Source organism: Crocodylus siamensis, chromosome 15, assembly GCF_052110815.1.
Source record: "Crocodylus siamensis isolate JL-2025a chromosome 15, ASM5211081v1, whole genome shotgun sequence".
NCBI classification, from domain to species: Eukaryota; Metazoa; Chordata; order Crocodylia; family Crocodylidae; genus Crocodylus; species Crocodylus siamensis.
The window spans coordinates 32,074,707-32,646,945 of NC_143409.1; the positions used below are offsets into that span (position 1 = coordinate 32,074,707).

General features: G+C 43.4%; 2 protein-coding genes and 1 pseudogene across 19 annotated transcripts; 1 reads left to right on the forward strand and 2 right to left on the reverse strand.

Moving 5' to 3' along the window:
* Positions 1–12,605: 12,605 nt before the first annotated feature.
* Positions 12,606–396,561, reverse strand: TLN2 (talin 2). Of its 13 annotated transcripts, XM_090029608.1 has the most exons (61): positions 396,284–396,425; positions 341,034–341,127; positions 284,896–284,999; positions 262,832–262,913; positions 258,617–258,689; positions 213,546–213,707; positions 210,721–210,818; positions 208,649–208,778; positions 205,924–206,076; positions 203,073–203,215; positions 201,132–201,259; positions 189,862–189,925; positions 187,034–187,138; positions 178,138–178,293; positions 176,972–177,073; positions 171,627–171,703; positions 170,004–170,184; positions 165,359–165,472; positions 164,441–164,549; positions 163,334–163,542; positions 161,296–161,394; positions 156,362–156,529; positions 152,868–153,162; positions 149,657–149,823; positions 148,665–148,793; positions 146,436–146,549; positions 139,103–139,216; positions 137,898–138,032; positions 137,079–137,207; positions 135,960–136,062; positions 132,079–132,287; positions 131,084–131,203; positions 129,569–129,766; positions 126,931–127,070; positions 119,872–119,965; positions 113,418–113,507; positions 111,124–111,246; positions 109,837–109,980; positions 109,471–109,632; positions 105,529–105,669; positions 104,565–104,746; positions 103,291–103,423; positions 99,829–99,930; positions 96,677–96,847; positions 90,463–90,609; positions 85,430–85,531; positions 83,191–83,310; positions 79,527–79,673; positions 75,566–75,732; positions 71,079–71,262; positions 66,278–66,403; positions 65,607–65,723; positions 63,288–63,473; positions 48,838–48,945; positions 38,519–38,624; positions 34,102–34,226; positions 27,057–27,182; positions 23,585–23,647; positions 23,301–23,483; positions 19,600–19,725; positions 12,606–17,711 (listed from the first exon to the last, which is right to left on the reverse strand). In XM_090029608.1, exons 6-61 carry the CDS (start codon positions 213,679–213,681, stop codon positions 17,583–17,585), a joined length of 7,629 nt encoding a protein of 2,542 aa, XP_089885734.1. In that variant the 5' UTR covers positions 213,682–213,707; positions 258,617–258,689; positions 262,832–262,913; positions 284,896–284,999; positions 341,034–341,127; positions 396,284–396,425; the 3' UTR covers positions 12,606–17,582. The 13 variants fall into 13 exon arrangements, with proteins under 13 accessions (XP_089885734.1, XP_089885736.1, XP_089885733.1 ...); XM_090029610.1 differs by lacking the exons at positions 258,617–258,689; positions 396,284–396,425 and adding an exon at positions 396,433–396,561; XM_090029607.1 differs by lacking the exon at positions 258,617–258,689 and having other exon boundaries at positions 396,326–396,452.
* Positions 396,562–396,710: 149 nt separating this feature from the next.
* On the forward strand, positions 396,711–466,466 carry LOC149852331 (C2 calcium-dependent domain-containing protein 4C-like). Of its 6 annotated transcripts, XM_090029616.1 has the most exons (7): positions 396,711–396,845; positions 403,300–403,397; positions 407,033–407,097; positions 447,923–448,083; positions 448,443–448,540; positions 453,150–453,215; positions 465,113–466,466. In XM_090029616.1, the coding sequence occupies exon 7, from the start codon at positions 465,150–465,152 to the stop codon at positions 466,437–466,439; it is 1,290 nt and encodes a 429-aa protein (XP_089885742.1). In that variant the 5' UTR covers positions 396,711–396,845; positions 403,300–403,397; positions 407,033–407,097; positions 447,923–448,083; positions 448,443–448,540; positions 453,150–453,215; positions 465,113–465,149; the 3' UTR covers positions 466,440–466,466. The 6 variants fall into 6 exon arrangements, 3 of the variants coding, with proteins under 3 accessions (XP_089885742.1, XP_089885743.1, XP_089885744.1); XM_090029617.1 differs by lacking the exon at positions 448,443–448,540; XR_016439414.1 differs by lacking the exons at positions 447,923–448,083; positions 448,443–448,540; positions 453,150–453,215; positions 465,113–466,466 and adding an exon at positions 407,533–422,757.
* Positions 466,467–543,066: 76,600 nt separating this feature from the next.
* LOC149852332 (C2 calcium-dependent domain-containing protein 4C-like) lies at positions 543,067–544,043 on the reverse strand (annotated as a pseudogene).
* Between the last annotated feature and the right edge of the window lie 28,196 nt (positions 544,044–572,239).

The window sequence follows — 572,239 nt, forward strand, 5'->3', positions numbered from 1 at the left end:
CCTAGGCCCCACTCCGTGACAGTGATTAGCTGATTTTCAGGATCATACAGGATATGTCTGTTCAGAGGATAAACTGGTGGAGTCTGGTACGTTTTTGACACAGGTCTGCTGTTTACAAATAATGTACAGCAGTGGTTCTCAACCTTTTTAGGCTCAGGGCACTTCTCAGAAAATGCCAAGTCTTAGTTTTCACTCATTTTTTGACAACAGAAAAATAATAGAGCAGTTCTGTTGCAGAGAACTCAGAAATATTTGCAAAGAACTCAGAAAGACCACAACAGGTCTGAATGTTTTTGACAATCTGGATTCCTATTTGAAACCTCTGGGTTTATCTTGTGAATCAATGCTTGCAGATCTAGCAGTACCGACAACGTGTGGCACACTGTACCTGCCCTGAAAGGATCTTAAGGCATCCTACTGTGCCGCAACACCCTGGTTGAGAATCACGGACATGCAGAAAGTCCTGGTCCCTGACCCTAGGAGGACTTCTGGAACAAGAGGCAGTTTCAGGCTTCACTTCAGGCACTGCTTGGCCAGGAACTTGGTCTCACCTTTGTGTCTTGGTCACACTCCAGGTGGGGTTTTTTGCCCCCCTGTCTAGTTGCTTCTGTAAAGTCCTACTGCTTTTTTTTCCCTACACACACAGGCATGGCTGAAATCAAATCAAACTTGTACTCCTTTCTTTGTTGTCAGTGCTCGAAAATATCCCTGTCCTACTGGACTTGACCACTGCCTGGGGTTACATACAGTCGGGGTTACATACAGTCTGATCTTTGGACAATGATTTTCCACTCCTTAAGCTGCAGTGCTAGAAAAAGGAGCATTTGTTTCTCCATTCATTCTGAATGCAAGGCATATCACTCACCAGCTGTGGACCAGCCCTCACACCATTCGTCTGGCCCCATGGGCAAGATGAGTTTTGACACTACTGCTGTAAGTAAAACTAAATTGGAACACCTTACACTGGAATGAAACAGTGGGCAAATTATTCTTGTTCAGCTTCCATTTGTTATGAGATAGAGCGAACATATGAAAATATCACAACAGCTCAGCTGAAAAGACTATACTCTCTTCTCAGCCCTCCCTGTCTGCGAGTCTTAGGCCCCCTCTACACATTTCACTTAAGGCATGATTAACCAGTTAATCATGCCTTAAGCTGTGACCCAGCCACATGTTCAAGCAATGAATGAGGTGGTAAAACAAGCAACATGCTACAAAATTGTGGCAACTGTTGATCCTCCTGGATCATAGTGTATGCATGAGGGCCCCTTGGACCTTTGATGCATATGCCTAGGCAGGAATTCTTGGAGGAGTGGAGGCTGCCCAGACCTCCCATCCTCTCTTTAGGCCACTGAGACAATCCAAAGACCAGACTGAGTCCAGATGTTTGGTGCCTTCATGGCAACAGTTGTATGGAAATCAAACCCAGGTCTCCTGTGTGGTAGACAAGAATTCTACCACTGAACCACAGGGAACTCCTACTATGAAATTATTCCATAGAAGATGTGTAATAATTTTGTAGTTTGTTCTAATTGCGCCATTAATTGAATGTGTAGCCAGGAGCTCCCACAGCTGGGATCCCCAATAATTGAGGGACTCCCAGCCACAGGGGTGCGCCACCCGCTGCCGACAAGGCTTACAGTAGTGGTAGTGCTGTCAGTGGGGAGCTTGCAGCAGGGAAAATGCTGCCACCCCGTGAGCCTTGTAAGGTGTGGGACTTACAGTGGGGTTAGTGTTGGGAGTGCTTCCACCACTGTGAGCCTTGTGAGGTATGGGTCTGGCACTGAGTGGTGCACCGCTGTGGCCGAGAGCTCCCCGGTCAAGGGGACTCTCAGTCACAGGGGATCACTTGGCCACACATTCAGTTAATAGCTCATGAGGCTTACAGCGGCAGCAGCGTTCTCCCTGCAGCCCCCACTGTGAGCTCCATCAGCTGTGGCCCCGGGCATGATGGGATCAAATGCATGATCCCATGTGCAGCATGGCAGGAGATGCAATTGAGTGGATTGTTTATTAGATCCCATTGCACCTTTACCTGCATGTATTGTCAAGTCAAGTCAGTCCTGAGGTCATGGTGACCACTGGGGCTCCTTAGATGCTGTGCAGCATTGACAATTCTTTGGGCAAAGTAACCTGGTGGTGCCCAACTCCTTTCCAGGTATGGATGGCTGTTGGTTCACAGGGAGATCATCTGCCCTTTGACAAGTCTTATTTTTAGTTCTTCTGGGTTAGCCCAGGTGGGGGCACTAGTTTAGTTGCTGGCAACCTGACCATGGAACAGGCTGTACTGGTTTACATGGTACCAGATAGCAGACCAAGAGAGACCTGGCCTGACAGATGCATGTGTAAAGGGGCCCTTACAGTTTTGTCTGTCCCTACCATTAACACCCCAGTGCATTTTTCTTTGCCATTTCTTCTCATGCCTCTAACGCAGAAGTTTGTTCCTAGTATGCCTTCTGATGGAACAAAAGGGAAAATGCTATCACTGAACAGATGCTCAATGGCATTTGCCCCTCTCCCCTAATCTTGGGCCAGCATGTCTGAAAACAGAGATCATACTTGGGGGACAGTGAAGAAAGAACCATTTGTACAGTGCTGCTCTACACTGCTGATCAGCTGCTATGTCCCCACCTGCAATTACATTTCAGAGGTAAGTGAAAGCATCTTATGCTCACATCTGACCTATGCCATTGTTCAGACTGAAGCCCCACTCCCCTCCTTTTCAAATGTGCATAACTTTATTCATTCCTCTAGGTTATGATTTCCCATGCACTCTGATCAAAGTGTGCTTTTCTGGGATGGTTTGTATAAAATCAGTTCAGCTGTTTGACAGCTCAGATTTCTCATTCCAAAAAGCAAAGCTGTGCTTTCCCTAATGCTCACAGAACTCAAATACAACATTTATGAATCTCAGGCCAAATCACTTCCAAATCGAATCATCACCCACAGTTTGCACAGCCCTAGTCTTCAGCACCAGCTGTGCTTCTTGTCATCCGCAACACCTATGAATTTCCTCAATCCCACTGCAACACCTATGAATTTACATCACAAGGACAGACCAAGAGAATCCATGCCTAACTTCTTTGTACACACTCATGGACTTATTTCCATTGAATTAAAATACAATGAAACTGTGCCCTGCCTGCTCAGAAGTGAAATTCTGAAATGAATCTATAAATGATAAGTGATCAACTACCTCCAGGGTCTTTACCTTGATGGTAATTTGGGTAGGAGGTCACAGTCATGGCCTGGGACAGGCTAATAGAGCTCCTTTAGTTTTCTCAATGTTGAGAGAAGCCCAAAGTTTGGTAGGCTGCTCTGAGAAGATCTAGCATGATTTGGAGGTTTTCCTCAGTGGGGATGCCTACAAGATGCTTTGCTGTGCAGTAGAACAAATTACTGTATAGTAAGCATCTGCAGAAACTTTCAATTGGAGTAGAACAAAGAGCATATTTTGGGAGGTATAAGAATGTGACTTGTTTAGCCTGACAAAAGAGAGACTGAGAGGGGATATGACACACCAATATGTAAATGTTCAGGAGGCAGAAGAGCTGTTTAAGCTGAAGGGCAAGGTTGGCACAAGAACGTGTGGGAATAACCTGGTCATGAATAAGATTAGGCTGGAAAGTAGAAGGTTCCCACCCAGTAGAGGAGTGAAGTTGTGGAAGAGCACTTGAATAGGAAGAATACAAGCAACAACACTGCTGGTTTTAAAATAGCACATACATGAACAGGGTTGTCTGAGATGGTTGTCTGTAACAGCAGGAGGATGATCTTGGTAAACCAGGAAATCTCTTATACAGTGGGTTTGTCTATCATTGAAATATACTAGATAAGAGCTCAATCCTGTTTAAAGAACAGTGGTTAAGCTGTCATGGATACTGAAACTAAACTTTCTCATATAATGCACTGCTGAAAAATCGATCTCCACCTGTCAAGGTCTGAGAGTGGAAAGGTGACTTGGAGAGAATGAGAGTAGGCAAGTGGGAGGGAGGGAGCAACAAACAGCCTTTAGAGCAAGACTTCAGCCAATATTTCAGCCTGTTCAGGCAATTACAGAAGAGCTAACTTAGTTTCTATTCCACACACTGCTCTCCATTCTTTCCATTTGGTTTAAACACTGGAGCAAGTACAGCAAATAATCCTCAACAATCTCACAATTTGGCTGCTATGGAAGGAAATGGGAATTGTACAGCAGTAATTTGGTCAATTGACTGGCAAAATACCAGTTAAAAATGTAAAAAAATTGTCAATAGGTCCAAATAGGACACAGAAAAAACAAATGTTCATTAAGAAATGTGTCAACAAATTAACCGCCCCCCCCATATTTCTGTCAAGAAAACTACAAAAAATGTAATTTGTTTTGCAAAACTGCTATAATCTGTGACCAGTGAAAAATATGTAGTCAATAGACAGAATTTGACCAGTTAAATTGATGGGCTTGCCTCCCCTTGTCTTAGGAGTACTGGATGAAGAGACAATGCTTATCTGTATTTAAGATCCTGAGTATTTTGCAACACAGAGCAGACTGAAGCAAGATAACTCAGGAAAGGAATATTGTGTTCACAGCCATGTGCCAAACAGCAAAGGTCTCTAATGCTGATTTAAAATCTCGAGCTAGCTTAGCCTCACTGTGCTCAGACTGATTGTAAATTCCCCTCCTGTTAAAATGCAGGAACTTCAAGAATAGTAGATTCTAAGTGCAGAGGAAACATCTGAGGAATTTGATCCCATGTAGTGAACCAAAAAAATACCAGACATTTTCTGGATGTCTGTGTTATTGCAGGGACCAGCCAGGGATGAGTTATTTATCTCTGAACTATTCAGCTGTTCAAGTTCTGAGAAATGAAGTCATGGCTTTCAGCATACTGTGGTTACCATTTGCTTCTATTCAAACTCCAAAGGTGGCCCTGTCAGCCTGAAAAATGGGGAAGTCCCAGTAGCTGTCACCCATTTGTCAAAAACATTGCAGGGATCAGGAAACAAAAGCTGAGCTTACCTCATTTTATACATGACTTTTTCTCTGTAATTTAGTGAGGTAACACTGTCTTCAATAGGCCTGTGCCAAGTGGCTAGCATTTGCTTCGGATTCAGCCGATTCAGGGGACAGTGATTTGATTTGGTGATTCGAATCACTGTCCTGAATTGATTCTGCCAAATCTGATTTGGAGATTTGACTGCTGCCAAATCTCTGAAGCAGCCACGCCAGACCCATCCCAGGCTGCCCTGCCTGCCCTAGCTCCCGGCACTTGTTAAAAAAAAGCCCTGGCTCACTGGGTGCTGCCGGGTGGGGGGGTGATTCCCACTGCTCCCCACTGCCCCACACTGCATGGGGGGCTCTGCACAAGCCCCCCAACCTGCCCTTGCTCCCTCAGTCCCCCATTGGGTGACCTGCCTGGGCTAGCTCTGGCTCTTTAAGGAAAAAAAAAAGAGAAAAGCCCCAGGACTCATTGTTTCCGTCAGCGGGGGGCAATCCCCGCAGCCCCCCATTACTCTGCACCACATGGGGGGCTCTGCACAAGCCCCCCCCAAAGCCCTGAGGCTGCTGTAGGAGTGCTGAGTCCCGGGGCTTTTCTCCTTTTTTTTTTAATTTTAATTAAAGGGCCAGAGCTGGCCTGGGTGGGCACCCATGGCAGGGCTGGGGGAGTGCGCTGGGGGCTCGTTGCAGAGCTCCCCATGCATAATGGGGCAGCAGGAATCACTCGCTGCCTGGCAGCTCCCGGTGAGCACTGGGGCTTTTTTTTAAAATGCTGGGAGCTGGGGCAGGCAGGGCAGCCAGGGGGGACTGGGTGAGTGGAGGGGGTGTTGGGGGGGGCTGGCAGGGGTCCCCCCCATGGTCCCCTCCCCCCACCCCTAGTACTTACCAGCTTGGAGCTGGCTGCTGTAGCCACCGGGGACTGCCCGAATCATCAAAGCTCTCCGAATTGATTTGGACCTTTAAATTGGAGTTTGGATTCAGAGATTCAGCCACCGAATCTCAGGCCAAATCACTTCCAAATCGAATCATCACCCACAGTTTGCACAGCCCTAGTCTTCAGCACCAGCTGTGCTTCTTGTCATCCGCAACACCTATGAATTTCCTCAATCCCACTGCAACACCTATGAATTTACATCACAAGGACAGACCAAGAGAATCCATGCCTAACTTCTTTGTACACACTCATGGACTTATTTCCATTGAATTAAAATACAATGAAACTGTGCCCTGCCTGCTCAGAAGTGAAATTCTGAAATGAATCTATAAATGATAAGTGATCAACTACCTCCAGGGTCTTTACCTTGATGGTAATTTGGGTAGGAGGTCACAGTCATGGCCTGGGACAGGCTAATAGAGCTCCTTTAGTTTTCTCAATGTTGAGAGAAGCCCAAAGTTTGGTAGGCTGCTCTGAGAAGATCTAGCATGATTTGGAGGTTTTCCTCAGTGGGGATGCCTACAAGATGCTTTGCTGTGCAGTAGAACAAATTACTGTATAGTAAGCATCTGCATCTACATATGCAGACCCTTATCGTGCAGTAATTTGCTCTACCTGGAAGTTAATTTGCTATCTGCAAATGCAAGTAGCAAATTAACTGTTGAGTAATTACTGTTCAGTAAGGCACATGTAGACAGGTGACCAGGAGCAAATTTCTCCCGGTCAGCCAGGCAGCAAGGGGTGGGAGATTGCCCTGGGAGTTGCTTGCTGCTGAGGCAGGCTCCTCCACTGGAGCCCAGACAGGGGCAGAGAGACATAGTCACCTGTTCACACCACGCATCCCGGGGCTGGCCAGAAACTGTCCCAGCCTGAGGCAAGTTCCAGTCCTGCAGCTTTTTCCCAGCCCCATGCCCTAATTGTGTGCAGCTACTCCAAGCTGGGGGATCGCTACTAGCTGCCCCACCAGCAGATAGGGGCAGTGGCTGTGACCTGCCCCTGCCCTGCAGCTCTTTTCAAGCCCCCTGTCCCTGATCAGGGGTCTGGGGCCAGAAGCTCCCTGCTGCCAGGGCAGGGGGACATTGTTTTCACCCAGGCTCTGCTACCAGAGCCCGCCCCTGCAGCAGGTATCTCCCAGCCCCTATCAGGCCACAGCTGTCTCCTGGCCCCATGTTTCCTGCCAGCTCCTGGACTAGCACCTAGGGGGAACCTAGATCTCCCCCTGGCTCCTGCATGGCCAGAGGGGGCAGGAGCAGAATGCTGCCAGGAGCAGCAAATCTGCTCCCAAATGGGTGCACGTATAGGTACCTTCCCAGCATGTATTTACTCCAGAGTAAATTATTCTGGAGTTAATCCATCCAGCATCATTTGCATGTGTAGAAGCATCCAGTGTGTTCAAGGATGGTGCAGTCATTGGTTTATTGAAGGCCAAGGTTGTTTTGAGTACTTTGGTCTTTGACCCAAACCATCCCAGATTGAAGAATCCCTCATCCATTTGGTATTTTATGTCAGTTCTACAAGGAAGTTGGTCCTTAATGAGAATCAAAAAGACTCAAAAAATGGAGAATAGAGTTGGGGCAATGACACGTTTTTGCTTGCCCCCAGTTCAGATGACAAACAGATCTGTCTCCAATCCACTACATAGGACAGCTGCAGTCATCTGGTTATGAAGAAGCCTCAGGAGCTTGACATACTTTTCAGGACATCCAAATCTGGCCAGTACTTTTTACAAGGTTTTGTGATAGATGGAATCAAAGGCCTTAGCGAGGTCAAAGAAGGCCATATACAGGTCATGATGTTCCCAACACTTTTCTTGGACCTGGCTGGCAACAAGGATCATGTCAGTTGCTCCAGATCATGAACGTGACCCCCCTCCCCAAATTACCATCAAGGAAAAGACCTTGGAGTTAGTCAAGCTACCTCAGCAGCCACGTCTCTAAGAGATGATCTGAAGATGTTTCAGGAGGATATGGGCAAGGTCTTTTCCTGCTGTAGAAAGGAGGGTGATACCTTGATAGTTCCCACATATACACTTATCTCCTTGCTTGAAGATAGTCGTGATGTTGGTATTCCTCAGGTCCCCAGGGATCTCTTTATTATTGTACATTCTTAAAATAAACATGTGGAGTGTCAATACCAGTTTCTTGCTGCCAGCCTTGTAGATTTCAGCAGGTATGCTATCTGGTCAGTAGTCTTGTTATTGGTTTCCTTGGTGGCATGTCAGACTTCTGCTAGGATAGGAGGAATGGCAAGGGATCCCAATTCATGGTATTAAGGTATGGACTCAGTGGTACCCTTCACAGTTAACTCATGGATCAAGAATGCCTGAAAGTGCTTTTGCCATCTAGGTTGGATAGATTCGTTGTCTTTGAAGAGTGTGGAGCCATCCTGTGATCACAGGAAAGTAGGACCATGGGAAGTTGGACCATAGATGGTTTTCATTGCCTGGAAAAAGCTTTACATGTCATGTTTGTCAGCATAGAGTTGGATCTCCTTGGGTTTATCTTGCTGCCACTGATTTTTGAGTTTCCAAATCCTCCTTCAAGTTTTGACTTTGAGGAGCTGGTACATTTCCTTCTTCTGCTGAGATAAGGTGTCATCTTTTAAGCAGAATGAACCCTTCTCTTCCAGTCAAGGAGGACTTGGATCTCAATGTCACACTCACTGAACTAGTTTTGGTGTCAACAGGTGGCATAGCCAATGGATTCAGCACAGGCCATAGGAATAGTGATTTTACACCCCTTCCAGATTTCCTTAGTGTTGCCTTCATTTGTGGACATGGCAGAAAGCTTTCCATGGAGACACTGCAGGAGATGCTTACAGACCTCCAGGCCTTGAAGAGATTTGGTGTTGAGAGCCCTTCACATTGCTTTTGGCTGTTTTTGGTGTTTCAGAGCAAGCTGGATGTACATAATGGATCTGACAAGATGGTGATCAGTCCAGCAGTCATTGGTTCCTCATATGGCTTGTGTGATATGAACATACATTCGATCAGGGGCTCCAACACTGACATAGTTGAGGAGGTGCCAGGGCTTAGAGTGAAGGTGTCACCATGTGTTCTTGTATCTGACACACTGTCTGAAGATGGTGTTTGTGATGACAAGACCACTCTCCACAAATTTGATTAGGAGAAGGATGCCACTGGAATTGGCTTTCCCTACTTCTTCCTTCCCAATAGTGCCACTCTGGAGTTCCAGGTCACATTTGACGCTGGCATTGAAGTCACCAAGGAGAATGATCTTGTCCTCCTTGTGAATACTAGTCAGAATGTGGTCAAGGTCGGAGTAGCACTGTTCTTTGACCATCGTCAGCATCACAAAACTGTACTCTCAAAACCAACATGAGACAAAGATTTGGTCTTAAAGAATATTTTTTAAAGCCCACTTTGATTCCCAACAGTCTCTGCTTTAGGTCATACCCTGAATATTCTCACAAAGATGAATTGCTTGATCTTACTAAATACAAGATCCTTAGATGCTTGCTAGGCAATGATTTTCCTTGGGATTGGCTCCAGACTAAGCATTCAGTATAAATTCAAGGCTTACATAAATAGGCCAGAGCTGGGATTAGATACCTTTATGCAGAGAAAGCAAAAAGAGTAAAAACAGCCCCTGAATTAGTTCAGAAAACTGTCTAAACGCTTTTATTAACACAGTATCATTTCAAAACCATTATTTAAAAAAAAGCAAACAAACCAGGTTATTGTGATGAGACAAAAAGTTCATCCTTATATAGCCGGAACAGAAAAAATAAATCTTTGCAGGCTGACAAGGGTCACGAGATTGGCATTGATGTCTAAGTCTCACAGAACTACAGATGATTAAATACATTTGTGGGTAAACTTCAGAGCTGGTCTAGTGGTTAGAATTGGCATGCTGAAGAGCTAAAGTGCTTCTTTTTGCCATGTTTTGAGCTTTGGTAAAGTTGACTGGTCAAAATAAGCTGGAATAGCTTTGTCCAAAGGAATTCAAGAGCCATCTTCCTTGCTGCTGCCTGTTAACTGGTGAAAAGTGAAAGAGAGTTAAGGTTGAGGAGGACTGCATATGAAACGCTGCAGAGCCAAGAAACCAAGCAAGAGGCAGACCCTTTTAGATTAAAACCCATTCTGGAAGACAGGATGTTTGTCTAGAGAGCCTGCAGTGAAAGCTGGAGTTGTTCTTGGCACTGGCCACAATCACTGTTTAATTCCCTTTGCTATATAAGTTACAAGGAAGGAATGCATTTGATTTCCTTATAGCTGACACTGAGGACAGAAAAATTATATAAAAAAGAAAAAAAAAAGCAGATCAGCCACTGATCAGAATAATGCATAATAAATGTTCACTGGATACTGCTGGTCTATTTACTTTGCCCAGTGTGGGAGAGCAACAGTCCATGTTTCCTTCCAACACCACCTTTCTCCTCTTTCCTGCCTCAGTTTTTCCCATCTGTATTTGGAGGTATGATATTGACCTCCTTAGTGCCAATGCTTTGAGATACATTAGTGAAACAAACTTCAAGCTCAACATTAGGAAAAGCTACTTCACAACTAGGGTGTTCAGACTCTGGAATAAACTCTCTCTAAAGGTGGTGCAATCACCTACCCTGAAAATCTTCAAGAGGAGACTGGATGGTCACCTTGCTGGGGTCACCTGACCCCAGTTGTCTTCCCTGCTTGGTGCAGGGGGCTGGACCCGATGATCTTCTGAGGTCCCTTCCAGCCCTACAATCTATGAACCTATGAAACTAGGTGAGAGCTAGGTATTACTGTTCATATTTAAATTACAAAGGATGTGGTCAGTGAGTATTTAATGGAAAAGGTGACTGTAACAAGCAATGTGAATGTAGGGCACACTTTCTGAGGTTTAAATCAGATCATTTATATGTAAATTTACATTCAGATAAATATTTTGATCAGTCAACTCCAACACCTCTTATGCAATTGCAAATTACGGGCTACTTGTAAACTACTGTACTATATAAGCAGGACCTCTAATGGCATCTTATTATAATTAAGTCAGCAACACCTTACCGGTTACCAGTAAGAACTGCAGGATGCTGATAATCTACATTAAGGGAAAGTGAATCCTCCTAATTATTTCATAATACAAGGATTATATTAATGCTTTAGGAATATTAGCTATTGCATCGCAGCTGGAAGTTCAATTTTCAGCATTTGCTGGGGATTAAGAAATAAATTAATAAAATAGCTGAGAAAACTGCTGCATTTTCTCAGTGTATAAAAGCAATATGAATGTTCTTACCTGCTTAGAAACACTGCTCAAGACTAGGTAATACTCTATTGTGATGAGAGAACGTGAATAAATCTTCATCTCCAGCAGGTTCTGGGGCTGATGTTGACTACATGTTGCATTCTTTTTTTATTATTACTATTATTAAAGGGTTTCTGGCTCCAGCAATCTCAGATAGAGAGATAACATGCTTTTTACTGAGATGGTCTTCAGTTCAGTAATATCCCTGTCACCCACGTGAAAGACACTGCTAAACTAGCTATGTGAATTTAAAAAACAAAATGGTATTTTGAAAGAAAACAATCAGATGAATTTGCACAAGTGTAAGATCTCATATACATCTCTGTTGGGGATGTTAAGGAGGAAGTGGTTCAGCCTATTGCCAAGTATGTGCACAGATGGGAGAAGAAACAGTATGGAAAAAACCTGAACCAAGCAATCAACTTAAAGAATGAAGAACCTTAATAAAGCACCCTCAAATTGCTCAAGCTGTACAAGTGTGACTAAGGGTATAAATTGGTCTTCTGAATCTTAGTTGCTGGGGACTTCTGAATCTTAGTTGCTGGGGACTTCATTGTCGCACAATGAACAGGGCCTTCAGCTCTAGAGCCCACTTTGTGATTATGCTGAGTTGTGAGGTTTTTGTTCACATATCCCCCAATACCATATTATGGGACCAGCAAGAAGGTTCAGTAAACAGCAAGATGCTTTTTGAGGTACTTCCTAGAAAAAACATTAAAAAAACCCCCCTAAAGCACAGGCAGTGCTTTAATCCCCCTTTGACAATACTGAACTAAGCAATCCCTAAACAGTGTTTTTGTTACATCTTTCTCTAGTGTAGCCAACTTGGAGGGAAGCTTACCATACCACTAATATTAGCACTGGTGCTGGGGGAGCACGCATCCAAATGTGGGATGGAACACCATACCTTGTTAACATCACGGCTTGGCGCATCTGCAGCCAAAGTAATTCCAACACTGGGGTCACTGCAGCTATTCCAGAGAACCACTGTCAGTAGCAACAGCAAACTTGTTTTAATAGCTGCTAGGGACCTGTAAGCAATTCTGCTACATATTATCTACGACACATAAAACTTCACATGCAGAATTGCATCCAGGGTGCTTTGTTACTTTCTCAATTTGACACGGAAGAAACCCAAGTGAAATGGAAGCAGAAGTATATCTAAAGCAACAAAAAAATAAAAATCCCAAACAACCTAACTATTGATACTTCTGACTTTAGTATACTACTACTTTATACATGTAACAACTACTTACTTAAGAGGGTGCTGAAAGCTTATTTGTCTGCAAGATAGCTTTGGATTATATAAGCTTATCTTCCCCTCACAAAGAAGATTGGAGGGAACGAAAAATTCTACACCCCAATAAGGTTTATGCCCTCTCGCATGCTAACCTGTGGGAAGAGATGGGATGCAGGTCACAAACACACGCATGCAAAAGCAGAGTGGTCATTCCTTCAAAAGTTTATTTTTAGTGAATACAAAAAATATTTTTTGTGGCCAGATAAATAGCATACATACAGTGTAACAGTATGGCTAAACCCCTTCATGCTTTTGCTTGTGGTTAAAGCTCTATGAGAAAGTTGAGATGCAGGATGAGACCCCACACCCTTGCAAGCACACTTTTATATAAACAGTCTCACTTGGAAAGTTTTTCAGCTGCAATAATACCAATAAAATTAGCAAATTTCAGATAGAAAAAAAATCCAGACTGGTATGATTTAAAAAAAAACAACAACCTAAATGCCATTCTAATTACTTGCAACTCAATATTATTACTCCACTGATGGACAGGAATACTGGCTAAGCAAACAAAGTCTTTTATAGGAATCACACTGCAACATGTGAATGATATACAGTGCATGAAAAAGTTGTCTATCATATGTACTTTACTTCTACACTGAAAGATGCGTGGTTGCCATACAAGGAAGTTACAACAGAAACCTATATCATGGAGCTGATATTAGGCTTCTCTTACGCACTGAAGCAACAAGTAACCCTCTTAGCCCACATCCAGTTTACAGACTGTTTTTTTGTTATTGAAAGACAGATGCTCACTTAAACTTATTAAGTTCCGAAGCACTAGTAAGTGGTTTTACCTGTGTGATCTGTTATATTCATAGTCTTAAGTGCATTAAGGTAGAGAGGAATTTCATTGTTGAATACCACTTATCTCTTGTATGGGTAAGATACAATTCAGCAGGGTTTCTAATATCTTCTGCTTTGAGATGTTACTTACAATAGAACATTGTTTCAAGAATATTAGCACCTAACTAATTAGTTTTCTCCAAAGCTAGTGTGTTAGCTTGTAAGTACAGGGAAAATAGTACTGTATTTTCCTGCATATAACATGGACCTTTCCCCTCAAAAATTCAGCTGTGGGAAACTGGGATGCACATTGTACGTGAGGACTTAAGAGTAATAAGTGTTTCTGCCTCTGGAGAGTGTATTTGGGAGAAGTGAAAGTAACTGCAGTGCAGCACCTGGGGCTCCATAACTGCTGGCTCTGGACACTCCCCAGCTTTCTCCTTCCACCTCTGGCTCCTGGCAGAGGCGCAGGCTGCAGAAGCTGCTACTCAGTTACCTGCTGCTACATACCAGTATTTTCACAGAAAGATTTTTTTTTCTTTAATAAACCTTTCTAAAATAAGGTGCACATTTTATTTGTTGCATGTAAGAAAATATGGCAATCAGTAGCAGGTAGATAAACATGTATTACCCAGAAGAGTACTTGCTTTGTATTTGCCATGTGAATTCTATGAAGGCAAACACAAGTGACATGAATGCATTTTAAATCAGTGCCCTACTGCTTGTATATAAAGAGCTGGCTCTAGAATGAATACTGCCTAGGGAAGGAGGATTAGATTCCACATACCTATACACACTATCTCCTTTTGCTAACCTTCAGTGCATAGTACAGTTACATTAGGGCAGGAGCTCTGACAAGACATAAGGCACAAAAGGCTCCAAGAGTACTGATTAAAAAAACCCAAACAAACCAAAATCAACCCATCAAAAAAACCAAAAGAGTTCCTTTGGGGCATATCTAATGAATTTACTATGGTACAAAAAGATAACACGACATGTTCCTTGATGGAAATGTTTGTCATCATCAGCATGTTCTAAGGTCAGATCTGGTATGAAGCTATGTTTATGTGCTAAACAAATTTAAAAGATAATTCATGTCAAAAGTCTGATGTGTTCCCCAACAGAAATTAGCCAGAGAAAAAGCAGGAGTTTAATGGGAAATGGACAAATGAAAGAATGAGCTCAAATTTAATTTAAACTTCCCCCCTTTCCTTAACTTCAGTCTTACAGGTGTAGAAAGTAAAGCTTAGACAAACTGTGGTCTCTTTCTTCCAACTCCATCTTATCATCTGGACATGTAAATAAAACAGGACTAGAATATTTGTGAACAGCCAATGTTGAGGCATTTTGCTTTTAATTTCTATATTTTTTTTGAAGTGAAGTCTAGATGAAGATGGCAAGAAACTGTATCACTTGTTTGCTGTTTCAAAATTTTAAACCTAGTAGAACAGACAAACAAGGAAGACTAATACTCATCCAGCCCTTATCCTGGTTTGTGATTTCCTCACACTAAATAACTATACCACTTCTTAAATACCATAAATGCTCTAATGTGGATTTCAATGGTACTTCCAAAACATAAGCTAACAATAATACATCTGTTCTGTTGTGCATCCCAATCTACCTGTGGTTCCTTTGTTGGCCACAAGTCAAAGGGGAAGAAAGGTACGAACAATACGGTGTCTCAGGTGAGATGGAGCAGTGTTCAGTGAGGAAAGAATGATACCTTAGGTACAATAATTAAATTAATGTTCCAAGCAACTTGGATGATGGGAACATAACTTTTTTCCTACAAGCTTGTAAACATTTTATCAGTAGAGTATCTGTATTTAATTTAATCTTTTTACTATTTTGGCTTACTCTTTTCCCTAAAACAAGCAAATACCATTCTTACTGTGTTTCTGCTTAAAAGCTATGACAGTACAGTGACCACAACAAAATACTGGTACAGCATTAAGGAAAGTGGATTTACAGTACGTAAATAATAGGATACTTAAAGGTCAAAACTGAAGTAGCATGTAAAATAGCAACAAACAGGTAAAACAAATTACCATGATTCAGAGCATTCCAAAAAGAAAGACTAGAATATAGACTAAAATATGAAGCTATCCAGGTAAGCAAGAGAAAGAACTACGATTTAGAACCCAAGCATCCTAAATGAGGAACAGCAGCAGAAGATCCTATCATGAGACCATGTGTATTTAGGTCCTGTGAAAATAAATTCTGTTTCAAGCCTTCCATGTTATTTAAAATAAAAAAAGACAATTTTGTCATTTGTCTTGAGAGTTCTTAACATAGATGGATTTTTGTCACTGCCCAAAGAACTTGCTGCACAAAGTAATGATGAAAATCTAACCTATAGAGCTAACGCTAGAATTGTAGAACACATCATGGAGTCTCTCTGGAGGCAGTTGTGTGCCTGTGTGCAGAAAGGCTGTACATAATGTTCACAGTCCCGTTTCACCTGACTTTACACAAGTAGGACAGAGGCTCAATTTGGACACGACCAAGTCAGTCCATATCTGCCCATATTAAAGTAATTCTACACAGGGTTTGCCAATTGCTCTCTCATCAGTTACCAAGAATCCACAATTCTACTGAGTCTGAAATACTTCAGCATCAGAGAACAAACACTCGTAATAATCTTTGTACATTTTAATATTTATTCATTTTCTATTCATTTTTACTATATACTTATGCTAGTGTGACAGAATTCCCAATATGTATATTACATGCAAGTAACTTAAAGCAAAAGTTAGCAATATTTAAAAAAGATAATCCTAACACTACAGGGTTACGTTTAAGTCTACATGACAAGTACTTCTTCAATAATGACAATTAGGTGGGTACGTATCTAACATAACTGGCTCAGTTTGAAGTAGTTGGGAGAAATCTAAAATGACAGCATGGCTTTCAGAAGGACTGGAGGGGCAACATTATTTGCCTCAAATGGACTTGACATTATTTTCTCAGGGGCTTGTGCTAGGGTGGAAGTGTGTGGGGAAACCATGATTAAAAGCAAGGGTGTTTGTGCAGCTGTTCAAATAAGTAAGTTTTCTAGATCCAGTTTCTGCTTAGTATGTTTTTAATCAGAGAGGATAAAATACGTTATTGCCCCTACCCATTCTGTGAAAGATGTCACGCTATTGTTGTAATCTATACTGTGGATTTATACCACATTACAGAAACTTAAAAAACATACAGTACCTATTGCAGTTCAAAACGAAACAGAGTAACTGCTATCCCTTCTCTGCAGTGCAGATCTTTTGAGAAAGGCATTTGAATCAATGCAAACTGAGATTATATGAACTCCCAATTGTTCAGAGGTTCTTTCACATTACAGAAGACAGCCTTTTGTGAATCACTAGTTACTGTTTTCTACAAAAACCCTTGATTTGAAAACAAAATATAAGAAACAAAATCCTTAAAGGAGGAAGAATTCTGATAGTCTTCTGCTGTGCTGAGAACTTCTCTTCTTCAGCTAGCATACATTCTAGCAGAAACAGTTTGAGCCAGGTCAGTTTATTCAGTCCAAGCATGTGTTATGTTTCTTATTCTCAGAGTAGTCGCACATTGAGAGGTATATAATTCAAAAGCATTTTCCTTCACAAACCTGCTACTTTTGAGACTATAACAAGGTTTTCATTTCTTTGTCTATTTGAACTCAGAAAAGAATGGATGTTGCCACACTTTGCAGGCCAGAGAACTGTGACTAAAACACTGTACAAGCAGAAGCTAGGTTGATATTAGATAGGAACTAAGAAAACTAGTGCAAACAGTACAAAGATGATTCCTCCAATCTGGGGATGAACCAGCTATATAACACTGTTAAAAGGACAAAACTCCTTAGAATCCATGCTTATGTGCCTTTTTCCTCTCAAAAATATATCTACTTAACCACGGTCTTTTTGTTGGAAGGAGAAAAAACCCTACTATTTTCATACTGGTAGATATTTCTGACATTAATGATTTTTCATACTGGTTTCCTATTAATATTATGAATGTCTTACAAGCACGTCAAAGGACAATAAATAGATTTAGCTTCAGATAATGACATAATACTGATTTTATAATCATTTGTAAAAGTGAGGCATTCTCTCCTGAGATACAAAAGTCAGGGAAGGAAGGAACAGGAATGATGAGCTTAACACTGTACCATCTATGATTGCGCACCTTAGCTGAACAGGTGAGAAAGGACAAATGTTTATTGTCCTCTGCTCACCCAAAGCTATCACAGGCAGTTTGTTTAGGTAAGTGCTTGGCCTATCAGAATATTGTCAGATTAGTTCTCTGTACTGTCCCCTTTAGCTTATTTTTTTTAAATGTCTCAGCAGGCTAGCCCTCATCTTCTCTCAGTTCTGTGGGTAGAAACTTGTACTGCTGCTGGCGGATCTGAGCCAGTTTTTTCCTTGCCTCTTCTAGTTCTCTTTCCTTCTTCAGCATTTCTTCCTGGGCTGCAATGATCTAGGAGCAAAAGAGCAAAGAGTACAGAACAGAATAAATAAACAGACTAAATGCAGCTGAGGATATCATCAGTACAGAGCAAGAAAATGACTGCTTTGCTTCAATCTGGCAAAGCTTTGAAGCATAAAGGCCTATTCTGTCAGCTATCTATGCTGGTATTTTGTAGGGCTGTGTGAAATTTTGCACTTGAAACTTTTTGACAGTTTCTAAATGTTTTGTGTTTCGAAGCAGCCCAGTGGTGGGAGGCAGGGGGGAGTCAGGGCTGCGCTCCTACCGGCTCCACCAGCCCCACAGAGCTCAGCCTGGTGCCAGGAGGAGGATGCAGCCCTGGCTCTCCCCTGCCTCCCACCACCGGGCTGCACTTTGAGTGGCTCTGCCAGCCTCATGGAGCTGAGCCTTGTGGGCTGTCCAGCACTGGTCTCGCTGGCAGCTTCCTGTCATCCTGAGTGCAGGTCCAGGGGCCCACACCCCTGGAAGGAGCCCGGCACAGTCCCACAGCCCTCCCGGGGGTGTGGGCCCCGAGATCTGCATGCAGGAAGACAGGAGGCTGCTGCTGCTTCGAGCCAGCAACAGCACCAGTCTTCCTGGCACTGGGTGCAGGCTGTGCCCAGTGCTGTTCCCCCGCAGCAGCAGCAGCAGCAGCTTCCTGTCATCCCGAGCACAGATCCAGGGACCTGCACCCCTGGGAGAAGTCCGGTACGACTCCACAACCTTTCCATGGGTGCGGGCCCCTGGATCTGTGCACAGGATGACAGGAGGCTGCTGCTGCTGGCAAGTGACATGAGTTGTGCTTGTCAGCCACCTGAGGTGCAGTTTCCCAGAAACCTCTGCATCTATCTCCTTGAAAATCGGCAGGCTTCATACCCTCAGAAGGGACTACCATTCCTGCAATTTTCATCCGCATCAGGCAAGAAATGATAACATTTTAAGCATTTTCCTGATTCCCCATTATAGCCTATGGGCGAAATGCTGAAACACGTTGAAACAGCAAAACAGTTTTAACGAAACAAAATGGGATAATGCTTTGAAATGAAATGACAAAATGAAACACTGTCCCTTCGAAACAGAAATTGAAATGAAATGGTGCTGTTTCTCACAGCCCTACTATTTTGTACCAACGTGTCACTAATATGATGGCCCATCAATCAGATGCAAACCAGAATAATTGTGATGTAAAGGACCAGTGGATAGAAGCAAGATAAAGACAGATGAAATCAACTGACCTATTTTTGTTTTTCTCTCAGTCTTACCTTTTAGTATAATATGAACATTCTCTGCTTTAGGGACCTGCAGTATCTTCCTATATTTAGGAGTACCATACTACTGTACCATAGACTTGCTCAAAGGCAAGTTTCACTTTAATAGGAATCGCTGTTTAAGCAGTTTTTATTCCTAAGAGGTATTGATTCTACATAGTGCATGGATACTGAACAAAGCCTTACAAGTTATTTTCCTGAGTATATTAAAACTACACTAATGAAGTATCACCAGTTTTCATCACTATAACTTCATTATAAGAGTATCTGCTTATAATCTATTATGCCATTGAGGTTTCAAGAGATTTAAACAAATCTAAGAGTGTTTAGGGGGAACCCATTCGTTATGCATCAGAATATCATCATATTAAGAACAGAGGGGATATTAGACAGTGGTAACCAATGCCATAACATACATCCAAGGTACAGTGGACATATCATGCAATCTTTTTTAATGTACTCTTTGTCCATTTGAATTTAATAGAAATGTACTGAGGCAAGTTATTTAAAATAAAGTTTTAAGCAGTACTGAATATTCTGCAATATGGTATCTGGTCAATCAGTTCCCATGCTGCATACAGCAGGGCTTTTTGGGAACAGCTATTAGTGAGAATCTCACAGTTCATACTAACCTGAGCAATACCACCCACAAATTTGGTTTTGACTACCACATCATCGTCATCTGCCTTCCCAAATGCTGCTTTTTGGGCTGCCCTAACAAGATTGTCAGATGCTCGTTTGACAGCATTTCCTGCAGCCTACAAAAGAGATAAGAAGTTAGTCACAACAAATATGAAGGCACTCTTGGAAAGTGAATCTTTCTGGGCTTCACAGTAAACTCCAAAGGAAGACTCTGTCTGCTTAATAAACACTCGGTGCATCTCTAATAATCAATGCTGGAGAGGTGAATACACATCATATTGGAAGCTGGAAACAAGTCACAAACTCAGACATCATCTTCATAGTTTGAAATGGTGCAATGATTTCAGCTGATAACACAGGGGTCCACAGCAAATTTAGAGGAAAGAAGAGAGAAATGGAAATTCAAACAACCATTTTTAACAGTTGTCTTAATAAAAACTGCTATATTTTTAAATCAACAAAGTCCTGAAGGGCAGTAACAGTAAATTTTGCACCAGCAGTCATAAATGTTACAGCAGCAGGAATTGCCTTTATCTTGACAACTTCAGAGTCGAGAGTGGAATATTGGCTTACCCCTGGAAAGAGACTGGCCAGAAGAATGACACCTAGAAGGATCTTTCCTTTCAATTTTCAGAGGCTTGTGTAGCAGACTCCAGGAGGAATCATTTTAGATGGGCCCCTCTAACTTTCTCTCTTATGGAAGGACTAACGTATGGAATATCATTAAGGAATATCATTCCATTGCACCCAAAGAAAAGATGAAAATAGAATGCCTGCTATCTACTAAGATGTGCTTTACTTGAAAGGTGGGTTTTGAACGCCAGAGTTTTACTTCTGCCACAGTACTGTATGTGGGGAATGCCTAATCTACAAACCAAGTATTGGTTTGCACCCACAGGTAACAAACAACTTGTCTGTCACTGAGTGCCATACTGAATGAGACCAACGGTTCATCTAGCCCAGTATCATGTCTCTGACAGAGGCAGGGGTGCATGCTAGAGGTACAGCATTGAACTGGACAGATGTAGAGTATTGATTCTCCAGCTTTTTGAACTCATTCACACATACAGGCACATGAGCTTGCAGCAGCTCAGAGTGCCTTTGAGCCAGGACTTTTTGTCTCAGCGCATGTGCCCAGACATAAACTTTGGTATGGAGCAAATTGTGCCACTCGGGGCAAAATAACCCTGCCTGGCTCCTCCCAGATCTGTAGCCAAGGGAAGCTAGAGCCAGCAGTCTAAAAACCTGTCCTGGCCAGCAGCTCAGGGCTATTTGTCCTCAGGAGCTTTTGGGGCCTGGGCAATTAACATCTGGGGACACTACCCCTTATGCCAAATGGACTGCTAAAGCAGTATCCCAAAATTACTTTTTAAAATACACCAAAATCCATGTTCTTCCACAATTAGAATGAGAGAGAGAGAAAGAGAGAGGGACTGATCAGGTGTGGGGATGGGGGTGGGTGTGGAGGGATGCAATGTGTGGGGACTGTGTGGCTGGGGCTGCTTAGGAGGGGTGGGTCCCCTGCTCCCCACAGCGCACAGCTCCTCTTCCCCTAGTACATGGAGTGCCCTGTCTGCAGAGTCCCACCCCTCCCCCCAACCGCGACAGCACCCCTCACCCAGGGCCCAAACTATACATGTTTTGAATCAGCCTCCTCAGTGCAGTTCATTCCAAAGCTGCATTTGCAAGAAACTGCTCAAACTCCTTCTCCAAAGGAGTGTGCATCTGTGTAGGTGCAAAGGAAGAAGCCAATACCTCCTAGCTTCCACACTACTGATCGAAGCTCCATGAAAAATGTGCTGCAGACACAGCTAGCAGAAACACACAGGTATTTGCAAAAGCCACCAGTGCAGAATTCTGACATGTTCACCAAGTACTTTTACTCTACTAAAGAATATATTTTTCAAGTACAAACTGCTTTTCCTTCCTCTGTTCAGCATGGGCCCAGTCAAAAGATTTGCTAAACAACACCGACCGACACAACTCTTTCACTGGGCTCAGGCTCCCACTTTTGTGTAGAGGATATCTATTCAATCAAATTTGGCTAGGATGATCCAATACCCAGTTATTCCTTATTGGTCTGGCAGGTTATGCTCAGCACCAGCATTCTGTTTCTATTATTCTCCCATTTTGCCACTTACATACTGAAAGCACAAGTTACACATGGAGTGGTCCTTTAGTTACTGATAACTTTTCACAACCCAGGACAAACCCAGCTCATAAGTCCCTCATCAACCCACAAATGTATCTGAGCTCCCTCCCTTTCCTAATGATACCATTAACATGCTATTGTTTTGTGTTTGGGTCAGACAACCTACATCTGCCTCAAAATTTAAAATCACAGGGGTGATTTGAAAAATGAGCTTAAAGCAGACTCCTCTCACCCAGAGAGGAGTCAACAAACCAATGCTTGTTGACTTCAGTAACTAAAATAAACATGCTAGGTTTTAGTCCGGTTAAACTTTAAGCCACGACAGTTATGAGGGTGAACTTGATGTTATCCTCCTTGCACACTGAAAATTTACTAAGTCCTAATCAGTGAAATCCCTACAAAGTAGTGAAAAAAGGGGGATCACGTTGCTATCAAAGATGCAACTTAACTGCAGAACCTCTCCTCCTAGTGATTATCTGTAACCAGTACCTATGGGCAGCTGTTAGAAACCAGGATGAAACTGCAGGACTGACAGTCAAAAGGTAAAAGTCACTTGTAAGGTGATCATGCTTTAGTTGTAGACCCTCAACATGAAGCTCACAGAGAACCATGGGCGACTGGTGCCTGCTGAGTCAGGGGGCACTTGCCTCCACAGTGGACAGTCAGCGACAGGGGGGCAGCTAATCCCACAGGCTGGTGCGGGGACGAAGGATCAGCCAGGTGCACTGCTGGCACTTCTGGGTCCACTGTGGGGGGACCGCTTCTCCTGGCGCACTCTCCAGCCAGTGCTCTCATGGGGAACACCAGTGCTTTCACCTGCCCACCCTGCCTGGGAATGCAGCTGTCAGGGGTTTACTAGTGCTCTCAGAGGGTGCACATGCACCCCCGTGCACTCCCTACATGTCACCACTGCAAAGAACAAAAGGAAAACTGATCCTTTGTGCTGCAAACTTTAGCATGTATTGAAGATCAATGAGCATAATATAAAGTCAAGAATGTATACAAGTGTTTGCAAAATCAGGATGTCTGGCTAAATATACACTGACAACAGCAAAGCCAATTATACAGAAAGAGCTGTCCAAATGCCTACAATAAACCTGCTATCCAGTCCCCTCCCTACACACCCATATCTTCCAGTTACAGTAAATCTAAATGCTACTTCTAACAGAAGCTAATACAGTGTTTGACTGCAATTTGGTCTTGAAGGCAGCACTGGTAGCTTGCGAGTCTCTGTTGAAATCACAGTGGAATTCTGTCACATCACGATATCCTACCTACACAAGTGCTTGGGACAGGCTACTCTACACACCATTTTTAGGGGAGTTCATCCATCTTTAACATGATGGCCACAGTGATCAGAAAACAATGTACAAATGCTGCATCCTTGGTAAGCACAACCAATTCCACTGCTGGGGAAGATAAAACTCAGATGTGATGGTTAGGCAGTTTCTTACTGATTTTTGAGATTCATCCAAAAGATGCTAGCAGGGGCTACTCTGCTACACAAACATGCATTATGTCAGTTAAAAGCACCCTTACCTGTAACCTCCTCATGGCCTCAGAGTCTTGATCAGCCTTCACCTTACAAGCCACAAGCAACTGAGCTGTAGAGGCTGCCACCTGTTTGGCAGATGAGATGAGTTTCTCCTCACTAGCATGACCTTGTACTGAAGCATTAGCTGCTTCACAAAGATTACTGGTTGCAGCTGCCACCATCCGAGCCTAGGAGCAAAGGAGTGTATTTTAGTTGGATATTACTTTTTTGCAGAAGATTCTGGTTGGTTTAAAACCTTAAAGAGCAGGAAAAAAGGGAAATTACTCACAGCGGAAATAAGTCCCTGAGACCACTGTCCATCATCAGCTGCATTTGCAGGGATTGCTCCAACCTGGAAAAATAATTCAAAACTAGCTTAAAGACAGACATAAAATGTAATTGTTCTGCTTTGTTTTAGACTCAGTCAAAGACAATAAAGTCTCTGAAAATGAAAACAGATAGGTGTCTAACTACATATATATGATCAGAGCTGACCTGAGCAAGGTGTGGGGCCCGGGGCAGATCAGCCCATGCGGGGCCCCACTCCTGCTCTGATCCCAGACTCGAAGAAGCTACCACTGCCATCAGTGGCGGCAGCAGTGGGAGGAGGGTAGCGAGTGTCTGGATGCGCCGCCGCTGCTCTGCCCAGCTCTGCACCACTGCTGCTCTGCCCAGCTCTGCAGGGCCCCCCAAAGCGCAGGGCCTGGGGCAGTTGGCCCAATTCATGCCCCCACTAGGGATGGCTCTGCTCACAGCGGTGGCAGTGTTCCCAACACTACCTCCACTTCAAGTCCCGGACCTTACGAGGTTCACAGGGTGGGCAGCATTCCTCCTGCTGCAAGCTCCCCACTGACAGCACTGCCACTACTGCAAGCCTTGTCAACTGCGGGGCTGGCAGTGGGTGGTGATCCCCTGTGGCTGGGAATCCCACTGACTGGGAGGTTCTCAGCCATAGGGGTGCACACGCAGTGCCAGACCCATACCTCACAAGGCTCACAGCCAGAGGTGACCCAAGCAGGGTGAGGGGCCCGAGGCAAATCAGCCCATGTGGGGCCCTGCCCCGCTCCGATCCCAGACTTGAAGAAACTATCAGTGGTGGCAGCACTGGCGGGGGGGGGGGAGCGTGAGTGGCATGCCACCACTGCGCCAGCCCAAAGCATGGGGCCCGAGGCAGTCGCCTCGATTCCACCCCCGCGGCACGGCCCTGTATATGATCCTGCTTTATAATAGCACCATGGGATCTTAAAAGCCAGAAGCCAATTCCTGACTTACATTTTCCATGCTAATAGAAGTCATCAGGTCCCAGATTTGTGCTAATACAAAGATACCGTATCACTTAATGATGAGTTTCCATCATGGAAATAAGAGGACTTCCACTGTTAGTCTCACCTTAGTCATGATCTATTTTGCCAATATGCTTCGGGACCTCCAGTCTTGAATAAGTTTAGAGAAACCCAAAGAAGGGAATGATTGGTGCAGCTGAGGATTTGGCTTGATCAATAGTTGCTGGAGGAGGCCGGGAATTACTATTCATTTAAAATAATTTATTCCCTTGTACACCACGTATACCTACCATTCATTCCATTGCTGAAGTGTTACTGAATTTTTTTCACTTCCAGCATTATGCTACATTACTTAACTGCCACCATGCACAAAAGACAAAGTTCTTATGAGTTCTGCAGCTCCTGAGGGATGATGCTAGGTTATAAATTTGAGGCAGAGAACACGCTTTCCTGTACATTTGTATAGCACTAAGAATTTCTGTGTCCTGATCTTAGTACAACTGCCTCATGCATTCATGTATCGTAAATGAGATGATTGGAAAAATAATGTCTTTTCACTTGTCCTTTGGTTTCTGAGTCTTCAGGGTATTCAGAGACAAGATTTTGCTTCTATTTCATTTCTACCTTAAACAGCTCTGCACTATTTCCTGGATCAACCTAGCTGATCTTGCCAACAGGCAATCTACTACTACTACTACTAAGAGTGACTCACTGATTAAATTCCAGGTCTTTAGATTTAACTTGTCCATATGGGAAAGCCAAGGCCAAAACAAGAAAGAGTCTTCTCATTTTAACCAACAGAATAATTTTGCCAATATGGCAATACATTTGACAAGTATACTGATATTAGAATGCAAGCAATGGCTTTCCTGTATAAGAGAGATTAGAGTAGTTAAAGCAATTTTTCTGAGCTATGATGAAATATGGCATAAGCATTGCTACCCTCAGTCTCAAAAGTATATGACAGAAGTGTGTCCAAGGAAGCAGGCACAAGAAGACTAAATTTACTGTAAATATTAAAGGCTGACACCAGGTTAAGTTGTATTTCTCTTCAGCAGTGGTTGTGAGAACAGAAAAGAAAAGATACTTCCATAGTGTAACCTGATGTGAACAAGCTGTATTAGATAAAGGCAAAGAGTACGATAATCTAAGTGAACCAATAAGGTAAGTAAAAAAATTCATTCCCCAACTATACTGTCACATTTCAATCACTATTTGTTAATACTGGGCGTATCCACACATGAAATTAATGCAAATAAAACTCTGGCATGCATCATTCTGGAGTTTATTACTCCCTGGCACTGCATTTACATGTGTGTCCAGAATAGCAGCATATTGAGCTGGACTGGAGCAGCCTGAGCTGGCAGGGAGCCCGGGGCTGCTCTGACCTGGCTCAACAGCACTAGCTAGCAGTCAGCCTTGTACTGAAGTACCCTCAAGCCCTGGCCAGCCCCGGGGACCTACATGTACATTGCTGCACAGTAAAGAACTCTGCTGCAAGACAGTACTTGTATTTACAAATACTAATCTGTGACACAGTTAATCAGTTTCCTGTGGCCTAATAGGGCTGCACATGTAGACACTGAAATTTTTAGTTGTACAGTAAAGTCTCATGTAGATGAGCCCTCAGTGTTTTGTGCTTTTAAAAAGTTCAATAACTATCGCTATAGTGGATCTTTGTTACTGTTCCCAAACAACTGCTTTGTGATCACACTGGAACCAAACACAAGTTCCTGAGGAACCACAGATGAATAAAACAGAACGGTTCTTTTGTGACATGGCTGAATGGCACAGCCTGCTCAGAATAAATATTTTAATATAATTTGTAACAATAAATGGAAAACAACAAACTCTTCTTGAAAGCTGCAGATCCGGATGCTACTGAGATTTTAAGTTCTTTTCAAATTATGCAAATTGCATAAAAAGGAGAAATGGAAATGAACTAAAAAGCACTTGATGCTTGATGCTGACAAGACCAAATGGACAGTTAAGAGACATTTTGTAAGCACTTCTTTGGTTGTCCTGGCAATATGTCCCTTTGCATGCAATTCATTTACATGCACACACGTCCCAGCTGAATCGCACAACAAATCCTAAAGGCACAATTAGTTGAGGTGCTTTGCTAATTTAGTCCAGAACCTTATTGTTTACTATGATGTTTCTTTTTAAATCCCAGAATGTCCTATGGGACTATACATTACTAGCCTTAATCATTGCCCTCCATTACATGAAATGCTCTTCTTAATAAGAAACAGCTGAGACATCTGAAAGCCAAATACCTGATTATGTTTACTAGGTTTAAACAAACAGATTTTTAAACCAATGTAGGGCCATGCGATTCAATAACTTCTGGCATGATTTACATTTTGATTAGTGATCCCAGAGCTCCTTCCATACTATTCTTACACTGGAAAATTCTGTGCTTTTCAATTTAAACGTTTTTCTTTCATTCCTATCTTAATTATCCTGTTTACCCACCTTTCCCTGTGCCACCAGCTCCCTCTGGGCTGCTGAGGCTGACTTGACGAGGGCACTGGTAGCAGCTGCAATGGATTTAGCTGCTTCCAGGATCTGTTCTTCAAAATCCAGAGTTTCATCTGCTTGCTATAACCAAAAAAGAACAGTGTCACACACAATTCAGAGCAGTGGTTTCTCTTCATCCCCCAGGATGTATTTTATGGCCTCAAACTGCATTTTTTTTAACCCAGTCGCAGAGAGAAAGAAGAAACACTTCAATATTTGTACTCTAGGAAGGACTTTCCTGTGTTCTAGGCTAGAAAGCAACAGTATAACAAACTGTTCACTTAACCAGAAAGTAATATTGCTCTGGTGAGTCAACTTTAGTGTAAAATAAAAGCGACATATTTTATTTAAAAAGAAAATTTCAGGCAAAGTCACTGATTTCCTGATTATCTTTAAAATATTCAAAACTATTTTCAGAAATGTACATTAAGAAATAGCCTGAAATGGAATTCTTGCTATCATATACAGTATTATCTTTGTAGCATGAAAAGTAGTTTGTTTCCTTTGATTGCTACAGAGCATTACATTAACAAAGCAGATAACTATATTTGCTAAGAAAATACATAAATACTTTAAAAAGTTTTATGGTTTACAAAACAATGTTCCTTTGCATATCTCTAATGAAAAGCAGAACTTATATATAAAGTATTCCCACTCATTTAATCAGTTTTTCCAAGTGCCATCAAGTTTTCTAAGAGCAGTATTGGGAAAGTAGTTGAATTCAGTCCTCTTAGGAGTTATGAGATGCCACAGGGCAGTTTGGGGACAACACTTCAAGCATCAAAACATGTTTTAAAAAGCATGTACTGAACAAAAAGATTAATTGCTGCTAATAATGCTTCTACTGTGTGAAGGTAGAAAAATATTGACCGAAAACAGTCAATATTGCTCTGCAAATGTCATGGTTTTCTAAAGATGGACATACACATGTATACAAGTTAAAAGAAAAGCTAATAATGTCATTTAAATGCATACAAAAATTATATCTATCTGCCCCAATTGAGATATACTAGTTTTTGAACAATTAAATCACAAATGTCATTGTTGATACAGGGTCTATTCTTTTAAAACTGATTCTGACCAAAACACACCAAATGGACTCCAACACAATACAAAGAGTAAGATAACATAGGCATGTTGTGATGCATATGCTAACAGGAATCCTTGAGGCAGATGGGCTTTCCCCCCCTCTCTATGCTAAACAGATTTTTGAGCGAACAGACAAAATTATCCTGTTGTTCTTGTATTGTTGGGAACATGGTAGGCTCTGGGGAAGCAGTTAAAACACTGGACATATTTGTCTCAACATCTACATATATTAAAAGTAACTGTCTATCCAGACAAGAAAATGAATAAACAGCTGATGAAACAGAACTTAGGAAAATATTTTGGTCTTTAATGCAAAATTCTATTAGTGACAATGGGAGTTAAAGACATCTTTCCAGTAATGCCTTTAATGACAATAAATGACATCTGATGTCAGAAATTTATTGTCTTTCAAAACAGATTTGTTTCTGGTGGTGTATCCCCTCTTGTGCCTGAACCCTGTTTATGCTGAAGCAAATTAAGATTTCAACATCCTTTGAGTAGGAACCTTGTCCTCCTGAGTGAGAAGTGCCACATTCATATGGCAATATTTGCTAAACAGCAGACAATTACTTAACATTTTGTTCTGTCATTTTGGAACAGCACAAATCTGGCATTTTGCGGTGGAAGAACACTTGCCAAATTGTAGAGGACGTTTTTATGGCAGGGAAGAAGGAAAACAAACTGGAAATTAACAATTCACTGTGATAACCAGCAGTTCTCTATGATTTCTGCTGGAATTTGTGTCTTCTTCTTTGTTTCAGTTTCCCCAATATATCACAGTTTTAACTTCCATATGAAATTAAAGAATATTGTCAAGTTAAAATTGAGGAGCTTACTTCCATACTAGCAAAGATGACTAAGTCAAGAATTACTCCACATAATGCAAATAGTACATGTACTAACTTTTAAATGAATGATGTAAGGTAGATTATCTCCTAAATCAGTAAGCAAATCACTAAGCAGTTTTTTTATCAGGGATTTTATTTGTTCATAAAGCCTAATAAAGTACTCACTGTTATGACTTTGATCTATTAATTTCAGTATCTGTCTAGACGGTTTTCCAGACTGCAATTTACTTGCTGCATTAGATATATCCTTAAAATCATATCAGTACTTTCTCAACATACTTAAACACACTTCCTGAGCTGCTGAGCTCTGGCCCAAAGACAGGGAAGAAAAACAGCTGTATGTGCTGAATTTGTGCATGTAAATGCAGGTAAAAATATTCAGCTTGAAGGGACTGCAGGGAAATCAGAGCTTGCATCAATGCAAAGGCTACAGTGAAACTATTTAAGTTCATGCTACACATGAGTTACCAGATAAGTGGACTATTAGGATTAGAGCTATTTGAAAAATGTTTTCTTCCCCTTTGCATCTAACAACTTTATTTTAAAATATATTTTCACTAAGATTTTCTGCAGAAAATCTTGATGTCTATAAAACTGAACCTGCACATTTTCAGTTTTGTGGGTTTTGTTTGCTTGGTTTTTTTTGGCGGGGGGGGAGGAGAGCAAAACATTTCTATAGAAAGTAGAGATTTTCTATGGAAAATCAGATTTAGTTAAACATTTTTAAAGGTAAATATTCAATTAGGTCTAGATAGCACTTCAGAGCTTCTGTCTTCTCCTCTGCCCATTCCTCCTCCCTGGGTTGGTCTTGGGTTTCTTTGGCCTTTCACACTTTGAAGCCAGGCACATATTGGGGCTTGAGACATGCTCAGAGTAGATGACAATGGCTGACATGGGAGCTTCTCGTGCTGTGCACAGTGGAAGGCATGTCTGTTTTCATATACCCTGCAGCATGGTTTGAAATAGGTATCTTGAAATGAGATGTCCACACTGTTTACTACACAATACTTGAAGATAGTGCAGCAAAACAGACTTAAGAACTATTTCTCTACCCATTTCTGTTACTTGGAGGAATATGTCATGAATTGTTTTGGTTCACATTCATCAATGCTGCTCTCAAATTACAGCAATTCTCAACTCGTGTGAACATAAAATCATGTGTAATCGTACATTATGTGTACCGTGGTAGAAAATTCTACCTTTTAGTTCCTTGAGATGGCAGTTTAGATTACTTTAGAAATTAAGCTCATGAGGATGGGATAACAAAACCCTGCAAAAAACCAAAACCCACAAGATCAAGATCTTTATTTCCACATCCTTACTTTAATTAAAGTCATCATAAACTTTGATGTTATTACTGTGAATGACATTTTTGTACTTTTAACCAGTTTCCTACAAGATCCTTCAAATACCAATGGGCAGCATGAATGAAGTTAGGATCAGTAGTAGAATGAATGACCCACAAACTCATTGCCAAGCATTGTAAGTTATCCTGGAAGACAAACCATGTTCCTTTTGAAGCACCTTGCAGCTTCTATTTCATACAGAAAAAGGAAAAGGGAGAAGATACTGCACAGCACCATGTAACACAATAACCATTCCTGTGAGGTTCAGTACTTGTATGGCTGCTGTCCATTAGAAAAGATCCTACCCAACTTACAAATTTCCCCAAAAGCAAGTTTGCTGAGAGGAGCACTTTACTGTATATGTTTAAAATCAGATTAGAGTAAGAATCTGCAGGATGTCTTCTAAACCTGCTTGTGATTTAATGTATTCCTTCATATTGCCTTTCACTACTTTATAAACCCCCGGAGACAGGGCAGGACACTGTAGGAATATGTTTGATATATAGTTGGATTAAATAACAACCTAATATATCAAACATATCACACAGAGTCCTGCAGAAAAGGCATCCAGGTTTGATTCATCTTGGGGAAAAAAGAGGACAAAATTGCTGAAGGCTATTGGCAGGGAACTGTTATCAGCTACTAATGACACAACCCCTTGTCCTTGGGTTTGAAGGCAAATGCCTGCCTGGAGGCATCAAAAGTGCACAGACAGTAATACAGTGTACATACACCAATGCTACCTACTAATGTACCTAACCCACAGCATCATTTCCCTACAATTATTTTTTTTCCAAGTGTTAAACATTTTTTTCATTGATGAAATAAACAATTTTTCTTTTTTAAGAAGTATTTTGGGCAGTTACTTTGTACCAAGTGTTATTTTTATGCAACAAGGACATTGTTATATATTGTAACAGGAAAGGATGGGACCTGATACAAAAGGCAAACCCACCAGTAAGTATACACAGTCAGTATAAATGCATAATTATGCTGCAAAGGAAGCATAACTTGCTTAATGAACAGTTTAGCAGATCAATTTTTCTCCTTAAACATTACAAATAGAATATTAGGAGGGCTTGTGTTACTTGAAGGAGGAAGTAGTGTATCAAGGGATACTTTGGAGAATCTTCCTCAAAATAGTCACAAAAACACGTGCTCAAAAACAGGACAAATACTACTTAAACATCACTTGGGCATTGGGTTAATAATCTGACCATCTAAGAAGCATTTTTATTCATGAAGGGAACAACCTTTAAAAGGTGCCAGGTTCAGTCTGCTCTGTAACTGCATCCCTGTGATTCAACTCAGAAAGAATGAATATTGCACAATAACATGTGAACAGTAGTGTAAAGATCAATGCATTACCAGAGAATGTTCTCTGGAGTATGAATTATTCTCCTAAATTGGAAAGCAACTGCCCTATTCTATTCTTCTCAACATAGGAGAGGGCACATTTCTTTGGGGATATGATGGGGAACACAATAATAAGATATAGAGAACAGAATTAAAAGATTGAATAAAAAAAGGAACCAGAATTGGAAACTCACATATAAATAATAGAAGTCCTTTGGGTTTTACTGTTTCATCTTCATGATTAAGTTCATAAAAACTGGAATGCAGACAGTGTTAGAACTGGGAGGATTAAAACTAGACAAAAACTTCCCCTAAACTCCATCAGAGTGATGGAAGTTATCTAAACTACTGTACTTCAAGGCATAAAGAAAATTATTAACTTAACAGAAATGAAGAAGAAACTTTCCCTGCAGGCAGGATACTTTAATGACATATCCCAGTTTTTCTTGCAGGTAGTGATTACTGTCAGAGGTGCAATGCTGTTAGATGGACCACTGGTCTGATCCACTCCAGATATTTCTAAGTATCTGTATTTGGTACAACTGGCATAAGAAAACTGATGCCCTCAGTCTAAAATCAGGACCACGGGTTTGGGTGTCTTCCACATCCTAACACTGCCCGTAACCAGATTTAAGGGACAGATGCCTTACAGACAAAGAAGCCAAAAAGACTGGAACTTTAGAGATGGAAGTACCTAAAAAATGTTCTCCACTGAAGGTAATATCTGCTGATCTGAATTTAAATATGCCATTGGGATAGCACTGAGAAATTCATACTGACGTTGCCCATGTTTTTGCTGCTTTTTGGATGAACTGTGAATTGAACTATCCACTGTGGTCATTCCAACACCTTTCACCTGTATTACAGGTATTGTGAAAGGGAACAAACTGAATTACAAGGAAAAGACGTTTTATCCCCAGAAGAGTTAAAAACTATGAATATGCTTTGCACAAAATGACAAAGAAACAAAACAATAAAGCACAGGCAGACTGGATACTCAAATTAACATGTTAAATGAGGAGCAGATGTAGCATTTGTATTCATTGTAATATGACAATGACCACTGAAGTGGTTTAGATGTTAGCAGGAGAACTGTTTCAAGGTTACTAGGCAACTCAGAGATGCTATTGTGCAGTGATTGTGTAGAAAATGTGATAAAGGACTCATCCTATCCTCACAATCAGCCTGTATCCTCTGCCCTATAGAATCTCATTACAAAGGACCATCTTCTTTTGTAAAAAAATGAATGTACCAGTTACAAAAAAATGTAGAACAAAGAAAAGCATTGCTTTTCATGTGCTTATTTATTCTTATTACTCAAATAAAAGAGTACCCCAAAAGAAGACAACACCACTGCTCACCTAGTGAGGCAACCCAGGGCATCCATTTAATGTTTAGGTTCCTAAATGGCTGAAAAATACCATGCCACACTGAACACAGCACTCTGATGGTGGACGTTCTTAACAACCCAGTTTTTTTTAAAGACTTCATTTGTTTTATTTAGAACTAAATCTAGAAAGTCACTTAGTACAAGATGCAAAGGAGAGTTGCTTACTGAAGTTAATTATAAAACCACAGCATAATTTTGATCAAAAAAGGTCCAGTTCTAGCTCATACAATGATTTATTCCATCACCTGTCAAGTCTTCTGCTCTGTAAAGTATAACAATACCATGAGGTCCAGTGCCCTGAACTGTGCACACTGCTTCAGGTGACAGTAATAACCATCTATTCCCTCTTTGCCACATATGCAAATGGTTAATTCTCGTTTACTTCATATACTCAGGAGTATATCTGAAATATATGAGACTATTAACATATTCGTGGTGGACCTTGTCAAGTTACAGAAATGGGCATTTAACATTAAATAGAGAGTTTGAAAGGAGGTCTCATTTTGCCACAAGTCAAAAACTATGAGATCAGCTTATAAAAGACAGAACACCAGCCTCTTTCTTCCCTCTACCTTTCCCCAAACTTTCAGCCAGAATCTTCCCACAGAGCAATGCACAAACACTCAAGTATCAGAGAATGTGTCAGAAGCCATTTTGAGGAAAAATCTTTCATAAACAAATGTAATAAAAAGTTCTATTCCTAGAAATTTCCTTTCCTTTCCTTACATTTTCAAGTCTACTGCTCTCAAACCCACCACTTGAAAGAGCCATCAAGTTTCCTTTAATAATCATCTTAGTGCCTTAAGTCAAACCCAATGTGCTTGTCAGTTTTTTCATCTGACATCTGCTGAGAGTGATGTAAAGACTGACTGTTCATCCCAATATTTTAAACAGCAGTAATAGTGCAATGCCCTAGTTATTTGCATTTCTACTGTGTTTCCTTCAAAAAAATGTGCAAGATTAATACTCACCTTTGGCTTGGCCCTTGGTTTCAGCTGCTCTAACTTCTTTGCTGCAGCCTCAATTGATGCTGCAGCCCCCAGCAGCTCTGTCTCAGCAATGACAGTCGGGTCCTCTGGATCCACCCACTCTGTGCCTGAAATTAATACAGGGGAAGACAATGATTTCAGTGGCAATCTTAGCAGCCTTTTTGAGCTAATTCACTGTAACACTTCAAGACTAAGTGTCACACACACAGTGTGCGCAATATGGAGAGCCCATTTTAATACCATAATGGCATAAATACTATAATTTAAGGTGCTGACTGAAAAACTATGACAGAATGGTAACAGCATTGAGCAGCAATATTCTATTATACAAGTGACTTATTAAAAACTTATGAAAGGCAAAAACAGCTCTTAACAGTAGCTTCAAACATCATGCCCAATGGGAGTTGAATTATCCTGGCGACTAACCATGTGTAATCACGGATGTTACTAGAACAGGCTCTAGTGTACTTCCCCCAGTGGGAAGTTCTGCATGACTGGAATGTTAAAATTAGAGGAAATAGCTTGTTTAGGAAAGGTTGAGTGGTGCACTTCTGTCAAAAACGGTATTACTTTTCTGAGTCACTGACCAATCTGAAGAAAATACTTTGCATTCCTGTGAAGCAATGTCCTAACAGATGAAGGACAAAGTGGACTACTATCTGGTATCTGCTATGAACCACCAAACTGCAGCTGAGAGCAAGTCATCCTGCTCCCTGAGCACCTCTCTCTAACGTGTAGGGGAAAAAAATCTGCATTACTAATGTAACCTCATTCTGGGTGACGTGCTGGAAGTCTCATGCTGCCCACACTAACACATCCTCAGTTTTTTCTAAGTGTTAAAGGACAACTTCTTAAATTAGAAAGTACTGCATGCAACTTAAAGGATCAGACTCATTTTGATGGATAATTAGAAACCGATCAAAGAATTGAAAAATAGCATTATGTTATATACAGGGGATGACAACTTAATCATATTTGTTGTGTGAAAACAGAAAAAAGGTCAGACCAGTAGTATTGATAAACTCTGGTTTTAAAATGGCCAGTTCTGAAATAGCCAAAGCTGAAAACAATTAGATTAACTGGATGAGAAAAAGAATATAAACATAAAAATGTTATTGCTAATTGGAAACTTCTTAGAAATATTTATATCAAATGCTTAAAACACCATAATCTGAAATAGAAAAATGCAGAAACCTGACTGAGATAAAAAAAAAATCAGAAAAAAAAATTTAATTAAGGGAAAAAGTAAAGCTGATAATAATAAACACAAATCAAAGGTGAAGAAGTGTAGAAAATTGCTAAGATAAGCAAAAGGACACAGAAAAATCACTTTCTATTAGAGCTCAGGACAAAAAGGCAGAAGTTTTCAAAAAGTATATTAGAACATGAAGAACCCTAACAATAGTATTGGCTTATTAGTAAGTGGAGATGGTATAAAGCCAACTGAAAAGACAGCAGTTTTCAATACATATTTTAGTTCTGTTTGTGAAAAAAGCAGTTGTGTCACATGATGATGATAAAATACTTCTCATTCTAACTCACAAGGATGTTAAGGAGCAGCTAATAAAGTTAAATCTGCAGGTTTAAATAATTTCCTTCTGAGAGTTTTGGAAGAGTATTCCAGACCACAAATGATGATTTTCAATAAACCTTGGAACACCAGAACACTGGGAGAAAGCCAATGTTGCACCAACATTTAAACTAATAAATTGGACAATGTAAGGATAATAGGCCTTTCAGTGTAACACTGATTGTGAGCAAAATAATAGAACAGCTGATATATGACTCAGTTAATAAAGAATTAAAAGGGAGCGAGAAATGAATGTCAGTCAACGTGAATTTACTGAGAATGCATGTTGTCAAACTAACTTTGCAGCTTAGACTTCTGCAAGGCATTGGTCTTGCTGCCATATGACATTTTAAAATAATGCAAAATCAATATGGCACAAAATAAATGAATTATAAATTGGCTGATGTCACAAAATATAGTTGTAAATAGACAATCATCACCGAACATGCTTCTTCTTAGTTATGCCCTCTACAAATTGTTTCTTAACCTTACATTATTTTACATTTTTATTACAACCTGGGGAAAACCACGTAAAATACTAACAGAGTACACAGAGGAGACAAAGATTGACGGAGTGATAGATAATGTGGAGGACCGTTCACCTATACAGTGCAATCTAGACTGCACAGCAAGCCGGGTGAAAGCTGATAATTTGGGTCTGAGTATGACCATACTCAGTCATACATGTGGGAACAAAGAATGCTGGCCTTATTTATTGGATGGGGAACTCTCTTGGGAAGCAGCAACCCTGAAAAAGAAATTGAGGTCATAGTGAATAATTAGTTAAACAGAAGTTCCCAGCACAACTGTGTCCAAAAGGCATAAAATAATCCTTGGATATACAAACAAGGAATCTCAAGCAGGAGTGGGGATGGTTTTATTACATTTGCATTCTGCATCAGAAAGACCACTAAATGCTGTATCCAGTTCTGGTGTCCACAGTTCAAAAAGCCTACTGAAAAATTGTAAAGACTTCAAAGAAGAGTCACAAGAATAATTAAAGGACTAGAAGATGTGGCTCACAGTGATGGAGCTCCTAGGGTTTGTTCAGCTTAAAAAAAGGGAAAGGATAACTATGTCTTCAGAACAGAATCTTAACAGAAAGCTCTCTTCAATGTAGAAATAAGGTGGAAGTTTACAAAAGTAAATATGAGAAACCATTGGAACAACTCCAAAGTTTTGGGAAGATTGTCCATCCCTGGATATTTTCAAGATTGGACCTTTTCCTATGTCTTATAGTGGAAACAGGAATTTATAAATGGAAGCTCTGTGACCTGTATAATACAGCAGGTCGGATCAGATTATTATAATGGTCTTTTGCAGCTTTATAATCAGTGAATATCTGTAAAGGATTAAACAAAAATTAGAACAATTAAATGCCACACTTAGGACAGGGTAACCACATGAGTATAGTTTAGATACTGTTTACTGACAAGAATTGACTACACCTTTGCAACTGAACTGCACTAATGGAATAATCTCTTGGCCATAATATCAGAATATTTCTGTGCCTATTTGTCAGTTATGAAATGTTTGTTGAACTAGAATTTTCAATATGTTTTGTACCAAAATTTACTTTATCAAGTATAGAGTAATATCTCCCTATCTCAATAAGCAATTTTCCATGGATTTATAATTCTTCCCCCAGAATCTCATTCACCTTATTTACTATGCTCATTTAGTGAGAGTTATGGTCTTAGGAGTGTGTCCACATTGCTGCATGAAAATGTAGACAGTAAAATCAGTTGTAAATTCAATTAAGTGAAAAACATTTTAAATGCTGTTATTCTTCCATGACATATAACTGCAATACAAGAAGCCAGTCTAAACAATTAAATATGCTTTATATACAATGTCTTCACACACACACACAGAGATCACATCTTTCAAAAACACCCATTGCATTTTTGCTGCAATTTCTCTCTCTCATTCAAACCTTAATTTCTTTTTATTTCTTTGATTCACCACTGACATATCAGTCTTAATACAGTCAGGGGTTGCTGAAGGGTCCCTATGTTAGGGTTGTGCATGCTCTGGACACAGTGTTAGCATTAACATGGGAGAGTGGATGTGAACTCTAACGAGAAGGACCAATTGTCATCCTACTGATAAATTGTTGGGACTTGAATTATACTTTGCTTTCTGCTTTTGTGCCTTCTGAATAGTTCACACATAACTTGTGACTGATTTCATGAAAGGGAAAGCTTCTAGGGAGCCATAGAAAAGATATTAGAGAAATATCGTGACAGATTTTTGCAGACCACATACTGTAGCTGCATGGATTTGAAAGGTTTCTTTGCCTCTAAAAGGGAACCATTATCAGAAGGGGAGCATCAGCAGGTTATGCACAGCGGAACTGTTCTGGGAGTGCTGTACCTTTGTTAATTCCTAGCTTCCTATGCTTCATTACAGGAATAGTCTCTCACTAAAACATTTCATGGTGCCCTCTGGATAAAATCTTTACCAAGATGTCTATCAGCTCTGAGAAAACACAGCTTTTTGAGGGGACAAATACAGACTCTGGCAGTCTTGTCCCATCATTGGATCTGACTGCAGTTCCCTGAGGTCCAAGAGTGCTAGGTTTCAGGTTATGTTAAAGAATTATTATGCAGGGTTATTTGCTGGTGATGATAATACTTGTGATCATTATACAATCCAGTGCTGAAGAACAGAAGCTCAATGGAAAATGGTTTGAACTTAAGCTCCATCAGGACGTTTAAGGCTTGGCAAAGGGCAAGATTTTTAAATACTAAAACCAAATTATGAAAAAATGTAGGTAATATTTATGTCTCTTGATGCCTCTGGAATGCACAGGTTGTCAAAACTCACCTTTCATTGCTTCTGCTGATTGGATAAGCTCTGTAACAGCAGCAGCAACCCGTTTTGAGAAGGCAGCCAACTGATGCTTCAGATCTGGGGTTGGTTTCTGAAGAATCTATAAGATACAAATTAATTATAAATTACAGGATTCAATTCTGCAGAGAATCCAAGCTCAGGTTCTGTACAAGTGCTGCATGTGCACATATGTGAAAGTCTAATGCAAAGCTAAGGAAAAGAGTCTACAGAAAAACCCAACTTTTAAAATAAAAGTCCAATCTAAATGGCTGTTAGATTGTATAAGCCTACACCAGAAAAATAATACTGCCTGATATTATGAAGTTATGTATGGAGGTTCTCAAACCTGACACACGTGCAACTGCTTCATTATTATTAATAAAGAACGATTTCCCTAATTAAAGGGTAAATAAGGTAAAGACATCCTTCCATATTTTCATTTTGGAAACATGTATAGCAAGAATGGAAAAATAATGTTTTCAACTACCACTATTGTCATTGTTCTTCCAATTATCATTGTTACGAAGATTCACCACCATTCAATCTTTCTCTTCTTCTTTTGGTCTGCTGAATAATATTTTAACACTACACTACCCATTACTTCAGGAGTGCAGCAGGCAGATACACTGGGAGATAAAAAAGAACAGCAAAACAAAAATCACATCAGAAAGCAAGGTTTGGGAAAATGACATTAATTTTTACTAGAATGGCTAGCAGAGGTTATAAGCAGGCAAAAAAAATTAAGTACTCCAGTATCCAGAGTACTGCTTTCAGTTTTGGGTCCTGGACTTCAATGAAGTTGTGGACAAATTAGAAAGAGTCCATTACAGAGCAACAAAAATGGTTATAAGCCTGGAAAAAAAACCTGTAAGGGAAGGCTAAAAGATCTAAGATTGTTTAGTCTGTAGGGCTAGGAACACAAGTTACATATAAACCAATTTAAGTGATCAGAAACTGGTTTAAACCTGTAACTAAACCTAAGTTTAGGGCACATAAACTAGTTGCAAAATGGCCAAAACTGGTTTAAGATAAACCTGGTTGGATGCAGAATAAGACTTAACTGATTTGGGTCAAACTGGTTTATGGAACTTCTGTCCCAGACCCCTTCCTTGTTCGAGTTAAATCAGAGTCCCCCAGCATCCCAATATGCTTTTCAGCCCTGGGCTCGGCTGTGGGCTCCAGAGAACAGGGCTGGCTCCACCCCTCCCCTCCCCTCCTTAGTCAGAGCTCTGGCTGGCTGAGAAGGAGGTGGAGACTGTAGCTGGTATCTTCCTGGCAAGGGCACAGCAGCATCTGTCTGACTCCCTCCCCCCACCCTCGCCTCCCAATGCCACTCACTGCTCAAGCAGGGATCCCCGCCCCACCCTCTCCCCTCTCCCACAGCAAAGACCCCAGCAGCATGGCGCCCAGCCGACACCTGGTCACAGTCACACCATCCCCATGCTAGCTAATGCTGATAGGTGTCTCTGTGTGTCTTCAATTTTACTGGAATAAAGGCAGACAGAACAGTGTCTGCATAAGGCTTTTTGGAATAAATCAGCAGATCAGCTGGTAATGTCCCTCCATTCTTCCTTGCAAATGCCTTGCAAAAAGCCATTCAAGAAGAGTTTGAACTAATGAGAGAGGGGCTTTTGTTTCCTTGATGGGTTGATAAAGCTTGGTATTCTTATAAGCTCCCTGCTGGCTTGATTCAAAGCCTGCAATCTATCAGTGCTCAACAGGGGACAGAGAGAAGTGTGAGAAATGACCTGGTTTGCAGTGCGTGGGACCTGTGAGTACTGTCAGTTTGCTGCAGACAGTATGAAGAAGCAGGAAGATGGAGATCAAAAACCTTAGTGCCATCAACAGATGCATGAAGTTCAAACAAACAGGCCTCCCTGTCCCCTCCCCCCCTTGCCTCAGAGTGCTAGCTGGGGGCTAAAAACACTCTCTGCCCCTTGAAGGGCAAGCAGGGGAAAAGCCTGGTGAGGGCTGCTTCTCCTACTCCCTTCAGACGCACCCTGGCTGTGGATGGTAGAGGCCAGGGTTGGGGCTTAAACCTCTCTCTAAGGGGCCTGGCCATGCCCCCTTCAGCTCAGCATCCTGGAAGGGAAGGGAGGGCTCACTCTAGCACCCCATCCCCCTGCCTCTGGCCTGAGCCATTGCAGGCATGTGCCTGAACTTCCTGACTCAAATGTGAACATCTATCCACTTGGAAATCAGTTCAATCTCTGCAGGTCAGACTAACCTGCAATGACTGAATCAATTCAGACTTGTTTTTTTTTAAATGTTTGTCCCTAGCCTAGAAGACTGGGGGTGGGGGTATATTTTTATAACAGTCTTCAAATACCTGAAGGGTTGTTATATGGAGGATGGAGACAGACTATAGAACTAGGTGCAGATCTCAAATTGCAGCCGGGGAAATAAAGTTGAATATTATGGAACTTCCTCACTATGTAGGTGGTTAAGCACTGAAACAGGATATATAGAGAGGTTGTGGGATTCCCACTCTTGGGCATTTTTAAGAGCAGGTAAGACAGACGCGTGACCAGGATGGTTTAATCAGGGATGATCTTGCATTCAAAGCAGGAGAGAGGACCAGATGACCTCTAGAGCTAAGTACAGGTATTCAAAAAGCTCAAGGAGAAATCTAAATTATGTGGTTTACTTTAAGTGGCATAGTTCAGATCAGTAGTGAACAAAACACACATTCAGCCTTGGGGGATAGGAGGGGGAGGGCCAATCTTAGACCACATTCTGCCATTTTAAAGTCAGTCTATGCATGCCAAACTTCTGTTCTGTTACAGGCACAGACTGGTTTTGGACGTTGAACCTCTGTTCTGTTAGAGATATAGACTGGTTTCTAAGCACTTACACTGGTAAAAGTATGTTGTTTGTACCTGGCTTAAAAGTCCCTTCCAACCCTACTATTCTGTAAGTTATTTGGAAAAAATAATTCAGTACTAGGAACACAAGAATGGTGGAATGAATTTGCAGGAAAAAGCAAGTGAACTTTTTGGGACTGAGGAAAACTGCTATGGTAACTTTTACTCGTAAGTCCTCTTTTGGAATCCATCCTGACTTAACAGGAGATAAGACTGTAAGTTTTACTGGTGGAAGTGAGGCCTCTAGTGTCACACTTATGGCATGCTAGGCTCTGACTAATGAATTATCCATGTCCTGAGCATGATCTAGTGATCTTCTCACTTCACACTGGAAAAGGATACAAGTGGTACCTAAAGGTCTTCTCTTGTCTCAAATTATATCATTGTTTCAGAGCAAATCTTAACTGTGTAAGAAAATGTGCTTTCCAAAGCAAAGCAGAAGTAATTGTTCATATAGAGATAGTGCTGCATCTGAAACACTGAAACTCACAGTGTGCATTTCAGTTCTTCATCAAAAGATAGCATTGTAATTTCAAAGTCAGTCCAGTCAGTCTTCCAAAAGCTTGTAAGTTACTTGAGGCAATGATCATATCTTCTGCTTGCTCAGTGAAGCATCTACTATACTTTCAGGTGGTACAAAAAAGTGAATGTTTCTGGGAGACTGGAGAAGTCCCTAGAGAGTACAGATTATGAGGGCTTTGAAAAGCGATGGCTCTGATGTGGGGCATCCTTGTATTGACAATGCCCTCATAAAACTCACTAATAAGTATTTAAGGGAAATTTGACAGTGCAATTCTTCTTTGCTTCATTAGCTCACAGGTATGAGAAACTCCCAATATAATCTTGATACCTAGACGTACTCTGCTTTCCTCCTAGCAAATGATTTCTGTAACATTGGCTAGCTACGCAGTAAAAAAAACCCCCGCACACCAAATGTAGAAATGGAGTGCATTTCTTTACTAATTACTAAGACAGAGACATCCAGGTTGTATTTAACTATCACATGAATTATGGACTTCCAAGGAGCCTAAGGTTGAAGCGTCCTGTTTCCATAGTAAATATAAGAACATGAATCTTCAATAGCTAAGCAAGCTGCTGCAATATTAACAAAATGAATACCTTTTGCAACAATGGTGATTATAACCACAGCTTGCCTATTTGAGACTCCTTCAACACAGCAGATTAGCATTGTATCTTTCAGAGCTAACCTTCCCACACAGCTAAAATTTCCAAAAATACATACGGCGTGATCCTGACTGCAGCAAAGCACTGTTTTCTGCTGCAGAAACAGATTGTGACATCAGTTCTACCCCTGAAGATGGCAACAAGGTGCAATTAAATGAGTGGGTGCAAATATGTTTTCAAGCTACCCTTTTCTAAGTTAATTTAGCACTCACAACAGGTATTAGAAGCTGGAGTCTTGTATTTGCCATAGTAGAGACACAGCACAAAAATAACAGTGGAGGATTCATACATGCCAGTCTGCCTCAAGACACACATGGAGAAGCCACCTGAAGGTGCAAGCAAGTAGTTCAGTCTTTGACCTTCTCAAGAGGTACCGATTAATACTAAGAATAGGGACATGACACATTTACTAGGTAATAAAAGTAGAGTGGGCAAACTGCTTGTCAAGAGTGATGGGGACAGAGCCCCGCCAGCCATTATCCTGCACTGCCACCGCCTCCCAGGAGCAGGCGGGGGGGGGGGGGGGGGGGGGGGGGGGGAGCTTGCTCTGCTGTCCCCTCCGTCAGCACCCCATGCTGCTGCTGCCTCCAGTGCCGCTGGCCTTGCCCCCCTCCCCCAGCCCTGCTCCTTTGAGGCAGCGGAACACCGCCATGATGGTAGGGATGGAGCAGGGGGGTAAGGCTAGTGCTGTTGGCTTTGTCCCCCCACCCCCGCTCCATCCCCTGCATCCCTGCCATCATTACAGTGTTCTGCACTCTGATTGGTTGTTCAACTAACCAATCAGAGTGCTCCAAGAGCATTATGGACAGACAGACAGACAGATGGACTAAGGTCTTTATTATATAAGAATCATTGTAATCCAAGGTAAAGCAGTAACTTTACTGAAAGGAAAAGTGACTGTGTGGAATGTGTCCTATCTATTCCCTTAGCCAATTTCCTCCTGTAATAGCCATTTGGCTCTATGAAAACTAGCTATTCAGTACCCAGAGGCCAAGCCAGTGACTACTGCAGGCAGCAAACTGGGGAGGGCTGGTCACAGGCTACAACACCTTATTGTACAGTAAAAGCTCACTTTCCAGTAATCATATTGCATACCTGCATTCAAAATTGCGTGTAAACATTCACTGGAAAGTGAGACGAGACTTCATAATTTTAAGTCAGTTAGCAACTCATTTGACTGCAACATTTAGGATCTTACTGTGGTCCAAAGGATCTTCAAAGCTTCTTGCTTGTACAGAGCAACCAAGTCAGTTCCGTGCTTTTTACATTATGTAGTTCCTTCACAGAGTAAGCTGTTGGGTAGATACAATCCTGTCTATGGCACTGACTAAACCTTGCATCTGCACAGAGGTGGGTAGCTAGAAGGGGTCTGTCTCAAAGTTCACAGACCTATATAAATGACCTTTCCACAGCCATCAAGGATCACAGGACTTTTTAAGCAATTACATCAGAAACCACTGATGGACTAACTGGCAGATTTGTCTGATCCTAATTAATCTCTACACTATTAGATAGCAAATTAATAAAATGATCTTAAAACCAGATTAACAGTGATCTGGAAGTGTGTGGACTCTAGCCAACTCTAAACTTGCCTTTCCACCACCTTTTGAATAATTCTATCCAAAAAAAGCAGATTTGAGGCAGGGTACTAATTAGTAAAGATCTGTCTACATCATGTGAATGTTCAATTAAAGAAGCAAACAAACCCAAACCCTGCAAAATCAGGTGGTCTCCGCCTGCTCTGTGCTACAACTCCAACCCATTAGAATTTTAGGGGCAGTTTATCCAGGGGAAGAACTTAAGATCTTACATTGACCTCTGCTAGCCATACAAGCAGTGAATGGACCATTGCAGAACTCCTCTGAAAGTGATCCTTCTTGCATGTGCTAAGGTGTCCAGAGTTTGTTTCACAGTACTGGAATGCAATGCTTTTTGCAAAAAGAACATATAAAAGCAACCAGTGAAAACAATGAAAATGGTGAAGTTACATAGCAATCTGCATAAAATATATTCTCTCTCGTGTGTGTGTGTGTGTGTGTGTGTGTGTGTGTGTGTGTGTGTGTGTGTGTGTGTGTGTGTGTGTGTGTGTGTGTCCTTGGAACCTACAACTTCTCTACTGTATGGTTTGAGTTAATTTTTAAAGCCAGTTACCACTTTTGGGGAATTTTTCCTGGGCAGATATGTTACAGAGAAGGAAGACTGTCCAAGAAGGTGAAATAGAAGGGGGAAGGGAGGAGGCAAAGGATAAGGAATAAAAACTAGCACAGTTTGATTAGTCTTTGCTGTGTTATGTTATACAATGTTGAGACAGATGTGGCAATGTTCAGGAGTGGATCAAATATACCAAAAGATCTCTCCTTCCCCATCCCCACAATACTTCTGCACTAAAAATATGCTAGACTCCTAAATGTAAATTATTCCCTGCTTTGAAAGTTCTAGTAATGAAATCTAACAAGTTTAATTTGTCTTGCACCATTTTTCTTGCTAGTGATGAGCCTTAACACAATTGTACCTCTATTTCTATTTTCTTAACACATTGTCATAAATTTAATTTAACTGGACCTGATACAATAATCATTTAAACCTGGTTTTGCACTTTTTTGACCTGTGGTAACTAGCTTAAATGTGTAGCAAACCACCTGAACAGAAGTTTCTCAGAGGCAGCTTCAAAATCAACATGAAAACAAATTTTTAAAAAACTTTTGATCTTGTTGCACACTGGGTTCTATACATTCATCAAACCAACAAAGGAACAATAATCAGTACACATAAACCAGTTTCAAAATGGCTGAAACTGGTTTAAGATAAACCTGGTTGAATGTAGTATCAGACTTAACTGATTTGGGTCAAACCGGTTTCTGCAATGTCTGTCCCAGACCCCTTCCTGGTTTAAATTAAACCAGACTCCCCCAGCATTCCAGATGCTTTGCAGCTGGGCTGGGCTAAGCTGTGCTCTCTGCCCCAAAGAGCAGGCTAGCCCCACCCCTCTTCTCCCTAGACAGGGCTCCGGAGGGAGACTGAAGGCACAGCTAGCTTCTCTGCTCTGCTGGCTGCTCAAGCAGGGATTCCCCCTCCCTCTCATCTCCCACAGCACAGACCCCAACCCCAGGGACCCTAGGCATGTGGTATGCTAGTTAATGCTGAGAGGTTAATTTCACTGGGTCAGGCAGACAGAACGGTGTCCACTTAGATCGGGGTGGGCAATTATTTCAGGCGGAGGGCCGCTTACCCAGTTTTGGCAAGCTGTTGAGGGCTGCATGGGTAGCCCCGCCCCTTGACAGGTGCCCTGCCCCCTGGTCACCATCTTGGGCCAATGTCTCAGGACCAGCACCGCAGAGCAGGATACAGGTTAGCAGGTGTTTGTGGAACTGGGCTGGGCTGCACCAGCAGTGAAAGGGGGAGCTGGCCTAGCTCCATAGAGCCCCTGCCGGCCGGGACCCTGTACTCCTGCCACCCTGTTCTGGGCCCTGCTGGTGCCTGGCCCCAGGACACTAGTGTGGGCCCTGTGCACCCGCTCACTCCCAGTGCCCCCCAGCCCTGCGGTACAGGTGGGGGGCAGTGTGCAGCCCTGATGCTGTGCTCACCAGCAGGTAACAAGCCGGTGCTGAGGGTGGCCCCTTGCCTGCCCTGTGGCCCATGCTTCCTGCTGCAGCCCCTCGTAGCCCATGCGGGACTGTCCTGAGCAGGCACAGGCACCCCCACACGGGCTGCGAGTGGCTGTGGCGTGGGGCACCGGCCATGGGGTAGGCATGGGGCTGCTTTTCCCCACACTCTGCACCAGCTTGTAACCCACCTCTGCTGCCAGCCTTGGTGCTGCCCTGGCTCCAGGCTTGCCTGTCGGGGCTGAGCTGTGGTGGCTGCAGCTGCGGCCTCACTGCTTGCCATGTTGGGGAGTGTTTGCCACCATCGCCTCTTGGCTGCCCAGCGTGTGATTTCCGGAAGGGCAGCAGCACCAAACACTGCCTAGTGCAACCAGCCAGGGGGCTGCAGCTGCTGCCACCGCGGCACAGCTCCATTGGGCGAGTCCAGAGCTGGCATGGGGCCCAGGCTGGCAGCAGGGACAGGTTACAAGCTGGTGCTGAGTGCAGGGGAAAAGCAGCACCTTGCCCTCCCTGTGGCCAATGCCCCACGCAGCAGCCACTTGCAGCCCACATGGGGCTGCCTGTGCCTGCTCAGGACAGCCCCACACAGGCTGCGAGCGACTGCAGCAGGGGGCGCTGGACACGGGGCAGGGGAGGGGCCACTTTTCCCCATGCTCAGCACCAGTTCATTCCCTGCTGGCGAGGTGGGGGTCAGGGCTGCATGCTGCCCCCCACCTATACTGTGGGGTTGGAGGTGCACTGGGAGTGAGCAGGTGCGTGAGTCAGCGGGAGCATGGGGCCCACACTGGTGTCCTGGGGCCAGCACTGGCGGGGCCCAGAGCAGGGCGGCAGGAGTACAGGGTCCCTGCTGGCAGGGGCTCTATGGAGCCTGGCCAACTCCCCCCTCTCCCACTTACCTTTGCTTCCGGTGCAGGGCAGCCACGTGGTCCCTTGCTGGGGCTTCTGGCTGAAGGGGTGGGCCCTGCTGTTGTGGAAGGTTGTTGGACTTAGCCTGGATCCTACTGTCCTGGGTTTCTGTTATTTTTTTTACAGGAACCAAGGACAGATCAATATTAATTTTCTAAATTTTTTAGGGGCCCTGCGGGCCGGATAGAATGGCCTCACAGGATGGTTCCAGCCTGCATTCCATATTTTGCCCACCCCTGGCTTAGACCTTTTGGGTGATAATTAACAGGTCAGTTGGTAATGTCCCTCTGTTCCTTCCTTGGAAAAAGCTGTTTAAGAAGAGCTTGAACTAATGAGAGAGGCTTTTGTTTTGCTGATGGGCTGATGACAGTGGTTTTATCAGCCCCCCTGCTGGTTTGCAGCCCTGTCAGATTTGCAGACAGGGAGAGGGAGATTGAGAAGCTCAGTATCATCAAGATGCACGCACTGCACACCCAACTTTGCCTCAGAGTGCTAGCTGGGGTCTGGCAACACTTCCGCCCCTTGAGCAGCGAACGGGGAAAAGCCTAAGATGGTGCAGGCCAGGGTGGGGGTTTAAATCCCTCCCCAATCAGAGTGTCCTGCTGGGACCTAGCCTTGCCACCCCTCAGCTCAGCACTGTAGATGGGAAGGGAGGGCTGCTCTAGCACCCCCCAACTTGTAGCCTGAGCCAATGCAGACATGTGCCTGCATTTCTGGAATTAAATCAGTACAAGCTTTGCAGGTTAGACTAACCTCCAAAGATTGAATCAATTCAGGCTCAGGCTTTTTGAATGTCTGTCCCTAGCCTAGAAGTGCTTCATGAGTTGGTGCTGGAGGGGGATTGGGGGCTTATTTTGCTGATACTAAGGGATGATACAGACAAGCATGCAAATGTAATGTTCTCCTAACAAGCCTTACAAGCCTACTGGTCTGTCATTGATGTGTACTCTAGTGCATCAGGCTAGAAGGGAGAGCCAGTAGGGATGTGAAAGGTTAAATGATTAACCAATAAGTGCAGTGATAACCGGTTAGCTTGCCGGTTATCCTCTAGCTCAGGGCCCATGCAGTCTGGGGGGGGGGAGAGGGGGGGATGCCACTCAGTGCCCGAACAGGAATCAGAAGGCAGCAGGGCAAGCAGGAGGGAGGGAGGAGCGAGGAGGGGTGTGGGGACTTGGACCCATAGCCTAAGAGGAAAACAGGGAGCAGTCTAATGACTACTCAGTTAAGCAATTAGCTGCTTTGTTCACAGGTTCTCCCTCCCTCTCAGCCCAGGGCTTCATATGGGCTGTGTCGTCTGGCTGGGTTTGCCTCCTTCCTGCGCCCTCCCAGTCAAAGGGCCCTGGGAACTGGGAACAACAGCTGTGTCTGAGCTGCTGTGTTATGAGCTAGTTGTTGAACTGATATAATTAGAGGAGGTTAAACAAGTATTTTTAAATGGTATTTACATTCCTAAGAGCCAGAAGGAAAAAAACAATACATTATTTTAATTTTTTGTGTCAGGGTATATTCTTGGAGGCTTATTGCTGTCATTACCTCCTGATAACATAACTGCTAGAAGACAATTAGATGTAAATGCTTCAAGGTTCACTTCTCCCACTGTTTCATCAGTTCAGAAAATGGTGAGCTTTTTTAACAGTTGCTCACCAACTTGAAGAAGGCTAATTGAAAGTCAACACTAGCAATGATTATGTAAAAAGTTCAGTGAGATTGCATATATATTACCTTGCCATGGACAAGCATACAGGCTCTTTCTTACCAGGAGCACGTGCTCTAGGAGTTCCAAGTATCCCAAGGTACATTCTATTCCAAATCGCAGTGCTCTCTCTCGAACATCTTCACTCACATCTTGGTGATATGAAGCTTGCTATGGAGACAAAACAATATTAAAGCTAAAAAAGTATTCAAGGTGGGTGAAGTGGGGTGGGGGGGAAGTCAGAGTGGATACAAAAAGGACAGAAAGAAGTGATTTCTCTTAGGCTAGGGACAGAAGTTACACATAAACCAGTTCAAGTGATCAGAAACTGGTTTAAACTTGTAACAGAACGTAAGTTCAGTGCACATAAATCAGTTTCAAAATGGATGAAACTGGTTTAAGATAAACCTGGCTCAATGTCGTATCAGACTTAACTGATTTGGATCAAACCAATTTATGAAACTTCTGTCCCAGACCCCTTCCTAGTTCAAGTTAAATCAGAGTCCTCCAGCATCCCAACATTTTGCGGCCCTGGGCTGAGCTGTGTCATCTTAGGGTTACCATATTTCCAGTTCCAAAAAAGAGGACACCAGTTGGGAACAGGGAAGTGGGGGTGATGCAGGGGCAGGGGAATTTCTAACTGTTATAGTGAATGACAAGTGTTATTGCCTCAAATTTAATGAGAAACAAAAGCATTAAGTAAATGCTGAAGTTGCATTCAGATGACGGACTGTGCTCCTGCTTTATGAAATGTCTGCTCCGTCACTACAGTAAGCAGCAGGTTTTCTTTTTCTGTTGAAAAATTGCAAATTATCTGATAAAAAACCTGAATTCACTGATTAAAAAACCCCCAAACCTGCATTTTTCCGTGATTAAACTGAAACACTACTATATATTGTTGTCAATTTAACACACTGTTTTATTGATTGTTTACAGAAGCCTACCAGTACCTCAATCATTATAATAAAATAAATTTGAAATACCCCTTTTCTTTTCTTTTTTTAAACAGAAAACCAGAGCTCCCCTGCCTGCTTTGCTCAACAAGATGCGGGTCAGGCTGTGGCCGTGTTGCCCCCCTCCCTGCTTTGTAGTACCGAGCAGCCCCAAGTGATATACCAGTGCCCTGCCCCTGCCCATGGTGGTGCCCCCCTCAGTCCCAATCCAAATTCCCCACTCCCCTCTGAGCTCTACTGGTTCCCCTCTCATCCAGCCACCCCTGGCCTGTCCCGGCTGGAGTGACACCAGCAGCTCTGGCTCCTGTGGGTGGTGGTGGAGCAAATCCAACCATCACGAAACTTGGAGGGTGGGGAGGCCTGTGCACCCTCCACCCTGGGCAGCATCTCCCAGCTAGATGGGCTGCGCAGCTCCCTGCTACCCCATCACTCCAGCCCCCATGCCCTGTTGTAGCCCCAGCACCACCCCCCCAGAGCCCCCCACCTTCCAGCTACTTGTATCCAGGTGCCCCAGGTTGGGGCAGCTCCCATACCCTGCCTGGCTGCCTATACCTGTATGCACACACAGAAACACAGTGACTCCTACCCCCTGTCCCTATTCGCTGAAGTGGTATTGCGCTTTCCATGTTTTTCTGTGATAAACTGAAAACTTGGATCTTGATTGAGAACTCAGCTCCTGATTGTATGCTAGGTATTATGGAACTGGCAGTTCTACCTAGTGGTGGCCATCTTGAAAACAGACTGGGGTGGAAATCCTGGACATTTTGCCTGCATTTAAAAAACCTGCCTGGATGCAGCAAGGCAGGCTGAAAAAGAGGACATGTCCAGGAAAACCTGGATGTATCATAACCCTGCTGTCTGCTCCAGAGAGCAGGGCTGGCCTCCACTCCTCTGCTCCCTAGCTGGAGCAGTGAGGGCTGGCTGACAAGGGGTTGGGAACAAGCCTGACTGGGGATGCAGCCCAGTCTACAGGGGTGGGGACTGCCCACCCAGGCAAACCCCAGCTGAGGTCTGGGACAAGGGAGGCATGTTAAACACCCCTTCCCCCACTTCCCCTGCAACTGTGAGCTACAAATCCCAGAAGCAGCTGGAAGCAGGAAGAGGAATAGATGAGCAACCCTGCAGAGTCCTGCTGCTGTAATTCTGGACTGAAAATCCCAGAGAACTCGGGGGCCGCAAGAAGAGGAAGTGACCACACAGCCAGAAAGCCATGCTCTACTGCCTTTCCCCCTTCACCTACCCCCGGCTTCTGGCCTGAGCCATTGCAGGCATGTGGCTACATTTCCTAAATAAAAGGTAAATGTTTGTTCACTTCTGTTTCAATTTAATCTTTGAAGCTTAGACTAACTTGCAAAAACTGAATCAATTCAACCTCAGGCTTTTTCACTGTCTGTACCTAGCCTTAATGTGTAAATGATATTGGAGCCAGAACATAACCTACGTAGCAAAGGTGAAGTTAAACTATGCTGTCGGAGCAGTAAGAGCCCCGATTGTGAGAATGGATTTAAAAACAGGTTTCCTTCTGTTTCAAAGCCTTCACTTGGACATGCGACATCTCCCCGCTTCTTCATTAAGTATCATCAACATTAGTGTCACTGCCTATCTTGAAACAAAAAAATATGACCTATATAAAGGACCAATGGAGGAGAAGAGCAGTGGTATAACCTGGATGGTCATGCTTTGAGCAGGCGTTTGGACTAGATGACCTCCTCAAGTCCCTTCCAACCCTAATTTTCTATAATTCTAGGACTCTGAGGCCTGAGCTGTGTTGTTAATGTGTGACATGAATGAGAGTCTAAGAAAAGGGAAGAGGGCCCCTCTATTTATTTAATGACATTAATAAGGAGGAAAGACAAAAAAAGTCCGAGAAGTAGCTTTTCCATTCAGAAATGTGCATTATTACAGATTTTAGATTAGCAATCTACTCCAACCCCATACCTGCTGGTGGGTCTGTCTAAAATCTGCATGGGGTATGCAGTTGTCCCAGGGGTACAAGCACAGCAGCTATGTAACCCCAGAGAAGAAACCCCCCAAATAAAGAAAACTTACTTACCTTAGGGCTCCAGACACTGGACGAGCACGGCTGACAAGGAGAACCCGCGGTTCATCAGCCATGCCAATATATAGCTGGGGCTGGTGGGTGATGTCACAGATGATCACCGGCCAGCCAAGATAAAAGCCAGCACCAGCTGGAAGCAGGGGAGAGTGGGAGAGGCAGTGGAGGCTGCGGATGTTCTCCACGCCGGCAGCAGCCAGCACCAGCAAGACAAAAATATCTCCAAGCAGGCAGGCTCACCCAGGGACCAACAGCTGCTTAAAAGCCCCACGCCAGTCACGGGCAGCACCGGCGTGAGGGAAGAGACCTTGGTCCAAGAAGAGCAGGGAAAGGCACAGGGGGGTGGTGGACGCTCTTCATACCAGAAGTATCGCGGGGAGTAAATTAACTGAGAGAGAGAGGTATGCAAAGCTCTCATCTGGCAGAGAGCGGATCAGTGTCGGGGGACACAGCAGGGCACAAGCTGTAGGGCAGAGCCAGTATAATAAGGCAGTTCAGCCTGATATTTCTTTTTTTGGATACCTGACTGTTCTTTTTCCCTCTCTCTGTCTCTCTCTCTCTCTCCCTGGCGTCTTCACTTTTGGTTTCCTTCTGACCTGTGCCCATTCCTCAGTTGTTTCTGGGTTTATTTTGTTGTTTTATTTTATTTGCTTGCAACTTTTCATTGAGAGAGCCGGACAACGGTCATACATCAAAGGACTGTCTGCAAGAAGCAACAGATGACTGGCAGAGAGCAGAAGAGACCCGCAGGAGAGGGGAACATATACTGGATCCAAGGTCCATTGAGAAAGCAAGGTGTAGACCTGATACCTGAGATTGAGTGACGGGAGACAGTCATCAAGACTGGAAGGCCAGCCACTCCAAGATCTGGTGGCCTATCGGAGGCTGGCGTAAGGAAGGGGTGTCAGGGAGGTGGAGTCCCGTGAATATCCATCAGGCAGAACAATCGACCTCGAGGGACCACCAATGGGAGACTTCACCACTGAAGAAACACCCAAAATTGTGGCAGGTGAGTTTTGGGGTCTTCCCCGGGGTGATCGGAACCCCTGTCAGAGGTTACATGATGCCTCCCCGCATCCACCACCAGGTGCCCATGCCAGGGCGGCATCTGAACGGATACTCAAAGCAAGATGAGCACAGCAGTCAGCAAAAGTAAATTCAGTGTGCAGAAAAATACAAAGAAGTGAGGGAACGGGACTTTGTGGATTACGACCTACTGCTCTGGAGATCTGGTTTCTACATAAAGCTTTGCAACTGGCCTGCTAGGTGACCTTCACTTCATCTCTGGTCCTGTGTTTTGTCATGTGTAAAAGAGAAGTTAGGATATATTCTTTCTATGTAAAGTGTTTCAAGAACTGCAGATGGAAAATACTATACAAGTGCTTGGCTATAATTCCATGTGGGCTGAGGAGGGAGAGGAGGATCCAGGTAGTGAACCAAAGACTGCAGCGCTGGTGTCATCAGGAAGGCTTCGGCTTCTATGGCCACAGTCTGCTCTTTGGTGAGAGAGACAGCAAGATGCTGGGAAGGGATGGCCTCCACCTCTCTCCACTGGGGAGGAGGCTCTTCTCAGCCAGACTGGCTGACCTGCTCCACCAGGCTTTAAACTAAACCCACCGGGGGACGGGGGAACTACCCACCAGTGCTGGCCCACTGAGCAACCCTTGCAAAGCCAGCAGGCCAAGGCACTTAAGGGAGCCGACTGCTGCCCCAGCCCTAGAGCAAGCTGTGGGCAAGACAAGGGCCCTCAAGGGGACACTTGCATGCTTGCACACCAGTGCCAGGAGCTTGGGGAATAAACAGAAGGAACTTGTCTTCCTGCTCAAGACAAACAATTATGATATCATAGGGATAATGGAGACCTGGTGGGACTCCACCCATGACTGGACCATGGGTATAGACGGCTATACCCTGTACAGGAGGGATCAAGTGGACAAAAGGGGTGGAGGTGTAGCTCTCTATGTCAAGGAGAGCTGCGCGTCCCTACAAGCTGACATCGGCACCCAGGGTGGACAACTAGAGATCCTCTGGGTTAAAAGCCGTGGGGAACATGGCACAGGAGATACAATGGTGGGAGTCTACTACAGACCTCCCTCCCAGAATCAAGAGATTGACCAGGAGTTTGCCAGGGAATTGGCTGAGGCTGCACGCTCCCACTCCATGGTTGTCATGGGGTACTTCAACTACCCGGAAATCTCAAGGGAAGAGCACTTGGCCAAATCTGAATGGTCGCAAAGCTTCCTCATGTGCGTGGATGAGCTCTATCTGATTCAAGAAGTTTACAGGCCAACAAGAGGCAAAGCGCTGCTTGACCTGGTACTGGCAACCTGGGAAAACCTAATTAGCGAACTAATGATTGAAGGGAATCTGGGTGACAGCGACCACGAGCCGATCACCTTCACCATCTGCTGAAAAGCTGCCAAGTCAGTCAGCAGTACAGAGGTTCTCGACTTCAAGAGGGATGACTTTGACAAACTCAGGAGACTTGTCGGTGAGGCCCTAAGGGACCATGACTCCAAAGGAAGGGGAGTACAGGAAGAGTGGTTGCTCCTCAAGGGAGCAATCCTACATGCATAAGCTAAGGCTATTTTGTCTCAGAGGAAAGGCAGCAAGACAGCACAGCAGCCCCCTTGGGTCAACAAGGAACCAGCAGTCCTCCTGTGTCTAAAAAGACAGACCTACAAAGAATGGAGGACGGGCTCCACTTCCAAGGAGGAATACTCTGCACTGGTCCGGACCTTGCAGGAAAGCCAAGGCTGTGACAGAACTCCAACTGGCTACAAGTATCAAGGACAATAAAAAATCCTTTTTTAGATATGTGGGGAGCTGGAGGAAAAGCAAGGGCAACATTGGACCCCTGCTAAGCCAGAAGGGAGAACTGATGACCGATGCCCAGGAAAAAGCCAACTTGCTAAATGGGTACTTTGCATTGGTCTTTCACCAGTCTCATGGGACACCCCTGCCCATTACGGGACAGGGAGGCCCAGGTGAGGGAGATTCCTTACACTCCATCAATGCTGACCTTGTGAAAGAACACCTTGAGAGGCTGGACACCTTCAAGTCAGCCGGCCCTGACAATTTACACCCCAGAGTACTCAAGGAGATGTTCTGCACCATAGCTCAGACCCTGGCATGGATCTTTGAGAACTCCTGGCTCTCTGGTGAAGTGCCTGATGACTGGAAGAAGGCCAACGTGGTACCTATCTTCAAGAAAGGGAGGAAAGTGGATCCGGCAAACTACAGGCCCATCAGCCTGACCTCTATCCCAGGGAAGGTCTTAGAAAAAATCATGAAAGAAGCCATTCTTAATAGACTGACCGATGGCAACACCTTGAGGGATAGCCACCACAGGTTTGTTGAGGGTAGGTCATGCTTGACCAATCTCACTTCCTTTTACGACCAGGTGACCTATCACCTGGAAAAGGGGGAAGAGATTGATTTCATATATCTTGACTTTAAAAAAGCCTTCCATCCGGTATCCCATGATCATCTTTTGGCAAAACTGGCCAACTGCAGCCTCACATCCACCATGATCCGCTGACCCAGAGGGTGGTGGTTGACGGGAAGTCAATTGTCATCGTGCCCTGTGACCAGTGGGGTCCCTTAAGGCTCTGTCCTTGGACCTAATTTATTCAATCTCTTCATTAATGATGTGGACATTGGAGTCAGAAGCAAACTGGCCAAGTTTGCCGATGATACCAAACTTTGGGGTAAAGCATCCACACCTGAGGACAGGGGGTAATCCAGGCTGACCCTGACAGGCTCAGGAAATGGGCAGATTAGAACTTGATGGTGTTTAACACTGAAAAATACAAGGTTCTCCACCTTGGGAGGAAAAAACCTGAAGCATGGCTATAGGCTCGACAGTGCTACACTGGCTAGCACTATGGACGAGAGGGACTTGGGGGTCAGGACTGACCACAAGATGAACATGAGCCTGCAGTGTGATGCAGCACCCAGTAAAGTCAGCAAAACCCTGGCTTGCATCCATAGATGCTACTCAAGTAAATCCCAGGACATCATTCTCCCCTTGTACTCAGCCTTGGTGAGGCCACAGCTGGAGTACTGTGTCCAGTTTTGGGCTCCACAATTCAAAAAGGATGTGGAGAAGCTTGAGAGAGTGCAGAGGAAAGCCAAGCGCATGATCAGAGGTCAGGAAAACAGACCTTATGACGAGAGGCTGAGAGCCATGGGACTCTTCATCTTGGAAAAGCGCAGACTCAGGGGCGATCTGATGGCCACCTATAAGTTTATCAGTTCATAAGGGGTGTTCACCAGGACCTGGGGGAATGTTTATTCACCAGAGCGCCCCAAGGGATTACAAGGTCGAATGGTTATAAACTACTGCAAGACCGTTTCAGGCTGGCCATAAGGAAGAACTTTACTGTCTGAGCCCCCAAGGTCTGGAATGGCCTGCTGCCATACGTGGTTCAAGCACCTACTTTGAACACCTTCAAGAGAAATATGGATGTTTTTCTTGCTGGGATCCTATGACTCAATGATCTTCCAACATCCCTTCCAGCCCTAACATCTATGAAATCTATGACTTACAAGTGGAAAACACGAAATTGAATAAAGCAAGCCTGACTGCCTTTTACTGCGTTTAAGTGTATATGTATATAATACACCAAGGGCTCTTTAATAATACCAGTTGTACGATGTATGATGATAGATCACCTGTGGCTAAATACATATGACCAGGAAAGGGAAATTCTTCTACTGGTGTTATCTTTGAGGGGACAAACTGAAAAGCTACAAAGTTGTATCCCTGCAACCTTGATTCACCACTAATAAAACAGCATTTGAAAAAAAATGAAACTTCTACATATTTAAACTTTAAATTAATTCTTAAACAAACAACTCCATGTCTAGCCTTTTCTGGGTGAAGAGAGTGTTTCTATTGGATCTGCCTGTCTGTTGTTGCTAGTGTCATCTGAAAACTGTTCAAGGCAACATTTCTTTTGTTTCTTGTCAGTTTCAGTTAGGGCTGAAGTTATAATAGCTCTCCAAATACTTTTATCACTTCCTTTATTCCTTATCATCCACCATTAAACACTGATGCCATCAAACTGGATTTCTAGCTGAGTTGGCTAATGGACTCCCTCTGCTGGCTAAGTCAAAATCAGCCAAGCACCCACTATAACCCATTTCAATTAATATTCTCTCCCCAACCCTGGAGAACCAGGAGTAGCATTTCAGGGGGATTTTTTTTTTCTCAGCATGTATTAGACTGCTCAACTACTGTACCAGATAGATTTAACAATTTTAGAAAAGCCTAAAACAGTTTACTTTTTATCTATAAATGCAAGCATCTATAGATTCCTCTCCTTGAAGTTCCACAGGGATAATAGTGTGTATGCTAGTAGTTCACAAAGTTTTATGCTATGTACAGACCGTCAGAAAGCCTGAGGCTGAACTGATTCAATCTTTGCAGGTTAGTCTAAGCTGTGCAGATGAACTGATAAGCAAGTGAACAGGCATTTGCTTTTGATTCCAGAAATGCAGCCACATGCCTGAAGTGGCCAAAGCCAGAAGCCAAAGGGCGCTAGAGCATGCCCTACTGCTCAGCTGGAGTAGAAAGCTGGGGCTAAAGCTAGCCTTGTGAAGGGTGGGGTGGAGGGTGGGGGTTGTGGGGCAGGTGCAAAGCACCATGGGATGCTGGGAAACTCAGAGTTCACTTGAATCAGAGGGGATCTGGGACGGATGGTCAAAAAACTGATTTAACTTAAATCAGTTAAGTCTGGTACTACATCCATCCAGGTTTAACTTAAACGGACTTTGGCCATTTTTAAAGTGGTTTATGTGGACTGAACTTCTGTTGTGTTACAGATTTGAACCAGTTTCCAACCACTTATACTGGTTTATGTGTAATTTCTGTCCCTAGCCCTAGACTGAAGGCACTCCTCAATAAACTCAAGGCACCCTTTGGAAAATGTCAGCTCTTAGCTTTGACTTGTTTGTTTGTTTTTTAATACAGAAAAATAATATAGCAATTCTTGTTGCAAAAAACTCAGAGGCTAAAAATGGACTTCAAATTTCTCAGGCTTTTATCCTAGGATCCTACAGACCATCCCTATTGCCCCATATTAAGTACCTGTGAAGAATCTGAATTTCTCCAGGGGAAAAAAGTGGCTAGTTAATTGCCATTTAAGCTGCTTATGTGAACTGTCCTACACTTACTTTAATGCAAGTCAAATCAGTCCCAGATTAAACCCAATATCTGTTTTTAGCCAGAAACCCCACAACAAGTCAGAATGTTTTTAACAATACGGTTGCTTCTTTGAAATCTCTATGTAAATTCATGTTCTATTGTGAATTCATGTTTGCATGCTTAATAGTACTAACATTAATGGAAATAAAGGTACCCTTGGGTGCTGTGGCAGCGTGTGTGACAATCATTAATGTAAGCACTAGTGCTGGTTATTTAGAGATGCTGTGGAATTGTTGCGCTGGAAATTTTTAAGTTAGACAAACATTTGCCTTGGATGGTTTAGGGATGACACCATCCTAAGATAAGGGGCCAGACTCTATACATTTTTTTTTGCAGGAAATAAACCCAATTGCTTTTATAAGTCCTTGTTAAGTAATCAACAGAGACACTATGATCCTTATAAAACATTTTAAGGTACACTCCTCCAACTGAAATCTGTGAACTGGATCAAGTTATATTTTGCATTTTGAGAATGTGTAATCAAAAGATTCTTTACTTAAGAATAAGCTAACATAAAAACCTTACAAACAGATATTTTTTTCCTGCAAAATAATTCAAAATTGAATTTCAGCATGAAGTCTTTTGGACAGAAACCTATGGCTTCATACGGATATGCAGTTCCTCCTGAGAGAGTCACGCTATGCCATCAGTGTACAGATGTTCAGTTTTTTTCTCCCAGTGAAAAAAATGGCTGTTCCAGGTGCAAAATAACCTGTCAACAATCAAGGTTAGATCACTGCCAGAAGAGTTTCTCCTGGGATGATGAATGTCAGTACATGCGCTGTGTATACACTGTAATTTTATATGTTGATCTGTGAATTTACTGTTAATTCACACCTACCTACTCTTTTATATACTCTCCTTGCTTCCCTAGTCTATTTGGTGACCTTACTTTAGACAATTCATGAACACTGCTCAAACCATGGCAAAATAAAAGACAAGAACATATTCTAAGTGTATATTTTTCCTTTGGATTAGATGACTCAGCTCTCCTGTATTACTTCTGTCCACTGTTTGTACTTCCTGTTCTGATGGCCACCCAGACCCTGACAATATATTTTTTTATCCATAATCATCACTTATAATTGCAATAGGCACTTTTACATGTGGTCTGGGGATAGGGGTGGGGTGGGGAGGCAGCATTTTCATTAGTGCCACTGTGTCTTGTGTATCAGCTTCCCTGTGCTTAAAAATGGTGGCGGAGGTACTTGACCCAAAACTTGTTCAATGAGCTTTAGATCAAGTGCCCCTGTCACCATTTTGAAGCATGGAGATACTGATATGTGAGATACAGGAGGCTGCTGGAGCACGGCAATTACCACAGCCCGATTCACTGGAATTCTACCATGTCAGACTAGCCTTGGCATTCATGTATAGGCACCCTATAGTGCTTGAGCTCACTGCCAAGGCCAAATCAGTTACGACCTGCACAACAACAATAAAAATAACTTCTGCGTAAAATATCTGTGATTTAGACCAGTCAGGAGAAAGGCCCACCTGCCAGAACAACTGACAGCTTGGTAGCTGGTTAAAGCACTGACCCTCAGATGTGGGAGACCCCAAGTCAAGCTGTTGCTCTAGATCAGGCATAGCAAATGCTTTAACCGAGGTGTCCTATATCCCACGTGAGTGCTCTAATCACCAAACTTGATTATTTTGAGAATGCGTGTGAACTTCCCTTTTCCCTCCCCTACCTCCTTTCTCTCCAAAATCTTCAAAAGGTTTGGGGTTCTTCCCAATGCAGAATGAAAAAATATTCCAAGATCTCAAAAATATCTGAGAGAAGAAAGCAGTTTCTAGAATCTAGACAGACCGGTTAAGGAGAGCGTGACAGTGCAAATCTACACGTGATGCTACATCGCCATAGCAATGCACTACAGCGACAGCATCTGCAGGCAAGAACCATGACGCTGCACCTACGTCACTGTAGTGATGTGCTATCTTGTGATAATGTATCGCTATGGCAACATAGTGCCTAAAAATAACCATGCACTTTACGCATGGCGCAGTGTGGGGTGTTACTGCCCTGTCTTTTACTACTTTCAAAAGAAAGTACTAAATGATGGTGCAGTAACAATGTTGCCATAGCAACATGTGTAGACGCGCCCAGAAGTGGGAACTGTAACACAGAAATATCAACTTTCCCTGTGTCACACAGAAAATCTGCCAAGTGGCTGCTGGGAACTGAACCTTGTCTGCCGGACACTGTCATGATTATCAATCTCCTAGTCCTTATGCTTATCTCTCTTTTTCTATTTTAATACTTGTTACATATTTCCTTTACGTACTCAGTTTCCTCCTCATTTTCTCTTTTCTACTAGTACTTATACTCTCTTGATGTGCTTCTAACATAATGGATAAGAGGTATGGGTGGTACACTAAAGTCACTCATGAACACCCAGTGGGAATTAAAGCATTTTAAAGCTTAAGTGTAATTATACATTCAGAACACTTTGAGCCTCAGGTGAACCCAGTGTAACTGCTACATTTGCTGTGGTGGTCACCATTAAAAAACCCCCATATTTCCTAGTGTTTACTGAATAGCCTATATATGTGCTCACTTGATTTAAAGATGTTTTTATGTTATCTCCAATCCTTGCCCAACCCCTAGCAAGTTCAATTACATGTTTCCACTGATGTTAATGGTAACTTGATCAATTCCTTAGGTGTCCACAATTATCAAAATAAGTTTTTTCCAACTAGTGACTAGTGACAAATGTCAGCTTGTACAATTAAAGCTAATATATTTAAATATCATAATTAGTTGAACCCTTTAGGGCACTCATCTTCAGGCAGATTACAGAGACATTTAATTTAAATTAACATTCCCAACAGTGGGAAAATGCAAAGTAAACTGCATGTGGCAATTTGTGCTATAGTTTATTTGCATACATACATACACACTGTGGTAGATTTGTTCCAGCTAGAGTACATCAACTTGCATATTACTGGATAATATAGGTTGAATCAAAATATATAAGGTTGAAGTATGTTCACATTTTGTCAAATATCACAAATAAATAAATAAATAAATCCAGCCATCACTACCACCTTCCCAGAGGGGATAGTGAAGGTGGCTCATGTTCACCCTCCTAACACTCAAGATGAAGTGGATATTTGGATTTCTAACTGGATCTTTTTCACATGCCACAATTAACTTGTGGAACTCAATATCACAAGGTACCACTAAGTCTAAGACCAACTTTTTCAAAAGTATGGAAGAAAATTTTGGCAGGAGATCTGATATTTGCTTTATTATACACGCTGATTCAGCTTGATAAAGACTTTTTACAAATCAGAATATGATTGGAAACATTTGTATCACATGACAAAAATGCCTGGGCTAGCTTCATAGCAAATCTTCAAGTTAATATTTAATAGCAAATGTTTTTTGTTTTGGCTAAGGGGATATAGTGCAGCTAATCTAGTTTTAAATTGTCAGATGTAACAGTAACAACTGTTTTGAGAGGCTTTGGGTCACTATGTTGTAAACGCTGCATAGGATTATATCTTACATCAGGTTCGCTACTGGTCTTCAGTGCTTCAGAGTGCTACTCCTTCTTGCTCCTTTTCAGCTCCAAGGAAAAAAGGCCAAAACTAGTTCTACTAGGCTAAGGAGAGGGTAGACTTTTATCCTTACTGTTGTGAAACACATTTTTTTCTGGTTTTAGCTTCAGGCTACCTTCCAGCTGTTACTCCTACCATTCTGCTTAAAAGGTGGTGCCCTGTGGCTTCCTAGATACAGATGAAAAATGCTGTCTGCCAGCAATGGTGGCTTAAGAATCAGCCCCTTCCCAGGATCCCAGTGTCCAATTGCTTGTGTCGCTAATTGTCCCTTTCTGGAGGGCACTAGCAATGTATGAACTACAGAAGCACTAAATTAAATTATTTCAATCAAAGGAGTGAAAGCAAACATAAGAGGAAATTATGAATTTGAAACTATAACCAAGTTCCACAGGAAAAAATATAAAACAGTTAGTTTTTCTCTCTCTCTCTAGTCTATGAAGAAATGCATTTTAAAGAATGTGCAGAGTAAAAAGTAGAAAGATATCCCTAATTAATATGCACCTAAATTAGCCAGTTCCAAGTTACTACAAGGTATTTAACATGCTTTAGAACAGAGTATTATCTCCTTCCCTTGAGGCATCAGTTACTGGATGCTGCCAGAGGCCATGATATTAGACTGGATGAGACTCCTTGGTGTAATCAACATAGCTGCTTTTATGATCTTATAAAAAAAACCAAGAAAAAAAAAACTACCTTTCTGAGTATCCCAGTTCATAGAGTGGGGAGACTGAGAATCAAAGCTTGAAGCAAAGCAGGAACTGATATATTCTGCTAACTACATATGACACTCATCAAGTCACAAAAATTATTTTATTCCATGTATACAGACTCATTTATACAATTATATTGCATCATGCTTTATCACAAGATTGTTTACTATCTTTCCTTGAAGCTACAAGGGGGATAAATTGATGTCTGGGGACCTCCAAGACATGGATTCGATGACATCTTTAACTCCACACCTGTTAAACTGTTCCTGCTTTAATTTTTCTGTTGTTACCACATATTTTAAAACGAAGATGCAAAAGGGATAATTGCAAACTGAGGGCATCTTAATTTTACTACTTAAAACTTAAGGCATCCGATTTTATATAGCCCATACAGACTCTGCATGACCCTGGAGTTTAATTATGGCTAAAATATCTCTACCTCAGAACCAAGACAAATGAGTTATTAGTCATATCTATATCATATGCAGACAGTTTTACAGAGCTATTTCTTGAAAGTTTTCTTTTTCAAATACAGAATTTGTAAACTTTACCAGGGAAAACCCCCTACGTAGTCAGTAAAGGGAAAAATGACACTTTTTAGAAAACACAGCAGGAACCAATAAGCATGTTTAGAAAGCAAAGGAATAGTGAAAGAGATCTGCTCCATTTTTTTCATCAGGCTCAACTACATTAAAATCATACTGTGACCCTAAGACTATTCTTTCACTCTACTGTTCTTTCCAATTTAATACAAGAAAGAAAATCAGGACATTTCAAGTTAATGAAAAACTTCCCACTTTCACCAGAAAGTGGTGAGTGTTAATCCATGTTTCTTTGGCATAGCACAAAAATCCTCTTTCTGGTACAGGATATTATAGTGATAATTCATAATTATCACAACCATTAACTTCTCAGCTAAAAGCAAAAAATAACAAAACCTAAGTTTTAATAGAAAATAACATTTAAGGGATTTAGAAACAAAAATCAGATGTAGGAGAGGAAGTGAGAATCTTTACCTTACAAGCTGTTAGCATGTCAGCTACTGCTTTGCGGCTCAGATTTGCTGTAGCTATCACATCCTCCTGTCTGCATGAGTTCCCAGCTGCAACAGCTTTGGCAGTTGCCATGGTGATTCCTTTCGTCATCCGAATTGATTCTTCAGGTGATGATGTCTTTTCTGGAACCTCCTTTGACTGAAACACCTGGAAGTGAAAGCAGAAAAGAAGAGCTTGATGCCCCTTAAGAGTAAAGCCATGACAACTCATTCTTTGAAACATGCACAGCAACTGAAAGCAGCCTTCAAATGGCAGGAAATTACAAATTTAATTGGAGCACTTCAGTATCATTCCTGTTTGTCAGAAGTATGGCCCTGATAAGCCTTATATCCCTACACACAGCAGAAATAAACAATAAACTGTGGGAAATGTGCACAAAAGGTAACACATTCATTTTAAATGGATGACACCCAGCATGTCATTTAAGTTATCTGGGTTACAAGACAGACAGAACCCAAATGGTACAGACAGCTGTACAGAAAGCCAATATTCTTTCATATATACTGCTTTCATCCCGACTCTTCTACAGGATCACACCCCACATTAAAAGGTCCTTTTTCCATTCAGGCTGGGCCCTAATTCTCTCGGCCACAAGCAGCATAATAAAGGATTGAACTGGATACATTAATAACGTGCTCAAGGACCTCTTCTTTAAAGACGGAGAAAATGAAGCATAGTCTCTTACGCTATACTTAGTTTCCCTTAGAAGCCTAGCTGTACAATTTTGCAGAACTTGTGTCAAGTGACAGACACTGAATTATCTGACAACATACCCATCACCCCTATGACTAGTGGAAGAAATTAACTGTGTTCATATAGGTAGTATAAGTCAATCAGACTTTCTTTTGACTCATACTAGTTGCCTTTTTTTGAGCATTTTTCCCCTCACTAGCTTGCCAGTCTCAGATTTTGCAGAACATTCCAGTGTCTGGCAGAAGGATGCGTTTCATCATGCACAGCATCAAATCAACTAAGGGTTTTCTAGTGGACCCTAAAGCAGGTATTTAAGTGCTTGAACAATATTCAAATGTACCACTCCCATTTTTTCCCATTTCTCACTGTCTCAAAAGGGGGCAGAGTCTATCAAACAAACTCCCTAGGTCAGGTGTTACAATGACCTCTCTACCCCTTAAATTCAACCTGTACTGAGTACAATAGTCCATGTATCTGGGTAACATCCTGGTTCCTACTGACTTTGATGGCATCAGGATTCGATCTCATTTATAACATTCTTTCCCCTATTAACATTGTAACATTCTCCCTCCTCTTAGGATTTGTACAGCAAAAATGACAACAAAGAGTCCTGTCATATAACAATGGAGATGATGAGGAGGGGTATTCAAAAAGAGTGCACCACAAGATTTTTGCTTAGGAGAGCAGCAGAACTGACATGTTATAATGCAATGTCCTGATTAATAAATAACTATTCTGTGAGGATTTTCCTCTTTATGTTTACACAACACAAAAAGGGACAAAACAAAGTGAGCTCTTAAAGGACAGCAGCAGCTTATCTTTTTAAACATCCCCAATGTTGCCACAACATAGGTGCATTCAGTTCATAAACTATAAGACAGGGTACTCTCTGATACAGTTTCTCTATATATATTTCTGCTTATCTTATCAAACAACAAATAAGATTTTAGCTTTCCCAAGCATACTGTGGTACTAATTTAGCTCACTGTCCACTATATAAAAAAACAGAGTATTCGAAAGGAGAGCTTAATACTTACCTTACTGTATCCTGAAGAGACAGAAAAATAACATTTGTGGTTTAACACCTAATTTTGGGGGTGAATTCTGTGCTACAAATAATTCTTTTGCTCAGATAAAATTTAGATATCAGGCTACTGACCTTTATAAAAGAAAAAAAATGTAGATACGATTAAAATCACAGGTGCCAAATATGCTGGCTTTGAAAGGTTTCTTCAGTGCAAAGGCAAGGTTAAAAAAGGTAAAAAGGTGCTTGATTCAGAAAATAATGTTGAAGTGGGAGTTTCATGTCTCATGGACTTAAAAAAACCCAATTGCTCCAAGTATATGATATGACAGTTATCTCACAAATCAAAATACAGCCCCAAAATGGTCACTGGTGACATTGGAAAGCAGGTAGGCTGAAGGAACATGCCAGCTTAGAGTTAATTTAGAGCAGCTGGCAGTGACTAAACTGCATCTAACTCACTACAGGACAGATGCAACATGCCCTGAGGAGCCTCTGGTGCAGCCTAATTTGATTTTAAATGTGTTCTTTAGCAGGCTGCCATGTGCAATTACATTCTTTACCGTGAGTTCCTGTTTGATGTACTCGATTGTGGCTTCAAGAGCTCTTGTGCCTCGAGTAGCTTCATCTTCTACTGCTTTAACAGTTTTCAAAAGTGATGTGACATTTGTTACCATAACCTGAAAAGAGAGAGAGAGGTGAAAATACATAATTCCCTCCTACATTTAGGAAACACCATTTTTTCATTTTAGGACTATCACACTATGAAACGATTATTAATTCCAGTATACTTTATAAATAGTACAGGTCATTTGATTCAGCCCTCTGCTTACGAAAGCTCATGTTATACATCTCTGATTTAGTTAGTCTACCAGAAAGTACAAATCTACCCTCCTATGGCAACGTAGAATACTTCCTCAGTCAGATGCACACAGGAGAATGGGGATGTCCTTAGGTAAGAAAACAAGTTTCACCAAAATCACCGATGTTACCGGATGACTAAGAAACTGTTGTTTATTGACACCAAATTGCAGGCAGCCAATTATCCAAGTTTCCAGCTGTCACGAACTGTCCAGTTAAAGATCATCTCAAGTTATTTGAATACAGATGAAAAAGCAGGAAAATAAGAGAATTAGGTGAACAAGAATTCTTGTTCTTTGGGATTGCAGTAACAAAGCAATATCAGCAATTTCTTTAATAAAAGTCAAACAAAGCAAGTTATTACACTACTTACCTTGGCAGCTCCCTTCAGCTGGTACATGGATGGATCATCTGCTGGTTTGCTAGCAGCTCCTTTGGTAGCACCAATGAGGTCAGAAAGGGCCTTAGCAACATCCTTAATAGCGTTGATCAATACAACCTACAAGGGTGAGAAAGTTTAGCTTGAGGTTAGCGTAACAAGTTCTCAGGTCAGCTGACAGATGGAGGATTTGGCAAGACTGGGCACTTAAAGGATCTGCTAAGCAGAGGGAAAATACTGTGTCATACCTACAGTCACCAGGACTGGCATCAGCAGCCCTTAGTGGCCTGGATGCAGTGAGGTTTTGCTCATATTGAAAAACTAGCCAACTGCCCATCAAGAATGATGTGGGGAGGAGGGTAGTGGGGACAGACGCCACCACCCACTGACCCATGTTGCCGCCATTCTGCCTCTGGCTCTGTGCACCACCCCCCATCTAGCTCTGTGCGCCTCCTCCGTCCCTCACAGCTTCACCCTGCAGCACCACAGTTTCTCAGGCACAGGAGAGGGAAGGAAGCTTGCATGCAGCAGCCACAGCTGCCACCCAGCACCCCAAGCTGCTGCTGCTGCACGTCCGGCCACGTGTTACCCCCATCTCCCTTCCCAGACTCCCCTCCCTCCTTCCCAGCTGTTCTCAGGGCCTGGCAGTGAGGTGCTGCCACTGTGCCCCCCTCTCCTTCCTACTTCCCTCCCCCTTGTCACCTCCCTACTGCCTCCCCCTCCCTGACGGCTTTTGTTGGGGCCCGGCAGTGGCAGTGAGGCTGGAGGTGGGGGGGTGGTGAAGCCAGTGCTGCGCTGCCAGCACCCTGTCCTGCTGCCTCCCAGAAGAAGGGGGGAAGAAGCCTGCCCTGCTGCCCCCTCCATCCCCCTTGGCCAGCACCCTGTGCTGCTGCCGCCTCCAGGAAGCAGGGCCAACAGGGAAGGAGGGGTGGGAACGGCTCTGTCTGCTCTGTCGCCAACATCATTGGTTGTTTCAGACAAACTATCAGAGCGTGAATAAAACATTACGGACGGACAGACAGACAGACAAAGTCTTTTATAATACTAGAATTACACTTTGGTAACCTGTGCCGAAGCTCTGAAAAATGACTATATTTAAGACATAAGCTATACTTAAAACTGTAATCTAACCTCCCCTACAAGTCAGAGAATCTTAGAAAATTAGGGTTGGAAGGGACCTCAGGAGATCATCAAGTCCAACCCCCTGCTCAAAGCAGGACCATTCCCAACTATATCACCCCAGCCAAGACTGTGAGGGGGCGGCGTCTAGGGACGGCCGTGAGCTCCCTAGCGCCCCCTACCGTCACGTTAGGGTGACGTAGCACCCTCAGACCCTCGCCCGCCACGACTTTGATGATATATATATATTATGTGGAGGCTGCCAGTTTCCCTAGTGGACGGTATGGTGTTCCTGTCCCTATTCCAGACGGGGATCTATGTGCGTCCTGCCTTAAGGGCTATGCGTGCCTCCAAACCTCCCCTTCAGCACGCCCCAAGCCTCGCAGCTGTTCTGGAGACGTTTGGACGGTCCCTCGCCCCTCGGGTGCCCTTGTTCTCTCTCTCAGGCCCCGGGGCTCCTCGCCCACCTGGCGCCTCCTTGGGTCGGGCCCCAGTCTCTAGCCCGTTCCCCGCGCCCTGGGCCTGTCTCGCTGGCGCCACCTGGGTCCGGCTCGCTAGCGCCGCTTGATACCGGCGCCCCTGGGCCGGGTTCTAGCCGGCGCCTGGCTAATCGCCGGCTCCTCCTTGGATCTGGAGCGCTCTCGCCGCCCTAGTCTCGGCGCCCTTGGGCCGGCACGCTCTCGCCGCCCTAGTCTCGGCGCCCTTGGGCCGGCACGCTCTCGCCGCCCTAGTCTCTCGGCGCCCTTGGGCCGGCACGCTCTCGCCGCCCTAGTCTCTCGGCGCCCTTGGGCCGGCACGCTCTCGCCGCCCTAGTCTCTCGGCGCCCTTGGGCCGGCACGCTCTCGCCGCCCTAGTCTCTCGGCGCCCTTGGGCCGGCACGCTCTCGCCGCCCTAGTCTCTCGGCGCCCTTGGGCCGGCACGCTCTCGCCGCCCTAGTCTCTCGGCGCCCTTGGGCCGGCACGCTCTCGCCGGTCCTAGTTCTCTCGGCGCTCTTGGGTCCTCGCACGCTCTCGGGGCCTGTACTACACCCTCTGTGCTTCGCCCCTCTGGGTCCTTGCCCACTCTTTTGGGGCCTGTACCCTACACCCTCTGTGCTGACACCGCGCCTCTGCGCCCTGTCCTCTGCCCCGCTCTGGGGCCTTGCCCTCTCTAGGGCTGACACCGCGCCTCGCGCCCTGTCTCTGCCCCGCTCCGGGGCCTTGCCCTCTCTAGGGCTGACCCCGCGCGCCTCGCGCCCTGTCGCTGCCCCGCTCCGGGGCCTTGCCCTCTCTGGGGCTCACACTGCGCGCCTCGCGCTAGGGGCACAGGCGCTCGTCGCCGTGCCTGTCCCCTTGACCCTTCGCTGGGTCCGTTTGCCAACTGGGCACACCGCCCTTATGGGCTGGGGTCTGTAACCCCGCACCCCGTGCCTCCCTGGTGCAATATGGTGCCTGCAGCACCGACAATAGTGCCCCTGGCACTGTGCCCTTGCTGGGCACTGGGAACCCCCAAGCTGTTGGGGAGCTCCCCTTGAGGCCTCCTCGCTCCCCTACAGCCTCACCCGGTCCTCCGGTGTAAACTGTAACTTAAACTCCAGCCCTCTGGCTACAACATAAACAGAGGCTCCACACGCCTAACAATAACTCCAAGCCCCGCCAGGGCTCTCAATCCTACCTTCCATCAGGGCGATCTTGTTCCCTGCATCATTGCAGCCGGTTAGCGTGGTAAGGTAGCAACCACTAACCCAGGCCACTCAGCTCGAGCCACAGAGCTCCTGCTCCTGCGGCAGCCAGAAGGGAACTGTGTTTCCAGCTCCAGCCTAAGCTGGTTATAAAGACCTGGCCCTGCCCTCTTCCGGCCATGTGACCACCTGAGCTGCCTGGGTGATTGACAGCACTGCCAATCCCCTCACACTCACGGGGCACCTCTGTGACTCCGTGACAAAGACTTTGCCTAGCCAGGTCTTAAAAACCTCAAAGGATGGAAATTCCACAACCTTTCTGGGTAACCTGTTTCAGTGCTACTATCCTCCTGGTGAGAACGTTTATCCTATATCTAACTTAAACTTCTGTTGCTGCAACTTAAGACCTTTGTTCCTTATTTCGTTACCTGCCACCACTGAGAACAGTCTAGCTCCATCCTCTTTGGAACCACCCCCACTTCCCTTGATCTACTGACAACACTCCTACTAATGTAACCCAATCTGCCACTAGCCTTTTTCTCAATAAAGGCACACTGCTGGCTCATATTTAGCTTATTGTTCACTGTAACCCCTAGGTCCTTTTCTGCAGAACTGCTGCTTAGCCAGTCATTCCCCAGCTTGTACCAGGCATGGGACTGTTCTGTCATAAGTCCAGGATTTTTGCAGTGGTCCTTATTGAACCTAATGAGATTTCTTTTGGTCAAATCCTCCAATTTCTCAAGGTCTCTCTGAATCCTGGCCCTACCCTCCAGCATATCTACTATTCCCCCCAGCATGGTGTCATCTGTAAACCTGGTAAGGGAGGCACTCCACCCTATCTTCCAGATCACTGATGAAGTTATTGAACAAAACTAGGCCCAGGATTGACCCCTGGGGCACTCCACTTGATACTAGCTGCCAGCTAGACATCAAACCATTGATTACTACCCTTTGAGCCCATTGATACAGCCAATTTTCCATCCACCTTACAGTCCATTCATTCAACCTGTACTTCCTTAGCTTGCTTGAGAGAATGTTGCGGGAGACCATATCAAAAGCCTTGCTAAAGTCAAGTCCTATCATGGAACATACCATAGCCCCATACACAACTGATATCAATTAATAATTGCTTGCACTACAGGATTTTTATTGGCAACCCTGCATTGTTAGACTTGACCTTGAGAATAAAGTCTCCAGATATGGTAGTTGTTTAAAGTAACAGATATTGCTAGAGTGGAATATACAGTTATCAAAAAATCCTCCAGAAATAAACATTTTCAGTTTTTGCAATATTTTCTCACAGTTGAATTTTCTGTAAATTGACACTGGAATTGTGTACAGTTAGAGTGAAATATACATGCTTTCCAGAGTCTCAAACAAGCAAGGGAACTTTTCAAATGAACTTCCTAACTTAAAATGGTAGTACATTACCAACCTCCATTTCAATAGATTCAAATAAGAGATGAAATGTTTCTACTTTGAAAAATGACATTACTGACTGGAGAGAAAAATAATATAGAAATACCTGTAAAACTTCAGCAAACTATTAGCAACATTAAAACAACGTGAAGTGCACTGCTTAATCTTAAATTCAATAAAATGGTTCCTAGCAGTGAAATCATTAAACTATGGAACAGCTTTCCATAGGATGAGTCAGAAGCCCCATCATGAATCATTTGACAATGAGGCACTTATAACCTTGCAAAAAACATTATATTGTTGGTGGATGGGGGACAAGCCACAATTCTATACAAGTCTTATCCATTTCTAGATTTATAACTTAGATATACAAAATTGTTTTTCAGAAGCAAGATGCACAAGTAAACTCAAATTAATCCAAAAGAGACACCTATACTTTGAGTAAGATTTTTACAGGTACTTGAGTGAAAGTCACTTTAAAGAAAAAAGTTGCCTCGTATCTTGAGATTTGAAAATTATTTCTCTTACAACCGTATATCTTTCAAATGTGACAGATATTGATCCGTTGTTTACCTCTAGGTTTGCTGCCCCTCATACCTGTGTTTCAGGGTCATCTGATCCCAAGCTGGCTGCTCCCAGTTTTACCACTTCTGCTAGCTGGGTAATGGTGTTAGCGGATGACTGAGCTGCTTGGGCCAGTTTGTCTTGACTTGAGGCAGCACCAGATACCAGCAGTTTTGTATCTTCAACCAAAGCTTTTGCGGTTTTCAGTATATTTTCCCTGGGGGAAAAAAAGGAACATAGGGGAATGGAGAGGGGAGAACGAGGGAAGAGGGAGAAGGCCATTAAACATTATTTTAAGAGACGGAGCTATGTAGACAATGAGCAACATACCAGTAACTACTCATGATAATCCTAGCTAACACCACAAGGTTGCAATTTCTAGTTAGAACAGATGTATTAAGTTTCAGGTTGTCAACACACCAGGAACAGGATACCTCAATGAAATGACTTCCTCCTGAAAGGAAATGAGATATGGCAATAGAGGGAGGAAACAACAAGCCATAATGTGGAGAGATTAGGCCCAGCTATATTATGAGGAAACTACCAGTTGTCCAGCCTCCCCCTTAGCCAGCATGTTCTATGGAAAAGAAAATCATTATAAGGGGGTAATGGGAAGGAAGGGGAAGGGAAATGCTGCACAAAACATGACTAATTCACACCTTTTTCCACAGTTTTTGAGGAGAGAAATCTAAAGCTTTTCACCCTTTCCTTCGGGTGAAAGAACAGACCACCTCTGAACAATTTGCTTCAGAAACAAGGTAAAACCATGAAGATAAAATGATAAAAGAAAACATAAAATTAGTCATTCAAGAAATAACTGGCACCTGCACGAAACTTGATAACTGGACTTTTAAGAATTCCTAGATGTAACGGAGGAAAAACCTCTACCTGCAGTCTTAAGTCAGGCTTTAAAATTCTCACCTTAACTAACAGTAACATTAACATTCTGATCTAGAAAAGCCACTTACCTGGAATTAACGTGATCAGTTGTAAAGACTGCCTTTACACAGTAACTATTTTAGGCTTAGAACAACTGCACAATTAGGTAAAAGGAAATTAAACTAATCACAATTTTATTGAAAAAGATGAAATGCTTCATTTCTCCATTATTCATATATTGTAATAAGCTAATTATAGCCCAAAATGCAGATGTGGACCAGTTCGTACTCCTACTTTACCAGAGTATAAATCAGAGGCGGGCACTTATTTCAGCTGGAAGGCCACTTAATGAGTTTTGGTGACCTGTTGAGGGCTGCATACAAAATCTTTCAGAAGATATAATTTTAACAAATTATAAATCAAAAACAAATAATAAGCTAACATTTACTATAACATCTTTTAATTTTATTAAAAATATTGATTTGTGTATGTTTGAATAGTGTACATACAGATGATTGCATAATAGCTCAAAATAAAGTCTTACTCTTGTATATTGTGTGTTGGGATGGTGGGTGCAGTGGGGGTGAATGGGCTGTGTGGGTGTAGTTGGATGTGGGTATGGTGGGATGTGTCGGGGAGTGTGTGGGTATGGCGGGGTATGCAGTGTGTGGTTGGGGTGTTGGTGTGCAATGTGGGTTGGGTATGCAGGTGTGTTAGGTTACTGGCCTGAGGTGGGTGGTGGCAGGGAGCGACAGGGGGCACATATAGGTGCAGTCCACCCCTGCCTCCCCTCCAGCCTGTGGCTGCTCCCTGGCATTCCACATGGCGCCGAGCCCCACCTGGGGCAGCCTGCCCAGGCTCATGTCTGCACCCCTGCACCTGCCCTGCGCTCCTGTCTGCAACTGCCACATGGCTCTTGTCTATACTCCTGCACTTGCCCTGCGCCCCTGTCTGCACCCCTGCACCCACCCTGTGTTACTGCCTACACCTGCTCCAGATCTGCTCCAGTGTACACAGCTTCCTGGCAGGGCCACCTTCCACCCAGTCAACCGCCCTCAGGTGGCTGCTGATTGCGCTGGGCAGGCAGAGTGGGTGGAAGGTGACCAGAAGCTGGAGCTGGAGTCCCATGTATTAGGGCAAGAGCTGCCCTGCTGCAGCTTCCTCCTGTTCACTGCCACTTCCCCTCCCTATCTGTTACCCTGAGTGCTGCACCAGGGACAGAAGAAGGAGGAGCTGCTGGAGGCAGGGGGAGCTGAGCAGTTCCCTGGGCAGCTGCAGCAGAAGCCCCGCCAGGAAGCTGTGCACACTGGCTCGGGCCATGGCCATCTGGTTGGTAAGGGCAGGAGTGCAGTGATTGCTGCCCTGGATGGGAGTAGGTAGGGCTTGGCCCCATGCTGAGTGCACCAGAAGCACCCGCAGACCAGATACAGTTAATTGGTGGGTGCTAGCCATCTGAAGGGCTGAAGCAGGCAGCAGCCAGGTGCTTGACTATGGCAGCCATTTTGAGACCAAGGATACATATAGGATGAAGCAGCAGTTTCCTGCTAGCCGCCACAACAGAAACATCAGCTGGCTCAGGAACAGCTTGGAGGTTTATGGGCTGGGAGGTATGAGAATGGAGGAGGCTCCAGGTCCTGGGCATGACCTAGAAGTGCACCCTGCTGAGTATGGGTGGCCTGGTGGTGCTGTTTGTTGCAAACAGTCTCCCAGAAATGCCAGGCCAGTTACCACCTCAGTGAAAGGCAGGTCAGGGGCACCTAATAACCTCCAGGCCACACACAGTCCTAGCTGGGGAAAGCCCAGGGCAGTGAGAGGCGTGAGGCTCACGTGATGCAGCCAAGTTGTGAGGGAAAAAGCAGGCAAGCAGCTCAGGCTTGTCCCGAGGGACCCTGACTGGCCTATGCTGGGGCCAGGACCCAGAGAGGGGTCAAAGGGCCAGGGGCCCATTGCAAGGGATGCCCAAAGAGCAAAGAGGCTCGGGGTACTGACTGGCCTGAGATAGGGCCAGGGCCTAAGGGGAAGCCGAAGGTCCCAGGGAGGGGACCATAGCTAATGGGGTGAAGGGTACAGCGGAGTTTAGCTGCCTGAGACGCTGCAGTACAGGAGTGAAACGGAGCTGCAGAGATCCCCCTAAACATCAGGGTGCAAAAATGGGTAGCCTCCTACCTAACTAACACCATAATTATGTATCATCAAGGCATGGCAGACAAGAGAGGTGGACAGTTAGTCCAGAGACAGGTGGGCAGGCCAACATCAAGCTGGCCACACTACCCATGGGCCAGATCCAATCAGCCGGTGGGCCAGATCCAGCCCACGGGCTGTATTTTGCCCGCCCTTTTTATAAGTATTGCTCTTTGTCACAAGCCATAGTATTTGTTATTTTCTATAGCACTACATTGCTTAGACTGGACACAATATTGCCTCTCTCCAAATTCAGATGTATGACATCAAACAGAGCTGCAAAGCATAAAGCTGGTAACCAAAGCAGCATATGAACCTGCGCAGGAAACAGACTTTACACTAACATACCACTGTGTTACTTTCCTCAATCCAAACCCAGGTGTACACACATAAGACGCTACATTTCCATATGACCTACTATTTAATGATTTTTTCTTCCCTGCAAAAACGGTCTGGTCCTCCCTTTACAGAGGTGAGGAAGTTGGGTAATAAAAGTAGTCACAAGTTGGTGTTAGTTATCCCCACTAAGCTTTGCGTTGTATTCTATTTGCCATCTTTCAATTGCAAATAGTTTATTTTATTGTTAAACTGTAGGAAGCAGGGTCTTGTCTGCAAAGTATGTAACAAACTTCATCTGATGATGGAAAAACCTCTTCTAATTCTGGACTCCAGTACACTTATGGTTCCTACAGAATTGGCAGAGCCAGCATCTAAGTAATGGCACAGCAGTGATGGCATAGGTCAAATGTGCCACTGAGCCACAGCTGTGTCTTGGCCATTAGAACCTCAGGTTTTCATTACAAGGGAAATAAAGGCTGGGATGCTGAAAATATTTCATTGTTTTGAAAAATGCCCCGGAATTATTATATTCCATATGACATTAGATGGAAATGTAGGCCACCAACTGATCCAAAAGACAGAATAACTGACCCTGACACTATCAAACAGACCCACCAAATAGGTCCAGTCTCAGCATTGACTACACACACTGGAAGAGCCAGCAGGTCAAAAACAGGCCTTGTAAAAAAAGAAACAAGGTTACCCAAGCCATCCTCTCCAACTTCATGGGCACTTAATTTTTCCTACTAGGAACAAAGGGAAATGCAATCAATAAAAATGCAATACAGGAATGGCTATGTTAAAATAAAGCCTTGTGTCAAACTTGTCACATTTGTGGTTTTTGTTTGAAATACTACTAGGAAATTAGCCAGCTGTTATTCCCTTCACACATACATGAGCAAATCAAAATTTGTTTTTCTTTACTTATCTGGCTTTTGAAACAATGACCCCAAATCATTCCTATTTCTCTCTCATTTAATTGGCCCATCTGGGTTTATTCTTGGAGATTTATAGGGCAGGCAAAGCTCCATCTGTACTCCTTTTCTTTTGCCACTAGTAGGACATTTATCCATTGCTTCCTTCCATATAGGTCCTCTAGCCCATGTTTTGGAAACACTGACCTGTGGTCTGCAAATGATTCATTGTTCTCAGCATTTAGAGTTCCAGCTGTGGCAAACATGATAGTTGTGTCCAGATCTGCAATTATCCCAGAAACAGCGCTAGCTGCAGTGATACAAGCCTGAGTGCCCTTGTTTCCTGCTTGCAGGGCAGACAAAACCAAAGAAACCTGGAAACAAAAATTTATAGTGAGGGGCGTATTAAAATAAAGCAATGTTAATTGATTTATTAGTTAAAAAAGGTTAGGTTTGAACCAAAGGCACAATTCATTTTTGTGACCTAATTTCACCATCTCTGATAATTTTCTCTTTCCCTTCCCCTGCTTACTCTATCTGATTAGTAACAAGTTTGATTAGGTTTTCCACAGAAGGATGCCTGCTATTGACATTCATCTTTCATGCAGGAATGGGCTGTCTACAGATGAGGCATAATACACAATAAATGAGCAGATCATGAAGACCTTAACTATATCTGGTCCCAGTATACATAATGACATTGCACAATCAATAGTGTAAGCTCTCATCTTCCATAAAATCAAATGAAAGGAAAGGCTTCCACAGTTACAGTAAATAAGAATTCCAATTATCTGTAGGCTCTCAGCAAAGTCAATAAAGGAGCTGACTGCATTTATTTCAATGTTATAATTACTTGTCAGCAGCGTAAGGCGCTGCCCAAAAATGTGATCACAAAGATAAAAGATGCTCTTCAAAACTCAACTTTATCTCGTAGCTTATTTTAAAAAGATGCATCTCTCCTGTCTTGCTCTGTACAACTGATCTCCCTCTGCTGCCTTAGTGATATGCTGCTCTTTCCAACCCTGGTGTGGCAAATGCACATTTGGAAGGAACACCAGCCAATAACATCTTAGCACAGGGCCATAATTTTGTGTTCCAATTGGCAGGCTGTACACAAAGACATTGAGAGGCACATCAGTTACTCCTCTGTCTTTGGAGGCACTCATTGTAAAATGGTATTATCTGCTAACAAATAAACAACATCTAAACAATATTTTAGATCAAGCTAAATTGTGCCCTTCAAACATCGTATGAGATTGCATTGTCAGTTAGTTATCTTAGCTTGTAACATAACACAGGGAACCGTGGCCCCCACGAGTGAATGTGTACATTCTGCAGCAGGCTCAAAATGGCCTATTAGATTGCCTGCATGTATCCAGAATTATTGAAACAAGGCATTTGCTAAAGAGAAAACCAACAGCCAGGTGGAAAACTGACATCACGCTAACACAGGAGACAGTAGAAGAGAGAACTGCGTCTTTGCCAAGGCCATCTAGGGAAATTTGATCTCGTGGGTAAGGTTAGTGATTTTTCTAATTTCATGCCCTACAAATGGGACACATGTTTTTAACATCTCATCAGAGAGACCCATGTACTGAAAGCTATGTGATGTTAATCATGTCTGTTTCAAAAGCAATCCTGAGAAACCTCTGTAACGATTTAAGCCTGTGGTTCAAGCTAGTCTGGATATTCCAAACTCAAAGGCAAAAAAGTTAGAAGTTACAGTAAAGATGTCCTTAACTAGAATCTTTGTAATCAAAAGCTGCAACAGTTATTTGCAGCAGGTTCTCATAAAAAACAGATTTTAAATATGGTGAAGAAAGAAAGACTTCCTGCTGCCTTGGGATTTTGTTCTGTAACACTGACATTGTCTCTTTTTAAAGTTCTATCTCTGCAAAAGTTGCACCTAGTACAATAAGCTATTCTATCACAGATTCCCTAAGTATATTTTAACTTCAGACAATGCTGGGCCTGGTAAAGACTGCAATTATATCTGGAGGGACACCCCCTATCTGTGCCCCCCCCAACTAATTTATAATGCCAATGAACACAGTTTTTGGAAACCCACTACTACAAATTGAAGGAAGATACTGGTGATGTGAGTAGGACTGGAAAAAAGAAGTAATAATTCTACTTCATAAGTAGACATGTTTGTCCCATCCATGTTTGTGGCACATAACACGTAAGCCAGTTAGATATTTTGACAACCTCATAGTGGATGAAAACTATTAACTTGGCCAACCACACAGATTTAAGATTTCCATGATAATCTTTACCATTATACAAGTACTTTTTATCATATTAGGTCACATCTGGATGAGCCCGACTGTGCGGCATGTGGCCCTGCAGACACGTCTGTGGCACCGCATACCACATGTTTAGCTGTTTTCTGCACTGCAGGGGGGGAGGGTTGCTCCCTGGTTATCCAGAGGTCAAATAAAACAGTGGAATAAAAAAAATAAAGTGGCATATGTGGGGACAGCATGCGACGCCCAAAACTTCAGCCTGGCCAGCCAGAGCCATATTCCAGCTACCTGACAGGCTCTGTGCACCTGGATCACAGCTGCTGCAGCCCTGGGAGGTCCCCAGGACCCCAGGTAAGGCTTCTGAGGCCAGTCCAGTGTTGGCCCCAGCCCCCCTACTCCACCTGGGATAATTTGTCGCTTGCCAGAGGGAACATGGTACAGGCATTCATGGATTCATAGATGCTAGTGTCGGAAGGGACCGCAACAGATCATCGAGACTGATCCCCCGCCTAGGCAGGAAAGAGTGTTGGAGTCAGATGACCCCAGCCAGATGCCTATCCAGACTTCTCTTAAAGACCCCCAAGGCAGGGAAGAGGACCACCTCCCTTGGAAGCCCAGTCCAAATTTTGGCTACCCTTACCATGAAGAAGTTTTTCCTGATGTCTAGCCTAAAGTAGTTGTCCCTAGGGAAACAAATGTCCACACATGTGCGAACATGGCTTTAGAGTTGAATAGTTCTCTCCGTAGGGTATGTGCAGATGTTACACACAGATCAACTGGATGTGTGCAAATACTGGGGGAGGTTAAATCAGGCAAAAAGTGGCTGGCCTGATCTAAATTAGTTCACCTGAGGAGGTAAACTAAGTTAGACTTGGAATGGGTTAGTCTGATCTGCTGAACGTCTGCACACATTTGGAGTGCAGTCCTGGGGCTGTGCTCTTCCTATTTGCCCTGTCCCGACTGGGATATTTTTAGTCATCACACCCTGCCCCTGCCCTCTGCAGACCTGCTAGCTCAGGGGCAGGCAAAGTCTAGCTTGCGGGCCAAATCAAGCCTGCAACAGACTCCATTTCCCAGCAGCCCCTGCCCATGTTGCTCCATCAGTTTCCATGGAGACCCCAGAAGTGGCAGGGTGGTGACAGTGTGGGGCCAGGGTTCCTATGAAGATTGACCTGAGCAGCGCTAGCAGGGTGTGTGGCTGGGCAAGGAGCTGCTTTGGGGCCAGGGCCTGGATTTTGCAGCAGTGACAGACAGCATGGGCCGGAGTTGGGGCAGAGCTGCGATCTGCTGCCCACACAGCCTGCGTGCAGTGGCCCCAGACGTGTGCAGGCCTCAGATCGCAGCTCTGCCCCGGCCCACACTTGTCACCACTGCAAGATCTTAGCTCTGGACCTGGACCAGCTCCCCACCCAGCTGCATGCCCTGCCAGCGTGACTTGGGCTGGTCTACATGGAAACCTTGGCCCCACACTGTCAGGGTGCTGCTGCTCCTGGGGTCTCCATGGAAACTGGCAGGGGCAGGGGTTTGGGCTTGTGGGAAATGGAGTCCAGGTGCCAGCCAGATCAACCATTTTGGCCACCCCTGTGCTAGCTCTACCCTGATCCTGCCCCCTTTGCCTCACCCTGAATTACTTAGATCAGGTTCCTTTCATGGCTCCCGGCACAAGCAAACACGTACGCAAGCCATTCCCAATCTATGATCATGCAGCTTAAAGTAAGCCATGTGATCATAGATTGGGCAAATGTCTGCAGGTACCCTTAGGAATCAGACTAAAGGGGAAAGGACACAAGTACATTTAGTCTACTATACTGACTAATGGTTGTTTGTATTCTCTTCCTCACTTTCAGAAGAAACAAAGAAACTACTAGAATTCTGCTGGTATTGCTGTACAGTATGAAAGAAAGCAACAAGGAACATCTTACTTTTTCAGTGACAGCACGAGCACATTCTATCAACTCCCGTTTGGTGTAGCTGTCTGTAGGGCAAATCTGGAGAGCTCCAGCTTTCTGAACCAGAAAGATACATCCATGACCAAGTTCTTGCACCCGGGTCCTGATCTGGAATCCTATCTGCTTAGGCAAGACATTGCAGGAAGGGGAGGCAAGAGAAAAAGATGCTTAGATTATTAAGTATCTTCATAAACAGAAATGTTTATTTCCTACAAAGGCCAGATATAAGAGTCATATCTGACATTCTGTATTTTTTCTAGATACAGCTAAACTCACAAGTGGTGTCATACAGAAGTGCTCATTTAACGGGAGTGTTATTCAACAGAGCACAGGGGATTAAATTCTGGCTATAAGTCTTCTGTGATTTACACAAGGCATTTGTCCCACGTCCAATTTATGCATTTCTAAAACACAGTAGAAATTTCACAACCTTTTCCCCCTTCCCAGTGTCTATAACACTTGTTCTATTTTATTACTAAGGGCATTTATACACATACCTTTTTGTCCCGTGATGCACCAGAGACCTGTCGGGCAGGAGCAGACTCGATTAACTGAGTCTGTTCCGCGTGTGAGCTGATGTGCACTGAGCTGCAGCACATGCAGTTATGTAAGTGGCAAAAGGCGTGCCAGCACGCAGAAAATGATGGGGGTACACTTTTGAACTAAAACACCTTGAAGGTACACTGCCACCATTTTTTTTAGCACTGATGCGCATTTCAATGCTTATACAACTGTATATGCTGCAGTGCCGGACACTTTTAAAAGTACTTGGTGCTGTGGCGTGAGCATGTGTACAAATTCCCTAAGGCCTCAAAGCAAAAAATAATGTTTTCTATATAAGCTGACAAACAAAGGAAGTCCTCAAACTGGGACTGAAGAATATGTAACCTTAATGTTTCAGGTACCTTAATTTTATTCACAGTTGAATATAGCACAAATTCTTGGCTGTTTATTTATATCACCAGTACAGGCAACCACCATTTAGCACTCATAACTGATTCCTGAAAAAGTGAGCATTAAGCGAAACCGAAAGTATTTGATGACCTAAGATGGCGATCGCAATCGTTTTAATGACCCAAGATGGTGACCACAAGCATTATAACAAAACTCGCTGAACGCTAAGTGAAATCAGGTATCAATTTCAAATGAGCGTTATGGTGAAATAGTGCTAAATGATACAGTGTTAAGCGGGGGTAGCCTGTACTTAGCATGTCCACATGAAATGGCCAAATTGTACTTACATCTGGAAATGATCTATTGCATATCTATTCTTGAAACAGAAACCAGAAGTGTTGTCTCAACCACAAAAGCTAATGTGAAATTTTAATACTTACATGTATGTGTACATATAAATTTGTGGTTTGGTTAATAAGTAAGTAGGGATAACACTCATTAGTTTCAATAAAATGTTTCTTAAAGCTCCAGTTAATGTGCATTATTTTCATGAATAAATTGCCATTGTGTCTAACAATATACATGCTGAATTTAAACCATTATTTTTGATTTAGCCATTGAGTGTCAAGAATATTTAAAAGACTGAAGTGAATTGTCAGTGATGAGACATAATTAGTACGTGAAAAGCTTTTTGAAGGTCTTTTGTTTTGATAATCCGATACACTTGGTAATCTGGCAAGATACGCTGCATCATCATGTCAGGTTTTTGTATGCTGGGTAATCAGAGCAATTTAATGACTCACAGAAAACTGATTCATTCACTTTATCTTAGATCCTATGCAGCACCTACTGTAAACAGTCACTAGAAAGGAGGCAAATAGAAAAAATGCCTTTGTTGGCACAACAGCCTGAGAATTTATGGGAAAAACTAGTTATCTTCACTAGTTCAAGTCCTACGTAAAAAGGGCCAAGAAGGAAAAAAGACCAGGAACGGCATTCCAGTCTCTCTCTGTGTCACTCTCAGTGCTTTTGATTGAATGCTTCAGTTCACAGACTGGGGGAGGAATTCCTGCAATTAGGCTTGTGGTGTGAATACAGGCACTTACAAATTAAAACCTTGTTTTAGACAGTTTCTAACATTCGCTAAAAAAATACTGATTTATAAAATTCCACACAGAAAAGAACTTACTGCACAGAAATTTCAGAGTAAGTGAACAGCATTTGAACAGCGGAAGTCAACAAAAGTATTCAAGGAAAGTGTTCTGTAATATTGACCTGGTTCTCCTTTACTTCCTGTGCAGAAATGTTTTTTTCTATTGATGCACCTACATGGTATTGTGCAAGGTTGTGAATGAACTGTGAACAAATCTAACAAATTAACCTATTTTACTCAGCTAATTAGAAATTAAAGTGGTGAGTGGTATAAAATACCTATGTTAGTTAGCCCTATGTAACCAATTTATGAAAAAAGCACAATGCAAACAAAGATGGTAGCCTGGACTTTATGCTAGTAGGACAGGTTGTAAACATTTTCTATTAATTCCCCTTTTCACCACTGAAAGCAAGAGCACTAAAGCTTTTACGTGGTTATACATGCTGTTGTGATCCTAGGTATGATCATAAAATGCATCTGACTGGAGGGCCCGGTGGCAATGTGGTGGGGCTGCTTATGGCAGGGCAGCTCCTACAAAATACCACAACGTTGCAACCTCCAGAACAAGGTGAGTATAGGGCACCTCAAAACCCTCGCTCCACTGCCTTAGGAGTACTCCTTGGTTGGAGAAAGACTAAAAGACATCATCCTGATAGAAACACACCGTCACTGAGGCATTAGGCATTCAGCAGCAGTTCTTATCTGTTGCTCTCTGGCAGAAACAACAACCACTGAGGCAATGAATATTTGGACTTCATCTGGCCTTTGGATTCTGTCTCAGTGGTCTAAAGAGGGGGTGGTAGGTTCTGGGCAACCTCTACTCCTCCATATTTTTGCCTAGGCATGCACATCAAAGGTCTTGGTGTGATCACCTGACTATACTTCTTACATGTACACCATGATCCAGAGGATCGACGGTTGCCTACTGCATGCTGTTGCCAGAATCTGCCTTAAAAAAAAAAAAAGAAAGAAAGAAAGAAAAAGCAATGTTAGGGTTCCAAGATAAATGGGCCAAAATTTGAAACTCAACTGTAATGTCGTGAAGGGGAAGGGTGTTACAAAAACAAACCCCTATATTTATGCTGCACCTACGACTCTGATCCTAACTGTGGACCAGGCTGTATAATACGATGCTTAGGCCAGTGGAGAATGTTTTAGAAAACACAATCCCATATATTTTTCTATCCTACATTTCAAAAGTCTGCTGGACAGAAACTGCATTCCCTACACGATGGACTGTGCAGACTGTGTGGACATTATGGGCATACCAATAAACAGATGGTTGACAAGGTAAGTACAGTGAATAGACTTTTCCTATTTAGAAACTTATTTACTGTACTCATTTTAGCATCCACTTAGATATTTGAGAGTAACCACTATTATTTCTAGATGGTTGTAAACCTGCTCTCCGTCTGACTGAGAAAAATCAGACTTGGGGAAGCACGCAGCTGAATTATAACCACTGCATTCCTGTATGACAACCATGTAATCACACTATTTTCATGTTATCCCTTATGTTACACAGTAGGAGAATATTCAATATTGATAGCACTGTGCGTTCAGTTTTTAGAGGTCTAAAAAATAGCAGACCTCCTCTGGTTCAGCTGTGGCTGCTGCCATTCGGCCCTGGAGAGCCAAATGCCCATAGTCATTGGTCATTTGTGATGCAAGTCCGCCCAACTCCTCCGGGTTAGTAACCGACTTAGTCATCTGAAAAAAGAAAACAAGCAAAAGAAAAAAAATGACAAGCATGAGAACAACTTGTTAATGCTACACACCAGCACACTGACTTCTTTTGTCACGCTGAGGATGAGATGACTGCTTTTACGGTGATTCAGTTTCCAGCTAGAATTCTTTGAGCCAACCTCAAGCAAACATGCCTTTTTAGACCCACGGAAATGAAGAACTCACAGAACACATGAAGTAACTGAGGAACAGTTAGGATTGGTAAATCACTCCTCACGCAGTAGGGAACAGGACTACTGAAGAGGAGCTCAGTATGTTTATCTTGCTAGGTGAAGATGGTTTCAGATGGGATAAGCAAGTCATTCTCATCCAGCTCTCCTAGCCATGCTGATGGAGACCAAGATGTAGCTCCATGCAAAAAAGGAAGTATACTGAAGACTGATATAAAATATACATGATCTATCACAAAGTGAGAGAAAGGCAAGGAAAAAGCCCTGGAATAATACTACATGAAGAGATTTTGCTTTTGATACAGCATCAGCACAAGTACTGAATATCTTTTTAAAATATGTCTCTCCTACTGAAGAGAGATTTTTTTCTTTCACACAAGCAAAACCTGGTAAAATGAAGAAATTACAGTTTTTGGGCAAAACCGTAAACTAGTCTTATTAAGATCTTCCTGGGCTGACAGAAGTACAACTAACTGATGAAATTACAACCTATGACCTGGATAGACTGCCCTTCTTTTCTGAAACATCAAAACATTCCCTTGCATGGATCTTAAACCGTCCCCCTGCCATTGTATACAATAATATAAACTTTACTAAAAAAACAGAACAAAAGAGTAAAGCCCCAGCAACTGAAGTATTCTTTGGTAAAAGATCAAAATGGTTTACTATCATAACTATTACTATGAAATATTAGAACTAAGTTTAGCCAAGAGACTTCCTCTTCATTTTTCCCCCCAACTGAATCACATCACAAGAATTATGTAAGAAAACAAGAATCTGACCTTTTGTTGTTCACAAAATGAACAAAAATCAGTTCTCACAGGGTCTTATCTCAGTCAGAGCCAAGGTTAAAAAATAAATATCAAACTGAAAAGGGTTAATTTATGTCAGCAATAAACCCTGAACAATATTCCAATAACATAAAGCTATTCCAATAACTATTTTTGTTTTTCATAGAAAGTAAGCCTCATGAGAAATACTGAACCTCACATTCCATCAATATATACATCTCATGCAAAATAACCACTGTCAGCACAAATTATTAAGTTAGAAGGCTTTCCTAGTAACAGCTGCTGCACACTCCTAACCAGCAGCCTCCCCTTCCCTTTTAAAGCAGATAAAATGTACATTCGTCTACCCCACAGGTCTACTTAAAGACATCTATAAAGCATTAACAAGCTCCTTAATGATCAGAGTAACAGATTGATTTTAGCTTGGTCTCCTTTGGTCGGAAGTTCTCCAATATAAAATATTCTGGCATATTCAAAACTTTTGTTTCAGGACAGGATCAAGTCATAGATCGGCTTAAGGAAAATCTTATTCTAAGGTGAGGGGAAGGGTGTGAATTAATATCAGTGACCTAAATAAATTAGGACCAGAAAAGATGCAGCAAACTGGGCTTTACTTTGTTGCTTTTTCCAACATTTTCTCACCTCAGTGGTCAACACAGCTTACTTTTTGATTCATTTTATTCACTTCTGATTGCTGTATTCCCATCTGTGGGTAGAAACTGTTGGTTACTGGCCAGCTAGTGCAATCCTCTTAAAATGCTCCTCCTGTTTTCATATCTCATTCTTTTGGACAGCATCACAGACAGAACAGTGTGTAAACTTTTTAAAGCTGCATCTTCTGCAGTAGTCAGACTGGAATTCAGAGGCATATGGCACTCCTCCTCCAAAGGATCATTTCTGCCTATCATGCAACCAGGTTCTAATGATTAAGCTTATGAGATGCATCACAGCTCTTTATTTTGCCTACCCATAAAACAGACAAAGCAGTCAGAAGTCAGTTACAGGGGTGAGCCTCAAGTCAGAACTGATTCAGCCTAACATCCAGAAGAGTGCTTCTTGTTTCTGCCAGTCACTTGGCACATCTTATCTAGCTATTATATATAAGGCCTCCTCATTTCTTACCATTTCTTGGGCTGTTACAGCAATTGCTTTAGAATACTTCACCACAGTTGTTTGATAATCAACAAAAGTTCCCTTTGGATCTGGAGGAGTGCCCTCATCCAACTGTGGAGAGAAGGGAAAACATGAAGGCAACATGTGACCTATATATAAAGCTTCCATTCTAATACTAGATTGTGCAGTTCATAATTATGGGTATAATACTCCAAGAGGCAGATCAAAGCATAGGAAAAGCCAGTGTCCTGCTATATCGGTAGCTTTATGCAACTTGCATGTAGTATGCCGTTTAGTGACTCAATATTCAAGCTCAGATTTTCTTTACAAATTCAATCCATTTATTATTCCCTGCCATGATTCCTCCTACATATAAAAATGGTTGGACAGTGCTTGGCAGAAGGATCATTCACCTAAATAAATAACATTTTTAATCTGCATGCTTTTTGAGCCAGACAAATAGCAGACTGAGTACAAATTCATGTTCACAATAAATTCACAACTCATTTGTATTATACAGTTATTACACCATTCATAATATAACTTTTGCAAAGCAGTAAACTACTTCAGCACTCATCACCTGCCTTCTGAAACCAGTGTGTTCCAAGAGATGGGGTGATTGGTTATATCAGATAATGATTCTTTAAATGTGGCTTCCCTGACCTTTGTTCCTGAAGCCCTCCATCACTGTCCAAAGATGAAAAACCTGAACAGAAGCCAATATGACTTCTTTATTTCAGCACAGTAAATATATCCCTAGTTCAGGCTATGAGTTTGCATGTCTGTATCTGGTCTCTATTGTGAAATTTATTTTTCCAGAAAATATTGTACAGGACTGGTAGGACTGAGGGGTGTGCTTCTGTCAGATTTCAAAGAGAATGATAATTAGGGGTGACCCAAGGAAAATTTTTTGGGCCAATACCAATGGCCAATTATTAATAAGCCATATTGGCCGATACCAATCCGACTGCTGATATGCAAGCCTGGCAGCTTGGAGAGCAGTGTCTGGCTGGTAAGTCTGCTGCAGGGGAGGAGTGGGGGGTAAAGAAGGTGCATGGGGGATGCAGACTGAGGTCCCTGCAGTAAGGGAGGGAGTGGGGTTGGGGCTGGGGTAGGTGCTGCCCAGCCAGGGTGGGCCGTCAGACTGAGATGCGAGTGGCTTATCTGGGCAGTGCGAACGCACACACACGCACGGCTCCTGCCAATCTGTGCACTCCTGGGGAGGCATGGGGGCGGGGGCGTGTGACCCCTGGATTTGTGCACAGGGCAAGAGCAGGCTGCCGCTGTGGGCTGGGGCCAGGGGCTGTGCCAGGTTCTTCCTGGCAGTGGGGCTGGGCCATGGATGTGCTTGGGGTAGATGGCAGTGGTGCTGAGAGTGGGGGCTATAGCAAATTCTGGGGTGGCTATAGCCTATAGCCCCCCAAAATCCCTCCTCTCAGTGCCACCACTGCCAACCACCCCGAGAGCACCCCTGGTCCAACCTCCTGCTGGGAAGAGCCCAGTGCTGCCCCTGGCCCCAGCTCGCAGCAGCAGCAGCCTATCTTTGCCCCACACATGGATCTGGGGAGCACATACCCCCCCATGCCCGCCCTGGGAGTATGCACAGCCACCCTCTGCCCCACACCGCTTGGACAAGCTGCTCGTGGCTCTGTCTCATGCCCTGTCCCACCCAGGCAGTGCCGGCCCCTGCCCCAACCTCACTCTCTCCCTCACCACAGGTGCCTCAATCTGCAACCCCCTACACTACTTCACTTCCCACTCCAATAGATTTACCAGCTGGATGTTGTTCTCATTGCTGCTAGATTGCATTCCTGGCCATGTGCATGCTGTGGCTATGCCCATACGCGCAACATTTATCAACAATATTATTGGCCACATTAGCCCAAAAAAAGCCCATTGCTGATAATGACAATTTTCCTTTTTGATGGTGTCCATATGATATAAAACGACATATCAGTGTGCCTCTAAAGATAATGTGTACAGATTTAAGAAAATGCTCTTCAATTGCTAACCTTTCTTTTTGTTTGCCCTTCCTAAAAAGGTTCGCACCTTGGTTGACAGGCAAATAACTTTCAGCTCATACCTTTATTTTTGGTTTATTTAAAGCTGGTCCCTTTTGTACATAGTGTCATGTGTTCAGGTTTGTTTTCTCTCTCCTTCATGTTTTCTCTCGACTTAATCCTCCTGTGAACTTCAGAACCTTGAGGCTGCTTCAAAGTGAAGGTCTGAATGAGGAATTTTAACCTCCAGGAGAAATAATAAGATTTGGTACAGTCTCTATAGAAGTCTTCCCTAATCTCGTAACTCTGATGGGATCTGGATCTGGATTTTGGATGGGAAGATTTTCACAACAGTAGACTGACAAACCATTGCAAATAGATAAATAAATAAATTATAGACTGCTAACTTCAATTAAAGTAGTTGCAGTCTAATATGCTGATCTGGCAGCCAGGAGAAAAAGAAAAAAAATTACTTAGTGCCTTGATTTATATCAGGGGTGTCAAGCATATGGTCCATTGGCCAGATCCAGTCTGTAAAGCTGGGTCATTCTCCCCACAGCCTTGTTGGGGATGACTTTCCCATGGCTGTAGCCAAGTGCCAGGGTACTGGAGCCCCAACAGCACCATGAGAAGAAGCCTGATGCTTTGGTGCCATTTCCATGGTGGCAACTAAGTGTCAGGCACGCTGGAACTCTTCTCATGAGGTCCTGAACTGGAAGGTGGTGGTTGCAGGGGTGGGGGTGTCTGTGGGCTTGATCTGTCTGTGGGGCCAGCTATGTACCATTCATCTGGCCTGCAGACCAACCCTGCACCCAGATGCAGATTAATGCATGGGTCTGTGGGGCCTGGGTCCCAGGGCCTCTGCCAATCAGGGGCCCTTGGATGCCTGGGTTCCCTTGGGAAATGGTGGGTTTCCCTTTGCAGGCGGGCAGCATTCAAACCTGTAAGGGGTCCTGCTTGGGGCTGCCAAGAGCAAGACGCAGGGGGTGCCGTGTGCACATGCATGACTACATGCATACATGTGGCCAGGAAGACAGCCAGGCAGTGTGAAGAGCAGCTCCCTGTAGGTAAGTCTATGGAGCAGAAAGAGAAGAGGAATGGGAGAGGGAAGGGGCAGATCGAGGCCCCCACAGTGAGGGGCAAGAGTAGGGGAGGGTCTGGGGGTGTTGCTCAGCCAGGGTGGATCATGGGATCTGGGGCCAGGGTGTGGAGTGGGATAGAGCCATGGGTGGCTCATCCAAGGGTGTGGGGGAGTGGCTCCCTGTCACTTGACACCCCCCACCCCAACAGAGGCATGGGAGGGCTATGTGCCCTCCCATATCTGTGCGTGCGGTGGATGGGGGCTACTTGCTGTGGGCTTGGGGCTTTTTGCTCTGCTGCCTTGGCCCCAGGAGTCCTATGATGGCCATGTGCTCCCTGCCCATCCAGCAGCAGTGGAGGTGGCAAGTTGTGCCTCCCATTGCCAGGTTGCCAGGGGACATGCAGCTGGTGTGGGGCCCCCAGGGCAAAGGCAACAGAGCAGAGAGCCCTGAGCCCATAGCGGGCAGCCTACATCCACCCTCTCCCTGCTTGCCTCTGCTCTAGTCATGCCTGGGGGTGGAGGGAGAGGGGGCGGGGAGCAGGGAGGAGAGGTAGGCACGTTCCATGCCATTCCCAGCTTGGCTGGAGCCATTCAGCCTCCCCTGTGTGGCATGGAGGCCTGCCCTGCAGAGGGGAAGGGGCCCATCTCCCCCACTGAAGTATAGCTCCCAGGACCAGGGGAGAAATGGTATGACATGGTTATCATGGAGTGTGGGGGGGGCTTCCAATTTTCTGTTTGCCCAGGGCCCCAATACATTTTAATCCACCAGTGCCTGCACCACTCATCTGGCTTGTGGGGCAAATGACTTTCACACCCCTGAATTCCACGAGGCACCCTAGATCTAGGCCCCAAATTTAGGATTGAGGAAACCAGGCTGTCAATCAAAGACACAGGCATTTTTCCTTCGTTGAATATTGGATGTCTACCTTTCTTCAAATATTTCAGGAACTTTTCCATGTGTTGCTGTCTAGACCAAGTAAGATAAAAAAGACTTAGGTGATAATGCTTCTGGGAAGTCACTGCTTCTTAAATGAGATGGAGCTTACTGCCCAAGCAGAAGCCTTGTCAACTCTGTTTCAGCCCACAAATCTGTAGAACAGAGAGCTCTGCTTAGTCCAGAGCACAAGTTTTGGCTCTGTGACCAGGTTCTCTGATTTGGAAGAGCATGAGCCTGGCACTGGGGCTTACATTCAGGGTTTTACCAAGCCATCTACCTTGCATATTTGCAAGCACAGGCACACATGACTTATTTCTCAGCAGCTGCCATTCTACTTAAGGAGGTGGCATAAGCATCCCTATAGTAAGAATGAAAACAATGCTGTAATATTAAAATAAATATTTCAGTGCTAATGAAGTAGGCAGATTAAAATGTTGCAACATTAAATTACTGGAGCTTCCAATTTTTGCTTAGTTCCTTACAACTTTTCACATCACTTGATAATTGCACATATAATTCTACTCACTCATGTTTCTCTCTTTTGAAGATGAAAGAGCTCTCCCATGTGCCAGCACTGTTTCACAGTTAGTGCTATTCATCAGCTAGTCTGATGGCTTAATGTTGTAGGCAACCAATTGGTGCACAAGACTGACTGCCCATTTAAATTATATTTAACATTTTCTCTCTGAACCATTACCCTGGTATTGTGAAGAGACCATTATATTCAGTGTAATTACTGCCCGATTATCTAAAGCAGTGGTTTTCAATCTTTTTCTCATTTGTGGACTCCTAAAAATCTACAAATAGAGGTGTGGAACCCTTTGAGAATTTTAAATGGTGGTGCAGACCCCTTTAAAATATAAGGGTGAATATTCACATACTTTTGATTTATCACAGTCATCTTGCATGGACCTGTTAGACAGTCTACTGACCCCCCAGGATCTGCAGACCACAGGTTGAAAACCACTGATCTGAAGTGACTAATGCTTTCCTTCTGGGTACATCTGAGGTTTCCAATACTTACCTTGTTCATTGCCTCAGCTATTGAATCTACCATTCCTCCAACCAAGCCCACTTCACTGGCAGCTTCATTCAAGGTAACCATTATATCATCCACAGCCTCCTTCATCAGTTGGGCAGCCTCTGTGATAGCATCATGAGTGTGTGATGCCTGTACAGGAGAAAGTAGGGAGGAAGAGAAAGTATTAAGGGTTCCATTTGTGTGGGAGCAGATAGCTGGTCTGAAAATATTAATGTTATTGGCAGCAACCTAATGGTGGTTTTGAAATCACATTTCAACCTACAAATGGAAAAAAGTTAATTAGATATCAATATTGAATTAGAACCTTTATAGGAGCAAATGCTCACTCACAGCATACACAGTGATTTCAAAGTCTTTTAAAATATAATATGCCCTTCTCCCTAGAAGATTAGGAAAATGATCATCACGTAATTGCAGGAGAAATACATGGAGAAGGAAGGATCAAGAAACAGTTTCCTTTTTAAAGCATGGACTATAGGTGCAGAAAAGACCTTATTTCTACACTTTGTGTAGACTCCATAAATTGTAATGCCATACTGGTCTAATTCACTTCCATCAACATCATGATATGCAAAAGGCACTGGGTAAATTACAGTTTTGATCATTTCTAACAAAATCTTTCTACTGCAATCTGTATTAAGACCCCTGTAAACCAAAGGTAGTATAGTAAGTAGTGTTTTAATATATCTAGTTTATGCCAAAAAGAAATTTAAAAACAAGCATTACCAGAAAAAATATTTTTTAACCAGATGCTGGGTGTGGAAAGTGTCATGCACATGTGCAATTAATAAAGTATTCTGTAGGAGTTACGAGACTTGAGAGATTCTTTAATGACTATTTCTTGACACAGGTAATTAATCCAGACTTCAGTAATCAAAAACCCTCATCATTTGATTTGGGCCAAAGCAACAAGCTCATTTTGCTATTCAAGTGAACCATGTAATCAGTGAAAACTGAAAATTGAGACAGAAATACACACTCTTTTCTTTAACTCTAAGTGTAAAAGAAGAAGAAAAAAACCTAAGGCAATGAGTACACTTCTTCTTTTACCATTTATAGATCTCAGGTGTAGAGTAAAATTATAGTATTTTTAGTTTGTCAATTATAACCTGAAGAAAACAACAAGTTTTAATATAAAATTTAACCATGGAAATGATATTGGGTTAAGTTTTGCTCAGTTACATTTGTGTAAGGATCTCACAGTAGACTGCCCACAGTTTTAGATGAGAAATATTTGGCGCATGTAGCACTTTCCATTCTTAATTATTGTTTGAACACTGGCTTATTAATCTTTTAAATGTCCTAGAATGGAGGCATTACACTGGTTTTAGGAGTGAAGGAGTAAATTGTCCTGCATCAAAGTGATACAAGCTGAAACAATACTGAAGAATTTCTGGCTCCCACTTCTAAAAAGGCCACACCTGAAACATTTTAGCTAAAAGTAGTTTCAGAAGAGAAGCATTCCATGGCTAGTATAATACCAAGTGTATGTTTTAAGCCAGGGGTGGGCAAAATGCAGCCCGCGGGCCAGATGTGGCTTGCCAGGCCATTCCATTTGGCCTGTGAGACCCCTAAAAAATTTAGAAAATTAATGTTTATCTGCCCCTGGCTGCCTGTCATGTGGCCCTCAATGGCTTGCCAAAACTCAGTAAGCGGCCCTCTGCCTGAAATAATTGGCTGCCCCTGTTTTAAGCTGAAGCACAGAAATACATCTTTTGATCTATTTCTAACATAAGATAACAAACTAGTTAACTTACCCATGCAACTCAATTTGAAATGCTTTCCATTTTCCAAATGGCCCAGTAAATACTGAGTTTTGATTGTCCATCATAACCCAGGCATAATAGCTGACTCTCCTTATACATATTTATGAACTGCAGAAATGAGTTGGGGTCTGCATCTGCCTTATTTGGCATAGGTGCTCTCTTTCAACTCACTGGAGCACACGCCCAGTTTAGGTCTCAGGGCGTGTCCTCAAGACTTGGGTGTTGGGCTGCATTTGACCCCAAGGGAGGTCCCAGCAGTTGCCTGCCACAACTGGATCATCCGTTCAGTAGTGGGACTCCCACTCGTGGGAACTTGCGAACTGAGCACTGCCTCTTGTGGGCATTCTTGGGGCTCCACCTCCCCTACACCCCAGCCATACACCAGCCTTCAGGTCGACCAGGTGATGGGTCGCCACCTTGCTTCTTTGGTGTTCCCTCCTGCTCTTGTCCTTCCCTGCCCGTCCCTCTGTGTCTTACTTAGCCGCGGGTGCCTATGGGGTGTGGGACCGGTCTTGCCTCTGCCTCTGCCTTGACCCTATCTTCAAGCCGTTGGGTTCCGCGGGACCACCTTTGTTCTTCTTGATCCTTAGGGTCAAGTGGGGATGGTTCCCCAGTTAGGGCTCTGTGTGCCCCTTCAAGATAACTATGAGAACTCAGAAGAGAAAAAAAAATGGTACAGAAGAAAGGAACAGTAGGGGTTCAGGCGGCAGCCCGCCCCACTCATGAGTCTGGTGTCTATGGTCATCAGGAACCCCTGACGCCCCCCCTTTGCTTCCCCGCTGCCTGCTTTTAGATCTGCCAGGAGGTGGTTTTTGGTGACATTATCTGCCAGCGTTGCTCCCAGCTGCAAAAAAAGCAGCTGATGAACTGTGCCGGTGGTTCTTCTTGGAGCAGCATGTCTTTTCTGTTGAAGGTAAGTAAGCCCCTTCCTTAGGGCTTTTTCTGGGGGCTTACCTCGCCATGGGAGGAGTTCCCGGGGAGTCCATTTGTGTTCCCCTGGGACACGGTCCCATCTCCCTTTTACACATGCTGTTAACTTCTAATAAAACTAATGGCAGTGACACAAAAGCTTCTTAAGAAAACACTGCCCACCTATCTCCTAAGCAGCCTGTAGATAATGAAACAGTTTCTTTTACATAACCAAGGTAACTGATTAAAGCCTTGATTAGTTTCCCAATGTCTTGACTAGTTTTCCAGTGTCTTGAGTGTAGAGAGAAAATCATTACAGTTTAAGGAAAAAACTGCTACCAAATTTTGCTGAAGGAATTATGTCTTGAAAGCAAGCAGTATAGTGCAGATGATTGGTTAAATCCAGGAAGGAACTTCAAATACATTTAGTTTCCGAACCTCCATCCGTTGTGCTATAATGATCTTCCTGTTTCACTCAATTTAGGGAAACCTTCAATGACAGACCAAACATCTAGGCACTGAATATTTGGTATCTTGCAGGGATATAAAACAATTACAAGTTAAACAAATTAGAAGTTTAAAGATTTGTCCAGCTTGGTTGAAGTACCAGAGAGCAGTTCCTTATTATATATATTGTTCCTCCTATGTTTTTTATTCAGGAAATGCAACAGACTTATAGGATATATTCACAGATGAGTCATGAATTAAATACCTATTTAACATCATCAACTACTAAGGATAGTGTTTGTATTTGCCTATTGTTTCGGTCCTAAATCATAGACACAGCTACTGTGATCATCCGGATCAATAAGTTCATTTGTTAATCAAGAGAAAGAGGAGGAAGGGGATAAAGCTGGTTAATATTTGTTAAACAAAATGAGATGATTAGCAATAAGAGTAAGCACAACCAAAGGAACAAGCTGTCATACAAACACACTTGCTAATAATCTTAAAACACTGTACTTTGATATTTATAGTCTAAATACATGATCAGTAATATACAATTGGTATTGAACATTAACCACTTTAAATTACTTGGTTAATGTAATACAGGGCAGTATTTTATAAATCAAAGGAATTAAATGGTTATGCAATAATCCTACACTTAGTTTATATTGCCCTGAATTTATCTGACAGTTTCACAGGAACAAGAAACTCTCTATGTATAAAACTGATGAGATGTGAAATGGTGATTGCAGGCGACTATCCTAAAGGCAGTCAAGAGTTTGTAAAACCTCCATCTAGCATATGAAAGGTAATGATCTGAGAGGATCACAGATTTCAGTATGAATGAGGCCAACTGGTCAAATGAAGACATAACAGAATAGAACCTGTAGTATAATTTATCTCCATGAAGGGAAAATGGAAAACTTTTCAATAGGTAGAGGAATAGAGAAATTTCTTATGCTTTCAGAAACAGAACTTTCCTCCTCTCTCCTCACAAGAACACCTTTAGAATAAGGTGGATGACAGAATTTATTTTACTGATTCATACAACAGGCACACATGATGAACAGGAAGTCTAAATAGCATAAAGACACTATTGTAAACCACCCCTTTTTATAGCAAGATATTGTCATGGTGCACCTATGTCTGCCAAAACACTTTGTGTATCAGGATTTCAGATGCAAGTAAGTGCCATAGACACTCTGAAATCTGTGCTCTATGCACTCCAGCTGCTGGTGGATCCTCAAATATTCCAGCTAACAGAGAACTTATTACCAGTAAATAGAAGGTGTAGCTAAAACAGGCTCAAATACTTTTAGCTGCCGACAGGTAGCCATTAGAGAATTAAAAGGCAAGGGGCTTCCAACTGCTCTGCCATGTCCTCCTGCCTGCAAGTTAGTAGGAATCACAGAGGAACACAAAGCAAGCAACAGAGTGAGGCTTTACCCAATTCTCAGTTTTCCAGTCCCAGTTACTGGGTGCCTGATGTCCAGCTTTCTCTTGAGCCATTTATGTTGACATTAACTTTGTGATCTGTATGAATTTCATATTAGTATGTTCACATGCGTGCAGAAATTTGTAACGTATTATATATATATATATGCTTCCCCATTTGCATTCTCCTAACAGATGTTTTTCATTCCAAAGCAGCCATTTGCAAGAAAAAAAGGTAGGGGCTCAAATGGACATGGTGTTAGCAAAACCTAGGGCAGCGATTCTCAACCAGGGGCCCATGGCAGCCTGGGCTGCCATGAGATCCTTTCAAGAGTGTAACAGCATGCCACACAATGTTTGCATTGCTAGGTGTACCAATGTGACTCATAAGCTAAAACCAGAGATTTCAGATAAGAATTCATAGTTTTAAAGCATTTTGACTGGTTGTGGACTTTCTGGGTTCTTTGCAACAGAAGAATTGCTCTATTATTTGTATGTAGTGAAAAAGTGAAAAACAAATGAAAGCTAAAAGCTGGTATTTTATGCAGGGTGCTTCACATCTAACAAGGATACCTTGAATCCAAAAAAGCTGAGAACCACTGCCTCAGGCATTTATAAGTTTTCAAAACTAAGATTCCAGGAATGAAGTATTCCTAAACCGGTGCTTATAGCTCCAAACTCCCTCCCTATTTCCCAACAAAAGCACCTTCACACAGAATATACAAACTTCTATTTAGGGGAACTGTTCACCAGAAAGATTTGTTTTCAAATTATATTAAAACAAATGTAAAACAGAGATAACAATGCACAGAGGTAATTGTCTGTTCTTGTTTGTATCAACTGCAGTGCATCAAAGTGACATGCTGTATGGATAAGTACCTGTAGCACTGGAGAACTCAAGGCTTATTTTTGGTTCATTCACCAAGTAAGTACAATGATATTCCTATTGCTTCTAAACTATTATTGCTTTTGTAATTATTTTATAATCGAGTTCCTTCTTAAAAAGAAAAACAAACCCATAAATATAGCACAAATTTTGAGTGATTCACTCAGTTACCAAGTAGGAAAAGTGTAAAAATGTATTGGGTATTTACAGATTATAGATACAATTTTGGCAAATTATCTGAAGTTCTAGTTCAAGAATCTGTTTGCCTGTCCTTTATCAAGATGATGATGGTGGTAAGAAAACAAATGTAAACTACTTGTCAAAGAAATTAAACTAAAAAAACAGATGAATAGAACTGTATAAGATTGGTATAATACAAAAGAAGCTGTTAATATAAATGGTATAAGCATTTTTCTACATCACATACAATTAAGCCCATGCATACAAGTTTAAAATATTATTCTTAATAAAGAAAAGCTCTTCCTTATGCCACATACGTGTCAAAATGTATTTTGTGATCCCTGACTGCTGACATATTTTGCAATTAAAAAGAAAAAAAAGCAACCGACTAACTCTCAGGAAATCAGTGAGCACACAAAAGGACTTTCCTTTATGTAAATAAAATTATCCGATGGCGAAAATACAGTCTTATTGCCCATTGTTATTTTCTAGCTTTTGCTGCAGGATTGCAGGATACACTTCAGGATGCTGTTTCAAATGACCTTTCTCCTTTTCTTACATACAAGTACTATACCTTGGGATTTCCTCCTCCCTCTTTGGCTGCATACAGCATCTGAAGGGCAGATTCTGCTAGTGTCTTGGTCTGGTCCAGCACAGTCATTTGTTGTTGATGATCTAACATCTTGGATGCCACACCAACTGCAGCTAAAACCAGAGGTTCAAAATAGCTTGCCAACTGCGTAACCTAAGAAAGCAGAGATGATATGAGACTTTCAATCCAGTTTCTTTAACAGTGGAGAGGACAAGAAAATCTCTTCCCAAATAACATCCAGGACACCATTAGTACTTCTTTAAGCATAACCTGAGCAGCACACTTTCATGATGTATTAGAACTGCAGGAAATGTAGTTCATATGTTTTCCTGGGTTACTCTCTCCCTTTCCCAGCAGTGAATACTGTGATAGAGCAATGCTGCTAGATGGGCACAGTTGACATGAGACCCTGATGTCAGATCCAATTGTTTTCAAAACAGACTGGGTTCTCAACTATACAGGCAAGGATCTGTTACTAAATGCTGGAATTTCTCAACTTTGGTTACAGACAAAATATAGTGAAGTGATAGTGAACTGCAAATTTCAAGACACTTAATTTCTCTTTGAACACGCCAAGCAGTTACTGGCTCTGTGGAGAAACAAACGCAGTTTGAAAGCCTGATTTAAGTTGTGAAGACCCAAATAATTTAGTAACATTTAAGATGCTGTGTTCTCATGAAGGCTAGTATTGCCTCTGCACATAGGCTTTTATTTTGCCATTAATAAGCATTTCCATATAGCAGCAAGGTGACTCAATCATGTAGATTCTTTTAGTTGTAAGGTAAACTCATTGGAGGCTGACTTTTATTCTGTATTTAAGTATTGTTGGAGTGATGCTGTAGCTGTTACAGTCCAGGAATTAGGCAAGGATTTTTTGGGTGACATCTTTAATTGTACTAACTGCATAGTTGGAACGAAGTTAGACAAATTTTCAGATGCAAGATGTTCTTCATCTGGTATTTAGAATCTCTTCAGAACCTCACACAGTCTTTTCCTTTTCTTGAGTTACAGGACCTTTTGCTGCTGAAGGCTTTCTGCTACCTCCTCATTAGTAGCCGTGCAAAGCAAATGAGATTTTACTAGGTGTGCAACAAAGTTTTACAAAGTGACTCAAATATAAAACCAAACCAGGTCCCATTTCCAGTCCAGACACTCAAAAAGAAATAGGCTTTAAGTCTCAGAGGCTGAGGAAAACAACTAGACATTTGGGCTGCTTACTTTATAGTAAGATATCCCTTATATAAGCATGACAAAACACCAGGCATGGCAAGAAGAGCAATGAGACTATCTAACAAAAGACATCTTTCCCATTTGGATGTGAGAGGTTCTATATGCAAAGGCTGAATCCAAATACTGATACCCATAGAATCCTAATCCTCTAACAATCAAGTCAATATTAAGTATTTGATAAATAAAAGCAGGGGCTGGCTTCAGCAACATTCACACTAGGGGATTCTACCTGCACTGCAGTCAAGTGCCTGGTGCTTAAGGTGGAGGGGGAGCTCTCTCTGCACCATACCACAGTGGGGCAGGACAGATTCTAGCAGAGGGGAGCTCTCCCTGCGTGATGCCACAGCCAGGTGGCAGAGAGAAGTAGTGCAGGGGGCCATGTCCTACAGCCTGCCGCCTTAGACCCAAGCTGGGTCACTGCCCTGCCAGGAAATGCTGCCAACTCCTGACTGAAAGCATTGGTTAAATACATGATTGTCCAACAATAACGGAATGGCACTGCTATGCTTATACAAGCATCCAGAAACATTAGCATAGGAATACAAAAATGAGGAAATACTGCTTTATTTCTGCTTTTCCCACAGTAAATGTGCTGACACAGAAATATCTGAAATGTCGTGAAAACATTTAATGTTCTTAGAAGTAAATGTATTTCAGAATAGGGTTATAGTTAACTTTTAAGAAACTGCTAAAAGCTTCAAAAAAGTTGGTTTCCTATCATGTTTATTATCCTGGATTGAGCCCAAGGAGGATAAACACATTTCATACTCTACAGTTCAAAACTACTGAAACAGGTATAGCACATTTGAGTACAAACTTCTTAACTTTACAGTTTTGGAGGCTGAATCCACACCAAACCTTTGCTTGCACTGTAAGTCTGAGCCAGGGTTTTTTTTGCTGTTTTTTGTTCTTTTTTTTTTTTTTTTTTTTTACTTAGAGCCATAGCAATTTTCAAATTGCTACAAGCTATGTGGATCGCTCTGTAATTCACCCATAACTGGATTTCTGAGGGAGAATTTAGCAGTCCATCAGGCATTTGCAAGGGCTAAGTTACTGAAGCATGAAAAATCAACTACACAACATGTCCTTTTTAGCTTTCAGTGGCTTTTGTAAGCACATCTGTACTGATATTTTAAGTCTTCTAATAACAATATCAGTAGTTATGTCAAAAAGCCTTTAAGTCTTCTTCACCTGGGACTGATCACCTTTTAACGACTCCAGAAGCCTCCATCAGTCCTAAGGCAGGCAAGGTTCTTTGAGTAGATGTGATATCTTTTAGTAAGTAGACCAACTGAGTAGCTGGAAAAAAAAATTCTTAGCAAGCTTTTGAGTGCAGTCACCTTTCCTGTCTATGTCCTTAGACCAACATGGCTACAACCAAAAACCTATCGGCCCTAAGACACCAGCACAGTAAAAAGCAAATCACTCCCTTCTTGAAGTGTCAGGAATACAAAAGGTAGAACCTTCACGTGTTAAAATGCAGCATTTAAAACTGCGAGGGCTAATTTTTTATAACATCAAACAGTGATGCAAATTTGATTTAAACTTCTGAAACCTCCCTAAAATTCAAAATGAAGTCTGAATCTCAGTCCTCAGTTCACCCAGACACTACCAGAGACTGAGACATTATGGGGCTTCAAAGCAATTCAAGAACACTTAGTGCTCTTACACGCTGTATAATTAGACAGGTGCAAATAATTTTTGTCTCCAGCCTGAGTTTTCTGTCTTCAGCAGTCTAAAATTATTTTCCCTTCATGAAGTTTCTTGCATTATTTTTTTAAATAGCACAAAAAAGCTATCTATATGTTGTACCATCTATGACAATCCTATTGTTGACACGGGCATTTCTCTGAGGTCTAAACATTCAGGACTTTAGCAATGTCAATAATTATAGGATCATGTACCTTGTGTCCCAGCTGAGCTGCCTCTCCTCGAGCTGCAGTAGCAATGGGATCAATAAGGTGTCCGATTTCCTGAACAACTGATGTCAACTGCTCTTGTAAAGCCTAATACAAAGAGAAATTAACAATTCATTCACCGAAGCATACCATTTCATAAGATAGCATCACATCAGCTAAAGTGCCAAGGCCTCTGTTAGAACTTACATACAAGCATATGTGCTAAGCATTGTCCATTTCTCTGCATTAATAAGCTCCATTAATAACCCACAACGTAGGTCCACTGCTGCATATACTCATGAAGTGAGCCTGGTTAAAAAAGGTCCCTCTAGCTCTGACTGACGGTGTGAGCTCCTGCATCTCTTTCTAGTTCCAATGGTTGTGTGACAAGTGGTGCCTTTTCCTATGGCCATGTGCAGATGTTCAGTTTTGACTGGGAGAACTGGTATAGTCCTGGTAGAAGACAAGTGTGCAGGTGTTCAAGCTTTTTCTCTGGGAGCAAAAATGCCTGCTCTGGGAGCAAAACCACCTGTGAACAACCAGGATGAAATTACTCTAGTGGAGTTTCTTCCAGGAGACTGAATAGCCACTTGTCTTCCTCCAGCCACTCCTCTTGGCCCCCAGGAGGAGATAAGTCAGTGGAAAGACTCCCGTGATTTTCTGAGACTGGGGTCATCCTGATCGAGAGAAGGTACAGGGAGCAGCTGCTCAGCTGGGTGGTAGGGGTAACAATTTAACAACTGCAAGGGCTGAGAGCAGCCAGGCATGTGGAAGCTTTCCTCAAGCCTGGTTAGCCTGGTTTCTGGGCCCCACATCCCTCCCACTCTTCCCCTTGACCCCTGCTGCCCAGCCGAGTGGTGTGGGCAGCAATGGGAAGCCAGTAAGGCTGGGAGCCAGCTTTGAGAAAATGTCTGCACCCGTGGTTTCTGGCTCTGCTGGCTTTTAAATCATCACCACCACTGCTCATCTGGGTGATGGGAGTAGCAAGGGGAAGCTGGGGTGGAGGTAGGGTATGAGCTGGGCTCTGAGAGGCAGGGGAGAGAGGAGGTGATTGGCAGGCTACATGTCTGTACTGCTCCCTTTCCTGAAATCACTTCTAGCCATGGGCATTTTCTGCTGCTAGAAATGAAGGTTTGTATATGGCCTATTAATGAACACTGTTAACCCATTCAGGAAAAAAACCCCACCAGGATTGTGGATCTAAATATGGAACAGCATTTTCAGGGCAAACAGTATAATACACGGAGATTTGTTGCATATATTGACATTAGAAGCAGAAATGTATTGATGAGAAAAGGAATGGAAAAATATGACATATCGGTGTGGGAGATATGGTTTGATCTCCAAAGTGCAGTGTCTGGGATATAAGGATAAGGAGGACCTAGTGTTAGAAATGCCCACACAAAAGCACCTGCTTCTAATTCAAAGGCAAACCATGCCTTGGCAGCCAGGATTTAGCTCATCCTGTGAAAAAAATGATGAGCTGATTTATACAATTTCTTCTATTTACATAGTGTTTTAAGTAAGGCTGGGTTATTTAAGTAGTATTTTTTTCAGACTTAACAGCATTGAGTAAATGACAAAAAATGATGGGTTTTTTTTTAAATGGGGAGGGTGGGGAGTGAAAAGAAATGTAAACACCTTTTGCAATGACTTGCTTTGGGCAGTCCAGTTTTTCAAAAATATTTCCACTTAGATTAGAGTATTAGTGCTATATGAAACACTTATGGCTAGACTGAAGATACGTTATTTGCATACAAAAAGTCCACAGTAATTTTGGGAAACATTATGCCATTATTCACTGTGCATCTGATATTGAGAATTTGGCATTCAGTCATTAGCTCCCCCAAAGGAAATCACTGAAAATGGTTCTTACTTCAGTTAACTAAAGTGTGAAATAGCATTAGGAACAGTCACAACTTACTACACGAAAAGAAATAAACTCTGGATTTCCAGCAAATGACCTCATTGGGAAATATGTAATTTATGTATTCAGTCTTAAAAGATTTGCTTAGCTCCATTAGAATGTGTTACTACAGGAATACCTGATAGGAGAAAAGGAGCTTGCTAAAAACAAGTGTTAAAGACCCTTTGTAACATGCTTCAACTAAACCCCTCATTTTGCAAAATACCAAGTGAGAGAGGGACAAGAAAAGATTTTGCCTGTTAAAGAAATTTAGACATGAGTGTTCAGGTGTAGAGTAAGAAAGGGCTCTGACATTCAGATTCTAAATACTAAATTTTCAGGAACAAACTAATGTTCAACACTGTTGTCCTTCAAGCTGCCCTCAGCCAACTCTAATTAGCAAAAACTTTTTCTCTGTTACATCAGTAAAGGAACTGGGACAATTTTGTAGATGTCATTTTAAATTAAAATAACAAGTTATTACACATAATAATTTATTATACCACTTTTGGCAGGTAATTCAAGGATTTTAAGAGTTATATTTTCAAAGATAATCTCAACTAATTTCCTAATATGTGTTGCAATTGAAGAAGATATATGGCCATTATACTTATGCAAATATTTATGGATATATATTGGAAGGCCACTCTTCTCTGGCATGCCAACTGAGTCAACTGACTCTTTCCAATAGCAGATAACACTGTTGGGCAAGGACTCTTTACAGATGAGTGGGACTCCCATGACCTCCATTTGACTGGTAATTTGAGAGAAGTATGTCATACCATATGCAATTCTAGGCATACTAACTACAATTCTGAGCCAAATGTAAAGCTGATTTGTGTATGAAATAGGGAAAGGGATAATATCTATTATTGATAAGGAATTTTGTTTAAAATATAAAACCTATTAACTCTTTAGAATCCACTTTAGATGCTCTAAGTAATGCTAGTAGCTTTTTGCTCAAGAATAAATTGATATTTTACAGTGTAGAATTCTTAGCTTGAGACTGAGCTATTTTACTACTAAATTACAGCATTTCATCAATGCACTATTTTTTTTTTAAGTCTAGAAACATTTAAAAATAATGTCTTGGTGCTTCCTACAATAAGCTACTATTCTGAATCTCACCATGCATTACCTAAATGCTTATTAACTTTTTTCCTCCTTCTCTTACACTCTTTTTTATGATTTAGCAAGCTTCACTCCCCAACATGCAAATGTTAAATACCTATATTGGTATTTTGTCTTAAGACTTCCAGTTTATGTCGTCTCAACAATGGTTTCTGTGTCATAGAGTCCTGTAACATGACCATTAGCAACCCTAGATCAGGCAAGAAATTAGTTTCCCCCCATGCTACCTCACCCCTGTATCAGAAATGTAACATACATTGAACCAGCATGGATTTTGCCATACAACACTTCGGTGGCAATACTTCTCTCAGGAGAAGTCTGTGCTGCCTCTGCAGAACTCCCAGCTCCTATATTTATTTTTGTTATGAAGAAAAGTCTAGTGTGGTTAATAAAGGTGAACACTACTCTTCCACAGGGTAGTCTTTCCTTACTTCAACAGAGATGTCATCCCTTGTAGCCAAGTTCTGACTGACTGCTGCAAGAGAAGCCTGCTCAATGTCTCTGATACACCTGTTGATTCCATCAATGGAGTAATCGCATTCTCTCTGACCAGGGGCCTTGTCCCTGAAACAAAGAGGATAGAGTTATTTTGAGGGTGTTGGAGAGACTTATTTATTAATGTGAACACATGTATTTTATTAATTAAAAACATGCAAGTCATGGGGAACAAGAAGGGCAGCAGGGAGAAAACCTATACTTGTAGTACATAAGAGGCTTGATACACTTAGATAGTGGGACATTTTGAATATTTTATGGGAAATAAATGGCAGGCGTGGGAAAAGAAGAGACCATTTAAAGACGTACAAACATTATCCTCTCCCAGATAAGTAAGTAGTAGCATCACCTACCTCAGATAGAAAAGGTCCTAAGGTAATCCTGGAATGGGACTTGAGTGGTGGGACAGGAAGAGACACCACAATCTCTAACTAAAGTAGCAACAAACGTGCATGAACAGAGATATCCAAACTTTAAGCAATGCAGCTGAGAAGAATTCCTCAAGGGTGAAGCTTCATTCTCAGTTGAAAAGAAATTTGAATGACTATCATCTACTACTTGTGTGGCATGTTGTTTAAACATAAATGTTTTAAGAGGTCAACATTTATCAGACCGATGGTCCTTAATGTGTTGTTTATTCAGGTTCTAGTAAGGATAGGAGTATACAACATAACCCTACTTTTTTATGGATATTTAAAGTTGTAAAAAAAAAAGTGACCTGACCATTGTTAAAATTAAGGAAATACATGTACTTACGACAACAAAGTAAACAGAGGCAACAGTAAAAGGGCACAAGTTAATTCGGATCTATTTTGGGTAAACATGTACTTTGCTTACCCTGAGCTTAAGGCAAAATCTTACATCTAACCAGCTTCATCAGTGCACGGATTCTTTCCCTTTTGAATACCAATATGCATATTTTAAACACGGCGTAATTTATGTCTATAATAGTACTTCTCCATTTGTTTGAACTGAATTAAAAGAGGAACTCTGCAAAAAGCCAGACCTGTGCAATCATCAGTAACAATTATATGCAAAAACAAATGGAGGGACCTGTGTATGATACAGCCTGAATGGTTTTCACAGCTGAAAAAGCAAGAGTGGCTTGGGAAATGACATGTCCCCCTTCCTTGCTCTATTTCTGGATACCTTTTTGGCATTTTGTGGCTTAGAAATGGATGATAAAAAAGCTACAACACAGAAAACGTACCTAATGGAGGTGATAAGACTCTTAATAGAATCTGAAACTGTGTGCGAATGCCCGGCTAGTACAGACCAAGTAGGTGGGTCTTTTGGATTGATGGCCAATGAACGGGCAGTTTTGATCAGTAAAGATGAACTCTCCAACATTGTCTTTGCAGAAATCAAAATTGGCTCCTGTGCTTGAGATCCCTATGATCAAGACAGCAGCAAGTTAAATGTAGCAGAACATCAGACTTTACCTTCAAACATGCTACAAATGTTTGGACTTGTTTGTCCTTGATACAACAGACACATATTGAGTAAGGAATATAATGCTGATCTAGTCATCTCTTCTGCACTAGTAGGGAAGAGATGTTAGCACAGCTATAGTGGGCTGAGGTCTGGTAACACAGATAAGCCAACACAAATCTGAATTAAAATGCTGCCATTGGAAAAGGTCAGACTTTTCCGTTTTCAGACTTTCCCAAAAGACAAGGAGTAGCTGACATAAGTACCACACTGCTAGCTTATATCCAGAGACTAAATGCATTATATTCTTGCAACACTAAGATTTGTCTTATTTGTGCAAGATTAAAGCTCATTTAAGTGAAGGAGGGTAAAGCTGTCAAAACAATAATCATTCTACATTAGAAAATTCCAGGAATGGAAACTGCCAGCTATGAGAGACTTCAACTGCCTTTCAATCATGGTGAAGTTTTAAAACAACTTACAATTCTTGTAAGGAAATAAAGCATCTTGAACAAAGCACTTGCCAGTAAGATATACACACTATAATGTCTGATGTCCTGTTAATCTCTAGTTACTTTAGATTTACTTTTTTTTGCCTGATTTGGAACATTAGGTCCTGAGTTAATTTTAAAATCAGATTAAGAGATTTTTTTTTATCATACAAGATTAACTGTATGTTTTAAAAAAAACAGTACTTTAGAAGCAAACCTGTCTTGTGGGTAGAAATACAACTCCTTTCCTACCTCAGCACTGATCTGGGCCGGTATGCTGACAAATTCTGGATTTGAAGCAAATGCTGTCAGATTTTCCACAGCTTCAATCAAAGGAGCAGTTGCAATTCTACACTTGTTTCGGTTATCTTCAGAGAAATCACCATCCAGAGCCTGGCAAAGACAATAGCAGTTACATTTTGGTTTGGATGGCCACTCCGCAAAGCTTCAGAACAAAAGTCACACACTGAAGAAGGGAGGTTTAATTCATTGTTATTTTTTAAACTTACACATTTATGTACATATACATTGGAGATATGCAAAGATCCTTCAGAAACAAGTCTGAGCTTTGATATAACCTTTCAAAATGTCATTTAATGCAGTATGTTTCTTCACTTACTCAGGTGATTATTAACTAGGTGTGTTCAAAGCGGCTAATATTTGCTTCGGATTTGGTGATTCGGGGGATAGTGATTCGATTTTCACTGTCCTGAATCTCCGAATCAGCCAAGCACATCCCCTCCGAACCTGGCTATGGCTGCCCCTGGGCACTGCCACACAGAGGGGGGCAATCCCTGCTGTCTCTCCACTGCCCCATGCTGCATGGGGGCTCTGCACAAGCCCCCCTCCCCCTCGCTCCCCCAGGCCCCTCACAGATGCCCTGCCCGGACCAGCTCTGGCCCTTTAAGAAGAAAAAACAAATGAGAAAACCTCCGCACTTACCGTTCCTGCCAGTAGGGGGGCAATCCCTGCTGCCCCCCACTACCCCGCATCACGGGGGGGGGGGCTCTGTGCAAGCCGCTCAAAGCCCTGAGGCCGCTGCAGGAGTGGTGAGTCCTAAGGCTTTTCTCCGTTTCCCCCCCCCCCCTTAAAGGGCCAGAGCTAGCCCACATTGGACACCCATGGGGGGGGGCTCAGGGAGAGAGGTGGGGGGTTAGAGGGCTCATGCAGAGCCCCCCATGCAGTGGGGATTGCCCCCCGACCTGGCAGCACCTGGTGAGCACTGGGGATTTTTTTTAAACACTGGGAGCTGGGGCAGCCATGGGGGGCTGGGGGAGCAAGCAAGAGCCGGGGGGCTGGGAGAGCAGGTCGGGGGGTTGGAGTGGTCCCCTCCCTGCCCCTAGTACTTACCAGCTCGGAGTCAGCTGCAGCTCCCTGCTGTAACTACCAGGGACTGCCCGAATCATCAAAGCTCTCCAAATCCTTTTGAAGATTCAGAGAGCTTTGAATCAATTTGGACCTTTAAATTGGTCCCCTGATTCAATTTGGATTTGGAGATTTGGCCACCGAATCAGGCCGAATCTCCTCCGAATCGAGTCACCCCCTGAAGCTTCACACAGCCCTATTACTAACCCCCAAATGAGAAATAACTGCTACACAGGCCAGAAAAAGAGCTTAAAATAAGTTCTTTGATAATGCTCATAAATCATGTCTCAACAGCTCAAGTCCACAGAGGTGGAAGTGGCTAAAAGTTGATCTTTTTCATGTCAGCTAAAATCTCTAATCCAGACACTCACCTTCATAACTGTTATTACCTCATTTTCATACAAATGACTTAATCTCTTTCAGAATCTCACAGGAAATAGCTCAACTTGGAAACACCTTCTGTGTAATATAATAGAACTTTCATGCCCCAAGAGAACAGCTGTTTTTCCAGGAATTATGCAGCAGAACAGCTAATGGTTTCCACAGAGGAATTTGAACTCAGGATCCCAATATCCCTTACAAGTTTCATTCCTTCTCAAAGAGAGAAACTACTTCCTAACAGAAATCAGGTAGTTTTAAAAAAGTTAGTCAGCAATATTTTTCATTTGCAGATTTTGATTCTATAACAAGTATAAGCACTAGCACTGGAGTGTTACTGCAATCATGATAGTCCTGGAAATGTATACAAGGCAAGGGTTTATTTTGTGATAATTTTTTTTATCACTATTGTATACAGCTGGGCCAGCTGTACAGTTGGGAGAGCTACTGGACAAGATTTCAGGCACAAAGGAAAGTCAAATCTGAGTATTATTTGCAATAAATATGCCAAATCCTCAGGGGATCCAATCATTCCTTAACTCTATATCAGACAACTAACATGCAGTTGTACAGGCCATCGTTTAATACGCAGGAAAAAATTTAGACTTGGCCCACTTTTGAAATTTGTTTCAGTATAACTATGCTATCAGGGTTGTAATTTTTTCTCCTATTTTTTAAATTGTATTTATTAATTAATTCAACTCAATAATAACAAATTTAAGATTTAAAGATACAACCAATCCCCTAAAAATATACATAAAGACAGATATTTATTTTCCATCAACAGTAGTATCTTGATCAAAGTCAATAGGTCATCTCTATACACCATATTTACTTGATTAGAAGATGAGGTTCCCCCCCCCGCCCCCCGTTTAACATGAGGGAAAAAGCCTCTCACTTTACAATTGAGTACAAGGTGGCAGGGGGCAGGCAGCTGCTGAAACTGGAGCCAGAGCCGCAACTGTTGCCTGCCCCCCACTGCCTCTGCACCCCGCCTCCCTGCTGCTTTTGTCCCGCAGCCTCCAGCCCTAGTCTCCCCTCTATGCTGCTTCTCCCCCTCTGCCACACTCCTTCTCACCTTTGCTCTGCATCAGCAGGCTCTGTCCTTGCTGCAGCCTGGAGCACGGGGCACATTGTGCTCCAGCCCAGCCTTGTAGCAGCAGTGCTGGCTCCGTGCCACTACTACAGGGCTGGGGTGGAGCCATGCTTAGTGCCCCAGGCTGCAGCAGGGACACAGCCTGTCAATGTAAGGTTGGGGGGAGGGTATGGAGGGGGCAAGTGCAGGGGTAGAAACTATATGGAAGGAGGAGATGGGAGGAAGGGGTGGTGAGGACCCAAGACTGTGGGGGGAAGTAGCAGCATGGATGGGGGGGAAAAGGAGGGGGCAGGGGTATCAAGGGCCTGAGGCTGTGGGGGGGAAGCACAGTGGGGGGGTATAAATGGTGGTGGTGGGGGGAAGATGGGCAGCAGGCCTGTTATTAACCCCAGGCCCCCTCCTCCTCTCACTGTCTGCCCCCTACAATCTGCCTTGCTACTCCCTGCCCACTACATGCTCCCCTACTGCCTGCCTTACCACCTGCCTGCAGACTGCCTGTCCACCACCACCCCCCACTGCCAGCCCCAAGTACACCCTAATACTGCTTCCCCCACTGTCTATCCATCCACCACCTGCCCCGTTACTGTCCCTCTCTCTTGCAGTAGAGGGGAGGACAAATTTAAGATGTTCTTCCAGTAAGTAAGATTTCAAACATACAAAACTATGATAAATGTATACATTTCTGTGTATAGAAGCTAATTATTGGGGGGGGTCATCTTAAATTCAGGATAGTCTTGTATTCAGGTAAATATGGTAACATATTACCATATTACCTCCCCCCTTTTCCTTAGAACTCTGAGCAATACACATATTTTCCTCGTCTGCTTTTAAATCTATTCCAAATTTGATCCTAAGTGTCAGCTCACAGCACTTGCACTTTCTTAAATTTTTCTCCTACAGTTCTAATGGTAAAAAATCTATGTTGCTATATTAGTATAAATATTCCTTATTAAAAAGGGTCTTGTAGAATTTCCTAAAAGCTGAGCCCAGCACCCACACAGTTTGGCTGGAGTGGTCTTCAAAAAATCCCCAAAAGCTCTGACTGCCTGCATGGGTGGGTATGGGGAAGAGGCTAGGAGTGGAGGGGGGTAGAGGCTTCCACACCCCTCTTTGCCAAATCCTAGATCCACCCCTGAGCACAAGGATACTTAATTTTCATATTTCCTATTTTCTGAGGATTTAACTTTGTAACCTTAATGACAAACCTCTAATATAGATTTATGTGGGTAATTCCAAGACAGTTTATTCTTCTTCTCACATGGGAATAACTATATTAGTTTAAGGTACCACCATAACAATAATATTGAATAAAATTAAATTAAAAAAATGAAGGTGCAAGAAATACTATCATGTACCTTGATCGTTTTGACCAGATTAGCAGTGCTATTTGCAACTTCCTTGGCAGATTGCACGAAGTGTCTCTTGGCAACAGGATTGGCAGTCTTTGATGAAGCAATACGGCAAGCATTACACAAAGCAGATGTATGTTTGGCCACTATTGTAGCAGCTGACAAAACCTGAAAAACACAGATGACCATGAGAGGTATAGAACAGGACATAAGAACAGGATAGTTAATTGCATCATTGTTCTGAAAACTGTGGTTCAAACACATGCTATGCTCTTACACTGAGTGCTTCCCCTTGATGATTATCAGTAAAAATCAATTCGGTCCTAACAAATCTCAGAGAAAGTCTCATTACAAACCTCTGGACAGAGTTACCTGCGATGGGCTGCTTGCTGGATCCACCAGATTCTGACATGCCATCTGGATTGCCTGGTTGGCCCTGGCAAACTGAATAGGATCAACAAGTCCTTGCTGCCCGGCCTGACTGTTGGGATCTGAGATGCCCACTAGATAGGCAGCCTAGAAAGGGAGGGGGGAGGAAAAAAAAAAAAAATCAAATCCCAGTGAAAATGCTAAATTCATTTTAGCTTTTAACAAGAGTCAGGAAGGTGCAGTGGCACCTGATCAAGGTGGTCAGGTGTTACTCAGAAGTCATGTAGCAAAGTTCCTATTAAAAATGCCTGTTAACAGGTCTGCAGTATGATGCAAAAAGCAGATATTGTCATAATTTGATTTGAGAAATCTAATTAGCCAAAATCCCCTGCCCAAAAAAATCTGCAAAGGGGGCTGACACCTGGGGCATGTCTATACAGAGTAATACAATGCTGTGTAGATACCCTGTATAGATACCCTACTCTCCTGACATTGCAAACTGCAGCATGGAAAAGGCTCTCATAACTGGTACATTTACTGAAACGGCAATACAGCATTTGGTCACAAGGGGGAGCAGCTCAATAGCTCGGGAAACGCACTGATTTAAAGTATAATTTCAGAAGACCAATCCAACTACATTAAGACCAGCACATACATTCTCAATAGCTTATGCTTTGATTAGCTATTCAAAACCTATCAGAGCAATGGAAGTGATCTAAAAGAGTTCTATAGTAATCTCTTTGTTTATCTTAAAATGGAGTGAGATTACACAGTTTGAGGATATGGTCTGAATTGTAGACATGTAAGAGTTTACTCTGTGATTTTTTTAAGAGACAAAAAATTTTATTCCCTTCTTGATAAATACGCTGCACTAGCTGATGACTGTTCCTCTTTCGGAAGATGAGAAATGCCATACAATGCAAATATTTGGTTTATTTGGGTGTTTTTACATGTGCTGCTGAGGTGTGGGGGAGGGGAGGGGGAGTGCTGTAATTAGAGTGGCTCTGAGAGCTGCTCTAATTAAAGTACTCACAGCATGTTGTGTACCAGCATCCCTGAACTTCAAAATGGTGATGGGGGCACTTTAGTTACATCTCATTGAATGAGCTTTAGTTAAAGCACCCCTGACACCATTCTGAAGTGCAGGGATGTGGAGGCTGCTGAAGCATGCTAGTTAGCAGGTTCCAGCTCGAGCTGTAATTCCAGCACTCTGGAGTACTGCAGTACAGCACAGCTTTCCTGCATGTCTACAGGCATGCTTTGGCTGTTACAGTTGCACAAGTGGGTTACCTGGGCTGCAGCCTCTGTGAGACCACAAAGAGCCTTGGAAGCAACTCCAACACATTCTCCAAAAACTAGCAGGTCCCCAGTTTTGGCATTCTGAGAAATGCCTGCCATTGACTCTCCAAGAACCTTTGAAGTAAAAAAAAGAGTAAGGTAAGTTCTCCTACTCTATTTTTCTTTATGTAGAAAAAGCATTTTCTAAGATTTTCTGGACTGCACAATGCAGCAGTGGCATCTACTCAGCACAGACACACTGAACATGCTCTGGATCTTGTTTGCTTGAGACTACTTACTGAAATGCAAGGGAAGGGGACTTGTGTCTCGGCTACTGAAGTACTCCACGGTCAGAATGCAACTTAGGCTAGGGACAGACATTCAAAAAGCCTGAGCCTGAATTGATTCAATCTTCGCAGGTTAGTTTAACCTGGCAAGGCTAAACCAGTTTGTAACCATTGAGACAGCCCCTCTGGACTGAAGAAATAGAAGCACATGCCTGCAGTGGCTCAGGCTAGAACCCCAGGGGCAACAGAGCAGACCTCCTTTCATTTCCACAGGGCTGACCTGAGGGGGGACGTGGCCAGGCCTTGGTAGGACACTTTGATAAGGGAGGGCCCCCCTCCACTGTTGATAACTGAGTACTGAATTACACAGAGAGTTGTTAGCATTTATCACCCCATCAAACAAAACAAAACAGCTTCCCTCATTATTTCAAGCTCTTCTTAAACAACTTTTTCCAAAGAAGGAACAGAGGAACATTACCAGCTTTCTGTTGATTAGCTCCAAAAAGCCCTAAACCAACACTGTCCTGTCTGCCTTTGTCTCGTCTCCCACACCACAGACTGTAGCTAGCATGTGGTATGCTAGCTAAAGCTGAGAGGTGTCTGTGTAATGCAGGGGGGAGGGAGGAATCCCTGCTTGAGCAGGGAGTGGTGGAGGAGCAGGAGGAAGCCAGGCAGACGCTGCTGTACCTGCAGGCTCTGCTGGAGGCGCAGCCAGGGACCAGAGGGGAGGGGCCAGCCCTGCTAGGCTGGAGCAGAGAGCAGAGCCCCACCCAGAGTTGCAAAGCATCTGGGGTGCTGGAGGACTCTAATTCATTCAACCAGGTTTCTCCCAAACCGGTTTCAGCCATTTTAACTGGTTTATGTGCTCTGACCATCTGTTCTGTTACAGGTTTGAACCAGTTTCTGATCATTTAAACTGGTTTGTGTGTAACGTCTGTCCCTAGCCTTAGAGCTTATCTCACTTAAGTTGGATCTTCCTTCCTCACCCAAGAAGCTCAGAATAAAACTGGTCTACAATAAATCACCCCAAACAAAGTAAGCCCATATTCCAGTGCATGTGGCTTCCTCGCTTTTTTATAATTAACAAAGAATTTAAGACAAATGTTATGCATCAAATTATCAAGAGGTCATAAAGAAGGTAAAGAAACTTTCAGGTGAAGATTTTAGAATGTAGTTAGATCTTCACTGTAAACAGCTTTTGTAGCTGTTGTGTCCCTTTATTAATTTAACAAGTGTAGAACTATTGATCCACTACAGACCAAAACTAGAAAAAACACTTAATTTCAATGCAAGTTAAACCACAGCTGGGATGTAGATTTAGTCCAGTAGACAAAGCTGTTCAGTGAACAAAACTATTTTTAAGAGCTATTTTTTTTTAAAGGGAACTTAACAAAAATTAATTCTGTACATTAGATTATTTTATTGTTTAGTCCCAAGACATACAATGTTTTAAAGTAACTTAACAATTATCAAAGTTATCACCCTACTTAAGTATTTGAAATGCACAAACATTTCTCCTGTTCGCTTTGCACAAAGACGTACAATGATGTTTCCTCACCACTACTTACTTGGATATGTTTGGGCACTTTTCTCATGACCACAGTCGAACATATCATGAGAGTACAAGACTCACTGCAAGATACGGGATGCTCTACCAAGTCAGTAGGACTTCATATCAACAAAGGGTAAGGACTAATGTACATTTTAGCTGTGTCAAAAGGGAAGTGAAAGCTGCTGACCAGGATGGTGAAGCTGCTGTTACATGATCCCTGTAGCCAAACAAGTTTGCTAAATCCCCATAATATTGACCTTGGATGAAGCATGGATAAAGCTGGAGCAGTTTCCTACACTTTTGGATCACTCACAGCTCCTTCAAGGAGAGTTTTACCTGGGAATTTAATGCCTTTTCCAGGTGCAGATTGAAAATTGTTTCCAATGAATTTCATAAGCTTAAGGATACTTTAATTAATTAATACTTATTCATAAACCATACATATCAAAGTGGAGGGAGAGAATTACCTTCGAGTTTTCCATTACACCCTCAATGCAATCAAAATACGAGAGGTCGCTTACAGGCTCATTGGGATTATCGAGCATTCCCTTAACTGTCTGAAAAGAGAAGAACTGGGTTACTGAAGTAACTCAGAACTGAGCCAGACAAACAGACCATCCACATTTTTTAAACCAGGGAATGCATCTACTTGGCTCAACACCAACAAGCAAAAAACCCCTATTCTCAGTCACTGTAGTTCATTCATGTATATGTAGATGGTATGACACAATCACTTACTATTTGTTTTCAGCAAAATTTAGACTTTCTGCTGTTTTTTCATCTGAAGAAGAGCTTTTAAAATCTTCTTGGGAAGGAAGTGATTGGAAAAGCTGCCACAGCTTGCTCACTACTGGCTAAAAATATAACCAGCCACTAGGTAAATATATAAGCATGCCCTCTGCTTGCCTTTCTTTATTACTATGCAGAACCTGCCAGTGTAATGGAAAAATACTAGAATTATAGATAGAAATAAGTGAGAAATGTCCTTTTTGGGTCAGTTTGTACCATGGAAATATAGTACAGGACCGTGCAAAGGCGAACAGTAATTCACATATTTTTAAAGGAATCAATACATCTGTATATATACTTCTCATTGACTAGACAGTCCAATGGGGGACGTTTCTTTTTCTTTGAAAAAAAAAAGAACAATGTAAAAAGTTAGTTTTCAAGTTCATAGTCAAGAATGGAACCTGAATATCAGCCAGCATAGGTATTCTTATAATCTTACTGACTAACAGTAACAAGAAATTAGTAGCAAACATTAATAAAAACCCACATCTAAAAGATTTGCAGTGTGGCTTCTCCAACAGAGGAAATACAGAGAGGCATCCAAGTGGAACCTCTACACCATTTTTTTTTTAATTCAACAAAAAGTCCATTGTCTTTTTTAAAGACAAAATCTCTCCTTTAATAGCACTTGTGGTAAGGTAGGTTATAGCGTCTAAAAAAGAAAATGTGAATGAGAGATACTATCCAGCACACAGTTTGGCTATTTCCTTCCCTTTCCTTCTCCATTCCTTCTAGAACTATAGTATCATATACGCAGTGATTTATTGAGCAAACCTTGTTCTAGCCACATTCTCACTGCCAGGGAGATGAGTTCTCAGACAGGAGACAGAATAGTAGGAAGTGAACAAACTGAATCACAGACTGACTGTTAAATCTGTTGTTAAATAGGAAGTGGTGAGAGTTACTACCCATCGTCTAGGGACAGTTAAGTAAGGTATCTTCACTGGGGAGGCACATCTTTTCCTGAGTTTCAGGGCAGGCTCCAGGGCATTTTGACACTATACTGAAGCTACAGGTAAAGCATGTTAGTCCTACAGAAGATGACTGCCTATCGCACTAAGAAGTTTTGAAGAGGATAGTAGGGAAAATAATGAACGAGGCGAAAACCAGAGGTAAAGAGAACAACAACGGCAACCAAAGAGCCTTGATTTAACATTTTCCTTTCACTATGGTTAAAGCTTATTGATGGTGGCCCTTTCACCCCAGTTGGATCACTCTTTGAAATTATATTGCCATCACAGAGCAGCATACATAGTTCTAGTCTCACGCCCCACAGGATTATTTTCTTCAGATGAGGTGGGGGATCTAACTCTGGCTTGGGTGAAGGTGAGCCCAAGCCATTTTACCTATGCCCACCATGGCCTATTTCATGTGGGGCTGGTTTTCTACTTGAGTCAAATACTTACTATTTCTTTTAGACCCTCTTGGAGGCCTGGTCCTGAGCAGCTCTAATCTGTCAAACTGTCAAAAACATCCACTGAGAAGTACTTACACTGCTGTTTTGAGAATGACTTGGTACAGGAAAGCAGTTTGCTACTGCGCCCATTTCTTATGGAAGAAGCTGCACTGTGAACCTAATTTCTATTTGAACTTTTATTTATATTTATTTAGTTTACAAGCAAAAACTAAAAGGAAAGGCCAAAATCATGTACAGAAAGAAATAAGTGCCATCCAAGCTTTTGGCCAAGGCGCTACTAATACTTGCTATTCACGCTGTGGACTCATAAGAGCTTGCTATCACATCAAACTGAATAGTAGTTCTGCTCAGCAGATGTGACCTCCTGCATGTTTAATTTGTACATTTAAAATAACTGCTGGGAAAATATATTTGACGTCCCTTTTCCATTTCATATGGCAACCTCACCCCTCTCTGTCCTACTAGCTCTTTTTTCTCTTTGCATGCTTCGTATGGAATAACAATTAAAGAAGAGCTGTATAAAACTTACGTTTCCTCCTTTATTCTCTCTCTAGCCTGTGCTATCAAAAAACCAAATCACTCAGTAAATTATGATAAAATATTAATGTACCTCAACCTCAGCTTAGAGGTTGGGGGGGAAGGGAGAGGAGGAAACTGTTTACTGGTAAAAATGCCAGGCTGAAGCCCGTGTGTCTTTACTACTGAGGCTTCTTACAAATGCTCTTCAGAAGAGATGCTAACTGTGCAGTGGCCTAAGAACATTGCGCAGTAGCACTTTCGCAGGGCACCAAGGTGCCTGCTCCTTTAAGGGCAGAAACTGCTGAGAGAGAGGGCCCTAGGAGCCAGGCAGAAACCCCACAGATGCAGGTTACTGTGGCAGCCGGCTAGCCAGGGAATTAGCCTGCACCTGCACCCAGTCAGCTGATGGGAAGAAGGCAGGGTCCTGGGCCCATATAAGCCCCAGGGCTGGGACTGAAGGCAGTTAGGGCCCTGGCAGCTGCCAGGGGGAGTGGAGTTCATGCAGAAAAGCTCCATGGAGCTACCTGGGTGCCTGCACTACTGCTGGTGAGAGTAATGAAGTTTAGGAGCTCCTAAAGTATCCAGGGCTAAGAAGCACACATTGTTGAGGGAGAAATTGGCCCTCTTAAAGGGACAGAGTGTGACCTTCAGTGTTATGGCTGCTGTTATGTTGTAGCCCAGGGGCTCATATTTATGTTGTGGCTTTTAATCCGGTGGACTGGGCTGAGGCTATTGGAGAGGAGGAGGCCACACTGGGGCACACTACCATGCAGAGCCCCAGCACTGGTGATGGTGCGCAGACAGGACTTTGGACAGCCCAGTGACAGTGACGGCACGCAGACAGGGGCCCAGGGCCCAGTGATGACAGGAGGCCGAACTAGATCAAGGCCTCAGAGGGACAATATATGAATACCATCTGTGAGGCATGGGGCATGATAAAGGGGCAGTTTTGGAGTCACACATATAGCCCATAAGTCTTGGGGTGTCCCGCGAGGCACATATTTAGAAAGGGACCTAGCAAGGGGTCTAAGAACTCACACGGTTTAGTAGGGTCCACCAGGACTGTGACTGCATAGCACCTTGAGGACAGCCTCCCTATCTACCATCTATTATCTTAGCCATCAAGATGTGGCAGATGAGAATAGGTGCCCATAGGGCAAAGCTGGCACAGTCACAGGGTCCTAGGGGGCATCATGGCTGTCCCTAGAGACCCTACCCTGTGACAAGCATTCTGGGAAAAAACCCCTTGCACACTATTTTGAAGTGTTTAATGCACAGGAGTTCAGAAAAAAACAACAACTGTTTTGACTGAAATTAATGCTTTTTCTGTAGTTAAAATTTCCTGGGATAAGATCCTGGTGTTCCGTGGCAGAACAGTGAAGTAGTAACAACACAATCCTTTAACATTCAGGCACTTGAAATATTGATGGTAAATAATGCATACTTTAACTTTTACTCAACCTTTTGGGCTAGCAACAGACATTCAAAAAACCTGAGCCTGAATTGAATCAATCTTCGCAGGTCAGCCTAACCTGGCAAGGCTAAACAAGTTTGTAACTATCGAAACATCCCCTCTGGACTGAAGGAAGAACTTCTTTACTGTCTGAGCCCCCAAGGTTTGGGATAAACTACCGCCGGAGGTGGTTCACTATGAATGCCTTCAAGACACATTTGGATGTTTATCTTGCTGGGATCCCATGCTCCCTGCTGACTTCCTGCCCCTGGGGCAGGGGGCTGGACTGGATGATCTTCCAGGGTCCCTTCCAGCCCGAATGTCTACAAAATGAAGAAATGCCGGCACATGCCTGCAGTGGCTCAGGCTAGAAGCCAGGTCGTGCTAGAGTAGACCTCCCTTTCCTGCCACAGTGCTGAGCTGATAGGAGGGGGTGTGGCCAGGGCCCAGCAGGACACTCTGATCAGGCCCCCCCTTGCTGTTGATAACAGAGCATCAAGTTACACAGCATGGAGATGCACAGAGAGATGTTAGCATTTATCACCCCATCAAACAAAACAAAACAGCTTCTCTCATTATTTCAAGCTCTTCTTAAAGAACTTTTTCCAAGAACCTGTTACCAACTACCTGTTGATTAGCTCCAAAAAGCCCTAAACCAACACTGTCCTGTCTGCCATTGTCTCGTCTCCAACAGCATGGACTGTAGCCAACATGTGGTACGCTACTTAATGCTGAGAGGTGTTTGTGTAAGGCAGACAGGAGGGAGGAATCCCTGCTTGAGCAGGGAGTGGTGGAGGAGCAGGAGGAAGCCAGGCAGATGCTGCTGTACCTGCAGGCTCTGCTGGAGAGGAGGGACCAGAGGGGCAGGGCCAGTCCTGCTAGGCTGGAGCAGAGAGCAGAGCCCCACCCAGAGTTGCAAAGCACCTGGGGTGCTGGAGGACTCAGATTTAATTTAAACCAGGAAGGGATCTGGAGCAGACATTGCATAAACCAGTTTGACCCAAATCAGTTATGTCTGATACTACATTCAAACAGGTTCATCTCAAACTGGTTTCAGCCATTTTCAAACTAGTTTATGTGCTCTGAACATCTGTTTTGTTACAGGTTTAAACCAGTTTCTGATCACTTAAACCAGCTTATGTGGGATGTCTGTCCCTGGCCCTGGAAGAAGTGCTGGCTATTTTGATGAATAACTTAAGGAGCTTTTTCCACAAGAGCCAACTAGGTATCCACAGAGCACCCAACCTATTTAGTGACAGCACACTTATGCAGAAGACATAAAAGTGAGTGAATATTAGTTGCATGAAAGGGATTTTGTAGCTGTGATGATCTATGTGACAGGCAAGTATTTCTTAGGGTGGTATCTTTTATTGGAGCAGCTACACAGTTGGTCCAGAGTTAGATAAGCTTTCAAATGCAAGGCATTCCTCCTCAGGTCTTAGTATTAGCTCATCTTATACTGACAGACCCTCCCTATCACCTACAGCTGTGCAAAGCTTCGATCGCTGATTAGATTCAGCAGATTCAGCGGCCGAATCAGGAGACCCTTTAATCTCTCCAAATTGCATCAGAACCCTCCGAATCGATTCAGAGAGATTCTATGATTTGGACAGACACAGTTTTAAATGTCTTTTCTACATACCACAAGGTACCCGGCAGCTCGTAAATGCTGAGATGGTGGGGCAGATGAAGCATCCCACAGGAGCACGGGAGGATTCCCAGCACACTCAGCGGCGGACCCGAAAGTGGACTAGAAGCGCTTCTGGGTCCACCACAGAGTGCATAGGGGACCCTGCCCCTCCACCCCCCGTCTTGACTGGTGCCTCCTGGGTCTGGCGGGTCACCTGGGGTCCCTCTGTGGCTAATTACTGAGCTGGGAGGGGGAGGGTCTCCCGCGTGCTTGGTGGCGGACCAGGAAGTGGGCCGGAAGTAATTCTGTTTCCCTTCCCGGTCTGCTGCCAAGCATGCGAGGGGCGCCCCCACGCTCCTGTGGGATGCTCCATCTGACCCACCAGCTCAGTTTTCGCAAGCTGCACCTGGTACCTTGAGGTATATAGAAAAAACATTTAAAGCTGCATCTATCACTGAATCACTAATTCTCCGAATCAGCATCGAATCTTCAGATTCGAATTCAGCCAAATCAAATCGGGACAGTGATCCAAATCAATCAATTGAATCACTGTCCCCTAAATCAGGCTGAATCCGAACAGAATATGGCCTGCATCGCACACCCCTGCTATCAGCTATGTCAAGATAAAGAAAACATGAGAAATCAAAAATCGAACAGAAGAAAAAATTGAAAACTTTTTACTAGAAAGAACCTACATTTAAATAGCATGCATCTCTCCAGTTACAAGGAGCTAGAGGAAAAAACAAAGATTCCATAGTTCCTTGAAACACACTGTCTGCCATTGTGGTACTGATAGTGATTTCTTCATGTAAAAACTCTTACTTGCACCCTCCTTACCTCCTACATGGACATCCTCCAAGTTTCTGTAGCCAGAAATCTTTACAGTTCCACTGAAAGACACCATAGTGGGAATGAAGAAAGGTCAACCTCTAGCTTAGTGAGTGGAAACTGGGTGAAATTTGCCCGTGTACCTCCTGATACAATCAGGAAAAACTAAATTCTGCCACCAGTGTCAAGCAGGAAAACAATGACACAGCAGTTACTCAGATGGGCAAAACATGGAAGGTAGCAATATTTAACTGCAGGAACTTGAAACTACCAAATTTAGAGTACCTCTAGTTCCCTGAGAGCGTTGTCACATTCCTTCTGTCCAGGAGCCTGCTGGGTGCACAGAGTGATGAGCTGATTAATACTCTCGGTCACTGCTCTAAAAGGAAAGAAAAAGAGGCATATTTTTAAAGATGGACAAATTTCCCTTCTTTCTGTTTTGACCCAATTTATTTGCACGCCATGAAAAGTTTTCAAGCTCATATGTTCTTTCATTTTTCTTAACATTAGTACTTAAAGAATAAGTGAACTACCTAGGATCTGATGTGGAGGACACAGGATATTGGTATTAATCCTTGCTGAAAGCCTCCTGTAGTGAAAGCTCTCACTGAAACCTTTTACAGTAGGTCACATCTGAAATGTAGCCCTCTCCCCGCAAGATTTGTTACTCAGATATGAGCCACAAGTGGAAGCTTCGTCTCTTGGCAACACACATCAATATTTATGCATAAAGGGTATTTGTTGCATTAGAAATCTAAATAATTGACAGTTTGTTTGAAATTGTACTAGTAAGAGAGTCTAGCTGCACCAAAGTGTCACTAGCAACTATTATGCTTGGAAATGTCTGAATGCCTTATGCTGCTCACTTCCTGACTAACAAGCAAAGCACAGCCAACGTATATAAAATATATATTTTTTTACAAAACCCCAGCTGTAGTAACTAAGATGCAGGGAGACTCCTTATGATGTCTCTTACTATCATAAGAGACTAATGGGGACAGCACTGCATTATATAATGGTTTTAAATACTGCACATGCCTAAAATTCCCAGGAACTTCACAGGATATGTTATTTGACAACTGATGAAATTCACAGAATGATGGAGGCAGACTGTGATGGTCTGCTTATGCATATCTGAAAATGTTTATTTTATGAACAAATAAAAATATGTGAGTTTAGCAAAATGTAACCAGGGTACTCTGTTTAACCTGCAGAACACAATTTGGAGATGCCTGTGGCAGAAGGCCACCTCTGTCACTCCCCAAAAACTCTGCTCTGTGACAATTTGGTTAACATGATCCCTGCAGAGGATCCCTGAGTTGTAGCCTGAGCTGGATACATTTCTCAGGGAGGGGGAAACCTGCTCCCTCTGCCTATGTGATTGGCATCATATACCTGGCTTAAGCTCCCTATTGCTCTAAGCAATGGCAACATGACTGGGAGGGGGGCTAAAGACCCTGCCAGTCTACCTGGCAACCAGTGATGCATTTCAAATTGGTTGGCTGGCAGCCAACAGTTGCTGGACTTCATTGGACCAGGTACATGAGGTCATAAGGTCTATATAAGTTAAGGACTTCCCAGGAGGAAGGGCAGTAGCTATGATGAAAACTTAGACAGAAACTGGACCATCTGAAAACTTGCTCTCTCTTGAAACTCATGACCAATGAACTGCTTGCCTCCAGAGGGAATCGTCACCTCTGGAGGATACTTGTGAGTAAGCTACCTGAGATCTAACTAGATGTATAGCTTGCAGTAACTCAGATGTGTGATCAAAGGCTACCATGCCACTTTTCTGTAAGAGAGTTCTTCAATATTGCTCTACCCTGTACCCTATTCCAAACCTACTCCCTGTAACCAATAAAGTTCTCTTTTGTACCTAGTATGGGAGACTTATTGGGAGAGGGTCTAGATTATGCCTTGGGGTCCCCCACCCTTGGTTTGGCTAAAGGAGACCACTATTTGTGCTTCAGACTGAGGGAAGCACCCCAAGTTCTTGCAGTGGGTCAACTACCCTTAAGGACTAATAGGCCTGTGCTTCCCAGAGGGTGCAGGTCCCAGATCAGTCCAGACTCTGGGTGATGGCTGCATTACCCCCAGACTTGTGGCTGTGTTCCAGGAAGGGGGTCCACTGGACATGAGGCGCCCCCAAAGAGGCACTCAAAGCCTGGAAGGTGGTCAGGCACAGCGAGGTAGGTGGCTCAATGCAGGAGCACCCCCTACTGGCCCACCACATAATTGTAGGACTGGGGAATCAGAAGCCAATAACTACCTATTGCCAATGCAGGGGGCAATCATAGGGGATCATGATCCTGGGTGCCTCCTCCACCAGCAAGTAGCAAGTTTGGTGCCCAGTGTGCCTGTGACTGGGAGGATCAGTCAGCTGATCAGTCCTTCCAGGTTCAGGAACGTGGCAGTCTTGAAGGGTTCTGATGTACTCCTGTGGCTGTGGGCAGAGATGATCGTAGCGGCGTGTGAGGCCCAGGGCAAATCATCCTATATGAGGCCCCTTTAACACTGTGAGGGCCCCGCAAAGCCCGGGGTCTGGGACAGTCATCCCAATTTGCTGCCCTCCAAAGGACAGCCCTGGCTGTGTGCAATGGTCTGCTGATCAGCCCTCCCAGCCACATAAGCACACTGGTACCCTTCAAAGCTCCAGTGTGCTCCTGAGATCGGGAGTGTCAATCAGCTGATTGGTGCTCCCGTCCCTGGAAGTGCACTGCCCACGTGTTCAATTTAAGGTACAATGGGAACCAGCCACAAAATTATTAGACATATTTTGTATAATTTTGTGGCTTTTTCCCTGTTGTATTGCATCATTAATTACATGAATGTGTGGCCAGGTTACTATTTAAGACACGGTTAACTGGTTATTTAAGTCTTAAATGCATCATCTGCTCATGGCGTGATAGAAACTAAGGTTCTCTCTCAAACCCTGCAGTGACTTCTGAACGTTAGAGACACTTGTTGATTAAGAGACTCTAACAGATGGCAAAAAATTGATGCTTGACAGCTCCAAGAGAAACTTAACCGAGTGGTTTCTTCCTCCTTCCTTTCCAACCTCAAGGAGATAAGGCATATTATTGTAAGGAACATCAGTGATTGAAGAAGGTGACAGATTTGAAAGGTCAGACATCTGCTGGTTTTAAAAACAGATGCTGAAGATGGTGTGAAATGGCCACGTGAATCCCACTGCTCATGAACTAGCTGCATCCAAAAGTAAACCCAGCAATGCTCACACACTTAGTACAACCAACCAGAAGCTCTCTTGCTGTGGCATCAAGAACCAGTGAGTATGACTGCAAAAATAGCAGAAGAGAAGAGGCTTAGCTAGGATTTTAGAAGATATCTAAGAACACTTGCTTTTGTTAAGTGCTGCATATGATATCTTGGATCCCTTATTGCATTTGGCAGTTGCTATAGCTAAGTGCTAGTCAGGAAAAAAAACTCAGAAAAATGGTTCCAACAATATTTCAACTGTCAGAAAGAGAAAAAGAGAAAAAGCCTTAAAGAAAGCAGGAGGAAAAAGAAACAAGGTCAAGCTTTGTGCCATCTAAAAAGATTAGGTCAAAAAGAAAACATCTAGTTATACATCAGGCAGAAGGAGACCCCCAATTTTCTCAGAGAAAGAATAAAAATACTTGACCCTGATCACTCCACTGCAAAGAAAGTATCCATCACAACCATTGTATTTATAATGCCACAGAAGATTTGAGAAGGGCACCACTGTGTCTCATTTGTGGTAAGATTGATGCTGTGTTAGTTGTCCTCTAACATCTATTTTAATTCATATACTGACCTGCGCAAAGCTGCAACAATGAATTGTCCTGAACTCTTACATTAGTTTACCTTCATCTCGTCACCTAACATTTTCATAGAGTGAATGACAACCTGCCTGCAGTTCAAAAACCAATACTTAAATGGCTCCAGTGGAAACTCTAATTTCCACCAGGGTCTGAAGAAACAGAAGGGCTATATGTCAAAAGCAGCAGTCCTTAACACTTGGGCACTCTAGGGGGAGTACAAGCTGATTCAACACCTATATCTCGAGTTTCACTTGGTAACCTGCAATAGTAGTCATTGCTAGAAACCTGCTCACATCTGGGGATAGCATAGATGTCAGAAAGACACTTTGTTGAAAGTGTCACAACTGTGGTTATTTAATGCGACTTATCTGTTAACTCCTGAATATGATTTTTCTTCACTGGGGGTTGAAAGCCTTTACACCAACTGTCAGTCAAACATCCTCAGTGTCAGCATGTGTTTATAACAGTCACTATTTTATAGCCACTGTGGTAACCTATAGGAATTTACAGTCTTAACTTATTACCTTCCTCTCCATTACTATCCATTCTGGTATGAAAAATTTGCAATACGGTACCTAATATTTTGCAATAATACCTAATATCTTGCAGTACAATATAATGATGTCCAAGCTTGATCTGGATGTTGCTTTAACATCGAGGTTTCAAATCCCCAATTTCTGCTCAGCCTCTAAAATTCTCTTTCTAGATTAATACTTTTCTCTCCATTTTCAGCAATTCAAGGAATTTATCCATAGATTTCATAAACATTAGGGCTGGAAGGGACCTCATGAGATCATTGGGTCCAGCCCTCTGCCCAAGAGGCAGGAAGTCAGCTGGGGTAAGATCACCCCAGTAAGATAAGCATCCAAGCATTTCTTAAAAAGGTATCCAGAGTGGGTGCTTGCATCACTTCTGGATGGAGTCTATTCCAGACTCTGGAGACTTGGACAGTAAAGACGCTTTTCCTTATGTCCAGTCTAAAATGGGCTTTCAGCAGTTTGTGACTGTTAGACCTTGTCTTCTCTTGGGGTGCCCTGCTGAACAGATGTTCTCCCAGTTCCTGATGCACATCCCTCATGTACTTACAGGCTGCCACCAAGTCACTCCTGAGCCTTCGCTTCTCCAGGCTGAAGAGTGCCATGCCTCTCAGCCTCTCCTCATACAGCCTGTTTTCTTGACCTCTAATCATGTGTGTGGCTCTCCTCTGGACTCTTTCAAGCTTCTCCACATCCTTTCTAAAGTGCGCAGCCCAGAACTGGATGCAATACTCCAACTGTGAGCTCACCAAGTCTGAATAAAGCAGGAGGATGACTTCTTGGGTCTTGCTTGAGATGCATCAGTAGATGCAAGCCAGAGTTTAATTTGCTTTGCCAACTACGGCATCGCATTGGTAGCTCATGTTCATCTTGTGGTCAATCATGACCCCCAAGTCTCTTTTGGTCATGGTGCTATAGAGTGTAGCACTGCTGAGCCTATAAACATGATGTGGGTAGTTTCTCCTGAGGTGCAGCACCTTGCATTTCTCCATGCATTTCTCTATTTCTTACCACAAAAATATAATTTGTTCAAATGACTGGTAAAAACAACTTTCTGAACAAAGAAATTTGTTTTTTTTATTTCACAACTGACCTAGTTGAATAAAAAGGACTAAATAACCTGAGAATGCCTTTTTTTTTAAAACATTTCAGGTTAACTGAAAAAAAGTTCTGTGTTGGCCTGACCCAAATCAATTTCTAAATATAATACTCATACAGCTCCAATATTTATATATTTTTTGTCATCAAAACAGGGATGTTTAGGAAGAGAGGACAGAGATATTAGGAACTGAAAGGCAGCATAATACATGCAAGATTTCAGTAATGGGTTATGCAGATTTCCTGCACAACTCTCAGTCAGGGAACCAAGCGCTTACATAAAGCCATGAAACAAAGATACCAATAGCAATGAATATGGTTTTCATATCACACATATTCTGCAACATTTTCTCATTATCTTGCAATTTTCAGCTAGGTCACTAACAACTCCCTCAATACCCAACAGATTTATAATGGCAAGCATTTTCCCCATCTGGATTTCCTTTCACACAAGGGTTATATAATGGTACTCCTTCCACCCAAGGCAGGAACATCCCATTTTATTTAAGAAATCAGCTTGCCTCTTATATATCCTTTTGTTAACACTGACTCAAGAAGAGGGGATGTTATGGTGTGTGCATTTGGCACTGGTATTGCAGGGAAGCATAAATGAGGATTGTTGAAGAATCACCATCAGTAGGCTGGCAAAAAAATCAGCCTATTCCATCTCCCTGAAGGAAAAATAGAGGGCCACTGAGGTGGAAATTCAAGGCAACAGCCTCAAAGCAAGAAAAAACTCACAGAATTAAAACCCTAATATTTATCCCCACTAAAAATCCCAACAACGGTGCACGTGTACACCCCTGTAGCTGTATATAAACGTACAATTTACAAACACAGCATATACACAGACATTGCTGAATATGATTTTTCTTCACTGGGGGTTGAAAGCCTTTACACCAACTGTCAGTCAAACATCCTTAGTGTCAGCATGTGTAGAGAAAGTAAAAGTAGCTGCCAAAACAAAAAGCAAGGACACAGAATAACTGTTATAAATAACTTCCTAAAAAAACCCAGCCAGATTTTCACCTGATGTAAATCACCGTGCCATGAACACAGGGGTGGATCTACAGGGAGTGCAGTGGCATGGCTGCACACTCCTTTTGGACTGGACCACACCTCAGAAACCTCGTGTGCCTTTTTTAAAGTCCTTAAGCAGGTGAGAATCCCCTTCCTTCCCTTCCATGCTCAGTCATGACACCTCCCCTTCTCCTCCCCCTACCACCCAGCCTGCTGCTTTCCCTGGGCAGGGGAGCTTTCAGAGCCACTTGTGCCCACTCCAGCTGCAGCACAGGGGCTGGGCTCAGCTGGGATAGTGGCACTGGCAATGGGTGGGGTGGGTGGCCCCCAAGTGCCCTACCCTGCACCTGCTCCTGGAGGACCGGGCAGGGTGGGGGAGCCCACCCTTGACCTATTGCTGCTGTTGCTGTCCCAGATGAGCCCAGTCTGCATGCAGTCCAGCAGGAGCAGCTCTGAAGCTTCCTGCCACACCAGGAACAGTGGGGAAAGCAGCAGTAGTGAGTAGGAAAGGGGGAGAAGTGAGCATGGAGGAGGATGGGGGATTCTTCCCTGTTCTGCGGACTTAAAAATGTCCCTGGAGGTTCCAGCAGCATTGGCTGCCAGCACTAGCGGGTAGGGAAGAGGGAGAAGTCTGGGAGCTGCCACAGCTCCCTTTGCCAAATCCCAGACCCTCTGCTGAATGGACATCAGTGGAGCTTCATTGATTTCCACTAACTAAGGAATTAATCCAATATAAGCAAGATTCCTCAGATCTCATTCACTTGATGAGTAGAAGCAAAAGATGGTCTGACATGATTAACTGATCGTACCAGAAGACTCAGCCAACAAATAAGACATACTGAAAAGGAAAGTTAAGAAAACTTCATAAAACTAAAGCAGGTTCTTACCTGGCAGCTGCTGCTAAGAGGTTCTTGGCATTAGGAGCTCCAGGATCAACAGAGAGAGACTTGGCAGCCAACAAAAGCTTGCTGGAAGCCATAGAGATGTTCTTGAGGTTCCCTATTACTTGAATCTGGTCCTCTTTAGTCTGGAAAGCCACAGCAGTATAGCAGTAAGCATGCAGCCCACATTAACTAAAGAGACAACTAAAATAAAAGTACTGAAATGTGGAATTGAATATAATTACCCATCTAAAACTCCTTGCCTGCATAGAATTACATACTAGATATGGTGACTGACCAAAGCCTCTGCTATCCCAGATAGATGCCTCCAGTTCCATTCATACAGCAGAAAAAGAAACCCATATAAAAACATCCTGATTTCTAACAATAACAGCATTCACAGAAAAGTGGGGGGAAATTTAACTACTTGCTAAATAATGCTTTTGTTGTCAAAGCTCTTATACATCTCTGCCTGGCACAACTGGTCCACATTATTCAGTCAGTGTGTGCTAACTATATCCTACCACCCCTGGTGTAATTTACTGCCTTCTTCACCTTTTTGGGATTAATGACTTAATCACACAGAAATGTGGCCAAAAACACCTTTAAAAACACTTAATGCAGGGATTCTCCACATGGAGAAAAAGCAGTTTCTGGAAAACTACTCTGGTTTTGTTGGATAAGGCTTGAGTTTGACATGGCACAATGTATTCATTTAAAGGAATGACTTAGAAATAACAAATTTCTACATACAACACGACAGAAAAATATAGTTTGATTAAGGTGTGTGGCAAAGGACGGTGTTTTGAATTCCTATCAATAATTTAGGCAATTAATGCAGCACTTTCTTCTGCGTTAGAAATATTTGCAAGCAGATAGTATGTTCAGTTGATTCAAATAGGCTTTAATCTATATTTGTGAGCCATTTGCAATATTAGCATTTTGCTCCACACAGTGTGTCTCCCAAATTTCTGTTTCTGGTCTGACTGAATGACAACTTTTTAGGGAAAAGTCATCCCTTTTTATCCGATTCAGAAATACCTATGATTGTTTTAGTTTAGCATGTGTTCAAGAGAAACATTCCATACGGTCTGCGAGTTCACTGCTAGCTGGAATTCCCTTGTAAATACAGGTTTGCACTTGTGAATAAAACTCTCACACCCAATTATTATTAGTAAGGCCCAGAGCTTCAAAGTTAGTTAGGCACTTAACTCCTATGAAATCTATGAGGCTTAGGCACCAAACCACTTTGAGAATCTGAGCTCATGTGATTAAAAACTGGCCACTGTCAGCACTGCAAATTACTTGTTTGCAAGAATATTCACAGGTGCTGCTTGCTGTATTTGACTCTTTCTGCCCATAAAGTATTACCTTTAAGGGACTCTGTCAGAACATCAGAAGTGTTACTTTTTTAATTAAGAGGACTAATTCATAGCCCTGGAGACTGAAGTCATCCAGTTTGCTGTAGAACAGATAAACACCAAGGTGGCAGCAGGGTAAGTCAACTTATACTATACCCCATGGATATACTAGATTTCTAACCTGGAGGGACAGGGATGAAAGAATGGCTCTGTTTCTATGTTTATTTAATCCCTGGGTTTTGGTTGGGAGTGCAAGGCTGCCAGTTCGTGCTAAGTGAGATGCTGTGTTCTTGATGTGGATACTTGTCCCCTGGGAACAGAATGGTTTAACTTCCCCTCAAAAGCCCAAACACTCTTTAATTAAAAGCTGACCACTGTCCTCAGATATAACAGCATTTAGGTGTCAACAGTTTGGACTGGATTTATCTATAGGTGATCTCACAGTGCTTTTAAAGGACTTCAGACTCTTCTACTTCTTGTCATTAGACTATTATGCCACACAAGAATCTGACAGACTGCCCCACACTTCAGACTGACTTGCCACAGGTCTTCTGAAGTGTTCTGGTACCAGCTATTCAAAAGGCTGACATATACAATCAGCAAACACACTTGCATGTTTTCACCTCTTGTCCTTCCCTCCTATAAACTGGATGGGACCACTTCATGTAATGTGCTAGCCTGTGTTTTGCTAAATGACTTCACATCCAGCCTGTCATAGGGCTCTTTCTAATGCCAACTGTAGCTAAATGTTTCAAAGTGCAAAGACTAGTAACGTGTACCCCATTTTTAAAAACTTGAAAAAACTACACAATACTGTCACATCCACAAGGTGCTTTATCAATCTTCCCCACAGGTCAACTTTGTGGGGTTGGCAGCTCCACAATGGATCCAATAATATGTATCCATGTTACACCAAGTGGAAGTACTGAAACTAGATTTCAAAGGATTCATTATATCTCAGCTATACTTTTTACCTTGATTTTTTGGAGCACAGGCACTTATCTCTAGGAGCTGCTCACCATCTGGAAAAGCAATGGACTACCTTCTGCTACACAGCTCACAAAATCAAGAGAACAAAGCTCTGATTAAATGAAGGAGTGTAGTCATTTTCAATCAGTACCAGGAATCTTGTGAGCATTCTGAAAACTCCAAAGTAATTTCTCTTCAATCAGAACAGCTTGTTATCACTGACCCTCATTCTTTGTGCAGGTTGAGACTAGCACAGCTGACATCCCCACATATCCCAGGCAGGTCAGCTGTGGATTTCAGGAATCAAAACTCACTTGTGCTTGACCAGCCATTTCAATGCCAGCGTCAAGGAACTCATCAAAATCATCACTAAACTTTCCAGAGGCTGCTGCCAACTCTCCACTTTGACCCCGTGTAGCATGAACTACTTCTCCTGCTGACTGGTTCAGATCTGCTGCAGCCTGGTTCAGTTCACTTTGTGCTTCTTGGAAAGACTTAGAACTTGGAGGCAGCTTCAAGAGAAAAGAGTTAATTTTAGTGACCAACTGTTCAGATAAGCCCTTAGCAACTATGCGGCTCTTGTACCATTCAAAATGTTAAAAGAATGCATGTGGATGGTCCCTGGGATTACACCTGGATTACTAGGATTTGAATGATGAAAAGATAGCCTTTATCTTAAAGGCGGGACTAAATCAAAACCTGTATCGCACCCAGCCTAGTTTTGCTCCCTGTGGGAAATGACCCCTAGATTTGGAAGTGAGAAGCACAGGCCTCTACCATTTGAACTCCACGCACTAAATCCATTAACAGGAAGACTAGGCGGCAGTTATCTCCTTGCTTTGCCACACAAGAGGGCAGACAAATGGTCATCAGTGCCTTCAAGTTACAGCAACCCCTAACTTTGGGATTCTTTCATATACAGATCCTGGTCTCAGTATGGCGACGTTCCATTTTTACTTTAGATACTGGGGCACTAAGGCCAAGTTATTTATCTCCATCTCAGAAGACATCTGGAAATATTCTTTTTTTTTTTTTTTTTTTTTTTGTCTTTTATTCTACAATACTGGCACTTGTGAGTCAGCCATGAACTGTGGAGGTTCTAATGATTATCTATTTGGCAGAATAAACATCACAAAATGAATTTACAGTTACCATGTGGATTTTAACTGGCTCCAAATTATGTTTGAGGCCTGACCTAACTAAAGCATGCACTGACTAAGGGTATTCAGATTACTTCAGAATGAGATCCCCTGTTCACCCAACAAACGGGAAGATTCCCGCTGCTTCTGGTAGTGATGACACATGACTGAATTACACAGTGGACACACGCCTCTCAGGCAAGTTGCCTGTGGTTACAAACTGTAAGTGGCATTTAAGGATAGAAATATGGACACAACTTATAATTTATTTAAATTGAATTACAATAGACTCAGTACAACTTTTTTAGAAGGGTGCAATAGAAAATGGGGATTGTGACATTGTTGTAAAGAAGTATGACTGAATACTGCTTGATAGCAGGGCACCATAGTTCTCCCACTAAGTTGAAAGGATAGCTTTTTATTTTTCAAGTCTTTGCATCTTTCAAAACTGAGACTTCCAGTAATGGAGCTGATGGTGATCTAGGCAGGGTTGGCAATAAAAAATTATCATATTTATGAGTCACAGCAACATGTGGGTTCTCTCCAAATCAACAGAGAAGCTTTGCAGTATGAAATACTGAAATGGGAAAGGCATTTAGAGGATATTTCTTATGAGTGAATTTAACACATGGAGAACCCAGGTCAGGTTTTGCCCCTCTGAAATAATTTACATACAAATATTTTTCTCACCGAATCAACAAGTAGTTTCTTGCTAGATTCTCCAATACTCTTCAAGGCCACATCCACATCCTTTTGTCCAGGTAGACAATTCACACAGTTATTCAATGAATGGGAAACTGCTTTGGCCACCTGGAAATATACATGCACATGAAATCATCAGGAATAGCTGACTGGGTCCTGTTCAACAAGCTTTAACCTTAAAGGGCAGTTCACCTTTGTGGCAGGGAACTTCTAAATCCTGCTCTTTCTATAACATGACTCCTCCTCTAAGGCTTGTCCCTTCCTCAGTTTCCCAGCTGCAGAAAAGCAACACCTTGCTCATTATACTCACGCATTTGGCAAGGTAGTGCCTGGACTGAAAACTTGTAATGGGCATACAAAAGTGTTATGCAGAAAGGGGCTGTGTGGAAAGCAAGTTAATACTGATGAACCAAAACTTGATTTTGAGCACTCAGCAGATGACAGCCCTTACAAAGAAATGAGTAACTAGTCAGCCAATCAGGTGCTAGTAACAGAAAAAGGGCATGTATGATGCTTCATGTAAGCTTCAAGGAACTGTTATTTAAACATACCCCCCCCCGCAATTATGATTTAAAAAGCCAAACAGCCTCAGGACCCCTGACCAAGAGAAAAGGATCTGTTGATCTGATAAAAAAAATGCTGATTTGATGTGGTATGTTTAGAAAAGTTGGCGCATCATGATTTAGATTCCAAGCACACTATGATGACTCAGGATTGTTAAATTGGTAACAATGAGAAATCTGTTTAGCTTCACAATTATAATCTCACATGTAAATATCACAGGGTTTAAAGGCAGTAGTGAACAGATGTCACTTCACAACTTAAAATAATCTTGCTAAGAAGAATTACATCAATTCAATGTCTTCAAAGCAGCCTATTTCCTAGCTGCATCAGCTGTGCTATTTGATGCTGTGGTTTCAACATTTGCAGTTGTTCTCTGCTGGTTTTGTGCAGCAGGCATAGAAGGTCATGTCACAATTTACCTGGGCTAATCTTTGCTGACTCTCTGCATCCCCAGGTGCTGCCAGAGCCTTCTTTGCTTCCTGAATAAGCATAGCAGAGCCTTCCATGACATCCCTTGCTGAATCTAACATAGCATGTGCTGCCATGGGGTCAGTAGTAGATGCGGCAACCCCTCGTGCTGCCTGAGCCAAAGTCTTCAGAGCTTGCGCTGTCTCTCTGGCAGCGACCCCTAAATTCAGATTTTATCAAGCACTTTGTTAGTATCCTCTAAGGCACAATCCTTTTTACTCTCTGGAAGCTGAATTTGCAGATAATAAATCCATTTCAACATAAAATGTCAAATATTTTAAAACAAGTCTTTCAAATGTGAACACTTCTGATACTTACATCACCATGCAGTATGAAACAAGCCATAGAGTTAATAATATACCCCAAAGAGCATATTCCAGGACAGTTCTAAACAAATGAACACTTCTTTCTTATGTCAGGGAAAGAAGGAAATTCTAAGATTTTTAAATTGCTTTCAGTTGAAACTGAAGAAAAAAAAAAGAAATTCTTAACTCTGAAGGGTAACATTTTAAAAATGCCTAAGTGATTTAGTAGCCTACATCCCATTAACTTGCAATGAGTCTTAGAAGCTAAAATATCAGTTACTTTTAAAATATATGACTCAGGACCTCACTCAAGATCAAAAAGGCAGAAAAATTTCAACCAAAAAGCAACATAAAGCTTTCTAAAACAAAGAAACTCAGTATCACCTTGTCTCCTTATGCAGAGTGTGCACAAAGTGGAAAAAGGTACATAGCAGACCTTGGGAAACTGGTTAGGTGGCCTGGCAGTCTGACTCAGATACTGAAGAAGTTCATCAGTGATGAAACTAAAAACTATGGGTCAAAACCGTAATGGAAGAATGTTCTTTTATCTGTCTGTCTAATTCATCCTTTACTGAAAAATCATACAAAGTTCTTTACTTTGAGTTTTTAAAACATCCTTACTAGTCTGTAGAATAAAAATTGCTACCTACACAACAATGGACTATTACAGATCCATTAAATGTTGGTGGTCTTTTTAGTTTAAGTACATAAAGGCTAAACATGCCATTCCTACTTTAAAAATTCCCTATGAAAAGGTTCTCACTCCCTGTACAAGCCTGCATTGTTATAGGCCTTTGCTTTCCCATTTATAAACATTTACAAAGTTACACAGCTGGAATGTAGTTTCACAACCTAATACAAATTATGGGGCTGCCAATTCCAAATATATTAATGCTAACACATTAACAATTTCAGTGCCACAGGCACAAGTGAACATTTATAAACACAACACTTTTCTTTGTTACCGCAGAGAAAGAGCTGTGTTATGCATAAATGTAAAAGAAGTTCAGATCTAGACACAGCAAGAGGACTGGTATTGCTTAAAGTTTCCACCTTTCCATTAAACAGCTTACAATGCAACCTTTGCCTTTTTGACATTTGCCATACACAGGAAACCACAAAATTTCTCCCAAAACGATAAATTCTTTATCAGGAGTTGAAGCAGTGCTCCCTCCCTATTTAAAAGACGCGTTAGTTAGCAGGATGCTGGGATGGGAACTAGGAGACCTGGCTTTTATTTCCCGCTCAACAATTCTTGTGCTGTGGGACCTAACAAAAGTCACTTCACCAGTCTGTGCCTCCATTTTCCTTCCCACAGTTACTCTGATTTATTTATTTAGCTGTAAACACTTTAAGGCTTAGAGTCTTGAAGTGGTCACCCCTAATAAAACAGGGGCCTGACTACAGGGGTCAGTAAAAGCCATTGTAATATTTGTAATATTTATAAATATTTTATTTATAACAACAGCACTCTTAGGGGAAGTTGACTGGAACATTAAAAGTAGCTGAAATCTGAGACATGGTTCTTTTATCTCCTCAAAAAAGGGGGATAGGAGATTCAGTTTTTATGTTGTTGGCTCAAAATTCTTTTTCTGTGATGTCCTTTTAATCCTTTTAATGATCAGATCACAATTTTCCAAGTAGGAAAATTCAAGTCAGGAATTTAAGTTTCAAATATAGAAGCCAAATAAATCAGATTAAAAAGGAGGGGTTCATCTTTATTAATTATGGAAGAGTAAAAAAATCCGTAATTTTTCAAGCCTCCAACTGCGTTCAACAAATTTCACTACATAGTGATTTGTAAGTCACAGAATAAAACAAGGGAAACTTGCACAGGAACTTAAGTACACAAGGGTAACATATTACATTCAAAGTTAAATAGTAAATGACTTTGCCACTATTATGTCATAAAAAATTCGTTTAACAGTACCCAAGACACTATGTGGTAAACAACAACCATCAACATAATCCCAATATGAACACTTACTACTTGTTCAAGTACCCAAAAGATCAGCACAAAGTATTAGACAGAAAATAGGAGGATAGACAATAAAAGAGATCTTTTGACTACTACAGCAGGTTTTCCTGTCCTAGCAGCTACCTAATTGTTTTATTTTAAGATAGCTCCTTGTTTCAGTCTCTAGATTCCAGCTTCATGAGTTTATTTTCAAATACTAACTAATGCATGGGCATGTAATAGAAATTTGTGTCATCTTAATCCAATTACATCCATTTCAAATGAAAGCAACTGAAATCTGCGTAGTCTTGAGCCAATTACATCCAATGAAATGGTAATTACCTTAATGGTTATCAGTAACGTTTAAAAATATCCTGCTGTGGTGTTTGCATCAACACCTTCTACTTTCTACACGAATAGTGTTAAATAATTACATTTTACAAGGCTGAAATGTTTGTTCTAAAGGCTCTTTCAAGGTCCTAACTGGTATGCACAACTAGAAGTAGAGTAACTGCTGAAAAATCGTGCTCTGAAGGTTTGCTGCTCAAGTTCCCCATTAGTAGGGACCTACTCAAATAATGATTTCATGGATTTTGCAAAATTGGGCAATCTCTGTGAAATGGCAACTCCATGAAAACTGCAGGGGAAAGAAAACCTTACTAAAAATAAAATGCTGGCTCCCCAGTGGGAGGCAGCAGGCTTCACAGCTGTGCAGCCAAGCAAGATGGCTGCCACCCCCTGCCCCCAGTTGATTGGCTGAGAGGGCTACCTGTCATGCAGCCCTCCTCCTCTCTACCAATCAATGGTGAGGGCTGGGGGCCAAACAACAGACAACCCTCACCAATGAGCAGTGAGAGATGGGGCTCTGTGATGGACAGGCTTCTTTACCAATCAGTGGAGGGGGCAGGCCACCAGGGCCCCATAGCCAATCAGAAACTGGGGGGGAGGGCCACCATGATAAACCCATGAAAATGGCAGCTGGCCTCCTGATCTGCCCATGAAATTGGCTGGCCACCACCTTGACTTAGCCTTCTGCCCTTGCTATGCAAATCTGATCATTAAGGCAGAGAGAGCAAGAGCCTTATGCATGTAAATCCATTACCTGTGGTAAGGGATGCACAGTTTTAGCCAACACCAATGTATCTTGGGTATAGTTTGAAGTATGAGATAAAAACCCCAAGGGCTTTCTACCATTTAAAATAATTACACTAGTATCACTCTCATCACAGGCTCTCTCACAACAGTGACATTTACATAACCCAGCACTTTAATTCACTTGCATGGTAAAGAATTGTCTCTTTCCGCAATTAAGTATTTATTTTATAGTTATGGTATCAGAAGGCTCAGCCTGCTCCAACTTTCTGAGCCAGAGAGCAGTCCTTGAAACCTGGTTTCTCATTTTACAGCAACAAGGCAGCTTATTTTCATGAACAATTGCTAGTAACTCACAAAATTCACTTCAGGTATAAAAATGACAAAGAAAGCACTTCCTTAAGTAATAGGAAAACCATCCAACACACATTTTATGGAAAGCAGAGTTTGCTTGCAGGCATTATAAATAAAAGAGTACCTGTGTAGTGCTCATTGCCTTGAGCAGCACAAGTCAACAGCTGGGCCATTGATGAACCAACAGCTTTGGACGTGCTTCCTAGGTCTTGAGCACATTTTTCAAGCTGTGAAAACATTCAGAGGACAGATTTCTTTATTTATGCTACATTGCTGCAATTTTTCCTTCTAAGCCTAATGGAAAGATTTTTCTCCAAGCAACTAGCATTATTAAGTAGCCTTGCACTACTCAACCCTAGGACTTGACTAGCATGCATTCAATGTCCAGGCCGAATGAAATGGAAGTACCAAACAGCATGCACATGGGAAGGAAATCAGGGCTTCAAAACTGAGTTTTGATAGTTTGAACAACTGTTATTTTACAGTTTCATTCTCAAAGTACAAGATTAAAAATTAAATCAAATATTGATTCTCTTTCCTGTTCTTTTTAATTGCAATGGCTAGAAGAAAAGGATTTAAAAAAAATCCCTATAACCTAATTTCTTTCTTGGCCCTTAAAGTAGGACCTTCTCCACTATGTGGTTTCTGCCCAGAGCAGGGGTGGTCAAACCCCCTGCCTGTGGGCTACATCAGGCCTCTGGAGCTGTGTAAGCCAGCTTGCAAGGCTCCCTATGGATCCTGTTGGGAGCCTTGCAGGCTGCAGACCTACATGCTAGATCACGTGTGCAAGGTGGAGGTGGGGCTGGCAGGGACAGTGCAGAGCCCCTGCAGCCTGGTTCCAGCCAGACAGAATGCTTGCACTGCTCCTGTGTGCCAGGATCGGACCCCCTGGTCTCTACAATGCCCCTGCCTGGCCCCTGTACACAAGGACTGCACTCCATTCAGGTGGAGGTGGTGATCCCAGTGTATGGGGGCAGCACAGGGTCCAATCCACTCCTGCCCCATTTATCTGGCCTGCCAGCTAAAAATGTAAGCACCAGAATAGTCTTTTTTTTGGCATAACGATCATTCATGGTGTTGAAGACAGATTTTGAAAGGGCACTTACATACACTGCTGTTGAAATGAACATTAGATGACTAATTTCACCAACACAACCTCAGAATGTTGAATTTTAGCAGATAAGTCATGGGACATATTTCCTAAATGCAAGGCAGACCAAGCCTCTGCTTTACCACTAGTTACCGTTTCTCCTGGGAGTGGTTTTAACTGTCCATCAACAGCTGCCATCTTTGCATCTTGCAGTTCACTTTTGAGTGTCTGGACTGTATTCAAAGCAGAATCAATTTCCATTGGACCACATGCTTCGTGAGCCTATCCAGAAAATAGATCCTCAGAAACTGTTATCATCATTAAACAGCCTTCCTACTTTCAAAAATGGGGACATGTATCTGCACTGGGACACAACCTAGACAGATTATGAAACCTCCATTCCTTTAAATCAGACAAACATTTGATTGAGGGATGATCCTGCCTCAAGTACTGTGTTGAATTGGAGCTCCTCTTATAGTCCTTTTGAGTCTTTTTCTACTATTTTACAACTGTCCCAAGCCACAGAAGGGAATGAGATCCATTTTGCACTGTTGAGTTTCAGTTTCCAGTTACTGTCTCATAACAACTTGGGGTACGTCTAAGTAGCAATCTAAAGGGTATGCTTGTAGATCTTGCACACATTGGTAAGCTAGTGGTAAGCTTAGGGACTCATAGCAGCATTCCTGTGACAACACAGAGCTCACTAATGGGCTAGTGGGCCACGTATTTATTCAGGGTTTCAAGCCCTTACTGAATCTGCTGATGCCACAGCTACACTTATTGTATCCATTCTGTGTCTATACAAACTGCAATCGGACCGTTGAGACTGCAGCATACATATAAAATTAGATTGAAAAGAAGGCAGCAATAAACCAAGAACTGCAAATGGCATTTCTAGCTACACACAAGCTTCAGTAAACCACATCTTATAAAATACAATGAAACTCTAGCTGAACAGCAAAATTTACCCACCTTTTGGGAGGCAGTTCTTAACTCAGCTAAGCTGGTTGCAAGGTTCTTGGCACACTGACTTAGCTGCATTGCTGCAGCTTGGTCAGTCACTGTGGGTACTGCAGCTTTGGCTGATGCCACCATCTTACTTCCTGGCTATTTTGGGATTAGCAAAGAATGTGATTGATCAGTTCATGCCCATACACTTACATAAGTGCATCAAACATTAAAATAGGCCTATTACGAAAGAAGATTTAAGTGCATCAAACATTAAAATAGACCTATTACGAAAGAAGAATTAAGGAACTGAAATTTTTAACTGTGTTTTTTTAGGCTAGCAAATCATTAGAACCAATATCAATGTATATAGTACACCGACACTAGCCTCTGCCCCATCCCCATCTCACCCCCAATTTCTTTAATAATGTTTAGCCTTGTCATAATCCTAAACAGCAATATCTCTGCAGTAGGAACAAACTTTGTTCTAGTCATTTTTCTAGTGCAACAGGTACCAATGTCTGACTGAGACCTCTGAGAGCTCCCATACTATAAACAATTTAATTAGAGAACTTTCAATATTAATTTAGTAGATTACCATTCCTTGTGCTTGTTTGCTCAAACAAGCCTGGACAGCATACATGCCAAATTTATTTCAATATTTCTGAATACTTAAATTTTCCCTTAAAATACTAGTAAATGGGAACAAATAATTTAGGTAAACCATCACAAGTAGTAGTGTTAGCACACCTTGCTTACCATGGTATCCATGAATAGAAGCAGATGGATTGTCCCAATAATTTCAGGGGGAACTTCCAAACTCTATGCCCTGCCCTACCACCCTCCTTGACCCTTTCTTTTAAAGCTGGCTGGAGCAAGCATAGGGTGACTGCTTGAAATTTTGGTTCTGCCCAAAACTTTGATCAAGACCTTGGGATCTTGAACAGACACCTGAAAAATGTATATTGTACCTCCCCCATAAAGCCCTGAGAACTCTTGCTAAAATACTGTGACTATTAGCAGTAAGGAATTATAAAGATTCCTCATGGTAAATATTTCTCAAATTAAATTTCTTCTCCCAGTGGGTCACAATCAATGAATAAATATATAGATCTCACTGTCATTCTACTGTTACAGCTATGCTTTTCAATGCACATGTGAAGAGTATTCAAAACCAGGACAGAAAATGCTCTTGAGACAATCTGCAGAGTTTATTTGATGTTATTTACCTGAAGGAAGTTCTGGCTGGAATTTATCAGAGCAAGCTGAGCACTGAGATCTTCTGCCTGTGCTTGACTCCCCCTCACTCCCTGTACCAACTGAGGAATGTGGTCAGCAACGTTCTGGAGGAGGTTCACAGGGAAGGAAGTTTTAATGGGAAATTAAGCAAATGCAGTACCAAACAAGCCTCAAATTGCTGGAGAAAAGACCTATGGTTTTTATCAAGTATAATACCACCGAAATTTCCCATAAATCATTTTAGTCTCTATAGATTTTAGTGAGTACAAGTCTGGAAATTTCTTACAGTACATGGAGGATTCAGCCTTGCCACAGAATTATATGGATTAGCTTGAAGATTCTATATCACGGATAAAACTTTTCTATAAAAATAGTCAGGATACACATTTTTAATTACACATTTTTTTTATTTGCATAATACAATTATTGTTATAGACTCCAAATTGCTCATGTTAATAACTTGAGTATCTCAAGAATCTCTCTTCCTTCAAGGAAATTCCAGTTTCTCAAACTTTGGTATCTCATCTTATTTTTCTTTGACTTTGATTGATAAATGTTTAAAGCATAGTTGTGATATTCTGAACATGCATGTCGTTAAAATATTATTCATATTCCTGTCCAAGTATAAACTCATGTGCTTATGACTCATCTTCTGTACATTTTTCTAGAATACTTTCCTCAAGTATTAATTTTTTTTCCTGAAGTACAGAAGCAGATTTTCAATTTCCTATTTGCTGCATAATAAATCAGTGTCAAGACCAAATTAGAATGAACCGCAATCACAGTGCTTCTGCATTTGTATTGAGAATGTATCAGCCTACAAGACATCTCTTTGATATACTCTGCCTCTGCAGATATGTTCAAGCTCTTTTATTTGTTCACCATTCTTTCAAGAGCAGGAGTGCGAGAGGTAATACACTTAATAGCGAAGTGGTAAGTCTTAATGCCTTTTTTCCTAGAAGCTTTGATTTGCTTAGTGGTTGCATTCTTGATTTCTGCAGTTTCTCCAAGTAGAAGAATATGTCATTTTGCACTCAATTTGGCTTTTATTTCCCTAAAAGCCTTGAAACAACATTGTTCAGAAGGAGAAAGTAAGCTCCTAGCTGCAGGTAAAACTAAAGTACTTGTCAATGAGATAACCTGCATCACAGCCTACAATGAAACAAATCTGAGGGTGTCTCTGTGTTCATATCTAAGCTCTACGCTGCCTGCAGCCTACTAGTTAGTAAATTAAGAATAACATGACACATCACCATGCTAATTTCACAGGCTCGTTCAGAAAAGGAACTTAAGGACAAAATAGCATGTCAGTCAAATAAGAGAACCACGTAGATAGTGTGGGGATACATGAAGTAATGGTTTTAGCTCATTACAAGGCCAGCCCCAACTACTTTAAAATCATGTGACAGGGGACCATGTTAAGGCCGGGTCTCAACATCAGCCCACCCACCTGTCTGTGTGGGAGAGTCCACCCAATCTTGCCTGCCACAACTTATTGTTTGATAACTGGTGTAAAATGCAGGAGACTGCTCATTTTAATGCCCTGATGCCAGGGGGCATTGCGCATAGCTCTGTACCACCCCTATACTCTGTCCCATGCCTTGCAGATGGCATCGTAAGTAGATCATAACTCTGGCCTGAGGCCAGGTTAGCTCTGCCCCTGGCTGGGCTTCTCCCATTCTACTCATGCACTCTGCCCCCTTTCACAGGGTCTCTTACACAGCACCCCTCACTGGGCCACTCTCAACCTGCCCTGCTCCACTTGAGCAACCCCCTGGGCCATTAGGCTTACCTACTCTCATGCTGGTCGGTGCACGGGCAGCACCTTTGGGTCGCTTGGCTTCCCTACTGTACGAGGCACTGACCTTATGCCCTGCCCTGTGTTCAAGTGCCTCTCTCTAGGCGTGCCTGCCTCCCCCACCACCACTGTCTGTCCCCACTCATAATAACCCACTGAGTAGTGAGGGCTGGGGTTATAAGGTGCTCTTACCTGCCTTTCACTAGGGAGGCAACTGGCCTGGCAATTCTGGGGAACTACCCCGCCATAGGTAGTCCTACCAGACCATCCTTCCCCAGCAGGGTGCAGTTTTCAGTCATACCCAGGACCAGGAGCCTCCTGCCACCCCTCATAGCTCCTGCCCTTACTTCCAAGATGTTCCAAGCAGCAGCTCAGCTGGGTGTTGTTATTCCAGCTGTCAGCAGCAGGCTGCTCTCAAACCTTAAAGTGGCAGGCACTGAAGGTGCCCTGCCATAAGGATACTAGTCAGAAATATCATTACGTCACCTCCTTCCAATTTCACAACATTTATGATGATCACAGACCTTTACAGATGTGTATAAAAAGTGACTCTGTTCAAGCCATTTATGGGCTAGATTACAGTAGGTATGAACACATGTCAGTGTAGGTCTCTTGCATCTTAGCCCCATTGTCAGTCTCTAATTTGACATGAAGTTAAGTACCTAACAAGTCCCAATATAAAAGCAAGAGTTGACAGCCACTCGCGACAATTCCTTCCACTCGCAAGATCGATTCAAACATTTCACCTGCATATCACTGTCCTATATGGTGGACAAAAGTTTGTTGGCATAGTCTGCACACAGTGAACATACAGGTACTGTGATGAGCATGGTCTTCTTGATAAAGGTGCATGATATAAACGTTAATTACTATTAGTGGTAGAAGATCTGTACTTCTGCTGCACAGTGCTTTGGGGGTACAGCTGACCAGCACTAGCCACTGAACAGGAACTTTCTTGGACCTAATTCCACTGGCCAGCATCAAACATCTTCTCTTTCTCCAGTAAAAATATGATGACCTTAAAAGTTTACGAGGTAAGAACTAATTAAGCTGCAGAAGCTTTGTACTTATACCTTAAGCATTATACTATTCATGCCTGCCTACTCCAAAGCAATTGTCCTTTGGCAGCTCTCATAAAGGACACAGACTGGGAAGGTGATCCAATCAGTCAGAGTTTATACAACAAACTGCTTGTGAAGAATTCTTCTCAGGGAACCAATGTTAAGGCCCTGGGAGTGGTGTGAGATGCACGGGTGCAAGCCCATTGTGCCCCTGCACCCTGAGCAACCCCCAGCAACCGCAGAGCACCCTGGCAATGCCCAGCACTGCTGGAGGTAAGCCGGGCCCGTGGTGGGAGGGACAGAGCCCAGCTGCGGGGCAGCCGAGTGGAGCTGAGGAGGGCCTCGCCCTGCTCCTACTTGCCCCAGCACCCCAGGGAGAGAGAAGAGTGGGGAGAGGGTACTTACCAGTCCTTCTCCAGAAGATCAGGGTCCCCCAAACCCCTGGGTAGGGCTCCCCTTGACAGGGAGTAGCACAGTGCCGGTGGCGGGCCCACTGTGCATGCATGGAGTTTAAAAGGGTCTGCTAACTGGAAAAAAACCTCAGTTTGGCCCCGGGAGCAGTGTGAGATGCACGGGTGCAAGCCCGTCGCGCTCCTGCAACCTAAGGCCCCCCCAGCAACCGTGAAGCACTCCGCTGACCCCCAGCACTGCCGGAGGTAAGCAGGGCCAGTGGTGGGAGGGACATAGCCCAGCCCAGTCTGCGGGTCCCACCCCCCCGGGCTCTTCAGAGGCCTCCACCCAGATGGAGCCCCTGGCTCTCAGCTGCAGGGGTTGCCTGACACTTTTTTAGGCTCTGGGGTCTGGGAGCATGGCCACCTTCCCTTGTGGGGTCTGCTGCCTTTTGCGGTCTCTGGCGCACCAGCTGGAGGAGCTCCAGGCCGCAGTCCGGAGACCGTGTGCCATCAGGGATGGTGAGTGGGAGATAGACTCCTACTGCCAGACCCTTCACCCCCTGGAGACAGAGGGCAGACCACGGTCACCTTCCAGGACAAGGGAGGGCCCAGGCACCTCCCATTCTGTCCAGCCAGAGGGCTGGACCAAGGTGGCCAGGGGCCCCAAGGCCCACCGCACCAAGGTCCCCACCTGCTGGAGGTTTGCGACAGGTATGAACCTCTTGCAGCTGCAGCAGAGTCTGCTAAGCTGCCAGCTCCTGCAGGCAACACAGGCTCAACTGTAGCTACCGCCCCCACTCTTCCTAAGACAAAACGCAAAATGTCTGTCATGAGAGACTCCATCCTGAGGGGGACTGAGGGGACAATCTGCCACCCCGACCCCTGCGTCCAGGAAATCTGCTGCTTCCCGGGAGCCGGTATCTGAGACATTGTGGAGAAGATCCCTAAGCTCCTCTGGCCCACTGACCGCTACCTTTGCTCCTTACCCATGTGGGAACAAATGACACGGCCCGGAGCAATCCTAGCTGGGTCATGAAGCACTACAGGGATTTGGGAGCGGAGCTTAATGGGTTGGGGACGCAGGTGGTGTTTTCCTTGATCCTCCCAATTTCAGGCTACGGGCTAGGAGGGAAAGGAGGATCAAGGTACTGAACCAAAGACTGCAGCACTGGTGTCATCAGGAAGGCTTTTGCTTCCATGACCACAGCCCGCTCTTTGGTGAGAGAGGCAGTGAGCCGCTGGAAAGATACGGCCTCCACCCCTCTCCCCTGGGAGACTGGCTGGCCTGGGCAAGAGCAAAGGGACACTTGTGTGCCTGTACACAAATGCCAGGAGCTTGGGGAATAAACAGGAGGAACTTGTCATAGGGATATCGCAGACCTGGTAGGACTCCACCCATGACCGGGCCACAGGTATAGATGGCTATACTGTGTACAGGAAAGATCGAGTGGACAAAAGGGGTGGAGGTGTAGCTCTCTACGTCAAGGAAAGGTACGCATTCCTGCAAGCCAACACTGCCACCCAGGGTGGGCGACTGGAGACCCTCTGGGTTAAAATCCATAGGGAACAAGGCACAGGGGACACAATGGTGGGAGTCTACTACAGACCCCCTACCCAGGATCAAGACCTTGACCAGGAGTTCACCAGGAAATTGGGTAAGGCTGCACGGTCCCGGTGCATGGTTGTCATGGGAGACTTCAACTACCCAGACATCTCAAGGGAAGAGTGCTCAGCCAAACCTGAGCAGTCGCAAAGCTTCCTCTCGTGCGTGGATGACAGCTATCTGACACAAGAAGTCTACAGGCCAATGAGAGGCAAAGCGCTGCTCGACCTGGTACTGGCAATGGGGGACAACTTAATCAGCAACCTAATGATCGAAGGGAAGCTCGATGACAGTGCCCACGAGCTGATCACCTTCACCATCTGGCATAAAGCTGGCAAGTCAGTCAGCAACACAGAAGTCCTCGACTTCAGGAAAGCTGACTTTGACAAGCTCAGGAGGCTTGTCAGTGAGGCCCTAAGGGACCATGGCCCCAGGGGGAGGGGAGTTTAGGATAAGTGGTTGCTCCTCAAGGAAGCAATCCTGGATGCACAAGCTAAGTCTATCCCATCTCTGAGGAAAGGCAGCAAAAGGGGACAGCAGCCCCCTTGGCTCTGCAGGGAACTTGTGGACCTCCTGTGTCTAAAAAGAAAAACCTACAAAGGATGGAGGACTCCACCTCTAAGGAGGAATATTCTTAACAGACTGGCCAATGGCAGCATCCTGAGGGATAGCTAGCATGGGTTTGTTGCGGGTAGGTCTTGCTTGACCAATCTTATTTCCTTTTATGACCAGGTGACCTATCACCTGGAAAAGGGAGAAGAGATTGATCTCATATATCTTGACTTTAAAAAAGCCTTTGATCCGGTATCCCAGGATCACCCCTTGGCAAAACTGGCCAACTGTGGCCTCGGCTTCACCACAATCCGCTGGCTGAGAAATTGGCTCTGTGGTCAGACCCAGAGGGTGGTGGTTGACGGAAGTCAATCATCGTGGTGCCCTGTGACCAGTGGGGTCCCTCACGGCTCTGTCCTTGGGCCAACACTATTCAACACCTTCGTTAATGATGTGGACATTGATATCATTGGACATTGGAAGCGGACTGGCCAAGTCTGCCAATGGCATTAAACTCTGGGGTAAAGCATCCACACCTGAGGATAGGAAGGTGATCCAGGCTGACCTTGACAGGCTCAGGAAATGGGTGGACGAGAACCTGATGGGGTTGAACACCAAAAAATGCAAGGTTCTCCACCTTGGAAGGAAAAACCTGCAGCATGTCTATAGGCTCAGCAGTGCTATGCTGACTAGCACTATGGACGAGAAGGACTTGGGGGTCAGGACTGACCACAAGATGAACAAGAGCCTGCAATGTGATGCTGCAGCCAGTAAAGCGAGCAAAACACTGGCTTGCATCCATGGATGCTTCTCAAGCAAATCCCAGGACATCATTCTTCCGTACTCAGCCTTGGTGAGGCCACAGCTGGAGTACTGCATCCAGTTTTGGGCTCCACAATACAAAAAAGGATGTGGAGAAGCTTGAGAGGGTGCAGAGGAGAGCCATGCGCATTATCAGAGGTCAGGAAAACGACCTTATGATGAGAGGCTGAGAGCTATGGGGCTCTTTAGCCTGGAAAAGCGTAGGCTCAGGGGTGATCTGGTGGCTACCTATAAGTTTATCGGGGTGCTCACCAGGATCTGGGGGAATGTCTGTTCACCAGAGCACCTCAAGGGACCACAAGATCCTTTATTTCTCCACATCCTTGTAAGGTCACAAACTCCTTTATGACTGTTTCAGGCTGGACATAAGGAAGAATTTCTTTACTGTCCGAGCCCCCAAGGTTTGGAACAGACTGTCACTAGAGGTGGTCCAAGCACCTACTTTGAACACCTTCAAGAGACATTTGGATATTTGTGTTGCTGGGATCCTATGATCCCTGCTGACTTTCTGTCCCTTGGGCAGGGGGGCTAGACTCAGTGATCCTCCGGGGTCCCTTCCAGCCCTAATGTTTATGAAATCTATAAGGTAACGCTCTAGTAATACAGCTAAACTTCCAAGTCTAACAGCTTTGTGCCCAAATTCTCTGTTAAGTTCTGTTGGCGGGGTATACTGCTGCTTTTTCTGCAGCAAATGCCCAAGGAAAGAAGCTGCATTTGTGGGAGGTTTATATGTTAGAGGTACTTGTGGAAGTCTTTACACAAATATTGCCAGAGCATTTGTAAAGGGCAAACTGGTGCTTAGCAGAATATTTCCAAGTTCTCTGTACTAACTTACAGTTAACAGGTGCTAACTAACTGCATGCAGTAAATAAAAGGATTTTTATGGATAGCTACAATGCTAGTACAGCTATAGAAATCCAACCAGATGCTTTGGCATCAGATAACACAAATCTTAAATATCCCCCTCCAAAGGGAGGGAGTGACTAAATTAGAGGAGATTAATTTTAGCTTCCTCAGAGTTAACTTCATTAAAAAAAGTGACACAGTTTATAGATTATCTGGCAACTGCTAGTTTCTTCTACCACAAAATATTACCTTGCAGCTCTGGACAAGTTGCTGGTGTGCTGCTGTATTTTTGTTGGAAACAGCTGCATTCTGAGAAGCTGCAATTGTCTGAGTAGCAGCAGCGGCAGCTTGTTTTGCTGCAATCTTTGGAGGATAAAAACAAATGGTTAAAAGACTTTCCTGAATAAAACTTGAGTAATGTATAGAAAGCAACAGTCAAGATGGATAGCAATGCATTTCACAACAGAACTAAATTAGACATTACTTTTTCTTGACTTACTTTGCTGTACAGAACTCATTGTCATTTTTCACTGAAGATGAAAACTGAAACAATCATTGCAATCAATCTTCAACGTGCTAATAACAAATGATAAACCACCTGACACCATTAAGATTTGAAATGGTTCCTTTTTCACATGATTAGTCTTTCATCACAAAACTTACCTGAAATTCCAAAGAGCTATACCTAAAACATCCTATGACAATGATAGGCTGCTGAATGTAAATGTAAAGACCACAATAATCTAAAGCATTAGAAGTAAGTTACACTTGTCTGTGCAACTTCAGGAATCCTTTAAGAAAAGCCTCATCCCTCACATCTAAAGTATTTTAATTGAAGTACAGGTGAAGTAGTAAAAACTTGGTTGGCTCTGTATGTAAATTTAACTACAAGGGCTTTGAATTCAACTACATTCAGTACAGAACAATCATGTATCAAATATATCAGGGAATCTGGTAAGGTCAACTGGCTTCAGATTTGAAGGAGAATTTGCCTCAAAGTTTTAAACTACTGTATGCAACGTAGTAAACAAGCTCTCCAGTTTAACCTAGAAGATGTGTCATTTGCAACTAGACCTCTGAATATTTTGCTAAATGTCATAAAGACTTGGCAAAAGCAAATTCATCTGTCACAAAGAGATCAGCCTGATGGAGTGCAGCCACTTCCAGTGTGTTAAATTTAGAAGGGATCAGGAAACAAGAAGCAGTAACCCACTGTGCTAGATCAGCAGCCCTAAGAACAATATCCTGAGTATACTTTAAACAGACTTCTTCACAGGAGCAAAGACCCAAATTTACTGAAGCTGATCAGGGCCAAAAGGTAGGAAACCTAAGGTGGTGATCATGAGGACAGAATGAATAGATCAGTTCAGGTGGGTCTAAAATATTCAGGAAGGGCCAGAATTCAAACATCTAATGTGTGTGTCTCTCTCAAAAACAAAATACAGCAGCTTGCCAAGTACATTCCAATACAGCACATTATTCTCAACACCATTCTCTAATCAACCCACAAATTAAAGACATTCATTCCAGAGATAAAAGCTTATTGGTTCACCCTTGACTGTTACTAGCACAGATTTCCCTTATTAGTACATCAATAAAATGTTTTTAGAGCAAAACAAAACCTTAGTTTCTACAAGAGTTTCTTATGCTGTAGCTACACATTTGGGAATGCAATGTGGCGTCAGAATGAATTACTCAAGATTCTCTTGTTTTACATTGATACAACGGTTTCAATACCGTACGCTTTCAGAAGATGGCTACCTGCTAAGATCTTCCTGTTGGTTTCATCACAAAGCACTGAAACATTTTTGGGTTACTGTAAAAACATAATTGAAATAAGGAGACGGAGGAGGCTCTTTATCAATTTGTTCTCCATTAAATTTGGAAATAATGACTTATCTAACATACCAGAGAATGCTGAAATTATCTTAAATGTACAGCAAACTGCCTTTTCTCCTTTGCAGTACCACTGGCTACTATGTAGTATTTTCATTTTTGGTTTTGCGTCTACTATACTTAACCTAATGGTCGGTCACCTCACCAAATTCTGTCTGAATTAAATGTCAATATAGAAGTCTCCTTTTGACAGATCTCTAACCTGTTTGTCTCTGACAGCTAAGCTGCTGCCTGTTATTGGAAGAAAGACGCATGTATATATACTCATGCCCTCAAATTTCTGGAAGAGAACTTTCACATTGTATGAGCCAACTGTAGCTCATTTGTTATGCTCAACTTCATATTTTATCTATTGTAGGCATTTTTAATAGCTGAAAAGCACCCAGAAATACTGATTTTTCTTTGCAATGGACTGTAAGCACCTTTTTAGGCCATCACATCCAGTTCCCTGCATTCACAGACAACCACAAGGACGTGTTCTCCAGTTCTTCTCACACACTGCAGCCCCAGAATGCCTGCTTAAAAAAGTGCTTGCTGAAAAAAATGAGCAAAACAGAGTACACAATAGAGCTTAAGTCTGACCTCCAATCTGTTGACAATTTTCTTCTTGATGGCATTCTGGGCAGCTGCATTTGTTGCAACTCGCAGCCCCTCTGCTGCTTCTCTCAGTCTCTGCTGTTGATCTTCATTTTCAGGATTTGCTGCAGCTCCCTATAAAGAGGTTAAAAAAAATAAATAAATATTCAGAATAGGCTCACATATAGATTTTAAAGGCACTACGGTTTAAATTTCTATCAAGCTCTATCAGATCAGTCTATGTTTGCTATTTAATTGCTTTACTTTAATATGAATTAAAGATAGTTTAAATATAGACACATTTTAGGTAGAAAATGTATCACTGGTGTTATCTATTGCTTAACAAGTTGAACACTGTGAAAAAGACAGGAATACTTGGGTTCATCACCTACAGCAGTGAGCCAACTTACTTCCATTATTCCTCCCCCACACGCTGTCAATGTAGAATATTTGACTTCTGGGAAATGTTTACTTCTGTTGGATAATTTCAGGTTAAAACTCCATGTAGACTGGGAAATTACTGTTTTGTAAATTGCTTACAATTTTCTCTAAAATGATATAGTGTTTATATAAATATACTGTTTAAAGTTAACTTTTACATTTCCAGTTTAACAAGAGTTATAATCTGATTCTCAAATTATAGAAGCAGGACTTAAATTTGACAGTTCCTATTTAAGGTAGGAACACATATAGATAGGTAAATCAATGGCATTCACATCTGAGATGCCACCGATAAACATGAGAATAGTTTAGGAATCTGAATAAATGATGAACTAAAATCTGATTGTACTGAACTTTTATTATAAGTTCCCAACTAAGTTGTCAAATGAAAAATAAGTAGTTATAAGCTGATCAGTTCTGGCTTTGCTACGTAACAATTTATATTTACAGAAGAGCAATAAGGCAAAAACACTACTCAGGTTAATACAGTTATGAAAAAATTAGGTTAATATTTAGTGCTTTTTGGGTTCTTCAGTTCACTGTTTCCTGGTATGTACCTTTGCAGCTTCCACCATGCGGGCTGTAGAATCTGCCAGAAGTTTAGCTGCAGCTAGAAGTTTCTTGGAGTTGTCCATGTCAATCTCAGCTTCAGCATCTGACCGCATGGCATTGACAAGATCAGAAGTAGCTTGAGCGAGGACCCTGGCCTGTCGCACCATTTCCCCTACGATATTAGCATGGCAAGTTAATATCCTTCTGCCTTCTGTCTCAATTTCAGTTTCAAAGACCACCCCAAAAGAAGAGAAAATAATAAAAACCAATGTCCTGTTTTTTGTTTTTTTTTAAATGAGAGAGTGCATAAGATAACGGTTCATTGCTTAGGACAGTGGTGCTCAACCCCTTCCCCAATACGGCACTGGTGTGGGTGTGGTGGGCACTAACTGGCAATGTGGAGGATGGTGGGGGTCAGTCCAGCAGCAACCCAGCCCCAGAGGGCCCATAAGAGTGGGTGGCCCAGTTCCAACCCCCTTGCGGGAGGAGGGTGCATGGCCTGGCTCTATAGAGAAAGGGAGTGTGGCTTGGCCCCATGGGGGGAACTGGCCTGAACCCAGGACAGTGTGGGAAGGGGGTGACAGCTTGGCCCTGCAGAGGGAAGGGGAATGGCTGGTCCCCAAACAGCCCCACAGGGGGAAAAGCCCCAACCTAGATGCAGGGGAGGGGGCATGACCCAGCTGTGACTGGCAGTGTAGGGTTTGGGAATCTGGTGGGGTGGGGAGTGACTGTATTAGTGGCCACTGTTTCCGCACCATCAAATTTCCTGCACCATGGGGAGCCCCATGGGTCAGATGTGATGGCTCTGTGGGTTGCATTCAGCCCACAGGACAAAGGTTGAGCATCCCTGGCTTAGAAGATTTAGAAAGAAACCTCTGCAGTTGGATAACAACAGAACTAATCAAGGAAGTAATAAGAAATACAGGGTATGGAAAATAATTGGCTTTCTTGCTTCTCCCTGAATAGACCTGAATAGAATAATTGAATATTTCAGGAAGAAGTAACTCAGCATCCATTCATTTAAAATTTAAGGTTTCATTTTGAAAAAGGGTATACATTTGTAAGTCACATTAATACATTAAGCTTACTTATTTACCATGGTCAAGCACAGATGTGTTTCTGAAGTCCATCAACCATTTTTAGAACAAATTCACTTTACATGTATAACTGCTACTTCACCTAACTCAAACTGAATCCATCATAGCTTTGCAATTAACTGTTCAGCCTTTTTTCCCCACCAAAGGTTATCCAAGTAGGCAGCAAGAGTTTAGTTCAAAGGCAAAGTGGCATTTAAGGGGTCTCAACTGTATGTGGTTCAAAATAGCTTTGACATGCAAAAAGACATTCCAATACTTCCCACACAGCAATACAGGTATCTGTGATACTGTGGGAAGTTAACAAAGTTTATAAACAAGTACTTCTTAGCCTATTCCCCCTACCCCATGCCACATCAAGAACAGTTGACTGAATACAGGACTTCCTAGAAACCTGTACAGATGTTTCCTAATTTGTCATTTTTGTAGTAAAAACCTAACACAGTAAGCAGGGTGGCTGACATTGCATTTGACATAAGCCATTTTTACAGCCATTACAGCCTTGCTGTAATATCATCAAAGGAAAGAGCGAAAATCAAAGGAAGAACAAAAATACTTATCTATTATTTGAATAATTACAAGACGCAACTTTTTTGCTAACCCAAACACTTAGAAGTTTGCCCATTGGATCAAGAGTTCAACAAGCCGTCATTACGAAGCTGATGAACACCTCAAGCTGTTTGGGTCTCAGTATTCTATACTGAAAAACTTAGCAAAGCTCCACAATCACATGGCTGTCAATATTAACACTACCTGATGGCTTGACTGTAGTGATATGGACTACGAGTCAAAATGCCAGATACAAAATAGTTTACACACAGATAATTCATACACATGGTATATACATACAAGAAAGAACATTTTGGTTGACGCATCTTAGTTTCTTTTGCAGGGTGCTCAATTAAAGAATTAGAACACTGTAGTGCAGTTCCCAATTTGAGGATTGGAGTGCTTAGTAATCAATATTTTTGCGATTCTTGATATCATCTCAGCAAACACCCCATCACTCATCAACTTTAATCAAGAACTTTCTTCCTTACATTGAAGCCACCAAATTTGCCAAACCTACCTTATTCACACTTTTTTTAATATCCAAGTATAACACGATTGATAGAACTAGGTCTAGAAAAAACTCAAACCTCCGAAATACTGATGTCATTCTTACACCTAATATCACTATGACTATAATGGGGGAAAGATTACTGATTTCACACAGTGCATATAACAATGACCATAAAACAGTCATAGTGTAATGAAATATTTTCAGTTGCCTCAGTTTGTGTGAATATATTACACAAACAGAAGGGGAAAAAAACCAGGTAAACATGAGTCCAGAACCACAAACTTTCATATGGAATAAGAGTCCTGTGCTTCAAATATTAAGCTGTTTTAATCCTTTTATTAGCCAGCTAGATTTCAAATTGATGCTTTCCTTTTAATTATATTAAGACACCTTATAAGGCTCTTTACTTAGAATACTTTTGTTTCAACTAATTTATTTTATATTTCTGTAAACAGAGAGCATTGTTAAGTTCATTACACTATCAAACGTTAGGTCTCCAGACCTAGATGGTTTCATGGGCCATGATCTTTCAAAAAAGCTCACAATTTGAAAAACACACAATGTAAAGGGTTAAAATGTCATAAAAATCAAGTATACAATAGAAACAAAATTCTTGCCCTGGGCTATAGGCAGGTAAATACATTTTAGGGAACATAGCACTGGTAAAGACTAAAATAGCTAACTTATTGTTTAATAGTAGGCTGTTGTTAGATTTAGAGATATACAACTACTATATATCCTCATAATGTGGAGTAGCTCAATTCAGCCAGACCCTCCCTTAACTGGCCCATCATATGTTTCGTTTCATCAGGCCTGATATTAGCTATGCCAGCAGAGCCCTCTACGTAACCGTTCTGTCACTTAGAAAACCCCTAAACATGTACTTATGGGTGTTTTGTCTATTTTATATTTTTGTTTGAACAGCTGATAAGGAGGCACTATCATACACCTTAAGAAGAATTTCTGACTTGCATTACTTAACATGCATATATGTCTTCTCAGGAGGACACCTGAGTCAAACTATCCCAAAAGAAACAGAATGAAGGTAAAGCAGCTCACCAGCATCTCCCATTGAACTGAAGATACTTTCAGTCACACACATGATGGTATCTGTTGCCTGGTCATAGCGTCCAATGGGTTCTCCCCTGCTGGCAAACTGGCGGACATGCTGCAAGAGGTCATTCAGGGCCTGGCTGACTACATTGGCTGCTGCGCTGACCTGCTTCAGCAACTCAGAGTCATCTGTGGCAGCCTGGCAGGCTCTGACACAATTCTCCACTGAACGATCCACCAGTTTCCCAGCCTCAATCAGTTGTTCCTGGCACACAGGGGAGCTGATGGTGGGACTCACAACCTACGTTACAAGAGAACACAAGTTTTAAGAAAAGGTTTAATAGGCAGAAAGTTACCAAGTAACCAGTGACACATTCATCTCCTCGGTGCTCAAGATAGTGTATTTTACGTACCATTCTCCTATGGAAAATATGCTTGGGTCACTATACCACGTGAGCTACAATGAGTTTATCATACTGAACCAACTCTGTGTATGTTCAAGGTAGTTGTTTCTATTAGTAGCAGATTATGTGTAGTGTATTTCAGTTCAGCACATGGGAATCCAGATACATAGAAGCTGTCATTAGATTTGCACTCCCTGACAATGGCCCACCATAGTAGAAGATGTACAGCTATCTGCTTTTATAAGAAAAAGCAACCAAAGCTGAGTAATTAATATTGTTCACTCTGGCCATAAAGGAGTTAAAAATGCCCTAGCCTCTTTTCTGTCAATATTTATTTGGACAACAGAACAAATAGAGAAACAGGGAGGATGGTTCTGAAGGACAGGTGGGTCCCAAAGTCTTGCAAGATAGCATACTTATTCTGAACAACCCTATATCTTAGAATTTCATATGGAGAACGATTACTACCATATATTAACTGCCATCTTATATGGATGTTTTAATTGAAACTGGCATTGGAAAGTCTCCTAATGCCAGTCATTATTTTGATAGAGCCAAGAACAACTCTTGGATGAAAACATTCAAAATAGTATGCCAGGAAGTACAAGACAAAATGACAAGATAAGCAACCAATGAATGTCCACTAATAAAGCGCCAGATAATACAATTTAGGCATCTCAAGTAAGCTACTGGCAAAGGGAGTAAACTGCGCGTGTAATTTCCCCAGCAGAAAAAAAAGGTGCCATGGAGTGCCTCATGCCTCCATAAATAAATTCAGAAGCAGTAAGAACATTAAGTCTAATTAATGACAGCTCATACTTATTTGCTACAGAAGGCCCCTGAAACCAAAGCAATAAAGTAGAAAATATTGAAAATTTAATACAAGAATTGGTTTTTCATTTTATTATAATCCTCTTGGATGTTTTACAATAGCTGGATACTCATTTTCCAGCTGCAATTAACCCTAAGGAAGCCAAACCTGCTGATGTCAAAACAGGTACTCAGAATATACAAATACGAAACATTTAAGATTTAAAACTAAAATTTCCCAGGGGCAAGTGGAGCATAGCAGCACCATTGCAGATGTACTTTGTTTGGGTCTGCACTCATCTATGCAATGCCCAGATCATGTCTCAGTACTCAGCCCAAATGATGTTCCCACAGGAACCATAAATTTGGCCAGATACGCTTAAGTCTCTGACCACAAACTTGGCTTGAATTTCAATTTAATGAAAAATTTCAGGTGAATACATCTTGGATATAGGCTTTGATGAGCATTTCACACAGTTTCACAGGCAAGCCGTGTTTCTCAGCATATTTTCATCAACAGCAGTAAATCTCAAGCATTTTTCCTGAGGAACGATGGCAGCATTTCATATTCTCTAAACTGACTTTTGATGTGCAGTTACCTAACTAGTAATCAAACTAGAAACAGATTAATTAGAAATCATTATCATACCAATACATTAGAGCAGTAATTCCCAGTCTTGCAACCCAATTCCAGCTTGAGCTGATGGATGCAACTGGATTTTGGGGTTTTTTGGGGTTTTTTTGTTTGTTTTTTTTACAGTTTTATTTTTTAAATACAAAAATTAGAAAATTAGAAACACAAAAACTAGAAATACATTTATGTAAACAATACCTGTTAACCTGAACCATGTACATATCATAAATGCATTTTAATGTGGCTTATGAGCCTACTCAGAAGTGCCATGACCACTGGTTCAGAAGCTCTGCACTAGTGATCCCACCTACTGGGAGATTCTGCAAAAGGGGAATATAAATGAAAGAAGACACTAAGAACAGTCCAGCTGAGTGTGCACATATAAGGCCATGTGTTTGCTGTGGCACAAATAGCGGCAGCACATATTTGTGCTGCTGCTTCATGTCCCAGGGCATGCTCCTGCACATGTACTCTGGCACATGCCAAATGGTCCTGGGTGGGGTAGGGAAGGTGGGGCCAGCAGCCTGGGGCAGCAGCAGTGCTGATATGGCTGAATGGAACCTTTCTGGCAAGCCAGGACAGCCAGGCTCTGTTTCTGGTGGTGTGCGCTGCTACCATGTGCACCATACTGCTATTTTTTTGTGACCACGATCGTCCCATGTCAAATTAGCATTGAAACAAACATGTGCACGTGTGCTGCGGTGAGGTGCCACAAACCAAGAACAGCTTTGAGGTGCCACAAACCACATGTAAATGTTGTTCTGGATGTACCCTAACAGTCCTTTTAATCACTGCCATAGTGTGCTGTATTGTGCAATGCTCACAAGTAGCAGTGATAAATGGGGGTGAAGAGAGTATTGAGTTCCTTAGCTATTCTGAGGGTGAAACTCAGGCTATCTGGGCAGAGCTTCATCTTCTGGCAAAAGCTCTATTTGGTGTGTGCACACATGCATGTGATGCAGTGCTGAGTGCTTTTAATAGGGCCTGGCACTGTGTCACATGCATTTGTATAAACAGCTAAATGTGTTTCTGCACCGAGAAAATGGTGGCAGTGCACTTTTGAACTAAAACACATTGAAGGTGTTTTAGTTTCAAAGCACATTGCCACCGCTTTCTTAGCACTGATGTGCATTTCGCCATTTATACAAATGTATGCAACAGAGCAGGGTGCACCAGCTGGCGTGCTTAGCAAACTCAATCGAGTCTGCTCTGACGCACTGGATTTCCAGCATGTTGGAGCAAATGTATGTGTATAAATGCCCTATCACCCTATTAAGCTTGCTTAATAATTGTTTTCCAACTATTCAAGTTGGTCTAATAAAAGATATCCGATTCACCCAAAGAACCTTGTCTGCCTATCACCCTAGGTATTCACCAAGAGGGAACTGGCTCCTACCCTGGGGGTCTTTAAGAGGAGGCTTGATGCCTACCTACCTGGGATCATTTGAGCCCAGTTTTTTCTCCTGCCCAGGCAGGCAGTCAGACTTGAAGATCTACAGGGTCCCTCCCGACCCTACTTCTATGATTCCATGATTTTAGCATTGCATTTGGAGTATTAGGAGAAAGCAATAGGACTGGGAACACACTGTGGGGAATGCACTGTAATGGCTGTCCCTTCCCTGCCCAACCTTCATTAACATTGTTAAACTTACCTTGGCACAAGCCACAAGCTGAGAAGTGGAGAGTGCACATTGTGTGGCAGCAGCAATAACCCTGTTCTGCAGGACTGTATCCTCGGCAACTTGAGCCACATTCTTAGCTTTCAGTACCAACATGGCAGCAGCATTTGCAACAGCTTTGGCAAGACTCATCAGTACATCCTAGCAAAAGAAAGGGTAAAATTGGTTTTGGGTAAAACAAATCATTGCCACTGATATTTGGATTAGTTAACATTAAACTCAAATGTCCTGATTTTAAGATGACTTAAAGCAGCTCTCATTTACAAAGTCAAACTGTGACAGACAATTAATGAAACATTGCTATTATCCAAAAAAGTTCTACTCTTTACAAGAGGACAGGCTGGGACAGGGGAGGTGATGGGGGAAGCAGGGACAGGGGGACATATGGCTTTATGGCCTGTAAGAGATTACTGAACTAAGTCATCAAATTGCCATTTGGAAGTGGTTAGATTTATGGTGAAAAAATACAACATAAGAACAAAATATATTGAAATGTTATTTAAGAGCTGCATTCTCAATTTTAACACACAGGACTATATTACTCAAAGAATACACAGTTAACTACTAGGCATACCTGCTCAAAACTACCTATTTACTGGTTAAGTGGTACAGAGTAGTTACATCTAGTACCCAAGGGAAGGATGAAGACTTCAACCAAAAACTGTAGCTCAGTTTCTTCCACTATACTAAATCCCAAGTACCATATTAATTTGAATACAAGACAAGGTTTTTTCTCCCACTTGCCATGGGGAAAAAAGCCTATCTCTAAACTGCTGCCAAAAAATGCATGAGCTCAGCAATAGAAACCAACTATGAATAGGTTAATACAGTCCATCTGAATAAGATGTACGGTACTGCCCATTAAGCACAATTCCCTTCACCACTTACTCTTGGTCATGGTGAGTCACTACACTGCAAACATTTTGGTGACTTCTTCACTCTCATAGCAGAGCTGTGCCTTTTTTTTTCTCAGTTTTCAATTATTTTTGTTTCTTCACCAGTCTTAAATGCCTGGCAAACATCACCAAACGGCCCCAAACAGTTCACCCAGAATCCCTCTGTCACCCCCTAAGATTAGTGCACATGATTAGCGTGGCCCTGCCTTCCATGAGTTGCAGGTAGGCCCAGCTGGTTTAATACTTGCAATGCTATACTTCAGAAGACTTTTTTCCCCAGTTTCCTACTTAAGAAATTGCATTCAGTATGCTTCATTGTTTTAGTGGGATGAAGAACTTCCAAGTCACAATATTCTTTTGTTTAGCAACATGCTCTAACAGACAGTATGTGAGTGTGACTAACTAACAAGCATACTAAGTGGGCAGGTGCTGAAAGAGAAACTTTAACCTGCTACATCAATGCACTAACAGAACTGCTGCCTACAGGTCCAAAACTATGGCGTTTATACAGCCATAGTGAACCGTGTAAACAATTAGTATTAAAACAATCTCAATTTTATACAAAAAGATACTATGCCATTTGTACACTGAATTTAATTGGGGAATAAAGTAAAAGTGCTTAAGTCTCAAAGTTATGGTTAAAAAGAAAAAGCCCTCTAAAAAAAACTAGAAGGCCAGAAAAATGTCCCTGTTTCTTCTTCCCAACTCTCAAAAATAGCTGCAATATTTGACTACATGAATGCAGAGGGCTAAAATATACATTAGGGGACAAGCTAGAACTGTCCACACTTGCAGACGGCTTTATTGCTGTATAAAGTGTTTTAACTGGCCTTTAAGTTCTCTTGGCATATGTCCTGAAAACGGCACACTCTGGAGACCTATCTACTGCTGTAAATTATTTCCCTTTGGTTCTCAGGCAGATCAGCTCTTGGCACCAAGAAAAAAAATCCAGGTATGCTTCTATATAACATTTAACTTCTACATAACATTTCAAGGCCGTGGTTTTAAAATGCTAATGGCTATTACAGTATAAATCCACACAGGCAGCCTATTTTATTAACTGAAAATGATAATCTTCTTAAAGAGATCATGCTTGTTACAAGAATAATTTCATTCACATCAGTTTTTCCAAAGTTTTATACTTGCAGACTCTACACAGAGATCAAATCTGATAAAAAAGAGATTTTTTCAATTAAGCGCTCATGTGAGCGCACGTGCGTACACACACACACACACACACACACACACACACACACACACACACACACACAGAGCTGGGCAGTGCCTGGTGAGGCGGGTGCAGGGTCCCAGGAGCTCTGCCCCCTCCGGCCTGGTGGCGTAACTGAGGCTGGCCCCATCCCAGCCCCCCTAAGTGGTGTGGGGCTGGGGTTGGGGCCAGTTTGGGGAGGCAGCTGGGGCCAGTGCTGGGCTGGGGGGGTGGTGAGTTTCCTCCCCCCGCCCCTCCTCCCCATAGACTTTCCGTGGGGGAGTGCATGTGCACATGCATGTGCACGCTCAGGCCCCCTTCCCCCTACAAATTTATTATTTTCCCTGATTTAAACCGATTTTTTTTCTTTTTTTCCTTTTATCCTGATTTCAACCTGTTTTTTATGTTTGGAAGATAAGCTCTGAAAAATTCACGGAATTTTTTTTTTTAAAAATAAAAACTGAAAATGCGGAACACTACTTATGACATAATCTTCAATTAATCAATAACAAACTATTTTTCAGCAGGATCCTTGCCTCATTCAACTATTCATTATGGCTAGGGACAGACATTACACAATAACTGGTTTAAGTGATCAGAAACTGGTTTAAACATGTAACTGAACATAAATTCAGTACATATAAACCAGTTTCAAAATGGCTGAAACTGGTTTGAAATAAACCTGGTTGAATGTACTGTTGAATCAGACTTAACTGATTTGGGTCAAACTGGTTTATACAATATCTGTCCCAGATGCCTACCTGGTTCAAGTTTAGTCAGTCTGGGACAGACAGACAGAATAGTGTCAGCTTAGGGCTTTTTGAAGCTAATCAACAGGGCAGCTGGTAATGTCCTCCATTCCTTCCTTGGAAAAAGCTGTTTAAGAAGAGCTTGAACTAAAGAGCCTTTTATTTTTTGATGGGCTGATAACACTGTGGTTATATTGGTCCTCTGGCTGGTTTGCAGGCAGGGAGAGGGAGATTGAAAAGCTCAGTTATCATCAACTGATGCATGCGCTGCACCTCCCCCTCCCCCCGCCCTTCTCCCCTTAAATCTTCCCACCACTGGCTCCCCTTCAACGTTCTTATCAAGTCCTGGGCAGCATCACAGCATTCCCACTTTCTCCTGCACCCTCTTTCTCCCCACCACAATGGTTCTCAGCCTTGCTGCCCGTCTGTTCAGTTTCTCCTACTATATGCAAATATGAAACGTTTAAGACTTAAAACTAAAATTTCTCAGGGGCAATTGAAGCACAGCATCTCGACTGACAATTTTGCTATCTTTGGGTCTGCAGTCATCTGTGCAATGCTCAGACCAGGTCTCAATACTCTGCCCAACTGATGTTCCCAGAGGAACCATAAATTTGTCCTCAGCCAATTTCTAACTCGTCTACTTTCCGCTCCTTTCATTGACCGTCAGTTCCACTTCCTTTGCTCAGCCAGTCTCAGGTTCCTTATCTTTCCAGTCCAGTCATACTCCTTGTCCAAATACAATTATGCTCCCAATATAGGTCCAGCTCTTGTCCCCTTCGTATTCAAACCAAGCAGCTTCCTCTTCTACCCTGCCCAGATAAAACAGCAGTAAAGCTACAGAGCTCTCAGCTGTGGTACTGACATAGCTGGCAGTGGCCAAGAGCTGCAATTGCAGGGAAAGTCCTGCTCAAACCCAGACTGCAGTATGCTTAGTGTGGTTGCCATCTGCAGGGTTTTTGTTTTTTTTTGCTGAGAAGCTGTAGCTGGCCTATAACGAGCATGTGCAGATCAGGATTTTTTTAAAGCTGTATTTTGCCCAATTATGAGTAGAATTAGATGAAAATGGTAAAAGACACATACATATCCTTGACATGGGCACCTCCTGCCAAATTTCAAGTCCTTTCCAATGGTGTACCGTGGGTCTCTGGCACCCAGAGGCCAATGCCTGCATTGTGTCCTTCAGGGACGATCTGAGCAGGGTACAGGAATCCCCCTCCCACCCCAAAGCACTTCCGTGGGGAAATTAACATTGCGGCACACTGGACGCTGGGGGAGGGGCAGTGGCCAGAATTTCTAGCTGGAACAGGTAAAGAAACATACAGGCAGGCGGGTCAAACACAGGAGGCATCGTGGCCTCTCCAGCCGGGCATCCCACCAGGCCAGCACCTGGGGTCCTTCCACCCCACTTCCATTGGTATACCAGTGGTCCCTTCCCTAAGCTGGGGATAATAACAACTTTTTAAAGCAGTAGCTCTTCTCCCCTCATTCCCTCCCAAAAATTTCCAGTAAAGTAGTAAAGTTTGACAAATTAATAAGCAATGGAAAAAACGCTGTTATAAATGGAAACAAGAGACAGCCTTAATAATAGCTGGGGTCTTCAATCCCATCTAAAACAAGTGAGCTTGACACTGATTTAAGTCCTATTTTTTGTAGTAGCTCCAGACGTGCACCATGCTGTGTGCACCCCATGGGCAAGCTGCATCTTGATGAGAAGATAAAAGAAGTTATGGCAAAGCCATAAAAGTTTTGCATTTCAGTTTAGCAGTCATCCAAAATTCTGATCCTCCTACCTGAAACCCATTCAAACACCCTGGTTTTGAAAAGTGAGCTATGGCCCTCACCCAGAGAAAATAGGGATGACAGAAATAAAAGAAAACTGAACTTTTAAATAAAAAAAGGCTTGGATTAGTTTATGTTTTGAACAAAATTATAGAAAGCAAATAAAACAAAATTTGCATGTGGACTTAGGACACTGTAACAACTTTATATACAGTATCATGCTCCACTGGGTTGTGTGCAGAGCTCTGGCACTGAGAGTTCAAATGTTCTAACCTGGAATCTTTCATCAGTTTCATTCTCTCCAATCTGTCTCAGGAGCTCCCCACTGGCTTGCCCGATGCTTCCAGCTGCTGTCAAAACTGTCTGGCGAGGCTAGAAAAATATCAAATGGATACAAAATAAGCTGGTTTATACAAAGAAAAACTTTTCTATAATTTTGGGATTCTTTAAAAGCACTTAAGCACATTACTGTAAACAGGGTAACACCACTGAAATCTCTACTGAGGTTTTTCCATAAACTAAGAACTAGGGAGATGTAACCCTGGTTTCCTCTTGGACAACAGAATTTTTATTTCCTTAAAATGTTGATAGAAAGATTAGTTTCCTGTGACTACACAACACTATAATGTTCAAATTAGATATTTTGTCTAATTAGATACTGGCAGTTCTTAATTTCCCAGTATGCTGTAATTTACTCTTGCAGTTAGAAAAGAAACCAAATATTTTTCAAGATTTCCCACCAGAAGAGAATGCTATATTGGATTACATTCAAGTTGCTTCAATTTTTAATTAAAAAAGGAATAAAGTAAGAAGAAGCAATGAATAGGAAACAGGAACAATGGATGTTATCTAGCCTGACTTTAGATCCAACAATAATATACATTGGTCCAAGTTTTATACACAATTAGTGTAGTTTCATAGTTTCTAGGGTCGGAAGGGACCTGAGATCATCAAGTCCGACCCCCTGCAATGGCAGAAAAGAGTACTGGGGTCAAATGACCCCAGCAAGGTGTACATCTAGCCTCCTCTTAAAGAGCCCCAGGGTAGGAGCCAGCACCACACCTGACCAGTGCTGCATAGAGGGGGAGGATCACTGCCTTGGACCTGCTCGAGATGCATCTGTGGATGCATGACAAGGTGCGGTTGGCCTTCCTGACTGCATCCCCACACTGCCGACCCATGTTCATCTTGGAGTCAATGATGACTCCAAGATCCTTTTCCGCCTCTGTACTGACCAGAAGGGAGTTCCCCAGCCTGTAGGTATGGTGCTGGTTGTTCCTCCCCAGGTGCATCACTTTGCACTTGTCTGTGTTGAATCCCATCCTGTTCTCATCCGCCCACCCCTGTAACCTGTCTAGGTCCGATTGCAGCCTATTCCTCCCTTCTAGCGTGCCCACATCCCCCCACATCTTAGTGTCATCAGCAAACTTGAACAGGGTGCTTTTTACCCCCTCATCCAAGTCACTGATGAAGATGTTGAACAGCGTGGGCCCGAGGACTGAGCCCTGGGGGACCCCACTGCCCACATCCCTCCAGGCTGAAAAAGACCCATTCACCACCACTCTCTGGTGCGGCCCTCCAGCCAGTTGGCGACCCATTTGACTGTGTAGGTGTTGACACCACAGTCCCCCAGTTTCTTAATGAGAACGGGGTGAGAGACAGTGTCAAAGGCCTTCTGAAAGTGCAGGAAGGCTATGTCCACTGCTACCCCTGCATCTAATGATTTGGTGATCTGATCATAGAAGGCCACCGGGTTGGTCTGACAGGACCTGCCACTGATGAACCCGTGTTGGTTGCCCCTAAGCATGAAATCCCCTGCTGGCCCCTCGTGGATGTGTGCCAGAATAATTTTCTCAAACAGCTTGCCAAGGATCGAGGTAAGACTGCCTGGCCTATAGTTTCCCAGGTCCTCCTTCTTACCCTTTTTGAAGATGGGAACCACGTTGGCCCTCTTCCAGTCCTCTGGCACCACACCAGAGCACCACGAGTGCTCATAAAGCCGTGCCAGGGGTCCTGCAATGACCCAGTTAATACTATATCACATTATTTCAGCTCTAAGTAGCAAGATTTTTTTTCTGGTTACTTCGAGCTGCATACAATATTGATTGTTCTAAGATCACTGGCTGCAGCACTTAAAAGACATGAAGTCAGAGGTAAGGTGTAGGAGACAAAAGTAATAGTCAGGAGAGGTTCCTGGATGAACCGTGAAGCAGACAGCTCTGAGAACAGCCAACTTAATATAAAGATCGTTTAACTGAGCTTACTCCTCAGTCAAGAAGCATGGGAAAGTTCAGAGTTTCCCTAGTCTTACTTCTCCTGAAGTGGGCTGCACAGCTTTCAGCAGGTCTGAGACAGCACCAGCCAGAGTTCGAGCAGCTTTCAAGAGGTCCTCCCCACTTCCAACTTCATCATCCATAAGGGCAGCAAGCAGTTTCACACCTTTGGACATCTCCGTTAGGTTGGAAGAGATAGTTGTAATTGCACATCCCACAGCTGTGTAATCAGTGTCAACTGGGTCACCTGAAGGACAAACGCAAGTAATAGGCATTTAGACACAGTCTATCAACATGTAGTGTCAACTACATGTTTCAAGCCACCATTACGGTCAACTAACCACTACTTCTCCCTCTACACAACATTATGCGTTTCTCATCAGTACTGCCCAATTTAATAAGAGACCCATGATTGCTTCTCATTCCATATCCACTATTTGATGAGACTCACACTAATGGGTACTATACATTGTTCATATCTTTTTCAGAGCCCTGTTGCTGAGGGCCCCTCTACACATGCAGGTAAGGCACAATGAGATCTAATGCATGATCCACACAATCGCACCTCCTGCCATGCCATATATATAGCTGGGAGATCTCAGCTGATGCCATCTCCTTGCATTAGGGGTGCGCGAAACCCCCGAGGCTGGGAGACAGCAGTTGTGCCCTGTGGCTGCTGAGACTCAGCTGGATCCTGGCACCAGGAGGCACGCTGTGGGACTCTGGGTCCTGGTATCTGCTGGACTTTGGGTTTGTATGGCTTTGCGTTGCCCCTGAAACCACGAGACATTTTCTCCCCCTCCCCCCGCCCCGACTCCCAGAGCTTGAGACTAAGCCAAGCAGCAGCTGTGGCCAACTGTTACCTGGGCTGACTAAGAACAATTTGCTCCTGGGTCAGTATCTACATGTGCACTTAGGCACATTAAAGTGCCATTTTCTAGTATCTGTATCTGTTGGTACTAGTAAACAAAGTTTTAAATTAATCTACTGTGCAGTAATTGCTGTGCACATGTAGACAGTGATTCTTTATTAGTCTAATGCGCAGTAATGTGAACATGTAGATGTGTCCCGTTTTGCTGAAAATAGGCTGGAACATGCATATTTGAAATTCTCACTGCTATGGAATGTCCATCACTGTATCTTACCTGCCGTGAGATTAACAACTGAAGCAGTTCCTGCGGTGATGGCATCAACCTGAGAGTGTATTTCATGCTTTGATTCATCTACTTTGTTCTGAACCCATACCCTCGATGCCTGAAGACCAACAAAGACAGAGAATTAAGGACTACAATGGAACACAGAGCAAAGTAGTAAGATAAAGTCCTTGACAGGTTTTTCATTCTTTCTAAAGGCTTTTAAAAAGAAGCAATTACAGCAAATGAGATTTAAGGTTCAAATATGTCACCAAATACTTTTTAATTTAGTTTTTCAGTACGTTACATAACAACTGCCCTGAATGAACACCATAAGCAAGATGGCCCAATGACACAGAAGAGAGGATGGCAGTTCTATTTTGTGGATTCGACAAGCCAAGTATCTGAAAAGGGATGAAAAGCCACAAGATGTCTGACAGGATCACGCACACTTGTGTTAATGTCTTCAGGGGCCTGAACTGTCTCTACAAGAAAAAAACAAACAAAAACCGAAACTAAAAACCCAGCTGTGCTGTACCCAGTATGTTCGCTTTGTTTTATAGTTACTGCTTCAGTGTCTCTCCCCTCAGGAATTACTTACTCCAAATGTCCAGGAGGGAGGTGTATACCTGCTTTTTCAGATATGCTGGGTAAAAGTCTACCTTCAGTTATAAAAACAGAGATTCACTGAAACAAATGGAATTGCATAGATGTGCAGGAAGGGAGAGCTAGACTCAATATGCAGCTTCCAAAGGTTCACATGAGTGAAACAGAACAAGTTTCCTGCACAGAATCTGTAAATCAAACACAGGATTTTTATCTTATTTATAAAGCTACAGAGATACCAGTCTAGATCTAGGGACAATAAACATGTTGTATGAAAGAAATCTTTTGACCATTAAGATGACTCTCCAGCATCAAGAAATTTACCATGTCTTGTCCTAGAGGTGGTAGGTTATCAACTTCATTGAGGTCAGCCTGTGCCTGCTGAACGGCATGCATACTAGTATTTATAGTCCCCATCAAGGCCTGCTGTGCTGAGGTCTGTGAGAGAAACAAGGAAAAATGGTGTATGCCAAGATCCAAACAGTGATTTAGGTAGATGTTAGATGTTTTCTGCTATATGCTACCCACAGAGTAAATGAGATCATGTAAATGATGATAGTTTTTATTCAAATTATCTTATGTGCAGACTGCCTCTGCATTAATCAGAAAGAACAAAGAATGACAGCTTAAGTATTAATGGCATGCATTTGTCAGGGGCAGAATTGGCAGGCTGGCTTCTAAGACCACTCTGGTGCTCTGTATAGACCGATAAGGATTACAGCCCTCTGTATGTATTCTGTTGTTTTCCCAGCTGGGGGAGAAAGGGCATGAACAATAACAAAACAAGGGCACCCCAGATGTACACAATAAATTGCAATATTAACTGCTATATCAAGTAGGTTCAAGATGACACTTAGCTGCTAAGGTAGATCCGCTAGGGGCACACAACTTCTATCCACTGATATCAAAGGAAGTTAAGCTCTTAAGTAGCTTCCTGGATCTGAGCCCAGCTCCCTATTGTCCTTGCTGTCTTCTATTTCCTTTTTTATTAAATAAGTGTTACCCTACTGGATAACTTACTTCCTTACACATTCCCAGTGGTAACAACCCTAAGCAGCAGCATCTGGCTTTTTGGTGCATGTCATTAGGCTCATACCCATGAGACGAAGGCTGAGGAAAGGGGGTAGAGTGGGGAAGGCGGCAAACCTATCCAATCTCTGAAGTATGTAACTGTTCTTTTACAGGGTTGTACAACCTCAGAAAACTTGATCGGCTCCCAAGTAAGGAATTTCTTTAGCTATGAGGAGGTTTTTCAATGTAGTCAGTCATTTCTATTAACTGACAGAGACAACTAAAAAAACTCTATAGTTATTTAAAGGAGACTGAAAAGTCCCAGGAACTTCCTTGAATATAACATTTTGCTATGAACAGGTCTATGTAAGGCATACAGTTATTATTAGAAAATGCATTTGCATTCCATTTACCATTTTACAGATCAGCTCAAGAATTTTTCTGCTTTCTGACAGAGGTGATAATTCTTGCTGTCTATGTTACCCGGCATAACTTTTCATGTTGAATACTAAACAAAGCATTAGGCAGACAAGGTTCTTTGGGTAGAAAGATGCTTCTTTGCAAGCTTTCAGGCACAAATACCCCTCTTTCAGGCACCCTTTTTGTGCCCAAAAGCTTGCAAAAAACAATAAATTCTTTACCTGAAATATAAAATGAGGGATATAATTGTCAGTGACATTTGAGGTAACAGGGGCAGTAAGCACTGGACCCTGTTTGCATCCTTAGATATTTCTCTTGTTATGGTTCTAGTCTGAGGCTGAAATCATCTTATCCTTTCAACTATGTCATCCAACAATTGAATATGGTCATTCAGACATTCCTCTGATTCCTTCTCAAGATGGTTTAACATGTTTTGTGCAATCCTCTAATTGTATGTATTTCTAAAATGTTGAATTTTCACAAACATACCTAATATTGAGAGTACCAGTGCTTTCCTAACATATTTTATATGAATGTTGATGTGAGTTTTTAATCTATTCCCAGGATATGGTAATCAATTTTCCATAGTAATACACTACATTAGCTTCATTAAAAATAAATCTAAAATTAAATTGCCACTGGTGTGATAAGGTGGTCAGAGGACCGAAGTATTTTAGATGAAAATAAATAATTACTTGCTGCTACACAGTAGTAACATAATGATGCTCTGTATTACACTGCTGGTGATCCAAACTAGACTACTGTCAGGGCATAGAGAATAGAGAACATGTATACAGACCTTCCTACTTAAACACTCTTTTAAACTAAAAGAATCTTACTGGACACCATATTTAAAAACTGATAGATACTGACAGAGTTATACAGATAAATTAAAATTAAATACTGTTTTTACTTGAGTATAACATCACCCCCAATAATTAGATTTTATATATAGAAAATTTACAAATTTGTTACAATTTTTCAGGTACGGGGCTTAATTATTGGAGGTTTGCCTTGAATTTGTCTCCCTCCCACTAGTACAGCAGAGAAAATAAATCTGGGAGGTGAGGCAGCCCCCTTGCCTTCTGCCCTGCCTCCCAACTTCTTCCCCCTGCAGTCTCTCGCCCCACTCCTTATTGTCAGACCCTGCTCTCCCTGAGCATGTGAAACTGAAAAACACATTCGAAAACACTGACCTTAAAATAAGCATACCAAAACATACCTGTAGCAATTTGCATAGATGCTAATTACTGCAGGTACCCATAGACTTAGTTCATCCAGAATTGATGCATTTTACCTTTTCTGAAACTACTTTAAGTTTCTGTACAGATACTCCATAAATACACTTTTAAGGAGCACTTTGGGATCTACTTATATACAGTACAAGCCATTTTTTTTTAAGGAAAATATTTAGTGTCCAAGATCAAATTAGCCAAATCAGCCAGATCAGTTCCAAATCCTTTCGATCATTCTAGAACCACACGTGGCCCTACTGCTGGCAAGTATCCTCCACCCCAAACTTCTCAGCCTGGGGCTTCAGATACTTTCAGATCTTTTGGCAGGCATCCTACACACAGGCCCAAGCCTAGAGGCCTGGGGTTCAGATGCCCCCTGAGTTTCTTTTGCCCTCAACCACATGGCCACAGGAGCAAGCTAGGGAGGAATCTCCCATTTCCATGAAGTCACCATATAGCTGAGATCTTCCTGCTGGAAGCTAGCCAGTAGAAAAATAACTATGAGACTCTTATAAGTAGTCCTATCTGCATACAGACAAGGGTGCACTCTCTACTACACAGTGCCAATTTAATTACATTATCTTGGCTGTGGTATTTCCCCTGCCAAGTAAGTATACTACAAATCATGCGTATTATTAATCTAGAACCAAAGGGCTCATGATTTATCATATAATTCATTGTCCTGGGCCCCAGCAGAACCAACAGAATTTCAAGGCATGGTGATGTCACAGCCCATCACTGCTCAGTATGTGAGTGTATTCCAGGTGCCCCTACACAAAGCATCCATGTCCTGACTAACCCCCACTCATGACTGGAACCGACTGTTCTCACCATGAGTCCTGGGAGCCTCCAAAAATGTATATGCAGAGGAGGTTCAGGGTAACCTGGCCTGGCTCCACCTCAAGAAGGGTGGGGTCACACGAATCATATGCAACAGACAGAGAACAGGTGACAGAAGGATTCTGGGTGAACCATTTGGCGGCTTGTTTGGCGATGTTTACCAGGCATTTAAGGCTGGTGAAGAAACAAGAATCATTGGAAACTGGGAAAGAAAGGCACGGCTCAGCTGTAGGAGTGAAGAGGAAGTCAAAATGTACACAGTAGCTCATACGTGGCTCGCCGTGGCTGTAAAAAAGGCAGCAATGAGGGGAACTGCATTTAATGGGCACCCATATGTCTTACTCAGATGGGCTGCGCTAACCAGCATGTCTGCCCAATGTGTTTTATAGTTAGGCTCATGCTGGCTGCATTTCATCAGCGTCATAGTTGGTTTGTATTGCTGAGCTTATACTGCTTTTGGCAGAAGTTTAAGGACAGACAATGTATTTACTGAGATTTTCTTGTACCTGCTTATAAAATAAGGGGGTTCCCCACCCCCTGTGCCAACTTGGGGGAAACGCAACCTTGATTTGTATTCAAGTAAATATGGTCAGTTTTCAAATTATTTTGACAAATTTATTTTGTATTCAAGTGCATAGAGCACCCTGAAACATGACCAAAACACTCCATGAAATGACTAACAGAAATATCCAAAGCTGAAAATGATGTCTAAATAGAGGAGTGTTTAGGACAATGTAAATGTGGATATAAATGTATATCATTTTTACTCAATATTTCAGGTTCCTATTCTTTTTTCCAGGCATGGTAAAAGTTCCCTTAATTAATTTAAGGGAAAACAAGTCTGCTTCAAGAGAAAGGGGAAAAAGGTAAACAATTCAAAAGTGGCATTTGATTGCAATATTCTAAATCAGGGGTATTCAACCCCTGGCCCACAACACCATGTCCTGCCAAATTTCCAAACTCATGGAGACCCCAGTCCCTGAGCACTAGATTCTAGGGCACAAGGCTGGGTAAGGGGAGTGCTGGGTGTCAGGGCCCAATCCCAGCGTGCTTAGGCAGTACAAGGCCCCTGGGACCCAATCTGGAGTACAGTGGGAAGGAAGGGGTGGCACTGGACCCCCAGTGCCTAATCTGGGCATGCAGGCTAGTGCCAGACCCCTAAGGCCCCAAGCCCAACTTATGGGGCCAGGAGGGGGTATTCTGGCACCTCAGGGCTCAACCCAGCCTGTAAACTGGCCTTGCCTCACTCATCTGACCCTTTTGGCTAAAACAGTGATCACTCATGTTCTAAACAGTACAGGGACATTCAAACATGCAGTTTATCAGGCAACCTAGCTGAAGGTTTGACAAACCCATACTCACTCCCCAGTCATTACACAGTAACAGGAAGCGTGCACATGCACACCTCTACACAACTCACTCCAGACTGGTTTCAAAGAATGTTAAACACTTAGTTTTCTCACCAGTGGAGGCATGTGCCCTCTATGCATTTGCCCAATCATGACCTGCTGCTGGGGCGAAGGCATACTGCCAATGTTGAAAGTTTCTGGGCCACTAGAGCCTGAACGCATGACCGCAGGCAGTGCTACTGAGCCATGCTCGACCTTCCCTGTTCGGTTGAACTGTTGCTGCAGAATGGTGGATCTGAAAAGGAAAAGTACAAATTAGCTCCTTTAACCTCCTGTAAACTAATTTTTGATTTTCCTGTGTTTTCTAAGCAGGGAACTCTTAAATTCCAGTCAGACTCCTTCCACTTAGCCATTTTACAGCTTCTAAAGCCTCAAGTGTTTTAACAAATGAATTTTTATTAACCTTTTCAACCTGCACAAGCCATGAAGAAAAAACAGAAAGACACCTCATGTCTTCATTATGATGACTTTGCTGCAGTTACAAAGATACATTTTTGAAGTTGGGAGCCATGTCACTTGCATTAAAATCATAAACAACAGTTTTGTTTCAACCATGCATCAAACAGGATGATCAAACAGAAAGATGAATGCTTCAGGAAGACTTTCCAAGCATGGCTGAGAGCAGGGACAAAATTGGTGCCCTCTTTTGTAACTCACCTATGTACTTACATTTGGCATCTGACAGTCACACAATCATTGAAAATCAGGGTTGAAAGGAACCTCAGGAGGTCATCTAGGCTAACCCCTGCTTGAAGCAGGGCCATCTCCAACTAGTTCATCCCAGACAAGGGGGATGGTCTAGCCAGGTCTTAAAAACCTTTAATGGTGGAGATTCCACAACCTCTCTGGGTAACCTGTTCCAGTGCTTTCTTATGTGCCTAGTGAGGAAGTTTTTCCTAATATCTAAACTAAACTTCCCTGGCTGCAATTTGAGACCATTCTAACCTAGATTTCATTTGCCAGTATATCAGATAATGGGCAAAATGTACTTCAAACTATAAAAGTTACTATTAGGCACAGACACAATCATCTGCTCATATTAAATCAGAGTTCCAACTATTGGGGGTACTAGCATAAATTTGGTTCAAATAGCAATAACTTGTTGAAAAAAGTCACAGTAATTTCAGCCCTCTCTCCTTCAACTGCACTGTGGGCCAAAATCCACATACCTTGCCTTTCATGGCATCTGAAATGTTATCAGTGGATTTTGCTTGCATAGTAAACAAAAGTGTGCTAATGACATTGCTTACAGTTCACTTGATAAGAGCCAGAAAATACAGTGGAATGCAAATTCCAATGAAAGCTGTGAACACAGCAAATGTAAGCTACCAAAATCTAGTTAGTCTAAGTATGCAAAGACAGACTATGCAACATAACACTAACTACATTTATTTTTTATACAGACCAGCATACATTTTTTCACTGAATTACACTCTCATTATCATAGTTCACAGCTTATCAGCACACACTGGGAACATTTAGATCCAAGCAGTAGTCTTGGGTCAAACCCTGCATCTCTTAAATGAAGTTTTACTCTGCAGAGTAGAACACAGACCAGGTTTTTTAAACTACCTTGCCTTAAACAAATATGTGTTAAAACATATCTGGTATGAAGGTAACTGTCCAAAACTTATTCACTCCTATGGAAAGAAAAATTTTTCAATGGTGCAAACTCACTTCTTAGGTGAAACAGATTCTTCCAACATTGTTGACTCCTCATCTCCTTCAAGTCCAAATCTATCCTTACTTTGCTTCTGAAAACAAATAAATCAAAACAGTTTGTGACATTTTTATTTTTTAGTATAGGAACCTCTCATTGTTTTCATAAATCCTGTCAAGCCGTTTGCATGGTCTTTTCAAGTTATATCATAATTTTTGGTACTCTCAACACGTGAATAAAATTTCGGAATAAAGACATGCCTATCCCTTCGTAGATGCCATGGAGAAGAGAAATTTTGGTATTTGTAACAATACTAACAGACTTTGTTTCTACACAAGGTAAAGCACTAAGAAACTGTGTTGAGACAACACTTGGCCCCCTAATAACGCCTACTTCCTTTGAGAAAAGATAGTCTTTAAAGAGGCTTAATACCACCAGGCAGTCTCACATTGACAGGGCTGTCATCTGTTTCTTCCACTGATTCATTACATAAAAAAGGCATAAATGAAGTTCTACAAAGTCTTGTCAGTGCACATAGTCCACAGTATTGATGAATAAGTCTCATCAGCATACGTAGTCCACAGATACGGATGAATAATTCATCAATGAATATTTCTCAACTGTACAATGTGAAGAAAGTGCCGATGTGTACTGCATTTACTTGAATACAAGGACCCTGAATGTAAGATGAACCCCCCAATAATTAGATTCTATACCCACAAAATTTATAAAATTATAATAATTTTCCATGTATGAAATCTAATTATTGGAGGATCATCTTAAATTCATTCCCCCTCAACTACTGCGGGTGGGGGAGGGGGAAACAGACAGTAGGGGAGGCAACAGGAGGACATGTGGTAGGGCAGGCTGATGGGCAGTAGTGGGGCAGGTAGTGAGGGGCAGGCAGTCAGAGGCAGGCACCTATCCCCCCACACACTTACCTCCCCCCCTTGTGCCTGCCCCAATGCCACCTCCACAGCCTTATATTGCCCCAATTTCCCCTTCCACTGTCTCTCCCTCCCTCTCTGTGCTGCTTCTACCACCCGCAGCCTCAGGTCCCTGCCCCCCTTCTTCCCATCTTCACCCTCCCCAAAGTCTCTCCCACCACTGCCTGACACTCAACCCCCTGCACCCCTTACCTTTGCTCTGCACCACTGCTAGGTGCTGGGCTGGAACCATACTCCATGCACCAGGCTGGAGCAGGGACAGAGCCTGCTGGTGCAAAGCAAAGGTAAGCAGGAGTGAGGCCAACAGGGGGGCAGAGAGAGAGAAGCAGTGTTGGTTGTGGGGAGACTGGGGGTGTGGGGGAAGAGTAGCAGAGCATGCAGAAGTACTGGGAGGAACAAGGGGAAAGTGGCAGCTGTGGCTCTGGCTCCAGCTTCAGTTCCAGCCTCAATCCCAATCCCAATCCTAACCCCAACCCCAACCCCAGGTTGGGGCCAGAGTCACAGCAGCTGCCCACCTGCCTGCTTCTCCCCTGACCTGGCCTTGTGCTCAACTATAAAGCAAGGCCCCCACCATGTTAAAAAGGGGCACGGGGAGGAATCTCATCTTCTAACTGAGAAAGTACAGGGTTATTTTCTAATTCTTTTACTTCTGAAATTTTGACTTCCAGTGTGAATTCTATACAACAGTATAAGGGAGGTAAACGGACACGAGGGCATTATGTTAGGATCTGGACTAAGACACATTCCACATAAGCACATGACAAAAGAATGCATAGTAAATTGTGAAAGTAATGTCTTGCAGCAGTTCAGTTCTGTGGGTAATCCTGGCCTTGTGGCAGTCACAAGGGGAAAAGACAAGAGACACTTGGTACATTGTTATGCGACTGTAATGTCACCCTGTTCAGCATGCACAAATGCATCTGTTATTCCCAAACAGACAGTTTCATTTGAACCTTATCCCTAGCTACAAAAGAACATTTTACCTCAACCGTGAGCTTAGTGTGTGCTGAAACTGGACACAGTTTTAGAGGCATTTCACGTTCTGTGAGACTACACTCCTTATATTAGTGTAAGGGAAAGTTAAAAAAAAAAAAAAAAAAAAGCATCTGGGGTTTCTAGGTTTTCCTATGTAATAACCAATTATCCCAGGATGGCAGTGTAAGTTGCCAAAAGTTGGGGCAAAAAGCTACACCACAGTAAATGAAGTGACAATAAAGTGGCAACGTATGGTTTTCATTTGGCTGTGGGTGATGCTAGGGATCCGGGTTTTTTGTTAAAAAAATCCAGAATTCTCTGATTAAACCCCGCCCAAAATTGCATCTTTCCATGATTAAAATGAAACACCACTATATATACAGTTATGAGTTGAACACAATGTTTTATTAATATATTTACAATTTTAAAGCAATTTGGAAGCCTACCAGTACAGGCAGTTCTCGACTTACAACATTTCAAGTTACAATGTTTCACGCTAGCAATGTTTATAAATTGACACCCTGTTTCAAATTTATGACGTCAGTTTCGACTTTACAGTGCTTCATCCGATGCGACACCACGCCAGCAAACAAGTTCACTGTGTCGCTCATCTCCCTGGAGAACTTCTGTCCAAACTGCCTTGGACACTTTCTTTAAGAAAGCAGAGAAGACTCCAGAAAATCCTGCAGCCAAGACTCCTGAGAAGACTCCAGCCAAGAGCCCTTCAAAAAGTCCAGTGAAATCACCTCAAAGAAGTCCGTCCAAATCAATATGATTGCTACTTACAATATAAATACATTATTGCAGCTATATTACTCATCTTTAATTGATCAAGTACAAAATTCTGGGGTATTTTTGGTAAAAATAGGGTATCGGGCCTTGGTTCAGGAACCAATCCCCCATTTATAATATTGTTTCTTATGAGAAAATTGGTTCTGAGTTGCAATGTTTCAACTTACGACACGGTTTTTAGGAACCAATTGTGTCATAAGTCTGAGAACTGCCTGTCCCTCAATCATTATAATAAATTAAATTCTAAATACCTATACATTTGGCATTTGATTTTGGGTTTTTTTTATCATGGAAAATCAGAGCTTCCCCTTCTCCCTTTGCTCACCAGGGCATGGGACTAGCTGCAGCTGTCCCCCAGCTGTTTTGTAGCACTGAGCAGCCCTGATACGCTGGTCCCCCCCCACCCATGATGTTGCCCCTCACTCCTAAGCCACAGGCCCCACAGGCCTGCAAGTACCTCTCACTCCCAACCCAGAGCTCCCTGCCCCCCACCTGGTGCCTCTTACCTCCAACACCACAACCCCCAGCCCCGCTGGTGCCCCTCACTCCTAACATACAGCCCTCTGCCCCCACTTCCCCAGCCATGTCCAAGGGGACTCCCAGCTGCCCCCTGCCCTGCCCAGTATGAACTCACAGGATGGTGGTCTGCAGACACATGGTGGGGACAGCCTCCAGCACGAGGCTGCAGAAGGACAGGCAGCTCCCTGGGGCACCACTGGCTGGGGCTGTGGCTAGGGCACAGCAGGGAGGACCAGCGCCATGCTCCACAGTAGCATCATGAAGCCGAACATGGCTCTGGCATGGGCCATACTGCAGGCAGAAGGAGGAGGGCAAGGGCGAGGGCTCCAGGCAGTTTCTGCCTTGTCCAGGCCAGAGCACAGCAGCTCCAGCTCATGCACGTGGTGGTGAAGCAAGTCCAGCCCTGGCATAGGCTGGAAGGACAAGGAAAAAGGGACGCCTGTGGCACCCCCAGTCCTGGGCTTCGGCTCCTGTGCTGCACCAGGTAGCCTGGCCACAGCCTCACCCTCAAAGCACAGGCACTGGCCCCCAACACCACCAACCTGCCAGACAGCTCCACACTGCCCCAAAGAATGCCCCTGCCCCCTTCACTTGCTGGAGGGACAGGGACCTCTGGGTGGGCCCCACAGGCAACAGCACAGAGCTGGGCTTATCAGTGGCACTGAGTGCTACCTCTGACCCCCTTGCCCTACTGTAGCCCTGGCACCCAGACCCTTTCCCACAGCACTGAGCCCTCCACACACATATACCCCACTCCCCCAAACAGCCTGCCAGACAATCCCCAACCCCTGGCCCTCCAACCTCCCCACCCTGTCCCCCACCAAGACCTATCTGGAGCCAGCTGACAGGGCTGCTCCCATCACCCTGCCTGGCTGTATGCCAGCCATGTAGGTACCTGTGCGCACATGTACGTGGCACCCCCTGCCTCCAATCACCTTCCCTCCACTCCCCCCAGTTCCAAACCTGCAAGGGGAAACCCATGGCTTCCTGCACTTTTCTCCTTTAAAGGGGAAGATCTGTGTTTTTCTCCTTTGAAGGAGAAATCTGTGTTTTTTCCCTTTAAGAGAGAGAACCCATTTTTTCTCCTTTAAAGGGGGAAAACCCATGGTTTCTTCCTTTAAAGGGGAAAATCTTCATTTTTCTGTGGGAAACAGAAAACCTAGATCCCTGGTAATGAAACAAATTTGAAGTGGGTGACAGGGTAAAGGGACCTGACCCCTGGAAACAGCATGCTACTCAAATAAATCATGAAACCTGGTGGGCACTTACTAGTTAACCTGTTTCTACTTCATAAATTTAGAAAACTGGCTGTGTTAGCAAAGTGGAAAGAAAAAAAAAAGGCTTGGTTTGGGAGTGGAAGCACGCACATCTGTATTCTATCAGTAGAGACAGCTCGCTTTAGCTTGGAATTAGAGAATCCATCTTGTAAAACAGAGTGGTGAGAATCAAATTTTAATTAACATACAGATACTTGCTCTGTACACAGTGCACATTATATCTGGATCTGACAATGTCGGCTTGAACTAGGTGAGAGTTCATGCAAGTACTATGATGACTTTTGGCAATCCACCCCAACTCCAAATGCACAATGTTTGACATGCCAGACCTGGGGCTCCCCTGACCAAATACCATCAATTCTACTGATACATTTAGTGTTCAGTCACTTCTTTGGTGTGAACAAATGTTTAGTACAGATAATACTGTAGCTTTATGTGGTGGATAAAATCAAAGTCAAAATCTGTCAACAATGAGCACAGTGTAGTATCTGAAGTGCCACAGGTTTTCCATACAAAGTGCTTTGAATATAACTATTTACTATAACTCTAGCCTTTAACAGGATTACCATGTTTGCTTTCAAGAGGTATTTTAACCTAAATATCTCCCCACTTACTATATGGTTTAGTCTGCACAGGTCAGAAGAAAACTCTGGACTGCTGTTCTCTTTATATAAAGCCACTGCCATATTTCCCAGAAGGTCACCCCATATAAAACACAGCAAAAGATAAAATGCCTAACTAGTTTCACAAGGGAAAGCGAACTGCTACCATTATATGTAACCCTTTTTTCACAAAGATGTATTGCATTTACTAGCTCTGCTGCACTTATATTAAAGAGTTTCCTCATCATACCTTCTTCAGAATGATGTCAATGTAACCTGCAATTAGCTGAGAGATCTGCTCTCCTTCAGTGGTCTGCACAGAGTAGTAACTTTCTTGATACTCCCCAAAATCCTGATGGACAAAGATAAAATGAACAATTCACTCTGGTGAAGGAAATTAAATGAACCAAAAACTAGTTGCATTTAGATTACCAAAAATTAAAGAGATACAGAAACCTAGTTTTTACTTTCTACTCCTTATAAAGAAACAACCTCAAATACATATGGATCAAAAGTTACACCAAAGCCATAAGAAAACAGAAGCCTTTTCTTCTTATGTCTTATTTCAAGTAATGGCTGTAACTGTAGATAAAACTATTCTGAGACTCTATAGTAAACCATGTGAAAAAAAATCAGGCACAGTGTCCTGGACTTCTTTTACAGCTATACTGATCTGAAAGCCCAGAAAGAACCATGAGATCACCAGATCTGATCTCCTGCATATCACATGCCCTAAAATGTATCAAATATCCTTGCACTGAGTTTAGTAACTTTTGTTTAACTAAACTTTATTTTCCAAAATGTATCTCCTTTGCCACTTCCCTCAGTAGTTTGTTCTAAGGGTTAAATCATCCCACAGTAAAATGATGTACTTTGTGTCTAAGTGGAATTTGGTCTTGGCTTCTGGCCACTGCTTTTTGTTATTCTTTTCACTACTAGATTAAAAGAAGCCCTTTCATATCCATATTTTCCTTCTATGAAGGTGCTTCTGTATTGTGATCATATCACTGCTCAGTCTATTTTTCTCTTTAGTTAAACAGACTGAATTCATTAAGTCTGTCATGGTGTCCGTCATGATATTTTCTCCAGCCCTATTTAACTTCATAATCTGCTTGGGTGTTCAATGGCAAGGTGCCATCAGGATGTTAGATATGTTTAATAATCAAATTTCCATAATTAGCTGACACATCAGAGTTTTGAAGTGAGTCTTGGAGAATAAGGATTATGCTACATACATCATAATGTGCACAGGACAGTAAAAAACCCAGCAGCATTTGCCAATTGCCTCTTTAGGATAAATTGTATTCTATACTTTGCTAAAAACTTAGATCCAATCAATTTAGAGAGTCAGTCCATGTATATTTCCCCATGACAAATGGATCCCTCCTTCCCCAAAACTACGTATAGAAAGAGTACCAGAGTAAAGCTTTTGGGAGAAGCAGCCCAGCGTTTTACAGTTGTCAGTGGCCATTCCTGCAACACTTCCTTAGTCTTCTCATCCACACGCATCACTGAGTCTTTGGTAACACCCAGCAAGCGAGGAACCAACTTGTTTTTACCTTTCATTTTTTCCTATAATAGAAATGTCCAGGGTTATTTTTTCTTCTTCAACCAAAGTGTTTTAGAGGAGGAAGCATGACTGAATGCACTTAGGAAAAGTAAGACTGTGATACACTAAAGATGACAACTAAAACATGCACATCCAGTTTCTCAGGCTATGGCAAGTGCTTGTGTGATTAACTAGCCATGTCTTAACATTAAGAAGTGTTAATAAGTGGCTAAAAAGAAATAAAGCCAGCATTCCTTGTAATAAACGGAAGTACCAATGTGAAGAATGTAGCCACAAATAAAATAGTTTACCTATTTCAGTCTGAAGCAACTTTTAATGGACAAGTCTCAGCTTGTAACCAAAGAGAAGGCAACCAAAAACCTTGTCAGGAAACTTGAAACTTCACTGTATTTAATAACCCGTTTAAACCATATAAAAATATTAGAATGTTCACAGCTGACAAGTACAGTATTTTTGCAGCTGTGGGGGGGGATGGAGGGGAGAGCCCCTAGTTCCAGAATCAGTGGTGACGCGTAGGGGGTGCATGTGCACCTCCTGACAGCAGCATTCCCGGGTGGGAGGGTCAGGCGAGAGTGCTGGCGCTCCTGCCCCAAGCCCGCTGTCCAGGGAGTACGCCGGAGAAGCCGTCTCCCTGCAGCTGATCCTGCTGACCCAAAAGCACCAGCGGTGCACCGCCACCAGCTGCAGGTCAGTGGGATTGGCCGCAGGGACCCCCTGCCCCTGGGCTGCAGGATCACCCATGGGGCCCCCCCCAGTCACTGACTGTCCGCTTGGGGGGCAAGTGCTCCCCCCTCCCCAACTCAGGAGGAACCAGTTGCCCATGTCCAGAACGTGATGTCCCCTGGCTCAAGAAGGGGGGCAGGCGGTTCTGCTCCAGCAGGATCCAGCCCTCACCTGTTGTTGCTGGCTGAACTGAACTGCCTTAGCTGGCTGGGCAGGCACTGCTGGCTGTATATTGAGCTCAAATGGATAACAGGTAGTTTGGCTCCCACAGAATTGAGGGAAATACTGTTCCCTGTATTTCCTCATTTAAGACATTCCGATTTCTAGTACCTAATTTTGGGGGTGAACATGTGTGTCATATGTAAATAAACTGGTACTTTGTATTCAGTGTCAATATTTGCCGTATTTTCACATTACTACTACATGTTTAACTTTTTAAAGGATCCCAGGCCCCTTGCCTAATTGGGAACATAGAATATATTAAGCCAGCAAGGATCTCCTAAGTATGGAGGCATTCTGGCATAGCTGCACTTTACACTTACATAATAAAACTAACCCTGTATAATTCCATGTGAAACAAGCTGTGCATGTAAATACAAAGTTTTGCCAATCTAACTGCATCTACGCTAGGGTCCTCTGACAGCACAACCAGATTGGTAGGGATCCCACTCCTGCCCTCTGCCAACAAAAATCCACAGAACAGAAATTAGACAGTGCAGTCAATCCCCCACAGGAGCACAACTGAACATATGCAAGTCAGTGGCTTCTACTATATGACCCACACTGGCAGTGACTTCTAGATAATGAGCCTAGTTCTTCACTGGCCCTGGCCTTGTGTATAAGTGACAAACACTATCACTATTTGGTAACAGTTTACAAACATTCTGCACCAATTCAATGACTACACAGAGGCCTGAACAAGGGAGAATTATGTCCTGTAACTGCTGCTTGACTTTTAAATGAAATCTCCCTTCCAGGTGGTCCATCTTTATCATACTTTGCTTCTTAAACAGACAAAACACTTAGCATAACTTGGTGGAAAGTGTGAGCCAATATATTTCATATTAGATTACCAGTCATGTTTTATCATAGCTTTTGCCAAGGTCTTGACAATCTGTCTTGACCCCTAACTTGCTACGACCTGAAGAGATTAACCTGCAACTAACCGTCATGTGCAATTCAGCACAGTGCTCTTCTTTCAAAATAAAAGCATTTTAGGCTGTAGGTCTTCACAGGTTATTTGCAACTACCATGGTGGTAAATATATTTTGGAAATTAGCTTTTCAATTAAAAATTACCATTGGAAAAACCTCACAACAGGGCAATGGCAAACTTCCATCAGGAAGACTGAAGCATGTGAGGCAATATATACTGTATGCTAGCCTTCACTACTCATTCTCCAAAGAATTTCTGAATAGTATTTTACAATGAAAAAAAAGGATTTAGTAAGGATGAAGGATCCTGAGCTTTATATATAAAGCAAGATTCACCACAATTATCATATATCACGGCTCTAAAAGATATCATAGAATCAAAGAAGTTGGGTGGGAAGGGACCTTGTAGATCTTCAAGTCCGACCCCCTGCCTGAGCAGGAGAAAAACTGGGCTCAGATGACTCCCGCCAGGTAGGAGCCAGCACCACTTCCCTTGGAAGTTGGGTCCAGATCCTAGCTGCCCTAACTGTGAAGTAGTTCTTACGGATGTCTAATTTAAACCTACTCTCCAACAACTTGTGGCCGTTATTCCTTGTTATGCGGGGGGGGAGGCGCTCGGGGAAATAAGGTCTCTCCCAAACCCTTCTCATCCCCCCTAGTGAGTTTATAGACGGTCACCAGGTCCCCACTCAGCCTTCTGTTGTGGAGGCTGAACAGGTTCAGGTCCTGCAGTCTCTCATTGTAGGGTCTGCCCTGTTGTCCCCTGACCCTCTGGACCCTCTCAATGTTGTCCACATCCCACCTGTGGATGCACAACAAGGTCCAGTTAGCCCTGCCAACCATGACCTCACATTGTCGGCCCATGTTCATCTTGGAGTCAATAATGACTCCAAGATCCCTTTCTGCCTTTGTGCTCTCAAGAAGGGAGTTTCCCATCTTATAAGTGTGCTGCTGGTTACTACTGCCCAAATGCAGCACCCTGCACTTGTCAGTATTGAAGCGCATCATGTTTTTGTTAGCCCACCCCTGTAACCTATCCGGGTCTTGCTGCAGTCTTTCCCTCCCTACTAGCGTGCTCACCTCACCCCAAATTTTGGTATCATCAGCAAATTTAAACAGGTTGTTTTTCACCCCGTCGTCCAAATCACTGATAAAGAAATTGAACAGCGTGGGCCCAAGGACTGAGCCCTGGGGGACTCCACTGCCCACTTCCCCCCAGGTCGAATATGACCCATCCACCACCACCCTCTGAGTACGACCCTTCAGCCAATCTGCAGTCCATCTGACTGCAATCCATCAATGCCACAGTTGCCTAGTATTTTTTAATGAGGATGGGGTGGGAGACAGTGTCAAAGGCCTTGCTGAAGCCCAGAAAGACTACATCCACCACAACACCTGCATCCAAGGCTTTTGTGACCTTATCATAAAAGGCAGTCAGGTTGGTCTGACATGACCTGCCCCTAATGAAACCATGCTGGTTGCCCTTAAGCATCATCCCTAAGGCCGGCCCATCACAGATGTGCTCCATGATGATCTTCTCAAAGAGTTTCCCTAGGATTGAGGTAAGACTGACGGGCCTATAGTTGCCCAGGTCCTCCCTCTCCTCTTTTTTAAAGATGGGGACCACACTGGCTATCTTCCAATCATCTGGCACCTGGGCCGAGCATCACGAGCGCTCATAAAGCCATGCCAAGGGCCCTGCAATAACCCCTGCTAGCTCCCTCAACACCCTGGGGTGGAGGGCATCTGGACCCGCTGGTTTGAACATGTCCAGCCCCTCCAGAAGCTCTCTAACCCGGTCCTCCCCAACCTGGGGTCTGGAGCAATTCCCCTTGAGTCCATCTTGCATCACGGTGGGGAAGTCCCGGTCCCTGCACAAGAAAACGGAGGTGAAGAATTGGTTAAAGAGGTCTGCTTTCTGCTCTGGAGCAACCACCAGATTGCCCAGAGTATCTTGCAGGGGCCCCACATTTCCTGGTGCTTTCTTCATCTTCCTTATAAATTTGAAAAAGGACTTTTTATTATCTTTGATCTTGGATGCTAGTCCTAGCTCTATGTCCGCCTTAGCTTTCCTGACAGCCCCCCTACAGGCCCGAGTAGAGGAGGTATACTACTCTTTGGTGACAGCACCCCCCTTCCACCAGGTGTATGACGCCTTTTTGGCAATCAGGCATTCCCAGATGCCCTTGATATGCTTTTGTATCCATTAGCACAACTTGACCTATGCAAATATTGAGCGGGTTTATCTAGGCTGTGAGAGCTGCTGTCTCTCAGTGATTTGAGCATTCTGCCTCCAAAACTTACGAAACAAGGACCCAAAGCTATCCATTTATTGTGGAAAAACCAGTCATAAAATGTAAATTAGACCACACCTTTTATTTCTCTAAATGTATTTTGTTATAGACTACAATGTATTTTGTTACAGACTACAAAGAATCAATTCTTATTTACCTACTAGGACAAATATTAAGTCTTTGCCAAAGAGACCAATAACTTCCTCTGAAATTCTATGACAAATGTCCTGAGGCTGCAGACAGATGTAAGACTCACACCAATGCCAAAAAATACCCATATAAGCTAATACTATGCCTCCATGATTCTGCAGCTCCAACTTCAGCTCTGCTTCATTCAGGGTCAAAATTAAGTAATTTTTCTAATTTGTATCAGTATAGGATTACGAAGTGGATAACAATTGCTGCTTGCTTCTGAACAGCAGCTCCTCCTCTTCTAAAAGCAGCTAAAACATACATTTGCCCTTAGATCCATAGATTGTGGAGTTGGAAGGGACCACAATGGATCATCATGTCTGACCTGCCCCTGGCAGGAAAGACGACCGAAGTGAGATGACCCCAGCCAGGTGACTATCAAGCCTTCTCTTGAAAACCTCCAAGTTAGGTAATAGCACCACCTCTCTTGGAAGCCCATTCCAGACTCTGGCCACCCTTACTGTAAAAAAATTCTTCCTAATGTGTAACCTAAATCTACTCTCCACTAGTTTGCACCCATTATTTTTAGTTACTCCCTGGGGTGCTTTGGTAAATAGCGCATCACCAATTCCCTGTTGTCCTCCCTTGATAAACTTATAGGTGGCTACAAGGTTTTCTTTCAGACGTCTCTTGTGAAGGCTGAAGAGATCCAGATCTCTCAACCTCCCCTCGTAGGGTCTTTCACGGAGGCCACTAATCATGCAAGCGGCTCTCCTCTGAACCTTTTCCAGATCCTCCATGTCCCTCTTGAAGAGCAGCACCCAAAACTGGACACAGTACTCCAACTGCAGCCTGACAAATGGGGCATCACCTCCCTTGATCTGTTAGTCATGCATCTGGTAATACATAACAAGGTGCGATTGGTTTTGTTGATGGTCTCATTATACTGCCAGCTCATGTGCATCTTGGAGTCAACATGGCTCCAAGATCCCTCTCAGCCACTGAGCTGCTGAGGGGGTCATCCCCCAACCTATAGGTGTGCTGGGGATTCCTCCTCTCTAGGTGGAGTACCTTACATTTATCTCTGTTGAACTGCATCCTATTTTGCTCTGCCCATTGATCTAACCTGTCCAGGTCAGCCTGTATCTGCTCCTTGCCCTCCGGGTTGCTAAATGTGCCCCATAACTTGGTATCATCTGCGAACTTGGAGAGGGTGCTCTCCACACCCTCATCCAAATCGCTGATGAAGATATTAAATAACACCGGTCCAAGGACCAAACCCTGACAGACAGCACTGCCCACCTCCTACCAGGCCGAGAACGATCTGTCCACCACTACTCTCTGGGTGCGTTCTCTGAGCCAGTTGGCCACCCACGTGACTGTGTAGGTGTCCACTCCACAGCCTGCTAACTTTCCTATGAGAATAGGATGCAAAACTGTGTCAAAGGCCTTCCTAAAATCCTGGGTAGATGACATCAGCCTCAGGTCCTGTGTCAAGGCAGTATGTGACCTGGTCATAAAAGGCTATAAGGTTTGTCAGGCAGGATTTGCCTGTGACAAACCTGTGTTGGCTCCCTTTCAGCATCATTTCTCCTGTTGGGCCTTCACAAATGTGCTCTTTGATGATTTTTGCCAGTATTTTCCCAGGGAAAGGGGTAAGACTGACTGGCCTAAAGTTACCCAACTCATCCCTTCTCCCCTTCTTAAAAATGGGCACCACGTTGGCCCTTTTCCAGCCCTCAGGGACCTGGCTGGAGCACCATGAGAGCTCAGACAGCCGCGCTAGCCGCTCAGCAATGACATTGGCCAATTCCTTCAGCACCTGTGGATGGTGGTCAGCTGACTTGTACCCATTCAGTCCTTCTAAGTGCTCCTTAACTAAGTCAGCACTAACCTTTGGTGGTCTGGTGCCTTCTGGACATTTCTCTATGCTCAAGGTGAGGGGATTGTCTTGGTCAGTACTTAGGAATACTGAAGCAAAGAACTCACTGAAGAACTCTGCCTTTTTCCCTGCGTCAACCACCAACTGTCCTGATTTGTCCTGCAGGGGCCCTATGCTACTCTGTGCTTTCCTTTTGCTCGCTATGTATCTGTAGAAGGACTTTTTATTGTCCTTAATTGTTGTAGCCAGCCTAAGCTCCAATCCTGCCTTGGCCTGCCTGATTCCCTGCAATAGCTCACCAGGGAGGTGTATGCTTCCTTGGTGGCTGCCCCCTGCTTCCACTGCCTATAAATCTCTTTCCTGGAGTTCCTGGAGTCTTTCCTGGAGTTCCCTGTTCAGCCAAGGGGGATTTTTATCCCCTTATCCCCTTTCTTGTGTAAGGGGATAGACTCCTTTTGTGCCCTGGGGATCCTCCAACCCTCCTGGACACCCATTTGCTTGATGCTCTTGAGTTCTGCCACCTCTCTAACTAGCCTTCTAAGTTTACTAAAGTTGGCCCTTCTTAAGTCTAACACTTTAACCTCACTGGATATTTTTCCCACCTTTCGTTGGATAGTGAACTCTACCAAGTGATGGTCACTAGCTCCTAGGTTACCGTGAACTCACAGGTTCCCCACAAGATCATCCCCTGTTGCTAAGACCAGGTCTAGCAAGCTGCTACCCCTGGTGGGACTGGACATCACCTGGTTTAGGTGAAGGTCCTGCATACAGTGTAAGAACCTCCATGAGCGGCTTGGCTGTCTGTTCCTCCCAGGAGATGTCCGGGTAATTGAGATACGCCATGGCCTCCCTCATCTATATGGCACCTGAGAGCTGCCTAGAGAATACCTCGTCTAGCTTGTCATCCTGGTGAGGAGGTCTGTAGTAGAACTCCACTACCAAGTCCTTTTCCCCAGGCCCCCCTGGATCCTGACCCACAGTGCCTCGGTATTCCCCTCCTCTACCCCTGTCTTGCTGATGGAAGATGCTCCTTAACATAGAGAGCTACAGTCCTGCCTTTTTCCGCCCCCACTGTCATGCCTACACCTGTACCCCTTACCCAGGAATGATTAAGTTACTATTTGCTTTAAACTACAAGAAAGATAGTGAAGTAATTCATGTGAACAGAAGAATAAGTATTTCTATCTTCAACCAAACAGTCTACTAGTCATTTTTGACAACGCTATGACTAAGTTCTAAGTATGACTGTTTGCTAAATGTGCACACCTATAAAATTTTAATATTTTAGCTATTGAAAATTGAACACAATTTTCATTATAGCCCTTAATACAAGGTATCAGCTGATGAACCCAGCTTGAAACCTTCACTTGCTTTCTAAACAAACTCAAACCATTTTGTCTTTTAACATTTTTGTCCAAATTAGGTTTCAGCACTTGGGATCTCAGAGAAGCATTTAGTGCTGTTTTCATTAATCACAAGATTGGTAGCCAAGTAAATTTTCAAGCAAATTCTTAATTCACTTGAAAATAATTTAATGAACTTTGTGCAATGAAGCACTGAGGTTTTGCAAGAAAAGAAAAATATTACTTTAACAAAATGGAGAGAGAACATTAAATAGTTAAGTTGCAAGTATTCTTGTGGAGCTAGCAAACGTAAAACATATTATTTTCAGTTGATATAATTAACACTGGCTTACAAAGTCAGAAAAAAAACACCCTCAAACACTGAGTAAGGTTGAGAAAGTTCAACAACCTGTTGCCTGAAAGAAACTTTTCCAGCTGAACAGATTGGGAAGCTGAGATTTTATTCTAAAAAGCAATACACAGTTGATTTTTCCTCAAAACTTTAGATATAACAAGATTTTACTTACTGACTTCCTACTTTGTATATTCCCCTCCCATTGGCTTCAGTGGAATTTATGGGTGGCTCAGTATTTCAGAAAAAAGTAAGACCACTTGATATTTAAAAACCAAAAATAGGTTTGGGATCCTCATTTTGATAGTCCAAACAGAACTGCAGTTCCATTCCCTTACTGCCTCATTTCAAGGAGGCTAAGCATTTCATCAACAGAAAAGCAATTCTACGACTGTAAAGTCACAACTTGGTTTCATTTTCTTTGTGATTTACACACCATCCACAAGGTGATGGCTTATTGTAAGAGTACATTGTAAAGTTTACAATGAATTGTTATGGAGAAATAACCATACAACCGAGAACATGATTTTTATAAGTTGCAAAGAATTCAGCGTGCACATTCAAATAGTCTGTTAACTCCTAAGTAGGGAAAACAACAGGCTTTCACCTTTTGTAAATGTTTCATAGAGAAGATAGCCTGATAATTTTAGAAAGTAGACTGAATAAAATGGGAGTGAATAAGGATGATTTTGCTGTTGTCTTCACAGAACTGAGAACACCTGAGCACAGCTTATGGTGGTTTTAATGCAATTTCAATGGAGAAACTTGCTTTTTGACCTTTGATATTTAAACCTTGCTTTAAAAAGCTGTTCCAGGGCAGTGAACAATCAAGCATACCTATTGTCAGCAAAGTCCAACTTACCTTAACAAGAAAAAAGGACACTCCATATGTCCTTAGGGACCGTGCAAGCTTCACATACTTCACCTTAGCTTCTATTTCTGTCATTTCTCCACAGTTCTTGTGTTCCTATAAAAAGAGTTTAATTTTACTCAGTGTCACTTAAAGTTGATAGAAATAATACTTATTGCATATAGAGAAAGGGATTGAATTTAAGATATGCCATCTTTTATCTGTTATGAGCTGCCTGTTTTTCTAGGGAGCTAATTAACTATTTAAAACATCACCATTCAGAAATGCTAACAGGGCTGGGTATTCAGATTTTCTGATGTAAGGAATTACACAACAACCTGCCCAAAGGGAAATTTTCTGCCTAACCATCATCAGTTCAGCTTATGTCTCAAATAATGGAGATTTAAAAATACTTCCAAATACTATTTATAATTCCATTCTGGATATTTCTACAGCTTCTACAAATGGTCAATCATTTAAAAAAAAAACCTATCATAATCTTAGCATCATGTACCCTGTGAAATCCATTGCCACATTATAATTATGCAGTTTTAAAATTTGGTACGTGTCATTTATGTTGAAGGCCTTCACGTACTTGACTTATGAGAACAGAGTAGTATAGAAGCTCAGGTCTCCTTCCCCTGTCTTACCAACATCTAACCCCATTATCACTTTCTTTATAGAGAAACAGCTCTCATCTTTTCACACCAGAGGATTTTCTCTATGTCCCTAATCATTTTGATGCCTACCTTGAACCCCTTCATACTTCCAATGTGGTTTTTGAGAAAATTCAATCAAACATTAATATTCTAGGTAAATTCATGCACAGAATCACACACTTCATTTGCAACTATTTAGTTCTTTTAACATCCTTTTGCAAAATAAGGTTAACTGGCTCACTTTATCCAGTAGTCAGTTGATGTGTTCAAAGACTAAGGCAGGGAAAGATAGGATTTTCCTATACAGAAAGCCAGGCTAATTTACCCTTTTATGACCCCACTGGGTCATTTTAGAATTCTGTTTTTATTGATCATTTAAACCAGTTTACCCAGTACTTAAGTAAGGCTTAGCACTGTTTACTACTAACCGATACTTTCACCAATACTCACCTTTAGCTCCTTGCTTCATCCTCCAGCTTCTCACCCAACCATTCTATCTCATCACCCTGACTCCACCTCACAGTCCATCTCTTTGCTCTGTCAGGCCCCATAATCTATCCCTTGCTCTCCCATCCTTTCTTCCCATGCTCATGATATTCCTTTTGCCTATCCCCAGTTCACCAGCTCATCCCCTTCTGCATTTCTGTTAGTTCATTTCCTCCTCTCTCTTGCTACATGGTCCCTGCTTGCTGCTCCAGTTCTTGCCACCAAAACAGCCCAAAGAATCTGGAAGGATAAACTGCAGAAAAAGTCCTGCTGAACTGATACATCCCCAGAGTGCTCATAATTCTGTAAGAAAAGTGCAGTAGTTGTCATATATGAGATATGAAGAAGAGCTGGAATCTGTACAATTCTGCTGGACTTCACTACCAAACACAAATATGCCTCTAATTTGGAGAACTTCACTACCAAACTCAAATGTGCCTCTATTGCAAATAAGTGGTTTTCTGAGCCTTAAAGCTTGGCCAGATTTGCATTGTTTTTCACACAGATGACTGATCTCTCATCCCACCAAATACCAAGGCAATCTCCTCACAAATATCAGGCCCCTGTTCTAATGTATGGAGGTCCTGGAGCATCTCAGCAACACAGTTATCAGAATTATTTTGAACAAGGGCAAAATATTTTTCATTCATCTCATTCTCAGATATATAACTATTTTTGCTGAAGCTTGTCCAAAAAAACCCCAACAAATCAGCCTTGGGTGAATCTGGAATACAAAAATGTCAGGAAGCTCTACCAACTCCAAGTATGATAAATTAACAAAATAAATAATTTACTGGTTGGGAAGAGGACAGAAAAGAGGATAACATTTGACTAATCCTAGCAGTATGTAATTTGATGTCCTACATCCAGGTCAGAAGTCATTGGCTGAGTTGTACCTGGACATTTCTGTTCCTTGGATGGTGACACTAACAGGGAAACCTCAATTACTGGTGGCAGTGACCAGGCCAGCAGTGCAGTCACTAGTATTTTTGTGACCTCCCCTACCTTCTTCCCCACAACAAACTTGCTGCCTAGAAGTAGCACCCCGGTTGCCCCCTGCTCAACTATGCTACTTGTAATTGGCAACTTCATTCATGACCCAAGTGACCTTATTTCAGTTGCTGATGTCAATATTTCTCAACTAGATCAAACAGTTTATATACTTAGCTGTTGCCAGGTTTCTATATTTTAATCAACATAGACATTCAGTGCATCGAAGGCCCCAAAATTCTATAAAACCTTTCCAGCAGCACTGGAACATTGTAGACTTAATTGTTTCAGTCTTTTATATTTTGATTCTTCCCATCGCTGAATTCAGCCATTAGCAAACTTTATAGTACAATGCTTGAAGTTCACGCTTGAGTGATGAACACATGAAAGGCTATATGGGTACGATTAAATTGATTTCCCTAAATGCACTTCTACTCTGGTGTAAACACACATCCTCAAGTTTCACCTTAATTGAGTAAAAGTCTTATGGACTTTGAACACAATTTTTTCCTAACAAATGCAGTCAAAAGTGAAAAAAAATTTCCAAAGAAGAAAAACTGTCAGCTTCTTTATAGTTGAGTTAGGGATAATGTATTATATCAGTAGATGCATACACAAAGTACAGAGCTATGAAAGCAAATTTATATTACACATGAAAAGGAAGGAAAAAAGAAACTATATTAGTCTTGTCAGCCTCACAATTACCTGAAATATTCTCTTTTCAGATCCTCTTTGTTTGATGTATTCTTTAGGCAGGAATTCTTTTAGGCTGTAAATAATAATAATAATAATCAACAGTTAAACTAATGTCTTTGGGGAGCTTTTCTATGTTCCCTTACTAGCATGAAGCTCTTCACCTTGGCTCTGAACATGGACATAAAATACCCTGTAATGAAGCAAGACTATGGCTGGATTACCAGGGTGAGGTCAATGGGTTAATTGCCTTAATTAAAACATGTTTCAGCAACATCCATACATGATAACACTTCATGTTTCTGCAGTGAGCAAAAGTAAATAATAGCTGGGACCCTTGCCATCACCAAACCACATGATGCATTTCAGCAGCTTGGAATATTGCTCAAAGGGTTCATTTACAAATTCAAAATGAATGCTACTTTTTTTGTTTTGGGGGGAAGGAAATAAAAGTACAAAGCAGTTGCGTGTCAGCAGCTCCGTTTCTACAACTACTGTCTAGTTGCGCTAAAACTTATTGAGGTGTCGACTGCTAGCTGTATCTTCCTTGTCTTGCATAATGTTCTACCTCAGCCAAACATCACTGCAGCTTCTGGGCATCAATCTGGCCCTGGAGAGAAGAAAAGGCCATGGTCTTCTGAGTGGAATTACACCCTCACTTTATGACAGTGTGTTAGTGGTCTAGCAGATTCATAAGAATGCAAATGAGAATCACAGAAGAAAGGAATATTATACAACCTAATTTTCTCTCAAATTTACTATCCAAGTACATATAAGGTAATGATATGAATGTAGCAAACTTACACTTTCTACCATTAGAAAAGTTTAAAAAGCTTTAAAGAAAATAAATCCTTTATCTGGAAGTCTTTTTAAAGAGAACTTGCATGAGAATTACTAAGATAAAATTCAAGATTTTCTTTCTTTTTACAAAGAAAAAAATGTCAGTAGTCAGATGATTTACTCTGTCCACTACACAAAATTATAGCACTATAAATCAAAACTCAAGTAATTTTTACTCCTGCCAACATCATAGCAGTTATGGCTCAGTTTTAATTTGATTGTGAAATCTCCTTTAGGATTTGTCTGCATGGAGACACTCAGAAAAAATAATTCAAATTAATTTATAAGAAGTGGATTAATTAACCCGCATTACATTTCTCTATTGACAGTCCAATTTAGATTTTAAATGGCCTTAGTTCAGTTTAGTTTAATTTACCTTGGAAGTAAATTAAGCTAAATCAAATTAAGACTACTTGAATTCTGCATGAAAGTGCTCACACAAAGGTTTAATGCACTTTAACTACCACTTTCAAATAATTTTCCTAAGTATCCCTATGCAGAGAAACCCTTGGATGAATACAACACTATATATAAAATAATTATTCTAATGAACATCCAGTAATGCTAACAGCTAAGATACAATTTTCTTAAAAATGGAATGCTGACCTATACCAATTTAGAGTTTTAATTTGCATTACAGGAAAGATAGTAAAACACTCCAATGGCATAGTCTGTCTTTACAATTTCCTAAAACAGAAATTCTACATATCAGATGCTTTAGAGGAACTCCCTAACCAGGACACAATAGCAATGTTCTGTCCCCTGTAGGACCCTCCCTGGCATCAACTACCATTGGTTTAAGGATGTTAGATGTCCCTGACTGTTCCATTTAATAGCTCCCAACAGATCTGTCCTCTGATAAATAGCCCCATCCTTTTTTGAACCTACAATCTACAATCAGATTCTACAACCTCCTGTGGCAATTTCACAAGTTAACTATGGGCTATAAAAATATACTTCCACTTGCCTTTCACTAATGCCCCCCTTGTTTTTGTATTCCGGGACTTGGCGAATAACCATTCCCTACTCACTTTATCCATCCACTTCATGATTTTATAGACCTCTAACATTCTCCCTCAGATGTCTCCTTTCCAAATTGAAGACACACAGCTTTTTTCAAGTCTTGCACAGTACAATAGTTGCTCCTTAACTCCTGGTCATCTTTGTTGCCCCTGTCTGTACCTTTTCTATTTCCACTACATTTTAATCAGAATTTTATGCAGCATTCCAAGATGTGAATGCAATACAGATTTATACAGCAGTATAATGATACTTTCCATTTTGGTTGCAATTCTATTCTTAATGGTACCTAACATGATTTGTTTTTTGGTCACTGATGCACACTGAGTAAGTGTTTTTAGACCACTACATACAGTGACTCCAAGGTCGCTTTCCTGAGTTGTAACACCTTTTTCAGAGACCAGTAGTATGTCTAGATCAGGGGCTCCAAAGATGTGACCTGCGGCCCAGGTCTGGCCTGTGGAGCCCTGTAATCTAGTCCCCAGTGCTGTCTGTGCATCTTGTAATTGACCCACAGACGGCATACAGGGTGTGCTGGATGGTCCTGTACACTGCCCACTTCAGTGTGCATTGGCTCCATGCTGGATTCAGAATATGTCCCAGAGCAGTTGCTGCATGCACCATGGACCCACAACCCCAAAGCAAACAGTGTGCAGTGGAGGCTATAGGATAGCTATGCCCATATTCTACTATGGTTATTTCCCAGCTTGCTGGGCTTTGCTGTTTGCCACATAGGGCTGGGAGGGAATTCCCTGCTTGCTCCTATACATCGAGGGGGCTTTGAAGCCTTCCACAGAGACATTGGGTGTTGCCTGCACCCAAGGCTGGGGATTCTAACTGGGATGTTTGAATGCTCCTCCCAGAGGTTCCTGGCTAGAGGGTCTTGTCCCTCTGCTTTGAGTCAGACTGATTGCTATATTTGGGGTCATAAAGGAGTTCTAGGCCAGATTGGTATGGACTGTGGGGGTTTTTGCCTTGCTCTGTAGTAGGGAGCATGGCTCTCTTTCTGGGATCTCGTAAGCATATGTTAACAACCTTTACAGAAGCAGGATGACAGCTACCGCGGTTTCCCTACTTTACCTACAGCAGGTTAGGGTGTTATGTCTTTTGTTCTGTTAGGGTTGACTGCCCAGTTTTATTAAGAGGTTTAACAATGGATTTGTATAGGATGGGTTGGATAGGGATGATCTTGCCTCAGGGTGATGTTGGATTAGATGACCTTTGGAGGCCCTTTACAGTCCTACTTCTTTATGATTTTATTAATATAGCTGTTTTTGTGTATGTAAGTGCTTTTTCTGCTCTTTCAGTTTGTAACCAATTTATCTTATTTTTAGTTTCTGCTTTTTATATACTTTCTGTGATTGGCTTATCTGGTATAATTTTTTAAGTCTTTCCACCTCACTACTCAGATTTTGCATTTCCTCCCTTGTAGTCCATCTTTCATAGATTTCATAGACATCAGGGCTGGAAGGGACCTCGGGAGATCACGGAGTCCAGCCCCCTGCCCAAAGGGCAGGAAGTCAGCTGGGGTCATAGGATCCCAGCAAGATAAGCATCCAATTTACTCTTGAAGGTGTTCAGTGCAGGTGCTTGAACCACCTCCGATGGCAGACTGTTCCAGACCTCTGGGTCCGACCACGGAGCCAATTTCCCAGCCAGCAGATCGTGGTGGAGCCAAGGCCACAACCAGCCAGTTTGGCCAAGAAGTGATCATGAAATACCAGATCAAAAGCTTTTTTGAAGTCAAGATATATGACATTAATCTCTTCTCCCTTGTCCAGGTGATAGGTCACCTGGTCATAGAAGGAAATGAGATTGGTCAAACAAGACCTACCCGCAACAAACCTGTGCTGGATGTTAGCCTGGACCAGTCCCTCAAGGATGGCCTGCTTAATAAATTTTTCTAAGATCTTCCCCAGGATAGAAGTCAGGCTAATGGGCCTGTAGTTAGCCGGATCCACTCTCCTCCCTTTCTTGAAGATCGGCACCACATTGGCCTTCTTCCGGTCTTCGGGCACTACACCAGAGCACCAGGAGTTTTCAAAGATCCGTGCCGGGCTGGGCTATGATGCTCGCCAGCTCCTTGAGTACCCTGGGGTGCAGATTGTCAGGGCCGGCTGACTTGAAGGTATCCAGCTTCTCAAGATGAGACTCTCTATTTATTAGGCTGCTTTTAATGCCTGCTTTGAAAGCATGACATAAAATATTCTTTTTCATAGATTCATAGATTGTTAGGGGCTGGAAGGGACTTTGAAGATCATCGGATCCAGCCCCCCTCCCCCCCGGCTCTAAGCAGGAATACCATTGGGGTCAAGTGACTAAGTCATAACTGAGGTCAAATGAATGGGGTCATAAGCCTCTAAGATCTAGAGGCTCAGTAGAGGGTCTAGTCAGGCTTGGAGCACAACAGTATTAAAAGTCTGTAAGTTGTTCTTGCTGAACTTCTAGTCCAAAATGTAAGAAATCTAGTTTTTACATTATTTTCACCTTTGTCTAAGATCACACAAAGAAAGGATTTTGGATATATCCAAACCAAAACTAGAAAATGGGCTTCTTCCCTTTCTGGATAAATGTCTAATTTATAACTGTAGGGGAAAGGTTGGATGCCTCAATTTATATGTAAAAGGCTCTTCCTGAAATTGTGAGGTATGTTAAATTAGTGGGTTTAAGCCCACCTCTAATAAAAGAAGCTGATTTCTAATGGCAGTCAAATAATGGATTACGCAGAAAAAACCCACAAATATTGTTAAGATACCTGAAGGAGGGAAAAAATGAACCATGGAAATGAGTCTACAAAACCAATGGGCATTTTTTTTAATGTAACGGTCTTTCCTGAAACAAAGGACAATGAAAATAGTTCCTACCATTATTCTATCAAATCCAGATTCCCAACAAGGGGAAAAATGCTGCCTTTTTAACTGGCTGCTTCCATGGACGTCATCATATGGATGATGGTTCTGAACGTAACAGCTCCCAAACACAACTAGAAGAACTTGTGAAAACGGCAAAATTCTTTGCATGGCAAGTAATGGAGATACAATGATATACTGCTCAAGAATGGAATTAGCAACCTGTTTTCTACTCCAGTGGACACCGTTGAGCAGTTTTTCTCAAGGTTATGTCATGTACACTTCAGTGTGTATAAATAAATACTAACTTCCCGTGCTCCTCTATCATCTATATGTTATTGATAACGTCCAGTAAGGTAGTATCTGTAGTAACATTGGTTACTGATTTTTACTTTGCCGGAAAAAATGCCCACATCTTTGGAGACTAAACAGCATTGCTAATTAAATCATGAAAGGAGAATAGAAAGAAAAAAACAGTAGGAAAAATATTTGTGCATAATAGAACAACACGTTTAACATTAGCAATTTAATGTGATTTATATTATTTTCAGTGAATTAAGAGTTTGATTTCCTTTCTAATAGTTGGACTCCTTCCTGGTCATATTAAAATGGGATAGTTAGTTTCCAAGTTTTCCTTTTGCACTTCTCTAATAGATAACTGTACTGGTCCATGATCTGGCCAGTCTGTTCTGCCTTGTGTAGCTGATATAGCATTATTAACTAATTATTTGGAAATTGGCCTCATATCTATTTGTGTACATAGTTTGTGTGGTGTTGAATAAAAAGATCTCTCTCTTTTGGATTTATACATCTCTAGAAATCACAACATTCATAATCTTAGTGCTGCACCTGATTTTCTGTCCTTTGTTATACCTCCATCAGCTCCATCTACTTTTGAGTCCAAAACACAGTATTTATAGTCTCCTCCCAAAATATCGCCCTGTTTAAATTTCTCTGAAGTTTGAGATGGCTTTCTAAAGAAAGACATCTGGCTCTCCCTGATTAGGTGAGTTAACATTCTATTTCCAACAGTTCTTTTAACAAGTGTGCACCTGCCTTCCATATCCATATATGTTTCTTTTAGCTGAAAGGTAAATGATAAATTATAATTGCAACTCCTCTTTCAGTCAATTTGTCTGGAGCTATATGGGGGGAGGAGGAGTGAAACCACTTGCCTCTTACGTATTCACTGAATTCCTTTTAAAGGTGCATTTCTTGGATGAAGCAAAAATCTGGTGGTTCATCTTTGATGGCTTGTAGCACTTTCTTCTATTTAATATTATTAAGAACCTTAACATTTACAGTGTAAAACCAGAGTTAATTCAACATCACAAGAACAGTATGTTGCCACCTGCTGAATTGGTTTCTGTGACTTTGTAGTTTTTACTCTATTAGTAAATAACCTTATCTTTGAATCTGGGTTTAAACTGTCTGCACAAAGAGGTTCTTTCTTTTCTGAAGGATTATTTTGGATTCAAAACATGTTTTACCCCACCTTCCCAACATACCCACCCTAATTCCTCCTCCACCCACTTCCTCAAAAGCAAACAACCTTAACTTTATGCACCAGCCTTACCAATGCTTTGTGTTTTTTAGTCTCTTCCCCCTCCTCCCTATGTTCTCAAGTAAACCCTACTAGAAAGTGCCCTTTCCCCACCTCCACATCCCATTTGTAAAAATGTATAGATTCACCAATGCTCCAGTAAAGTCAGTAGTTAAACTACCCTTCTGATGTGGTGAACTACTTGCCACTTCGGGTGAAATCATAGTATTATTTTATGGACTTATAGCTGAGATGAATGGTGTGGGACCAGTCTGTGGGTGGGATCAGGCCCGCAGACAGGTTTCTCATGCCAGACCAAGTGCATGTCCTCAAGTGGGTATGGCATCTGTTGCAGCCAGGCCAGGACTGAACTGCACATGATGCCTAGTTCAGCACATGAATGCTCCATGCTGGATCCAGAGAATGGCTGGAGTGGGTGCAGTGTGCATCACACTGGCCTCACCAGGACTGTGCCACCTGTGCCAACCCACTTCGGGATGCGCACTGGATCTGGCAAGGAGCAGATGTGGGGTCTCCAAATGGAAAGACTGAGCGCTGTGAGTGGGGTCAGCTGGTATGAGCCACATGCTACCTCTGAATCAACTCTGAAACCCACAGGCAGCAGTCAGGGTTGGATGACAGGTCTCTCTTGGTCAGATCCAGACCACAAACATAAAGGATTATCACCAAGGGAGGGAGGAAGCCATGAAGCAGGCCAGTCCCTCCCCCAGAGGAGGCCCCTTTTTCCCCAAACCCTCTTGATTTTGTCTTTTCCTTTATTTTCCCACTTGCACTCTCATTTTTTTAATGAGGGCTCTGCCTTTACAATTTCAAACCACACATGTTTCTCTACCCAAATTACTTCAAGTAGGGTTTCAAACATTAACAACCTCTGCAGGATTTACTTATACTTAGCAAGCCTATTCCTACATTTTCACATCTTCTTGTAAATCATAGTTTTGCAACTCTTCATCTCAGGTTTCCTGTCATTATTCCTCATGATCTTCCTTCTTTTGTTTTTTGTTCATAATCTGCCACTCCATATTTCTGTTTTGAGCTTCAAGATCTTTGTTGGAAACTGATTGTGCTTCCAAGTTGTCTTCTGTTAGTTGGAATCTTTCGAGTACTCCAACTCCTGCCTTATTTTTAATGATGCATTGCTGTCCTTCCTGAGCAAACAGAACTTAAAGGATAGCCCCATCTGTATTTTGTCTTTGCTTCTCTGAATCATGTTGCATAATCTTTTTCAGTTCTTTTATTTAGAGTGGAATACGATGCATCTTGAAAAAAATGTGTACTTTGTATCCATCCAATTTAACTGTAGAGAGTTCTCTAGATGTTGTTTTTGTTTGCAGGAAAGTATTCTTACAATGTTATCACTAAGTCTATTTGTGCTGGGAGAAGCACAAATATTATCTATGAATATCAGTGAGCCTGCTTCTGGCTCTAAGGTTTATAGTGGTTCTTCAAAGAATTTAGTAAGATCCCCTTTCTTTGCCCTACAGGGATATTCTTGGTTTTAATATTTTTCCTCCTTCCATGAGATTTTCCATATTTCCATTTTTATTGAGAGCTTTTTCCTTTTTTTCTTTAAATCAGACTAATTCTGTTTTGGAATTCAGCATTAGCTTTAAAGGTTTTTCCACATTCTTCTCAGTATCTGTAATTCTGTTCCTAAATTCTTCCGTCTCAGATGCAATCTTGTCAAGCTTTTAGTTCAAGAATAGAGACCTGAACTCAGACGTGAACTCATCAAAGTCATCAGTGGTGCTGGAAGCTGCTTTAGTCTTCTTCTTCCCCTGCTTTATTTCCAGTTTCAGCAGCCATCTCTGAATACTCATGGTCTGCCAGTTGCTTCAGTTATTTCTTCTTGTGAATGCGTGTGGAGCTTTGCATATCAGTTTCCTTATATGCAGCTGCCCTTTAGCATTTAGGAGAAAATGTTTCTGAAGCCTGAATGGGGCTAGGGGTAGGTAATACCTTTGGATTATGCCACATTTCCCCTGGAGCTCTGGCTCTAAGCATCCATCCTCCACAGCAACATCACACAACCCCCAAATGATGTTTTTTAATGTTCATTAAAAGGTGGAATCATAAAGAAGAGATCTGATTGGTTACTGTTTTTACTTGGAAATCAAAGCTGTTGGTGGGTAGGTTTAGCCACTTTACACATTCTCATCTACATATGAATAGAAAGGACATTTTTTTTAAACAGCTATTTTCTCATCAAATTTAACCACAACCTGCCTCTGTAGATGAAGAGGCAAAATTTAAACCCATTTTCATCAAGCTATTTAAGATCTGATAGCCTGAAAGTTCTCACAGTTAATACTAATGTCTGCTTACTCTGGCATGTACTATAAGGAAATTCCAACAACCAGTATCTAAGTGTTAAAATGATGCAGGCACTAATCTTTATTTGTGCCAAGAGTAATTTATCAATGACAGAAAGGGATTAAAAAAGGAGAATTCTCCATATAAACAAGCTGTTAATATGGTAAATTAAACAAAGTTGTTTCAGCTGTATGCTAGGAAAGGGACCAACCCTACTTTCCTCCTACTTTTTTTTATAAGCAAATATAATCCCTTTAAGGAAGCTTTTAAGTGTGTTGAGATGACATTGGTTAGTCAATGGTTACTGATCAACCACATTTCAATTTAAGTTGTAACTTAATTAACATACAACTTCAACTCTTTCACACTTTGATTAATATATCAATATATTTCCATAGAAAGGAAAATAATATTTGCAAAACCTGGTCTAGAAATATTAACTCAAAATCTTGCTTTTGCTTTTCTGAAGTCAGTATTTTTTTTTAAACAAATGGAAGATAAAGTTGCGTAATTTCTTTCTTTTTGTTTTCTAATGAAAAGTAGTAGTAAGAGAGCATATCCAAAAGAACTGGAATTAACCTGTACAAAGGAAATACATTGTTAGGGGCAGATAACATAACATTTCTCATTATGGTAACAAGATTATACCTAATGGAAATAAAACAATTGACAGAAAAATCCCTACAGTTAACAATAAACTCCTGAAACTTGAGTCATTTATGAATTTCAAAGGAACAATCTCTAATTATTTTTACATTTCATTTCTAAAAAGCATAATGGGTATTGCACTGACATTTAGCATTTTATAGCTTAATGAATTTCATACAGTCTGGCTTGCACAGTGGAAGTGAAAATATATATCCTGCAGTGCATGTCTAATACACAAATAATGCCACAAGACTGGACAATTTTTTATTCTATGGAATTAGACCAAGAGACAGAAAACCTGGAGGGTTCTTGGCAGCTGAGGTCTGCTGACATTGCATAGCCACTGAAGAGACTGGCCAAACAGACGCTTTTATGGGAATTTCGTGCAGTAAGATAAACCTTAAAGACATCTTTAAAAACAAAACCAATAAAACACATCCTTTAAAAAAAAAGAAATCTTTGCTATGAACACTAAAATCCATGGGTCATAACCTTTGCTTAGCACTATCTTGTCATAATATGGTATGATAATGGGTTGCCACACGAATGGTATCAGGTTGGGAATAGGCTTGAATAGAGGGACTGTAGAATAAAAGAGGCTCTTAAGTAATAGTTATGCAAATAGTCTCAATAAGAGGGAATAAAGGCTAGAACTATGTTATGTCTATTACATAGTGTTTTCACACTTCTAAGAGAAATCAGCAGCTCTTTAAGTACTGCTTCATTGTCCAATCAGCAGTGAGACTAAATCCAGACTGTACAAAAGAACGCTGATTCCTCAGATTAATTGGAACTGAAGGATATTTGCTTATGTGATTTGTTTGCATAACTGAGCATCATATAACAGCTGCTTTAGGGAACTGTTCCAAAAATAAAGCATTTCAGACATTCTAGGCTGCAGTGTAGCACATTTCAAAGTAAGTCACCATTTAAAAGAGATTCTTTGGGCTACATTAAAGCAAATGTCAGGTCACACCTGACATCAAAGATTCATCAAGGATTTCTCTGCCTGTCAAAAACAGAACACACCCACTGCTCTATGTATCTCATTCTTCACATTTAAGCTTAATCATGACCCCCCTACAGCCCTACTTGAAGGCAAGTCTTCTCTACCTGCTTAGCAGCTGATCAAGCCCTTTGCACATCCCCCTGTCTGTCCTCCTTACATTTCTATTCCTTTCCTACTATGTTCTGTGCATACCAGCTAGGAAAAAAAAAATCAGTAGACATTCAGTGTGTGTAGTTTTTAGTCAAATTTAACCCTTTGCTTAAGGAGAGACAAGAAAATTAGGAAAGGCAGCATAGCTAAAGTGAAGCAGTGTCCATATACAGAATTCATTGTTCTCCAAATCTGCAAGGGCGGATACAGGCCTTGCTCAGTATCATGCGGTGGCAGGGTAAGTCTGTTTCTCAGATTTGGAATTCTTTCTCTATCTCTCTCTAAAAAATTTAAGATAGGAAGAGATGTAACAACTCTCCTGAAATCGAAAGGTAATTATATAAACTGATACAGTGCAACTGCCTGCATGATTCTGGAGTGATACAAATATAGTGAACCTGATCCAGCTTTAATCCTGCTTTATTCAGGATCCACGTGTTGGTGACTTAACAAAAGTTGTATCACCACAGGATAAGGCAAGCATGACAGTTGCTCTCCTGGGTCGCATATCAGCATCCCTTCTCAAAGCACTGAGATGCATTTATCCACAGCCTTGGTCATCACTAAATACACTTAGTGCTGGGAATATTAGTCAACAGCCCCACAGCCCCTTTTAACTCATGATCTTTATACACTTCAGTAACAAATAAACGATCAATCTGGCTGTGATATACAGACTAGACAGCAATATTGAGGCAAACAGACAAAAGCTGACAATCAGGAACAGAACCCAGGCTTCCTGAATCCTACACCTGTGCATTAAACACACTTCAGTCCTTTCTATTATGCTTCCCATGTATTCTAGGGCCCAAGCAGCCCCTAGTTCTTGCAGACCCTGCACTGTTTGCAAAGATGATCTTCAAATTTAGACATAAGCAAAGCAGCTTACTCCAAGAATCCAGGCTTGTGTTTGTGCTCCACATGAGGTCCAAACTGAATCTGTGCTTGAAAGCCTCCAAACTCACAAGCCTTCTCGAAGGAGACCGGATGGGAGCCATTCAGGATGTCATCTCGAGCCTAAAAAGGTAAGCAAAGACATGTCAAGCACATCAGAAGCAGTTACGGTGCCTCTGAAATTCCTCAAAAGCCTGAACAAAAACCAAGAATCAAGCAGCAAGCTTTCCTGTCAGAATAAATTTGTTATTCCACTGTGGATATGTTTGTGACTAATAAAATAAACAAAAGGCCAGATTCTCCCCTGGTGAGAACCTCCATAGCCAAACTGAAATTAAGCCAGCTAGATCTGTTTACGTTAGCTAAGGATCTGACCTAAACAGTTTATATTGGGAGGGTGGAAACGGGAGGGGGGTGAGGGCAAAGAGAGAGAGAGAGATTCAATACTATAATAAAAAAGAAAGTTATCTACTTAGTATGTAAAATATTGACTGCACCTGTAGGGTTGAAAGACAACTGCATTTTCCACTCTTCTTCTGTGCATATATTTAGTGGTTGCAGAAGGTGCTAGATTTAAAAGCTAGGCTGAAAAATGAAGTGGTACTTAGCCATAGAGCAGGTAATGGAATGGAAGCACTGGTGCATGCTGCTTCAATAGGGACACAGGGGGACCCACTGAAGTGGAAAGGGCTGTTAAAAGTGAAATATTCTTGAACATTTAAAAATATAAGTGAGGTATGCAAACAATGTCATCTTTATCATTTGCCCTAGAGTTCTGAAATGTTGCACTTTCAACAGTCCCATGTGAATCCAGCTGTTGGGGACAGCTTTCAAGCAAAGCAGAAAGACACTATTTATTGCGCAATCACTTTTTACTATCTTGTAAATTCTAACACAAAGTACACAACATCTGAACCAACCACTTAAAAGAAAAGTTTTACAGAAAACCTTACATATTCCCTGACTGCATGACATCAGTGATGATTAAGGGAATCCCTCTGAATTAATTTTATACTCAGACACCCTTTGTATCTGTATCAGAATGTAAAGTCCATTCCAAAATCTCTCTTTCACTTCTCCTTTTTAAGTTTTGGGTTTTTTTAAATACATTTACACACCCTTGCAAGTAAGTTTGTTTTAGACTCAGGTAAAATGACTTCAATGCTTATGAAATCTGACAGCAGCAAAACTGAAATGTCCTTTTATTAAGTGGGCAAGTACTCTAGCTTTTCCTCCAAACATACAATTCTGTGGCATACTGCTTATCACAACCGTACCCAAGCAGAAAGTGATTCACAAGAGATATGTCCTGAGACACAAAATAAGTCTAATGAAAATTTTTACAATGGCCTTCACATTGCATTTGCTTCATTGCTAGTGTTTACAGTTGCCAGAATCCCAGTCAAATTGAAACCTAGAGTCAAGTTGTATGTATTTTCCCTTCATTCATAAATACTTTTCAGGTGAAATTCTGCTTTAGTTGCACAAACAATTTTTTGTCCATGGGGTTGCCAAGATAAACAAGATAAACAAACGGGTCCTTCATCAGAACTTGGTGAAAAATTCTGCTGGCATACAAGCAGGAATAGAATCCAGTTCCTTCCTTATAGCAGTTCTTGTTCCTTAAGCAGATGGGCATATATATACATATTGGCTAACTATACACAAGACATCAGATCCTTGTTTAAAACTCTATTTTCTACATTGCTTCCCAGAACAAGGCAGACCCACACATCTACACCTACTCTCACCTGCAGAAGTTAGGTTCAGGGAATGGGCCACTGAACACCCCCAATTTCCAATTCAAGTTCTGGTGTACGATAATAAAGAAATGGATGGAAGTGACAGCTGAACACAACTGGTTACAACATTTGTTATGTACCTTGAAGGATGATTCGACAGGATGCAAGAGGTTTCTCTGCTCCAGATACTATACCTGAACATAAAGCAAGTTCAGCTGAACAGGGTCTCTGGAGTCTACGTTCTGGTCTGAATAAAAGAACTTCCGCCTCAGCAGCAGTGTTTCATTTTCATCAACTCCTTGTTCTCTGAATGTTCGACTGTGATCTAGCCAGTTTACTGGAACAGAGCCACAATACATATTAGTAGGTGTTCAATCTTGCCAACTCAGATTTTGTTTGTGAAAACTGTATGCATGTCCTCTTTCCTGAAGTCCCAGCTCCTGGCATCGTGATTACATGAGAACCATTACTGCTCTTCTTTGTAGCCCTCAATGATTCTGAGAGAAGCTTGAAAATAAATCCACGTAGTTTTGAAAACAAAACAACAGATTAATAATAAAAAAGCTATTTTTCAAGTCCCAATTTGGGCCCTCAGTGTTTGCAGTGCTTGTAACTGGAAATACTATGTATAAACCCTAAATGTAGGTGTTCTCTCAAACATTTTCTTCAAGTAGAATGTAAAAATAGGCTGCTATGTAAGCTCATTTATGCATGATAACATTAAAGTATATTCTCCTCGTTTGAGTAGCTAAGTATTGGAACATGATACCACAATAATGGATTCCATAGCAAAACAAGTTAGATGTAGGAAATACATACATTGATAAAGTAGAAATATAGTGTGGTGTTCTGTGAGTTTTCCTTCAAGCTAAGTAGATGTATTCAGTATTCATATGCATGAATCTGCTACCCTACTTAGCTGGGATCATGAATGTGAAGAAAGTTTTGGACACAGTCCCACGTGACATTCTAATAAGCAAACTGGAGAAATACAGGTAGACAAAATTATTGTTAGATGAATACCTACTACGCTGAGTAACAACATGCAAAAAATAACTATAAATGGATCAAAGTCATCTTGGCAGAAGGTTTCATGTGGAGTTCACACAATGTCTGTTCTAGGTCTCATGCTGCTTAACATTTGTATGAGTAACTTGGGTACAGGAGGAGGAATCTTACCAATCAAGTTCACAGATGACCAAAAAACCATGAGCACTTGCAATTTAGAGGCTCCAAACAGTATTCAATCAGATTGTGATAAATTAGAGAACTCAGCTACAGGCAACAAACTGAAATTCAACCGAGACAACTGTAAAGATCTACAGCTGGAAAAAAACAATCCCAAAACCCTCAGATAGATGCATACAGAATAGGGGATAACTGGATAGACAGGAGCACTACTAGGAAGCATCTGGAGACTTTGCTGAATAAATGCAACATGAATTGGCAAAATGCTCATGGCTCAAAAAAAAAAAAAAATACAATTCTGGGCTTCATTATCAGAAACACAGGAAGAAACAGTACCATTCTACTCAGTGCTGTTCAGGCCTCAGCTGGAGTACTGCACTTCTGGGCACTGCATTTTAAGGATGTCAAGAAACTGGAGATGATTCATAAGTGAACAGGCGAATGACAGGGATGATAAAGAAGGTGGCATGCAAGCCGTATAAAGAAGGGTTGTGAGAACTAGGTATGTTTAGTTTAGAGCCACTGTTCTGAAACATTGCAAAAATGGAAGTCCTTAACCTAAAAATCTTTCTACAGATGGAACAAATGGTGTGCCAGTTAAAAATAGTTCTGGTTTGTTGTACTGTAAGCACTCTTTCCTCATGATTTAAATATCAAGAAACAAAGCAAGCACTGTTTAGGTTCCTTCTATATTTTATTCAGAGATCAGCAAAGATAAAGCTATATTTTACAGACCTACAGCACAAGATATGTTAAAAGAATGAGAGGATATCAGTCATTAAATATACTTCCTTAGTAAAATAAAATGAGACCATTAAGGAAACAAACTTCCTACTGAACTGCCACGAGAGAAAAAGATATCCCTAAACCTTGCACTGGTTTTCACCTATGCCCTACCTCTTGTGCCTAAAAGCAACACAGCCTGTTAAAACACCACAGCAAAAGACACCATATGCACATATATGGCACTGTACCTATTCTTATAAAACTTTTCTGGATTTGTAAAAGAAAGCCACATTTGATGGGAGATAATTCCAGGACAAAACCCCACCCTTCTGTGTCCCTTTTCCTCATGCTTCTCTGTTTCATAGATTTCATAGACATTAGGGCTGGAAGGGACCTCGTAAGATCATTGGGTCCAGCCCCCTACCCCAGAGGCAGGAAGTCAGCTAGGGCCAAAGGATCCCAGCAAGATAAGCATCCAAATGTTTCTTGAAAGTGTTCAGAGTAGGTGCTTGCACCACCTCTGGGGAGAGTTTGTTCCAGGCCTTGGGGGCTTAGACAGTAAAGAAGTTTTTCCTTATGTTCAGCCTAAAACTGTTTTGCAGAAGTTTGTGACTGTTGGACCTTGTCATCCCCTGGGGTACTCTGGTGAACAGGTGTTCTCCCAGATCCTGATGTACTTATAGGCTACTACCAGGTCACCTCTGAGCCTGTGCTTCTCCAAGCTGATGAGTCCCATAGCTCACAGCCTGTCTTCATAAGGCCTGTTCTCTTGTCCTCTGATCATGCATGTGGCTCTCCTCTGGACTCTTTCAAGCTTCTCCACATCCTTCCTGAATCGTGGAGCCCAGAATTGGATGCAGTACTCCAGTTGTGGCTTCACCAAGGCTGAGTACAGTGGGAGGATGACATCCTAGGTCTTGTTCAAGATGCATCAGTAGATGGATGCCAGAGTTTTGTTTGCTTTGCCAGCTGTGGTATCACATTGGTGGCTCGCGTTCATCTTGTGATCAATCATGACCCTCAGGTCTCTTTCAGTCACGGTGCTAGTGAGTATAGCATTGCCGAGCCTGTAAGTGTGATGCAGGTTTGTACATTTAATTAGTTATATAACCTTTTGGGGTGAACACTTACAGTCATCATCTGTATGGAGTTTTGCCTTCAACTTCTCCATTTTTCTCTCATCTCGTAACAATGTCCTGTCTTTCTTAAGTGTTCCTGTTCCCTCCTCCTTTTTCTCTTCAATGCTCTCCTGGATTAGGGAGTATTCTTCATAATTTGTTATTCCTGCAAGTTCAAGCAACACCAGCCTTTGAAACATGAAAAATGTAATGTACACAAAAAGACAGAGGGATAGGATTTGTTCTAAATATTAAAAATACATTTATTGTATATGTAGAAACTGATCAAGTAAAAGTAACTGATCAAGCCACCTCAGGAACAAGGGGGCTTTTTTGGTGAGAAAGACCAGCAGGGTTCAGCTCTGGTGTAATCTGTACAGGGGTAAATTCCAGAACAGGGGACACGCCACAGTAAATTTTCTCTCACAGACTCCTTCAATTTCTTCTTTGTGGACTGGACAGTTTTTGCATACCAAGTATGTCCACGGAAACATGGCAGAACACACTGAGAAACAGCCTCTGAAACATCTGGTTCCTTTAGGGCTTTCTAGCTGTCAGCCTTCACTATGAATTTTACATGGAAATGGATTGGAGGCCAGGATGGCGCACATAGCACATGTTTATGTTGCTCTGATATCCTTGTCCTGCTTCTGTTTTTCATTACTTGGTAAGCATTAACAGGATGCTCTGGGCTATACAGAACTGCAAATAAAATGGATTTTCTAACATGGACACACATGAAAATGAGTCTAAGACACTCTTTAAGTGGATAAATTAAACCATATTAAAAGCCCATATAAACATTTAAATTTTAAATTAAAGCAGCCTTAAATTGATTTGGCTTTATTCACTTCATATTTACTTAAATCCAAGATGAGGCTTTTTCCCTCTCCAATAATTAAAGAAGGAAAAAAAGGTTTGAATTCGAGTAAGGCCTGGCGGAGGCAGCAGCTCTGTTTGGGCTTAGGCTCGGGACTGAAGTCATAGCTGAGCCACTGCCGGTCCTAGGCGGGAATGGCTCATTTGGTGGGGGAAAGAGTGGGGGGAGCGGGGCAGGGGAACCTACTGGGTGGCAGGGGGACCTGCAGCTAATACCCCCCACCCCCTGCTCCCCCATGCAGAATCCCCCACCACCTAGCTGCCTCCTCCCCCCTTACCTTCTGCTTTGGCTGCGGTCCCTCCAGCCCTGACAAGGCCCACCCAAGAGCTGCAACATCTTATCCAGGCACAGGCATGCGGGGTACAAGGGGCAGCAGGGCAAAAGGAAAGTGTCTGGCTCTTCACCCCCTGCCGCTGCTTCTCCTCCCACAGCAATGCAGAAAGATGCATTTAAGACAAGTTTCCACTAACTAGATTCTAGAGAATGTATTTACTGGGGGGAGTGGAGACATCCTACATTCAAGTCATTGTAGATTTGGGGAAATATGGTAATTTAAGATAAACTTAATTAACAGTTGGTTTCTAAACAATAGGGGGAATCTCGTAGGCAGTAAAGATCAAACTGGTCACCTGCCCAGCTCTTTGCATCACCTAAAAAAACCCTGGGACGGAGGTAAGGAAATCAAGGGCAGAGGGCACTGTGCGCGCGCGCACACACACCAGCCACTGCAGGGTAAGGCTGTGCTGGGTGTTAGAGGGGCAGGACAAGTAGCAGCAGGGAAACCCAAGTGCTGCTGGCTGATCGCTCTGCCCAGGTCCCAGTCAGGGCAGAGGCCAAACTCCTGTGGAGCCCAACCTGGCCCATGGGTAATTAAGACAGGGACCAAACTCCTGCATCACCTGGGATGTGTGATCCACATTACTGTAGAGGCTGGCCTGTACCAGGCTCTGTGGAAGTTTAGCCCCTGCCATGGCTTGGACCTGGGCAGAGTGAGGGGCCAGTGCCCTAAGGCTCCCAGGCACTACTAACCCTGCCTCTCCAAGCCCCCCTCACTGGCACAGCCCCCAGCTCCTGCAGCAGCTGTTGCTCACACTTGCATTCATGTCTACATGCGGATGCGCGTGCACACACACACACACACACACACACACACACACTCTACATCAATAAAAATTGAAAACCACCCCTAAATTCACACAGCTCTAAAAATTTCAATTGAGAAAAATTGAAATAAATGCTTAAAAATAACTACTGATTGTAGTCATCAAAATTTTTTAAAATATATTGAATTCTGCTAAGCCTAGCTATGAAGTTGGTTTAATTCTTTGCTTCATACAAGTAAACTCAACTTAAGACTGTGCTAACAAATACTTAAAATATTTAGAGTAGGGGTTTTCAAACTTTTTGAATCATTGTATGCCCTGGCAGCCAGACACAGAGCAACGTACCCCCGGCTGCTGAGCTGGGGGAGGGGGTGTTGTGTTACTAGGCATGTGTATGTGTGTTGCGGGGGTGAGCATCCTCCATGCCTGTGCAGGATCGTGCATAGTGGTGCTCCATTCCCACACGCCCGTGCATACTTCCTAGGGCCTGCTTAAGTACTCCTTATTTAGAACACTAGGTTTCAAATCATTTGGTACCTCTGACTGCTGAGTAGCTAATAATTTAGGGTTTAAATCCATATGGACTCATATAGGGCAGTAGCTATAACTATTTTACAGAATATATTTAATAAAAACTAAACAATATTAATCTCAAAGGGTGTAAACAATGCAGAAGTTGATAATTTCTGTACCTAACGTGCATAACAACATGGTGCAAAATATAGAAGGACATATTCACATCCAAAAACTCTCACCTATCCTGCTGCAAATGGTGACTAGTAATTCACCAACAGTTTTAGAATCATCCACCATAACAGTTTTCACTGACCCATCCAGCATCCGTATTTTTTGAGGTCTCTGTTTTTTCTTGTATTCCAAAATATCCTACAGAGGAAATCATATGGCATTAGATAGCTTCAGAAGCCATTCTAACACTGCAGTCCTCTAAAGTAAGCGGAACTGGGAGCAGGTATATTTTTACACTTATATTAACAAAGAGCAACTGTCTGACAGAACAAGGAGCAATGGTCTCAAGTTTCAGCAAGGGAAATTTAGGTTAGATATTAGAAAGAATGGTCCCACTAAGAGGGTAGTAAAACACTGGAACAGGTTATCCAGAGAGGCAGTGGAATCTCCCTAGTTTTCATAATTTTCATAGTTTTTAGGGGCTGGAAGGGACCCTGCCGTTGGGTTGCAGATCATCAGGTCTAGCCCCCCTGCACTTGAGTAGGAAAGACCGCTGGGGTCAGATGACCCGAGCAAGATGGGCATTAAGACACTTTTTGAAGATCGCCAGGATGGGTCAATGCACCACCTTTGGGGGAAGCCTGTTCCAAATCTTCAGAGGAATCCTTGAAGGTTTCTAAGATCCAGCTAGACAAAGCTTTGGCTGGGATGATCTAGTTGGGGATGGGCCTGCCTTGAGCAGGGGGTTGGATGTGATGACCTCCTGAGGTCCCTTCCAACCCTAATCTTCTATGATTAAAAATCTGATTTTTTGTTAGGACAAACTTCTGAAGCTTGTCACCTGCCCAAAGGACAAATTCTAGTATTACCAATTAATACTGTGTTAGTCTAAATCAGTATTTCTCAACATTGTTAGACTCAAGGCACCCCTCATAAAATGTCAGCTCTTAGTTTTGACTTGCTTTTTGGCTACAGAAAAATAGAGCAATTCTGTTATGAAGAATTCAGCCCACAATAGCTCAGAATGTTCTTAACACTATGGATTCCTATTTGAAATTTCAGGGTTTACCTTGTGAATCATGTTTGCATATCTAACAGTGCTAATACTGTGTGGCATGCCATGGCACCCTTGAAAGGATCTCAAGGCACTGATTCACTGGTCTAAAAGCTGCATTAATGATTTCACTGAACACCTTCAGGAAATTTTAGCAAGTATACATTGGACTGAAACTTGCAAGGAACTGCTGAGCCTAACATCATTTAACGAACAGACTAGGCTTTCCAGTTTTGAAGAAAATCTTTCCAATGTGGATATAGTTATGGTTTTGGATGGATACAGATGTAGATATGGCATTACAAAAAGAAAGTGTGAAAAGAAACCCTAAATCTCAATGCAGGTTACCTCTGAAGTCTACAGTTGACAAAAATCAGAAGCTAACCTTTTCTATAACTCATTTTATTAGAGGCTTTCAGGTAATGTAATTAACAATCATCACTAGATACAGCAGCACATTCTCAAGCAGATGGCAGTGGGACAACAGCTTGCTTGCTACGAACAGGCGTGAGATCTTATTTACTCCCTTTACACCAAGTAAAAAGAACAAGAGCATTATAAAAGGGACTCCAAAGCTAGGTCCATGCTGCTTTCATCGTACTCCTGAGGATGCCAAGTATGTCCTTCCCTACCTTTTTTCTCTCTAAACACAGAAATAATGTGTGAAACCATGCTGGGTCACTCCTCATCACTGCTGAGCTGTTTCCAGCCTTCATCTGGCAGTAGGGGAATGCAAGTCCTTTTAAATGTAAATTCACTTCTGTCTCCTACTTTTATGTGACAGGGAAAGGATAATTCCTTCTCTAGAAGGAAAGGCAGAACCCTGTCTTGATACCATACTGATGTACAAGCTTGGACACTAACAGATACTTGCCAACACAGAAAAAAAAATCACGTTTTCAGTCTTTTTATCGACTAATTCTGTTTGGCATGGTAGTCATCCAGCACTTAAAAAAACCAAAAAGTGCATTGCTTTTGCCCGAAAACTAGTTTATTTTCCAAAGATTAAATTATTTTTATTACTTATTAATTAAAAAGTTTTTCTTAAAGTCTGATGGGGAAAACCAGGACAGAACTCAGCCATACCCCATTTCGCAGCATGTAATAATCCAGTGTTCTTCCAGCTTCCAACCATATACCTTTGCGAGGATCTTCATCTGATAAGAACAGTCCATAGTCAGACGCTGTGGAATGAAACAGAAGGGACATCATTTTCCTGGTAAAATGTGACCTGGAAAAACTCAATATAATGACCAGATTCCAAGGTCAACCTTCTGTTAATTTACCTTCTGCTGTTAAGGAGTATTTATTGCAAGTGTTATTACCCCAGTTAAAGAAATATTTAGTTTAGCATCATGCAGCAGGGTTTTAAAGATAGATAGTTATAATCACAGCTGAAATGGATGTTTCATGAAGTGAATATTAAGTGTTTCTCACCACCAACGCTTGGCCTTAATAGTAAACAGCAAACCAAAAATGCAGAAGAATTCAGATGTAAAGGTTAACAATTATTTCTCTGTCACTGTATTACTTTAAATACTACCTCTTTAAAACATGGTGTGTACCTGATAGTCATGTGAGCATTTCATAACAAACTAAAATTCTAATTCAATCAAGTGCAAATAAATTAAAGTCCAGCTAAGAATATATTTCCAAAAATAAATAAAAATAGAAAAATTACTTTTCATTATTTTTACTGAAAAGGCAAAATCCTACACCCACTGAATTCAATAACAAATCTTGCATTGATTTTAAAAATGCAAAAATGCATGCCCTTGAAAGTTAATACCCATTTCAAGTTTAGCAAAATAAAGACTATAGGCACCAACTTAAAACCTTTTCCTGTTAACCAGAGAGGAAGAACACCTAAAGATATTTCTTTCTTACACAAGAATCACAAGCTGCAACAGCACACTAATATAAGCAAGCAGACTAGGAAGCACGAGTCATTCCAATTCCAGAGAGTTATCACCTTAATTTTCAGTGTGAAATCTCTATCAACAATTTACATTTATTAGGCAGGGTTTAAAATTAAATGTGGTTATAAACACAGTGCCATATGTATATGTAACTGTGCAAGATACTATAATCCATAATTGAGTATAAAAATAACCATGGCTTACAGGGAAAGTGTTCTTTTCAAAATAGCTCTGAGCAAGCTTCCAAAGAATAATACTGATTGCATCCATCTTTTAATGGACAATCTGTAACTGTACTGACTCAAATATACTATTCATGAAGTCATAAACTTTCCAGAAAAGTAATTATTTAGCCTAAAAATATGGATCTTTTAAGAGAAGAACGCTTCTCAAAACCCTTGAACATAAAACACAGCAACACTTCTTTGCATACATTTACGTTAGGAAAGTAATCACTGAAAAGACAACTTGTACACGTAGAAATGATTATGATCCATACATTCAGCAGTTAATGGTGCAAAAATCATTCTTGAAACTATATATGTAAAACAGTTCTAAATTTTCATGACCTTCATTATTCTCTGACTACAATATGTGACCAGTACATACCCGATATGTCTATACTGTAGAAAAAACTGTGTTTTATTTGTGGAATTCTGGAGCAAAGACAACCTGATCATATGCCCGTTTTGCTTGATATTCGTTTTTCTTAATTAACATGTCTTTTGGCTTGAACAACCCAAAACGGGGAGGAGGGAAGTAAGCTACAGAAATTCTATTTCAATGTAGCTATGCCATTCATAGGCAAAGCGATTTTAGGTTTTAAACAATCATATACACAAAAGAAAAAACTGAGTATACCAGTTATAAAGATGTGTTCCTTTTCTCTTGTGCAAAGGTTCTGACCTTAAAAAGGTATATTGCACTCAATTTCCAATGACTTCAGCAGAAATTAGGCACACTCGGCACCTGGATTGTTCAAATTAAATGCCTTTGTTTTCCTACATTCAGAAAAGAGGCCCTCAATCAGGCCTCCAAAAACCACCTTGTTACAAGGGGAAATTTTTTTGTACAGCATCTTTACACTTCAGTTTGTTAAAAAAATTTAGAGACAGCAATGCCGTCATTTATGAACAGCTCCAGGAAGATAAAAATACAAAACTGTATGGATAGCTATGTATAATCAATAGGTTTCTTATTATAACGACATGCATCCTGGAGGTATAGCTAGCACAAAGTTAGAGGGCTATGATGAACTTTAGCAGATGTCTACTGCATAGCTCAGTTTGTAAGCAATTAATAAGGGCTCACTCAATGTGGTTTGTATCAGCTTGACATGTTTATTAAGCTACACATCCTATATTTGTTTTGCCTATGGCAGGCCTAACCTGGTGTTTTCTATAACCAATTTTTTCCCCTGTGGACAGGCCTCCTAACATTAGTAGTCTCTGGCCTAATATTCTCAGTTCTGTGAGAGCTGTCCCATTTGCTACTAAACTATTGTGTGTTTATATTCCAGGCACTCTCCACTTCCTGAGATGTTGTGCAAGAGCTGCCTGGATTTTCCCACTATTATAACCATGGTTGAGAATACAGTAGGTGGAGTTGTGCAAACATGACAGGAGAAAAGCAGTTCTGTGAACACAACGTGGCTGAAAAGTTTGAAGAAACTGATACCTTTTATCAAAAAAAACTGAAACTTTTGGATTTGGGAAGTTTCATAAAAAATAACTATAAAAAGCCATTTTTCATTCAGAAGGGAAGCAAAGAAGTTTGACTAACTTCAGCTATCAATTCATTTCAGATGTGCTTTTCAACTGCCTTAGACCATAAAGGCACAGGTTTTAAAAACAATTCCTTTTTTAAAATTAAGAATAATCAAGGGAAGATAAGGGGAGAAAGGGAAGGAAGAGAATTTAGTACAGGAATCCAAAGCCAAAATGCAACTCATTTTTTAATTTGCCCGAAGTGGGGGGAAAAGTATGAACTAACCTTGCCCCGTTTGAGCCTCAGGTACTCGTTCACGGATAACTCTACATGCATCATACACTGCTGTGGATGGTTCAAACTGCATCGTCTTCACCACATTGCACTGGCGGACACAGATCTTCAGAGATAGGGCCACCATGATGTTAAGTCACTTGGAGGTTCCTACTAAAATACCCAATAACACAGTAAGGAAATCAGAGCTATATTTAGTTCTTTCACCCCTCCATTTTTCAGTACTTTAAAAAATAATCTTTAAGTAAAAACACGTGCAATTAAAGAAATGATCAAATAACAATTCTGTAGAAAGCTTTATTAGCACAGCACAGCTAGTAACTTGTCAAAATAGCTATTTTTGTTGGCACAATTTAAAGTAACTTTAAGGAAGTCATGTACACAGTTTTAAAGATCTAACATACTGTCTGAAGTATGTCAAAATATTGCACTAAAAAACAAAATATCTTGCCTGGGCATCAAGCCAACAATGAATACTCCATCACAACTGAATAGTAATAGCATGATTTTCAATACACTGATTAGCTAGCTCATCAATACAATAAACTCAACACTGTAAATTCAAATTACAAGTCCAAGTCCAACCTTTAACAAGAATGTACAGTCAAATAAAAAGAACACCAACATGTCCTTCCTGTTTCTCAAAACCATACACAACTAACTCTATGCCTTTTGATTATTTTAATAAATTTTAAGTCTAGAAGGGATAATTGTGATCACCTAGTCTAACTTCTACATAACACAGGCTGTAGGACTTGTGAATTAAATAGATGTTGTTGACTAGAGTGTGCCTTCCACATGAGACATCTGTGTATAACACATACCTACCCAAGAAAAGGACAAAATTGTGGGGAAAAAAGTTATCAACATATATCTGATTGAATGTTCTCTACTTTTATTATAGCCATTTAATTTTTTTTTGTTACATAGCTGTGGTGTGTAAGACTCCTTGGGTGTCTTTACATATACTTCAGGGATGGGAGGAGGGGCAAACTTTAATTAGAGCAGCTACATGAGCCTCTAATTAAAGTGCCCACCGAGTCTCATGAATTCAGCATCCCGCATTTCAAAATAGTGGTGGGGGCACTGCAACTTAAGTTTGATCAATGAGCTTTAGTTAAAGTGCCTGCAGTGCCATTTTGAAGCACAGGGACATTGACTACATGAGATATGGAGACTCGATTAATCAAGTCTGCTCCAATGCGGTGTAATTACAGGGCACTGAAACACCATTCCCTCATGTCTAAAGGCATCCCTTAATTTTTGATCTCTCTTCTCAGGAGAAAAACACTCAACTTATATGTTAGACAGTATGGTACACATTTATTCAGAAAGTAATCTGGTAACTGAAGACAGATTTTTTGTTCTTGATTGTCTGATTATTAGGCAAAAGGAAGAACAGGGTAGCACCTTATTGACTAACTAGCTTAGTCACTAAACTCACAGTTTCTGAGGTTAGGCTGCAGAGTATGAAAGTTTATGCCTCTCAGTCTGTTAGGGCAGGGACCAAAGAAACTGCCTTCTGCTTGACTTCAGACTACTACAGCTAGCCACCTTGCTGTCTGATTACTAGCTACAGTTCTGTACAGCCTTTTCAGCCCAGAGGTAACCATCATTTTGCAGGCTTCTTTTTAAGAATGATTTTTGATATTCGGTAGTACTCATGAGCTATAAAACCAAACTAGAGAGGTTAATAATAGGCATTAGACAACTAGGAATAAAAAGCAGGCAAACCATGTCAACAAGAACCAAAACCAAACCCGAAACCAAACAACCCTTTATGAAGGGTCATGTGTAGGTTCTACCTGAATCATAGGGGTACTTAGCAATTTCCACAGGTTGATGGCAGCATAAGGTTCACATTCTGCAATCATTTCACAGAAGCTCTGCCCCTCAATGCTGACTGGTAGAGAAATCCCACCCCTCAGCACTGATTGGTGGAAAGGCCCAGGTGGGAGGAAGGGGTCACCACCATCTTAATTGTTGGTTGACCATTTTATTTTCATTAAGTTTTTTTGTTGTTGATTTTGCAGACAATCCCAGATTTCATGGTTTCTGCAAAATCCGTGAAACCATGAATTAAGTAGGTCCCTAGTCATGGGTCTAAATGTTACCTGTATAAATTCATTACTAGAGGATCTGAAAGAAGAATGGACATTCCTTGTATTTTTACGTTTTAAAAGGCAACATAGAGGAAGATCCTTATTTTACCATCAGCAGTAGGGCAATTTAATGAGTAAAACTATCACTAGACCAGTTCAGTATTTCCCAACTGACCCGCAAGTATCCATGTAGGCATAGACAATATGACATAGACAATTCCAGTAACACCTCATTAATCCACACTTCAGTAAACTGCATGCACATTTTGCTGGACTTTCCCTGTCTCTTACCCATTATGCAGAGATCTCCAATTACAATACTTAGATCTCACGTTTATCCATTGTCTATTATTTTCAAATAGACTGTAGATAGCTGGAACTTAACAAATCCAGCATAAGGTCTCAGTACGGCCTTAGCTTACCTTCTATCTCCCATCAATAAAAACACCATCTCTGATGCTTTCACAATATGGCTCCATGTTAGTATCTAGTTTATTATCGTACTGGTTGGGCCTTTCAACGTGGCAATTGTCTCTTGAACAATAGCAATAGCAACAGCCAGACCATGCAGAGTAACAACATAGAACAGAAGACTATGTGATTGATTTTTCACAGCCTGGGTTAGTTCCACCAGAAATCATGTTGGTTTTTTCAGCTCTTGGAAAAAAACAACAATGGGAACAAGTCACCAGCAGGAGGGAAGTCAGCCCATCTCTGACAGTAGCCAGACCTAGTTATTCAGATGTCATTGCTAACTCACTGGCCTTTCTGAATTGCTGCAATTCACCTGTCAGTCACAGGCCTGGCAGAATAAATGACTTGAACTTCTATTTCTACAATATTTCTGCACAACGATTATAAGGAGACTCCCTGAACTCTCAGTCTCCTATATTATTTCCTTATTAAAAAAAATAAGTGCTCTAAAATGACAGGAGGGAATGGACAGGTTCCAGAAACAGAATTTTCTTCCCTCTTCTCTCTTTATATCTTGCCCAAAGGTGAAACTAACAGACCGCTGATGTCAGACATTTTATGACTTGAATTGATTGACTTTCATAATAAAAAGGTAAATGGATACTGATCTTTTTCTAGGAACCTTAAGTTTTGCCCGCACAAACAATATCCAGATATTTTCAGTGTGAATGACTCTAGACAAAGAGAAATTGTCATTCAGAAAAAACAAAAAAGGATGAGTGTACTTAACAACCTCATTGAGTAGCTACCTTAAACTGATGTGTAGAAAAGCACTCCATCTCCCCTACTAGCTTATATTTAAAGAAGCAATAACAGAAGGCAGATCCCTAACAACTCTCCTACATTCCTCTACACTTAAACATGGACAGTCTAGCTTTCACCAGTGCATTACAGTGTACCTCAACAGAAACAGCTATCCATTTTTCAGCAAGTCAAAAGTTGCATCCATTTGAAAGGTCATAATGTCTAATGAAGAGATCAACTTTCTGCTGATAAGAAGCATAAGACAAGTGAGAACAAAAGGATATAAACTACATATGTCCAAAACCTGCTGATACTCCAAAAGTACTATTTTTCCTCATCTGAGATGAACTTGTTTTGCCTCATTCAACATGTGGAAAAAGAAAGCTCACCTTGAATTTGAGCATGACCCAACCCCAGCCATATCACACAGTACACACATGCATGGGTTGCGAGTGGAGAAAGGAGTGGAGAACAGAGGGAATGCCATGAGGCGTGGGGTGAAGAGCAAAGAGGAGATCACAGGGTGCAGTGGGAGGGGCAGAGCGATTGACGAGCTGGCTCCAGTCCTGACTCAGGGCTCAACACAAGCTTCTGCCGCTGTTGCTGCTTGGCCAGAGCCACCATGTGCTCTGTGCCCCAGGCCAGGGCCAAAAACAGAGGCGCCCCATAGGGTAAGAGTGGAGGGAGTGTTGGCACACTCATCAAGGGCTGGGGGCAAGGGGCAGGATGCCTGCCCCAGCCCCCACCAGACACTGCTTTCTATGACACAGTGGTAGGGGAGAGAACAAATTTAAGATGACCCAATGATTAGATTCTATATATGGAAAAGTCTAACAAACTTACAAACTATTAAAAAATTCTAATTTTCCATGCACTGAATCTAATTACTGGGAGGCTGTCTTAAAATTCAAACATTGTTTTGGATTCAGTAAACATGGTATTTCACCACCAAGCCTGTCTCCACTGGATTCTACTTGAACGTCACATTAGCATAAACCACTTACTTTTTAAGTTTTGCCTTTTACTTTAATTCTACAAAAGGTATGATGAATCCCACAGTTAAGGTCAATGTGACATTATGGTGTGAAAACTGCACAAACACACAAAAGTCTTTCCTGAGTTACTGGACACTCATAGTAAGAGGGACAATGACTAAGTCAGTCTGCATTCAAGAACTTCCATCTGCACCTCCAGCTGAGGAGCTGCAGATGGAAGTTCTTGAATGCAAACTGGGAAAGATTTTTTGCTACACAAGAGGGAGAGCTAGAGCAAGCAAAATTAGTTCTTTCTTCGATATGAAGAATCAAAAAGACCAAAGAAGAGATTTGCCTGGAGGAGTTAAGATACTGAATGTACAACAAGCTAGCATTAACTTCAATAAAGAACTAATCCACACAGTCAGCTTCTCTGACTCCGTATGAAACTTATTCAAATACAAACTTCAGTCCAAGATGAGATCAGATCTTTAGAAAGGGACTCAAGTGTAAATGAAGTTTAGGAAATAGCGGGAGGGTGTGAAAGTTTTAATAAAATGTATCAGTAGAACGCTACCTACCTCAGCCCTCATCGACATCAGAAAAATATATTCCTACCATGGTAAACCAAGTCTTAGCAGGCACCTGAAAACAACAACAAATTGGTCCCTTTCTCTCAAATAAACTACATAATATTTCATTATAAGGCAAGAAGAGTGATGCTAAGCTAAGCTTATCCCCTCTGTACTTTGTTTACTTGATGATGAGTTATTCACAGTCATTCACTACATAAATGGTGCCTAAACCATCTGGGCCTGGATGAGTGGCACAAGGATGGTGGGCTGGGGTGGGGCCCAATCCAACAATCTGGTGCGGGGGCATGGGGGAGGGAGAAATGGCTACACTCCCTTGCCACCAAATCTCCAGACCTGTGGGGATGACACAGATCTACAGGCTAGAACTGACCCATGGGTGGTCTGTTGAGCACCACTGCACTGTAGTCAAAGCTCATTGCAAACTTGGCACATGTTCTGGTAATGCACAGCCTGTAGTTAAAGAGGGGCTTCAAATCAAGGCTGTAAACAAAATCTGTGGAAACCAGGAGCAAGGGGACATCATTTGGTCTATATCACTCTAAATAAAGTGTCTCCATATGCAAGAGACCTAGATAATTAGCACAGCTGGAGAAAGTCTAGAGCACATACAAGCCTCTTCAGTCCTTTCTTTTTTTTTTTTTAAGCACATGCTGTGATACACAACACCTTCATTTTAGGAATCTCTTGGGATACTTCCGTGTGCTCTTTAAATGAGAAACATGTGGCAAGGGACAAACTCTTTACATTGCTTTAATATGCAGTGTAATTGCTCATCATGAACTGCTCCCTTCATTCATGCTAAAAAAACCTCTGCTCAAAATAGAAATGTTGTTTTGACTACATAAGAATCAGACTACCAGAGCATTATTCCATTACACCTCATATAACAGTCAGCAGTGAAGGACTGGGCAAGACATCAAATATGTTGCAACAATGCATAAACACCTCTTTCCTAACTGCAAGCTCATCAGGGCAAGGCCTTTGTGTAGAACACAGCATAATAAAGTCAGGATATTAATTTAAACCTTTTAGGAACTACATGAGTTGTCATGTCTAACTCACAGTTCAACCAACAGGTGCCAGTAGCTTAATGCAGAGCTGGCTCTTGCTTGCAGTCATGAATGGGCACAGGGTGGTTCAGCATCAGCCCCTCTGCTGAGCCCTAACATTGCACAGCTGGAGTCCTGCTACTGAAAAGTATCCTTTGCCGCATCAGTCTAGTGGAAGCCTTTTGTGGCATAGATGGTGACTTAGACACTGCAGCTCCAGTCTGAGGTTACCACAGTATTGTTTCTTCAGCTTTTGGGGAAAGTTTTAAAATGCTCTTTTTACATTAGCATAAAGGAGAAACTGGTAGCAAACATATATCAATTCATAAGGTACTGGAGACATCCATGTTTTAAAAAAACCCCAAACCCTAGCTGACTTCCTGCCCTTGAGGCAAGGGGCTCGACTCGATCTCCCAAGGTCCCTTCCAGCCCTAATGCTTATGAATCTATGAACTATACACATGATAGTAAAATCATCTTCAAAGAGTATATTAATGATGTCATCCTCAACCCTAACCCATCTGGGGAACAAATTAGGCTTGCAGCAGGCCCCTGTCCTGTACTGCATCAGTCTGTATTATATGTACTCTGAAGTTTACTAACAACCAGTACTGTAAGATGATGTCATTCATGTCCTTGAGCCAGATGAGGAGCTCCGTTTCTATAACACATCACATGTTTCCTACAAAATACAAACTGTCCAGCAGGGCAACTTGCAAATGCTCTAATCAATAGTTTAGTCACATTTGCATTGTTAGCAGCAGCTCCCAAGATGTTAAATGTGTCAGGTTTTAGTGGGCTATATCTTGTTACTGAGTTCACATAGATTGAACAGGCACAAGGAGGGTTTGCCTACAATTGCTACACAAACCTAAAATAAAGTAAATGGATGGCCTATAGAAATAAGGGGACAAAGTCTTCATTTTCCGATAGCTATCAGGCTTATTTGCCTGGCAGTTATTACTTAGTGCCAGTGGTTCTCAACCTTTTTAGGCTGAAGAAACCCCTCCAAAACTTTTCCGAATTTGATGGCACCCTGGTTGACAACCACTGTTCTAAGTCTCAGTTTACCTACTTCATCCCCAGACTACTGTGCTGCTGCAGCCAAGTGAGAAAGCCCAGCATGCTGCTGTTTCCATGAATGACAGCCGGACCAGGCACTCCTGACTACATCAACCTAATCCTGCTGCAGCTACTTCCTGGTCTGGTTCCTCACGCTGCTCCTGGAAAGAGAGATGCATGGGGCAGTTTCAGCTGACTTTGGCAGTGACTTTTAGCAGTGCTAGCACCACATCACCTTTGAAAGGGTCTCACGGTGACTGGTTGAGAACCACTAAAACATGTTTGCTGTTGTAATAATATATGGTGCAACATACAGATTAAAAGGCTAAGTCAGTGCTGCTGCTTTAAAGGGCAACCATGACAGCAGAAGCTGTTTCATACCTATCATTCTTCATGTGCCTTTAGCTCTCATTTTTAATAAGCACTCTTCCATTACAGAAGAACTGAAGTCATGTGGGGCTGCCCCAACACTACACAGAAACTTGGTCAAGTGAGTGTACATTCTGAGATGTTTTATGTGCCCAACTGCAATGCATTCTAGCAGTATTCAAGAACCTAACATTTTGATTTGGTGGTCCCATTTCACCCTTTCAATACCACCAGAGTGATAAGTAAGCCAATATATGGGGTTGAAGTGTTGTTATTCATCGGGATTTCTATTTCTCTCTGATCAAGGGACTTCTATATCACCAACTGCCATTTGAGAGTGGCTCTTACCCCAAACACTGAGTTTATTTCATATTTCCAGTCTTTAATAGTAATGTAACAGTCATTTCAAGTAAGTCACTTGTGTTGCAAACACTTCCGAGAAAGTGGTTCCAGGTGAGAACCCAATACACTCTATCAAATATAAATATCAGATTTACCCAAAAAACCTTGTCTGCCTCTATCAAATATCAACTTTGACAGCGGTGAAGGTATTTCCTGGCAAACAAAATATGTATAAAAACTTGGGCATTAATGAAAAACTATGAAAATTAGAAGAACAATAGGAATTTGCTACTTGTGGATACAGTTTTGCAATGGCACAGGAAACTTCAGCCCTCTAGCAAAGGTTGGCCCTTCCTAGACAAAACCACTGGCCATCTGCTCTACCTGCTCACCCCTTGAAAAAGAGCCACCAAACTCCCCCCCATTTCCCTCAGTAACCAAGCATTATTTTCAGCAGAGATGAAAGAGAAGGAGAAAAAAAAGAGCTTGGTAGTTTAGAATAGCTTTGGTTTCCCCCCGTGCCCTCCCCTTCCCCTCTTGGGAGCAATAAGGTATAGAATCATAGGATCATAGAGAAGAAGGCCTGGAAGGGACCTCCAGAGGTCATCTAGTCCAGCCTCCTGGTTGAGGCAGGATCATCACTATCTAAACCATCCTATACAAATCCATAATCTAACCTCTTAATAAAACTACTGTCAACCCTGACACAACACAAGACATAACACCTTAACCTGCCACAGGTAAAGCAGAGCGACCAGGGCAGCCTAAGTCCTGCTTCTGTCAAAGGTTGTTCATATATGCTCAAGAGATTCCAGCTAAAGGGCCTCTCTTTCTTCCTGAAACACTTGAGACAAGAAGGGGAAAAGGAGACCTCTCAGCTAATACAACAAACCTTGGAAAGAGCAAAAACCTTTATGAAGAGCAGAGATAGAGACTTGGTGCTCAGTTGGCCAAACTGATGGTAGGTAGGAGCCTGGGCAGATAAAGGAACTGGGGGAAATACTGAGACAGGGGCTGGAGTAACAGAATCGATCTGGATGTTGCAGGGACAGAATTGCTGAGCAGGGGACAGTGCAAGTGAGAAGTCAATATGCATAATTTTACCATATTAAACCCATGTGGGAGGCTTCCATTCAGGAGTAAAGGGCCTTTAGATTGATGTATATATTCCTCATACCTTTAGATCAGTGGTGCTCCTGGTTTTGGCCCCACAGACCAGATGAGTGGTTCAGGGTCAGTCTACACACCAGACAGGAACCCATACCGATCCTCTCGCACAGTGGGATCCAGCTCCAGGGGCTCTGTTGTCCCTGCCTGGATGGGATCCAACTCCAGGGACTCCACACCGCCCTGCACAGCCAATTTAGAGCTGCAGCCTACAGGACTCCCTCCAGACCCATGGGGAACCCCAAGGGTCAAATGACAGGATGCTGGGAGCCAGACACCTCTACTTCAGATAATTGTGCAGCTCTACTTCAGATAATTTACATTTACTTTTGACAAGCCCCTGAGAAGAGTTGAACTTACTGCATTAACAACCAAAACACTTACCACTATATTTCAAAGGGCCTGCGTTAAGTAGTATATATTCACTTAAAAATCCATTAAACCAGAGGTCAGCAACCTATGATCAGTGGAGCCATGGGATCCAGCCTGTGGATGTGGGGCTTTGGCAGTGGGGGCTTCTCCCATGCTGTGGCAGGTAGAAGTGGTGGCACGAGGCACTCCCCGCATGGCACAGCAGGCAGAAGCAGTGGCAGGTGCTTCTCCTGTGTCATGGCAGGGAGAAGTGGTGGTGACAGTTGCTGGGTCCTAGCTTCTACCTACCCACCCACTTCCAATCCAAGCAGGGTCACTGCAGCTGGCAACCTGCAAAAATTGCCAAATGCTGCTTTACAATCTTTTCTCAAACATATTTTTACTTCTAAAACGTGCATACAAGGAAAGGCTTCAAGTCCTTTCCTTGTATCGTTTTTCTTCATTAAAAAGGCTTAGCTTGAGATTCTTCAGGAAAAAATATTTACAGATATAAGTATCTTTTCATCTCTTTTAAGGCAGGTATTTCAAGGAATGTCAAATGCAAAAAAAATACTCTCTTCGGCAAAAAGTATAAATATTTATAGAGAGCAGCACTTTATTTTCACTGAACTGTAAGAAGTTTTTTAAAAAACTGATCTATGGATTTTCTTATAGGATGCATAGTAAACCCAAAAGCATAAAGGTAACTACCAGGCAAGGCATAAATGAAATAAATACAAAACCAAAACATATTCACTTAAATCTCCTTGAGAAGTAACCTTAGAGTAACAAGAAGGAAGACAATGTCAGAGCAAAACTATTCTCTATTTCTACAGAGAATTCAGGAAAAATTGCTGGTCCTCTTGGCATCAATCCAAAACATGTGGATATAAAGCAGTTCCAGAACTGTCTAAAAACTAAAAGTTGCAGCTGCTGAATAAAGCACTCATTCCTTCAGATTTTACTGCACTTCTTTCATTATATTACATAGTGGTATTTTTCCCCTATTCTTATGTGCTGCAGCAGTGACAAACATGTAGGCCCTGTATTGCTTTAAATAATCCTTTCTTTTTCCATATTACCTGGCTTCATCCAAGTTGAAAGAGGTCAAACAATTGGACCTCTCAGCTAATACAACAACCCTTGGAAAAAGCAAAAACCTGCGTGAAGAGCAGAGATAGAGACTTGAGGCTCAGTCAGTCAAACTGATGGTAGGAAGGAGGCTGGGCAGATAAAGGAACTCTGAATTTGGTAGAAATATCCAAGGGTGGTATTATTCCACCCTCTGTACAGCAGTGTATATCAGGTGAAGCATAATTGCATGTGGATTTATGTGCCTTTTAGCATTTGGATTTTGGTAATATCTACAGGCCACAACTTCACTGTGGAGTCCTCCACCATCTCAGTCCTTAATAAAAAAGAGAGACTACATGTTCCTCACTTTATGTTTACAGAGAGTCACCATCTGCATCAAACTATCATTTCAAATTTACATTAATATACCAACTGCCATCATAAGCATGTGTATAATTAATCAGGTGCCCTGCCAAGCTATCCTCAGGGGTAACTGGGGGCAGCCATCCCAATATAGTATCTTTTGAATTTGTTGGTGAGCTTCTTTTAAATAGCCAGGCAGGCAGACGTTCCTTCAGATTTTTAGTGTGGATAGACTTAACACATCCCTAAACCTGCTATTGCATAAATAAATTCTACCTGCGTTTCTACTGGGCTTGCTTTTTCAATCTGGACCTAACCGTAGTGGCTAGTGTCACAGCCAACAGATATTTAATTTAAGTCACAATTGAGGATCTTGTCCAGTTGTGTCCAGGCAAGTTAATTTGAGATGCAAATTCTAAAAGATTTCTCTCCCCAGAAAACCATGTTTTTAACTTAAAAAATGGCAAAAATGTATCAGAATGAAGACAGGACCCAACGAAAGGATCGGAGTTCCTTTCTGTTACACCAAAGTTGCGGTCACCCCACTAAAATTCCCTTGTGTTTTAGAGGTCTGTCACATCAGGTTTCATCTAACTGCTTTATGCTGGAATTCTTCTGTTTTTATTGTTAGGATTTCAAACACTAAGTTAACACAAGTAAATTAGAAAATGCCTTTGCTTCATGTTATGAAGCTGTAAACACTCTCTTGCCTGACACATTACATTCTTGTCAATGAACAATTTAAAATGAATGCAAAGCCTGATGTTACTGAAAATCCATACCATAATTGTGTTTATAGTAATTAGTGCTCTGTCAAATGAGGACTCAAAACATCAGGTAAAGTATGGTTGCAGCTACCAATATTATATTTAAATATAAAGTTCTCCTATAATTTAGCAGAGGTCTGTCTCCCTGGAGACACTTCTTAACTGGTTCATTTAGGCTTGAGCAAACACAAATCTAGGTCATGAGACTGCCACAGTCTAGAAGTCTGTATGGTGAGCTGGTATGGTCAAAAACTAAATATTTTTTACATTGGGTTAACTTGGTAACAAGATCCAATGGGTCAAGAGTTCTCCATTCTTCTTACTACTCCCCTTAATTATTAATACAGGGCACCAGCAAAATAGAAGACCCAGGATTTGTTACTGTTCACAGGATGTGAATGCCTAATTCTGCTTCCATCATGTCAAAAAATTGTTTCTGGACTGGTGCCTCGCAACCTTTCCTTAGGCAGAGGAATAGAAAACCTCTCAGCGTAAGCTACATTTTGCACTCCCGAGGTTATGGATCTGGATAGGAACATACTTTCTTACTGTATAGGAGAGATCTGCACTGCGTTATTTGGTAACTGCCAATGCAATTATGCCAATAGCTTGTCAATTGTAAAACTATTACAAACTATTAAAAAATAATGCACACAATTGTAAAGCAATGGATTATAATACCTTGATAGAGTGCATCTTCAGTGAAAAAAATTTATGTGACACCACACTTTATGCTGCTGTTTTGCACTGGTTCTGCATACATGGTCCTCCAAAGAACAGTTCTCCAACGTATCGAGTCCATAGATCTATTTTCTCCAGAATTCACACATATCCAAACAAAGTTAATCTGAACTCAAAGAGACTCTCACTCTTTCTTCTTGCTAGTAGAGCAAAACACAGCTGGCTGGGCTCTGCAGAGCTGCACTTAAAGACTGACTGCTCAGTAATATTTTGACTCTTACTAACTGTTGAGCAATTTTCAAGGGAAAGGATGAAGGTTTTTTTTTTGTTTTTAAGGGAGTGAAATAGGATTAACTTTTCCCAAATTTCTTATCCATCTCCCTCAAATACTTAATCTGGGTTATTTTGACTGAATAAGTGAACAGCAGTAGAGAGGTTATATGACCTCTGTACTTAGTACTGGTTAAATTGTTATTGGAAGACTAAATTATGTTCTTGGGTCCACAGCTCAAGGAGCATGTTAAAAAACTGGAAAGAAGAGGCACAAGTTACTTTACAAAATGAAAGCTTTGAGTGCATGAAAGAGAAAGTTAAGAGAATGCTACAATCACAACCTACAAATATCTACATAAAGAATAAAAATAAGGAAGGAGGTCTCTCCAGGCCCAAAAGCATGGGCATAAGAAGAGCCAGCATCTGAATGTTGTACCTAGACAAATTCAGGATAGAAGGAAGATGAATTTAACAGCGAGAACAATTAACTACTGAAACAAATTAGCAAAGATCCTTGGAAGTCTCTATTCTAGAATGTCACTTTGCCTTCCACATGGAAAGGGATGTAGCTGTTAAAAGATTAAACAAAGAGCATGGTCACCCAGACATAACTGGTGTTCAAACAAAGAATAATGTGGGTTTTTTTAAATGAGAGGAAAAAAAACTAACACCACTTTCCTCTAAATGCAACATGTTTTCACTTGTTGTTTACCATATAATACTAACAGTTTGGGGTTAAAAAAAGTCAACACCACCTGAAAGTTTTCATTTTAGCAAAGGTACTCAGTCCTCCTTTAAACAGAAGAGCAGCAACTAAGGGCATAACCCAGTTTCACACAATTAGCAGGTCATGGCATTAGGGATTCCCAAGCTACCTTCTACAATGGTGGATGTTAACACCCCTTTTCTAGCACATCTTTCAAAAATAGCTTGTCCAATTATATAAAAGGCCCATGACACTTTTTGGCAGCTGCAAGACATTCAGTTCAACATACTGTAGAAGCAACATGTTGTATTAAGGTTTCCATCTATGGAGGTGTTCAGCAAAATTAATGAAAATTAGCTTGTCGTCAATTAGACAGAAGTGAATCCAGGGCACTTTAATTCCAAATAAAGACATCCATAGCAGAGTTTAATGCAATTGAACAAAATCACTTAAAAGTGAATTAAGGTATGGATTTAATTTTCCTGACTGCCTTTATATACACACAAAACCTTACACTGTTACCTCTCAGCTCCATGTTCTTGGGGAACCCTGGCACAGGACGCAGCCTGTCTGACTCACAAAGAATCCCCCCCCCCAACCAGAACTGATTACAAAAGACAATGAAAACACAGTGGGAGACACACCTAAAGCCCTCCAGATAAGGGAGCAACTGCCCTGGTCTCATTTGAATCCGAGATGGAACCAGATGACAACTCATTTAAATGGGAGATGGAGAAAAGAAAGCCCGAAGCAAAGACACAGTGAATTCTGGGATCAGAAAAGCAAGGAGGAAAAGCATGATGGGGAATCTGTGCTTCAAATGCTAGTCAACCCACATTTACACACACCCAGCTCAGCTTTTATCAGACCAATTCTAATCTGGATTTACAAAGGACTCCCCCCCTCCGCCACACGCACACACCTCATCTAACCAGAGCTAAGCAGAAGTAAAGTTTAATAGGCATCTTGGGCTGTACATTGGGCGCACTATGGGAGGCCTAGTTAAACTTGATTGACTAAAACCTGGTTGCCGGGTTAGGGAATGCTGAGGCAAGACACCGAGTCAGAGTGGGTACAGGCAACATTTGAACAATGGTACAGGGTTCAACACAGCATCCAGCCCATTGGAGCCCTGACCACAAATGCTGTCATACTTTTCCCAGGATGACTGGAGGAAGCCCTCCCCACAAAAGTTTATGAACACTCCAATAATTCCCTTACGACTGTTAAAAGACTATACAGTAAGATCTGGAAAAGTCACGCTAAGCTGAGGCTTGTTCACAACAGGTAAAATTACAAACCCTGGTGCTGCAAGCTATCTATTGTTTCTGAAGAAACAATGCGGTATCCCATCCAGTATATCTGCTATCCATAATATTTCAGGCTGGCTCCTAAGTGTCTGGTTACTCCTTAAAACTTACGTTTTTCCTGGTTGTTAATCAGTTTCTCAAGATATGCCAAACCAGATAACCCCTTGTCAATAGAAAAGACAATTATTTACACTATTAAAAGAATGCTTTGAAGAAGCTGAACTGAGGGTATAAAAAATCTGTAAATAAATAGTAGCAAAGGTGCGCTTGAAGAAGAAATCTCTCTGACTCCATCTGCTGTTGTTCCTGAGAAGCTAGAAGAAACAGATCATCTCCCTTCAAGGACTGGCTAAGAACTTTACCTGTCAGCATTGGAACTCGAGTGCCTTGGACTGGTGAGATCCCAGCTCTCGCTCTCTCTCTCTTCTCTCTAGGGATACATTTCTGAACCTAAACTGTATTAGTTAAGCTTGAGCCGTTTCCCCAAATACTTAGTGAAACCAGGGTAATATTGTAATTGTTTGTGTTTGTTTTCCTTTGCATGTCTATTACTACTAGTACCATTATATATTTCATATACTTAGCAATAAATAACTTCTATAGTCAAACTGGTAGTAACTGTGTATATTTTTCCTTTTCTACTTTTCCTTCCCCACTTGCTCTGCAGCAACACTTCTTTTACCTAAGCCAAAGATCCTGTGAAGCCCAGAAATACTGTGGGGTCTACTCATCAAGAGGCTAAAGATTGGGACATGTTGAGTTTAAACACATAAGGGGATCAGCTTGTATAGGCTGATTGACTCAGTTTGGCTCAGACATGCCCTAATGAACTGAATGTTGGCCCATGTGGGTGTCAGCTGGACACCCAGCCTGATTCAGAGGTATTCTGTTCACCTGTGTGCTTGTGTCTGACTGCATTTTATTGTTACCTTAATAAACTGATTTCTGGCATATGAGGGTGTCAGCCTGTCCATGCTGATCAACCCGGCCGGGTCAGGCATGTCACATTAATCTGTGTGTGTTTGTGTGTATGACTGATTTGGTGACTGGAGGAACCCAGCCCAACTGAAACTGAGTCCTGCAAGATAGCTCCACTGGGGGTGAGGGCTTGCAGAAGGGAGAGATACAGCTCCGTATAAAAACACAAGCAACACACTGATAGAATTACAAAGACCCTAGAAGCATATCCTTAATAAATGAGCACACCCCAAAGTGATGGGCAGATCTGGTAACAACACTGAGTATAGAAAGAAGACATAATCTCAGCAATTTCACGTCTCAGTTTTGCCACGACTTCAAAACCTGACCAGTTTGCTTATATTCTGCGATTGGCATATGGAACAAAGCTCAAGAAAATTTCCTACTTATATTGTGGGCCTGTACTGATAAGATACGTTAAGCAAAGCTGGATTCCAAATGCTCAAGAAACCAAACAAATGAAATAATTCAGTGTATTTATATGGTAAACTAAATTGGAAATCTCACACCAAACCAATTTGAAACTAAAAGTAACAAACTGAAAATCCAGTTTTGGACTGGAACTATCATGTCACCTCTACATTGAGACCTGTTGCTGCTACCTTTATCTTTGAGCAATTAAACACATTGCTGTCAGTTCACCTACTGTAGTTTTCTTAGAGCAGCCTTCATTTTGCTAACTAAGAAATTCAGTGAAAAAATATCCTCCAGCAGAATTGTGCAAGAGGTCACAGCAATGGACTCTAGTTAAGGCCTAGAGTTGTTTATAAGACAAATGGTTTATTTGTAATTCAGCTGCTGCTATCCTGAAGATAAAGGCAGTCAGTCTAGATAACTTGCCTGACAGAGCATCTTCTACAATATCTCTGGATTTGTAGGGATTGCAAGAGTACTGGGGGCAAATTACCTACTGCGATTTTAAAATAGAGGGAAATAGTTAACTGTGTTAGTTTGAAGTAAGGCAGAAGGCAGGGTATTTTTACACATTTTAGATTAACTAAATTGGAGATGCATAAGCTTTTGTAAGCAGTAGCTTGCGTCATCAGCATATTGGCTTCTAACAAAGTAAATTAATGCTTCCAAAAAGCTTGTGCATCTCTGATTTACTTAATCTAAAAGGTGCCAATCTGCCATGCTTGCAGTTTTAAAAGAGCTTGATACATTCAGAGAGTCCACAGGGTTGGAAGGTATACTTGCACAGATGCAGGATAGGCAGAATTCTAGGACTTGGCACTTGCGATAGCTGAAAACAGACTCTGTGATCCATTAGGGTCCCTTCTGGTCACACGCTCTTTCTTGCCATAGTATTTACAGTTATCATAAAACAAATTGAAAGTACAGAAAAATGCAAGTCACATGATTCAAGAAATACAACTGGATGTCTTTTTGTGAAGCATCTCTAACCCAATTTTCTCAAAATGCAGATGAGTCCTTTTAAGAGCATCTTTAATTGGATATTCATGAATATAATTATCATCTAACCTTTTAATTACACAATGCATAAGTAGTAAGGGAAAGCTTATCTTTCCCCTGAAATGTCTGCTTGAAATGCTAAGGTGTTACTGGACCAAATAATGCAACTACCAGGGCAGAATACTGCAATGTAATCATACTTCAGAAATCTATTTTCCAATTTTAGATACTTTAAGAAAGAACAAGTAAGTTAAGCAGGACAAAAAAGCATGAGAGAGACAAACACCATCCTTTCTGTGAAAAGAAACAAGCTGCTATGAAAATGCTACTTTGGAAAAATCAGATTTATGTATTAAAACACTGATAACTTGCAACAGGTTTTACTACTATATGAGAGTTAAAATGTCAGTCTTGCATGGGAGAGTTCTGTACAGTCATGGTACTTTCCACTGCTGGAACACTGCAATCTTTTCAAGAAGAATTTTTTACAGCTTTAGTATTTAGACACACAGCTTTTCAGCACACACTCACTTTAACTCCTGCATTTATTGATTTAATTTAATGGATGTGTTCAAGGTTTTCAACATGCTGCCATTTCTTGACATCCACACTGGGGTAGCCACCCCAGACAGCAATCTGATAGAAGAAAAACTGTGTACGCTGTCAATTCAGTTGTTCAATGCCATATCCAAACTGTGATCTGATGGGCTTGGATTCCAGCCATTGCATTCCAAGGATTCTTATACATTTCTGTTCTGTTCCCTGCAGGGGATATCAGGTCAACTCATGCCACATTCAGGATTCCTTTAAAGTAGGGCTGTCTAACTTCTAAGCAACCATATGCTGCAGATCCAGTGGGGTGCATCAGCAGACATAGCTGCTAACTTTTATTATTGCAGGGGAGGGGGAGGGGGCTAAAATGATGAACATGTGGAAAGTTTCACACTTTTCAGGTGCCAGTCGTCTTTCCCAGGGGGTCAGGACCCTTGGGCCCCCATGTACACAGCTTCTTTCCCATCAGAAGCTACAGACCCCCTGGACCGCACACCATGTGGACACTCCTCTGTTGCTCCATACACTCAAATACCCAGGCCTCACCCCCAGCTGCCCAGCTGTTGGCTCCCCTACTGCATTATATAAAACAGGTGTCCCAGGCCACGGGCTCACCCAGAACTGCAGGCTGCATCATGCTGAACTGCCCTGCCCACTAGGACAGGAAGAGGAAGTGGAATCTGGAGGAGGGCAGGGAGGTGCGGGAGTCTTAGAGAGTTGTTGCAGCCAGTGAAGGGTGCAGGAGTGGCAGCTGGGTGGAAACCCAGGGGCTGCAAATTAACCCCTCACAGGCTGCACAGGGCCCATGGGCTACCAGTTGGTCCTGCTCTAAAGTTGTGTTGATACCCTTCTTTATGCATAACAAAAGTTCAACTATTATTTTCAGTGGATATAAAATCAAATAAAATCCACTTAGCTACTGAAATCACAGAAGAGAGGCCATACTGATCATCTTGATCAGCACTGTCTTCTAGAATTAGGCCAGGCAGGCATTTAGGGGCCAGCTGTGCTGCATACTGCAAGACAACTCATGAAGCCCCAATTACTTCTACATTCAGTCAGCCTGATGACACACTTTATGCAGCTCGACCAGTCTCAGAAGTGGCAGATGACAGAACAAGGAGCAATGGTCTCAAGTTGCAGCAAGGGAAGTTTAGGTAAGATATTAAGAAAAACTTCCACTAGGAAGGTAGTAAAACACTGGAATAAGCTACCCAGAGAGGTTGTGGAATCTCTGTCCTTGGAAGTTTTTAAGACACAGGTAGACAAAACCTCGTTTGGGATAATATAGCTTGGGATGTTTCTGCTTTGAGCAGGGGGTTGGCTCAGACCAGCAGTTCTCAACTTTATTTGTACCAGAACCCATTTGTAAACGTTAACAGCCAGTCCCAATCCACAGCCCTGGCCCCTCACTCCCCAGCAACAGCCTCCTAGCCCTGCTGGTGCCCCTCACTCCCCAGCGAAAACCTCCTGGCCTTGTCGGTGCCTTCACTCCCAAGCCACAGTCCCCTACTCCTCTGGGCTATGCTGATGCCTCTCACTCCCAACCCGTAGTCCCCTGCCCTGCTGGGGGGGCCCCAGGCTGCCCCAGCCCTGCTCAGGCTGACATGCTGTGGCTCTGGCTCATGTGGGTGGCAGTGGAGTGAGTCCAGCCCCAGGGTGGGCTGGAGGGAGGAGGAGGGGAGGCCTGTGGCACTACGCTGCCCAGGGCTGGGACTCCTGCACTGCACCAGGCAGCCTGGTCACAGCCCCTCCAGGCCCCTAAGCAGCATCTCCCAACTGCCCCATCCCATGTGAGTACGGGCACCGGCCTCGGTGCCACCAGCCCAGCCATGCAGCTCCTCTCCCCCACCCTGACGGGCACCTGGCCAGCTTCCCCTTATGTCAGGAGGCACCTATTGCCCCCCCAACACCCACACACCTTGGACAGTCCCCACTCCCCATACATTTACCTGCATCTAGCTGCTGGGGCTGCTCCTGCAACCTTACCAAGCTGCATGCCAGCCGTGTGCGTGTGCGTGCGCGTGTGTGCGCAGACATGCGCGCCCACTGCTTCCAATCGCCTCAAGCAGTTCCTTGCAGGCTGGAATGCTGGCAGCCTACAAGGGGAAACCTATGCTTTCCCATGTTTTTCTGGGACTTGCTTGGGACCCTTTCAAATATTCTTGAATCCCACTTTTGGGTCACAACCCATGGGTTGAGAAACACTGGCCTAGATGATTTCTTGAGGTCCTGTACAACCCTAATTTTCTATGATTTGGAATATTTCTGTTTTAACTAATCCAAAATGAAATATAAATCTATTCATTGGCTCTGAAAAAGCTCTTACTAAGTCAGAAAAAGTATACAGCAGTAGCAATTAAAAAATTAATTCAAGCAAGTAGGGTGCTAGGAAGAAGAAAGTTCATTATTGAAGTGGTAGTTGTACTATAGCTAATTAGACCTAGTAAGTTAGTTTTATCTTCTGTTAAGCTAGTCCCTTACAGCCAGCAGAAAGATGACTGTACAAGGTACTTATGCAATGAAGCACAGTTTTGCCGTCAGTTTTGGCTGTTTATCCTGAATCTTCACAAAAGGAGCATTTAAGCAAAGGGGTTTCCCATGTGGAAAGTCTTCATTTCCTCCAGGTCCATCGGAAGAGGAGAGTGCTTGGTACAACACAGGGTAATTTAACATAACAGCTTTGGAGATGCCGGGTTCTGTTATTTACACTACATTTTATAAATGACCCAGTAGATCTTAGTAATAGAATTTCAATTAATATTATTCCTCAGACAAACTAGCTCTCTCTCATTATATTTGCATTACCACTCTGCCTGAATCCAAAGAGAGTCTTGCACATTCAGGCAGAAAGTGTCTACTTTTGTATAGTTAAAACAAAGGTCTAGAAAATGTGAGCTCCCCTCATTAGGAGTTAAACCTCCATTTGGTGTTGAGCCTACTGCACTATGAGCGCAAATAAGAGCAAAATCAGTGCCAGAGGAAAAGTGTTAATTTCTCTTGGTATCAGAGGTCATTTTACCTTAAGGTAGCAGCTTCTTTTTTTTCATAACAAGCTATTTAACAGTCTTTCATCAAAGCTGGGATATAGCTCTATCTAGATCTGGTCCAAAATGCTGACAGACACTTGATACCTGCCATTCCCAATGACCATAATACATTAGGATATACTGGTGCCTATAGTTTTAGATAAATCACAGTATTTTCAGAAGGGAAGGTGGAACAAGTCATTAAATTCTATATTCAGTTAGCATGGGTCAATTATTTGTTTCCTCGCTGTAGCTGTAACACAACAATGAACTTCAAAAGGAACATGTTATATGTTGACATCCTATTATGAAACTGCAAATGCATAATAAATGTTAAAGAACAGGTAAAGTGCATGCATTTGGGTAAAAAAGAGCAAAGCGGCTTGGACTCATTGTGTAGTCTTATAAGACCATTCAAGAAGCCACTGAATAATGATCCAAGATGAAACAAAATTATCACTGACCAAATGGGACTATAAAGAATGAAAAGCCATATGGTAAGAGTAAAAAAATTTTAATACTGAGTGTTTTTAAAGCTTGGTAAACATGTGATGCTTTAAACCTTAGACAAATGATGTATTAGTGGTTCAGTTTCTTGGATGGACGTTTGGTTACTGAGGCCAACACCAGTAAACTATGGGCATTTTTACATGCGTTCCCGACGCAGCGCCAGGAGATTTTAATTAGCGATCTGTGCTCAGTAAAAGTGCCTGGCGCTGCATTGGGTGCAGGTGTATAACTGGTGCAGCATGCGTCAGCACTGAGGAAATGGCAATGGTGCGCTCTGAACTAAAGCACATTGAATGCGTTTTAGTTCAAAGCACACCACCTGCCATTTTCTCAGTGCCAATGTGCACCACACCATTTATACACCTGGACCCAGTGCGGCGCCGGGTGTGTCAATTACGTGCTCCAGCAGACTCGATTAATCTTGGATGGACTTTTTTTATCAGGTAGAAGCAGCTGGAAATCCAGCACATTGGAGCAGACTAGCTGCATGTATGTAAGTGCCTCATATGACTACTGTTTTCTAAAGACTATATGGACATTTTAGATAGCCCGATGTATGACTATGATTTCTGTGCTGTGAAAGGTGTAACATTGTTTGAGACATGGTGAAAGCACTGCTGAAGAGAGATCTGGTGAAGGGACTGTGCTGACAGGCATTCACAAAATGCCATGCTCTGGGTGAGACAAAAAGGTTAAAACTACTAAATACGCCAACATTAAATGATCAAGTTAGCAGTGGCTTTTTAATGGAATTTGTTCCAAGAAAATACATCATTTTTGGATTCCTATTATGAACCATGACATGTGGGCATTGGGGAAGGGAAAACAAAGCTATGCGCATCTTTTTAAACTCTTCTGGCACAAAAGTAATTTTTGAAAATATATGAGGTGTAATATGTGAAACACACATATTGTTTCTGCAGTGTTAGAAAACTAATATGAACTGGTCCTTTGGAAAAAAAACAATTTAGAAGGAGACTGTACTCTTACTGATTCACCACAATGACACTTAATTATTCCTTTTATGCAGACTTCATTGTACGGGCCATAGACATGACAGGACAGAAGACTATTTAGCAAAACATCATACCAGTACAAGTCTTGAAAGCACATGGCCCCAAGGAGACACTCCCAGTACAAGTCTTGAAAGCACATTAAGTTTTGAATGATTTAACTATTGGATCCCTTATTGAGCCCTCAGTACTTCCAGGCTTCAAAATCCAGGGTTTCTGGACTGTACTGATTCACTACCAGTTAGGTAATTTCCACAGAGAAATATAGCAAGCACTGCCATATTTGACTAGTTTTCAATAATGGATTATTTTTGTCTGGTTCATAAACTAGAATAGGACAGTTTGACCAAGGTGACAATAGCCTCAGTAGTAGTTACCATGATGGTAAATAGAATGCTGCCCTGTGGAACAAACTGACTACTCACCCAAGGGTAAAATGCTAAAAAGACATTAAAACCAACCTAAGGAGAGACGCACCTAAAAATGGGTTCCTTGGTCAAGTTAGTAAAAGTGTTACACAACCCTTTTGGGTACACAATTCCTCATTCAAGTACAACTGATGAAGGAAGCAAACTATGAGAGGCTCTAACACACACCCAAGGAGGAACAGCCTTGGCCCTCTTACATTAAACATGTAATTTTAAAATTAAGCATTACTGATCAGCCTATCGTTTGGCCAAGATTAAGCAATCACAAGAGTTAGCAAAAGAGCACTGTCTGTGACTAATTCATTACACCAGCTGCACATTTAGATGGCAGAATAGAAGACAAACTCTGGGCAACCATGAAGACATTACACCATACTTCAAGTGTTTGTAACTCGTGATGTGATTTAAGTTAGTGCACCCAATACATTTAGCCCATTTGTAATACATTAAATCTTTACTTAGTTTTCACTTCTGGAAACTAGCTTCTGCTGCTTCCTTTATTACTGATTATTTGCCAAATGTTACATTTACATGCCAAGGTACAGCCAAAAAATTCACCAGGCCTAATAAAGGCCTCCATCTAGTTCTCAGGAGACTTCTCCTCCCTCTTACTGCCTCATAAATGCAAACAAACAACTCAGAAATTCTTAATTACTACTAAAATATATTAAAAACAAAACTGTTAGAGAATTTTTTTCCACCATGAATAATTAAGACAATTCCAAACAACCTCCACAAGTTCCAAGAAGCTGCAGAACATAAACTGCAGTCACTGTGGACCAGGGAATGGTTTCCAGACACTCTCCATTACATTTCCAATATCCATGGTTTCTTTTTAATAAATTATTCCTTAAAAGTTTATAATACAATTCCAGTTTCTTTAATCTACAACAAAAGCCTACGAAAAAGGGGAGGATTTCATTTTGCTACTGTCAAACAGGACACACTGTCTCCCTCCTATTCTTGCCTGGTTCTGTAGCAACAGATGTAGGGTTATTACATCAGCCATATGCATTTACACTAGGGTGGCTATCATAGAGTACATTCCTGTTTTCTGCTACTCTGTCCTCTAGTGATACAAAACCAGATGCCTTATGCCTTTCTCTTCAAGGAAAAATAGAGGACTTAAAAGCATCTGGTTTCATATCAATAGAGGACAACCAGACTGTCCTCTATGATGGCCACCCTAATTTACACTGGTGTAACTAATCTCACACTGGTATAAAAAAAGAGCAGATATAACCCTATATGGGTGTAATTTCCAAGAACCTGATGCAGTGGTGCTACTACAGGAAAACATATGGGTAAAACTACACTAGTGCATACCAAAAAAAAGTCTGCTCAATACAAACAATGGTATTTATTATTAGATTGCCAACCCCCAGGAGTGAGATGCTTAAAATAATATCTGTCAGTTTTGCTTGGAGAGCTGTCCAACAACCTATATATGTTATACCATTATTAATATGTGGTATATCCAGACCTTTGAGAACAACAATATTGAAAATGTTTAACCTCATAGTAGATAATAATCAACTGCCATAACAAACAAAACTTGTGGCAATGTTGATGTTAAAAACTGGATCTGATGGGTTTTTGTTTTCTCCTGGCATACATCCACCCAAAAAGTATCAATCACTGAATCATTTGTTTGAAAAAATAAAGTGAATTTTAAGAACAGGCTGTGCTTGAGATGAGATCAAGTTAAGAATCAGACTCAGACATTCCTGGCCTTATGAATAAGTAGGTTTGTACCTTGTTCAAAGAGAACATTCGACCCTCTTTGAGAGGAAAAACGTCTCTTACTATACCAAAACTACACTTAAGATGATCCTAGCGTGACTCCGGTTTCTTAACACTGAAAATAAGTGTGCTCTGAGACTGGAGGCCAAAAAAATCAACTTGTTTTACACATTTGTAGGCATAGCCCTTGAGAGAGTGGTTGCCTTCCCAAATATTTAACATCATTGTGGTTTTAGTTAAGTCTTGTACCAAGCCCTTCCAAAATGAAAGCTGCAAATATTTAAATGGTGACTACTAAGGGTCATTCAAATAAGCAGACTAAACAGACTTGGGCACTAGATTTCAGAGCATATCCTCCCTTCTACTCTAATTATCAAAACTCTGTGTACACTACAGGCAATTTAGCCAAACACTTCCTATGAATTTTAATGCAACACATGTAGCTAAATATTCTACACTAGCTTGAAAGAACCCACTCATTACCATGATAATTCAGTTAATGTCCAGACTGGGGGCATAGAAATACAAGATTCCAGACTAGTATCTCAGTCTGCAGCTTTTAACCACTGAACGCAGACAACTTCAAATTAATGAAAGCAGTTTGAACATAGAGATTATGGCTGCTCACAAGTTTACACCAAATATTTTTGGAGCTGAAGGCAGTAATATACTCCATATTAAAATAAAAGTCCTGAGGTCAGTTATTCCTTAGTTACATTAGCATAAACCCATTGGGATTGCACCAATGTCAGAACAGAATTTGGGCCGCAAGCCAAAAATTTCTCTTTAAATTTAACATACCCTCAGCTACTTTAATTTTTAAAATCTGAATGGTGAAATAAGGCACATCCATCTGTAAATAAATCACTCTTCTCATAGATTCACTTTCCAACATTTTGCATATTTTAGAAAATTTAAGTTAAATCTTCTTAGAGTTTCTAATAAAAATATCCAATAGCTACTGTGCATTTTTCCTGGACCACTGGCTTGTCTCAAAATAAATGGGTCTAATTTTCTAAACTGTGTATTCAAGTTCCAGCATCAAGACAAGATCATTAAAACATTTTTCTCTGCTGTACAAAATCAGTCTCTGCTGTATTATGAACAAGCAAAAATTTATGACTTCATTGTCTAGCCACCCATGAAATAATTCATTAATAATAGAAATATCAGTCTTTTACATTTATACTGTGCAAAACTCAGAATACTATATTAAATACTGAATTTTTAAATGCATATATTTTAGGGCAATGAAAAATAATAACCACAGACTTGCTGAGCAGGATTAGGCTCAAGGTAAAAGAACGTTTGGGAAAGGAATTAATAAGCTACCTTTAAAAGAAAAGAGCGGACTATAAAACAACTGCGTTGAGACAATTATAACATCTGTAATGCAGGCTTTTAATCATGACATGAACAAAGGAAGAAAAGGAGGTGGTATCTTTGGACAACGATTTGGAAATAGAACTGGAGAGTACTAAACAGCGAGAATATGGTGGCATCATATATTCTATTAACTAGCTTTCTTAGTAAAGGAAATATCAGAACTTCACGTGTTAACTCCTACTCTGAGTGACAGGAAAGATCAGGCAAGCAGCACAAACTTCTTTTGTAATGCATATCAGCAGTATTTATCATAGCTCCTGACCTATGCAAAGACAAGCTAAAGATTAAGCTTTTCTTTCTTTTACTAGGTTCACTCTCCTTTCAAACAATTGTTCAAAATATGAACAGATGGAAGAGTTTATTAAATGGCTTACAAAAAGTGTGCCTGTACCCAGGGTTTTTCACATTAAGTTGTCATGTCAATACTGTCAAAATGGCAACATGATAAGCTACAGTAGTGGCAACTAGTTAGTTTATGATACATCTATGCAACTTTTTGATGAAGACCTCAGTATCTAGCATGCCAGATGAGTAAATTAAATCAGATTTTTTGATGGAACAATGAAACTCAATGCCATATAAAAATGACAAATAATATTTAAGGAAAACCAATCATTTTACTAGTATTATTCTACTACTCACAGCAAGCAATTCTCCAGGATCATAAGAAGGGACAAGATCATCTAGTCCAGCCCCAAATGGTCTTTTCTTTCCACTTCGTAAGATGTACTCGTATGCTCCAAATGAAACCAACCTCCGATCTTAATTAAGCTAAGTCATGCTTCTCCATGGCAAAAGCTCTGGGTCTTGATCAATTATTACTACTATTTATAATACATACAGGCCACATACAAATGTTCAATTCTAGAAGAAAATTTCCACAGCTAGAAATAAATCTAGAAGGGAGCAGTACCAATATTCAGCCTGCAACTGCTCCTTCCCAAGACTGAGATGATTCCTGTCTTGGGAAAGAATGGGCAGCTCTAGCCCACCCATTCCTGGGGAACTGGGGCAGCATGGCAAAGACCCCTGCCTGCTTCACACCAGAGACTATGAAGTGAGAAATAGGCAGGGAACAACTGGTCCTTCTCTTCCCTCTCAATCTATGGCAGGGGTAGAAACAGCTGTCCCCCATTTCTTCTGCAAACCAGGGTGACCTCAGTCTTTGGAAGGCATGGGACTCTTTCCCTCGGTTCCACTCCTCTTCACGCCCAGGAGACATTAAGCTGGGAGACAGCATGCAGATGTTCAATCTCCCAGAAAGTTTCTATCTTAGAATCATAGAATCAATGAGTTGGAAGGGACCTAGACAGATCATCTAGGCAGGAAGGAGCACTGGGGGTGGCAGGGGTCATAAGACCCCAGACAGGTGCCTATCCGGTCTCCTCTTGAAGATTTCCAGGGAAGGTGAGAGCACCGCCTCTCTGGGAAGCCTATTCCAGGCTCTGGCCATCCTTACAGTGAAGTAGTTCTTCCTAATATCTAACCTAAACCTATCCTCCCTCAGCTTGTGGCCATTGTTCCTGGTGACTCCAAGGGGGGCCCTGGTGAACCGACTTTCCCCGAGTCCCTGCTGCTGGCCCCTGATAAGGTTGTAGGCAGCCTCAAGATCTCCCCTCAGTCTCCTCTTGTGGAGACTGAAGAGATTCAGGTCCCTCAGCCTCTCCTCATAGGGCTGGCCACGGAGGCCCCCAACCATATGAGTGGCCTCCTCTGGACCCTCTCCATGTTCTCCACGTCCCTCTTGAAGCACGGCGCCCAGAACTGGACACAGTACTACAGCTGCGGCCTGACCAGCACTGCATAGAGGGGGAGCAAGACCTGTCTGGACCTGTTAGTGAGGCCCCTGTTGATGCATGACAGGGTGCGGTTGGCTCTGCCTATTGCTTCGTTGCATTGGCGACTCATATTCATCCTGGAGTCAATCCTGACTCCAAGATCCCTCTCTGCCTCTGTGCTGCCAAGAGGGGCAGCCCCTAACCTATAACCATAATGGTGGTTCCCTCTCCCCAGGGGCAGCACTCTGCCCTTGTTCTTGTTGAACCGCATCCTGTTCAGATCTGCCCACTTCTCCAACCTATCCAGGTCTGCCTGGATGCGGTCCCTGCCTGCCGGTGCATTCACTTTACCCCACAGCTTGGTGTCATCAGCAAACTTGAACAGGGTGCTCTCCACGCCCTCATCCAGGTCGCTAATGAAGATGTTGAACAGCACTGGCCCAAGGACCTAGCCCTGGGGGACTCCACTGCCCACACCCTCCCAGGTTGACATCGACCCATCCACCACCACCCTCTAGGTGCACCCCTGGAGCCAGTTTGCCACCCACGTGACCGTGCATTCATCAATGCCGCAGTCCCTCAGCTTGCCCACCAGAATTGGGTGAGACACTGTGTCGAAGGCCTTCTGGAAGTCCAAGAAGACAACATCGACTTCCTCCTTCCCATCTAAGCTCTTTGTTACCTGGTCATAGAAAGAGACCAGGTTAGTCAGGCAGGATCAGCCTTGCACGAACCCGTGTTGGTTACCCCTCAACATCACTTCCCCTGCAGGGCTCTCCTAAATGTGGCCCTTGATAATTTTTTCAAAGACCTTCCCCAGGATAGAAGTGAGGCTGACTGGCGTGTAGTTGCCAGGCTCTTCCTTCCTCCCCTTCTTGAAAATAGGGACCACACTGGCCCTTTTCCAGTCCTCAGGGACTTGGCCTGAGCACCAGGAGTCCTCAGACAGCCCTGCCAATGGCTCTGCAATGACACCAGCTAATTGCCTCAGGACCCGCGGAAGAAGGTCATCCGGGCCCACTGAGTTGGATACATCTAAGCCCTCCAGGTAACCCTTAATTAGGTCTAAACTAACAGTCGGGGGACTCGCATCCTCCCTGGGCCTCTCTACGCTGTCACCTGAGAGCACCCCCTTGTCAGCAGACAGGAACACGGAGGCAAAGAACTTGTTAAAGAGTTCTGCCTTCTCTCACGCGTCCATCACCAACTGCCCTGCCCTATATCTCATTATAGTCAGGTCAGTTTTCTCCTAGATCAGCCATTATTGCCCTGGGAGAAAAAGCTTGAATGTCTGCACACTTTTGACTTCTACTGGGAGAACAGCAATTCTCCCAATAGAAACTGAATGTTTGTAGATGGCCAGTGTCAACTATTGCTTTGGAGCCATCAGGAGCTCTAAGCCAGTAAGACTGTATTTTTTGAAAAACTATCATTCTTTTTTAGTTCCCAAATTACTGAACTATAAGAATTAATTTCAGCAAAACCTATGTAAGAAAGCACTTCCATGTTGAACAACACTACAAAATGCAAAGCATCCCTGATTCAGATACAAGTCAATACTCCTTTATTACAACATGTATCCTGCATCTAATAGGTGCTCAGGATGCCAAGATGTGTGTAGTATATTATACATACAATAAACACTGTAATTCAGCCACTGGAGCAGCCTGTGCAATACAGTAATACACACTATAAATAGCTTCATGCAAAAAAACTGTATTTCCATAAACCAAAAGGCACATTCATGAAAGTGTCCTCATTAGTTATTGGGCCTATGTGGAAGAGGGAAGATCACACACAAAAAAATTCAGTTTGAATACTTGCCAAAAAAATGGTTTCTTTGCTTTCAAGCTCCATCAGCTATTTAAGATATACCATGAATGTAGCTGCCAATCACTGTATGCGATACCTAGAATGCCAATGGATTTTCACGTAGGACTGTAGCAAGCTTAATTAAGCTTAATGTATGCTCCTTTCACTTACAGTTGATAGCAGCTGCATGGGGGATTGAATCTTCAACTATTTAATACAACCTCAAACATTAATTGAGAGCTTAAATGCAAGTTATTGTAATGATTTTCCATCCTTGAGATTCTTGGTTCCCAGGCAGGAAACAGTATGCTCTCTGACTACTGAGAACATTTAGCTTTGCTTACAAGTAGGGGAGGAAGCTTTTTAGAGAGAGGAAAGTAGCAGGAAGTTTTTAGCTCTGAATGAAAAATAGTTAGTAGGGGATGCTTTAAGGAAATGGGATTTATAAAGCTTAGTAACTGGGAAAACATGCAGTGCTTCCTGGGGTGAAGGGAGCAAGAGTCACAGAGATGTGCAAAAGGGCACTTACGGGGGCAGGCTGAAGGAGGGTTTAGTTAAAAATAAATAAATAAATAAAGGAGGAAAAAGTTATTGAGGGAAGTATAGAAGGAAAGCAGTTGATAAGACAGCATGCATCACACACTTGGATGCACAGGAATGAACTATTTAGTACAGTTTTATAAAGCAAATCACTTGTGTTGGATATTGAAGTGTTTCATCTGTATTTTAATACAATCTGTGCTGCACAAGAACTTGAAAGTACTTCCTCTACTGAGACACGTGCAGAAAAGAACAATCTCCCTTTGTGCAGATGGAAATTGCTTGACAGGGAGTGGCAGTAGCTCCCGCCTGTAGTACACAGCAGCAACAGCTGTTCTCCTCTATGAATCAATATGCCACAAGTACTTGGGGTTACCTTTAAAGATAACTATTTAGTAAACAAAGGGGCCATATCAGCTTATGCAGTGCACAATGTGCCCCCAGAGGCAGGGACTGTAGACAGCGCACACAAGTTAAACTCCAAAACATGTAATCATTTTATATTTTAGAAAGTTAAGTCATAGTATCATGAAACTATGCATCAGTACTTGGGGCATCAGTTCTCAACTCAGTTTCTGCCCCCACTCCAACCCCCCCAGCAGGGAAAGTACTGGCAAGAGGGCAGGTGGTTGGGGGCAAATGCTGGGATAGGAAGCTGGATACAGGCGGGGGGGAGGGGGGCAGACAGTGGGGTCAAGAACCTGACCCTGGCCCCTTATCCCCTCAACACACATTGCCCCTTGTTCCCTGCCCCACTTGCCCCCAAGACAGGGGAAAAGTTAGGCTGAGGCTGAAGATGGGGGGGCAGAGGCAGCAGGGAGAGCTGGGGTGGGGGGAGGCAGCAACTGCATGCAGCTCCAGTTCCATCCCCAGTGCAGTAGCTGCCTTCCCCGCCCCTGCCTTATACCTGAATCCAAGATGAGGGACTGCCCTCCATATTAAACGAAGAAAAAATCCTTGTCTTGGATTTTAGCAAATACAGTAATAGCATACAGAACAACAGGATACAAGGCAAAAGACTTAAAAGTCTAAGTTGTTTGGTAGACAAAGGTTAATATTAGACATATAAATGACACTTGAAGAAGTCTTGCCTTCAAAAGCTTGTCTAATTCTATCCCAACTACACTGTTGGTCCAATAAAAAATATAATTCTAAGAAATCCTTGCCTGTCGCATAACACAGACATTCTGAACTCCAGAGACTTGCCATTTAAAATTTGCAATACACTCCCTGCAGATCAACGATCCAGCACAAACAGAAACCAGGCAGCTGCTTAGCAGCAAACCAAATCAACCACCCTCTTCAACTCCCTATCACCATTAACCGCTGTTCTTCCCTGGAATCCTGAGAATGACCAAAATCAATCCCTTAGGACAGGAGTGTCAAAATCATCCAGTCCTGCAGGCAAGATAAATAGTATGGGACTGGTCTATAGGCTGGATCAGGCTCCTAGACTGGCCAGATGAGTCAGATCCAGGCTGGTGTGTGCAGCAGGTATCTGAGACCAGGCCAACGAAGGGCTGGATTTGGCCCATGGAGCTCCATCATCCAGCCCTTGTGCTTTTCCTGGGTCTCAATGAACTGGCCCCACATGCAGGGCCTGGGTTTCACACCACATGTAGTGCCTGCTCCAGCTGACCAATGACTACAGGGCACACAGTGCCTGCCCTGGACAGTCCGGTGTGTTGGGAGGAAGGGGATGGGGCAAGGGTTAGGGACCATGGGATCAGATGAATTTGACACTCCTGATTTAAGGTGTGGCCCACTGTATAGTGCATCACATCAGTCCAACACAAAAGCAATAGGGATAGATGACAATCAGATGGTAACCTTTTTTAGAGCACAAGGAGGTTGTTTTCCAAATGCAGGTGGAAAAAAGCTCTGTCATAGTCAGGGCTGGAATTGATTATCCAGCAGCAGTTGGGCATCCAACCAGCCCTCCAAGTGAAGAACTTCAGATGTCATTTGTTACCAAACATACATAAACTGGGAGTGAACATAACCTCAGTCAAGTTTTCCACTTGCCTCACTCATATAAAGCTTTGCCAATCACCAGTTTGGTCAGCTATGAACAAGCCCAGGCAGAGGTAAAAGATTTGCCTCCAATTCATTACTGAGATGGAAGTCAGAGAAGATCAGAAATTATCAGAGGAAAGTTTAAACCTCAATAATGACCACTGCCAGACATGGAAAAAAAAACCCCAAAAAATCAAAAACTGCATTTACTATAACAGGTATTGCATCAGTTTGACTCAGTTTGCCTAATGTCTGTATAAATCACGTGCTTCATCAGGGCTTTTTGGTGCTTTTATCTAATAGCTTATTTGACTGAATTAGCTATTCAATGAAAGTGCCAAAAAAGCTCCCCTGAAATTCATGATGTATACAGGCATTGGGCAAGCCATGTTAAACTGATGTGATGCCTCTTCTGGCTATGCGCTGTGCTTGGCATGGGGGTGCACTGAGCTGAAAGTAAAGCACCATTTTGTTTTTTTCACATCTGTAAGCAACCAATATGGCCAGTGGGAGATTTGCTAAATGCTGTGCTTGTGGATTTGCTGGAGCTGAATTTTAAACCAGGAACAAAAGGTTAACTTGCTTTATTTTTTAGAGTTCCTACCTAAAAAATGACTCTGCACCAGGCATAAACATTTTACTTAATTTGAGACATCAAAAGCAGGATACTCAGTTTTCCACGATTCCCCAGTGGTAGAGAGTTCATTCTTGATCCTGTATTTTTATTGTTAAAACATGTATAAACCAGGAGGACCAGACTAAAGAAAATCTTCAAAACGTGAACTTCATTGTAAACTGAGGCTGAGTGAAATATCCTGATCATTTCAATAGTTGGTTAAGGCTGAGAATAGGATTCAACTTAATCCCTAGCTTAGTTGGTTTCTCTAGCACAAGCACAGCGTAACTAATTTGCTTCTTCTGAAATCCTCAGATTTACATGCCTGTCCTGGTGTCCATAGCCACATCTGCCTCAGATTCACTTGCCATAACCTTCAACTCCCCAACTCATTTCTACACCAAATATCCCCATTTATCCAGGCCAAACTCAGCAGCATTTTGAGCCTGAAGCTATGGAATAGTAGGGGGTAAATTAAGCTTAATTCAATAGAAAAACAAGTGGTTTGATGGATCCTGTTCATATGGAAGCAAAAACCTCCATGGCTCATTTGAAACTGCACAATATTTAGAGGCTGGGGAAATTGAGAACAATGCCACAGAGCTTTGGTTCAGCTTGTCAGAGGGACTTCCTGTCAATGAAGAAATCCTCCTCTATGGAGCTAAACAGAGGTGGATGAGGCTAAAATAAAGTCTAGATATTCCAAGTATCCAGAAATCCATTTATTTCCTTTATTTACTGTAAATGTTATATACACATTGAAAACAATTTCTGGTTTGGTGAAGCAACAAGTGAAGTCCTTTGCTAGAGATCCCTAAATTTAAGTTACTCTAATATGGTGGCACTTTAAAATTATATACATAAAATGATGTTAAAACAAAAATATTTTATAAACCACATCCATCCTTTCATAATAAAATATCAAGGAAGGATATTTGTAGTAAAAATCCAGATTCCACTTCAGTTGACTTCATCAAGGTCATGTAGCTTTTGCACACATTGCAAAGCACTGGGTGTTTTTACACATACTATTTCTGTAACACACAACTAAGCACAAAACATAAGGACAAAAACTCTACTCAATGCTCAATGAGACCAGGTTAACTATTTTTGTACCAGTTCATCAGTTTCTCCTAGGACCACTCAGCATCCCCACAATAAAGAGACTATTTTAAAAAAAATCAGTTTCCTTTTTAAAATGGCAAGGTTTTCTCTTAGGTTTCATAGTTTCTAGGGTCGGAAGAGACCTGAGTAGATCATCAAGTCCGACCCCCTGCCATGGCAGGAAAGAATACTGGGGTCAAACGACCCCAACACGGTGTACATCTAGTCTTCTCTTAAAGACCCCCCAGGGTAGGAGCCTGCACCACTTCTTTTGGAAGTTGGTTCCAGACCCGAGCCGCCCTGACCGTGAAGTAGTGCTTCCTGATGTCTAGCCTGAATCTACCCTCTGCCAGCTTATGACCGTTATTCCTGGTCACTCCTGGTAGTGCTCGGGGGAACAGGGACTCCCCCAATGCCTGCTGGTCCCCTCTGACTAGTTCGTAACAGGCCACAAGATCCCCCCTCAGCCTTCTCTTGTGGAGGCTGAACAGGTTCAGGTCCCGTAGCCTCTCCTCGTAGGGCCTGCCCTGCTGCCCCCTGATCATGCGAGTGGCCCTCCTCTGGACCCTCTCCGTGTTGTCCACATCCCTCCTGAAGTGTGGCGCCCAGAACTGGATGCAGTACTCCAGCTGCGGCCTGACCAGTGCCGCATAGAGGGGGAGGATCACCTCCTTGAACCTGCTCGAGATGCATCTGTGGATGCATGACAAGGTACGGTTGGCCTTCCTGACTGCATCCCCACGCTGCCGGCCCACGTTCATCTTGGCATTAATGATGACTCAAGATCCTTTTCTGCCTCCACACTGACCAGAAGGGAGTTCCCCAACCTGTAGGTATGGTGCCGGTTGTTCCTCCCCAGGTGCATCACTTTGCACTTGCCGGCGTTGAATCCCATTCTATTCTCATCTGCCCACCCCTGTAACCTGTCTAGGTCTGATTGTAGCCTATTCCTCCTGTTTAGCGTGCCCACATCCCCCCACATCTTAGTGTCATCAGCAAATCTGAACAGGGTGCTTTTTACCCCCTTGTCCAAGTCACTGATGAAGATATTGAATAGTGCAGGCCCGAGGACCAAGCCCCGGGGGACCCCACTGCCCACATCCCTCCAGGTCGAAAATCCACCACCACTCCCTGGGTGCGGCCCTCCAGCCAGTTGGCGACCCATTTGACTGTGTAAGTGTCGACACTACGGTCCCCCAGTTTTTTAATGAGAATGGGGCGAGAGACAGTGTCGAAGGCCTTCCGAAAGTCCAGAAAGACTATGTCCACTGCTACCCCTGCGTCTAAGGATTTGGTGACCTGGTCATAGAAGGCCACCAGGTTTGTTTGACAGGACCTGCCTCTAATGAACCCGTGTTGGTTGCCCCTAAGTATAATCTCCCCTGCTGGCCCCTCGTGGACATGTACCAAAATAATTCTCTCAAAAAGCTTCCCCAGGATCAAGGTAAGACTAACTGGCCTATAGTTTCCTGGGTCCTCCTTCCTCCCCTTTTTGGAGATGGGAACCACGTTGGCTCTCTTCCACCCCTGGCACCACACCAGAGCACCACGAGTGCTTGTAAAGCCGTGCCAGGGGTCCTGCAATGACCTCAGCCAATTCTCTCAGTACTCTGGGGTGGAGATCGTCCAGCCCAGCTGATTTGAATACATCCAGTCCCTCCAGAAGTTCCCTAACTAGTTCCTCACTAACCCTTGGCCTAGGTGTGCCTTCCTTGGGGTTTAACGGGGGCCCGGGGGGGGGGGGGGGGCTGTTCCAGTCCCTGCTCAGGAAAATGGAAGCAAAGAAATCGTTAAATAAGTTGGCTTTGTCGTCTGGTGTGACAACCGAATTTCCTAGAGTGTCTTGCAGGGGCCCCACATTACCCAGAACCTTCTTTTTGTCCCCTATGTATTTAAAAAAGGACTTCTTGTTGTCCTTGATCCGGGATGCTAGTCCCAGTCCCATCTCCGCCTTGGCCTTCCTGACTGCCCCCCTGCATCCCCGAGCAACTACAGTATAGCCATCCCTGGTGATGGCCCCTCCCTCCTATTGGGTGTATGCCTCCCTTTTAGCTAGGAGACATTTCTGGATGCTTTTGGTGAGCCATGGGGGCTTTTGCACCCTCCTGTCCCCTTTGGTAAGTGTTGGGATTACCTCCCTTTGGACTTGGAGGATAGTCTCCTTAAGGAGCGACCACTCTTCTTGGATACCTGGCTCCCCTCCCCTCCGGGACCTCAGTGTTTCCCCGACTATTCTCCTTAGCTCACTGAAGTCCGCCCTTTTGAAATCTAGGGCGGCTGCCTTGCTGCAGGCCTTTGCCACCTTGCGCTGGATGGTGAATCCCAGCAGGCGATGATCACTATCGCCCAGGTGGTCAAGCACCCGCAGCCTTCTCGCCAGGTCATCACCCGTGGCCAGCACCAGGTCCAACAAGGCATCTCCCCCGGTGGGGCTGTGCACCTCCTGGGTTAGACGGAGGTCCTGCATTCTGGCTAGGAACCTACGTGAGTGGTCAGACCTGGCTGACTGCTCTTCCCAGATGTCTGGAAAGTTCAGGTCACCCATGATGACCATGTCCTTTGACATAACTACCTCCGCAAGCTGACTTAAGAATTCCCGGTCTAGCTCTTCCCCTTGGCTGGGAAGTCTGTAGTAGACCCCCACCATTAAGTCTCTTTCCCCTCGACTGCCTTGTATTCTAACCCAGAGCACTTCAGTGTGCCCCTCCTCTGATTCTTTGCTAATTGATGAGGATGTGTATTCCTCTTTAATGTAGAGCACCACGCCCCCACCTTTCCTCCCTGTCCTGTCCTTCTTGTACAGACTATAGCCCTTGATAGTCACTGCCCAGTCATGTGTTGGGTCCCACCACGTTTCAGTGATCCCCACTATGTCTGGACTGGTGTCAGCTAGCAGGAGGGTAAAACAATGTAGAATGAAAAGCGAATCAACAGGGTAACATTTGGACTTAGTGCCACAGTGTCATCAGCATAAAGAATAGAAGATGCTGTGACTTATATATGGTTTATAGAACAAATGTATGCTTAAGAACACTGACTTTTCTTTACACTTTGCAGCATGTGACTGATTTTTCAGTGCTATAATACAGACATAACACATTTCAATGTAGTCTTCACAGTGAACATTACTTCAAGACCAACCACATGAACTCCAGTCACCACAAGAAACTCCACTGAATGCATGTATTTAATTATACTGGTATTTTTATACTCTTATTAACTGGAGAATTACAAATCAAAAACAATCCCATAAATGATCAGGAGATTGAAGACTAATGAAAAATGTGTTAGAGGTTTTCCTTCAGAGCTCAGACAGGTTTACAACTATCCCTACAGTAAGTAACACACCATTGCAAGCATGAGTACTGGAAAACTTTCTCAATTAGGGTACCTGAAATAACTAGTAAGAACTGCTGTAGAAGAAAAGCTCAAGTATAACTGGTATAACACACAGGTGTCAAACATGTGGCCTATGGGCTGGATCTGGCCCATGTAACCATATGATCTGGCCTACAGGCCTCAGATGAAGGCCTCAAATACAGATGAAACACTTCAGTATCCAACACAAATAATTGTGCCACATGCCACATGTACAGCCAGTCTGGTGTCGCCCCTGTGTACCACATGCCAGGTGTGGAGCCAGTCTGGTCCAGGCACAGGCTGGACCCAGCACCATGGGTGCTGCAAATGGCAGGCAGAGCCAGCTGGGATGCACTGCATGCAGCACCTTACCAGGTTGATACTATATCCTGGCCCAGGGACTGATCTGGACTGTGCTGTGCCAGGGCTAGCATACAGGGCCAGTTTGGCAGGGTGCAACATACAGTGCACGACCCATGCCAGTACCATGTCCTATGTGCAATGCATGCAGCCAGTCCAGACTGCACATTGCATGCAGCATTGCCAGTCCCACTCTGGGGCTTGCACTGCAGGTGGGGTGTGGGTTGGGCCTAGCTCCATGGGTGCTGTACGTGGTGCAGGGGGCCAACATGCTGCACCCTAATGAGCCAGCCCTGTGTCCTGACTCTGAGACAGCCAATTTGGCCAAGCAAGCCAGATGCATTTAACACCCCTGGTATAACCATAAATGTAATTGCTTATAACATAAGCATAATGCTTTGTCTGCTTTTTACTAGTGCAGTTAAGAAAACAAGTGGCAGGGATCCTTCAGAATTTTACAATATATTTATAGTGTAATAATTATTAAGTACTGTGCTAAATTCAGTAGGAAGTACATTAATATTGAGCCACGTGACCCCAACAGGACACATCCTAAACTAAACCTATGCTACAATTCTTATACATAACCATGAGACCACTTGACCCACTTTTTAAAGGCATTCACATTTCTGTTGTCTACATTAATCTGCTGTGTCACTTTAGAAGATCCTATGAAAATATTCCATTACATGAAAAATGCATTTGCTTTTTTATGCCATCATATATTATATGCTTGTACAAACTCAAATCATCCCCTAGGATTGACCTCACAGCTACAGCTGAACAACAGATCTATAAGCAAAAAGACTAAATGGGAATTTTCTTACAACACTGCCTATTTCTATTCTTATTATTTCCCATCCACTTCACATTTTGAATTAAAATGCTAAGTAAGGCTCTGTATACATTTAGGATGTACACTGTATTCAAAAGACAGGAAATAAGGAACACAAAAATTGAGATTAATCATTCACATCACCAAGCAAACTAGTGGTTACAAATGGGAAACTGCCCAACCTCAAGAGAAGTTTCAGTTTACTATGGCTCTCCCACTTGCTTATTAGGTCCTGCGTCACATTTTTGTTCTTATTTGAAACGCCCCTCTGTGGGAATGCAAACCATAGCAGTTGCTATACCTCAGCAGTAAAGGGCATCTTTACATGTGCTCCGCTGGCGGGGAGAGGGACGCGGGGGGGCGCGGAAGGGAATACTTTAATTAAAGCAGTTCTGAGAGTTACTCTAATTAAAGCACCTGCCGTGTCTCCTGCATTCAGTGTCCCACTCTTCAAAACGGTGGCAAGGGAGTTTTAATTAGAGATTGTTCAATGAGCTTTAGTTAAAATGCCCCTGCTGCCATTTTGAAGCACGGGGACACTGAAAACACAAGATGCAGAGGATGCTGGAGAGCACTAATTAGCACACTCTGGCAGACTCAATCAAGTTTGCTTCAACACACTGTAATTATATCACGTTGGAGCAGCATCCCTGCACGTCTACAGGCACCTAAAGATATCAACTAAAGGTAGAAAGCAACATCTATGAACTGGAGGCACTGGGTCCAATGGATAGTGTCCTGGACAGCAGAATCAGGAGGCTTAGGTTTAGCCATCAATCCTCTGTGAGATCTTGGGCAAGTCACTCTAATGTCTGTGATCCCTTTTCTACTTTCATTTTTTGTCTGATGTCTATTAGGACAGTTCTTTGGGGCAGATGTCTCTAGTACTACGTGTTGTGTATAACAAAGACATAACATGGTGATCTCTGCTGGGTGGTTTTAAGCACTGTTGAAAAACCCAGCAAAATATCTAGGTTTCTTAATTTCTTAATACTATTTACTATGTTGATTGGAGACATCTAATGAAAGGTCAATCACGTACCTGCAGGAGTAGGAGAATTTCCCTCTGCTCCCTGAGGCTGCCCCAGGCTATCTCAGACTCCTACGGCAAGCAGCCATGGGGTTCAGCAGGGAAAGAATGCCCCTTAGCTCCCCGGTGCTGCCCCCGGCTGAGGGACTCCGGGCTGGGGTGGGGGGAAGCCCCTCAAGGCAGGGGCTCCCTGGTGCCCCAATGCTGGGCTGCACAGGCAGACACCCAACCTGGAGGACTCTTCCCCTTCCTCCTGTGGTAGCAGCTGAAGCAATCAGCAGCTGGGAAGGGGAAGGAGGGGAATCCCTTTGCTTCCCCAGGGCTGTGCTTACCTGGCTAGGGGACCCCCAGCCAGGGTGGAGGAAGCCCCCTAAGGCAGGGGCTCCCTGGTGCCCATTCCCCCAGGGCCTTGGGAACTCCTTTGCCCTCCCTCATGTGGCACCAACTAAGGCAAGCAGCTGTGCAGGGGAGAGCGAAGTGGCTGGTTTCCCAGGCTGTACCCTGGGGAGGAGGGAGGGACAGAGAAAGGCTGCCAAGGGTCAAAAAAACCCCATCAGAGGGGTCTTCTCTCCCCCTGCACGTTGTGTAGACCCTGGGCAGGGAACGTCTGAGGGTCTGTTCCCTGGTCCCCTGCCCCCCAGGGCCTGACAGACACAGGCAGGAAGCAGAGAGGTGAGACAATCCCTGCTCCACTGGAGAAGACAGCACAGTCCAGGGCTGCTGGGGGACTGTGAGTGAACTTGAACCAGGAAGGAATCTGGAACAAAAGTTCTATAAACTGGTTTGACCTAAATCAGTTAAGTCTGATATTACATCTAACCAGGTTCATCTTAAACTGGTTTTGGCCATTTTGAAAGCAGTTTATGTGCACTGAATTTCTGTTGTGTTACAAGTTTAAATCAGTTTTCAATCACTAAAACCAGTTTATGTGCAACCTCTGTTCCTAGTCACAATTCCCCAGCATCCCAGGATGTTTTGGATGTCCCCACAACCCGCGCCCCCCGCAACAGGGTGGGCAGGCTAGCCCTGGCCTAAGCTATGTGCTCCAGCCAAGCAGGGAGGTGTGCTCTAGTGCACCCGCCTAGGCCACTGCAGGCATGTGGCTGCATTTTTGGAATCAAAAGTGACGTCTGTTCACTTGCTTATTGGTTCAATCTATACAGCATAGACTAGCCTGCAAAGATTGAATCGATTTAGCCTCAGGCTTTCTGACTTTGGTACTTAGCCCTGGTGTTTGGGCCCAGTATTTGCCTTTGGAGTAAAATTTGCTTTTGCACCATTACTTCATGCATGACATTATAGGTATTGTTTTTGTCATGAAAAACAACTTAACTATTGTCATCAGTATAAGGAAAATATTAAATGATAAAAACACTGTAATGGTGCAGATGGAGCAGCTGACAGAGACATCATTAGTAAGACTTGACTCCACTGACTTCAATGATTTAAAAATTTGCATATTTTGATGTGCTCTGCAAAAACTGCTTTGTATTTAGAAGTGATACTTTGTAAGATGAAATGGATATAGGAAAAACCACCTTCATATTTAACAATGTTTACTATCTTTGAAGCAAAGGAGTACATTTTGAACTGAACCCCTGGGTATTGCTTTAGGCACATTAGTGCACACGTCCTTTAAGTTACCTGACAGAAAGGTGACTGAGTATCGGTGGGAAAGAACAAAGCAGCCTGCTTAAGTTATCCCATGCTAATATCTTGCCTCTCTATTCTTCAAGTGGACTATATAACATTAAAAGCAACCAAGAGATATGGGATCCCACGCTCTTATAAAGATCTTGCACAGCCAAGGAAACTGTATCCTGATCTGCTTACAATATATTGCTTTACCCATTCCTGAGGAGGGTGCAGAGGCAACACTAATATCTAGATGTTACTCCCACAGAGACATTAAGGTAATTTTTTTACTATTACTAATAAACATTTGTGCACATGCTCTTACAAAATCATTTGGGCTCCTTCAGTTTAAACAGTATCCACATACGCTGACAGGAAATACTCCAAAAAGAAAGTTCCCACAATCAGTTCTCTGCATGGAACTTCTAAAAACCTTGTTTTTTGCCAAGTCAATTGTTTCTTTCAGCTGTCAGACAAACAAAATCTAAGCTGAAGCCATCATTTGATTTCTCATATCCAACTTTGCTGAATAAAGTAACATGAGCTACCATCCTTTCCAATGCACATGGTTTCTCTATTTCTGGCTCCCCCTCAATGGAGAAATAAGAGATCGACCCTTTTCTATTTCCCTACTAATATTTATTATCAGACCCTAAATTACAAGCAGCCAATTCAGAAACATCCTTTAAGTCAATATTTGAGTCTATTTGATGACGTAAGTCATGTTATTCTAGAACAGCATTTATCTTACATTGCACTTTTGCCCAGGTTCTGTATGCACATACTGTAATGAAGAAAGTAGGGTAAGAAGTTTTTGAACTTTCGTTACGCCAAGGCTGTCCAACTTCTAAGTATCTGGGGGTCAAATGCTAATTGTTGTCATATTTCTACAGTTAACCTTTCTGAAGCAACAGGTGACCAGCACAGGTACCTCCTTACACAGGACTGGTAAAGGAATGGAAATTAAAAAACCAAATGACCATTTGATTTATTGTAATATATGGGTTCAAGGAGCTGTGGCTATTCTCTCCAGACTGGAGTTATGAACTTCAGGAGGCGAATCCCGAATTCATAGACTGCAATGCCCAGACATGAACACCATAGTCAAGATGGTGAACCCCACTTCCCCCCAAAATTTGGGTGCACTTTTCTCCTGAACTACTATGCAAAAACCAGAGTCAAAATGGTCCAATGATTTCATTCTGAAGATAACTTTGCTACAGTTCACTGACACATTCAGTCACTAACACTACCAGAGCAGTATCACTGTCAGAGCAGAGAGGTATCTTTCTGTACTTTGAGTGATTCATTCATAGATCAGGCCAACAAGAACAAACTGAACATATTTCCTTGGGGTAAATTTCCGCTTTCAGTTCAGCAGCCAAGAATAGTCCCCAAAGCACCTGCTCTGTCTCTTTATTACAGCAGCTACCAATCCAATTCAGCCAACTGTATAGCCAGACATCATTAGTATAAATATAGTACATGATAATCATTTTAATTAACTTTTAATATCAAAAGCTAACTAGGTTTTTATCCCTGTTATTTGACATTTTTCAGTGAAAGGGTCAGCTGAACGATGCAACTGAGGTACTGGGTGAAAAATTATCAAACATTTAAGGGTGCCTGTTCTCTACAATTCACACACACAAGACTATTTTTCCTGCAAGTTTTGTATAAACACCAAGGATGCTCTATGTAAGTCACTGTTGGCAATATAGTACAGCTGAATTACTTACCAACACACAAATTTCTACTTCCTCTCAGAAGCTGAGACATCAGTTAACAACAGGAAACTAAATAACAACTGAGGGCACAGCAGATTTTGATATAGATTCACAGAAGTTTAGGGCTGGAAGGGCTGGTGAGATCATCGGGTTCAGGCCCCCTGCTCTGGGCAGGAGAGACGGCTGGGGTCAAATAACCCCAGAAAGGCGTGTGTCCAGTCTCCTTTTGTAGATCTCCAGGGTAGGTGCCTGCACCATGCCTGCTGGGAATCTATTCCAGAGTCTGGTCACATGAACCATGAAGAAGTTTCTCCTTATATCCAGTCTGAAACCTTCTTCTAGGAGTTTACAACTGTTGCTCCTGGTTTTCCCCTGCGGAGCTTTGGTGAATAGTTGTTAGCTTAGCCCCTGATGCTCACCCCTGATACAAGCTGCCACCAAATCCTACTGAAGCCTTCTCTTTTCCCACTGTCAGCCTTTCCTCGTATGGCTTGCTCTTCAGGCCTCTAATCATACGAGTGGCTCTTCTCTGGACTCTCTCGAGCTCTCTCCACATCATCTTGAAGATACCTACCTTCACAGCAAATCAAGTCTGAACTCAACAGTTAAATAGTTGTCTAAATACGACAGGAAAGACAAAGCCACTGTAGTGATGGATACTTGATTCATCTCCCCTAAGATCCTCACCTCTGCGATTCCATAAAAATCTGTACTGATTCCTCTTCAGTATCTACAGGAGATCACAGGGAGAGTCCAGGTAGTGCCACAGGCTTAGCTGCAACACTATGCTGATAACAGCCAGGGTGGAAGCAGATGTTGCCTTCTGTTGCTTTTGTGCCTCTATAAAATTTCTTACGGTGGCACATAGCGTGGCACATAGCCCAAGCAAACAGATAACCATGCCCTTCATGGCACCAAAAAGAGTGGCCACAACAAAGGTGATATCAACTTATACCGCTCTTCAGTAGTTGATGTCTGCTTACTTTATGATGTGAGAGCATGGGTAGCTCAGAGCTACCCATTTTCCCCAGCCATCCTGGGCAGGGGCTCCAGGGGCCTGATCCTGTGCACCTTGGGAATTCCCAGGCAGGATTGGGCCCTTCAAGCCCTGGGAGCACCTGTTCAGCTTTCCCTGCTTCCTGAGATGTGCCCCCAGGATCTCCTGGGCATGCCTTAGTAAATGGGGAAAGTGAGAGTTTCCCCACTTACCAAGATACATCCTAGGAAATCTGGGGTATACCTTGGTAAGTAGGGAAAGCCAGGCAGGTGATCCCAGGTCTTGAGAGGCCCAATCCTGCTTGGAAATTTCTAGAGCATGAAGAACTGGGCCCCACAAACTCTGGGAGAACCCATCACCCATTGTACTGCAACATCTATGGACAGGACAATAGGTGATGTGTGTTTCACCCAATGAAGCTGATCAGCTATGCCGGGACACATCGGCTTTACTTGACAAAGTCTATTTCCACCCTCAAGTCCACATATCATTCTGACCTTATGCAACTGCTGATAGTGCTAAAATACATATTAAAAAAAAAGATTAGCTTTTTGATGAAGAGAGTTCTTGTGCAAGCTGAACCCAGGTAAGATTAAAGTGATGCTGACCAAAAAGTAGCCAAAATATGATCTCTACCTTCCACTTAATGCATGCAGCTTACATTTAAATTGCTACAAAGCCTCAGGGTTTTCTCTGACCCTCAGCAAAGCTAGATAACCAGCAAATATTGATGTCTAAAAATACCACTTTTTATCTCTAGCTCACTAGAAAACATTATCCTGTCCTCTCAGACAAGGACCTGATCACATTGATCCATGCATTTATCATCTCCAGAGTGAGCTGTGCAATTAACTACATCTGAAACTCACTGGAAGACAACAGAAAAGCTCCAAGCAGCACAACATGTAGCAGCCTGTCTTTGCCAGGACATCAAGCATCTGGTCTTATCCTTTCAATGGCTCCCTCATAGCTGCCAAGACCAGCATAAAATATTGATCTTAACCTTCTAAACAAATAATACATTTGTTTTCTTTCAGAAAAATTAACTCCACACAGCTTCTATCAAGCAAGTTTTTTGACTTCAAGGCTTAGAAACAGTAAATTAAATGGGAGGAAAGCAAGAAAATGTTAATTAAAGTGAATTTTATACACTCTCTCTCTCCATATTATTTCTATGAATTTATTATACTGCTGCAATATGTAATTTACTCTGACTGCACTAACACTCCAATTATACACCCTTCTCTTCAAGGACTTCACAGCAAAACAATACCTTTGGACTCAGATTAGCAAACAAGTCATCTTCTTTGGACTTTTTGATGACAGTTAACACTCAAGGCTGAGTATCAGGTGGGATCAGAAAAATGTGTTCCTTGTAGTACCACTATGTTGTAAAACATAGGCCCTGATTCAGCAGCACTTAAAGATGCATGTCCTTATAAAAGCCAATGGGACTTCAGCATATTCAGACAGGAATATGCCATTTGTCAAACACCATTGATTTCACCATGAATCTGGCATTAGCAGTGCTTTAAAGCAGTGGAGGCCAACCTTTCTTGTCAGGCATACTACAAGGTAAGCCCTGCACCTTCCCAAGTGCTCCTCTGATTCCCTTCCCCAGCCCAATCTGCTGTTCTGCTTTTTGTTCCCTGCCCCATATGTCCCACACAGAAGCTGCTCCATGCCACTTGTGGCAAGCATGCCATAGCTTGGCCACACCTGCTTTCAAGCTTGCTGGCCAGTTCATGTGGGAACAGGCTACGCTTAATTGTTCATAACTAATTTAGACTCATTACCTTGCTAAGCCGAACCTTTCCTTAGCTGTCTGCTCCTCATTAAGGCTCAGTTCGCTGAGAGGGCTTTACCCTTCTAAAAGAAGGTAGGACATTATTTAATTTCATGGTTGCTAAAAGTTCAGCACTGACAGCAGTTGAGTTAGGGTTACCATATATCTGAATTTTCCCGGACATGTCCTCTTTTTGGATTCTCTGATCTCCATCTGGGCATTTTTTTGAAATCTGAACCAATGTCCAAGATTTTGCTGTGCTCTGCTGGTGGGAGCAGGTAGAAGGCGAATGGACGCAGGGGGCACCATGTGTGTGCGCACACAAATGTACATGCCCGGCATGCAGCCAAGCAGAATGGTGGGAGCAGCCTTGGCAGCTGGATGCGGGTAAGTCTATGTGGGGCAGGGCTGGAGGGACAGAGCTTGGAGACTGTCCGGAGAGAGAGAGAGAGAGAGAGTGTGTGTGAAGGGAAGGGGCTGATGCCTGGCAGAGCTGGAGGAAGCTGTCTGGGTGTTGGGGCTGGCCTACGACAGGGCAGGGCGGGTACTGCCTACTTGTCGAGCAGGGGAAAGAGGCAGGGGGTCCTTGGGGGTCAGTGGGGAGCTCTGTGGCCAGGACAGAGGCACAGGGACCAGTGCTCATGCTCACAGAGGTGGGGCAGCCAGATGCTGCCTGGTGGGGGGGAGAGGCTGTGGCCAGGCTGCCTGGTGCAAGGGTGGGGGTGCCCCAGGCCTCCCTTCCTCTTCCCTCCCACCTGTTCCAGGGCTGGACTTGCTCTGCTGATGCCTGCACAAATCAGAGTTGTAGCACTCTGGCCTGGTTGGGATGGGGGCAACTGGAGGGCTGTGGGGAACAGGGGGCTGAAGCTTGGGAGTGAGGGGCTGGGGTGGGAGAGGAAGGGGGGGGCGGGGCTGGGCCTTAAGTAGCTCATCCAATCTGGAAACATGAGTGCAGGGCCCAGTCCAGCATGCTATGCTGGGTGCTCAGACTGCATGCTGGGTCCAACCATGAGCCAAGGCTCCAGAGCTGTGCAGCAAATCTAGGACTGCGTGTTGGCTCTGGAGCCATGTGCCAGGTCAGACATGATCCAGTCATGGGCCAACACCACACATGATTCTGATCTGGCATACAGTTGGGGAGGGAGGGATCCCCAAAGATCAGAAATTTGGAAGAGGGGTGTAGGGAGCATGGGAAAGAAAGGGAGTGAGCACTGGCAGCATTAATTGCCATTGCTCCCAACAGCCATGGCAATTAACACTGTCACTTTTTCACCCCAAGTCCTCCCCTGCCAATTTCCAGACCTGTGGGGCGTACTCTTCTTTTTATATTATGCAAAACACAATCTTCCCCAGATGATCTGGGGGGAAATATGAAGGTAATATGCATATTATGCAATCAAATATGGTATTTATTTGGATAGCAGGGAAAGATCTAGCCATTTCCTTATTGCTGGGAGAATCTACTGTATTTACCCAAACCCAATATGACTCTGAATTTAAGCTGATCCCCCAATAATTAGATTCTATATGTGAAAATTTGTAAATTTGCTATAATTTTGCATGTAGTTTCATAGTTTCATAGTAGCTAGAGTTGGAAGGGACCTAGGAAGATCATCTAGTCTGACCCCCTGCCTTGGCAGGAAAGAGCACCGGGGTCAGATGACCCCGGCAAGGTGCTCATCTAACTTCCTTTTAAAAATCCCCAGGCTAGGAGCCTGCACCACTTCCCCTGGAAGCCGGTTCCAGGCCCTAGCCGCCCTGATTGTGAAGTAGCGCCTCCTAATATCTAATCTAAACCTACCCTCCACCAGCTTGTGACCGTTATTCCTGGTCACTCCTGGCAGCGCACGGGGGAACAGGGACTCCCCCAATACCTGCTGATCCCCCCTGACCAGTTTGTAGCAGGCCACAAGGTCCCCCCTTAACCTTCTCTTGTGGAGGCTAAACAGGTTCAGGTCCCGTAGCCTCTCCTCATAAGGCTTGCCCTGCTGACCCCTGATCATACGAGTGGCCCTCCTCTGGACTCTTTCCATATCGTCCACATCCCTCTTGAAGTGTGGCGCCCAGAACTGGACACAGTACTCCAGCTGCGGCCTGACCTGTGCCGCATAGAGGGGGAGGATCACCTCCCTGGACCTGCTCGAGATGCATCTGTGGATGCATGACAGGGTACGGTTGGCCTTCTTGACTGCCTCCCCACACTGCCGGCCCACGTTCATCGTGGAGTCAATGACGACTCCAAGATCCTTTTCCATCTCCGTGCTGGCAAGAGGGGAGTTCCCCAACCTGTAAGTGTGGTGCCGGTTCTTCCTCCCCATGTGCAACACCTTGCACTTATCAGTGTTAAACCCCATCCTATTCTCATCCGCCCACCGTTGCAACCTGTCAAGGTCAGCTTGCAGCCTATTGCACCCTTCTAGTGCACCCACATCCCCCCACATCTTAGTGTCATCAGCAAACTTGAACAGGGTGCTTTCTACTCCCTCATCCAAGTCACTGATGAAGAAGTTGAACAGTGCGGGCCCGAGGACCGAGCCCTGCGGAACCCCACTGCCCATGTCCTTCCAGGTCGAGAAGAACCCATCCACTACCACCCTCTGGGTGCGGCCCTCTAACCAGTTGGCTACCCATTTGACCGTGTGGGCATCGACACCACAGCCTCCCAGCTTTTTGATGAGGACAGGGTGAGAGACAGTATCGAAAGCCTTCCGGAAGTCCAGAAAGACTACATCCACAGCAACCCCTGCGTCTAATGATTTGGTGACCTGATCGTAAAAGGCCACCAGGTTCGTCTGACAAGACCTGCCACTGATGAACCCATGTTGGTTGCCCCTGAGCATGCATTCCCCCGCAAGGCCCTCCTGGATATGTGCCAGGATAATTTTTTCAAAGAGCTTACCCGGGATTGAGGTAAGACTAACTGGCCTGTAATTTCCCGGGTCCTCTTTTTTTCCCTTTTTGAAGATAGGGACCACATTGGCCCTCTTCCAGTCCTCCGGCACCTCACCAGAGCACCACGAGTGCTCATAGAGCCGCGCCAGGGGTCCCGCAATGACCTCGGCCAGTTCCTGTAGAACCCTAGGGTGAAGATCGTCCGGACCAGCGGACTTGAACACGTCCAGCCTCTCCAAAGTACCCTAACTCCTTGCTAACCCCTGGCCCAGGCGTGTCTCTCCCGGGGCCCGAGGGGGGCCCAGCAGGGAGGTGGCTGAACTGGTCCCTACTTAGGAAGACAGAGGCATTGAACCTAATTCTTGGTGGGTGATCCTAATTCATCCCCCCACTGCTGCAAGAGGGGAAAACAGTGGCAAGGAGGGTGGGGGAGGCAGTAGGGGGCAGATGGTAGGGGGAGGCAGGTGCAGGGGGTAATCAACCCTGGCCCTGGTCCCCTCTCCACCTGCAATTCCTGACAGTTCCAGCCCTGGCTCCAGGGCCCAGAGCCTACTGGAGCAGAGCAAGTGTAAGTAGCAAGGGAGGGTGGGGACATAGGGGTGCAGAGGCGGAGGGGAGGTGGGGGGGACAGGTAGCAGCTGAGGCCCCTCACTGCCTTGTATCTGAATCCAAGACAAGATACTTCCCCCTACATGTCGAGGGGGGAAACCTCATCCTGAATTTAAGTAAATATGGTACTTCCTAGGTGTTGACCTTCAAGAGAAGCATCGGGGGTTACAGTTAAAAACAGTAACTCTGTTGGTCAGTGATCTCTCATTCTCTCTTACTTCCCATTCATGTAATGTTTCTTGAAGCCGTCAATGTTTATACATTCTTTTTATTGTTTACAATACGAATAACAAATTACAGAGTTAAAAGGAGGCAGTGATTTACTATTTGTCAGCCAGTCTGTGTGCATGTCCTTACCCAGTAAACTAAACCACAGCCCTTTTCAAGGAGTAAACCACCATTAGTTTACATATCACTTACTGGAGGATAAAAGCATGTATATAGGCAGTTACTGTGGAGCAGTTGACATGCAATAAGTCTCGGGCCTCTTTTAAATCAGTGTAATTTGTTTGTCTGCCCACAGACCAAGCTGATTTCTGTGTTCATAACCACAGCCTAATGTAGGTTCATATAATTCTCTAAAGAAAATACTATGCTGACTGATGACAAGAGGCAGTAGATAAAATGAAAATGAAACATATAATTTAACCATTCTGCATGTTAATAGGACAACTATTAAACTACTCAAATTTAAAAAGAACGTAGATGTAAAGAAAAATCTTACCTTAAATTTTAAGTTTATTTATTCACAAATAAGTTTCTCAAAAACATGGCTTGATCATGTAGAATGCTTCCAGTAACTGGATCTGTAACATTAAGAAATAAACAAGTTACTTACTTATTCCCAATCCATTCATTTCTTTAAAGTGCTCTCTCCACCACATTTGGGAAGGAAGTAACTCAGGAAGTTATGAGCTTCCTTTTCTCCATGTGAATCAGAATTTACAACGCCAAAAAGAATGGCTTGGATACAATTTAAAGAGAATGAAATTACATTTAGCCTTCCACAACACACGTGTACTTGTATTTTAAAAGTGAATGTTGGAAGAATTAGTTAAAAAGAAATATCTTGAAACCACTTGTCCTCAGGGAGGAGTTACTGGAGAATAAGCTACAGTGTGATTTTAAAGCTCTATAGATATTATTCTATACTAAATCTCTACATAAACTTTTTCTGCAATGAAAAAGTTTAGGTACTGTTAGGGAAGAACACCTGTTCAGCAAACAAGCTTTTCTAGGTTATTTTCCCCTGAAAATAAGCACTTACTGAGATTATGGTTTAAAAAAATAACAATGCTTCAGGAGCTAGAATAGCTGTTGTCTTCTGTGAAAGACAGAGGAAACAGAGTGCATTATATTGAAAACAGGGAAAAAATCTTCTTTCCTAAAGCAAAAGTAAAATTGGCATGCAACTTTGAATCACTTACAACATGCACATAAATATGCTACAACTTAGGCAGACGAGGTTTGTTGGGTAAATCCATACCTTTTATTAGACCAACTCAAATAGTTGGAAAGATTCCGCCCTGCAAGCTTTCAGGTACAAACACCTTTCTTCAAGCAGAGGAAGTGTCACTTAGTTAAATCTTAAAACGTAGTATTTTCTGTTAGAGAAGTAACTTTACAATAAGATGTTTTTGCTGTTCTCCTCAAACACAGCAATAAGAAAGGACAAGCCTGAAGGGTTCTGCAGTGTCAAAAGGCTCTCAGGTGTACCATGCACACAGAAAAGCAATTCTTTAAAAACACATTTCCTTATCCTCGCCCTTAGTCTCAGTCCTAGAGTTCCTGCACTCTACACCACCATACAAATAAATAAATAAATGAACAAACAAACATCAGAAAGTCACTGTTCTACATTTCAGTCATCCAGGTTAGAGCCTGATTTGTATTTCACTTTAGAAAGGATCAGGATTGTATTGCTCTACTTCAGTGGCCTTCCTTTACTGTAACTGTATGGCCAAATTCTCCTAACACTGACACTGCTTATGGTGATCATTTGCAGCTATAAATTATACCATTTCCTCAAAGCAAATAAACTATATTGGCAAAAAGGCCTACCCCAAGGAAACAGGTTAGATCTGGAACACACAGCTACTGGATTCTGGCCTGCTGAATGGGAGCTTTCAGTAGCAAGAGCCTTTGCTTGTACCATGCTGCAGTGTGGCTGGATGCTTTGCTCACGTCACATCCCAGCTGGGCGGCAGAGAGAAGCAGCACCCTCCAACTGGCCTCCAGCACCATAGTGTTCCACTCTCCACCTCATCCCACTGCCCGATGAGGGGAAAGGAGGGGAAGGACAGGCATCCAACTAGTGCTTTCCTGCGTGTTTGGTTCTGCATGGGACTGAAACCCACAGTATGCAGCGCTTCAGGACTTGGAGCATGTGCACCCACAGCTCTAACTGACAGAATTTTCTCTAATTCCAGGATTTTCACTAGCATAGCTAACTGGTGAGGCAAGAGATGTGATTTGTCTCCTTCCATAGTTTGAAGTAGCCCAGAGTAGACGAGAGATGTTAGCAAAAGCATCCTCCCTCACCCTTCAGAGTCTAGCGTCTACGTTTAGATCTGTCTGATTGGAGCTTTAATCCTTTTAAAGGTCAGGAGACAGCCCAAGAAACCACTGTGCCTTAACTGAACTTTGAGTACTGATCAGAGTAAAAGCAATGTATACATGTAGAGCTATTTGTGCACGGGAAAGAGAATAAGCTACACCAATATAAGCCAGTTTAATACTAGTATAACTGCATTCACATTAAAGTTTGTACTAGAGCAACTGTATGATATTTTTTCTTTAATGCACAACTCTAATTGAAACATTTACACTAACCTGACTTTCAAATACGAACCCAACCTATGGCAAAGCAGCAAGAATGGGTAAATAATAGAGGTGCACTGATACATGGGATCATATCGTATTGGCACCGATAAAAAGAAAACTGACATGATCGGCAAGGAGCTTTTTTTGGCTGATGTGGCTGATAATGTCGCCAATAAATGCCACATACATGCGCACAGCCACAGCGTGCACACAGCCAGGAGTGCAGCCCAGAAGCCTGGAAACCAGCATCCGGGTGGTAAGTCTGTTAGGGGGAAGCGGCATGGGGGAGCGAAGGAGTATGCAGGGGGCAGACAGAAGCCCCCGTGGTGAGGGAGGGAATGGAGTTGGGCGCCCAGCTGGGGCATGGGACAGAGCCAGTGGCTTGTCCAGGAGGTGTGGGCAGCTTCTGCTGCTGCATGCACCCCCAGGAGTAGCATGGGAGCATTTACCCCCCCCAGATCTGTGCATGGGGCAAGGGTAGGCTGCCCACTGCACACTTGAGGCCAGGGCTGCTCCAGCCTCTTCCCTGCAGCTTTGCTTGGGCCAGACAGGGAGGGGTGGGACAGGTGGCGATAGTGCTGGGAAGGGGCGCTAGAACCACCCCAAAATTTGCTGTCGCCCCTCAGCAGCCCCACGTTTTACACTGTGGAAACTGAGATTCTTAGTATACAAGTTTTTTTTATTTTGAACTTTATGCAACTGTTCACAGATCTTTGCACATTACTTTTCAACAGGATTTGTTGCTGCTGTCATAACCAACTACTTTTCACTTTCCAAAGTGATAACTGAAGCTAAATGGAGCCTAAAAATGGAGAATCATTGTTTATTCATCCTATTGTCCTCATTTCCTGGAATGTGGCCAGAGCAGGAAACTGAACTGCCCAAAGCTCACTCAGCAAGTTGTGTGCCCTGAATCCCTGATTAGTCTACAGTGTGAACTTACTTCATGTTTAACATCCTTAACCCTACTGGAAAATGCATAAGTACACAAAGGCACATAATTTTTGAAATTCCCATACAACATGCAACCTTACCTTCTTCGTGATTTTTAAGCCAACTCTGTTAAATTACTGCATGTAGATCACTAGCTCATACAGCAGGGGTCAGCAACAGTTTTGGGCAGAGTGCCAAAAAACACCTGCAGCCTCAACTTGGAAGATCTTGGTGTGCCGGGTGGATGGCAGGGGAGCTGCAAGGGGTCTGATCCTTGTGGCAGCACAGCCCAGGCCCCTCCCCCACTGTCTGCCCTGAGGCACGTGTGCCAAGCAAAATGCCTTCCTGTGCCAACTCCTGTCATACAATGTTTTTGGTTTGAGTACTGGTGATGCAAGCTTTATTAAAAAGGCAACATCCTCTGGAATAGAAAAATAGTCACATAGATTGTATTTTAAATCCCTGAGTCAATACATTTGCAAGATCCTATACATGATATGCTGTAGATTAGGGATGGATCCCAGTTTTGTAGCAAAAATGAACATCCCAGTGACTTCACATTATGATCCTCAAAATGAAAGTGGTTAAGCACAAAAGGCATGAAGAAAATACTCCTGCAGGCTTACTGAGATTGCATGGCTAAATTCCAATATTTTTTCATACCGTTTTCAGAATATAAAAGAGATCTGCTTACCAAATACATGAACTCCCTTGAGCTCATATGCCTTCTTCCTACCTACTTTACAAATTGCATAGAAATGGGAAACATGAACAAACACTTCAGTTCTAGCTACTCCCCTCTCCAAACACACTGCCTTAGCTCAGACAAAAGACTCACTGCAACATCCCAGGGTTCTCTGGCACCTGGATTGAGTTCATCTTCCTCCCTTTTTAGAAGTACTGCAGGAGAGAGTACATGAATGACTAAAGGTGGGGATAAGCAGGTGCTATCTTCAAGGTCATGCAAAATGCACAAACAAAACCCCACGTAGCAGATGCCTTCACTTTTCTGCTCAACTCTTAAGCTGTTCAAGAAGTGAACCCCTTTCCTTTGCAATTTAGGACCTGATTCAGGACTGTTCATTCCTCCTACTAGCACTCTTCCTCTTCCACTTCTGTAATGGGTAAGATGCATTTAATCATGGAACATTCATATAACCCTGTATAATTCAATTAAACTCTTCTGAACAAACTGGTGTAGTCACGCCTGCCACATATTTAGGTCTGATGGCCCACATGCTGCAATAGGCTTTTAGCTGCACTGCAGACGTTGCAATGTAATTAGAAGATTGCCCTATAGTGAATAATATCTAATGGTCTGCATGCATGAACTTAGAATGCAAATCATTCTGTTACATAACAAAGAAAAAGAACTTCTGAATGAGCAACCCTTTTTTTCTTCTTAAAGAGCAAGTGCACAAAAGAAATAGCTATATGGTCGGCCAGGGCAGAGGGATTAAGTGGAATATGTGGATAGATCAAAACACTGGCAAAATCTAACTTTACCAGATAAGAAAGTTACTTGTTAATTTAGTGACTTACATCCCTATTAGGAAGGACAGAGTTCTCTACACTTCAGTTTGGGTGTAAACAAATACACATAAGTGATATAAACCATATCGTTCGAAGCCGTCTCTTTTAGCAAAGGCACAAATCTAAGTCTCTATGGAGACTCTCGTACCTTGATTTTCCCATTTTTATACATGAAGGTAATACTGAATTACCTGCCACTAGTGCTGTAAGGTTATGTTTATAAAGCACTTTGAGAAACTTTGCTGACAGGTTGTATAGAAAAAAGTATTGCAATTCAAACTTAAACCCATTACATTTCTTAGTTTTTCATACTGTTCTTTAGACAAAAGCTGCAGTTTGGCTCACAACACTGGTGGCAAAGAAATAAGTAAAAAAAAGGGCTTGAGCAGAAGACGACATCAAAAAACAATACCTGAAAGCTGCAACTACTCTACGGTTGGCTGTTTTATTTAATTAATAAATAAATAAATGAATGTTACTGGAAATAGCTGTATCTCAGGAATACTGAGCTAAATGCCATGCAAATGCATTTAATCCCAGAGGTAAACAAGATGAATAAAGCAGCACAATGGTGCCCAACCTTCCATCCCCACTGGCCCTATCCTATGCACCTGGATCCAGTTGCATACCACGCAATCTAGTGCGTAGGATATTATTTAGCACATACGGCTCCCCACAGGTCCAGAAGTTTGGCAGCAGGGGAGCTGCGATTAATCCTGCCACCACAGCCCAACCTAATTTCCAGACCCACTGGGAGTCTCACAGGTGAGATGACATGGCTCCATAGGCTGGAAATAAAGCACCAATAGAGCAGTATATATTTTTCTTTTGGAATCCATACAAATATTTGACACATTCTAGCAACATGACTGGCATTCATCACATGGAGAGGTGGTTGGCCCCATAGCAGACAGAAGGCAGGGTAGAGATGCACATTATAAACTAACTAAATTGCAGATGCATAAGCTTTTGTGAGCCTGAGCTCACAGTATCTGATTGAGTTCTTTCTCATGAAAGCTTATGCATCTTTGATTAAGTTAGTCTATAAGTTGCATTTATCATATAGAACATTCTTGTGACCAATACTGTAATTAAACCAATTACACCTCTCTACTTTACAGTTGGATAAAAATACCTTCCCAAAGCAGCAGAGGTGCCTCACGATGCAACAGAACAAGCTCAAGATAAACACTTCAGCAAGGTTCTGATTTTATTTACACCAATATAAATCTATTGGGAAACAACTGATTTATATAGCACAGCACAATCTGCTTTTAGAGGGTGGGGTACTGCCAAGATGGCTGACTAATTGTTTCTCATTTCCTTAATAGCATATCTGATAAACTACTCCCCATTACAGAAACACACCTGGGAGTCAGTAATGACGAACTAAGGTCCTGTGACATTAAGTTTGCATGTACATGAACCCATCACTGGAACAAGCACTTTGGAACAGCAGAACCTGTATCTCAGTAGGAATGTGCATTCGTTTTTTCTGGCTGTGTACAGAGAAAATAATTATTCAAAACATCTACAAACCTCAGCCTGCCATTATTTTGGAGAAATTCTCATTTTAAAAGTCTCCAAATGGATTTGTGTTAGGTTTTAATTTGGATAACGGTTTATTGCCAAAATCCATTAAGATAAAGCTTTGAATATTTTATATAAGTGCTCCACTAAGGTGCCATAACTACACTAAGCCCAAAACATCAAGCAATCGTACCAAAACACTTCCTGTACTGCTCATGAATAACAGGCAGAACAGTTATGAAATTATGAGACTACTGCTTCACTTACAACCAAAGCTAAATTTTAATTACAGGTTTTGTTGTTGTTTTGTTGTTTGTTTTTTGTTTTAAATTTCAGGTGCTGCACTACAGTAAAGCTGGCAAGATGCCCTAGTTAAACCATCTCAGCAAAATAATATTGTGAAAAGCAAAACCAGCCATTTTTAATTTAATCATACATGGCCTACATCCTGAACATGTGCACATGTTGGCATCATGTTTGTTCAGCTCTTCAGCAAAAGAGCTTTTTCTTAACTGCATTATCTACACTGGAGGTTAACGAGCTACAATAGGAAGAGCCACCCAAACGTTGCACAAAAATATACAATTGTTAATCAAATCTTTTTAAAATGAACATGAATTTATGTCTAGAATGCCCCTTTGAAATAGAATAATTTAGTAAGGCACTTCAAGGTTTTCCCAATATGCATGAGCAAATAGCTTATGACAATGAGCACAGTCCAATTCAAAAAACAGAATGATTCAGTAAAATACAATGACTGGCTTTCTTGGCTTCCCTGCTATTATCTGAGCTCATTTCGCCACATCCATTATGTTTCAAGATCTTAATTTTGTCATTTTAATTTCAAAGACTTCAACTGTCCCAAACAAACTGGCTACCCTATCTTGTTTCACATTTGAACCTTGATAATTAAGACCAGGAGAAGGTCATTCAACTGTTACTGACTGGGAAATGTATTTGTTGGTACGAAGAGTAGCATCTAATCCAAGAAGGATAAGCCAAGGCAGCGACAGAGTTTAGGTTAGCTACGGGCAGTCAAGGACAATACAAAGTCCTTCTTTAGGTATGTAGGCAGTAGAAGGAAAACAAATGGAAGTGTGGGACCCCTGCTTAACACCTCGGGGCAGCTGGTAACTGACATTCAGGAAAAAACTGAACTCCTGAATGCCACTTTGCTTCAGTATTTCACCGGACCATGGGGAAAGTCAAGCAAGATAAGGCTCATAGGGGATGTGCTGGGACTGACAGCCCCACTGTGGATGCTGAGTGGGTGCAATACCAATTAGAAAAGCTGGACATTTATAAGTCAGCAGGACTGGATGGACGCCATCGGAGAGAGCTGAAGGAGCTGGCTGAGGTCATTGGGGAACCCCTGGCAAAGCTCTTTCAGAATTCATGGTGCACGAGCGGAAATCTCTGAGGATTGGAAAAGGGCCAACATTGTGGCCAGCTTCAAGAAGGGGAAGAGTGAGGACCCGGGCAACTATAGGTCAGTCAGCCTAATCTCCATCCCAGGGAAAATCCTGGAAAAGCTCATTAAAGAATCTATGTGCAATATGCTTGCAGAAGGTAAGTTCTGAATGACAGCCAGCATGGCTTTGTCACGGGTAGGTCTTGTCTCACCAAACTCATCTCTTTCTACAACCAGGTTTCTCATCACCTGGACACGGGAGATTTGGTAGACGTTATATACCTAGACTTCCAAAGGGCAACCTACACTCCTGTATTCCAAAACGATTTTGATCTAGTATCCCACAATATCCCTGTGGGAAAACTGGAAGAGTGTGGGCTCAGCTGCTTAATGGTTCAGTGGGTGGGAAACTGGCTACAGGGTAGGACCCAGAGAGTTCTTATGAACAGATCTGTGTTGTCCTGGAGAGAAGCGGCCAGTGGTGTCCCTCAAGGGTCTGTGCTTGGACTGGTGCTCTTCAACATCTTTATCAATCATTTGGATGGAGGAGTGAAAAGCTCACTTGCCAAGGTCATGGAAGACACCAAGTTACAGGGTGGTGTGGTCACACCAGAAGATAGGTTGCAGATACAGGTGGACCTGGACAGGCTTGAGAGTTGGGCAGACCAGAACCAGATGAAGTTTTACACTTCCAAGTATAAGGTGCTCCATCTGGGGGCAAACAACCCTCAATGTACATACAGGCTCGGTGGTGACAGCTTGACTTGAACCACGGCCAAAAAGGACCTAGGGGTAATGACTGACCATCGCGTGAATATGAGCTGTCAGTGCAAGGCAGCAGCCAGCAGGCCAAACAACACGCTGGCATGCATCAACTGATGCATCTTGTATAAAACTAAGGAAGTGATACTCTCACTGTACTCAGCACTGGCAGTTGGAGTACTATGTCCAGTTCTGGGTGCCGCACTTCAATAAAGACATGGAAAACCTTGAGAGGGTCCAGAAAGAGACACCCGTATGATCCAGGACTCCTCAAGGCAAGCCACATGAGGAGAGGCTGAGGGACCTGGGCCTCTTTAATCTAAAGAAGAGAAGGTTCAGAGGGGACTCGATAGCAGCTTACCGCTATATCAGAGGAGAGCATCAGGAGCTCAGTGAACAACTGTTCACTAGGGCACCCCCGGGGAAGACCAGGACCAATGGATACAAAACTCCTGGAAGGGCACTTCAGGCTTAGTATCAGGAAAAACTCCTTCACAGGGAGGGTGTCCAGACTGTGGAATAAACTCCCTCCAGAGGTGGTGCAGTCACCTACCCTGGAGGTTTTCAAGAACAGACTGGACAGTCACCTCGCTGGGGTCACCTAACCCCAGTTGTCTTCCTGCCTAGAGCAGGCAGGCTGAACCCGATGATCTGCAAGGTCCCTTCCAGCCCCTGACAGTCTATGAATCTATGAATGAATGAGAAAAAAAAAAAGGCACAATTACAAGTATACTGGTGTTTTGGTTAGGCACATAAATATTTTAAAAGTTACCTGTTTAAACCTCCTTTAATTATATTGGTTAAATGGTCCCACACAGAGGGGCATAGCAGCACGGGGAGCTGGGGCCAAGGGTGATATGTAGGATCAAGGTATGTTCCATGGCCAGGCAGGACTTACACCCCGGGCTGCAGCAGGCTCCGCAGAGTGAACGTGCAGGAGTGGGCAGGCAGTGGCGCCAGGGTCCACAGCTCAGTGCTGCCAGCTGCTGGGGAAGTGGCTTCAGCATGGGCTGCCAAGAGGTACCCCCGGATCTGGGCTGCAGCATCGTGTGACAGAGAGGAGGACGAGCCAGGCAAAGTTGTGTGGTGGAGCCAGAGGAGCTTAAATAGGAGTGAGCACAGCAGCAGGGCTGCCATCGGGTGCAGCAGAGGCAGGCTGCACAGAGCCAGGTGCCTCCACTCCCCCACATAGCACCCGCAGGAAGAGCTGCCATATTTGCTGAGTGGCAATTGCTAGAGCCCTGAGGGCAGGCAGGTGGGAGAGAAGTGCAGCCTGGGGCTTCGGGTGCCCATGGGCTAGAGGCATTGTCTTGGAGCGGTACAACACAGCTGTCCTGGCAGGCAGGAGTCTCTGTGGGTGCTGTGGGGGTAGGTGGGGGGCAGGCTCTGTGTGGCTGGTCCTTGCGGCACCCAACAGCAGCCCCACCACTGTACTCGCTCCTATATAAGCCCTGCTGGCTCCGCCACATAACTTTACCTCGCTCCACTTCCCAGAAAGGTGCTAAGTCCCCTCTGCAATCCAATCCCAATGGAGCGCACCTGTGTGAGCCAATCCAAAGATTTATTGTCATCTCACCTGCACCTCTGTTAATTCCTACGCTGTCTGCATATCATTGCAACTGCCAGGCTAAACTTTTCAGTGCTCCACAGCACGGGTTTTCAACCTTTTTAAGGAGTGTAACCCTTCTGGACAAGCAGGGGGCAGCCACCCTGGTTGACGAGTGGGGTGGGGGGAGAGGAGTCCTCTGGCGGCTGGTTGATGAGAAGGGAGTGCTGGAGTCACGTGCCACCATGCGCTGCCGCTGCCACATACCCTCTAGGACTTTCCCTGGTTGACAACCCCTGCCCCACAGAGATAGTTTTTAAGCCCTAGCCACTCCTAATTACTTGTTTGCTTTTTCACAATTCACCTGCTTCTCACTAGCTCACCTCTGTTAACTGACACTTGACTGGTGCAAATCTGTGTTATACTCCTACTGCAATAACAATATATTACATCTGACCTCAGTTTCTTGACTCTTATCTGTATTGGGCACCGAGGACTGAATGCTAATATTGCTTCTAAGGTGAGATCACTATACTGTTATTTTATAGGAAAACCTCTTTAAGCCTAACCAATATTTTTGATTTTTAGCTTGACTTTAGAAGACCCACAGAATGAATTGGATTAACAGTTCAATAACATGCACTGCCAAATGCACCTGTTTTGACAGCACAGGTGGGCGTTTTTTTAGTTCTTCACTGGTTACATTGATAGATACACTACATGCCCTACAGATGTATCTTTTTTACAACATGCTTTCTAGACCACATATTAAATTAACAGATGAATATCTTCAGGGACTACAAATGTTTAACTCCTCCCCTCCTTCTGCCTCTATGTCCTATGCTTAGAGATTAAATTCTCCTGTGAAACTTGAAGCTAACAAGGTTATTTAGAAAAAAAGTTTATGGAAAAGGTACCTAGTTTAATCTTCAAATTTCACATTTTGCTGCACAGTAAACCTAGTCCTTAACTTAAGGTTAAAAATATATGAGCAAACTGGGAATGGATTTTCAACTGTTTTGTTTTAAAATGTATGAATCATTTTTAACATAAACTTTGTCTCTTATTAAGGCTATTATATTATTTTAGTAGTTTCCATCTATTTTTTTTAATAGAAGGCTACGTTACTTCAGACTAGACTAGTAGCAAGAACAGTAATCAGTGCACTGAGGGTCTTAAATGAAAGTTTAAGACCACCGATGCTCCATGATTCACACCAGCTGCCAAGCAAACTTGATTGGACTTCAAGGTACTGTATGATTGCAAGCGTCTGCTGAGTTGCCCAACCAGGACCTCAGCACTCTTCCTGTTGTGATTTGTCTCTGAACTGGTCTACCATAACCCTGACCTCAAAGGCCGTCACACTTGAGGGAGATGCACCAGCATTAAACTTCCTTGAAATAACCCTGTATAAAGAAGGTTGCAATGAGACCTTGCCTGGAGCTTGGACCCTGGAGCTCAGATTTGGGGCGTCACAGAGGTGATCCCAGACCTCATCCGAACCTCTGATCAATACCCCATGGTCCTCAGCCACATGGGAACAAATGATGTGGCCAGGAGCAGCCTGGACAGCATCATGAGGGACTACAAGGCTCTGGCGACCAAGCTCAAGGAGATGAGGGTGCAGGTGGTTTTTCTCTTCTATTCTTCCAGTGAGGAGACCCGGACGGCGCCATGAGGCATGCACCGGTAAGGTCAACTGGCGGCTTCAGAGCTGGTGCTACCAGGCGGGCCTTGGACCATGACCCACATTTCTGCACAGAGAACATACTTAGATGGGATGGGCTTCATCTCTCCCCGAAGGGTAAGCGTGTTTTTTCTTCCGGGCTAGCTGATCTTGTACAGTGAGCTTTAAACTAGGTTTGCTGGGGGATGGGGACACAGAAGAACATAAGGACACTTTGCAGTCAAGCCAGGTGATGCGCACAGGTAGTACCCAGGCAAGTGACAGGCTTAGGAACAAGGGGGCAGCGCATGCACCCACAGGAGGCCTGGCAAGTATAGGTCAGTCAGTCTTACCTCAGTCCTGGGGAAGACCTTTGAGAAAATTATCAAAGAACACATCTTCAAGGGCCCAGCAGGGGAGGTAATGCTCAGGGGCAACTCACATGGGTTCACTGAGGGTAGATCCTGCCCAACTAGCCTTGTTTCCTTTATGATCAGGTCACAAAGTCCCTGGACGAAGATGTTGAGGTATTTGTCGTCTTCCTGGACTTTACAAAGGCCTTTGACATGGTTTCTCATCACATTCTCAGAAAAAAACTAAGCAACTGTGCCATCAATGCCTACACAGTCAGATGGGTGGCAAGTTGGCTAGATAGTCATACCCAGAGAGTGGTGGTGGATGGGTCGTTTTCAACCTGGAGGGATGTGGGCAGTGGAGTCCCCCACAGCTTGGTCCTGGGGCCTGTACTGTTCAACATCTTTATCAGTGATCTGGATGTGGGTGTGGAAAGCACGCTGTCCAAATTTGCTGACTACACCAAGATGTGGGGTGAGGCGGGCTCACTGGAGGGGAAGGACAGAATCCAGCTAGATCTAGACAGGTTACAGGGGTGGGCGGATGAGAATAGGATGGAGTTCAACACAGACAAGTGCAAGGTACTGCATCTAGGGAGAAGGAACCAGCAACACACCTGTAGGCTGGGAAACACCCTTCTCAACAACACAGAGGCAGAAAGGGATCTTGGAGTCATTGTTGACTCTAGGATGAATATGAGCTGCCAACACGATGAAGAGGTCAGTAAAGCTAACCACATCTTGTTGTGCATCCACAGATGCATCACAAACAGGTCCAGGGAAGTGATCCTTCTCCTCTATGTGGCATAGAGTCCAGTTCTGGGCACCGCACTTCAACAGGGATGTGGCTAGCATTGAGAGGGTCCAGAGGAGGGCCACTTGCATGGTCGGGGGCAGCAGGGCAGGCCCTACAAAGAGAGGCTAAAGAGCATGAACCTATTCATCCTCCACAAGAAAAGGAGGAGAGGGGATCTGGTTGCCATTTACAAACTCACCAGGGTGGGGGCAGCAGCAGAAATTGGACAAGACTTTGTTCCCCTGAGCACCACTGGGGGTTACTAGGAATAATGGCCACAAATTGTTAGAAAGAAGATTCAAGCTGGACATCAGGAGGCATTTCTTCATGGTTAGGGCTGCCAGGCTCTGGAATGGGCTCCCAAGGGAGGTTGTGCTCTCTCCCACCTTAGGGGTCTTCAAGAGGAGGCTGGATAGATATTTGACTGAGGTGTTATGACCCCAGCACTCATTCCTGCCCAGGGAAGGGGTCAGATCTGATGATCTGTTAAGGTCCTTTCCGACCCTAAGCACTATGATACTATGAGACTGACTTCACTTTGACATCTGCCAATCCTTGGAAGGTCGGGGGGGAGCAACAACTTTGCTGTAGCTCAACACAACAAAGATGGAGCAGAGTGGACAGATACAGAGGAAAGCCCTACAGAAAATAAATCACTGTTGTGGCCTGTCTCTATCGCAGCCATTTAAAGTGTATCTTATGATCAAGCAGAAGTTGAAAGTAGAGCTGGCTTTTTTTCTCTTTGTAGGAATTAGATTCACTTCCCACCCTCCACCCTGCTTATGAGCAGTTTGCCCAGACACTGAGATCTGTGATCAAGCACAGAACAGAAAACTAGCAGCAGCATCTGCGTGACAACATGACAAATGTATTATGTGAGCCTGGCTTCTTCATGTCAACAGCAACTAGACCCTGTTCTGCAGCTTTTATTCAGTAACCCTTCCTCCAATGACTGCAACAGCTGAGGTAAGTCAGTCTACATTTAAAAGATATGGCTCAGGACACACTCAGAACAAGAGACAAATATTATCAGAAGAGATATGTCAATACATTCATTTCTACATCTTCACTCCAATCAACTGATAAAACAACGAGTTACTACCTTCTGCTATCCCTGCAAGCTGATTTAGCTGTCAAATCACATGCGTCACTAATCTGAGTCAGTTTGGCCTAGTTAATACTACAGGGACCCTGACAATAAAATGACTAGTCATGTCTCGAGCTTGCTCTGATATTAGACCTCTGTTTTGTCTATCAGTTTTTCTCCCAAATTCATCCTGGGGCATCACTCATAGGAGAACTTTTGAAGTACAAATGTTTTTCCTATGCTACACGTACCTGAAGAGCAGAATTAAGCTGTATAATAAAGTAGCAATTAACTTCTAAAATTCCTCTAAAGACTTGCATATTAACCCTAACAATGCAGTATCTACTTTTACTGAAGTTGGCTTCCATTTTATTTTTCAATTTTAGCCATCTTGTGTAAAGTTTAAATCAACTTCTTTAAAAAGAAAAATAAAAGGTTTCCTGGAGTCTCAACAAACATTATTTTTTAAGAATTTATTAAGATTAAAGTTCCTTCAAATACTCATGTCCAGTCACGCTTGGTAAGGTCTCTGAAATACATTTGCCCTGATAGATAAGTCATCCTGGCATCAAAGTGCAATGCCTTTCCTTTGATGACACAAAGTAAGTTTGACTGATTCACAGGAGTGATCTGAAGTAGAAGGTAGTCATGCTTTACTGCCTTGCTGAGAAGCCAGGCATTAAGAAGGTGCCAAGTGTCAAATCCATCTACTAGCCTGTCACTATATGAATAACACTGCATGAATGCTATAGAAGAGTCTAGAGACCTGTAGGTATCAACCACTTTAATTAGTTATGTTGGATTTACAGCCTCTGGTACAAGGAGTTGACTAGAGTCTAGCCATCATCAATGGCTCTTCATTTAATATGTAACATCTGGTTCTATATTTTAGCACAGAACACGGGTTTTTAAAATCTGAAGTAAATATGTAATTTTCAATAATACTATACAATATATGGTAATTCAAAAACACCAAGTAATAATGGAGTAAAATAACAGGCCTCCAAAGTTTGAGTACATAGCAGTCTTTGCATTAGCATGCCAAATACATAAACTATCATTTCTGTCTGTTCCTGATTTGGAAAGTCACCTACAATTATCCTTTACTTCCAACTGGACAGTCTGGAAGTGGTTTAAACAATACAAATAAGTTGTTAAGCATAATTTTCAAGGAAGGAGGGAGAAGGAGGACTAGCTTTTAAATAGCTCGAGTTCGTCACAAAAAAAAAAGCATAGGGAAAACTGACCACTACTCTTTTGATGCAAAGAGTCAGCTTCCAAGTATCAGGTCAATTCCCTTCCAACTCAGTGTCAATAGATTCTGAATATTCAAGTGGTCAGGCTTGTCAGATTGAATCAGGTTTATCAGTCTTTCAAGCTCACAAACCATGGAGTCAACCATCTGGCAACCTTCTCCAAACATGTTTTAGGGAAGTCTGACACAGTTATGGATTCTATACAGCATATCAGGGGCTTGTCTATATTCGCTGATGAGAAGGCTTCCAAGAACTACATCCACACCCATCCACTCCTGCTCTGTACCCAGCAAACCTGGCCACAACATGCTGAAGCTGCCCTGAACTACCCCCATCTCTCTCTCCAGAGCTCTATTTCTGTTGTACTTGCAAGCAGCAGTGGAAGGCAAGTTCAGGGAATCAATACAGATTTCTGGTTTGCACAGGACTTAATACAGTCAGACCCTGGTCCCTCAGAAGAGCTCCAAGGAACCATGATAGTGTAGATAATAAACAACTGCATTTTGCATAAATACACACTCTAGATATGGCATAACAAAGGTTCTGCATAAATGCAGGCATTCTTGCCAGTGCTGTCAAACATCAGCACTTCTGGGCTTTCATTACTAATAAAATAGAATTTATTCAGTCATAATCTAACCATCCCACCCAAGCAGCGTGTTGCTGTAAGTAGCCTTTAAGTCTGTTGCATGATCAGCAGGGCAGACATTTCTTACACTGTTTCAAGAAAGACCTCTGTCACTACCTTCACAAAGGTACACTATAGATTCAGCTGTCCCTGCTCTCATAACTTTCTAACCCCGGGGGTTGGTAATCTATGGCCCACAGCTGAATCTGGTATGCCAAGCCACTGTTTCCTGCCCATGAAGCTAGGACATCTGGGACAGCAAGGCAGCCTGCCTATGGACTGTCCACTGCTACCAAAAGGTTGCTGAGCCCTGATGTAACCCAATTTCCTCAGAAAAAAGGAACTAACCATTGGTTGTCTTACAAGTCAATGAACCTAGGTTCAACTGAATCATAAAGAAATGCACTTCTAGTCAAGTCATCTTTAAAGCAGTGGTGCTCAACCTTTTTGGCCAGTTATACAAGCCCCGATAACTTAAGTAGTCAATGGGGAGAATTTTTAACAGTGGAAATGTGTGTTTTTGAGCCATGGAAGAAATTAAATAGCAGTTTGAGTGTTTTTAGTGATTTTGTTTCTCCTAGGAATACTGTAAAATAGACTGAGAATTTTCAAACATCTAGAGAGCCACTGCAGGTTAGTATAAGCAAATGAAGCAGAGTGAATGTACTGCAAAATATACTGTGTTCATTTGACTTGTGCATAGTTTACTTTACATTATTTAGACTTGTGTAAATATTTTGTATGCAAATAAGCTCATGGAGTCTTGTCATGCTTTTGGCATAGTTTTAGTGAACATGGGGTTTGAGAGGACAAAGCAAAAACCAGCCTTCAAGATTAGATGTTGAGCTTTCTGATTAAGAGTCTGGTGTATTTCACACTTCAGTGCACCAACTTCCTATTTGTAACAGTCAAGCTAAAATAATTGCTAATGGTTTAATGGAAAAAAATGTGTTCTTTAAAATAATCATCCACATTTGAGACCAATCCCAAAGCTCAGTTGCTTGTAGTTTGGTCAAGTTTTAATAATGATTCTTAAAAGAAAATTAGACAGCACAGAAAAAGGAATAGTTAGATGTGTTGGTATTGATTATGGGACCCTATCAACTCATGATAGGTGAAACGGTGTCTTGAACTCTAGCCCACAGTGACACCTGCCTTCTTAAAAGAGCACTTTAAGTCTAAACCTATTCTCTCGTATAACATTGTAAGCATCTTTAATTTGTTAAGGTTTTTTAAACTGCACATGACCTCTTAGAAAATGTACCTGTGCAAAACATGCTGGAGACCTAAGAGGGAAGTCTTCAGTTGCTTCTTTTTTTTATTGGTTTGAATTTGTGGATGCCAGTAAAACACATCTTACAAAACTAGAGCTGTTTTCCTTTCATTTGAATGAACAGATCTCCCACACAGGAAAACACACCCAGGATTTCAGTAATTTTTGTTCAGAGAGAAATCCCAGTTGGGTTGTTTTTTATTAAAGGAATAATAAATCAAGTGAACTTAAGCAACTCAGATTTTGCCAGGTAACGGTGAAATAGCAACATCTTACTTGTTTTGGTTTTGCAGTGGAAAAGGTGAATGTGAATTGTTGGAAGGTATCATGGAAAAGCACTGAATGTGACAAACTGCCAAGAAGTGTTTTACTCAAGTGACGGTGGCTAGGGATTTATGAACATCTTTCACAGTCTGAATATCCTGTTAGCTTTGTAACAAACTGTTCTCTTCTCAACTTGCGGCTCAAGTGGAGTGATTCTTCATAGTGGTGTGAAATAAAGCAAGGGTACTGAGTGAGAAAGATATTGATATTAATTTTTATGCCCGATGCAGCTATATAGCTTATAACAAATCATCTTAGTGGTGCAGTTGATAGCTATTTACAAGTAACTAGTACCCAATCACACAGCATATCTAGATATATTCATTACACAGATGACTAGATGAGAAGGTTTTAAGGTGCCTATAACAAGGACTACCTAAACCAACTCCTTTTTGTTCATGGCTGGAAGAAGCAGTCTGCAGTGGGGTGGTAGCCTCTCCGCTTGCAGAAAGAATGTTTATTCCTTGGCAGCCAGAAATGTCATTAAAATGATGATAAAGAAGTGTTCCTTAGGAAAACTGACCTCTTGCTCAGGAATACAGTAATTCAAAATTAGGACGTCCTCAGGACATTAGCCATCTTCCTAAATTTTACTAATACCTCCTGTGAAATTGAGCATTTCAATAACATGCGCTTCCCAGAAGTCTACCAGTCCAGAAACTGAAGTGGCAGGTGAAGCAGGAATCAGGTTTTTATGATCTATGTTAGGATTATTATGCATCTCACTGGTCAGTCTGAAGCTGGACAGCAAGCAACACTATATACATATACACAGTGACAAGCCCTTACTGGGGCCTCACCTTCCAGTTTAGTCAAAAATCTAAAGGAAAGCAGTTCAAGGCCCCTTATTGCACAACTTAAGTTTTTTTTGCTCATCAGTTTATCACAGGCGATCTTAGCATTTTAAAAATTGAGTACATAAGTTTATTTCATAGCAGCATGAAGAACTCCCTGTTGAGCAATAAGATTAATGCTCTGGTATTTCTGCCAATTTGAATTCAGCAAGTGCTTTTTCTGGTTGCCAAGCCCAAGTACCATGGAGGAGATTCCTTCAAACTGCATTGATTTTAGATGGGCATGGATGAAATGTCCCTAAAGGTGTTCAAATGTATAACCTGTCAAACAATTACATAATCGGAAGAGGTTTAACTCAGTATGCAGACATAGTGCATGGATCAGTCTGAGTTTTGGAGTGTTCACTAGGCCCGTGTGAAGTGGCTAGTATTCTCTTCAGATTGGGCTGATTTGGGGGACAGTGATTTGATTCGGTGAATTGAATCACAGTCCCGAATTGATTTGGCTGAATCTGATTTGGAGATTCATCTGCTGCTGAATCAGCCTAATTTCCAAATCAAACAAGGCCCCATCCCCCGCCTGCTCTCTCAATCCAGTCAATGGTTGCCCCACCCAGCCCCAGCATCCCACACGCCATCCCTCCCCACTGCCAAAATCCCAACCACCAAGCAGCAGGTCAGAGCCAGGCTCCAACTCTCCCACTGCATAGCCAAATCAGGGTCTGGCTACAGTCCCTTCCCTCCATGTGGCTTGGCTGGGGCTGGGCTGTGCCCCTTGTCCCAGTGGCAATGGATCATACCCCTTTCTTCCTGCCCACAGGGGCCAGACCACTCCCCCTTCCCTCCCCCTGGAAAGGCTGGGGCTGGGCTATGGCACCTTCTTCCTGTAGGGCTGAGCCATGCCCCCTTCTCCTCCACCATACCTAGTTGGGGCCAAGCCACATCCCCTTCCCCTATATGGCTAGTTCAGGCCAGGCTGCCCCTCACCCCTCTCCACATGGCCAGATGGGGCCCTGTAGCATGCATACTGGGCACCAGATTAAGTCTACCAGGTGGATCTGACCTACAGAAGAACTAGGCATTGCCAAATGGCCTGCTAAGTAGTCGGGGGTGGGGGGTAGGAAGGGGGGAATGGATAGCTAGATAGCAGGGGTGTCAGTTAATCACACTTAACTTATGTGATTGATGTAAAACAAATTAACATGTTATTTTTTTTAAATCACTTTAATCGCGCACATAGTTTTAACCAGCTGGAACCTGTGTGCACAGCCCCGACCCTGGCTCGCCCTGTGCCAGCTCCAGGCTCACCTGCCCAGACTGAGCAGCGGCAGTGGCCAGGCAGAAGCTGCTACTTGGCACAGCGAAAAGCAGCCCCTCTCCCTCACTGCTGCTAGGCCCTTCTTGCTGCAGCTGCCCAGAGTCTGTGCCTGGGCTGCCCTGCTGCTCGTCTCCACTGCCTTTACTGCCACCTCCGGGCTACCCAGCAGGGCAATGGTGGCAGTTCAGAGGAGCCACAGCACAGCCCAGGTGCAGGCTCTGGGTGGCTGCAGCAAGACAGGCCAGGCAGCAGTGAGGACAAGGGGCTGCTTTTCTTCTGCACCAGGCAGCAGCTTCTGCCTGGCCACCACCACTGCTCAGCATGGGCAGGTGAGTCTGGAGCAGGTGCAGAGGAGGCCGGGGTCAGGGCTGTTTGCACGGGTCCCAGCTGGTCTGCTCCAGCTGGAGCAAATCCAGAATGGGTGTGGGGCGGAGCAGGCCGGGGAGGAGCCACAGGGTGCATGGGCTCCAAGCTGTTGGGTGGGGGGTGCTAACTGTTGCTTATCTGCACAATTGAAATTGTGATTAATCGTGACTATTTTTTTTAATCTCGCAATTGTGATTTTTTTTAAACATTTGTCAGCCCTAAAATATATATATACATATATACATAAATATAAATTTAGGAAAGGTGCTCACTTTAAAGCAGGGCTGCTCAATTTCAAGCCCACAGGCCAAATGCAGCCCATGGAGCCTTGAAATCTGGTCCACAGGGCTCCCCATAAGGCAGGAAATTTGGAGGCAGAGGGCAGTGGCAGTTAATACTGGCAAAATCCCAAGCTATGCCATGACTCCCTCCCACTGCATGGAGCCAAATCAGGGCCAAATACACATATCGTGTGTATGTGTGCATATTATACACACACACACACACATACACACACACACGACTGGGAACATACTGCATGTATTGAACATCTCAAGCAGGGCAACCTTGCCAACAGCATCAAAACATGAACAGGGATCCAGGTCTTCCATTTCCCACAGGAAAATGGAGAGAAACATGGATTTTCCCTTTTACCCAAGAAAAGTGTGGGTTTTTAATTTTAGTGGAGAAACACATGGATTTTGCACTTTTGCAAAATGCTCTCTGCAGGCTGGCAGAGTTCCAGCCTGCAGGGGGACAGGGGAAAGCAGGAGGAGGGCAGTCAGGCAGAGGGCACCATGTGCACGTACATTAACATGGCCACCAAACAGCCTGGAGAGCAGCTCCACAGGTATATCTGGCAGGGGGGAGGGAGGATTGAGGCCCCCATAGAGAGGGAGGGAGCAAACTGGTGCATGGAGCTTAGGATCTAGGGCTACACCCCACCACCCCCACTGCTCCGTGCTGTCCCGCCAAACCGCCACGCTGCCATCCCTGTTCTTCCCGGGCGAGCAGGGGGCGCTTCCCCAGGGTGACCCTGGGCTTCCAGCAGCAAGGAACTTCCCCCCTGGCCCCATGCTGCCCTGCAGCACGGGTCCTACCTGCTGGGCCATGGAGGCCCTGGGGGAAGGGCAGCAGGGTGGGCAGCCCAAGCCTGCAGTGGGCATCCCACCCCCACCTTGTGTAGAGATCTGGGGGGCATCTGCCCCCCACGTCTCCCCGGGAGTGTGCGCAGAGACAGAGAGCTGCCCCTGCAACCTGAGCCCGCAGCAGGCAGCCTGCCGCCACCCCTCCCACAGGCTGTGCCACCCGTGGGGGAGGGGGAGATGGGCTCCATGCTCCACTATGCCACAGGAGTCTCTGGGGGCAGAGGACTACAGACCTGGGTATCTGGTCCCATAGCCCTGGCAGGTGGGGGCCCCCTCCAGCAGGGTGGGGGGGCAGGGGGCTGCTGACTTGTAATTGGGGCACTGGTAGGCTTCCAAATTGCTTTAAAACTGTAAATATATCAATAAGACATTGGGTTCAGTTGATACACACACACACACAAAGTTGTGTTTCATTTGGCTTTTTTATCAGAGATTTTGTGGGTTTTATCAGAGAATTTGTGATTTTTTTTTCTAAATCAGAGAATACCAGGATCCCTGCTCATGAAGAAGCAGGATCTGAGTGTGTAGCTAGCAACAGTTAATCATGACCCATGTTACGAGGTATCAAAGCTGATATTGCCCAGGAGTGACCTGGAGTCTACTGCACTCAATTATTACAACAGTTTTAGTTGTACTTTATCTCCTTGTTAGTAAAAGGCAACACTACAAATCTCTAAGCAATGCCTAACCCCAAGTAGGGTCCTTCCTGACCTTTTGCAATTCTGTCCTTTCTTATGTCCACTTCTACATCTCTAATCATGCCCCTCCTTCACCTTCTTTTCACCTTTTTCTGGGTGTCAAACAGGACTCTCTTTCCCTTCTTCTTTTTCACCTTTTTTCTCAGAAATCACATCTACAAACAAATTTATCTACTATCTTTGTGCTAATGAATCACAGATCTACCTCTCTCACGGTCCAGTCGCTTTTTGTCCAAGTAGCCTCAGCCTCGTCTCTCTGAAGCTTCCTGTGGATGACTGTCACTTCAAGTTTAGCACAGCTACAAGAGATCTCTGCATCTTTCCCTGTCTCACTTCTTGGTCTCTGGGCATGCTTCTACCCTGTTTGTATCTCAGGCTTGTAACCTGAACATCATTTTTGATTTAGATATATTTACACTGCAAGCAACTACTATGCTTTTCAAAGGGATGCTATGAGATTATGATTAAACAGTGTTGTTATCTATAAAATGATGGCAAAATGCACTCAACCTAAAGGTGAAATAAAAAAACAAAACTTCTTGCCCATTAGAGTGACAGCAGGAATTCTTCATACGCAATCCTGGTGAATAACAAAAAGTTACTTGCAGCATATGAATGTTCGAAGCGCTGGGACTTCATCTCTGGGGCTGAAATGCAAACAGAAGTTGGGGAAAAAATAATAAGGTCCTAAGCTTACCAAAGACCGAAGAACAATGATAAACGCTAAACAGAGCCACTTCTCCTTGCACTTTCCTTTAGAGTATACTTATAATTCTAACCAGCCAGTGAACTCCACCATCCTCAAACCACCTATATTTAACCTAAAATAAGCCAGCTAAGTTTACCTCTAACAGAGTGACAGCCCATTTATGCCATTACAGAGGAAACATACAGTTTCTAAACATGTTCTTCAAAAGTTAGGCTACTATTACATATGCAGTGCTTTAGAAAAAAAACAAAAAACCAACCCCCCCCCCCCCAAAAAAAAAAAAGTCTGAAATGTAGCATTAAAAGTAGGGGTGCTAGACATTGGTTGGCTATTGGATCAGCACGGATAAAAGGAGAAAGGACGTTATCATATATTGGCTTTTTGTGGTTGTAGCTGATAATTATGGCTGCACGCCTAGAGCATGCTGGTGAGCATAGTTTGTTCCCTGCGCCCTGCCACTGGCCCGAGCCCGCGGCAGACTATACGTCCCAGCAATCAGCAGGAAGGGGTCCCAGGGAGCAGTCACAGGGTGCTGCGCTCAGCAACAAAGGAACTGTTACCATCCTGCTGCTGCCACCACTGCCAAGGCAATACCGGGCATGGAGCAGTTTGAGCACTGGGACTGCCACGGTGACATTAGGCTGTGCACAAGCAGGGTAACGCACCATGCAGGACATTCTGCTCTGACAAGCAACCTTTGCAAAAGCAGCTTCTTCCTGGCAGCTGCAGGAGCTGAGGCAGCAGTGTGCTCTGGGGCTCCAAACATGCCTAGTGCCACTATCTACATGAGGGTCCACCCCATCCAGGATGGCAGCACAGGCTGGCGGGGAGAGGGGCTGTGGGTAGGAACATGGGCGAGAGGGCAACACACATGGGAATAAGGCAGTCACTGTCTTCCTCATCAAGGGCCGGAGCAGGCGGGAGGTGCGTGGATGCGTTATAAATGTAAAACAAACAAAAAGAAGGTTTATTTATGTCAGTAGTTTAAAATGCCTTACACTATTACTAAATATCAGTTATTGGATCGACATTGGCCTATATGGTTGGTTAATCATTGGCTATTGGTATTGGCCAAGGAAATCTTTATCACTGCAGCCCTAATTTAAAGTTCACCTTCGAGAAATGCTGACTTGTGATTTAAGTTTTCAATATTATTACTTGATGTGGAGTGGTCTCTCTTGGGCACAATAATTTGTGCAGTTTCATCACTTCCAGACTTAATAGCTGATCAGTTAATTTAGGCAACCTACTGGACCAAGGAGGCAGTAAGGATATACTACCAGAGCCAAGAAACCCAAAAATAAATACCCAAAGCACACATCAACTTTAAAGCTGGTAAAGACACTTTGTGTCCACTCTACACAGAAGGTCCAGAGTTACCAAAAGCTTTGCCCAAACATTTCAGTCTTCACTAGCCTATTGACAAAAACCTGACTTGATGTTGGCTGGTTTCATTAAATAAACAGTGCCCAGCTCTGTGTGTATTAGGGAGAATTTTAAACTTATGACACAAAGTTCTAGATTTTTTAGAAGAGAAAAGTCTCATGTTCAAGGAAATCCATCCATAAGTTAGGAATTGGCCACCCCAACTTGGAAGTTTTTGCTCCTCCCATCCACAGCACTAATTATACCTGGCTACAGCCATGTTAGTCAAATGTAGATGGACCTGACCTGGAACCACAAGCTCTCTGTTTTGGTTGATGTTCCATGGGACCCATATCAGGCTCATCTTTAATCACCACAGAACTTTTTATTAGAGTCAAAAACTTTTTTGTTAAGAGTACAAAGTTAACTTCTGGACCATAACCCTTATTCAAGTTTTCAATTCCCTCTAGCCCAGCAGCAAATACTATTAGGGTAGGTGCTTCAGGTAATAAGGTTTCAAAAAATTAGATCAGAGATTCTAAGTAGATACAAAGAAAATGCACCGCATCAGATGCATATAAATCCTTTGCTATTCAGAAGGGCTTATTACCTGAGACTAGATAATCATATACACAGTGTTTCTTCCAATAGTTCTATAAGTTACCATACTATTCACAGAGATGACCCTGCACTTGAGGCCCATGCTGATCTACACGAGTGGCACAGGTAACTAGGGAGGGTCAAGGACCAAAAGGCTAGAGTCTCAGAGTTGGACAGAGCAAGAGCTCACTTGAGCCAGAAGCCACATCTGAGCTGGCTTCAGGGAATATCAGAGACACCAGAAAATGCTAGGGGCCCTAAGCAAATGTGCCATAGGGGGAATCTGTGACAATTTTGCTCTGCTGCTGAAAAATCAAAATATATTTGTTCTGTTTTAGTCTCTACAATTAAGTCAAGGCAAAAAAATCACAGGCCCTATACATGTATTTTTAAACACTGTTTTTCTCTTACCCACTTAACTGAGACTTGGGAGCCCTGCATTATTTCATTTTACTCACTGAACAAGCTTCACATTTCTGCACGTATTTCATTTCCCATATTGAGAACTTATAATATAAATAGAGACAAGCTTGAGGGAACTATCTTACTATTCTTACATACAATACCTGGCCCACCTGACAACTCAACCATTTACAACTTTAAGCCTACCTTGTTAGAGCACTGCTCTTATTTAAATATTTCAAGGTCTAGAACAGCGGTGCTCAAGCTCTGGTATTTAGCCCATAAAACTGTTGTATCTGGCCTGCAGAGTCTCCACAGGTCAGGTAATCTGGAGGCCAGAAGCAGTGGCCATTAATATGGCCACACTCCCTCCTGCCAAATTCCCAAACTCTAACCACATATGTCAGGCTGGGCCAGGCTATACCCCCTTCCCTTCCTTTGTGGCTGGGCTGGAGCCTGGTCATGCCCCCTTAACCAGCAGAGCTTGACCAAGCCCCCTTTCCTTCCACTGGGGCTGGACCATGCCCCCTTCCCTCCTGTTGGGGCTTGGTTGGAGGCAGGCCACACCCCCTTTCTTTGCAGTGCTGGGCCGTGCCCTCTTCCCACTCCACGGGGCTGGGTCAAGCTCCTTTCCTCTGCGGGGCTGTCAGGGCCAACCTGCTCCCCACCCCGATCCATGCATCCAGAGGGTACCAGCTGGATCCAGCCCCGGATGGACCAGACACTGCCAATCTGGCTGCCAGCCAGAAAGGCTAAGTGCCAGTTGTCTAGAAGTTCTAAATTAAAGCTCCACAAACACATCCGTAATGAACTGCCCAATACCAACACATCAAAATTGTGTAAGGATACATCTGACTTAATATTTTATGCTTCAGCTTCTTTAAGTTTCAGAGAGCCATACAAATGAAGGTAAGTGGCACTGGCATGAAAAGAATTAAGTAAGTTGAGCTACAGATATTTACTGGCTCTGCACTAATTTTGGGAAATGCAAAGTTCTTCCAGCACATTTTAATAAGCTGTACCCAAGTTCCAATATTTAATTAGTAATGCCAAAACTGACACACTGTTCTTTCAAAAAAGTCAAAGTAAATATTCTTTGAAGAAAATAAGATAAAAACTCATGCTTTATATCGAAGAGCTTAACATAAAATATTTCAAAAGCGTTAGATATTTATTCCAGTGAAGTTTCATCTAATTTATCAGGCTCTCTCTGAAATACTTTTGCATTTGGCCCTCAAGCTACGCACATAAAAATTATCTACTGAAAGACCACACATGGAGGATTAAATGGTCAGGAGGTATGGAGTGCCAAACTTGTTTTTTTTTTTTGAGAAAAAGCAAGTTTCAGTCTGGTCCATGAACTTGCTATCTTAGCTCTGTAACCCACAACATGACCTCTTAAACAACACCAATCATTTGTACTGTACAGGCTGCCAAGACTAAGAATCAAGGCTATATCTGCTGTGAACACGGTTTTTTTAATGTCATTTAAGTTCAAAAACTCAGTAGGAGGTACCAGATCTCTCTTCCCCTCCAAAAAATCAGTGTTTGGTGATGAAGTTATCAGCTTTCTGAGGATCAAACAGTTCCCAAATAATTAAGAACAAAACTGCAACAGTTCAATTGATCTCAACTTCTTAATAATTTTGGAAGCGAAGATCTCAGAGGCCAAGCATCCTCCACAATTAAAAGCTTTTGCAACATAAATGTTCTATGCATATATCTGTTTCTTCCATGTTATATCTCCTCCAACAAGAAAGACACCAACCTCCTAGAAACTTTCACTGCAGGGAAAGCAGTTACATAAGTACATCCCAGTAAGATGTTTTACAGAGGAGAGTCAACCCATAATGTAGACTGTTGACAATTCGATAAGCAATACAGAAGAACCCGTGGACTAGCTAACACAAGCAGACGATTAACAAAACTAGTGTCTTTCACATTTGTCAGGAACTGATGAGACATGGGTAAATCAGTAACAGCTACTTGATGATTGTTAATAGTCTTTGTCAACCAAGTTTGTCACCCCTGTCTAATTCGCTGCTATAAAATCTCCAGATTAAAGGCACCCTGAGCACAATGCAGTGCTTTGCAACCTAGCCAATACCTGGGGAAACAAAGCAGAGCACATTTTTGTTCCAACACAGTCCCTGTAGACGAAAGATTAACACACCACATAGCTACGCAGCAAAGGTTTGGGGAGGAAAAAAGTCTCCAAGGAACATGCTCATCCGGAACACAAAAAATGTAAAGCAATTGGCAAGTCAATTTTTTAAAAATGTCTGTTTATATTCTGTCTTCACAGCACACTGCTTTGTGGCTATGTTTCAGCCTTGTGGAAACGACTCCCTCTTTTGGGTATTTCTAAAGCACCTACCACTATGATTAATGTTACTCTGTACAGGTAAATTAATGGAATCAGAGAATCCACAGGGCTCAGAAATATAGCTGACTTGCTTCAGCTCTAGGGAATATAAATATTTCAATGTTACTTGAATGAGAGGCCTAAGAGGCAGCCTTATTATTGCTTATCACTGCTTTTCAGTAATTTAGTATAGTTCTATAAAATGAACATCCTAATTTTCCTGACAACAATATTTGCTAAACTTCTCAGAGTAAAGTCTGCCTGTCTGTGCCTGGACAGTGCTGCATTTGCAGATGTAATACTTTAACCATTTACTGTAACAATCAAACATTCCCAATTAAAACATGTTTCAGCTTCCACTAGGTCTTTATATAGACATAAATCTTTCAAGTCTAGACACTTGAGTGTCATTTTAATTGCTTTACTTCAAGCCTGCTGAAGAACAAAGGTGATGTTTGGCAGTGTTTAACTGTAGCTTGAAAAGAACTCACTCGGTTCCAGTAGGTAATACTGGCTGGCTTCACTTTATTTACTGCAAAAGAAAAGAAAAACCAACCCCCGCAAAAAAAGAAGCAAAAAAACCAAAAACAAATGCACAGTTTGCTTCTCCTCTTGTTGGCCCATAGACTTCTCGAGTCAGGTAGAGGTCATCCACGCATGAGATGAAGCTTTGCAACTGCTCGGATTTTGCTGAGTGATCCTCCTACGAGATGTCCGGGTAACTGAAGTCACCCATGACAACCATGGTCCTGGAGCAAGCGGCCTCAGCCAATTCCCTGGTGAACTCCTGGTCAAGCTCAGGACTCTGGGTGGGAGGTCTGTAGTAAACTCCCACCGTTGTGTCCCCTGTGCCCAGAGGGTGTCCAGTCATCCACCCTGGTCGCCAAGATCAGCTTGCAGGGACATGTAGCTTTCCTTAACATAGAGAGTTACACTCCCGCCCCTTTTATCTACATGCTCCTTCCTGTACAGGGTATAGCCATCAATACCTGTGGTCCAGTCATGGGTGGAGTCCCACCAGGTCTCCGTTATCCCTATGACATCGTAATTATTTGCACTGAGCAGGAGGGTGAGTTCCTTCTGCTTGTTCCTCAAGCTCCTGGCATTTGTGTACAGGCAGGCAAGTGTCCCTTTGGGGGCTCTTCCCTTGCCCACAGATTGTACCAGAGCTGGGGCAGGGGTGGGCTCCCTTAAGTGCCTTGGCCTTGGCCTGCTGGCTTTGCAAGGGTTGCTCAGCAGGCCAGCAGTGGCAGTAGTCCCCCCATCCCTGTTTCCATCCCATGCTTAGCAAGCTTTAGGATGCAACCACCCTTCATCAGGCATGGGGAGTCTCTGTTGTTCTGAAGAAGGGTGATTGTGCCTGAAAGCTTGCTAAGAACTTTCCTCTCAACTACTTAGTTAGTCTAATAAAAGATATTGCATCTACCCAAAGAACCTTACCTGCCTATGTCCTTAGATCATCAATATGGTTACAACCAAAAACCCAGCATTCTTCAGTAAAGGGCTTTATAAATCCCACTTGGTCTACATAGCTGGGCTTCCCTGTGTAGCCATGGGTCTGCAGAATCCTTCAGATACTGTTCTCCATAAGGCAACCTTGAGTGTTTGATAACTCTTCTTATAATGTCTCTCTCTCTCACATTTCCCTAGTTGGCAGGGTCTCAGATTGTGGGTTGTACATGCTAGCCTTTTTACTTGGGCAAAGTGAAAAAGCCAACAGAACCTGAGCAATTTTTTACAACCTTAGACAGTTGGGCGACTTGCCCACCTTTCGGGTTTAATGGCTTTTCATGTCTTGGGGTGAATCTACTTGTCCAGAACGCAGGAAAAGCTGATCATCTTACTTGAGCTCCCACTTTATCTGCTTCATTGGTAGGAGAGGCTCTCTCAGCCTCAACTTCTCCTAGCTCCTGCTTCACAACTAGTCTCTCAAGACAGCTGCTGTGTCAGCCCCAGGTTCCTTGTCTTTCTGAAAAAGGAATCAATAATTTCCATTCTGCTATCATCTCAAAATGCTCACCTGGAAGAAAGCCTGATTTGCATCTTCCCCAGTACAATCTCTTTTAAGTAGTATAGATCTAAATGACCAGGAAGTCCAGCTGCTTAAAATGCACTGGCTGCAGTAGTCTGGTGCCACAACAGAGCAATGAAGTCTAAATCAATGGTTTTCAATGTATGGTCCACGGACCTATACGGTTCTGCAGACTACGTCTAAGGGCTCTGCAAAAGAAGACTATGATCAAAGTACGCAAATGAAAAATGGTTAAAAACCATTGGTCTAAATCCTTATGGGCATCCAAGGACGGACCAGATGCCACTCGGCGTCACTCAGCATTAGCCCTGTTAGATTTACTACATAAACCCAGAGATTTCACACAGGGATCCATCGTGTTAAAAACATTCTGACCTGTTGTGGTCCGAGTTCTTTACAACAGAACTACAGAAGAATTGCTCTGTTACTTTTTGGTAATAATAAGAAAAAAAAACCAAGTGAAAAGTAAGACCTGGCATTTTCTGAGGAGTGAGTGCCTCAAATTTGTCAAGGGGTGTCTTTAGTCTAAAAAGGTTAAAAATCACTGCATTGTGCCACTGCATGTAGAATGCTCTAGTTTTTACTTGCCGTCTAAAAAAACAGCATAACATATCTCTGGCCTTTTGTACAAGTACTATGTTCCAAAACAGAGAGAGCTACATCTCATCAATAGGTAAAGGCTCTTATATATTACAGCTGGTTCAAGCAGTGAAACTTTAGGTGTCAAAGACTGAAAAAATTGTAATATATTCTTAATGACTTTCCATCCACAGTGCTAACCACTTCAGGCAGTCACCTTACTGATATATATTTTGTATTTTTTCTTTCTTCTAAATAGGTCAGCATGACACCAACATATCCCACACAGCAGTAAACTCTGAGAAATACTGAAGTAAAGCATCATCTCCTTTGCAAAAGAATACTGCTTTAGGAGAACTTTTCTGAGGGATCATTCAGTCCATTTCAGGAGTTAACTCCTAAGACAAACCCTGTGCCAGAACTGCTGACTGTAATTCCCATTATGGTCCTAAAACATATTTAAAACATTTTTTTTGCTATCTACCAAGCTTGCAAATGGGGAGAAAACAAAACAAAACAAAAAATCACTGTTCATATTCAAGTAGTTGGTTTCAACAGTTCTGCTGAAGCTCCTCTGATTTTCATCCCAGGGATTCAGGGCCTTATTGCACATTAATTTTAGGTGGCTCCTGGAGCTCTTAACACAAGGGTTGAGCAAAATACAGCCTGTGGGCCAGTGCCCATCAACTGACTGTATCCAGTGCACAGATACCCTGGCAGCACTGCGCATGGGGCCATGTACCACTCGCTCCTGCCCATGCCCACTGCTGCCCTGGCTCCAGCCAGTGTGCACACCTTTCCACTGAGGTTGCAGCTGCCCAGGTACTACCAAGATCAGTTCCCCATGAGCTGGGGCTTCCTTCCCAGGGCACGGCCCGTAGCTCCCCAAAAAGTGACTTCCCTCACCATTCCCAACTCCCAGCCACCCCAGGAAGCATGCCCAGCACCCCTCACACCCCAATCCCAATTTATTAAAACATGAGACCTTCTTTAATTTTCTACATCTATTTCCTTTTATATTATTTTGCTGTTTTTTAAAAAACTTTTTATTGTATCCTTCAGTGGCTTGCTTTCTCTATTTCACCACCCTTCCCCCACCCCCTACTTCCCTTTCACTTCCCATTTCATTATCCACCCCCAGCCTATCACCAGTCTGTCTTCCAGATTTGTGTGTCCCCCATCTTGTCCCCCCACCTCAATCTTTCATACATCACCATCTAGAGCAGGGATAGAAACCTGTCCTGGCTCACCAGCTGTCTAGTGGCAACTCAGCTATAGTTCTTAGTCAGGTCCCTGCTCGCCAGCCCTCTCATGGCAAGACACAGCTGTGCAGGTGGGGGACAGTCAGAGAAGTTTTTAGCCTTACGGTGCAACTGTTTCAAACTCAAGGTAGTACTAACATGGATCAACATTTCATAGATTTCATAGACATCAAGGCTGGAAGGGACCTCGGGAGATCATCGAGTCCAGCCCCCTGCCCAAAAGGGCAGGAAGTCAGCTGGGGTCATAGGATCCCAGCAAGATAAGCATCCAATTTACTCTTGAAGGTGTTCAATGTAGGTGCTTGAACCACCTCCGCTGGCAGACTGTTCCAGACCTTGGGGGCTCGGACAGTAAAGAAATTCTTCCTTATGTCCAGCCTGAAATGGTCTTGCAGGAGTTTGTGACCATTCGACTTTGAGCAGCTCAAAGTACAATATGTAACAAGGCCCTCACTCTACACACATCTGCTACATCTTCTGCAAGGTGCACACTAAAGAAATGTGTTTAAAACTTAACAGTGAAGATAAATGCAGAAAAGTATGTATATTCCACCCTGTTTGAAACATTCAAAGATGATGGGAAAAGTTGTCTTATGCTTAACATTCCCTAACCTTTTTGCAAATCTTACAAATTCTGAAATGTTGTGAAATTATAATAAAGCAAAATTTCACCCAAACAAACTATGATTCTATATATTCCTAAGCTCACTGGACCAATATTGCACATAAATATAGTACTGACCTCTTTTGTCCCAGGGACAAGATTAAAAACAGATGTCTAATGGGAGTTGAGAATCAATTTTTCCAAGTTGATGACAAATGAGGAAAAAGTTTGACCTTAAGACTACAAGGCCCAGAAATATAACAGCCACCTAACTGACGTCACTGCTGGGAACAAAGAAGGGCCTAAAGAACTTCAGTTGCCACGATGGAACTGGTGAATACAACTAATCCTACATTTATGCTAACATACATAAAAGCAGGGAAACATTCAGTTTACTAAAAGTATCTGTTTATGGTCATTAGTCTGATTTACAGACCACAAGAATTAAAAAACAAAAACAACTGATTGTCACAAGCCTGTGCAAAAGCTTATTTTATGCAAACACAGCAACAGTAAAAAAAAAAAAATAGATAGGTTTCACCTAAGAGATGGATAGGTTACCTGGTCAAGTAACACCATTAAACTATGAGACTGCTTTGGTACCGTTCCATTGTATTCTACATAGTCTCTTGTATCACGCTTGTCATCTTAAGTGTCCATGGGCCTTCTGGCAGCACTTCAAGCAACATAACCTACAGCTGCCACATTGTACCAGAGGACTGGAATCATTGATCCATCTGAGAACTCACAAAAAGCCACAACAAATATAGGAAGTTTTGTGCATATATGTGGGGAACTTAAGTAACATTACTGAGTGTTTCATTTGCACAGACGCATTCACTCTAGGCAACAGTTTAGCAGGGATACAGGCCTGTATGACAGATCTTCTCAAATTACTTTTTTATGACCTGTTACATAACTACAGCAGACTAGTCCTTTAAGTTGCCACATCACACAACGGTATTTATCAAAGAGGTGGTTCAGACCTATGATTCACTCTATTAGATCACTTTTAATTCATAGGATGAATAAAGCAATGTAGCACACTTTCACAAAATCTCTAGCCAGTGCTTCATTGTTACCATTAACTAGGCCAGTGGGGGCCAACGTTTTTGGCAGGTGTGCCACAAAGCAAGTCCTACCCTCTGTCCTAGTGTCACTCCAGTCCACTTCCCCTGCCCCATGTGCTGCTCTACTTCCTGCTTCCTGTCTTATCAAGTTCTCTGTTCCCTGCTCTGCCCCCATCAGTGATGTACCACACACAGATGTCCCCATACCACTTGTGGCACATATGCCATGTGTTGAACACACCTGAACTAGGCCACTATTAGGTAACAAACATTTCTGGAGTAAACCATAATGAAGACCATCAATAACGATAACATGTATGCTATTTAGAGCAAGTAACTCTAAACAGACTGCAGGAGGAAGCACTGTTTCTAAAAATTGACTCACTGTGTGCCAGTTGAGATATAAAAGGAAAAAGACAGTTCAAAATAGTCTTCAAAACCAGATACTGGTTTGAGTTAACTCAGTATGTACTTTTTGGATGGACTTCCATTCCACCTACTTTCACAACTGAGTAACATATATGTCTCTGTGAAAGTATGTACTGTTCTCTATCTGAATGAAACTTTGCTTTGCAAGCAGATGGACAATGAAGATTTACAAAGCAGCCTGGCCTTGAACATTGGGTCATGCACTCCCCTTTCGCACTGGCATGGCTTGGAGAAACCGCATTTCTGACAGAAATATTTTCATATTGGCACATTTCCCCATGCTTGTAGCCAAGGAACTGACAATTACTCAAGGGAAGTGACTTAACTTATTTTACTGAAATAGGGGCAGAAGGAAGACAGTCCACTTGAGAACACAGGAAAATCACATTTTATGTTTCTGAGAAGCATCTCAGATTAAACTGAAAACTATATGCAACATGACTTTGGTACAGCTTGAACAAATACAGGGAGCAGGTGAGCACAGCCCACACTATTTCAAGTAAGTAATCACCTTCAATATTTTAACCTCTTTCGAAACACTTGTTTAGTTTCTGGATTTTCTTTCTGAAGAAAGCCCTGGAGACAGACAATACCCTTAAGTCTGTGGCAAGCTCCAGGCTGGCTGCTACTTAAAAATTCCTCAAGACTGATGAATTTTGGCACTGCTTTTTCAGATATCAGTAGGGAATAGGCAACATGGAAAGAAGAATAGTTGTATTCTACTACTGCAAAGGTAGGACTTGGAGACATAGCTTCAAAAATGAAGATGGCGGGAATTTGAGTAGCAAAAAATGCATCCCTTGCAGCAGTCAGAAAGTTGAGGAAAGGGTGCGACTCACCCTGTGACTAGAAGGTCTCTACCTTTGGTTTTTAAAAGTCTGGCAGGCCTTCTAAAGTCTACATGCATGCATGAGTGATTAGAAGTGCCCAATGTGATTACCAGAAAAGTGAAGTAATAAAACAGAAGTTGCACCCATAGGGAAAGTAAAGCTGATGGAGAATAGGTTTAGGTTAGAGATCAGAAGGCAATACTTTACAGTTAGGGTCACCAAAATCTGGAATCAGCTTCCCAGGGAAGTGGTCCTTGCCCCTATGTTGGGCGAATTCAAGAGGAGGTTGGATGATCACCTGTCTGGGGTCCTGTGAACCCAGCATTCATTCCTGCCTGGGGCAGGGGGTCAGGCTAGATGATCTGTTCAGGTCCCTCCTGACCCTAGCTACTATGAAATTATGAAAGGGATAGAGGAAATAGGAAGGAAAAATACCACAAATAGGGGTTGCAATCAGTGGAGCTGGTGGACAACTAATAGATTATTCGGTTAGTTTTACCAGCATTAATTGTTTTGACATTGTATCAGGTCTAGCTAATCAAATAATTGTCAGAAAACAATGACTTATACCAATGACAGCTGTCAAATACTTTCAGCAGAAACGTGCTTTTCAACCAGGTTTCAGTCACATTTGGTTAGTGTTAATTAGCAGACAAAATCATGCTGGAATCCTGTGGATAACTGTATTACACCTTTAAACTGCAGCATGTGTGATGGGGGGGCCAGTCATACCAGTATGATTTCATTAGGAATCTTTAATCCTTGTGTTATTCAGAGCCAAGTGAGTTTTTCAAGCCCTGCATCTGTTTTGGAAGTTTTAGATGTGTCTTCATTTCAAAGTCTATTAAAATCTATTTAAAATATGTCACTCAGCTAAGGACCGGGGTCCTTTTTTAAAATGGGACTGGCTATATTTTACTGCAGGCATGAAAATAGACTTGGCACTGCCCACAATTACTAATGGAAAGTTTCCACAGGCTCTGCAATCAGGGCAAATCGGATAGAAATTAACTAGCTTCATCAACCCCTCCTCTAATTGCATCAAGTCCTTGCTATATCATATCCCAAAAAGTGCAATGCGGTGGAATGAAATATTACTGTTGTTTGCCTTGACCTTTCCCCCTCCTCCATATTGGATGGTCATAATGCAGCTACACCAAGACAGTCCATACACCAAAGAGTTTATGTTACATACAGAAGAGAGAACATGGTAAAAGTTTATACAAGAGATATAACATACAAGTCAAGTAGCCAGGAAGACTGGCACACAATGTGTTAACATAATACAGGTGTCCCTGTATTCAGGCAGAATTCTCCACTGGAAGTGTGCTATTGTAGGAATAATTGAATAGTCAATAGCAATTTTTATGGAAACAACTATATCGGCCCTTTTTTGGAATGATGCTATTTTTGCAGTCTGAACCACTGGTAGATGCATTAGTTTGAGTGCTACACAAGTGGAAAATAAAGTTCTCTCTTCCATAAAGGGGCAGGTTTGTGATTCATTAGACATTGCTAGGTAACTTCAGGTGAAGGCAAAATGAATCAAAGTAGTTTAACCTGCAATACCTTGAAGAGTGTACGCTTTCAATATTGCACAGCCACCATACTGTGGAGTATACCATATGATTTCATAGAGGTAAATATAGGATTAAAAAATGCTGAAGAACTTTCCTTTTGTTTCCACAAATGGCAGTTGAGTTTTGTTTCATCTAGGTTCCAGCCTTCAGGTCAAATACATTTTAAACAACACTAGCATTGAGCAAGAAGCAGAAAAGCTGCTCTAACTGAACTATAAAGGTTAACACGTCTCAATATAGATGGAACAGACAGTACACTACAGCAAATACTCATGAGATTTGCTCCTTCAGCTGGAATATTTTGAAACCCATCTTATGATGTCATCTGTTATTTCATGCACAGAAATGCTCTATTTAGTGAATACTTAGACCCATTTCTTCAGCTTCCTCTACTGACATCACCTTCCAGTCTAGCAACTCTAATACCTCTAAATAAATAAAAAAAACTGAATAGCAAACTCCAGCACAAACAATTTACATACAGAATATACTTTTGCTTATGTAGTTAAACAACATCAAGTGGATAACTGTAAAACCTCAAGTAAAGGGTTTGGGCAATGGCAGATGATAACCCCTTTTCTTTCGTAAAGGCAGAAAAAAAACTAAGAGACCTCAAGGACTTTCTTAGATTAATATAATTTGCTTTTCACCTATGTTCCATCTTTATTCTGTTTTATTAGAATAAAATAGAAGCTGCCTCTCAATCTCAGACGGAAGCACTGACCCCAAAACTTTTCATTAAAGTCTTCTTTCATTACATTTTCTTGGTAGTTTGGGTCTGGAGAGCAGGAAGCTGAGGTAATTATTTATCATCAGTTACCACAGATTCCTGCTCTCCAGGAATTCCTTTCCATGAGGATCTAAATAGATGCCTTAAACAGTACCCTTCATCTATCCTGTCCATGGTTAATGCGCAACCTCGCCAGATGACAAAACTATTTAAAGTTTAAAGGTTGCTGAATATTGCTGGTTACAATTAACCAAACCTCTGGATTGGTGAAGCTTCTTCTAGGGTTTAGGGTAACATGGAGAAGAAGGTGAATCAAGAGCCCAAATAAAGATAAGTTAAGTGTTTTACAGTATTTGCAGACAAGTCTCAAAGCCAGTTTTCAGAGATGAGCATACAGATGAGGTGGTTCAACAGATTGTTAATAGGCAAATCAATCACAGCACAGTTTGCTTCAACTCGATCGGAAAAGAGCAAAAACTGAACTGATTTGTTACCCTGTGCTGCAGGTGCTTGCTTATGCAATGGTGGACTGTAACATCATCAACAATAGACCAGTAGATCATGCAACGGTATGTTTCACATTTCCTCCCAACAACATTAATTAAACAAAGATCCAAACTAAAAAGTAGGTCAGACACAGCAGACACACAAAGTAGGCCAGCTGAGAATAAATTACTGTAACTTAAATAGACATTTCCATCTTTCCAAGCAGGGAATAGTTGAACCCTCTCCTTTCCTACAGAAGTCAAGTTTTTAAATATGTTCACAAGGTTCTGAATCTGGTAGGACAAAGGAGAGGGTTCTCTAAAAAGGATATACTTAATACTTTATTGCAAGGTATTTTCAGAGTGAAGGTGCTCTAACTCAGAATCAAGTTTTAACAAGCCTGTGACTTGGTTGCTGAACCCATATCATACACTCAGTTTCACTGAATGCAGTAGGTATGTTACACAAGCAAACCTCTGCCTTTCATTGTTAATTGAGGCCAGTCCAGAGTATGTGTGTAGGGACACAGATAGGAAATGTTCATATTATACAACTTCAAATACTGATGCACCTAAAAATAACTAGAGATATTAATTAACCAACCCCTTCCAGCACCATGGCAAAAAGTCTCATTTCACTGGCATTCTTTCTGCTTCCTCCTGAAAGAAGTGACCATCCCAGGGCTAGTCTTAACATAGGCCCCTCCACTTGCTTTCAGGCAAACCACCCACCCACCCCGCCTGCCACACCTTGATGTTCATGATTGAATGATGTTTATCAGGTAGGAAGCTGCCCTGAGGACAAGGGCCGATGTACACAACTCCAACTTTCACTTATCATGTCCCATGCCTCACAGAAGTTTCATAGCCTAACACCCGGTGCCTTATCAAGTTTCCCCATCTAGAATCAGGGCTTCTTGGCCCTATCTCTGGGCCTACAAGTCCCTCACTATGAGACTAGGGCTCCAAGCCCCATCCCACTTGCTCTATCTCTCTGAGCTATTACCCCTTATCCCTTCACCCCGGATATTCTTTCAGTTCCCCAAGGCTCAGGGCCCCACCCCCTTGGAGCCTAATACCCAGCTCCCTAGTGCGACCTCAGACTTCACTGCGAGTCTAGGTGCTGCCTCAGGTCCCTCTGCCTGACCTGGGCCCTTCCTCAGTACTCACAGTGAACCTGGGCTCCCCCTACATTGATCTACCTACCCACCAGGGATGTGGGGCTGGGGTTATTAGGCACCCCTACCCACCTTTCACCAGGGAGGTAATTGGTCTGGCATTTCTGGGGGACTGTCCTGCCATAAGCAGTCCCACCTGGCCCCCCTTCCCCAATAAGGTGTGGTTTTGGGTCATGTCCAGGACCCAGAGCCTCCTGCCACCCCAATAGCTCCTCCCATACCTCCAAGTTGTACTGAGCATCAGCTCAGCCAGTGGAGTCTCTCCAGCTCCTGGCAGCAAACTGATGACCAGCCCTTATATATAACAGCTGGGCCCTGTTCCCCAATCAGGCATCATTGCCTAATTGGAATAATAGCCAGCTGTGGTATATAGGAGACCAATACACTCACCAGCTTCAAATTAACTCAGTGTATTGGTCTCCTATATACATGCCCTGCCCAAAGTCCTTTAGCCTTTTTCTTTGAATGTGCAACCAACTTAATATACAGTTTTAAGAAAGAATCTCTACTCATTTGAACTTGCTGCAGAAGAGATTTATTACACATAACTGGGTGTGTTGCCTTCTTTGGAAACAGCATTTTTATAGGTAAAAAATACTGCTGAGATGAATAATAGCTTTAAGTGGCATTACAGCGCTCAACAGTCAGTCAATTAAGCTAATTGGCTACTCATGCATGAACCTTGGATTTCATTAAAAATCCCAGTAACATTATATAACAAATCCCAGGATTTATTACAGAATAGCCTTTTATGGGAGAGGAGTGAGCAGGAGAAGACAAGTATAATTTGCATTTATGAAACTGTTTTTTGTTCCTGGAAACTAAAACTAAGCTCATTTGTCTGTGGGAACACTTCACTGTCATCAAGTTTTCTTGGCCATTTATAGAGGAAAGAAAAGGAACTAGAGTCTCTTGACTTTAGCTTGTATTCTATTTCACATTTAGTACTTAAATGGCAACTGCTTACTGACCACTACATTTAACCATTGCTATGAGGGGAGTAAAAAGTCTATTAAAACACAGAAATTACAATATAGTCTGGGGATTATTCTTGAAATTTGTAGTAAGGTGTTTAACAGTCCATTTCTTTGAGCACTAGAAACTGATGAAAAGGAAAAAATGTCCATTTAGCATTCATCAGAACATCAAAGGTCTTCAAGTAGCTATCTTAATACTGTCAATATAGAACATGGACAGCTGTCAGCTAAGCGAAGTTCTTTGAGTAGATGCAATATCTTTTATTAGACCAACTGAGTAGTTGGAAAAAAGTTCTTATCAAACTTTCGGGTGGAATCACCCTTCTTTAGGCATGGGGAGTCTCTGCTGTACTGAGAGAAGGGTGAAGAAGGGTATTTATGCCCGAAAGCTTGATAGGAATTTTTTTCCAACTACTCAGTTGGTCTAATAAAAAGATATCACATCTACTCAAAGAACCTGCCTGCCTATGTCCTTAGATCATCATGGCTACAACCAAAAACCCTGTCAGCTAACACATTTGAGCAATTTAGCATGCAACAGGTTTATCAGATACCGAAAGAGTACCAATTTCTAACAGATGATTAAAAGTATGATACTACAAACTGTGAGAACCTAAAGAATGTTCTTGGACACTGAAGAGCTGCATTTTATTAGGGCATATGCAGAAGAAGAAGAATATACTCCTGAAAGTATCATAAAGTTGGTTAGCTTCACTGCAGATGCCATTTTAGTAAAACACTACTACAAAGGTAAGCAATATTTTTCCTATGAATTCCTATAACTATGGATATTTTAACTTTAGAGTAGAACATAATGCTCTAATTTTGAGACATTTTCACATTCAACTATCTGTTCCACAGTTATAATGCATGCCTACAAAGATAAGGCTTTTCATCCTTGATAAGGCCATCCTAACCTAAAAATTCTTCTACTCATCACCATTTCTTTACCTTATTTTAGCAGACACATTTAGCAAATTTAACATAGTATATTTTGTTACTGATCAAATCAGATGTCAGCATCATTTTTAATAGGAAACAAAATGAACTAGTGGCAGAGCACTATTGAACTTCATTCTAAAGTCCACTTTTTTTTTATAACTGTTATGCACTCAAAAGCAGGCTTCTCACCACCTACCTTTTGCAGTAAATGGAAATATAGTTATTAGATTCCATAAACCAGTCAGTAATCAACAGCCAGCACCTTTACCCGTTTCATCCTGTTTTTGGTTTAATTCATTTTCAAAGCCAATGGATTCAAACATACCATCATAAAATATCTGCTTAGACCTTAATATCTATAGCATGAAGCTAACAGCTGGAATTCCCAAGTGCTGCCTACAGGTCCATAAGCAGCTTATTCTGAGTTACTTTTCTTTTCAAGTTGGAATCACATACAGGGTAAATGTATATCAATGCAAATATTTAACACTGCATTCCACCATGTAAATTATTGTTTCAGTTCAATTCACTTCAATTCAATTCATTATTAAAGATTGTAGCTAAAAGCCTTGCTCCTGAAAACAACATCACAAACATACAACCATAATATAAATAAATTTAAGCAAAAATAACAAAAATACAAATATAATAACGCCAACCATTGTAAAACTATTATTCCTACTCCTAGAATTAACATAATCAAGTATAAATATAGTATAAGTGGTTAAGATATAAATATAGAGATAAATCAGATCATGAATCTATAACAATACTGTACATAGGTCCACAATGGACACAGTCAAGTCAAATAGAACGATAAAATGTATCAATCGTATCGTTTGCAGAATTCACAGACAGTGCCCTATTTTGCAGATTCCACAAAATCATGAATTAAGTAGGTCCCTAGCTACATGCACTTATATAGGCACTCTCTAGCAATCTTAAAGCTCTGGCTGTGTGGCGTGTCCCCAGGACCTGCACGTTGGGTCGTGTTAACCCGAAGGAGGCCCCGACACTGGTCTGCCATGACTTGATCTTCTTTCCTTCAGTAGTGGGGGTCTCCCTCAGATTCTCACAGACTGGGTGCTGCCCTTTGTGGGTGCTCCACCTCCCCTACACCCAGCTATACGCCAGCCCTCAGGACTGCCAGACGATGGGTCGCTAGCCTGTCCTCTTGATGTCCTCGCCTGCTCTCTTCTTTCCTAGCCACCCTCATCTTTGCATCTCCTCCCCCTCTGAGGTGGCATAGTCTGCTACACTGCCTCACCTGTCTATCTTGACATGGAGTCACCTGGAGATTCCCTTCCCGGTCCTGGCTCAGTGCTCCCTCCAAAATAACAAATAAAAGAAAAGAGAAAAAAAAGGAATAGTTGGGGTATGGGACTCAGCCCACCCCATTCACGGATCCAGCATCTGTGGTTGTTGGGATCCTTCAATACTGTCCTCCTTGACCTGGCTGCCCCGCTGAGCTGGATGGGTACTTTTTTAATAGAGCTGGGATGCTTCCTGTGAGTCCCCATCTGGCCCCTTGCCAAGCTGCCAGCACCGCCGATGTGTAGCCCAGGGAGCAGCTTTGCCTTTAGGCTCCAGCTTTGCTGCCCCCTCTTCCATCTCCCCGCTGCCGGCTTTTAAATCAGCCGGACAGCGGTTTTTGACGATGTCATCAGTCAGCACCGTTCCCAGCTGGCAATAAAAGTGGATGATGAACTGCGCCAGCAGTTCTTCTCAGCGCGGCTCTGCTTCTCCTAGAAACAGTAAGTGTGTCCTCTTTTCAGGGCTTTTCATCTCTTTCTTTGTGTGGGTCAGCCCTGCTTCAGGTCCTGCCATGGGAAGGTGCTCCAGGGCCTCCACTTGTGTTCCCCTGGGACACTATACAAAACACAACCCAGATTCTTTATAATGGGATGCTCAGTAACATGCAGGTAACCCATGTGTCAAAGTCAAGTGCTGTGTATAAGGGGTAGTATCAACAAGTGGCCTATTTACTAAAAAACTAGCTTCGCTGCAGCATATAACTGTTAAAGTGAAGAAAGGTTGTTCTCTTGAGTACACTTGAAAAGTTGAAAGGATATACTGCAATACTAATAAATAACCTTTCATTTATGGAGAACTTCCAACAGATCTCAAAGTACTCCAACACTGCCAACATTACAGAGCTAGAGAAGTGTTAGAGCTAGAAAGACAACTAATCTTTACACCAGACTGCTGCTTGGTTCTACTGCTGTTGCTTTTTTAAGTAATATCTTCAATACAGCTACTCTCACAGTCAGGTAGGTCAAAGACCTGCTCCAGCCTAGTAGCTTGAGGGATACAAGGTGCTTCGTTAGGAGGAGTTCTACAGATTACATCAGTTAACAATGTAAAGGGGTCTTCTGACCATTAGGCTTGTTAGCAACCAGGCATGATTTAAGAGGGGTAAGGGAGATTAAAATGGAGATTAAAATGGTAAGTGAACACACAACATTAAACAGGAAGTAGTATTGGACAGGACCTCCTGTTGAAAACACATTTTGCTTTGGCAATAAGAAAACATCTTGACCAAAAGCAGTCGCGTCTTACTCCCTGCTCATGACTTACTTTATTTATGAAGGCAGAATGCAAGGGCACACTTAGAAAATGTGTTAAGTCATTGTTCAAAGACAACACATTGTTTAAAACTGTGTGGGTCCATACCTTAGCTCTACACTGTTTTTAGCAGGATAGGGACAAGATACCTACAGACAAGCTTAATGATAGTTTTTGGTCAGTCCATTTCTTAGCTCTTTCCTAACCACACAGAAAAGCAGGTATTAGAAAAAACAGTTTTCATTTAGGTACCTACCATGATATTGCTTTGCAAGCAAAGTGTTACTTGTGGCTAGCTTAAGGGAAAGGATTCTATGCAATTCCTAAGTGGTCCTTTGTATCCAATACATTATGTTATACTTGAACGGTAATAATGCTTATGCTTTAAAACTTTTGGAGGGTGCAGTCCCTGAAGAATATTCCAGTGCTTTACAAAATACTGTCTGTCTAGAGGATGCATATCAGGAACCCCTTCCTTACAGTGACCCTGGAATACTTCTTCTATCCCTAACCTGTATCCCCACAAGGCATAGCACATTCAAGGTAAGCATGTGGATTTTAAAATCAGAAAGGTATTAACTGTATCTAACTTGTATCTTTCATTTTTGTTTTGAGATCCACTAATAACTAGAGTTTTCACACTATTAAAAATGAGGCCATTACTGACAACAGTCCTTAAAAAATAAATAAAACAAACAAATTAACTTCCAATTGTTTAATTTTTCAGGTTTGAACCAGAACTGATGTCACAAAGCACTTTTAATAGCTCACTGAAAGGAACCACCAGAAGAGTAGTAGTAAAAGCTATGGCAAAAACTGCAATTGGCTCAGATGAACAGCCAGTTGTACAAAGGATTTAATTCAATTTAGCCATGTGGTTTTAGTCCATTGTTCTGGACTCTCTTTCTGCAATAATTTGTGGTACAGTCTTTAGAACACAGGGGTTTTTTGTTTTCAGGGGTTTTTTTAAACCCAATTGCTAATGAAAAATTAAGTCTGACCTAAAAAAAATGTAGACTACTTAATCATGACAGAGGTTTACACAAGCACAAAAGCAGAAAGGATAATTATACCTTACCCTTAAGCTAACTGAACTTTGGAAATATGTCAAATTAAGCTTTCCAAATATAATTAAAGTCTACTAAACATTCACTAAAATATCTTGAAGGTGAATGTGGTTTTCCTACATTTTAACCAGTAAGATGCATTCCAAAGTGACTGCATATCAAAAAATACTTATCCTTAAAGACAACATTACAACAGAGGTGCATGTATACTTACATATTTTTGTATTATACAAGTTTTCACTTTAAACTCCTCCTTTAATCAAACAAAAGCATGGACTGACACAAAAGTCTATTTCAGCCTGACATATCTTCTGCTAAGACATACTACAATATATGTTTGATAAATGACTGCAGGACACTACCACTTGCCTGGTGGTGTTTTTTTCCTATATCAACTCCTTTCTGCCAAGCTACTCTTGAGTTCTGTCACAGATTGTAAGGCTGGAAAGGACCTCAGAAGATCACTGGGTCCAGCTCCCTGCACCAGGCAGGAAAGACAGCTGGCGTTAGGTGACCCCAACAAGATGACTATCCAGTCTCCTCTTGAAGACTTCAAGGGTAGGTGATTGCACCACTGCTGGAGGGAGTTTATTCCACAGCCTGGACACCTAACTGTGAAGTTTTTCCTAACATTGAGCCTGAAATGGTCTTCCAGGAATTTGTGGCCATTGTTCCTGTTTCTCCCCAAGGGAGCCCTGGTGAACAGTTGTTCACTGAGCCCCTGATGTACTCCCCTGACATAGAAGTAAACTGCTTCTCTTTTTCAGGCTGAAGAGTCCCAGGCCCCTCAGCCTTTCCTCGTATGTCCTGCTGTGCAAATCTCTAATCAAATGGGTAGCCCTTCTCTGGACTCTCTCAAGTTGTACTATGTCCTCGTTAAAGTGCAGTGCCCAGAACTGGATGCAGTACTCCAGTTGGGGTCTCTCTCTTGTTGTAAGAATGGATACATTTTTCAAAGGATGAGGGCGTATGGGGACTTGAGGAAAACCTCTAGCACTATGCTGTAAAAACTGTGTTTTTACATTTCACTTCTGGACTTTGACTGAAGCCCAAAGTGCCACAATGGGAAAGTAGATTACTATGTATAATACGCTTTTCTTTCAGTCTCATTTAGGACATGAACTTTATGCAGGGCAGTCAATATATTAAGTTTTTCCTGCTTATACAACAACAAGTGAAATTAACATGCATTTGATTTATTTCACTCTGGTTTGCTCTGTGTAGAGAGAAAATTAGTGGTTTATGTCTGCTTCCCTTACAAACATCAACCAAGCTCTGAGTTCAGTGAAGGGTCCTGAAGGCTAAAAAAGAAAAGCAGTTTTAAGAGGGACCAGAAGGATGTTAAATGAAGGCAGGGAGATATTGGAAGAAAGGGTAAAACAAGTGACTTGAATAGTCAGAGTGAACAAAGAACTTTCACCACTTTTAACAACTACCCATGAATGTGGCTATCAAACAGGATTAACTTAAATATAGTCTTCTTTTGAGATGGCTTTCATCTTCATTAACTTTATTAAATAAATAAGAGTATTAGTCAAATACAAACCAGGGATAAAGAAGAATAGTAGTAAGACTTCCATTTTTAAAAGTAGATTGCTGGTTTCAGAATGATACTTCCAGTCAAGAAAATCTTCATGCTACATATATATGGTCATTAGGCCAGTGCAAGAGAAAATGCTTAAGTGTGCTGAAGACTTATAAGAATGTGGCTGGAGAAAGTAATTAAATTTACCCAAAACATTTAACACAGCCCTAACATGCCTGAGAGACAGACAATAGAGATGTGACAATCTTGGAAAACATTACTTTTGAGGTATAGAGTGTGATTAACATGCTGCATTAAGGCTACATCTATGTAGCAAACTTGTGCTTGGCAGTGATGTCCTGAACCATACCATTCCCACTTCCACTGGGCTTCTGGGAATCTGCATCACTTCCACACTACGTGATAACTAAGCCATATTAAACTACAGACCACTGTGAGAGGCACAGCTTGCTTAAGAGCCCATGAGGCATAGTGAATGGGACTCAATTCAAATGGACCAAGAAACAGAGGAATAAAATCTATCTATTCAAAACTAATGATGCTTTTGCTCTAGTGCTACAGAAGGGCACTAAGCCAGGTTAAAGCACGATAGAATGACATGAAATATCTAAAATTAAGGGCTGTATCTATACTGCAGATATTTCTGAAGAGATTTATGCGCAGTAGCCTAATTGCAGGGCAACTGAAGTCAGCAACCCTGGGAGCCCTAGTACTGTAAGGGTCACTGACTACTCATGTTTTTCAATACCAATTGGGCCTCTTGTAAGTTTAGGTAACACCATGCCACTCAGATGCTCCACTTATGTTCCAAGCCTTGCCAATCTTCAGTGTCCACAACAACTAGGATTGACTTAAAGTCTCCCAAGAACAGGTACGTAAGGCCTATGATAGCCTGTTGTGGAAAAAACATCAAGCAAGAAAAATAGGAGTAGGGCTTCAGAGATGTTTGGCTGTTGTTCCCACTTGGTGACAGAAGCTCCTTCTTAAAAACTCAGGGCACTTACACACATGCAGGGAGGGTATTTTGATGTGCTGTAAATCCAGCACATGGGAGCAGACTCAGCACGGAAATTAATGCGCTCCAGCAGCCTTCAGTGTTATGTGTATCAGCATCTCTGCACTGGAAAATGGTGGTGGGGTGCTTTGAACTAAAGCTCATAGAATGAGTTTTAATTCAAAGCACCCCGCCACCATTTTTCAGCATGGGGATGCTGAGACACGTGACACTCGGGTGCTTTTAATTACCATGGCTTGCTAATTAAAATGCCCCACCACCACCTCCCAAAGCACGTCTATACACGCTCTCACTGCCCTTAACTCTCCTCATACTACAACTTTCCTATAAGTCTGTCCTCCTTTGGTACATGTTTTCTAATCTCCTCTAACTAGCAATATAAAGCAGTTCAGTCCCTCCCAGCCTAGGGATGTCAGTTGCACAACAGCTTTCCATTCCACTCAAAAAACTCTGTCTTATTTCTTTCAGTCTTTTAGATGATCTGTCTCAGACTCCTCTCCATAGAGGCTTGTAACCACTCCCCGTTCTGTCACTATTCCAAGACACAGGCAGCTGTTTCATAGCCTGGTTCTTTGCCCTGCTTCCAGTTTGTAGTCATATCACCCTTTATGAACCACAATTATTTGTCAATCGGTCCTTAAGAAACCAATGAATGAAGCAGGAATGTGCTGGCTCAGACCTGCCCTTAGTGACTGAGGGACTGTATACAGTTAGATTGAGCATGTTTGGGGACTGGCAGTCAAGAACTTAATCAAGGTGCCCTAATACTGCCCCAAATGCCAAGTTGGAAAGAAAAAGCAGTGTTCCTGAGCACAGAGGCTTGGTTGCATGGAATCGAGTTTTGGCAAAGGCATCACCTGTAGCTGTTAAAATGACTGACTGTTGCCAAGGTCAAGTCTAGTAGTCACTTTTAATTCCTCCGTAAAAAGAGAGACACCCAACACAGCAATAGGCAAGGTGCTCCCTGGAATGCAGCTGACCACCACTAACAGCTTTACCCTTGAGTAAGTGAAGCAATACACAGGTAGGACAGTAGCTTGGCTGCCTCTTACCAAATGTGGGTCATTTTCCCGGCAGGTTTCAAATGCTCAAGAGAGTGTTCTCATATTGCACAGACGCATTAAAAGTAATGACTAAATGTAATTGCTCAATGCCAGCCTGCCCTCTCATTTCTGTTTAACAAGGTTTCTGTATTTGAAACTCATTCACTACTTCTGGTTGTAGTTTCAGGTCTATAAAATAAGACATTTAAAATGCTTATAGCTTCTGTGAATTCACACCATTTCCTCACTACACAATAAACAGGCTTGACTCAACTACAAACTGAACAGCGTTTACTATATCCTTCCTTGACTAGCTAGTGAATCAAAAGACAGCTTATATAACCAGTGTTCCAGAAAGCTGATAATGTATTCTCCTTCTTTGGGAAGATTATATCACTTTAACCTATTGCATCATACTGGAGTATTAATTATTCTGATCACCATGAGCTCCACTACAATTCTATGAAAAAGGGCTAATATTTATGCCCACCCTCTGGACAGGAGGTTTGTTATCTATATGCAAGTGTGCACTTGCAATTATGCATACAAATCCAATCAACCTGCCAGCCCCATATGTGGTAGCCAGAACCAGAGGGGTTAAATAAAAAAAAAATATGCTGTTGGAGGCATCTGGTAATTGTTTAAGCAGTTAAGATTAACTAATGCAAAGCTTGTAAGTTTGCAACTTGCAAGTGGAATTTGTTTCTTGCAATTTAACCAAAGTGTTGAATCTAATTGTTTGCACTGATCATGGGACCACTGATCCTCAAAAATAAGCAGAGCTACAAGATTAGCTGATCTAACAGGTTTTTTAAAGGTCAAGCCATAACCAGATCTGACCACCCAATATAAATCAACACGTTCCAAGGAATCCAGGAATAAAAAACTAAGGAGTTGAGCTTAGGCAGGTAATGCTAATTTCAAACCTCAAAGTAATGTGGTATAATTTGCTTATTGGGTGAACCCGAGTTCGGGCCGTAACATTTCATGAAAATTTCTAATTTCTAAATTTGATCCCATAGAGTAACAGCTATAGGGAAAGATTGTGAGTGGGTCTAAAGCCAACAGATTAGCATAAGATAAGGTATAATCTGTCAGGCGACCAGCATGAAAGACGGGACAGAAGGACCACTGCTGTACCAAGCCTGGACCCTGGACTCCCAGTGTAAGTGAGGACCGGATCCTGACCAAGGGACCTTCCCGGTGACCCCTCAGACAACGCTGATCAGGAACGCCTGACTTCACTGGAACAATTTGGCGCGTACCTGGCATGGAGGGACTGCCAATAATTTGCCAACCCCATGTGGGAGCTCTTTGTCATTCTGTCTATCTGTTGTTATCGTTCACTATTAGCTCTTTATTACTGTAATGTTTGTCACAGTAACCTTTCTGTTAACTGTTGTATGCTAAGCTATAAGTAAATTTACCTTTATTTCACTCCTGACTTGCCTCCTTGATCCTGAACCCAACAGTCTCATGGCTGATGCACTCACAGCGCCCTACTAGCCTGTGACACCCATAGTAAGTCCTCTACATCTCAACCTGTGGGTCATGACCCTGAAGTGGGTTGCAGGAGTATTTAAAAGGGTTGCAAGCAAGTCCCAGAAAAAGGCGGGAAAGCATGGGCTCCCCTGGCAGCATTCCACCCTGCAAGGAAGAACTTGGGGTGACTGGAGGCAGCAGGTGCATGTGCCTGGCATGCAACCAGGCAGGGTCATGGGAGCAGCCACAGCAGCTGGATATAGGTAAGTGCATGAGGAGTGAGGGTTGGCAGTCCGGGGGTGGGGGGGTGTGGAGGGGATGGGTATGTGAAGGGTGACCAGGCACCAAGGCTGTGTCAGGGCAGGTGAGGTAGGGGAAGGCACCTGCCCCTCCAGCAAAGGAAGGGGATGGGAGGGAGCTGCATGGTTGGGCAGCCAGGCACTGGCCAGGGCCCATACTCACAGGGGCGAGGCAGCCACTCAGAGACACTGTTCAGCGGGCAGGAGGGGCTGCGAGTAGGCTGCCTGGCACAGTGCAAGAGCCCCAGCCCAGGCAGGAGGGCACCACAGGCCTCCCATCCTCCTCCCTCCAGCCCAAGCTGCGGCCAGACTCACTCCACTGCCGCCACATGAGCCAGAGCCACTGTAGCCACCATGCTCTGTCCAGAGCAGGACAGGGGCAGCTAGGGCTCCACTCCAGCAGGGCTGGGATACAGGTGGTGGGCCAGGGGTCTGCGGGTGGGGAGTGAGGGGCACCAGCAGGGCCAGGAGGCTGTAAGTCAGGACTGGCTATTTATGTTTACAAATGTGTCCTGGTTCCAAAAAGGTTGAGAACCACTATTTTACCTGGTAATAACACGCTGGCTTCACATCCAAGATCCAGTTTGGAAAGCTGCTTCTCAGTATGCTTTACAATGTCTCGGGGCAGCATGTAGCATACGTATCTAGAACAGAAGGTTACTCCATACAAACCCATTTGATTATTAGGCACATCTACAAACCTAACCAAGATACTGAATGTCATGAAGTGGAATGATTTATCTTTGTTCTGCCATGTGACACCAGCTCAGTTGCACAAATCAGCCAGTTCAAGTTTCAGTTAGCTTTAGGACCCAAAACCCAGCATTTCTCTTTACAGCATTCTCTCTTTAAAACCCATGAAATGCAATGAGAACAGGCCAGGCTTTGTGAAGAGATTGATTTGTTTCCTATCCAAGATTCTTTGTACACACAGTATCTACACAGGACTTGATCAGCCTGTAACAGTTAATGCAGCAATTATACAGTAATGCATACTGACTATAACATTCAGGTAACACAGCTCTGTACTAAAGCTCCAAATCTACAATTTCTCAGGCATTTCTACTATCAAACTCAGTAGGTTACATGCATTTTATGTATTCGGGCCATTTACTAGAGAACTCATTTCAGTGTGACATTAGTGAAAGTTACACACTTTCCAACTGTTTACCAAAGCAGACTAATTCTAACCTAATGTTAGCCCATTAACCTACCAAAGTATATTCACTTTTAATATTTTAATACCAATAAATCTGATATTGCCTCATCTGATTGTGCTAACAAAATTAACTCGCAGCCAAAAAGAAACCTTCCTCCTGCCTTCTTAGTGAATCTAAAAAGATTAATATCCTGTCTGAATGGATCTTCCACTTACTTGCAAAAGTTAATTTCTCAATGTTGGCTTTCTCTGCTGTGCCACAGGGATAGATTTAGCTTCTGTACTACAGCCCTGTTCTCAGGTTGCACTACTATTTATGTCTAAAAAGCAATGCATGTCTTAATGAAAGCTGTTATACTAAACATGCAAGTCCTTATGGAAAGGTCACATGGACTATGTTAATCCAAATTCACTACATAATTTAGGCCTTAATGTGAGGGCACGCCAGTTGCTTACTTTGTGGATTTCTTCATATAATTGAGTGTTCAGGTACCCAGAAAAGATTTAGGTCCCCTTCTCTGATCAGTGGGGCACAGCCTTTGAATCCCCCATATCAACTTTCATTTAAAGCCCTTCACCCTTACAAGTTTTAACAAGTCCATCTAAATCATAAAAGCAACACTATTAGAACTAAGAATTCATTCTGGATGCCCAAAATTAATTTTTTTCCTGGCCCAAGGCAAGCGTCTACTGTGGACACAGTTCTCAAAACTGCATTTCTAAAGTATCTTAAACTAAGAATCCAACATTCCTGGACACTTGACAGAATAAGCCTTACTTATTCCCCGGGTGGGGCATGCCCTTTCCATTATTTAAAGGGGCTCCAGCCAACCAAAGGCTATTAATGGGAAGTCAGCCTGAAGGCTACATCACAGAACCAGAAAACAGCAGCCTGAGGAAGGAAGGTCCTGGGGAGTGATCAGCACTTTCTTTTAGTAGGGAGCCAGTCTCCAGGATCCAGGCTGCCAGGAGCAGGATAGCAGCAGCCTGCCTAACTAAGCAACCAGGAAGCTACTCCACTATTTAAGAAAACACTGTCCTTGGCCTTGCACAACACCAACCTACTGCAGAGCTAAGGATTTTCAGACTCCTACTATCACCACTTCAACATCACTGGTCCCTTTAAAGGCAGTAAATAAGAGCTAATGTTATGATTTAGGGTTTTGAAACTTAAGTTCTGATTTAAATAAGCAGCATGCTCCATTTACAAGTATGCAAACTAACGGTACTGTACAGATTCTAGCTGGAGGTGTACTTGATGGGTACCAGAGCTGGACAATTCAAGTATAGTTATTTATGTATTAGTCATGCACATTATTAGGCATAAAACAAGCAGATATAAATATGATGTAGATAGCACTGAGTAACCGTAAGTAGAAATATAAGGCATACACAGCAATAGGTAGAATATGAGGCTCAGGAAAGAAGCATGCAAGATCTTAGAATATAGGAGAAAAGTTTGAGTCAGCACAAAGAAAAGCAGAGGCAACACAGCATGAAGCTAAGTTAAAAGTTGTCCCACAGAAGTCCTTATATCTCTGAGAGGCAGAATGCCAAGTTAGACAACTTGGACTGCCAAGGAAGTGAGAGCCGACTGCACGCAGGTGATGAATGAGCTGGGCGTACGGGAGACGGAAGCAATACAGGAGGTAAAGATACAGCAGTCAAGTTCAGAGAGTACTGCCATGATAGTTGGAGTAGTTCATTATGCAAGAAGATTATATCTGCCTCCCTGTGTCATTCAAAACATTAATTTGTTGGAAAAATGGGTCAGCCAAACACTGATGAATTGTGTAATTTACTTTATTCCAACAAGCTCTATTCACCTAACTTAGGGGTGTCCAACTCATCCCAGGTCCAGGCTGGATCCAGACTACAAGGGCTCCTCCCTGGCTGGATCTGTGGGGCTGCTTTCAGGCAGCAGTGTTGGTCCAGGTTGGGTGGCTGCACGGAGCTGGAGGTGTGATTCTGCAAAGAGCCAGAGACATGCAGCAGTGTGGATCTCTGGCTAATTAGTGACAGGGAGCCAGGGGTGTGCAGGAGCGGGAATCTGCATTAGCCCAGAGCTCCATGCCACTGCATACCTGTGGTTCCTTGTGGACACACTTCCCCAGTCCTGCACTGTATGAATGTGATTGTGTAGCTACTTGAACCAGACCTGCGCTGCTGCATACCCCTGGCACTGCCAACCTGAGCTGCTGCACAGCAACACAGATCTGGAGGCATGTACCTAAACAGAGTCACACTAAGACACTGCAGAGCCAAGGGCATGCATCTGCAAACAGTCAAAAGTGTTTGTGCAGCTGCATACCCCCAGCTCTGGGAAGCTGCTGAGCTGCATGTAGCGGTGGCTGGCTGGCAGTGCCAGGGGCATGCAGCTGCACTGAGCTGAGGGAGTGCACTGGTAACCCACCAGACTACAACTGGGCCAGATATGATGTCTCTGTGGGTTAGACCTGGTCCATGGGCCACATGTTTGACACCCCAGACTAAAGTGGAAGTTAAAGTTTGGGTAAGATCTGAATATGGACTTCTGCACTTGATTCTGAAAGAGTTCTAATATAGATAATATAGCTGCAATCAGCACATTACTGATAATAAATTCAGTATAGGAAGGGAGCAGCTCTGGGTTATATCAGTGATTCTCAACCAGGGTCCCATGGCTCCATGGGGTGCCTTGAGATACTTTCCACAGTGCCATGAAATGTCTGCATCCTAACAGTACTAACATGATTCCCAGGCTAAACCCAGAATTTTTAGGTAGGAATCCATAGTGTTAAAACATATTGAGCTGTCATGGTTTTGCAATTAAAGAATGTCTCTTTTATTTTTCTGTAGTAAAAAAAAAAGTGTGAAAACTAAACTGGCATTTTCCAAGGGATGCCTTGTATCTACTGAGGGGTACCTCAAAACTAAAAAGGCTGAGAACCACTGGGTTAAATGGATAGCACTGACCTACCCAAACTATCAGCAAATAGAAACAAAGGCAACAGGACAGTAGAGCACCACAATGGAAGGACAAAGAGCAGAAGGAGAAAGCTATTACTTTTCTAACCACCAAAAGCTCCTCCAGTTCCAAGTTTAGGGGAAGGAGGAAGAAAAAGAGAATGACATGTTGCCAGCTGACACACTTTTCAGTATGCACAAGCCTGCTGCCCCCGAAACTCAGGGTCGCCTAGCATTTTTGTGATATCTGACCCTGACACTGCATGTACCATTTGAGTACGCTGATTAAACTGACAGAAACTGGACAACACAAAACACAGAATACGACAGACACATGCTGCTTCCTTTCCACATTTGAGTACTCACCTGGAATTATATTAACACACCTTAATTCCATGCAAGAGGTCCAAGTGAGAAATAGGGAGAAATACAGGTCAGAGTTGGGCTGTCTGGCTGAGCAGTGTGCAAAAGGCTTGTGAACTTTTAATGACCATCACAAGTTTTGCCACTGGAAAGCAGGCTGCCTTGAAGGTTCCCCTCCCTCTTTTATAATGGCATCAGGTATCAACTTCCAAATCTATGAGCCACTGTCTGGCATCGTCGCTCAAAGCAGGGATTCCATCTACCCTGTCTGGCCATTTGTAAAGACTGCAGCTTTCAATCAAGTGCTGTGCTGTCTGCTGAACACCGCATTCACACAGGGGGCCGCTCAGGATATTCATCTTGTGAAGGGCTGTTTTGAAGCATCCATATCCAGATTTCAGTCTGTTCAGCTAGACCCACATTTCCCTGTCAAGGTTGTACCCCCTGGGGGACTCATTTGGTCTTGGTATAAAACACTGTAGGAATAGATCTGACTGACCTTTCTTAGCAGTCATCCCATTTCGCTGCCACCCATAGTTTTGGTCCAGTGTTCCCAGTCTCTTCCACAGCCAGCCTGGGACCCTGATGCAAGCTGCCGGCAGCCTCCCCACCTCCTGCTGAAAGCAGCCCTCCCCCACTTCTCACCCCCCTCACCAATGAAAGCAGAACATTTAAAGCAAATCAGGTTTTTTAAGTTATCCCCCACCCTTTCTCAGGCTTTGCAGTTAGTAGGCCACAGCTTTACCTATTAACATGTTGATAAACTGAACAGGAAAAATAGATATTATGAGAAAGGCAAGCACCTTTAGAACACCACATCTCTCATATCCACCTACATGCTTACAAGCAAAATCAAATTGAGGACACATGAAAGATGCTATAAAAGTTTGCTCTGGCTCTGGTCCTTCCCTTGAGGTGCCATTATAGAAGGGAGCTTATTCAGATACAAGATCCAAATGCTTAAAAGTATAATCATAGATGCCAAACTGAGCCAAAAACATTCAAGTCCTTCCAGCGCCAAGGCGTTCCCACCATGCAAGAGACTGCAACTGAATAAGGTTCCTTTTAACTTCCTTCTCTGGAGGTTTCTTTCAAAATGGTGTTGTCCTGCATAGCATTTCAAGGCAGGCTGAAAAGAGCCAAAGTGATCTATTTTAAACTAAGATTAACACAACAGGATTAGACTGAAAGAAAATCTACCTGTTTAAACTTCTTCTCAGTTCAAACTGGACTGGAGAAGTGTCTCAGCACTTATAGATAGTAATGAGACTAGTACACATTTCTAATTGTAGTTTCTACATTTCTACCTGGCTCAGCAAGCTGAAAGATGCATAGTTCTCCAATCTGTCAAACCATGAGACTCATGTGAACTCCTTCATGCTGACCTTACTAGCTATGCTTTGTCATATTGACTTTCCTGTCTAGAACACCAGGCTACAATCAGCTCTGAACTGCAGCTAAAACTGCAGGCTGACTTAATTTTGGAGTGCAACTTAAGTACATCAACTCCTAGACAGGCACAGATGAGATCAATGTGTCAGAGATGGTATGTTATATTAAACCCCGTGGAAAAGTATCTCTCTGCTTTATTCCCACTTATTCCCTTATGCACCACTAAATGTGCATGTCAGTCACCACCACCTAGTTCTAAAGTCTCGATCATCTGACTCTAATTCATGTATATGCCAAATGACAAGGGGGGAGTGATAACCGTTTCACTTAGTCTGAATATTCATATACACATCAAGTTGACAGTACTCCAATCACTAATCCTATCCTCTGTAAGACTCAGCAATTATATTTGTACAAGATAGCTCACTAACTTTTGTCACAAGTGGAAATGTAAGAATCCTCAGCTAAGCCAAAGGCTAGCTCGTACGTGCTACCTAACTTGTAACAGGACTGCACAAAGAAGCCTTCATGTGTGCAACGTGACTCATGAGTGACTGTATCCAGTCTCCACCTTCAGGCGCCAAATAAATGAAAAAAAAGGACGGGAACCAATCTTCAAAGTACTGATAGCATTATGAGACTGAGTGCACACTCCAACGTGCATCAACCTGAATATAAGTAAGAATATCCAAGTGCTAGCAGAAGAAGCAGTCTGCACTGTTAGTAATGGGCATTTATACACAGCTGTGCTCTAATGTGCCAGAAATCAAACATGTTAATTCATTAAGTCGGCTTTGCAAGTTAGCTGATGCGCCTGGTGCTACATCGCATACATTTTTATAAATGGGGAAAAGCATGTCACTGCTGAGAATATGGCAGTGGTGCACTTTTGAAGTAACACCTTTGAGGTGTTTTAGTTCAAAAGTACAGTGTCGCTGTTTTCTCAGTGCTGACGTGCATTTCACCATTTATACAAATGCGTGCGCCTCAGCATTGGGTGCTTGTAAAAGTGCCCGGCACTGATACACAAACATGCGTACAAATGCCTTCTGTACTCATCTGCTCCTTATCAATACATGACTTTTATTAATCAAAATAATTTATGTGCCACATGCTTTGATAGTCTGTAGTGTTAAACTGACTACAGGTTTATATCACCTCTTATTTCCATACTTTCTCGCATATAATATGCAACAATATAATATTCACCTTATCTTGAAAGGCAGAATGAAGGAGAAAACAGTCCTTCTTTGCAATAAGTAACTGGGTAGCCACAGCTAGCAAGCAAAGCCTGCTCACTGTTCTTCTCCCTGTTGTGTGAAGATTTTACTTTCACCTTTGCCATAGCCAGTAGAAACTGTTATTACTACATTTACCATTTCTTGCAGATGATGCACAGTGCAATTTCTAGCAGCTGGTTTTTGGGTATAAAGTGTGTGCAGTACGTGAGAAAATAAGGTTTTTCTTTATAAATGCGTTCCTGAGTTCAATAATAAGTTAAACTGGTACACCCCTTTGGATCAACAGCGACTTAACAAGTTTACCTGGGGTTGCTAATAACTGAACATTATCATATAGTGTTGTTGTGATGCAAGTTATTCTACCTGAAACATCAACAAGAGCAGCTTGTGAATTTACACATGGCTACTATTCTTTGGTATCTACACTGCTTCTAAGTTACTTTGCATATATTTAAGAAAGTCATTACTGAAACAAAAATGTTTTAGATAGTAACTCTCCCTTACACATTGGCAAACAGTAGAGGAAGCTTTGAGAGACACTTCATTTACGAAAGCAGCTGGTGATTTTGTGCACTACCCGTGTATAGTTCAACAGGCTTATTTAGTTCTCTTCTTCCTCACCCCTTCAGTCACAAACACGGGTGAAGTGACAATGCTATCTTTATATCAGTGAGTTGCCATGGGAAACTGACAATTTCACTACTGTCCCAGTAATTTACGGGAATTCTCCTCAGTTCCTAAGTGAGTGAGGGTAGGAGTCTCCTGTGTCTAAAATATTCTGGTACTTGTGAAAAAGGGACAAAAGAAAACTAACATCCCAGACAAAATTTCTATCTGAATTCAATGTAGGTATTGGGAACAGCAGCTGGTTCTAGGGATAGGGCTGCCTCATTTCATTTGCAATTCCTTCAACTTTCACCATCTACAGTGGTATTTTCCATTCTTGATTAAGTTTAACAGTCTAACTGTTCCAGCAATGCCATGAGAAAAACTTGACCCACATACTCCTTCCTCCCCCTCTTATCACAACAGTCACAACATCTAACAGACTCGCTGAAAGAGTGGCTGGACCTTGAGGGTGAACTTTGATGTGGAAATAGTTCTCCTTGAAAGAAAAGGGCTTTAAATTACTTATTAAAATGTTTTATTAGGACCTTTCTTCTGATTTGATTTGATAGTTACCCATTGAATTATACAAAGCATGGTTTTTGTCAATTCATGACATGTAGAGCAAAATCAGGATTTGGTATATACCTTTGTTTCTTAGCTTAGCACAACGCTTCTTTTCAAAATTCCATTACAACAAATGATTTTCACAGACAAGAAATGCATTTCTTTATTACTATGTCTAATGGATTTGAAAGAAAGTGTATGCAGGAAATATATTAGGACTTCACAAGTGCCAGAATTAGCATAAAGTTCTCAGTATGCATATATATATATACACACACACACACACACACACACAGAGAGAGAGAGAGAGAGAGAGAGATTTACTACTTCACGTGAGACAGATCCTCCTCCCCATGTCCAACCTTAACAGGAGATTTACAAAAAAAGAGACCTACCTCCAAGAGATGCAACACAGCAAGCATTATAATAATTTACAGCTTTCATCGGAAAAGAAAAATCGTGCACAAATTACTAGGCCTGAACACAGCATAATCTATTCTTCATGTAATGTAGAAATACATAAAACATTTAAAGAAGCCTTTAAGAGGATCATTAATTTACTTACAGAACCTTTTACCCTTGGCCATAGCTAATGGAGATGTTCCATGGGAGGGATCCTCAAGGCAAAAAGCCTAAAGCTAACTGTGCACACAAACAAAACCTTAGTTTCAGGGGGAAAAAAACTATCTTGCCATGGAAGGAAATTACCCTGGCTTAGAACAAGGGGAAATATTCCCAGGTTAGAGGAGATTTACCTCAGTTGAAGAGTTTGTGTCAAGCTGGCACTCTCCCAGCATAGCCCATTAATGCATCCATGGCTTTAGTCACATATTACACCTTGGGAAAGTTTCAGGTGAGCAGTATAAACCAGCTAAATGAAACAAGGAATGGCAGTAGCCCAATCATTGAAGAAAGGAGGAAAAAAAGGAAGGAGATAACATGCGCCACTGTTTTGGAGACAAGTAATCTTTGTTACAAGCTCAAAGAGAGAACTGGACAAAGGCATCTGTAACTCAGTCCAACTGCTATAATCAAACACATAACAAGGACTTTTTAATCCAGAATACAATTGGAAGACCAAGAAAGAATTGGAATAGGCACTTGAGATACCACTAAGACAGGACATGAATAAAAGTACGAGTTTACCAGTTCTCAACATAGTTTCAGATGCCAGAGATAATTAAAAGAGAATCTGATAACAACAGCAGACTTTAAACAAAAAAAGCAAAAACGCCAAACACAAGCATTTAATGACTGCAAAATACTTGCTGAGGATAGACAAAGGTGGGAGTGACATAACCGTATGCAAGTGAGGAGTAAAAAGTAATGGGCTAAATTAGGACTTCAAACAAACAAACAAAACCTATAGACTACAAGCATTTGATCAGACATTTTTCAAAGAAATCCTGTCATTCAAGTAATTGAATCTGGCCATGACAAGAAAGTACTTTAGCAAACCCTCCTGCAGTAGTCCGTCCAATTTCTTTTGCCAGCAATCTTTTTCATCTTTAAATCCATTGTTTTCTGGGACAAGGACTATTATTTACTGCAGGTAGATTAAGTAGAGCAAGAGGTCCAGTCTCATTCGACTATGCTGCAACATAAACGTTAATATTCTCTAGCCTTTTCTTCAAGTCATTGTAGAAGTTTATATTTAATCAAGTATTACAGTGGACCATCCAGTCCTCCTGAGTCTAGAATTTCCAAAAAGTTGTCCATCTTGTACAGCCTATATTCTTTGCTCCTTGAATGTTACACTGTTTATAAAAGTATATTTATAATACCAAGTATTAACATGGTGTGCAACATAAGCCAAGTTTAAGGTCTTATGCATTTGGTTTTTGGCCATGCCTCCTAACCATTATGTTGGAAAATATGGTGGTCAAGCCCCAAAAAACTTACACACTAAGATAATTTTTAAAAGATCCTATCACTACTTCTGGAGTACTCCAGTAATCATCCCCGTGCTTAAAAATAGTGGCAGCTACGCTTGAACTAAAGCTTGTCAAACAAGTTTTAGTTCAAGTGCCCACGCTGCCATTTTTAATGCAAAGAAGCTGATACAGGAGATGCAGTGGCACTTTACCCCCAGCATCCCTGGAGCATGTGTAAAAGAGCCCCAAGAGCTCAGTTCAGGCACAAACTATACTTATCATTGTTTTTCCTCTTGAATATAAAGGTCCTGTAAATAATTCTGAGCAGTTTTACATGAACAGTCTGAAAGAACATGAGCAACATTTGCTAAATGGAACAGATTGCTCTCTTTTTCAATTTCTCCTCTTTAAAAAAATGGATCAAGACACCCAACTAGCCATCTGATCTTATACTTGGAGTGAAAAACTATCAGAAAAGTCTTCAAAGACTTAAATAGTATGCTTGTCAGGTAAAGTTAACTGGACCCCATATGGCCAAAAAGTATCAAGATGAGAAGCCAAAGAATCTGGAATGCATTTCACAGTAGTATTTGTAAATAATAAAAAAATGAGGCAAATAGTGACATTTAATAACAGCTCTATTTAGAAATGGACTTCTGTAAGAGAAGTTTATAGAGAGTATATGAACAGCTTTTGGTTTTGGGGGATTAAAAACTTATTTGCATATAATTTCTTTTTCTTGTGTATAGCATCAGATGTCAACTTCTGAATCTATAAGCTACAGTCTGGTATTGTCACTCAACATATAGATTCCATCTACCCTGCCTGGTTCTTTCAATTAAGTGCTGTGCTATTTTCTTGGACATTGCATTCACACAGTAGACTGCCCAAGATGTTCATCTTGTCCATCGAATGCAATTACATTGCATACCATGTTAATATTTGGTACTATAATTACAGTTTTAGAAACAGTGTAAAAGCAATTTCTTGCTTCTGTTTCAGGGCCAGGGATTCTTAGCTCATACTCTGAGGGCTGCTGTCCTACAATTCTCTTAACCAGGGGTGGCCAACCAACAGCAGGAATGACACAAGTGACATGGGCAAGTGCTCCATGTAGCATGCAGCAGATTGGGACAAGAGCAAAAAACATGATGGCAAGTATGGCAGGGGGCAAAAAGCAGAGCAACAAAGCAAGCAAAGGAAGGGGATTGAAGCGGCACTTGGGGAGGGTGTGGAGCTTACCTTATGGCACACCTACCAAAAAGTATGACCTCCACTGCTCTAATGTAATGTCACCACAACCCTGGCAAAATACTGATTCTGTCCAGGATTTCATGAACTCTCTCTTAACTGTGTAAGAAAGCCAGGAACGTTTTTTAAAATGCTTTCCCTGAAAGGCTTTTTGTAAAAATGAGCTTTGCTGTAGTAGTCTGTTTCCTTGTACTCTATTAAAAACCTGGTTCTGTGTTTTGCTGGTATGGAGAGTATACAAAACAGCACTGAACACTTTATGGGGATTCAGGGGACCTAACAGAAAGGAACTTACATTCAAAATAACTTCTGAACTACAGGTCCCTCTCAATTTGCCCAAGGTATTCAAGACTAAAAAAAAAATTACTAACTCAGGGTTAAGTATTTTAAAATCACCTTTAACATACAGTAAGCTACCATATTTCACTTACTGCAAATAACAATGCTTCCTGGATGTATACAAATGCACAACTCCAGGCTGTGATGAGTCTTTTAAAAAGTTCAACTTCAGACTACTGGCAAGCTTCCTAGAATGCAACTTAAACAGGAATCAAAGTTACTCAATCACCCTTATGGAATTAGTGATATAGCAAAATCTTTAAGTGGGATGAAGATTTTAGGTGCAACCTCATAGTCAGTTCACAGATAGCTCCTGGAAGCCAGGTAAGACAGGAACCTTGTTTGACCATGTAAGCGACCATGCCATTCACCAGAGCACCTGGTGCTTGTCTCCATTTTCCATGGGAAGGATATTCAATAATAGAGACAGGTTCCAGAGGGTCCTCAGTGGTTCTTGCCTGCCATGACTTTGCTGAAATAAATATATCTAGTAGGGAGGAAGATGTATGTTCTGTCCTGCCTGGTCCCCTCCTTCAATCCTTTTGTCAATCTTCCTGTTTTGGGGCTCCACCTTCCCTACACCACCCTACCTAGCGCCAACCAATGATGTCATATCCTCGTCTTCTGGGTTTGGGTCACTGTCTTGGTACACGGCTTGACCATCCAAGGTGGTAAGCTGTGTATGGGCATCAGTCCACCTCACTGGGCACTGGCCTCAGAGGGACCAACTTAGCTTCTATCTGTCCCAAGGTTACCCGATTTCCCAGTGTCGATCTCAATCCTTTTAGCTTGTTGTCGCCATGACATGGACAGCTCTCCCTTTTTTTCTCTCCATAGGCTTTGGGACCAACCAGTCTGCCTGGGAGATGCCTGGAATCCACAGATAAGCTCATGGTAAATAATGGTGCTCTTCTGGGCTCACACTCTCTTGCTCATTCCCCTTTAGGGGCTGCCACCATCTGGCCTCTGCGCGACATGGCTCTGGCTGGGATGCCAAGTGCCTGCAGGGGAACCCATTTCAGGTCCCTGTTTGTCAGGGCTTTTATCCCTGGTTCTGCAGGCCAGCCAGCGAATCTGCGCTAGCATGAGGCCATAAAGTAGGACCATGCTGGCACAAGAACTGATCTTGGCTCCTCCTGGCTCAGTTGTTCCTTTGAAGTTTTTTCTTCTGCTGCGGCACTTTCTCTTGCCATGGCTCCACACCCGCTGCTCCCACAGCTAGGCATGCTCTCGCACCAGCTCCTCTTCAGCCCCAGGTGAGTTACCCTCTAGGGCTTTACCTTTATCACAGACCACAACATGCAGTATTAGGCTGCAGTTAATGAATCAACATTTTGGGGACAGCATTCATGGTCAAGGCTCCCGCCATGATCTGATATAAGTGGACATAGGTGGCCATTATAAACTACCCTTCTATCCCTCTCCAATTTTTGTTCACTTTGTTGAGAGAAAATTCAAGGCAAGGGAAGACCTGCTATTGACATATATTATAGAGCCAGGTGTTAAGAAGATTTGATCTATGCATGCATTGGAAGGAAGAAAAAAATCAACTTCTACGTGGGCAAATTCGACATGAGACTAGTTATTTATCTTCCTATAGCATGCTAGCCATCTTTTCAAACTTGGACATTTTTCCAGCACTTAGGCCTCTTATTTAGGCAGAGGCTTACCTTTCAGTTCCAACTTATTTTAGGCTTCAGAATGTCCAAGTCACCTCTTATCCACATGGTAAATGAGAACACTTATAGGTAACTTAATGTACACGTGTAAAACTGAATTCAGGAGCAGTTCCATTAAATAAATTGTATTTAAATTTGTGCTTCTGCACTGCTGAGAGAAGCCAAGCACACAATTTCAAGTTCTACCGAAAGAAGTTAAGACACTCCTAGATCAGTTAAAATTGTCATCTTTGCACAGGATAATTGCAGTCTGTCCACAAGCAAGATACACAGTCAAGATTTATTTTAAAATAATACTCAAATAACTAAAGCAAAGAAACTACGTCCTTGTTGTATTTACACTAAAAACTTACTACAGAATGGAGTAGTGGAAAATCCAATACAAAAATGACATCCTGAAATGTTTTAATTTGTTCTTCTGCAAAAGCCTGTTACTAGATAGGGGAAGATAAGAGGCTAGCCTGATGGAAGAGGTTAGCGGATGGCCAGAGAGAGGCAGTCTGCACATTAATAGGTGGGAGAAGTTGGGCAAATGCCAGCAGACTTAAAGGGGAACGGGGTGCCTTCCCCTCCCACCACAGGCAGCAGAGCCCTGTTGCAGCTGGGGAGCAGGGCAAGCCACCCATTAGAACTAAAGAGGCACAGCTGTGTGGGAGCTAAAGAGACAATTAATTTAAAGGGACTACGCTCTGGGGAACTTAAAAACCCTGCAGGGAAGGCGATCCAGAGACAGAAGCTGACAGAGATCCTGACCATCACTGAAGACAGAGGCAATATGAGGACTGGCCAAGTCTTGTTTCTCTGAGAACGCGGAAAATAGGATTTTTTTTCTTAAGTAGATGTTTGCTCTTTTTGTTCTAGTTAAACCAGTGAACTGGATGTGGCTAAAAGGGGTGATGAGGAGCCACACATGCCCAAGGGGCATGTGGGTCTGTAACAGGTGACAAGATCGGGGCCAGAACTCATGTCAGCCCGCCCACCTATTTCTATGGGAAATCTGCCTGATTTTGCATGCCACCACTTTGTTGTTTTCATAAACTGTTGGTATAATGTGAGAGACTGCCCATTACTGCCCTGATGTGGCTCTGTTCCTCCCCTACACCACAGCCCAAGCCTTGCAGATGGTATCCACATGTGGTAACCATATCCCGGCCCCTGACTCCAGCCTGTCTCATTGGGCTCCACGCCCCTCACTCATACTGGGCTCCTTGATCCCCCCCCCCCACACACACACACACAGTCGGGGCTCCTAGCCTCTGGGCTCCTTGCCTCTCACTAGGCTCTACACCCCTTGCTAGACCAAACTCAGGGCTCCTTGCCCCTCACCGCTCTGGGAACCTTGCCCCCTTTGGTCCTGCCAACCTCCTTTCCAGGTTACCCACTAGGATGTGGGGGCTGGGGTTAAGGCACTCCTTTCACTGGGGTGGTAACTGGCCTGGTATTTCCTGGGGGCTCCCACGCCACTAGGAGCCCCACCAGGTCACCCATCCCCCGCAGGGTGCAGTTTTAGGTCATGCCCAGGATCATGAGCCTCCTATCCATCCCCATAAGCTCTTGCCCTTACCTCTAGGATTGTTCCTGCTGCAGCTCAGCTAGGCAATGTTTCTGCCTGGCTGGCAGCAGCAGACTGCAACCTTTATGTTCTAGGTTCTCAAAATGGCTGCCGCCATCAGGCACCTGCTGGATGCCTGACCCAGCCCTAAAGAGTGTCAGACACCAACAGTGCCCTGCCACAGAGGCTTTTGAGCCCTGCAAAAGCAGAATGCAAGACAGACAGGTGGGAACCAAGAAGGTCAAAGCCTGAGATAGTAAAGGTGATAAAAATGGCCTGGTCCGAGGCAGGCTAGAGCCAAAGCCTGAGAATGGTAAAGCAGGGTTTTAAAACATTGCGGAGAGGATCCCACAGCTCCTCCAGCCCACAGACCACTACCCCATGCTCCTTATTCATGTGGGCACCAATGACACGGCTCGGAGCACCCCCAGCCAGGTCATGAGGCGCTACAGGGAGTTGGGAGTGGGGCTTAGGGGTCTGGGTGGTGTTTTCGTCGATCCTCCCAGTCTCAGGCTATGGGCTGAGGAGGGAGAGGAGGATCCATGCAGTGAACCAAAAGACTGCGGCGCTGGTGTTATCGGGAAGGCTTTGGCTTCCATGACCACAGCCCGCTCTTTGGAGAGAGAGGCAGCGAGCTGCTGGGAAGAGATGGCCTCCACCTCTCTCCCCTGGGGAGGAGGCTCTTCTCAGCCAGGCTGGCTGACCTGCTCCACCAGGCTTTAAACTAAGCCCGCTGGGGGATGGGGGGACTACTGCCCCTGCTGGCCCGCTGAAAGGCCCTTGCAAAGCCAGTGGACCAAGGCACTTAAAGGGGCACTTAAGGGAGCCCACCCCTACCCCAGCCCTGACACAATCTGTGGGCAAGGCAAGAGTCCCCAAGGGCACACTTGCCTGCCTGTACACTAATGCCAGGAGCCTGGGCAACAAGCAGGACGAGCTCGTCCTCCTGCTCAGTGCAAAGAAATATGATGTCATTGGGATAACGGAGAGCTGGTGGGACTCCACCCATGACTGGACCATGGGTATAGAGGGCTATACCCTATACAGGAGGGATCGTGTTGACAAAAAGGGGTGGGGGTGTAGCTCTCTATGTGAAGGAAAGCTACATGTCCCTGCAAGCTGATGTTGGCGACCAGCATGGACAGCTAGAGACCCTCTGGGTAAAAATTCGTGGGGAACTCAGCACAGGGGACACAATGGTGGGACTCTACTACAGACCTCCCACTCAAAGTCCCGAGCTTGACCAGGAGTTCACCCAGGAACTGACTGAGGCCGCTTGCTCCAGGACCTTAGTTGTCATGGGTGCCTTCAATTACCCGGACATCTCGTGGGAAGATCACTCAACTAAATCTGAGCGGGCGCAAAGCTTTCTCTCATGCGTGGATGACCTCTACCTGACTCAAGAAGTCTATGGGCCAACGAGAGGCAAAGCGCTGCTTGACCTGGTACTGGCTACGGGGGACGACCTAATCAGCAACCTAGTGATCGATGGGAAGTTGGGTGACAGCGACCACGAGCTGATCATCTTCACCATCCGCCGTAAAGCTGGCAAGTCAGTCAGCAACACAGAAGTCCTTGACTTCAGAAAAGCCGACTTTGACAAGCACAAGAGGCTAGTCGGTCAGGCCCTCAGGGACCGTGACCCCAGGGAGATGGGAGTTCAAGAAGAGTGGTTGCTTCTCAAGGAAGCGATCCTCAGTGCACAAGCTAAATCTATTCCAACACGGAGGAAAGGCAACAAGAAGGCACAGCAGCCCCCCTGGCTCTCCAGGGACCTAGCGGACCTCCTGTGGCTAAAAAGGAAAGCCTACAAAGGATGGAAGACGGGATTCACCTCCAAGGAGGATTACTCCGCGCTGGTCCGGTCCTGCAGGGAGTAAACCAGGAAAGCCAAGGCTGCAACTGAACTCCAACTAGCTTCAGGCATCAAGGACAACAAAAAGTCCTTTTTCAGATATGTGGGGAGCCGGAGGAAAAGCAAGGGCAATGTTAGACCCCTGCAAAACCACATGGGGCAACTGACAACTGACGCCCAGGAAAAAGCCAAGCTATTAAATAGGTACTTTGCGTCAGTCTTTCATCAGTCACACGGGATGCCCATGCCTGCTATGGGACAGGGAAATCTGGGTGAGGGGAATCCCCTACCCTCCATCAATGCTGACTTCGTGAAGGAACATCTTGAGAAGCTGGATACCTTCAAGTCAGCTGGCCCTGACAACCTGCACCCCAGGGTACTCAAGGAGCTGGCGAGCATCATAGCCCAGCCCCTGGCACGGATCTTTGAAAACTCCTGGCGCTCTGGTGTAGTGCCCAAAGACTGGAAGAAGGCCAATGTGGTGCCGATCTTCAAGAAAGGGAGGAGAGTGGATCCGGCTAACTACAGGCCCATTAGCCTGACCTGACTTCTATCCTGGGGAAGATCTTAGAAAAGTTTATTAAGGAGGCCATCCTTGAGGGACTGGCCCAGGCTAACATTCTAAGGGATAGCCAGCACGGGTTTGTTGCAGGTAGGTCTTGTTTGACCAATCTCATTTCCTTCTATGACCAGGTGACCTATCACCTGCACAAGGGAGAAGAGATTGATGTCATATATCTTGACTTCAAAAAAGCTTTTGATCTGGTATCCCATGATCACCTCTTGGCCAAACTGCCTAGTTGTGGCCTTGGCTCCACCACGATCTGCTGGGTGGGAAATTGGCTCCGTGGTCGGACCCAGAGGGTTGTGATTGATGGCAGTCACTCATCATGGTGCCCTGTGACCAGTGGGGTCCCTCAAGGCTCTGTCCTGGGACCCATACTGTTCAACATCTTCATTAACGATGTGGACATTGGAGTCAGGAGTGGACTGGCCAAGTTCGCCGATGACACCAAACTTTGGGGCAAAGCATCCATGCCAGAAGATAGGCGGGTGATCCAGGCTGACCTGGACAAGTTCAGCAAATGGGCAGACGAGAACCTGATGGTGTTTAACACCGAAAAATGCAAGGTTCCCCACTTTGGGAGGAAAAACCTGCAGCACCCTTATAGGCTCGGCAGTGCTACGTTGGTTAGCACTACAGAAGAAAAAGACTTGGGGGTCATCATTGACCACAAGATGAACATGACCCTGCAATGCAATGCTGCGGCTAGTAAAGCGACCAAAATGCTGGCGTGCATCCATAGATGCTTCTCGAGCAAATCCCGGGACGTCATTCTCCCCTTGTACTCGGCCTTGGTGAGGCCGCAGCTGGAGTACTGTGTCCAGTTTTGGGCTCCACAATTCAAAAAGGATGTGGAGAAGCTTGAGAGAGTCCAGAGGAGAGCCACGCACATGATCAGAGGTCAGGAAAACAGATCTTACGATGACAGGCTGAGAGCCATGGGACTCTTTAGCCTGGAAAAGCGTAGGCTCAGGGGTGATCTGATGGCCACCTATAAGTTTATCAGGGGTGACCACCAGGATCTGGGGGAACGTTTGTTCACCAGAGTGCCCCAAGGGATGACGAGGTGGAACAGTCACAAACTCCTGCAAGACCGTTTTAGGCTGGACATAAGGAAGAATTTCTTTACTGTCCGAGCCCCCAAGGTCTGGAACAGTCTGCCAGCGGAGGTGGTTCGAGCACCTACATTGAACACCTTCAAGAGTAAATTGGATGCTTATCTTGCTGGGATCCCATGACCCCAGGTGACTTCCTGCCCTTTGGGCAGGGGGCTGGACTCGATGATCTCCCGATGTCCCTTCCAGCCCTAATGTCTATGAAATCTATGAAATCATGGCAGCCCTCAGATGCCATCACATCACATGCAAATATAATCAGTGTACATAGCTATTGCTGCGAACATGAATATTTATTACCAATACCATACAGGTATCCTAACACCTGCTCAAGGAAACAGGTATTAAAGAAACCATATCTGCAATGAATTGAAGGACTTTATTCTTATTGGAAAGTCATGTCAATGAGTACTGAGAAAGAGACTACAATTCAAGCAATGCTCAGTTTATGGCAACTGGATCCTTTGTCCACAAATAATCATCAACCAATTCATAGATAGCAATCACTTACAGCTCTCTGTAAGGCTAATGTATTATCTAGGCACTTCACATAAAGAATTAAATATTGAAATCCTAAGAAGGATTGAAGTAATTCAATTTTCAAATTACAGAACTGTCATAAAAAGACTGAATGACTCTCTCAAGGTGACTAGAGTTGTGAACATGCCAGGAATAGTCTGATAATCCATAGCCTCCATTTAGGACAGAACATATTCAAATTTCTCCTTCTGATGACACTAAACAGAGTTGGTGGTAAAATAAATTAAATGGAATTCACATAGGCTCTTACACTGTGCCAGTTTGAAATCCTCCTTTTACCATAAACTTTTCCTCACCCCCTGTTTCAGCCACTAGAAATCTTAGGTAATATTGTCAATGTTTTACGCACACAGCAGCCATCACTACATGATCTGTTTTAAAGTATTTTCAATGAAACTTGCAATAACACTGCCAAAATACCTGTCTTTCTAAGGTATAGCAAACAAACCCTACAACACCTCTACTTACTTACCATTCCCTAGCACACAAGTCTTTGGTTGCTGCTGCTGTTATTTCCTCTCATATCATTCTCCTTCCCTCCTATCTTTTGTCATTTCTTTGGCTGTTTATTGAAGAATCTAGAACTGCTTGACCAGTTAAAACATCTTTTACAACCCTGTTGAGAGCCTGAAATCAGGAGAGAAGCTAACAGGAGTCCTTTAAATGGCTGGACACCTGCCAAGACACTATGCTGTGCCTTTGGGCCCCTCTACACATGCAGGTAAAGAATCAATGGGATCCAATGTGCGAAGCACACAATTGGGCTTTTTGCCACATCACACATGCATGGCAGGAGATGTAAACGTGGGATCCAGCATCAGAGTTTATCAACCCTTATTGCTGGGACAGGGGAAGCCTGGGAAATCTATTCTGGGGACCCCACTGCACCAGCAAATAGCAAGCTCCCACTCTCAGCCCCAGCCTTTTCCCATGCACAGAGCTGACTGTCCTGCCAGCTGTAGGACTCTCTACCTGGGATTACACCCACACGCTGCCAGGGCTAAGTGTCCTGCAGCTGATGGCACTCTCAGATCCAATAGCCATAGAGCACCCCTGTGCCTTGGAAATGGCAGCAGCTGAGGCATCCCAGCGTTCGGGGTGGGTGGTGTTCCCCTGCAGCTGGGAGAGTGCAACACCTGCAGTGTCCCACCCATGGCAGAACAGACTACACATGCAAATTAAAGCTGGCTAGAATCCCACTATAAAGTTATTACACATAGTTAATTTGCATATGTAGGGAGTCTAAATTAATAGTGTGATTAACCAGGTAACTGCATAAGAGATGTAATGTGTAGAAGGGTCCTTTGTTTCCCCAAAAGTGAGTTGCAAGTACAAGTCAGCACCAGAGACAGCAACAGTCTGATCCATATTTAGTATTATTTTCTTTCCACTTTCATTCTGCCCCAACTACCAAACAACCCATAAAAACAAATATCATGCCTACAAAAAACATCAGATGAAGTAGTTGAAGCTGCCCTCAGAACTAGGATCCTTGTGCTGGTTGGGTAGGGCCTACAGGACTTTCTGCTAAAAGAATGGAAATTCACAGTTGGGTCCTAATCAGTCTTTTTCTTCATTTTCCTAGGAAAAGTCCACAGGTCCGTTACAACCTGGTGCCAAACAGCAATATTTTTTAAAGGAGGGAAACAAAGGATGATGGAGGGAAACTGTCTTATTGCCTTTATTAAGTTTAATATTTAAATAGAATACACAAATCATATGTTACTATCTCACTTAATAAAAACAAATAAAAATGACAATGCACTGATTCAAGATGAACCAAAAACTGATTCCAACTTGAAAGCAGCTGTAAAAAAGGTTAACAGTGGACTGTGCTGCTCTTGCTTGCTGGCAGGGAAAGAGAACCGGGCAGCCACTGTGCAGTACAGTGTCTTCATGGTTCTACTCTTCTATGCTTCTATTCTAGTGAAGATCAGCTTCCCTGCTTAAGACACACACCTCTTTTTTGGAAAGAGGATGCATCCAACATGCAAGTGAATATGATATGTATTGCACACACACACACACACACACACACACACACTTGTTATTTATGCATCAGTTAATAGTTGAACTAAGTATGCAAAAGTCTTTCCACATTGGCATGGAATACATAACTTGCATTTGGAAATTAAAAAAAAATTAATAAAGGCCTGGGTGGGTTTGAAATTAAACTGATTTAAATCATGATTTAAATTACTGATCAGGAAGCCTCGATTTAATCATTGTTGTCTACAAAAAGTCCGTTCTTGTTGTTTGATATAACCTTAATACATATTATTCACAACTCAGAGATTTTATTTTTAATTTTTATTTTTATAGGTTTTATTTTAGAAGGTACACACGATACACTTTAAAGCAGTGATTTATTTTGATTTTTTTTCAGGTTAATTTTGCAGCTACATCAGAAAACTGAATTAGGATTTGATTATTTTATTTACCAAAGCTAACTGAAGCAGATACTTGTGAAGTCACTGGGAGGTGAATTATCTCCAATTCACTAGATTAGTTATGGATATTTGCAGGATATTTTTGCCACACTGACAACAACAGACAACAACTTTCACCAAAAACAACAAACCTTTAAAGTGGTTTCAACTAAAACAAGCTTAAGTATTTCAGATATTTTTCTTCAACAAGAAACATGCAGCACACTCAGTCTTCATCTTCTTCTTCCTGTTTACTCAGATGAAAAAAAAAAAGACAAGCTTTCCTGCTTTTTCAGTTCCCAAGCAATTTCTCAATTTGGAATGAACTAGTCCAAAGAAAGAAAATGTTCTTTCTACACCTACTAGAAGCTACTGCTGTTAAAAGCTGGACTATCACTTCAATAGTCTCTGATGGATCCAGCTGCTTAAGTGATTTCCATCAGTTCACTGGTATGACTTTCTTTAAAACCTCATCAGAAAACATATTTCTTGAATAGGTCATCCTTATCCCTGAAATTTATTATAGTGGGTATTATGGAGGGATGATTGCTGGATGCCCATATCAAATCCAACTCCTCTTCTTCAGCAGTTAAGGATTGACCCTGGTACCAAGTAGTGAGAATATTGGCTAGAAAATGAGCTGGAAATAGTGCTTGATCCATTCTTTTTTTTAAATGCCCATATTTTTTGTTTAAAAATTTAAATTTATTTTTTAAAGCATCCTAACAAAAAATAAAAAATATGATTAAATCAAAAAATCTGATTTAAATAAAAAATCCAGTTTTCTGATCTTTTAAAAAAGCTTGATTTTTATCTACCCTGATAAAGGCATGAAAATCACGACAAGGCAGCCATCCTACAATTCTATGCATTGTGCATTATGCTTGAAGATGGGAGGTTTCCAGAACTATGGGTAAATTAGCACAAGGGAAAAGGTAGTTTCCACCTTAGAAATGTTTTGAAATGTATCAATACAACTATTTAATAATTGTGGCCTTGCAACTTGCTCTCTTCCCTAATTAATGAGAGCTTTTGTAAGTTGAAGGACCGATTTTCTGGATTCAATATAGTCTTGAAAGGCAACTTTTACAGCTGGAACCTGCAGGGTGCCTAACATTTTTGAGGTACTTTATATATAGGTAAAAAACCAGAAATGAATAAGGTCATCGCAACAGAGTTCTACATTTAAATAACATCTGTCTTAGCATAATTGTCTTTACTGGAGGTGCAGTACCTGTGTTCCCTGTTAGGATGTTACTGAAATGATTGAAACCAGGATGATAACCCTCAGAAACAGGCTTCATTAGGATGTTTAATACAAGATTTAGTTACCCCGAGGGAATTCTCCTAATTGGTGTGGTTTTGAGCAGAGCAGAGTAAATAATCTTATATCTGGATGAGAAAAGAATTATTTTCTTATTCTCTATTTAGCGCACTGGAAACTTGTTACCGGTTTAAGCCTTTCATATAACATCCTGTGAATAAATTTACTTTGCCATTCCTTTAATTGGCGCCACCTATGCAGCAGGCCCTTCCATATGCATCCTGTCCTTGAAAGGGCAGTTTGTGGGATCCTTCCTCCCCTACCCCAACTAAAAATGCATTATGAATGCATCTGGATAGTCCATTTTACCTGATGATCTCCAACTCACTTTTGTTTTTCTTCGTTAATGTAGTAATCCTTGTGAACAGAAAGACTGCATTCTTCCGGCAAAGGGAGAAAGTGCACAATCACGGATGTATCCCATTTTTCTCTTCATCTAAAGAAAAACTTCAGCATCTCGGTGAAAATAGGCCCAGAGACATATAGACAAGTCAGGATTAAACTCTTCTTTCAAAGGCACGGTACCATGTAGACTCTTATTTCTCATCTTTTTCCTGCTTAACCAGCTACTACTACAATATTTATTTCCTCTTTGTGATGCACTTGTGAATACAATTTATTATGTTGTATATATTATACTCGATTGCAGGGGCTTTCAACTTTTTAAAATAAGTGTACCCTTGGCAACTGGACATGAGGCGGTGGGGGCGGAGGGGGTGGGGGTTGTGGCACATGACGGGACATGGAGCAGTGGCATGGGTGTGCAGCAGCTGCCGTCGCATGCAAGCTTCCCCCCAGCACCCAACCAGCTATGCAGCACCTCTGTGGCCTGTAGAAGGGTGTCACTGCCCTCACCCCACCCTAGCCCTCCTCCTGGGAAGCGGCGCTGTGTGCCTGACCACCCGCACATTCCCTAGGGCCTTCCCAAGTATGCTGGAGGGTATATGTGCCCCCAGTGATAAGCCTTTGTCTAGGCTCTTTTTATTCAGGAAGATAAATTAGATGTGCATAACTCCACTGAGAACCTGATGCTTCCTTTCTGATTCACTGCTAAAGTGCCACCAAACAGCACTAGTCAATCTTTGCTGAGACTTAGCTTGTGTGATGCACCCAACTGCTCTGATCAGGAGCCAACTAACATTAGTTGCATCCATTTATGCTGAATGAAATTGTTCCCTAGGACATCTTCATTTTTGGGGCTGACATGGAGGTTTCTCCATTAACCCCTTCCCATCTAGATTCATTCTGGCCCTCCATGTACTCCTTGGCAATGAGAGAAACCACAATGGATCCTTGAAAATATATAATCTAGAGAACAATATTAAAAACATAAAGAGAAAGGACATACAGAACTACATAAATAAGAAACATTGCAGCCCTGACACACATGACTGAAAATCAAATGACTGTAAAGCTCATATCGACTACATGAGGTCAAGCAGCTCCTCATGGAGCTGGCAAAACCATGTTATGGTACCAAAGAATTTGAGCTGTAAATAGTTTCTTCGTGAAATCTTTTCAGGAAGATGAGCAGCAAGTCTTAGAAAGGGTATAAAATGAATCTCCCTCTGCCTAGGAAATTAGCACACGAAAACACCTTTAGACAGGCAGTTGGGCCAAAAGATAAAGCAGCATACAAGAACACCACATTGCTTGTAAGGCTGAGATATGTCCGTCATTTACATGACACGTGTAGAAGGCCATTTACCACAGGGAGAAATGAAACATTCCCTCCTGGCGTCTGCGACTACGTGGGAATTCAAGGCCTCAATCCTGAACGACGGGTTCGACAAGAATCTGTTTAAAAACACCGGTGTCGATCTCTACAATGCCTGCACACGAAGCACAGCAAGAAGATGGAGCAAAGCCCAGAACATTTTCTGTAACATAATATTGACCCAACACTTAAAAACTCCCAGGACTTCCCTTTGGTTTGAGGGAATTGGACCGTACAGACATACTTTATAGCCATACTTGCCTGTATAAACCAGAAGGTTTTCCTGTAGCATCTTCTTTTCCTTGCATGTCATTAAATATTTTCAGTCAGCTAGCTGCATATCCCTCCCATTATTTGTTCCTAGGTCAAAAGACTGCCAAACCTCATAGCAGGACTTACCCTTCCTTTTGAGCTACATGGCCTCTTCGGGTCATTTGATGTTTTTTTAATTATTTTTATTTAAAGAGGTTATTATGGTAATTCTCTAATCACTAAAGAGATTTTACAATACCTAATTTTCAGGAGGCTGGGCCTTCCCAGGCCTCAGGTTTCACTTGTATTGTGAGAGCTATAAACTTGTTGGTTTTACTATTAAAATAGCAGACTTAATTTTGGGTTAAAGCTGGTGAACCATCTCCTCCACTTCTTCCCATGTTTGTCAAGGGAGATCTGGAGAAAGAGCACACTTTTGAGAAGGCTTTCAGGAGTTCTTAGGAATACTTCTGGCAAAGCTTTCAAACCCTTCTCCCTTAAAAGAAAAACAATTCTCAAGTTCCTCCACTGTTGCTCTGTCCCCAAGGCCAGAAGTGTCCTAGGAAGATAAAATATAAAGGGCCCTCTGCAATTTCTGGGCCCTTTGTCCCTTTTAGAGCCTTCATTCTGGTTGACAAGAAGAGAAGGGAAGCTTCTTTCCACCTTTTTGTCCTTTTTATTCATTACAGCAAAGCCTTAGAAATTTTCTCTGGAGAGAAGTGATGCCGGAGCTGAGAGTACGTTACTCTTTATCCTGAGGCCTGTATCTTTCTTTCCCAATTTCTCATAGTTGTTAGGGTGGAGAAATTAACCCCACAGGTCTAGGCCACTGAGTTTTAAATTTGTTACAGGTAGGCCAGGGAAGGGGACAGAGAGAGAAAGGTCCCAACTTCCTGAAATAATAAGATGTCTCTGTAAAGGGAACTAGAAAGGAAATAACCTCCAGCCACTGGGATAGAGAAATCCATTTAGCACATGAAAAGTTCATTCTGCTGAGAAGATCTCTAATGCCCCCTCTATACATGCGCGGCAGGAGGCGCAATTAGAACCCATCCATCCTGCCGTATTGCTGGTAGAGGGGGAGTCCGATCCTGGGCTCTCCTTGCACCAGCAAGATGCAAACTCTGGCAGCTGGGAGCCCCCCCAATCAAGGGTCTCCCAGCCATAGGGGTGCGCCATGCACCCCAGGCAGCCAGTTTCACACTCCACCCCCTAGGCCTGGGGATCATTGCTGACTTGATCCACAGGACCCAGGGGTTACATGCTGGGCATGGTGCACCCCGGACACTGGGAGTCCTATCAGCTGACGGGGCTCCCGGGTGCTCAGGAGACCCTGCTACATTTGCAAATTAAAACTTGATAGCAACTACCTATAAAGTTAAAGCACATTTTTGGGGTCTAACATTATAAGCTGGTTGGAGCTTTTTATCGTGTAGTAAGTACTTTGCATGTGTAGCTTGTCTTAAGGTAACGGCACAATTAACCAGTTTATTGAACAGTCTAAGTCATCTCCTTGAATTATTTCTCCATGTCAAGAAGGTTCTCCCTTTCATCTCAACTAAGAGTCAGAACAGGTGTGCTGTGGCTGACCCACAATCTGAGTGTGTTTTATTTAGCTCAGTCTGTGGGGCAGGGTACCATGAGGCTTTAACTCAGGCATTATTTCATCCTCATTTCTCACAGAGTCAGTAAGGCTTATTTCTCACAGAGGCCTGCCTCTGACAGGCTATACAAGATGTTACTGCTGTCAGGTATCTTAGTAATCAGAGGGTTTTCTCCAGTTTCCTAACAACTCAGTCACTTTTTGATTGCTAAGAGGTCTAGAAGAGCTTTCTTGCCAATTCTGGATTCATAATGAACTGGCCAATGCTTCAAGTGGATGGCTTGAAGAACCTCTAGACTGCCACAGTACATGCCACTGCTGAACAGGTAGCTATAGGATTGTGCCTTTACTTGTTTTTCTCTACTAATTACTGTTGCATGAAAGACGAGCAGAATCTTGAGATTTACAACTGACACTGCTCAAGGATAGATTTTTCTATAACTCTGTGCCCTAATGAGCTACTCTGGACTTTTGCCCTGCTCCCTATTCCCCATCATTGAGTATGAATTGCCTTCTAAAGAGAGAAAGATGGATCTACCGTGTGTTCTCTGCAGTCTACTGTCCTACCAAAAAAATTAACAAACCTAAACTACTGCCGCCCAAGCAAGGAACAAAGGGGAATATTACTGCAACTTTTTGTCAACAGTTAACCAATAAGCAATATAAACTTTCCCACAGAAGCAACAGCTAGCCTAAAAAATTCTATGTTACTCCCTACCATGCCAATCTATGGGCCAAAAAGCAAAATGGCAGCATTTCTAATTCACCCAAGTTGTTTCAAAAGATGGAAAACTTTCAATGTGCTTCCTTGCATGTTCTAATAGTAACCCCTTGTTATAGCCTACCAAGGGCATCTACTAAGTCCTAAGGGGGAAAAGTCCCTCAAACACGATATGCACTGAATTGGATGCAGGGTAGTTATGCTGACTTTGAAAAAGGACATGAAAGCATAATATGCTAACACTCCTGTTTTTGTAACACTTGCTGCCAACAGCTACAAAGTCCTAAAGTCTTTATCGAATACATAAACTTAGTTGGATTAGTACAAGAAGAGTTTGGGGTTTGAAGTTCAACAAAAGGAACAACTGTGGAAAATCTGCACCATGTTTTGAATCTGAATACTGAAGAGCAATCACTCCCATTAGATCAAGGAATTTTTTACAGATATTCTTTCAAGCCTATGCCCTGAATTCCAAACATCTCACCGATTGAATGTTGACTAGAGAGGAGTAAAGGAAGCAATGTAATGATACTCTCAAAGAGGCACTAGGAAGGCACCACTGAAGAGCATGGGGAAGTTACAGCTGTGAATCCTACAGATCAGTAACAGAGTTAACAGTGGAATGGAAACTGAAGAGTCAGGACACAACTAAGTGTGTCAAATCTACTATGACAAAAAACAAAAGTTTATCTGTCCCGTCAAAGCACTCAATGATTTTACAGCCATGACTGAACAAACAGGTTTATAAAACCCACAGACTTCTGTTAGCAGAAGTAAGCCACTGAGCCATGTCCAGAAATAGGAATGTTTACAAAACAGAAGAACTAGTAGTTTTTAGAATGATCTACATGCACTAAAGAGATGTTATATATTTAATTGAACATAAATGATAAGCTAAATCTTCAAAAACATTACAACATTCTAGTGTAATAATAAATATGACAGAGCAAACTAAATATACTAATCTAACCTAGAAGTGATACTCTCTCTGGCAATTTAGTAACACAGAGTCAAAAATTTGGCAGAAACTTAGAATATTTTAAAACCTCAAATTGTTCAGCCTTTAGATATTTTTTGTATTGTTGACAGTCAAAACTGTACATGTAATTACAAAAACAGCAATTCTTAACACCAGTATAGTCACATATTAATGACGAGTTCCTATCTGTAAAGGCTATTGGGAATAGTCCGTTCTGAGTTATCAAATTCTATTGCGTTACACCAATCATTCTAAAATTAACTGCTCTTTTCCACAATGCTGTACTCCCCTTCTATACGTCATACATTTTTGTAGTAGTAAAAGATGCTATGAAAAACTCCAGATTAAACTGTAGAATTTTCTTAGGTAGGAAAGTATTTTCACTGGATTTTATTTGCAAGCGATGAAGACGTACAGTATTGAGCCATGGTGGTCTAAGGACATAGAGAGCTAAGGTTATTTGGGTAAATGTGATATCTTTTATTAGACCAACTGAATAGTTGTAAGAATTATACTTTCCAATTTACAAAGCTTGTAAAGAACAATTTTTCCAACTATTCAGTTGGTCTAATACAAGACATCACATTTACTCACATAATCTTGTCTGAAGATGTACAATGTTATTTGAAGACAATTAATATAATTTATGTAATCAATATTCTTCAAGTTCAAATACAGTGTTATGCTAAACGCCAACTAGTGCAAGTAATTCAGTCTGCCACCTGTGGCTTGATTATAAAAGCATAGACTGATTCTCTCACTTGAGAGGTGCACAGTATCAAGTTTAATTAGCATCATCTTTGTTTTGTTTTGTTTTCAAGACACTACCCACTACCATTTAAAAAATGGAGTACAGGCAACCCTTGCTTAATGCTCTTTCACTTAGTGCTATTTCATTATACTGCTCATTTTACATTTATACCTGATTCCACTTAGTGCTCAGCAAGTTTCGTTATAATGCTCCAGCATGCGGTGTGGGAGTGGCTGGCAGGGGGGTGGGGAGAAGTGGCAATGGGAGGAAAGGTGGGGAAATGGCAGCGAGTGGGTGGGCAGGGCCCACATCGGTGCCCTGGGGCCAGGACCAGTACCAGTGAGGGGCCCAGGGCGGGATGCCAGGAACATGGGGCCTGGGTTGGCAGGGGCTCTATGGAACCAGGCTGGGCTGTGCCAGCGGGGAGAAGGGGGAGCTGGCCTGGAGTGACCGTGACTGTGCCCGTGACCACCACCAACAGCACCGTCTCCACAGCCCGGGCCCTGGTGGGCAACAAAAGCATGGCACCAGCTAAACTGGCCCTGAGCTACCAGGTAATGAATTATATTTATTTACATTCATTCCTATGGGAAGACAGGTTTTGCTTAATGCTGTTCCGCTTAACACTTTGTTTTTCAGGACCCAGTTAAGAGCACTAAGTTGGAGTTACCTGTACTTCTCATACCAGAACAATACACTACTTACGGATTTCTTCACACTGATTTAGAATCTTAAAATAGCAGGAAAAATCAGAAGTCCAATGGCAAACAAGATCGAGGTGTTATCTCACAGCAGAGCACTGTTGGGGAAAAAAAAAAATTAAGTATCCCATGAAAGCATACAGTTTAGTGCAGGAGTATCAAACATGTGGTCTGCAGGCTGGATCTGGCCTGTGGACCCCATTATCTGGCCCTGGGTGCTGCCCCATGGATTGAACTGACCCAGACTGGCTCCAGGGGCAGGGCCCAGGACACGCACTATATGTGGCACCCGTTGCAGCTGGCCCAGAACTTGGACCAACTGGAACAGGCGCTAAGTGTGGCACAGTCCTTGATCAGTCACTGGCAGTGCTGCGTACAGTGTTGTGCCTACTCTAGCCAATCTGGAATCTGTGCCACATGCAGGACCTGCCCCCGCTGCTTAGGGAGGGGGTCTGGGATCCAGTGGCCCGTTGGCTCAGCCTGGCCTGTGGATTGCCTCTGGGTCACTTATCTGGCCCACAGGGCCAGATGAGTTTGACACCCATGCGTTAGTGAATACAATGTTGCAAAGAAACAACGAGTCAATCAAAAAAAAAAAAAGTAGCTTGAACTCTGACCCTGAAGTGACATCTACCACTGCACATGCTGTAGTCAAGTTGGGGGAACAAACCAAAAAAAAAAATACTCATCAGTTACAGAATTAGATTTCAAGTCTTTTGCCATGCAACAAATAGCACATAAGTTTTTCAAGCATTGCAGTAATGTAGCTGTTCACTTGACCACAAACATATGCACAAAGAAGGTGGGCAAAGAGGAAGAATAAATATTGACAAACACCACTGTCAAACAGTTGCAGTGTCATTATTTGCATTTACTCAAAGTTAAAATCTTCTAAATATTTATACTACTTTTTCAAGGTAACTTGAGTAAAGTGCATCATCAGCCAGTTTTCACTTAGAAGTGGTTTATTAATCTAGTTTATTTTAAAATGCCCAAGGCACTTTTCTCATTGATATTCAAGTCTGAGAGAGGTTAAAAAAGGTCCACATTTTAGCAAGAACATAATAAAGCACTTTTTTGAAAAAGCCATATTTCATTTCCAAGCAACTCAACCAAATGTAATGGACATCTTTGGACTGAAACCTCCCAAGTATAAAGTTGTGCTGGAGCCAGTAAAGGAATAAATACCGCAACCACAGTAAACCATTGCTAACACAATTACTGAAGTCAAAGGTCTCACTTATTTGTTTAGGAAACATTGCCAACAGTTCATATATTTTCCTCTTTATTATTATTTCAGAGGGCTGAAGTCAAATCTAACATGGGTACAACTATACTTCTGGAATCTTAAATGTGTTTTAAAAACCCCAGAACTTTTACAATTCCTTGCAAATTTTAAGACAAATTGTTTGCAATTAAAACAAATACGTATACAGTTGCTGAAGACATAAATAAGTATTTCAAACTCTATATAGTGACCTTAATGCTTGAGCAAATTTAAGCCTAAAATTCTTCAATACACTGACTGAAGTCCTACAATGTGCACTAAAGATGGGACACTGTAGCAAAACCCCAAGATGATAAGTCTGAAGCAGATACCCTAGAACAAAAGGCCAAACTCAGATACTAGGTTTCAGTAACAAAGAACAAACTTATATTCTGACCCCAGGTACTGTCCATATCAATATACGTATGCAAGATTTTTTCTGTTTAGTGTAAGTTGATTTCTTTCTCTCCAAATCACTAAATCTCATTGACATAGCATGCTGTTTTGGAGGGCCCTAGTATAATTTTACACGTGGTTAGTTTTTTGCAAAAAATTCAGGCAATGGTGTCATTTATTTGTTTTGAAACTATAGCAGCCACCATTACTGTTCATTTTAGCATTGTAGCTCATGTGCAATAAGGTTGTGCATTTCATTGAATAGCACTCATTCAAATGATGCCTGCACTCTGATACAGTAAGGTAACATGGCCTAGATTTCTAAAGCTAATGCAAATCAAATTCACAATTTATATTAAATTCCATCCCTCCTCCTTCTCTCTCCCCACTCCCAGGTTTTAGAAACATCTTAAGCATACAGCTTGTCTTAGAAGGGTGAAGAGTATATATACACCTCAGGCTGCAGGTCTGCGTAACAAACTTTATTTGCCATCCTATCTATAAAGAAAAGGACAAAGGTTGAAGTGAGACTCTAAGAAAAAAAAACAACTGGCAACTTAAAAAAAGTATTTCCTATTTCTGTAAGAAGTAACAAAGTGCCTAGAAAACCAATTATCAAATATTTCTAGAAAAACCACAGCTGCAGCACTGAACCACTTTTGCACAGCAGTCAAGCTATAACATACTGTAATAGATGTGTAGTAATAGCCAGATGCTGACTGCCTTGATGATGCGACACAGGCACCTGGCATACCTGACATAGAACTACCAAGAATGATCATCCTCCCTTTACAGTCACCCCTCTTAGGCCAAGTACAGACATTACACTTTTACCAGTATAAGTGATCAGAAACCAATCGAAACCCATAGCAGAAGTATGGCACACACAGACTGGTTTAAAAATGGCAGAACCTAGTTTAAGATAGGCAGCCTGCATGTCCCCCCTTCTAGGGTTAATGTGTGTTCTGTTCACTACTGATCTAAAATACATCATTTACAGAAAACTGCACAATTTGGATCAATTCTGCCTCAGGCTTTATGAATTTACTACCTACTGCATAAACCTGGGCAAACGCATTTATCTTGGTAGCCCTCTTTAAAGCAGAAATATTGCCCTGTGTGCTCAATCATGTCCTAAGCCTCACAGCCTTCAGCTTCTTTTGGTGTCTCCAGCTGCCATCCCAAGTTTTTTGGTGTCTCGAGTTGCCAGCCTCAGCGTCACTGCTTTAGATTTGAATTTAGTCCCATAACGTCTGGCTCTCTGAACAGATATCATTAACACCCTCCAAAGTGCTAGTCTTTCAAAACAATGTAAATCCTCTCCTGGGTGGAAAGCACCTGTAAATTTTACTGGCATTGTACTTTCCTTTTTGGATACTAAATACTCTGGAAATTTAATTTCCATTTTACTCCTTGGCTAAGAAAAGGAATTTTTTTTAATTAGCAACCAAGATTATGTAGCTAAGCGTGCGTGCACACACACACGCATAGATATACATAGTTACTCTCTACTACTTCCTCAAACACTAAATATACTGGCCTATATATCAAGAGAAGACAACAAAGAAATCAGTTGAAATACATCAGCCTGTGTCATGACTACCACTTAGCAGGTGTATTTCTTAATATGGCAGTTGTTCAGCAGTTAAAGTTAAGGTTGACTAACTGCTGTATATTCAAACTACCAAGGTCTATGCTGGTATACTCTACATCTTATTAGCAGTATGTAAGAGAGTTCCTTCTATGGAACTTGCCAGTACGCAAGAGAGTTCTTTCCAACTAAATTAAAAATAAAATTCCCCTTAAGGGAAGAGTCCTATAGAACTAGTAATACACAAAGTCAATCTGTGATATAGAAATTATTCCTAATGCCTTTTCAATTTAATAGGGATGTGTTTCTGATACACAATGCTAAAGGTTGATGCAAACATACCATCAACAAGTTTGCACTAGCGCAGGGGTAGGCAACGTTTTTTGGCCAGAGTGCCGAAAAACACCATAATGCCTACCTTGGAAGGTGCCCGAGTGCCGGCATGGCAGAAAAACAAGATGAGAGGAAAGGGGTACATGACAGGTTGTCCTGCTTGTGCCCCTTGGCCCCCACCCAAAGCCCCTGGCCCCCAGCACTGCTGCCCCTTCCCCCCAGCCCTACTGCTCCTTGCCCCCCACCAAAGCCCCTGCCCCCCAGCCCAGGCTCTGTGGCTGCCAGCAGCTACCCCAGCTCTGGGTAGCTGCTGGAGCCTGGGCTGCTCCCAGCGGGGCTTGCAGCATCCCAGCTAACTGCTGGGAGCAGCCTGGGATCCTGTCTGGCAGCAGCTCCCCAGAGCTGGGGCCGGCTGCAGCCAGGAGGCTCCAAACAGCTGTGCCAGGCTCCAGGCTCTGGCATCAGCTCTGCACCGGCGCAAGCAGGCGTGCCTCGGAGCAGGCGGGTGGGGGCAGGGCCTGAGGCAGCGCAGCCCCAATCTCTCACCCACTCCTGGCACGGAGGTAATGAACCCGGAGCAGCTGTTTGCAGCCAGCCTGGACTCTGGGCAGCTGCAGCAAGCTGTTTGGAGCCTCCAGGCTGCAGCTGGCCCCGGCTCTGGGGAGCTGCTGCTGCCAGCCGTGATCCCGGGTTGCTCCCAGCAGTTAGCTGGGATGCTGCAAGCCCTGCTGGGAGCAGCCCGGGCTCCATCGCTGGCAGCAGCTACCCGGAGCTGGGGCTGGCTGCGGCGTGCCAAGCAAAATGGCCTCACGTGCCACACTCAGCACACATGCCATTGTCAACCCCTGCACTAGTGTATTCTAAAGTTTTTTCCTTAAAAAGAACTGGTAAAGACAAGTCAAATAAATTTAACCCAAGGGTGCCAAACATACAGGTTGTGACATAGATCCACGGCACATAGACCACCCTACCCAGCCCACTGGACTACCGGTATACATGGGGAGAGTGGCCGGCCATGGAATGGTGATTGGCTGCAGGAGGGCAAGAAAGGGCTGAAATAACTCCGTTCACCTTCTGCCCACTTCACCCGTCACCACTGCTGCAGCCCTACCTCTCCAGCTGCCAGCCCCCACCACATGCCCTGTGCTGGAGCCAGAGTTGGAGCTGCTACAATGTGGGCTGAAGCTCCTGCTGTGTGCTTGAATCTAGAAATGGAGCTGCTATTGCATCCTGTGCCCTGGTCCAGAGTCAGAGTTGCCATCGCTGTGGCACCTTCCTCATGCCTCAGTGCAGATCCACCATCTCTGCGACAGCTTCTTCATGCCCTTGCCTGATTCTGGCCTATAAACAGCCCTGCAGTCAAAATAAGGCCTGGGGCACCTATTAAGTTTGACACCCCTGATTTTAACCCCTTTAACACATGTTCCATCTCTGGTTTTACAGAAAAGGCCAATGTACTCCTACCACTAACCAAACCCAAGGACCAGAATCTTCCCTGACCAGCTCCTGTGATGCTGAAGAAAGCCTCCAGCTTTGCCAAAGAATGAGAAGAGAATAAACCTGGTCTTCCTCCAGACCCATTCACAATGGCAGCCTTCACACAGGACAGTATGTGCAAAATGCATACTTGCATTAATTAGAAAACCTGGGCTTCCTACAGTTATTTGTTCCCAGGTCTTCCCTAATCATGCAGCACAGAAATCAGGAATAATGTAATTTATCTGTTGCATCCTGGAGAGGTCACTCCAGTTTCACTTCATCTTTCAAGCAAGGATTACGTTCAACAGGCTGATGTCTCACTTAGCATAATTCCACTGTCTCACGAGACAGATAGATCCCTACTCCTGGTGGTGCTATCCAACCAGATACCATGCAATCTCATTCCATTTTAACTCTGCAGAATTGGTTTCCTACTGACATTTCTAGGCATTAACTCAATTATTTAACCTTTCACATTATTGAAGGAGACCTTTCTAGTCAGATCTAAAATTTAGTGTCTTTCGTTTATTTTATGGTCCTCTCTATTGCTAAAGGAACTTTCAGATAGCAGAGATTTGGTTTGTATTCCTGCAGCATTAGTCCTTACATTTTTAAAATTACTTTTAGTACACAGTTCTGCTTCATAGATAGCATTACTGGGCTTGAAATATGGATAGGCTCATTTACTTGATTTCATAGATTTCATAGACATTAGGGCTGGAAGGGACCTCGGGAGATCATCGAGTCCAGCCCCCTGCCCAAAGGGCAGGAAGTCAGCTGGGGTCATAGGATCCCAGCAAGATAAGCATCCAATTTGCTCTTGAAGGTGTTCAGTGTAGGTGCTCGAACCACCTCCGCTGGCAGACTGTTCCAGACCTTGGGGGCTCGGACAGTAAAGAAATTCTTCCTTATGTCCAGCCTAAAACGGTCTTGCAGGAGTTTGTGACCGTTCAACCTCATCATCCCTTGGGGCGCTCTGGTGAACAAACGTTCCCCCAGGTCCTGGTGGTCACCCCGATAAACTTATAGGTGGCCATCAGATCACCCCTGAGCCTACGCTTTTCCAGGCTAAAGAGTCCCATGGCTCTCAGCCTGTCATCGTAAGATCTGTTTTCCTGACCTCTGATCATGCGCGTGGCTCTCCTCTGGACTCTCTCAAGCTTCTCCACATCCTTTTTGAATTGTGGAGCCCAAAACTGGACGCAGTACTCCAGCTGCGGCCTCACCAAGACCAAGTACAAGGGGAGAATGACGTCCTGGAATTTGCTCGAGAAGCATCTATGGATGCAAGCCAGTGTTTTGGTCGCTATATTAGCCGCAGCATTGCATTGCAGGCTCATGTTCATCTTGTGGTCAATGATGACCCCCAAGTCTCTTTCTTCTGTAGTGCTATCCAACGTAGCACTGCCGAGCCTATAAGGGTGCTGCAGGTTTTTCCTCCCAAGGTGGAGAACCTTGCATTTATCGGTGTTAAACACCATGAGGTTCTCGTCTGCTCATTTGCTGAGCCTGTCCAGGTCAGCCTGGATCATCCGCCTATCTTCTGGCGTGGATGCTTTGCCCCAAAGTTTGGTGTCATAGGCGAACTTGGCCAGTCCACTCCTGACTCCAATGTCCACATCATTAATGAAGAAGATGTTGAACAGTATGGGTCCCAGGACAGAGCCTTGAGGGACCCCACTGGTCACAGGGCACCACGATGAGTGACTGCCATCGATTACAACCCTCTGGGTCCGACCACGGAGTCAATTTCCCAGCCAGTGGATCGTGGTGGAGCCAAGGCCACAACTGGTCAGTTTGGCCAAGAGGTGATCATGGGATACCAGATCAAAGGCTTTTTTGAAGTTAAGATATATGACATCAATCTCTTCTCCCTTGTCCAGGGAATCTGAGAACCTATTTCTATTGTCTTCACTGAGTCCCTAGTATCAACTGTGTTGTTTACAGAAGACTTCTATCACTGCAAGAAGCCAGTTCACTCTTCCACCACTTTTTAAAACCAGGACAATTACAAAATGCTTCATTGTGGCATACCAGGAATTGACTACCAGGAACTGAATAGGAGCCGAACAAACAAAGAGATTGAATTATTTCTAGTACAGAAGTTGTTGCTTGTGTAGATGCACTTTACTTTTAAATGGAAGAAACTGGAGAGGCAAGTTTTGTCAGAGCAAATATTTCTTCAATCAGCCAAAATGCTTACATGCTGCCAAAAAACTCTTGTAAGCATCCCTACAAACCAACTACTCCAGTAAAGACACAAAGATTTCCAGAACTAAGCCCCTGAACTACATAAATTAACACCATACCTTTCACAGATGTGATGAACATTCTCTAAATGTGAGTGACTGGTCAGTTTTTGGTTGATTAATTTGATACTTTCAAAAATGATATTCAGAAAGTAGTTGCTTAGCACTTTAACAAATTTGGCCTTTTAAAGTGTGTTCAGACAGCCTAAAATTCATCTTCAATCGCATCTGAAAAACTGGATCCAACTGTCCAAATCATACCCAGTTTTATACAGTTGTCCAGTGGAGACGAGTACAAGTACAAGCAAAAAGTTCAAAGGCAACTAGGCTCCTATGCTTTGCAGAAAATAACTTTATGATCTGGGAGGTACTGGTTCTGAAGAAGGAATCACCTGAATTTACTTCTTCCCATCAAGAAGCTACCTGATGGCAGCCACCTGAATTTACTTTGTCCTATCAAGAAATTAACTGCTAGAGTAGGGAAAGTTAATATTACTAGTTCCTACCTCTGAATGGCTGTTAGTGCAATGGGGCCTCAGTCATGAGGCATGATTGTAAAAACTAAAAAACCCAGAGCATGACTCCTTAAAGGTCCATGACAAGGGAAACAATACAAGATTTGCCTAGAGAGAAAATAAATAAATAAATCAAGCCAGTCTAGAAATGAGAGAGCCACAGTCCAGTCCCCACTGCTTCCCCCGACAGCATCTCCTGGCTGCTGCGCCCTTGCAACCCTAAGCACTGGCCCCTGTGCTACTGGCCGGCTACAGAGTTTCCTGCTGCCCTCAAAGGCCCCCCACCCCTTTCCCCCACCCCTCCAGCCCCGACACAGCCCACACCCCCCTGCCCTGACCAAGTGTCCAAAATCCTGCTTTGCTCCGCTGGTGGGAGCAGGCTGGGGGGCAATTGGAGGCACCAGGTCTGCACCACCTCTGCTACTGTAGGAAGATATATCTGTGCTCCCTACTGCCTCTGATTACCCTCCTCCTGCTCCCACTAGTGGAGCAAAGCAAAATCCTAGACATTTGGCCAGATTTAAAAACCCCCACCAAGATGAGATTAGAGGGCTCAAAAAGAGGACATGTCCGGGAAAACCTGGACATATGGTAACCCCAAAAAAGCTAAGAGTCATCAGTGCATTACAAGAAACTGACCTGTGTGGTGTGACCAGTAAAAAGATGCATTAAAGAAGGAAGTGTTAAGCCAAGTATGTGGGGAAAATGTTCTAGCGAGCTCACTATGCAACCTAAACTTCCTAATACAAAACAGTGCAAGTAACATTCAGAATGATGCTGAGCAATGCATTAATAAGGGTGCCATAATCTGCTGTTATGCTCCATCAGTGGAAGCATAACGCTGATCTAACTGATTTTTTTCTAGTTTTTATTGTTCCAATGGCTATTCTTCTCCAGTCTAACAATGGAATTTGAACAGACCAGTTGAAAAAAAAATATTGTTTTCCAGTGTGGTCAGAGCTGTTGAAAAATGCAATTATTTCCAAAAAGTGTAGCAACAACTCTGGTTTTGGTGAGAAAACTTTTTAACAATGTGACTAAGAATCTATTTTAGAAACAGTTGCCAAATCAAAGAATACATAAAACGGCTTAATGGACTTCTTGAGAAATGGTTAAAATAGTAGGATGTATTAATGGTTCATCAATCCCATTAATGAGTATTCCTGATCCCCTGCCTACCCAGACCTATTCACCACTAACCAGCCAAGCAAGACTAGTGATTCCTTTCAGCAAACTACATTGCTCCCATAATAGTTTGAGGACAAAAGACCCCAGCTACCAAAGAATGATTACTGTTTATTAAAACAGAGCCTGAGCAAATAGGGCCAAGCTGTAATATAAAAGTCATATAGGTATGTTTATAGCCTGAGTCTTCACAGATTGATAACAATTTTATGTCCCTCCCCTCCTCAATGGTTGGTTATAATTCTTCCAGTTTATTTAAAACTACAGAAATAAAATCAAGTAAATAAAGTTTATGGCAGCAGCCACTACATAGTAACAGCATTTCTTGAGATTTATATGACATAGAAGTCATTATCCATTGTGTTTACTAGTATATAATACATCTATAAAGGTGCCATTAGGTAACCATGTAATTCGTTGAATGTTTAAAGATGTTTTATAGTTCAGTTCAGTTATAGTTTATGGATGATTCATGATTAGTGTTTCCCGGAACTGTACGAGTTCTGATTCTTATCTCAGACTTCTAGATGCACACAAAGTATACAATTATTTCCATGGTGGATCTTTGAGCATAGTACAGTAAGTGATACAGACTGTCCAAGTGGCACTTGAGTCTTTGTAGAAGTCACAGTCAACAATCTGGTTGTTAGAGCGACATGAAGGACCTCTGCCACAGAAAATCTGACTAGTCAGAAAGTCTTGTCTAAGCAAGAACATATTTGATGCATGGTCACCTTTACCAGATTTGCGCTCTCATGTGGTTGCAAATCATTTGCTGTGGGCATCACTACAAGGCAGTGACATAACAGATTAAGACTACAGGGAAGTAATGAAACTTAATTTTCAGAATGTGTAACAGTTTAAATGCCAAATGAACTGACTTGCATTTAATTAACATGGTAGCTAGATTCTCTTTGGCACATAATGCCAGCTGAAGCGTTAAACTTGCTTGAGAATATCATGTGACCTGTACAAGTGTCTGTGGCCTAAGGGTGAAATTCAGCCACAGTTTAAATGAAGGCAATGCCTATGAAATTTAACAGGATTCTGCTTTGGTCAGGACTGTATTTACCATTAGGGGTGCACTGATATAGATTTTTGGAGCTGATACTGATAGCCAAATTTTAAGGAGGCATTCTAGCCAATACCAATCTGATTTCCAAAATGCAGCCCTGCAGCTTGAAGAGCAGTGTCCAGCTGGTAAGTCTGTTGTGGTAGAAGGTGGGGGGAAGGGAAGGGACAGATTAAGGCTCCTGTGGTGAGGGAGGGAGTGCGGCTGGGGCAGGGCACCAAATGGAGCCATAGTTCGTCTGAGGGCTGCAGGAGGGGGCCAGCTTCTGCCACTGCGCGCACCCCAGAAGGGCATGGGGGGCATGTACCCCCGGATATGCATGGGGCAGAGCGGGCTGCAGCTGTGGGCTGGGACCAGCACTGCATCAGGCTCTTCTTAACAGGGGCTGGGACAGGCTGCGCTCAGGGCAAGCAGTGGTGGCACTAGGACGAGGGCTATACAGGGGGAGGGGGCTGTAGACAATCCAAAATATGCCGTAACCCCTCCGGCCTCCCTTCCCAGCACTGCCACTCACCCCGCCCCAAGCACAGCCTGGCTCAGTCCCAACCAAAAAGCCCAGCATAGTCCTGGCCTCAGTCCACAGCTGCAGCCCACCCTGCCCCGTGCAGATTTGGGGGCACATGCCTCCCACCGTGCCCTTCCGGGTTGCGCGTGGTAGCAGGAGCCACTCCCCCTCCTCTCGGATGAGCTACAGGTTCAATCTCACGCCCTGCCTGGACAGAGCCTGCCCTAGCCCCAGCCCAACTCCCTCCTTCCCTAACTATGGGGGCCTTGATCTGTTTCTCCACACCCCTTCTCTCTGCCTTCCCACTGCAACAGACTTACGAACTGCACGCAGTTCTCCATGCTGCTGGGCTGCGCTCCTCACCACCTACATGCTGCACTGCAGCTGTGCACATGCACGGTGTATTTATCGGCCAAATTATCACCCACATCAGACAAAAAAAGCCAATTTACAATACAGTCAATTTTCTTTATAGCAGTGCCAATCCGATACTGGACTGATGCTGTGTACCTCTATTTGCCATAACTCACTAGAAGTTGGGCAATGCCTGGAACCTTCAATAACCACAAGGAGAAGCGGGTACCAGGAGAAAGGGCTGCTCCTAAAAGGTACACATCCCATTAGGCAACACTAGTTTTGGCACAGCTCATTTTAAGACTAGTCCACCTATGCTTACCAAGTTATTTTTTATTTTACTAAGCTAAGTCAGACTTGCATATTCATATGTAAATAGCATTTGAAAGTTAATGTTTTCATTTGTCATGGTTAGCAGAAACACATCCCAAATCTATGTCATAATAGGAACATAAAGTACAAACAAATACTAGAAGCATATTGAGACCACAGGGAAAGAGAATCCAGTTCCAGAGATACTTCTGTTATGGCACATGTGAAGGTTCCATTAAGTCAATGGACCTGCTAACCATTTACACTGTCCCACATCAGCCAAAGGTTGACCTATCACTATTTTTATTTATACAGGCTTTTACAATTATCTTCTTTTTGTTTGTATACCAAATAGTGCAACATGAATAAGGATTAACATAAGGAGACATAAGGATTAACTCTACCAACATATATTTTCCTTGGTCTTTTAATGAAGGCAGTGCACAGCTATTTTTCATAAGCATAACTTTTATTTTTCATTATAGTTTAAGGTATCCCTTAAAGTTGCTCCATTTACAGCCCACTCTCAGTGCACTGCTTGTTTTATCCTACTTGCTCAGGAACCAGATGACAATCCACTTTATAGTAAATAACCCTAGTCACAATAACAAAAGTCTCAGACCCTTTATCTGTTAGTGTTAATTCCACAATACCTGTGACAAGAGTTGCTGAAACATGCACCCTCCTTCCTTTTGGACTTTGAACGGAATCTTAGGTTTCAGCCCAAACCATGGACCCTTGCTGAAGACAACAATGTGACCACACATTACTAAACACCTTTTAGAGGAGCATGCCTATTCAATTGCATTTACAGCACAGGGCCATATACAGTTAGGAAAGTAGACTTTCCTACAGTTGTTTCAACTAATCTCGGAGAACTGATGATGCCTAGTGCTATTTTATCGCTAATGGTGAGCATGAGATAGGGACTATATGGTTAGGTTAACAGGAAGATGCCCAAAGTGAGGGTTTATTTATAATTACTTTCATGCTGCACCAAATCACTGGGGAGAACAAGGAAGTTGTAGGCAATAGGTTCTGGTTTTGTTTTCTCATAAATCTCAGATGCCCTTCACAGTACATGATCAATATCAACTTTCCTGAATGTCAAAGGTTAAAGCAAGGAAGACAGTAAAGGGGAAAAATCATAGGAAATAAAACAATGGGGAAGATAAGGCTCCATGAGGAAACAGTGTGGGTCTGAGGTTAAACCTATCAATTTAGAGCTATCCCATCTGGTTCCATCCAGACAAGAATCCTAGCCTCTTTACAAAAAGGCTCAACCTTGGATCAAAAGTAGTTATAAACCTCAAAAACCTCAAAAGACACTAGAAGAGGGAGAGAGGGCTGAATGAGCTACTGAGTACCAGGTATGCCACTGAGAGCCGCCAGGCTGAGACAAGAGAGAGAAAACTTGCTCTGCCACTTGTCTTTGCCAGAGATGGAGTTACTGGGGCCCAGACAAGTTTACAATGGATGCCAAGAAAAGCTTAAGGTGTAATTAAGATAGATGCAAATAAGCTTTTATTGTTTCCATCCTCTGCTCTATATGCTTTGCTTGGTACTTTTCAGGAATTAATAAGTTGTGCTTTGTTTTGAAGACACAGTTTCTGTATTGATGCAAACTTAATAGGTCTCAAAACAATTTTGCTCTTTATCCTCAACCCTTATTTTCATTTTTCTTGGACCTTTTTCTGAGCACCTAGGCTGAGCCACTACAACCCACTAAAAGAGTGAAGGAAAAGGTGTTAAATTTAATACAGTGATTCTCAACCAGGGTGTTGCAGCACCCTTGACACTATGCAATATTAGCACTGGTAGGTATACAAACACCTACACATAGTTCACAAGATAAACCTAAACATTTCAAATAGGAAGCTGCTTTGAAAAAAAACATACCGACCTGTTGTTACCCTTCTTAGCTCTTTGCAACAGAAAAACTGCTCTAGTATTTTTCTGTATTCAAAAAACAAAAGAAAGACAAGACAAGATATGGCCTTTTCTAAAGTGTTCCTTGATTCTTGAGAACCACTGATTTAATATTTGCCCACTCTAGCTACCAAGTTTTCTTGGCCCAATGCTTTACTGCTGTGCTCATCAAGTTAATAGTGATGGGCCAATTCCAGACCTCTATTTGGTTTCTTTTTTCTCCCCCACCTTTATCTGGCTTGACCCACCAACTGAAATCTACCCACACACAGATTCCGAATGGTAAAATCACTCTCTCATCACTACGTGCTCATTCACTCATCCATACAATTGGTTCATGCTCCGATGCATTTATGCATCTGTTCTAACTTTAGGCGGTCTTTCACATCACCGAATAACTGTTTGAATGAGGGGCTTCCTTCCCCTTTGCACCCAGGCAGGCCTGCCACATGCAACTCAAGCATTCTGCTATACTTTGAGAAGTTTCTGGTTAAACCTAAATAAACTTTTCAACCTCCACGTCATACAGGAAGTAGACAAGTTAACGTTTACCGATGTAATTGACAATTCAACCAAAAGATAACCTTTGCCAGTCAAAGTTAAAAACTGAGAGACATCCATTTCCTAAAGAACGTACCACAGGAAAATGTTTTAAAAGTTGCAAAGGTTTCATCAGAGCAACTCGGAAGCACGCTGATCTATCATCACTTTCTGCCTGCGAGCCTTTGGAAACAGCACCTGTCATTTCTATTGTTTGGCGTTCCAAGAAAGCCCATGCGGTACCTCTGAGGAACAAATCTGTCAAATTCAACTTCAAGTTAGAGAATGAATTGGAGGTGCCTCAAGAATGGCACTTCTGAAGCCACAGCACTACTTGCCATTGAATTCAATGCCTGAACCCCACTGGTTAAAACTGACCAGCCAGACTTATTAGCACAGGAAGATCTAGTGAAGTCCAACATTACCTGTAGCTTCCAGTTTGCAATGAAAGGCCAGTGATCCACTGTTCAGGAACTATGGACCTGTGTTGAAGTAACCCTGCTGTCCTGGTGTTGGGTGGGTGTGCATTATTAAATCTTCATGTAACCACCATCCTTTCGGCCCAGTATTCTTCAAAACCTGACTCCTATACTATTAACTTTTCTATTCAAATTTATTAAGGCAAGGTGAAGCTGAGTGGCTTTCTACCAGATATATTATGTACATGAAATGGGAGAGAGATTTGGAAGCGGATACCTGACCTTTCACTTCAAAGATTTAGCACAATTTTTCCAAATATTCCTACTTCATGACCAAGTGACACCTTTTTTTACAATACCTGGGGCTATCAAAATGAACAGACATAGTGGTAAGAATGGCACACTGTCAGAGAGTTACTGAAAATGCATGTTATTATTGCCTCAGGCTTAAATGACCTCCAATTAATCAATATTCACTCATTTCTGGGGATGTTTGATGCTATTTAATGTTGTAGTAATGGCTCTATCCCCTTTTCATTTTCAGAAAGCAACTCCCTAAAGGGTTTTACATAAGCACTGTGTTAAATGTGACCTAACCAACCCCTGAACTCAGTTCATACTAGTGTTCATTCAAAGCCCGCTGGAGCAACAACCCTGGCTGCCAAGACTTCCTTTGGAGTAACAGAAGCAGCTGTACAGTTTCTTAACATATTTTGTATGTTGGTAAAGCAACAGAAAAACAGAGGACTGGAGCAGGAGCAATGAACCCCTTTTTGTGCAAGTCAGGCAGCAACACACCACTGCTACAATTGTATGGCTCGATTCTTATGAAAGCCCACCTTGTAAAAAGCACCCTGTTCATGTTTGAGAAAATTATTCTGGCACACATCCACGAGGGGCCTGTAAGGGACTGCATGCTTAGGGGCAACCAACACGGGCTCATCAGTGGCAGGTCCTGTCAGACCAACCTGGTGGCCTTTTACGATCAGATCACCAGATCATTAGATGCAGGGGTAGCAGTGGACGTCGTCTTCCTGGACTTCCAGAAGGCTTTCGACACTGTCTCTCACCCCGTTCTCATTAAGAAACTGGGGGGCTGTGGTGTAGACACCCACACAGTCAAACGGGTCGCCAACTGGCTGGAGGGCTGCACCCAGAGGGTGGTAGTGGATGGGTCCTTCTCAACCTGGAGGGACGTGGGCAGTGGGATTCCCCAGGGCTCGGTCCTCGGGCCCGCACTGTTCAACATCTTCATCAGTGACTTGGGTGAGGGGGTGAAAAGCACCCTGTTCAAATTTGCTGACGACACTAAGATGTGGGGGGATGTGGGCACACTAGAAGGAAGCAACAGGCTACAATCAGACCTGGACAGGTTACAAGGGTGGGCGGATGAGACTAGGATGGGATTCAACACCGACAAGTGCAAAGTGATGCACCTCAGGAGGAACAACCGGCACCATACCTACAGGTTAGGGAACTCCCTCTTGTCAGCACAGAGGCAGAAAAGGACGACTCCAAGATGAACATGGGCCGGCAGTGTGGGGAGGCAGTTAGGAAGGCCAACCATACCTTGTCATGCATCCACAGATGCATCTCAAGCAGGTCCAAGGAGGTGATCCTCCCCCCTATGCGGCACTGGTCAGGCCGCAGCTGGAGTATTGCGTCCAGTTCTGGGCGCCGCACTTCCAGAGGGATGTCGACAGCGTGGAGAGGGTCCAGAGGAGGGCCACTCGCATGATCAGGGGACAGCAGGGCAGGCCCTATGAGGAGAGGCTACGGGACCTGAACCTGTTCAGCCTCCAAAAGAGAAGGCTGAGGGGGGATCTAGGGGCCTGTTATAAACTAGTCAGGGGGGGATCTTAGTTAGCAGTACTAACTTTTTAATATTCCACACTTATCAGGAGCTGAAGCTCAATCAGCTTGACCATCTCTTGCCAGTTGTCTAGGATTCCAGAAGCCCTTTCTTAGGATAGTAAACCACTTCATCACGTAGTGCAACCCTAAAAGCATTTACTAATTATATGCCTCTTGAAAGGATGGTTCTTAACCAGTAACCTGGCAACACCGATTATTGCTGCATTGAACCAAACACTATCTTTCTAAAGGAGCTCTTCATCTTCTACCCGCTCTGTCTTCCTTTGGAGCCAACAACCATCTGGAGATTTTCAATGCTCATATTCAGAAAAGAGTATCCTACCTTTCCCAGAGAGCTGTGACAGTTATGTAAAACAAGTGCTGAAGGGTTGGGGCAGGGAAGAGAACATTAGCAGCAGCTCAGTTCAGCTTTCCACTGACTGATGTGACTGAGTCACCCTGCCCCTGTGATCAGCACTGCAGGGGTGGCTACACCTGCCTTGGGACAGTCAGACCATGCCATGGGAGCAGTAGTTGGAGACCTTAAGCCCCTAAAGCAGGTAAGAATTCCCTGTCCTCTTACCCTTCCTGCTCAGAGGCATGTCCCTTCTCGCCCCTTCTCCATCTGCTCCTGCCTCTGTCTTGGGGGTGAGGGGATTTCCAGATTTGCTCCAGCCAGGCTGTGCAGGAGCCAGGCTCAACCTGGGAGAGCACCAATTGTGGGCTCCACCTCCTCCGCCTCCTCCCAGGTTGGTGGGGAATACCTAGGGGAATCATGCAGGGAGAGGAGCACTGCTGCTGTCCCCAAGCCCAGCCCCATACAGGCCAGCTGGAGTGGGAAAGCAGCTCCCCTCACCCTCAGGACAGTGGCAGTGGCAGGCAGAAGAGGAAACAAGGAGGGAAAGGGACAGGACATGCTTCTGAACACAGAGGGGAAGGAAAAGGAGGCATTCTTACATTTGTCAGGAACTTAAAAGTCCTAGTTGCTGTTCCTGCCAGGTGGTAAGGAAGGGAGGTATGGATGTGCCACTGCACTCCCCACCCTGCTTCCAAACTGCCCCAGTACGAAGCTGCTCATGTCACCCGGGCACATCTTTTTGGCTAGAGTGACTTGAAGTCACTCATCCTTCCCCCTATCCCTCTTATGAAAATTAGTTTTACTCTCTCCTTTTCTCCTTCCCATATATATCCCATCAGTCTGCTGACCCTGGTAGAAATGAGTGATAGGACTCTGTTGCAGGGCAGTTCTTAGAAGTCTCAATTCAAGCTAGATGGCAACTTAATAATGTGGGCTTTAAATAGCTTTCCTGAGTACACAACAAGATTATTAAGGCATGAGAGTATATAATCCTCAGAATGGGATGTTAAGGCATGGAGAAGCAAGTTGCTGCACTCGAGTTACAAAATGACAGTCGCTCCAAGGGCTGTTTAGTTCCACAGGACATTTTATGCAAGGTGTGGAAGGGGTGGGAGTAGAAGCAGAGCCCTGACCTATCTGGGGAACAGGGAGAGAAGCTATTTGCTAAATAAACCCAGCAAATGGTCACAGCCTGCCTGCAACTCATGTGCAACAGCTCCACTGAGATCTGTGAATGGCAACTGGGCTATTACAGACATATGAGAGAAAAGTCACGGCACCAAGAGAAATGTGCAATGCTTTGCAATGTTACATAACCTGTGAGCCCATTTGGGTTGCTCACGGTCAGCAGTTAATCAATGGATGCGGACTATTAACATATGCTCCATGAAGGAGCACTGGGTAAAGGCATTACTTGCACCACTTTAAGAGCATCCAAGTACCATCTTTTCTCTTCCCTTACTGTAGGTGGATCAAGTGTGTTAAAGAAGTGAGAGCTCATTACAATGATCAATATCTCATGATTTGTTTCTTTTAGTGCTCCTACAGCATTGTATTAGCATATAAAAGAAATAAGCCATTTCATGAACTCTTACAGAGTTAGCCAAAGTGCAGAAAACAAAGCTTAATGAAAGTCAATGGAGTAAAGTTAATCAGAACACTGGATTTTTCCAAGTAATTTGAACTGAACAAAAATTAATCTATATTTGCACACCCTGGTGTACTGAAGTATACTGCACACTAATTACAGCTAATCAAGTTATTAAACACCTAGCTGGCTCTTAGGAAAACATACAACATGAAAGCTAAAGTAGAAAACTCTTCTCATGAATGAACTCCAATGAAAGTAACAAACCTCAGACAAATTCTAACCTCTCTAATCAGTGTTAGTTGCTTGAAACTTTAATTGCATTGGCATATTATTGGCCATGGTGAAATTTTGATGCTAAATGCCACTTATAAAAATAGACAGCAATATTTTTTTTAGACCTGATGAGTATGTCAATTGATTACCTGACTCAATACAAAGATAATATACTGTATCTTTGGTACTGAAAACTATCACTTCTACTTCAGCCCAGATCAGAGGGCAAAGTTCTTATTAGTATTACAATACAACACAACCCTCTGCATATAAAATAGCTGCTTAGCTGCCAGAGGCAGTACTTCAGGTTATGACATTAAGGTCAGCCAACAGGGGAAGAAGTACTGTGAGCGAAAATCATTGAAGGATTCAGGTATTTAAAACCTCCATCAATTAAGCATCCAGAAGCAAGCACTTATTTCAGAGACAAAATGTAAGACTGCCTTATAATGCAGTTTTTACTATCATAGGTTTATAGATTTCAATAGATTCCTGTATGTCCCCTCCCTTTTAAGAGCCAAGTAAGTTTTGCCTACAACTATTTCTTATCCAGCAACTGTTGCCATCAGACTTGTATTGCCCTGCTGCCATGTTTCTTCTGTGGCACAACAGTCCAAGAGCAGAAGACAGACAGTTCAAGAGGCACACAAAGGCCAGGTACAGACATAACACTTTTACTGGTAAAAATAATCGGAAACTGGGATGTACACATAACAGAGCAGAAGTCTGGTACACAAAACTGGTCTATACCCATGACAGAACATAAGTGCAGTAGTGCACACACTGGTTTAAAAAAGGCAAAACCCAGTCTAAGATTCCCCTCCCATACACACCGAAGGGCGAACGTTATGTTCTGTTTGCTACCAACTGATCAAATCCGCCTCAGGCTTTTTGAATGTCTGTACCTACTAGCCAAAGAAACTACTGACACAGGAGAGGAAGAATCCAGGAAGGAAAGGGAGATGTGTCAGGACACAAAAGGCTGCTCTTCCCTAGAGGTATAAAACTTGCAAACCTACTATTTCAAAGACCAAAGTCTTGATGAACAGATAACATCGGAATGAGAATGCAAAAAACAAAAAAAAAAACAACCCGAAACAGACTGTGAGGAAGAGAAGAGCTCCTGACAGCTTTTAAAGTAGGAAAAAAACAAAAACAAAGGGAGGAATAAAGAAAAATCAGTCTTTCTGCTAGATATGGCATGTCTTAGTAACAGACAAGAGGAGTATGAAAAAATGTCATTACTGCTGAGTTTAAGTCACATGGCAGTTTCTACTGACACAACAAGGTTAAAAGGCCAGGTTTTTTTAAACACACAGATCATCATTGCTTCTTCAAGACTTGTGTTCCCAAATGGAGACTCATATCATTTTCATGAATGACAGTGTTTCATCCAATTTGGTAATATCATTTTGCAAGTTTGCTGTAGAAGAGGAAAATGTTTAGCATATGGAAAAGAGTTGCAAAATTAATCTGTGCAGGTTTCCTCTACAATTCCTTCCATCAGAATATATCGATGTTTACCCGAGAAAGGACCATTGTTTGCATAGTCATATATTGCATCCGATCTGAAATGAGCTGGCAGTGCCCGAAAGGCACGCTATGTTGCGTGCACACTGTTGGAGCACGAGGGCACGAAAGATGATAGCACAAATGACATATTAAACAAGCCCCAGTCTTTCAAACCAAATAAATCCCTAGGTGGCAAGAATTACGTTGAGAGTCAGGGATTCTGTTTTTTCTGTGTTCTAAAATAGCAAATTCTCTGATTAAAACCCCCCAAAATCCATGTTTTCCCACATTTAAAATTAAATGCCACTATATATGCATACATATTAGTTGAACAAAATGGTTTATTGATATATTACAATTTTTAAGCAATTTGAAAGCCTACCAGTTCCTCAATCACTATAATAAAGTAAATTCTAAACACCTGTAAATTTTGGCATTTGATTTTGGGTTTTTTACCATGGGAAATCAGAGCTCCTCCTGCCCCTTTCCTCACCAGGACATGGGTCCAACTGGGGCTCCCTGCCCCACTCCCCGCCCACTTTGTGGCCAGGGTAGATTTAAAGCAAATATTTTTAAATCTTGATTTAAATCGGAGTTTAAAATCACTGGTCAGGAAGCCTTGATTTGATAACTGTTTTCTACAAAAAGTGCATTCTTGTTGTTTGATATAACCTTTGCTCCAGGCTATGGAAATAAGTTTCAGGATAGCCAGCATACATTCTGCATTTCTCTTTAGTCCAACATTGAGAACGTTGGCTATGACCATGCCATCTATTTTGTCATGATTTTGTTCACATATTGTCATCAGATTAGGCCAGTTCTCAAAACAGTCCATTACTGAGTTCCATCGCATGTCTTGCGGGAGAGTTCATTTGGTTCCTCCTAGGTTTTTTTCAGACCAGCCGCTGCTAAGTGGTTGTTACAGAAGTATTTTCCAATTTTAACAAAATTCTACTCAAAATGTTTCTTTTGTTTCTACTGCCCCTCCCTCCCTTCTTGCAGACTCCCCCTCCTTGCCCACATCTACTCCACCCCAACAATCCTCTATTCAGTCACCTTCTTGAAACTTTGCACTTTTAGAGAAAGGTAAGGGCTTGACTGCATACACAAACCTGCAGAGAGACAATAGAGCTGATGGGTACGTAATCAGGCAGGTTCTCTCTCATCTCCATATCCTGCTGTTAACAAGGATGTTATCTATGGAGACAACTCCAGTTTGAGAACTGAAAGTAAGCATCACAAAGATGCTTAATGGGAGCTTCTAGACCAATGGTTCCCAACCTGCCCCGCCCTCCCCCCACACCCCGCTGCCTAATTTAATATACCTTAAATTAAAACTATCTTTATATAGGTTTAATTTTTTTAAACAGCATCTTAACAAAAAAAATCTAATTTAAATAAAAAAATCCGATTTTTTTTTTTTTATTAATTGTTGATTTTTATCAACCCTGTTTGTGGCACTGAGTAGCGCTGATATGCAGGTGCCCTGTCCATGGCATTGTTCCTCATTCCCCAACCACTGCTCCCAGCACTGCCAGTACCCTGAACCCCCACCGACCACAGTCCCTCTGCTCCCATAGCACTGCTGAAGGGGACCCCAGCTGCCAGGGATACAGGGCTAGGGACCTGGGTCCGCAACCCCCTGCCCCCCAGCAGTGCCCGAACCCCAGCTGCTGCCAGAGTGGAGTCCATGGGGGGGACGAGAGTGCAGATGCAGGCTGCTCAGTGTGGGGTCCAGGCTCCCTGCCCTGCTACCCTCTCCCAAGGGGGTCTCCCCAGCCCAGCACACAGGACCTGGCACAGGAGGGTGGGGTGGGGTGGGGTGGGAGGCTCAGTGCCACTGCCAGGAGCCCTGCACTGCTATAGCGAGGTGCACCCTGTCCACCCAGCAACATTGAGGGGCACAACTCCACGCTACCACCCCTGCTGCTGCCAGGTGGGAAGGAGGCACGTCACCAGGGCAGCACAGGGCTTCCCCCCATGACAGCAGCACTGAGCCTCCTCACCTCATTTTGCTGCACCAGGTTGGGAGGGCAGCAGGGCAGGGAGCCCCGAGCCTACAGCAACCAGCTCGCATCTGCCCCCACCCTGTGCACAAATCTTGGGGGGGACATGGCCCCCAAGCATCCCCCCAGGAGTGCATGCAGTGGTGGGGAGCCAGCCCCCCACCCCCCCGCCACTCCCCAGATGTGCTGCCCACAGCTCTGTCCTGCTCCCCAGCCAGGCCTAGTGGCTGCACATTCTCACCCTGGCCCCAAGTCCCATGCATGACTCTGGCTGGGCAGTACCCCCAGCCCCAGCCCTGCTCAACTCCCTCCTTCACTATGGGGGCCTCAATCCCTACCCCCCACCCCTGACTTACCTGTGCAGAGCTGTGGCAGTTTCTCTTCAGGCTGTCTGGCTGCCACATGCGTGTGTGTGCGTGCATGTGTGTATGGCGCCCCATGCCCGATCGCCCTCCTCCCGTTCCCCCCCAGCCCCTTGCAAGCTGGAACTCTGCCCGCCTGCAAGGGGAAACCCGCTTTCCCCCCATGTTTTTCTCCTTTAAAATGAAAATCTCCGTTTTTCTCCTTAGAATGATAAATCTGGTTTTACGATGTTTTTCCATGAAAGGAAAACCCAAATCCCTGGCTATGATAAAGTTACATTATTATTCCACCCAGACCTCACTTTTGTTCTTTCTTATGTGATTTTCACTCTCTCCTTTAAGAGGCTTTTTGTATGCTAAAGTTTGAGGACAGAACTCAACTGTATGTTAATATGAGGAAGTAAGTTTTGTTTGCTTAAGGCAGAAGGTGTACATTAAAAATGTAATTGCAAAATACAACTTAGTTTAATGCTTATACACATATATACAAGCTGGATGTACTATACGAACTTCTTTCAGAAGGACATTTCCTTTCTAGAGACCTAGTACAATGAGGTAAGCAAAAGATTAAGAATCCATCTGAAAAATCAGAGTTGAATAAAGCTGGTATTGTCAGAAAGAACGTAAAAAAAACAACCAACAGGAACCACTCAGAGCTTTGCACAGTACTCAATGCATAGCTTAATATCAATATTTGACTTACAGATCAAGGCTTACAGATCAATATTATCAAAAGATTATCAATATTTGGGTCAGGACTGCTACGAGATATGCGAAGTTCCCAAACTAGGGAGCTGACCATTTCTTCCTGACAAACACAATTCTTTAGTCTATGCTGGTTTCTAGTTATATTAGTACATATGGAACATAAATGCCATCTTAAGCAGTCTGCAGGTGTAAGTGACAATTGGGTTACTAGCCTTGCTATGAGAAGACCTTCTCTGATGCCAAGTGTCAGAGAGTGATCTGCAAGCACTGCTCTGGGAACAAAGGCTAAGTAACCTAGATCTGGGGTGCCAAAATGGAATCACTGAATTCCTTTAAAAGCCAGACAAGACAGCACTATGCCTCAGCTCCTTCCTGCACTTTAAAGTTAACAACTCCAGAAACGGCACTCTCTCTTTTGTTTTAGTGAACAGACCGATTTTTTCTTCTTGGTAATTAACACAGCATATGGGAAAGATAAAGCCATGGCTGCCTGCTCTCAGAAACCATAATAGGTAAATATAAGCAAAGGCTTAACATTTAAGGAACTCTTTCTGATATTAAGCAGATCAAGTTTGATTGCTGATTAGATTTAGTGTTTCCTATCAAGAGTATGCTTTCCCATTTAAAGCTGCTAGTGCAAGTCCCTTGAAAAAAGGAACATGTTTTCCCATTTTGCAGCCATAAACACCAAAGACCCTTGTCAACACAAATTTGCAATGCACACATAGTTATACAACGAGCATACATGAGAGCAGGGAAATAACCCGCCTAGCTTGCAATTGCAATTGGAATGTTTGCAAGTCGCACTGCTCTGGACTGATAGGGAGCTTTGTCCTCATTTCTCATGTAAGCCTTTACTACTAATAAATGCCATGCATACAATCACTACAGCCTACTTTATTTAGCTGACATTCATTTGAAACAAATAGAGGCTTTGTTGACTAATCTAACATTACAAACTTTAAGCAGGGAAAGCCAATGCCAGACACTTGCCCAAATGTGCTTCAACATTTTCTTGAATAGCATCTGAAACATTCTTTCAGAGAGGTCTGAGCATTATAATGTCTTCTCAATGACCTGCCATGAGCCAAGAGGTAGCACATTAGCTATTATCTGTCTTAAGAAAGCACAGGGCATACCATCAAACTTGCATACCAATGGCACAACAACAGTTGTGCTTAGTGCTGCTTACTTCAGCAAGATGTTAAGCAATTGTTCAAGTGCAAAGAGATCAGTGGGCTTGCACCTCTGCTTGTGGCACCTGGTCAAAAAGCAGAGTGTGTTTGCTTACTTCTTATAACTAATATTTCTTTAGCTGGTACCTTGAGATTTAAAGGTGTGTTTACTTAGTGTCCTTTGGCTGTTTGAAAGTTGTTTTAAAGCTTATCTAAGAAACGTGTTACTTTGTAAAGACAACATCTTAAAGCAGCACAGGCCAGGGGCTGAATGCCCTGTGGGCTGCACCTATGAGGGACACACCTGTGGTCAGCAGGAGGGCAAGCCATGGGCCTCTGGGGTCTACACTAAGGAGACTTCCCTCCCCCCATGGATCTGCAGCCCCCACACTGCACTACACACATGCCCACCCCCAATGCTGCACCACATCACTCTAACACATCTCGCCCTCCCATACTCATAGACTCCACCCCCTTCAGTCTTACTTGCATCTCATTATCAGTCACTAAGTCCTTCCCTAGAACAATTCCCCACCTTGCTTATAGCAAGGTGGAGCTTGGGCTCAGGTAGGAAGGAAACTTTCTTACACTGTAATGAAGGGAATTAATTCCGCTGGCTTACACCTGCCAAGGGCAGCCTCTCCCCTCTTACTACACTAAGCTATCTGTTTCTTGCTCTTTTAAATTCAGTTCCTAGGACCAGAACTCATGCCTTGTTATGTGGCACCATGAATGCACAGAGTTTACAGTTAACTTCACATCCTGTGGCTTAAGAACCAGTTTCTTTAGGATTTGATTCCACAGCTGTTGAGAACATACAGAACATTAGTTACAGAGCATTATGTGAACTGTCCTGACATCATTTGGGGAGTTTGGGAATGCAGAGAGAGGAGTCAGGAGAGGAAACAGGTGGATTAAGTTTGGGAAACTAACTTCTTTTTTCCCCACAGGGACTGTCTAGATCACAAGTACTTGGCAAGTTCTCAGTTTTAATTTACAACTCTCGAGTTTTTGTGTAATAGCTATCACAGGTCACACGATCCCTAGTCATACCCTCTAGAGATCAGCAGCATGGGGATTCTAAGCAGACCTGTCTTGGACTTTCAGGGGAGGGGAGAGGAAGTTTAAATAAGTAAAAAGTCACTGCTTGTGGTTTTCCCATTACATCTTCAACTACACTTGTTCTTGCAGTATGCTTCACCTTTAAATGAAGTTAGAAAGGGGTTTTCCCTTTCATTGAAACCAAACCAGTATGAAACCAAATGCACCATTTCTCTTAAAGTTGCTATTGACACCACAGACAAACTGTGAATACTTGAGACTTTAGACATGTGATCCTTCCTAAAATACTTGTTCGTAGGTCAGAGTTTGGTAGAAGTTAGCAGAAATATTCTTTTTTATGTATAGATCTCTCCCTAGGAATCAGAGACCCAAAATAAACATGACAAAAAGACATCTCTAACAAGGAACCAGCTTAATAGTGCACCATTATCAAATAGATTATAAAATATCATGAGGAAGTTTCTGAACTAAAGCTTATTTACGTGTGTTGTTTGGCCCACGTATGAATCTGTTCAGGCTCTAAATGGAAACATTCTTTATCATCTCATCCAGGTCCACACTGAGAAAGTGCACTGCAGGTTTATTTAATAACTAGGTAGGCTACAACTCCTGGTCCCAACATCAACTTGTACAAACTAATTTTTTTTTCAGTCTTCTATGGAGTGTTGTTATTGCTTCATATAAGTAGTTGCTTGACCATCAGCGATTTATTAATAACATACACAACATGTCCGGTGTATAATCCAAGCACCAGGAGTATGGAAGATGAGGACTTGCTATTTGCAAGTGCTCCATTAAGAACCTTCTCCCTCATATCTGGTATCCTAAACTATTTACCAGTAGAGCAGAGCCTGCAGTGAAGCCATTTTGCCTTGATGCCCTAAATAAAAATATTGCTTGGAGAAGTCACCATAATAGTTCTCTGTCTTTTCCAGCAACACTCACAGGCTTTCCATTCATAACCTGGATCAAGGCCAAAAGCCTAATGAGAGGTCATCTGATCATAATCAAAACAGCATGCTCATTAGTGAGAGCAGAATTATGAAAGTTATGGCTCTTAATATGCTATTACCTTCTGAGTCTATGTACTGTAACAGACAGAGGCTTCAACCAATTTATGACCCTACTGCAGTAAGCATTTAAAGACGATAGCCTCCACCTAAAAGAGCTTACAGTCTACAAGGCAAAGAGATGCACATGCATGAGAGAGACTAATGAAGGGAATAGGGAAAATTAGCTTAAACATAAGAGTATTTTAGTTTCATGCCTATAACTCTTAGTAATAAACAGATGTCATTTCAACTGGTTAACTATATGGCTACTGCCAGGAAGCAGTTTTTTTAAAAGAATAATGGCACAGGTGAGTTTTGAAAACGGAATGAAGATAAGGCAATAGCTTTGTGAGTTTTTGATTAGGGGTTACTCTCCTCCAGCTAAGAGACAGCATTGAAAGAGACCATCAGCATGTTTTTGGAAACACCAGACTACCTTGTGGCAGAGGCATCACTAACAGTTCAAAAGCAACAAACCTCATGAAAATAGGATCAGACTAAATTTGAACTGAGACAAGAATGTTGTGTTGAAGGTAATGGAAGAGGAGGAGACAAAGCAAGAGTTAACAAGGTGGTTCATCATTACCAATTTCAGGGGCGTCTTAGGACCAGCATTTTACAGCGACTTATCGGGGCTGAAGTCTAGTGTTTGAAGTTACAAGTACTGAAACCAGAGACTAAGATAATGAAGAAGTCTAAGATGCATGCACCACAATAAGGAGTGATGGGAGCATGATCAAGTAGGAGAGGTCATGTATTAGGCAGGAATAACCAACAATATATAACCCATGGCTTCACTACATTATTGAAAGGAGAGAATAGGGAAGAGTGTGGAGAGAGAATAAATCTTGTTAGTCTGAAGTCAGGCAGAAAGCAGAGTAGATATACACCACATAAAGCAACTAAACTAAAGAAGCACAAGCTTTCATAAATTGCTGCTTTCAGAAGTCTATGCATCACCAATTTTGTTAGTTTAAAAGATGCAAATCTTCTTTGCTTTCTGCCAGAGAGGATAGTGGTCCAATGCAGTAAGGGTGGGGAAAACAAAGAGAACAACTGACACAAGCTTATTCAGAGCTCACTTCCGGTTATGTTAGGTTTCATTCTTGGCATGCTCCTGGCTTGTTGATTCAGGGGAGGACAGAATCCTAATATTTACCAAACCAGTTAATAATCAGCTGTCCATTAGCAATTCAATTAAGGCCATGGTTCTTGACCTTTTTAGACTCAAGCCACCCCTCAGAAAATGTCAGCTCTTAGTTTTCACTTCTTTTTTGATCACGGGACAATATTATAGCAATTCTGCTGTTGCAACCTCAGAAAGACCACATCAGATCAGAATGGTTTTAAATTCTTAGGCCCCTGTCAGACGTTACACTTAAAATGAGAGTAACCATATAATCATGTATTTAGTAACCCAGCTACAAGTTCATACAATTAATGGCACAATAAAACGGAATAACCTACAACGTTATTACACAGGATGCATAATAACTCTGTGGCTGGTACCCCTCCTGCCTTAAAGTGAACATGTGGCCAGGTTGATCAGCTGATCAGGGCTCCCAGTCTCCAGGGCACATTGGAGCCCTTCATTCTAATGGCTCTTGAAGTTGATGATCACTCTCAGGGCAGAGAACACATTGGAGCCCTTGTTCATGACAGCAGGTTCCCCCTGACCAGATATAGGGCATGATCAGGATCTGATCCTTAATCCCATTATTGCACCTCCTGCCATGCACATGTACCATGGCAGGAGACATGATGGTTGGAATCACAGACCAGATTCCTATCGCAACTTAAATAAGCATCTACCAGGGATCTATGAATTTCTATTTGGTATCTTTGGGCTTATCTTGTGAATCATGTGTGCACACCTAACAGTGCTAACATGCATGGCACCCCACAGCACCCTTGAAAGGATCTCAAGGCATCTCAGGGTGTCACGGCACTGTAGTTTAGAATCATTGAGTTAAGGGCAAAACTTGATTTCAATTTCCCCATGATATTTAAATGAGATATAGAAGTACAAAATGATAGTGTATTATTGTAATTCTGCACATAGTTACTACTAACAATCTTTACCAGTTATTATTTAAGATGCATCATTTTATTTCAGTCCAGTATAAAAACTGAGTTTGGACAGGCAATCCTATTGGAATGTCTCAAGGACAGGTGGAAATCGTGTGATCTTTAAAGATGTTTAAAGTAACCCTCTGTTCCCAATGTACAAACACTTATTTCATTGCAAGGTTAAAGGCGTGATTAAGTGTGATTAACAGTCTATTAGAATGGAGTATAAAGTCAGTGTCAACATCAAGCCAGTCCATGAGGCCGAAGTTGTTCTTCACTGTGTCAGCATCGGATGATTTGCTTACCATTTGGTCATTCCAGCAAGATATAACATGAAATGATTTATTCATAGCAAATAACCAAGTAGCAATGCTGTATGTATCATGTACTAATTTTAATAAGCACATTTTATTAACCCTAAAAAATGTAGCTATTGCACATGAATTTAATGTACAGTTGATTTTAAATTCCTGTACTAACTATAGTTTAAATAGCATTACAGTATCATGTGGAAGAAAGGTATCCACAACATTTCCAGGAAAGTTACTGCACTTTCCCACTGCTCAAAGCATTCTCCTCACCTTAGCTATCCACCCTTAATGTATTAGTGGCTATTTTTCAAAACTACTCAATTAAAGTAATGAAAATAAATTTGCAAAATGCTGCACTGGTGTTTGAATGCTCCCAGAATTATCACCATTTACTTAAAAGCCAAACTGTCAAGACTGGGGATTCATATCATGCTATCCTCGATATCAGAAAGATATTCTTTCAAGGACATCTCATACCATCTCTAGCTCCACTAGTACCTCCAGACTAAAAGTGATTGAACTGTACTAAAGCTACCTTAGTCGTCCCTACGCTAACCGTTCTTGTCTTTGGAATACAACTCAACTGTTAACAACCTGCTGAAAAGCAACAAAATTTATGCTGAGCTATAGAAGTCAGTGTACCATAACTGGATAGAAATAGAAAAACATGAAATGAGAATAGGTAGTCAGGGGAATCACCCTCCCTGCTCTTTCTATTTATGCCCTGAGGCAAGTAAGGTCACTTCCAAGTTCAGATTCACTTCTTAAGGCAATATTTTCTTCCAGGGAGTGAATAATGAATTAAGACTCCAGGATTTTGTACCAAATCGTTGGAGCCAACAATTGAAAAAGCAAGATGATGCACACCTCTGCCAAATCCAGCACAACTTTAAAGTCCTTGGCACTGAAGTAAGGATTACACATGGAACACTAAACCAGCTTCATTATCAGTTTATGCTGTAGGAAATAGGGTGACTTTTTGTTGTTTTTAACTGGCTAGACTTCCTTGTAACATTTGTCTCATTTTAAATGTCTTTTTACACAAGCAGACCTTTAGGGCCATTTTACAAAAATGTCTTTTGGGGGCACAGATTATTTCACAACTAGTGGACTACTATGATGTATATTCCAATAAGTGGGAATGCCAAGCAAGGACTCAATTTTGTTAGGCCTGCGATAGATAAAAAACTAATTTTGCTGGAAGGAGCTTGCAACTGAAATGGAGATGATTTTTAAGGCACCTGGTTTCACTGACATGCAGGGGGACCACAGAACTGTGAATGCCAATTTAAATATTTAATTGCTTCCTATGACAACTTATTTTAAAAAAACAACAGTTTATCAAGGCTCCACACAATCACTATCTGCCATGCTGTCATGCAAAATTTGACTTAACAGTCGCACTGATTTATGTTTATTTAAACAGGAGAGCTTACCATAAGGAAAAGAATACCACTTGCTCAGCATAAAAGAGGATTCTAATGGTCACTCATTGCTCAAATATTTTCCTGCCTTATCTTCACTGGAAAAACAGTTACTGTACTATAGTCCATTCATGTTACTTCACATTTTTAGAAAAAAAATTGAATGGCAGCCAGTACCATGGCTAATCACGTTAGGGAGCTGGTTTATAGATTCCCCTGCACTCAAGAGACTGTAAATCAATTTGTTGCTCTGTTGGAAAGGTCATGAATTATTCACGGCCACAACAATCAGCACTGAATTCTGCAGACTCCATACACTATCTTTGCTCATTCGCAGAACAAAATGGAGAAGTGCTCTGGCACTGTGTTTACCAAAAGACTTTGTACACAACAGCCAGGACAATTTTGCTGTTCCAACCTTCACATGAAAAAGTTTCATGTTTTCTGACAAGCACTCACTACAACTGCTATTCTCAGCCATTACCAGAAAACCAAAGAGTTTTGCCTTGAGTTCAGAAGAAGTGGGCTTTTAGAGAAAGGTGCATCGGCATAACACAGGATTAGGTTTGCATCACAGCATGCTAGTATTTCTGAAACCAGAATCTATATTTTAGGTTCCTGTCGCCACAAAGATACATATCAACTAAATTAAATATCCTTATCTTTGTTGAGCTTGTCAGGCCAGCAGGTTTTCAAAAGGTTGGAAGCTGTGATATACAACAAAGACAGACACTTATGTTTATGCATCCTGGGTATGCTCCTGTGTTTTTAACTCCATGGTATTTATCATATGTTTTTAATGAACATATGTAACGTATGAACCATTAGAAATGTGACTTTCAGTTCTTCTCTTTTACTTTGTAAGGAGAGACTATATGTCTAACACATAGTTTAACATATAAGTCAGCTTTCTGCAGGGTTCTGAAATATCTCAATTAGTTCATGAGATCCTGTGCTTATGTAGGTGATCACACCTTGAAGGAAAATACCAGTAGCAGCGACCACTGTCTTCCAGATGTTTTCCTCTGCTGTGGCAACATCTGTTACTGGCAGTTATTTCCTATACTTAGAAAAGTTAGGAAAAGTTTATCAGGTGTGGACTGCCATTCATCACAAAGCAAGGAACATCTGCAGTAATAGGTCCTGGTATTTGGAATATGTATTAGACATATTAATTGAACAAAAATTCTAGGTCACAAATAAGGTGAAATGTCACTTCAATACCTAGCTCCTAAAACTCAGTTTAATTTCTCTGACTCAGAACAGCACTAATACTTAAATAGGTTAATAAATACCTACCAAAAATAGAGATTTATATTGCAAATACATATCTCAGTGAGACTGCTTTCCAATGAACACTGTACACAGTAACTCTGCTTAGTAAAGACTAATATTAGGGCCAGGTGATGCCTCCCGTGAAAGTATTATCAGTCATGGCTCCTGCATCAGATAGAGCTGCACACTACAGTCTGCAAAACCCAGAACTGAGGAGGGTGTGTTTTAGCTGGCAGGCAGGCACACTTAGACAAAGCAGTGGGGAAGAGAAGTTAGTGAGGGGTGGGAATGCAGTGGGGTAGCTGGCAGGTCTTTACCATAAGCATAGCTGTATATTATGCATGCACAGTATATTGCACTACAACTTTCTGAATTTCAGCTTTAAGCAGCAGGAAGCCTGGTGAGAGAGCTGCTAAGCAGCAATGCTGTTGCAGGATTGCCCCAATTTAAACAAATGTTTATGCTGAAGTCTTCCATATCTGTCTTTATGTTCCTGAGTTATTTATACAGTAGAATAACTGAAGAAAGTAATAGCTGCAAACTACTGATTTGGACTACAGGTGCACTGATGGAGATTTTTTAGGCCCATACCGACGGCCAATTATTAACGATCCATATCAGACAACAGTGATCAGTTTGTGGATATGCAGCCTGGCAGCTTGGAGAGCAGTGTACAGCTAGTAAGTATGTCGGGGGAGAGGGAAGGGGAGAGGGCAGCAGATCGAAGCCCCTGTGGTGAGGGGCTGGGGCTGGGCATGGGGTGGAGCCACAAGCAAGTCATCCGGGAGGCACAAGAGGGGGGGGCTCTTCCTGGTGGGTGGGCTGGGCCAGGGGGTTAACACACTGTAGGCTCCCCTCCCAGCACCGCTGCTGCCACCTATCCCAAGCATAACCCTGACCCAACCCCCCTGCGGAGAAGAGCCCAGCACCACCCCCAGCCTCAGCCCAGTGGCAGCCCGCCTTTGCTCCACACACATATCTGGGGGACACATGCTTCCTATGGCTCCCCCGGGGGTGCATGCAGCAGCAGGAACCATGCCCATGCCCCCTGAACAAGCCACTCGCGGCTCCATCCCACACCCAGTCTCAGCCCCTCCCTCCCTTACCACAGGGACCTCAATCTGCCCCCACTCTTCCCCCCCTTCCATTCCCCCTCAATAGACTTACCAGCTGGATGCCGCTCTCCAAGCAGCTGGGCTGGCCATGTGCATGCTGTGGCTGTGCATGCACATGGCAGTTATCAGCGACATTATCGGCCACGTCAGCCAAAAAAACCGATTGTTAATAATGTCAATTTTCCTTTAACTGGTGCTGATACGATATGGACCAACATATCAGTGCAACTCTAATTTGGGCACTATAAGAAAGTCAATTTCAGAGGAATCAAATCCTGTCCCTTCTTCCCCTTTAGGAGGCAGCCCTTTCAAGTAAGTCCCTGAAAATGGAGGCCAAGTTGCAAAGGTTTAGTGAATATTCAGCACCATTTAGCATGTGGACCCCAAAACACTTCACTAATTACTTTTCCACTATTTTGTAAAATAGATGTTCAGTGTCACAGATTGAAAATCAAAGGCTATGTTCTACCCTAGGACTCCAAGTTAGAAACTTGTTCCAGCAGCATTCACTGCCTTGCACATTCCAACTTTTTTTTTTTTTTTTTTTTTTTGAAGATCACATTCTAAAAGTACAGACAATGCGCTCTCACATGGTGGAATTCTAGTTGAAGCCAAAGGTAAGCTGACTTGCTTACAGCTAATCAGTAACAAAGCTAGGATAAAAACTAGCAGAACCAAGGTTCTATTTCTAGCAAGTTACTGTGAAAGAGCCCAGTCTCAAACCTATTTGAACAAAAAAGGTTAAAACTTTTGACCTGGGTGCAATGAATGATTCAGGCTGTATAATAACAATCATTAGTTGCCAATATGTCTCCACTATGATAAGTCTAAGAGTTGTTAATGTTTTAGATTGTCTTGGCTGAAAAAAGAGCGTGTGCTTTGATATAACGCATGTTTGCTATAACTTCCTTGTCTCCACTAAACCTGTAGGAGATAAGTCCTGTATAGTAATTATCTTGCTGTAAAAAACTTGTTATGTTTATGAAGATAAAGTCTTTAGTTAGATGTGGCATTTCACTCATTGCACAGGGTAGAAAACCTTGACTAATGAGAAAATACCCTACTCCCAATAAGCATAATCCAACATCACAATTTATTTACAGCTGACCATCAGCATCATACCATATAACATGCATCTGTGTACAATGGGAAAAATGGGAGGCAATGGGGGTTTTTGTGGCATCTTCTATAATACATCACATGTAGGATAGGTTGGTCTAACAGAAGAGATGACCAAAAAAAACCCTCATCTCTTGTACATCTCCTGGACCATCATGGGTACACCACCACTTCAACTCTTTTATAAAAAAGTAAGGTAGAGTTTACAATATTGTGTTAGCTCATTGCAGGCATGCCATCCTACATAAAATATAGACACAAGCTCACAAAATAGACAAAAAGATGAGTATATCCCTGAGATTTCATAAGGAAAGCCATGTGCTATTTGCTTTCCCCCAAGACACCTTTGCCACAGTAGGTGCAAAAACCTTTGAACCCAGTAAACTCTCCACAGTTTTACACTACAGTGGAACTACACAGAATGGACTGAGTTCAAATATTTTTACCTCTGTGTAGAGCAGCTCTGCTGAATCATGCAAGCCCCTCCCAGTAATTAATCTTTTGAAAGATGTTTCATTTTGAAATGTTCTACATTGTGTAGCCAGATAGACTGTTTTTATACTCCAAACCATCTGTAATGACATGGTTTAAGCAAGTCTAGATTTCCGTCACTATCATTTAGTTCCAGAATATCAATTGCTGAATAATGGTACCCTGTCTAAACTGTACTGATACTAACTTAGTTAGATTTAAAATTATAAAATGTCACACCTACCTGCATCTGCAACAGAGAACCCTTGCCTTGTTCCTGGAAAGTGGCCCCTGTATAGGCAAGGTTTTTGTAGCACAGGCAACCAGCAGAGAGGGGGGTTAAGGTAGAGCCCTGGGATCAAGTCATCTGACAGGGGAATCATATAACCAGAAGGGGGCAAGGCTTTAAGAGTATATAAGCCAGAGCAGGGGGGTTACACCTGGGAAGTAGCAGGGTAAGGAAGCCTTGCTGCGAGATGGCTGCTACTGATAAATGCCTGGTGGGGAGCTTTGGGAAAGCAACCTGAGGGACCCGATTCAAGGCCTGGAAGAAGAGTGGTAGGCAGCGAGTAGGCTGGGTGTTTGTGTTGCTGCCAGAAGACTTAAATATGTGTTCGGGTTTTAAATGGTAGTTTGGGTGGGGCTAGAATGGGGTGGCTTGGAGGTCCCATTAGTGCCTGAGGGGCATATGACTGCCTTAAGCCCTGCCAGGGGTCAGGCGCAAGATGCAGACAGGGGCACAGGAGCCCAGCATTGCCTGAGAAGAGCAGATAGCCTAAAGGAGGGCAGAGCTTGGGGCCAGAGGGGTTGTCCGAGGAAGGCAGAGCTTGGGACCACAAGGCTCAGAGCTTGAGAAGGACAGAAATAAAGTCCCTGGAGGACAAGATAAGGGGCTGGAGCCTGGAAGCCAGTTCCAGAACAGTAGTCCTTGCCTAAGGGACCAGCTAGAGAGAGTAGAGGGGCGGAAGCCTGGAAGGGAATAAAGGCTTGAGGTGGGCTGGTGGCTTTAGGGAGATTAAGTGTCCCACCTGAGTGATGGGATCCAGGTTGTAGCCATGTTGGTTTAGAGGAATCAGAACCTAGGTGAAATTAGCTGGTCTAATAAAAGATATGACTTCTTCTACCTAAGTGATGATATATAATATCTGTGAAGCATGGACATGGTGTAGGGGGCATTTGGAGCCATGAATTAAGCCCTCACCGCTGGCAAGGTTAGGAGAATTGAACACTGAAGAAGAGGGAGCACCGTAGGCTCATCAGTCTCTGAGGGCAGCCTCCCTTTCATGAAGTTTCCATCAAGATGTGGCAGCTGAGAAAGCAACGTGAAACCTTAAGAAACAGGGAAGAGAGAGAGCCTGGCAGGGATGAGGAAGCCTGTATGGGGCATCACAATAGTCCTCAGTCACCTAACTTGTTACAGTGTCCTAAAACCTTTTACTTACACAACATAATGAAATGAAATGCTAGTTAACAGCAGTTAAACATTTTAAGCATTTAAAGGACTCTTTTTTGAAGTCAGCTGTTGCATTACAGTCAAAAGTTGGCAAAACTCAGTATTTTAGCTGCTTATTCTTTTGCTGGCTAAAAACACAGGATCTTTTGCCGCAAGTAGATTCACAATATAAATACACAATGTACCTAACACCTGTAAAAGGCTTTATATCCATGAAAGTTGCTCAGCACCAGGACAGTAGTACTCACCAATTTGTTCAGGTGCTCTGGTGTGAATTTCCTTCACTCAGGACCCATTAAGAATGGAAATCTTATGTTAGCTATGGCTGAATGTACCGCAGGAATTTTTCAGCTACTTACTCTATTAAAAAGAAAAACCCAAGAAACACCAACTTGCCAATGGACTGCTAAATATATTTAACATTTGTATTAGACTGCAAATGGAGTCCATTGTGTTTTAACTGCAATCACCTCCTGGCTTTACTTTGCAATTATAAATAGCAACAAATTCAAATGTACGTATAAGAGCCAGTCTCATTTTAAGTAGTAATTAAATTTGCAATGTATAAAATCCTAACGGGAGAAAAATAAGCCAGAAACAGGAGTTTCTCTGAATGCTTTCCAGCCATACTAGAGTTGGAATACAGATTTTTGAAGGGTTTCCTCTCTGAGGTTTTAGTTTTTTTCATACTAAATTACTTGAGAGGTCAGAGCAAGGTAACTACTGTATATACAATAGGATGTGGGTGGTGGGGTTCCCCAGGGCTCGGTCCTCGGGCCTGCACTGTTCAACATCTTCATCAGTGACTTGGACAAGGGGGTGAATAGCACCTTGTTCAAATTCGCAGATGATACTAAGATGTGGGGGGAGGTGAGCACGCTAAAGGAGAGGGACAAGCTGCAACCAGATCTGGACAGGTTACAGGGGTAGGCGGGTGAGAACAGGATGGGTTTCATCACTGACAAGTGCAAGGGGATGCACCTGGGGAGGAAGAACCAGCAGCATGCCTATAGGCTGGGGAACTCCCCTCTCACCAGCACAGAGGCAGATATGGCTCTTAGAGTCATTATTGACTCAAAGATGAACATGGGCTGCCAATGTGGGAATACAGTCAGAAAGGCTAACTGCACCTTGTCATGCATCCACAGATGCGTCACGAGCAGATCCAAGGAGGTGATCCTCCCCCTCTACACGACCTCGGTCAGGCCCCAGTTGGAGTACTGTGTCCAGTTCTGTGTCCAGGAGGGATGTGGATAACATGGCGAGGGTCCAGAGGAGGGCCACTTGCATGATCAGGGAGCACCAGGGCAGGTCCTATGAGGATAGGTTACGGGCTCTAAACCTGTTCAGCCTCCATAAGAGGAGGCTGAGAGGGGATCTGGTGGCCATCTATAAACTGGCTAAGGGAGACCAGCAGGTAATGGGAGAGTCCCTGTTCCCCTGAGCACTACCAGGAGTAACAAGGAACAACAGCCATAAGTTAACTGAGAGTAGGTTTAGAAGGCACTACTTCACAGTCAGGGTGGCTCGGATCTGGATCCAGCTTCCAAGGCAAGAGGTCCTTGCTCCTACCCTGGGGGTCTTTAAGAGGAGGCTAGATAGACACCTTGCTGGGGTCGTTTGACCCCAGTACTCTTTCCTGCCATGGCAGGAGTCGGACTTGATGATCTGCTCAGGTCCCTTCCGACCCTAGAAACTATACTAATAACTATAGCAAACTGCATATTAGTACAAGAGAGGAACAGTTAAGTCTCCTAGTCAAAACCAGGTTGTGAATTGTTTTAGTGAGGCAAAAAAAAAATTCTTAAACTAACGCACATTTCAAGACAATATACTTGACCTTCCAAAATGAGGTCATAACTGGAGTGGTTTGCAACTTCTCATACAGAACACTTATTTGTCAATTTAGTCAACAAGGATCATGTAACTCAATTTCATCACTAGGAATTGATACTCTGTTGCCTTCAGTTACCAAAACACAAATGCAGGGGTAAAACAAAAGAACAAAACAAAAAATAGGCCACCACACAAATTTAACCACAAGTTCTCTTCAGCCTATTCCTTCGGCCCTCCTTTTGAAAGCCATTTTTACCACTTTGACCTAAGGGGTATATAAGTGGTTATGTTTATAACTATAAACATAAGTTTACTTAGTTTTACTCCATTCAACCACTGTTTTATTTTCAAAAATCAGTACTTCATTATCTGTGTCTGTAAGGCAGTTCACTGAACCTATATTATGCAGAATACAACAGCTGTGCCTATCAACATGTAGTTCTAGAATCAAATTCCTGAGACTAAAACGCAAGCAACAAGGATTTTTGTGCATGAAATCATTTATTGGACCAACTGCATGGTTGGGAAAAACTTAAAGAAGCTTCTGGATACCAGAGTACATTTTTATTAAATATGTGATTTTTGTTTTGTGCACCATACCTGGAAATTGCCACCCTATGTTCCAAGTAACCACCAGCTTGAGGAGGTTGTATGTAAATGCTGAGAGGGTAGAAGAATTTGTAAATCAAAGAAAAAGCGTATTGCTATAACTCACATCACTGGGTAAAGGCTGCCTTGCATGCCTCGACCTGGACAGATCATCTGGTCATCTGGATTTTATCACTGTGTATATAGAGCGTAGGCTAAAGAAATCTTCAAAGGCAACCTGTAGAACTAAATATACTACAAAAGACTATCAAATCCAAACCCAATGTCTCAGTTGGGATAGTTGGTTATGGCAAGTGTTAGTCTACCTCAGTTTAGCCTGTTGACCTATCCTTTGATGGTGCAAATTTGTCTGTAACCAAGATGTCAGAGAACATTAAAGTCCTTATCATCCAAATCAACCAACTGTACAGAGACCACAGAAAAGACTGTACCCCTTTAAGGCTCTCAACTAAAAATCTGATGCATGAGGTTGTTGAAGATTTATCGTAGCATGCATAACCACATCAATCCTGCTCATAAATGTATCCAGCTATAACATAACATGTCTGATCTCCCCAAGTGGTGAATTCCACAGCCTGGCTTCATGCTGTCAAGAGAATGCAATATCAAATGACGAAAGAACTTGGCATTAAACTACCAGGTCCACGCATGGTTTTTTGGTGGGGATATGAAAAGTATAAATGATGCCAGTAATGCACCAAAACAGCAAATGACAAATCAACAGCTTACATGAGATCTTACTGCAAAGGAAAAAGTCTAGAAATGATTAATGGCTGATCCTTGGGCAGCTCTAATGGAAACAATGACTCTTCTCTCTAACTCTCAATAACCACATTAATGCATATGTGATACATTTTAGCTAAGGACACTTCTATTTATTCCCAGTTTTCAAGTGTTCAAGGAAATCATGATAAAGTTAGGGTTAAATTCTTGTACATTCTACAAAACATTTTATAACTAAGAACACAATAACATAATTGAGTATTAGTGTTAATTGCATTAATGAACTGACAAAGTTCTGAATAACCTCCGAAGTGGTAATACAGGCAGTCAGTGACTTGCACAATACCCTTACAGCCTTAGTACCGAGTCAGAAGCAAGTTTTCTTTTGCTAAACTAATTTGTCTTCCACATTAAGGACTTAGAGTCCATCTACCCGCTCCTTACTAGACACAATTTGTGTTAAGCTAATTAGAAAACACTGAGCGTACATAACAGTTAACCTAACAGACATTGCTCAGGTAATTTGTATTTTTAATTATGAATTGACCTCCGAGTATACCAACTACTGCACTTCTAATTTCAATATCTGGCTGGGAGAGACTAAACTTTTGTTTATAAAACATCTTCAGATCCATTTGTAAAGCAGGACTTGTCTATGACTCATCCCCTTCTAGGAAGCTGACATCTTTCTTGTCATTAAAAGTTTAATTATTCACTTTTCTTTCAACTATGGCAGTATGTTTTAAACCTTGTATTGCATATTTTACCTACCAAATTAATTGACAATGCAGTAAATACTTCAAACCTTAAGCTAATGATCCTCCATCTGAAGACTGAGGAAGAACCCAGCCATTGAGGCTCAGAAGAAGCCAGTGATATTTTCCCTCAATTCTTCTTCCTCCCTGATTTCTGTCCAGGAGTACAACACACGGCTCTTAGTTCTTATACAGAATTTCAACCTCCATTTAAGCCTACACACTTGTTCAATACAACTGGGTGGCCAAAAGCAGCTATGCTGAAACAACAGCTCTACAGCTATGAACAATCGTGCTCATACCTGCTGAGATATTAATACATTGCTCAAACATACTTAGAGAATCAAATGTTCCTATGCATGCCTAAAGATAACGTTCTTTTCACTTGGAGTGCTTCATATCTCAAAAGCAGGAAGAGATTCAAAGGTGCACAACAGAAAATGTTCTCCTGCTCTACATCATCTCCTCATGGACTTTTCTTCCCAACAACTGAAAAAAAAAGCCTCCGTTTGGTCTGTTCATGAGATATGAGAATTAGCAAGAGTTGTCATAAAGCAAGCCAAGAACAGACATTTGGAAACCACTAGCTGTCTGTATGACCGACACTCTTACTTAGTCTTGTGTTATATACTGTACTGGTAAGCTCTAGTACCTCGTGAATCATATATTATAATCACATATTATAATGAGGAAGTGAACAGAAGAGTTTCCCCAATATTTAACACTTGTTAACTAACCTGATAGTTAGCCTATATCCCCATGCAATGCAGCAGGCTGTAGTTAACCTATCAACTGAGGTGCCAGTAAAATAATTTAAGGTTTGATGTATTACAAAAATATTTCTAATTTTTTTATGAAAAGTTTTCCTATTTAAAACTAAAAGCAAGCCTGAGAGTCTTCCATAAGATAACAGGATAATAAAAATTATCCAGTCAACAGGATTATTATGCAAAAGGCAAGTTCTTTAACCCAGTAACTGTGCCTGGTAGAGGTGCACTGATACACTGGTCCATATGGTGTTAGCACCGATAAAAAGGAAAATTGACAGTATCAGCAATTGGTTTTTTTTGGCTCATGTGACTGATAATACCGTTGATAAATGCTGCGTGTATGACCACGCAGCCAGGAGTGCAGCCTGACAGCTTAGAGACCAGTGTCTGGCCAGTAGGTCTGTGGCATGGGGGGTGGAGGGGGGCAGATCGAGGACCCTGCAGTGAGGGAGGAAGGGAGTGGGGCTGGGATAGGCTCTGCCCAGCTGGGACAGGATGGGGCAGGGAAGAAGACAGAGCTAGTGGCTTGTGCAGGGGGCGGCTCCTGCTGCTGCGTGCACCCCCAAGAAAGGCATGAGGGATGTGTGCCCCTTGGATCTGTGTGCGGGACGAGGGCTGGCTGCTGTTGTGCACTTGCAGGCTGCACTGGTTCTTTCCAGAGGCTGAGCTAGGAGGGGGGCTATGGGGTGGCTCTAGCCCTGCCCCCCCATAGGCCACTTCCCAGCACCACTGCCACCCTCCCCGCCTGGTCCAAGAACAGCTGCCGGGAAGACCCCGTGCAGCCCCTCCGAGTGTGCAGAGGTGGCACATCCTTGCCTCGCACACAGATCTGGGGGGCACACTCCCCCATGTTTCCCTGGGGGCACACACAGCAGCAGGAGCCACCCCACACGAGTCACCAAGTCTGTCCCACACCCTGTACCACCCCGTCCTAGCTGGATAGCACCTACCCCAGCTCCACTCCCTCCCTCACTGCGGGGGCCTCAGTCTGCCCCCCTGCCATGCCCTTCTGCCCCAACAGACTTACCAGCCAGGACGCTGCCCTCCAAGCTGCTGGGCTGCATATTGGCAATTGGATCAATATCAGCCCATATGGCTGGCCAATAATCAGCCATCGGTATCAGCCCAAAAAAAAATCTTTAGTGGTTAACCCCTAGCAACTGGTGGTGTGAGCTATGATTAGATTTGCGTGTAAAACTATAGTCAGTAGAAAAAATAAAAACATTCTCAGAAGTGCACACTGTTATCCTTCCGAATTCTTGCTTTAGGTTATTTACCCTTGCTCAAGGCACGGGTCTCCCATCCACAGGTTCTGTAGCATCTTAACAGAACTCAATTAGATTCCTTGTTTTAATCCCTCAAAATTTTAGTAATATGCACAAAGGTTAGTGCAGACATTTTTATTACTCACTTCAGTGATCCCCAGATACTGTACACAATTACAGAACCAGAAAAATGACTAATGGTAACCCAGATTCACCTGTTTATTTTTAATTTTTATCCACATCAGCTTTGGCTTTCAGCAAGCATTAACCTCATTTAACACACACAAAAACACTTTAGTGTGGCACATTCTGGAGAAAGAGCTACTTTTCTAAGACTAGTCTTGGGCAAGTCAGCCTACATAGTACAGTTACCTTACTGTTCCACAGAACTACAAGGAACCATTTTTAACAATGAAAACAGGCCAGCCTCCTTGGCTAAGTACACACAATCAAAAGACAGAGGGTGAATTGATTACATCTTTGCAGGTTAATCTAAACTGCATAGATTGAACCGATAAGCAACTGAACAGACATTCAACATTTAACTCCAGAAATGCTGCCACATGCCTGCAGTGGCCCAGGCTAGAAGCCAGGGGGCACAAAAGCACACCTCCTGCTTGGCTGGAGCAGACAGCTTAGACTAACCCACCTACCCTACAAGGGGAGGTGAAAAGCATTCTGGGGGACTATGAGTTAACTTGAATCTGGAGGGGATGGGGCAGAAGTTCAGTAAACTGACTTAACCTAAATCAGTTAAATGTGATACTACATCCATCCAGGTTTATTTCAAACCAGTTCTGGCCATTTTGAAAGTGGTTTGTGTACACTGAACTTCTGTTGTGTTACAGATTTGAAACAGTTTCTGATCACTTATACTGGTTTATGAGTAATTTCTGTCCCTAGCCCTTGCTATTCATCACTCGTATGTAGCCACCAAGTGGACGAATTACTTCACTATTTAGTAGCAATTGATAAGTCCACTCCAAGCTACACAGGAATACTAGCATTACAATCAAGAATCACCTAGTAGGCAAATTCTACTAGCTATCTAGCAGCTTATTAGTGCTTTAAATAAATCATATTCTTGATATTTTTTTTTAATTAATAATTTGTAACAAGACTTCCTTTTTTGCTGTTTTCCTTAACCTTGCAGCTGTAAATTGGCTCCAAAAACAAATTTAAATCTTGAGGCTATTTTGGAAAACCTGAAATACAAACCACTTTTACTGGTTGCATGAAGTGCATGAAAATGTAGTTACATGAAAGTACACCTGAGGCTACTGAAATTATCACAAGTTCAAAAGATCTGACATCTACAAATAGACAAGGAAGAGCCAGCAAATTTACTGTCCTCTTTAAACTGCTAAAAGACCCACTTGCACAAATCTCCAACATCGTGGTTTTCTTGTGTCATGTAAAGGACATCCACTGACAACTTCTTCCATTCAGAATCGCTAGAAAGGTCAAAGCTGGTTCCCACAGTATAAATGCAGAGTTGTTTAAAATTCAAGCTCTCAAAAGTTGGCTCACTGCACTTTGAGAGAGAGAGAACTTTAGAAACAAACGGACTCCATGTTATCTCTCAAGAACAAACTTTGGTATAAGATAGCCAATCTAAAAGCCTCTCTCCTTCTTGGCTAAGACAGGCTTGGAAGATGCTTGCTTCTGTCTGTTAAAAAAAGAATACCTTCTCTTGATGGCCTTCAAAAATGGACACAAAAAATTAAAACCAGTGACTGCCCTTGCCCTTGCCCTCCCTCTTCACCATAATAGACTGCATTAACACATCTTCATCACAATGTCAGCTTAAGATACAAAGTCAGACCAAGAGAATTATCTGAGGGGGAAAAAATCACCCATCTTAATAGAAGTACAAGCAAAGAAAGTAGTCACAGTGACTGTTTACCACTTCACTTTCAAGGTTAGATTCCCTGCTTTAAAGAACTCTGACAACTTGAGTGAAGCTCAATCAAACTCTTTAAATGTCTATGACAACCAACCTATAAAGCAACCTTCATCCCAAAATGGCAGCCGCAGGGGCTTTTCATTTTTTGCTAAATTATTGCCACAACTGATTAACTTATTAGCATGGAAGGGTTGCTTTGTTTTGACCAGGGTTTAACCAGAAGAGAAAATTTAAGACTAGTAGGTAAGGTCTCAAATTCAGAAAGTCAGTCCAAGCAACATTACAACCCTCAGTTTTACAAGGCTGACAAACCTGCTAATGTTAAGAAAAACACCTACCAGTCCTGGAGGCTTTATCAAGTTCTTATTTCTTCTCTGGTTCAGGAAAGCTCCTCTTAACAACCCTGAAAAAATCCAGGGGTAGGTACTACGGCAGAATTAGCACCTGATACCAGCTGCTGAACAGGTATGCTGAACGTATCCATTTTAAGATAGGACCCTGTTGCATCAGTCTGAATCGAGACTGCATTGTACGAACTGCTGTACAACAATGAATGACAACTGATGCTCTTCCTTAGAAGTCCTAGCCAAAAATCATTTAAGAAACCTTATTTTTAGAGCTTTACCTCACTTGACCTAAGGCCACACTTTGTAAGATATGCTCATAAAGATCAGTATGCTGTCAGAATGTACAGGTGTTATGTTACTAAATACCATGTCCTCGAGCAAGTGTCAGACAAGACAGACAGAGGGAATTTTAACTTATCGACATAAGTAGCTGAGAATCTGTGGCTTCTGTTATCTTGCTTAACAGATTCCCTCTTTAAGAACCTATGCAAAAGTCTGAAGAAATCAATCACAAGTACAGACCCAATGCTGGATTTTGACCATTATTTTTAATCCCCGATTGTTAGTACGCAGGACTGGTTCACTTTAAAATTCTCTAACGTTCAGTGGCACTGCCAGAAGAGAATCCCAAACTGATGCCTGGGTAAATGTCGACTTCCACTAGCCTTAAAAGCATGGTATTTAACTAGGCAGAGAAGGTTCTTTGCGTAAATGTGATGTCTTTTATTAGACCATGTAAATAGTTGGAAAAATTGTTTCTTTGCAAACTTTTGGGTGTTTGTACCTGAAAACTTGCAAAGAACAATTTTCCAACTATTTAGTTGGTCTAATAAAAGATACCACATTTACCCAAAGAACCTTGTCTGCATATGTCCTTAAACCAATGTGGCTACAACCAACACACCCAAAACATGGAAGATATTTAAATATTCATTCTTCTATTTAACTGTACTGACACTCAATTCTTTAGACTTCAGAGACCAGCCCATTAAGTTTTCAACTACTGTATTAGCTTTTCACCTTCCAAGAATTTATTTTTATTCACCAATGCTATTGTTTAGGAGCAAGAAATGGAAGCATGCCTAATTTGCACTAAAAGAACAGAAGAGCATCAGAAAATCAGGACTTCCTTGTCCTTGGGGCTGTACAAACATAGCAGGGGCTTTTGCCTTGAAACAGCTGTGTAAGTAGATGAGACAGGAGGGGAACTGGATCAAATTACTTCACTGCACTGCAGATGGGAGACCTTTTGGGGGTCTTCTACCTAAGTCCTGAGTATTATTTCCTAAGAATCAAGCTATTGTACCCAAATTGTTACGTAGATAAGCTATATTTTTTTTCCTGAAAGACATCATCCATTTTGAAGTACACCAGGGGTTAATCCAAACTTCAGAAAGTATTTTTGAGGCATGTGTTGCTACTGAGCTTACAAGCAAAAAAGTCTCATCACACAGGGAAATCAAAAATTCCTTCTAGTTAAAGCCATCCTTACCTTCACTCTATCCACCACTGTGCAAGCTGCAAGTATAAAAGAAGACCATCATAGAATATACTAGCATCTAGGCAGTGTCCACACAGTGACCTTTCTACTAGCACACTAGGTCATTTGTTCTTGCACTTTCCACAGCACCCAGGCACAGCTGCCTAGAGCAGATTGACAGACACTGTCCATGGCAACCATTGTTTCTACCAGCATTGCATCTACTGAAAAGACTCCCTGGGCACCTCCCCACAAGCATGCATGGCCATTTCCCCAGGGACAAACAGCAGAGGGACATAGTCGTGCTGCTGCTACTGGTCCCCAGGCTTACCCTTGCTCGTGTGCTCTGGCCTGCAGCAGATTGCCCCAGGTGGGTAGGGGAGGCTGTGGGGCCAGCAACTGGGCTGACCCCAGCAGCTTTACCTGGGGTCCCGGGGGTCTCCTGGGGCTGCAGCAGCAGCAGCAATCCAGGTTCACGGAGCCTGGCCAACAGCCAGCATGGCTCTAGCCAGCCAGGCTCCAGTCTCAAGTGGTGCATGCTACAGCCACCCTACCTTTGGGTTTTTTGGGTTTTTTAAAGATACTGGGACTTCCTGGTACCAAATTTTGGATCCGCACTGCAGTACAGAGAAACTTTTCATGTGTGGCAGATGCATTCTGTAGCAACTCAAAAAACCTCTGAGGCACTACAAAGTGCACTTTCCCACTCAGCTGGATGCGCCCCCTGAGTGCAAACAGTAACAGAAAAATTAGTTCAGATGAAGTACTTGTGTCTTCTTCATCCTGTCATTTATTTACAGTAGGAAAGGTCTCAAATGCATTCAGAGTAGACAAGATTGCAATGGTCAGTCATCCGTTAAATATACAAAGTTGACCAATAAACACAAGTTGAAGTATTCCCTTCCTTGGTGGATCAAGTCTGCAAGCCAGCTGTCTGCAAGTCAGTTGACTTCTGGTCTGAGCAGTTAAGTCGGTCATTATAAAGGGGGCCAGAAGAACTTTCATTATTGTACTGGAGAGGCATTATGAAGCACTAAAGCTACTAGAGCAGCACTTACCATATATAATCCCCAAATACCAGAAGAGAATTGGAAATAATACAACAGATCCAAATGTTCATGCACCACTGGAAGCTCTGATGGACACAGAAGTTGTGTTAGACACAGTTAAATACTCCAATACTGAACTGCTCTAATAATGCAGACAGCACTCTGGAGCCAGTTACACTTTCAGGGTTCTAAATATCAGCCTATAAAAGCCTAAACCAAGATTCAACACTGCATGAATTTCAAGTCTTATACTCTTAATTTATACTCCTCTAGAGGTGCATTTAGCAGTCTAAGTAATACATTCCAAGCTGACATTTAAAACATTCATCCTAATGTGTAGAAGAGTTTTTGGAATCCAGATATGGGTCACTTCAGTCTTCATATTTAAGCTTCTAATTGGGTTAGAAAATTAGCAGTTTCAGTCAAAGGGAATATTACCATGACCTGCCTCAGACACAAAACAGATTAATCTGAGAGTTATTTGAAGATAAAGAACACTGTATGCAAGTTGAGTAAAGCAGTGCCACATTCTTTTTCCTTTGAGAACTGTGTACAATACTCATGCCGGCATCAAGTGCAGTTCTTGGCACCATGCTATCTGACAGTGCTGGTATTTTGCAAAATACAAATTAGATTAATACAATTCCTCAAAACCTCAAAAAGTTTTTTGTTAATGACCCCTAAAACTGAAATACAGGAGGGAAAAATAAAAGCATAATATATCACGAATAGGTTTAGTATCAGACCATACTAAGAAGTACACTAGGCCATCACACGATAATCACATATACAGAGAAGATACACTTTCTGTTCAGTGAAGAGTTTGCATTTCTGTAGTTAAGACAAAATGCAATCACCACCTACCTCCCTGTTAACCACTCAGGTCTGCCAGTCTCACTTGGCATTCAGATACAGCTATCCAAATGTGATGTAAGCACTAAATGTCTCTGTGTCAGACAAACCAATCCAAGGGTGTTTACTGCATACACAGTTACTGCTAACCTAAGTCCCATTATTTTTTTTAAAAGGGGAACAAACTCCAACGTCAGAACCTTAATTTTCATTTCCGTGCTTCCAAATGATGAGGAAAAACTGGTAGCCTCCACTGCAAGCAAAAGTGTGACAGAAAATTGGATTTTCAGTTTTGAATAGAGGAAGAAAAATAGAATTTCTAACTTGTCTCAGCTACATTTCATCCTTTGAGCCCAATCACCTTCGTAATTTTAAATCATATTAGATGTTTCACTGAAAAGGATTCCACATCTTTTATTTCTTAAATCAAATTCCTTATTCTAATTAGATCAAGTTTCCTTTTTACTCTTAATGTTGTGAGCCTATACCTGCGGAGGCTCCAAAACCACTTTAACCTGGTTTCTCTCTTTACAGCTGGACTTACAGACCTCCTAGCTGAAAAAAATACATGTACTTTATTGAGATCTTAGTCAATCGTGTCATTTCAACTCATCTGGTAATTGGCTCCAAATGTAGGATATGGTCTTGGACAGTATTACATGATGTCATTGTTGAGCTCAGGAATTCATTCTCCTTTATTAGCTGACTATGAAAGGAACAGATTTTCAAAAACACATTTGCAGTCCTAAGTCACTCCGTGAAAGTTACAGTGTGCTGGAAATGAAGGTTGGATGAGGTCATTTTGACTATCTTCCATTTTATTTTGCTATCTCATCCCAGCAGCCAAAGTAGCCCAATAGCCTTTCCAAACCTAGATAGCATGATCATCAGGGACAGGAGCAAAGGCAGCTCATTTGAGTCTCACTGGGTGAGGTGTTGGCATAAAATGCAGTGTCAGCATTAAGTGTTGCAGTTTGAACTTCCTCAGGTTTTCATCTCTTTTGAGGGAGTCAGATTTGATTTGATTAATCAAAACAATTGTAAAGTAATGTGCTGGAAAAAAAAGACTAAAGTGATGATTGCAACTCCATCTGGAAAAAACAACTCCAAGAGCAGCTCTCCAATTTCAGCATTCACACTCTCTTTCAGTCTCCAAGAAATCACACTTTCCCACTTTGAAATAAGCACACACCTATTTTAGTCCAGAGTTGGGGGGATGTATACCTTTTCTTCAGAACTTAGTTTTTGGAAAATTCCTTTCAACCCATTAAATAGGATACTTCCTTCCATGTCCTTCCATTTCAGGTCAATCCGAATGCATCTGCTAAAACAAAACCAATAACAAACAAAAACCCACACAGCTCCAACAACACCTAAACCTAACTGCCACATCAAGCCGCTCCCAAACTACATGCTTCCCACTTGCCCAGTCTTCTAGGGACTGCTCAAGATGGATGCTTCTTCTCATGCCAGCTAGACTCTGCTTCCCACTTAATGTAGCAGATGCTAATCAATTAACTATCCCTTGTTAAAAAAAGGGATAACAAGGCAAGTTTGATATCTGGCCATAGCAAAACATTACTGTTAAAGCAACTCCAGCTTCTCCACATTTGGCCCAATATTCCAGTCTACATGCACAAGCTGTAATTTTGCAATCATAGTCTAGATGCTTATTATTCCTCTGCAATCAGCATGTATCTGTCCATAATCTGGATGCCTGCAAATTCCCCTATCACAGGGCTGTTTTTTTTAAATATGTAGCACCTAGTTCATTTCCACATGCCTATGGCCCCAACAGCATTTGCCAAAAGTGCAAATTATCCCGGTTGCATAATTCACCTTGCTTTTGTTATACCAGAACTCATTAGCATCTGAATGAGCTCTTACACTCCAGTACTCAGATCTTTAGCTTCTCTTCAGTGTGTTGTTAAGCAGTGCTGCTGATGAAAACTAACTGGATTAGTACCACTACTATGCTGCTGGCACTCCCTGCACACATTGTGAAAGCGCCAACAAAGCTACTTACACCTGGTTGCTTGCTTCAGTGGCTCCTGAGACCTAACAAAAGTTAATCTTTTCTGATCTTGTGGGCAGCATCTTGGGGGTGACATCTTTAATTTGAACTTGGCCTCCAAAGCATCCACATTCACATTACTTACTCTCTAATTTTTCTTTCTTATTTTAATAGCCCAGCTCCGCATTGGTCTTTGGATTTAGACTGCAGTTTTACTAACTAAAAGGTGAAGAGCGTCTCCATTTTTCAGTTTTAATCTACTTCCATTTGTTCACCAGCTTTCATATGATCTTCTGGTACATAGCAGAGACTTCTGCTTTCCACATTCCTGCAGTGCAGTACAGCACAGCACAGCAGCTTTTACCAACCCAGATGGCATCAAGCTAACTGTAGTCTCCCAGACGGAACTGCAGATGACAGGTGAATGGTCCATACACCTGCCTTCAGATGAATGTGGGTTGAAATCTTTGGAAGTCTTCACAGATACTGTCCCCAGGGAATAAATACTGAGGCATCAAAACAGAACAGTTCTATTTCCACACCCGCTGCCTTTGGGCATCTTCCTCTTCCTGCCTTTAACAGTACTTTCCATAGCACAAATTGGGTCACAATGTCTGCACTATCCATTAGTTTGTCATTGCTCTTGGGTTCCTTCAGCTTGACCCTGCATCCTTGTTCTGCACTGCTGGCTGTCGTTTTATCCTTTCCTTAGTTTGGCTGCCCTCTACTAATTGGAGATTTGCATCAGGATGGAGCAAGTCTCAGCAATTCCTTCCTTGGGACTGACTAGAAAATCTTTCATTCAAAAAATTACACAGGTGTAATACTTCAAAGTTTTAACTTAAATTGCTATTATTAACTCTGCTTCTTGGTTGCATTTAAAAACATGTTAGTAGCTGTGCTTTGATTACATGTACAGTCATAATATTTCAACACCTTTCTCAGACCTTTCATGCCTCTTTCCCCACTAATTAGACAGTACCATATTTTCCTTTTCCTAAGGGACATCCTCTGTATACTGACCCATTTTTGCAATACTGGTAAGCCAAGCTTTCCACTAGGACATAAACCTTGCTTAGTGAAACAAGTTCCTCCATTCCTAGTTGTCAAGTATTTGAAAGTGCTGCTGTTTCATCCTTTTAATCCAACTCTCTTGTTTTTCCCTTCTCTCTAGGCCAGCTGCTACCTACTGTTTCCCATTATCTGTCTTTTGGCACACAACCATGATATGCCTATAGCTAAGCTGGCTGTTTCGCGTGTCAGCTACTTGCAGGAGTTCTCACACTGCTGTAAGACAGTCTTGCCATCGATACCTTGATGACTAATTAAAGTTCTCATCCACATGAATTCAAGCTGAAGCCTAATTTTTTACTATCAAACAGTTCTCACATTTATTTTATGCTCAGCTAGCACTCAAAAATTACATGAAATAAGTAAGTACCAAAATAGGAAAATGCCTTATAATGTAAAATTTTTGAAAGGACAGATTTTTCCCCAACAACCTTGATGCAAGACAGATGCAACAGATATAGCTAGGCTAAAAGTAGGCTCAAAGAAGGAGGCAGACAAAAACAATGTGTGATTTATTACATAAAGGTTATGGACTCCCAAGGCAAAGGGACAAAATTAGAGGCAATCAAACAAAACTATCTTAAAAAGAAGTTTGATAAATGTCACTGAGGCCTAAGTGTGAGTCTATTCTACAGTATAAGTGGGGTTCACCCCGTTATCACAATCCTTTTAACAAAACACTTAGCACCTAATGACATGTTGTATGAAGGTGCACCCAGATCAAGACTGATAAAAAAAATGAAGTTGTTCTGTCGTTGGCTAAGAAGTTAAATACCTCCCACTCTACCATAATTTTTTTAATTAATCGTTCTTAACATGATTTAAGCGTGAACATTTCCCTGCCTCTTTCCAGATGAGAAGACATCTTTTTTATGAGAATAAGTGGCCTTTACTTTACCGAGCTAGAAGATATGACAACATAAGACACAGTTTTGATTAACCGTGCTCTGACACTTTTTTTTCCTAGTGCTTAAACACAGAAAGAAAATACTCAGTGAGAATGCAAGGAATATGGGAAAGTTCTTTCAAGTACCAACCTGAGCTTAGCAAAAATTCAGCTGTTGCTTATTACCACATAAATAGACTAATACTAAGAAAGTAACACCCCTTTATCTTAATAAGCTGTTAGGCATGATTTTATATTGCATATTAACGATTGCCTTGCAAATTCAAGCATTCAGCTTTTTAGTGCTATTGGGATATATCAGTAAGGAGGCGCCAGAACTCTGAGAACTGTGGGGTGCGTCTCTGGGGACACAATCCCCACTCAGGAGTTCTTAACTGGAAAACAGTGAACCTTATCAGCTGAGCTTTGAAAGCTCAGACTAATTCAAACTCAACTGCAAGATAAGTGTGTGTGTGCCCACACCCAACCCAGAGAAATGCTTTGCTGACAATGCCATGAAACAAGGCTGGCAGGTTTAACAGTTTTATTTTAAGCACCGAAACCTTCACACTTGAAGTACGAAGTAGATTTGGGGCCTGCTGCAGCTCTGCCCCCTCTTTTGGTCTGAGTGTACATCCTCAGCTGGAAAGCCTCTTATCTTCACCTGTCCTGGAAGATTATGAACACTCCCCCCCCCACAAGAGTAGGAAACGGGCATGAACACAATGCAAGATTTTTACTCACATTGATCCAATACTAACATGTAGGCAGGGGTTTCAGTCCACTCCCCAAAAAGTTATGACTTCCTTTCTGCGCTGTCCCCCACAGACCATCTTTATTGTCCCCAAAATTCTTGGTTTCTCTCACATGGATATTCCCCTCCCCACCCTCAGAGGTCCCAGACAAACCTCTGAATTCAGCACTGCAGAGATTAACGTCAAAAGCAGCTGACACTTCCACTGTCCTACAAGGACCAGCAAACCAGGCTGTCTGGAGCTGTTGTCCTCTTTCAAGCTACATGCAAGTGAACCCTGCTTGAATTAAGACTGTATAATCCAACAACCCACCAAACAGATGGAACATATAATATTCTCAAAGCATTACCAGGAGCTCCCACATCCTTCACAAGAACACTTAACCATTTTGTTTCCTAATTTCTACTATATCAGCATCCAATTGTCTCTAAAAAGAACAAGGCAGGACTAATGGCAAAATAAGCCAACCAAACCTCTCACAGGCTCATAGTGACCTTGAAGCAAGCCTCTGATGTTCTGAAGTTGCTTCTCTACCTTTCCTAGTTACCAGCAACACTGCAAGGTAGCTAGCTTTGTTAGTCTGAAGACAGACAAAAGGCATGGCAGAGTTGCATTGTAGAGAAACACATAAGGTTTTTTAAGTGATACCTTACTTCCTCAGATGTACTTGCCCTTTCATATACACCCTCTGACAAGTCAGGTTCTCTCATAGCATCTAATGAAGTAAGCTGTTGCTAAAAAAATCTTTTTTTTTTTTCTGAATAGGTCTAGAAGTGGTGCCCAACCTTTTGGGCCTACAGACCAGATGAATAGAAAAGGGGTCAGCCTGCAGGCTGGATCCCAGATTAGGAAGGTCCATGAATGTGACCCCGCACACCTGGATCCTGCTGTGTGGTGGCGCAATCCAGATGTAGCCCACAGGCCAGGGCTTGAGGATCTCTGGTCTATAAAAAGGTACAAATCTGCCCTATCTTTTCCTAGTTATGACCATTTTTGCATATGAAAGAAACACAGAAGCTTAGACTTAACTGAAATTCTCAAGTCTGATCTGACTACTACTACTTTAGAAATTGCATGAAGTCGTATTATCCTGGCAATATAGACTGGAATGATGCACCAGCAAATGGCACTGTCCACATTCATGAACTCGCTAGTAACATTCCTACTGTAATAACTGCCAAACAGCACAATGCTATTGCAAGAGGTGAATATCTGCACAGATATCTAGCGTTTGAGTAACTCAGTCCTGGCATTGGAAGATGTCCAGCCCTCACATTTGCAAGTAAGAGCAACAGGTATTAAGTAGAAAAATATCTGAAAATTACAGTCCAGTTTTGGATACCCTGAACTTCCCTCTTTCAATGAGTCAGGGCCCCTCCAGAAACAGAACCATACAGGGAAGGAAAAATAAGGAGAGATGTTAAGTCACCATGTTAAGCTTTGCACTGTTCAAGCTGTTATTCCAATTCTACAGCCAGAAAAAAATAACCAGCTTGTATAGACCATAATGGAGATCACTGCAGTTGTAGTTGTATTCTAACTGTAGGTGAACTTTCAAATGTGCGTAGAACTCAGCAGTTAGATTAGCTGCCATCTGATTAAAGAAATCCAAATCAAACTGCATAACAAGCAAGCTCAGAGTTAAACTACTTAATCCTTTGCAGTTCACAGCAACCACTCCTGACTGCAAATTCATCTTTTCCAGTACCTTATTATCCTTGCCAGTTCATCCATCACTGAAAAAAAGCTTTCAGGCATTGCACAGTGTTATGGCAAAATTTCAAATCAATTCAAATTAGACTGTACCACATTCCGTTACATGATATCATGCAACAGATGTTATTTTAGCAAGACGCGGGACCATGTCTTCAGCAATGTTCAAACTAAACCACTCTAGTTAGTAACAATGTGAACAGGTGTGTCATAGCAAGGTTCCCTGGCCAATGCAGCTTGAGATTTAGAAACAAAACTTACAACCTGAGCAAGTATCCTCCTAACCAGTCTTGCAAATTCAGCCTGCTGGCCAGAAATCAAGCAAATAATTTTCTCTGGATCTTGGATCCAAAGACTCTACCATCTGATTTCTGCTGAACAGCTCTGTTTTTGATGCACAAGCCAGGAGAGAATCCAGATAAATTCTTCTGCTCTACAGCAACTAGTGAGTGAAGTGAAAATGCATTACCAAGGTCTTACAGGATGCTGAGGACAGATGTACTAAGGTTTTCCCCAGTTACCTTTTAACCTTCACTCTCATAACATGGACTTGAAAAGTTCCATGCTTCTATCAAAAACCGACTTAACTTTACACGTAACTCTAATCAGATGCAGTTACAAGTTATATTTAAGAACATGTATAAGAATAGTTTGCCATTATCTCAGACAGATCCAACGATTTGGAAATCTTCCACGTGTTTTTATTTGTAGGACAGAACATGACTAATACTGGCAACTTCCATCTGTACTTACAGGCACTATACCAACAGAGAAATAAGTTACAGCGTATGGGCAAGATGCGATGTTTCACATGGTACCTGCCAACAATCTGAGAAATTTTCCCTGTTGTTATGAGGGAGTGTTTGGAAGATTTCTTCCATGCATGCTTGGGTTCTCTATGGGTTCACGCAAAACTTAACATGAATACAGTAATGTGTCAGAAGCATGCTTTCAAAATGGAAAGACCCCTGGTTCTGGCATGGAAGTGACACCGATCAACTCCAGAAGGCAGCTTGGCTAAGTCTACTTGCACAAGACTTGTAGCAAAGCTTGTGCCATTGTTTAATGCAATGAACACCCCCTTGTTCTCCTAACCCAGACACTGCAGCATTGTTTTAGCCTGTGAGACCAGCTCAAGCAGACCATGAAGACATGGACCTGGTTACTCTGACGGGCATAAGTTGTGAAGGGCAAAAGAAAAAAAAAAAAAAAGACAAAGCAAAATCATTTTTTAGAAACCCCCCAAAGTGGGCCGGGCTGGGCTGCCCAGCGGGGTTTTGCCTTGGAAGCTGCAAGTGCCCCCTGGAGTGACCACCTCCGGGCAGCTCGCTGCGCCCAGCTAGCAGGGCCGCCAGGCGGGAACGAGCAGCGAGCACCCAAGGGCGCAGGGCCCCAGGTGGCCGCCCGCGGGGGAGGGCCCCGGCCCACGGAGAGCCGAGGAGGGAGCGCCGAGCTGCGCCCGCCCGGGCGGGCCCCTCCCCAAACCCGGCGGCGCCGGGAAGGACGCGGGCACGCGGCACCCTCCCCAACTCCGTCCCTGCGGGGGCGGCTCCCGCCCGGCCGAAGTTTGCTCGGGGGAGCCGGCCCGGGGCCGATCGCGGCGGGTGTTAAACCCGCCAGGCACGAAACATGGCTCCCTCCCTCCCCCGGGACGGGGCGCAGGGACCCCGCAGGCTGCGAGGGCGGCGCCCCCGGCCCTGCTGGGGCGGCGAGTGGACGGCGGGGGCGCAGCCCGGCTCCTGCGCGCCGCGAGCGGCAACTTGCTCGCAGGGCAGCGCGGGGCCGGCCGCGCATCCCCTCCCGGCACCGGGCAGGTGGAGCCCCCGCACGAGCCGGCGTCCCGCGCCCATCGAGCCCGGGGACGGGGGCGCGCCGCTCCCACGCACCGTGCAGCGGCAGCGGCAGCGGCGGGGACTGGAGGCTCCTACCGGGAACGGCGCCGCAACGCGCCCGAGCCGCCGCCGCCGCCTCCCGATGCCCGCGCGGCTCCGCACCGCTCGCGCTGCCGCCGCCGGCTGCAGGCACAGACCCCTACCCGGGAGAGCAGGAAGCGCGTCATCACTCCGGGCCTGCTCTGCCTCCTCCTCCGCCGGCCGGCCGGGCAGCCCCTCCGCCCACCGGCCCGGGCAGAGCGGGGCAGGGGGCGGCCGGGCGGCGACCCGCCGCCGCCGCGCGCCTCCCCGCTGCGGCGCGGCTCGGCACCGGCACCGCCGCCACGGCAGCGGCAGCGGCAGCCGCGGGAGCGCAGGGCACGTGCGCGCTCTGGAGCCCGCTGCAGGCCGGGGCAGCTGCCCTGCCCTGCCTCGGGAGAGCGGGCACGGCTGGCCCCGGCGAGGCTGCCCCTTGTCCTGCCCGGGTTGGTGCAGGAAGGCAGGGCCGGGCCTGCCCGCCAGTCGGGGATGCAGAAGGGACGGGGAACAAGCACTGTCCCAAGCGCAAGACAGCCGAGTGAGTGGGTCATTTACTGACAGCACCCCACTGGCCCAGCCCAGATAAACCCTGTTTTACCTCCTCCTACTCCCGAGAAGCTGTGTGAAAGGCCTGAGGTTGTTCCCTGCTTTTCTAGCACCATAGTGTTAGAGCGACGTCCCAGGAATGAGGGAGAGCATCTTGCATTGGAAAGCTCCTCTGACTGGATCACCTAGCTACACAGATGGGCCAATAAAAGATACCAGCTTGAGTGGATCTAGGATTTTGAACAGCAGGGTGCAGATAGTGCCATGAATGATGGCCCCACAGGCTGGGGGGGCACGGCAACGGCCCACAGGCAGCAGTGTCAGCGGTAGGGGCATGGCGGCAGGGAGCTCCCGCAGGCGGCCACAGTGGTCTTGGTGGCAGGGGACAGGGCGGCAATCAGCAGTCAGCAACCACCCGCAGACACCACCGGCAGTGTTGGTGGTGAGGGGAGGCGGTGAGCGCCAGCAGGCAGTGCCAGCAGCAGTGGTGGGGGCCGGTCCCAGGAGGTGTGCCACCAATCTCAGGGGGTGCACATGCACCTGCATGCACCCCCTACACATCGCCAATGGATGGTGGTATCATGTAACACATTTTTATCCAGTTAAACAGAGACAAGAAGCTACAGTGGGAGCATACTAACCCTATATTATTTAACTTACAAGAGCAGAGCAAAAACAAATACAAATCTTGGAATGTGCACTAATTGGCTACGTTAATATATAATGTTTTTTAAAAAGTGATAAACTGGGCAAAAATAGTCAAAGGATATTATAATTAATTCCAAAGTCATTACAGTTACATGTTTGTCTCTTATTGAGGGTTGTTGATTGTAGCCATGCTGGTATAAGGCAGGGGTCGTGGGTACTTGGGAAGGCCCCAGAGGGTACTTGGGAAGTGGTGGCATGTGGGGTGGTTCCTCTGCCACCATCCAGCACTTTGTGCTTCCACCACTGTGCACCGCTCCCCCGAGCCCAAGTCCACCCACCCCACTGACTTGTCGACCAGCCAGTGGGGGAGCCCCTGGTTCTGGACCAGCTGCTGGGGTACACTGACCAAAAGAGGTTGAAAACCCCTGGTCTAAGGACATAAGCAGACACAGTTCTTTAGGTAGATGTGATGTCTTTTATTAGACCAACTAAGTAGTTGTAAGAATTATTCTTTGCAAGCTTTCTGGCACCACACCCCTCTCTAGGCATTGGAGAGAGTCTGCTGTTGGTTTGAGTGCTTTCCTGGGTAGATCAGAAGCCAGTATGCAAAAACGTAGGTCTGTGAAAATGCAAATGTGTGGTAGACAATGGATATGGGGATGAGGTGTGTGCCCTGGTGAAAGAATGCAGCTAATAAACTGTAGAGAGGTTACCTGGGGTATCAGATGCTAGTCAGGTTATAATGTGTCATATATCCAATGTCTATATTTGGTCCGTGATTTTTTGTATCCAGTAGATTTCCAAAGTGAAGTTTGTAGGCTGGTCTGTGAAAGGTGTTTTGTAAATTCCCTTTGAGGATTAGAACTGAGAGATTGAAAAGAGTGGTTACGTTGTGAGACGTGTGCCCCCACAAGTGACTGGGTATTTTTGTCTTTGATTGATTTTGGTGTGTGTTCATTCTGGTGTGCAGTTGTTGTTTGTTTTCTCCTACATATTTTCCATCAGGACATTTGATGCACTGGATGAGATGTATTACATTTCTGAAGGTGCAGGGTTTTTTTTTGGTTTTTTTTATAGTTTCATAGTAGCTAGAGTCGGAAGGGACCTAGGTAGATCATCTAGTCCGACCCCCTGCCTTGGCAGGAAAGAGCACTGGGGTCAGATGACCCCGGCAAGGTGCTCATCTAACTTCCTTTTAAAAATCCCCAGGCTAGGAGCCTGCACCACTTCCCCTGGAAGCTGGTTCCAGGCCCTAGCCGCCCTGACTGTGAAGTAGCGCCTCCTAATATCTAATCTAAACTTACCCTCCGCCAGCTTGTGACCGTTATTCCTGGTCACTCCTGGCAGCGCACGGGGGAACAGGGACTCCCCCAATACCTGCTGATCCCCCCTGACCAGTTTGTAGCAGGCCACAAGGTCCCCCCTTAACCTTCTCTTGTGGAGGCTAAACAGGTTCAGGTCCCGTAGCCTCTCCTCATAAGGCCTGCCCTGCTGACCCTTGATCATACGAGTGGCCCTCCTCTGAACTCTTTCCATATCGTCCACGTCCCTCTTGAAGTGTGGCGCCCAGAACTGGACACAGTACTCCAGCTGCGGCCTGACCAGTGCCGCATAGAGGGGGAGGATCACCTCCCTGGACCTGCTCGAGATGCATCTGTGGATGCATGACAGGGTACGGTTGGCCTTCTTGACTGCCTCCCCACACTGCCGGCCCATGTTCATCGTGGAGTCAATGACGACTCCAAGATCCTTTTCCGTCTCCGTGCTGGCAAGAGGGGAGTTCCCCAACCTGTAAGTGTGGTGCCGGTTCTTCCTCCCCATGTGCAACACCTTGCACTTATCAGTGTTAAACCCCATCCTATTCTCATCCGCCCACCGTTGCAACCTGTCAAGGGTAGCCTATTGCACCCTTCTAGTGCACCCACATCCCCCCACATCTTAGTGTCATCAGCAAACTTGAACAGGGTGCTTTCTACCCCCTCATCCAAGTCACTGATGAAGATGTTGAACAGTGCGGGCCCGAGGACCGAGCCCTGCGGAACCCCACTGCCCACGTCCTTCCAGGTCGAGAAGAACCCATCCACTACCACCCTCTGGGTGCGGCCCTCCAACCAGTTGGCGACCCATTTGACCGTGTGGGCATCGACACCACAGTCTCCCAGCTTTTTGATGAGGACAGGGTGAGAGACAGTGTCGAAAGCCTTCCGGAAGTCCAGAAAGACTACGTCCACAGCAACCCCTGCGTCTAATGATTTGGTGACCTGATCGTAAAAGGCCACCAGGTTGGTCTGACAAGACCTGCCACTGATGAACCCATGTTGGTTGCCCCTGAGCATGCATTCCCCCGCAAGGCCCTCCTGGATGTGTGCCAGGATAATTTTTTCAAAGAGCTTACCCGGGATTGAGGTAAGACTAACTGACCCAGGAATTGTGATGGTTCTGTTGTGGGATGTTGTTATTGTGAGAGTGGTGGAGATGTGTTGCCAGGTTTTACATTTCTTGTCCTGGCATGGTCTGAATCCATTCAATGTGCTTTGGGCCATAGGAAGTTTGTTTCTGGTGATGAGGTTGGTGAGGATCACATTTGTGGGAGTCCAGCAGGGAAAGCAATGATAAAGGGCAACCAGCATGGATTCATAGCAGGTAGATCCTGCCTGACTAACCTTGTTTCTTTTTATGACCAGGTCCTAAAATGCTTAGACGCAGGAATTGAGGTGGATGTCATCTACTTGGATTTTAAGAAGGCCTTTGATGCGGTATCTCATTATGTTCTCATAGAGACTGTGATGTAAATGATTACACAGTCAGGTGGATGGCAAATTGGCTTAGGGATCGCACCCAGAGAGTGGTGATGGATGGGTTGGTATCAACCTGGAAGGATGTGGGCAGTGGAGTCCCACAAGACTTGGTCCTTGGACCAGTGCTCTTCAGTGTCTTCGTCATGACTTGGATGAGGACATGGAAAGCACTCTGTCCAAATTCACAGATGATAAAAGATTATGGGGTAAAGTTAACACACCAGAGAGTAGGAACAAATCCAGATGGATCTGGACAGGTTGGGAAACTATAGAAAATGGTCAGAACAGAATAGCATGCAGCTCAATAAGGACAAATGCAAGGTGCTGCACCTAGGAAGAAGGAATCACCAGCATATTCACAGGCTGGGGAATGACCTCAGCAGCACAGCAGCAGAAAGGAATTTTGGAGTCATAGTTGACTCCAAGATTAATGTGACTTATCAATGTGATGAACTGATCGGTAAAGCTAACCGTGCTTTATCATGCATTAGCAAGTGCAAAACAAACAGGTCCAAGGCGGTGATACTTCCCCTTAACGCGGCATTGGTCAGGCCACAGTTGGAGTACTGTGTCCAGTTTTAGGTGCCACACTTCAAGAGGGATGTGGACAACCTCAGAGGGTTCAGAGGAGGGCCACTCATATGGTTAAGGGCCTGCAGGCAAAACCCTACAGGAACAGATTAAAGGCCCTGGATCTCTTCAGCCTCCACAAGAGAAGACTGAGAGGTGATCTTGTGGCTGCCTGCAAATTCATCAGGTGGGGACAGCAAGGAATAGGAGATGCTCTGTTTACCAGGGCTTCCCCTGGAGTATCTAGGAACAACAGCCACAAACTGACAGAGAGCAGATTTAGGTTAGACATTGGGAAGAACTTCTTTACAGTAATTTCATAGATTTCATAGACATTAGAGCTGGAAGAGACCCCAGAGGATCATCAAGTCCAGCCCCCTGCCCCAGGGGCAGGAAGTCATCAGGGATCATAGGATCCCAGCAAGATAAGCATCCAAATGCATCTTGAAGGCGTTCAATGTAGGTGCTTGAACTGCTTCCAGCAGCAGTCTGTTCCAAACCTTTGGGGCTCGGACAGTAAAGAAATTCTTTCTTACGTCAAGCCGGAATCGGTCATGGTGGAGTTTGTGACCATTCGATCTTGTCATCCTTTGGGGCGCTCTGGTGAACAGATGTTCCCCCAGATCCTGATGAGTACCCCTGATAAGTTTATAGGTGGCCACCAGATCACCCCTGAGCCTGCGCTTTTCCAGGCTGAGAAGTCCCATGGCTCTCAGCCTCTCATCATAAGGTCTGTTTTCCTGACTTCTGATGATGCGTGTGGCTCTTCTCTGGACTCTCAAGCTTCTCCACATCCTTTTTGTAGGATTATTTTCCTTGATATTTTAAAGGATTTATTTTCCTTGATATTTGTAGCTAGCTGGAGTTCCATCGCAGCCTTGGCTTTCCTGGTTTGTTCTCTGCAGTTCCGGACTTGTGCAGAGTATTCCTCCTTGGTGGTGGTTCCAGTCCTCCATCCTTTGTAGGTCTTCCTTTTAAGATGCAGGAGGTCCAGCAGTTCCCTGGAGAGCCAAGGCGGCTGCTGTGTCCTTTTGCTGCCTTTCCTCTGAGATGGGATGGACTTTGCGCATCCAGGATTGCTCCCTTGAGGAGCAACCACTCGTCCTGAGCTCCCCTCCCCTTTGAGTTGTGGCCTTTTAGGGCCTCACTGACAAGCATTCTGAGCTTGTCAAAGTCAGCTTTCCTGAAGCCGAGGACGTCTGTACAACCGACTGACTTGCTAGCTTTACGGCAGATGGTGAAGGTGATCAGCTCATGGTCACTGTCACCCAGCTTCCCTTCGATCATTAGGTTGCTGATTAGGTCGTCCCCGGTTGCCAGTACAAGGTCAAGCAGTGCTTTATCTCTCGTCGGCCTGTAGACTTCCTGCAGTAGAGGTCATCCACACATGTGCGAAAGCTTTGCAACTGCTCAGATTTGGCTGAGTGCTCCTCCAAAATGTCTGGGTAGTTAAAGTCTCCCATGACAACCATACACCAGGAGCGTGCAGCCTCAGCCAATTCCCTGGTGAACTCCTGGTCACGGTGTTGACCTTGGGTAGGGGGTCTGTAGTTGACCCCCACCATAGTACCCCTGTGCCATGTTCCCCATGGATTTTAACCCAGAGGGTCTCAAGTCATCCACCGTGGGTGCCAATGTCGGTTTGCAGGGATACGTAGCTTTCCTTGACATAGAGAGCTACACCCTTGCCCCTTTTGTCCATTTTATCCCTCCTGTACAGGGCATAGCCATCTATACCCATGGTCCAGTCATGGGTGGAGTCCCACCGGGTCTCTGTTACCCCAATGACATCATAGGTATTTGCATTTAGCAGGAGAACAAGTTCCTCCTGTTTATTCCCCAGGCTCCTGGCATGTGTGTATAGACATGCAAGTGTTCCCTTGGGGACCCTTGCCATGCCTACATTTTGTTCCAGGGCTGGGGCTGGGGTGGGATCCATTATGTGCCTTGGCCTGCTGGCTTTGCAAGGGCCGCTTAGTGGGCCAGCAGTGGCAGTAGTCCCCCCATCCCCCGGCGGGCTTAGTTTAAAGCCCTGTGGAGCAGGTCAGCCAGTCTAGTAAGGGTTGCCAAAATCTGGAATGAGCTTCCAAGGGGAGGTAGTGCTCTCCCCTAGTTTGGGGGTCTTTAAGAGGAAGCTAGACATGCACCTGGCTGGGGTCTTCTGACCCCAGCGCTGTTTCCTACCCAGGGCAGGGTGACAGACTCGATGATCTGCTAAGGTCTCTTCTGACCCAAACATCTATGAATCTCTGAGGTTTGGTGATTATTTAAAGGCTAGGGTGGGTGGTTCTGAAAAGATCTCTTTAAGAATTGGGTCTTTTTCTAGTATGGGTTGCAGTTGTTTGAGGATTTTCCATGTTAGTTCCAGGGGAAGACAGTGTGTCATAACTAATCGTGTGTGATTCATGGGATTTTCTTTTTGTACTGCAGCAAATCTTTGTGTGGTATCTGGATGGCTCTTTCAGATGTGCAATCTATCTCTCTGGAGGAGTGTCCTTGTTGAGTGAAAGCCCTTTTGAGATGCAATTGTGAGTATTCTTCTCAGTGCAAACTTGGTGGTATTAGAGGGCTTTCTTGGTGTGTTTAGAGTGATTGCTGGCTCTGTGTAGATATGTATGTTGCTGTAACTGCCACTGAGGGGCTGCATCATAAGTACCGCGGCAATCAAGGTTACTCAGTGCACACATGATGTTCCATACTTACCCTGTTCTGAGTTTCAGAAGCTTATGCCCTAAAGGGGAGCTCCCCCCTTCTCCCCTCCTGCTACAACTTGAAGGACTAAAAAGGAATTTGAAGAAAGGAAGCTCCAAAGGAGCTTACCCCAGGTAGGCTCACTTAGGCATGCTCCATGGGGCTCCACCTCCCCTAAACCCTATCTGTGCACCAGCCAAGGTTTTACTTAAAGCAGGTGCTTTAACCTTGAGTTGTTTCAGCTATGTATATAGGCAACTCCCACTTAGCACTCTTAATTGGTTCCCAAAAAACTGAACATTAAGCCGAGGATGTCCAGCAGCAGTGATATGAGCACCCGGTAGCTCAGGGCCAGCTTGGCTGTTGCTATGCTATTGCCATCCGCCCAGGCCACAGAGGTGATGCTATTGGTCCCCTCCATGTTGAGTGTGGAGCGGGGCGGGGGGAGATCACAGCCACAGTCACGGTCACTCAGGGCAGCGGGGCATGGTGTCCAAGGCTCCCACAGCGTGAGTCATAGTGCAAGTTGTAGCCACACTGCACCTGGTCTGGGTACAGGTGGGCTAAATTGCACAACGAGGCTGCACGCCACCAATGGACTGTGGCACTAGTGTATGCTCGTTGCTCAATGCCCGTGAGCGTTATAATGAAACTTGCTGAGTGCTAAGTGGAATCTGGTATCAATGTAAAACAAGCGTTATAATGAAATAGCACTAAGTGAAACAGGGTTAAGAGGGGCTTGCCTGTACTGTCAAAGTCTGTCTGAATGTAAATAATTCTCAGTCCCAAAACTTCACATATCATTCCACAGAGGTACTTGTCCACAAATCGTGATTCTAGTGATTACTCAGGGTGAGCAAAGTCTGTCCCAGTCACTTGTCTTTCAGTGACCCTCCCCATAGGCCATTAAAGCCATCTTTCAACAGTGTCTTGCAGACAAATATAACAAAAAGGATATCTGTCCCTAATCTGGATTGAAACTGATCTCCCAGTCTTTCTTAAGATCTCTGCTGGGCACTGGCTTGGATGAGCTGACTGGTTTCAATGAAAGAGAAAAAAAAAAGATGTCACCCTTCAGTGCTCTTCACCTGGCACCTTGCACGGGTTTCACACTCACATGTCTCCTCTTAATGGCACCATCCAGGTGCGAGGTGCTCTACCATAGTCACGACTTCTTGTAGCCACAGACATCTAGGGAGAGAACCCCTCTGGGGTCTCTATTTGTGGGCTCTCTATTTGCAGGCTCTCACATCCACTGCTGGCATCCTGCATTCTCTGACTCACCAAAGCTAGGGTGCTCTCCTTGCCATCCCAGCTCAGTTCTGGTACCTGGGTTCTCAGGCATGTATGAGGGGAAACATCCTCCTGGTGGCCTCTGTCTTGCTCTGTGGACTGAGACCTCTGATGGATTGGAGGCAGAGAGCTGCCTTGGTCATCTCTGGCTGGCCCCACTACACCAGATCTTTGGCATGCCAGAATCAGAGAACTTCCCCTGCCATCTCCACTTGTCTCCACTGCCCAGGAGCTCTGGTGCTCCAGGTGCACCTTTTCTACATCACACCCTGTGCACCCGCCAATGTGCAGAGGGTAAGTCATTTTAAAAAGGCACATCTGTGCCGCATACTACTCCTTCGCTCCAGCTCTGGTTCCGGGGTATGCAGGTAAGTGGAGCCTATCACTAGCCCTTTCCAAACTAGTGTCCCCTATGGTCTGGGGCCACTTGGGGTTCTGCCCCTTTTGCAGGGCACTTGCCTCTGTTGCTGCATTGCACAGTGACAGTTGGTCTGTGGGTCTCTTGTGTATGGTGGTTTGTATTTTACCATTCTAGATATTGATCATAGTGTCTAAAAAGGAGATGTTTGTGCTGGAGTATTCAAGAGAGTCTGATGGAGGCTTGATGATTATTGAATTTGTGATGGAATCACAAATCAATTAGAGACTGCAGGTTTTTGGTCCAAATGTTGAAGGTGTCATCAATATGTCTTAGGTATAGTATGGCATTGATGGTGCAGTCTCTTTTGGAGACTTTTAAAACAAAATCTAGCCTTCTTAAGCATCTTGAGAGTGCCTCCAGTACTTCTGTATCAGTCATTTCTACACCTGAATTAATATTACCACACTTGAGTTAAGGATTTTAGCTAGAGCTAAAAACAGTTGGCAGGGCTGTGCACTAGGAGAGAGATATTACCAGCAATGGCTAACAGGCAGCTAAATTGCAGAAGAAGGAATAGTTTGAATAGAGGAACACCAAGACCCTTAAAAAAGAGAAAGAGGGTCATTAACAGCTGTGGAGCAGAGAGTTTAACAAATCAGGGAGATGGTAATAAGCCATGAAATCAGTTGATTCTCTCAGCACTGCCTAAGTAGAAATGCCACTTGTTCTCCCACCAGTAGAGTTTAAAGTTTGAGTGGAACATGGGTCAAAACGGGGATGCCACTGCACTAGAGCAGCCCTCAGGATCCTCGGCTGGATAGCACCATAATAGTAATAACAAGAACAATTATAGCAACAGCAACAATAATAATAGTAATATAGTTATGTATCCTATATGAATATATATTATATGTAATTAAAGTGTGCTGCTCTGTTTTTATAGTGGAGTTGATAACAGGCAGCTCTAGAGGGAAGGTTCCATCTGTGTTAGGTCTTAATAGAGATGATGGGAAATTATAAATGGATTATGGTAGAGGACCCTAATGAAAAGTTAGCAGAGAATCATATAATAAAAAATACTGCTTTAGATATTTGAAGCTATACCCCCCCATCCCCAAATGGAAGAGCAGAACTCTGGATCATATGTAAGATCTTTGTTGTTTGCAGTTCTGCACTTGTTTTCTGAATTCACTAGCTCCATTCACAGTTCTTTGTGCAGAAGGACTCTTGGGAGTATGTCCAGGGATAGGAGAGCATTGTCAAAGCCCAGCTGTATGTTGTTATTCTCACCCACCAGAAAGGCCTGTTGGGACTATAAGCAGACCAGGACAAGTTAAATCAGCCCTGTGGATGCCCCGAAGAATATTAGGCCCAAGAAGCTTTCTAGTTGAGGTCAGAATAGGACTCTGAGATGTCATAAAATTGCCTTTGCTTTCCCACTGCCATTGTTGTGGAAAGTAGGGTTCAGCTTGAAGGGATAATGAAGATGAGAAGCATCAGACATTGATAACATACTCCAGTTTGTTTATTTTGCTGGGTGTTTATTTATGCAGTTAGGCATAAAGGGCATAATAGGCAGCCAAGCATGAAGAACAAAGTGCAAATCCAAAAAGCTTACTGTACAAAGTTTTAGACATGGTTCAAGACAAGGCCATGAATAAAGGGGAGAAAATCTTAATTGTTCTTCAAAAATGGGTTGTTAATTCTTAGCATTTGACTATGAATAAGACAGTTTTAGCCCTCATAATTTTCAAAGCATATATAAACAAGGAAATTCCATCTGGTCTTTCCCATTTCTGATTCCTTTCTGTTTCTCAGATAAATATTTGGATTCCATAAGGAAAGGATAACGAAGGATCTTCTTCCCCTCAGACACTAAGTTGGTGAGTATCCTGTTGTTGGTACCCTACAAAAGCTGAAGTTATTGCTACTTTAATTTGTAATTAATGTTTGCACATGGAGATATTTCTGGTGAAGGAGACTTAGAATAATTTTGATGAACCCAGAAGGTTCTTACTTCATAGTTCTGAATGCATCCAGCATCCAGTGCCTTTGTGAAGACAAACTTTGGCTTTAAATCTCATTCAGCTTTGCTCTGTCACTCATCTCCAGCAGTACAGTTAAACTAGTGGTAACTGCTGAGTTTGCAATTTGTCTAACTACCTGCATGACATAATAATCTTTCAAGATCAAATCAGACTCTAGTCCCAACTGCCAGCTGCAACAGCTGTACCAAAATGTTTATGATTTGTTAAGAACAAATGGGAAAAATAACAACTCCTTTGAAAAGATAACGTTTCTTGTCCGTTTCCTTCTAGACACAGCTTACACTTTGAGACATTCTATCTCAGACATCTGACATGACTTCTGAGGTCACGTATTCCCTCCATCCCAGCTGTTTTACTATGTCTCTACCCCATCTCTCTTATTACCAGACCTCAGAGACTCAAAAGCCAATCACATAAATCACATCTTGGCATGCAAATTAGCTTTTTTAAAAGTGTGCATATGCCTTTTCCATCAGCAGATTCAGAAATCTGAAACAACTGTCCTTTAATAAATTACAATTATCAAAATATCCCTAAGGGTTTAAATGATAAGAATGACTCTTACAAGGCTCAGAAACAAGATTCCAGCAAGGTAAACTGCTTTAAGAAAATATGACTAAGGTTTTTACTATCAAATGACAAGACAATGTTTATACATATTTAGAGAGGCTTGGAAAAGCGAAATATAGGGCCCATGATTGAAAAAATTCCATCATTTTGTGGGTCAAATTCCTTCCAAATAAATGATACTGTACCAAAATGATCGTTGTCCATAACACTTGACTTTGGGACGAATTGCACAAGAAGTGAATTGAACTAACCATCAATCAGTGTATATAACTGCTGATGTATCGTGTGGCCTTCATTACTTTGCTATTCTTGCTGTTTGCATGGTCACCAAGGACTAGGGCCCTATTGTGACAGGCACAAGACAAGCACACACAAAAAAAGACAGTGCTAGTCCTAAAGAGCTTGCTATATCTAACAGCCAGACAAGAGACAACAGATGGATGCAGACACATGGGGGAGTAGAAGGAAAGAGTGAGATGGTATTAGTCTGCCTGATGGGCCGGGGTCTCAGCATACCAGCAGCCTAACTGTTGTCAAGTATTTTGTAGCCATCAAGGCAAAGAGAGTTTTAAGGAGGCAATTGAAGGAGAACAATGAGACAATTTGTGGATGTTTAGGAAGTGTTCATCCCAAACAAAAAGGCAGCATACAATCATAGAAGCACAGAAATATATGGCTGGTTGTTTAGTCCATCCTTTGTCATTGAAGCAGGATCAAATATACATGGACCATCACTGACCAGTGCTTCGCTAACCTGTTCTTAGAAACCTTTACTGGATGAGATTCTCGATGTCACTGCAGAGTCTACTTCTCACAGTTTGAAAGTTCTTCCTGATGTCCAATTTAATCTTTGCTGCACTCTTTTCTTGTTCTTCCCCCAGTGGCCATGGAAAACAATTGTTTGCTGTCCTCTTTATAAGAGCCTTGGATGTATTGGAAAACTGTTACTATGTTCCCCTGCTAGTCTTCTTTTTCTAGACTAAACAAGCCCAGTTTCTTCAACCTTTTGTTGTAGCTCATGTTTTATAATCTTTTTATCATTCTTGTTGCTCTCCCCTGAAGCTTATCTAGTTTGTTTCTAGCTCTCTTAAAGTGTGGTGCCCAAAATTCATCCTAGTACCCCAGCTGAAGCGTAATCAGCACTTGTGAGCACTTCCTGTGTCCGACATGCAAGAAATGCCCCAGTGTGATTTTTTTTGCAGCATCCTTATGTTGTTGACTTGTACTTGATTTGATGCATGATAACCCCCAGATCCACTACTCATGTAATGCCACTTACTTCCCATTGCATAATTGTGCTTTTGACTTCTCTTTCCTAATTTAAGACTCCATCTGTGTCATTTGCTGCATTTCATTTTGTTGACTTTAGGCCCCCTCTCCAATTTGTCAGGAACAGTTTGAATTCTGGTCTTATCCCCACTGAACTTTGTAACCGCTCCCAGCATAGTGCAGTCTACAATTTTTATCATCACCCAAATCATTAGTAAAAACTGACCAGAATCATACACGACAGAATTTTGTAGGTTTTTTGAGAACAATTCTTTAAGCAGTTGTTCATCCACATTATGGTAATTACATTATGCCCATATTTCAGTGACTTGCTCATGAGAATGTCATGCAGGACATAGCCTTACTGGAGTCAGGATGTAGCATGTCTACAACTTTCCCCTCATCTCTTTCACTAGTTACCCTGTCAAAGAAGGAAACTAGATTGATTTGACATGATCTGTTCTTGACACCTCACATTGGGTTTATATCACTGTAGTTTATTCTATGTGTAGTGCTCACAAAATAATTGTTTAATAATTTGTTCCAGAATTTTCCAGGAATTGAAATCACTGTAGTTGGTCTCTAATTTCCGAGATTTTCCTCTTTTCTTTCTTAGAGAAGTACTATGTTTTCCCTTCTCTGGTCGTGTGAGACTTCGTCTGTCCTCCATGGTCTCTCAGAGAAAATTATCAGAGCTCATTTCAGCTGTTTCTGATGCATTGTAGATTCTACAATTAGTTATTAGTAATTCTCTAATATGAGGAGAAAGAGTAAAGCAACAAGTCAGTAAAAAGTCACCATAGACAAAGTTTTAAAGTTACTAATCATTTTCCGTTTTATTTAAAAGGGTTATGGCATCAGTGAATCTTACTCCTTAATTTTTCATGGGAGTCTGCAATAGGTTTGTTCATTAGGAAATGTCTTTTTAAGGACCTCAGTTCTTTGATACTAAAATTATCAAAACTATGAGCAATTCCATGAGGGATCATATTACCTCTCTTCCTCCCTGCCTCCATAATACAGTAACAGCTTTTACTCTTTTAAAATCAAGCTTGGCATGGTGGTAATCGTCTCATGACCTCACTACTTCTCCTTCCTCAGCTCTGAAGATGTTAGTTATGAGTGATAAAAAACAGTTTCCGGAGTATTGAATGATGTGTACATGCTGGATCAGTTGATCTTATCAACTTTTCTTTCAGCTCTGTAGTTACATTAGAGTCTAAATATAGTCTCATAGAGAAATTATACTTTCCCATATATGATAATTGCTGCATCTGCAGAAAATCACTCATCTAATTTTAAATTAACTCAGGACTGACTTTACAAGATTAACATGTTAGGTAAAGGAATACCCCAGACACAAGTATCTCTGGAAGGCAGAAAATCAGGAACATGTAACTGATGCTTAATCTTAAGGGAAACAATGGCTTCAGAAGATCTAAGCTTATGAAGAATAGGATCATGGGAAGATTTGGGTCCTGCTGAAAATGTCACTCCAGCTGAAGTTAATAGGATGCATATTCAGCAATGTGTGAGGCCATGAGATGAAGAAACAAGGGCCACTTTTATAAGTACTGCAACTAATAATAGTCACAGTAGCAACGGCCATTGGTTCCTTTCACAGTCTGTCATTCTGAGTGCATTCATAAAGTGTATTAACAACAGCTGAAAAAGAAAAGATTTGTGATCTAAAAAGCAGTTTCCTATGGCATTACCCTGTCATGCAGAAGACAACTTATCTTGCTTAAGCCTTTGATTATGAGCCCCCTGTTGTTTCCAACAAACATGGTAGTAGTTAGTACTTGGTGCTGATCTCCAAAGCATTTCCAGGCTTTAAAACTGCCATGACAGGACTCACAAAAGATATATGAAGGATGCTGTGCATATGTGTTGAGCTAAGTGGGGTCACACTGTGAACAGTAAGTTATATAAAATCTTTTAGGGCCAAATTTTAAACTAAGCTCACAGGCCAATTTTAAAAGCTACACACCTATTACTAGTCACCTAAATACTTTTCAAAGTCTGACCTATAGTCTAATATTTCTAGCTTCTCCTTCCCAAATACACTATAAAAAAGATATTGTATTGAATACACCAAAAATATTGCACGTCTGAAAATGGGAGTAAGGCTTTTTCCATGTGTGAAATCCATACTATTATAATGGTGGTATTATTAAATTGCCTTGTGTTATAAGATTCCTGATAAAATAGTGGAAATAAAATTGCTGTTTTCCAGCCTCCCTGGGCATTACCATGCATTAACTTTGCTGTTGTATTAAATCAGAATTTCTGCTGTGTCTTTGTAACTACTGCAATTCAGTCTTACAAAATAATCTACTTTTTTAAAATGAGATGTTGTTTGCACCTCATCTTCAACCAAATCTTTCAAATGACAAGCACTATAATATACCTAACGCAGTTTCCTTTCTACTTTACGTTCTCTTTCAATGTTGGCAACATCTGTGCATTGCTTGTATTCTGTGGTTTTATTGTTCAGAATTACCAATTATTTGTTATTTACAGCAGTCCAATTCTTTGATGCTTTAAAACAATGAAATATGGACTTGAACATATTTAAATGAATCAAACATATGCATTGTCTGAGACTGTATAATACCAAAGAAAAGAATTACAGTTAACACAAGAATATTTCCTGCTGGAGGGCTGCCAAAGAAAAATTGGCTGTGCTAGCAATATTCATTATTGTGAATCTCATCTTATTTGTACCTTTAATAGAACACCAACATCTGCTAAGGATATTAGCGAGGCCCAGCTCAAGGTGCAAACTGTTTGTTTACGAACAATATCATTCTTTTGAAGACCAATATTTATTTGTATATTTTGCAGACAGTGAGGGAAACACCCTTGCACTCTCTCCCTTTATTTACTTAGTGTCAAATTCAACTCTGTGCAGAAGGCCAGCACAAGGGCTATGTGCGTCAAGTTTATGTGGCTCTGAACTGCTGCATACTCTAGGCTTTGTACTCACCCACTGCAGACAGCAGAATTCGCCCTGGGTATGAGGTTGCCACACAGTGAACAGAGACAGTACCTTTTAAAATTAAAAGTAACAGCTGTCCTAAGGGTATTCTTGTTGACTGCAAATACTGGAAGTCAGAGCAAGCCTGGTAAGTCGGCTGAGAGCTTCTCTGAGGCCCCTGGCAGATGTTACACTTAAGACGTGATTAACCAGTTAATCAAGTCTTAAGTAGCAACCTGGCCACATGTTAGTGCAATTAATGGCATGATAAAACAAGGAATAAGTCACAAAGTTATTACACAGAATACACGTAACAACGTTGTGGCTGGTTCTCATCGTGTTTTAAATGGCAGGTGTGGCCAGGCTGATCAGAGCACCTAGCCTTGGGAGCTCATGGGAGCTGTTGACTCCCATGTACTCCTGAGCCTGGGATCATTATCAGCTGCTGCTCCCACCCTTGGGAATGCAGAAGAATCAAGTGCTCCGATGTGTCCCCAAGGCTAGGGGTTGCATTGGAGCCCTTGTCTCTGCACCTCCACAGCAGGGAGCAGCAGCTGATCCAGACTTCCAGCCTTCAGGGTGCAGCAGAGCCAGAGGACTGTGCTCCCAGACTCTGGGGTGCAGCTGGAGTCAAGGGCAGCTGGGAGCACAGGTCAGCTGATCTGAGTTTCTCTGGGGTACAACAGAAATTCTTTGAATCTGCTGCACCCCAGAGGCCTGGAACAGCAGCTAATCAGGGCTCCAGCCTTAGGGGTGTATCAGAGCCCTTGACTGAAATGCTTCCAAGCAGGGATCATCTGACTGGCTTCCTACTTGCTGGTGCAGGGGGAGCCCAGGATTATGATCATGTGTAGCATGGCAGGAAGTGCGATTGTGAGGCTCATGCATCGGATCCTATGGTGCCTTCTACTGAACGCCTGCCAGGGGCCTGATAGACAGCATTATGTCTCTGGGAAGCCAGGTGGCTCAGAGAATCACTAATGTGGGATGTAGCCTTTCACTCTGTCACACCTTGAAGACCATGGAGTTACCAAACATTAGACTGTGCAATTACCAGGTTACTTCTCACCTTCCATAGTCTCAGCTCTATGAACTAGGGGGACTCAGCTCCCAGATTTCCGTCATGAGAGCAGGAGAGGGTGTCTGCTGTTTGTTATATTCTCTTCTCACTATGCCTCCAAACCTGATAGTGCTTTATGAGAGATCGCCTTTTCCTTGACCCGCTCCTGGCCAAAGCTGCCAGCCAGCGGCTGTCAATCAGTTCCTGTGGAATTAGCCAATAGTTTCAGTCCAGGGTGCTGGCGAGTACCTGTCTGCATGACAACAAATACTGCTGGAAATGGCTGGCTTTACTAGGGAGCCAAAGAACAAATGGGTGGTGAAGGTGAGTTACTCTGACTTAGGATGCTCTGTCCTGCCAGGATAAGACACAGTGAGCAGTGGGGTACAGTATGTAAAGATATAAAATCTCTAGGTTTGTCAGGCAGCCACTTTCTGATCCCTTTGTCTGTTGAGGATGTTAGCAGATGGCTCTTCTATGAAGCTGTGAGCACAAACGGCTAGTGAAGTTTATGGAAGGCTCTCTTGTGGTGAGAGAGAAACACTTGCAGAGTCACTCAGGCATACCTAGTTACACAGCTCCTCTGCCACCTCCTCCAAAACCTCCTGCTGAGGTCCTGGTCTCACTTTCTCCTACATCTTTTCCTTTATGCACTCATTGTCCATGTCCTCATACAGTCATGGACATCCTCATGAACCTTCCTATTTTATTTAGTCATATGGAAAACACCAACCAAATGACAGAACAAGCTATAAACAACCTATAAACAATGGCATTGAGGGATAAGGCTAGAGTGCCTTATATGAGTCTGGAAGGAATCTTAATGGATGGCTCCTTCTTTGACTCATGTATCCAGGCAGAGTTCCTCTGGACAGGGTTCTCTGCTTTGTGTCACCATCTTATTCCCTCATTTTCAACCTATCGGCATACACCCATTCTTGTTCACCTTATCTGTGTTGACTCCTGGCTCTGTGGCCACTCCCCAATTTGCAGAGATAGGCCTTTTATTTTAGTGGCTCTGCCACTGTTTCAGGATTTCAAGTAGGCTGCTCTTCCCTACTTTATATAAGCTAGTCATAGGGGTTTGCTTCTTATCTTTTGGGAAGAGGAATGTAAGTTCTTTAGGCTGTTTGTGATGAAGAAATCCCCCATCAAATCCAATTCGCAATACATATAAATTCACACTGTGCCCATCTTGTCTCCTTTCGGTGATAAAGGACAGTCTGTTTGTTTTAAAGAGAACACATTTGGCAATGAATTTACACATTCAGGGAGAAAGTTGTATGTGCACATTCTGATGAGCCAGGTGTTCCTGAGTCTAAGCCTTCCTATAAAATTTCCTTTCTGTATTTCAAAAGATATCAATTAATTTCGAATAATCTCTTTCCAGGTGTCCAAAGATGGATAGACAAGGCCTTCAGAAGTGTGGAGCACACTTAGCTCCCAATGATTTGGCCATTTTTGTTTCTGTTTCTTCCTCTGTGCATTTGGTATACTAATACTTTATTACCTCAACAGATTGCTATAAGAATTATTTACTTAGATTGATAAAATGCTGTAGTACAAACAATAATCAATTAATTATGTAAATCACTTTAAAGATAAAGAAACACCTTTATAGTATTAATGTCTGTGAACATAGGGATATTTTTAGTTGCTGCATTGTGCTACAGAAAAATACAGACAGTGTTTTACCAGAGAATTCCCTCAGCAGAATCCTATTATGTGGATTCTTTTATTGTTGGTAAGAATATTTGCCCCTTGTCAGTAAAACCAGTGGGTTAGAAGTCTGGGGATATTATTCCTCATTGGTGCCAGTACTCTGAATAAGGCTAGGTGTCATGTAAAAGATAACAAGATAGGCATCACATTTTACTCCATAAATGAAGGCATTGCCCAGAAGAACACTATACCATCAACCATGTGAAATAACAAAAGAATGATTATAGAAGGTAACACCAGCAATCCATCTAGTCTAATTATTCGAGATGTCTTAAGTCAGGCCAGTCTTCCTCAAACACTGTTTGCAAGAGATTTGCTTATGCAAAGACAGTACAGGAAGGAAAAAGAAAAGAGCCATTCTGCCACTAAATGGAGTATACTTATATCTGATTTTGCAGAAAGTATGTGTAAGTATGTTGCACACCAACTAATTCCTTTGCTATCAGTGCTGGGGGAGCAGTTTAGATTTTTTTCTGCTTATGTGCTCTTCATGTACATTAAAATTATTTGACAATAACTGATATAATTCAGCATTTAGTTTTGTAGACAATGCTCAGGTCTATTGAATCTTTCATTCCTGCATCTTCCTTTTATGATTGTTTGTGTTGTTCAGCCCTTTTTGCTTACACTCTACCTCTCTTCCCGTGTGACCTGAGCACATTATCTCTCTTGTCTGTGATCCCCATCTGTGTTCTCAAGCCTAACATTCTTTGCAAAGTAATTAGTCTTTGCTGAATATCAAATTTATACTCATCAGTATATCACCTATGGGAATAACAAGCTAAACCTTCCCATGGCAGCAAAAAAATCCACAGTCTTCAGATAATATGATTTACAGCACATAATTATTGTGAAAATGTAAATGATATGAGAGAAAAATTGTAAAAAAGAATGCTAAAAAAACCTCATACTTCTTTTTCTTATGTTGCATCTTTAAACTTTTGCTGCATTTTCTATGAGCTCATGGATATAATTTATCTGTTGTGTTTTCCTATTGGTATATTTTTTAAAAATTCAATGATGATTTTTAAAAATGCCAATATTAATACAATGATTAATAGAAATAGATTAATAGATTTATAGATGGTTAGGGGCTGGAAGGGACCTTGTAGATCATCAAGTCCAGTTTCCCTGCACTAGGCAGGAAAAGACAACTGGGGTCAAGTGATGCCAGCGAAGTAATATAAAGAACTCTGCAATTAGTTTAGAATTCCTAAATCTGGTTTAGAGAGAAACCAGTTGGCACATCTGATCCTGATTCTCCATTAGACCTGTGCTCACATTTAAGATGCCTCTGTGCTCCCCATATTCTTAGCTTATAGTTTAGGACTCCTGTGATTTTAGCTTGGGTTACCCATGGTTCCTAATTGGCCACAGGCAAGCAGGAACATGGTAGTTGGGGTACAGTGCACTGGCTTTGCTCCCTTTTCCATCTTCATTGCTTCTAGCCTCCCACTTATGTCTAACTTTGAACATTTTGTCATCTCTAGCCAGACAGGGAAGCCCTGGGGCACATCTATACGAGACACTTAACTGCAGAGTGGCATAGTTTACTGCACAGTAAGCATGTGTTTACATGTGCACATGCTTACTACTCAGTAAGCCTCACTAATCATAAGTAAATTTGCTACCTGCACATGCAAGTAGCAAATTTACTTTCTATTAGTATTGGTGCAGTAGTGCTTGTGTGGATGCCTGACCAGAAGGAAATCTTCTCCCGGTCAGCTATCCACCAGGAGGCAGGAGATTGCTCCCTGCCCCCAGGAGGTGCCTGCTACCAGGGTGGGCTCCACCACTGGAGCTTGGGTGGGGAGTATGTCCCCGTGCCCCAGCAGCAGGGAGCTCCAAGCCCCCTGCTCTGAGATGGCAATTAGAGAGCAAGGGCTGAAAGATCCTTATCTCCCAGCCCCCACTCCACCATCAGGATTGGAGAGCCGGGGTTTGGGAGATCCTTATCTCTCAGCACCAGCTTCATGGTTGTGCGGCCAGTGCTGGGAGACCCTTATCTCATGAGTAAATTGATCCTGGATCAAATGCATATGTAGACATGTCCCTTAGTAGGAGGTATTATTTGAAGAGACCATTTCCATCCACAGTATGCCACCAGCACAATATAAAGAAATTGAGGCAATGGAGAGTTAGACCTGATACAATTGGCATGGGGTGGGATGAGACTAATCTTTCTCTAGTTTTTTCTTTCATGTTTTTAAAGGTCTCATAGCAGAAAAGTCTATTAAGTCTATTAATTGTAATCAGGACTTTGTGGATTTGGCTATTTTCCCTAACTCCCTAATCAGCTTTACTGTTCCTGCCAAGCTATTCCTCCTCTACTGGAGCTGAACTGGTATTTTTATAAATCTGGTTCTGAATTTGATGTTCTTAAACCAGAGACCTGTGATTTTTAGTTTTTCCACAGCAGCAGAGAATTCCAGTAAAGGAAAAGTTTTCCTTTTCATCCCATTCATTACTTCAAGGGCAATAATTAAAGATTCATCCCAGATGCACATTGCTAGCAGAGTGAATAGGTCTCTTGAATTATATGCTTTTCCTTGTGAGGCTTAATGCCTCTTGGAGAAGGGGGACTAATAGCATAGCATTTGCCCTACTGCATTCATATGGAGAAATCCTTGGTGACTTCTTTGCTGGAATCTATTCTGTGTGATTAGGGATTATTTTTCATTTGATGTTTGCCCACTGAGGATGAAACACCCTCCAGGGCAGAGGATCAGCCCAAGGTCTTTCACATCACTGAGGCTTCACATCGGGGGCTTGAGTGGAGTGTAGGGACTTTGTGCTGCAATGAAGCTGCTCTTTATTATGCAACATTAACTTTTCTAGGACATAGACTTCAGTTAGAGCTTTGCTTGAGGGCAGGGCTAAGACTAAGGCCTTAGATATTATCTGGATCCTGCATTGAAAATGTACATGTAAATTGGAAAATCCTGATAAGGACAATGATCTGACCATTCAAATGAAAACGAGTGCATTTTTAGTGAATAAAGCAAAAATGTGTGCGTCTTATATGTCCATACTTATTTTATCCATCTAACTGTTGAGCTAGATTAGATATGTAGTTAAAAATATGAAAAGCAACAGTGTCCTTGAAGGTCTGGGGCAAAATCTTTCTTCAAAAGGGGTAGTTTGTAGCTGGCATTAAAAGTTAAAATAACACTAAGTTGGAAGACTGAATGTACTATGTAGTATCTGACTGCATATAAAGTTATACAGTATTCTCTATTTCTATCATACCATTGGTTTTAATAATAGATGACTAGTTAATAATGATATAGAGAGATCATATGTTAAAGTATAAGTACACAGTGCAGAGTTATGACTGAGCTTTTTCTTAGTTTTGAATGGTTGATTTCTTAGGGCTTGGCTTATACTCACAGTAGTTTTTATGTATAAATATTTTAAACAACCAAGCAATACTTTCACACAAGTAGATTCAATCAAATGGATCAAATAAAAATAAAAGTCCGTTTTGAATAACATTATACAAATAGCTTCCTACGAGATTAGCAGAGTAAGTAAAGTTTAGAAACAAGGAGAAAAGTTGTATAGTCATACAAGATTTGAACACAGATGGAGAATTGATGAGCATGGAAATACAGGAATGCTGTTCCATATGACAGCAGCTGCAGGGAAGAAGGCTCTTGTATCTGCTGTGGCAAGACTATTTGAAGAGACTTAGAAGAAGCCAGTTTTGGAGGAAGTGAGAGATAAAGAACAGTTATGAATAATCCCATTAATAAAGACCTGCTTTTACTTTTCCACAATATAATCCAGAAAGGGATGCTATAATGTGTCCAATTGTTGCTGAGTCTGATGAATAAGTTGCTCCAGGGGTATTATAGCTGTACGCTTCCTAGTTAAGCTGGAAAAGTTCTTAATTAATTATTATTGTTATTTTATAATCAGGCAATAAAAACTGGTGAATACCTCTAAACTACCTGAGAAAGGCCAGGGAAGAAGGCTCTCCTTAAACTTCTGCAACTTCATCCATCCAAGATCTGGGAGACTAACACAGTGGTGGCCAATTCACAACACACAAGCCACAAGGGGCAGGGCCATTGGCCAACCTCTGTGTGTGGCACACAATAGATTGGGAGGGAGCAGAGAACACAGGGCCAGGGAAGGCAGATGGCAGAACTACAGTTCAGGCAGGGAGTATAGGGCAGGAAACAGAAAGCTGAGCAACAGATCTGGTGGGGGAAGGATTGAAGTGGTACTTGGGGAGGATGTGGAACCTAGCTTGTGGCATGCCTGCCAAAAGGCTTGGTCCCTAGTGTTCTCACGCATGCTTTCGCTGGCAGCTTTCAGAGGTGGCCTGTAGGAGCTGGAGTGGAAGGTTTGAAGTAGTGTCAAGTTACTCCCTCATACATAGGACTTTAGCTTTGCATGTGAGTTGGTGATTTTATTTATGATTTAATTTATTTGTGTATGTGTGGAGTAGCAAATGGGTGTTTTCCTTGAGCATCCTTAGTCAGACAACTGGTTTATTCAAGGTGCGAGTCCCTGCTCTTACAAGTCCCATAGTTTCATTATCACATACTTGATATCATATTGTGGGAGCACTTGCTATGTGACTCAATGATGGGATTTATATTTGTCAGAGGTAGTGTCTCGATGTCATTTGGTTTACAGGTTGATACAGCAGTTATGTTGTACTGTATATTTTGACAAAAGCAATGCAGAATGTCACTGACCTCCATGCCACAGATTTGATATACTTTGAACTTGTACTGTGTACTGAAGAGGGAGGTTTAGGATTTGGTGGGGCTAATATTGACTTTGGAAGATTTGCCAAGTTAGGTGAATGTCATTGAGCCTTTGAAATTTTCTCTACCTGATTCAGCAGAATATTTGAGCACGTGCTTAGCTTGAAGCTGCGTCAAGCTGAAATCTCTCTCCCCATCTGTCATATTTACTGCTGTTTTCCTTTCTTCCTATGCACCCTGGTAATGCTGATTTTATTGTTTGCTTAGATGATACTCTCTAAACATTTGTGAAATGGCATTTAAGTAAGTGTTAAATTCAACATAATAAATTAAGTAGTAAGGACAAAATTGAGACAAACTATGACACAAAAGATAGGGCATTGTGCACTTTCAATATACCATTCTCCGGTCACTCCTGTATACACAAAGCATGACTCCACACACTGGAAAGCAGTTTTGTCATTGACTTGCTTGCGGGCAGGATCAGATACATGGTGCTTTACTGGCCAGCCAATGGGACATCAGAAATTTCAAAACAGAATATAGTCCTGGCAATTTGGAATTTCCTGTAACATCCATGATGTGGGTAGCTGGCTTCCCCATGGCCATCCCGAACGGGGTGCAACTTTTGTCTCAGTGTTATGAAGCTGGACTGCCCAAAAGTTCTCTTATGTAACTCATTTTCCAATTAGCCATAAGGATAGTCATCTGATCCCTGGAGCAGAAAAACAAGGTTTTCTGGCCATGAATTAGATCCAGTTTTAGTACCAAATAGAAGAAAATGCCTCTCTTTAGCAGAAAAGAGGGAAAGCAATCACAAGTAGAAAGTAAGGAGGAAGAGGAATTCTAAAATGAGTTGCAGATACCTGAAGAAAATGAGGATTTATTTGAATCCTGGTAGAGAGAATATAATATATTGTTATCTGTGCTATTATTAATGAGGAAATTGGATTCTTACACCATTTTGTTGCACTCCATTAGAACTACTACAAATTGAAATGATAAACATAAATCATGTAGACTTGATCAATATAATAATTTATTAATTCACCCACAAGTTTAATTTTAGCTCTCAGCTCTGTGGTGATTTTTGCACATAACTATTATTTTTCTTTCTGAGTTTAAAAAACACAATGATTGCCATTTCTGTGATAGAGCTGGTGGTTTCACAGAGATGCTCACCCTTCACATTCCTTCACAATTCATGACATTGTATGCATCCAAACTCTTTCCATGGACTCCTGAGAAACAAATAAGGGGTCTGTGGAGTTAGGCTGCAGGTATGCCAAGGAGGATATGAAATATTTGTTGGAGGCAGGGTGAGTGTGGTAACATGATATCCCCAGGATAGATCTGTGGGGAATGCCTTATTCTACTTCCTAATGGATTGATGTTCACATCACTCAAATCAGAGCTCTCTACTGTCTTCAGGAGTTTTCTGCAAATTTTCATGAATACCACCTTGAAGTCTTCACCACAGAGGCTAGACAGGGATGCAGAAAGTGAACTAAATTGTAATCTTGTTCACTGAGCCCCCGAACAGTGTCTATCCAATATAGGTTAATATTAGGAAGGTTGCCTTCATCTGGAAGAATTGCTTTTCTAGAGCTCTTGACTGCAGTTACTGCAGAGAGATTTTGTTCCTAGGAATCTCAGACTGAAGCTCATGGAGAAAAGCTATCTTTAGACCTGACCAGTTTCATGGGAATATTAGGTGCCTAGAGAGGCAAATGGGCAAGTAATGGGAGTTTCAAAAGCATCTAAGTAAGTTGTATGGCTAACTTCCGTGGCTCAGACCCATCTACATCTTCAGGCATCTAAATACCTTTGTAAATCTGGACAGCAGGAATTAGCAGGAAAGTATCCATTGACTTTAATACTGTTGTATCAGTCTCCATAGAACCTGAGTGAAGCCTACAGCTGTGTAGAAGTCACCAATCATGACTCCCTGCCCCTTCTTACGCCTGAGTAACACTTTTCTGCTGCAAGTAACATTTTCTTTCTTTCCAGTACAAGCAATATACCTGTGGCCCAAAAGCTTAAATTCCTTGTGTTTTGGTTTCCTCATGAATAAATCTGTATAAGACAATGACTCCACAGAAATAATAAGCATTTTTCATAATGGAAATTAGGATCAATCCAAACACATTCCTTAAATAAAAATTGTGCTCAGCCAGTAGTTTACCCAGGTAGCAGAAATGCTGCCCTTGATTACAACCAATGACCTAGAAACTGTTGTGCAACCTCCCAGATTCCCTACCCTCATATATACATGTGACAGGCTAGCTGGCAGTGACTTAGCCCAGGGGTTTTGAAGGGGTAAATGATGATTGGAGGACTTGGGATTCCCTTTCCTCACCAATCAGGCCCCAGAGACTCACCCTCCGTGTCCCCTGATTGGCCCCTTGGGTCACCTGGAGGGGAATAAAAGGGGCAATGCAGCTGACTCAGGGAAGACCAGTGAGGGACCACAAGGAGCTTCAAAGAGCTGGGCCAGCAGGGTGGGAGCAGTTGCCTCAGAAGAGCCTGAAGAAGCGGGACCTGCAGGCAGCAGTTGGACCCTCAGTAGCGCAGCGTGCAGCTGGCAGGAGAGGCTCTGATTCGGCTCCAGGATCCCCTATGAGAGGCTGTGGCCAGCAGGAGAGGCTCCCCAGCTCCAGCAAGGATCTGAGCAGCAACCGGAGAGGTTCCCAGCTCTGCTTCCAGCTCCTCCAGTAAGAGACCAGGCAGCTCGATGTGAGGTCGGGGCTCCTGGAAGGTCAAGACCCCTAGCAGCTTGTCACAGTACCAGCACTGCCTACCACGTGGGAGATCCGAGGTCAGGTTCCAGCTGGGGTGTCTTGGGGTGAGTGAAATAACGGAGAAATTCTTGTTGCAGTGGAAAGGGGTCACTGTGTTTCCCCCTTCAGGTACCTAGGCCCTATATTCCTTGTTACTTGACATTTTGTATTTTGTACCTTTTATATTTCACCAACCAGTATTGTTTGTTCTGCTGTTTATGTTTTGTATTTTGGTTAACCCTGTCTTTTGTCAACTGGACGAATATGTCTGTGATTATAAGTGTCTAACCTTTGAATCCTGCCCCCTCAGGCCATTGTAGTGTCCCCTATACCCCTTGGTTTGTACTGGTTATGTTCCCAGTACTGTTCTCTCATTAAAAAGTATATGGTTAAGTCGCCATTGGTGGACTGGCTTTGCTCTATAGGAGAAGGAGAGTCTCTGCACCTCCCACAGCATTTGTGCACCTGCTTTGATCCCTTCAATAGGAGAGGGGATATGTCTTGGAGTACTGCCCAGGTCACATACACATAAGTGCTGAGACAACAAACTATAAAAACGGGACACCAATTGAGATAGCAAAGTATTAGACATGGAAAAATGAGGGTAGGGAGAGAATGACACTGGAAAGTTTACACATTAACCACAATGGAGTGACTCAGATGCATTTTCACTTTCCAAGTCAAAGTATCCCATAGCAGAAAACTTAGGCAGACATTTAAGAAAGTGGCTGCCAACCTCACAGCTTCACTCCCTTCTTGGCTGTTATACAGCATCTACATATTTCCTGGGTACTCTGATGCAGTTTCTACACGACAACCCTATGGGGGTATAACATAGTAAGGGGCACATCATCCAATTCTGAAATCCTGCCCCTTTCTAGCTGGGAATATGGGAGATGTTTATCATTGTTGTGTCATTTTTTTAAAGCACAGAATATTTGAGAAAACAAGGGTCTGTCATAAAAGCAAGCACACCCAGCAGGCAAAGAAGTATGTTTTCAATTTATATTTGGTAGTTGAAACCATACCAGCCTGACAACTCTCCCTTTGTGAAAGTGTTATGATTGTTTGATACAAGCTGGATTCCTTCCGCATTTATTCACATAGAAATGCTTTTTTACACTTGAAATAATTGTATTTATTTCAGTGGCTCTCCTCAAGGAGAAAGATCCTTCAGAAAAAGAATAAGTTTGTGAGAATCTAGATTGATGTACTTTTAATTTCTATGACGCTGTCCTTCTGAGTAACTCAAAAGTTGTACACTAGGAACTGTAATCATTGTACATGCTTGGAAGGTTTTGTAATTATCATCTCCATTTCATACAGACCTAACATGAAGGACATAGGGCCACACAGCAAAGCTGACTTCTAAGTGTCCACAGATTAGGCTGACTTTGAGAGACACTGAGTGCCTGAAGTTCCCAGTGACATATACTGAAGCAATGTGTATTCAGTGCCTTGAAAACTGGTATTTTATCTTGCCTAAAATAAGTGAGCATTATTGAAATTTTAGACTGAAGTCTGTGGCAAAGCCAGAAGTAGAATCCAATCTTAGTAGTTTTTAGGGTTGACTTGCAAGAAGGGAATGAAACATTATAGGGTCAATAAAGTGAGAAACATCATGGAAGTGAGGTTTCACAAGCATACTTTTCTCTTTCTCTGATTCTTTCAAACTTGTTATTCTAGGGTATTCAGGGAATGCCGATGAAATTGGCTTTACATTGGTCTTCAGCTGCAGTGATTCCCTTAATGTTCTACATACTGGTGGATTTTTAAAAATACTTAAAATTACATTGTTGATTTAGAACGTGAAATGCAACAGAAGTTCACTGAAAAGAAATCAGGGATGCAGTAAGGAAGCAGGTGGCCCCAGGCCCATATAATTTTTTTGTGGGGGTGGGAAGTTGGGGTTGGTTCCTTAGAATGGTGCAATATTTGATACTTGACTAGGCATTATTCAGTTAAATGTTATGGAGTCTGATAGTCTTCCTCCCATCCCCCCACCAATTCCTGAAGAACAGCCAAATGGCCAAATGTTCAGAGAAATCAAAACATCAGCAAAAGACTGTTGTAATTCCCTCCTCTTTTCTACCCTGAATTTCCAAAAATTGAGACCAACAGCTGTTTCAGAGCCAACAAGAAATAAAGAACATGCAGCAGGTGGTAACATGTATGTGTATCTAATTCCAGCCCAACAATCTGCTATCCTGTTACAGATGGGCGGAGAATCTGATCATGAATTAGTTAAGGGAGAGAGTGGGAAAGTAGAGAAAGCAGCAGTACTGGCACAGGAAATCAGCCTCTTTATGGGGCAGGGGGGAATTCTTATTGAAACTAGGGACAGAGGGACACAATATTTTTCCCGCTTTTGATTCCCCCTCCCCATTTTCTTTCTGTCAGTGATTCCACCTTCTCAAAAATCTGGTGGAAAGCAAGCTAGCTGCCATGGACAGCATTTAAATGGCTGTGTGTCATTTAGCTCAGTAAGGGTATAATATAGCCGAACCTAAACTGATGAACATGTTGCATTAGTCATATTCAAACCTTGGCTCCAGACATTCATGCAAAGTCCTGGCATGTGGCTCTTTTGGGGCCTGAGACTCTTCCTGCATACCATGGTTTGGCAGTAGTGTAAGTTCATTCTGTTCGTCAGAGGTATTCCTGATTTACACTAAAATGGGCACAAAGAGGATCAGTCTTACAGAAAGCCTTCTGTGCACATATATGGTACAAACAGCATGCAGTAGCTTGGGCAGAGAAATAGTGGTGCTAATGCTTCAGTGCTGATTCTAGTACCTGGGATGTTCAGTTCATATTGATCACCAGTAGTCAAGTGTGAAGTGTTTATTTACCTATCTCTAATGCAAATGGAATATCACTGTTTTATGTCCTTGCTTTTAAACACAGTTTGCTTCCTAAACTCAACCTTGAGGGCAATACCAGTAATCAGTAGAAACTGCTGATTTCATTTCACTGTATATGCAAAAAAATTGCAATTTCCAACAAACTTTTACAATCTTTGGAAAAAAAATAACCATGGAGGTTTTGTCCAAGGAGTTTGGTGTGGCAAGCAAAAGGAAGAAAGTGACAGGAAGATCAGTTCTGGGATGAGTCATCTTTAATATTTTCATTAATGACATAGGCATGAAAAGTAAGAGTGGACTTATGCCACAAAGTGGGGAGACATTGTACAGAGGAGGACTAGAATGCCACATAGAAAAAACTGTATGACCTTGAGGACTAAAGGACAGCATTCTGTGATAACCCTCTCACAGTGGTAGTTCTTGATGAGGCTTGTGATGTAGAAACATTTTATCTCCAGGAACTTATATAAAGAACTATTTACAGGAAAGGACTAGCAGTCTTGCTATTGTCCTTTCAGGGGTTCAGGGCAAGAGTAAGTCCTCTTGGGAACATAGAGTGTCCACAATGCATAGAGTTTGGCTAAAGCAGCTGGTTTGGCAGAAGGTTCCTGTTGCCTGCTACCTCACTCAAACTGTCTCCTGGGATGCTACACTTCCTGGATACTCTGCTTGCCCAGAGGGCTTACTCAATGGCCCTTGCTACACACTACATGTATTATACAATTAACTGGTTAACTGCACAATAAATTTAGACTGGCCACATGTGCACAGTCATTATCACACAATAAAAATGGCTATCCAGCTATAAAAGGAGCCAACCAGCTATAAAGTTAGGGCTTGAAAATACATAACAACTCTATTGCTTGTTTCTATTCAGCTTTAATTTTAACATGTAGCAGGGCCCCATGTCATACAGTTGGCCATGACTCTGGAAAAATCTCTTTCTCCCTACATGATACCTTCCCAGAAAACAAGGGTATATTTTATTTGGGCGGGGGAATGTATTATTTGCAAGAAAATACAGTATTTAAACTTAAGCAAAGTATTGAAACTAGAGCAAATGTGGGTAGAAACTGACCATGAATAAATTTAGCTTGGAGATTAGAAACTTCCTAACCATTAGAGCAATGGGGTTCTAGAACAACCTTCCTGTCAGAATAGCAGTGGAACAAAATCTACCTGCTTTTAGTATGAAACACGATAAATTTATGGAGTTAATTATAGAAAATGGTGCCTGCAATAGAAGAAGACTAATAAACATGAAATAATTGCCCTCCCCTGGGCTAGAGTATAATCTTACGACTGAAATGAAGTAGAGGATGAAACCAGAGTTGGCATAAAGCAGGGGTGGGCAATTATTTTGGGCAGTGGGCCACTTACCCAGTTTTGGCAAGCTGTTGAGGGCCACATGGGTAGCCCCACCCCTTGACAGGTGCCTCGCCCCCTGGTCACCATCTTGGGACCAATGTCCCAATGTCTTGGGACCTATGTCCCACGGCCAGCACCAGAGGGGCCCAAAGTGAGGCGCAGGCTGACAGGGGTCTGGGGAGCTGGGCTGGGCTGCACCAGCAGGGAGAGGGGGGAGCTGGCCCAGCTCCGTAGAACTCCTGCTGGCTGGGACCCTGTACTCCTGCCACCTTCCTCTGGGCCCCGCCAGTGCTGGCCCCGGGACAGCAGCGTGGGCTCCACGCTCCTGCTGGATCCCACACCCACTCACTCCCAGTGTCCCTTGAGCCCCACATTACAGGCAGGGGGCAACATGCAGCCCTGACCCCCTTCTCGCCGGCAGGGAAGGAGCTGGTGCTGAGAGTGGGTAAGAGCAGCCCCTCCCCTGCCCTGTGGCCAGCGCTCCCTGCAGCAGCCGCTCGCAGTCCATGTGGGGCTATCTGGAGCAGGCACAGTTGGCCCCACACGAGCTGCGAGTGGTTGCAGCACAGGGCGCTGGCGAAGGGGCAGGGCAGGGGCTGTTTTTCCCACGCTCAGCACCAGCCCGTAAACCATCCCCACTGCCAGCCTGGGCCCTGCGCCGGCTCTGGGCTCACCCATCAGGGCTGTGTCATAGCAGCAGCAGCTGTGGCCCCCCTGCTTGCTGCACCAGGCAGGGTTTGCTGCTGCTGCCTGCCTGGAGCTCCCAGGGCACTGGGCAGCACAGAGGCAGCAGTAGCAGCCTCACTGCAGCCTACCGTGGTGCAAGCTCCAGATGGGCACCAGCAGCAAACACTGCCTGGTGCAGCAAGTGTGAGGGGGCTGCTTTCTTCTGTGCCGAGTAGCTGCTGCTGCCATGGTGCAGCCCCGATGGGTGAGCTCGGAGCCAGTGCCCAGGCTGGCAGTGGGGGTGGGTTACAAGCTGGTGATGAGCATGGGGAAAAGCATCCCCTCCCTTGCCCTGTGGCTGGCGCCCCACGCTGCGGCCGCTTGCAGCCCGTATGGAGCTACCTGTACCTGCTCAGGACAGCTCCACGCAGGCTGCGAGCAGCTGCAACAAGGAGTGCTGGCCACGGGGCGAGGGAGGGGTCTCTTCTTCCCTGCACTCAGCACCAGCTCATCCCCTGCCCTTCCCCCAAGTTTCCTGTGCCAGAGGAGCCACCTGGTCCCAGGCCAGAAGCCCCTGCTGGGGCTTTCGGCCGGGTGACGGGGCCGAGCGGGCCCTGCTGTTTCAGGAGCCCATTGGGACTTGCCTTGGGTCCTACTGCCCCTGGCTTGTGTCATTTTTGACAGGAACCAAGGACAGAGAAATACTAATTTTCCAAATTTTTTAGGGGCCCCATGGGCTGGATAGAATGGCCTCGCAGGCCGAATTTGGCCTGCTGACCATATTTTGTCCCTCCCTGGCATAAGGCAATGATGTGTGCTAAATTTTTGAGTAACATTTTATGAGAAGAAAGATTCTAACTTTACTTGTCTCAACTTTCTTTGCTCAGCATTTGATACTGTTTAAATTTAATTGAAATTGAAGTGGAACATTTTTGACAAGTTGATTCATAAACCAAATAGCATCAGCATAGCTTTAGAAGTAGACGAGCTCCATAATGGTTATGCTCACTGAACAGACAGCTACAGGAAAATGCTAATGCTAATAATGGTAATGTAATAGATACAAATACAGCAAATAAAATAAATGCATTTCTTTCTGTATAAGACCTTTAAAGATTGGAGCTGATCTGGTTGTTGCAGATTTTAAGAGTGCTCCACATTGAAAATAAACTTATAAAACAGTATAAAACAAAGCTACTCCTATTTTAGTGTTTGGCAATAAGTCCTGGCCCAGTGAATCATTTAACTGTAGTTACATGTGTAACTAAGCATGTGAATAATTCCACTGAGCTCAGCTGCAGCTCTATCACTCTCCTTATCTTTATGCACAAGATCTACCCATATCCTCTTTTTGCTGATGCTAATGATAATGCCTCTATTCTTGCCATAATTCAGGTTCCAATTCTTGATATTATCTTTCTATGCTTCAGTCATAAGGACAGACAAAGTCCAAATCTTTCTGCCTTCCTTAGTCACTTAGCTTTCTCCTTTCATAACTAACACTTTTTTTCAGTTTTGGCCTCCATGATCTCCTGTCTTTATTATTGCAACCACCACTTCACTGGCCAACCTGACTCCCCTACTACCCGCTACTATTCCAGCCCAACACACTGCTTCCAAGCTTATGTGCGCTGCCCATTGCTCTAACCTTTTCACTCCATCTTTGAATCTTCCACTGGCTTTCCCTTTTCTATTACATCAGGCTAAAATTTACAGTACTCACAGCTCTGCCTTTCCATATTTATCCACTCCAGTCTCAACCATGTTAATCCACTTCAACAGCACCCTCACACACACTCCTTGGGCCCATTATGCATGGCACTTCATCTATGAGCTGGTCTTCAAGGTTCAGACTCATTCACATTCTCTCAGATTATCTACCCTGATGCATGAAAGAAGTTGAACAACTATTAAGCTAGAGAAAGGGAAACTGATGTAATTATTTTGTAAAATAAAATAATGAATTTACCTGGCCTTTTGTTGTTTGTCTTCTCCTAGGTAAGCTCTTCTGGGTAAGGGCAAAGCCTCGTTGTTTAAGCGGACTTCACCTAGCTTAGCAGGTGTGTTACCACAATAATGGAGACTTGTTGGTGACTGAAGAAGTTACCCACACCTTTAAATTGAGTACATTTCAAAGACATATTAACTCTTCATCCAATGTTTCAGAAAGCTGTTTTAGTCAGATCTAAATGATAGTGATATTCATTTTGTCATAATATTACATGTAACTTATTTTACCTTGAGCCACATCACCCCAGAGCTCAGGCAAAAAACGGAACCCACCATGTTTCTCATGTTGTGTTCTGTAACACACAAGCTGATCATAAAGGAGAAGGCAGACTGGAAGGCTGTGCTACCTGTATTTGAGCAGGGATGGGGCATGTGACAAGGTACAGAGGTGCTCTTTAAATCATATCTATAAGGGATTACAGGAAAATCCAGAATCCTTGAGTTTTATTGCTTGGTTGATCTGGGAATGGGGGTTTACGAACAAAAAGAAGGTCCCTGTAGTGTTGATTATGAGATGGGGAAGAATGGGTGCCCTCTCTTCCAAGGCTACTTGAAGGTGGCTGGTACCAGGAGTTCTGAATTGCCTTGTCTTTGTTTTTAAATTCTTCTTTGTGTTAATAAAACCAGCCCAGAGGAAAGGGGCAGGAACTGATTTATCATTTAGAGCTTTATTTTACCTTCCCTGATCAATGTGCCAACCTACTTACCAGCTGATAGAGATGGATCCTACTGAGGCAAAAATAAAATGCACTTCCATGTCTCCTTATGCAGCCCACAGGTTCACTGAGACCCTTTTACACTGTAATAAGCAAGACACTCTGTTAAAGTATTTTCTTTAGGAACTGGAGCAAACTCCAAAACACCCAATGAAAAGTAAGGGATTGAAGTGTCTAGTTTTAGAACATTAAAACAGGTCTTCCTGTATTTGACAGGAGATAGTTTTGAAGCTTGATCAGAGTTAGATTCTTCTGATTCTCATCTTCTTTGGATAGGTATAAATCAGAAATTACTGGAGTTACACTGGGATAATTCCAGGACAAGGAGAGAGGGGACTCAGGCTCTGAAGGTCTGTTTTCAGTCTCAAAGTCCTGATGGTGATTCATTTTAGTCCTCTCAACTTTCATTTTTGCCTAGCTTTTTTACTGACATTCCCCCCTCATGGAATTTGTATTTCCTGTGCTAATCAAATCACCTTTTCATCTTATTTTCAGTCACTCAGTGATACCAGTAATTTTTTTCTTTTACTGGTGGCTTCTGTAGAGGAATAAAAAAAAATCTGTATGGCTGGAGGATATGAATCTCTGCTAATTTAAATTGATTTCTATGATGATTTCTATGGTTTCATTAAGCAGCAAGCTGGACATTTTTCAGAAATATTTTAAAACATGGAACAGTGTTAATTGTAACAGCATGTTACAATAGAGTTCCCCACTTGATCACCTTCTCTTTTCCCCACCATATGAGTACTGGTGAAAAATCACTCTTTAGACACAAATTTTCTGGAGCAGTGAATTTCCACTGAAGTCCTATATTAGCATGTGTTTACAACTGTTATCTCACTTTAAGAACAGTATAACTCCATAGAAATCATCGGAAGGAGAATATGGCTCATAGTGTTCTGCTTTAGCCTGTTTAATGGGATAATGGTACGCCTAGGACAGGGGTGGGCAATTATTTTGGCTGGAGGGCCACTTTAGGGATTTTGGTGAGCTGTTGGAGGCCAGGGGGTGCTGACCTGGTCTGGTGCAGCGGGGGGGGGGGGGGGGGGGGGGGGGGGGCGGAGGGATTGCTCTTATCTGGCTAGGGTCTGTCTGCCCCAGTCACTGCTGGGGGCACTAGATGGAATGGGCAGGTGGGGTCTCCATTAAGACTGGCTGGGACCCCCATGGGCAGGGCATGCCCAGCTGGGTGTATGGGATGTGGACACAGGCAGGTGGAGAGGAATATTTGGGAGTGGGATGGGTGGATGGGGCAGTGACAGTGCAGGGCTGGGGCTGGGGCAGAGCCATGATCTGCTCCCTGCATGTCCTTGTGATGGGCACTAGTTCTGTAGGCAGGGAACTACAGTGGGCTTTGGGCTAGGCCTAATGGAAAACAGGGGAAGATTTGCATCACATTATCAGAAATTATGTGAGTCCTTCTTATTAAATTTAGGACAAGTCAAGAAATCTGAACTATCATAGGACAAACCAGGATGGTTACAAATGGTTTCAGTCTGCAGGAAACATGTGATGGCTGAAGGGACATGTATCTAGGAAGAGAGATCTGTGAATCTTCCATTATTCTGTTATTTATCCTGAAATATTATAACATATTTTATGAAAGTGATGAATTGATGCTGACAAAGAAATTAGTAAGTTTGCTATTTTAATGTCTTAAAATTGATAGCACTTCATATTTTCAACTAATCATGCTTAATAATTTATTTTAAAGGGTTACAAGGATAAAGATATTATTACTGTGAAAGTTGATATTAGACATGTCAGAAGCTAGAGCTGCTATAGTGTCAAGCCTACTATTGTCTATGCTATTGGTTAACCTTCTGCTGATAAATTTTGTTTAATTAAAAGCAGCAGGAATAAGTCAATGGCTTTCTAATCTTGATTGCACTGGTTGAGGTGTGCTGATGATACAACTGTATTCCTTTCACACAGTAGTGAAAAATAATAGTTGTCCTTGAAGCCACAGATGAAATTTTTCTCTGTGGTGAGAGACAGTGGCAGTCCCTCAAAGAGTATGGATGGAAGAAGAGGAAGATGAAATAATTGCTTCCAAGGCTTATGCTGCCCTAATGAGCCTATGGGACTGTTGGCTTTCTCATAGTCCCCAGCCTTCCTGTGTTGGATACCTTTCCAGAAATGTGGGTCTTTATTCTGTTTTTAAGATTTTGAGCATTTTTGACTATTCTATTTGCATTTTACCTTTATTGCCAGTGTGCACAAGCACTTCCCAAGTATTTAAAAACAGAAATAAAAATCTTTCCCCACCTTTCCCCTACGATTTCAGCCTTCAAGAAAAATATACTGATAAGTCTTCAGGGAACTGAGGGTATGTTCAAGCAGCTGAAAATGGTTGGTTCTGCCATGCTTTTGGATAGTATGTGGTTAAGAGAAATATGCACTGCAAGCAAATTCCAGGCTGTTTTCTCTTTACCTTTTGGCATAGAGAAGGTTCCCAGGATACACTACCATGTGTTTTACATTTCAGCATTTTCTTTTGTGGCATAGGATAGAAAGAAGACTCATGCAAAAACCAACTCAATAGAAAAAAAAGGTAAAAACTGCTGGTAAGTGAAGCTATTTCTAGGCATGTATAACTGTTTATCACAAAAGGACCTCTTTACCTCACAACAACTTTGCCAGGCTACTAGAAGTGAATATATCATGGTTATGCGAGTTTATTCACCCTTTTCCTAGTGGCTGTTGAAGTGTGGTGATATAGTCCTTATCATATTCAGCTGGTACTAGTGGTAAGGTTGCTTGTTTTGTCCTGGGTGTGGTTTTCTTGATTTACAGGAACATTTTACAAAAGGTTGTGGCTTTTTTCACATTTTTGCTGCTTCTATGGAGCCTAGGCTCATCTGTAAACATTTGCACATTTAAAGTGTGTATGGTATTTTACATTATTTCTCTGCTTGTAAACTCTTCATGGCAGCTCTTGAACCCTTTGAGAAAAGAAAATATATTAACAACAACGTTGTGAGCTTGTCGCAGAGCACTCAGGTGGCCTGTCCCTGAGAGCAGAAACAGCTCAGGAGAGGACCCTAGTGGCACGAAGGGGGAGGCCCAGCTGCCCGTTAACCAGGGCAGCCAGAGTCACAGGTGCTGGTTGCTAGGACAACCACTGGGGAGCCAGCTGACAGGAAGGGGCAGGGCCTGGCCCTCCTTAAGGTGTGAGGCCAAGAGGGCAGTTCCCCTCTGGCGGCCAACGGAGGAGGAGCTCGGCCAGCGCAGACAGAGGGAAGAAGCCCGACTGCAGGAGCAGCCCCTGATTGCTGCTATGGGTTAGAGTATTTCCCAGTAGGGAATGAGTGTTGTTTGGCCAGACGGTTTAGCTTTTTATGTTATAGCCCAGGGACTTTGTGTTTTTGTGTTCGCTGTTTTGACTGGAGGACCGGGTGAGGCTATTAGCCTCATAGGGGCTCCACGGTAGTGTGGGGACCCTGGTGCCAGGGAGGGTGCGGCATTTTGGGGTACACTGACCCCAGCCCCAGAGAGAGAAGGCTGCAAGGAGCGAGAAGCCCCAGAGCAAGGGGGTGACGAGCAGCTTCAGAGAAGTCAAGGAGAGGGCCAAAGCACAGCAGGGCCCAGGTTAAAACCATGTCAGTACCATCTGCGAGGCTTGGGCTGTGGTGTAGGGGAGGAAAAGGAGCCACAGATGGCACCCCCTGGCACTGGGGAGCATAAAGTGGGCAGCCTCCTGCTAATTACATCAATTATTTAATCAATTAAGATTAGGGCATGGCAAGAGAGTAAGCAGGCAGTTGGCCCACAACAGAAGGGTGGAGTCACCAATAGAAGGGCTCCAGTAGCGATACTCCTGTCACAGAGCTGTTACATTTCCTTTTATTTATTTAACCTAATGCTAACTTCTGTCGTTTTTTTTTTGTTAAGATAAACCTATTCCTCTTCCCACTTTTTGCCAAGATAAATGATCAGCCCTAATTGTGGTTGTGTTGTAAATCCCAGTAGGACCCTTAGGCCTAGTCCAAACCCTATCAAAGTTCATAGGAATCTTTATATTGACTTCAGGAATTTCATTTAATGAAGTGCGTGCAGCTGAAATATTTCCTTACTACATTTTCTTTAGCCACTTTTGTCATACAAGCTGGCACAGTATCTGCAACTGACCTGAACTTTCCAGACATCTGCTGGGAAGAGCAGTCAGCCAGGTCTGACCACTCACGTAGGTTCCTAGCCCAAATGCAGGACCTCCATCTAACCCCGGAGGTGCACAGCCCCACCAGGGGAGACGCCTTGTTGGACCTGGTGAGGGGGCTGCAGGTGCTCAACCACCTGGGTGACAGCAATCATCGCCTGCTGGAATTCACCATCCAGCGCAAGGTGGCAAAGACCTGCAGCAAGGCAGCAGCCCTAGATTTAAGGAGGGAAGACTTCAATGAGCTAAGGAGAATAGTCAGGGAGGCACTGAGGTCCCAGAAGGGAGGTGAGTCAGGTGTCCAAGAAGAGTGGTCGCTCCTTAAGGAGACGATCCTCCAAGCCCAAAGGGAGGTAATCCCAACACGGGTCAAAGGGGGCAGGAGGGTGCAAAAGCCCCCATGGCACACCAAAAACATCTGTGAATGTTTCCTAGCTAAAAGGGAGGTGTACACCCAATGGAAGGGAGGGGCCGTCACCAGGGAGGATTATACTGTGGTTGCTCGGGGCTGCAGGGGGGCGGTCAGAAAGGCCAAGGGGGAGATGGAACTGGGACTAGCTACCCAGATCAAAGACAACAAGAAGTCCTTTTTTAAATACACAGGGGGCAAAAAGAAGGTACCGAGTAACATGAGGCCCCTGCAAGACATGCTAGGAAATCTGGTCATCACACCAGATGACAAAGCTAACCTATTTAATGACTTCTTTGCCTCCATTTTCCTGAGCAGGGACTGGATCAGCCCACCCACCAGGCCCCCCTCAGGCTCTAGGGGAGGCATACCTAGGCCAAGGGTCAGGGAGGATCTAGTCAGGGAACTTCTGGAGGGACTGGACATATTTAAATCAGCTGGTCTGGATGATCTCCACCCCAGAGTGCTGAGGGAATTAGCTGAGGTCATTGCAGACCCCTAGTACAGCTTTACGAGCACTCGTGGTGCTCTGGTGTGGTGACAGAGGACTGGATGAGGGCCAACAGGGTTCCCATCTTCAAAAAAGGGAGGAAGGAGGACCCAGGAAACTATAGGCCAGTTAGTCTTACCTCGATCCTGGGTAAGCTTTCTGAGAGAATTATCCTGGCACATGTCCACAGTGGGCCAGCGAGGGAGATTATGCTTAGGGGCGACCAGCACGGGTTCATTAGAGGCAGGTCCTGTCAGACCAACCTGGTGGCCTTCTACGACCAGGTCACAAAATCCTTAGATGCAGGGGTAGCTGTGGCGTAGTCTTTCTGAACTTTAGAAAGGCCTTTGACACTATCTCTCACCCTGTTCTCATTAAAAAACTAGGGGACTGTGGCATTGACACCTACACAGTCAAATGGGTCACTAACTGGCTGGAGGCTGCACGCAGAGAGTGATGGTGGATGGGTCATTTTCGACCTGGAGGGATGTGGGCAGTGCGGTCCCCCAGGGCTCGGTCCTCGGACCTGCACTGTTCAACATCTTCATCAGTGACTTAGATGAGGGGGTAAAAAGCACTCTGTTCAAATTTGCTGATGACACTAAGATGTGGGAATGCTAGAAGGGAGGAATAGGCTGCAATCAGACCTAGACAGGTTACAGGGGTGGGCGGATGAGAATATGATGGGATTCAAAACTGACAAGTGCAAGGTGATGCACCTGGGGAGGAAGAACCAGCACCATACCTACAGGGTAGGGAACTCCCTTCTCATCAGTGCAGAGGCAGAAAAGGATCTTGGAGTCATTACTGGTGCCAAAATGAACATGGGCTGGCAGTGTGGGGATGCAGTCAGGAAGGCCAACCATACCTTGTCATGCATCCACAGATGCATCTCGAGCAGGTCCAAGGAGGTGATCCTCCCCCTCTATGCGGCACTGGTCAGGCCGCAGCTGGAGTACTGAGTCCAGTTCTGGGCACTGCACTTCAAGAGGGATGTGGACAACATGGAGAGGGTCCAAAGGAGGGCCACCTGCATGATCAGGGGACAACAGGGCAGGCCCTACGAGGAGAGGGTATGGGACTTCAACCTGTTCAGCCTCCAGAAGAGAAGGCTGAGGGGGGATCTAGTGGGCTGTTACAAACTAGTCAGAGGGGACCAGCAGGCACTGGGGGCGTCCTGTTCCCCCCCAGCACTACCAGGAGTGACCAGGAATAACGGTCACAAGCTGGCAGAGGGTAGATTCAGGCTAGACATCAAGAGGCGCTACTTCACGGTCAGGGCAGCTAGGATCTGGAACCAACTTCCAAGGGAAGTGGTGCTGGCTCCTATCCTGGAGGTCTTTAAGAGGAGGCTGGATGAACACCTCACGAGGGTCGTTTGATCCCAGTACTCTTCCTGCCATGGCAGGGGGTCAGACTTGATGATCTGCTCAGGTCCCTTCCGACCCTACCAGCTATGAAACTATGAAATCCACAAATAAAGAAGCTTCCACATTTTCCCTTGGCAGCTTGTTCCAATTGTCAGCAGCTACCAATGAAGCTTTCACACACACAACACTGATTCAGTTTACTTTAAAAAGCACCGATCCATAAATGTATTGATTTAGGGTATGTACAGAAATTTAGGAAGGTTAGGGGGAGGTTTGATCAAGTTAAAAATGACCATGTGATTGAAGGTAATTTGGCTAGCAGAGGGGCTTGGGAGAGAAGGAGAGGGTAAGCAGGGTTGTCTGGGGGAATTGAGGGGATTGTGGGGGCTAACAGATTCTCTAATGGTTTGACAAGATTGGGGGACTTGCGGGGGGGGTTGGGGAGGGGTAGGCGGAGCTAGTGGGTCCAAGAGGGTTTGGCAGAATCAGAGGGGCTAGTGGGATCCATGGGGAGGTTTGTGGGGTGGGGGGGTGGCTCCACCAGATCCCCTCAGACTCCCTTAGCCCTCCCTGTGACACCACTGAACTACCCCATACCTCACAAACTGCTCCCAGGGTCAGTTTACCAGGATTCACCAGTTCCAGGAGCCTGACTGAAGTAAGTTGGGGTGGGGGATGGGGCAGGCGGCACAGGGAAGGCTGGCGGCTCTGTGGGGGGGGTGTGGAAGAATGGGGAGATCTCTTCCCCACCTGGGATCAGGGGTTATTTTTAGCTCCCTAACTCCCTTCCTTCCTAATTTTCTTGAGCTTCTGTACAGTTTGTACTTAGATTGTACTAGGGATCTAAATGTAAGGTCCACAGCCGGATGAACTAAGTTAGACCCGGTCACCATTTTTAACATGATCTAATCTCTCCAAATGTCTGTACCTAGCCTTAGAAGATGAACACATATGAAAAAAGCCAGGCATATACAAGGCCTACCAGCTCTGGCAAGGTTACTTTAATTAAAAAAGGCTGGTTTCTTAGTTTTGATTTTGATGACATGCAAACTTGAGGAAAGCAAGAAGGCTGCTGGAGAGGTCTCTAAATACATGTCAAAAACCTGCTAAAAATTCTAAACATTTAAGTTCATTAAATACCTCATCACTTTTGGCAGCTGCTTGCTGATACAAGTACTTTCAGCTTGATTGCTTTCCAGACCTTTAGTCATCCAAATTATAAATTTTTGAGCATATTACCTGTGAGGTAAATGTTTAAAGCATTTAGATGGTAGGCTTTCTGCAAACAAGTACTTTTCCAAGCAAAAAAGCCTCAGTTGTGCTGTTCAAAATGGGTCTTATTTACCTGGTCAAAGGAGGCTTGAGCTGTAAGGCACGAAAGGATTTGACCTGCTTTGTTTTCATTTTTCCATTTTAGATATGCCATACCCTGTACCTCATTTTGCTGGCATTATGCACTCCACTGTAGGGCTTTCCCTGCCTGAGTTGGCATTTCTGTAGAATAGAGAATGTTTCACAGTCATAGGAAAGTATCTGGAGACAAAGAACTCTACCAGAGCTCCATTGTAGTTGGGCACTCCTGGCTGTTTGAGTAGTCCCTGACCGAATTTGTGCAGGCAACTGAGTTTCAAGTTCTAGCTTGCAGCTATTTTTTTGACATCCCTACCCTTGATGCTGCAGCAAGCACAGCTCCTTTAGATCTGATTATCAAGGCCACAGGCCAGACTGAATATGCTTTTGGGCATGGATACCTGCTACATTTGCATGGATGTAATATACATGGTTTTGTATATTGTTGACCTCAATTACTCTGAAATCTGGAGCAGACAAACATGTAGCTATTCCAGAGTAGATGCATGCAGTAGGAGGTTATTACAGCATCTCACTGTCAAGTGGTGAGGAGAAAATAGCTTGTTATCTCTAGGCCTGAAATGTAATTTAAATGATTATTTAATTTACTCTTGTGTACACCCTTGGCCTAATAAGGCTGTCTTCTACCAGCTACAAAAGATTTTTGAAATACTGTGTTTACCAGAATCCAAGATGACTTTGAATTTAAGATAACCCCCCAATAATTAGATTCTATACATGAAAAATAGTAAATGCATTATGATTTTCCATGCATAGAATCTAATTAGAAGAGAATCATCTTAAATCTGACCCCCACTGCTGTAGTGGAGAAAGCACTGGTGAGAGGACAGACCCCTCACTCTTTACCCCTTATTCTGCCTCCCTGCATTTCCTGCCCCCATGCCTGTGCTGCCCCCCTGCCACTTGCCTCTCCCTTCAGCTACGTGCTGGGCTGTGCAAAGCTTCAGTTCCTGATTCAGTTTGGTGGAGATTCAGCCCAATTCGCTGGCTGAATCTCCAAATCAAATCAGGCAACCCTTTAATCTCTCGTAATCAAATTGGAACCTTCTGAATCGATTCAGAGATATTCGGAAAGATTCGGCAATTTGAACATAGACACAACTTTAAATTATTTTTTACATACCTCAAGGTAGCAGGTGGCTTGTGAATGCTGCGATGATGGAGTGGATGGAGCATCCCACGGGTGCACAGGGGCATCCCAGCATGCTTGGCAGCAGACCCGGAAGGAAGCACTTCCAATATATTTCTGGGTCCACCAGGGAGTGCACAGGGCCCCCCTTGTGACTCCCCAGCTCAGCGACTGGTGCCTCCTGGGTCGGGGGGCATCTGGAGTCCCCCTGTTTCCAATTGCCGAGGCAGGGGATGTCACAGGGGTGCTCCCCACATGCTCCCTGGCGGACCCAGAAGCGCACTGGTAGTACTTCCAGTCCACTTCCAGGTTTGCTGCTGAGCACGCGTGGGGCCTCCCTGTACTCTTGTGGGGCACTCTATCCACCCCAGCGTGGCATTCACAAGCTGCACCTGGTACCTTGAGGTATGTAGAAAAAACATTTAAAGCTGTGTCTATAGCCAAACTGCTGATTCTCTGAATAAGTACTGAATCTGCAGATTTGGCCAAATCAAATCGGGGACAGTGATCCGAATCAATTAATTGAATCACTGCCCTCAATTTGGGCTGAATCTGAACCCAAATCAAATATGGCCTGTTTCGCACACCCCTACTACTTGCCCCTATGCCTGTGCCTGACTCCTGCCACTTGCCTCTCTCACCCCTTGCACCAAATCCCTGTGCCAGGCCCTCAGTGCCCTGCCCCACAAATCCCTGCTCTCTAATGCTCCACTACTCCCTGTACTGCCTGCTTCTTATCTTCTGCTGCTCTGCTCCAACTCTGGGGCAGACAGCAGTGGCAGTACCTCTGTGTTAGAGAGCTCTTTCAGGCAACTCTCTTGGGACAGTGTGGTGCCACTGAGCAGGAGACTGCTGGGGACATGTACATGAAAAACTAGCCTATTTTGTGGATGCCTCTGGGCTCTTCTTGCTTTTTTAAAAAGATTCAGACTTAAAAAGAGTCTTGGTAACAGAGAATTTTCAAGAGGTACAGATGCCTGGATTATTTAAAAAGGTTTCTGAAGTAAAGCTGTACAGATTATCAGGAACAGCATCTGTTTATCTCAATTAGACACTGCTGATAAGTACTACTACTCTGAAATTTATTCCATTTAAGATGTAACCCTCCTGATTACATTTCCTACCCATCAAGACACTAAGGCCATTTCCACTGATCTGCTGTGTTCTTTATATAGAAAAAAGTACTTAACAAGCTTTTACCACATTTAGGTTACTCTTTTGTGATTAATTGTGTTTGTATATCTGTTCTGCAGATCTTGGTAGAAATGCCTGTGCTGTCCTTATCAAAGGGACTTATTATTTTCTTTTTGATGTAAATCAGGAATATCTCAGCTGTAGCCTAGTGTTGTACTCATAAAACTGGTACAAAGTAAGAAAAGAATCCAGTACCAAACATGGATTTCTTAACTAGAGGGGGTTAGCTCTGTCTTGGAAAATACCTTATTCAACATAAGCAAAATATTCCTATTAATTATCCCAGAAGGCATTCAATCTCTTCCATACCTGTATTGTAGCTCAGGTGTTTACTGGGAAAGATCATCTGATGTAATGTGATTTGTTAAGAACACGTAATATGGATGTCATTTTCAGTACAGGATCATCAACTTTATTGGTCCTATAAAACTGTAAATGGTGAGATGTGTTCTTAAGTACCTGTAGACAGTGCTCTTGATAATATAACAGGTACTTGCCTATGTTTAGTAGGGGTGTGTGAAGCAGGCTGTATTCGATTCGGATTTGGATTCGGCCCGATTTGGGGGACAGTGATTTGATTCATTGATTTTGATCACTATCTCAATTTGATTCAGCTGAATCGAATCTTCAGATTCTGATTTGGAGAATCAGTGACTTGGACATAGACACAACTTGAAATGTTTTTTCTACATACCTTGAGGTACTAAGTACGGCTTGTGAATGCTGAGATGGTGGAGCGGATGGAGCATCCTACGGAAGCGCAGGGGGTGGGAGGGTGGTGGTATGGTTGGTGGCAGACTTGGAAGTGGACCGGAAGTACTTTCGGTGCACTTCTGGGTCTGCTGCTGAACATGCGGGGGACTCCCCTGTGCTCCCATGGGATGCTCCATCCGCCCCACCGTTTCAGCATTTATGAGCCATTTATGTGGAAAAAAACATGTAAAGCTGTGTCTATGTCCAAATTGTTGAATCTCTCTGAATTAATTCGGAGGATTCTAATTTGATTTGGAGAGATTAAAGGGTTTCCTGATTCAATTTGGATCCAGAGATTTGGCTGCTGAATTGGGCCGAATCTCCACCCAATCAAATCAGTGACCGAAGCATTGCACAGCCCTAAAGTTTAGCTCTATCTTTTTAGATGTAACTTCCATGATAGGATTTGCCACGTAAGACTGGAAGAACAGCTCTTTGCTACCCCACTTTGCAGGAACATGTTTGCTGTGTTGCTACAGCAGTTGTGGGGTGGCCTGAGCACCTCTGCACTCCAGCTTCTTTCAGCTGCACGGTGGATTTTTATGAGCCATTGCAGGCAAGTGTAAGTTTGAACAATCCTGTGAACCTATAAAACTACTGAAGTTTTTCCATCATTAGATACAGTGAGTTGTAAGTAAAGCTAATAACTAAAGATGCCACTCACCAGCTGAGCAGCTAATAAAGCATTCAAACTTGATAAGCCATGATTTAATATTACTTTAAATATTGCTTTACTAAGAAAATGAATTTTCCCTTCTTAAATATCCCTGGCTTGGTACTATATTCATTCATTTCAATGAGTCCTGTCTATTTGTACCAACAGGTTGGTTTTAAGAGCACTACCTTTCTGTGCTCTTAAGCTTCATACATACAGTACCTGCAGGACATGATGCTTAAGGACAGGGAATTCTGAGAACATGTGCTTTAGCTGCATTAGAGAGCTAACCTTTCATCTATTTTTAGTTTAAGGTTGTTTCTGATTTGCAGTGTGTGTGGGAGGGCTGGTCAACAATGACAGAAATTATTCTCAGGTAATTTTATTTGATAAAATGTGCCCTGATTTTTCTGGATAAATGTTTTGCAATGAATAATTCCAGAAGCTTTGATCTGTGGGGAATCAGAGATCATCCTGCTATAGATTTTTGTGCTGATTTTATAGTTCATTGCATCTTCTTCCTATAATTGGGAGTCCCAGGGAAAAACATTTTTACTGTTGTTGTATTGCTCCATCTTGCTGTGTACATTATTGGATCCTTGTATCAGTTCCAACCTTGTATTCTTGATGGCATAAGTAAGTAAATAAATACATAAATTAACAAACCACCAAGAGTCTTTTATCTATAGAATGACTGGTGGCCTACTTCACAGCTAGCAAAGTGGGCTTTGTTGCTAAAATGATAATGATGAGTTAATTACCTATTTCTGGATATCAAGTGCAGCTTCTGGATCCTGTCACAGCCTTCTTTTAGTGAATGGAGCAATTTAGAAAGTCAAGATAAATCTCAGGTCCTCTGAATACTTGAAAATGATATGTCCATGTATGAAAATACTTATTTTTTTTCCCTCAACTGTCATTTGTAGTCCATTTCCCTCTCAGGTTTTTATGCACTGGCACAACACTCAATATTTGGGTTGCCTTTATTCATTATAAAAATGCTTCCTCTTGATTCTTGGTTAATAATCATATTAAAAATTCATTTTTCTTTGTTCGATGTTTTTAAAAAATGTAGTCTTTCAAGGTTTAATTTTTGTTTTAAAATGGTCCTTTAAATGTTTTGTTTACATTAAGATAGCATAACGAAACATTTATGTAAAGAATAATGGGTAATTGGAGCATTGAGGAAGTAAGCATGCATGTCCAATTTGCATGTGTCATTGTGCCTTTTACATGTGAAGACTTCCTTATGGGGTAGGATACACATTAAATTGCCATGGAATGGTGCTTTTTAACAAAGCTAGAGACCCAGGCACAGAAAATGCTCTTTTACCAATGCTAATGGGACAGAAACACTTGCATAATGTGTACATGCTGTGCTCTTCACTCCCTAGACACAGCAGCTGAAATGAGCAGTTCTTTGTAGATAAAGTTGTGCTGCCCTATTTTTTTACCCCTGAGGAAAACAAAATGTAACTTTCAAATTTCATTAACTGTGGCATATATTGCTATCAGCTGCAGTGGAGTAGCTAAGCTGAGCTATGAGAGAAACAAGTAATTACTGCTCTTTGCTGCTTTCTTGTACTGGGTGTGCAATCAGCTGCACAGAATTTAAAACAGAACATCTCAGAGGTTTGTAACTAGTCAGAGCCAGGCATAATCCATAGGGAGATCATGCTTGCTGTATCTACTACACTTATGTCCTGAGAGACTGGACAACCAAAGTTAAACTCTGCAATTGTATAGGGTAGGGCAGGGGTTTTCAACTTTCTAAACGAAGTGCACCTCTTCCGGTGAAAGCAGCTAGACGTGGAGTGGCAGGTGGGGGGCTTACACGTGGTGGCTGCCACCCACCACCCTGTGCCACCACATACCACCGCCGCATGCTACATTTCCATGGCCAGTCGCACATGCGGCTCCGCAGGCTGCTTATAGCCTTGTACCCAGCAAATCGTGTGTCACCCATTAGCAGCCTGCAGAACTGCATGTGTGACCAGCTGTGGGGTGGCAGCATGGGGTGGTGAATGGCAGCAGCAGCTGCCGCATGCGAGCTCCCCTCCCCACTGTGTCTGGCCAGCTGGGCGACTCCTTTGTGATCTGCAAAGGGCGCTGCTGCGTTCTCCTCCCCCAGACCTGCTCCTGGGAGGGGTCAGTGCAGGGTGGTGGGTGGCAGTGCTCCATCCCTTAGGGCCTTGCCATGACTTGACAGGAAAAAGGGTCCAAGAGGAGTGGTTGCTCCTCAAGGGAGCGATCCTGACAGCACAAGGGATGGCCATCCCATCTCAGAGGAAGGGTTGCAAAAGGGTGCAGCAACCCCCTTGGCTCAGCAGGGAACTGGAGGACCTCCTACACCTCAAAAGAGAGACTTATAAAGGATGGAAGGCTGGAATTACCACCAGGGAGGAGTACTCAGCACTGGTCTGTACCTGCAGGTAACAGATCAGGAAAGCCAAGGCTGCAACTGAGCTCCATCTGGCTTAACATATCAAGGATAACAAAAAGTCCTTTTTCAGATATGTAGGGAGTTGGAAAAAAAGCATGGGTAACATTGGACCCCTGCTGAACCAAATGGGATAGCTGGTAACTGACACCCAGGAAAAGGCCAATCTGCTCAATGGGTACTTTGCATCGGTCTTTCATCAGTCCAGTGGGACTGCCCTGCCTAGCAAGATGTGGGACGGCCAGGGTGAGGGTGTATACCCAGCATTGGTGTTGATCTAGTAAAGGATCACCTTGAGAGGCTGGACACCTTCAAGTCAGTTGGTTCTGACAGATTACACCCCAGAGTACTCAAGGAGCTGGCAGGTGTCATAGCCCAGCCATTGGCAAAAATATTTGAAAACTCACGGTGCTCAGGTGAAGTACCTAAGGACTGGAAGAAGGCCAATGTGTACCCATCTTCAAGAAGGGGCGGAAAGTAGATCCTGGGAATTACAGGCCAATCAGCTTGACCTCAATCCCTGGTAAGATTCTGGAGAAAATTATCAAGGAGACCCTTCTGGAAAAGCTAGCTGAGGGTAATGTCTTGAGGGACAGCCAGCATGGGTTTGTCACGGGTAGGTTTTGCCTGATCAATTTCATTTCCTTCTATGACCAAGTGACATACCACCTGGACAAGGGAGAAGAGACTGACATCATATATCTGGACTTTAAAAAAGCCTTTGATTTGGTGTTCCACGACCTCCTCATGGAAAAATTGGCCAACTGTGGCCTCAACTACACCACAGTCCGATGGCTGGGAAATTGGCTCTGAGGTCGGACCCAGAGAGTAGTGGTCGATGGTAGTGAATTATTATGGCACTCGTGACCAGTGACATCCCCCAAGGCTCTGTTCTTGGACTGGTTCTCTTTAATATCTTTATCAACAATGTGGACATTGGCATCAGAAGCGCATTGGCTAAGTTCACCGACGACACTAAATTTTGGGGCATAGCATCCACACCTGAGTACAGGCTAGTGATCCAGGCTGACTTGGATAAACTTAGTAAGTGGGCAGAGACAAACCTGATGACGTTCTATACTGATAAATATAAGGTACTCCACCTCAGGGAAAAAAAACCTGCAGCATACTTATAGGCTCAGCAGTCCTACACTTGCTAGCACCACTGCTAAAAGAGACTTGGGGGTCACGACTGACCACAAGATAAGCATGAACCACCAATGTGACGTTGCAGCTGGTAAAGCAAACAAAACCCTGGCTTGCATCCATAGATGCTTCTCAAGTAAATCTCAAGATGTCATCCTCCTGCTGTACTCAGTGTTGGTGAGGCTACAGCTGGAGTACTGCATCCAATTCTGGGCTCCACAATTCAAGAAGGATGTCAGGAAGCTCAAGAGAGTCCACAGGAGAGCCACATGCATGATCAGAGACCAAGAGAATAGGGCCTTATAAGGAGAGGCTGAGAGCCATGGGAGTCTTCAATCTGGAAAAGCATAGGCTCAGGGGGGACCTGGTGGCTGCCTATAAGTACATAAGGGGTGTACATCAGGACCTGGAAGATCATCTCTTCAGTAGAGCGCCCCAAGGAAAAACAAGGACCAACAGTCATAAACTTCTCCAAGACCATTTTAGACTGGACATAAAAAAAAAAAAATTCTTTACTGTCCAAGTCCCCAAGACCTGGAATAGACTCCCTCCAGAAGTGGTGCAGGCACCTACTCTGGAATCATTCAAGAAATGCTTGGATGCTTATCTTGCAGAGAACCTTTGACCCTAGCTGACTCCTGCCCCTGGGGCAGGGGTCTGGACTTGATGATCTTCGAGGTTCCTTCTAGGCCTAATGTCTATGAAATCTATGAAATCCCCGCCTGCCTATGCATACCCACTAGGACATTTCCAAGTACCCCAGGGGTATGTATATCCCCTGGTTGACAACCCCGGGGTAGGGAACTGACAGGCCTTTGGCAAAGGGTCCCTTTACCCCATCATGGTAAGTCCCATTGGACCACTCAGAAACCTCCCAGGCTCACTTTCCTGCCACACCTTGCTAGAAGAAAAAAGATACTTTGAGAGGCATCCTTCCTATGCCCCAAAACAGAGGGTAGGAGGAATTGGATAGAAACATCTTACTGCCTAATTGATGTCCATTGGCTCCCTAGGTGTCCTGTCTCCAACATCACTTTCCTAGCTCCACTCTGGAACCTGGCCTGTTCCAAGACACAGTCGCTCTACGCCAGGGGCAGGCAATTATTTTGGGCGGAGGACCACTTACTCAGTTTTGGCAGGCTGTCGAGGGCCACATGGGTAGCCCTGCCCCTTGACAGGTGCTCCGCCCCCGGTCACCATCTTAGGACCAATGTCCCAATGTCTTGACACCAATGTCCCAGGCCCAGCACTGGTGGGGCCCAGAGTGGGGCACAGGCTGGCAGGGGTCTGTGGAGCTAGGTTGTGCTGCACCAGCAGGGAGTGGGGAGCTGGCCCAGCTCCATAGAGCCCCTGCCAGCTGGCACCCAGCATTCCTGCCATCCTGCTCTGGGCCCCATCAGTACTGGCCCTGGGACACTGGTGCAGGCCCTGTGCTCCCACTGGTTCCCTGCCTGCTCACACCCAGTGCCCTCCAGCCCCATGGTACAGGTGGGGGACAGCGCTCAGCCCTGACCCCTTGCTCACCAGCAGGGAAGAAGCTGGTGCTGAGCATGGGGAAAGGTGGCTCCTTGCCCATCCCATGGCCAGCGCTCCCTACTGCAGCTGCTTGTGGCCCATGTGGGGTTGTCTGGAGCAGGCACAGGCAGCCTTATGTGGGCTGGCTGCAGCGCGGGGCACTGGCTATGGGGCAAGTGAGGGTTTGCTTTTCCCCACACTCAGAACCAGCTTGTAACCCGCCCCACTGCCAGCCTGGGAGTATAACCCAGCCTGGCAGTGGGGCCTTGTTACAAGCTGGTGCTGAGTGCGGGGGAGGGGAGAAAGCAGCCCCTCACCCACCCTATGCCCAGTGCTTCACGCTGCAGCCACTTGCAGCCAGCCCACATGAGGCTGCCTGTGCCTGCTCCAGACATCCCTGTGTGAGCTGCGACCACCTGCAATGCAGGGTGCCAGCCATGGGGCGGGCAAGGAGCTGCTTTTTTCCACACAGGGAAAAAGCCCAGGAGAAAGCTGAACACAGGGGGGAGGGAAGTGGCCCCTCCCACGTCCGGTGCCCCAAGCTGCAGGCACTCACAGCCTGCATGGGGCTATCCAGAGCAGGCACAGGCAGCCCCATCCAGGCTGTGAGCAGCTGCAGCGCGGGGCACTGGGCATGCGGGGGGGGCGCTTCTCCCCCTGCACTCCTTCCCTGCCCAGGATCTCCCCACCCCCACTTACCTGAGTTTCCTGCACTGGGGCAGCCATGTGCTCCCCTGGCTGGGGGTTGGAGCTGGGCAGGCCCTGCTGTTGTGGGAGCCCGCCGGGCTTCCCCTGGGTCCTACTGCTCTTGGTTCCTGTCATTTTTTACAGGAACCAAGGGCAGAGAAATATTAATTTTCTACATTTTTTTAGGGGCCCTGCAAGCCAGACAGAATGGCCTCGCGGATCAGATCTGGCCTGGGGGCCATATTTTGCCCACCCTTGCTCTACACCCATAGTCCTAGGGCCTCCAAACACTCTCTCAGGCTCTGAGCTGCTCCTTTGCTTCTGTCCCCCCAGGGGCTACAACTCAGAGCTTTGGGCTTGGTAACTACACTGCCCATTACCTAAGCCACAGCAGCAGGCCCTGTGGCTTTGAGCTTCAGTTCAGGTTCCCATCCTCAGACTGTTGTGCCAGAGGCTGTAACTTTTACCAAGGGAAGGTGATTATACAGGGTTCTGGGGCACCCTGATATGCAGCCACTGCTGGTCCACCAGGTGTCCATTAAACAAAACAAAAAATTTAAACTTAAATTTCCTTAAACAGACACAGTCCTAACTCAGGGTTTTTGTCCCACAGGCCTGCTGTTCAACACACCAGGAAGAAAAGAAAAACCTCAACAGAAACTTACTTTCCTTCCACGGCTGTTCATAGTGTTCAGCAAGACCTTTCTTCCAACAAGCAGGGACAATCCAGTCTTCTCCACAACCAGGGCTGGACTGACCCCACTCTCTTCTGGGGTAAGCTTTTCTCTCTTATAGTCACACCCCCTTTTGATCATGTGACATACTCTGCTGCCCCTCTCGGGAGTCTCTCATAGTGCTGGAGCTAGTGGGGAGTTCACTGCTCAGTCTTCCCTGTCTCCCCCTGGGCTTCTCTTCTGGCCTTAGGAACTTGCAGGCCCAAAAGGTCCTTAAATGGTCCAGGCCCACTTTCCAGTTTTTTTATCCATTTCCCATAACAGGGGCTTGACTCCCTGTTACAAAAACAAACTAGACCCCAGTTAGGAAAATTCTTCTCAGTTCCTTGATATTAGGGTGACAGTCTTTTGGTAAATAGGGAAGTAATCAGTGAACATCATTCATATGTTTAATTGCAGACATGGCAAATAGTTCCAGAAGGAAAGGATAGGTCCTAGTGATGTTGGGTCACAGCTCTTTCCCTTTGTTTCTTTCATCTGCCTGCCTCCATAGCAAGGTGAGTTTGCTTGAAATGAAAGATGCCTTGTATGTCCCAGAACCACTGAGGACAATTCTTTGCCTGATACTGCATTTTTTCAGACTGACTTTTAAGGTATCCTTGAATCTCTTCTTTTCCTCACCTCTAGAGCAGTGACCGTTGGTGAGTTGGGTGAGTTGTGAGTATAGGACCAGTTTGGGGAACCAGTTATCAGGCATGCTTATAATCTGTCCTATCCAGTGGAGCTGGTACCATACAAAAATGGCTTCAGTGTTGGTGGTGTTTGCTTGAGCCAGAATGCTGGTGTTTATTCTTCTCCCCTTCCAATTGATATGGGAAATTTTATGAAGCTATCATTGATGGTAATGTTGCAAAGCTTTCAGGTTTTTGATATCTTGTTTAATTTTCACACCCACACTATTTCGAACACATCCAAAGGCAGCATTGGCAGATTTTATCTGGTGTACTTTTGGGAAAGGTAGGGGAAATGGTCAACATTCTCCAAAGATTGTCCTCCAGAGATTGTAGTATGTAGAGGAGCAGCTGGTTGATTTTGGGTGGGTTGCTAAAATAGTTTGGTGTTCACACTTGCTGATACCTATCTGACAATGATCTAATTTCCTAATGATTCTCACAAAATGGTTTGAGTGAGGAGGAAATGGAAGCACTCATTAAAATGAACTCTCTTGCCCTACTAAATTTTCTGTGTCTGGTATTCTTGAAACTTGCATTTCTTGCTGTAGCAGCCTGATTGATTTTGCTTGTAAAGAGTTCAGCCTATAACAAATTAAATGTATAGCCTTCCATGGCACAAAAGTTCCCAGAATATATCTGCTGGATCAGAGTTGCGGGGAGGGGAGTGGGGGGGCGGGTTTGTAATTATCCAGGTTCACCCTCCAAATATGAAGGTATTCAATTTCTTCCCTAAAGCAGCATTTCTGAAGGGCAGGCTCCCCTTGATGGAAGCCAGATTGTTTCAGCGATTCAGAGCAGAGACTAGCTTTGAGGGTACGGAAAATCTCACCTCCCAAATCCCTTTGTGAAGACAGCTATGGCCAGCTCCTTGACATTCAGGCTCCATTTCTCTTCCTGGGAAAATATCTAATGTTGGGCTCTGTAGTGCCACCAGATAGAAGCTCCTCATTTTCAGAAGTGGATGGGAGCATGAGCCAGTTAAACTAGGGAGAGAGTACCATAAACCAAAATAATATTGTATACAAACAGAAAGGAAAATGGGAAAATTTGGCAAGAAAAGCACAAATTAATCAGAAAATAGGAGACGGAGCACTCAGGAAACTAAAGACTTGGCTAGCATTTGAGAAAGTAGAATGAGAGGTTTTGGGTAAACTAGGAGCTCTTAATCTGCCAATATACATCAAGGAAGGCTCTAAGACCAGCATTAGAGCAGGCTCTACTGCTTCACCGGTTCCCACGGTGTTATTTGCCAACAGGTACATGTAGCAGAGATCAACTTCTAAATCAGCGGCCAAATAATTTTTCACGTTACTTAAACTTGAAATCCCTTTGCTTTTAAATGAATTTAGCCAGTACTTCCAAGTACACTACATTGTCTTTCCGTTTACCCACACGCTGCGTTTTGCCTTTTTTTTTTTGGCACACGACCAAGAACACCCAGTGGGGATATTGTTTGTCATGATTAGGCTTGGTGGAATTCAGTTTATATTTTTATATTTTTAAATAATTTCTATGGATAATAATGGTGTTTATTTTTAAGCAAAAAATTACTTTTATCCATGTAAGTTTTCAGGATGCATGAAATTAGAGGTGTGTGGGGGCGGGGGGGGGGCAGACAATTTATTAATGACCATATAGTATTTATAGTGCAGCTTAACCACCCACCCTAACAAACATAACTATTGTAGGACTGCTGCCAGCTGAGTGGCAGTTTCCACCAATCCCAGCTCTGCTCACCCAATGCTCCCTCATCCACTTTGTCACTTCCTCTTCCTTTTTTCCTAGTCCCCTGGGGTTTCTAGGAGTTGCAGTCCAAACTACAGTCAGTGCAGTTTTGTAGGACTGCTCCCCCTATCATCACATAGTCTATCAGCCATCATTTTTCTTATGTCCCCTTTTTATAAATTTTGATCATCAGTGATGGAGATATTTTGTTGTCACTCTGTGTGGGGTGATCAATGTTTACCAATAAAAACTGAATCCTGCCAAGCCTAGTTATGATTTTACTTCAGTTCATTCAAAATATTCTAGTGGTGGGAATCTGGGCATTAATTTTTCCCCGTGAGTAGAGAATGTGACAGAAGTTGAACAGAGAAGCAGGAGTCAGGACTTCTAGTTCTCTCTGTAGCTGGCTGGTTGTGGGTGTGCCAGTTTCATGGGCCCCATAGGAGACATCCCGGGCTTAGTTTTCAGGGCTGTTAAGTACTTACAATTCCATGTGAGGTCGTGGGAACTCTGAGTGCTGTTCACATCAAGGTCAGGCCCTAGATATCCATAAATAGGCACTGTAGAATGAAGGATCCTCAGCTAGCGAACACTTGTGAAAAGGCTAGCTTGGCCTCCATCTGCCACAGTGTATGCAGATACAACAGTGGTGTAATAGCACCATGAACACATACCTGGATAGTATTCATGTCCTTCATTCCATCACCCAAGAGTTAACGAGCTCAGTGATTTCTATCCAAGTGGATGCCTATTTTAACCATTATGATATTTAGTTAGATGTATTAAATGCAGCAAAGTAATAAGCAATACAAATAAACTGAATATTCAGGATTTGATAAAAAATCCTGTCAGAGCTGACAAGCAAGAACTGAAGGTTACCCAAAATTCCTTGCTTAGTAATATTAGCTCATCATAGTGTTTAATAGTGATGGGGTAGTGATTCTGGCTAGTTTAACTCTTGATGTTGCAAGTACTGAAATGGAAGCTTTAGTGCCATAGGAGAACAGTAAAGGGAAAATGAAAAACAAATCCCACTGGCACAGTAAGTGAGCTGAAAGGCTCTCAGCTTATGGATCTTGACAGGATAGAGGACTGAGCCAGTGCTGTGGAGTTTCACTGTGTTTTTGTGAGGCCAGGTGGGCCCAATTCTCCTCCCATGTAAGTCATTGGAAGTTTTTTGCTATTTGCTTCAGTAAGAACAGTGTTCAGCTTCATGATATTTCCTTCTTTGGTTAGTATTACTGCCCTAGAGCACTTTGTTCTGACCATCTGCTTTTGATTTGATCCTCATGTGGCACTCTCAGGGAAGATAGCCAATAGCTGTAATACTAATGTGAGACCATGGGAAGCATACAAAAGGAGATTCCAGGGTTTTGGCCATGTTCTTTTCTTTGACAATGAAATCTGCACAAAACACATCAGAGCATCATGGAAGGTTTGTACAACGGTCCCCTTGGACTTGTATCCCACACTTTTGGCAGACAGAGTCTAATGGGACACTCCTTCAGCCTACGTCTTGGGTGCATTTATATCGTCCAACTCTAGCTGGAAATGTTGTATTTTGGGGAAGAGAATTCATTTTAAAAATTATGGCTGAGCTGAGTTTTGTTCCATTTCCAAGACAAGACATAGCTAGTAGAGAATGTGTTAAATCACAGGCCATGATCTTTATTATGTCTGTACAGCAAGCCAGGGCGCTAGCCGTCCAAATTTGGGGAAGATTAGTCATCAACCATGTATACAGTATGCTGCAGGTGATACTGGTGGCTCTTTGTATAGTTTGATTGGAAGCTTTGAAAAATGTCTAAGTTTAGTGCCAGTTCCTTTGGAGAGTTGGAAGCATTTTTGTTAAGCTATAGCTTTCCCCAAAAGTTTTCATCAGCTTGTGTATCTTGAATGAACCTGAATTGCATCTAGTATATTCCTTCCTTTCCTTTTCAGTGTGTATCAGAACCTACATACTCATTGTGCCTGCTTGACAAACTATGGTGAGGCATGTCACTCAATTCTGGCCTGGAAAAAATGCTCATTTTCTCAGTTATGTTGGTTTGTGGGCAAATTAGCAACAGCTCTTTTCTCTAGTTTCCCAGCAGTTTTCCTTTAGTAAAATACATCAGAGAGATTGCTGCCCTATTGGTTTTATCCTGCAGATGCTGTTCTCAGGCATTTCCAAGTTTGCATTGCAGTAGGAGCATTTAAGATAATTTGCTTTTAAAATCTGCTGAACAGTGAGGTTAGAACAATTTGTTTACACCAACAGATAGCAGTGATCAGTTAATTGACTGGTGCTTAAATTGCCTTCACAAGCGGAGATTGGTGCATTCTCCAGGTTAAAACTGATATTACAGGGTATCTTCCTCACAGGGATTTTATGAAACTGTAATGACATATGTAAACTCTTTATACATCCTGCATGAATTTTAAGTTACAAAGCAAATTAAAGGGACTTGCAAGGAAATGTGAAGGAATTGGAATTTCTAGCCTTAATGGCTGAAGAGAGAACCTGACAGTGGTCTGATATAGGGTTGTCTGGTTGAGTCTGTGGACACATGCAAAAGAGAGTTATGAAACTTCCTTTCAAACTTAACTTTTAAACTTAGTGATGGCCATGATACAGTGAAGGATGTGCTTGGTGGCATGTCAGCAGTGTCATGGAGAAAGCTTTAGACCCATTTGCATTGATTTTTCTTTTCTGCTTCTCTACCAGCTTGATTTTCAGAGGATCAACTGAATTGAGAAGCCAGTTGCAATGTGTCTACATGATGTGCAGATGGTGAGTTATCTAGTGTGTAATACACTTTCATGATCTTGACAGCCTTTAAAGGGTTTTTCCCCCAGAGCCTTACAAGTCTACCTGACAAGGTTATTATTGGCTAACTTAAATTCCTTATATGACACCTTCATAAAAAATGCAGCTGTTTTTCCATTAATGTTCTCAGCAATCTTTTAGTGCATGTAATATGAGTACTGTAGGCCATGGTATATAAGTGGCTGCTTATTGGTAAGCATGTGAAACACAGAGCATTATAACAGCAGTTGAACTGTGAGCACAGATCAATCTGATAAGATAGAAAATGCTCTTGGAAAAAAGTGTGAAAAGATATGATACTAATAAAACAAATGTTACACTACCTCTGTTATTTAAAAGAAAATACAATCAACTTTATGAGTCAAGCAATCCGGCAGCAAATGCAATGAGAGAAACATGTTGTTGGGGTATTTTGTGTGTGTGTGTATATAATTGGGAGCATGGACAGATTCAGGATTTTGAGTAGGGGATATGGGGCTGTGCCACCCTTTGCTGATAGGGGTTGGGGGAATAGCATGCTGAAGATGGGTCCAAGATCCTTGTTCTGGGCTTGGTCACCATGGGGTACCCCCCTAGGAGCAGGAACAATGGCTAGGAACAATAACTGCATTTGTCCCAGAACAAAAAAGTCCCAGGATTGGCATGTATTTGCATCTCCCTTCCAATCAGGGTTTAATGAATGGCTGAGTGCACCGCTGCTTTTCTGCCACTGATTCAGTGATGCAATCCAGGGACAACAGCCATGGACGCCTGAATGACAGCACTTTATTCTAGAATAAAATGGTTTCTCCCAGAATAAATGTGATTTTTTTTTATTTTTTTTTGTAGCCAGTGTTTGAGGGAGGGGGGAACAACCCGCCCTGTGTACACCCACTGCTCCCTTCTCCTCCACCATGACCTTGTGGTCTATAGAGATGTAGAAAGTTACTGCTGAGCCCAAGCAGGGTGAGAGAGCAGGAATATGGCACTGACTGCCAGAGAGCAGTAGCAGTAGCATTTCCTAACACTACTTGAGCTCCCGGCACTTCAGGTACTCCTGTGGCATGGTTCAGGATCCAACTGCTGCAGCTGGGGTATGGGGTCCCTGTACTATGACTGCAGAATTCCCCTGCCCAGTGTAGGCTCCCTGGGGGGCCCCAAGTCTGGTGCCCCCTCCATATCGGTTTCCAGAGGTCATGACCCAGTTGCCTCCCTAGAAAGGCAAGTGTTCTTCAGCAAGAGCCTGTACATGCAGCAGCACCACAGCAGCAGGGAGCCCAAGCTACATTAGGTGGCACTGCCACTGTGGCTCTCCAGTGTTTGGCACACAACTCCCTCCTGCCTCTCCACTCCTACCCCATTCTGCACAGGAAGTATAAATAGCTCACTGTCTCTGCTGGGCCAGCACTGAGTCACAGCTTGCCTAGGAGAGCTGCACCAGCTCCCTCACAGCTGCAACCCCCAGCAGAGGAGCTGGATCCCCCTGTCCTATGCCACAGTGGAAATCAAAGTAGAATGTGACCACACCACCAGCCTGCCTTGATCTGCTCCTGGTTGGGAGAGATGTTAGATGTGCTTTCAGGCATGAAGTACCCATCTTCAGGCTTCCGTCAGCCTGAAGAGCACTATGTGCCTGAAAGCTTGTCTACCATCTTTCCCAACTATGCAGCCAGTCCAATGAAAGAGATCACCAAAAATAGTTTGCGTCTCGCATATTTCCACCACTATCATGGCTACAACAATGTTCCAACCCTACCAGATCTGAACCAAGTGTGATTATACAGATCTCAGAGACCCATATTTGTAGTTCCAAGTTGCAGGAACAAACTGGTTCAAACTGAGAAACGGTAGCTTTTGCTCTGCGGTGTGTGAGTACCTTGTTTTTGTATTCTATAGGAACTTAAAACCAAATTTTGGAGGTTTCCAGTTTTCAGTGACAACTTTTCGTGTAGGTGTTCCTGGCATGTATTTGTTTTTAGTTTCATTGGACATAATGAGATTTATGACAAGATCCCATAAGCTGGTATATCAAGCAGGAATCATATAATGCACTGCATATCAAAGTTTTTCATAGATGGTTCAGGCTTTCATTTATTTTATGAGTGCAGTTCATCAAGACATTCTATATTTGAAAAGTCTTCCATGGTTTCAGTTCTCTATTTCTCCTTGGTTGGAGGGGAGTGGCTGACATACCTGGCAGTTGTATGTGTGATGACTGGACATACTTCAAGGAGAATTCATCATGACTTTGGAATTTGCTTATCCTTTTGGTCTGACAGATCTTGAATTTGCTGGTATTTGGGGCATGCTAGACTATAAAAAACACTCCACCATTTTGATGACCGGTATGAACTTTCATTTGAATTTGTGATACGTTACTTTGGATGTCTAGTTTTAATTTTTTTTCTAATTATGGCCATCCAGATAACAGCCTTTCTGCTGTTCAGTGAATGTAGCTGCCAGCAATTTGTCCTCTTTCTTTATAACAGCTTCTACTTTTGATAGAAATACCTGAATGGTTCCCTGCTGGAAGTTTTGAAGACTTCCACAGGCAATTCCTTGTTTCTCAAATTAAAATGATATCTAGGCAAAAAAAAGTTGATAAATACCTAGCAATATGACAGTCAGTAACTGAAGTGTGCAGACATTGGGGCATTTCTGGTTCTTATTTATCCTAAATTGTCTCTCTTGCACTAGTGCAATGTAGTTCAACAGCCTAAATGGCCAGAAAAGCAAAATTAGATGAATTGAGAATCTGCTGTGTTAGCTGACAGATGTCTAAAGTGTGCATGTTGGAAGGGCAAGACTGGAATAATAGGAAAAATAATCCCCACATGATACTGTTTAGAATAAAAAAGAAAGTGATTTTAGAAAGGACATTTGTCATCACTGGTTGCGTGCTTAAATGCAACAACTATAAGAAAGGCCTGCTTCTTCTTTACAGTAAAAATCACTTTGCTGTCTGCTTTACACATATTGATGTTTATTTGGAGGCTCCTTCACATAACTAGCTAACTGTAAATCCTTAGTTTACATTAGTCTGTCTGTAAAGCTACAGTTCATAAGGTGATGAGAATGAGGAGTAAGGGATTATCTGCATCTGCAAATTGAATCAGAATAATAACCTTAGTTAGTGGTATATTAGGTATGTTTAGGTGGATTTTTTAATGTAGACAGTGCCCAACTAGATGATTTTTTAAAAATTATCATTATAATTCAAGGGGTCTGGTTTTGTTCTGGGTTTACTATATTAAAGAATGATTCCTGCTCTACAACATTTCTAAAGCCATCTAGTCATTTGCAACATACCACTCACTTCAAATTGAGTTGTGTAGATTTAGCTTGATCCAAAGCTGGCTGAAGTAAGAGAGGGTCCCAATGCTGGCTTTCTGTGCTTAGAATCAGCCCCTGTGCCATTCTGAGAAATCTGATCTAGGAAAGACCCAGGCTGCATAGGAAAGCTGCTATTTGAGGCGTAAGATGATCTTTTTAGCCTACATCAAAGATTTAGATATTTAGTTTTTTATTGCATTTCTTTTCTTTTTTTTCTTTTTAACTAAATAAAATGACAGACATGACTAACATCTGAGCTCTTTTGGCACTGGATACAGAACTCCATTTGAAGCAGCTGGCATGCTACAAGCTGAGATTTGGTATTTCAGGGTCCTAAAATCTGTAGTGCACTCAGATCTGCTGCAAGGAAGCTTAACATAAAATAATAAAAAATGTTTTGGAGTTTAGGAAACAGAAAACATGAAATAGTTACTTTCCAACTGTGAACATTTCATTTCTAAAGACACCAACTAAGGCAACAGTTGATTGACTTTTCTTAAACAGCCTCATCCATCCAAATTAGTGAACTGAATATATTTTTTCATTGACTTCAGTGGTAGTAAACTCAGGATCAACATAATTATGTTGGATTTGCACAGCAAAGATCAGCATGAAAATACTTATGTGAGAAGTATCACTTCCATATGGCCTTTCATCGAAGAGCCGTACAGTACATTGCAGTCATTACATTTGAAACATTCCCTGACAGCATATAAGCTTTGTAGCCTGAAGAACAGAGTGGTTTATGTAATTTTTCAGAAAGCTACAGTATGACTTAGTGGTCATGTCTTCTGAATTAATCTCCAGGTGCAAGTTTTCCTTTAAACTCCTGATTCACTGAGCCAGTCAATACCCCACAGAAAGTTTGTGTACTAGTATGCTTATTCAGGTTAGAGGTATAATATTTTACCAAAGTTCTTATATCGAATCAAATCAAATCAAATCAAACAGAGATAAAATAGTTCAGGCTTACAAAGTGGCCACTACCTCTTGGCTACCACCTCGGATAGCAGCAGTTAACATAAGGGAGGTTCCAACTCCCCAGATGGAGGCGGTTCCACTAGCAGAGTCTCTGCTCGGCTCCTGTTTCCAGTTCCAAAGTCCTCGAGTTCTTCTGTCATTACAAGGCCACGTGCAGTGCCTCCTGCGGAGATATTTTATTCCCCTTTTCCATAGAGGGAGAAGCTATATTAGTATAAGCACATCTACAACATTGCAACCAGATCTATGCTAATGGGGCTGTACCACTAACTACTGGTATACTCAAAGCACTTTTGTATGCAGACAAGTCCAAAGAATGTTTTGTTCAGGAGACATGAAGTTGCTTGTAGAACAAAAGTATAAGACCAAAAGCTAAACCAGTTCAGTTGCGCTAAGAATAAAATATTCCCATAATGGAGATTCTGGCAGAGCCTTCAAAGCACTAAATCAACCAGGTCATTTTTCTGAAAAATAAAACTTACTTTATTTTAAATACCTGAAGTTTATATGTTGGATGTCTATATGTTATAATACCAAGGTTGTAGTAGTACTGGTATGCTTTGAATATATTTTGGACAGTACTGAACTGTGACATTGAAATATTTAAATACGTTGGTAAAAGAATCATAGGTTCAGTGCATGTCTGTATAAAAATGAGAAGGGATGAACAATGCAGAATAGGCTGTCATAATTTGTGATTACCTTCATAGAGTTACCAATAGGTGGTGTACTTTGTCAAGTATTGGTAATAGGTTTGGGCATCTTCAAATAGCCTATGCTGTGAAAATTCAGTGAGAAGCAAAAAATGAAATTGAGCTAAATGTATATAAATGGTTTTGATGTAAGGTTGTGATATTAAATGAAGTCATGATAATATTAAAAGGAAACCATTAGGAACATGTATGAAAAGTCCAGTATAGTGGGATTTCTCCAAGTAGGATTTACATAGGAAAGCCCCAATCCTGCAAATTGCATAGGGGTTAATGAACATTTTTTAAGTGCCAGGTATGGGGCTGGCAAAGGATGAATTAAGATGATGGCAAGGTGGACCTGGAGGGAAAAGCAGTATGGCTACAGAGAATAAGGGAATGGAAATGGAAATTAATGTATCCAAGGTGAAAGCAAAACTCAGAGTGCTTAATCAGCTGAAATCAGGAGGGAACAGCTAATCCTTATCTGAGAAGTCTGAAAGAACTAGTACATGGAAGTGCAAGCCTGGTATCAAGGATTTTAATTAATACATTGAGATATTCATTTCCTACGCATCCTACCTAGGAAATAGGAAATGTAGTGCCTATACTTAAGAAGGTGAAAAAGTGACACAGTCAACCAAAGCCCCCTTAGTCTGACCTCAATAATAAGCAAGGCTTTAGGACTCAAGCAGGGTGCCATGAAATCCTGTTAAGGGTGCTGCAGGGTCCCACACAATATGAGCCCTGTTAGGTGTGCAAACTTCTACAAGTGATTCACAAGATAAAACCTGAGATTTTAAATAGCTATCCATGCTGTTAAAACATTCTGACTTGTGTTCTTTCTGAGTCTTGTGCAACAGAAGAATTGGTCTATTATTTTTCTGTAGACAAGAGTATTAACTAAGAGCTGCCATTTTCTGAGAGGTGTCTTGAATCTAAAAAGGTTGAGAACTACTGCTTTCGAACAAACCTTAAGGAAAGAATAATTTAAAGAGATGTCAGCAAATTGAAAATGAGATAAAATACATTCTGGGTTTCCTAAATGCAGACTTTGCCAGAACAACCTGATACCTTTCTTTGAGAAGATAACTGATTTTTCTGGACAAAGGAAATGCATTCAGTCTTACCTACCTGGACTTCAGTAAGGCATTTAATGTAGTGTCATGTACTGTAGCAGCTGGAGATTAGTACAGGAATTGTAAGGTGGGTAAGGGACAGGCTAAAGGTGAGATGCTAAAGGATAGTGCTGAAAAAGGAAATATCAGTCTGAAGGAAGGCTTCTAGTGAAATGCATCTAAGATTTGTTCTGGAACTGATCTTATTCAAATTTTGATTAGTGACATAGGTACAAAAAAGTTACAGTAAAAGCTCTGTTATCTGTCATCCCCCATTCCTGGGGGATGCCGGATAACAAAATATGCTGGTTAATTGAGTGGCCCCAGCTGCCACTTCTCATGCAGTGTGTGGGGCATCCCTCCGCCCCTCCCACAGCATTGCTGCCCCTCCCGTGGGGCCCCGTGGGACAGGGAGGTGGGCCCTGCACAGCCTGTTATGCCCCTGGGTCATGGGGGCTTGGCAGTGCAGGCTGCTTTGCCCCAAGCAATGGGGGCTCAGAGAAACCGGAAGCGCTACGGTGGGCACTTCCAGTTTCACTTTATCTTACAAGCTGGCATGCCAGTTAGTGGAGCATGCTGGCTTGTAAGATGCTGGATAACAGAACTTCTACTATAAAGAAAATCTGCTGATGGTATAGAATTGAAAGGCACCATCCATAGGGATCAAAAGAAATTCCATTTCACATAGGAGGAACCTTAAGACCTTGACAAATGGAATAATTAGAAAAAGGATTAACCTTGATGACACTGCGCGTGTCTACACAAGATGCTTAATGGCTGTTGGACTAATTCTACCGTGCATTAGTGTGGCTGGCATAAAATATGCTAATGCGCTAACACACAGTAGATTAGTCCATTAAGCATCACACAAAAAGCATTCATCTGTGCTAGTGTGCAGTAACTTTAGTCCAATGCACATTAAGCAACGCACAAAAAGTGTTCATCTGTGCTAATGTGCAGTTGCGCTGATTACAGGACATTAAGTTAGTACCTGTTACAATAGGTAATAACAGGTACTAACAATGCACTGTAATTCTAAGAAAGAAAAACCTTGGGAATATGAGCTGGTCACAGGACAATTGATGAGCAATTTCCAGAAGTATTTATACTATCACTGAGAGTAGGTGAGAGCATGCTGAGAGCTAACCTAATCCTATAGGAATCTTACATTTGGCACTTACCTAGTTCTTTAGTAATCTTACATTTGAGTGCTCATTGCATGGGAGATGCACAGACTTAGCATGTACTTAACTTGACACATGTAAATAGTCCTGTTAAGCATTTGTAAGATTTGGACCCTATTTTCTTAATGCTAATTTGGATTCTCATCTTATTTTAGGATTTTAGACTTGCATCCTCTTAATCTCTACTCACTTGGGACATAAAATCTGTCACCCCAAATGGCCTTTATGGAGTTTGAGTTGCTTATTTATTCAAGAAAACAAACAGGACAAGATATAAGGGATTTTACCAATATTTACTCTAATCACCCCAGCTCAGAAAAATCCTGTAAGTTACAGGATAGAAAAAAAATTCCTTTAAATTTAAAGTTTAATGATTACAATTAAGGAATTAGCTGTTGGGTCACTTTTTCTCTGATACGCATAGTCTATGATGCTAAGTTCTTCATATCCACATGTAAGAAAACTAACCGGGCATAAATGGGCCAACAGAGGAGTTTAGGCAACTCTGATTTCTTAAAGAGGCATATAGTTGTTTCTGTGAATAGATAGGCCCCACCTGTGTTGCCTGTGACTCTTCATCAGTTGAAGCTATGTACTGTGTTTGCTGCTCTGTTTTTGACTGCAACTTTCTTAAAAGTAAATTTATAGGAAGAATTGGATGTTTACATTTATTTGTACTATTTTATGTTACTATTTCTCCTTTCTCTTGAGTAGCCTACTTAAAGTTGAAGTATATGCCATGGAGTTTGAAGGAATTTGCCCTAAATTAATTATTGAGTTTTCAGTTATTCATCTAGATTGTGTAGTGGAATTACCTGGTTCTCTTTTCCCCCCCTTGTTTCTAGGGGAACTATGGGGACTGGTAGTAGGGAAGAGAGCAACATCTGGACTAGAAAAACAAGACTTCTTCATCCCTGAGGAAAACCATACTCAACCTTTACCCTCTGTGTACATAGAGATTGGTCAGGAGAGCCTGCAGCCAGGTGACTTGGAGGACTGAGGACTCAGCACAATGCGGGAGCACAGCAAGGTGTAGCGGGGCTATATTTGCCACACAGTGGAGGGGGCAGGCAGTGCAGTGAGGGCCACACAACACTGCAAGGAAGAGGCAGGGGCACTAGCTCAGCATAGTAAGGGAGTGACTGCTACACAGCATGGTGCGGGTTGCCCACCCAGCTCTGCTCTACAATGCTTTGCCACTCAGAAGTTGGACAACTCTGTCTTCAGTTACAGATTTTCTGTGGACACTTGCATCATTCTGTGGTATTTCCAGCAAAACCCCTATTACAGTCACCAACAAGTGACATCTTGCTGGTCAACTGTCTCTGAACCTGTGTTCTTGGTTTTGGTTTTGGTTTGGACTTGGCTTTCCTCTTTTTCTCCAGGGTAATTCCTGTGTAAAAAAATAAACCTACAGAAATCCTTTAAGAAAAAAAAATAAAACTAGCAGAAGTGAGAGAAAGCTTGGAACAAGTAGTAGGTGGGGGTGTTTGTAGTGGGTCTGCCTAAGCAAGTCTAGGTCTAGTTTAGGTCCTGACTGAATAGGATAAAACAAAAATGAAGTCAAACTATTTGTCCCATATTGCAATAATTACTGGCTTACAAATTCAATCACGTATTTGACAAATTTGCCTCAAAGACTTCACCCTCTCTTTCAGTGTCTGCGGCTGACTCCATGGATTAACTCTTCTGGGTCTATACTTGGGGGGGCAGAGATATTTTGGTTAGGTCCTGGTCTACCCAAAGACTGAATAAAAAATTGCTCCCTGTTTGTTTCGCTTCTCCTGTTTCTCTGCTGGTCTCTGTCAAGATACAGATGAAGAGAAAGTTCACTACAGTGATCATCTTAAAGACTGTGCTTATCCCAGGCCCACACTTTAGAGGGGAAAAAGTGGACAGAAAATATGTCTGTGACACTACTCGTAAAAACAACATTTTTGGTTTGTGGCAAAGAAAAAAAGGGATACCCCCCAAATTTTTATTTTGTGGGTTTCCCACAGGACACTAGAAAATGTGTCTGAGTAAGATGCTTCTAATGTTAACTTTCTCTTCACATGTTTTTAAATGTGCACACAGCCAGGTGTCTTGGAGGTAAAGATGGGAGGGATAACACCTGGATGCACACCGGAAAGCAGTACTAACCAGCTGACTTATATTCCAGTATTGTAGTATCACTGTTCCATCCGGCTCAACCTTTTCCTGTGCCAGAGACTGTAGAAAAACAGAAGCCAGGGGTGGCTTGATGACGAGCATTACACTGTTTTCTGTCATTTTGTCTTGAAGGCTAAGTACAGACAGTCAAAAAGCCCCAAACTGAATTGATTCAATCTTTGCAGGTTAGTCTAATCTGCCAAAATTGAACTGATAAGCCAGTGAACAGACATTCACTTTTGATTCTGGAAATGCAGCCACATGGCTGCAGTGGCTCTAGCCAGAAGCTAGGGGGCACTAAAGCACACATCTCTGCTTAATAGGAACTGACATCTTGGGCTAAGCCTAATCTGCCCACCCTGGGAGGGTCCTTTGGGGGAGGTGCAAAGCATCCTGGGATGCTGGGGATGAGTTAACATGAATTTGAAGGGGATTTGAGACAAAAGTTCAATAAACTGATTTAACTTAAATCAGCTAAGTCTCATACTACATCCTTCCAGGTTTATCTTAAACCAGTTTCAGTTATTTTGAAAGTGGTTTATATGTACTGAACTTCTGGGCTAAGTGCAGACAGTCAAAAAGCCTAAGGCTGAATCAATTCAATCTTCAAAGGTTAATCTAAACTACAATGATTGAACCAATCAGCAAGTGAACAAACATTCACTTTTGATTTTGGAAATGCAGCCACATGCCTGCAAGTGGCCTAGGCTAGAAGACGGGGGTTGGGGGAGAGGGTGGTGCTAGAACATGTTCCCCTGCTTGGCTGGAGCAGACAGCTTGGGCCATGGCTAGCCTGTCCAGCCTGCAGGAGGGTGGGGGGCAGGTGTTGCAGGGGAGGTGCAAAGCATCCTGGGATGTTGGGGGATTGTGAGTTAACTTGAATGTGGATGGGATCTGGCACTGAAGTTCAATAAACAGATTTAACCCAAATCAATCAAGTCTTATACTACATCCATCCCGTTTTATTTTAAATTAGTTTCAGTCATTTTGAAAGTGGTTTATGTGCACTGAACTGTCGTGTTACAGATCTGAATGAGTTTCCAATCACTTACGCCAGTTTATGTGTAACTTCTGTCCCTAGCCTCATTGTGTTGCAGATCTGAACTGGTTTCTGATCACTTATACCAGTGCGTATAACTTCTGTCCCTAGCCAAAATGCTTCCAATGCAAAAATGCACCTACAAAATCATTAGGGGGCACTGTGGAAACAAAGATAGATCCTCTTTCATGGATTCATGTGGAAAATGTGATAGGTTTTGATTAAGGTTTTTAGCTTAGAATGTTTGTATTGCATTGAACAGTGTCCAATATGGAATGCATGACATTCAGGAAAACTATTTCCTGATGCCTGTGTGAACTAAGAGCAGTGGGCTTTACTCGGCGCACACGGCTTTACACACTGAAGAATGTAACCAGGTCCACAGTCAGAAGCTAGAACCAAGTAATGCATGCAGCTGTCTTCATTTGGGGTATAACAAATTACAGACTCCAACTGACTTTGCCCCAGGGCCAAGTTTGCACAGCCCCCTCTATATCTGAGCTTAGCTAGGGGTTTTTTTGTACATAGATGAATCTGGAGTCAGAGACCCTGAAAGGGGTGTGCGTGTTAGTGGTTAGCAGAGCAACTCGATAGGCTGCCTGCTCCTACTAGTATATGCTTCAGTGTCTGGGAGGAAATTATCTCCCTCCTATCTCTTCCTTTGATTCAGGTGTCTACCCAGAGGCAGCAGCTGTTACCACTTGAGAGCCAGGCAAACAAGCTGGAGGACAGCATGAGCTATGCTGCCTGCTATGAGCTCAGCTTGGACTTTCCGGAGCCTCTTAGGAGCTTGGAGTTTAGCCAGAGGGAGGAGTTGGGTTTTCCCCCCTTCCTCCTGCCCAGGCCGTGCGATTGGCTGGGAGTCTGCCTGGCTTGCTTATAAAGGCACTGTCTGACTCATTTTTACCAACTACTGAAGCAGCAGCAGTAGTGGTAGTGGCTTTGTTCTGCTCTGACCTGACCTGGATTAACAGGCTCCTGAAGAATAACTTTAAGTGGCTTATATGTAAAAAGGTAGGATTATGTTTGTGTGTGTGGTGAGCTCTGTTCAAGCAGAAATCTTGTCAGTAAAACAGTGAGAGACTTTCTATAATGACTCTAGAGCTGCTTAGCCTGGGTTTAAACTTTGAATGCTAGAAACAAATTAACTTCTGTGGGACAATATTTAACTTTTGTAGGATCCTGTTGTCTTTATTGTGTTAAAAGCTTTTACTGTGAGGTGATGAGCTGTGTGTATGCTATGGTAAGAGAAATCAATCCTGATCCCACAAATTGGGGATGCTGGTAGCCATGCAGCGGAATAAAAGGGACCAAAATGCTAGTCAGGGCTCTGCTTTGCTGTAGCAGCTTGGGAGATACCTTATGTGCCTCTGCTTCTGTTTTTCAGGTGAACTTGCCTTTTTCCAGACTGCCTCTGAGCTGCAATGATGTGGGTCCTGGAGAAGATCAGAGCATCACCTATAAATGGCAACTCTCAGAGTCCTTTCTTACAGGCAGTGCCAGACAAAGTCTGGGGAGGTGCTGCTGCTTATCCCAATGTTTTAACCCCTGACAAGATCCCCGAGTTCTGCATCCCCCCCAGACTGACCAACCCTGCAGGTGGTCCTGATGTCTCTCGGCACCAACGCACCTCTGGAGACTGCAGTCTGTGCCCCTCTGGCAGAGCTGATCGCAACCCAAGCTGCTTCTTGCCACATCTCATCCAGGTAGAAAGTGCTGAGGAGATTCCAGTTCTGGAGGAAGAAAACACCAATTCAGACCCACAGTCCCAAGCAGCGTTGTCCTTGCCCCACTTTCCCAAAACCCAGACTTCCTATGGATTCTGTACCTTACTGGAGAGTCCCCACATCAGGAGGAAGGAGTCCATCTTTCATAGTGACCCAGGCAGTGGTTCTCTTTCCAGCTTGAGGCTACCTAGATCCAGGGCCAACACTTACAGTAGCAAAGGGTCCATTTCCAGCCCTATTGCAATCAGCTCTGCCAGACTGCCTCCTAAGCATCTGTACTTGCCCAAGCAAGGCCCTTTTGACAGTGACACTGCTTCTTCCACTGACTCTTCTCCTTTCAGCTCACCACTTCTTAGTAGATCTCTTCCCAGATCCTGCCCCTTGCTCAAAGCTCGGAGCCAAGAGGGGCTGTTGTGCAGAGCATTGAAAGCAAAGAACAAATCCAGCTTGGGAAGAAATAACTCTCTATCAACTGATGAGAGCAGCTCTAATGATAACAGTCCCAGTGCTACCAGGAGGTGTTCAGAGGGGCTGCTTGCCCCACGGAGCTTCAGTCTGTCGTGTTCACCTATCTTCCCACTGGACCTTACCTGTGGCAAAGAGAGGCTTGCTGGAGAGCGCACCATCCTACTGGATCGGGGAGGACTGTTGCGACTTTCAGCTGAGTATTGTTCAGAAAACCGAAGGCTTAGGATCCGTCTGATTAATGCAGAAGGCTTATATGATGCATCTGTGGAGTCAAAGAATATAAACTGCTGCATCACCTTTTCCCTTGTGCCTGGAAAAATTCAGAAGCAGAGAAGCACTGTCATAAAGAGAAGCAGGAATCCCATTTTTAATGAGGACTTCTTCTTTGATGGCATTGCAGAGGATGACCTTTACAATTTTTCTGTGAGGATGAAAGCTATGAATAAAGGGTGTAATATGAAAAGAGACTGCATCTTGGGTGAAAGTGAGTTGTGTTTAATGAATATTTTATCTATATAAAATGCCAAATAACTTTTTTTTTTTTAAAAGTGCATATAATTTATTTTTGTATTCTTAAAGTGCTTTTTATTTTTTTTAAATAAAGAATATCTTTAAAGAGATGCTTTTTGTTTTGGTGTTATCTTGCAAGGCCCCTATATTTTTCTTCTTGATCACTTAGATTGCAAAGCCTTAGCTTTGCATGGTAGTATTGTTAATTACACTCATTTGATGCATTTACTACTCTGTAGAAATTGCTTTGGAGAAGGTATTATCCATCACGCGTGGATGGAAGTGGAAAAAAATGTTCCTGGAAAAAGGTTTCCTTTCCTTCCTAGAAAGAAGGGTATAACACTAAAGCTAACATTGTACTGTAGAACCCTGGAGTGCTGCTCGATGCTCTGAAGTGTGCTGCAAGGTGTGGGAGGTGAGCTCAAGCTCAGGCTTATTCCTGCTTGGCTGATTGCCTCCTTGCAGAGGGACCAGGGAGTTGGGGTAGCCGAACCCTGTAAAAGATCAACTAGTTCTTGAAACTGAGTGCCACTCAACTAACAATAGTGATGGAGGGGTGCCTCAAGTCCAAAGAGCCTTAGAACCTGGGGCCGTCTGGGACTTCAGGAACTCCAGCCTAAAAATAAAAATCTGGCACTGACATTTTATACTGATTTAAATTCTGTAGAAGGAAACATTTTACTGTGCCTTGTGCTGTAAGTTCTGACTTTTAAAACCCGATCCTTTTGTACAGCAAAGTGAGAACTGTGAAACCCAAAGCAGAACATTAGGAACTGAACCCCTTAAAAGAGATGCATTCCCCAGAATTCATATCAATGAGATTAGTAGCTGATGGAACAGGCAGCAGTTGTTTAATATAATAACCACCAGATGATCAATGTCCTAACCCATTCAGCACTTTGAAGGGAAGCGGCTGCTATTAAGACTCCAAATACTGACCTACAGTACAGAGCCCATTGTAGGTCTGCACGGGACCATTATGAACTATAGCATATCAGTCTTTGTCCAGAGCTGTCTCTGAGCCTTCCAACTGAAGGTGTTTGGCAGTAATGATGTGACAACTAGTGTCTGCTATAGAAATATTCATGGGGAGAGGAAACAGCAAAACAATGATACTGAAGCAACACTGTAGTTGTATCACATCATAAAGCAAAATCCATGATGCTTTGTTGGGAGATGGTGGTACCAAATAAATTATGGATCTGGGTTTGGGATTCTGGACTGAATCTGGAAATGGGACTGAATTCCTGGTTCTACTATGGGCTTCCGGGGTGACCTTGCCCTCCTCAAATATTTGTTTGTTTCCTAACTACAAAGTAGAAAGAACACTTTCCTACTACTAGAGCAGTTGTAAGTAAACTCATGAATATCACGGATAAAATCTGGAAGAGAGGTGACACAAAAGGTCTGGACAGTGTATATCTGCCAGTTGTTTCCACCTTCAGCTTTTCTCTGTTCATCAGCTTTAGGGAGCCAGTGACAGTGACCAGCTCAAAACAAATACTCTAACTGAAAACATAGCTCTGTGCAAGAAGCATGGGTTCCCAGGTTGGTTGCCAACTGCCTGTTTGACCTTTGTTAAGTCACAAACTCCCAGTCTGAAACAGAGAAAATGTTCTGCTTGCCATGTCTTGGAAAGAGAAGCATTCAGCAGTGGTACAGGAAGAGGAATTGCTCCTTTGCTCATTGGATAGAAGTAAGGCTGCACATAAAAGGTTTCAGACCTATGTCAGTGGCAGCATTTGCTCTTCTCTCTCTTTTTTTGCCACCCCAGTTTGGTTTCTAACATAACTCCTTAAATAACTGACTGCAAATTACGATACTGTTTGTGGGTGAAAAGGGGGCTATGAGAGGGTTGATTCTGTTTTGCTATAAAACAGTGTTGGGCTTTTACTGCTACTTCAGGATTTAGCTGAGAGAATTAAACTATGCCCTTTTCACTTCCTTGGGCTACTGGAAGAAGAAACCCAAATGAGATTAGTGTGACCATAAGAGCCATTAAATTCACAAAGATAAGTTTTGATTTAGCTCATCTTGAAGTCTGGTGATAATGGAAATCCCTGAGGAAAAACAGCTTTTATAGGAGAATGTGCTGAGAGCATTTACAAAATGGACTAAAATTAAATGAAATTATGAAAGTGGGTCCCTATGAGTAGGAACATGCATTTCCCTGGGGACAAACAGCAATAGCACAACATTGTCCCCCAGGGAATGCCCATACCATGCATACTTTGGCGAGTGGCAAGTTACCCCAGGTGGGGTGGGGGAGCTGAGGCCAGCACGGGGCAGGCCCCAGCAACCTTACTTGGTGTTCTGGAGGCCTCCCAGGGCTGCAGCAGCAATGTTTCTGCTGCATGGACTTGGCTGGCAGTCGCATCGCAGCTCTGGGCGGTCTGGCTCCACTTTTGAACAGCATGCACTGCCTGTGCGTGTGTTGCTCCACCTTTTTTTTTCTGTGGCTTTTTTTTGACCCCTGGATATCTGTCCGGTCAGGCTCCATTTTCTGGCAGTGCACACTGCTGCCACATGGCATCACCCTGCTTTTTTTTTTTTTTTTAAGTGCAGGTTTTTTTGACCAGATGCACTGCCACTACTTGTCCCTGGGGCACCAAACATTCATGCTTACGTGGTTGCACCCACAAGGTCCATCTTTAGGCTCATTATATATAACTACTTTCTTATCCCTTATTCTGAGGACTAGCTGTCCCTTTGTAAAACAAATGCATGCTAGGATACAAAGTTGAAATGATATAAATATAAATTAAGTTCTTTAGAGGAGCAGATCTAAACATTTTACAATAAAAACAGTGCTTGTCACAGGGGAAATAAAGACATTGTTTGCTGGGGAGACCAACAGCAATTACAAGTGCTTTCCAGAAGAAAAATAAGCATTATTGCTATAGAACTGCTCACAGGCAATAAATCAATAGCTTCTGGATTGGGCCATGGAGTAGTTGACTGCATTGTCCAAATGTTTGCTCTAGGTTCAGACACTGCAGCAAGATTGAGCTAGATAAAAGGAGGAGAAGGAAAGGAAGCAGAAAAGGGATGAGAGAAGTGAAGAACTGCATGGAAAGAGATGGCAAAACATTTCTTTGTTGGAATTTGCCAATTTATTGGAATCAGAATGGACTGTAGGATAGTTCAATTGCACCAAAGTGGTAACAAGACCCTGCTTTTGCTAACTGGCCTGCCTTGCCCTAAGTGACTGGAAAACGGTTCAACTCTGTAACAACACAAATTCAGTGCCCACAAATCACTTTCAAAATAGCCAAAACCAGTTTAAGATAAACCTGGATGGATGTAGTATAATACTTAACTGATTTAGGTTAAATCAATTTATTGAACTTCTGCCTCAGATCCCTTCCAGAGTCAAGTTAACTCACAGTCCCCCAGCATCCCAGGATGCTTTGCACCTCCCCTGCAAACCTGTCTCTGCCCCAACTGAGCAGGGAGGTGTGCTTTAGCATCCTGCCCCACCCTTCCCCCACACCCCATCCCCTGCTTCTGGCACATGGCTGCATTTCCAGAATCAAAAGCGAGTATCTGTTCACTTGCTTATTGGTTCAATCTACACAGCTTAGTCTAACCTGCAAAGATTTAATCTATTCAACCTCTGGCTTTTTGAGTGTCTGTACTTAGCCTATGGCATATTCTTTCTCCCCTTGGATAAACCCTATAATTGCAGGTAACTTGGAAATTGCACCACCACTTTGCCCCCAAACCTTAACTTTTGAAAAACTAATTTTTTGCTCTGCTAAATAAGCAGCCATTCATAGTGAAACATTTTGTAGTTGTTATCTATTTTATTTTATTTTTTTACTCTATTCCTTGTTATGCTGTCAAGCTGGCTTCATATTTTTATTCTCACTTTGAAATACTTTATTTTATTAGAAGACCTACTATTGTCAGAGTTGCTCCCCTTTTGGTCCAAATATAAACATGCTTTCCTGCACTGGATTTGAAAAACACTTCATTTGGGAGCACCTACATAATCTTTGTCCAGACTGACCTTCCTACATTATTATATTTTATAAATAAAGTAACACTAAGTGGCACATGTCCAATCATCTGAACATTTTCTTTTCTCACATGCTTTATTTTTTCATTTTGGTATAAAGTGAGGCTAGAATATGACAATCAAATTGCAAAACAAAGATTTGTTGTTGTCAAATTTGTTTCATAGATTTCATAGACATTTGGGCTGGAAGGGACCCTGGAGGATCATTGAGTCCAGCCCCCCACCCCAGGGGCAGGGAGTCAGCAGGGATCATAGGATCCCAGCAAGACAAGCATCCAAATGTGTTTTGAAGGTGTTCAAAGCGGGTGCTTGAACCACATCACGTGGCAGTCTGTTCCAAACCTTGGGGGCTTGGACAGTGAAGAAGTTCTTTCTTATGTCCAGGCTGAACCAGTCACAGTGGAGTTTGTGACCATTCAATCTTGTCATCCCTTGGGGGGCTCTTGTGAACAGTCATTCCCCCAGATCCTGATGAGCACCCCTGATAAACTTATAGGTGGCCATCAGATCATGCCTGAGCCTGCACTTTTCCAGGCTGAAGAGTCCCATTGCTCTCAGCCTCTCGTTGTAAAGTCTGTTTTCCTGACCTCTGATCATGTGCGTGGCTCTTCTCTGCACTCTCCACATCCCTTTTGAATTGTGGAGCCCAAAGCTGGGCACAGTACTCCAGCTGCGGCCTCACCAGGGCCGAGTACAGTGGGAGAATGATGTCCCGGGATTTGCTTGAGAAGCATCTTTGGATGCAAACTAGCGTTTTGCTCACGTTACTAGCTGCAGCATCACACTGAAGGCTCATGTTCATCTTGTGGTCAACCATGACCCCCAAGTCTCTTTCATCTGTTGTGCTAGCCAGCGTAGCTATCCTATATGCATGGTGCAGGTTTTTCCTCCCAAGGTGGAGAACCTTGCATTTTTCGGTGTTGAACACCATCAGGTTCTCATCAGCCCATTTCATGAGTCTGTCCAGATCCGCCTGGATCACCCTCCTATCCTCAGGTGTGAATGCTTCACCCCAGAGTTTGGTGTAGTTGGTGAACTTGACCAGTCCACTTCTGACACCAATGTCCACATCATTGATGTAGATGTTAAACAGTATAGACCCTAGGACAGAGTCTTGTGGGACCCCACTGGTCACAGCACACCAAGACGATTGGCTCCCATTGACCACCACCCTCTGGGTCCTACTGCAGAGCCAGTTCTCCAGCCAGCGGATCGTGGTGACATCCAGGCTGCAGTTAGCCAGTTTAACCAAGAGGTGATTGGGGGATACCAGATCACAGGCTTTTTTAAAGTTGAGGTATACGACGTCGATCTCTTCTCCCTTGTCCAGGTGATAAGTCACCTGGTCATAAAAGGAAGTGAGATTGTAGAGGTTTCATTATCCCATCTACAAGTTCCCCTCCTGACATGATTATCACAGGCAGATGTCTGTGTATGTATAGTAAGCTCTGCTGACTTCACTTAGTCCCCATGCAGGTGGAAGCACCCCACGCTTGGCCAAATGAAAAAGTAGTTCGGTGCTCAGGTACAGGCTCTGTACTTAGGCAAAACCAGGCAGCTCCTGTGCTTATCTCAGCAATGTCTGGATTCCCTTCCTACATAAGGCATGCAGATTGTCCACTTCGGAGCTGTCTCCATTATATCCTGGCAAAGCTCATGAGCAGCAGCTAGGAAATGGGACCCCAAATAACCAGAGAAAAACATTTATTTTCAGTGGTAAACAAAACATTGAAAATAAATAGTTGATTTATGGCTAAGGAGGCATCCACATTTATTAAGTGATACAACCGGGGGGGGTTGGCAAGAGGGTGGGAAGATAAATAGCCGTATGGCCTGTGAAGAAGGATAATCCTCTCACTCTGGATCAGGCAGTGAGGGAGGTTAAATTCTTCCAAAGGTCTCACATGCCTGTAATTAGGAAGTTATTTTTCCACCAGAGCTCATCAGGGGGATATTTAACAGGGAAAGTTCCCTCTTAAGGAGTTAGGATATTTCTGTTTTTTCCCTTTAAAAATTAGCTACAAAAGTGTACTGATTTATGATGAAAATATACACCTGTTAATAACACAAAACCCTTCAAAAAGTAAAGTTCTACATTTCTGACTAGTTTGACTTGATCAAAAAGCATGGTTAAATGGATAGTAGAAGTTAATCTATTAACTTTGCCTTTACAAACTGAAATACCATAGTGTATTGATTTGCTTAACTGCACTTATTCTCCTAAAGGAATGAAAGCATATAATGACACAGACCTTGTTTTGGCTAACCAAAACCACTTCTTTGTGTTTGCTTTTTTGCAGAAAAAGACTTCAGGTTTATCTTTTCAATTATTTATGTTCAGAATTGCATGTGCAAAAATTAATGTGAAGTAAGCCTCACACTTTTTTCTCATGAGAATTTGTGGTGGTGTCTCGTGTGGCTATTTAATCAAGGAACAGAAACTAGGACTGTTTGAGCTGTGAAGGATGAAAAGCTTTTCCCCAGAGGAGCAGTTTTTTAGGACCATCATCTTTCTAAGATGACTCCCAATAAAAATAGGAAGTAACACCAACAAAAGCAAATATCCATTGACTAAGGACTTGGGGGGAAGTGCGTAACAGACTAGATATCCTAGGTTATGTTTACTTTAATGAGTACTAAAAAAAGGATTCAGGGAAAGGCAAGACTACAGTCCTTAAGTTCTTGGATGGGTATTTATAATACTAGAAATAGATGTTGCTGAATGAAGTGCATCAGATGTGTTGTGATTTATTGAGATTCCCTGGGGTGCAGGGAATGCAGTTAGGGGCTTGAGGGGCTCTTAAGACCCCAGAGTACTTGCCCCAAGGGGCTGGACAGTATAAGCAGCTCAGTCTGCTTGTACTTTCCCACCACAGAGCTAATACACATGTGCTGCAATAAAGTAGCAGAGCCTATTACTAACTTTCACTGATTTTCTTTTGATGTGGTGCAACAAAGAGTAGTAAGGTCATTTGTTTACAAACAGTGCTGCCATAATTTTTTTTATCAGGTGATGTCTGTTTCCACCCTAAGAGACTGCTGTGTTTTAAATCATTCAACCTTACAGCATCCATCTAATGGGAGGGAAGCATGACATTCCTGCTGCATCCTTGTTAGGTTTGCAAATTCAGGGGTTACCTCAAGGAGGCCAGCTTTTTGACTAATCATTGAAGAGCTCTGTCCCAATAATCTGCAAGGTGGATTTGTAGGTTCTGGCATGAATGTAAGTCTGGAGCCAGGAATACTTTAGCCCTTGTCCTGCCTTTAATACTGATTCCTCTGGGCTAACAGGCATATTGCCAATCTGGTCTCACTTTCCCAGCTGCAAAATGGCAATGAAACTGCTTGCTTCAAATCGTTGTTGAAGCTATCAGTGAGTTAATTTTCCACAGCATTCAAGGAAGGTACTGTTGACATGGTGAGGAACTACTTCATTAATACACCCTGGCCTGAAGGCCTGACTTCGTTAGCCAGGGGAGGGGAAACAAAAACAAAATATAAAACAAGCAAAAGCTTAGATGAGGTTAGTAAATGAAACTAAAAGGTTTTTTCAGTAGCATTGATGGAACAAAGGACAATATCAAATTCAATATATTGCATCACCTGCTCTCTCTAAGTTATCCATGTTTTTAAAAGAAATTCAAACAAGCTATGCAGAAAAGGTCATGACGCATGTCTGCATTACCTTTGATTTATTTAGTTTTCTAATGTACCTCATGACAAGATGAACTGGATTAAAGGACTATGTGTTTTTCATGGAGCTTGAGTTGTCATCTTCCGGGTTTTACTGTTCTTCGTAGAATGGGCTGTGATGTGTGAAATGGAACATGAACTTCAGTGTTCCCTGTTCTTGCTGTAACTGCTGCCCTGTTGAATTCTTGTTATTCTTCTCAGGAAACTGGGAAAAGAACAAATGGGCAAATCGTACTACTGCATAAAAGCCAACATTGAGCTTGGCAAGCTGCTAATAGTGAATCGGTTAGCAAAGCATTGCTAGAAGTTGAGAACAGCATGCAGTCATGAAAACTAATGTCTATATTTGACCATTGTATAGCTATTGCAGACGATCCTCTTCTATGTAGCAGTACAGTAGACACCATGTATAATTCTGAATGAATGACCTAATTTTTCCACAGGTACTGAAACTCCACAGAATCCACTGTTTGCAGTAGGACTTACGGTTGCTCAGCTTTCCTGACTAGAAGGCCAGAAATAATGATAGCTGACTGAACAATAAGAATGGTATTTGGCCAAAGTCATATAGCATGTAGGGTAATTAGTTACAGTTATTGATGGTTTATTGCAGCAGGATGTTTGACTAAAACAAACAGTAGTAGCCTTACGCTCATGAAATGAACTACATAATTAGATACTATCTATTTTCTATTATCACACATTATGATTAAAACATTACCCACACAACATGTCCATATGACAAAACATGCTGAAGTTTAGTACAGCCATCATCAACATTTAAAAAATTGGTAATAATTTTGACTGAAATCTATTCTGAAAATATTTATAAAATGCCCAGTGGTCCTTTAGTGGACATTGATTAAATAAGTTGTGCTGACTGCTGCTACTTATGCTACTGATGTTAAGGAAGGGAAGTCTGATGTGCCAGTCAATTTGAGAGCTGTTTAAAACTAATGCTGTTCTAAAATAAAGAGGGCATTGTGGGAATTAGACTAGATCCTCTGCACATACTGACCACAGTTTTGAGGTCTGGGGGGAAAGGTGCCAGCTGCTTTATACCACCCAGCTTGGGACCAGGACATTCCAGACTAGTGTACAGCAGAGCTGAGGCTTACATTAAGACAACAGAGATTACCTATCATGCACCCTAGCCCTGGCACAGCCCCCTGACCCTTGATTACAAACACTGTGTGTTTGGTAGGATTGGTTTGAGTGGCTCTCTACACCCAAAGAATAGTTGCACGTATAGATAAGCCCTTTTTCCCTACCTTCCTCCGAGGGCTCTCTAAGCCATGTTTGCTTCATCTTCATTCTGCTAGGACTAGTATAAAAAGGTTTCAGTGTAAATCTCCTTGGATCATCTATTTAGCAGAAATGGAGCAGGAAGAATAACAGGATGGAGCTCATGACATGACCTGAGAAGACTCTGGTGTTACAGGAAAGGACCAAATCTGAGGAGAGTGGACAGTATCCCTTTTCCTATTCTTTTACAAGTCCTTCCGTGATGGGCTATTGACTATAAATCAGCTGAGCTGTTTTTTCCAGAAGTGACACAAGGAGGAAAAGGACACCTCTAATCTTTATATTTGGAAAAGGTATTTGCAGAAATTGGAAGCTATTTATAAGAAAATTGACTGTTGGGAGCTGAATTGAACTATGGTTCTACTGACTATTGAATGAGAACACTTTTCTGTATAACCCTGGAATAAAACTTCACTTTGAAGTAACTGAGCATATGACTGCATACCTCAAGTCTTTAAAATATTTTAAAATTGGAGTAATAGAGAAAGCCATTGGAATACAAATAGATGATTGATGTTGAAGAGAAAACCAGAAGTCTATCAGGTCATGAATGAAGCATAGTGGCAGAGCATAAATATACATTTTGGCACGCTGGGTAAAACTTTGGGTGGGGTTGGGACAAGATTCCTTTCTCCTAGCTGGAGAAACCCCATGCCCCATTGACTGTAGGAGTTGGGTTGGACAAACTCCATGTTACCTAGCCAGAAGAGGGTCTTACCCTTCCCTGAGATTCAAAGATCCCTGCTACTCCTGCTGTGTCCCTGCACCTGGATCCTATAGCTTGGCAGTGTGGGGCTGCTCCTGCTTGGCTGCCAGGGCTGAGTGGCACAGAGCTGATCCTGCTGTGTCCTGGCATATTGGCTCTACAACCGAGCCACCTGGGGCTTTTTTATCTCGACTCCTTTGGCCAGAGGAGACAGCTCAGACATGTCAAAGACTCTGGGGGAAGGGGCAGCATTCTGGCATCCTTTCTAGGTCAGCACCCAGGGCTGGTGCCTTTCTTACCCCACACAGCTACATTACTGCAGAGTGGTCCATCCAGGTGGAAGATGACATATATGTCTCCGCTACAGGTAACTTCATCTACTTGCTGTCAGTCCTTCCTTGTCATGAGTATAAATTTTTTAACAATCCAGTGTTAGCTCTTTTGTGTATTACACTGAAAATCTGGCCTTGTTGAGCACTGTATGTACTAGACAGAAAAACAATGACTAAGTGGCTAAGTACAGATAGTTAAAAAGCCTGAGGTCAAACTGCTTCAGTCTTTGCAGGTTAGTCTAAACTGCAGAGATTAAACTGAGAAACACCTGGACAGACATTCACTTTTGATTCAGGCAATGCAGCCATGTACCTGCAGTGGCTCAGGCCAGAATCCAGGGGGTATTAGAGCATGGCTTTCTGGCATGTTGCCCACATGGGCTGTGCATTCACTACTTCTGCCTGCTGCCCCTGAGGTCTCTGGGATTTGCAGTCTGAAATCACTGCAACAGGACTCTTCAGGGTTGCTTATCACTTCCTCTTCCTGCTTCTAGGTGCCTCTGGGATGTGTAGTCCTCAGTTCCAGCCAGCAGTAAATTTTTAGCAGTGCAGGGCAGGGCATCTCTGTACTCAGGTGAAGGGAAGTTTAACTCCCCTCCCTGGCCCCAGACCCAGCTGGAGTTTGCCTTGGGGGCTTGGGTGGAGGGGGGGGGGCAGTCCCTGCCTCTCTCCTTCCCCTCCCCCCACAAATTCCTTCTCTGCTGGAACAGATAGCACAGCCCAGTCCAGGGCTGGAAAGCATGCTGTGATACTGTGGGGACTGTGATTTAACTTGAACCATTAAGGGGTCTGGGATTGAAGTTTTATAAACTGGTTTTACACAAATCAGTTAAGTCTGATACTACATTCAACCAGGTTTATCTTAAACCCATTTTGAATCTGGTTTACGTACACTGAACTTCTGTTCTGTTGCAGGTTTAAACAAATTCCTGATGACTTAAACTGGTTTTTGTGTAACTTCTGTCCTTAGCCAGGATGCTCTGGTTCATTTCTCTGCTGGTACAGTTTGAGAAGTCTTCTTGTAATTCCTACTCACCTCTTCAATACAAAAGCATAAAGCATTCGAGTATGAAATGGGAGACCACATTGGCTAAGAACGTTTTGGATTTCTTTCCTCAGTTCAATCAGTTATAAGAGGAGGTTGGCTATAGGTCCTGCACTTTAATGACCAATCATGCGATGCAGTAGTAACATGAAAGAAATAAAGCTTACAGTCCCTTTTAGATGAATATGACTACCTGAATTGCAGGGATACTTGCAATAACACAAGCTTGCTGGCACATTCTTAAATGTTATCAATTTTACGTGGTCATGTGTCTCAGAACACAGTATGCGGCATATTCACTATAAGTAGGATTACTTCTACATTTAGAAATGATGGATGAGGGGTATAATGAACCTGTGTTGATATAAACAGCATTCATTATGACATACTAAACTTGTAACAGAAAGAGGTGAAAGATGAAACCCCTCCCAAAGGTTGTTACATTTTGAATGTTCTTTATTTTCATCCCCTTAACAAAATATAAAGAACAGCACTATGTAAGATGGTTAAAGAAGTCTAATCTATTTGGTAATCTCTGTATTGCCTATTTTCAGGGTCCCTTCAGTCAAAATTAGTGACTATTTAAGCATTAGTTGTATTTAATGAACAATATACCTGTATTAATCATTCCAAACTTGTGAAAAGCCACTCCATAAAAAAGTCATAATAAAATTACAGTAGATTGAAAGTCAGCAAGCATAGAGATTGTCTTGCATGTTCATAGAGATTGTCTTGAATGTTCTTATGACTGATTATCCATGCTACTTAATCTAAAAGATTTCCTGTTTTTTAAGAAACATTTGAATGTGTTTCTTTCTGACTTAAAGTCTGACTGGTTAATCAATTGTTAAAAAGAACCAGTTTACTTAGGATAATAGGAAAGTAGTGCAGGAAGGGACCTCACAAGGTCATGGAGTTCAGCCCCCTCCTCAAGCCAGGATCATCTCTGCCTAAATCATCCCAGCCAGGAGTCTGTCCAACCTTCTCTTGAAAATTTCCAAGGATGGAGATTTCACAATTTCTTTAGGTAGCCTATTCCAATGCTTGGCCATCCTCTTGGTCAGAAAGTTCCTCCTCTCCTCCAACCTAAGGGTACCTATACACATGATGGACCTCTATTCCGACACATGCTAATTAGCATGCTCCAGCAGTCTCCTTGTCATGTGTATTCAGCATCCTCACATTTAAAAATGGTGGCGTGGGCACTTTAAATCTTATCAAATGAGCTTTAGTTAAAGAGCCCCTATCACCATTTTGAAGCACAGGATGCTGAATACATGTGATGCTGAGTGGCTCTCAGAGCTACTCTAATTAAAGTGCTCCCCGCTCCATCCTAGAGCACATGTATAGATGCCCTGAGTTTCCTCTGCTGCAGCTTGAGGCCATTGTTCCTAGTCCTGTCCCCTACAGCTACAGAGAAAAACCCATTTCCATCCTCTGTAAAATTGCCCATCAGGTATTTGGAGCCTGTTATCAAATCCCCCCCAGTGTTCTCTTCTTCAGACTAAGGAACCACTGTTCTTTCAGCCTTTCCTCATAAGTCTTGCTTTTCAGGCCCCTAATACTGTTTGTTGTTGTGTCCTGGACTCTTTCCAATCTGTCCACATCCTTCTTAAAATGTGGGGCCCAAAATGGACACATTACTCTAAGTGAAGCTTCACCAGTGCTGAATAGAGCAGAACAATCCCTTGTCTTGTTTTTCAAGTGACAGTGACACTTACTTCTATATGTTCAACTGAAATACTCAAATAGTTTATTTTTCCAACTTAATTTCTTCAGATGAGAGGAGGAAATATTAATCTGGAAATGAATGTTTAAAGGTGTAAAACCATTTGAAAAACCAAGGCCCATTTTTTTAAATGGAGGCAGCATAGATTAGAAGGCAATAGCACATACATGTCTGGGACATAATCAGGAACAGACAACACAAAACAAAAGCCTCCCTTAGGTACATTCATCATAGAGATGTGATGGCTGTGGTGGACAACAGCTTGGTGGTTATGCTAGAACTGTACTTGCCAATTTTTTAATTCCTCCAAGACTCTGACCTTGCTGTACGCAGTTGTAGAGCTACAACTAAACATACCTTTTGTTCTGAAAATATATATATAAAAGTGGAAGTGTAGGCTGTCATTTGCAGTTTTGTTCCTAGGATCCTTCTAAACTAGTAAAAAGTCATTTATAATCCCCATAAGTTCTTAATACCTGGGTAATTTCTATTTTCCAAGTTGCCTTTCAAAAATTGTGGCCAGAGCATTATATGATCTTGTTCCTGGCAGGGTTTTTTATATTTGCATTGGAGAAAATATGATTTGGTTTGTGACATGAATGGCTTTTGGAGCTGCTTCTTTGTGAATTTGGGACTTTGTGACTTCAGAAGCCATGTCAGGTGCTTAAAGGCAGGTAGTGATTATTTAGCTCTACTGTCATGTATGCCAGAATGGCAGTGGGACCACTGGATTCCTCCAGAGCCAGCAGCATATCTATGACATTTACACAGTCCTGTGAAGTTCTCGAGCTAGGCATGTTCTATCCTTGCTTATCAGCTGTAAAGGAAATTGTTCTACCCATGCTGGAGAGCATCTGGCTTGGCTACTAAGCTTGAAACGGTTTCTCTCCTCCATGCTGGAAACCTCTTCCACTGTGCCAGAATCTCTGGCAGGGTCTCTCACCAAACTTCTTGCCCTGTTCTATAGCTCAGCAGTCCTTGCTGATACATGAAGCACTAGTTTCACCTTACAGCTATTGTGTTTCCAGTGCAACTGCCAGTGCCTCTCAGGTCACTGTTACTGTTTCTATCTCATAACTATCCCATAAGTACAGGAGTTACTTCCAGCATTTGTCCCCCGCCCCATATTTGACATTATGATGTTTGCCCTTTCCTTGGAAGAAATATAAAAGCTGGAGAGAAAGGTTGAGCCAGCCTCTTGGGTAAGTTGTGCACCCAAAATAGGTCAGTAGCATAGTAACGGGAAATGTGTCCCCTCCCGCTGGGCTAATTGATATCCCTCTCTAGCTGCATGTGTCATGTCAAGAGAACAGGTAACATATGAACCTGCCTGAGACAGCTCTGGACCCTTATCTTTTTGCCAGCTGGATTAAAATCCATACTTCTCTAAGAGGAGGTAAAGCATGTCTACCCATCTCTTTTATATGAACATGAAGGGGGTCATTAAACATTCTAACAGGAAAATTGCCCAGATGAGAGCAGTGGATGGAAAATCCACAGCTCACGAATGAGTGAATGGTATATAAATTGTATAACAGGAAGCTAATCAGGCCAACAAACTTAATTCTTTGCTTCCATTTATAGTAATCAGATCATAGAAAGTAGCACCACTGTTGTGCTGACAACCAGCCAGGCCCTACATTTTGATAAGGAAAAAGAGTTACATTGGCGTTCATGTATAATAGTCATGATAACTTATTCTAGTACCTTTCATGTTATCTGTATTTGTCGCAGGGCACTAAGGTGCCTGCTCCTTTAAGAGCAGAAACTGCCTAGGGAGAGTGCCCTAAGAGCCACGCAGAAGCCCACAGGTGCAGGTTACTATGGCAACAGGCTAATGGGGAAATTAGCTTGCACCTGCACCCAGTCAGCTGATGGGAAGAGGCAGGACCCTGGGCATATATACACCTCATGGCCAAGACTAGAGGCTGAGTTCTCTGTCAGCAGTCAAGGGGTTCTCAGAGAAAAAAAAAAAGCTCACCAGAGAGGTCTGACTGCCTATTCTTCTCTGGGTAGGATTAAGGGGCTCCAGGAGCTCATCAGATACCCTGGCCTACAAGGCACTTAGTGCTGGGGAAAGTTTGAGAGAGATATATATATTTTAAAGGGACAGAGCACACCCTGAACTCCTTGTATTATGTTATAGCCCAGGGGCTCATATTTTAGTTGCTGTTTATAAATCAGTGGATTGGGTTGAGGCTATTGGGAAAGGAGGAGGCCTCATTGGGGGATCATCTATGGTGTGGAAAACCCAGTGGGGCACAGCGACAGGGCCACGGAGAGCCCAGCACCAGTGTGGGGTGCAGCGACCAGTGCCACGGAGAGCCCAGTGAGGACAAGAGGCCAAGCTGTAGCAAGGCCTCAGGAGAGACAATGTTTAAATACCATCTGCAAGGCTTGGGGTGTGGTAAAGGGGTGGTTTTGGAGCCACACATCTAGCCCATAAGGCTGAAGGTGTCCCATGAGACATCCATTTTGAAGCGGGACTCAAAAGGGGTCTAAGAACCCACAGGGTAGTGGGATCCATCAAGACGGTGTCCAGAATACAAACTCGAGGGCAGGTTCCCAGTTTATTAGATTACCAGCAGGATGTGGCAGGTGGGAGGGGGTGCCCATGGGGCAGGATTGGCATGGTCAAGGAGACCCAGGGGGTATCACGGCTATCCCTGGGGATACCAGGCCATGACAGTGCTATATTAAATTATGGTTGACTCAGTGACATGATGGGAATTAGAGCTATAGGCTCTAAAGGTGCTACTTCAAGTGGTGGTGGGGAATACTGTGTTCTTGTGTGCTACTTAATCTGAATCTGAAAATAACCATAAAAATTTAGGCATAGAGGACTGGAAAAAACCTCTTGGGTCATAAAGTCCATACCTCTCCTATTGCATGGATAGCATTATATAATCCCTTTGTAAACTTACTGAGCTCTGTCTTAAAAGTAAATGCTATTTCTATTTTGATTTTAAGATTCAAGTTAAGTTTTTTAATTTTCAGCCTAAATTTATTCATTGCTAGTTTACATGTAATTACTTTTGTTGTATTTGTAATGGTGGCTAAAGGTCTTCTAGAAGCCATCTTTAAAACTAAGGCCTTTACTGTTTTGGGAAGACAATGAGTGAGGGTCAGCAACTTTTTGCGATTGTGGGCCAGACCTTTGACTCAGCCACAGCTGCAGGCCAGAACTCATCATTGCCCCCCACTACCACCATCTCTATCTGTGCCTTTAGTGGCTAGCTTCCTGCATTCACTGCAGATTCCTGCAGCAGCAAGCGAAGCCCAGATCTGGTAGAGCAGCAGGCTTTGCAGTGGAGGGGATCAGGCCCCTTTGCAGGCTGGATCCATCTTATGGGCCACAGGTTGCTGACCCACAGATTGCTGGACTAAAGGGCCTGAATCTATTCAGCCTCCACAAGAGAAGACTGAGAGGGGATCTGGTGGCTGTCTATAAATTCACTAGGGGGGACCAATGGAAAATAGGTGAGGCTCTGTTCCCCCGGGCACCACCTGGGATAACAAGGAATAATAGCCACAAATTGATTGAGAGCCGGTACAGGCTTGATATCAAGAGATATTACTTCATGGTTAGGGCTGCCAAGCTCTGGAATGGGCTCCCAAGGGAGGTGATGCTGTCCCCTACCTTGGGGGGCGGGTCTTCAAGAGGAGGTTGGATAGATATCTGGCTGGGGTATTTGTGACTGCTGGACTGGCGGGGTGGAGTCCTCCCCGTGGGTAGTCGCCTTTGGAAGGAGGACCGTCGCTGATCACCCTGGAATGCTACCGGTTTGGAGTAGGTGTTATGACGTCCATTCCCCACCCTAGTTCTCGCCAGCCACGACTTGTTGTTTAGGTTCAGTTAGGATGGTTCCTGGGCACTCCGCAGCCTGGGATCCCTCGGCAGTCACGTTGTGGGGCTCCACCACCCCTGCACCCCAGCCTTACGCCTCCTCTGGTGCTCCCCTCTAATGTGGGACCCGGCTTCCTATAGACGGGCCAACTGCCTCACCGGTCTGACTGACCCTTGTCTTCGGGTTCCTCGTATCCTGGTTGACCCGGGACTGGGTCACGGCCAAGGCAGGGTTTCACTACGGAGTCCCCGACCCTAACTCCCCGGCTATACCCCTCAGCTGGGGTATCCCTTTAATGGGAAAACAAACCTGAAAAGAACTGAAAGCTAGGCTTCCACAGCCCTACTGGCTGGGCCTCTTACCCGGACCTTCCTAGGTCCCCTCTGGGCAACCCCTATCTTAGTCTATGGCCGCAGCCGGCTGGCAGTGACCTCTGCCCGACTGCGCCTCCTCAGCGCTCTTCCGGGTCCCGACCCTCTCTGGAGGCGTCATGTTCCTGCACCGGCGCCCCAGCCCTGGACCTGAAAGTCCCCTGCATCTTGGGTTTGCAGTCCCAAAATTCCCCGCCGCTGGATTCCTCGTCCTCGAAGCTCATCTGCCGCTCCTCACTCGTCATCCTGCAGCTGGCCGTAGCTGGTATCCTCCCCTCCATCTGGGTAAGCTGCGGCTCCCCGCTGAGGTTCCCTGTCCTTCCCTCTGGGGAGTTAGCTGTTTGCTCGTCTCCGGAGTTCTCTGCTCCTCGAGCTGAATGGTTGGCGGCTCGTCCTGCTTGGGGGCTTCCCGTCCCTCCTACTGAGTGGTCCGTGGCCTGTTCCCCTCTGAGGCCGCCTGCCTCAGCTGGTGCAAGGCCCCCAGCTCGTTCCCCCGGCCATCCTTTCTCCGTGGCCGCTTTTATTGCTGGCGTCCATTTGCCGGCACCGACGCCGACTTCCGGTCGTGTCGGTGTAAACAAGCAGCAGATGTTCCGCTCAGGCTCCGCCACCGCCGTGGGTAAGTCCCGTCCTGGTTCCCCGGGACAGTATTATGATCCCAGCACTTGTTCCTGCCCAGGGCAGGGGGTTAGACTTGACGATCTGTTCAGGTCCCTTCCGATCCTGGAAACGATGACCCCTGACATTGGGTTTGCTCCAAAGACTGACACCAGACACTGGGGAAAGACAAGAGCTTATTTTGCTTTCCACAGATTTTCTCTTACCCTCCATCCAATTTCTGAATGTCAGGCTTGTGTTTAAGCAGTGAGTAAAGCAGCTGAGAATTCTTTGGGAGAAATGTCATGTAATTGTAAATGAACATAAAATACAAACTCAGCAAGAAGAAAAATAATATGGCAAAACACTTGGATATGAGAATATTTATTCAAAGATTGAAAATTAGTATTAATTTTAAAATCTAGGATAATATTTTCTTCCAATTCTTGTTGACTTAAAGTTGAAGCTTAAAAATCTGCCTGCTTGAGAAACTTTTAGCATGGGTTCAACACTGCTTCTCAGTCCTACCTTGTTACATGATCCATTTCATTGCTAAACTACTTCCAATGCTACCAGTCATTTTTAGTTTTAAAATACAGTCCAAATAACTAGATATACTTTACCCAATTGCCTGCCCAAATGACAAAGTAAATTCCAAAGCTGAAACAGTCTAAGGATGTCTTTTTGTTATAGACAAGTAAAATACTAAAATGTTGTATGACGTATACGAATTAGTGCACCAAACAAAAGAAGTATTGAGTACCTGAGCTGATCACACGGTGGCTGCCCTAGTTATAAAGCAAAAGGAAAAAAAGAAAAACACCATCTGGCCAGATAGAAGCTGAGATTAGCAAAAACAGTCAGTGATGTTATAGAGATGCTTTCGAACAACTAATTGTTGATAGAGTTATGTGCTTTCAGCAATAATTGTTGAAAGAATCATGACTCTGATCACATCATAGCATGCTGCCTGGGATACCACTGAATAGTACATTTACTTCCTACCAGTTCTGAAGATGAGCCAGAAAGTTCACTTAGATATGCAGCCTTCAGATCTGTTCATCTGGTTGAGTTCAACATAAGCAGCAACATGGTATGTTGTAACTCAGATGAGGTCAGGTATATTAAGTGTACACTTTGTATTAATCAAGCCGGAACAAACATCTGAAGACTTACAAATGTGCTTGGAAGCAATTGTCTAATTAAAAGAGGTATTTTGTTAAGGTTAGCCTGAGCCTAAAACGTAATATACATTTGGTCTCAATGTGGTTTAAACTCAAATACCAAATATCCATGCTCAAAAAATCAGTGTGAAATGTCTCTCAGTTGATCAAAGCATATAAGAAATTAAACTATTGCAGACTGAGTATCTGTACAGTGTTATGAATGGCAACTCATTTGGATCATGCCTGGAAGACTCTTGGACCTAATCTCCATCCTTGTGTTAGAAATAGTTTTATAAACCATTATGTGACCTTTCCTTTACCAATGAGAAGCTCCCTTCCTTAGTTGACTTGAGACTGCAACATAAGACTTGTCTAACTTGTTCTAAAAAGGTCAAGGTGAAAACTAAAAATACTCAAGGTATGAGATATTTGTAACAGAGTCTGATACTGGACATTTGCAGAACTTTATATTGTTTAACTTCTTTAACGTTGTTTTGCTGGTATGCCCAGCTTGAATCTGGAATGATACCGCTAACATGGAAACATATCTCATGAGAACAGAAAGCTATTTTTCCCATTCTGAGCCTGGGATATTACAAAAGGTTGCATGGACATTTGATTACAAAGTGAAATCAGTGTTGGACTGTGCTGAAAGTAGTTCTAGATAGTGTTCTAAGAAAAACAGCTAACACAAATATGTTTAATGAATATAATCAAAAGGTGGTTGGGAGGACTTCCTCTTCTTTTATGGAAAAATATACATGACATGGTTTATTGGCTCACTTTCTAAGGTGACCTTATTAGACTGAGTCAGTTTAGTTCTCCTCTAGACGGGATAGGAGACACATGGGCTGTAGGCATATCTGGGTTGGTATGAATGACCTGTAAAGGACTGTGAACACATGAGCCGTGTCCAGACTAGTGAGCACGTACCTATTTTGGCACCTCAGAGCAGTTTGAGAAGTGGTGAGAGGCACACTGGGAATGAAAAAATGTTCCTTATGTTGCATATTTGCAGTGTGGACTGTAAATTTGATACTGGGAAATCCCGGTATCAGAAAATAACACTCTTGGAAAAAAGTGACTCAGGACATGCTCCTGGAGAGTGACCTGAGGCAACCAGAGGCTGGGTCCTTCAAAGAGATGCTCTGGCAGCTGGCCAGAGATTTCTATGACTGCCCCGTGCCCCTGCTGCCCTACCATGCTGCCTCAGTGTGCTGGGACAAATAGGAGCGGGACAAGGCTGCAGTGGCGGCTTGAACCCAGGCTCTGTCCCTGATAAATAGAGATGTGGAGGGGCTGTGGGGGTAGGGGAGTCTGGGGATGGGAGGGACTGTGTTGGGGTAGGGGGTACTGCTTGGGAGGGTGGGTTCCTGGCCCACCCCCCTGCATGGCACGCAGCCCTTCTGTAGCAGCCATCAGCAGCTGTCAGGGCACTCATGGCCCACTGCAGGCACAGTCCCCTGGGGGTTGCACATAGCATGGGCCCAGTCCAGTGGTGCATGGCCTCAGGCAGAACTGGGCTGCTTTTGCTGTCACCCAAGCTGCTGACACCACATGCAGAGGCCTTGGGCCAGGTTGGTCCTGCCTCCATGGAGCTGGCCAGGCCTGACGGCACATGGAGGCAGAACTTGACCCAGCCTGAGGGTGCACAGCTTCTGTGTGCAGTGCTGGCAGCCTGGGTGACAGCAAGAGCAGCCCGGTTCTGCCTGAAGGCGAGAGCCAGTGGGCCGGGCCCATACCCTGCACCATGTGCAGCCCCTGGGTCTCAGGTAGTGCTGTGTCACTAGGAGTGTCTCCTGGGAGCAGGGCAGGAGCATCCCAATGGTTGCTGCTACTGCAGCAGGGGAGGAGGGGGCTATGCACTGTGTGTGGGGGTAGGCGGGGGACCCAACCCTTCTGAACAGTCCCCCCAAACCCCACAGTCCCCTCACACCCACAAACTCCTCCACAATCCACCCACAAACCCACTACCCCCACAAACCACCCACCCACTACCCCCTCCTTCCCCAGTTTTACACCCTGTGTGCCCAACTGCCAGACAGGACGGGACAGGACCTGCTGGTGGGAGCTGCAGATGCAGGAACAACTGAAGCCCTGCCCCATGCCTGCACTGGTGGTGGGACATGTGGCATCAGCTTGGGTCACCCAAGGAACCACTTGGGTGTGTGATGGGAGGGGTGGAGGTAGCAGCACTGTGTGTGTGTGTGTATGTGTGTGTGTGTGTGTGTGTGTGAGACAGAGACAGAGACAAAGGTCAGGGATGGGGAACCAGTTCAGATAGAAGCACCCACCAGAGCTGTGCTTAGAGCTCCCCTGCTCCCCACTAGAGCAGCCTGTCCAGGTGGAAGCCAGTCTGGAAGTGAAGGGGCTTGCTCAGCCCAGTCCCTGAGCATCAGGAAAGGCATAGGGATCACTGGCTCCTGGGCACAGGTGCAGGGAGCAGAACAGCAAGGGCTGGCACTGCTCAAGACACAAAGAAGTGGGTGGAACAGCTGTAGCTGGACTCATGTCCTGGTGCTGGAATGGAGCTGCTGCCAGAAGGGAGCTAGTGGGGGCAGGCAGGAGCTGTAGGGCAGGAGTGAGGGACACTGGTGGGGCTGTGGGTTGGGAGTGAGGGGCAAGAGCAGGGGCAGGGCACTGGCATATCAGTGCTGCTCAGTACCCCACATCCTGGAGAACGAAGGGAGCAGGAGCAGCTCTGATTTTTTTTTTTTAATCCCCCTCAAAAAATTAAAAAAAAAAAAAAAATCCAAAAGCAAATGCCAAAGTGTACAGGTATTTAGAATGTGTTTTATTATGCTAATAGAGGCACTGGCAGACTTCCAAGTTGTTTTAAAATTGTAAATATATCAATAAAACATTGCTCAACTGGTCTCTCTCTATATAGTGGTGTTGCATTCGAATTGCGGAAGAACACAGATTTTGTGCATCTTAATGAGACAATTTTTTTTTTTATTAGAGGATTTGCAATTGTTAAACAGGAAACACCAGGATCCCTTCTAGTGAAGCAAGTGGCAGGACCCAAGCAAAGAAGCTTGCCAAGGGCCGGCACCGGGGACCTAGCGGGAGGGCAAATGAGGTAGCTGACCTCCTGGCCATTTGGGGCCAGGAGGACATGCTTCAACAGTTCAAAGTGGGCCAAAGTGGGCAAGGAATACATCTTCTGGGTCATAGCTGCCCAGATGGCAGAGTGGGGACACTAGAAGACATGACAGCAGTGCCGCCCAAAGGCCAACTGTGCAGCCACAGCCTACTGGCAGCTGTCCTAGGCAGTTCTACTGCAGTACCTATACCACAGCCCAGGTGACTGTGTGGTCCCCATCTGCACCTAGAAGGAGCACAGCCATGGGGCCATGGGTCCAAGGCGGCAGATGCTGTTGTGGGTGGCAGCAAGTCACAATCAGGCAACAGACCCACTGCCAGACTGCTGCAGTGGGTAGAGGGTGCAGGGACCACTCTAGGTTAGGGCTGTTTCAGCAGTCCAGCTGGCATAAGGGGCTGGTGTCACTAGAAACTAACTGGCCAGGCCTCAGAAGTTCCTGAGGGCAAGTATCCCTGAGCTGCTCCCCAGGGCAGCTTCTTATACTGCTGGGGTCAACACAGGTGCTAGCCCCAGCCTCTAGCACCCTCTGGCTGAAGATTGAGTGGCACAACTTACCCCCCACCAAAGTGCATGTCCAGGTATGTACATTGAGGCACAAATCTCTGGCACAAATTTGTGCCACTGCTATTTGAGCTGCTGCAAGCGCACGTGCTTGTGTGTGTGGACTTGGCCATGAACTTACTTTGGAGAGCCACTGCAAGAATAAGTTTTAATGACTGGCAGCCTGGCAGAGCAAAACATGTCTAAACAGCTTGAAAACAACATAAAATAAAGACTAGAGGTGTGAGGAGGTATAGCAGTGAGGGTGAGGGAGAAATTAAATCTTGGAGCACTTGTACGCATACTTGCCGCAGTACCAGGCACTTTTAAAAGTGCCTGGCTCAGTGGCACATACGTTTGTATAAATGGTGAAATGCACATCAGCACTGAGAATATGGTGGTGGTACGCTTTTTTACTAAAACACATCTAAGGTGTTTTAGTTCAAAAGCATGCTGCTGCCATTTTCTCAGTACTGATACACATTTTGCTGTTTGTACAAGATGCCATTTTGATTCGGAGATTTGGCCTGATTCGGTGGCCGAAATCTGCAAAATGAATCAGGGAACCAATAAAAAGGTCGTAACCAATTCAAAGTGCTCCAAATCATCAGAAAAGATTCAGAGAGTTTTGGTGATTTGGGCAGTCCCTGCCTGCTGCAGCAGGGAGCTGCAGTCAGACTTGGCCCAGGTAAGTAGGAGGTAGGGGAGGAGACCTGGAGGAGGGGACAGGGACCATGGAGGGACCCCCACCAGGCTCCATCCCCTACCTGCTCCCCCAGCCCCCCCCGATCCCTACCCACTCCCCTATGGCTTTCCTGCCCAGCCCAGCTCAGTTCTTTAAAAATAAAAGAGCCCCCAGTTACTGGGTGCTGCTGGGTATGTGTGAGGGAAATCCCTGCTTGCCCCTCTTAATGGGGGGGGCTCTGCCATGAGCCCCCCAACCCCCACCCACTCCCCTAACCGCCCCCCATGGCTGCTCCATTCACCCCAGATCTGGCCCTTTAAGAAAAAAAAAATGAAAAGAAAAACTCCACACTCACCTTGGGGCTTCAGGGGGGTTCGTGGAAGAGCCCCCAACATGGCGTGGGGCAGCAGGGATCACCCCCTGCCAGTGAGTGTGGGGTTTTTTTTCCTTAAAGGGCCAGAGCTGGGGCAGGCAGGGGAGGGGCCTGTGTGATTCAGAGATTTGGAGATTCAGCAGCAGCCAAATCAGATTCGTCCGAATCGATTTGGTACAGTGATTCTAATCATCGAATTGAATTCCTGTCCCCTGAATTGTCCAAATCTGAATCTGAAGCGAATACTAGCCGCTTTGCACAAGTCTACAAGAAACCAACTTTTATATCCATCGTTAAAACCTACAAATCAAGTACAGTACTGCCTTTTTCTACAAAAATCAAGCACTGCCTCTTTTAAGAAAAATCAATAATCTACATGCTACCCATGTACTCAGCAAATTGTTAGGGTTGTTTTACTCTTAGTAAGAACTTGATACCCCAAACACCTTTCCCTATCCTTTCCCCTACAAAGAAGGGCATGCCCTTAAATAAGCAACCATTTTACACTATTTGCCTCATTCTGCAACTCCCTGCAAGAGAATGTTGACCAAGAGCATAGCAGAGCACTCTGGCACCAGACACTGAGGTTACCATGTTCAGTTATGTTAATTAAACCCCCAACCTAGATGTTAGAGAGAAGCTTCCTGTATGAAAAAGTTACTTCCTGATTACCCATGCTAGGATTACTTTACACCCTGCTGCTGGCCATTGTTGGAAACTAAATTCTTGCATTTAAGACAGTTGGTATAGAAAGATAAGCAACTAGGGCGCCATGCAAATTCTTCCTTACCACTTCTTTATATCCTGGATTTAAAAATTGGGGTGTGCCAAAAAAATTATTGTAACATGGGAGTGCAAATTACCTGCAGAAAGTTCACTTGCAAGCACCAGAGGAGCAGCTACAGAGGCAAGGACTGTTTCTTACCTGGTCTAAAGAAATACTTTCGTCTAATAAAAGATTTCGCCTCTAGCACAAGAGTTTTGTCTGCCACTGTTTCTTTCCTGGGTACTCACTTTTCAGCTACTTATTCAAGGCCTGGGAACTACTCTTAAGGAGGTTGTTTTAGTTTGCTCTGCATTATCTTGTGCCTAAAGCTCTTCAAGGGCAAAATTAAAAGAAAAAACTGAATATTTAAGCTTGTCCCTTCACAAGGCAGCTAAGTGAAGTTGCATATAATTTTCTCTCTGGTATGCAACCAGTTCAGACCATTTCTTATTAATTTAGTTTTTTATAACTTCTCCCTTTATCTCTGGATGATGCCACATGCTTATGTACTTTATTTTAAAGTACCTCTGCACATTTGCAACTATGTTCTTTCTGTTTAGAATAAATAATAAGGCAATGTCTCTGTAACCCTATTAAGCATGGCATGATTTTGAATATTACATTTCAGGTATATAAAAAAAAATCAAATGCTGCAGCACGCCAAGACAATGCCATAAGAGACAATTTCAATAATTTCTTTGGCCTCTAGGCCCAGATACAGACATTACTCATTTACTAGTACAAGAGATCAGAAACCAGTCTACACCTGTAACAGAACAGATGTTCAGTGCAAATAGACTGGTTTAAAAATGGCAGAACCTGGTCTAAGATCTGATTCAATTTACACTCAAACTTTATTTATTTAGGTTAGACCAGTGAATCAAACTTCTGTGCCAAATCCAAAGGCACTGACTTTTATTTTTGCCAGGCGGCCTAAGATGAAGTCTACCACCTGCTCTGCACCACCATCCCAACTAGTGCCAGGTAGGCAGGGGGCACCTTGCCATGGCAGCGCAGCTGTCATGGGGCTCCTGTGGGGAGGGCAACTGGGTGGGGAGCCCCAAGCAACCTACATCCAACCCCACCCCACACCCAAATCTGGGAGGCATGTGCCCCCCATACATCCCTCCCTAGGAGTGCAGGCGATGGCAGGGAGCCACCCACCCCCACCCCTTGGACAAGCTGCCCATGGCTCTGCCCTGCTCCCCACCCCAGGCCCCATGCTTATGTACTTTATGCAGGGAAACATCACTGGCTGGGCAGTGCCCCCAGGGACAGCCTCTACCCAGCTCCTTCACTGTGGGAGCCTCAATCTGCCCCCCCACCCACCATAGACTTACCTGAAGGCAACTGCAGAAGCTGCTTTCCACTGCTGCCCAGGGTTGTATTCCTGGCCATATTCATGTGTGTATGCGCACACATACATGTGGTGCCCCACTTTGTCCTGCTCTCCACAACCCCTTACAGGCTGAAACTCTACCAGCCTGCAAAGGGAAACCTGTTGTCTTCTGTGTTTTTTCACGGTGACTGGAAAACCTGGATCCCTACACAATACTGGGAATCTGAGACAAATGCTGTCCCGGAGTCGAGTAGCCGAGGACCAGGATTTGATGTACCCATTTTGGAACTCTACCACCTAATTAGGGACAGGTGGTCACTCTATCCTCTTTCTGAGGTGGGTCAGGGTCCTCAGGCCCCCATGTACTCAGCACCTATGACCAGATCCCCTATTGCCCAAACCCCATCATGAAGCACCCTACAATACACACAAAGACCTCATATAAAGCCCAGAAGGGCCCCCACAAATGGGTGCAGCCCCACAGAGCCCAACCAGACTGCCAGGCATGGATGTACATTCCCCCCACTCCCCGTCTGCAGCTGACAAATGCCTGTTGCTGACAGACAGTGTGAGGGGGGAGTGTATATATACACAATGTATATATGGAGACAGAGACAGAAACAGAGGAAACTGTACTATAGCTAGGTAACAGAAACTTTACTGTAATATTGGAGTGTGTGTGTGTGTGTATATACACAGATATACACATATGTATTTAAACTGAAATACTGCACTCCAATATTACAACAAAGTTTCAACAATTTACATTTATGACCTGACTTTGCTTAGACTCCCATTACATACAACACAAGCAGGATCAAATCCTGAATATATCTGCAGCACTTATAGAAAAATCAAGCTGCACCACAATTACATCAGATTTCCTGGAAGTGTTCTGGGCAAAGCAGCATGTGATCAAAAACACACCCAGCAAAGTCATTTTCTGTGTTTGGAAGGTGAAATACAAATGAAAGGAAGAAAAAAGATAAGTACATAAAAGTCAATAGCAATAACCATACCTGTTTTTCTTTTCAAACTGAACGTAAGCCTACTAATAGTGTGGTTCTTATCAAGAAAAATAAGAACTGAATTCACACGAATCATATATCAAATGGTACCCGGTCTTAACATAATGTTTATTTATATTATGAACATGGTGTGGAAAAATAAATGACTCATTAGCACCAGCACTGATGCCCTTATGCCCCATTGTTAATTCTTCTGCTTTATCGACTCTACCCCCCATCACAGACTCACAGGGCATGTCTGCCTTGCTTCTGACCTCTATACAATCCTTCCAGGAGCATACCAGTAGAGTAGAGTAGTAGAGTGCCAAGGTCTGGACCCGCAGTATGCTGTAAAGGTGATTCTTGTAGTGATATAACTGAAACAGGGTCACTAGCTTCAGGACCCCTTTTCTAACTGTACCTCCTCCCGCTCAGTTCATAAGAGCATGTATCTGTTTCAAAGGTATTCCTTGGGGACCTGTGCAGCTGGCACAGTAACACAAGACTCTGTTTTAAAAACAAACCAGCATTTACTAGACAGTTCAGTGCATGATTTTGAAGTCCTTTGGTAAAAAATGGCAGAGCAAAGCTTCTAAACCTGTCCATGTTGACAGCATTGTTTGCCTCCCTGTCCCTAGACCAGGGGCATTTATACACATACATTGTCTGCTAGGGCTGTGTAAAGCTTCAGTCCCCAATTCGATTCGGCAGAGATATGGCCCAATTTGGTGGCCAAATCTCCTAATCCAGATAGAAACAGAGGATCCTTTAGTCTCTCCGAATCGGATCAGAACCTTCTGAATCGATTCAGAGAAATTCAGAAAGATTCGGACATACAGTCAGCTTTAAAATGTTGATTCGGCATTTTGCTGTTCAGCACCCAAAGCTTCGCACAGCCCAAGTTTCTCGTGGTGGTGATTTCATAGCTGTTACTTCTCACCTGCGCTATTCCAGAATTAGCTTTGACAATGTTATTGTCAAACATACCTAAATTGAAAGATGGATTGCAGGGAATGTACCCCAGAGACCAAGGAAATTAAGAGGTTACTCTCCATCTAACACAGACCATTCTTTCTCTTCAATTGGGAACTGTCTCAGTGCTTCTGCACTGCAAATAAGGCAAGTGCCATGTAAATTTATAACTTGGTCACTGTTACAAGGCTTTCCTTATACTGGGAGGAAGGATGCATACCTAGCTCTCTGTTTCTTAGATTAGAGAAGAAAGAAAGCTGCTATCTGAGAAGAGACTTGCTTGTGGGGTTTTGTTTGTATTTTGTTTTGTTTTCAGATCAGAGAATAGAAGACCTAATTTAACTTCCAGTGTAATAATCATGTAGACAAAAGCCAGTATTATGTTTAGCATCTGGAAAATATAGGTGGCCTACTTTTGGGCAGTGCCTATAATAAATACATATCAAAAGCTCTATCTGGCATGTAGAGTACTTAAATTAAGAAAAGTCATTTGAGAAAACAACTTCTGCATTGCTTATAATTACTAGACAATAAAATCACTGGAAGATACTGATGTGCACATTTTGGCCCAGTGCTCAAGCTGCATTTGCTCTTCCATTACTTCCCAGATAGGCATGAGCAAACAGATGTAATCTGATTTAGGTCACCTGCATGTTAGGGAGAGAAATGCTAGCACTGGTTAATAAATTATTGTCAAAATGTGGAAGCCTTGGGAGGTAGGTTCTCCTCAATCCTGCACATTTGCGCTATTTGATTTTTGGGGACATCTAGATAATTTGCTTTCTTTGGGGGACAGCTGCAGGAGAATTGTTGTGTGACTGGTAATGGTGCTGATTAACACAATTATAGTAAATTATGACTTAGGAGAGAAGGCCTGTTCACAGTAATGTTTTTAATCAAAGATAAGAGTATTCCCCTGACAGTTAAAAACCACCTTGTGACAGTTGCTCAGGGATGTTGCAGCGTGCTATTTTGCATAGCTTGAAAACCAATTGAATATTTCATACAGTTGGTAGGTTTATTGCCCACAAAGTGACAGAGTATGGTTTATTCAAAGTTCTCAGCTTGCAAGCTGTCTAAACGGTAAAGGTTACTCAAGGTAAAGGTTGGGAATCAGATAATTTTGCTATACACCTGCTGCTGTAAATCTGAGTGCACCTTTGCTTGTCTCTACTTTCATGAGCTGCTATTGTATGTTGCCACCCTCCCTTGCCAAGAAAAGTAAATGGAGAGTGAAATCAATTATGCCTTCAACATAGTCAAAGCAGGTAGAAGAACGGGAAGTCCTACCTCAAATATGTCAGTGTGATGTATTTAGCTCCTTGCACACCTGGCTTTAAATAAACATCTCTCTGAATGGTAAGTGCACAAAACACTGTAAATCACATTGGTCATGCTAGTAGCAAATATTTGGATGGCGTGAAATGTGTTGGACATCATGGTCATGCTTCAGATAGGCTGGTGTCTGTATCATGAGCAAAGTCATGCCAGTCGGCATCAAAGTCTGAATCTACAGTTTAAGAGATGGAACAATAGGAAGCAAATTAGTCTACCTACTTAAACCATGATTCTCCCCCAGTTAATCCAGGGACCCAGATTTAAAAATCAGTTGATAATTTTTATACCAGCATGCTAAGCATTAGTGTTAGAGAATAATGTTACTATGTCAACTGGACTTTTCAGTGGCCTACTGATGTAAGTGAAAGTCTTTCCTTGCTTACATTTTACTTACTTTCCTGCTCCTGAGTGAAACAATATAGTAATACATTTCTACAGGTGTAACTTAAACTCATCATCATTTCTCCTGGCAGTCTAAATTTAGATGCCAGTATATCAGGCCAATAGACATGTTTTTCAGTATTGGTTATATTGTTAATTCGTAATATTCTGGCTATGTTCAAGAGCTATCAAACACGAATGATCGTAACAGGGAACCCTAACTCTATTACAGGGAAGAGAGGTCCAGGGAAGAAAACTCAGTAAGGTCCCTTGAAAACCAGAAACTCTGTAGCCAGAAGGGAAAGGAGATTCCTTGAAGTGAAGAAAAGCCTTGCGAAAGCAACTGTAGTGGTAAAGCTGCCAGGATGAGCACACAGTCAAACAAGGCTTAATAGGAATATCATGTTCCTCTTGAAAAAGAAGGTAAGAGGCATACCAACAATGGAAGCTTGGGACAGTCCCCAAAGAGGACTATACAACAACAGCCTGCACTTGTAGGGAGCAGATTAGAAAGGCTAAGGCGGTAACTAAATTTAAACTAGCAACTGATATCAAGGACAATAAGAAGTCCTTCTTTAGATAGGTAGGGAACAGGAGGAAAACAAATGGAAGCATGGGGCCATTGCTTAACAACTCGGGACAGCTGGCCACCAACACTCAGGAGAAAACTGAACTCCTGAATGACTACTTTGCTTCAGTATTTCACCAGACTAAGGGGAAAATCATACTAGATAAGGTTCAGAAAGGGCATGGTGGGAATGACCACCTTCCTACTGTTGATGCTGAGTTGGTGCATGATCAGTTAGGAAAGTTAGACATTTATAAGTCAGCAGGACTGGATGAACTTCATCCAAGACTGCTGGTGGAGCTGGCTGAAGTCATTGTGGGACCTATGGCGAAACTCTTCCAAAACTTGTGGCACTCAAGGGAGGTCCCTGAAGACTGGAAGAGGGCTGATGTTGTGCTCATCTTCAAAAAGGGGAGGAGAGTGGACCCAGGCAACTATAGGCTAATTAGCCTAACTTCTATCCTGGAAAAAATCATCAAGGAGTCTATGTGTGATATGCTTGCAGAAGGTAGGATTCTGAACAACAGCCAGCATGGCTTTGTCATAGGCAGGTCTTGTCTTGCCAATCTCATCTCCTCCTATGACCATGTGATGCACCATCTGGATAAGAGGGAAGAGGTCGACATTGTATACCTAGACTTCCAAAAGGCCTTTGATCTGATATCCCATGATGTTCTCATGGGAAAATTTGAGGATTTTGGGCTTAACTGCTCAACAGTCATGTGGGTAGAAAGTTGGCTGTGAGGTAGGACGCAGAGAGTTATAATGAATGGATCTGTGTCATCTTGGTGAGCAGTGGCCAATCGTGTCTGTCAGTGGTCCATGCTTGGTCCAGTGCTTTTCAATATCTTTATCAACAATGTGGATGTGGGGCTGAAGAGCTCACTGGCCAAATTCATGGATGACACCAAGTTATGGGGGAGTGTGGTCATGCTTGAAAATAGGCTGCAGGCAGGCTGGCACATTGGTCGGATCGGAACCAGATGAAGTTCAACATTGAGAAGTGTAAAGTGCTCCATCTGGGGACGGAGCCCCCCCCAACCCCCCCACATCCTACTGCACACCCACATCCTACCACACACCCACTCCCCACCATACACACCCACACATACCACACATGACCTCTCACCCCATATGATGCAAAACTAAGAATTTATTTTTGAGTTATTACACAATCACTTATATATACACCATGTAAACAGAAATCAGGACAAAAATATTTCTTTGTAATAAAGTTAAAATATGTTGTAGTAGGTGTTTGACTTTTGGTGTATGATTCGTTTTTTTTCTGGTTCTCGGATGGCAACCACCTCCAAAAAGGAGTACTTCTGTGGCAGGGGGCAAGGGGAGGGACTTCCAGTGACAAAGATCATGAGTTAGGAGGTGGGACTTCCAGTCCCAAGATGGCAATCAGGGGGTGGAGCAACTTTCAAGGGGCGGGGCTACCCATGCAGCCCTTCACAGCTCACCAAAACTCATTAAGCGGCCCTCCACCCAAAATAATAGCCTGCCCCTGAGATACAGGCTAAACTGAAAACCGGAGTATGTCCTAGGTGTGTTTATTTTAGTCCATAAGGCCAGTGGCATAGCACTTCTTGGTGACTGAGGCGGGGGGCAGGGGGCAGGGGAAGAGGGGAATAAACTGAGTCACAGTTACAGTTTGTGATGGGGAATGAATTAATATATTAGAACCAGAAACCTGATACAAACATGGGTTTGGTTGTAGAAAGTAGAATATACAAATCAAGGAATATGGCCAACGATTGTTTTCTGGAAGATCTGGAGACTGAAACATTTAAATAACAAGCTGTTGCACTAGTATGATCCAACTTGAAATCATCTTTCCAGAGTAGCTGTTTGTTTTCAGTAAATAAAGATAAATGGTGTGAGTTTCTTGCTAGGAGTCTGGTCTGACAAGTAATTACAGCACGACAGAGCGGCCTCAATGCATGGGTATAGGAGGAGATCTAAAGAAGCGCTGCTAGCCAGGGTGCTGAAGGTAGAAGAAGGTCGAGTGTGTATGCAAACTGTATATATACTGTACTTTGGTTATCTGAGATAAAATAGACTATATCTTATGATGTTTTTTAATGAAAAAAGAAACCTAAAATTAAGGTGGATCCTTTACAAAACTGTTTCTAATAATATCTCATTGCATAGCTTGTGTGTAAAAGTTGACCAAAATTCAATCAAATTTTATACTAAAAACTTTTCACCACAACTTTATCCTTTGATGTGGGTCTGTTTGGGGGTGGGGGTAGAGGAGGTAGATGGGGAGGAGAAGGGCAAGGAGAACACATCTCATACCTTAGAAATTGCAGTAACTGTAATACTGACAGTATCTATAATACTGACAATTTTCTTTTTTCAGGCTGTAATTCAACGAAATGAATAAGTGCTTACTGAAATGTTAAAAGCCAGGCTTGCCTGCATTGGTTTTTAACATACTGCATTACTTGAAATGAAAACAGTGAGTAAAACACAGTATTTCGTGCATAATTTCATACTGACTTGTATGGCATTGTGCAAAATGTGCCACTAAAATCTATCAGTGAAACTGCCCTAAAGCAATTTTGCCTTGCATGCAACTAAAAAAAATTCCTTTTAACTAAAATGATTAAAATTAAGTTATATTCTACTAATGGATTGCTTTACTTGCTTTGGAGTACAAACAGAAGTGTTTGTGTACTTGCATCCAGTAGCATCTTCTGCTACATAACTCTATACAGTAAAAGAGATTTCAACAGCAGTGATAAAGTTCCAGAGCATGCTTTTTGACAGTAACACTGTTAATTTTAAATGTTAATGTGCTGCTTTGTTACCAAAGAATATAACTGCAACTGCCTTATGGTTTGAAATACTTCCTTTCCTTCACTATTCCCTACCTGCCTCTTTAATGGATGGTTTTTCTGAGCACCAATAAACACAAGTGTCTCTGAAACTAAACAGCCCTTAATTTTTTTTACATGATGAGATGATGCGAGATTGCAGTGCTGCTTTGGGGTCAAACCCGAGGGTATTTTTCTGACATGGGTATTTAAGAAGAATAGCTCAGATCCTTCAGCCCATACATTGGACATCTGTCACTTGAGGCAGGTGACCATATTTGTCAGACTTGTCTACCAGAATAAGCTAGCTCTTCCCAGGGCATTGTGGTCCAAACATTGCTGAAGTACAAAAACACCTGGTCACCCCCACTCCCGGGTTGACATCCCCTTGGATGTCCTGCAGTTCATCTGTGTACTCCCTCAAGCTTTTCTCTAATTAAGGCATGCTTACTTGCATCTGGTTGACATTGAGCAAAAAAGGCAGGCAAGGTGACAGCTTATTCTTAAATAGTAGAGGGTTGGACAGTTGTAGTCATGAAAATCCAGGAAGTATATGAGAATAAATGATTTTTTGAGAGTTTCTTTTTTATTTTTATTGGACCAATTGAATAGATGGGAGAGCTGTTGGAAAGGTTTTGAATGTTAAGTGTTCTTCCTCAGGTCTTGCACTGAAGCAAGTTTGCCTCAAGTGTTTTTAAAAAAGTACCTTTCAACCAAGTTGACTAAAATGAGGTTATAGCCCATGAATGAATAAGACCAGAGGAAGGGCATTTGATGCCCAAAAGCTCTCAAAACTTAAATATTAACTTGTTTTTAAGCACTTAGTGATTAAGTATGTAGCTATTTGGCAGTATTACTTGGCTTGAAAACTTGTTAGCTTCTGCTGCAGGTCAACTTTCCTTTTATCTTTAGTCATGCCAGCTACCTTACCATGGGAAATTCACATTATACTGTGCATGCCCTTGACTTGCAGGTGCATTGTTACTCAAAGGTAACGACAAGAAGGAAAGTAATCAGGACTGTCACCCAGCAAATGGGTGCCTGAAAGAGACAAGAACCGATAAATGATGGACAGAAGCAGTTGAATGTAGTTGTGTTTTGCCATAAGCAATGACAACTTGGAGTTGAGCAAAACTTCATGCCACTATTGGATATACTAGTGCAAGTGCTACTTGGTGTTATAAAATAAAACTGAATGGTGGTATTGAGGGTGCCCTACAAACCACTGGTTGGTACCAATCAATCCCAAATCAAGTAGTACAGTGTCTTAGATGGCTTCTTCACACAAAATTCAAGTTGTTCTTTTCTGAAACAAGCCCTCTGTGTGAAGCTGACAGTAACAAAATCTCAGTGGCAGACACTCTTAACAGTTGTTAGTTGAAGCTGGGTAGTTTATTTGCATTTCTTTACATAACATTGAACTAGTTGAGTACAAGGTGAGGTTTTCTGTGTTCTTTTAAGTTTAGATGAAAAATAGTATCTTCTTGTCTTTGTAGTCTGTGGGGCTCAAAGGACAGTGAAAGAGTTATAGTACCTGATACAAACATGTCTCAATTATGGGAGGATGCATCAGCAAATACTCTGTGTCCTATCTGCACTTAGGAGCCATTGCTGCCTAAATAAAACATAATGGGTTTCATAACAACAGAGGATATAAAATGCTGATGTGTGCATACTGGTAAAATGCTGACATCTCATACTGGTAACAGATGTTAATTTTTTAACTGATTGAAACATTGTTTAAAAAAACCACTAAAATTGCACTGCCTGTCCCTGTCTTCACTGAATTATTTGAACAAAGAAATGTAAAAACACATCAAAGGTGAAAAGCTGCTATGAATGAGACTGGCTATTTGGAATTAAACCAAGAACAATTCATGCTGAGACTTTCTGACCAGGAAGAAGCAGATTGGAAATTGTACAAAATGATAACATAAGAATTAGCACTGTTCAATAGGCAGTGACATTCCTGCATGTAAGTTGGAGTACATGGGGGACACAAATGCTCTGAAACACTTTAATAAATCAACTAATGACCTGTCCCATTGTTTTCTAACAACAGATATACCTTAATGCAGTGGGGTTCAACCTAGAGCCCACTGGCTGGTCACCAAAGTGACTGGATCCAACCCATGGCACAAGGGATCAGCAGCAAGAGGCTTAGCTCAGTGCGTCCCCTTCTCTGCCCTGCTGGTCCCCTCTGCAGTCCTCTCCCATGGCTTCCTCGCTTCTGCTCTTTCTCCTTCCCCACTCTCTCTGAGTTAGGTGCTATTTACTGGCTGTAAGCTTGCTTTCTCTCCCCACACACCTGCCAGTGGCAGCCACCTCTTTCTCCCCTCTCTTTATCTCCCATCCCCTACTGGAGGGGAGTGGTGGCTTGTGATGTAACCAGATTGCAAATACCTCGCTTCCCACTCTAAAAGGTTGAGTTCCACTTAATGGATGAGACTAGAGACTAATTTGATTACTGTTTAATATCTCAAGCAAGCCAGAGCCAGAACACATGCCACTGCCAGAATACAACATAGCTGCTATAGATTGCCCTGACAGTTGTTGTTAAAGGTATAAATGGAAACAATCAGTTTTGGGAAGAGTCTGTTACCCAAGTATAAAACAGCCAATTTTTAGAAGCCAATTCAAGTCAGGACAGAAGAAAATCCTTAATGCTTTTGAACACTGAATTATGCAGCTCTTTTGAATGTTCTTCTTCAAAGAAGAGGTAATTAGTAATTGGAAATTGCAAGTAAATTTGCTACTTGTATTTGCAGGGAGCAAATTTATTCACAATCAACAGGGTTTATTGCACAGTAAGCATGTCCATGTGTAGATGCACATGCTTACTGCTCAATAAACTAAACTATGGCACAGTAAAGTGTCTTCTGTAGACATACCCAATTAGAACTATGATTTTGATATGGGATGCTCTGGGAAAGCCATGGCCCTTTGGGGAAGGTTGAGTCTCTCACACCCATCCCTATATGTATGAGGAAGGAAATAGTTGCCTGCATTTCTTGAAAGATAAGAACACCTAATTTAGCTCTGCACTAAGGAGACTATGATAGCAGTGAGCATAAGACTTGTTGCCATAGGGACTGTCTGCACTTTGTTGGAAGAGAAGCACAGGCTGAGAGTTTAATGCCAAATAAAGGAAAGTATAGTGTTAGATGTGCTTAAGGATGCAAGATTTGTAAATGGAGATCCTGGATAACATCAGGATGCAATGTTATTCTTAGGGGCTTCTTCCTTCTCCTGGGTATTTAGTTACAGTGGATTAATATGCTGCAATGACATGCTTGCACTATAGTTAGTAGCTGGTCTCTATAGTGCAATTGGTTAGTGTGTTTGGCTGTTAACTAAAAGGCTGGTGGTTCAAGCCCACCCAGGAATGGTACTAAGCTTTTAATAAACTCACTAGGGGGGACCAAAAGGGTTTGGGTATTGGGAGAGAGAGACCTTGTTTCCCCGAGCGCCCCCCCTGCATAAGAAGGAATAACGGCTATAAGTTGCTGGAGAGTAGGTTTAGATTAGACATCCGTAAGAACTACTTCACAGTCAGGGTGGCTAGGATCTGGAGCCAACTTCTAGGGGAAGTGGTGCTGGCTCCTACCCTGGGGGTCTTTAAGAAGAGGCTTGATGGCTACCTGGCGGAGTCATCTGAGCCCAGTTTTTCTCCTGCTCAGGCGGGGCGTCAGATTTGAAGATCTACAAGGTCCCTTCCGACCCGACTTCTATGATTCTATGAAAGCGTGTGACACCACACATTTTAATACAAGAGAATCATGCTGCTAGAAAAAGTTGTCCATGTGACAAGAAGCTAAATTTCCACGTGATGAAATACAGTTTATTTTCTAAGTAGGTAATTTGGACATAAGCAGATGGTGTTTTCCTCAATTTCTGAACCTTTCTGTGTACAGGCACTAGTACATATTATTCTGCAATGCATACTAAAGCCTGACAAATACCACAAAAAACAGCTTCATCCACGTGAGTGGAAAATATATAGCAGTGCTCTAAACTCCTACTCACTCTGTATATGGTCATCCTATTAATTATTTATGCCACGTACTACTGATTAAGCTTGAATAAAGTCTATTTAGAAACTACACAGGGAAAAAGAACTAAGGTTATTTGGCTTGTTCAGGGAAGTACTAGAAAGTGAGGAAATGCTAGTTTTCAAGTTGCTTTTGCAACCTTTATTTGGTGCACTGAAAGGGGTAGGGATTCTGTGGGGAAAAAAGTTATCGGGGCATTATAGAGACCAGGATGCACGTGCATGAGGGGATGCCACTTAGGGAACTGAAAATCTGGCATTTCCTAATTGTTGATGTCTGACTCTGCTACCCAATTAGCATTCTTTTCATTTAGGCTTTGTATGTCTTTACATTTGCTCTGTAAAAAAAACCAACGTAGGTCAACTTGCATCTAATATTCTCAACAGTGGCCCTTTGAGGTCCTTTCAGTGCTAGTGCTGGACCTACTGTATGAATTGGCCACAGAACAAAGCTGCTATCCCTGGGTGGAGAATGGGCTTCGGGTTACATGTGCTAGGAGTGCAGGATGGCTGTGGGAGCCTAGTGCCCTCTTTCTTGGGGATGAGAGGTGCTCTTGCCTCAAATTGTATCTGCAAAAGGGCCTGGGGTGTTGGTCTGTCTCTCTCTCCTGTTCCCTTGCACTTCCACTGGCTCTCAGCAGTTCTTGGGTATTCCCTGCAAAATGGCAGCTGCTGCTCTGGTAGTAGCATTGGCCAGACTCTTCACATGGTTTGTATTGGTCAATGATTTGGGCAGTTTGTTGGAGCTGTTTTGCACAATGCTAGTTAGTATGGGGAGATGATGCATATTAAGTCATTTATAAGTAAGCTAAATGGGGAATAGTCAAGACCAAGAGTAAACAACAATTCTCAAAGAAAGACTCTCAAGAATCCTCCATATGGAAGTATTTGAAAAAATAAAATTAGGCTTAGCTACCAAGTTCTCATATTGGCTAAAAGTGATGACCCATGCCAGGAAAATCTAAGTTGCAGGGGATGGTGCGGGGGGGAATAAGTGAAATGGAGTCTGAGTACTTAAAATAATTTCTTTCTCTGTATAATTTTAAACATCGTGTGCCTGGTCTTCAGGCAGCACAAATAGCTGGAGAGCTGTTTCAGCTGGCAAGTGAAAGATTGGCTTTGCAGAGGGAGTTCTCTGGTGACATAGGACCACTGGACAAACACTTCACAAACTGCACGGTAACTGTCACACTGCAAGTTTGCAATGTAAACAAGCAACTTAGACATCAGACTGGCTCTAATTAGCAATTCATTGTTTTTGTTGGGGGAATTTCTGAGTTCTCATTTCACATAAACAGTTTCCTGAGTCATTACAGTACAGGCTGAGCATGTTTATTGTACGTGGCAATACCTTTCAAAACACACATGTTTAAACAGATGGCTCATGTTGCCTATTAATGCAGTTCCTGCAATTTCATAGATTTCATAGACATTAGGGCTGGAAGGGACCTCGGGAGATAATCAAGTCCAGCCCCCTGCCCAAAGGGCAGGAAGTCAGCTGGGGTCATAGGATCCCAGCAAGATAAGCATCCAATTTACTCTTGAAGGTGTTCAATGTAGGTGCTTGAACCACCTCCGCTGGCAGACTGTTCCAGACCTTGGGGGCTCGGACAGTAAAGAAATTCTTCCTTATGTCCAGCCTGAAATGGTCTTGCAGGAGTTTGTGACCGTTCGATGTAGTCATCCCTTGGGGCGCTCTGGTGAACAAACGTTCCCCCAGATCCTGGTGGTTACCCCTATAGGTGGCCATCAGATCACCCCTGAGCCTACGCTTTTCCAGGCTAAAGAGTCCCATGGCTCTCAGCCTGTCATCGTAAGATCTGTTTTCCTGACCTCTGATCATGCGCGTGGCTCTCCTCTGGACTCTCTCAAGCTTCTCCACATCCTTTTTGAACTGTGGAGCCCAAAACTGGACGCAGTACTCCAGCTGCAGCCTCACCAAGGCCGAGTACAAGGGGAGAATGACGTCCCGGGATTTGCTCGAGAAGCATCTATGGATGCAAGCCAGCATTTTGGTCGCTTTACTAGCCGCAGCATCGCATTGCAGGCTCATGTTCATCTTGTGGTCAATGATGACCCCCAAGTCTCTTTCTTCTGTAGTGCTATCCAACGTAGCACTGCCGAGCCTATAAGGATGCTGCAGGTTTTTCCTCCCAAGGTGGAGAACCTTGCATTTTTTGGTGTTAAACACCATCAGGTTCTCATCTGCCCATTTGCTGAGCTTGTCCAGGTCAGCCTGGATCACCCGCCTATCTTCTGGTGTGGATGCTTTGCCCCAAATTTTGGTGTCATCGGTGAACTTGGCCAGTCCACTCCTGACTCCAATGTCCACATCATTAATGAAGATGTTGAACAGTATGGGTCCAAGGACAGAGTCTTGAGGGACCCCACTGGTCACGGGGCACCACGATGAGTGACTGCCATCAATAACAACCCTCTGGGTCCGACCACGGAGCCAGTTTCCCAGCCAGCGGATCGTGGTGGAGCCAAGGCCGCAACTGGCTAGTTTGGCTAAGAGGTGATCATGGGATACCAGATCAAAAGCTTTTTTGAAGTCAAGATATATGACATCAATCTCTTCTCCCTTGTCCAGGTGATACGTCACCTGGTCATAGAAGGAAATGAGATTGGTCAAAGAAGACCTACCCGCAACAAACCTGTGCTGGCTATCCCTTAGGATGTTAGCCTGGACCAGTCCCTCAAGGATGGCCTCCTTAATAAACTTTTCTAAGATCTTCCCCAGGATAGAAGTCAGGCTAATGGGCCTGTAGTTAGCCGGATCCACTCTCCTCCCTTTCTTGAAGATCGGCACCACATTGGCCTTCTTCCGGTCTTCAGGCACTACACCAGAGCGCCAGAAGTTTTCAAAGATCCGTGCCAGGGGCTGGGCTATGACGCTCGCCAGCTCCTTGAGTAACCTGGGGTGCAGATTGTCAGGGCCGGCTGACTTGAAGGTATCCAGCTTCTCAAGATGTTCCTTCACGAAGTCAGCATTTATGGAGGGTAGGGGATCCCCATCACCCGGATCTCCCTGTCCCATAGCAGGCATGGGCGTCCCACGGGACTGATGAAAGACTGACGCAAGGTACCTATTTAATAGGTTGGCTTTTTCCTGGGCGTCAGTTGTCAGTTGCCCCATCTGGTTTAGCAGGGGTCCAACATTGCCCTTGCTTTTTCTCCGGCTCCCCACATATCTGAAAAAGGACTTTTTGTTGTCCTTGATGCCTGAAGCTAGTTGGAGTTAAGTTAAATCAAAATGAAGTAGACAAAGACTGACATTCTATTGACATCAAATCTGGCCTATAGCATCTTCAACCTATGAATTTTCATATTCAAATTTGCCACTGAGAGCTTCCTAAAATGTCACAATAAATCAGGGTGTAACTGAAGAGGCTAGATAAGGTATCTGCCATGTCACTAATTGTTTTTGACAAGAATATTTCAATAAAAAGACAAATTTAGGTGCTAATGAATTTGAGCCAGCACCTATAAATAAACATAGCAAATGTGTAATACCTTCTTTTCGCTGGGCGTGAGTACTCTAAACATAGCCATATTAGTTAACTTTCACCCCCCCGGGAGCTAGGGAGTATAAGGTGTAGCAGACCAGAGCTACAAGTGGCGTGCTCTTGGGTAGTGTTATATCAATATGTCATTATTATATTTGCACTACAGAGACCACTTAACTTTTATATGCCATTGAAGAGGTTTTAGCTGAGTTAGCTTTGGTGTGGGTGTAGCAAGCAAATGCTTCACTATGTAGATAGACACGGTATCCTTCAAAACAGGCTGAATTGTAAAATCAGATTTTGCTCACACCACCACCAACTTTGCTTTTCTTGCCTAGGCATCTTCAAATAAAGTACAGTTGCTTAAATTAATAGTTTGCTAATGTTACTAATGTTTTTAAAGCTTTTATTGTGACTTATAGCAGGTGCTAAAAGTACATGAAACATAACACATTTTAAATAAGATGGCCACAAAAATTTCATTCTGCTCCAGGAAGGCTTTTAATGAGGAATAATCCATGGATCTGCAATATGTAAGCAGATGATGACTTGAATTTGTGACTTTGGGAGGGGGCTGTCTTGTGCATACATAAGAAGAGTAGATCTGTTGTCCCAGTATTATGCCACTTCTGTAATGGGGCTTGGCATTGTTTTCTAATATCTTGGAGGGGAATAGGTATTGGTAGGCTTAATTAAACACAGATTTTCTTTTAAAATACTCAGCAAGTCTGTCACCTCCTGCAGCTTATATTCTCCTCACATCTTCTATGTTTCATGATACTTTCCTTCTGAAGCTTATTTCAGCTGGTCCTTCTTTCTTCATTACTTTGTCAGTCACTTAAAATTTAAAACAGAAATGTATAAAGTAAAACTTTTTATCTATATATTTTTTACAGGGGAACTTTTTCCAGATGTTTTCAAGAGGCCCCATTCTTGTTCTGGATCTCAAACAGCCCCAGAATTAAGACTGGATACAAAATCATGGGATCGTGAATATCACCTGTATGTTGAAATACAAAGGAGGGTTATATTAGATATTTAAGTTTGAGTGACAGTAGTACAAACACCAAAGTAGTCATGTTCTAGCTAGAGATGAACAAGGAAAGAAATATAATACCCACTAGATCCTAAATATCTCGTTAGCTCTCCATGACTAGTCACTGCTGGACATGACACATGCAGTACAACAATGTTTCAGAGTAGGATAGACAAGGTTCTTTGGGCGAATATGATATATTTTATTAGACCAACTTAATTAGCTGGAAAACAATTATTAAGCAAGCTTTCGGGTTCAAAAACCCTTTGTCAGGCTAAGGAAGTTTCAGCAGTTGGTGTGTGCTCTTCCCGGATGGAATGAAAAGTAAAGCAGCCAGAGGCTGGGCTGAGAGGGATGCACCTTGAGAAAACTAACTATGAAAGAACACACAGTACGCTCATTTCTTCTCACTGGGATTGGGCAGCTTTGACTGGGTACATAAAATAACCCTTAACCTGGATTAAGTTATCACTGGTTTGAGTATAGATAGCTGGGTGTTTGATTAAATTCACCAAGATGCTAAAACATCATAAAGTGTAATTGTTTGGTAAATACAGAGTGTAGAAGAGCACTTGATGAGAGACCGGAGGGGTCTGCCACTTTAACAGGTCAGGCAGCCTGCTGAGCCACAGCAGGTTGGAGTCAGGGCTGATTACAGAGTCGGCTGGCCCAAGGGCTGGCAGGTGAGGCTAGGCCTGATCAAGGGAGTCACCTGACTGGAGAAGGGCTGGGTTTGGACAAGGTATAAGCCCAGACCCTGAGAGCAGGGCTGGTAGTAACATCTTAGGAGCTGGGGTAGAAACATCACCCAGCAGGACGGCTGCTGCTCCTGAACGCCAGCAAGGAGAATGACGTCTGGAGGTTTGGGTGGGAACTAAGGGGATGGAGGAGATTCCTAGGGACCCATTGTGGAGTCCAGAGCCCTGACAAGGGGGCTGAGGGCCTGCAACCTGTTGAGTGCTGGTTGAGCCCAGGGCGAGAGGGGCTGGGTAGACAGCCTATTTAGGAGCCAGGTGTGCCTTGAGAGAGGGGCTGAGCATTTGGGAGACCTAATGAAGGGTCTGGGTGAACCCAGAGAAGGAAAGGGCTGCATAGGAAGAGCTATGGAGAGCTCCAAGCCCTGAGAGGGTGGAACAATCTATGGAGGGACCCGAGAGGGTGAACCCACAGAGATGAGGGGACTGACAGCCAGAGGACTGACCCTAGGAACCTCAACTGGCCTGTGTGGGGCCAGGGCCCAGGGGGGCTGAAGGGTGAAATAGCCCACAGCAGAGACTGCCAGAGCCGGGGGAGCCGGGAGTTCTCAACTGGCCTGAGGAGGGGCCAGGGCCTAGGGGAGGCCAAAGGTCCTTGTGTGGCCACAGCTGAGAGAAGGGGTCAAGGGGCATGCAGCCCAGGATAATGATGGCTGGTGCTAGGCCATGTGATGAGGAGGGATCAAGGAAAGGGGTCAGAGTGAGCAGGGGCCAGAGATGGAGGATTCAGGTAGAAGATGGAGCTGGGGCTGGGGGTTCCAGTGGTTAGCAGCCCAAAAAGGGTGTAGGACATCTAGGGGGAGCCTAGAAAGGGATAAGCAAGATCAGGTAGGCCTGCAGACTGGTCCTGGGTAAGACCTGAAACTGTACCCTGCTGGGGCTGGTTAGCATGGTGGGGCAGCCTCCATGAAATACCACTCATGGGCCACTCTGGGGAAAGGCAAGGGACCTGAGGCATATAGTGAGGCCCAGCAGTATAGTGGAAACAGAGGGGTGCAAGGGCCTGGATAGCGAGGCCTGGTGAGGGGTCTGAGGATTCCAGTGGGGCCCAAAGGGTCCAGTGGCCCAGCATGGTTCTGGGATCAGAGTGCAGGGCCGGAGGAGAAACCAAAGTAGTGAATAGCTGCTCATTCAATGAATAGTGTCTATATCTTGTGCACTGATAGCCACAGGGTCCTGTGGAAAATAATAGTGCATGACCACGTAGTGTTTTACTGTTTGGGCCTCATGTAGAACAACACTGCCAACCTTAAAAGGTTAGAAATCATGAATCAGACCAATCATAATGAATTTTTTAAAAAAGAGATCGTATTATGTTTTTGGTCTGTTCTGTTCTTTTAATTTCTTTTTTTCCCAGCTCCACCCATCTTTAGCGTGTCTTTGTGAATTGGTGTTTCCCACTGCCCCACATTGATTGAAGATGCCTTGGGTCCTGTAAGAGTTCTTGTCCCCCGCAGCTGCCTATCTCATGCCTTGAAGTGCCCCAAACCTCCAAATTTATCTCTGATCCCCTACATCCCTCATCAGTTCTGCCCATCTCTTCAGCCCCCATGTTTCCAGTTCTGCTCCTTCTCCAGAGAGGCCTCTTTAAGAGTGGGGTTAGTGATCTTTCCAACTGTACCAGTAACGTATGCAGAGATCACTGGTAAGGGATTTAAAGGCAAGTCCCCATATTTCTTAGATTTCATGATCCACTGCACTTAACAGTCCTGGTCCCCACCACCCAACAAGCAGGTAAGTGCATTGCCAGAGACAACCATCCTCTCATGTTCTCTTTAAAACGAAAGGTTTGAGTGCTTTATCTTCACTTCATCCCACATACTTGCTATTTATATCACATGGTCTGACAAAACAGGCCTTTATATCTGCCACCTAAATTGATAAGAGATTATCCATTAGAGCTGTAGATTTTCATTCAGCTTCTAAGCATAGGTTTTCCACTGAGGAGCTGACAACAAAAGGCAAAATTCTTTTGCTGCAATTTTAAATTCAGATTTAAATACAAAGAGCAGTACTTAGCTATGATCTGAACCAAACAGCAGCCACAAAATTCTTGCAAAGAAAGCTTGTATCTTTGCAAATTTTACAATTGAGCCCTAATGAATCTGACAGCAGTTCCCAAACTCTGCAATGGGCATCAATGGAAACAATATTTGATACAGCAAAAAGATGCCAAATAAGCAAGTCAAATCAGTTCAGAAGTACCAAATAGATGAAATTTCAGGTACTAGCTATTTGTAATAACCTCTTGCTACAGACTATCTTTCTTTTAAAAATTACCTGGGGTCCAATTAAAGAGAAATTCATTCTGCTTTCTAACAATTAACTGAGAGAAGAACCAGTAAATTAGTAACCTGCCAAACTTTAACCTGGCTACACTTAATAAATAATGTAATTCTGCTGCTGTGTGGCTGTTCGCATTTCTTTCATTTTTTTGTGTCAGAGCTCACTTGTGCTTTCTCATGAGTATGGAAAGGTAGAACCAGGGTACCGACAGATGATCTAGTAGTTAATTAATGTTGGTTTGGGCAATGATTCAGATGCTGTCTGACATTGAGCGTCATTTTCTATTTCCTTTTGTTCCGAGGATAAACATGACAAAGTTTCCACAGCCATGCAGGTAAGTAAAGGGAACTTGGAGATAAACCAAGCAAATAACAGTGGTAGTACTTAAAAAGCGGAATCACTTACAGTTGCTATTAGCTTAACCTTTTAATTGCTAAACATGAGTACAGTTCCCATGCACTAATTCCATGTTCAGGTGCCTCCAGCTGCTGGCCATTAGAAGCAGGGCAGACCAGTTTTCACCTGGACTCAGTTATTGAAGATGAAGTGGGACCATCAGGTTAAAATCCAGCACAGGTTAAGTGGTGAAAAGCTTCACTTGACACTACTTCAGTGTGAAATGTTTGGACGTTGTCCACTTGCAATCTGCCTAGCAGCAAAACTGACAGTTCTTTTCTCTTTCATTTGCAGTCGTTTCAACATATCACTGTGAATACCAAGAATAAATGGGGAATCAGTGCAGTGGAGTGACCTCTGAGATGACTAGCACTCGTTTAATACAAGTCAAAATGAATCCTCTCTAGCTGAATCTTGGTGTTTCGTAAGCATATTTCATTAAATCAAAGGCTCAGAAATACATGACGCTGAGCAGTCTCTCTTTGGTTATACCAGAAGCTGAGTAACTCTTTACGTAGCTGAGGAGAAACAGCAAAGAAAGAACTAAATACTGGCAAAAACCAATTAAAACATGTTGTGGTGAGCCCAGAAGAACACCAGGGGAACTTTCAAGTGCATGATATTCACATTGCCTATATCTTCAGAAGATCCAGTGTGATATTTCCATCTCTAGTTTGCATAAATGATAGAAACCTGCACATCCTTTCTCAGGCACCACACGAGTTGAGTATTGGGAAGCTGGTAGTCAAGCCCACGCTCACCTCAAACATGTTGGTGATATTAGGACAACTAAGGAGGTAGGAATGTGTGAGGCTGATACTGCAGCTCTGGCACCAGACGGGGGAAAGCAGCTCTTAAGTTCCATTGTGCCACCAACCTACTTACATGTGCTGTATCATGGTTGAATCAGTGCTCTCACCTTGCTGGCCCCATTCCTGGCTTTATGCTAGATGGCACCACCAACTTCCTGGGCCTCTTCTGAGTTTTTATTTTCCTTCGGATAAAAAGGGCAGCAAAGTCCTCTGACCACTTGCATGGTTTGCAACCTGGGATTTTCTGGTGAGAACAAACTAAGGATTCCAGGTACAACAACATGTTTGTTTATTCATCTTCATCTTTATGTGCAGCTATGAAAGCATCTTAAATTGTTGCCACATCCTGTAAATAAACCTATTTGGAGAGCTTATTTACTGCAAATTCTAGTTCATCTGAACACGGTAAAGAATCACTTGACTCGATTCATAGCAAATTTTACATTTTTCCAGGCTCCCAATATAGAAGAGTTTATGCCAAATCTTGGAATAAGAGGCCCACTCTGAAACTGAATTTATTTAATAAATTGCATCCCATTATTACGTACATGAGCAGTTCAGAGATGCCTTTTCTTTTTAGACACCTTTGATCTGCTTTCTGGTAGGAGAAGTTGTTTTTATTCTTGCCTTGCAGCAGAGCAGAACAACTTTTTGTAGCCACACCACTATGCATCCTATCAATTGACCTGATGAACAGTGAGGTTTCTAGCTATATGAACTACATTACCAACTGCCAAGAGCAAAACATCCCCCACTCTCAAAGCAATGTATAGAGGGAAAACCTTGAACTAAACAGGAATTATCCTTAGAAACACAGGAATATAGAACCAGAAAGGGTCTCCTGAATTGTTGAGTTCAGTCCTCTGCTTTTGCAAGTATCTTCTCATAAATTAATGTATAGCTGTCTTACAGGTGGTTAAGTTTTGGCACCAGCTAGCTGTATTGGAAGGCTATTTTCCAATACAGTACAGAATTGTATGGTATAGTACAGTACACAGTGCAGTCGGTTCATGCTTCCTTTCACTGATCCAGACCCCAATTGGATTACCCCATGGAGCATACCCCAAGGACCTACACTAAGGTGATGTGGTAATCCAGGCAGCAAATGCCTTCCAGACCTTCCTTCTTAGCACAGGAGTTGGGGTATAGGCAGTGGAAGTGAGGTGAAGGTTGGTAGGCAGAGGATGAGTGGTTGTGGACATGCTGAAGCACTTAGCTGTGAAGCTGTATTCTGAGCATGAACAGTGGAACACTTACCAGTTATGTCTAGGGGTTGGACACATGGGTTGTGTACACACATGTTGACTTAAAGCCACAACTAAGTTGACTTGTATACTCCAATGTGACTTAGTTTACATGTACAGCTCCTTGACATCGTGGCAGCCATCTTTTGAGCTAAGTCAACTTAACTAATGTGACTTAAGATAATACACTTTGGAGATGTAGGATCGTGCCCTACATTCATAGATTTCACAGACATTGGGGCTGGAAGGGACCTCGTGAGTTCATCTGGTCCAGCCCCCTGCCCAAGGCTGGAAGTCAGCTGGGGTCAAAGGAATCCAGTAAGATAATCATCTAAACGCATCTTGAACATGTCCAGAGTAAGTGCTTGCATCACTTCTGGGGTGAGTCTATTCCAGACTCTGGAGACTTAGATGGTAAAGAAGTTCTTCCTTATGTCCAATCTACAATGGTCTTCCAGCAGTTTATGACCGTTGAACCTTGTTTTCCTTAGGGAAGCCTTGGTGAACAGATGTTCTCCCAGGTCCTGATGTACATACCTTATATATGTATAGGCTGCCACCAAGTTGCCCCTGAGCCTGTGCTTTTCCAAGCTGAAGAGTCCCATGCCTCAGCCTCTCCTCATATGGCCTGCTCTCTTGACCTCTTATCATGTGTCTGCCTCTCCTCTGGACTCTCTCAAGCTTCTCCACATCCTTTTTAAAGTGTGGAGCCTAGAGTTGGATGCAGTACTCCAGCTGTGGCCTCACCAAGGCCGAATGAAGTGGGAGAATGCATCTTAAACAAGACCCAAAATGTCATTGGTAGACGCAAGCCAGAGTTTTATTTGCTTTGCTGGCTGCAGCATTTTATTGGTGGCTCATATTCATTTTGTGGTCAATCATGGCCCCCAAGTCTCTTCCAGACGTAGTGCTAGTGAGTGAAGCACTGCTGAGCCTATAGGTATGATATGGGTTTTTCCTCCTGAGGTGGAGCACCTTGCATTTCTCTATGTTGAAGGTCATCAGGTTTGTAACTGCTAATCTTGCAAGCCTATCTAGGTCAGTCTGGCTCCCCAGCCTATCCTCTAGTGTAACTGCACTCCCCCATAGTGTGATGTCATCTGCAAACTTAACCAGTTAGTTTCTGACACCTAAATCCAGGTTGTTAATGAATATATTAAAGTGTACCGGTCTGAGTACTGAACCCTGAGGGATGCCATGGGTCACCATATGCCATGCTGACCTAGTTCCATTAACAATCACTCCCTGGGTCCAACCACAGAGCCAGTTCCTAAGGCATTGGACCATACGGTTGTCAAGGCTGCAGTTCCCCAGTTTTGCCATGAGAACATCATGGGAGACCAAGCCAAAAGCTTTTTTGAAATCCAAGTAAATGACATCAACCTGTCCCCCTCTGTCCAGATGATGCATCATCTCTGCTCCACATACGTGTGTATGTGCTGACAGTTAAATTGATTTTAAAATTAAGTTGACTTAACTGTCAAAGTTAGTAGGTGAGGCTGTGGCTGCTCACTGATAAAGTATTTGGGTAGTGCTTGTGCATGGTGATGTCCCTGGCAGTGTGGGCCAACCTTTATTGCAGGTGTACCACCAATTAGCCACACACTCTACTTGAGTGCCACTCCCAACCCCTTCCTCAGCCTGATAGCTGCTCTGCTTTTCTTGGTCTGTGCACCTACCTAGTCTGCTGCTCTGCTTTCTGTTCTCTGCCCTGTGCTCCTTGCCTGACTTGCTACCCTGTTTCTGTGCCCTGTCCTATCAGCTGCTGTGTTGCCTCTGTTCCCTTCCCTGTTCTGCTGCATACAATGCCCAGAGGCTGATTGTGTCACTTATGGCACACATGCTGCAGCTTGGCCACCCCTTATCTATAGTGGATGGTTTACATTTACCTTGAAGCCTTTGCTGCCCACTTTTAATGTTCAACCCCTTAAGCACATCACAGCAGTGGCAGAGAGGTGGCACTGGACACTGGTGCTCTGGAAGTAGCAGCACCCACACTTCCTTCAAGTCTGGCTGGTTGTCTTGAGTCAGACCTTTGAAGCCCATCTTCACCTGCTCCTCCAGCTGCTGCCACTTCTGTGATATTCCCCAGCCTCCTCTAGTGCCCTCCCTTGGCAATGACTTGGTTGCTGAACTCCCCACAGCCTGTCCATCTGCTGGAGTTGCTTCCATTAGACAGTCAGCATATTCCCACGTAAAGGTGTAATGCCCTCCAGTTTTTCCTCATTGAAATTGACACTGTGGTGAGCATTACCCTGCACTCCTGTGGCTGCCTTCTGGCTGATCCTTTGTTCCTGGTTACTTGGGGCATAGGTTGAGTGGGAGCCAGGGTGATCTCACAGTTCAAGTGCTCTGGGCTTTACTTCAGCAAAGACACCTGCTTTCAGTAATGACTGAAAAGCACTTCTGTGAAGCCACTCAGCACAACACCATGGGTGCCTAGCCCAGCTGGCTGCCCTCTATCATGGCCTGCTGGCTGTGTGCTGCCTAGCAATCTGCAACTGGAACTGCTCCCAGAGTACAAGCTGGATGGAGGCCCAGCTTAGACAAGGGAGGAGAAGTGGAAGACAGCCCAAGACTTTTGACACAAAGTTGACACAAAGCACACAGTTGTGCTTTTGGAACATGGCCTTAATTTCTAGATATATATTCTCTGACTTAGATCAGTTTACTTTGTCTATGCTGCATGCACCACTTTAGGGGGAAAGTTGTGTCTGCCAGTCACAGCATGCAGGGGTTCTCTGTAAAGATTTTGCTGCACCTTTATCTCATGGTTCATTTGACACCCCTTTTGTCTGGTAACTGTGCCCTGTGCTATCTGGGCTGTACTGTGGTACTAAGGACCTGTCTGCTTTGAGAGGTCACCTCCAAGCAAGGATATGGATTTTTACTTGGATGTGGTAATCAACAGCAGAGGAAGCTGTTGATTATAGCTCTTCCCCCTGCCCTCTCCCCACTGAGTTGCCAGGCTTCGGAATACTTCTTGAGGACCAATTTTTCAGTGGTTAACATCACACCTAGTGGTAATGCAACCCTGTTTCTTTCCCCATGGTATAACATAGTAGCCATCCACAGTTGGATGACCTCTGGAGATTCTAGGTGTTTGACTCTTTTTTTTTTCATAAGAAGTAAGACTCTGATTTCGGCAGATTTACTTCCTAGAGTGAGGAAATGGAAAATTCTTAGCCTAAGAAAAGGAGATATGGCATTCATGTGTGTTTGCTGTGAGTGGACCTAATGTTCTCTTCTCCATCCACCTGCCAGCCCTGGTTATCTGCTGCTGTGCATTCTACTTTGTCCTGGTGCTTTTCCTAACCTACCAACTCTGGGGTCTGTTGCCCTGGTGGTTGAAGTCCTGGGCTTGCTGGCATGGCAGTGCCTTGTGCGATGCAGTGGGGTGGGTGGGGATCTCCGAAGGCAGGTGGGTCAGTTTTGTTGTTGTTGTTGTTGTCTTTGTGCATGCATCCCTGGTTGGGTGCTTTTAGAGCTACTCTTGGCTGAAGGGATTATTTCTTCCAGTTGTTGCATGTAGGGCTTTCCTACGTCTCTGTTTCTCTGTAGAGGTTGTTGAAAGGAGTTCTTTTTGGATTTTCTGGTGGGCTGTGACTTGCTGCATCTGCTAGGTTTGGGCAGCTCTTCCCTCAGTGTTCAGGTTGATTTGATCCCATTTTGAGGCATCTGACTATTCCCAGGAATTGTCTAGCAACTGAAGTCTCCTGTTTACCTGTGAGGGGTAGGGACAGGATAAGGAAGAAGACCTGTTTGTAGTGGCAAGAACAGTAGCAGAGAAATCCATGGTCTCTGTCCAAGGTCACCCTGGCCACTTACACCTGTCATCAGAAAGGTTTGTCTCCTACTACATAGTCAGAGCCCTCATCATCCAGTACTCACCAGCACAGCCTGGCCTGGATCTATGTCTTTCAGTTTTCTCCCTCCCACTTCTTGCACCTCTGTGTGGCTCTGTATATGATGCACGTTGAGCCGTGTGGGACAGATCTAAGAGGAGAGTCTTGCCGTCGGCGCAAGAACAATCCCAGTGTTTCTCAACATTCCTTTCTCCTGGGCCATTATGTCATGAGAAACACAGGCTTTCAGCTGGGGTTAGGACCATGTGGTTTGCAAAGGCTGTTACTAAATCACCTTGTTTGCCCGGTTTCTGGGCCATGTTGCAATCTGAAAGACTAAACCAGTTCCGTGTACTTGTTATGGGTTTTGATTAAAAAGAAAAAGAAAGCACAGCAAATATTAACATAACACAAATGTGTCACTGAGGCCAAAGTAGCATAACTACACTAAGCTAATTAAAATAAATAATGAAATCAAGATAACAACTCAAATTGGATGAGTGGCTTAACAGTGATGTTGGTTTAGATTATCAGTTTATCAGATCATCATGTGAATACAGCCTGTAATCAAATCACACTTGAAGGATGACAGCTTTTCATTAATCCTGCATCAGGAAGGAGGAACTGTTTTCCTTCAATTTAATATACTGACCGGAGTTCAAACCATGGTAGTGGCCTTGAAATGCTGTGGAATGGATGGTAAACTTCATATGATTCATTATAAGGCAGTAGAGATCAAAGTGATTTCTTCATAGCTCAGTGCTTCAACAGTTCCAACATGGATGTTATATTCACTAGAGAGAGAGGGAGTTATCTGTGGGGTCTGGGGAACAGCCACAGCCCCTCTGTGGAACAGCAGCATGTGGGACTGGGAGGGACATTAAAGAAAAGTGGAGGGGGCTCCCCTGTATGAGAGGCAGTGGAGTGAAAGTGGGTAGGCTTGAAGAGTGGGAAGGCTGGGAAGTATGGATGGCATGGACCAGAGGATTTGCTCTCCTGGGTGATAGGCAGGGGAAGTCTGAGTAGGTGTGGGGGTATAGTTTCAAATTTCTGGGGTGTTGTTTGGGGAAATATGTTGTTGCATATCTTCTGAGTTTTGTCTTTTACTATAAACTGCCCTGAGTCTTACTGGGGAGCCAGGGCCTGGCAGTAGTTGGGGCAGCAGCGGCAGCGCAATTTTTGCACCAATGGCAGGGTGTGAGGCTGCAGCCCAGCCAGACCCCAATGCCCAGCAGTAGCACAGAGGTGTGCCCCTTCTGCTGCAGTGGCAGTGTGGAGTTGTGCCCCCCAACACTGGCAGCACTTACGCATTGCCTATGTTAGTCTGCAGTCAGGCAGAAGGCAGAGTATATTTGCTCCTTTATAGACTAACTAAATCAGAGAAGTATAGCACGAACTTTTGTAAGGAGCAGGTTTACTTCATTTCATACTGCGAAGGACTGCTTGAAGCAGAGATGCTAAATGAAAAGCAGTGATTTGAATATAAAGGGCAGGGAAGAGGGGGAGGGAAAAAGACGGGATGCTCCTGAGAGAAGCAAGGTGGGTAGGAGATAGCACCATCAATAAAAGAACGATGTCTTTGCACTTCTGCTTCATTTTTCTTCGAAACTGGTCTTAGCTTCATGTAATCACAGTTACTGGAATCAAATTATGGAGTAGCTTGTCATTTCTAGTAATGCCAGGAGGGTTTTTGAATAGCAGCAAACTGGTAAGGCTGGCATAACCATTAAGTAAGGCATAGTCTTTACTCCTTCATTGGTAAGGCATAGTCTTTACCCCCTCTTTTGGGTGGCTTCTCCACTTTGCTTTAGGTGATGACAACAGAATAGCACTGATCAGACCCTTGGTCTTGATATTTACTGGGGGAAGAGTACCGTCCTGTTTTTGCACACGTTATGCAACTTGTTCAGTCTGGACACAGCCAGCATAGCTCAATACTCTTACAGCTGGAAGTCTTCAAGCCTTAAAAAAGCTTGATACAATCCCACCTACGGATGACCATAGTCTTGTGAACTCTGCTGTTGTCATCACCAACACCATGCTCCAAAAAAGAGAGGGAAAAAGAAGTATGGAGCTCACATAGGAAGATATCAACCTCAGACCCTGCAGCCCCATTGCTTTTAAAAGAAAAGATAATAGCTCACTATCACATTGCGCTCCTTCATTCTGTTATTGACAAATGGCAGTTACCACTTTTATTTTTTGCATCAAGCAAGGAAACTAGAGAAGTAGCTTTGAGGCCTTATATATGGGTATGTTCTTAAGTTTTGCTCTAGAAACAAAGAACTTCTTTCATATCTTTATCAGAACGAATGTCATTTAACATTAGGCAAAATTCTCCAAGTCCAGCTTACATATGAACTATTTGCTCTAACAATGCATTTCCACCCAACAGCTACACAGAATAGCTTTTGTCACCAGTATGCTTCAGTTTGGACAGGTGTCTTGTTTGCACTGAAGGAAAAAAGCCTCCTTGTGGTGCTGAAACTAGAATAGACCTTGTTGTACTCTGAGGTATAACAAGGGCAAAAATACATATGAAAGATTCCCCTCCCCCCCAATACTTCTTTGCTCAACAAAAAGATGAAGGTTGTGCTCCTTCTAGGCAGAATTCTGAATATGTTGTTAGACTATGGGCCTGTGTCTGGAATTATTATAGTTTAAGATGAAGGGAAAAACTTGTACATCAGGCGTAATATGAAGCCTGACAAAGTAGTTAAAACCAGAAAAAATGGCCTTTGAAATGCAGTTTGAGGTAGCAGTGTCTGAAAGATGGTTACTAACCCCTCATTAGAGTCTGTCTGTCTTCAATGACCTATCTCAAAGTCTTCAGTGAGCCCCAAATGTCGTGTATGTGTGGTACAAAGCACATGGAGAAAATTATTTGGAAAGCAAGGGTAGCTGTCCTGGATCAGGGTGGTTTTGGGCAAGGCAAGAAGAAGGGGCTGCTCTTTTCTGTAGACAGGTGCATGATGCCAACAGATGAGCCTGCACGGTCAGTGTGGAGGGAAACTGCTGTCAAGGAAGAGAAGCATTTCAGTTCTCATTTTTCTATAACTAATCTGAGAATGCATTATTTAGTTCAACTCAATTCAAATGTAAAATTAGGTGCATTAAGCAAAGTTCTTCAGGTTTTTAGTTTTAAGACCATGCTCTTTTTCCAGTTTTGGTTTTATTAAGGTTGTTGCATTTTGGCTACCTTCACACAGATCCTGCAGGAAAAGGACAAGGCTGTACAACCTCTGAGGAGGAGTACGAACTAGTAGAAAATCTGGAACCTACGGCCCCTACTTGGTCACAGTCCAGTCATGTTAACAGGTGTGTCAGGTCTCAGCAGGCTGTTGACATCCAGCTGTCACAGGTGAACAGCAGAGAAGAAAGTAAAGATGGAAGCTGGCAGTTGTATACACTAAGTAGCAAATCTTAAGTTAGAATAGGTTTCACAAGCTGGCTTTTGGGCTATCAAAATGTTTGGGGTTGGGGGAAGAAGAGGAAACAGTTTAAGCTTGCTTCCTGAAGTTTTCTTCAGGAAGTGCTTTTCCGTACTCAAAAGTAACAATCTCTAAATGGTCCAAAAGAATTAACATATCATTTAAATCATGAAGAACAGTGGTTAATATTGTGTTATGGCATATCAAGCTACTTATTGAATAATAAGAAATTCATAACTGGATTTATGGCAGTTTTAGATTTTACTTGAAAAGGTTTTAAGGAATATATGCAGGGCTAGTCCAACCTTTAGGTGAACTAGGCGGTCGCCTAGGGCGCCAAAACTTGGGGTGGGGGGGGCACCAAAATTATATGCAGAACAAAATAATAGGAACATCATTCTAAATAACAGCCTTAGCCAGCTTAATTTTCCTCTATATTGGAAGCGGTGGGGGTGGCGAGGTACACAATTCACCTAGGGTGCCAGTTACCCTTGGACCAGCCCTGAATGCATGTTGGCTATGATGGAAAGAAAGAATAGCTCCTCCAGAAGGCTTATACCAATGAAGCATTCCAGTATATGGATATGCTGAGCATTCATGACATTCACAGTTTCATAAAAAGTCTGATGAACATCTTTAAGCTGCAATTTGTCATCTCCACACTTTGCAAACAGGCCAGGATTTGGATTCTAGCCTCCCCTGAAACTCTCTCATATCAGTTACATCTTAAATTATTCAATGGTGAAAGGTCAATCTAACTCACTGGTGGGTGAGTAGATGCATTGAAACAAGGGTAATAGTATTATCTTGAATACTGGAACAGTGCAGTTTTGAATACTTGAATAGTGCAGTTAGGCACCAATATATTTAACCACATGATTCTATAACTTCCATCTGAGACATTTAATAGTCTATGTGGCTTGTGTGATATAGACTAAGGAGGAAAAAAATCTTGATCCTGTACCCCAGTCAGCCTTGCACTTCTGCTCTTCTTTTCTTTCAGTGGAGTTGCTACTGATAATCAGTGCTGTCAATGTCTAGTCTAGGATATTCTCATCAGAAGCAGAATATTTTAAGAACTGACTTATTTAGCCTCAAGCAACTGCCCTGGAGTCTATGATTTTTAACTTAGAATTTATCAAAATGTTTCCAAATCAGTATTTTTCTGCCTAAAATGCCACTATAAATAATAGAAATGACTTGTAGGAATGTATCTATTCAGTCAATTTTTTCAAAGACAAATCCTTAAAGTTATAAAGTTAAAAGTTTCAATGTCATTGTAACAACTTGTTATATTTATTAAAATATTTACAGGGTAATATAACAATAAACTGTTTTGAATGCTGAGAAACGGAAAAATAGGACAGGGAGGGACATTAGGAAGTGACCTAGTTTAGCCCCCTGATCTAGTCAGGATCATCTCTGTCTAAACTATCTTACCCAAGTGTTTGTTTAACCTGCTCTTAAAAGCTTCCATGGATGGATATTCAATAACTTCTCTAGGTAGCCTGTTCCAGTGTTTAACCCACTTCAGAATTAGAAAATTGTTCCTAATGTGCAACTGAAGTTACACATTTGCAATTTTAAGACTAGTTCCCTGAAGCTAAAGAGGATAGCCTGTCACCAGGAACAGATCCAGCAGGGGTACAGTGCCACAGTTTAACCCTTCTTTCAGAATCCACTGTAGTTTTATTTCTGGGATGTTTTTTTTTTTTTTTGAAGTCTCCAAATTGGGTAGGAAGCCTGTCCTCCAAACCCTGCAACTCTTGGTGTCCCCTCCATTCCTCTGTCCTCAGTAACACATCTCTCTTTTTCCACTTGCCCTCTCCCCTGCCTGCCCCTGTTGCAGCCATTATCCCCACCATCCCTGGCTGATGGGGGTGGGGGAACCCATCCATTGTCATCACTGCTACTGTCCCCTGCTGAGCCCAGCTTCAGTATTTGTAGAATCCCCCCCCACCCTTGTGAAATGAATTGGGAGGGTTGTGGGGGGAAAGGGCTCCAGTGTCACTCTAGCTGCATCAGTAGAGTAGGGCAGCAACAGACCAGTTCACCCACTTCATACTTGGTCCCAGGCTGGCGGGCAATACCCAGGGGACTGGGCAGAGAGGAGGAATCTGCCTGCTGATTGCTGTTGTCTCAGTTGGAGTAGTGTGGAAGGGATTCTGGAGACCCACTCCCCATCAGCCAGGGATGGCAGCAGAGGTGAGTAGGAGAGGGAACAGGCTGGTGAGGATGGAGGGAGTGCCAAGAGCAGGGGAACAGGCAACAGGATTCGTACTTGCTTTGGGGACTTAAAAACAAATCCTCACTGCTGCTCCTGTGGTATGGTCTACCCTACTGGGGTTTGTTGGGGGTTGGGCTAGAGGAGGGGAGCTGGGAGCAGGGGTACAGCCAGTCACTAATCTCACACTCCCTTCACAATATTATGGATTTGCCCATGCCTGCCAATCTTCTTTGTTGGTACCCTTTAGATATTAAAGACTTATCAAATCCCTCTGTCTTTTCTTCTCTAGACTAAATCTCAGTTTTTCCACATTTACCTATGTTTCTTAACCCTCTAGGTATTTTTGTTGCTCAGGATGGAAATGATATTATGCCAGTCACAATACAAAATTAGCAATTACAAACTATAAGTTAAAATAATTTAAAGAATTATAATGTTGGCGTGCTGATGTAGCTGTGATGATCCAGGGAAGATTCAAAAGACAAGGATTTTTATATGTAGTATTTTTGTATTGGACCAACTATTAGTTTTGGTTGGACAAGCTTTTAAGCTAAGTCAGTCATAATGAACCATTCTAGTTTCATGGAAGAATTTCCCTACAAAATTTTGCTTTCTGGAATTTTTGGGGGGCGGGGTGTGGGGTGGGGGGAGTGGAGATTTCAATGTTTTGCTCTACTTGGCAACTTTCTTAGCCTTTTGGAAATGTTGACATTTTCTTTGGGATAGTAATTCTGAATTTTGTCCAATTCTACTTTTAATTCAACTAGTAACTGTTTAGTGAGGTCATAAAGGAAATTGGTGGGGTTAGACCTTACTTTAAATTCTAGCTGAATAATCATCTTTCTAGAAACAGTGACTCTTAATACCACAGTTAAATTGAAAGTAAGTGTTGATATGTTAGCATAAGTGTTACTTGTTGAATCAATTTTTCCTTGATTTTTTTTCTTTTCACACATCCCATCCATATAGTAATCCCTGAGAGTCCCATTATTTAAGTTTTGCTCAAAGATTGCATAGCAGTGTACTTTCTCTAGCCATTCCTTGAAAAGTTGATCTTATGTAAATCCAACTTTCAGTACTCAATGCAACCAGTCAGGAGTAAGACTAACAACTATATCCCTATTCTTTTACTTGTCAGTAATCTTAAAACTATTTTAAAAATCAGATAAAAAATCTACCATATATATTGCTATTTAAATTTGTGTTTTGCCAGCATTTAATTGCAATAAATAACATTTGACAAAAATTGTATTTGTCCCCTGATATCCTTACTACATCAGTTTTGATTGACCTGATGTAGCTATTAATTGTAATAGGCTTTTTTCCATATCTGACTACACCAGTTCCCAGAAATGTTACAAGTGGTGATTCTGTACACAGCTCAGCTCACTGGTAAACATGTCCATCTGCTCAATATTTGCCATTCAGCATCATTGGGAAAGGAGTAACTGAGGGTAGTGAACAAGAAATACCCTATTTTCTTATACACAACATGCTCCATAATATAATACACACCTTGTTTTTTTTCCCCTTTTGCTATTGAAAAAACATCTTTTCTTGTAGAACATGACTAAGTAGCAGCACTTAGGGAGCTGAGCCTGCTCATTGTTTTGCTCCCTGTGGCTTGCTATAAATTTTGCCTTTTGTAGCACCTGGAGCAGCAGAAACTGCTCTTACCAAATTTCTCACATAGGATGCACATTATAATTTCCATCAACTGTTTTTTTTGGGGGAAAAGCAAGAAAATATATGGTATCTGTTCTTAAAGACTTTATCTTGTTAATGTAAGATTTTATTAGAAAGCAGTTGAAACTTGTTATAATTAGCATATAAAATCAAGAGCCTGTATTAGACATGTGGCGATAGAACTTAAGGGCACCTGTACACACCACAGGGTTTAATCCTCATTAAATTAAATCAGTTTATAAAATTAAAATTTGTTTATTATGGAGCATCACATCAGTGTTTGCATGCACTTGGTTTTCAATTGGTGCCACAGGAGAGAGGGATGGTCCAGCCCTGACCTCCCTGCCCAGGGCTCCCTACTCTGTGCCCTGCCATGCAGCTGTGGGTACATGGACTGGCAAATGGCAGAAAGAAAAAAAAAAGTGGAAGCAGTTTGAAGGGGTGAACTACAATAAAGTCACAGCGCCATCTGGTGGATAAAGAGGCTCATTACATATTTTGAGTGCCTTTGTGTTTGCGTGCAAAGACTCCGCGGACTCAATGCTTTAATTTGTGGTGAGCCAAACTAAACTACATCCAAGAAAATTTACTTTAATGCTCCAGAAATACTTTTAAGGCATCTGGAAACCCCACTCGGGCGAACAGTCATGCCACTGTAGTGCAAGAAAGGGCAAAAAAATGGTGTGTACAAAGGCCCTAAGGCTCTTCCTCATGGCAAGCATCTTTAAGATTCTGGGGATGCTGTCTATCTCCTGAGGTCTTCCATGCTGGTGATTTTAATTTGAGATGGTTACTGTTAAAGTGATATATGCTTATATACTCTTATTCCTAATTTTTTTGCTGTCTCAAGGTGAAATAATTGAAAGTCCTGAGCTTGACCAGGAGTTCGCCCGGGAACTGACTGAGGCCGCTTGCTCCAGGACCTTGGTTGTCATGGGTGACTTCAACTACCCGGACATCTCGTGGGAAGATCACGCAGCAAAATCTGAGCGGTTGCAAAGCTTTCTCTCGTGCATGGATGACCTCTACCTGACTCAGGAAGTCTATGGGCCAACGAGAGGCAAAGTGCTGCTTGACCTGGTACTGGCTATGGGGGACGACCTAATCGGCGACCTAGTGATCGATGGGAAGCTGGGTGACAGCGGCCAGGAGCTGATCACCTTCACCATCTGCCGTAAAGCTGGCAAGTCAGTCAGCAACACAGAAGTCCTTGACTTCAGAAAAGCTGACTTTGACAAGCTCAAGAGGCTAGTCGGTCAGGCCCTCAGGGACCATGACCCCAGGGAGATGGGAGTTCAAGAAGAGTGGTTGCTTCTCAAGGAAGCGATCCTCAATGCACAAGCTAAATCTAGTCCAACACGGAGGAAAGGCAGCAAGAAGGCACAGCAGCCCTCCTGGCTCTCCAGGGACCTAGCGGACCTCCTGCAGCTAAAAAGGAAAGCCTGCAAAGGATGGAGGATGGGATTCACCTCCAAGGAGGATTATTCTGCGCTGGTCCGGTCCTGCAGGGAGCAAACCAGGAAAGCCAAGGCTGCAACTGAACTCCAACTAGCTTCAAGCATCAAGGACAACAAAAAGTCCTTTTTCAGATATGTGGGGAGCCGGAGGAAAAGCAAGGGCAACGTTGGACCCCTGCTAAACCAGATGGGGCAACTGGCAACTGACACCCAGGAAAAAGCCAACCTATTAAATAGGTACTTTGCATCAGTCTTTCATCAGTCCCATGGGACGCCCATGCCTGCTATGGGACAGGGAGATCCGGGTGATGGGGATCCCCTACCCTCCATAAATGCTGACCTCATGAAGGAACACCTTGAGAAGCTGGATACCTTCAAGTCAGCCGGCCCTGACAATCTGCACCCCAGGGTACTCAAGGAGCTGGCGAGCGTCATAGTCCAGCCCCTGGCACGGATCTTTGAAAACTCCTGGCGCTCTGGTGTAGTGCCCGAAGACCGGAAAAAGGTCAATGTGGTGCCGATCTTCAAGAAAGGGAGGAGAGTGGATCCGGCTAACTACAGGCCCATTAGCCTGACTTCTATCCTGGGGAAGATCTTAGAAAAGTTTATTAAGGAGGCCATCCTTGAGGGACTGGCCCAGGCTAACATCCTAAGGGATAGCCAGCACAGGTTTGTTGCGGGTAGGTCTTGTTTGACCAATCTCATTTCCTTCTATGACCAGGTGACCTATCACCTGGACAAGGGAGAAGAGATTGATGTCATATATCTTGACTTCAAAAAAGCTTTTGATCTGGTATCCCATGATCACCTCTTGGCCAAACTGCCTAGTTGTGGCCTTGGCTCCACCATGATCTGCTGGCTGGGAAATTGGCTCCGTGGTCAGACCCAGAGGGTTGTAATTGATGGCAGTCACTCATCGTGGTGCCCTGTGACCAGTGGGGTCCCTCAAGGCTCTGTCCTGGGACCCACACTGTTCAACATCTTCATTAATGATGTGGACATTGGAGTCAGGAGTGGACTGGCCAAGTTCGCCGATGACACCAAAATTTGGGGCAAAGCATCCACGCCAGAAGATAGGCGGGTGATCCAGGCTGACCTGGACAAGCTCAGCAAATGGGCAGACGAGAACCTCATGGTGTTTAACACCAAAAAATGCAAGGTTCTCCACCTTGGGAGGAAAAACCTGCAGCATCCTTATAGGCTCGGCAGTGCTACGTTGGTTAGCACTACAGAAGAAAGAGACTTGGGGGTCATCATTGACCACAAGATGAACATGAGCCTCCAATGCGATGCTGCAGCTAGTAAAGCGACCAAAACACTGGCTTGCATCCATAGATGCTTCTCGAGCAAATCCCGGGACGTCATTCTCCCCTTGTACTCGGCCTTGGTGAGGCCGCAGCTGGAGTACTGCGTCCAGTTTTGGGCTCCACAATTCAGAAAGGATGTGGAGAAGCTTGAGAGAGTCCAGAGGAGAGCCACGCGCATGATCAGAGGTCAGGAAAACAGATCTTATGATGATAGGCTGAGAGCCATGGGACTCTTTAGCCTGGAAAAGCGTAGGCTCAGGGGTGATCTGATGGCCACCTATAAGTTTATCGGGGTGACCACCAGGATCTGGGGGAACGTCTGTTCACCAGAGCGCCCCAAGGGATGACTAGATCAAATGGTCACAAACTCCTGCAAGACCGTTTCAGGCTAGACATAAGGAAGAATTTCTTTACTGTCCGAGCCCCCAAGGTCTGGAACAGTCTGCCAGCGGAGGTGGTTCAAGCACCTACATTGAACACCTTCAAGAGTAAATTGGATGCTTATCTTGCTGGGATCTTATGACCCCAGCTGACTTCCTGCCCTTTGGGCAGGGGGCTGGACTTGATTATCTCCCGAGGTCCCTTCCAGCCCTGATGTCTATGAAACCTATGAAAATGAAAACACTTTTGTGTCTGAGAGGAAAAAAGCCTCCTCAATAGATTTGTATTTTTGTACCTTGTAAGAGGTGTAAAAGCAGAAGCACAACTGACCTTCAAGTAGTGTAATATGACCTCAGATAAGTGCAATATTTGCTGCTGAGTGGTGAGCTTCATTGACTGAATTCCTTAATAAGGAAATGTGTGCAGCTCTATTAACTTTAAGTGTTATTCTTCCTTCCTCACACCAACAAAAATTTTGGCTTGGTCTCATTACTTTTGCAGAGTAGATAGATAGATATCACATTTATTTACTGGATACTGGTGTAAAACATTCTTACTAAAGTTTTGTTAGGTGTTGGCAGTAAGGCCAAGCTCCTGCTGACGACCAGTTTCAGAAATAATATGCCCACATAAGGCGGCTCTCCAAATTGCTACACGCTAAGGCCACAGAAGTAAGAGGTTTAGGAGTTTTACTGGCATAGCAACCAGTTCCCTTCAAGCACACACTGTCTTTCTCTCTCTCTCATTTTTTGGACACTGGCTGTTAACATCTTGAAGCAGAGACCAGAAATTTGGGCCTGTTAATGGATGGGTGATAACAATCAAACCTCACATATTTGCGTAAGTACCTTGCCTGCTGAATGCTCTGACCTGTTTTACTGAGCCATCTCTTCTTTTCCCTAGGGGAGATGGGAATCTCTTCACTTTAACTGAAAGCCATTTAGAATAAAAGATTTTCAGTATGTTCAACTGTTCCAAAGCTGAAAGGCTTAGTGTGTTTCCAGAGTGGGATTTAAATATACTCTCAACGTTTCTGTAAAAGTACTATCAGGGCCCAGAGCAAAAGAACTTTCTCCTGGCAAGTATGCTAGCTCAGGAGCTTGAACAGGGGAGTAAAGTATCAGCTTCAGTGTCAGTCACAGCTGTATCTTTCCAGCAGCACAGAAATTTCTTCCCTGTACATTTTTAATTTTGACCCTTTCAACTTAGTATCTGTCTTTGGAACTTTCCAGAAGGGCTTTTACTGTATCTTGTTTCACTACAGTTACCTCATCTCACTTAATGGGAAAATGTGGGCTCTCATTACTTGATGTGGTGTCCATTCTTTATTAGAAATCCAGCTCAGAAGATTAGTTCATGCAATTTAGCAGAGAGCAAATACATAAATGGATTTAAACAACGTGGACTGTCTACTTCTTAGAGCTACAGGATAAATTTGAAAATAATTAATATGGAGTAACTGCTAATGATTTCATACTGTCAGCTAAAATGAATCCTGATGTGGATGTATGAAATGCCTACTGTGGTAATCACAATCAAAATCCTGGTCAGGCAGAATTCTGAAGTCTAGAGAGCATAATAACAGATCAGAGATTTGCCAGACTCCACAGAAAGCAAAACAGAAGGAGATGGATACGTGCAAGCCCCATGGGCAGACCTAGAATTTTGAAAAGGGTCGGGGTGCAGGTGGCATGATGCATCTTCACATATAATGTGACACGTTTTTCTCTAGTTAAAGAGAAAGTAGATGCTTTACTAATGTGCTAGGGGGCTAGCACTGTATTATTTAATTTGTGATCAAAGCATAAATAAATTTAACTATTGCAATGTGTACTAATTTGCTAGGTGATATATAAAGTTAAACTGCAACAAACTAATGACACTATCTTTTAAATATATTTTCCTAGACTTTCTCAGATTCATAAAACAAAATCCTGCTTTCTTGAGCACATTGATGTTGACTGCAATACTTCACTATCAGTCATTTCTATACCTGAGTTTCTAATACTACACCTGAGTTAAGGAACTCAGCATCTGCTAAAAACAGCCTGCAGGACTGTAAACTAGAAGAGAGACATTACCAGGAATGGCTAACAGACAGCTAAATTGAGGAAGAAAGGAGAGTCTTAATAGTGGAAAATCAAGACAATTAAGAAGGAATGGTGATCATTAACACCCGAGGAGTAGAGAGATTAGCAGGAATCAGGGAAAGAACAATGAGCTATGAAGTCAGTTGGCTCAGCACTGCCTGAACAGAAATGCTGCTGCTCCTCAGGGGCAGTTGGTTTTAAAGTTTTGGTGGAGCAGGAATCAAACCTGGGGGAAAGGGGTGCCATTGCACCACTACAGGCCCTTGAATCTGGGGAAACTGTTTCTGATTTCTCATAACCTGTTGGGTTGCTCCTACAGTAATTTACTTTTCTGACACACAAGACCTTACAATTTGTGTTCAGGACACCAACCAAAGTATACAAGCATTAAGCCAATCTAGACTTTTTAATCTACGCTAGACTTGAACCAATGACCTATCTCTAACTGAAAGAGTATGTTCTTCTATCAACATACTGAGTCATTCAGGCCATCCTTTACTTAAAGAAAAAAAAAGTGTGTTAAGGGGTTAAGCAGAGTAGTAATTTTCTCACACAGTGGGCAAGTCTACACATGTCCGTATGGCGCAGTTTTTATTGCGCTGTCATTTAGTACTTCGTTTTGGAAGGACTAAATGACAATGAAGTAACTGCCTGTACTGCACTGCACATACCGCACAGTTATTCTTAGCTGCAGCATTGCCATAGTGACACGCTATACTGAGGGAGCATGTTGCTGTGGTGACCTAGCTGCGGTGTCACAGATTTTGCCTGCAGATGCTATGTAGCGTCACATGTAGATGTGCCCAGTAAGTATAAGGGACCAGGACATAGGCAGCCTGACCCAGTGGTTATTTGCACCAGGGGCAGGTGTCAGGGACCAAGTTACCAAATCTGAAGGGGAACCCAGGGCCCCTCTACATGTGCAGGTAAAGGCACAATGGGATCGAATGCATGATCCACACAATTGTGCCTTCTGCCATATCACACAGGCATGGCAGAAGGTGTACTTGCACATTAGATCTCATTGTACCTTATTGTTGGTGTAGGAAGGCACAGGAGCAAGCAAGCTCCTGTGGCTAGGAGCCCCCTGAGCTGAGGGGGCCTAATGCACCCCCCCACCCCCGAGACTGGGAGATGCAGCTGCTGCTGTCTTCTTGCCTCAGAGGTGTGTGAAACCTCCTTGCGACAGAAAGATTGCGGCAGCCATAATCTCTCAGCCACGGGAGTTTTGTGTACTCTTGGAGATGGGAGATCATAGCTGTGCACCATGGATTCCAGGACCCAGCTGGGTCTTGATGCTGGGAGGTATGCTGTGGGAACTCAGCATCTGCAACCATGGAACTCTAGTTCCCAGGACCCAGATTCGGCAGCTATTGGGGGTGAGAGTCCCCTCAGTTGTAGGGCTTCCAGCTCTGGATGGGCCTGGCGCACCCTTGCAGTTGGGAACCCTGTCAGCTGAGGGGGCTCCCAGCTGCATAGGACACCCTGTTGCACATGCAAATTAAAGCTTGATAGCAACCAGGCATAAAGTTAGCGCACATTTTTTAGGTCTAACTTTATAGCTGATTGGAGCTTTTTATGGCAGGATAGATATTTTGTACGTGTAGTTGGTCTCAAGGAACTGCAGTTAACCTCTATACCTGTAATGTGTAGAAGGGGCCCCAGAACTAGAGTTCAAACACAGGTCAGGTCAGAGTTCAGGAGGCTACAACCAAAATACCAGAACCAAGAGGGACAAGCACAAGCCAGAATCCAGGCACCAGCAGCCAGGAAACCAATCCAACGGGAAGTCCAAAGCCAGGGTCTAGAGAGTGTGCCAAACCAGGCTCAGAAGCTAAGAAGCTCACCAAAATAGACCAGAATCAGTACTGGTGGCTAGTCTAAAGGCTGCTGCCACAGGTGGGACTAAATAGGTAGTTCCACACCCAGAAGCCAGTAGCTGGTTACCTGGGATAGAGCTATCAATCAGACACCCCAGGCACAGGTGGCTACCTAGGTAATTAGCCCAGGCTGGCCTGGCTGACTAGGGTCCCTGACAATAAGTTTTCTGCAGCCTCATTATAATTTAGGCAGTCACAGACTTCAACTACAAAATTTACCTTTTTAAGTTCTTTGAAGTTATGGAAAATGTGGGACACTTTAAATAAATGTTAGATTCAGTAGAACAGCCTACTCCTTATAGAGCTCAAAGGCTACTACACAATCACTCTATGGAGAAGACTACAAAGTCCAAAGATTTATGATCTGAATTTTGCCTTTATTATTGTGCAAAAGTCTATCCCTTAGTATTTTGAAGTAATATATATTTTACATTAACAAATCATTTAGGTTCTATTGCTGTATTCGAATCCCCTGGATCGAGCTGTGCATCTATATGGAATCCCACCTGCATTATGAGGACCTGGTATAACAAACAGCAGCGCATTGTGCATGTGTTGGGGTCATGGCTAGTGCAGGCTGCTACAGGATTATTGCCTTTAATTATTGACAAGGCCACACAAATTTATGGACGACTATCATTTAGATGGTCTAAAGATGATCAACAGTTCTTTCATGGAATCCTTCAATGGAGCATGTGAGCACTTAGTCCATGTGTGTGTTGTTTAATATTTAACAGAGAGCTTCCTTGTCATAGCAACGACAGCATCGTTTGTCTCTGGCCCATATGCTTCAGTGCTGCCAGAAATAAAGGACTTCATGTGCAGTAAGTAGCGGCCCTTGATTCCTGCTTTTCTCAGCCACTTACTTGCATTCACCTTTTACCTAGCAACTATTTTTAACAGGTGCTTGCCTTTTTCTGTCATTACTTTCCTTCAGTATTTTCAGTTTTTTTCCTTACTGCTTGGTAGGGACTACATGTTATATATAAAGATATCATCTGTTTACTTTTTTGTCTTTTCAGGATGAACTTTCTGAATTTGCATCTAATTACTGTATTTACTCAATTAAAAGGTGAGTTTTCCCCCCATTTAGCCTTGGAGGGAAACCCCTTGCCTTAAAATAGATTATGCAGCAGTGCGGTGCAGGCAGCAGCTGTTTGGGTTGGGGCCGGAGCCACAGCTGCTGCTTGCCCCCCTGCCACCTTTGCACCCATGCCATTTCTCCCCCACAGTCTCAAGCCCCTATTGCCCCCTGTCTCTCCCCACACTACATGACACTTCTCCCCCTCTCTCCACCTGCCTCATTCCCCTTACCTTTATGCTGGCAGATTCTGCTCTCACTGCAGCTCCAGCCTGGCCCTGTAGCTGTGGTGTCACCTCTGTATCATTGCTATGGGGCTGGGCTGAAGCCATGCTCAGTGCTCCCAGGCTGCAGTAGGAACCTGCCAGTGCAGAGCCAAATGCAAGTTGGAAGTGGAAGGGAAGGCTTGGGAGGGAAACTGAAGTAATGGAGGGAGCCCTGAAGCAGCTGGGGAGGGGGGGTGCAGAAGCAGCATGGAGCACGGGAATGGGGGCTTGAAGCTGCAGAAGGCAGGCACAAGGTGGGTAAGTGGGGGGAGGGTGGAACTGGCAGAGGGGGGCAAGCTGCCTGCCCTGCCTGCCACCTGCTCCTTACCAACTTTTCCCCACTACCTGCCTCCTTATTGCCCTCCACTGCCTATCCTATCACATGCTTCCCACTGCCTGTCCCCGCACTGTCTGCCCCATTACTACCCGCCTCATCACCTCTCCCCTAACTATCTGTAGTAGTATGGGGATGAATTTAGGATGATCCTCCAGTAATTAGATTCTATACATGGAGAATTATAGCAAACATAAATATTTTATGTATAGAATCTAATTTTTGGGGGGGTGTTGTCAAACTCAGAGTCATCATGTAGTCAGCTAAATATGGTAATTGTTTCAAGAGAAAGGCAGGTTTGTGAAATTTATAAATAACTCTTAATTATAAAATCTTGCTTAAAATACAGCATCTCCAACTGTCATGCAGATCTGACAGAAGAACGTTTACTTAGATGGTATATTGCAGATTCCTTGTAGGTTCATTCCAGTGAGAACCAGGTGGGGGAGTGCTTGTGATGTGAGCAGTGCCTCCTGGTGGTGTCTCTCAGGGAGCAGGCAAGGGAGCTACAGAAGGAGGTGACAAGGCTCTGAAGCACCCTCTGCTATGAAGATCTTATTGATTCAATGCTGGAGGAGACCACTAGGACTGTGGAGGAAGGACTGCCAGAGGCAGAGGATGCGGACTCACAGGAAGGTGAAAGCTGGAAGCTTGTGACCTCTTGGCAGCAAGTGAAAGTCTTCATCTCCACCTGCAGTGGTTTGCCTGAGGGACAGATATGGAGCCCTAGCAACAGGAGGAGAAATGCACGATCCACTAGTGGATGAAGTCAGGCCAGGCCTCTCCAAAGTTAGAAGGATTGATACCACTGCCACCAGAGGAAGCGATGGGTTGTGGTGGTTAGAGACTTCCTTCTGCAGGGGATGGAGTCATCCATCTGCTAGCCTGACCTGTTGTCTAGGGAGGTCTGCTGTTTGCCTGGAGCCCAGATCAGAGATGTCATAGAAGGAATACTGAGACTCATCTGGCCCTCTGAATAATAGCCAATGCTGCTCATCCATGTGGGCACCCATGATATTACCGTGGGTGATGCCAAGCAGATTAAAAGTGACTATAGGGCTCTGGGTACAAGGATGAAGGGGACAGGGGCTCAGGTGGTGTTTGCATTGATCCTTCTTATCAAGGGGAAGGGATGAGGCAGGAATGGATGCATCTTGGAGATCAATGCATGGCTGAGCAGATGGTGTCACCAGCAGGGCTTTGGCTTCCTTGACCACAGGATGTTGTTCCAAGAAGAAGGGTTGCTAGGGAGAAATGGTATCCATCTAATGGAGAGGGAAGAGCATCTTCACAGACAGGCTTGCTAACCTAGTGAGGAGTGCTTTAACCTAGGTTCACCCAGGGGATGGAGATGAAAGCCATGAAATAAATGGGGAAGTGAGTTACCAGGAGGAAGCACAAGCAGGAGGGGGCAACAGGGAAGGCCTTCTTATTCTCCTGAGAAAGTAGGGCAATTGGCTAGTTTTTGAACTATGATGTAATTAGAATAACAGAGACTTGGTGGGATAGTTCGCATGACTGGAGCACTGTCATGGATGGTATAAAATAGGGTTACCATATTTCCAGTACCAAAAAAGAGGACACCTGTGGGCAGAAAGGGGAGAGAAAAGGGGGAGGGGTATATGATGGGGTGGGGGGCAGCCCTGCTGCCCATGCAGTGCACGTGCATGTGTGCGCGCACGTGCACACACACACACACACACACACACACACACACACAATCTGTCTCTTACCTGGGAGCAGTTTGCAGGGGCTCACACACAGACCATCTGACCCCCAACAGCCAGTCACCTTGCCTGGTGCTCCTAGCCCCAAGCAGCCAGCCAGGAAAGGCAGAGGCAAAGCAAAAACCTGGACATTTGCTCGCATTTAAAAAACCCTCCTGGATACAAGGAGGACCGGACATATGGCAACCCTATATAAACTGGTCAGGAAGGACAGGTTGTGGAGAAGAGAAGGAGGAGGAATAGTTTTATGTAAAAAAGCTGTGTGATTGCTCAGAGCTCCAGTAAGAAACTGGATATAGGCCTGTTGAAAGTCTCTGGATTAGGGTCAAAAGGGAGAGCAACAAGGGTGATGTCATAGTGGGGGTCTGCTATAGGCCACCAGACCAGGAAGAAGTGGTAGATGAGGCTTTCTTCAAACAGCTAGTGAAAGTTTCCCAATCACAGGTCCTGGTTCTTGTGTGGGACTTAAATCACCCTGATATTTGCTATATTGCCTCCCCAGCAAGTGCATGGACAATCCAGGCAGTTTTTGGAAAGTGCTGGGGACAACTGTCTGTGCCAATGTTGGAGAGGCCAACAAGGGCTATGCTCTTTTTGACCTGCTGCTCAGAAACAGGGAAAAATTGGTGGAGAATGTAGAAGTAGATGGCAACTTGGAAAGCAGCGACCATGAGATGATTGAGTTCAGGATCCTGAGGAAAGGAAGGAACAAGAGCAGCAGAGTAAAGTCCCCAGACTTCAGAAAAGCAGACTTGAACTCACTTAGGGAACAGCTGGACAGGATGCCCTGGGAAGCCAGGTCTGAGGGGGGAAGGGGTCCAGGAGAGCTGGCTGTACTTCAAAAAAACCTTACTGAGTGCTCAAGAATGAACCGTCTTGATATGCAGGAAGGCTAGCAAGTATGTCAGAAGACCAGCTTGGCTGAGCAGGGGACACTTCAGTGAACTATAATGGAAGCATATAAGAAGTGAAAACTTGGATAAACAACTAAGAAGGAGTATAAGAGTATTGCTCAGGCATGCAGAGGTGAAATTGGGAAGGCCGAAGTGCAGTTGGAGTTTTGGCTAGCAAGGGATGTGAAGAGGGTTTCTACAATATGTCAGCAACAAGAGGAAGATCAGGGAAAGCATGGGTCCTTTACTGAATGGGGGAGACAACCTAGTGACAGATGATGTAGAAAAGGGTGAAGGACTCCATGCCCTTTTCACCTTAGTCTTCACAATCAAGGTCACCTCCCAGACTGCTGCACCCAGCAGCACAGTTTGAAGAGGAGGTGAGCAGTCAACCTTGGTGAAAGAACAGATTAGGGACTATTTAGAAAATCCAGATGTGTACAAGTCCATGGGGTTGGATGGGATGCACTCAGGGGTGCCGAGGGAGTTGGCTGATGTGATTGCAGAGCCACTGGCCATTATCTTTGAAAACTCATGGCATTTGGGAGAGGTCCCAGATAACTGGAAAAGGCCAAATAGAATGCTTATCTTTACGAAAGAGAAAGGGGGTCCAGGGAACTACAGACTGGTCAGCCTCACCTCAACCTCTGGAAGAAATCATGGAGCAAGTCCTCAAGAAATTCATTTCTAAGCTGTGGATGGGATATACCTTGACTTCAGCAAGGTATTGATACAGTCTCCCACAATATTCTTGTGAGCATGCTAAGTATGGGGTGGATGAATGGACTGTAAGGTGGGTAGAAAGCCAGCTGGATTGTTGGGCTCAAAGGGTAATAATCAATGGCTCGATCCCTAGCTAGCTGGTCTCAAGCAGAATGCCCTAGGGGAGAGTGCTGGGGTCAGTTTTGTTCAATATCTTCATCAGCGATCTGGAAGATGGGATGGAGCAAGTTCACAGATGACACCAACCTGGGGGGAGTATTAGATGCGCTGGAAGGTAGGGCTTAGGATTCAGAGTGACCTAGACAAATTGGAGAATTGGACTAAAATAAATCGCATGAGGTTCAGGAGGGACCAGTGCAAAGTCCTGCACTTAGGAAGGAAAAATCCCATGAACTGGTACAGGCTGGGTACCAACTGGCTATGTACCAACTCTGCAGAAAAGGACTTGCACGTTACAGTGGACAGTAAACTGAATATGAGCCAACACTGTGCCCTTGTTACAATACTGGGCTGCATACATTGCCAGCAGATCAAGGGAAGTGATTCTTTCCCTCTATTAGGCACTGGTGAGGCCACATCTGGAGTATTGTGTTCAATTTTGGACCTCTACTACAGAAAGGATTTGGACAAATTGGGGACCAGTGGGGGGCAACAAAACAGTTAGGGGGTTGGTGCACATGACTTGTGAGAAGAGGCTGAGGGAACTGGTCTTATTTAGTTTAGAGAAAAAAAAGAAATAAGCGAGTGTTTAATAGTAGCCTTCAACTACCTGAAGGCTAAACTTTGATAAACTTTGAAAAGTCAACTCAGAAGTTCATTCCCATGTGAATGGCAATAAACTTAGCTACTTTTGAAATGGAAACATAAATAAAAGTCATGGGCTGCTAAATTGAGAGCTTTTTCATTGAGTTCAGGAAGGGACATTGTGGACCACAAATGCAGATTGTAAAGAGGTTATATTTTTTCCATGTAAGGCCCTTGATAATATCCAGTACCACTGAAATACAGGCTTGTTATAGGTGTTGCTTTAAAGGGTAATAGCCAGGAATATGGTGTGGTCTTAAAATACAAAGCTTTATTAAAAAAAGATATAGTTTATCTGATGTTGTGTGACTGACATTTAGCTGGACCTCAGCAGGGTTTTGTTCTTCATAAGTTCAGTCATTTTTTGGTAAAAGGACCAATAAGTTGCTCTATAATAAGCCATGTCTTGGTGTTGTTGTATGTGGTTACCTTGTCAAGTAAAAGCACATAACATCCTTAAAATGTGCTAAGTAACCAATTATGTGCTATGAGAGAGTCAAAAGAAATGAAGAAGTAAAATGTCATATCTGGGCTAGAGGGAAGACTTCCTTTGTCACTCTGTGACAACTGTAGGTACTGCAGGGCTTACTGCCACTGCCGAGAGTTTGTTATCTACAGGCGGTGACAGGATGGACCTCAACCTCAGATCACCTTTAGATTGTTCAGTCTCTCTTTAGATTTAGTCCATGTCCCCTTTACCTAGGGACTGCCAGGAGATTGATCTTACTTTTTCTCTCCTGCCATGACTTTGCTAGTACAATGTTAATAGGAGGCAATACCCCTCCTTCAGGTCTCAATCTCTATCTTCTTCTGTGGGGCTTCAAATCTCCCCTCTACCTCACCCTAGCCACTCCAGATGGAATTCCAAGTTTCTCTTCAGCTTGGTTTTGATGGTGCCTGATTGTCTAATGCTCAGCCCTCTGTAGCCTGCCACCTGGATGGACTGTAATCATAGCCTGACACACATTCCAGCCAGGGGATGGCCTTAGCCTGGGCTCAAACACCCCAAAACGCAACTGTTCAGTCTCTCTTTAGATTTAGTCCATGTCCCCTTTACCTAGGGACCAATCTCTCATACCCAAAGAAACAAGCCAATCTAATGCTGCTCAGTACAGATCTGCATACGTTTACTGGTGAGCATACGCAGTCCCCAGCAGGATCTCTCTTCCAAGCACAGCAAAGCCCCACCAGGGAGGCTCTAACCTGAGAAAGAAGTCTGCCTTGCTTCCCTCCAGGATCCTCAGCAGCCACTCCGCTTCACTACTTATCAAAGCCCTTATGTAGGCATGCCTCCACATGCCTTCTCCTTTTGGTCACTACCACAGCATTTCTCTGGCAGGGTCAGCAATACCTGCTTGCAGGAATGCTCAGCCACTCCCCTCAGCAGCTTGCAAGGAATCAACACCCTCTGCCACTCTCTGGGGCCAGAAATACCTCTTGGCAGCTTCCCTTCTCCAATCTGGAGTGACATGCTGCTCTGGAAGTGTTGCTGTGATTGCTTTTTTCCTCTTTTCTGGTCTCCAGCTGCAGCCTCACTGTCTGCGCATGCTGTAAGCATTTTCCCCCTCTGTCACTGCCAGCTGCTCTTCTGCCCTTAGTCTCAGCTGCCCAACACATAAGGCACTCAGGGGCTCTGTTTACCTTTTCTCACTCCTTCACACACTCATACTAGACAAGTAGATTTTCCTTAACTTCGCCTACTCACAGCTTTTACCATTGTGTACTTCAAACATTCCAGCTATTCCAACTATCTTATCTGCATTACCCAGCAGTACACATTCTGGTTATGCAAATATGATTTGGGGGTTTGAAGATAAGATTGTAATGTCCTGCTTAGACTGATGGTTTGAAGTGAATGGTGGTGACAACTGTGCATAGGAAGGAATGATAATGCTGAGACTTACTGCTTCATTATAAATAAGTGTATTAATTCAAAGCTGAATGGGATAAAATAAATGCATTCCAGAACTAAATTAAGTCTCCTGTAAGATTTCCAAGGACCTTGATTTGATATTTTACTTTTCCAGTGGGTGCCTTCATCAGTATGAAAAGCAGAAGACAAGACTGTGGCTCCACCATTCTAATATTATAAAAGCCTTAGTCTGTCTGTCTGTCTGTCCATAATGTTTATTTGCACTCTGATTGGCTGTCTTGGCAGCCAATCAGAGTGCTCTACACAGACAGAGACAGATGACAGAGAGCTGCCATGACAGTGGGGAATGAGGGGCTGGAGGGGAGGGGGGCAAGGCCTGGGTCTGCTTCTTGGAGCCAGGGGCCAGCGCCACCCCTCACCCCAACAGCTGGCAGGAAGGGGAGGCAGTGGGGTTATTGGTGACTGCACCCCACCATAGCTGCAACTGCTGCTGTAACCGCCACCATGATCATGGGTCCCAGACTGAAGCGATGGAGGGGAGGGGAGGGACAGCCCAGGCCCTAGCCCCAGCCCTGGCCCAACACAGCAGGGGGAAGGAGGGATTTCCCCCGCCTTGGCCCAAAGGCGAGGGGGGAAACGGCCCAGGCTCAGGCCCTGGCCTCAGCCTGAAGTGACATCAGGGAGGCAGGGAGTGGCTCTGGCCTGAAGGGGAGGAGGGAAACTGCCCAGGCCCCCGCCCTGGGCCAAAGTGGTCGGGGGAGGCAGGGAGTGGCCCCAGTCTGAAGCGGCAGGGGGAAACGGCCCTTGCCCTGGCCTGAAGTGGTGGGGGGGAGGAGGGAAATGGTCCCAGCCCAAAGAGGTGGGGGGAGGTGGGGAGCATCCTCAGCTCGAGGTGGGGGCCGGGGCTGGACTCAGGCCTCTGTCTCCACCCAGTCCCCCCCTCCATCATTCTTGATGGGCAACTTGCTAGTTTACATATAAAAGGAGAACTTTTCTTTTTAATTATATGATAGAAATTTTCCAGTTATTTGTAATCAGAAGAAAAAGGTAAAAAGGCAAAAAGCAAAATTGGTACTAATACCTCTTCAAGAGTTTTCTGTATGCGTGCTTTAAGACTCTAGAATGCCCATTATTTTACGTAGTGAGGTAGTTAGCCATGTTAATCTGAAGTCTGTGAGACGGCAGGATAATGAAGTGTCTTTATAGACTACCTAAATGAGAGGATAGCATGTTAGAACAAGCGAGTGAGCATGACAACGCACAAGTTTTTGTGAACTCAAGTTCACGTCATCAGATTTGATGTAATCAAATCTGATGACAAATCTGATGAGCTTAAGTTTTGCAGTCTGGGAACTTACTGGAGGATAACTTGCTGGACCAGCTTTTCCTTTTTTTCAACAACTGGACTGCTCTCAGAATGAAATTAGGGCAGAGCTATCCTGTGTGAACAAAAAGAGGCAGAATAAGATATGCTATGCTTTGATGAAGGGATGAGGGGACATCAGGCTTGGGACATCAACTACGTGAGTCCATCTTGGTAAAAGCAGGGCAAGGCAAGGCTCTTTTTAAAACTATGAAAGAGGAAGCAGGGTAAACTATGGGCAAACTAAACTTACAAAAAGCTCAGCCCAGGCACAACAGCAGCCAGTGGTTTGAAAGCTGATTCCTACAGGAGCAATCCCAAACTATAGGTGGGCTTAGAAGCCTAAAGGTCGAATAAAATATATATGCCATAGAAGAAGTTTTCAGACTTTAAGATCTTAGTTTGGGGGAAGGACTCATAACCAAAGGGTTTTTGCAGGAAAGGGGAATTGCTCTGGCCAAATCAAAAAGTTTAACTGTAAGACTTACTATTGGAATGTCTAATGGTATCACAACCTTTAAACTTTTCTGCCAAACACTAAATGCACCATGTTGTAACAAACTTATTACGCATCTTGACCAGAGTGAAAGCAAAGGTCTCTTTCTCTTTTGTTTAAACCTATGTATATTTTTAATCAGGTTTGGGAAGTTAATTGTCCAAGTGGCTTTAATTGTTAGGTTGCCAAAAGCCTGTGATTTCTGGTGTGGTCATGAAGAATACCAAAGTTTGTATGTTTCAGAATAACACTTGGATCAGGGCCAGACTCATTGGAGCCATGGTGGAATTTTTAACAATGTTTATATGTAATCTTGAGTAATCAAATGATTGTTCATTGCTTGACAGGGCAATCATGGGATTATTGTGAAAAGCAGCTCCTCATGCTGTGCGGTCCTCCTTACACATCCAGGTGTTAGGGTCTTATTTGCCATCCACTGCAATGCGTTTAGAACATTGCCACCAACAGAATGCAGGGATGTATGGATCAACTGAATTCTGAGATGTTAATCCTAGCCTAGAACCGAGCTGACCCTAGGGGTGTGCAGGGCCCAGGGCATATCAGCCTGTGTGTTTGTGTGTGCGTGCGGGGGCATGGCAAGCAGCCAGAGTGTGGAATGGGGTAGGGAGTGCAGAGCAAGGGGTGGGGTGAGAAGCCGGAGCGCGGAGAGGGTGGGGGGGTGGCGAGTGACCGGAGTGCAGAGCAGGGGGCAGAGGGGGTGGCGAGCAGCCTGAGTGTGGAGTGGGGGGGAGGGGCAAGCAGCCAGAATGCAGAGCCAGCAGCGTGTGGTGGCCACGTGGAATGGTATGTACCAAAGGCGCTGTCTGCAGGGCTCCCAAAGCATGGGGCCTGGGGCGGTTGCCCTGACTCGCACCCCAGAACCAAACTAGTAAGGTATAAGGCAGAATTTATTCTGGAAGTTTTCGAGGCTTGATGGGATCATAACTAAATAACCCTTAATTCCACCTTGGTTGTAATTTAACATGATCATATAAGTATGAACCTTCAAGTAAGTGAATTTTGAATGACTAAAAGGCCATGTCAGTACAATAATTCAAAATAAGTGAAGGTTATCTCATCATTGTGCAATTTTCTAGGTTTTTTCTGCGTTAACTTGAAGATCACAATGTAATGTAGACAAGTTCTGGCACTTAGTAGTCCTTACACTAACAAAATTCCTAGCCAGTTGGCAGATAAATTTATGGAAAGTTGAATGTTTCTTATATTTCATGTATGTGGAGTTGCAGCACCCACATGACCACATTGAATATGCTGTATGAAAATAGATTTACTTCATTAAATAGTAGCGAAAAGTAAGCACTTACATAATCCCCTTATTTTGACTGAAGTGCCAACAGTCTTAATACCAAGTAAGTATATTATAGAAAACTTTTCAACGTTGCTACTAAGTATCAGGGATCTGCCTACATTGGCAGCAAGTATTAATTGTGTACATGTGCTCATGTTGCAGTAGTGAAGCCCAGAACATGTTCATTTTATAACCAAGCACTTACAGAAATGTTCCGAGAAAAAAGGCACTTTTTAAAGCCCATGACATTCCATGGGGAGATGCATCTCATTTAAGATCTCAATCACTTGAAAAATTGACAGTTTACTTGTTTTGCTGTCTGTAGGTTTGTAACTTAATGCATGGGAATACATGTATCAAAGCATTTTGCAGAAAAAGCAACTGCTTCAAAAGAAGGTAAAGAATAATTTTCCGTTGTCTCTATTATATAACTTATGCCATCAATACATGAAAATACATGTTTGGTCAGAAATATGCTGTATTTGAAAATGCAAGCTTGTTTAAATTTGTTTTAATAATCACCTGATAATACAAAAGATTACATAACTAAAGAAAATGAAATAGCCACATTGAATCCATATCTTATTTAGTTCATGTGTTCCAAAACAGACTGGGCTTAATTGCTCTTATTTCTTGCATAAGCAACATCCTTAGTACATCACAACATACTTACTAAGCAAAGCTGACATTTACCTAAAATATAATGTCTCTTCACAAATGCTTTATTCACAGCTATTATCTTGACTGATTGGCTAAGAAGATCATTCTTTGCAATGTCATTAAAGACAAAGTGTTCATTAAAGATGGGATTCCTACTTCTCTTTATGATGGTGCTTCTCTGTTTCTGAGTCTTCCCTGGCACAAGACAGAATATGATGCAGCAATTTACTCTTGTAGAGCCTATAGATGCATCATATAAACCTTCAGCGCTGATCAGATGGATTCTAAAATTTCTTCTGTCATGACAATATTTGCTGGACAATCTTAAGATTTCATTTCTATCAAGAAACACCGTGCTCTCACCTCTGACTCTGGATCATAAGTAACATATTGATGAAAGATGGGTGATTGTGAGAGAAATAATTTTTGTGTGGCTAAGAACTCAGTTAGCTTCTCTGAGGACCTCCTAGTGGCATTGGGGCTGTTATCAGTAGAGCTGACTTCTTCTGGTGATGAGGAGCGTTCCTTAGCCCTCTGGATTTGCTTTTTCTGCCTTCTTCTGCAGACTGAGCCCTCAGAACTGAATACTGCAACTGAAGGGTAGGATCTGGACAGTGATCTTTTCAGAAATGGGAAGCTGAAAGGAGAGGAGTCAGTGGAGAAGCCAGTATCACAGTCCCAAGTGGTTTGTCTCTGAGAATACATGTACCCAGAAGAGTGCCTAGTATTCATGGGGCTGGAAGCTAATCTTTTGTAGCAGGTGTTGACTCCGGAGTTTGGTGGCACCAGTAGACAGGATGTCAAACTGCTTGGGTCACTGTGGAAGATACTTTCTTTTCTTCTTCTTCAATGTGGTCATGTGGTATGGGGGCTCTCCAGCAAAGTGTAGAATCCATAGAAGGATTGAGCTTTGGGGAAATGGGTCAGTGAGAGTGCTGCCTGTCACTGTAGATCAGAGTTAGTGTCTTCTGCCATTGAGATATGGCTATTAGCATTTTCTTTTGAGAGAATGGTTTCAGAGGCAGGCTGAGCTTACCTACAGTTTTGCAAGAAGGGTGGAGGCTGGTGCCTGCAGACGGCTGACATTGCGGGATAGAGTTGGAATCCCAAGGGGACTGGGACCAAATTGCTCAAGGTAAGATTCCAGAATTCTGCATCCGATCTGGGGTTAAGACTTTGGGAGAAGCAGTCACTGTTCTCTGGCCTCTGTTCCAGCAGTAACCTCCTTCCTTTCCCAACATGAGTGGATCCACAACCTGCTGAGCTTCTCTAGTCACCACATCAGTAGGAATTTGTGATGTACACTGCTGTAGAAAGAAAGAGAAGACGGAAAGGCTCTGTCCTGGGACCCATCCTGTTCAACATCTTCATTAACGATGTGGACATTGGAGTCAGGAGTGGACTGGCCAAGTTCGCCAATGACACCAAACTTTGGGGCAAAGCATCCACGCCAGAAGATAGGCGGATGATCCAGGCTGACCTGGACAAACTCAGCAAATGGGCGGACAAGAACCTGATAGTGTTTAACACCAAAAAATGCAAGGTTCTCCACCTTGGGAGGACAAACCTGCAGCATCCTTATAGGCTTGGCAGTGCTACGTTGGTTAGCACTACAGAAGAAAGAGACTTGGGGGTCATCATTGACCACAAGATGAACATGAGCCTGCAATGCGATGCTGCAGCTAGTAAAGCGACCAAAACGCTGGCTTGCATCCATAGATGCTTCTCGAGCAAATCTCGGGACGTCATTCTCCCCTTGTACTCGGCCTTGGTGAGGCCACAGCTGGAGTACTGCGTCCAGTTTTGGGCTCCACAATTCAAAAAGGATGTGGAGAAGCTTGAGAGAGTCCAGAGGAGAGCCACACGCATGATCAGAGGTCAGGAAAACAGATCTTACGATGACAGGCTGAGAGCCATGGGACTCTTTAGCCTGGAAAAGCGTAGGCTCAGGGGTGATCTGATGGCCACCTATAAGTTTATCGGGGTGACCACCAGGATCTGGGGGAATGTTTGTTCACCAGAGCGCCCCAAGGGATGACGAGGTCGAACGGTCACAAACTCCTGCAAGACCATTTTAGGCTGGACATAAGGAAGAATTTCTTCACTGTCCGAGCCCCCAAGGTCTGGAACAGTCTGCCAGCGGAGGTGGTTCGAGCACCTACATTGAACACCTTCAAGAGTAAATTGGATGCTTATCTTGCTGGGATCCTATGACCCCAGCTGACTTCCTGCCCTTTGGGCAGGGGGCTGGACTCGATGATCTCCCGAGGTCCCTTCCAGCCCTAATGTCTATGAAATCTATGAAACTTTGGTCACTAGAACCTGCAACACACAGGAAAAGATAAAATTTGTTTGCTGCTTTTCATCAAAGACAGGAGCAGCTAGTGCTGTGGAAAGAGGCATAGTTACTGCACCATGAAGGTCTACTTGCAGGTATAGCAATCAGAGCGAACAAGACCAAGCTTTTTTCAAAATGAGGCAAAAATGCAACAGGCTATAGTAAGGGAACTTTCCTCTGGGTTGGGGAGACTTGGCAGAGATTTGGGTAGGTTTTCCAGCCCAGTCATTTGCTTAAAAGAGCAGCTTTTCTTTGTCCAGAACTTGCAGCCATTATTTGGTTGCTGTTAAATTCTAGATAATATATTCATATACTTATTTACAAAAATGGCTTTCAAGCTCTAAGAAGAAATAAGCACTTTGCTTCATACCTGTAACTTCAGGCATCCTGGTTTAGCAGTTCCAACATATGGTACCATTGTTTGGCATTTTTGTTATAGGTGGTACCTACCTCTGCTTCTTTTAATCTACAGTGAGATACTTCCCTTGCTAAGTCCCTCAGAAGGGATATCACAGTAGCTGTCCAGACTGCAGTACTGATGCAGTTCTTTCCTTATGCTGAGGTACAAAATGGTTCTTTTTGCCTTTATTATAGTGTTACCCCGGGTTCTCAGCAGCAAAGAAGGTAGAATATACCCAGTGGACTCTTGCTCCCTTTCAGATAAGGATCCTGGCCCCTATATGCACAAGTTCTTTAGCAGACGTGTTCTCATCAGCACTTGCTAGCAGCTGGTGATGCTTCTCTCCTTCTAGTCATTGCTCCTCAGAAAGCTGCCACCTATCTTGTTGAATTCTTCTACTCAGTACCCTGCTGTATACTCCATGCTCCCTATCAGGGGAGAGAGGATATCCCCAGCTTAAATACATGAAGCATGCCAATATTTTGCAGCCTGGTGAATTCTCCAGCATGTAGTACCTGTCTCATATCTAAGAATTTGCAGTCCATCTCAGCTGCCACAACTCTTAATGTCTCCACAAGGGCCCAACAGCATCTCTTTGAGGTTTGGAGGCCAGCAGATGACTCTTGCCTCCTTTAGAGTGGTCTGCTTTTCCTCTTCCTTATGTCCAGCCTGAAACGGTCTTGCAGGAGTTTGTGACCGTTCGACCTCGTCATCCCTTGGGGCGCTCTGGTGAACAGACATTCCCCCAGATCCTGGTGGTCACCCCTGATAAACTTATAGGTGGCCATCAGATCACCCCTGAGCCTGCGCTTTTCCAGGCTAAAGAGTCCCGTGGCTCTCAGCCTATCATCGTAAGATCTGTTTTCCTGACCTCTGATCATGCGCGTGGCTCTCCTCTGGACTCTCCCAAGCTTCTCCACATCCTTTTTGAATTGTGGAGCCCAAAACTGGACGCAGTACTCCAGCTGCGGCCTCACCAAGGCCGAGTACAAGGGGAGAACGACGTCCCGGGATTTGCTCGAGAAGCATCTATGGATGCATGCCAGCGTTTTGGTCACTTTACTAGCCGCAGCATCGCATTGCAGGCTCATGTTCATCTTGTGGTCAATGATGACCCCCAAGTCTCTTTCTTCTGTAGTGCTATCCAACATAGCACTGCCGAGCCTATAAGGGTGCTGCAGGTTTGTCCTCCCAAGGTGGAGAACCTTGCATTTATCGGTGTTAAACACCATCAGGTTCTCGTCTGCCCATTTGCTGAGCTTGTCCAGGTCAGCCTGGATCACCCGCCTATCTTCTGGCGTGGATGCTTTGCCCCAAAGTTTGGTGTCATCGGCGAACTTCCTGAAGATGTTGAACAGTATGGGTCCCAGGACAGAGCCTTGAGGGACCCCACTGGTCACAGGGCACCACGATGACTGACTGCCATCAATTACAACCGTCTGGGTCCGACCACGAAGCCAATTTCCCAGCCAGCGGATCGTGGTGGAGCCAAGGCCACAACTGGGCAGTTTGGCCGAGAGGTAATCATGGGATACCAGATCAAAAGCTTTTTTGAAGTCAAGATATATGACATCAATCTCTTCTCCCTTGTCCAGGTGATAGGTCACCTGGTCATAGAAGGAAATGAGATTGGTCAAACAACACCTACCCGCAACAAACCCGTGCTGGCTTGTAGACATGGCCAGGGAAAGTTGCTCCCAGATCAGCCTTCCCACTATGGGGCTGGTCTGAGTATAGCCCCAGGACTCCTGGCTGGGAGCCTTTCCTGCCCCAGGGCTGGGCTGCCTCAAGCCTTTAACAGCCTGCAGGTATTTGAGACCTGGGGCACATAGGGGCCTGGAGTGCCCTCAAGCTCCCTGCTTGTGTTCCCCTGGGCAGGCCACACGCAAGCTGCCCTAGCGTGCCTGCACCCTGGAGCCATTGCCTGGCACCACAGTTCTGTGTGGCTACCAGGCCCATGCTGTCCAGGCTTGCAGGGTGTCCAGGCCTGCATTTACAGGTATCACATTCACTTGCAATTAGGGTTTTTTACTGTACAGTAAGCATGCACGTGTAGATGCGTGTGCTTACTGCACAGTTAAGCATCTCATGTAGACGCACCCAAAGGGTACCAAGTAGAGATTGTGGCACACAAAAATGCAACCTGAGAAAAACACTCTTCTGAGCAAAATGCAAGTAGGGAGAGAAATGCCCTGACAAATTCCTATCCCACCTCTCCAAATAGAAGCTTATTGTAACTTAGCCTAATGCCACTGTTGAAAAAAGCTTGTAAACTAGCAAAAGTGAAATTAAATAGCCTTGATTAAATATCCTGTTATCCTTGACTTCAGTGAATTATGTATCTTGGACAGAGGGTTTGGGGCATTTGTTTCTATCAGGTTTTAGCATAGAGTTTTTTGCATCGACAGCAACAGTGGATTTTTGTGCTTACCTACAGTTTAGCCCTCTCAGTTCCAGTTCCATCAGCAGCAGTGGTCTTGCCATTGCTATCTCACTTTCCCTGCATATTTGAATAAACTAATTACTATTCCTTGCAGTCAGTTGTATATTAACTACACATGTCTGTTTTTCTCTTCAAGTTTGCTGCAGGTGTATTCATTCTGGGTTTTGTTTTGTTTTTGTTTTTAATGCCATCAAAAAACCCCAAACCTAAAAATGGAATGTGAAGTGTTCTATACTGGTTCTGAACTAGGTTTGTTATGCAGCAGCTGAATGGAAGCTTGAAAAGTTTCTGGAAACCTGCCTGGGGGGGCGGGGAGACTTGCAGCACATTGATGCGACAGGCAACACATCATCATAAGTAAGTGTAACAGGGCCCCGACTGAGAACCTGTTACTAGGGGGACCTGGACAGCTGAAGACAGTTACAACACGGGGGGAAGAGATGGGTCCCACCCACAGAGAACTAATAAGGCCCCGGCCCAAAGGCAAAGGAGAAATTGCTTTCGGGCACTGCAATCTACAAAGACGCTGTGGAGGATGCAGCTACGAAGGATCCTGAGGGTGGATCGTAAATGTGAGAGTCCCTACGAGGATGACAAAGGGGTACTGGGACCGACTGCCTCCTCTCTACATACCTGAGTCCACGCAAGCGACAGTGAGTCGGAGAGAAGCAGAGCTGCACTGCAGGAGAAGCTGCGGCTCTGGGCTAAGACGTGGCGAAGGTACTCGGAGGGGAAAAAAGGGAGCGGGGAACGCCCAACCCGGCCCTGAGGAGGCGGGGATCCGGCATCCCACACCTGAAGAGAAGGGGGTCAGGACAAGAGACCTCTAGCATGTGGCGAGCCTCACTTTGGCGAAAGACGCAGCAGGGGAATGTTAAAGGTGCTGCTAACAAGCTGCTTATGTGATAATTAGTGGCTGATGGGATAATTAACAACGGTTACCAGGACTCTGCGCGGTACTTACCTATTACATAAGTGCACAGGAAGTGGCCAGGAGGCCTAGGAGGTCCCTGAGATCGGTCTGTCAGACTGCTTCCTCCTTCAAAGAAGGTTCCTGTAAATAATAGAAAAGAACTGAATAAAAGCACCTGCGTTATACCCCAATCCAGTGTGGTACTCCCGCGGGTACTCATTCAAACTACACCCCCTTCCTCCCTACTTCTATTAAGATCCAAGTCGTGGCAAGTGAGAATAAGAGGCTTGGCGGGTACTCAGCGTGGACACGCTGACAGGAAGGTAATTGAGGATGTGTGTTAGCTGAAAGGGAGCAAGAGTCCACTGGGTATATTCTACCTTCTTTGCTGCTAAGAACCCGGGGTAACACTATAATAAAGGCAAAAAGAACCATTTTGTACCTCAGCATAAGGAAAGAACTGCATCAGTACTGCAGTCTGGACAGCTACTGTGATATCCCTTCTGAGGGACTTAGCAAGGGAAGTATCTCACTGTAGATTAAAAGAAGCAGAGGTAGGTACCACCTATAACAAAAATGCCAAACAATGGTACCATATGTTGGAACTGCTAAACCAGGATGCCTGAAGTTACAGGTATGAAGCAAAGTGCTTATTTCTTCTTAGAGCTTGAAAGCCATTTTTGTAAATAAGTATATGAATATATTATCTAGAATTTAACAGCAACCAAATAATGGCTGCAAGTTCTGGACAAAGAAAAGCTGCTCTTTTAAGCAAATGACTGGGCTGGAAAACCTACCCAAATCTCTGCCAAGTCTCCCCAACCCAGAGGAAAGTTCTCTTACTGTAGCCTGTTGCATTTTTGCCTCATTTTGAAAAAAGCTTGGTCTTGCTCGCTCTGATTGCTATACCTGCAAGTAGACCTTTATGGTGCAGTAACTATGCCTCTTTCCACAGCACTAGCTGCTCCTGTCTTTGATGAAAAGCAGCAAACGGATTTTATCTTTTCCTGTGTGTTGCAGGTTCTAGTGACCAAAGTTTCCTTCTTCTCTTTCTTTCTACAGCAGCGTACATCACAAATTCCTACTGATGTGGTGCCTAGAGAAGCTCGGCAGGTTGTGGATCCACTCATGTTGGGAAAGGAAGGAGGTTATTGCTGGAACAGAGGCCAGAGAACAGTGACCGCTTCTCCCAAAGTCTTAACCCCAGATCAGATGCAGAATTCTGGAATCTTACCTTGAGCAATTTGGTCCCAGTCCCCAAGGGATTCCAAGTGGGAATCCTGATGTGGGAGGTGATCTGGGTTATTAGCACCCCTAAGCAAATAAGAAAATAAGGTTTGTTTATTCTCCTGGCTGCTAGGCTTGAAAAGTAGCTGAATAGATTCCATTTTCTGGATTAGATGTTGTGGAGTTAAACTTATTTTTAATAATTCTTTTAAAGTTTCTAATGTTCATATTATTCTCTTACTGGCAACACTGAAATGTGCCCATTTACCATTTTTAACATGCTGAGAACCCTTGCACCCTACTTTTCATTTGCAGGATACTTTGTGCTGTGCTCTATGCAGTGGTCAGAATAGTTTAGATCAGAGTTCAATATTCTCACTCCCATCCCTTCATCTCCAGGAGATGGAGGCAAAAGGGATGACAGAGAGTATAAGCATAAACTTCAAATTTATACTGAAGCTCTTTGAGCCAATGTCTTTACTGTGATATTTGCTGAGGGTTAATGTACTGTCTGACAGAGCTGCCTATGAAATTTATTTTTTGAGTTTCAGGGAAAAAACCTTGTCTCATTCAAGGTGAAAAGGTAAAATTCAAATTTTCAAGAAATTAAATACTATAATGTTTTGTTTCACAGATGCAGAAACGTGGTATTTCTAAAAGATTTCACTGGAAATATCCTGACCATCTTTAATTCCTGGTACTATATAAAAAGGGACAAAAATCCTATGAGATGGTATTAGAGTAGTGAAAAGGTGGAACAGACTACCAGAGCAGGTAGTAATGAAGCTCATGAACAATGTGTGCCTCTGGAGGCTGGAGGTCATGGTGACCACCCCAGGTGGCAGTGATGGTGTTGGCAGCGATTGGTGTCAGTGGCGTGGCGGCGGTGAGTGAGGACCGCCTGCAGGTGGTCAAGTGGCGTTGGCAGCAATGGTGGGCTGAGCGGGGGCCACCTGTTGGAGGTCTGGGTGGTGGGGGTGTATGTGAATGGCAGGTAGTGAACGGGAATTGCCTGCAGCTGCCATCCACATTGTCAGCAGCGGTGAGTGGCAAGTGGGGACCACCCACAGCGGTTGGCGGCTGTCGGCCAATCTCTGGGGGGGCATGTGCCCCCCCCCTTTCTCCCCTACTTGTCACCAATAGTATATAAGGTACACCTCTTGTCAAACTGACAAGCCCTGCCCACTGACAGGTGCTGTGCCCTGCGCTAGCCCCGCCCTTAGCCTTGGTTCCTGGGTGCCATTTTGGCCGCCATCTTCTGAACAGAAATCCTGCCCCTATCCCCTGAAATTTGCCACTAGAAACCCCAGCCCTTCCCCTGCAAATTCTCCATTTTGAGGGTGTTTCTGACTCTGAAACAGGAAGCCTTGCCCCATCACATGCCCTTATGACATCAGAAGTGTGGCACGTATGTCATCATGTAGTTGAGCACTGATTCAATGAAGGCTTGGTAAGGGTAATAGTTGTTGCTGTGGCTTATGAGACAATCCCCCAGAGTGACTGAAAAATACAGGCTATAGGGTAATTCACTAGCCCTACTGCCGCCCCATCATCAAGATCAGTTCCATCACCTTTTACTATCTTGCAACAAAGGTACAGCAATGTATTGTTCAAATCCATATAAACTTCGCCATTCCCAGCAATGAAAAAGTCAAGGGGAGCAGACTCCGTAATAGCTGAGAGTGGGGGGAATCTCAATGTACAGACTTTTCTCAATGCTGGTCTGCATGGGGGCTATTTGAAACAAACCCAGTTCAGATTTGGTATACTTTTCAGATCCACCATGAACAAAAGCCATGGCAGTTAAAATATATTTCTTTTTCTTCCAGGAGAGCACCCCTTCTTCCTCCCAGACAGCTGCTTCTTAGTCTTTTGCTTGTGTTTGACCTGGTATCTTAGCTTCTTTCTTTTAAGGAGTTGGAGCGGGCTTGTACGCTGGGGGCATGATGCAGCTTTCTTTCTTTTGAAGGCTCCTTTTTTTAATATACATGAGACCAGCCCTGTTCTGATTTGCTGACCAGCCCACCTTATCCAGAACAGCTTGGGAGACGCTGCCAATCACATCTTGGGCTATGTTTTGAGCTGTATTCTTAACATGGGGCTTAATAATCTCCAGATCCCTTTTCAAAAGAGGGATGGCTTTTCTAAACAGACTGCGGAATGTGCCCCCCACACCAGCCCCATACATCACGGGCATCTCCTGATAACCGGAGAGACCATACCCAGCTTGGGTTTTGTAATTTCTGTACAAGGCTGGGTCTGCATAATTTTTTTTACCACCACCATTATGGTTTTTCTTATTTCAAAACATCAAAGTCCTCCAGGGGCACATGTGAAGCCTGATGATCACCTTGCTGAAACTAAATGAGACGTGTCTGTTCTGATCCATCTTTATTTCAATGCTGATTGTGTCAATGTGATGCTGACTCATGGGGACATAATGTGGCTTGTCATATGTGATAGTGACAGTAACAAACTCATTGTTTTTTCCATGGGTAGGTACACAGTGTAGCAAGGGAACTAAAAAGTTCCCAACAAGCTGATGTTTAACAATGTCCATGGAGAGATGCAATGAATTGAATCCTCTGGTAGTATCAGCCATAAAGCATTTTTTTTTAACAGTGGACCTGGGTAACAATCCCAAAACAGGCTAGTTCACCACCCATATAAAAAGCATAGGAGTTATTGCCACCTTTAAGTCTAATTTTTCTGCTCACCTGATCATAGAACATAACTAATTCAGGTGGGGTAGGGTGACTGGCAATAATATCATTCATAAGATCCAAAACTCTGTGATGGATGAATAATACCCCCGGCACAGGACATACCCCCTTTTTTTTAGCTTCAGAAAAGATTTCAGAAGGGATGTCCGCGTTGTTTTCTAGCTGTGCGGGTATTGTATTTCTGCTAACCCTACCTCCCAGCTCCCCAGAAGATCCAGAGGTTTAAGCACTAGTATGGTAAAATCCAAGCTGGTATTCTGCAGGAAAACCTTGGCGCAGGCATTACTGGGTAAAGTGATGTAAAAACCACTGTCGCTCATCTTGCTCTTTCAGCAGCGGTAATGATTTCTCTTTTATTCTAAATATTACATATTTGGGAGGCTTCTACCCAGCTATTAAATTTAGCTGGCCACTAGCGATGTGTGAAATTTCACTGGCTGTTTCATTAAGACACTGTTTCAACTCATTTTGAGGTTGAAACAGCAAAATTGAAACAAAACAAAGGGCTGCGAAACAGCCTCAAAACAAAATGAGGCTAGTCGAAACATTTTGAAAGTTGAAACGTTTTGACCATAGTGCTGGGGAAACAAACACAGCCCAGCTGGGCTGACTTCGCTCGGGGAGTCAGCCTTGCTGAGCTGACTTCCCATCTCCAGTGCTAGATCACACCAGGGTTGGGCAGTCTGCTGGGCTGCCATAATAATAACCTCCCATCCCTGGTGCTAGATCGACCTGGGGACAAGGAGTCAGCCCAGTGACATAGCATGGGGGAGCTAGATTGTCCCGGTGTTGGGAAGTCAGCCCAGCAATCTAGTGTGGGGCTGGAGAGTCAACCCAGCTGGACTGATCTCCCACCTCCAGCATGATCCAGTATGGGGAGGAATGGGGTGTCAACCCAGCTGGGCTGACTTCCCATCGCCAGTGAAATGTTGAAACAGCCTTTTTGTTTCGATGGAATGGAATGGAACAGCTGTTTTGAATCAAAATGAGATTCAAAATGGAACACTGTTCCGTTGAACTGTCAAAACTCGAGGTGAAATGGAATGGTGCCATTTCACACAGCACTACTGGCCACCCTAACCATTTCACCAGTAACTGTTTCTTTCTTCCCTTTCCTTTCTGTGCTAGAACTTTTTCAATCCTGTAAACTCTGTCCTGTTTTGGGTTCACTTTCTGTAATTTTTCAGGATAAAGGAACCTTTGATTCGTTCACCTTTTTAATCTTTTAGGCAGTTGAGTGGGGTATGCATTCGCTTAATGACTTCATCCACTTGAAAATTTCATCGGTGAATATTTGTTCATAATCTTTTTCAAATCTCCCTTTGGTTCTAGACACCCTCACATGGTTTCCTTTTCTGAACAGGGGTGTTGCTGTTCTTGTTTTAAAGTAGTCTCCGTACAGTTTTCCACATGTGGGGAGAATTTGAGGCGTTCACATCAACAGGCCTGGCATGGATAGTTCTGTGAAAGCTGTGGTTATAGCTCTTTAGAAACTCTGGTAACACATCAATGTAGCGAAATGTGTTGTGGGCTGTACCTCCAGATCTTTGATTTTAACATTCTATTAAACCTCTCTACAACTGCTTTCACTTCATTATTTGTAACAAAATGATGGATATTATACTGCTCCATAACCTCCATAGATTCATAGCCCTGCACCATAACCTCCATAAGTTTGTACACCTGCTCCACAGGCTCCGGGGACTCGGACAAAACTGATACAGCCATCTTTCATCTTGTCTTGAACCCCTCTTTTTTAGACACAAACAAAACCAGTTCACATACGAGACCTTTATTATCATAGGTCCACCAATGCATAGATTCTGAAAGCTCTTCATCAAGACATTGTCTACCTGCAAAGAAATGATATAATTAATACAGACCCACCCAGCTACCATAGAAAGCCACTCCCTCCAAAAGAAAATCTAGGTTAGTTACCTCAGCAGAGCCCTTGGGGTCCAGTTTGTCTGCCACTCCCAGGTTCTCTGCCTGTGGCTCTGATGCAGTCTGTTGGGGGTCTGCCATAGTCCCCGGATCTGTTTTGGGAGTCAGGGAATCTGTATCAACCACTGAGATCTCATTCATAGTGCTGCTGAGAGCACTCTGAACACTGCCTGAGGCTTCCAAAGCTTAAGAATCCATATTTGCTTGTCTGTATTAACGTGGTTTCAGAAAACATGTAGCCTGGTTTGGAGGGTTTCCCAACAGGATTTAGACAAGAGGCAGGCCAGAGACTGCCAGCCTAGGTCCCACTCCCCTATACTTGCTGTGATTGGTTTGGCACCATTCCTGTAGGGAGGAGTTTCCTGGTTAAGGAGCAGCCATTCTGATGTCACAGGCCATGTGATGGGAACAGGGTGTTCTGGGATGCAGCATGGTGGGCAAGATGACCACCAATATGGCTGCCAGGGGGTTAGGCCTGATAAGGTCACAGACCATGTGATAGGAACAGGGTGTTCTGGGATGCAACATGGCGGCCAAGATGGCCACCAACATGGCTGCCAGGGTTGGGACTTCTGTTGTCATAAGGGTATGTGATGGGGCAGGACTTCCCGTTTCAGAGTCAGAAACACCCTCAAAATGGAGAATTTCCAGGGGAAGAGCTGGGGTTTCTGTTGGCAAAGGTCAGGGGATACGGGCGGGATGTCCAGTCCAAAGATGATGGCCAAGATGGTGGCCAAAATGGCATCTGGGGGGTGGGTGTGGGGTGCGGGGTTTGTCAGTTTGACAAGAGGTGCACGCTATATACTACTGTCATCTATGATGAAGCTCATGATCAAACAAAATGGGATGAACCTGGGATTAAGCTAAAAAGGTATTTTTTAGTTCTGTGCCTGAGAACAGCGGAGTAGCTCCTGAGATTTGGGGAAAATTGCAAAACTGTGAATTGAGTAGATCCCTAGACATAATCAAATGTGGCCTGTGGAGCCACTGATATTGGCCTGTGGCGCTCCCCATTCAGCTCCGGGAATATGATGGTAGGGGAGTGGTGGCCATTAATATGGTCACCTTTCCTCCCTGCCAAATTTCCTAACCCCAGACCCCATAGTGTTACTGAAACAACCAATCAGAGTGCTCCAAGAGTGTTCTGGACAGGTGGTGGCGGCATGGTGGAGCTCCGCCTTGATGGCGGGGATGGAAGGGACAGTGGTGCTCCTGGCCTTGCCCCCCTCCCCTGCCCTGCTCCCTAGAGGCAGTGGTGGTGGCATGGGGTGCTGGCTGAGGGGAGCAGAGGGCATGGGCAACACATAGGGGAAACTTGGGGGGGCATGTGCCCCCCCTGAGATTGGTTCCCAGAAGTGGGGGTGCCAGGAGAAGTGCCAGCATGCACCCCTTGAACTAAGAGAAGCACTGACAGCAAAAGTTCCAGGCTCAGGAATTGGGGGACCCCCTGGTTGGCGATTGGCAGCTGGTGCCCACCCCCAGAATCAGGAAGCACCAGTCGCCCATGACAGAAGGGATGGCAGGGCAAGCTTCCCCCCTGCCCCTGCTCTTGGGAGGTAGCAGCAGTGTTTTGTCCCCCCCTTCCCCATCACCACCATTCCTGACGGGCAATTGGCTAGTTTATGTTAGATTTTTTATGCCAGTACTTGACTGTTTTTAAGCTTTCATGGTCACTTCAATTATAAAACAAGGGACTTTCATGTTACAAGATAAAATGGAAACTTATACTTAAAATCATGCCCAGCCTAGATCAGATGGACACAGCCTCTCACTCTCTGAATAACGTTTGGCAGATTTCATACAGAAATGTAGAGTTCTAAGAAATAAATCTCTTAGACAAAGGCAAGGCCCTGAAAAGAGAGGGATAAAACTAAAGGGCCATGTCACTGAAGCTTCAATTAGTTCCTTGGAAAACCATGTCACACTTAGTTCAGTTCTAAAGCTGATCTTCTCTACGGAAATCAGATTTTTCCTTTGGTCATATTTGCTCTTTTGCCTTCCAAACCCTGGCTCTGGAATTTCAACAGGGAGCAGTCAGTGGGAGGCAGTTTACTGTGTAACTGCTACATCCTGAAAGAAAGTGGCATGGAGGAAACATTAAAAAAAGTACAGAACATTAAATAAGCTTATAGGATTGGAAGCTGCCACTCTACTGCAGTAAGTGCTGGTGTTAGAGTTTGGCATCAGCAAGCGGGATGTGACATTGCTTGAGTCACTGGGGAAGAGACTTATTGCAGTATGGGAACTGCAGAAATGCGCTGAACATATGAGAGATTTTCTTGGTGATCTGGGTATGAAGAATAGATGGTGGGTGCTGGCTGGATCTGTTATGAATTCTCACAATCGTCTTTTAATCTAAATATTACACATTTCTTTAAAAACTGATACATCCTGATACTTGATATAAAGATGACTTAATCCACTATCCTTAGTGTGGAAGATAACTGAAAAGGGCACCTGGGAAAGGATGTGTGCCTTTTTACTGAACCCACAGAGACCTCATTTTTAAGGTAGGAGAGATGCATCTCTGGAGTTAGAATCTGGCCAGTATATGTCTAAGTTTCCCTTCATACAGAGAATAGGCATCTCCTTCAATGACTCTTCTTAGTTATGAGTTCAGTTCTATTTTGTGTCCTTCTAAAGTGACTGTCACCTTAGCATCAACTGCTGAAAGATAGCTTCCCTGACACTGTTTGTGCCTTTGCTTATTATTGGCACATGGCTGTGTAAGGGCATGAAGTGAAGTAATCCATGAACTGAGACTTTTCAAAAATAGTTAGACAAAGCAGTAGAGAATGCCATTTATTTTGTGTTGTATTTGCATTGGTGAACAAATAACCTGCACAAAATCAGTTGTTTTTTCCATGCCTTACGCTGGGAAAAATATTTGCAGTGTTATTGAAGGAAAAAAACCCAGCCTCATACTTGCTGATGGCTATGGGAGGATCTAGAACTTCCTAAATGGGGGTGTGGCACACCACACCTCAGACCATGTGTGAAGTAAGGCAAAGCATGGCTGAGGCCCATGGGCTGAAAAAGGACACTGGGGAGCTGGTTAGGGAACAGGAACATGAATGAAGGAACCTGCCTGCTGCCGCTGCCATGGCACCTGACTGACTTGGATGTGAGGGAAGCTCCAGAGCTGCTCCTGCTTCCTTTCAGCTGAGGGCTGTGGCAAGCATCTGTGAGAGATGCCATGCTTGGCTGGGGACAGTGACAGTGGTATGCAGGTTCTTCCCTCCCATGCCTGCTCTGGATCCTGTCCCCAGCAATGTCAATTCTCTTCAGAGATCTTCCATCTAAGAACAGAGGGCACCTTCCTGTCTTGGGGGAGTGAAACCAGACTGCAATGTCTCAAAGTGGTTTGTTTTTCTTTTTACTTTTTAAACCGTATACAAATATTAAAAACAAATGGTGAAAGCGCAAAGGTATTTTTGCCCTCCCAAGGGCCAGCATGAAATACTTGTCAGCAAGAAACAACACCATTTTCCAAGAGATTGAACCCACCACTCCCATGCCTGTCTCTCCTTGGCTTACACATGTAGGATCTGCTATCCATCTTTCACCTTACAGAGAGCCTCTTTGATGGCCCAGTGTAACTCAAACTGGTCCACATTTTGTTGACTCATATGTGACACATGCCTGGACCAGGAAGCAGTAGAGTCGGACAGCATCACTGGAACCAGGCGGAATGAGCTCAGTCAAAGAGGTGGGTCAGCTTGATGGTGGATGACAGGACAAAGGAAGCAATGAGGCTTCCAGAGGCTTGGCTCCATGCCCCGTGATGCAAGGCCAAATTATGGACCAGGGTCTCCTGAAGCAGCTGTGGTAATTACAGGTGCCTAACTTGGGGCCTCAATCAGAGGTAACAGCTGCCAGGTTGTTGATGACCAGGACCACAGCGGGATGGACCAGCTGGGAATCAGTGCCAGTTCTTGGCATTTTCCTTGGTGGGCCCAGGAAAATGCCCAGGGCTTTGAAGCCATTGTGTCCCCAGGACATGCCTCCGGGCAAGTCTGGGGGCTAAATGCTGGCCCAGGTGCCCAGCAGAAATGTGTCAGTTCTGGCCCTGTTAATATGGGCTGAGGAGGCACGCTTATAATCCTAACGACGCTCCATCAGGGACTGCATTTTACCCGCACTCCTCATAAAAAAAATCATGTACTAAGATATGATGTAACTTTAGCTGGGGGGGCAAGCAGCTGGGGCTGCAGACAATGGAAGTGCCAAACCAGTCAGGCGCTGCTGCAGAGCAGCAGCCAAATGATTACAGCATATAGCAGGGGCGGCAAAATACGGCCCGTGGGCTGGATTCGGCCCACCAGGCCATTCTATCTGGCCCATGAGGCCCCTAAAAATTTAGAAAATTAATATTTATTTGCTCCTGGCTGTCTGTCAAAGATGACAGGAGCCAGGGGCAGTAGGATCCAGGGGATGCTGGCAGGACTCATCAGCCAGGCCAAAAATCAGGACAAAAATAGTTGTTGAAATCAAATGAATGAATGTTGTAAATGTTTGATGTTTATAATTTGGTATTTTTCTGGTTCCAAGACATCAAAACTGCTTGCTGAAAGGAGTACTTCTGGGGGCAAGGGGAGGGACTTCTGTTGGCAAAGGTCAGGGGTTAGAGAGTAGGACTTTTGGTCACAAGATGGCAATCAAGGGGAAGAGCACCCGTGAAGGGGCGGGGCAGGGCTACCCATGTGGCCCTCAACAGTTTGCCAAAACTTGGTAAGCAGCCCTCCACTCAAAATAATTTCCTGCCTGAGCATAGAGCATTCCAGAGAGAGGCTAGCCCTGCTGGACGCCTCTGCATACTGGGACTGGGGAACATAGCTCTCTGTTTATCTTCAGAAGGCTAGAGATGTCCCATTACTGTTGTAGTTGTGCCTCAGTTTTCTCAGAGTCCTATCCAGTTCTTGGCTAGATGGGTTGGTCGGCCCAGGAGTGAGATAGATGAATGAGGTAAAGACCAGATTAAAACCAAAGGTGTCCAGAGTTCAGAATAAGAACTCATGGTTGGCCCAGTAGAAGGCTTTTTCTTGATCCAGGGAGAGAAAGCTGATTCTCAGGCTGAAGAATTTTGAGGCTGCAAGCAGAAGCAGAAGCAGAAGCAGAAACAGAAGCAGAAGCAGATTGTCCTAGGCAGTTCTGTCAGGTACACAGCAGTGCTATTCGGGGCCTACAACAGAGGCCATGACCATTTTGATCTGGTTGGCCAGGGCTGTGTTCAGGATTTTGCAATTGGTACACAGGGACGACACTGGTTACCACTTCTTAATGTTACTGAGATCCCCTTTCTTGGGAAGTAGGATGAGGGCAGCTGACTGGTAGGATCCCATCTTTGAGGCTGTCCTGGTAACAGCATGCTCTCTGATCTCTATCTTAATAGTAATGCAGCAGACTGAAATAGCCTTTTTAAAAACCATGCACAAGCTAAATTTTTGTTTTTATTAGTAATGAATGATCTTGCTGAAATATTAAACAAGTAAAAGTTTGTCCAACACCTTCCAGAGGCTGCCCAGGTCTGCTACAGATATGTGAAGCTGTCTCAAAGATGGGCATCCTTTGGCTGGTTTCATAGATTTCATAGACATCAGGGCTGGAAGGGACCTCGGGAGATCATTGAGTCCAGCCCCCTGCCCAAAGGGCAGGAAGTCACCTGGGGTCATAGGATCCCAGCAAGATAAGCATCCAATTTACTCTTGAAGGTGTTCAATGTAGGTGCTTGAACCACCTCTGCTGGCAGACTGTTCCAGACCTTGGGTACTTGGACAATAAAGAAATTCTTCCTTATGTCCAGCCTGAAACGGTGTTGCAGGAGTTCGTGACCGTTTGACCTCGTCATCCCTTGGGGCGCTCTGGTGAACAAATGTTCCCCCAGATCCTGGTGGTCACCCCTATAGGTGGCCATCAGATCACCCAAGCCTACACTTTTCCAGGCTAAAGAGTCCCATGTCTCTCAGCCTATCATCGTAAGATCTGTTTTCCTGACCTCTGATCATGCGCGTGGCTCTCCTCTGGACTCTCCCAAGCTTCTCCACATCCTTTTTGAATTGTGGAGCCCAAAACTGGACGCAGTACTCCAGCTGCGGCCTCACCAAGGCCGAGTACAAGGGGAGAATGACGTCCCGGGATTTGCTTGAGAAGCATCTATGGATGCAAGCCAGCGTTTTGGTCGCTTTACTAGCTGCAGCATCGCATTGCAGGCTCATGTTCATCTTGTGGTCAATGATGACCCCCAAGTCTCTTTCTTCTGTAGTGCTATCCAACGTAGCACTGCCGAGCCTATAAGGATGCTGCAGGTTTGTCCTCCCAAGGTGGAGAACCTTGCATTTTTCAGTGTTAAACACCATGAGGTTCTCGTCTGCCCATTTGCTGAGCTTGTCCAGGTCAGCCTGGATCACTCGCCTATCTTCTGGCGTGGATGCTTTGCCCCAAAGTTTGGTGTCATCGGCGAACTTGGCCAGTCCACTCCTGACTCCAATGTCCACATCATTAATGAAGATGTTGAACAGGATGGGTCCCAGGACAGAGCCTTGAGGGACCCCACTGGTCACAGGGCACCACGATGACTGACTGCCATCAATCACAACCCTCTGGGTCTGACCACGGAGCCAATTTCCCAGCCAGCGGATCGTGGTGGAACCAAGGCCACAACTGGCTAGTTTGGCCAAGAGGTGATCATGGGATACCAGATCAAAAGCTTTTTTGAAGTCAAGATATATGACATCAATCTCTTCTCCCTCATCCAGGTGATAGGTCACCTGGTCATAGAAGGAAATGAGATTGGTCAAACAAGACCTACGTGCAACAAACCCGTGCTGGCTATCCCTCAGGATGTTAGCCTGGGCCAGTCCATCAAGGATGGACTCCTTAATAAACTTTTCTAAGATCTTCCCCAGGTTGCCTACTTACAAATGAGTAAACTCTACATTTTGTGACGTACTATGGATAAAATTTACCATCTGTTCACCTGTTAAAGAATAGAATGGTAGGGTTATTACAATATTAATGTCTCTAAAAATGAGGAGAAAGGGTGGCACTTGCAATATCAGTCCATGTAAAAATGCCAGATTATTGTTTAAATTACTGTGGTCATTACTTGTCCATGATGGATTGTATAACAGGCTGCACCAAGCAAACATTCAGTGCTCAAATCTATACTTCTTTTCACAGAAGTAAAAATGTTTGCCTGAAGTTTGCTTTGTTTACTTTTTATAACTATCTAAAGAGAAAATGTAACCAACCATTGCTATATAAATATCTGAACTACAAAGATAAATGTCACAACAGTGCACCTTGTTTTGATTTGGGAAAACATTACACAATAATAGAAAAAACAGATCTCTCAAATAGTGTTATTATGTTCCAGAACATGTATTGTTGCTTGGTGCTCATCATCCCGAACATGTTATTGTTGCTTGGTGTTATTCATTTGGGTGAAACTATTGATTTTATTTATAATGATCAAACTAGGTCAATCTCTCAAGCATAAATATTAAGTAAAAATAAGTTAGGTGGACTCTTGTTTTTATTCCAGTTAAATTTACTGTACCAGAGTATTGAATAAGTGGTAATCACATACTGTTCTCTTACTGGATACATAATTTGTTCATTTTCTATAACAATTTCCTGTATTTCTTGGATTCATCCCTTTAGTTTTGGACTATTTCTGTCTTTCAGTGAAAGACCCATAGCAGCTTTAGATTACAGATTATTTCTTTGTATGTTTCAGTGTGACTATTTTCTAGGGCTGTGTGAAGCTTCAGGTGCTGATTCGATTTGGAGGAGATTTGGCCCGATTCGGTGGCTGAATCTCTGAACCTGAATTGAATCAGGGGACCAATTAAAAGGTCCAAATCATTTTAAAGCTGTCTGAATCGAATCAGAAAAGATTCAGAGAGCTTCAGCAATTCGGGCAGTCCCCACCTGGACTCCGTGCTGGTAAGTAGGGGGCAGGGGAAGGGGGCTGGAGGAGTGAGGAGAGGAGCATCAGGGGACTCTTGCCTGGTCCTATCCCCTGCCTGCTCCCCCAGCCCCCACCATGTCTGCCTTGCCCACCCCAGGTCCTGGCTGTTTAAAAAAAGCCCCCTCTCACTGGGTGCTGCTGGGTGGGGGGGGCAATCCCTGCTGCCCCCCACTGCCCCATGCTGCATGGGGAGGTTCTGACATGAGCCCCCGCAATCCCCACCCACTCTCTCAGTCCCCCCATGGCTGCCCTGCCTGTCCCAGCTCCTGGCCTTTTAAAAAAACCCAACAAAACCCCCAGGCTCACCACCTGCTGCAGTGGGCTTGGGACTTTGGGGTGCTCATGGCAGAGCCCCCCGTACAGCAGGGGGCAGTGGGGGACAGTGGGGATCGCCCCCCATCAGACAGGAGCTGGTGAGTGTCTGGGTGGAGGGTCTGTTTTTTTTAAAGGGCTGGGAGCTGGGGCGGTCAGGGCAGCCATTGAGAGCAGGTGGGGGATGGGGCCTTTATGATTTGGAGATTCGGCAGATTGGGCAGCAGCTGAATCTCTGAATCAGATTTGGCCGGATTGATTCAAGGCAGCAATTCGGATCACTGAATCGCATCTCTGTCCCCTGAATCGGCCAAATCCAAAGCGAATACTAGCTGCTTTGCACAGGCTTATTTTCTATTAGGAACTTTCGGGGGGATTACTGAAGGATTATTTAGTGATAAGCTTTCAAAAACTGTAATCTTAGGTTACAAACCACATTGCAGTACACTAATCCTCCCAGTATTCTATGTATGTCCACAACCATAGCACTTCCTTTCACCATAATCTTTTTGTTTTTCCAACATTCCCACTCAATCCCTTTCTCTCTGTAACTATAAATACACTTGCATGCACACATATATATACAGTTTTAAAATTGCCTCAAGTGAGGAGTTATTGCAATTTCATACATTTTCTCATGTGTTACAGAGTGAGGTTGCTGATCATTTTTGTAGATGAAAGCCATTTTTCTGAATAATTTTTCTATTTGAATCCTTTTCCCACTATGCCAGTTATGGTTACATTGTTAGCTATCTCTAGACAGATATAGATAAATTTGCTTTTGGTTTCCTCATAAAAATTGTTTATTAATAAAGTTAATTTTTGCTACCAACAATTTCTCCAACAAGCAGAAAATCAAAACACCTAACACTTAAGTTATTACTATTGATTTGTAGTAAGCTGCAAAAGCCTCCTGGAACAGCCTTGGACTGTATCTATTCCATGCTTCTCAGTCTTTTAACACTGGTTTATGATTTGGATTAAAGATAGGATTGCAGTGAGGATGAGAGGTGGAAGACAAAATCATCTCTAGTTCTATCCCCAAACTATAGAACACTCCTCTGCTGGACAGGCTTGAGTAGGTAGTTTATTAATCCATGTTGCCATAATTTTGATTTTCAACAAAACCCAGAGTTTGCTTGGCTTAGAGCACCTCTCCCCTCCTGTTTTATTCAAAGCATTTGTGCTCACTCCCACTCATATTCTGTATATCAAATGTCAGGACTTTACCACTTTTATCTGCCCTCAAGATCTCTTCTCCTTCAGTTATTTCACTCTTTAAGCTTTATTAATTTTGTTTTACTGTGGCTATTTTTAGATATTGTAATAACTGTAATTAAGAGCTTTGTATAACAAGTGACAGAAATAGCACATACTTCATCAATGTGTATAACTGTCCTTTGCTTAAATGGTGGAATAATGTGTTATTCTTGAATTTCTTTAAACCTTTGAGTAAAAAACTGAAGAGTTTTATTTACCTTTTTCTGTATCTGTCTTCACAGGAAAGGGCCCTTTCAGTGGAATCTGCCATCAACAAGTTCAGTCTCTGATTAATATTGATTGTTCTTATATTTTAAAACTCTGCTTGCATGCTGCATTTTTATTCTTGTTCTAGTTTTAATTTGTCCTTGATAGAAGAGGAGCTCTGCTTATCAACTGTCCCATACTGCTGTCTATAGCAGCCTGCATTATGAGATCTCTCTTGATATTGTTCTTACAATTTATTTGGAAGTTTATTGAATGATGCCTTCTTTAATTGCTGCAATCTGATATTTGTCCCAGGGAAAAAAAATTATTCATTTTTTGAAAATGTGACCTCCTTTTTGAACCATTCCAGCAACAAAATGTTGCTTCCAGTGGACTTGATCTGACCATATAATAGTGTTGATTTTTACAAATTTTTACTACTTCATTTAAAGACTAGAGGCTAGCAATCATTAACTCTATTCTTGTGTATCGATAAGGAATAGATATCTAATCCCTTTTTCCTGTGCTGAAGTGCTTTGGCAAGTAGAGAAATAATTCTTCTCCCCTTATAATTCTTTCTTAGTCTTTTCTAAGAATATGGGCATCAGAGTTGGATCCATGCCAATTAAGCCAAACTTCATAGTACCTTATTTACAACTTGAGTGACCATACAGTTATCAGGTTCAGCTGATTCCCTGGAGGTCCCTTCTGACTCAGGCTACTCCCCAAGTCTTGCATAACTTCTAGCATTGCCTGTATCTTCTCTAGAGTTTTATGTCTTATCTTCCCATGCTCCCTTGAGGTTTTACCATCTCCCAATTTTTTTTCAGCAGATTACTGAAGTAAAGATTGGAGGTAGAGAGTCCTGTCTCTGGAGTATCTTCTTGTATGTCTCACATTTGTGATTCTTCCCCAAGCGCATGGAATGTGCTTTTCCCCTGTTCAAAGTCTCTTTTGTCTAAGGGGAATTTTGGAGGCTGGATGAACTTCTAATGGGGATCCCTACTGGTGGCAGATTTCTGCACTCAGGAGTATTGCTGTAATTTTTCCCAACTGTCTGTTTTTTAGAATTAGTTCAGGTAAGCAGCTAGTGGCCCTTTGAGAACAAGGCCTGGATGTTCCCAGGCTTTGATAATTAAATATTTCTACCGAGACTGATGAGGTGTCCCAGTTGCATCTCTGGGTTTCCCAAGGAGATTCCCAGATGGAGTGAATAGCACTGTGGGATTTAACAACTCTGCCACTGAATATTTTTTATTCCAAAATGCACTGTTCTTCCAGCACACTTAAGCAACCTCTTCATACTCCTATTGTTTCTCTTCTATTTAATGTGCTGTCAAGCTGCTTTCTCAAGCAGCCTTCTCTCCAACACTGCCCTGAGACTGTGACTTGTTTGTTACTTCTAATGCATATTCTAGTACAGTGACTTAATCTTCCAAAATAGTCACTTCCTTTTTTACTGGCGGATGTCAGTACTATGATGAAACTCATGGCTTTAAACTCATATCAGTTCTATAAAGTCCTCCTGGCAGGCGACTTGACTTCTTCATTGCTGTTAATGCTGCCTGCTTTGGCCCTTACATTTTTCTTTTTTTTAAATAAATGGATTTTTTTTTGCAGAGTCCATCCCTTAAATTAGTGGTTCTCAACCTTTTTTGGACTTGAGGCATCCTTCATTAGACTTGAGGCTCCCTTCCATAACTTTTAAAATTTGAACAGCAGCCTATTTCAGACTAATTTATATATTACACGGGATGGACACTAGGGGTGATGAAATCTGGACCTTTTCCAATCTCATCCTTCTTGAAGTGTGAAGCCTAAAACTGGACACAATATTCCAGGTGAGGCCTCACCAGTACTGAATAGGGAGAAAGAATCACTTGCCTTGATTTACAATTTCATCTCTCTTAATATAACCCAGTATGCTGTTGCCTTTTTTGCAACACGAGACTCATATTCAGTTTATGGTCTACTGTAATCCCCAGGTCCTTCATTGCAGGACTGCATCTAGCCAATCATTCCCCAGCCTGTATTTGTGCATACAATTATTCGATCCTAAGTGCAGGACTCTGTGCTTGTCTTTGTTTTCTGATTGACTGAGAACCATTTTTCTAGTTCATCCAAGTCATTCTGAATCCTAGCTGTAGCCTTCAAAGTGTTTCCAACTCCACCTAACTTAGTGTAATTTGCAAATGTTCCATATATGTACTGAATCCCATCACCCAAATCATTAATGAGGATGATAAACAATACTGGACCCAGGACAGACCTCTGGTAACTCCACTTGATACCTCTTCTCAACTAGATATTGAGACCTTGATAACTACTGTTGGAACACAATGATCCAACCAGTTTTGTATCCACCTTTCATTTCCTGTAGTCTGTATTTCCTTAGCTTGTTAATGAGAACGTTGTGAGAGACAATGTCAAAAGCCTTGCTAAAGTCAAGGTATTGCCCTCCTTTATCCACAAAGCCTGTCACATTATTATATAAGGAAATCACATTGTTCAGGCATGACTTGCTTTAGATGCATCCATGCTGGCTGTTCCTGATCAACGTGTTCTCCTATAGGTAGAACAAAGTGATTTACAGTAGAATCCTTGAGGACCTGCTGTATGATGTTTCCAGGTATTGAGGTCAGGCTCAAAATTCCCTGGATCCTCCTTCTTCTCTTTCTTAAGATGGGCACTATACATACCCTATTCACAGTCATCTGGGACCTTACCTGACCTCCAAAGGTATGTCCGCACATGCAAGCATGTATGCTTGCAGCAGCTCAAATAGAAGCAGTGCAAATTTGAGCAGGGGCTTTTTGCCTTGGCACATGTGCTCAGACATGCACTTTGTTGTGGAGCAAATTGTGCCACTTGGGACAAAATAACCCAGCCTGGCTCCTCCCGGATCTGCAGCCAGGGGGAGCTAGAGCCTGAGGCCAGCACCTGTGCTGTCCCCAGCAGTATAAAAAGCTGCTCTGTCCTGGCCCCATTTGTACAAAAAGCTGCCCTGGCAAGCAGCTCGGGGCTACTTGCTCTCAGGAGTTTCTGGGGCCTAGCGACTTGGTACCTGGCGACACTACCCCTTTGCCAGCTGGACTGCTGCAGCAGCATCTCAAATCCATTTTTAAAAATACCCCCAAATCCATGTTTTTCCACAATTAAAACAAAAGACCATGCTATACATGCACACACACACACATCTAGAGAGTGAGCAAGCCATCAGTTGGGCAATGCTTTATTGGTATATTTACCAAGTTAAAGCAGTGTGGAAGCCTACCAGTGTCTCTATCATCATGATAAAATAAATTCTAAATACCTATATGTGTTGATGTGTACTTTTGGTTTCTTCACACATGATGGGTGTATGATGGGACAATGTGGTGTTTGCAGGAAGCGGATGGGAAGGGGTGTGGGGGAAGATGGGTGTGTGTGTATGGAGGGACGTAGTTTGGTGTGTGGGTAGGTGTGAGGTGATTGCTGGGGGGACCTTATGGAGGGGCTGCTCAGGAGGGGTGGGTCCCCTGGCCCCCACAGAGTGCAGCCCCCCCACAGGGCCCAAGCTGCCCCCTGGAGGGCCCCAGCCCCCCCATCCAGGATCCCAGGCACCCTGGAGGCCCACAGCCCCCTGCCCAGGGTCCCAGTTCCCCCCTGGAAGACCACAGCCCCCCCCAGTATCTCAGCTCCCTGCTGGAGGGCCAAATCCTCCCCCCTCCCCTTGTCCAGGGTCTCAGGCACCCTGGAGGGCCCCAGCCCCCGCATCCAGGGCCCATAAATTACCCTTCGCAGCAACAGTGGGAGTGGGGCGCTCTGAGCCATGGTGTCAGGACCTGGGTCTTGCTGGCCCTGGGGCCTCTCTGCTGCTGGGTCAGGCCATGGTGTCAGGACCTGACACAGCATGTGGGGACTGCATGCTGGGCCCAGCCGGGTTCTGCCAGCCCTGGGGACTGTCTGCTGCCCAGCTGGGCTGTTCCCTTGGCAACAGGACTTGCAGCGTGGGGAACATTTTTTCGTTCCTGCACATGCTTCTTGCCCCACCTCAAAGGGGTTTGAGATGGGGCAAGAGGCATGTGCATGCTTGTCTGGACACGCGCCATGAGTTTTCAGAGCAGAACCAATGCCTCTGCAATCCTCTCTTTGCTGCTAACTATACTTGGTATTAGGTAGCTGCCTCTACTTGTGAAGACAAGTAAAAAAAAGTAATACTTCAGCCTTCTCTGCATCATCCATAACTAAATTGCCTTCTGCATTCCATAAGGGACCTATGGTTTCTTTGATCTGCCTCTTACTTTTGACATACTTGTAGAATTCCTTTTTAGTGCCAATGTATAGCCCTTGCCAGTTACATGCCAAACCATGTCTTAACCTTCCTAATTTTCTTCCTGCATGCCTTTGTGATATTCTTATACTCTTCCCTAGTATTATGAACAAATTTCCACTTTCTACTTTCTAACTGGTAAACATCATAAATAGGGATGCACTCTATTTGCAATTTTGCGTTCTTCACAGAAACTGTGAAAAAAGTGTTTTACATGAACCCTGCAAAAATGGAGACTTTTGTGCGGAATCAACAGGAAAAAACTTACTAAAAATAAGATGTTGGCTTTCCAGTGGGAGCCAGCAGTCCTCAAGGCCACTGCAGCCCAGCCGGTGTGCGGGGAGCAGGAGCCACCGACATTAAGGGTACCAGCAACGATGGTGGCTGCTCCCTTCTCCCCCACTCAGCAGTGAGGGGCAGGGCTGTATAATGGGAGACCACTGTGAAAAGGCTGCAAAAAAATGGCACTGTGCGCCATGAGCGGCTTGTGGTTTTTCCCTCACCTCAGCAGGAATTAAGTAGATCCCTAATCATAAGCATCTCAATACCTGTGTGAGGGGCAGGAAAAGAAGAACCTTAATGTGCCCTTCTCCAACAGTTAATTTTCTGTCTGATTTTTTGCAAATGAACATATGTAGGAAAGGATCAAACAAATAAGAACAGCACCACCAACAGTAGCAACAAACAAAACCAGTCAACCAAAACAAAACCTCTGAATTTTGCACTTTTAATAATTGGTAGCGTTTGCCTTCTAGATTTTGTTTTAGCTGACAATTTGGAAGACTGGGACAAATTACTCGGGGCAAATTACTTTACACAGGAAAGCTCCTGAAGTATGCAAGGTCTTGTTTATGCTCTTGCTTTATCTCAGAATATTTAATTGTTAATACTTGTGTGATTTATTTCCTAAAGGTTCTGAGAGTGCTAATTTGTATTGTTCACAGATGGCTTTCTGAGTCAACGGTATTCAAGTTTTGCAATGATATTAGAGGTAATGAGCAATTTTATGCATGTTTGTTATGATTACATTGTACTCAAAGTTGGAATCTATTTTTAAATTTCTGGTAGGTTGATATTTGAAATGCACATAATGGAATCTGGCATTATAAACTGAATAAGGGATCAAACCAAGAACTCATTCTGTGCCACTGCTGCTATAGTATGTGGCAATAGATACAGTTCTGGATCTTTCTGCAAATTTATTTTGATTTGTTTATTGCAAATACCTACACTTTTATTTTTTATATGCAAGACAATGCAGCCCTGTGTGGCGTAGTTGCAAACTGTGTCCATAACAGCAGTTTTTGAGAACCAGTCCGACCTTTGCCACTGATTTACCTTATATTTTGCTGTATTTGCAACATACTTAGATATTTTAGCTTTTTACTGGCTAGTAATATTTCCAGTTAGGAAACAATACTAACTACACTTGCAAATGCTTAGTGAATAGTAAAAATCAAACCCATCTCTTTAAAAGTGTATTTGTCTGAGGCTAACAGAATAACCAGCTACCACATTTTTGATGGAATTGGTATCTCTTCACATGGCTTAGGTTTGTCTGGGAGATCTATAACATCCTGCTAGTTCTCACGACTCTTCTAAGAGCTGGCTTTTAAAGAGAATGTGCTGTTCTATGTTTGTGAGGGCTGTTCTTTTGTGGATCATGGACCCCTTAACATTTTCAAATGGCTTTGTGGAGCTTCTTTTAGCCTTCCTGAGATTTACAGTGCTCTCTACTGTGAACATAAATACCTGCTGATCTGTCATAAGCAATACTTCACTTTTTACTTTCTCTGCAGTGCTTCTCACTCCTGGAAAAATCTTAAAGGGCTATTATTACTTTTTAATGATATCTAATGGGTTCCTTTCCTCTGTGAGTTACTCAGATACCTTACAGTGCTATATTTTCTACAACAGTGTGATAAAAGGTCTCCTGCAGAAGAAGCTGTATAAAAAAAGAAAGAGACTGGCTTGACTCCTGTTACAAGGCAAGGCAGTGACTGCTTAACCTAGCAGTTGTTAGTATGAAAATAAATAGCTCAAGTGAAAGAAGATTGTCATCTACTTAAATTGGAAATTAACTGGCAAAATAAAACAGGCAGCTGCTGGCTCATTCTTTACAAAACAAGGTGAGAGAGGAAGCATAAACAAGGCAATCACTCCTTTTCCTGTACTAGGGGGAGCCACCATTGCAGAAGTGGTGGGCCAAAACTACTCAGCTCAGTTAGAGACAGGCTGGCCTTTCTGATCTGGCTGTTGCCACCACTTCTGCCCCGTATGCTGAAACTCTGCAAAACCTCGGACTTCACGGGTCAGATAGAATATCTCTACAGGCTGGTTTTGGCCTGTGGGCTGCAGGTTGCTAGCCCCTGCCCTATATCATAAATTACATAGAGCAATTAGAGGCCTGGTGTTTGTTTCCTGAACCGGCACTATCGAAGCACCTGGGAAAGTCACAGCCTCAAGTTGTAGTTGCAGTCACAGAAGCAGTGCATTTGAACAGAACTACGCCCTTGCCTCTTTCTGTTCTAGAGGTAAAATGCGTGTGGCAACTCGTGGTGAAATGGGAAATAGGGGCTTCGGCACATCCCTACTTGTACGGTATGATAGGTTTGGTGATATCTTTGGTTGGACCCACTCTATAGGGCAGTGGTTCTCAGCCTATTTGCCACAGTGGGCCACACTTGCAGGTCTCTGTTATGTGGGCTGCATGCACACAACTCACTCCCTGTGTATCCCTTTCAAAACCGTTTTGGCAAGATGTCACCTGGGCAGAAACAGTGCGCCCAGTGGGCTGAGTGTGGCCTTTCAGGCACACTGCCGCCTGTCCTGCCTGCTTCCCCAAAGCAGGCACAAGGCACAACAACCTCTGCCCACTACTGCTTATTCTCACCCGGCTGCGGGCCGGGGGTACAAGCCTGGCAGGCCCTGCCTCTTGGCCGGGGGTGGGGGGCGCCATCGTAACAGACAGTCCAGGTTTTTGCTGCTCTGTCCTCTATTAATACAGAATCCGGCGCCTTTACAGCCTTTTTTTTTTTTTTTCCAAACAGAAGACAACCGGCTTGTCCTCCACGGCGGCCACCCTAGTGACGGGGCCGTGGGCTCCCCTCAGGAGCTCCC

Bases quoted from the DNA above. Each gene is read 5' to 3' on its own strand.
- TLN2 (XM_090029605.1), bottom strand. From the start codon at position 213,681: ATGGTGGCCCTATCTCTGAAGATCTGTGTCCGCCAGTGCAATGTGGTG. The intron at 177,074-178,137 runs GTACTCTTTCTA...TTTGTCCATCAG, and splicing joins CTCCCAAAAGCTTTACTCTG to GATTTTGGGGAGTATCAAGA. The intron at 138,033-139,102 runs GTAAATAACATC...ATCCCAAAATAG, and splicing joins CCAGCCAGAACTTCCTTCAG to CCAGGAAGTAAGATGGTGGC.
- LOC149852331 (XM_090029616.1), top strand. From the start codon at position 465,150: ATGATGTGGGTCCTGGAGAAGATCAGAGCATCACCTATAAATGGCAAC.